Genomic DNA, 576,716 nt, shown 5'->3' with positions numbered 1-576,716 from the left:
AAAAATATCCCATATAAATATAAATTTTACGATTGTAGTTATCGCCATCACTACTCACTGCTATGTACACATTTTGTATACAATAACGCATCAAAAGTGCCATCTATGTGCCTATTTGAATAAAGAAATATTTGACTTTGACTTTGACTTTGAAATATACTACGACAATACACACCGATCTAGCCCCAAAGTAAGCGTAGCTTGTGTTATGGGTACTAAGACAACTGATGAATATTTTTAATGAATAATATACATAAATACTTAAAATATACAGATAAACACCCAGACACTGGCAAACATTCATACTCATCACACAAACATTTTCCAGTTGTGGGAATCGAACCCACGGCCCTGGGCTCAGAAAGCAGGGTTGCTGCAAACTGCACCAATCGGCCGATAAATCATAAATATGGAATTATTTTTGATTTATCAAATCTTTGGTTTTTAGCTCTTGCCTAAAAGAAGTTTAGTTAAGTATTTATTAAATTTCTAAGTAATTAAGGAAGTAATATGAGTGAGTTTACTAATTATAATAACCTGGTAAGGTCGCGATCAATCACGATGGTGAGTACGGGGCAGCGCATGACTTTACTCTACCTGTAGGGTAGCTGTATGTATCTCACAACAGTCTTGCGACAGGCGTAAATGTTGCGACCTTTGCTGTCAAACGTAATGTTTGTATTTTTTTTCTATGAAATAAAAAAATAAAGCCTTTTAATTCTTGCTTACAATACATAATAACATTGCAATACATATTATGATTTTACCTGAAAACATTAAATAAAAAGAAAATAAATAAAAAAAATAAACAGAAAAAGAAATAACAAGTGGTTCTAAATTTCGTTTAAGAGAATTAATAGTTATAATCTGGTGTTATATAATTTCTAGCAAGAACCCCTCTCATGCGAGGGTAAAGGCCTCCTACAGAGATGACCACCGGTCTCTATCCTTGGCTACTTGCATCCAGTTTATGCCGGCAACTTTAGCGACATCGTCGGACCATCTTGCATACGGTCTGCCTTTCTATGGCCTGGCCATGATGTCAGCCTTATTTTCCAACGGTCGTCAACCATCCTAGCTATGTGGCCTGCCCATCGCCATTTTAATCTGTGGGGGATTTTTTTTTCTATGCAAAAGTGAATTTTAACAGCAAAGATCGCGAGATTTACGTCCGTCACAAGTCCTGATGTGAGATACGTGATCACCCTGCTGGTTTCTAATCGGCATCGTACCGGAACGCTTAACCACTTGGAAGTCCGACTTTTCCAATACGGTCGTAGCAAACCGCGACAAGGTCTTCCACCTTACAAAACTTACGTAATGACTAAGTTGTTTTCTTTTACAAATCTTTGCTTCCTGACTTGCTGTTTAGTGCAGTTCCCACTCCTGATCCTGAAGTGTATAAATTATGAAGAGATGACTCGACGAATCCTGAATGTCACTACCAGTCTAAGCTCTCAGTACCTACTCGCTCGGAGAGTAAACGAGTGTCACTAAATGAAAAGTCGGATGTCGACGGTTTATTAATGACGACAGTGACTCGCGAGTCGTAAGTTCGCTCATTGCTTTCCCGCTAATTAATGGCGGGTACTTTTATAAAGGAGCTCTTGCACTGTTCAGTACTAGAACAACAGGATATTCTCTTATTTGGATATTAAGTTGCACACACATGTATGTTGTGGTGGTCACTTATCGGGCTATGGAGAGAGCTATTGGAATGTCTCTACACGATCAAATCAGGAACGCGGAGATCCGTAGAGGAACCAGAGTCACCCAAAAAGTTCAGTCGCAAAACTAAGGGGGCATTGGGCAGGCCAGAGCCGATGGACGTTGGGGTTTTAAGGTGCTGGAATAGCAACCTCGCACCGGCAAACGCAGCGTTGGCAGACCCCCCCAAAAGGTGGGACGGATGACTTCAAGCGAATTGCCGGGAACCGCTGGTTCCAAGCGGCACAAGACCGTGATATTTAGAACTCTCAACCAATGACCTACATCCAGCAGTGAACGTTGATTAACATGTTGACGATGATGATGCTTGTAACATAGATGGCCCTGTCACACTTGTAATATTTTATATCGCGCTATGTAAGTTTTTTCCTAATAACATATTTAAATTGGGCTTTCAATTCTTATCAACATCCTAGATTCTTACTATGACAACATATACTCACACTCATTCATGCTGTTGTGAATATCGTAACTGATTATTTCGTATATTTTGTACTTGTACCTATTGCTTTATATATGTTATCTAGATTTGGCCTTATTTTACTAATAAGATAAACCCTTAACAAAAATTGTTTGAAACGCTGTTGGATTACTAAAAAATAAATAAATAAATATGCCAACGTCTGGTACCTTTGGATAGTACCTGGTCCTGGTTAGTGACCTATGGATACAAATACCTACTGAAGTCTGAAAATCCACGGTGCATCAAAATTAAAATTAGAATCTTCATCTATCGACAGTCGTTTTAATAGTCGAAAGTTTTTTAGTTTATAAGTGTCTCTCAACTCAACCACTTGCAAATATTTAATGAAATTTGGTACAAATGTAATCTGGGGATTGATGGCGGATTCATTTATCCCACAAAAACACCATGGTAGGTTTCCCAGGGGACTTAAAAATGGCCTCATTTACCCACGCACGGCTTTACAGTAACCCAGAGCATTTTATTGACCAAATACACACTTAATACTCGTACTTACTTACACAACTAAATACACACTAAAATATATAGAGTCAGTTACTAGTAAACATTCTCTAATGCAAATTACTTTACGGTTGAAGGAGTCCTCATACCGGACCCTAATTTTTCAATGGTACTATTCCAGTTATAGTGATTTAGGCAAATGTCTTCGTTTAAGGGCAGTAAGCAACGGCTCGTTATAATGTTTTAATGGCGACCATTATGCAAACGCATTAGTCTACCCCCCTCGTCTGTTATAAGATTATGATTGGTGCAAGTTTTAGCATTTAGCGGTGGTTAATTCAAACTTGTCCTATGAAATTGTATATTAACTTCATTAGAACTAGATTTTTATGTGTGTTCAAAATTCCACGGTCTTGTGCTTTTATCAGAAATATACCTTACCCAAAAAATCGGGCAAGTTGTTAGGTTATTCAAGACTTGCAAGTGATACCGAGTGATTCTGCTACACAGACATAGATTAACACTAATCAAATTACAGAAGATTGCAGAGATAATAGAAATATCTTGTGTGAAAATGAAACATAGGATCGTTTGAGAACCTCAGAGACCTAGTTATATCATTTGAGACTTAATTGTCAACGTTGCTTGGCAGAAATAGTCTGGTGACCTTGGCTCAAATTTAGCATAAGTATAAACTTTGCAATCCAGAGGAAGTAACCGCAGTGTTGTTGTTGGTGAATTAAATTAAAATAAGAGAGATCGCAGATTTCTTACACGATATATTATGCATTTGGCTAAAATAGCTCTACTAATAAATGGGTGAATAATTACAGAAATATTTATCTAATTTTAAATGCACATACAAATAAAGAAACGTGTTTTTTTAAGCCACGCCATTAAAGAAAGATTTGGACATGGCAGCCAATGCGACTATTGCGTGAATGAGATAGCACGACATCGACCGCAATTTAAAAATATTTTCATAATTGGCGCGGCTTATACCGAAGTACAAACTTTATTAATATTATTAGGGTTACAATATATTAAAATACCATATTTATGTACCTATAAATTATTTTCGAAGATATATATTAATAGATTTATAATGAGAATAATTAGTTGATTTCAGATGGTGAGATTAATGTCGATAGCTGCAGTTTGTGATCAACGTTAATAAATGCCTATGACTTGGGCCATACACCACTAGTATTTTTGTAGGTGATCTCCCCACAAAGTGGATACCTTGAAATGATTAAATATCTCAGTAACGCAATACGGAGCCATGACGCCTTGGCTAATGGGATACTATCATTTCCATTTCTTAAGCTAATTGATCTAACGAGTTATTATATTATCGACGAAAAAGTTTTTCTACCTTATATCTTTACAATTTACTCATAAAAGAAGATATTATTACCATATGCCAGGAACGACAATGTGCCTAACTCTGTTTATGGCAATTTTAAAGGATCGCAGATACCTGGTTTAAAAAAAACAAAAAACCGTGAAAAAAATGGAATTCACGTTATTTTTTATTAATTTCATCATTCCACTTAGGCATGCTTTCAATAGTTAGATACGAGTTATGGGTAGTTAAATGACTAAAATAAAGTTATTTTTACTAAACATTCACTAAAACTGTAGTAGTTTTTTAAAAAGGTGTATATACCGGTTATTAATTATGTAGGCTTAAGAGCCACAGCGATCTTACCAAACTTTTACATAGGAATATCAGATTTTAAACCTTTGTTGTACGAGTAGCAGGTAATCTTTCGATGTAATCTTTACACTTTTAATAGCAATACACTGTGACTTCGTAATTGATATTTAAATGACATCTATGTTAACGTATTCAAATAAAGATCTAAAAAAATAAATCAAAATTTAGCCCGAGAAAACAATCGGTTCCCATGCGGTCTATAAAAACCGAAACAAACTTGAACTACGTTATGGACAGCAGAACAGAAATCCGACAACAAGAGACCTAGGTCTAGTAGTGTAAATAACTTATATCTATCAGTGATAGCCACTTGTTGAGATTGACAAACGAAAATCAATTGGTCTAATTAAGTAACCTGACGGCCGATTGGCGCGGTGGGCAGTGACCCTACTTTCTGAGACCGCGGCTGTGGGCTCGATTTCCACTACTGGTAAATGTCTGTGTGATGAACATAAATGTTTTCAGTTTCTGGGTGTGTTTCTATGTTATGAGTATTTATGTATATTATTCATAACATATTCATCAGTTATCTTAGTAACCATAACACAAGCTACGCTTGCTTTGGGGCTAGATGTGTGTATTGTCGTAACTATTATAACTGCATATTTATAATTCAGCGAAAGTGTGTTTGTTTGTCCATCAATGCGCAGCAAAAGAGCAACGGATTGATGTGAATTTTTGCAAAGAAATAGTTTATGGGCCGGAGATTGCACTAGGCTTTGACTTTTTATCAGGGAAAAGTGCACAGTTTCTGTCGGGAGTGATACGCTTACGTTTACGCTCGCGCCTGCGCGCTTGCTTGCATTTTTTCGTGATAAAAAGTAGCCAATGTACTTGTAGCTCATGAACTATCTCTATGCCAAAACTCACGTCTCCTGGCAAAGTTTTTTAAATTAGCAGGTGAGCGAAGCCGCAGGTAAAAGCTAGTATTATAAATGTGAAATTGTGTTTGTTTATTTGTCCTTTCTTTACGCCCTAACTTAGCAACCAATCAACTTGATTTTTTGCACAAAGTTAGTTAAAAGAATGGAGAGTAACATCGGCTACTTTTTATCCCTGGGAAACGAATGGTTCCCTCGGGATTTGTTAAATACCTTAGTAAACGTCGACGAAGATCGCGGGTAACAGCTAGTGTAGGTAGCTATAAAATAATTGACGAAAACTAAGAATCTATTTTTATGGTAAACCACTGAAAATCGCGTTCATCATAACAACGACTAACGATGACGTCAACTTTTGCCCCATAATGTCGTGACTAAATGAAATCCACGCCCGCTTTTTTACCAATTTCCCTTAGAAAACCGAAACCTATAATCCTGACAAATAGCCATTGTTCCTTTGGCATGTCCACAATAACGCGGAAATGTCGTGTTTTGTAACAAAACAACTCAACAAGTTGTTATGCCCCTGTTACACTTGTCACCCTTATGGAAAATGCCTAATAACTTATCACGCGATTCTCGCCTTTATATCTTTGTGATGAAAAACAGAACTATTGTGCCCGTACAAGACACAGAATAAAAATAAAGCTTAATATTTCTTTGAAAATTAAAGTAAACTATTGTTCCACTGTATTTAAATGATTGATATTTATTTATACTGTGGTAACCTAACCCTGCACCTTCTACTATAATATGATAGGTAGCATCGCGATCAGAGGGGTGCGTACAATTTTCCCCGGAAAAAAAATAATAACACGGACTTATCGCCTTTTTACCGTTCATTCTTACATAAATAACGATAAAGGGAAATTAAAATCAAAGTCTTATTAGAATATTAAAAGTTTGAAATGCGTTTTTTTAATGTCTCTCGCGGTGTTTAGGGACGCATAATTCACTCAATTTAGTAAATGGAAGGTGGTGTGTTGGACCGTGAAAGCTATTAGGGGATTATTTTGGTTTCTTGGGGTTTTTATTAGACGTATTAATTAGTGCCAGCTGCCTAATAAAACCTGCGATATAACAAAATCTATTATTTTTAATGATTTAAATTGTAGTTTGATATTAACGGTAGGTACATTTGAAATGTTAAGTCTATTCGTTCAAACTGAATCTATCAGCAAAAGCAAGTTTTACCGTATACTGAGAAGACCCGGCAAATAACTCGGCGATTCCAAAATCAACATTTTAAAATTTAGCAACAAAGCTTTAATTTTTTTATTGCTGTGATTTTGGTCAAAAAATCATGAATTAATTATTAGGATTAAAAATTCGTTTAGGCCTAATATAAGCACTTATGAAACGTTAAGTGTATAGAGTAAGTCTACCGGTGGTTTGGAAGCAGATTCTACCAAGAAGAAGCAGACAAGAAACTCAGCAGTTGCTACTGACGAACATCAGCATTGTATATTGGTCATTAAAAAATCATCAATTGAAATGCATTACTAGTATGATAATAATGCTCGTAACCTCGCAATAATAAATGTATTTTTTGACGACCTCCCTGGCGCAACGGTGAGCGCTGTTAATTTAAGTAGGAAGTCGCGGGTTCGATTCCAGGCAGGGGCAATTTGGGAATTAATAATTTCTGAATTTTCTCTGGTCTGGTCTGGAAGGCTTTGGCCGTGGCTAGTTACCACCCTACTGACAAAGGCGTGCCGCTAAAAGATTTAGTGTTTCAGTGCGATGTTGCGTGGAAATCGACGAGGGGTATAGTTGCCATACTCCCTAATAGTTTAGCCGACTATCAACTTAGACTACATATTCACAGACCACCAGGTGAGAATGCAGCCAAGGGCTAATTTATAGTGGAAAAAAAAAATTGACACAAGTAACCTAACCTAACTTTTAAGAGTCGAATGTGTATATTAGTTTATGCGTTTATGTTTATTCCACCCCACACACAGGTTTTCCGTACTTTTATCTGACGAAATATTACAATGTCGCTTTAATTAACATTATTATGTCACTTATATTATATTGCCAGAATACAGTTGAAAACACACCTTCTTGTCCTGCGGGTTTTGTAGGCGACTAAAATACTTAATCAGAGCAGCAGCGTTCTCTGTGGTACTACTACATTCAACTGCGATGACGAGAGACCTTTAGCCGAGAGGCCTTTAGCCGAGAGGCCTTAGGCCTAGATATAAAGGAAACTGTAACTCCGCATCACCATCAACCGGCCAACTAACGGGTGCGGGTCTCCTCTTTTTTTATGCAGAACTCTGAAGCATTCAGGTTTTCTCACGATGTTTTCATTCACCGTTAAAGCAAGCGATGTTTAAATTGCTTAAATTAAAAACACACATAACTCCGAAAAGTGAGTGGTGCGTGCTGGGAATCGAACTCGGTCTCCACGAAAGGAAAGCCGAAGCCTTACCAACTAGGCTATCACTGCTTATATTATAACAAACATTGTACACACACAAACAATATACGGTATGTAGTAACACATAGTAACGAAATATCCCTAGAGAAGGCTAACATGTGTAGCGGCCATGCGTCTTGTCTTGGACGCGCCCCGGACGCAACCTGTCTCTCTTAGTATAATCGAGTCGTTTTGATACTTGATAACGACTAAGATACCAGCTGGGCTAGCAGAGGCAGGAGACAAAAAGTATAACCACCAATAATACCCTGACAAGGAATATAAGTAACGTGTCCACCTGCTTAAGCACGGGAAAAGAAAATAGGAAAAGTTTACCCCCGTTTATTATTACACATATACATGATTTGGATATTATTTCCACATGTTAAAAACTAGAATTTTTTGTGATGTATGTGCCGCGCACTAAGAAAGGATTTTTCGAAAATCCACCCCGGTTTAAAGCGTTTAAAATTTTGTATGAAAGTCACACATTTTTCAACTAGATACTTTCGCTAGATATAGAAGACAAAAGGGATAATTTAATTTCTGTTTAGTTCACGCATTATGCGAAAAAAGCTTTGAGTACAATTTGGCATACTATATAATTATAGGTATATATTTTATTGCAAAACATGTATTATTTTAAACGGCTTAGCAGCTAGACCTTGCGTAGATATAGCTTGCATTCGGGAGATAGGCATTGCATAACTTAGCCTACTAACTAAGCCTAGGTATATAAACTTTCCTTACAACCTTAAATAAATGCGGTCATAAGCTAGTGTGTACACCACATTTAACATTGATTTCATAGTTATTAAAAGTCATACATATATGATTTGTAAAAATAGATACATTCTCACAACGATCAAGACTAACCTAACGTTCTATCTCCAACGGTCAACCATTAGGGAAATCTGCACGGCAGCTAGTGTTGTTTAATTTATTCCGACGAATATTCTTAAACTATTGGGTTTGCGGTATCGGACTTATTTATGCCGAGGCCGAATCTGCCGAATTAGCTGGCCTCCTGAGATGCCGGTAAACAAAATATATGCATCACGGTGGGTCAGACAGTAGGAAAAACACTTCCGTAGACTGAAAATAAAGGAATTTAATTCATATCACTATCACATCAAAACATTTGATTTCTTATGAACGATTAAATTTTTTTTTTAATATTTATTTCAATTGTCTATTCGAATAAAGAAATTTTAATTACCTACTTCCGTAGTATTTACAAATTCTTAAAAAGGTAGGTACTCTATATTAGTATTTGAAAGAGGCAGACAATATTTCCTAAAATAATAATTGAAAAGTGCAATGACTAATTTCAATCCCAGAAAAATTATATTCATAGTTTCCTTAAAAATTTTTTTCCTCACAATACCTACTGCAAATCAATTTGTATTCAGAACAGTTATATAGGAGCACGGATATTGGAATAGAGAAATGTTTTTTACACATTACGGCCAATTGGCGAAGTGGACAGCGACCCTGCTATCTGAGTCCAAGGCTCTGGGTTCGATTCCCACAACTGGATTTTTTTTGTGTAATAAACATGAATGTTTTTCAGTTTCCGGGTTTATATATGTATATTATAAGTATTATTTTATTTATTTATTTAGAATACTTTATTGCACAAACTTAGAAACAATACAAGAAACACACAAAAAAAGGAAAAAATAAAATTAAAACAATAAAAAAAAAGTTAAATTCAGTGTGTGCAAGTATTTATATGTATATTACAGCAACGATTACTTTGGAGCTAGATGGCGATGTATGTATTGTCGTAAGCAAACTAAAGTAACTTACAAGATATGGACAAAAACAAATTATGTACTATTTTTTTTGTCCATCTATTATGTAGTACAGTCGCGATGTTAATGCATGAAAAAGAAGAATTAAACATGGTATAGCATTTAACTGCCAAATTTTTATTCATCCGACGCCATTCATTACCCCGCATAATTCACACATTTCGGTCACAGTTCGCCCGCCGCGGGTAAAAAACCAATTTTCGGCGAATACAAAGCAAAAGTCTAACATAGCAGTAATATCAATTTGCCTCTCATCCATATATTCATGGCGCGTCGTAGCAGGTCATATAATTTATATCTGGAAGTGGAAACAATCGTATTCACGAACGATTTAAGGATAAGGGGTTGTGTACATTAGTTGATATTATGAAAATTAAGCTTAATTTGCTATACTCCGCGAAAAGCAGGAGAATCTGTATGGTGTACTTTATAATTTCTTCAATCCTTATACTCCACACCAAACAGATCTTCAACTGGCTATTATAACTTAGAATGCCACTATTTGAATCTAATGGAGATTGATGATTTTCGTTTAACATCGAAATTAGGTATCTGTTATGTACTGTAATACCTATTTATGTATATTTAATGTATCATCACAAAACAAATAAAATTAAAGAAAGTTAAGGTTTCAGAATTTTTGTGTGTGTTATTTGTAGAAGTGAACACGGTTATGTCTTTTTGGGTTGTTTTTGTTAATATTTGGGAAATAAGAAAATAAATAAAGTTTTGTAAATTCTTTGTTCATGTAGGCCTATCACAGGTTCTTATGAACGCATCATAAGTGAACATGAACAAAGAATTTTAAAATTGATTTTGAATTTTATGGGCTTTTTATTGTTGCTTACTGACGTCATTTTTCAAAACAATTTTATTAAAACAGGTAATGCAAGTTTCACATTTGAACGTTGTTTTTTAACACGAAGTGTTAAAATAAGATAAAAAAATATTCTTATATGCACTCAGCTTAAAAACCTAAATATAAAGGCAAAGGAGGTAAAACGAAAAGTGGTGGCTAGCGGTATTATGCATGCGAGTTATATGCCACTCTGGGGGGCAGTTACTTATGCCAGCGTCTTCTAAGGCACCCGCATATGTTACATATGAATGAAAGACGTTTGTAACTTGGTTTCTTTTATTTTGGGTATTTTGAGACTTGCTGAACTGGTGTTTGTTCTTATTCACCTGTATCGATAGCCCATTCAACATTCCATTTACTGGACTAAAACTAAACAAACGTCAGGCGAAATCGGTTTTTATCTTTAAAAACGTGGTAAAAGCTTAATCAGTTTCTCGTATAAGTAAAAATCCTAAAAGGCTGGCATGCACGCCATTAGATAATTATCTCTACCCGTTACTCGTATTTCTTCTATAGATATAGACGAAATAATGTGTACACATAACTCTCTCGTGGCGCCCATGCTAGCTCTACTGATATATGAAACTTTAAATCTAAATAAGCAGTCCATAGAACTTAATTAAATCCACTCAGTCTCTGTGATACAGATCAGCTAAAATTAACTTAAGATTAACTAAACGATGATCAAGTAGTTAAGGAAAATGAATAACGATGATAAAGTAAAGCTTTTTTACAGTTCTGTACAGTATCTGTAAAAAAACAATAAATTCCATAGCTCAAAACAAATTGGTTAAAATTCAATGTGCTGGAAATGCGTTTTTGCTTTTTAGCATATGATCAACGTTCAGTTAGCCAAAGACAGTCATATTACAAAATAAATCCAAAAATTGTACCGCGAAAACTTTAACTCGAGTTACAACGCTGTTCGTTGCAAGCCCATATTTTATTTTCGCGACATAGATTTTTGCCGGCTCGTTATTACGCGTCAAGTGAAGTGATATATGTGCAGTGTTTACACTGAGGGGCCACAGTGACACGTTGTAGAGTTATTAGCTTAAATGCCTTTACGAAGAAGCGTCGATAGGCTAGTATAAGGCTATGTTTATAGGCTACTGGGTAGCGGCACACATCTCTGACTTTTTTGAGCTATGTATGTATGACGGCCGACTGGCGCAGTGGGCAGCGACCCTGCTAGACCCTTATGAGTCCAAGGCCTGGAAAATGTTTGTATAATGTTCGTGAATGTTTTTCAATGGCTGGGTGTACACGCAGCCATTGAAAAAATTCATCATAAAAATTACATTACATTATTCATAAATATTTTTATGAAAATTACATTATTCATAAAAATATTCATCAGTCATCTTAGTGCCCATAACACAAGCTACGCTTACTTTAAAGCTAGATGGCGATGTGTGTATCGTCGTAGTAAGTAGGTATATTAATTTATTTATTTACTAATTCAATTGTCTTTTGCTTAAACGCTGAAGGAAAACCTAACCTAACCCTAACCTGCATGTCTTTGAGTTTTCCATAACGGTTGCAAAGGCGTTTGAAGACCCAAGTCCGCACTTGGCCAGCGGGTTGGACTACGGCCTGAAACGGATGGTAATGATGAATACGGAAAACAGCAGGCAAAGCAGGATATCCGCAGGGTGATAACGTATCTCACAACAGGCTTACGACACACGTAAATCTCGCGATCTTTGCAGTCAAACGGCACTTTGGCACATAAAAAAATATAAAAGTGACGTTTGACAGCAAAAATTGCAAGATATACGCCTGTCGCAAGCCTGTTATGAGATACGTATTCATCTTGCCGACTCCCCGGGAAGAAATCAGGTTTCCTACCCACTAAAACCTCCTCGGTGGTCGTCCTCAGCCCATATTTAGGAGGTTCTGCGATCTCATCAGAACGTACCGTCCGGGGAAAAATGATCCCCAATTGCTTTATTGTCTCTATGTGAGGCACGGCATCTTCAGTCGCATCAAGCCAAAGTCCTCCCGGGACCACTTGTTTGAGGCCTGATCCCCCACTCCGGTCATCCGTGGTCCCTTTATCAGGATTACTGCAAGGACGGATCGGGGTGATAAATAACGCTGCCGCTTTATTTTAGTCTCCGGGCAGGAACCGCTCTCTCACGGTCTCGCCTTTTGACCATAACGATTTCGTAGAATTATCGCCGATGGAGAAAGATCTCACCTGACACAATCGATTAAATCAACTTTCATCATCATCACCACATCAACCCAATGCCAGCTCACTACAGAGTCTCCTCCTCCCACAATGAGAAGGGGTTAAGGTCGTAGTCAACCACGCTGGCCCAGTGTGGATTGGTGGACTTTGACTTTGAACATTATCTAGAACACTCAGGCATGCAGGTTTCCTTTCGATGTTTTCCGTTAAAGCAAATGTTACAGTAAATTTATAAAGTGGGTAAATAATTAAACTTTTGATAACTATAAATTCAAATTCATGACATTGACTTGGTGGGTATTTTGATATAAATACGACTGCATTATCAATGCACCTCAGTCCTACATGGACTCGAACGATGTAAAGATACCTCCCAGTGGCTTAGTCGTTTATCACAAGAGATATTTTAATTACTTAAAACGCACATAACTTAGAAAAGTTAGAGGGGCGAGCTGGGATTCGTACTCGGGCCCCCGAAAGTGAAGTCTAGCTCCTACCCAATGCGCTATCACCGCTCCCTTCAACTTAAAATTCTAAAATCAACTTTAAATTGTAAATATTATACATTCGAAATGAAAAACTATACATAGACGTTTTGCACGTATAAATTAATCGCGGGCAGTCAGTTTAAAAAAATACTAATTAAAAAAGAGTATTTACCAACGTTAAAGTAAATAGCGCTTCAAAGTAAAATCATCTGGTCAAAAACGGTTTCCCGCGCAAAGGTAGTTATTAACCCGAAATTATTTCAGTATTTGCGTAGCCATGTCAAAGGGTTGGCCAATGTTTGACCAGATTAATGACGTTTCATCAGTCGGCCATGTTTATTTAGCGATCGAAACCCATTTGCTAAGATTTAGTTCGTTTAAACTCCAATGTTAATATGATTTCTATTCCCTACTTTATAACTCTGTCTATAAAAATCTTTTGATGACCTTCCGGCGCAGTGTTGAACGATCTTATAAGTCGGAGGTCCGAGTTTCGATAAGAAGTTTATAATGTTTGAAATTTCCCTTCTTTAGTCTGGTGGGAGGCTTCGGCCGTGGTAATTACCACCCTGCCACAAGACCTGCCGCCAAGCGATTTTTCGTTCCGGTACGATGCCGTTTAGAAAACAATTAGGAGTATGGATTAATATAACTGACGCCTAATCGGTTAGTCGGCTACCACCTTAGACTGCATCAAACTTACCACCAGGTAAGATTAATGGCAAGAGCGAACTTTTATTTGAATAAAAAAAAATGGTAACACGAGTACCTAATTGTTAAACTTTTATCATCATCATAACTTAATGTAAGTCTATACTTTGAAAACACGACGGCCGCTGCTGCATGTTTAACTACATATAATAGCTACCTTGTAGTTTTGACGGCCTATTGGCGCCGTGGGCAGTGGCCCTGCTTTCGGAGTCCAAGGCTGTGGGTTCTTGGACTCAGAAAGCGGGTGACTTGGTGTTTATCTGTATTATTATAAGTATTTATGTATATCCTTACATACATATGAAAACAAAGTTCTCCTCCGCAAAGTAAATTGGGCGAACCTGGCAAAGCATTAACTATATCTTATACTGATTGGAATTCGCAACATTTTTTACGTCCACGCCCATTAATTTGGGTAAATAGGTGCACGTTTCTCCTAATTTGCGCGGGTGAAATAAAAATGGCCGGTCACTAATAGGAAAAGTCTCCGGGAGCATTAGTCGGCGCCCTGTGGGAATGGATCACATGTTTTATTCAACCAGACTTTGTTCACCTTAACTTGTCTTTAAGCCTATGCGTAATTTACCTCTACCTTTATTCATTATACAGTTTTCCTTATTCAGATTACAATAGATTATTTTAATCTAACCAAAGTACTAAATAACTTCTTTAGTTAAAACTTTGTTTCAGTAAGTAATGCTTGTGTGTGTATCCCTACTCTATAGGCAAACCTATAACAGTAGGGATGGCGAACCTTTTTAAAACTTCAACGTTCAACTATAAATTTAAACTACGTGTAAATTAAAAAAAAATGAATTATTATATTTTGTAATTTTTATTTTTTAATAAGTTAAATAAGGTTAGGCAAAACTTGGTTCGATACCAGTATTACGCATGTTATATAATTTCGATACATTTTTCCAGGCGGCATTCCGCATCGAGTGAGCAAAAAGACTAGCCTAGCCTTTTATAAAACCATAAAAGAGGTGAGCACGAAGAAAGATTGTCCGAATATCCGTCAATAAGGAGGTGTAACGAAGGGCGAAAGCTGGAATGGAACCCATATTTTTAAACTCTAACCTCAGAGAAATTTGTACAGCGTAAAATTTTACTTCCGAAAAATAAAAAACAGTCAAGGAAAACTTCCCAGTGAGTACCTAATTATTAAAATGAAGCTGGAAGCTAATATTATTTCCGGCGAGTTAACTTAATAGTTGTTTCCAAAATTGCTCCACTAACCATCGGCCATTATCGATTTAGGGCGAGCTACTAAAATAAACGTTTTGGATGTGTGTTAATTTTTTATCGTTAAACAAAAATAAAATATTTTTTTTTTTTTTTTTAAATTACTTACAAACACACTAATACAATCGTTTAACTATTCTATTTAAGTGTAATGTTTTCTTAAAAGTAAACACAGCATTTGAAAATATATAATAAGTTAAGTTCTTACCAATATTTATTCGTAGAATTTACAATGATAAGATATTTTCAAGGTTACCACTTTATCCTTAAGAACCCATAACCCATCTTTTAAAGAATTTGCTACGGGCCCCACGCTTGCTTTAACAGGCACTGACGTACGGAGATACGTATGAAACTAATAATGAATGTAAATTTGTTAATTGCTGAAGTTAGCGTCACCTACTGGAGGGCAGTAGCGTGCATAGAGGGTATGCACAGCGTATGCAGATGATATAAAATGAAGAAAATCTCCAATACGAGTTATAAAAAACTTAAGGATAGGCATTGTAAGAGTTATAAACACCTTATTGCCACGAAGCGATAAGGCCGCCTTTTGTATACTGCTTCTGTCTGTGTTGTTCTTCTTCTGTATTTTTTTTTGTGTGCAAATAAAGAGTATAAATAAATACCCCTAAGTATTTATAACAAGTACTGGAGAATTTTCTTCATTAAATATCATCTGCATACCCTGTGAATACCCTTTATGCACGCCACTGCTGGACGGATCCTTATCAGATTTAGTATAGACATATCTCATAATCTGGAGATGTGTAAACCTAGGTTATTTTTATCCCTGGAAAAGCACCCGCTGTATTATTTTTACATGGCTCAGCAAATAAACTGATCCTAATCAAATTTTGCATTTTATACAGATAGTTTAAATAATTTTTTATTTTTTTTAGCCCGGAAATACTGATAAATAAAAGAAAAGAAACTTCAGAAACCGTAACAAATATTTATGATGGTTTTTAATGTCATGACATAACCTTACTAAAAACTGACAATTCGAGCAAGCGTAAAACATAAGTAGATTTGAAATATTGACTGTTATGTATATTAAAAGCACCGTCCACGAATATTTCGTTGCTCGCAATGGATCGTGGATTATAATTGAAGCGTGTGCATCCTTTCACATGTTTAGGGTCAGCGGGAACTCCGAACAAAGCACCGATATTGAGTATCTGCCCTCGTGTAAATATGTTAATTGAAAACTTGCTCCAACGAAAACGGAACGAAATAGAACTTTTCAATATGGCGTAGGTTTGTGTTACTATTGCGAATACAGTAATAGTAATAAATAAGTAGTGATAGATAAGTGATTCATTTACTTATGAATTATTTATTTATGGAGGCCGATTGACTCAGTTTGCGGCGACCCTGATTTCAGAGTCCAAGGCTGTGGGTTCGATTCCCACTACTGTGAAATTTTTATCTGTATATTCTAAGTTAATAATAAATAAATAAACATACTACGACAATACACACATCGCTATCCAGCCCCAAAGTAAGCGTAGCTTGTGTTATGCGTACTAAGATAGACGATGAATATTTTTATGAATATATTACACATAAATGCTTATAATAAACAGATAAACACCCAGACACTGAGAAACATTAATTTTCATCACACAAACATTTTTCCAGTTGTGGGAATCAAAACCAAGGCCTTGGACGCGGAAAGCAGGATCACTGCCCAGTGCGCCAACCGGCTGTCAAAAAAGTAAGTATTTAGGTAAATAAATATACTACGACAATACACACATCGCCATCTAGCCCCAAAGTAAGCGTAGCTTGTTTAATGAGTACTTAGATGACTGATGCGTCCCGTTCTGATTACAGTCTAGCGCATAACCTGGGTAATACTTAATTCATTTATTTCAAGTAGGCCTAATTAATAAGCACTTTTGAAAAGTCAAGTCAGTCTGTTTTTAGTGACTCTACCACCGGTTCGGAAGGCAGATTCCACTGAGAAGAGCCGGCAAGAAACTCAGCAGATTGCTCTTTTCCAACATAATTTTCAAGTTTAGCAATCTTTAGAATTTTTCTGTTTTGTGAGAGATGAGAGCGGAGTGGCCTGCTTCCAAGCAGCATTGTCGTTAAGGAATTCATCAATCGTGTGGTAACCACGATTTGTTAAATGTGTTTTAATATATTGTTTAAACTTGGTAAAGGTAGATCTAATATTACGTTCGGTATCATGTTATAAAAGCCTATACCCATCCCCACAAAGGATTTCTGTACTTTTCTCAGACGATATGCAGATATCACTAATTGATGTCCGTTTCTAGTTAGTCGACTATTTATAATAGGTATATATAAAGTATATTTAAAGCTACCTGCAGCTCACTTCAACCCGCGGCACTCAAACGTGATCATGACTAAGGACTAAGGAGTGTTTGATTTCAGTCATATATCCAAATTCGTCATCACCAGCCTATTAATGTGCCCAGTGGGGCGATCCACTGGGCACAGGTACTTCTCATAGGAAAGAGGGATGTAAGAGCACCCACCAAGCTGCTCCAATACGGGTTAACTATTATTGAAACGCATTAGTATAAATAACCGAACTTGATGGCTTTCTGTGCTCTCTGAGGCGCGAATGTGGACACCATCAATTTCCTAACTCCGGGTTTTGTTTTAAGTAGGTACATACCTAATTCATCTGAACCCGACTCAAGAATCGAACCCAGCATATCGCGATTCGTAAATCCACGAGACGATCAGATACAATAACAATAAGCACACAATATTCTTAATCCAATCAAAGTTTCCATCTCTCCAAGTATGAAGTCAATTGTATCGTTCCCATTCATTCCACACCACATCGTAAACAGCTCATTCAACGGTCCCATTCGCTACGAATATCGTACGATCTTGTCGTAGTGTACAATTATGAGCCGTTTAGTGATGTGAAATCTTTACTTGGTGTCCTCCACAATGGTCGCTTTTTATTTCGTTTAATGTAAATGAATTATTTAATAGACATCGGCTTTACTTTCGGCGGATCATTAGATAGCACCTTTAATTTTTCAAAGTTCTGTGTGTTTAATGAAATTAAATATTGGCTGAAGATAAAAAAAGGAATAAAAGGATTGAATGGTGGATGAAAACGACAGAGTTTTATTGATTCAGGGGTTTTCCTTATTATTTCCTTGCATGCTTCTGAGTTCTCCCGTTGTTTTCAAGGTTGTGAATTTTACTAATCCGCTATTGGCCGCATGATGGACTACGGCGTTACGAAGCTTGCCAGTGAGAAATCTGTCATGCGCCCATGCCTGAGAGTTAATTTTTTCGTGTGTAGTCTACCAATCTTAACTTGCCCATCTTGGTGACATTTATTTATTTATTAAACTCTTTATATGTATACCACAACATTAACATTTACAAAATATAATAAAACAGAAACATAAAGAAAGAAGAAGAATACAAGAGACGGCCTTATCGCTTAATAGCGATCTCTGCCAGGCAACCTTTGAATTAGGAAAAAAAGAAGAGGAGTTTAGACCGCTGGTTGTACAAACTTAGCCGGGTAATTCTTTTTTTTCTTTATCACCATCTCACAGTTTATTTATTTTAAGCTATGAATTTACAATTAGAAAATCCGTGCCCTATAGTGGGCCGCTAACGGGTTTGAAAATAATGATAATGATTCATTGATTAAATTGAAAATTCTATTAAGGAATTTTCCGTACCAACTCGAAGTGAGAAAAGTGATACCATGGACCATATGGCACCGTTTATAAAAGAGGACACGGGTCTCCTATCAAAATAAGAAGGGCTTACTCTGCAGTGCACCACGCTGGGCAAGTTAGGATTAGTACACTACACACGAAACCTTAACTCTCAGGCTTGGGCGCATGGTAGATTTCTCATTGGCAAGCTTCTTAACACCATGGTCCACCATGTGGGCAATAGCGGATTGGTAAAATTCACAATCTTGAATACAAAGGGAGAACTATGAAGACTAAGGGAAACCCCTGGATCAATAAAACTCCGTTGTTTGCATCCACTATTGAATCCTTTAATTCTTTTTCATACCCGTTCTCGCTGACCCAAACTGACTTTTCACTTAAATTATTAAAATATATATATAACCCCTTCTTATTGTGGGAGGAGACCCGTGCTCTGTGGTGGGCCGGTAATGGGTTGATGTGATGATGATGATGATGATCAAAATAAATAAAGCTGAATTGCTTTTAATATTAAAACGCAACACAAAATCTGACACATGTTCGCGCACGATATGTTCCTTCAACGTTAAAGTAAATAATATTTAATTGCTTAAATTAAAAACGCACATAACTCCGGCATAGAATTGCAGCCGAGGATCGAACTTTATCACGTAAAAGGGAAACCGATGTCCTGACCATCTTAATACTCATTGAAAAGGGTTTTGTAAAATTAAGCACAAATTTTATGTAACACCATTTACGATCGCCCTTACAGATGGGTCCACACACCCACCTGCAAAATTGAGGCGATTAATGTACGGCGCTGAGTACCATGATTTATGCACAGGATACGCGTATTCGGGCTAAAGAGTAAAGGCAAAACAATTGAGGTATGATTCAGCTCGTGGGAAAAGCTGTAGGCTACTAAAATAAGATTTTATGAGTCCCCCTCAAATGTCTTCTTCTTTTTGCTTTTAATCATTCAATCAATGTTTTACTTTGCTGGAATACGGTACATGCAACATTTTTACATAGGTGTTAATTAATTTTTATGAGTTAAAGATTTTAAACTAAGATTTTCGTGGGTTATCAACATTCTTAAATATAGTTCAACGGGTACATACAAAAATAAAAGTGATGTTGTTAGTGTAGTGTGTCGAACAGCTCGTGAAATACCGACAAACAGAACACGAAAGCGGGTAGTCAGGTTCTGCCCGTGACATCCAACTTGACATCTCGTACCTACGCAGTGCAACTGGATCGAAATATCGACAAATCCAAAAATATTATCGTGGTATGCACCAGTTGAACTATATTTAAGAATTTTTATGAGTGTCACATATCGTGTCAAGATTGCCGTGCTAAAGTTTGTCGATAATATTTTAACAGTTTTCAACATTAAATGACAATTAAATTTTAATTAATTACAAGTAAAATAAAAAAAAAGATTTACCGAAATGAAAATCACAGATTTAATAAAAATTAAATTAATGTCTATAATTATTACAATTTTCTATTTAGGTAGTCATTGATACTCGTATATAGGCTCATCCAAACTTTTGTCAAATAACACTGATTTGAAACGTGTTTCTGGGCTTAAATGTCTTTACTACTTAGTCCACACTAACTTATAAGCCAGCTGTTTGTAATATTAGTTCGGAGGTTTTTCACAAATCCTGCGGGAACCGTACATTTTCCCTGGGTAAAAAGCAGCTTATGTATTACTCCAGGGTAAAATCTAATTCCATTCCAAAATTCAGTCAAATTGTTTGAGTAGTTAATACGTGAAACAGTAACAAACATCTCTCCATACAAACTTTCGCATTTATAATATTAGTAGGATAGGACACGAGAGTGGATCTATTTGTTTGTTCAACCACGACCACGGTGTGTTTGTGACCTCCCTTACGTAGTGGTGGACAGTGGCGTGCACAAGGCTTGTGACCAGGGTATGCATAAAGCAGGTACATGGCATAAAATTGAAAAATTCCCCTCCAATACGAGTTATATAAGATAATTTGGGTATGCAGTGCTTTTGTGCATGTGTGAAGTGCACGCCACTGGTGGTGGACGTAGGTTTTTAAGCGGGAGGTCCCGGGTTCGATCACCACCCTACCGACAAAGACTTGCCGGTAAGCGATTTGGAGTTTGGTAAGATGTCGCGTATAAAAGAAATATAGGTAACTACCATATCGCTAACATGTTAGCCCGTTACCATCTTAGACTGCATCATTTACCAGCATACCTTAAAATTGCAGTCAAGGGCTAACTTGTAGTTGAATAAAAAAAAAAAAAAAAAAACTATTGCACCGATATTAATGAAACTTGTTACCTCTAAAATGAGTAACGTTCCGGAGTCATTAAGAATTAACTTTGTTACCAATGCATGCAATGCATTACTTTACTGCTAACCGATTATGAAATTAAAAAAGAAATATGAAGGCATATACCTACTTACTTATTTGTTTTTCTGGTAATACCAGAAAAAAAATGTATTTTTGATGTTATACTGCCCTGGCAAGTCTAAAGCCTAGTTTGCCTACTTCCGATTTTACAATTAATCTGAGGGGAATTTTCGTAAAAAAGTATTTTTTCTTAACTTAAAATCACCTAACCCGTTATTGTGAACGAGTTTTTTGCCCTCGATATAAAGTTGCCTCTCGCTCTCTAACAGAGGGCTATAAAATCTCAAAAAACTCCCCGAAGACGTCTACAAGACACCATCAAGGACATAATTCATAATGAAAAAGTTAATTTTCACGGGGCTAAAAGTAATTTGCATATTTTTGTGTACAATGTTCAATTATTCGAGTGTGCGTAATGGTGATCGCACAGTTATCAACCACATCCGCAAGCACCGCATTTGAATAAAGTTCGACTGCAATTCCAATGAGTATTAAAGCCCTGAACCTGTGTATGACGTTGAAGCTCTACCTACGTGCGAAATGCAAACACATCATAATTTACATCGATGTATCTGCAACATTAATAAAAATAAAAATACCTTTTGTTAAAATTTTTAATATAAAAATAGTTTACTGCAAAATGATATGGGTACAACGCAAAGTAATAAAAAAGTTTACACATGAACTTCAATATTTACAACAACTTTTTATTAATCCTTGAAATTATTAACGATTTCAAAGTTATCAATTTCAAGATTTCAAGTTATATAGTGGGTTCGAAACTGAAACTGAAACACAGGATTCTTAGTTTAGTTTCGGAAGGTAGTTATTAGTATGTAGTATCTAAGGATATATTATGTGATGACACTATTTAAGTTATATAATTATAATTCACTAACAAACAAATGTTTTTAGTAAATATCCTTATTACTACGAATGATGATCCACATAAAATCCATATTATAGAACACAACTGGAAAATAAACATCAAATTAACCTTTTTTTTATTGATTAAGTAAACGATTAAAGGCAATCATGCATAATGGAAAGTGAAGTCCCCGAAGTCTAGATTGGTAATGCATTTTTTCAAATATGTTCGTGACGTCAAGATTACCTACAAAATTGGAGTTTTCAGTATTGAATAATGCTAGTGCTTATTTGGGTGAAACGCGTGCGGTTGCTGCGTTGATTAAGTCGCTTGCAACGTGCACATGTACGATCAACTTTACGACTCACTCTTTCGTTTTACCCGTTCTACCCCTGATAGCGGCCCTCGGGGGCTCGTTCTAAATGGGGAACCCTTTCGGAATTAATTTTTCTTCGCCAATTAACGAACAACGGTGAAAGGATGCTATTGATCTGCATCTTTATGTTATAAACTTCTTAAGGGCCGGGGGTCAATGGTTTGTAACGATGGGCTTTTGTTTTATTAACATTTGACGCATTAATGGACCTTAATTGCTTTTGCAAAGCGCTCAATTGTAATAACTCTACCCTTGTTCATGAAAATTTGTTAGCAAATCTATCTGTATTTGACAGTTTTGCTAGCGGCAGTAGAATTATTGATTTATTCTTTGTTCAAACTTATTATATAAATTAGGTAATTATGGTCGAATTTTGACCACTGCGCGATCACTTGTTTTATGGTCAAATATTCTTTCTCCAACATATACCACAAAATTTACATATATAGAAGTTAACGACGCAGTGAAAGTTGTCGTGATTACATACGATGCGATATAGGGATTTGTCACGCTCATAATATGAGACCTAGAATCATCGCAGGTAAAGGGACCATATGATAATATTTTCCTAGACTGTCTTTTAAAAAAAAAAAACAAATTCAAATCGTTTATTTGCAGATTAGTTTTACATTGTTGGTAGATAAAATATAGGAACAAGCAATCCGCCTTAGATGGCATGCAATAAATATATATGTTCGTACACTAATTCCTACTTACTATCCTAAATCAATCGACATTATTAAAATAAGAATAAAATTTTAGACTGATATCAAAAATTACAAATATCTAATCAATTATTATTCATGTCATAATCACTGTAAATGTTAAAACTATAATATTGTGTCTGTTAAATATTCTTGGATGGTATAATAACATTTCCCAATAAGCAATATTTAAGGTCTACAAGATTTATGTTTCTGTTGGCAATTTGTTGTATATTTTAGACGCCATAATGAAAATACTATTCCCCAATAACGCTGTGGAATGTGGCGTATACAATAATTAGTTTTTCTGCGTTCGCTATCACTATATGTAAACAAGTGATTTTTCTTTTTGATAAATACCATTGTTATCATACCTCGCTTCTAAATTATAAATAAAACTGCGTATAATAAGCGGTTATACGACTAGATACTGGTTACGACTGCGGCTTCACTTTCGGGCACATGTCATAGATGAAACGGTGATAGAGAACATGGCGAGGAAACTTGCATGCCTGAAAGTTCCTCATGATGTTCTCAAAGAAGCGTGGAGTCCAATCAGTCCGAGTTTTGCCTTCCAGTAGATTTACTACCTAACGTTTCCAAAGGGCTTATAAAATATGCCTTCTTGAAATAAATATCAAAATTCAAACAATTAAAATTTAAAATAGTAATTGTTTGAATTTTGATATAATCTTATTTCCTAGCCCTTTTTAATTTCTGAATTTAATGTAATAGCAATTCCTGAACCCTTATTCGATTATCCAAAACGTAATTTATTTTACACTTTCGAACTAAGGTCGTTTCTAAGGTCAATTGCATAGCATAGTTCGTAATACCTTTGTAGCATTACGTTAGATATAGTTCCGTGACCCTCTAAACAATTTGGTACACCTCACAAACCTTTCAGAACATTATGGAGAACTCTCAGGCATGCAGGTTTCCTCACGAAGTTTTTACTTCACCGTTGAAGCAAATGATAAATTAATTGCTTAAATTAAAAACGCACGTAACTCCAAAATGTTAAAGGAACGTGCCCAGGTTCGAACTTGGTCCACCGAAACAAAAGCCGAAGTCCTTCCTAGTTAAATTTTTTTGATAATCATCACGAGTCGCACTGTTGGGCACAGGCATCTTTTCTTTCTAAAGAGACGGATGTAGAGCTAAGACCACCAAGCTGCTCTAATGCGGGTTGGTGGGCTTTTACGATTATTATTACAATCATCATCATGTCAGCCAATGGACGTCCACTGCTCTGTCTGATAACATGGTCTTGTGCCGCTTGGGTCCAGCAGCTCCCTGCGACTCGCTTGATGTCATCCGTCCACTTCGTCGGGGATCTACCAACGCCATTCCAGCACCTTGGGACCAAAATTGTCCGAACTATGTGCCCCGCCTATTGCCACTTTAGTGCAGGAGCCCTTTATACACCTTATGCACCAGTGGCGAGCACTTCATAGATGCACAAAAGCACTGCATACCTTAAAACTGATATATAAAACTCGTAACTCGTATAAAAGGAGAATTTAAGCCGTTTTATGCAATTTTCCTACTGTATGCATACCCTGGTAAGAAACCCAGTGTACGCCACTGCGTTGCACTGTGCATATTATAACCGGAACCAACATAATGGAATACGAAATTTAAAAAAAAAAAAAATATTAAAACTTCTTGGCTCGATCCGCAAATCGACCTACGAAAACCATCGTTGCTGATCCACTTGAACATGTTAACCGACAGCGACGAGGCAGTTGGAGGTAAGATTTATAAGTTCCTGAAAAACAAAATCGTGAGGGAACCTTATAGACAAACGACCACAGTGTTGCCGAGAAGATTAACGACGCTTATTACATGCTTAAAGCGTTATAACCATGAATAATCACCCAGTAAAGGTGACTGATGCAGTGAAAGCATTTGGATATAGCACCTAATATGTTTTCGTTCGTTTTTCGTACGTATTGAGCGGTGACAGCCTAAGACCTAAGGTGAAGCGTAGGGTAGGAGCTCGACTTCGCTTTCGGGGAACCGATTTCGAATCCGAGCACGCCTGTAACTTTTCTGAGTTATGTGCGTTTAAGGTAATTAAAATATCTCTTGCTTCAACGGTGAAGGAAAACATCGTGAGGAAACCGGCATGCCAGAAATAATGTTCTCAAAGATGTGTGGAGTTCACCAATCCGCACTGCGCCAGCGTGGCAACCATATAGTGTTGTGGTGCAAAGGCGGCTTTATCACTTACAATAATCTTTCAAAATAAACTTTATAAAAATACAATATTTACATAATTAGTTCCACAAATACCCAGAATTTATATAAAAAATGCAAAAGCGTGTTTGTTTGTTGGTCCTTCCTTAACGCCGTAACTATGCATCCAATCAACTTGATTTTTGTCAAAGAATTAGTTAAAGTAACGGAGAGTAACATGGAATGCTAGAATACAATTCCAACCGGAGATTACGATGGGCAAAAGCTGGTTTAAATAGTATACATTTTAAAAATACATAATATAGATGGATTTATAAACGCACCACCAATGGATCTGCAATGGATGGATCCACCAATCCGCACTGGGCCAGCGTGGTGGACCACGGCCTTAACCCCTTCTCATTGTGGAAGGAGATCCGACCTCGGTAGCTGTAGCAAAGACGGTTCCTTCACCGTTTGAAAAAAAAAATGATATTTTAGTTGCTGGCAAAAGTTAAATTTGCATTAAAATGAACTTAAACATATTATAACAGTTCAAAATAGGACCTTCAATAAAGAAACAAGTGTTGGTTAGTATTAAGACAAAAAATTAAACAACAAAATGCTTTTAAACAATTCCAAAAAGACTGTACCATCACAGACGGCACATCTCAATTTAATGGCAATATTGTGCTTAACCCTTTAAAGTACGAGCTCGCAGCATTGCTATTCAGCCTCACGGCCGGTCTATTGAGCCACCTACACTTAAATTGTATATTTTTGCATTATGTAAGCAGGCGTATTTCTTTTTGATAAAAGCATCCATTCACCGACGATACATTTATTAAAACGTATACATGTCGAGACTTTATTCAACCCTGAGTGGGACGCTGTAGACGGGGTCTCAATTAAAGTGCTTTTGAGTTGAAAGAGCCCATTCAGGGAAATTTCAAACAAACTCTTGTATAGAAGAAATGAAAACTAAGACGGGTTGCGCTTTTTATGCGTTATTTTTTTAATTTTATTTACTTAGTTATTTCATGAATATTATTTGGTTGTGAGCGAGCGACCTAGTTTTATAGCTAGCTTGCTCTATTTTTGTTGAAAATACTTAATCTAAATACTACATAGTAAAAAACGAATTCGCTTCCTACTGTCTGTCTGTCCCTATATATTTAGATTTAAGAACTACGCTACGGATTTGAATGCGGTTTCTTTTAATACATAGAGTGCTTCACGACGATATGTATACATGCATATCAAAAGAGAGAAAAACTGATTATTTAAGATGTAATGTCATAAATAAACACAATTTGTGACATTACAGCGCAACCTACTGCAGTACTGTAATCCTTAAAAAGGTCTACAAAAAATAAATGTTTATCTCCAATGATAACCTACAGTAAACATTTTAAACTTTAACACTACAAAAAAAATAATGGTTTTCAACAAAACATTTTAAATTCAAATTCAAATCTTTATTTGCGTGATTGCAGGATAACAAATTTGATCTTATAATAAAAAATAACATGTTCCGTGCTACATCTGCAATTTTATGGCACGCAAATTAGAATAAAACCCTTTATTATAAAATTATAGTGTCAGAACATTAAGGTAAGTATCAAAAGTGTGAAGTTAAATAACAATGTCAACTTAAAATTAAATATCATAAAGTAAACCTAGACGTACGTTCGTACCTAACGTAGTAAGTATAATTTGAATATGTTTTTCAGGAGTTTTAAAGTCGCACCCGCTTTTAAAACCCCTGGTTTAGTGAATACCTATCTTAGATACTCAATGATATGCTGTGAAGGACAATTTTGATCCGCATAAGATTCACAAAGTATCTAATGTATTTCATCGGAAGGGATAAAACTGTATTATTTCTATAAAATATTGTTTATTATATGGCAATCGAAATTTATAACAAATTTCTAAATACTTTAATTGACATACCTTTGCCTAAATTTAAGATTAAAATTGCTGTGTTTCTAGGTTTATATTTTGGTTTTGCTTTATATTATTTAATTCCATACATTGCACCCGTGCGAAACCGGTGCGGGTCGCTAGTATAATAATAAATGCGAAAGATTTGATGAACGTTTGTTACTCAATCAAGCAAGAGAGACTCAACGGATTGGGATGGAATTTTGCACAGAGATAGATTCTAATACTCTCCATAATGTTCTTGAAGGCATGCGAAGTCCACCAATTGCACTTTGCGGCCATTGTGGTGGACTTCGGCATGAACCCTTCTCTTTCTAAGAGGAAACCCATGCAGTGTCCGGTAATGATTGATGATGTTATATACATAAAGACTTATAATATAAAAAAAACACTCGGAAACTGAAAAACAATCATTTTTATCACACACATATTTTCCAGTCGAATCGAAACCACAAATAAATAAGCTTCAAATTGGCAGTAAGTATTGTTGGAAAAATAACACACTTTATTTCTTGAGCTTCTCGTTTCATAATGTATCTCACGGAACATCCTCAAAACTCATCATTAAATAATAGATGTACAAGCTAAGAAGTATTTCCCTTAAAATAAGATAAAAGTCGGAAGTCGTTTGCAATTCAAAATCTGACCCAAATACTCTCGTTCCAACAAAAGTCGATACGCCATAGCAGTTTTTCTCGACTTAGAGTTTAACAAAAGCTTGAAATATAAAGGAAAATGTACTTTGCCGCCCGCCGCCGCCCTAAAAAGGGGGGAGGGAGGAAAACGAAGACAACGTTATATTACGGGTATATGAACTTTACTTATGAGAACAAATGTTGGGAGATGAAAATGTGTCTGCACATACACCATGATGAACTGTAATGTATGTAGATTTTTGGTTACTTTTTGAAAACAATGTATGCTCGGATTTTAAAACGAACAGTCTGAACACAGGGTTCAGACTTTTCGAGATTTTTAGTTCCCCGTTTGATGACCATGTTATCCAACAATGTTAAGTTTAAGTCTATAATCATATTCCTCAACGGTGTAAAAGCATTACGTCCTCAGACTGATGAGCACAGAGCTCCTTTGACCCACCACGCTGCTCTAATGCTGACTGTCGGACTTAAGCAATTATTTTCTCGATATACCGAGTAGTGCCCATTAACATACTAATTTCCCACGACAACACAGGCTACTATCTAATGTGAGAAGAACTTTAAACTTTGTCCGCCAACAACCGGAAGTGTACTAAACCGTCAGAGCTTAACGTCAGTAGTAATCAGTGTTCAATAACACAAGGCTTATATTTAAAATATATTGACAGAGAAACCTATTTATATCAAGCCAAGGAATCTCTTACAAGATAAAATAATTATAGGAGATAGATAAATTGTAAAATGTTGATGATGGAAACGATCAACTACTGAGTTTCTTGGCGAATGCTTCTCAGTAGAATCGGCCGAGAAGAGATTCGTCACGCGGTGGAAGCATTCGCATTTTATATGGTGGTTACAATCGGAATTTTCTACCCACTATGTAAAATAGCATTGAGTTCTAAAAGTTGTTATCACAATATGATTTTGATTAACAACAAATTGCCAACAGCTATTAAAGATTTACCATTTTTGAAATTCAAGGCAAAATTACGTGACTGGTTGCTTGTTAAATGCTATTATTATTATTATATATTACTCGGTAAGAGAGTTCTTGGATAATAAAATGTAATTCATTTAGGTACTAATTTAATTTATATGTTATCTTTAATTGACTTTGCATGATTTTAAATTTATTATTCCATACAGTAAAATTAATGACATCTCAGTCAGCCAGTTATCATATTCAGTCGACATATTTACATGATTGTTACGTTATTAAATAGTATTAAATGAATTTGTGTAAATTAAGATTAACATAGATTTTGACTAATCGTGTATTGATACAATGTTTTATGCAAATAAAATAATTGAATTGAATTGCCTTCTGAACCGGTGGTAGAGTCACTGCAGTTAGACTGACTTGATATTTGAAATGTATGTATCCAGTACGCCTTCCATAATTATGCTGTATGTGTGTATGTGGGCTATAATCTAGGAAATAGTGGAGAAGTAAACTTCGTGGAATCCCTTAACCAAAGTAAACGCAAAACAATAACCAGCCTCGCAAGCCATCCCCTAGAACGCACAATATAACGTAAAATATAGAACATATTTATTTTATACATCTATCCGCCCAACCTCCGAAGGCTTTTTAAGGCTGCAGTGACAAAACGGGACGCCACGCCTATTGGCGACAAAGCCTTAAGCCACGCCTATCGCGACATTTTCCACCAATGGTAGACATGCTTCAACTTTTTTATAGTCACGTAACTGGGTGGACTTAGTTTGAATGTATAATGTGAATTAAGGGCGTATTAAGGAAATCTCCTTTAGGTACTTTTACATCGGTCCGTAATTTTGTATGTAAGTGGGAATGTAAAGGTTTCATAAAGTTCCTCGTTTGTTAGAACGTTCGACTAAAGAGCACGAAGGTTTGGGCTCGTTGCCAGATCTGACCAAAAATTGCTAGAACCAGACACCAGCTTATTTATTGGAAAATTGGTGGTGTCAACTCCCGTGCTTCGGAGAGCACGTTAAATGTTCAATCTCGGTTATTATTACTAACATGTAATAATATTACTTAAAGCCTGCTAACCCTCACTTTACAAACTCGAGTTTTTTAAACTCAATATCAAACTGTTGTTCTAACAATAACTAACAGTTATTGGTTTTACCCGGAAATCGAACCCAGGGCATAGTGATCCATAGTAAATCGTACTAACTACTGTACTGTAATGTACTGTTTCTTAACAGTTTTTTTTTCATTTCACTACAAGTTAGCCCTTGACTGTAATATCACCTGGTGTTAAGTGATGATGCAGTCTACTCGTAAGATAGTAGCGGCCTAGGGAGCACGGTAGTACTTCAGTATTCAATGCAAATGTTGGATTGCCTTTTGCAATATGGCTGAAAGTTGAATGTTTCAGTTTTCAAGTTAAGTTCGAATTAAGTAAATGAGAAGGTATACATATATAATGGTATTTTTTTAATAATCTCAAAATGTTGATATTTAACTAAGGTAACTTTGAATTTTTTTTTTCTAACTGCATCTTGTAAAACGGATAAACATTTAATCACAATGGCAAAGAATAACATACCTTTAGTTTAGGTTTGAAGAACTAGATAAATTTTGAAGAACTAGATAGTAAATATTACTTTCAACCTCGTTTAGAAGCACTCAGCACTTTAAAAGCAGAGTATATAATTCGGTTATAACACTCATTCTACTCTCAAATACCTGACGTCTCGGATAAATGGCATGTTTTATGCACTTTTAGCATAATCTACTAAGTTTATTATCTCGAAACCTTTTATCACTATCTCAGGACGACGACCCTGCAGGATGTGATCCTGGCATTACTCCGTCGATCGATATCCAAGCGACGTAGCCCTCGAACATGCCTCTCCACCCACATGCAACTAAATGCACTCGATTCATTAATTACCATCAAATAGCTTTCCTTTCTATTACGCTTTTTTAGACTTCCTATTGACGTGGGCCGAGCTAAACATTAACTGAACTGTGGGATGGTGATGACAAAAAAACCTGGCTAGGTTTGTTGTGGGCTCTTCTTAGACCACGAGCGTTTGGAACCCTTCTAACTTTAGGTTTAAGTTAACGAATGCAGTTATCACCATCACTAACATTAGAGTTACACGTTAAATGTATGAACGCATTTTTGAATTTGAATTTGAATTTACGCATTGTGCTCAAAATGCTTCAAAATTTCGCGTAGTCTCGTTGCTTCATAATCTGATTGGTCAGCATCAACAAATTGACATATGTAATATAAGTATAGCAAAGTTTATAAATTATATTCAGATAAATTAACTAATAAGATAAATAACGGTTGCCTGGCAGAGATCGCTACTAAGCGATAAGGCCGCCTTTTGTATTCTACTTCTGTCTTTGCATTTCGATTGTTCTTTTATTTTCCTAACTTCATAGTGGTGTACAAATAAAGAGTTAAATAATAATAATAATAAGATAATAATATTTTTTGTAATGTACATCTGTAACTGACTTAGTATAAGTTTTGGCTAGCTGTAAGTACCTATACTAAGGATATAAAATAAATAAAATTAATAAATAAAAAATTAATAAATATAGCTTGGAAGCAGAACTCTTGGTGCAAACATCTCCTCGAATGGAAACCATGGGGAGAAAAGCGCCCTCAAGAATGACCATTAATGCGCTGGAAGGACGACGTGAAGAAGGTGGCCGGTTCGAACTGGATCCACACAGCTCAATGTCGCGAGAAGTGGAAGATGTTGAACGAGGCCTACACCAATTCGGTCGAAATAGGATGTCTTAAGAAGAAAAAGACTTCCTATTGGCTTTGATATCACTTTGTACAAAGTAGCCTTTGTCACTGACATTTGTTAACTAAATAAAAACGCTGTTCTCCTAACAACATTTCACTTAAAAACTTTAATCTGTTATTCTATATCACGTGTTTTTTTACACGAAATACATTTGCATAGACCTTCCACAATATTGATCAAATCACTGTCATAAGCCTATCCCATTGCTGGGTATCTCTTTCATTGGAGAAACAGTAGGTATTAGCGCAAAAACGGGTTTCGTGGGCTATAATGATTATTATCAAATCTCAGTTATAATAACCAAGACTTACGCTGGGCTTGGTCCCCGAGGTTTTTTTTCAGAAAAATCCACTTCAAGTTGTTTGCCCTGGAATCGAAACTAAGCCTATTCATTTTTTAGCCATACCTACTTGAACATGCACTTGTTTTAGCTGTTTTAATTGTATTGATTTATCACTAAAAGTTAGTCCTTGATCTCACCTGGTGTAGAGTTGAGTTGAGATGCAGTCTAAGATGGTAGCGGGCTAACCTGTTAAGGAGTATGTTAGTCATACCCCTAATCGGATTCTACGCGACATCGCAAAGCACACAGCTAGCCACAGCCAAAGCCTCCCAATAGCCCACACCAGAGAATTCTATTTATATACCAGGAATCCAACCCGGGACCTCGTACATAAATTCACAGCACTCACCGTTGCGCCAGGGAGGTCATGAACTCATCCTATTGACGAAATAGAAAAGTATCCTTGCGAAGTTTAGCCACATCGGCGCTCCATCGGTGTGCCACAGCCCTACAGATTTGACCCAGCCATGTCGCCGGTCACCGCACGGATCGATACAGCCTCTGCACTTGAGCTTTTTGTCCCCCCCTTCCCCCCTATCCCACTCCACGCCCCGCACCCCCGCCCACACCCCTCGCCCGTATTACGTCCCATTTTTACGTTCTATGTGTAGTACGTTTTAGAGCTAAAAGCTAGTCTTTGAAATAGATAGCCTTTTTTTTCCTTTTTTTTTACGCCATTAGAGGTTCGGTTCTGTTGGTGGAATTGTTTTAATTTCTATAAAAGATTGCGGTTTTCCGTGATTGTAACTTTTACTGCGAGTTCTGTTGTGTGATTGTACTTTGTAGCGTTTCTAAATGAAGTAGGAAAGGTTATAAAATAAATAAATAATATCGACGACTCCATCGCTTTGTTTGCTTTTTGTATTTCGAATTAACCCTTAGGCAAAGTTTGTTTGATACTAAATTTAGATTGTAGGACAAAAAATACTTTTCAATCCGACAAATTAAAAAAATAAAATTTACGTCACGGCTACTACGTTATACACGGGCGCACCTGCGGGCACAACCAGTTAATAAAACTAAATTGCCGGGTTCTATTCTATGGGAATTTTCTTTGGTCGGGTCTAGTGGGAGGCTTCAGCCGTAGCCGTATTTACCCCCCTTCCGGCAAAGACGTGCCGGAAAGCGATTTAACGTTCCGACGTACGATGTCGCGTAGAAACCGATGAAGAGTCTGGGTTTCTATATAACTGCCATAACCCAAACAGGTTAGCCCGTTACTATCTTAGACTTCATCTTCATATCATCAGGTGAGATTGCAGTCAAGGGCTAACTAGTAATTAATTTAAAAAAAAAAACAAAGAAAAGCACACATATTTGTATTTATAATAAGGAATTAATATGTATGGAAGTATGGATAACCTAATAAAAATACTGGAGCCAAAAAAACCGTTGTTCTCGCCTTTAAAATTGACAGTTTACAGTCGTTTTACAAATGGCTCCCCCGGAGACAAAGGGATATTAAGTCCCGGGGAACTCCCGTTAATACTGTAAACAAACGACGCTGGGTAAATCATTCAAGAGGCGCGAATGGAATTAATATCAGTTTTCTTCGTCTCTACAATTACACTGTCCGTATCACTGCAGCTTTGGCATAGACTAAGTTGCGGAGATATGCCACTCCAATAAGACCCATCTTTAAACTGACCTTCGCTACCTTCATTGGTGTACACAGTTTGTTAGGTCAGTGTAGGTATATTAATAGACAATAAGCTTATATCCTAAAGCGGGTAGGTAGGTTTTTAAACTAAATAGCAGTGCTTTTGAGCATAAGCAAATAAATAAATATACTACGACAATACACAAATCGCCATCTAGCGAAGCTTGTGTTATGGGTACTAAGATGACTGATGAATATTTCTATTAATAATATACATAAATACATAGAATACATAAGCACCCAGACACTAAAACCATTCATGCTCATCACACAAACATTTTCAAGTAGTAGGAATCGAACCCGAGGCCTTGGACTCAGAAAGCAGGGTCGTTGCAAACTGCACCAATCGGCCGACATATATAAATATATATATAGAAATAAGAAATATGTTATTATTTTAACTATAAATATTATAAGTCACAGTCTTTCAAAAAAATTATAATCTTATAATCCAAAAAAGATTTTATATGCGTTTGTGTGTAATGATTTCTTTATTGATTTAATATATTTATTACGCATAATTTTTTTATTTTTTTTTATGTGTTCCTATTTTCCTCCGACATGACGGTCGGAGACTGTTCTAGGTAGGTACTTACAATTTCACTCAGTTATTGTATTTGATCTGTTTTGTGTATTCTCATATACATTGAGTTGCAGATTTGTCATTCGGTGTACATTTTTATCTATCACGCTGATTATACGTATATACAACTTTTACATTACATCAAATTACCTTACCTTATATTAGTCTTACTTATTTTATAGTGCTTACCTACAAGCTAATAATATTTAACCATTATATTTTTTTCTTCTTTTACAGTTATAATTTTTTTTTATTTTTTATTTTTTATTTTTTTTTTATAAGTTATTATTCTGGTCAGTATTTTTTTTGGTCTTTTTTTTTATTTTTTCCTCGACTATATCGCTCAAAGATATACCATATATAACAAAATCTTATTTTCTAAGTACTCATACATATTATGACTTTATAGTTAAGTGTTATTGTTCAAATTATATTGATCAATATTGTGGAAGGTCTAGGCAAATGTATTTCGTGTAAAAAATTTCAAGTTTTAAGTTAAATGTTGTTAGGAGAACAACGTTTTTATTTAGTTAACAAATGTTAGTGACAAAGGCTACTTTGTACAAAGGGATATAAAAGCCAATAGGAAGTCTTTTTCTTCTTCTTTTTCAGCCATTTTCGACCGAATTGGTATAGGCCTCGATCAATATCTTCCACTTCTCGCGACATTGAGCTGTGTGGATCCAATTCGAACCGGCCACCTTTTTCACGTCGTCCTTCCAGCGCATTTGTGGTCATCCTTGAGGGCGCTGTTCTCCCCATGGTTTCCATTTGAGGAGATGTTTGCACCAAGAGTTCTGCTTCCAAGCTTTATTCCTTATCCTTAGTAAGGATATAGATAAATAAATAATGAGGCAAAGCCTCTTTGAATCGTGTTTTGTACTCCTATCTTTTTTTGCAGCTGGTGCCATACATTTAGTTATGAATGAATATAATTTTATTGCAAACCACAAAAAGTACATAAAATAAGAAAAGTATAACATGCTAAACAATAAATAAAAAAAGTATTTTAAAAATATTCCGTCTTCCACTTGCTTGCTCTATGTACATCTCTCAAGAGAACCTAATTTGACTCGCGACAACCGAGCGATTAAATTTTAATATTTGAAAAGAGAGTTTCCGAGACGGCAGACGATTGCTGAGGGGGTGTCGTTTTTACGTTTGTTTTGGCTGCAATTCAATTCACTCCGGGACTTTCGTGTGGAAATGGCTGTAAGCAATCGGGTCAATTTGGTCGTTAGAAATTTAAACACCAGATTGACGTAGAGACTTGTATTCAGAATACCATACTAATATTATAAATGCGGCAGTGTGTCTCGTTTATTTGTTTGTTTGCTAACAGCGTAGCATCGTACTAATATTATAAATGCGAAAGTTTGTATGAATGGATGGATGTTTGTTACTCTTTAACGAAAAACTACAAAACCAATTTGACTGAATTTTGGAATAAAGATAGATTATGCCCTGGAACCCATAGGCTGCTTTTTACCCCGGTTCGGCGGGCAAAGTCAAAGTCAAAGTCAAAAATATCTTTATTCAAGTAGGCCCATAGGTGGCACTTTTGATGCGTACATAAGAATTACACGGTAGTGAGATGATGGCGATAACCACATTTTATTACGTAAACTTAAAACTAAAGCTACAGGGGTTCCAAACGCGCCCAGGTCTAAAAAGAAGCCCACAACAAACTTAGCCGGGTGTTTTTTTTTTGTTATCACCATCTCACAATGTCATTTTAAATTATTAGAAGAGCAACCTGGTTAGAGCAATAATTTACACCCAAGCTTTTTTATCGTTTACGTAGTCCTTTATACTAACTATAATAGGACTTTTCTATAAGCTTACATTTAATACAAACTTTGAACTTTTTAAGAGACATCTCCAAGATATCAATTGGTAGTTTATTGTAGAATTGTATGCACTTCCTTTAAACGAATTATGAATTTTATGTAACCTAGCACTGTAAGTTTATTCTTACTTCTAATGTTTAAATTATTGCAGTCACATTTTTTCTTAAATTTAGAAATGTTTTTATGAACGTACATTAAATTTTCAAATATGTACTGACTAATGACTATACACTGTCATAATTTTAAAATCTTTAAATTTATCTCTCAATCACTCACTCAGACCCATTTTGTAGATAGAACGAACAGCCCTCTACTGCAGCACGAAAATAGTGCTAATATCAGCAGCATTACCCCAAAGTAAAATTCCATATGACATAATGCTGTGAAAGTAACTAAAATATACCAGTCTAGCAGTTTCTACGTCGGTCATATGGCGTATCTTCTTTACCGCATAGGCAGCAGAACTAAGCCTGTTCGATAAATTATTTACATGAGGGCCCCATTGAAGTTTAGAATCTAACGTTATTCCTAGAAAAACTGTCGTATCCTCCAGTTTCAGTTCCTCATTATTAAGTAGTACAGTGGTTTTCAAGTGTTTAACATTAGGTAAAGTAAAAATTTTATACACTTGGTTTTTTTTCCGTTAAGAACCAAATTATTAGCTTCAAACCACTGTAACACTTTAGCGAGAGAGTTGTTTACGTCGTCAAAAGCTAGTTCACGTCGATTTATTTTAAAAGTCAGTGATGTATCATCGGCAAACAGAACTATCCCGTGTTTGTCCTTGGCAAGGTAAGGAAGGTCATTAATGTAAATAAGGAACAGAAATGGTCTTAATATAGACCCCTGTGGGACACCTATTTTCACAACTGATCCATTAGACCGTTTTCCATTCACGTCAACTTTCTGAATTCTATCGCGTAGATAGTTACTCATTAAGTCTAGAGCTACACCCTGAGTTCCATAGTGGTGTAGTTTCCTAACTAACGTTTCGTGTTAAACACAATCAAACGCCTTAGATAAGTCGCAGAACACACCAAGTGCATCACGTGACTCCTCCTAGGCTTCAAATATGTTTTGTATTAGCTCAACACCTGCGTCGATTGTTGAGCGACCCCGTGTGAAACCAAATTGCTTAATATGAAGTAAATTATACTTATGAAAATGGTAAAGTAATTGATTTAAAATGAGTTTTTCAAAGATTTTACTGAAAGTTGGTGGTACGGATACTGGTCTAAAGTTAGTGGAGTCAGAAGTACTACCCGATTTAAACAATGGAACTATTTTACTAAGTTTCATTAAGTCAGGAAACACACCACAATCTATACAATTATTAAATATTAAGGCTAAATCGGGTGCAAGAATTTCAATTAATGATTTGACAATGTTTACGGAAATGCCCCACAGATTATTTGTTTTTTTATTAATTAATTAATTAATGTTGGCCTATCAGTTCACCGATTTTGAAGAAGTTCTGGGTAAAAATAGCTTGTACCCAGGATATAGGATACTTTTATCATACTTTTACGTCATGTGCGTGTAATTAGGTGTGCCACGACTTCCGGAAAGTGGCAGGCATCCATTGAATGCGGAAGGCTGGGAGTATAAACAGTTTCCACTTACCATATAAATCATAGTTAACTTTCAAGCGATCGAATAAGAAAACGTTGGTAGAAAATCTCATACTTGGCACTCAGGTAAATTTTTTTAAACAATTTTTGAGTTATGAAACATGAAAACCGGAAGTATCACACGGATGAAAACGCGGTCGAAAACCTATGTGAAATAATCAATCAATTCAATAAGAAAAACTTTATAAATAAATATACTACGACAATACATCACCATCTTGCACCAAAGTAAGCGTAGCTTGTGTTATGCGTAATAAGATGACTGATGAATATTTTTATGCATAATATACATAAATACTTATAGTATACAAATAAGCGTCCTGTCGGGGTAAAAACATTCATGTTCATCACATCGACATTTTCCAACTGTGTAATCGAACCCACGGCCTTGGTCAGAAAGCAGGGTCGCTACCCACTGCGCCAATCGGCCGACAAATGTATGCCTTTTTGAAGAATTTGTTTTGCTGTCATCAATATATTATTGATGACAGCAAAACAAATTCTTTGATCATAAATCTCTTTCATTTCACTCTTAAATCGATACTGCCAAAAATATCCGGGTGCGGAAACTGCTGAATCAATTGACCCAAAACTTTTTCCCGTAAACAATGTACGTAATTACTTTTGGAGAACAAAACTATTCGCGAACAGTATGTAGACATCGGCTACCCGATATTAACTATCCCCGTTTATAGTTTTAAAGTTGTTTACCTAGTTGAGAGGTCCAATAAATAGTGATAAATTGCTCACTTTTGCATGAATTTTTCTGAAAAGTCATACCGTTTTAAGTACCTATGACTATAAGTAGTATTACATCATTACAAATTCATCCTTAAACTCATGCTTAACAACAAACTACAAATATTAAATTCATATATAATAGGTATATATATACGTAGTATGTAGTAGTATATGTAGTTTACATTAATTATGGGTAATTTCATGTATGTTTATATCTTATTTGTATTTATTTATATATATATATATTTTATTTATATATTTGTATAATTTTTAAATCTTATTTATTGCACCACCTACCTCTTTTCTATGTTTTTTTTCCTTTTACGCCGTTGGTTGAGTGGAAGAAATCGCTATGTAGCGATAAGGCTACCAAATTGTACTCTCTTGCTATGTATATCTCTGTAACTACTTTTTTTTCTTTGGTGTACAATAAAAGTGTATTCATTCATTTATTCATATATATGTATTAAATCCACCAACTGTGCCAGCGTGTTTGACTATGGCCTTCTCATTGTGGGAGGAGACCCGTGCGCTGTAGTGGACCGGTAATATGATGATGAAAATGATGATATATAAATTAGAATTACAGAACAGCTCTGGAATAATTATTTCCTCGGCGTCACCTAGACTCGGATTCCAGCTAAAAATCAGTGTTACGTGCTTGGTGAGGCACGTAGCAATCTGCTGACCACGAACCTTTTAAAAAGTCGTGCTGCACATGACAAGCCTCATCCTGGAGCGACTGTTGTGTAAGCGCGAGGGTGGTCCTACTTTAAACCTACGTAATTTGCACTTAAGGTGTAAATTGCACTGTGTGGTAGAATTTATTAATCATCATCATCATCATCACATCAACCGATAGACGTCCACTGCTGGACATAGGTCTTTTGTAGGGAGTTCCAAGTTCCACGGTTCTGAGCCGCTTGGATCCAGCGGCTACCTGCGACGCGCTTAATGTCGTCTGTCCACCTCGTTGGAGGCCGACCAACGCTGCCCTTACCAGTTCGGGGCTGCCATTCCAGCACCTTGGGACCCCAACGTCCATCCTTTCTCCGAACTATGTTGCTGGCCCATTGCCACTTCAGCTTCGCGACTCGTTGAACTATGTCGGTAACTCTGGTTCTTCTACGAATCGCCACATTTCTGATTTGATCGCGTAGATATACTCCAAACATAGCTCTCTCCATCGCCCGCTGAGTGACTCTGAGCCTTCTTATGAGGCCCATAGTTAACGACTATGTTTCAGAGCCATAGGTCATCACTGGCAACATGCACTGTTCGAAGACTTTTGTCTTCAGGCACTGAGGGATTTTTGACGAAAAGATGTCACGAAGTTTCCCGAACGCTGCCCATCCGAGTTGGATTCGGCGGTTCACCTCCTTCTCGAATTTATTAATACAGATATTTTACTTTTTTTCTCTTTTAATTCCAATTTAAACCATCCACCTAACTCTTGGTAGGAACTGTGTATATTTCGAGCCAGCAAACGTACTACATTCATGCATTTTTAGCTCAAATCCTAGACCTCGGGATTTGACATTGAACGCAATAACCACTAGACCAATGGAGCAGTTGAACACGGCTAAACATAATTTCGGCGTGCAACCAATGCCCTAAGTCCAGACAAAATAAAACATATCCTACGGCGTAAAACAGGTAGCCTCGCGATTTCATTTGGAACCGCTGTTAGCAAAACTAAACCAACTTGATACTTAATATAAATAGTAAAGTAAATTAATAAATAAAATTAAATAAAACATTTAAAAATATACTAGAATTTCAACATTATTTTTGTTCTTAGTATATTTTAATCATTCTGACTTTATTGCTGTAATCATGCAGGGATGACACCGTATCGGTACTATAACATAAGTTATTGTGAGTCTGTAATAATTGAAGTTCATGGCGGATAGTTAAATATTGTTTACTTCGTAAGGATTATTCTATTTGATTGTTTTACTTTATTTTGATTATTTTGCAGAAAATACAATGATGCTGTCTGCGCAGAAAACCCCACACGTTGTAATAGATTTTACGATGACTGGAGTTGGTTCAGAGCCCATAGCAAATACCATAGAATCAAACATTAAATACTACTACTACTACTAATAACTTGTAATCATATTATGTTTTTTTTTATTCTCGGTATTTTAATAATACTTTAGATATTAACATTGAAATTATTAACTATTAATAATTTAAACTATTATCACCCTGTTGATATTTACAAATGTTATAAAAAAGGATAGTTTTTTTTGTTTCTATTTTTCTTTTTTATATTCTGGCTAATCATATGACCTACCTGATGGTAAGTGGAAAACGATCGTCTTTAAATAGAGCCAAACTTAACAGGGAATGCAAACACGTCACGCTTGGCGGCAGAAAAAATCAGGGCGGTGGAACTTCACCGGACAAGCTCAGTCACAATCTCTCTATTATTACTAAAGAGTTTCATATAATTTTTAAAGTCAAAGCAGAGATTTAAGTATTAATTATTAATTTATTTTCCAAGTTAACTTCAAAGGTTCAAAACGTTTCAAACTTGCTACATTTCCCCAAAAATATAACCGGCAACTATAATGGTTGTTTATTGAATTGCCGCGATTATTTTAATAGGTCATCCGGTCCATAAGCTGATGTGTTGGCGTCATGGCTTAATGATACCCCTCCCCGCTACGACCCCTTTCACTAAGAACACGACTCTTGTTGCAATGCAAATAAGGGTTGAATTTCAACAAAATTAAGTGACCAACTCGTTTTGTTGCTAACTGTATCTGGAAAATACATGCAACAATACTCAGACATTACAATAATGATAAGATTTGGAGGTCTTCGTAACAAATTCGGGGGTTAAGTCATTTCTCTATAATTATATGGGGTTTTTGGTCGTTCGATATGCTAATACCGAATTCTGGAAAGATTTAAACTATACTGTTTATGTTTTCGAAAGGATGTTAGTATGAAGTCATTTTTGACAGCTTAAAGTCTAGCGGCCTTACTTAGCTTCTTCTCGGTAAAATCTGCCTTACAAAACGCATTAGAACATTCACTAGACTCGACGTGCGAAGAGAGTAATAATTATAAGTTACTAGCTGTCGCGGCGAACTTCGTACCGCGGATCATTTTTTTTTTTTGATTAATGTTATATTTTAATACTTATTATCCTATTTCGGTCCAAGAGGAATCCAAAAAATCAAATAGCATAAAAATAATATAGGTAATATAGATACGAGTATATATACTTAGGAATAGTTCAGTATAATTATTCAAAGTTTTCTCCTAGTTTTGTTTTTGTCACACTTCAACTGTTAACACGCTCTGACATTTGACTTTCTTATATAATAGCGTGTCAGAGAGTGAATTTTTTTAATAAATAAAATAAGCTATTCAGTAATTATAGCAAATTAAACTTGATTTTCATATAGGTAGCTTATTTAGTGCGGGGTATTTCTATGATGGAAAGTAAACTCTTGCGAGTCTCATCTGATTCATCACATCAACACATTACCGGCCTACTACAGAGCAGAGGTCTCCTCCCACAATGAGAAAATGAGAAGGGTTTAAGGTCGTAGTCCACCTCGCTGACCCAGTGCGGATTGGTGGACTCCACACACCTTTGTAAGCATTAAGTAGAACTCTAGCGCATGCAGATTTCCTCACTATGTTTTCCTTCAACATTGAAGCAAGTGCTATTTTAATTACTTAAAACGCACATAACTTACAAAACTTAGAGAAGGCTGGGATTCGAACTTGGGCCTCGAATGTGAAGTCGAGCTCCTACCCAATGCGCTATCAATGCGCTGTCTTTCTCAGTTATGTGTGCTTTAATAAATTCATATATCACTAGCTTTAACAGTGAAGGAATACAACGTGAGTAAAACTGAATGCCTCAGAGTTTTCCATAATGTACATAAAGGCGTGTGAAGTCTACCAATCCGCTTGGCCAACGTAATGATCTACAGCCTTAAGGCTTCCAAATTCTGAGAGACCCGTGCCTTATAGTGGGCCGAGAATGTGTTTATGATGCTGATGATGATTCCTTTTTTATAAAGATAAAATTTTTAAATTTATAAAATCGATAATTCCTCTAAGTGTAGGTAAAAACACAAATAAAAAAAAATAGATGATGATTTCTATTATGTTATAAGATAGAGTTTTCTACTTAAATGCTTTCCAGTTTCTTTAAATAGTAACAATGTTCGAACGCCAGTAAATATAAGTTTGGCCCCGCTGCAATCTTCCGTAGTTTACCTAGAACGAATAACCCCAATTCTCAGGCATGTTTGATCCCCCAGTTGAGGGATTGTGAGGATTCTCCCTCGTGACATAACACACTGCTGTTAAAAATGTACAACTTTTCTTCAAAACTAGCTGTTGTTCGCTATCTTGATCCGCGTTTATAATGGTTTGTTTACAAATCTCATGGGAGTAGCTTGTTATCCTTCGATGAAAAGCTAATGTTACTCCACGCCCTATGAATAACTCCATGCTAAAAATTAAGTTAATTGGTGGCTAAGTTATCCCGTAAAGTAAGGACAAATAAACAAACGCACTTTCACATTTATACTATAAGTAAGTATTAGTTGTGACATTGGCTAATTTGTGTAAAGCCAGAAGGAGGAAAAAGAATTTGTTGGCTAATAATAACAACCACAGTCAGCCAACGTCTAGTATATTTGACGTGGACTTTTCAAGTTGTTCAGACAGTCCACCCAGACTTCAACTAGTCTTACTTACTTAGGGACAATAAATAAATCAATGAATCTATTGCTAGTAAAAAATTATTAACTCTATAACATTGATTTAATGTGTTACTAATTAGTAAGCAGAAGCGGTGATACCCCAGTGTTTAGGACTCCGTCTTAACTTTCGGGGGTCGAGTTTAAATTCCAGCACGCACGTCTAACTTTTTTAGGCTATGTGCGTTTTAAGTTATTAAAATATCACTTGTTTCCACTGGAAAACATTGTGAGGAAACCTGCATGATTTGATGAGCGCTAAATTCCCCAGTTCTTGAAAGTCTTCCACAAATCCGCACTGGGTCAGCGTGGTGGACTACGGCCTTAATTTCTTCTCATTTGGGGGACCATCTCACAGTCAACTAATACTAAACAATGTAATTAATTAACATTAAAAGGATATTTCTACAATCTTACCTATATTTGGAACTTAACGAGACACACAGTCAGAAGAGCAGGAAGATCTGTACGGCTCGGTTAAAATTTCTTCGATCTTTATACTCCACCCAAGCAGATCTTCCGCAGTCTTTAATCGCGTTTCGCTTCGATACCAGAACAGAGAGATGTTGATTTAACAATGAAATGAAAAACGCCTGCGTCTATGCAATATTTAAACACAAAAACGTTTATCTTTAGTTATTCATCTATTACAACATTGCATAATATGCCACGCGTGTCTAAAGACAAAACAATTAAAATATGTTGGCTTTTTTAAAAAGCCGTGTGTCCCTCGCATTCCAGGGGTCACGTATATGTCACACGTCATTCGGATTGTCGCGTGAGGGGACAAGGAATTGACCCTCTCTCGCGAAGTGCCCATTATTTTTCCTTCCCATAAAGGTTATGGTAATGCCTGCACGATGGGGTTACCGTGTAACAGATGTTATCGTGTAAACATTCGTTTATCGGCTCCTTTTTTCTTTAACGGAATGGGAGAATTAAGCTAATGTGCTTAAAGTTGAGTTAAAGTTTCATATACGACGTGTATATGAAACTTTAACATAATTACGAAATACTGTTGAAGAGGGCAAGTATATTTCATAAAAGATCATCTTGTAAAAATATTAAATAAAAGAAGCATGTTTATTTTCAAAACCAAACTATTTCAAAACATTCAAAGAGTTTACTTATGACAACCCAATTGAAGATAAAAGACCGACACGTGCATAGTGTCTACGCTACGCGACGCGTACCTCATAAAGAGACAAGAGTCACTTGATTTTACTTTTGCTTGTGATGTTAGGTCTGTATCTGATTTCTTTCAGTAAAAACTATGGCAATAGTTTACTCAAAAACTATTAGTTTTACAGTTTCATATATAAATCTCAGTAACAGTAAATAATGTGCCTCTAAAGCCTCTTAAGTATTATTTCGGTTTTCATTTACACGTTGTATACAGACAGACAGTTTTTTTCTTTAATTCAAGCAATTAAAATATCACTTGCTTTAAGGGCGAGAGAAAACGTCTAGAGGAAAGAATAACGAATAACGCCTGAGAATAACGTTATTAAAAAGGCGTGAGAAGTCTACCAATCCGCAATTAGCCAGCGTGGTGGAATATAAATTCAAAGTCAAATATATCTTCATTGAAAAAAAATGTGTACATAGTAGTAATGATGGCGATAACTACATTCATAAACTTAAAACTAAAGCTACAAGGATTCCAAACGCGCCGGTCTCACCTTGTCATTTGAACCCTACTACAGCCCAAACCGTTCTCGTTCTGAGAGGAGTTCCATGATAATATACAGACTACCTTTTTTATTAGTATGTTAATACAGACAACACGCAAGGATGAATCGGATTGAGTGCAAGTCCAGAATTAAACTAGACATGTGCTGGGTATCGTTTTCCTTTCAACAATATTTCTTCTTCTTTCATTAAAAATACAGATTCAACTACGAGTTACTTTTGCAGTTTCTTTTTATAACGCAATGGTAAATAAAACAACCGCAAATCTAAACCATAATACTAAATTGTATCTTCTTACTCTATGTTTATGTTTATTTATTTATTATTTATGTACCAAAATTGTGAATGTGAACATGTGATACATGAAGTGTACAAAGGAAAGCTTATCTTTATAAGAGATCTCTTCCAGCTACCCCAGGATGTGAGTAAGATGATTTTGTTTATATCTGTAACTCCTTTTTTCTTTGGTGTTCACCAAAATTGTATTCATTCATTCATTCATTCATAATATGTAGTTACCCACACCCACAAAAAATGGCTGCACTTTTCTTATGTCAATTTCTAGAAAGTGGATTTGTTGTATCTGTTCCGCCCTATGTCAATCCAACTAAGTAGTACTTAGGTGTTTAGCCTCAAGTACCTGGAACACACAGAAACCACGCCCTTCAAACCGGAACACAGAAATGCTGCTTAGCGGCAGAATTAGATACATCTTTTTCCCCGGACGAGTTGGGTCCCTAAAAGCTTTACTGCTTCTTACTACTTGTTCAAGTTACAGGTATTGTTGTATATCTTTATATATATATATATATATATCTTGTGTGCGTGTGTATGTCACTGAACTCCTCCTAAACGGCGGGACCGATTTGAATGAATTTTTTGGTATGCGTTTGGGTGGCACCCTTGATGGTTTAGATTCACAAATCCGCCCGACAGATGGCGCTGGGTCTACTAGAATTATACATATTTATTTAAGTAATGCAATATTTTTTGTACGTATTTATTAGGTACGTATGCACCACTTACCTATTTTATGTATTTGTTTTCTTCGCCATTGGTTGCCTGGAAGAAATCGCTATGAAGCGATAGGGCTGCCGAACTGTATTTTCAATTTTTATGTGCATTTTGGGGTGTGCAATAAAAGTATAAAATAAAAAATAGCAGTAATGTTATAAAAACAACTTGGAATATAATTAATCAGGAGACAGGAAGAGTAACACCTCGAACTAATGACATCAAACTTGATGTAGATAACAAATCAATAACGTCAGCTTTCGAGGTTGCAACTGCTTTTGAAACGTTCTTCACCAACATTCCTGTCTCCACAACAAAATCATTGAAATCATCACCGGACACCGCTCTCTCTTTGTTGAAGTTTAATGTGCCTGAATGTAACGATACTTTGAAGTTCAGACACGTTAGCAGCTCAGACGTTATTAAGGCATTTAAATTATTAAATAATAAGAAAACAAATGACAATGAAATGGGGCATTTCCGTTAACTTTGTAAAGTCTTTGATTGATATAATTGCACCTGACCTATCATTCATATTTAATAATTGTATAGACTGTGGTGTGTTTCCTGATTTAATGAAACATAGTAAACTAGTTTTCAAATCGGGTAGTACTACCGACCCCTCTAACTTTAGACCAATATCTGTACTACCTACTCTAGTAAAATCTTTGAAAAACTTATATTAAATCAATTACTTCACTTTTTTAATAAGAACGATTTATTGCACAGGCAGCAATTTGGTTTTACACGGGGTCGCTCAACAACCGATGCTGGTGTTCAGTTAGTAAAAATATATTTGAAGCCTGGGAGAAGTCACGGGACGCACTTGGCGTCTTCTGTAACTTGTCCAAGGCTTTCGATTGTGTACAACATGAAACATTAATCAGGAAACTACACCACTATGGAATTCGGGGCATAGCTCTAGATTTAATGATTTCCTATGTTAATGATAGAATTCAAAAAGTTGACGTGAACGGAAAGCGGTCTAACGGGTCATTTGTGCAAATTGGTGTCCCCCAGGGATCTATTTTAGGACCCTTCCTATTCCTCATTTACATGAATGACCTTCCTTACCTAGCTGAGTACAATCACGGGATAGTATTGTTTGCTGATGATACATCATTGATGTTTAAAATTAAACGTCGTGAAAAAAATCTTGACGATGTAAACATATGTCTCGCTAAAGTAGTACAATGGTTTGAGGCTAATAACTTAGCTCTTAACGGAAAAAAAACGAAGAGTATTAAATTCACACTACCGAATGTTAAACAAGTAAAAACCATTGTACAACTTAATAATGAGGAGTTGGATTTGGTGGATACGACAATCTTTTTAGGAATAACTTTAGATGCTAAGCTTCAATGGGGCCCACATATAAATAATTTAGCAAACAGACTTAGTTCTGCAGCATACATTTTGTGCAGGTTACTAGGCTACACAAAATCGCAAATTCATTCAAGGGCAATTGTATATTATTTTATAACCAGTTACCAAATGAAATTTTTGAGATGTCTCTCAATAAGTTCAAAGTTTATATAAAACGTAAGCTTACAGAAAAAGCCTATTATAATATTAAGGATTATTTAAACGATAAAAAAGCTTGTGTGTGAATTGCACTAGCTTCATAGCTTAATTTAAATTTACTGGAAGATGGTGATAACAAAAAAATAAATTTACCCGTCTAAGTTTGTTGTGGGCTCTTCTTAGACCAGGGCGCGTTTGGAACCCTCGTAGCTTAAGATTTAAGTTGGCCAACGAAGTTATCACCATCCCGTTACAATTATGTAAACAAATATGTATGAACGCTTCATAAGTGCCTGTGATAGGCCTACATGAATAAAGAAATTTTGAATTTTTTTTTTAGTATATTTGTTAATTTCTTTTATATAACCTAAAATAAAAAAGGTATAACTAAATAAAATCTAAAACATCTTCGAAACCACCGCAGCGAGGCACAGTTCCTAAGATGCTGGCAGCAGGATGGCCAAACTATTTCTTTCGCCAAGGTAACTGCCCGCTCTAGGATCACCGGTGGTTTGCTAATTTATTTACTGCTCTTTGACTCGCCAACAAGTTTTAATACCGACAGGACTATACAAAAATAATTATGAAACGTTACTCATAAACACGGCGAAGAGAATAGGTCGAGGAGTCCGATAAGTTTCCGCAAGTTATTGTACTAACTTATCTTGTGCATAATGGATGTGCCCTGATAGGTTTCCGTAAGTGATTGATAGAGGCCACTGGGCGTACTCGGGGTAATGTCGCGGGATAATCTATACTTATACAACGTGTAAATGAAATTCGAAATATTATTTCACAAGCTTCAGAGGTACCATACCTCTGAAACCGAAAACCTAATAGTATTTGAGTAAACCACTGCAATAGTTTTTACTGAAAGAAATCAAATACTGCCCTAACTTCACATGCAAAATTAAAATTATGTGACTCCTGTCACTTTATAAGGTACGCGACGCGTAGCTTAGGTACTATGCGCGTGTCGATCTTTTATCTTCAATAGGGTTTTATAAATTTAATATGCATATTAAAATTTTCGGAACCGACAGGATTTGAACCTGCGACTTTTGGGCAATCGCGGCCTGACCGCTTTCACCAATTAAGCTACGGCAAAAATTAGTATATGCCTTTCACATCAGTCTTATAGCGACTGAAGCGTCATCTAGTAGGAAATGTGCTTCAGCACGTCCTGCAACATGCTGGCCTGTGTCCAGTGGCGTGCAAGCCATACACGCACAAAAGCACTGCATACCCTGAAATTTTCGTATGACTCATAAATGCGAAGGATTTTCCCATTTTATGGCACCTTCCTTCTTTATGCATACCCTGGTGAAAAACCCAGTGCACGCCACTGCCTGTGTCCATCAGTTTGAAGCATAGGTGTTAAGGCTCATGTGCCTGTGATTACACCGGCAACCACGCCCTTTAGACTGGAGCACAGCATTGCAACAGTGCTGCTTAGCGGCAGAAATAAACATGGCTCTCATTGGTTCGATAGGGAACATAATAGTTTCGGCGTGAATTGAAAAAATGAAAAAATATTTATCATCAAAAACAACATTTACAGATTCCGTGTTACCGATGGTACCCACACTAGGTTTTTCTGTTTCGTGGGTCCCTATTTACAATTTACCAGCTTAAATTTATGTTGTCACTCAAATTACAGTCACAGTTACAGTTTAAACAATTCGTACAATACACTGTAATTATTGATAAAGTCTTGGTTTCTTTACGTCTTGTTCACGCTTTGTTGTTGTCATTAACTCTTTTAAATATTTTTTAATTCAAAATACTTAATTATTTTTATGTTAAATCCGAGACCGTGCTATTTTAAAATGCTATGTTTATGTAATCTTTGTGGCCCTATTTTTAAGTGAAACTATTTATAAATATATTTTTATTGTAACGCTGTTGATTACGAATAAATAAATTAATAAATAAAGTTACATTTTCTATGATACTATGCTAGATACAAGAAAAGTTTTTCTGTTGAATCATAGGTAAGGTAAGGTAGCAAGCCAGGAAACAATTTTTGCTTTTGCCTGTTTTACGGAGCAATGTTTGATGTCACAAATACTGACACTATAACTTTATCTATATATATAAAAGAGAAATTGTGTGGGTATGTTCCGTATATTCTCCGAAACGGCTGGACCGATTTAAATGAAACTTTCAGGGAATCTCCGGATTGACCTGGCGAGTACTCCTGTAAAGTTTGGTGACGATCGGAGCACTCCTATTTTTGAACTGTCAAACTGTCAAATACAGCTTTTATTTACTATGATGATATTCTATTGTTGGGTGTACATGGGTGTATATAATGATCTTGACCCGCTCGAGAAGAGAATAGAAGAGAGTGACTACGGAGATAAATAAATGATTTAATATATTATGAGACTTAAATTAAAAATTTAATGATTTAAGTTTATTGTTTAAATAAAATATAGCAAAATCAAGCCCAGTGAAGCGGGCTGAGTACGCTAGTTATAAATAAAGGATCATATTAGATCGTAATTACTTTTAAATATTTCGAGATCTTTTAACTATACCTATGTTTTGGTTAAAGAAATGTATCCTTCGTAACAGATCCGACCTAATAAAGCATCCCTAACGAGAGTGCTTCCTATCAAAAATATATATATCCATTAAAATAAATCAGTAGTCATCCGATGACGGATGGGCTGGCTTTGTTGTGCTAATGCGGTACATTGTCGTGGAAACTCGTGATTTTTAACGGCACAGACCACTCGATACCGCTGGGATATCTATAAGAAATGCGGAAAACGTGTTACGTTTCTATTATTGCCTACTCTGCGGTCCTAATGGTGAAGAATCTTTCTGCAATGTATATTTTGGTACCATAATACGTGAGTAGGTATCACACGGAACTTTTAACCTCGTTAAACAAATATATAACGTTTCTTGAATTACTCAGCGATTTTTAGCTTTCTATCCATACTAATCCAAAGTTTAATATTATAATAGGCATGACGAAAGTAACAAAAATTGCTTAAATGTTGTACTGATAGATGATTCGTGTTATATCTTATATGACGGCCGACTGGCGCAGTGGGCAGCGACCCTGCTTTCTGAGTCCAAGGCCGTGGGTTCGATTCCCACAACTGGAAAATGTTTGTGTGATGAGCATTAAGTGTTTTTCAGTGTCTGGGTGTTTATATGTATTTTCTAAGTATTTATGTATATATAATTCATAAAAATATTCATCAGTCATCTTAGTACCCATAACACAAGATACGCTTACTTTGGGGCTAGGTGGCGATGTGTGTATTGTCGTAGTATATTTATTTATTTATATTTATTTATTTATATAAACTCAACTGCAAAATCTAGCCGTCCGCCATGACAGGTGAAACGCCGAATGACGTCACGCCATTTCCTACTATGTCACGCAAAAACTACTTAACCGATCCTCATAAAACTTTGTGAACATATTCTTGGAAGTGTTAGAAGTAATATAGGATACTTTTTATGCCGACATTAAGCTCGGTTCCTTTGGGAGAGGGGATGAGTGTTTGACGATTTTACACCATAATTTTACACCATAAGGATTATTTTTTTAATATAATTCGCAATTTATATCAACAAAAACTTTAATTTCTATAAAAATATACATTTTTTTATTTTTTTTTTAAATGAATATACTACGATGATATCACTTGCCCCAAATACATCTTGCCCCAAAGTAAGCGAAGCTTGTGTTAAGGGTACTAAGATGATTGTTGAATATTTTCTATAATATATATATAGGTAGATAAACACCCAGACACTGAAAGCATTCATGTTCATCACACAAACACTTTCCAGTTGTGGGAATCAAACCCACGGCCTTGGACTCAGAAAGCAGGGTCGCTTCCCGCTGCGCCAATCGGGTGTCCAAACCAAATTTTTTGAATATAGTCGTAGAGTCTGAACAGAACAGTTTTTTTTCGTGCCAATTATAAGTATTTATGTATATTATTCATAAAAATATTCATAAGTCATCTTAGTACCCATAACACAAGCTTCGCTTACTTTTGGACTAGATGGCGATCAGTGGCGTGCACAGGGTTTTTTGACAAGGGTATGCAGGTAGATGGCATAAAATGGAAAAAATCCCCTCTAAAAAATTTCCCCCTGGTATGCAGTGCTATTGTGCATGTATGAAGTGCACGCCACTGATGGCGATGTGTATACTGTCGTAGTATATTTATTTATATATTTATTACGACAGTGTGTATTTATTCATTTATTTGTTTGTTTGCTACCAATGTCCATCTCAACAACTAAGCCGGTTTTTAGGGTTGTTACCATAAAAGATGGTTTTTCATTAAAATTTACAGCTGAGCTATAAAAAACATTTAATAAGGACATTGATTAACTGTTCATACTATGATTTTGAAGTCATTTAGCATTAACAGGTATTTGGCCTGGAAATAAAAGTGTAATTTTCCCGAAATATAAAAATCCACATCATCATCCTCAAGCTATTAATATCCCACTGCTGGGAACAGAGCGTCTCTCTCGTGGATGGGTTTAGAGATTAAAAAAAAAAAAAAAAAAATTATGTTCATCATATTCATTATCATTATCAGCCTATCAACATCCCTGATGAACACTAGGCTCATTTCTTGTGGATGGTTTTTAAGCTTAGACCCCACAACGCTGCTCCAATGCGGGTTGATGGACTTTGTGCTTTTAACGATAAATTCGAAAATGAGTTTCTTGATTTGCCTCTGCTTCACGCTTTTGCATTCTTTGGTAAAATAATTAATAGTGAGAGTACCTATGTTGCAAATAAAATCATCATCTTGCTATTAAGGGTCCACTGCTGGGCGCAAGTTTTTTCTCGCATAGGAGAGAGGGAATCAAAGCATAAACCCATCACGCTGCTTTAACGCAGGTTAGCGGGTTTTGGTGATAATTATTACACGCTATTGGTAATCTCCTGGTCCGGAGGCTTAACGTGCTCTCCGAGGATTTGAACATCAACTCTGTCGTTTTCCAACTCAATGCTAATAGTGAGATTTTTCAAAATTCATTTATTTCAAGAAGGCCTAATATTACTTCTGAGCCGCTCAGAATCGTGGAACTTGGAACTCCCTACAAAAGACCTATGTCCAGCAGTGGACGTCTATCGGTTGATGTGATGATGATAATATTACTTTTGAAATGTCGAGTACGTCAATCTCTAGCACCAGTTTGGAAAACAGACTCGACCGAGAAGACGTTGTCATTAAGAAATTCATCAATAGCATAGTACTTAACGTTGTATTAAATGTGTTTTGATACATTCTTTAAACTTATGTAATATTACCTCGTAACCTTCGGTATCATGTTATAACAGCATATACTTAGCCCCACAAAGGCTTTGTGCATTTCTCTAAGACAATATGCTGATATTACAGAATAACCCTAGACCATTCTTAGCCATATTTTTGATCCCAGGACCTTGCGATCTGTTGTCTTACGTGCCCACCACTGAACCAACTAGGCAAACGAAACAATGTAGCAATAATTTATCGCCCGATGTCAACAGCAACTTCGCAGGGCGAGGGTGTGAACAGTAAGCGTTAATTTGCGAGTTTTCCACGTCACCGCTCGTCACTTACTCTCGAACATCCATCATCCGTCTGTAGGCATGATATTCGTTAGGTAAGTGAGTCTTATAGCCGTTTTCACTAACGAAGAACTAGGCAATCCTAATCTTCATCGCTAGTTTTCACCAGAGTTGGTGGAACGTTTCTTTTTGAAGTAAACTTAGGGAGTAACTCAGATTTTTCTGACGGAAGTAACGCTTACGTCAGACGTGTGTCTAGCTTCTGCTATTTAAAAATAATAATTTGGATTGGTCGTTAGGATATGTCATATACTCCACGCTTCTTGACTTATACGCCAGCTAGTGGCAAATATCATAATCAATTAGGATTATTTATTTACAATATTTTCAAAAGGATCAATTGTGAATAGCAAAGTGATTAAAAATTCAACAGTTTTAAAAGAACTATTTTTAATATCCTTTTTATTACATTTGTAATAAATAAATTATTGATAGATTTTCTGACGATTGCGACATTCCATAATATGCAATGACAAGGTTATATTGACATGTGCTGATCTAACCTTAAAATTTCTACTTCCAATTATTCTATTTTACAAATGTAAATATTTTTTAAATGTGAAAGTGATATTAATGAATTTTAAATAGAATATCAAATGAAGTAGTGAATATTAAATGAAATGGTGGAGTCCTAGGAACATTTTACTCTTTCAACAATAAATAATAATAAAAGTTTTACTTCATTTTTGCGCGATATAAAGGTTACACGCACACACTTTTTTTTATAGATATCGCTTAAATCATTAGGTTTTTTTTTTAAATTTACGATAGGCCTGCACTTGACGACAATCATGCGTTAGGAAGTAATGAGGAGGTCTAGGTTGCAGCACGCTTGCCTAGAAAAAGCCTATTCACTCTTGCCGTGAAAGAACTCAAGTTATACGTGGCAGGAAACACAGTTGCCGGACCACATCTTAGCGGTATGTATCAGGAACGTGGATAAAAGACGTTTCGGTGTCTCACTGTTCTATTTAATTTAGACGATGCCTCGGTTTCGTGAAAACGGGAAGTAAGCCTAGGTAATAAATATATTATGCTCCAGGGATTTTTGTATTAAAAACTTCTTTATCCGCGGTTTTTGTCGCGATGTTTTCTATACTAGCGACTCGCTTTGCGCCACGTGCAAATATGTATATAAATTAAATTTTAAATGCGTATGTGTGTTACACGTAGCTAAGTACACTGCCGACTAATTCACCTTTCAAAGTGTTGTTTGAAAACAAAAACAGAATCAAAATCGGTTAATCCGGTCGGAAAATACGATACCACGGACTGATGCACACGCATACGCACACGCACACGCACTTGCCGGAGAACACACACGTACGCACACACATACACACAGATGACATGAAAGAGAAGACTTTTGCTTAGAAGTGGGACATAAATAGGCTGAGGATGTCTTTAGCAAAACTGTTTTGTGAAATTGGTATTTGGACTCATTAAGATTTTTAAATATCTTAGACTGTAGATACTTTAGCTATAACATACTTAAATTATATACCTACGTCAATAAATAATAAAAATAACTCAGGGCGAACCTTAGTTACATACAACACCAATATATATTACGATATCCAATTACCCTAAACAATAACCACTTGAACACTCGAACAATAACTAATCGGGAATAAGTACACAATAAAACCGCATTTTCTAATCCCCGAAATGGCGCTCCTCACATTTAAACTCGATAGAGAAAGAATATGACACACGACGCCGCAAACAAAAAGCGAACCGCAACACGCATAAACAGATTCCAATAGTCAATTTCCAAATTGCCAACGACCATAAAATCAACCCTCCTTAATCCAATCACACCCCGGCCTTGTCAACGTTTTGTTTCCTCTTTTGTCCACCATCTTAAAATGGACTTTCCTTCGACAACCGAACCCCTTATTCACTACATCAAAAATAGCTTAAAAGCTCTTACTAAAATGGTCGGAAAACAAAGAAACATCTGTAGAGTACAAAAGCGCTACCATTATATTTTATCTAACCTTAAAATGTATATATGCAAATTTCATACATGACACAACGAAATAAGGTGCGTATTCAAACAATTCGATCAGAAGTAAAAAATATGTCGTCAGTCAGTACGAAACAGAGACGCGAAAATTGTTTTTAAAAAAGGAACACAAGAAGAAAATAATCCATTTAGTCGCGTGGCGCACAAATGCTCCATCCGTTAAGGGAATGCGGTACCGAACGAGATCAAAAAGCATTCGTATTTCGAACACGGCCATCCTTTTATTTCGGCCGGTCAAAGCCGGGACCGGGGGTTCGAAATTTAAAATGTACTTAAATTCAATTCCGTATTTCCGTTTCTCGAACGTATTTTATTTTTTCTTTTTAATTTTCATTCGTGTCCATGGCGAGCTTGTTTTTGTCCATTCATAGTTAATGTGGGTGATCTTTTGTAAGGGCTCTCTGTGAAATTGGAGAGGGCAACGGTTTTAGCTTTTTGCGAAATCAAAACTGCTCTTTTTATCATCCACGTGTGTATCTTGTTCATTCAATCACATGATTGGTCATCATGAATGTGTCATTTATTTGAAATGTTTGCAATATGTTAAAGAGCTTATTTTTGTTCGTTCATAAATACGAATGGGACGCGGATAAAAATAATATATTAAATTCATACGGATAACGGTCTACAATTTTTCCAGCGGTGGTTTAAATGGTTGATATATCTGATCCCCTCGTTTAGTGTGAAATGTAGCCTTTTGAGACCGTGACATACATTCTAATAGTTTTATAAGGGGGAAGGTGAGGGACCGGTTGGTGTGACGGGACGGTAAAGAAATATTGAAATTGAAATAGCAAATACGCTAGAGAGCGATTTGTTATTACGTTTTGTTTATCTATTAGTACTGCTAATACTACCAATAAAATAGGAGATTTATGTACAAATAGAAGATTTATGAAGTGAACTGTTGTAATTTGAAACACGATGAAACTAAAATGTGTCACGATAAAGAAAGTAACACATAAATGTATGGCCTACATTAAGAGAAAACTATTTTGGTTACCATGGAAATTGAATATGACGGCCAATTGGCGCAGTTTGCAGCGACCCTGCTTTCTAAGTCCAAGTCCGTGGGTTCGATTCCCACAACTGGAAAATGTTTGTGTGATGAGCATGAATGTTTTTCAATGTCTGGGTGTTTATATTCTAAGTATTTATGTATATTTATCATATAAATATTCATCATTCATCTTAGTACCCATAACACAAGCTACGCTTACTTTGGGGCTAGATGGCGATGTGTGTATTGTCGTAGTATATTTATTTATTTATATCATTTCCATGATTTTCAATAATTTTTAATTAAAAATAATAACCCTAAATTAACTCCCAATAGATACTCTATATCCATCCCAATCTCTCGTAGGCTACTTTCCAGAAGTTTCACTTCTGCCGTGTGTGAATTGAACCCAGGAAGTAATTCCTGGGTTCAATTCACACACGGCAGAAGTCATCAGGTTCATTCTTTTATTTATAAAATTAAATTTAAATCAAGTTGGTCGTCCCCGTTATGTGACGTACTCTAAAGAGTGAGTCATAGAACATTATAGATAGAACAAGTGGCTACCTTTTGAGATTATGATTGTATTCTCATTGCTCTACGTTAAAACTAACGAATCCGGAGCAAATTATTTTCATTAGAAATAAAACAAAAAAACAAACTTTGAATATGGATGCTACAAAATATACTACGGTAGGTACCTACTACGATTTGTATTAGTATTTTCGAACGAGCGAAACCGATTGCAATTTTCAATTGGATCCCTTGTCAAAAGGTCGTCACACACGCTACATTAGCCGCGGTCAAGACGCTCGCAGTAAATCGTGTGCGTAAGTGATACGAGTTGGGAATTTCGGGGACCGGCTAAAGTGGGGACGAAATAAAAAAAAAATTGTTAAAGTGTGGGGAAATTTACTTTTTGATGTAAGTACAAAGGCTTCGTGTTTTTTTCCAAAGTAAAAAAAAGGGCTTATTTGTAGTGGAATAATGTTAAAAAAAAAAAAGAAAATAACAAATTATTACTTTTCACACCTTTTAATAATTTTATATAATTTTTCCTTTACGCACACTAAAGACACTCACATTACATTTAATTTTTGATTTTAGATTTTAGTTTTTCATTTTGTTTATTATTTACCTCTTTGATGATTTTGTATTTCACGATGTCCTTCAGGAGTAAATAAGCTTGATTTAATGTAAAAAATATATTTTGTTTGTTTATATTTATATTCTATGTTATTGTCCTTTTTTATGATTATTTTGTTATTGTTTAGTCGCGAGGATTCAGTGACGACGAAGATAATGGGGCTGGCTGAAAACCAGTGCTGCGCGTTTTAGTATGCAGCTGAGCCAGGTCCTTTGTCACACTTTTTTTTATTTTTATTCCTTAACAATTTATGACACAAATGTAACATTTTTCATATTTGTGTCATAAATTGAACGCAATAAAGACGATTTTTCTTTCTTTCTTTTATAACATATCTGCTAACTGCAACTGCTGCATAACTATAATTTTCGTAAAATGAAAAAACGTAATACGCCTATATTTTAGATTTATTATGGTCGTTTGGTGACGTCATATCAGAATACAGTTGTCACCACCCCTCTTAGTACCGCGGGTGTCGTACGAGGCAACTAAAGGAATATAACGGAGAGCGGGCAGCAGCGTCCTCTGTGCTACTACTACTATATACTGCGATCACCAACCCGCCTGTCCAGCGTGGTGTTTATGGGGAAATCCTCCCTTTGGGGGGGCCTTTAGTCCAGCAGCACGGCTAGCATGGGCAGGAGACAATTATCTCCCCGGGGAAAGGATATAAATGTATCTTCTACCACAGCTTTATCAACTCTCCGAGCACTGGCGCACAAGTGGAAATAATATCCAAATTATATATTGCTGGCGCGGATTCGGGGAAAACCATTACACCTGCGACACTATGGCTTATTTATGGAGAATAACAGCTGCAGAGGATATCACAGGAGACAAATATAATGCAGCTGCTAAGAAAGAAAGGAAACTTGCACACTTACTTGAAAACCCGGAAATCTTGGCTTCCTTCGAAGGGAATCGATGTTACACGTCGCAGCAACCACTAACACTGCGCTAATTTATATATTATAATAAGATTATAATGGATGTTCCTTTCACACGCTTCTCACCGGCCAAAGTATATTGTCTAAGCACGTCAAACGGCCATTCGTAAGTAACGAGTGTACGGAGCGGAAAGAGGGGGGAAAGGCGGATATAGGAACCATAGTATTGCAAAAGCTACAGATATAATAAATATCGAACATATATAGTATGTGTAAAAAAATTATTTTTATCCCTTTTCAGGGGCCGTAATCAGGGGATATAATTTTTGTGCTAGCCCTGCAGTGGACTATAATAGGCTGTTGATGATGACGGTCTTATTATATCTGATATATTCATTCCAAAATAATATTTAAACGAAATCTCTGATTATATTGGTAAACTTCCTGACTGGTTTAATTCTCTGTTCGGATCTTAGAGGTTTTTTTTTTAATTCTATGATTTAAAACTAGACTACCAAAATACGTAGCAGCTAGTTAAATATATTTTTAACTAACTTATCCGTGAATAACTTCATCTTTCTACAATATCTTATGCGAAACGACAAATCCACCTAATGATAAATTTTAATAAATGTTTAAAAAAAGAGAAAATCAAAAACATTTATTTACATTAGGTATGGCAAAATTGGTCATAAATTCATTACAATGCGACACGACGAAGCGACCAAAACAATGCATCTGAGCCTACCTATATTAAAATACTAAAAGCATACTTTTTGTACCTTTAATTTGCGGCCGTCAAAATTGCAAATCATTTTATCGATTTTATTTCTCAGACAGTAGAGTTCAAAATCATGTGATTTTTCAATAAGTGAATATTGTTAGCGGTAAAAATATGTCGGTTAATTTCGTTTAGGGTAGAACACGAAGTCAGTTGATGCGGCTGCTATGGATTCATTGTCGCGACAGGAGGTCTTGTTTCCCGACCGTCCTAATATCCAATATTCGCTCACCTCACCACACCTTAGCGTTACTCGCGGTACTGTCGAGAGGAAACCCCCATACCATAGACAATACTTTTAATGCCCTTTTTCCGGACAACAAGGCAATGCTTAATCTAAGGAGATTCCATACATCAACTGTTCACCAATAGTTATCACTTTAGAATTGGTGAAAAGTTTTATATATATATATCATTCGATTTAGGATGCCTAGGTTTAGTGAAAACGGGCACAAGAATACCTACGGCAGTAACATTAAATCTAACCTATTGTTTCTAAGCGGTGTGGCACGGAACCATTACCTATATTTTTTTTATATTTTTATGTTTTTTTACCTGTCAAGTGTTAGGAGTTCCCTAAACATTACGCACCGCCGAATCGGTGTCGTAACTTTAGAGCGACTGATATGGATTAAAATAATAAAAACTGTAAAAATAATAAAAACTGTCAACAGTCGCTATCTAAAAACTACCTTTTGTCTAAGGTCAAATCACTTTACCGTAACAGAAAGCGCAGCGTATAAAAACATTAAAGGACTTCATTCCCTTGTCAAACGCTCCGGCATCCCGCAAATGTCGTGGAGTTTTCGCAAACGGCGGAATTTGCGCGGAAAAACTTTCCGTCTAATATTTCATCCTAATATCGCGGAATAACCGAGAGTTCTGTCTTTGTTGTTTGTTTTGTGGGAAATACTTTGGGGTGCCGTTTCGCTTGTATAAATTAATTTCAATGTTTTTTTCTTGACGTCACTTTTTTGATGCAAATTTCGTATCCCTACACTTTTATAGCTCACGTGCCATTTTAATAGAGGACAAGCCTCTTATCATAAAACACGTAAGTTTAATGCTTGTGTCGGACGGATGGACACACTTAGCAATAGGATCCTTTTGGCACCCTTCGGTCACTATACCTAAAAATGTAATTTCCTACGATCCTACTACGATTATCGTTCAAGATTTACAAGATGTGTATTGAAATATTGCTATGTAGGTATATATTTTTCAGTGTGATAAAAAATAAAAAATGTCATTTAACTAGTTATTTTGTTAATTGTAATATTTAATGAATATTTTAATATGTATTTTTACCACCAAAATAATTGTCCCCTTGCTTTAATTAAAGTTGTATTTCAATTACAGACTGTCCGGAAGGGATATCTTCGAAGCGATAAGGCTGCTTTTGCGAATATAATAGTATAATTTAATTGATTTTCTTCAATTTGTAGTATTGTGTGCAATAAAGTCTTTTCTTCTTATCTATTTGTTTTCTTTATAAATTATTTATTCTTCCACTTCACTGTTCTGTTTTAGAACTATATTACGAAGGTCTTGCAATGATCTTATAGGGCAAGCTCAAAACCATCCTTTTTCGTAAGAATATGTCTTGCGAAGTAAAACTTTTGCCCTCTAGTTCACCGGTACGTCACTAATCCGAGATGGCGCTAGTCGCGACATCCGTTGATGGCGGCCGCGTCATTTCCGCTTCCTGCGGATACAAATAAACCGAGCGTGCATCACACATTGCGTGAGATAAATCGACTGGCTAATTCGGTGGGGTTTGTTAGCTTTATAGATAGTTTGTTGATACGCTTCGAGAATTAATAGAATCTTTTTTTTAAAAAACATCATTGTTGTATGTTTAATAGGTTTTATGAAAAAAATACTGTCAGGCTAGTAGTTTCTTCTTATTCTTCTTCCGTTCCTGGATACTCCAGCCTGCGGAGCTCACTCTAAAAGCTTAACAGGCCGCTGAGGACCGAAGAGAGTGATGCTTAGAAGCCAAGGTGTGCTGCGCGGTGTTCTGTTACTCCGGAATTTCAAGAATCTCCAGAATTATGTTACGTTGGAGCATTATTTGTATCGTTTTTTCATCCGTCTCCATGCATGCTTTGCAGAGGGCTGTCGGACTGTTTAGGTATAACATAAAGTAGAAAGTTTTCAATTTAATGGGCAGTGCCCTGTTTACCTACAACTTTTAGTTTAACCGGGTTTAGTCGCAGTAATTTGGTTGTTAGCCGTGATTTGAGATCTCTTAGGGCCTCCTTCCTTCCTCTTTCGTTTTCAATCCTTTGCTCCATAGCTCCGAATATGTTGATTGCGTTTGTTGATGGAGCCATGTTTGTATTCACTGAAGGATATGGGTACGATAAGTTACGGTCCTTCTACCTTCAGTTCGTCGGCTGCGTCATTCTCTGTGTTTCCGTTTTGACCACGTACCCATTTCAACCACCATACCCATTAGAAAAAATCTATTTGCTCTTGTTTCCTTCATCTTCTCGGCTAATTCCATGACATACCGCAAACCGCAATCTGTGACTTATAAATAGGTGTGAAATTAAAATCACAGAATGCATTTCTTTTGAATAGACTCCCTAGAGAATCTGATCGACCGAGAAAAAAAACAAATTAACGCACTTATATATAGGTACCCCAAGAACACACACAGTAAGGGTTCCTTTTGTTTTTCCCGAAAAACTTTTAATACCTCGTTAGGTGTTGTACAAAATGAGAGACTATTCCATCACACCGGGTCGGAGTGAGGAGTCACAAAACACGAAATAAGTGACCCTTGTCCCTTGTCGTTTGGGAGCTAATGAACTACGCATATTGGTGGGGCGCGCTCCGTTGAACGATCATTGTTTTACTAGATGTGATAAAAATCCTTACTTCCCTAGTGTCCTTCCTCAATGCCCTAACCAAGCAACCCATTAACTTGATTTTTGATACAGAGTTAGTTGAGAGGACGGAGAGTAACATAAGCTACTTTTTATCCCAGGAAAACCTACGGTTTCCAAGGGTTAAACCCTTAATAAATGCGGACAAAGAACGCTGGCAACAGGTATTTGATAACATAGACTTTCACAAAAATCAAAATAAAGTTTTAGACGAATATACTTGGCATAGCGTCATAATTATGCAGTGTTTTGTCCCACTTCAAATGGCATCTTTCAAATGTTTGAGCGTGACAAACCACTGCATGACGATTCCGTCGTGTCACATAATGGGTGACATAATGTGAAATCTGAGGGGATATAGGTATATGTTTATCTTTTCGATGTAGTTTATATATTATAAACCGGAACGGATTTAATTCGAAACGGCTGAAGATATTCAGAAATAAAGGACTGAACTCAAAATATCGGTATCGGCTCGTGAGTCGACTACCTTTACTTTACGACATGATAATGATGAGTAGAAAATTTTTTTTCCCGCTCATCTATGAGAGGGGGTTTTCGGATTTTATTATTATATGTATAGATTAGGCAGTGGAACGCTAGTTTTTCATCGAATAAATAGTGCGGAAAGATTTTGAGACAAATCCAAATGTAGATTCAGTAGTAGTTGTAGTAGCCAAAGAGCATTTCTGTGTTCCAGTCAGCAGTGCGTGGATGCGAGTTTAATTACAGGCACCTGAGGATTAACACCTTTGCCTAAAATTGTTAGACACAGGGCGGCACTTTGTAGGACGTGTTCTTTGCATATCCTGCGATGCGAAGCATTGCTCTGTTTTTTTTTTTTATTGTTCAACTTAAGAGTAAGCCAATTAACGACAACTAGGTCACTCACCTCATCTCAAACCACACAGAGTTTATGTGACAAGGTATAGATTAATGAGATTCATTTTAAAAACATTTTTTTTTAAATTTAAGTTGCGATCATATAAGTTGTTAATGGGAATGTTTTTAAACTGCCATCAGATGGCCCATCTGCTTGGTCGATTAGTTTATTACTATAAAAATAATAAATGTCTCTTCCAGGGTACGTATTGAGGAAACTGGACACTGGTTAATTACGTGCTATAGTCTGGAGGTCCTCACGAGAGAATGATTGCCACGCGGTAACGACGACGCTCTACGACCGTGTGTGGTTACGAAATGGGCGATCTCGACAGATACAGAGAAGAGATAATGTAATTTCTTTATGAATTCTATTTTTGGTTGTTTGTAAAACTTCATTGGCCTCAATTTTATAAATTCAAAATGCATATAAAAATTTTCGGAACATAATGGCCTCACATTTAATAATACAGAAAAAGAAACAAAATTACAGAAAAAAAAACTCAACATAAACATTTTGCGTGCAAAGGCGGTCTTATAGCTAAAGCGTTATATAGCGTTATAGTTTATTTAGTTACCTCGGTTATAAATCTTACCTTAATTCCTACTTTTTCAAGGCCGATCGTATCTGGCGTTAAAACTCATTGGGAATATTTTGTTGTTGAAATGTCCACTACCTTTCATTTCAAAAGGGGTAAGGTACTGTCGAAAAATCAGTCAAGCTTCATGAACTTCCGAATACAGTTTCGAACCAGATTACAGTAGTCACAGGAATATAACGGAGTACGGGCAGCAGCGTCCTCTGTGCTGCTACAATATACTACAATTTACTGCGATCATCAACCTGTCTGCCAAGCCCAGCAATTATGAGCAAACCCTACCGTTAAAAGAGGCCTTTAGTCCTGATATATGCTGATTAGGACTGATATAGGCTTTTTGATTTGATTGATTGATGCTGCAACCAGTGGCGGGCATACAGGGTATCCACTAAGCGGACAGATAATACAAAAGGAAAAAAATCTCCGATACGAGTTTTAAAAAACTTATGGTATTGTAAGAGGTATACAAAGCCTACCCTTAAGTTCTTCATTTTATATCATCTGCATACCCTGTGCATACCTTATGGCATTGGCTGCAACATATACAAACAACATGTGATAGTATTATAAATCGTCCGCTCAATCGTTCATACATTCAACGCTATTAATATATATAATATGATTCCTAAGGTGATTTTGGACTTGCCAATGCACAAGTTTAAAGAATTTGTTAAAACACATTTATTAGAGCGAGGTTACTATACAATTGATGATTTTTTTAATGACAAGGTTGCTTGGAAGCATCCGGCTCCGCTTTCAGCTCTCACAAGATAGAAAAATGAATGTTAAAATACAAAATGTAAATTGTTGATGTTGGAAAAGAGCAACTGCTGAGTTTCTTGCCGGCTTCTTCTCGGTAGAATCTGCCTTCCGAACCGGTGGTAGAATCACTACAAACAGACAGACTTGACGTTTCAAAAGTGCTTATATTAGGCCTACTTGAAATAAATGAATTTTGAATTTTGAATTTGAATTTGAATTATTTTTCTAAATGTACTTGAACTTCGTGGCCCACCACATCAGAACACGTAGCGATGGAGTAATGACATTTGGTAGCTCCCAACAACTAGTTTATGGCAGCATTTCGTTGTTCTATCGTGTTCAACAACAACACACAATACACTGATATATTATGTGTAATACATGTGCCTGGGTCACATAATAAATAGCATTTGATACTTAGTTAGAGTTGCTTTTCCGTGAAATTAGTAAATATAACAGCCATCATTTTAACCATCAATTTATCTGGTGGGAGGCTAGTTACCACCCTACCAACAAAGACGTGCCGCTTAGCGAATTAGCATTCTTTTTTTATTCCACTACCATCATGACGAGATGAAGGAAATATCCAGGAAAATACATACGAATGGTCACCCATATGCCACGCACTATACCTACACGTCCTACACTCTTTTATAAATATTTATCACTTCGCATGTCGCTAACATTTGCGTAAAAACTAGTTCGACTCTATTTACGAAATGGGAGGGTTATTACTAAGATTCCGCTATCTGTCCTTTTGTCTGTCCGTCCATCTGTCGACAGGCATATAGCCATCATAAACCTAGAGATTATAGTTAGTTGAAATTTTCACAGAGATGTATTTCTGTTGCCGCTATAACAACAAATACTAACATATTTAAAAGGGCTCACATACAACAGAGATGGATTTGATAATGGTAGAGAGCACGCCGTGCGCGATTCCGACTAGCACTTTGCCGGTTTTTAGTATAAAGCAATTTATGGCACTATGATAAAATCGTGGAAATTATTACAAAATGGCTATATATAATAGGTAGGTACCAGAAAGCATTACATAATTCAGCCTTTCTTATGTGATCATAATGGGAAGTAGGAAATATCCAGAAAAATACAAGCGGATGGTCACCATCACATATGGCCCGTAACATACCTACGCGTACACTTTTATAAATATTGATCACTTCGCGTGTCGCTAACGACATTTGCGGAAACTGGTTCGATACTAGTTAATGATCCTTTTGTTATTGCTTTTGCTTGGACGTTGAAACATATGAGTAAATTTAGGGAGCTTTTTAGGGTTCCATACCAAAGGGTAAAACAGGATCCTATTATTGAGAATTGTCATTCGTCTGTTCGTCTGTCCAACCGTCTTCAAGCTTATATCACATAAATCGTGATCGTTAAAGAGTTGAAATTTTCACAGAGGATGTATTTCTGATATATGTCCAATTTAAAAAAAACAGCTACTAAAATTACTTGGCTAGTCAGATTTTGTTTGTTTAATGCATATATTATTCTCTCTTTGTTTTTAAAATAATTTATATGGAATTAGTTTGTTTTTTCGGGAGATGAGAGCGAGGCTGGCTGCTTCCATTCTACCTTGTCATTGAGGAATTCATCAAATGTATAGTAACCTCGCTGTACTAGATGCGTTTTTACACATTTTTTTAAATGTATGCATTGGTAGGTCAAGAATTTCTTTTAGAAGTTAATATGATTTTTTAAATTTAGTTTCTCTTTTTGTTTACATTTTTTTTTCACTGCAGCCTAGCCAGCTAAACTTATGCTTTCGATTTGGAGAACGGAAATCATAGCAAAGAAACAGAAGATCGTGATAGGAGAAAGATGCGGTGATCTGTCCGTATCCAAAAACCTTCTGAGGCTTAGATTAGATTTAGAGGAGCTAATTATCAGATGAAGAAGAGAGAGATCAAATTTCGGATGGAAGTGAGTTTCTGAGAGAGGAAGTCAAGCCAAGCCAAGTTGATAGAAGACGCTAACGTAAATTTTTGAGACCTAACATAATTTTTTCGGGGACACGTATTAAAGTCACCCATTATGATAACGTCAGTGTACCAAGGAGTTAGATATTCAAGGGGCTGTTCAAAAGATATGAAATATTCTAATTTATGTAGTTTTCGCCATCACTACTCACTGCTATGTACAGATTTTATTTTGACGGCCGATTGGCGCAGTTTGCAGCGACCCTGCTTTCTGAGCCCGAGTTCGTGGGTTCAATTCCCACTACTGGAAAATGTTTATGTAATCAGCATGTTCAGGTTCTGGTTGGTTATATGTACATTCTAAGTATTAATGTATGTTATTCATAAAAATATTCATCAGTCTTCTCTAGTTCCTACTTTGGGGCTGGATGGCGATGACCGTATTGTCGTAGTTTATTTATTTATTTATTAAATAAACGCATCAAAACTGCCATTTATATACTCGTAGCTCTCGTATATAGCTCTTTTGATAAAGAAACATTTGACTTTCGACTTTAACATATTTACATCGCATTGCAAAAAAGGAAATATTGAAATAATTTCGGTACCTATCTTCGTGTAAAGGCCTCCTGCTTCTTGGATTATAATATTTAAAAAAAAAGCTGCTAATCGTTAAAACAATCACCATTTATACTTCACGAAGATTATTAACAACTCTTGGACAGTTATTAAACTGAACAACAGCGCACTCCATCAGTTTAAAGATTACTCCATATACGCAGTTCATTAAACTCAATTCGGCGAAACTCATTCCGCATAGCCCCGGGCGAGTGCGGGAAACAAAAGCAATATACCCTCCCCGTACTTGTGACAAACTCATAAGCATTTGTCACTGAATTGCCTGTCCAAGACCAATCGCCATTATAAAACGACCACCGTAACTTGACCCAAATATCTCCGAGCTTATTGCAAGGATGCACTCCGGATCGAGGCTGCGACGGAGGTCAACATTTTTTGGACCGGAATTACTTATTGAGGACCCGGAACGTTTAGCCGATGCCGTTCTAAATTTAAACAAATAATTTACGAACGGTCACTCTTGACACCGACAGCATTAAATATTCATTAGGGTTGTAACGTTGCTTTTGGGAAAATGTTATAAACTAGCTGATACCCGCGGCTACGTTCGCGTGGATTAAGGTTTTTGATGTGAAACATCTATAGACGGAGGGTAAACCTGATTTTTGGCATGGCGACACAGGCCGTGGCGACGCATTGCCGAGTTTTATGATAGAATATATATACGTTGATGAAAATACTTAAGTTGTCACCCTTTCAAAGAAATTTTTGAATTAGTATATGAAGAAAATAAATGTATATTAAATAAACAGTCATCATTTTCTGGAGAAAATTCGTAACATTATATTTTTTTATCATGTAATATTTAGTTCCTGTCATAATCTGTACTTTTGTGCCTATTACTTGTACAAAATAATTTCAATTATTCACATCTGCCAGGCGTCCCGTGACGGCTCACAATTTTTTGGAACTCTCTTATTTCCCAGGATAAAAAGTAGCCTATGTGCTATTCCAGACTACAATATATCTCTGTAACAAATTCGAGCCAAATCGATTCAATCCTTGCGAACCTTGCGAGTAACAGACATCCACACTTTCACATTTATAATATTAGTAGCATATTCAATTTTGATGACTTCACTAAGCCAACATGTCATTAATTGGCACGGCATAAAATCGATAGGTTTTGCTTCTGTACCTTACTGGCTATCTCAGTCGTAGTCCGATGCCAATTTAACATTAACGTTTCCTACCAGCAGCCATGGTGTTCTAAACACCGTGGCTGCTCGTAGGAAACGCTACAAAACGACTCAGAGAGCCAGAAAGGTACCGAAGCAAAACCAATCGATTTTATGTCGATGAATAATTTATTTAAGTAGCAATTTGCTTTAGTATATGTGTGTTAAGTGCTTTTTTTTATCGAAGGACTGTTTATAGTTGGAAGTGAGAAGTATTTTTATCATAATTTAAACTTTTCTTTTAGAAATATAATCGAAACTCTTTCGACAACCCTGACCAGGAATGAATAATTGCACTAGTACCCAGCGCCCAGTTGCGGCCATGTTATAAATACGCCGCTCGTCACTGTACATCCACACCGCCGCGGCTTTTATTCTTAAGTACCCTCATTTATTTCTACACTACCAGATAACCGCTACTTCGTCCGTCTTTTTCTTTATAGGAATAACTAGCTGAGTGCCTCTGAGCTTTCTTATGAGACCCATAGCTAACAGCAACGTTTCAGAGCCGAGTCATCACTGGCAACACACACTGATCAAAGACTCAAGTGTTTTCGTCTCTAATATATTTTATTTTTATTTTACTACAAATTAGTCCTTGACTGCAATCGCATCTGTTGGTAAGTGATGATACAGGCTTACCCATACATCTTATCGATTTCTAAGCGACATCGTACCAGAACGTTAAATCGCTTAGCGGCGTATTTCTTGTTCCCTACCAAGAAAGACGTGCCGCTAAGCGATGGACGTGGTAACTAGTCACGTAATACGACCGAAGAAAAGAGAAAATTCAGAAATCAAATTCCCAAATTTACCCTGCCGGGAATAGAACCCGGGACCTCCCGCTTAAAACCACTGCGCTCACCGCTGCGCCAGGTAGATCTTCAAAATCATTTCGCGAAACTCTAAATGTATGAGAGATGACCAAAACAAAACTATACCGAAGAATGTCAGGTGGAATCACTGCGGGCGAGATAATTAATGTGAAGACGTCGTTACATGTCTCGTGGACCCCTTGCCAGTTACCCCTGCGGTCCTTCGGACTGGAAGGGCCATAAGTTGTTGTTGCTGGACATTAATTGTGAACGTTTTGAGCGATTTTTCCTTCAGGGAAAACTAGTTTGGTGTACAATATTAACACGATTGGTTCTAAGTTGTATTGCATGTCTGTTTGTGAATTCTTCTTAGCAAGGGACGTAGTACCAATCGATTTCAAAATGACAAATTTAATTAAAAAAAAGAAGAGAAATAATCATAGCAAATTTTATTTCAGACAAAGACTTTTTAGAAAAAGAACAACGTATTAGTAGTAATAACTTGAAACTTTATCTATGTAAGTAAATTGTATTCTAGGTCAACCTTATGAGGCTAGTCTGCCTCCTAATGTCCAGGATACACAGTTCCATTTATGGGCAGGGGTGCAGGGGAGGGCAGTGCCCCCCTCTCGAAATCTTGCAGAAAATGTACGAACTCGTCTAATCAGTCGCCTATTGAAGATAAAGCCCACAACCAACTTAGCGGGAGGTCTCTTTTGTTATCACCATCTCACATTGTCAAGCCTGGTGAGAGCAATAATTCTCACCCAAGCTTTTTTATCGATTACATAGTTTATTATACCATAATAGGCCTTTTCTATAAGCTTACGCTTCATTCAAACTTTGAACTTTTCAAGAGACATCTACAAGATGTCAGTGTGTCTCAACACTGTTGCCTAATAACAAATAACAATAATCCCAGTTAAAATAGCACACCGTCTAAGTAAACTGGGTTTCCGTGGTAGCTCAGTGGCAGCCAAGATGCGGAAAGTGGTGTTGCTGAACTTTCTCAACCTCTTTGTCCGCCGCTTTCTTAACCTGTCACCCTGACCCCCGACCGTATCCTCCTTGCAGGGTCTCCCTTGCTCGGGTGTAATCCTCAGTAGTTAGTAAATATGTATTTATGTAATGTATTTAAGATACACTTGTATCTTATATCTTTAAACTAGCAATTCTTGTATCCTTATATACTAGCTGACCCGTGCAACTTCGTTTGCACCAAATCGGTTATTACCGAAAACACGAATCCTAGCTAGATCGAACTATCGCCCCCGAAAACAGGGGGTTTCGGGGGTGATAGATCGATACTAAATTTTATGAAAATCGTTGGAGCCGATTCCGAGATTCCAATTTTATATATCTTATATCTTTAAACGAGCAATTCTGGTGTATATATATATATATAAACTAAGGGATTAAATATATAGATATATATATATAATAATAATAATAATAATAATTTATTTTATATATTATATATATGTATATATTGTATATAATATATATATATATATATGTATATAATTGGAATCTCGGAAACGGCTTACGTTTTAGTAACGCTTAAGTAACGGGTTTCGGGGGTGTTAAATCGATCTAGCTAGGATTCATTTTTAGAAAATGTCTCGTTATCCGTGTTTTCCAGTAATAACCGATTTGGTGCAGACGAAGTTGCACGGGTCAGCTAGTTAATCTTCATATATCTAAGTAAATATATTAATGTTGTTTTGGCTCACTATATATATTTATCTTGTACACGGGCGTGAGAGTAAATTTCGTTAACAATAATATTAATGAGGGGAGAACTTCAAAGCCTTCTTGTCTTTGCGTCAGATACAGTGTAAGCGTTTCTTCGCTTTGTCACCTTGTACCCTAAGGCCCTCGTTTAACTTCAAGGAGTTAAAAGTAAACCTCTTTGTTAAAGGATGTACGACGAAGATGCAATCTTTGGTCGTCGCCGGCAGCAACCATTGCGTTATTCGTCAAAGCTCATGGTTTTTTTTTTATTCCACTACAAGTTAGCCCTTGACTGCAATCTCAACTGGTGGTAACTGATGATGCAGTCTAAGATAGTAGCGGGCTAACCTGTTAGACAGTATGGTAATGGTAGTTATACCCCTAACCGGTACCTACGCGACATCGCACCGGAACAGTAAATCGGTAGGGTGAAAACTAGTTACGGCCAAAGCCTCCCACAAGACCAGACCAGAGAAAATTCTGAAATTATAAATTCCCAAATTGCCCCTGCGGGGAAACGAATCCAGGACCTTCTATTTAATTTCACAGCACTCACCGTTGCGCCAGGGAGGTCGTCACATTTGTTCTAACTGAAACAATTTCTAAAACAATAATTAATTTGTGACACTGTGACACTGTTAAAGATCTAGGCTTACATCTTGATAAACAACTATCATGGTCTGTGCATGTCAACGTATTGAGTAGGAGGATGTTTGCGACTATTAGGTCATTGCGTCGCCTGCGTTCTGTTCTTCCAATTCCGACCAAAGTTATGTTGGCACATTCTCTTATTCTCTCTATTCTTGATTATGCGGACGCAAGCTATCTTAACCTGACCGAGGACCAACTGAACAAACTTGAGCGTCTTCAAAATCTCGCTATTCGGTTCATATTTGGCTTACGCAAATATGATCATGTATCTGAATTTAGACTAAAGCTTAAGTGGCTCCCTATTCGTCGTCGCCGGGATCTGCATGTTCTGTCGCTTCTGTACTGTGTGTTATTTAACCCTAAAACTCCCTCTTACCTAAAGGAGAAATTTAATTTTCTTGGAGTGCAGTCAGATATACGTTTTTGTCGTACGCTGACTTTGAGCATGCCGTTTCATAAAACTAAGTTTTATAAGCATTCATTCATTGTTCAAGCTACTGAACTGTGGAATGCACTCCCGAAAAGCATACGACAGTCAAGGTCACTAGACATATTCAAAAATGCTGTTAAAGCCCATTATCTTGAACAATAAAGACGACAGTGATTAACTCTTACTCATATTTAAGTATGTTTTAGTATATATTAGTTTATTATTTTTTATATTTATTATTATTAATATTTTATGTGTGTAATCTTGATAAGTATTAGTGTGTAATTGTTCGTAAGTATGTATATAATAATAATACACCCCACCAATCGGTTTCCCTTGGTTTTCCTAATCCTAAGGTTGCCTGGAAGAGATCGCTACTAAGCGATAAGGCCGCCCTTTGTATCCTACTTTTTAAGTTTATTTTTGTTGTGTCCATTTTTTTTTTTTTTTTACTATTTGTGGTTTACAAATAAAGTGTATAAATAAATAAAATAATTTATAGCCTAGTTAGTTTGTGCTTTCGCTTACTTGCGACGATAACAATCGCAAGGATTTTAACGATTATTATCAAATCCCTATCCCTATCCCTACCCCTATCCCTACTTAATATTATAAATGTCAATGTAAGTTTGTTTGTTACGCTTTCACGCAAAAACTACTAAACCGATCCTCATGAAACTTTGTACACATATTTTTGGAAGTGTTAGAAGTAATATAGGATACTTTTTATCCCGACATTAAGCTCGGTTCCTTTGGGAGAGGGGATGAGTGTTTGACGATTTTACACCATAACTCCGACAAATTATAACCGATTTAAATAATTATTTTTGTGCTATAGAGGTTATAATATGTGTCTAATTTTTCTCAAACTGTGGTTTGGGCTCTAGGACAGAACTTCTCAGCGGACAGCAGCAAACCCCTCATTTAAGGCTTAGAGATACTGAATACTTTAAATTTGTTTAGATTTACAACAAAATCAAACGCTGACGAAGTCGCGGGCAAAAGCTAGTATTAATGATAATAACAAGGATCGTTGATCCTAGATCAAGGCACCAATTTGCACAAAGCCAAATTGCAAATGTAACAGCGGACGGAGAACCAAGGATTTAAATATATCATTTGAACAGTTTTTTTTATTTCACTACAAGTTAGCTCGTGCCTGCTATATCAATTTATGGCAGTCTAAGATGGTAGCGGGGTAGCCTGTCAGAGGTATGACACAGCATCGTACCGGAACGTTAAATTGCTTAACGGCACTTATCTGTCTCCTCTCATATTAACTAGCTACAGCATCCACGAGACCAGAACCGAAGAAAATTCAGAAAATATAAATTTTAAAATTACCCCCTCCGGGAATTTAACCCGGGAACTCCCACTTATTCCACTACAGCGCCCACCACTGCGCCATAGGGGGTCTCGAAACTAAACCGACTGGAATTAATATGTTATGTGACTATCATTAAGTCATCATCAACCCTTTACCGGCCCACTACATCTATTTATTTTATTTATTTATTTATTAAATTTCATACACAGGTACATACATACACATGCACAGGTCTCCTCTCAAAATCGGCTGGTCAAATAAGAAAGAAAGAAAGAAACATTTATTTTTTACATTGCGCCACACATTACAATATTCACAACACCACATATGTTATGTGTGGCACAACCTAGAAAAAAGGTGCCAGCTCAGCATTGTGCTGCATGCGCCAGTGGGAGCATACAGCGCTGATTTTCAGTTGGCACCTTGTACCAGGTAACACCACGGAAATACGTAGCCATCTACTGACCACATTTTAAGCTTAGTTTAAAAAAAAAAAAAACTAAATAAATCCACAACAATAATAATAATAAACTAAAGTAACATATATTTATATAAACTTGAAAATAAAAAACGTACATATATCATAAACTTATTAAGATACACAGTGTAATATAATAGTGATAAAATTATTAAGTGGTAAAGTAAAGTATAGTAAAGTATACAGACTGTCTCTAGAGAAAAGATGACTCCGCCACATGTTCTGTTTTTCAAATGTGGATGGTCTCCTTACGATGTCTTCCTTCACCGTTAAATAACTCCGAAAAGTTGGAGGTGCGTGCCGGGATTCGAACTCGGTCTTCCCCCTAAAGAAGGCCCAAAGTCTTACCCTGTAGTATCAGTAAGTCATCATCATCACATCAACCTATTACCGGCCCACTACAGAGCACGGGTATCCTCACACAAATAGTTGGTTTCGGGGGAAGGGGGCCTTAGTCAACCACGATGGCCCAGTGCAGATTGGTGAACTCCACACACCTTTGAGAACATGATGTAGAACTCACAGGCATGCAAGTTTCCTCACGATGTTTTCCTTCACCTTTGATGCAAGTGATATTTTAATTACTTAAAACGCACATAACTTAGAAAAGTCAGAATTCCTTGCTGGGATTCGAACTCGTTCCCGGCTGGGACTGAACTATCGACGCTCCTACCCATTGGGTAGGATAAAGGAGCTATCAGAAAGTACCTATCCGGAAACACAGCTATTTTATTACCGGCATACAAAAATTATGAGTGTCCATCGAAGCTCCGGGCACACCTTAATGTTAAATTAGGTGATCCATCTAAGGGCAAAGGGCGCTAAGGGCCCAATAAATTAGTTGGGGACAGCGGGGATAATAAACACGGCAAGGAAATGGCACTGCCAAATAACTTGTTAGGAGTCCCTCTCTTCCCATTGACTAATTACGGCCGCTTTGTTTTCAGACCAATCTTTTTAGAATACATACCTATAGCGGAAGCTCTGATAAAGTTTTAGCCATATGCCTTTTTTTTATTCCACTACAAGTTAGCACTTGGTTGCACTTGATAAGTGGAATAGAATAGAAAATCTTCATTTGCAAAATACACGTTTTAAAGCTGTTTTTTACATTTATAAAAAGGTTTTAGGTTGCAGTGTATTACCGCACAATTTAAGCATATAATGCAATTTTGTTGTAAAAAATTCATTAACAGTATAATCATTTACTCAAAAAATGGGTAAAATGTTCTTTTTTTAACCATTTTTTGAGTTCAGATCAAAATACAGTTGTCAACACCCCTCCTCCAGCTGGACGTAAGTGATCAGTGGCGTGCATAGAGGGTATGCACAGGGTATGAGATATAAAATGAAGAAAATCTTCCGACCGAGTTATAAAAACTTAAGGATAAGCTTTTTATTACTTTTACAAAGCCTATCCTTAAGGTTTTCATAACACGTACTGGAGATTTTTATCATTTTATATTATCTGCCCGCTTAGTGCATAACTTAGATTATGCAAAATTTTTGGACAATTGAATCAATTAAATCACCGGAGTGAGCCCGCAGACTTTGGCAATTGAAAGTGTACATTGTCACACCTTATAGCTAACTTCAGGGTCGATATTTTGGGACGGTGTGCGCGCACTTCGTAAAAATTGTCTCTCATAATTTTTCCGTAACGCGCCTAAAGATAAACTTCAAAAACGCAAAAATTGTTATAGTACATAAACAGATAATCAACTCAATTTGCACAGTATCTCTCACATAAACAGCGTCACATGATGCCACCCATACATTGCGGGACAATGGCAACAATATACTGTAGCGATACTCGATAAAAAATAGCAGCGACATGCACATCGCAGATAGCCACTCCGCCGTAAATCGTAATTCGATAACACGGCCTCTGCCTTTGTCACCTACATACGAAGATAAAGTGGATCTGGTTTGCTCTGAGGAGGCGCGGTTTTGGGTTCAACGCGGAAACAAACTGGTTTTGGTGGACAGCATTCCTCCAAATGTTTAAAATCATCTTTGATTCATTTGTCTAATAGTTAACCATAAATTATGTAGTTCTATCTAGTAAGTGTAAGTGCCCTTACCATACAAGGGTATTAACAAGATGTAAAATAAATAATTAAATTATTTTCATTAATAGTAAATATTAATTTTAGTTTGTAATTATTATTAACTTAAAGTTTGATCTGTGACTATATTTATTTCAAATAAAAAATATACTTTACAATAAAGAAATCGTAAAATAGGTTTACCAAATAAATTGAAATATGCGATATGTCGATTGAATTGATAAAACAATCTATTTTTTGTACAAGTACAAGCTACCCTTGATCGTAATCTCACCTGATGGTAAGTGATGATGCAGTCTAAGGCAGGCTAACCTGTTAAGGGTTAGGCCGTTAAATTTAACCCAAACCTCTAATCGGTTTGTAATTCTCGTACGATAAGCTAAATCGCTTGGACGCAAATTTTTGGCGGTAGCCAGAGTAACCAGAGCAAATTCTGAATTTTTTAATTACAAACGGCTGCCGTTGGGAATCAAACCCGGAACCTCCCACTTATATCATCAGCAACCTACGGTTAATAACATATGTCCTCGATTTACCGGATATTCAATACAAAAACACACTGTATCCAAACGTTGTAGTGACACATGTTTCAAACTCTCACTCTCTGTAACCTAAAAACGTATTGTAGTCCAATAAAAATAGTATCTTTACAATCTGCGTGCATAAATCACTTACTTACTCTCAACAACTACTAGTTACAAAGTCTTCACATAGACAAGCCCTATAAAATCGGAACGAATCCGATAACGTTCTTTCACTCTTACGTCTTACAAGTGCCAGAAAAAGCTTATTGTAGTAGGAAGTCAGGCTGGCAATGAACAAGCCAGTGTCACCGCGATAAGGGCCTGTCGCGCTATCGCCGGCTGAGTGGCCATCCTTGTACGACACCGAGCTTTACCGGCGCCTGCGCAGCGATTTATGCGCGCACCGCCACTAGTAGATTAGCGATAGTCTATCTCAAGAGATTTGGATTATTTTAGTTTCCCTAACTATAATTTATACGTTATATAAAGAAGTTTCAGACCAAAGCCGCTGACAACCGAACCAAGCGGCTAGACGGCTTGGTGAATGAATCTTTGTTAGCGACTTCTAACGCGCGTTTTACCCAGAGGCCGGGAGAACGGGCCATGTAGGCGGGTCGGCGGCTTTATTATATTGTTTCCTATCATGATCATTATTAACTAGCATTGCTTGCGTTCTTCTACCGAGTTTATTTCGGTTTTACAAATTCCGTGGGAACGGTTTGTTTTCATGGTAAAAAAAGTAGCAGTAGTAACTCTATCTTTCAACTAACTCTATGACAAAAATCAAGTCTATTGGTTGCTAAGTTCAAGCAAACAAACACTCTTTCGCATTTTTAATAATTGTACAGTTTGCAGAGTATCTATAAGGCTTTATTTTTTTTTTTGGTGGAAAAGCTTTATGGCTACCTCTGTCCTTTCGGGCAGGACAGAGGTTATGTGTGACTCGTTTACCCGAACTAAAATGAACCCGAATGGAGCAGTGAGCTTACATAAAGAACCTCCTCATTGTTTTGGAGTTGTTTAAAAAGTATTTAAACACATATAAATTTGAACATAGTTTTATTTTGTATCATAGAAATTTGCAGAGAAACGCCAGCTTCTCTTCCACATCGAGAATAACTATACCAGATCATGATTGAAGCCCTAAAAACATATTGAGATATAAAAGTTATTGTCCTTAAACTTATATATCTTGAAGTTACAGCTTCCAAACCCAAGTCGTCAAACTCACTAGCTATAAAACGGAGCCGAAATAAAAAGGTACAACGCAATAAATCGCCACTTTGCGCAGATACCAATAATTCCTAAGAGCGGTATCATATCTGAGTCGGTAGGTACGGTAGGTTTGGTCGTTACCGTGAAAGTTTCACGCGGGCTGTACCTGCGGGTGATTTGGTGATATGGCACACCTCGATCACTGATATGTCCCGGGACAGGGCTGGACTTGGGCAAAAGTCTCCCCCGTCGATTCTAAGATAAGAGTTGTAAAAGTTCTTTCGTAATCTTTTTTGCACATCACTTTTAAAAATCTTTCTTTTAGTTAAAATCAAATCTAATAAAAGTTAATCTACAATTGTATAAAGCGGAATTGAGTAACTAATAATATCATCATTCATCATTCAATTACTATACAAGTAGTTGTACCTAAGTCAGAACAATCTGTATTCTTAGATGTAATGATTTAATGAATTAAACCGGTATTCGATTTTCCAAACACTCTTATCTTACTTTCTTTTTAGTTTCAAGTAAAAGTATAATTTAAATCTTTACCGACCTTAAGGAATAATAACCGCTTATTACATTATCAATTTTTTTTTATAGCCTAGTCAAATTATTTTCCGAACAACCTTAAGTATATATATAGATCGTCACGACAAATAAATTAAATTGAAGCTGACGTCGAAAGAACTGCCTCTTGTCCTATTAGATTATATTTTTTTAAATATTTTGCTAAATCACTAGGCTGCAAGTCTTTGACGGTAGTGTGGAACCTATTCCAATTTCCAGTTCAGTTCAGAAAAAAATCCGAAGTATAAATTGCCAAATGGCCCCTGCCAGAGATAGACTTCCAACATATAAGACTACTACTGTACTAGGGAGGTCGCTAGAAATAATTCAAATAAATAAAAACATAACCACTCGAAAACCCACATCCAGAATCCGTCACCAGGCGTAGCCATCAATAATAACGGTCGCGCCCCGGGAGGGTCGTAGAGTCGCTACGAAAATCATTCCGACGCTAAAATATCAATAAAACACAAATACGCGCGTACGCCCGGGACCCGTTGCTATCGTTGTTATTGATATACAAACCCGAGAATATATAAAAATAAATATACTACGACATTACACACATCGCCATCTAGCCCCATAGTAAGCGTAGCTTGTGTTATGGGTACTGAGATGACTGATGAATATTTTTATGAATAATATACATAAATATTTAGAAAATACATATAAACACCCAGACACTGAAAAACATTCAAGCTCATCGTACAAACATTTACCAGTTGTGGGAATCGAACCCAGGGCCTTGGACTCAGAAAGCAGGATCGCTGCCCACTGCGTCACTCGGCCGTCATATGTATAACTACCCTTGCAATACAACTTATCGTCATCAACCCATTACCGGCCCACGACAGAGCACGGGTCGTCTCTCATAATAAGAAAGGTTAAGGCCGTAATGTACCAAGCTGGCCAAGTGCTGATTTGTAGACTGCACACACCGTTGAGAACATTATGGATAACTCAAAGGCATGCAGGTTTTCTCACGATGGTTTTCTTCACCGTTAAAGCAAGTTATACTTAAATTGCTAGAAATTAAAAGCGCACATAACTCCGAAAAGTCACTGCCGCGGATTGAACTCGTCTCCACGAAAGAAAAACCCGAAGCCTTCGCACCAGGACTTCATAAAACACGATATATCATAAAGGAGTACAAATTAAGAGAAATATCATTATATTTTATTTCTTCATTTTAGGAAACTGGCCCCAAGCGTACAAACCAGTGTACAAAATGGGGTCTAGATTAAAGATACCACTAGCTTAAAGGAGTCCAAATTAAGAAAACTATCATAATTATTAGTATTAAAATAACCTCAAAAGAGATTATTTTATCTCGCTCTACCGAAGGGACGGTAAACTATGCTTATGAATCGAAATATCGACGCTTACGAATATGGACACGACACCATAAGTGTGTATCTTCGGTTATTTAATCAATATAAAAAAAAAACATGGCGTTTGGTGTAGAATCACAAATGCGGCCCGAGTGAGGCTGCCCTTTTGATGGGACAGTTTATTTTTTTATAACGGCCTCTACGACCGCCGTTCAGTGCTTTATGAGATTTACATTTAGTCGTACCGTTTTATTGCCCCTAATCGCTGCACAGAAGGAAGGTCGTGGTGGTTTTATTGCTTCCACGTTTTAAGGTCTTCGCCGCAAAAATTGGCCCATTTGGTGCAATATCTTGCTTGCTCTGCCTAATGTTTAAACAAGTAGAACCTTCTGGCACAGTGGTGAGAATAGTAGTCTTAGGAGTGGGAATATCGGGGTTCGATGGCCGGCAGGGGCAATTTGGGAATACATAATTTTTTGGCAAATCTTTTTTTCTGCAAATATGAGTGTTTGTCACAACCGCTGTAACAGTATTGACGAATTTTGGCACATAGATATACAACATCCTTAAGATGGATATAATAATAATACATAATAATAAATAAACATTAATACGCAGAAAAACAACTGGGTATTAATATTTATGTATTCACATCTAATTTAAACCTGCGGGCCCATGTCTAAACTTTAGCTAAAGCACGGTCTTGGTGTAGCCTTTTAATAGTTACGAAGTGTTTTGTCTCGTTCTGACATTCGAATGGTGCTGTCAGTTGGAGTGTGACAAAATACTGTGTCACAATTCTGAGGATAATGCCACGTTTATTGATAAGCGGAAAATATAAGATTCATGCGTAACTAGTTCATTTCAAAATCAAGTACGAGTACGATTGTAGAACGAAGTAATAAAATTGTCAACTTTTTGACTGACCAAACATCTTGGTGCCTCCTACTCGACATTGAGAGAGTGCATTGTGCTGTTTGGCAATACAAAAAGCCTTTAATCATAACAAGAAGAAGTATAAGCGATAAAGAGTTTTACATTCGACTGTAACTTAAACTCTCGGGCGAAAATACTTCTAAAAAAAATTTATGAGTAAAATTGTTATATGCATAAGATAATGACTGAATCAGATATTTATTTATTTATAAGCTTTTCAAGGGAAACAAACAGTATTATTACACATAAAAGTAATGCCGTATTTTGTATCACATAAACCAATGAAGTTTCCACAACTTGGTCATACATATAATACGATAACATTAACCACAATTGCTTAGGAATAAGTACCTAGCAAGCAATTATTATACAAAAAAAAGAAAAAAAAAATATTTAAAACAAAAATGAAAAACAAATACTTTAAAGCTTATAATATGATAGCTTATTATATAGATATGGCAAGATAATGATAAAAAGAAGAGAGAACATAATGAAAAGATAAAGCATTACAAATTTGTTCCATAAAATAATGAATATTTATTACATAAATATGCATTTTTGTTAAATACATAAAATTTATATCGCCCCGCCAACAATCAGGTTTACGCTCGCCTATAGTTGTTTCACATCAAGATAAAAATTGTAAATGCTTTATTATTAATCCCTAACCGCACAGTTAAGACTAATTATGGAAAAAATTTTCTGTCTAAACTATCCTTTTATGGAATTGATAACTCCACGATCAAATGGTTCGACAGTTATCTTTCAGGTAGATCGCAGTATGTCGAAGTAAGAAATAGCGATAACACTTATATGGAATCTGCTCTATCTTCAGTTAACAGAGGAGTTCCCCAGGGATCTATACTGGGTCCACTGCTCTATGCGTTATACTCATCTGACATCACAAGTTGTTTTCATAATTGCGACTACCACTTAAACGCTGATGACGTACAGTTATATTTATCTTTTTACCCACAAGATAGAGAAGAGGCTGTAAACAAAATAAATTGCGATCTGAATCGCATACACATTTGGGCATTGAGGAATTGTTTAGTATTGAATCCAAAAAAATCGCAGTTTATGGTTCTGGGCTCTCAGCATTGTATTAGTAGTCTTAGTACACGCAGTTTTAACATAAATATAGATAATAAGAATATTGTAAGAGTTAATGAGGTTCGAAATTTGGGTGTTATTTTTGATTCTTCACTGCACTTTGAATCCCATGTGTTGGAAGCCGTTCGAAATTGCTTTTTTAGGCTTAAGTTATTATATAGAATAAGACCGTATATTGGTGTGGACCTTAGACATAAACTGTGCGAGTCATTGGTCCTATCGAAGCTCAATTATGCTGATACTGTCTTTGGAGCACGATTACTGGGTAGAACTAATAAGCTTATACAGCGTGTTCAAAATGCATGCGCCCGTTTCTGTTATGACATTCCACCAAGAAGTCATATCAGTCCTTATATCAATAACGCAAACCTCTTAAAAATGGAAGAGCGAAGAAAACTTCACTTCGCTACTTTGCTATTTGGGGTGATTAATAACGGTGTCCCGGAATACCTACGCAAAAAGTTGAGGTGGATAGAATATCGCTGCACTGGCCGGTTAAGAAGCTCCTCAATCATTTTGACGATGCCACGACATAAAACTGCCGCCTTTCGCGGCAGTTTCAAGTTCTCTGCTACTAAGTGTTGGAATGACTTGCCACCACCCATACGTGATATACAAACTGTTCGGCTATTTAAAGAAAAACTCAAAGCACATTTACTACAGCAACAAAAAATTTATAGTTCTTAAATCGACATTAATGAGGCTTTTCTTTGAATCAGTTATTTTTCCGTATGTGTTTGTGTGTGAAAAACACTATAGTAGCAGGGCTGTAATCTGTTTCTGGCGTATGTACAGACGAAGTATCTAGCATTTCCTTGGACACTGCCTGTGGTAGGCTTCTTGGTTTAGATCTGTAAATTTTATATTCCGCACCATGTTTTATTTTTAATTTTATTTTTATTTTGTATAGACTGTGGCACGGATGATGTAGTCGCAAACACGTCTGTGAGCACACAGGGTCCCCCTGAAAACCAGCGCTGCAGCTCGCTGCGGCTTCGTGCTGAGGTGGAACCCTATTTGTCCACATGCTTTTTGTAAGATATATTTTTGTATTATAATTGTAAGCGATTTTGTGGGCAAATAAATAAATTTCATTTCATTTCATTTCAAACCCCTTTATCTTGGGTCAGACAGAAGTAAACGGAGACGCATGATACAACATACATCATCATATCACACAATTACCGGCCCACTACAGGACATGGTCCGCCACGCTGGTCTAGTGCGGATTGGTGGACTCCATACACCTTTGAGAACATTATGGAGAACTCAGGCGTGCAGGTTTCCTTCATCGTTGAAGCAAGTGATATTTTTAATTGCTTAAAACGTTCATAACTTTTCGGATTCGAACTCGGAAAAGTGAGATCGTAGTCCTACCCACTGGGCTATCATCCCAAAAACATCAAAAGGCACCAAATCGATATCCCAAAGAGTCGAGTGGAGTGACCCTCCATACAAGCCTCGCAGGCCATTTATTGGAGGTAATTAAAAAGAAAACAGACAAAAGCCCGCAGCTGATCGCGACGTGCTCCGAACGCTAAGACCGGTGCCACTAGTGATGTAACTCACTATCGATATAGTCGACAAAAAAAGCGTTGATAGCATAATGGTTAGAGCTTCGGCCACGCATTAGTGGAGACCGAGTTCGATCCCAGGCACGCAACTCAATCAAAATATTAGTATCTTAACGGTCGGTGAAATCGTGACGAATTAATTAGTTTAGTTTAAAATAAATTTTAAATGTATTCAGAAATTGACTAAAATACACAATTGTCAAAAATGTAAACCAATTTATTAATTAATTATCTATAGATATTCGGCTGTTCACATCACTAAAGAATCACCAGCCGGTGGAGCGAAAGAGGACTTTTATCAGTGGCGACCGATACCAATACTTCTAGTTTCTAACACGTAATTTATTGCCACCCTACATTCCGAATTATTTATGCACCAAAATGTACCTTAATTCAAAGGTATTAAAGTTTAATTTATTTTGAACATTCAGCAGATGCTTTTTGGTCTCTGCAATTTTCTTACTAATTCTTTTCTAAGAGCCATTCATGAGTATTTTTGCAAATACCGTTTTCGACGTGTCTTAGTTCAGATTCTTAATATATTATGAAAATTAAGCTTAATTCGCTATACTCCGCGAACAGCAGCAGAATCTGTATGGTGTAATTTATAATGACTTCAATCCGTATACTCCACACCAAACAGATCCTCGGCTATGTACCTACCCCCTACGCACGTTTCGCTCCGAAACCGGAGCATCCTCTGGAGATGTTGACTTTACAATGAAAATTTGCTGCTGTTAGCGGAGTATAGCAAATTAAGCTTAATTTTTATAATATATTATGGATTTCCGCAAAGTAACGCCTGCTTCTATCAAATATTCAGGTTCTTAAATCGATTTTAATAATGCGTTTAAGGGTTTTTTAAGTCTGTGCTACTATGCTACAATATTAAAATCTTAACGCCCCGTTGGTCTTGAGGCTTGCATATTCATTTACGAATTACGAAGTTCGATTCTCGGGTTGAGTCAAAAATTGTTAATGTAGGTTAAAAACTGTACTTAAAAACATAATTAGCCATGGTCTCGTAATCATAAGTTTGCTTCATGGAAAAATGAATGTTAAAATGGAAAATGTGAAACATAAAAGAGCAAATGCTGAGTTTCTTGCCGACCTCTTCTCGGTAGAAGCCTTTCGAACCGGTGGTACAGTCACACAAACAGACATACTTGACGATGCAAAAGAGCTTATAGAGTAAGCCTACTTAAAATAAATTCATTTGGAATAACAATACGCGAAAACAGGTTAAATCATTGATGATGGAGTATAATGGAGTGAATCAATTTATAGCACACTTCGATACAAAAATATTCTTTGAACTTCACAACTGCCATAATCCACGCATTGTCCCTTACAAAATTGCGAATGTTGTTTCTCAGAGAGAAAAAAAATAGCAAAAGGTCTCGGGGATCGCGATGAAATCCCTTGACAAGATAATATCGCGCATAAATAATAAAAATACCGGCCATAAAGACAATTGATACGTTATGAGAGGCCCGCAAAGTTTATGGGTAGTAGGCTCATCGACACGGCAGGGCATGTTCCGGCGAAAAGGGTAATATAATGCGGAATGATCGCCTCTAATGTGTGTACGGCGCAGAGTATTGCAGAGCGTGTGCTACGGCAAGCATGCTCTACTTGTATAGGTGAATGAATGAATGAATATAATTTTATCGCGCACCACAAAAAGTAAATAGAACAAAAAAAAAGGTTTAATAAAACAACGTTTACAATTTGGCGGCCATAGGCCATATATAGATACTACGATAACGCACACATCGCCATCTAGCCCCAAAGAAAGCGTAGCTTGTGTTATGGGTACTGAGATGACTGATGAATATTTTTATGAATAATATACATAAATACTTATAATATAAAAACAGACATGTTTATCACACAAACATTTTCCAGTTGTGCTCTGCAAACTGCGCAAATCAGCCTTCTAGATTATTTCATAGCGCGCCATTCACTGATATAATTATTTCATAGTTATATCAGTGAATGGCGCGCTCTTTGTCACGGACAGCGCGCGGCGACATACATCAGGCGTATCGACGCGAAATCGCAGATCCATTGAAGATGTGAAAGCTGACTGTAATCTAAATGCTGCAGTTTGAAGTAGATAAGTGGAGTACACTGTTCCACGGTCGCAGCAACAAGCGCCAGATTGGTTAGTTTATAGCGTAGTGATATCAGTGAATGGCGCGCTCTTTGTCGCTGCCGGCGCGAGGCGACATTCATCAGACGTATCGGCGCGACATCGTAGATCCGCTGAAGATGTCAGATGACCTCTGCAAGTGTACTTATATAAAATACTAGCGGACCCAAGCGACTTCGTCCGCGATTGAGTCAACTTCAAAAAGTAGTTTTATGTTGTCGCGGACTGTTTTATGGAACTTTAAAGAAACAATTCCGATAAACTTACTACATATTTCCGTCGTTTGGCGTAGAATTTAACGTGCACGCATCGCACGCATTGGAATCTCTCAAAAAGTATATTTTTTGCATTTTTTATAGCATTCGTTGATACTACAAATCCAAAAAAAATCGAAGTCTAAACAGCATTTTCTAAGATGAGCGCGTTTAACCAAACAAACTCAAAAGCTTTATAATATTTCAACTATGCCCATCTAAAAAAATACGTCAATCTAAAACTCCGTTGCGCGATTTCGAAAGACATATGCGGAAAAAATAGCGATGCTATCCTGTAGGAGCTGTTTGCTTTTCCGGGAAAATAAGCCTATGAGCTATTCCAGGATGGTACGCATGCATTCGATCGTTGTCCCATATGCCTTGCGACGTGCTGTTATCTGAGAAATGTTATGTCCTTTATCTCCGACAATATTTATCAGACCTTCATTAAAATGAGACAATACATGCTTAATAACACTTTCAAATAAAACAAGAATTATTAAAATCGATTCAAATTTAACGGAGAAGCTAAATTGATAAAAATGTTCATACCATTTCCCGGCGATAACTTACTGTTTATCGTAAAAAAAAGTATCCTATATATTGAAACCAAATTTTATTTAAATCCGTTCAGTAGTTTTCACGTGATGCCCGGACAGACAGACAGACAGACAGACAGGCAAAAATTCAATAAAAATCTGTTTTGGACTCAGTATCGATTATAAAGCAGTCCCCGGTCAAAATTTTCAAAATATATTAAATGTACAGAAATCTTCCACAGATTTACTACAGATTTATTACTATTATTATTATTTATCTACTTTACAGATTTATTATAAGTATAGATACTCTATCTAACCTCATAACTGATATAAAACCTATATTTAAAGTTTTGATGCCTGCCTTGGCTAATGAACTTGACCTTTTTATATATTTTTACATTCATCCAAATATATTTTTTTGTACTCATCCATAATAATATTTGCACGCCATATACAATGACAAAATATGAAGGCCTACTAAGTTGAAAAAGTTAGCAACTAAATTTACTACAACAAAACACACATCGCCATCTAGCCGCAAAGTAAGCATAGCTTGTGAAAACCTTTATCACTCGCTATCTTAGTACCAACTAACATAGCTAGTTTGTAAGGATAGATGGATGGATGTTTGTTAACTTATAAATATGACGTCAAATATTAAATTTAAATCTAGGTCTGCACAAACATTCGGTATGTTATCATTTAAACATACATGCGAATAAGTAAATACAGTCAACCAATACATTATGATAAAAAAACTACAACATGAATATCATAAACTTACACAACACTAAAAAACCATATTATCATTTACATATTATCGTTAATACAAATTAATGTTGCTAATAATTACTAAGTAATGATTTTACGTCGATTTTTAATTTACCTACGGTTTTGGCACGTTTTATTTTAATAGGAAGTTCATTCCATAAGCAAATGGCCCCGAGCCTTAAAGAGTTTTTAAAATACTTGGTACGGTGAGCAGGTATTTGAGGATAATCATAGATAGTGTTTATCTTAGTGTTTATCTTTGGGAGAGGGGATGAAAGTGTTTGACGATTTTACACCATAAGTTCGACAAATTATAACCGATTTAATTAATTTTTTTTTGTACCATAGAGGTTATAACATATGTTTAATTTTGCCCAAACTTTGTGTACATCTGATGAATGTGGTTGGAGATAGAGGACAGAACTCCTCAGCGGACATCAGCAAACCCCTCATTTAAGGCTTAGCGATACTGAATACTTTAATTTTTTTAGAACTACATCTAAATTGAATGCCACATCAAAAAGCAAAATCAAACGCGGATGAAGTCGCGGGCAACAGCTAGTAATATATAATATACTAGGGACCTTTTAGGGTTTGTACCCAAAGGGCTTAAAACGGACGAAGTTAAATAGTTAAAATTTAACAGATGATGTTGCTGCTATAAAACAAAATACTAAACCACTGACGAATTAATTAAATATTTAGGGGTTTTTTTTTCAATTTCAATTTATTAAGCACAATACATAATGTTAAGTACAATTCAACTAAAATAATCTACACCCAGTTTGGGCGCAGCCATTAATTTTAAAATAAAAAAAAATAATAATTTAAAAACATGAGTAAGACATCGTAGAGTAGGGAAACCGATTTTATTGAGGATGCTCTAAATCAAAAAAGTTGCTCTATGAGGTTTTTTTTTGCGGTAGGAAAAAGCGGTAGTACTTCTCTGGACGAGCTCTGTCTAAAAAAGCTCTTATCCTACTAGAATCAAATTGCTTCACATCGCTTAAATATTTCTTATATACAGCATCGATCATCACAATGCGTTTAAGAATGACATAAAAACATAACCATTCATTAAATAAAATTTACGAGGACTCATCTTTGTTTGGTTAATACGACCTCGGCAGTAATCAATTCTCGTGGAATTTTACGTCTCCCATAATCGAATAACTTACAATGTATGCATATTTCTTTTAAAACCGAACACCGATGACAAAATTCTTCTCGGAAACGTTATAACCCCTTTGTTCAACGAGATGCCTTATAAAATATCTAATAAAGTGTCACATAAAGTAAAACGAGCGAAACGCTGGAATGAGATACGAAGGTAGTTTTAGTGATGTGACACCTTGTGGGGACTCGCAGTCTATTAATCAGCATGACACTGTTCTTCACCCACTTATGCAATTTCATGTCGTTGCGGCGTTTCATTGGCGTGCTCAGGTTTTTGATCAAGGCATAAAACAGGAAGATGGAATAAAATATAAAAAACCCGAGGGAAAAAAAAAAAATTAGGGTAGCCTTTGCTTTTGTGCACATATAAAGCGCACGCTATTGGTCTACCACTTTACCACTACTTACTACGCAAATATTCTAAACGAATAACTATAGTTTATGCTAGAAATGCTAGAATATAATTAGTCGATTTTACGTAATGACGGAACTACAAAAAAAACTATATCTCCAGCTTAATATAAATGTGAAAGTGTGTTTATTCGTTTGTTAGTTACCATCCTGGTAATCGACTTTAAACACTTTTTATCCTGGATCAATGTTTCCGAGGAATTTAAAAAAAAACGCTTTGGTGACCTACCTACTTGGCGTTTCAAAAGTGCTTATATTAGGCCTAATGGAAATAAATGGATTTTGAATTTGACTACTACCAATACGCACTTGGCCAGCGTGGTAGACTACGGCCTAAGCCGTTCACATTCTGAGAGGAGACTCGTGCACTGTAGTGGGCAGTGGCGTGCATTTCGTATAGGCACAAATGCACTGCCTGCTCTTAAAATTTCATATATTTCGAATAGGAAGAAGATTTTCCAATTTATACCATTATCCAGCTTTATGCTTTCCCTGGTCAATAATCTTGTCCACGCCATTGGTAGTGAGCCGTTAACGGATTGTAGAGAATCAGAGCACTAGACTATAAGATCCGACTCGATTAGCTTAAGTACTGAATTACTGCCCGCTACATCCCTACACGACGTCATTCTAAGAACGGAATTCAATACATTGTCGCTGTTATAACTGATTTATATAGAGGCATTAATGGTGACACATCGGATTTGTCGTCAAGGATAACTAACTAGATTCTGTAGTTATTTATTAGTTTACTGGACATGTTTTTGGACTCTAGATTTATATTGTTTTGAATTATCCCGTAAGTATGGTATTTTGTGTGCGAAAGTATCGCGTGAAAGGCTTCGGCCGTGGCTAGTTACCGATAAAAACTTGCCACCGAGTTATATAGCTGTCCGGCACGATGCCGCAGGGGGATTAGGGGTATAGCTTCCATCTTAGACTGCATCATAACATGGCGGCACGATATAATTCAGATATTATGAACTCCCATATGGCTCTTGCCGGAGATCGAACCTGGGACCTTATACGTTACGTGACGGGGCTTATTTTAGCGGGATCCGCTAAGGGTACGTAACGTTCTGCGTCCCTTTAATTAATCTCCATCAATCCCCTAAATAGCTTTCAATGCAGACTCTAAAAAGCTTGGTTGTTGCGTTTAACGGATTGAAGATCTTTAGATCGTGGCCACTCCCGAAAGATCGATACGCTATCCACAAGCTATCCTAATTATTATAACACACAAGGCAAAACAATACCCCAAATTAATTTAAAACACGGGACATGCCGGGACAATGGGCGTATAAATATTAATTATTGGCCCGGTTTCATATCTAGTGTAATGAATAACTAATGTTACGTGCGGCCCGGGCGAAAATTATCAATTTCCCGACGAATCCCGGGACAGACCCTTGACTCGGGACTGTTTAAACTTCAAGTTCATCTCCATGATGTGGGTTTAGGGCTGTGCTCTAACATTTTTCATTTCCGACGGCCGATTGGCGCAGTTCGCAGCGACACAGCTTTCTGAGCCCAAGGCCATGGGTTCCCACTACTGGAAAATGTTTGTGTGATGAGCATGAATGTTTTTCAGTGTCTGGGTGTTTATATGTATTTTTTAAGTATTTATGTATATAATTCATGAAAATATTCATCAGGCATCTTAGTACCCATAACACAAGCTACGCTTACTTTGGGGCTAGATGGCGATGTGTGAATTGTCGTAGGATATTTATTTATTTATTTAGGTAGGTAAATTAAAAAAATTTACACAAATAAATTTGTCAAAAATAAGTCGCGAGTTTAATTCCTAATGACTTTATTTGGTTCTTAGGGATTAAATTATAATAAGCATACGATGGTCAAGGTCACTAGACATATTCAAACATACTGTTAAAGCCTATTATCTTGAGCAATAAAGACGACAGTGATTAACTCTTACTCATATTTAATCAATCAGTTAAGCAATACAAGTTTATTCTATTCTAAAACCAATGATCAGTGCCGCTGCGGTAAAGAAAACGTGACTTTCTGACATTTTGCTAAAACTGGGGTTCAGATTTGTCCTGAATTTGCAAAATGAGCTCTACCTACGAATCGTTAAGGAGCTTATTATATGTGTCCGTTTTCGGTTTCCGAACTGACAAGAGCATATACGTAGAGCTCCTATGTGTCTGTTAAAGTCTTTTATCTCTCACAAAACAGAAAAATTCTTAAGATTGTGAAACTATAAAATGATGTTGAAAAAGAGCAATCGGCTGAGTTTCCTGCCGGCTCTTCTCAGTGGAATCTGCCTTCCGAACCGGTGGTAGAGTCACTTCAAACAGACTGACGTTTCAAAAGTGCTTATAAATTATGCCTACTTGAAATAAATGAATTTTGAAGATGTGAAGTACGCATATAGAATAATTATATTTACTTTAGTTTACTTGAACATGTACCTACCTATGATTTATAAATAAATAGTTGCACTATAGGTACAAAAATAAAGGTAGTCAAAATAAATTGACAACCCTAACTCTACCCCTTTCCGGCGGCTCATATCTCCAACAACATAAAAGCAATTCGCCAAATTGTTATTGGCATGTTAATAGTTTGAATGTCCCGACTTTGTCCCGACGAGTCGCAGTGCGGGGTCGTGTTACTCTAATTAATTATTTGTTGATACGAGTATTATGGTTATTTGGTTGTTTGTAATGTTAATTTGGAGGTTTTGAAGGTAATTTTAGATCGTTTAATTTAAGTAGGTTAGCCTTATTTTGTTCCTTATTCGGCACCATCATAATCCTAAGCCAATTTTCCACTTCTCCGACGACACAGTGGTGAGAACTGAACTGGTCCTGGGTTCGAGCCCCAGCCGGCGAAATTTTTGCAACAAGCAAGCAGACATTGGTCACGACCAATTATAGCCAGTGCCAGTGGCATGCACTTCATTCATGCAAAAAAGCACTGCATACCCTAAAATTTTTGTATAACTCATAAAGGGGAATGATTTTTTAATGTTATGCCATCTTCCTTCTTTATGCCATACCCTGGTCAAAAACCCTGTGCACGCCACTGGTCGTGGCTAGTTACCACCTTACCAACAGCGTTACCGTTCCGGTACGATGCTGTGTAGAAACCAATATGGGCTAAGAGTGTAAACCCACTCTTTATTATTTAAACTCTTTATTTGTACACTATGAAGCTAGGGAAATAAATAAGAAGTAGAATCAAAAGGCGGCCTTATCGCCTAGTATAGCTATTATAAAGAAGTATTTTAATATATATAGTAGTAGTAGTTTAATATAAAGTCTATACAGGTTAGCCCGCAAGTATCTGCGACGGCATCGTGACTTACAAAAGGTGGTACGTCAATGGCTAACTAGTTGTACAAGAAATAAAAAGTAATCATCGATCTGTCTATTGAAAACATCGATCGATTGGTTTGGTAACACCCTGCATGGATGTTGACTGTTAAACGATAATTTATCGACGATTGATCAATTGATTTGGTAGCATCAAAGTCAAAGTCAAAAATATCTTTATTCAAGTAGGCCCGGCCCATAGGTGGCACTTTTGATGCGTACATAAGAATTACACGGTAGTGAGATGATGGCGATAACCACATTCGTAAACTTAACTAAAGCTACGAGGGTTCCATCCTTAACAGTACAGCAATGATATCGCAACAAAACAATAAAAGAGGAAAAGAAACAAACCCTACATTTTAACTAACAAATCTTAATCATAACTTACACGGGCGTAGCCAGGGGCATGGATAAAATATTATATTGATATTCATAATATTTTTCCAAACAATCGTTACAACGGACCCTCCTAATTCCAAACAAGATCCCAATTAGCCAAACCCGATCCCAAGATTAGATTTGAGGCGGCATTACCTCGTCCAGGCCATTTCGGCTGCAGTAATGAATCGCCTCGAGACAGAGCCACTGTTTGCTGTTACGTCGTTGTACAACCGCCAGCATCTGTCGCAACCCTTTCTTGTACGAACCGTATGATTAAACTAAATTTAGGACAATCCTCAAAACTGGCGTGTGTCTGGCGATTTACCCTAATGCATATCATGACCAAAATATTAATACCATCCACTCATTCGACACCTTAACTCACAGTCAAAGTCAAAAATATATTTATTCATATAGGCCCATATATAGCACTTCAGATTCGTACTTCACATGAAAATGATGTGCATGGTAGTGAAATGATTGCGATGACTATATTTGTAATTTAAGACTAAAGCTGTGGGGTCTAAGAAGAAGCCCACAATAAACTTAAGCTAAACGCGTGTTATTTTTGTTATCACCATATCATATTGTCATACAGCGGTGGAAATCAAGTAGCCAATTAGCACCAAGGTGATCACCGAAAGCCAGTGCGTTGTTTTCTACGTATATTAACTATTATAAATCTCTTATTACAGCATCACTCATTAAAAAGTAAAAACTTGTTTTCCTTTAGTACATTCCCGCTATTTTTACCACTAAATCGATTTTTATATCAGCTAAAATTTTTAACTCCTACTATATAGATTTCACATTTTGATATACTCCAACAAAAGATTGTCACAGAAACCATACAAATTTTTCACACAACGAATAGAAAACTGAATAGGTAAAACTTTCAAATTTTTTGTTTATTTTTGCGATGTATTTCTATGAATCTAAAACTAATTACCGGTTAACTTGCCATAACAGCTGGTCACCTTAGTGATGAGACTCCATAAATAATTCAACTCATCAAGGTCCGATTGTACCAATGGCTCTTTAGGGTCGTCCGGCCGTCTGTTTATTATAGGCTATATCCTTGCTTAATATTTATTTGCAGCTATGTTTATTTATCTTGTTACCGACTGTATTCATTATCATTAGTTCAAGCGATTGACGTCCACAGCTGGACATAGGTCTTTTGTTCCAAAATCAACGGTCCCGGGCCGCCTGTTTCCAGCGGCTCCCAGTGATAGGGCTGGATACCACCAATTTCTTCCAGCAGAGGTAGCACAGGCAGGAGACAAAAATGATATCCCCTGATTATATCCCATGATAAGGGATATAACTAACCTGTCCTGCTAAAGCACGGTAACAGGGAAAAGGAGAAGTTTACCCCGTTTGTTATTACACATAAGTATTTGGATATTATTTCCACTTGTGCGCCAGTGCTCTGAGATTTGATAAAGCTGTGGGAGAACACATTTTTATCCTTTCCCCGGGGAGATAATTGTCTCCTGCCCATGCTTACCGTGCAGGTGAAACCGTAGCGAAGCGTCACCCAACAACAAATAAAAACGCAGCCATAAATTATTTTCTTTTTTTCAAATCAAATGAGGCTTAATTTAAAACTGGATGCACCATAAGCCAACCCTCAAACATTTAATTACATGTAATTTATCCCGGGCCATTAATCCGCGAACGCTTCTGGCCCCGGGTTGGGATAAAACGGAAAAAAATCCTTATCTACCCTTGATTACAAGCTGTCATGTCGCGGGATTCTTTTCTAAGCTGCTTGTAATTAGTTTCTTTGGTTTTTCCGCGATCTGAGTAGCTAAAAGAATTTAATGGCGGTATTTTTGAGAGTCTTATGTTAAGGACCTTAATATTTAGAAGGTGGTTTCCTAGGGTTTAGTTATCCGCTGAGAGTGTGTGAAATGGGGATCGGAAGATTCTTACAAAGTGAAAAAACTGATATTTAAAGAAAAAAAAAATATATTGGGTTAAACTTAGATTTTTTTAGATATAAGCAAAGTTAGTTTTGAGGTTTATGAAAATATATTTTTCCATGCATTCATTTGTAGTTATTTATTTATTGAATGAATTTTCAAACAAAGCCCAACTTCATAATTGTTTGACCAACAGATTCTGAAGTTTTCAATAAAAAAAAAAAATTTCGAAACCCTAATGTTTACCCTTTAGTTCTAAAATAATAGTTTTACTTAAACATGTTTTTCTCGAGTACAGAACCGTCGCAGTACAAGGTAAGCCTCGTACTTGGCCGAAACTTTTTTGCTACTTGACCAAAATAATAAAAGATACATCTAAAATGCAAAAAATGGATCGAAGAAAAAACAGACATGACGTAAATAAGTTTTGTCTATGAACAATAAGGTTTTACATGACTTTATTGCTGATCGCCATACATTACGTTACTATTTCCTTAAATCTTACAACCAAAGGAAATGCAGTAACATGCTTCAGTAGCACATTAGTCACGTAATAACACCGCGCCCTCAAGTGGCAACATCCATTTTCTTAAATGCGCAACGTAATTGGCCCCCACCTCGAGATGTTGCCAGCCGCAAAATTTATTGCTTAATTACCTAAGAAAACGCGTCGCCACCGGAACATCCAACAGATGTTTTTTATACCGTAAGAAAAACAAAACGCTTAAGAATGACATTAATTAATTCTTAATGAAATTCATCTTCACCCTCGGCCGTGTTTTAATTTAAACTCTCGATTTATTACTCGTACAATTTGTCGCGAACTCTTCTCCCTTCGCGAATAATTAAACACAACCATCCGTTATTACATTTATTAGCGAATCGAATGGACACTTTTAGAAACTCCACTGTCACAAGGCCAATTTCGAATAAAAACAAGACTTTAAATTATATTATTATACCAATAACAGGTTACACTCGATATGTCGTTCGTATTTTTCAATACATTTTCAAAAAAATAGCCGAACGACATACAGCTTTCCCGAAGTCATTTAGTATTTTCTTTGGTACGGATCTTCAATGGCGCTATGGAATAAAGGTTCGTCAAATCTGAGATAACTGTCATTTGGATTTTTTTGATCCAAGAAAGCTTTGTGTGATAGATCATTGTAATTCTCAGCAGCTTCATGATACTGATGACTATTTATCGTGTTCCTATTGGAATTTCTGTTGGGAGGAGCGCCAGTTTTAAATTTATCGTCCTTTTGAGGAAGCACAGGTGTGGGAGTTACCTTTTCATCAACTTTCTTGTCTTTAATACTAGAACTTGAGCTGGCCAAATCCCTGTAACCGTATTTCCTGTCATCCTTCCGTAAAGGTGCATAAGGATACCTGGGTCTAAATCTGTAGTCGTACCTTCCCGCCCGAGCACTATAGTCTTCATCGAAGCGTCTGTACGGATCTACGGAGTATCGATATCTTAAATCAGCACTCGGCGGCGTCCTAACAACTTCTGGGAGATGCGCGTAGTAAATAATCCTTTTCGGCTTCCGAGGAACATAATTATCATACGCTTCATCATATCTGTCCACTCGCGGTCCGTACCCCGGGTTGTACCGCTTGCGATCGTATAAATCATAGAAGGTATCACGCCTGTATAAATCGTCAGCAGGATGGTATCGATCATCGTAGTAGGGCCGTCTGTTGTCTTCCGGGTAATAAACGGCCTGCCGCGGATACACGGGCTTGTACTGCGTTGATTCTTCCTCTGGCCTTACGAATTCGGTCCTTAAATCATCGGTCCTTGTTGGTCGCTGTATCGATTCTTTATCATTCCTCGACTCGGAAGCTTCAATTGCTTTGTTCTGGGTCACGAAATTGACTCTTGGCATCCGAGAATTGATAAGCTCTCCGGACGGTTGCGGCGGGGTTAGAATATCGTGGACATCGTCACGATTTGGAAATGGTAGCTTTATCCAATTTTCATTCGAGGCTCTAGCCCCGCGTCCTGTAGGTTTGTCGGTTACGCTTTCAGTTGTTTGATACATAGGGGGTATCTCTTGAGCTGTGTTGGTGATGGAAATTTTGGTGGTGGGATCTTCTGGGGGTAGGGGACCGGGAAGCCAAGGAGTGTGTTGACTCATTGTGTCTTGCCTATCGTCTGACCGAATATTGTAGAACTTTTCTTCTTCAATAACATCGCGTCGGCCCCTGGCAATTTCTTCTGGTGAATCCTGGAATGATAATAAATAATATCATCAATGCTTTAACAGCTCACTGCTGAACTAAAGGCCTTTCCCAACGAGAGTGTTTGCCCATAATCAACATGCTCAGCAGAAGAAACAGGGAACGCAGCAAATGGTGGTAGTAGCACAGACCACGCTGCTGCCCGTTCTCCGATATATTCCCTTACGAGGCAACTCATAGAACACCCGCGGGAAGAAGAGGGGGGTGAAAACTGTATTCTGATCAGTTCTAGTTAGCCCTTGACTGCAATCTCACCTGCTGGTTATTGATGATGCAGTCAAAGATGGTAGCGGGCTAACCTGTTAGGGAGTATGGTAGTCATACCCCTAATCGGTTTCTACACAACATAGCACCGGAACACTAAATCGCTTAGCGGCACGTCTTGGACGGTATGGTTTTGGCAATTATGAATTCCCAAATTGACCCTGAATTAAAGGTCCCGGGAATCGGTCCCGGGACCTTTAATTCACTGCGCTCGACGTCGCGCAGGAAGTTCATCAATCTGGTTGTTTTTTCATTTAATCATTCATCCATTCAAACAATCGCATTTATAACCTAAGATATCGGCGTAAGTATGCCCCTCTAATAAAGAGTTACATACACAAATGTACCAAGGGGTCGGCACAAATTTCCCCATTGATTCCCAGTTGAGTGCAAAAAATTGATGCGACGGAAGGGCTAGCTCATTTTTGCGAAACGAATCAGCCTGGCTGTTTGAAAATATGAATAGGAAAGTAAGGTTTCTTACCGAATGATCATTGCTCGTTGGCTGTATATCAAAACAAAGCCTTGATTGTATGAGTATAGCACATAATGTCGCTGTGATTATAGTCTTCATTTTCGACTCATTCGCTGAAACAAAACAATATCGGTTACAAATGTAAAAGGTTTTTTTCTGGTGGGAGGCTTCGGCCGCGGCTAGTTACCAACCTACCGACAAAGCCATTAGGGATTTAGCGTTCCGTTAATTTGCCGCGTAAAAACCAATTAGGGGTATGGATATAATATAACTGCCATACTGCCTAGCAGGTTAGCCGGCTACCATCTCAGACTGCATCATTACTTATCATCAGGTGCGATTATAATAAACGGCTAACTTTTAGGGGATTAAAAAAAAAGTTTTATGCCGTCTAAAATACAAAACTGAACACTGTGGTCCTATTAATAGGAGACCCGGTTACGATCCCTGAAAGGGGCAATTTGGGAATCATAATTCCTGTATTTGCTCTAGTCTGGTTTAAGACCTCGGGCGTGGTCACGCCTCTGTTCGATAGACACATGGCAGGATGTATATAATCATCAAAGTCAAAGTCAAAGTCAAATATTTCTTTATTCAAATAGGCAAATAGATGGCACTTTTGATGCGTTGATTATATACAAAATGTGTACATAGCAGTGAGTAGTGATGGCGATAACTACAAAAAACTTAAAACTAAAGCTACGAGAGTTCCAAACTCGCCCTGGTCTAAGAAGAAGCCCACAACAAACTTAGCCGGGTGTTATTTTTGGTATCACCATCTCACATTGATCATTCATCACCATCATATCAACCCATTACCAGCCCACTACAGGGCACGGGTCTTCTCTCACAATGAGAAGAGGTTTAGGCCGTAGTCTACCACGCTGGCCCAGTTCCAATTGTTAGACTCCACACATCTTTGAGAACATTATGTAGAACTCTCAGGCATGCAGGTTTCCTCACGATGTTTTCCTTCGCCGTTGAAGCAAGTGATATTTTAATTGCTTAGAACGTACATTGTAGTATTCCTTGGCATTTACTGCCATGGTGCTGCAGCACAGAGCTGAGTAGGTGACCCGTTGACCAAAACGAAGCAACATAAGCCTAAATTATTATATTTTTATTCTTTTTCTCTGTCCTCTTGTTGTAGTATATTGTAATTTATTTATTGTGGTTAATAAATATTTATTACTATTATTATTACATAACTTAGAAATTTAAAGGCGCGTGCTGGGATTCGAACTCGGCGCCCCTAAAGTGAAATCCAACTTTTACCCAATGGGCTATCACCGCTTCAGCTATTCCATGTAGATGTATTTCCTGCGAAATATTGCTCTGTTTATATGCGTTCCGACCAATAAAATTATTGTTATAAAAATGAACATTTTTTCCCCTATAGGTACATAAAATGGTAATTTTGTACCTAAATAAGCAAATGTATGCGGACAACGTTAACGGATAATAAAATAATTATTCTAGATTTTAAATGAGTCCCACCAAATTTCACAATAGCGGGCATTGTACCCAGTAACTTTGCGCGCGATATTGTCAAAGGCGGAAACGCGATGCAATCGACGGAAGCCTCCAAATGGCCATCTAACCGTGAATATTATCTGCCTAAATTATATAAATTATTCTCTGTACTTTGGCCTCGGGTTTTGATAACTTTCATAATAATTTTGGAAGCTAGTACGGTACCTATTTACAATACAAATGAGATGATCCATTATTATCACGAAGCGGTGGAGAAGCAGTGACGAGCCGAGTTAGAATCTCTAGCTTTTCTAAGTTATGTGCGTTTTAATCGTCAAGCACAATAGCCTATATAATATAATACAATAACAAAGCTCTTCTACTATAAAGAATATATAAATAAAATAAATAAATAAAAATACTACGACAATACACACATCGCCATCTAGCCTCAAAGTAAGCGTAGCTTGTGTTATGGGTACTAAGAATGGTATATATATTATGAATAATATACATAAATACTTAGAATATACATATAAACACCCAGACACTGAAAAACATTCATACTCATCACACAAACATTTTCCAGTAGTGGGAATCGAACTCACGGCCTTGGGCTCAGAAAGCGGGTCGCTGCAAACTGCGCCAATCGGCCATCAAATGCGCTAAAATATGCGTTGCTTTATTTATAATGCATTTTTATAATGCTTTATTTATAGATACTTTTAAAAAAATCAAGAAACAAACATATTTTTTCCCACGCCCTATCACATGAACTACACTAAAACCGTTCTGCATCAAATGAGATGTATGGATGCATTGATAAAATGCGACCGTTATCATTGTGAACCTATTCAGTCGTGACCGCTGTCCGGAGTCATGTACCTAGGAACTGACCCACTTTTCATTAATCTATATGTAAAGGTAACAAGGTAAAAGGTGGGAATAATAGACAGAACCCCAAGTCTGCTTTGCAATTGTGTCTCATTGGTTGGCTCAAAATGACATAAAATAGCAATAATCCTCCTGCCAGACCAGTTATAGAAGCATTTGAAGGCTGACTGGCGCAGTGGGCAGCGACTCTGCTCTCTGAGTCAAAGGCCGTGGGTTCGATTCCCACAATTGGAAAATGTTTGTGTGATGAACATGAATATTTTTCAGTGCCTGGGTGTTTATTTGTATAATATAAGTTATTTATTTATCTACAATTCTTAAAAAAAAAATCATCAGTCATCTTAGTACCCATAACGCAAGCTATGCTTACTTTGGAGTTAGATAGCGATGTGTGTATAATCCATAATATATTATGAAAATTAAGCAAAATATAATATTCTGTTCGCGGAGTATAGCAAATTCAGCTTAATTTTCATGATGTGTGTATTGTCTTAGTATACCTATTTACTTATTTTTATTTAGGATATGCTTAGATGCTGTGGATATATGAAGTGCACGCCAATGTTATGTACTCATTACCAGCGAACTACAGGGCACAGGTCTCCTGGGAAACCCGTAGAGAGCCGTAGTCCACCTCGCATGCTAAGTGCGAATTGGTAGACTTCACACGCAGTTGAGAACGTTATGGAGAACTCTAAGGCATGCAGGTTTCCTCACGGTTAAAGCAAGTGACATTTAAATCGTATATTCTCATAACAACAATTTAAAAAGTAATTGATGCAATTATCAAAACTCATAAAATAGTCATAGGTTAGTTTGAAGCGTGTTTCCGATTAATTTCAATGTACTTTTCAAAGGTCTACAAAGAGACAATTTTCGAAACAAGAGACCTTTGCTTTTTTAATATTTTTATGTACCGTAACTGCAATGATTCCTACCAGATGGCGCTACAGACGCAATAAGTCAGCGGCAGGGCAGAGTCGCAGGTTCAAATCCTGACGGTCCCAAATTTTTTATATGCATTCAAAAATTTATAATTACCTACATTTGATATTTCCTCCAAATGTAGGCACTATACTGAAATTATAATATCTTCAGTACTTAAAGCAATTTTAAATTATTTCAATTTTATATTATTTTTTGGAAATGGATGTAATGTCTGTAAGTTAAGATTATTTCTATAATTTTAACTATTCATTTAGTACCACGAAAGTTTTTCTAAGTTAGCGAGACTGTATTAAGTCAAAAATGCCAGAGAAGGAATACAGCTACTGAGCCGATTGGATATTACAGTACCTATTCATGAAAAGCTTTTGTTTTACAACTTTTTAGTGTAATTACAACTTTTGTACTTGTTATATATGTATATTTTGTTGTATTTGTTATATAAAATACGCAGATACAACCATAACATTACGGACACATATACACGTGTAAATGCGATTTTAAGTTTTACAATTAGTTAGGGTTTTAAATATTTTAAGTTTGCTTTTTTATTTAGTTTAGCATGTATCTTATATCTTTAAACGAGCAATTCTTGTATATATATAATTGGAATCTCGGAATCGGCTACAACGATTTTCATGAAATTTAGTATTCAGGGGGTTTCGGGGGCGATAAATCGATGTAGCTAGGATTCATTTTTAGAAAATGTCATTTTATTTGTGTTTTCCGGTAATAACCGATTTGGTGCAGACGAAGTTGCACGGGTCAGCTAGTATTATATAACGGTACATGCGATGCGTACACTGTTTGTCTGGGGGAGGCTATGGCCGTGGCTTGTAACCCATCCGAGTCACCGTCAAGCAATTTAGCGTTACGGCACCATGCTGTGTAGGAACTAATAAAGGGTATGGGTTTGATAACCTAACCCTTGGACAGTACGGAGGTTATGTAAGGCTCCCCCCTCTTAAGGGGGTATAACCAAACTGAAAACCACCACGGCATGTCCCTCTTGTTGGCTTTGTTAGACGGCCAGGGAACCCGTTGTATACCTCCCGGACGAACCTAACCTAACATATGTAGTGTATAACTTACCACCGTTCGAGAATACAGAAAAACCTAACTTGTAATTAAATAAAATAAAATTAAAATAATTATAATTATGCGTTAATATTAATTAATAAGATAGTGAGATGTGTACGTCGTTTTTTAAAATCCAAACCCAAGCAAATTTCAAGGATGTATCTAGATTTTTTTTGCTTATGAGAGTACCTACGGGTGGGACAATATCTATATTTACTTGTATGAACTAGGTACATGACTATACTACGATTTCAAAATGGCTTAGGCACTTAAGAATGTAGATAAGTAATGGCTCATTTACAGCATAAGTACTCAATGGGTATTGTTTAACAAAACATCGCAGCTTAGCCTTGACATTTTTGTTGATTAAAAGGTACCTAGCACCTATTTAGAAATGTAGGTAACTGTAAAATTCCTTAGATCACAAGTCGTACGAATTAGAATAAATGTATGTGGGTACCAAAATCACAAACTAGCATGTATACATAAGAAGCAACAAAACTATTATAAATAACCATATGTAGTAAATTAACAAAACCAAAAAGTAGATTGAGAATTTTAAAAATCTGAGGTCAGCCAAGAAAAGCTCTTTTACTATTCAACACTCTTTTTTTCCCGGGCCTGTCTCCGTACTTTGTTGGCCTGAACCGTCCTATCCAACATTCTATTCGCTTACACCATAGTCCGATGGGACGGCAGCTCCGACGCGACCGGAAAGATATCAGGCTCAGTCAGCGTAACGTGCTCTGCGAGGCAAGGGTGTAATTCACCGCCTATTTACTTACTCCAGGCTAGTAATAAGAATATCTTGAAATTAAAAAGCAATGCTAAAAAACTAATCAATGGCCCAACCCGGAGATCGAATCCGAGACCTCGTGATCTGCACTAACATGCTCACCACTAGACCAACGGACAATTGTATTAACTTTGTGTCGGAAGCTTCAAGTACAATATGATCTATAACCTCCCTTAATAAATGGGCTAATTAACTCAAAAATATTTCCGGAAGTGGAATGGGGAAAAACCAGATATAGTAAAGAATTAAAAACGTATAGAAACCGTGTACACGACTAATTTTGAAGCATCAAAAACCACTCCACTTTAGTAATGCTTCATTTAACAGTTGACAGTAATTAATTAACCTCTAATGTATTAAACGTTAACCATAAAATGGTAAAATTAATGAAAAATCCCGCAGGTGTAAAATGAGACGTGCGCGGGGCGTTACACTGTTTTTGGACACAATGCACTGCATACAATAATGGCTGAATGAGGGTTATATATGTTCTTAATTCTGGGAGATATAGATTTTAATTTGGCCATTTACTTAGTCCTTCAATTACTACTAAAGAAAAATAAACTTCTCGTCTCCTGTAGGTAATAGGTACATGATAGCCGTGGAGATATTTATACTAACCTTTCACATAATCCAGTCGGCAAACAGCAGAGCTGGATCTGTCCTCCTCTCGGGGGAGTCTACCGCACAGTGAGTGCTGTGGCTGAGGACTTGCAGCCCAGTGTCGCACGGAGGGCCCGAACACCGCTCCGGTCACGCACTATGGACTTTTTGTTTGGGGACACGATTGTTTGGCTATTGGGGCGTGTTTCCATTACAGTTCTCGTTTATGCAAATGAATGGATACACCTTTATTTTATAGTTATAATTGACAGACCAAGCACATGGAACACCTATAGAGCTAGAAGGCACACCACGAGAAATAATTTAACATACAGAGACACAATTTTCTACTGGCACGCATGATTGTAAGTTTAAGTTGAAACCATCGCCGATAATCAAAGCAAAACTTCGCAGGCCATGCTGATGCAAGGAACTCCTGCGGCGTGCAGCCCTGTTTTCATCAACCTGAGCGGTAGATATATTTTTTTTCATTCCACTATTATCTCACCTAACTGATATTGCAGTCTAAGATGGTAGCGGGCTAACCTGTTAGAGAGTATGACAGTTAAGAGTATATTCAACATGGCTACCAATATGGCTACTATGCATCGTGTTTATTATGCTTTAAAGCAACTCTAAAAGATCTTTCCCAAATATCGTGTCAAATATTGAACTAATGTGTAGATACTGTAAGATAATTAATCATCATCGTTATCGTGATCGACCCATGATCTTGCGCCGGTTAGTTTCCTCCGAATCTTTTGAAATCCACCCAATGTGGGATCTACCTTCGCAGTTTCCGACACTTGATCTCCACTCCGGCTGTTTGGAACCCCAAAGTCCATCGGTCATCATTACTAAGTCCCAGGTTTTTAATCGTGTGCTACAAATTAAGTGTGCCTACAATGGAAATGCGCAATAACCTAACGGTGAATTATAATTATTAGGGATACAGACTGTTAACAATGTGAATGCGCAGCCGCATCTCCTATCGCAGAATTGACACCAGTGAGCACTGAACAGAAACAGCCTTTAAATGTATTATAAAAATTGAGTTTTCACACGGGCTGTTTATATGGGACAATAAAATACGGGACGTCATAACAGCACGGCTAGCGGAGGTGGGAGGCAAAAGTTTTATCCACTAAAAAGGGATAGAATTTGCTTGCCCATCTGTCAAAGCAAGGTAACAGGGAAAAGTAGAAGTTTACCCATTTTTATATTACATTATATTATTTTTCCGATATCCGATATCCATGCTCGGATATCGGAAAAACTGTGGGATAATTTCCGTGGCAAAAATGTCTCTTGGCAGCCTTGCAGAAAAGGGAACTCGCGATAAAGGTGGGCGGCTAGATTCATGAAATTTGTATGGCGTACTTTTGCACATTAGAGATGTGCAGACTCGTCCGTAAAGCAGACTATCCGGCCACTATCGTAGTCGGAGACTTTTCGGCAAAAAGCGCAGCCTAATCGGTATGCTTACTTTGTATGTATTTCTCGGTAAAATATGTGTACGAGAAATTAGGAACATTAATTGAAAACCTTGACTGTTTATTAAAACCTATTTTTATTTTATTATCGGTCTTACTGCATATATAAAACTATCGTCAAGCTGTTAAACTCAAAAAAACTTCTTAATGATGAAACCCTTAACCGGTTCACAAGTGCCTTAACGCTTCTCATTCTGGGAGAAGACCCTTGTCATGTAATGGGCCCAGTAATAGAGTAGACCTTAGGTTAGGTTAGGTTTATCATCATCTTCACTTTAACCGAGGATTTCGGAACTCCTTACAATAGACCATTGTAAGAAGTTCCAAAATCCACGGTCCTGGGCCATTTCTTTCCAGTGGCTCGTTTGATGTCGTCTGTCTATTTTCTCATCGGGGCCGACCAACTCGGCTTTATAGGTTAAAATAAAATAATAAAACCACATCATATATTATTATAACTTTTAATACTATTATTTCTTCGTTTAAAAATAGCATTCTCAAACATAAACGCGCACTAGCGATGTTAGACTACACAGTTGTGACTATAAATAATGAAAACTAAAACGTAATTAAACAATACATGTACATTATCTCCTATATAAGTATTTTAAGGCATCTCGTTAGCAGGTTAGCACTACTTTTAGTGTTTTGTAGAAAACACTTCTCTTCACTTTTTCAAGTCATTGATTGGTGAAAAGTTAAATTAACGCACACTTCCATGATCCTGAGTTTTTATGGCATTAAAATCTTAAGTGAGCACAAATTTAAATTTTTCGACTTAATTTGTACTGACTGCGTATTCATATTACACAGACTGCAAACAGTTTTACAGAATTGAAGCGCAAATTTCATCCCAAGCATTGTTTACCTCGAAATGATCGCTAGATCGCTTTTTGTATTTTTTGGAATCTAATCAAATTGTCTGAATGTCCCGAACGTTCAGAATATAATTGTCCAGGGGGCTTTGTACCATCGCTTAAAGCAGTGTTATATTAATGTTCACGCTATCGGCCCTGAATCTCTATTAGTTATATTATTATAAAAGTAAAACTCAGAAGTTATTTTCCTGAAAATTGAGAGCACTTTCTGAAGTGCTGTCAAAATGTATCTCATAAAATGTATTAAGTGGGAAGAGTTAAGATTTCAAAATCATAAAAACACATGGGGCCTATAAAGAAATTATAAAATTAAAAATTATCCCGTTGGGAATCAGACCCGGGACCTGTGGCTCAAGATCACTACTAAACAAACGAAAAACCGTTAAATCAATTAACGAACTAGCCAAAAAATATTATTTCTCGCCGGGGGGATCTTATTGAATAACAAAAAAAAACCGATGTTGCGATTTTTCAAAAATCTCTTTATGGAGTCAATTTAAAGTTATTTTGTCCTTTAAATACGTGCTACAAGGAATTTTGATTAAATAATACCAAAATCATACATATTGACCTAACGTATGGAAGCATCTGAGCAAAAAAATAAAAATGAAAGCAAAATATTGTGATGTAGCTAAAACCACCCACTTTCATATTAATGTAAATCACAACAATGGAATATTGCAAAAGAATAATAAAACAAGCATTTTTTCATCATTATGAGGAATAGTATCTCACAACAGGGAAATCTAAAACGTATGTATGCGGTTTGAGGAACCCGAACCGAACGAATTTCCTAATCTGAGCATCGTGAAGTCACATGATTGAAACAAGCATGGCGGCCAAGCGCGTGACGATCCGAACGTAACGAAACAAATCGCATGGAGGCATAACGCTTTATTCTTACGTGACGATTTCAACCCGTTCGGGAATCCCCGTTAAAGGACTTCGAAATCGAAAATTTTTTTTACTCTGAAATAACATTTTTGCTGATTCTCACATCTCACAAACATCAATTGTTTTTTTCTAATCACACAATCTCTGCTTGCATGCATTTATTACATTAATAGTGTATTTGTTTGCCCAAAAAAATATTTAATAAATGGAAACTCCATACAAAAATACCAATGTAATTTTACATGGAAGCCTAAAATTGTCATAATGATTTGACAATTCCATACGTTAATAATTAACGTTAGCGTATGATAGCTTTTAAACATCACTAGCAATTCCGATATGTAATTACCAACGTTAATAGTTTTACCGTCAAACAATTACATTCCCGTGTGAGAAATAGCCTTAGTATACATATTTTACGGTGCAAAAACTTAATATATATAAGGTGTTATCGTTCACTCCTAGCATATATCTAATCGCAAACAGACCAAGGCCCTTGTTACTATGTTAAAAATACACATTTACAAGTTACATCGACATTATTCGTCAGCGTAAAAAGGAGTTGTCGTTGTACCAATCAAATACAGACCTTGTTGTTTAACGTTCACATGTGAAAACTAATAACGGGTTCATACGGTTCGATTTTAGTTGATCACCTGCTAATTCGCATCATAGCGGATTCACGCGGTTTGATTTTAGTTAATCAAGTACTAAATCCCATAATAGCGGGAGAAAACGGTTTGAGTCATATGCTAAATCCCACAAAAGCGATTTGATTTTAGTTGATTAACTTATAAATCGAATGAAATCGGGTTCAAGCTGTTTGATTTTAGTTCATCAACTGCAAATCGCATATGATTAAAAATGACTGAACAGTCGTTCAATTAAATTAAGGCAACAAAAAAGGTAGGGGGTTTTTTTTTCTTTTTGGATGCGACTAAAAATGCCATCTTTTGCGCAAATGTTAAATTAATTTTAATTGATCCGTCAGAACGTGTTTAGCATGTGACCTGCAATAACAAAGAGTGATAATATCTCGCTCTTACGCTATTATGCAATCCGCTATTGCGGATATTTCGCACCTAAATTAGATGCGTTGTGATTGGCTGGAATAATTCCGTGCTTACAAAAAACCAGACACCTCTACGAAAGTACATCGTTGTAACTTATAAAACTGTAGTAATGTAAAAATTTAGCCCTAATGAGTGAAGTAATTTGCATCATATATTTTTAGTACATTAAAAGCACGCGAGTAGTTTTCCTTATATACTCAGGTAATTTGGTCGCTGCATGCATGCGTAAAAGTTAATTTATATTGAATACCATAAGTTGCTTTTAGCATGTCGATTGTCGACCAAGTCACGGTAATATTATGTTCACAGTATTGTAACTCTGCCGTATCTTTGAAATAAATGCCTACAGCCGCGCGGTACGTAAACACTGCCCGCCTCCATTATAATTACATTTTCCTTTGCCTTTAGTTTTGCGATTGTAATATATTGATATATATTTTTTAATATAAACAAATAAAATACTTCGAAAATTGAATAGGAAGTGTTTAATAAAAATGCGTGTTGTCTTTTGATTAGTAGATTTATTTTAAAATAACCACTCTTATTATTGAATAACAAACAAATCGGTCTTATAAATTTGCGAGAGAAAAATTTTTGCGCCTCGACTGGGACTTACGAAATGCTTTAGTATTAAATTTTAAAGTATAAAAAATCCCCATTCTAATATAAAGCTTTATTAAAAATTGTTTTCAGCCCAATATAGTAATACTCGTCATATTAAATATGTACTTGAACTCATTTTTAGTGAAAAATCGCGCGATTATTGTTTAAAAGAACAAAATACCGTCTGTTCGTCACTGCGGCAGTCACGACTGCATGCAGAGTGCATGAGATCGAGGCGCGTAGGCATAGCTCGCGCTTCGTCCGTTTGTATGAAGTTGGAATACTGTATACACATAATACTACCGTGACCAAGTCGCGGCAGGAAACTAGTGGCACGAGTTGAATATGATGCAAATTAATACACTATAAAACTATTTATTGCTATCGTGTCATAACCATAATATTCAGAGACATTTAAATTTGATTATTGAATCACCCTGTATATATTATAAAGGGTATTTCATGTTACAATTTTAAGTGTTCTTTTTGTATAACCAGTAGGGGTACAGTAATAAAAACAAAATCCAAGCCAGGAGTGGAAAGATGGGGATTTAATTTCATTTTGGATTTTAGTAAAATATAAAATAATATAAAATATAAGGCGCAAGGTATATTTCTACTTTATTCTGCTGCGTAGATAAATAGATTACTGTTGGATAGAAGCAGGCGTTATTTTGCGGAATTCCATGATATATTATGAAAATTTAATTTAATTTTCTATATTCCGCGGAAAACAGGATAATCCGTACGGTATAATTTATAATTGAAATCTTCGGCGGTCTGTCTGTGTGGAATATAAAGATGCTAGAAATTACAAGTAACACTGATTATTTTAAGAGCATTAAGATCCACGGAAAGCTGAAGAAGCTTTTCGCGGAGTATAGCAAATTAAGCTTAATGTTCATTGTATATTAAACTCTTGTTAAAAAGATAAGGCCATAAAATTTGAGAAACTTAATTCTCTAGCAGTATAGGGTTAAAATGCAGCGTAACATTCTCTCAAAGCAAACGTCTCTGAATATATTGCTAAGTTTTTATTCCTGCATAGCGGCGGCGGCTTCCGATGGTCCGGCCGGTTCGGAGTTCTTCTTCTTGGAGCCGGACACGATGTCATCGATCCTAAGTAGGAGGATCGCGGTTTCAACAGCTGTTTTGTATACCTGCAATGCAACATCATTGTCATTAACTTATAACGTCACCAAAATCAAACATAATCAACAAAATGTAAGTCTATTTGTGTTGTTCTGGTAAATAAACAAATTCTATTCTATTTAAAATAAACATCAAACATCATCATATCGGACATCAACAAAATTGACATCTAGCAACATCTGACATCACCATGCTGACATTTGACATGCCTTTTCACAAGACAAAGTTCTATAAACTCTCGTTTACAGTGTAAGCTATTGGATTGTGGAATGCACTCCCACTAAATATACGTGAGGCAGAATCGCTTGTAACATTTTAAAACGGTGAAAGCATATTATCTTGCTCATTAATGACGAATTTTGTTACGTTGTTTATGTTTATTTTTATTATCTATTTGTTCTTAAGTATTTATGGATGATTGATAATATATTAGTTTATTATTTTATATTTATTTATTATATTTTTATTTGTGCAATTTTGTTTATGTATTTGTATTTTTTTTTTTTTAATATATAGACAAGTGCTTGACTGCAATCACACCTGATGGTAAGTGATGATGCAGCCTGAGATGAAGCGCGCTTGCCTAGAAGAAGCCTATTCACTGTTGATTTGAAGGTACCCAGATTATAGGGAGAGCATTCCAGGCCTTTGCGGTGCGGATCAGAAAGGAAGAAGCAAAACGCTTCGTACGTGTTGATGGTATTTCAACCACGTAACGGTGCAGACTCTTTAGATTTTATTTATTTTAATTTTAGATTTAGCTATTTGATCAACATTTACATTAACTTCAAACATCATCAACATCCGTCTTAATATGGAATCGGAGTACTTTTCAGTTTGTTTTAAATCAATAATAATGCTTAAATATATCCATAAAAAATATTTTTATAGCGTTTAATGTACACAAAAACAAGTTTTAAAAATATATATTTCAAAATGCCGCGAAAACGGTCTCATCAAATCATCTGTATGTAAATAAAGCGATCGAGCGAACAGATTGCTTGATAAAATCTTCTAAATAATGGAAATGGATCAAAAACCATATACATAATAACCACAGATGACATCACGCGCATGTAACCGAGTTTCATTCGGAGTGAACCACAGATACAAAATACGACTATTTTGTTTTATTTGTTGATTTAAATTTATAAATAAATATTATTTCACAAAAATATTACTTCGAAAATCGCCTTTATGTTACGAAAATTTTATATAAATATTTTTTAGAATTAACTGTTTGCCCTGGTGCGTTTTGCGACCGAGAAAACACATATTATAAGAATGTTCTCGACTGAACATTAATAACTCTATTTATCGACAATACATCTTAGTGACATACACAGAACTTGGGATATTCAATCATTACGCATCAATTATTAAAGATTTATTTTAAATCGCATCCATTTCTCTTGCGATGAAATTTTTGCGGCTATTTAAGATATCGTCCATTTTGATTTGTCACTAGACGTTTAAATAAACGCATTAAATTATAATACGGAGACTTTTTGTAAGAGGACATTTGTCTCTCTATTTCCATTCGTCGTTTCTTAAGGTATAGTTAAACTGATTATTCAGTTATACCATTACAATGAGTAATGGGGAATAGTCATACCCACCCACACCTGCATGTCTCGGAGAGCCAACTTCAGTACGGCTAGGTTAGATTGTGCGAACTGTACACTACAATGTAAAACTGTACTTACTTGTAGTTTAACAGCTAGGGGCTCCCAAATGGCTTTGACCGCCATGTCCACTATCTCTCCGGTCTCTCCGTCAATTCCGGCGGTGCTCGTGCCCGCAGCGTGTCTTGCGCGCAGAGCCGTTAGTGTACGGATCGTGTTCGCGCCGCAATTTTGTGCTAATGTGCGCGGAATAATTTCTGTAAAAGATAATATTATTACAAAATGATTTTTCCCGTGTGATCAATGACTAGACATATCATATCACATATCTATAATAATATGATAATAACCTATAACAGTCCACTGTTGGACTGAAGGCCTCTCCCAAGGGCAGGGTTGACCCTTTAAGACCAAGCAGGGCAGACAGGTTGGTTATTGCAGTAGATGGGAATTACTGTAGAAAAGAGTACGCCCGTTTTATTTCCTATTATTCTATTTCCTTAGTCGCCTCGTAAGACAGCCGCGGGAAGAATATCATCTTATACTGTCTATATATACAGTCTATTATCTTATACTGGCCAGCTACAGAGCTTGGGTCATCTCATCAGAATGAGAAGGGTTTAGGCCGTAGTCCACCACGCTGGCCAAGTGGGGATTGGTACACTTAACACGTCCTTGAGAACATTGTAAAGAACTCTTCGGCATGCAGGCTTCCCCACGATGTTTTTCTTCAGCAAGTGAAATTTAATGTATAAATTAAAAGCGCACCTCACTCCGAAAAGTTATAGGTGCAAAAATTTTGTCTGAATCTATCATGAAAAGAAAGACAGTGCCTTTGGAGCCCAAGGTTGAAACCAGATTTACGCGAATTTTACTTATCAGTTGTCCGGAGCATACTGTAATTATAATTATAATTATTATTGATATTTTTATCATGTACCACTTGAGCCTTACTTGCTGTTTCCTTGATTTTTTTTTTATAGTGTACAAGATATTTTATTATTATATTCTTATTCACAATAAATTTTCTTTTCATTGTATGGTGTTATTATATATTTACATTAATAGGTTAATTCGTATTTACATTATTATTTTTAATAATCTTTAGTTAAATACTCATTTAAGTTTTTAATTTTTTTTTAATTGTGACCGGAGATAACACCTATAATTGATTATTGTAAGTGCACTAGACAGAATTTGAAATTCTAACACATAATTCTTTTTTTATGAATGTAGTTACAATTTAGTGCTGATGTGTCTTATGAATAAATAAAACATTAACACTTAAATAGATTAGTTAAAATTTCAAAAACGGTTGTATTAGTGTAAGCGTTTGTAAGTAAACATAATAAATTATGATCTTACCAAGCGCCTGCGCAACCGCGCGGTATGGTGTGGAGTGCGGAGAGTTCGCGGACAACGCCGCAGACACCGCCATCTCCACCGCCCCGCCGCCAGCCACTAAGCGGGGATTCAGCACCTACACAACATGATCGCTTGATTTGACGACATAGGAGTCCAAGCACAGTAATTTATTAAAGCATTATACACAAGCGGTGATGACCCAGGACTTAGATGTCACTTTCGGGGGGCCGAGTTCGCATCCCAGCACCTCAAACTTTTTTAAGTTATGTTTATTAAAAGATCACTTGCTTTAACGGTAAAGGCAAACGTGGTAAGGAAACCTGCATGCCTGAGAGTTCTCCATTATGTTCTCAAAGGCATGTGGCACGCACCTCTAACTTTTTTTAAGTCATGTGCGTTTTATTTAATAAAGTATCACTTGCTTTAACAGTGAAGGTAACCTGCATGCCTGAGAGTTCTCCATAATGTTCTCAAAGGCATGTGGCACGTACCTATAATTTTCTAAGTTATGTGCGTTTTATTTATTAAAATATCACTTGCTTAAACAGTGAAGGTAAGCGTCGTGAGGAAACCTGCATGCCTGAGTTCTCCACAAGGTTCTCAAAGGATAATGTAGTGCGCCAATCCGCACTACGGCCTTTTCCTTGTCCTATATGGGCCGGTAATAGCACCACACAGAATAACGCATCGACGAGGCCCCAAAGGTAGTACCCCCGGCTCCAGCGATAATAGCTTTGAGGCCATCGGTGCGTTCATCTGTTTGATCGTTTGTTCAATCGTTGTTGATCGGTCGAACGTTTGTTCGTAGTTTCCGTACTACTTTAATATATTTACTGTGGTCCAAGGCTGTGGTTTCAAGTCCCACAACTGGAAAATGCGATGCGTGTCTGGGTGTATGTCTGTTTATTAAAAGTATTTAAATAAATAATAAAATAAATTTACTACGACAATACACACATCCAGCCCCAAAGTAAGCTTAGCTTGTGTTATGGGAACTAAGATGACTGATGAATATTTTTATGAGTAATATTCATAAATGCTTAGAATATAAATAAACACACCCAGACACTGAAAAATATTCACGCACATCACACAAACATTGTAAAGTAGTGGGAATAGAACCCACGGCCTTGGACTCAGAAAGCAGGGTCGCTGCAAACTGCTCCAATCGGCCGTCAAATATTATTACAAAAAAAAATCATCACTCATCATAGTAGCCGTAGCACAAGCTACGCTTACTTTGTGGCAAGATGGCGATGTATTGTCGATATATATTTATTTATATTTACATGTGCATGGTGTTGAGAGTTGCTTAATGGGATTTACCGAACTTAAACTGTGGCGGTCTCCACATTATCTAGTGAAAAAGCACTACTAGATCCTACATCGCGCTATTCAAGTTTGCACACATGAAGACCATATACAACGTGTAACTGAATTACTACTGTTGAAGGGTGCATAAGCATATTTCATAAGGAATCACCCTGTTAAAATATTAAATCATAGGAAGCATATTTATTTTTCCATACAAATTGAGTCAAAACATTCTAAATGTATATGTCGCAGCCGGAAATGAGTATGGACACTAAATGAAACGCAAACGCGCCAGCTAGCAGCTAGCATGCATCAACAGTTTTGGCGCGCTTCGACAGAGTCGTGACGGGGTGTACTGACTTGATTGTGATTATTAATCAGTTGGTACGCAACGCAGACAGACGTCGTCACGGAACTGTCCTACGTTTCTCTTAGTGGCTACTAACTTAAGTTCTGCTATTATTTATTATATTATGTTAGTGTAAGAAGTTAAATTCAGTGTTCAAATAAAGTGAGTCAAATATAAAGATGTTCTTATTGCACTATACCTGAAATAGTGTAACACACGATGTCGGACGGATCAAGTCAAAATACGCCCGATCCTACATATACATAAGACAACCCTATTGAAGATTCAAGTACGTCACGTGATTAGTACCTCAGCTATGCGACGCGTAACAATAATAAGTTGGCAGGAGTGAGTTGATTTTACTTTTGCATTTGATGAAAGGGCTGTATCTCATTTCTTTCAGTAAAAACTATGGCAATGGTTTACTCTAAAACTGTTCAGTTTCACAGATAAGTCTCAGAGGCGGTAAATAATGTACCGCTATTATAGCCTCTGAAAGATTATTTCGGTTTTCATTTACACGTTGTAATTTTCCAAAGATGAATGGTTGAACCTAACCACAAAATTTAGGATCTTCTTTTTGCTTGGGTCGAACGTATCACTATAGCTCCCATACATAAACTATTAATAATTAATCAATGTAGTTCTTAAGAGGGTAATAATAAATATACTACGAATAAATAAATATACTACGACAATACACACATAGTCATATAGTCCCAAAGTAAGCGTAGCTTGTATGGGTACTAAGATGACTGATGAATAATTTTAAGAATAATATACATAGAAAATACAGACAAACATCGAGACACTGAAATACATTCACGCTCATCATAGAAACATTTTCCAGTTGTGGAAATCGAACCCACGTCCTAGGACTAAGAAAGCAGTGTCGATGCCCACTGAGCCAATCGGCCGTCAAATTAAATAAGGTTACCAAATTCTTGGCGACGTGAAGCGCATCCTGTAGATTCCTCTCGATCTCGTTGAGCACATCCTTGGATGCACCGCGTAGGAGAATCGTACACGCCTGAAAAAAGACAAATTAAACAAATCAATTAAGTTTATAAATTAAATATACCTTACTAAAATACGAAGTGAGCGAATGTAGTTTGGCGACTACAAATCTTGAAAGCGGCCACTATGGATTACCCAGTAAAACATATATTAAAAAGTATATTAGGTTAGAACAATATTATATTATGTATAATTAACTTTAGATATTATGAATAGCACTGGGAAGACACTGCTCTTTTTCGGAGCACGTCACTGTCACGGCACTTTATTGTCGGTCACTTGGTATAAAACTCTACCATTCATTATTTCTACCCGCCCGCTTCGTTAATTATTCGCAAACATTATTTATTGGTGCTTGGTTCATTCTTACAATAACTCATTAGCGGTCACGATATAATTTTTTATTCGATCGATTTAAATATCCTGTTTCCATGGATCGTTCTTTCTAATCTTGTATGTTGATACCAGGTCTGGTGATATAAATGGAAAAAAGTTGTTTTAGTGCTCTTACCTTCAATTTAAGCAATCTAAAATATTACTTGCTTTAATAGCAAAAGAAAACATTGTCTAATGTATTTTTTCCTACCTGTCTTGTTATGTAAACAATCTTTTTATCACTTGATAGTGTAAAGTGTTATTTATTTTATGTACTCCAATGCTTTAAATCCTATATAAAAGATTCTGAAACATTCAAATGCCCCAGTATATATTATCCAAACAGATGAGATTACGCTTTGTTGAATTACAAAATAACAGTCGTATTTTTTATTTTTTTTATCACTTCTGTGCAATGGTGTAACATTCATGCCCATGCGCAACCCAGATTCATGTTTTATTACCCCTTATTTTACAACAGTTTCATAAATAACTATTAAAGCACTTCTTTTTATTCTATTTTTAATATATTGTTTAGCGTAAAAAGTAATGAAAAGATAAGTTAACATTATAAGAGAAGTAAGAATTACATAGTTTAAGGAATCCTGCCTGCATAGTTTGAGGAAATCCCCAGGCAATCTAAGTATTCTTTAAAATTTTCTCACATTCGTGTAGTCACCAATCCGCAATTGGCCGGCGTAGTGGATCCGTGCCCTGTGGTTGGCCGGTAATTGGTTGATATTATGATGATGATGACTAGCTATCTGCATACAAGATATTTACTTACGCACTTCTCATTCCGAGAGAAGACCCAAACCTCGATAATGGGTTGATGAACCTCGACAATAACAATTATCTGATAATGATGATTAAAGCTCTAGCTCTAAATTGCTCTAGCTTCATAGCTTAATATAATAAACTGTGAGATGGTGATAACAAAAAAAAATTACCCGGCTAAGTTTGTTGTCGGCTTTTCTTAGACCAGGGCGTATTTGGAGCCCTCGTAGCTTTAGGTTTAAGTTGGCGAACGAAGTTACCACCATCCCCTTACAATTATGTAAACATATATGTAAGAACGCTTCATAAGTGCCTGTGATAGGCCTACACAAATAAAAAATAAAGAAATTTTGAATAAATGATGATGATGACCACCAACCAACCTTTGGGTTTTTGCACTCTGTAATGAAGGTGAAGTAATCGTCGCCTATTTTCTTGACTTCGAAGCGTCCCGCCTGCGTGCCGACGTCGGACTCCTTCAGTTCCTCCGTGCGGTTGACGATGGTGGCGCCGCATGCTCGGGCGATGCGGTTGTTGTCCGTTTTACGTAACCTGTTCACACGGAAATAATGTTTTAGGGTAATGTAATAAAGACACCATCGTATTTTGAGTTCTTCAGCAGCCTTACAACTACTGGAATATTATTCCAATATCTTATATCTTTAAACGAGCAACTCTTGTATATATATATATATATATATATATAAAATTGGAATATCCGAATAAGCTCCAACAATTTTCATAAAATTTGGTATACAGGGGGGGTTTGGGGGGCGATAAATCGATCTAGCTAGGATTCATTTTTAGAAAATGTCATTTTATTCGTGTTAATAACCGATTCGGTGCAAACGAAGTTGCATGGGTCAGCTAGTATATAATAATATGTAATAGATAGGTATATAGCGATTTTTTTTTTATATCTCAGAATCTTCTATTTGTATTTGATAAAAACTTTTGCATTTAATATACCAATTTTTGAGCGATGTTCAAAGCTATTTAACACCACTACTTTTGGAGCGGAGCATTTCTCTCTTTTGAAACATTTTTATCGACATAAATGAAAGTAGATACAACAGTACAGCCAGCACAGACAGGAGACATGTATATAATATCAAAATAATATACGTGTAATATTTAACAGAGGTACAGGGGTACGTAGAGCAGTGGATGTACGTTGGTTGAAATGAATTTGATGACACAACCTACCTCCGGATAGCTGTGATGCCAGCTTTGACGAGATAGTGCTGTGCTAAGTCTGATACTCCTTTCTCAGTGAACACTAAATCTGGTTTCAATGCAATGATTTCTTCACACTGTCGCTGGACGTGCTCCTCTTCCAATTGTAGCAGTTTTGTGAAATCCTGAAAATGATATCAAATAAAATTAAGTCCAACATAAAAGCTATGAGAAAAAAAATCGACGGGAATGATAAGTTACACTTAGTTGTGTATGTAGTTTTCGTATGGATTTGTTTTCTTATGCATTTTTTATAATGATTATGCACTGCTTTGTTGCCATGTTTTTCTAATTCTAAAGTTGCCAGGCAGAAATCGCTACTAAGCTATTTTATTGTTTATTTAACTTGTAGTGGTGTGCAAATAAAGTATAAATAAATAAATAAGTATAAAAGACATGATGAAGGTATCATGTCTTTTATACTTATTTATTTATTTAGAAAATCCAGCCAATATTTAAAACTTTTATATTTATTTATATTATTTAAACAGATCAGCACTAAAAACGGAGCTTCCGAAAATACAACTTCCGAAACTAATGCATTTTAAAATAAGTATGTATAATATATATAATAACTTCAAGAGTGTCTATGGTTCATCCAACATGGGGTTCAGACTCCTTGTTATTCTTAAGTTTTTCATTGCAATTTAATAAAATTTATAGCCATCGTAAATATTGTTTTATTTCATCATCCGCAGCCTATTAACATCGCCTCTCATAGCAGAGACGGTTTTTAGAGCATAGACCCACCGCACTACTCCATGCTTATGGGTTGGTGCTAATGTGATACAATTATAATTAAATGGTTACATGTATTTTGTGAGCCGTGTTACTCTAATGGTAAGGGCTTCGGTCTCACTTACTTATTCAGCAAGCAACTCTAATTTAAGCACATTAAAATATGACTTGATTTACCATTTAATGGAAACATCGTGAGGAAACCTGCTTGCACTACAGGGTTCTCATTGTGGGAGGAGACCTGTGTGCTGTAGAGGACCGAAAATGGGTTGATATGATGATCTATAACATTTAAAACATTAAAATAAGCGATATTTAGGCTGACAATGAGTTATGTAGTAATATTGTAGATATTTTACCTGTTCCCCAACAATCTCAATATTGGTCTGGCTCTCTCCCTTCTTGTACTCAAGAGGACAGTCGAGCAGCACGATGCGAGGGTTCTCGATAAAGCGCCGCATCTTAGGATGTGTCACATCCTTGTTGATCATCACACCGTTCAGTACTCTCGACTCTTCTACAGTACCGCCGGGAATTTTCTCCACTTTCGCGTAGCTGTGATATACAAAAAGAAAAAATGTTAGACTAGCTGTTGCCCTTATGTTTTGTTTTCTTTTTTTATTTCACTTCTAGTTGGCTCTAGACTGCACCTGGTGGTAAGTGATTATGCAGTCTAGGATGGTAACGGCTAATGTGTTTGGCAGTTACTTTAACCTCTAATCTCTTACTACGCGACATAGTACCGGAAAGCTAAATAGCTTTGCTGTAGGTATCAGTAGTTGTAACTAGCCACTGCGAAAACACCACCCGCCAGAGAAATTCAGAAATAATAAATTCCTATATTGCATCTGCCGGCAATCAAATCCGGGATCCGGGCTTCGTAAAAAGGCTTGACAGGCAATCAGCGGGCGATTTGGAGGGCGATGTTAGAAGTTCCACTACAAGATAATTTAGGAAATTAATAGATCCGTAGAAGACTTTGTGTTACCGACATAGCTCCCAGAATATAATCACCCAGGATTTGGATTATTTACCTTACTTATCCTATGTTTGTTCCAGGTTTTAAAATATTTTACATTGCTGCTGATATGATGTACATACATAAAAAAAATATATGTTTTGGCAACTGTTCTCAGATGACAAGTATTCTACGTCCTACATGAAGCAATCTATTGTGTACATATATATACGTGTAGCATATATATATGTGTGGTTGAGCTGCAGCTAGGTAATGAACAAACAAGCAGACACACATTCACATTTATAATAATAATATAGAATTCTGCTATCATTAACTTAATTACCTAATGACAAAAAATCCAAAATAATACTTAAATTTTTTAATGAAAACTGTTGAAAAATTTACTTTTAAATCCAGTCTGGCAATGCACATTTTCACATAGATTTTTGGGATCTTCAGGGTGTTCTGGATGCCTAGGATCTCTGAGGGAATAATTGCTGTGAATGACTTACTTCTTAATATCAACTTCGGTTCTGCCATTTTCATTAATTGTCACAGTATTGACTGCATCTAAAGCAATGTCCACAGCTAAGTCTGCCCAGCGCCCAATGTACTTGGTACCAACACATGAGCGTATCTGAAATTATATCACACTAATGCATTATCTAGCTGCACATATGGATTATATATACACACACCCAAACCACCATATATATAACACATAAACCACCTGTACCACCACTATCTAAACAATGGTGAGAAACACATCAAAATCTGTAGTGTGGTTTAGGAGTTAGCAGATAAACTGATGTGGAACCCGACTATGTGTTATAGCAAGTAAAAATACTGTTGCAATATGTATTATTTAAATATACATCTATCCATTATAGGTGACACTGATGGCCCTCTTTGCAGAGCTTGTATGGAGACAGAACAAGCACCAACGCACATGATGCTGGAGTGCAAAGAGTGTGGCAGAACAATGTGAAGTCTACTTGACTTCTCCAGCCACATCCTCGGAGGTCCTTAGCAACCTGAGTGGCCTGCTAGGCATCTAGAACTAGCTTGGGTGGCTAGAATCGCAAGCAACAACAGCGGGGATATTGTTATGTGAAAAAGCAACTCAATCAAAATGTGTTATTATAATTTGCATGCCATAGAATGGCAGATTGTAGCACGTAACTTATTATGTTTTAGTATAAGATCAAATTTGTTAACCTGCAATCACGCAAATAAAGATTTGAATTTGAATTTGAATTTGAAATAATAGAACACAAGAACTCACCACTTCTTTAAGCTTATCACGGTCGTTAACATCAATAGGTATAGAAATCTTATCCTGCAGCAATTTGACCGCATCCTCCAAAGCCTGCCGGTACTCTCTTATGATAACAGTAGGATGAATATTTTGTGACAGGAATTGCTCTGCTACAGCTAACATCTCTCCGGCGAGAACTATTACTGATGTTGTGCCATCACCAACCTGGGAATTAAATTTTATAGTAGTATTACATAGTTAAAAAAAGGTTTTTATAGTGCTTTCCGAATTTAACTATATTGAGATATGCAGGGTGTTCATTTTTCCTAAAAAACTGCAGAAACACAGAAATCAACAATGAAATTTTTGTGTCAACGAGCTCAAAAGTTTTTTTTTAATTATAGATATACTGTCAAAACCGATTATGACGCCATAGTTTAGAACAACATACCATATTGACCAAAATCAAAGGTCCTGGCTGAATGCTATATGACCACCTTATCGGAAAACATTGGTTTTTACGACATTGTTTACTATGACAGACCGCATTAAGCGACCACATTTGGTTAATGTTTTCGGAAAATCATTAATCTGTAGAACAACCGGTTCAGCTGTATTGTAAACAATTTGAATAGATAACAGTATTCACATCTGGCACAGAATAATATAGCACAAATAAGGCTATTATCGTAAAAGTAAACAAAGTTTAGGGTCTTTTATAATTCTTCGAAACAAAGCACATGCATGCCGTAGCCTCAAGGCCCGCTTCGTCATAACTCTTAAGTCAGATTGTTACTTATCTTTACACAAGACACCAAAACATATTGTAGAGTTAACTGTGAAAATTGTAACATGTCGCAAAAAAGAAAACAAATCAATATCGAAGAAAAATCGCGTATTACATACATGTATTTCCTATAACTGTCACCGGTTGTTACAACTATTGGTTTTTACGACTAAATATGAGTAGTCCCTTCAATATTGTTATAACAGATTTTGACTGTAACTGTAAATTATTGATAGAAAAATCTTAAGCAGACCTATAGCGGACACAAAGAAAGAAAAATAAGCCCTACAACAATTTTCTCTAGAACTTCTAATATTGTTTTATGTCATAAATATAAATATCATGTTCAAAAAAGGCAGGCTTAAAGTTATAAGATATGTATATAGTCTGCAAAACAGTGCAATAATTAAGGGGAAGGAGATATAATCTTGTGTTGTAACACTGCTACTTATACTTAAATAGTTGCAATGTCTGTGCAAAACATAGCCCAAGCAGACACGAGAAACTCCACTCCTATTTTCATAAGTAAATCTATTCAAAATTATTTTAAAAAATGATAAATATAACTAATTTGCTAATATTGTGGAAAGAGTCTTCATTTGGAGCTTCATAATTTCCCAAGGTTAGGCACAGGCCTTCTCATAGTAGAGATTTAAAGCTGGGGAAGGAGATATAATCTTGTGTATTAACACTGTGCTACTAATACTTAATCAGTTGCAATGTGTCTCGGTGCAATACATTGCCCAAGCAAGAAACTAGTAACTCCACTCCTATTTTCATTAGTAAATCTATTCAAAATTATTTTAAAAATAAAATAAATAAAACTAATTTGCTAATATTGTGAAGTCAACTGATGTCATTTGGAGCTTAATGAATTCCCAAGGCTGTGTGTGCCACTCATAAGAGGGATTTAAAGCTCAGTCCCTGCTCACTGCTCCACCTCAGCTTAATGGGCACCACCATAACGCTGAGCTGCTTGGTACTTAAAATTTCTTAATATAAATCTCATTATCATCATCATATCAAAGCATTACCAACCCAATACAGGGCATGGGTTTCCTCCCACAGTGAGAAGGGATTAAGGCTATTTCCACCACGCTGGCCCAGTGCGGATTGGTCGATATAAATCTCAACTTTTCACAATTTGAGGCCTAACCAGAGAAACATACAAACAACATAGTCCATAGCAAAAAACATGCTTTTCACTAGAATCTAGAACAAGTATTAAGTGCAAAATTATAGTTTTTAAAAAACAAGACTGAAATTGGGACTTTATCACTGATCACCTAAATATTTTTATTTATTTATCTTGGGGTCGACAAGCACAAAAATATAATGTCTATGAATGAACTTAGGACAAATTTTTGCACTTAACATTTTGTTTTCTATACATTGAACACAGTACAAAATATAACCTCTTCATCTTGAGTTCTAGCGATTTCAATCATGGTTTTAGCTGCCGGATGTTGCACGGTGATCTCCCTGAGGATAGCATTTCCGTCGTTTGTCATCACAATCCCTCCCATGGGGTCCATCAGCATTTTCAACATTGCTTGCGGCCCGAGGCATGTTCGAATAACATCTGCTATCGTCTAAAATAAACATAACATACGACATATTCATACACTAAACCATAGTTTTAGGTGTAAATTTGAAATTATCACGCAGTTTAATAAATAATTCACCTTTCCAGCGTTAATATTCTCCAACTGAACTTTCCGGCCCGATTCACGTTTTGTGTTTTGGCCTGAAATTAACACACTCAAGTTAGGTATGACTTGCAAATACGGTTGTAAACAGGAATTAAACTAGTTATACTTACTCAAAACTATAATCGGTTGCTGTCCGTACATTTTAAAGTTACTTTATCTATTTCTTTTCGGAAACTCAAAACTGAATAAACTTCGAGAAAAGAAATTGAACTAATTCACAAATCGCGTGGTGACTAAATCAGTGTTGCTATTATTTAGGTTATGGTAGGAACAGTATAAAACAGATAGAAAATTTCGTATAATTTAACCACGTTTAAAAACAGAAAACATTACCTACAACAATCAAAAACTCATATAACTATTAATAATTATACAACAAAGAAAAAAAGAATCATTTTGTAAATAAAGCTTTCTTTGCAATAGTTTCGTAAGTTTTATTGTGTGTACAGTAGAAAATACTTTGTAACCGCAAGATTAAGTTTTATATTTTTACTTTTCAAGAATTTATAGAGTTCCATTTGAACAAAATACGATATTATCTTATTTTAACTTTACACAAAATAATAATGAATGGTGAATGGTGTTGAAATACGAGCTATTAAGATGGGCCAGCGTCTAATATAGAGACAAAATGTAATTAAAGCAATTAGCAAAGCAAACCGTGAACTAAGGATAACTGTCATGTTATATTTTTAAATTAAAAGTTTATTTTCTTCAGCAATGGATTAAATAATGTTTTGCTTTTACGTGATATTTCATTTAAACATTCTTTGTAGTCTTTAAACCACTTTTAAAAATTCCATTCTATGGCTATATTTTATGGCAACTAAGACGAATCAACCAATCAAGTAGCCACTAGAAAGAGACAAAAAACATTGGTTTGAGACTGGTACATCCGTTCAACTTCTTTTGTCTTGTTTCATAACGTCTTAATGAGATGAAAGTAAATTTTTTCGAATGAAATGCGTGTAAGTGTAACAAAGAATTTAGACTCTTTACTATAGTAAACGGTTGACTGAATAGAAGTTTTTTATGCGGTCAACACGTTTTTATTTACGATTCTAATACGTACCGCTAACGCTACTAAGGTTTGGAACGCTCTTTTGCTATCGATGGTTTCTGCACCATAAATCATGAATGCCCTCAAGGCAACAGTGAATAAGCATTTTAGACTTTTAACTTAGACCTCATAGGTTGCTTCCCTTGTTTTCTATCCGGCATGATAGGTAATCTTGACGATTATCCTATCAAGTATTTAAAAAATAATGTAAATCGCTGATGACTATTAATCTTTTTTTAATTACTTTATTAAATTAATGTATTATTTACTTTAAATATTGTTTTCTTTTTGTTAGTATTCGTAGTCATTGAATTCGTGGTAATTGATTGTTTAACTAAGTTAAATTTCATTTGAATGCGTATAAACAGCATTTGTGGTGAAAGCTAATGCTAAAACTTCTTACATGTGAACTCAGACAAGTTTATTTGAAGGAAGCAAGACCGCTCAACCTATTGATACAAATTTGTATGTTGATACGAGCAACAATGATGTGGTAGGTTCTGTTGGTTATATTGCCAGCATTGGAGTAATAGTATTTGTTAGCCTGTATAAATGTCAATTTGCTGTCAAACTTCTGTAAGGTTGGTAATTGTTCAGAATACGAACTGAGTTCAATCGCTTCCGGGCATTTTACCACTGCCCTACAACAAAAAGAAGAAGAAGAATAATTTTTCATCTTAAGATTTTATTGTTTTTAAGCTACTTGATACTGGCAAAGTACATTGTGCTATTTTGGCACTACGAAAAGCCATAAATCAAAAGTAGAAGAAGAAGAAGGTAGTCACAGACAATTAATAAAGTCTAAATAAAAACTATTATTAAAAATCAATGGATCAATGGCAAATGGCAAGGATTTATTTTATTGAAAATTGCAACGCGCCGTTGACTGGAAAGGACTGATAAATGCAAAAATATTTATTGTCAGTCTTTCTAGACCAGCGTGCTTCGTAAAATTTTTAGTTTAGTCTCAATTTACTTGTATTTATTGCAACTAAAATTTAACATAAGTTTCTCAATTAAGTAGGTTATATTGTTCTGGGTGGCTTCGGCCGTGGCTAGTTACCAACTGACCGACAAAGTCGTACCATCTTAGACTGCATTACAATTCATCGTACCCACCACCAGGTGTGATTGCAGTCCAAGGTTAACTTGTAGTGGAATAAAAAACTAATAAATTTATTTAATGGAAGGATCAACTCTATCCTCTTATTATAAAATGATTTTGAAACAGCAAATCAATTTGTCTTCATTTGCAACGTAGACCGACTGTCAAACTGCTTAAACATGGTCGAGCACTTTCCCGCGAATTATTAAATTCAAGCTTTTGCCCACGACTTCGCGTTTGTTTTTGTTTTTCCTCGAGGATCAGTTTATTTGAGAGTTGTGTGGCAGTAGCCCTAAAAATAGTCGAATGCGTTGGGTAAACAATGTTTACTGGAGTCAGTACTGGATAGGACCACGTTGGAGGTTTAAAGAAACGTTTTCTGCGTCTATCACCAACAATGAAAAGTAACGGTTAATTTAAAGAGAACATGGCCCTCTTAGTTCACTCAAATAAAGTTACAAATGTAATTATTTTGTAAAGAAAAAATAAATTAAAGTATAATCGAAGAACATTTTTTAGTTGGGTATTCTTTGAAAAGAACTTTATCAAGTAAATGTATCTCTCAAAAGAACTGTTTTGTTTAGGTGCTGTAAACTCGCAATAACTTCTAAATTAAAAGTCCGATTGGAATGAATTAAAATACCTATATTTTACTGCTATGCCCTTGATGATAAAACTATTTATTTGAATAACAAATAATTGTGTGCTATTAATGTAAACCACTTTTGTCTCTACTGGCGATTTATTAAAGTTTTAGAACACAAAATCTGCTATTGCGACCTAACTAAACCTACTTATGGTAACCTAAACTATGGTAGTTATATATATTTCCTTGCGGACTTCTTTGTAGGTAATAATGAGTACTCATACATAATTCTTATGTATCATAGATAGTTTTCTCAGCGCACGAAATATTAGGTTATATTCATTACGTCATCTTTGGGTGCAAAATCACTGTCATGCAATCAATCTTACTACAATTTTACGAATTAAAGCACGGCCGATGTGCGAAGTGGGCAGCGACCCTGCTTTCTGATTCCAAGGATGTGGGTTCGATTCCAACATCTGGAAAATGTTTGTCTGATGTACATGAATGTTTTTCAGTGTCTGGGTATCAGTTATCATGGTAACCATAACACAAGGTTTCTTTGGGACTAGATGGCGATGTCTGTTAGTTTCTGTTGATTTGTGCGAGCATCGCGCAAAAACTATTGAGCGGATTTGAATCCAACTTGGCACATTTATAGCTGATAATATATATACTGATAGGGTTAAAATAAAAGATACTTTTCATCTCGCAAAACAATAGGGTTTCTCGGTATATTTTTATTGATTCTACTTCATAACGCCGCATTACCTAAACATTTGTCCAAATTTCCTGAAATTCTAGTCAATATTATTGTAGAGGATAAAACTCCTCAGCGGGCAACAGCGAACCCCCCACTTAAGACTTAAAGAAACATTAGGGATACTACACACATGCCGGCCATGACGGGATTTAATAAAAGAAACGGCCAAGTGTGAGCACGACTCCCGCACTGATGGTTATGCAGGTGCGAAGATGATCGAACTCTGCACTCTGAAAGAGAGTAGCTCTTACCACTAAGCTATGACCGCACGCACGCACACAGAATTAGGAGTAATAAAACAACATAAAAATATTTAAATTTTTACAGATTATTAAATGTAAAGATGATTGAAAGCTATATATAATTAATACTATTACATCACAAATATTTTCAGCTACTCGTAACATTTTTTATAATATTTATTAATATTGGATTTATCTTAATTACTGACTAGAATACAATGGTATTACAAACAAAGAGATCATATTCTTACAGCGAATTAAGTACTATAATAAAGATTGAAAATGTTGATTAGGTACCTATTTAGATTAATTAATTATTTTCAGCAGAACGTTCTTAATAAGTCAAAAAAATTAGGTACCCTTTTTTATACGTCGTACATCAATTATTGTGAGTAAGTACCTAAATATTCTTGTGAAATGATAAAAAAAATAAGTTTTTTTTTAACTTTTGTAACTTTTTTGAATGCTAGAATATTAAATGAATATATAATAATAGAAAAGTAAATGACTAGAAATTTTGGAATGTATCTAGTTCCTATACGATTAATAAGGATTAAAAAAAACAGCTTCTAATAGGAGATAGGTGAAGTAGTTCCATTAAATCTTTTACTGCTCCGAATTCATCAGCAGGGCTAGCACAGGCAGGATAAATTATATCTCCGGAAAAGGGATATAATTAACTTGTCCATCGGCTAAAGTACGGGAACGTGAATAGGATATAACAGGAAATTATTTGTTGTAGAGTTACTACAAACAGACTGACTTGACGTTTCAAAAGTTGTAAACTGGGCCTACTTGAAATAAATGAATTTTGAATTTTTGAATATTAGTTCCACTTGTGCGTCAGTGCTCTGAGAGTTGATAAAGCTGTGGGAGAATATACATTTTTATCCTTTCCCCGGGACATAATTGTCTTCTGCCCATGCTAGCCGCGCAGTGGGAGATATTATTTTAGGTGCTAGTAATTATTCAAAGATTTCACATTTAACATCGAAATAGAGATATAATTTTATTAATGTTACTCTAATCCATTATGTCATCCTCTATATCTGAAGATTCCTTGGCGTCGTCATTTTGGTCTTTGGAATCCTCCTTCTGTTCCATAGCATGCAAATTTTCATAAACGCATTTCAGATTCCTCATTATGTACGACGTACCGTTAGGTTTCCCCAAAAACCTGTTACTCCGCTCGAAATATTTCTCAGGCCCCTCTGTTTGGCTATTTGACCTCACGGGAACTGAAAAAGCTGACAAGTGTCTAGGTTTCATTCCTAGATCTTTGCTTAGCCGTTTTTCCAAATTAGAATCGTCAATTATTGATCTTTGTTCCTGATTTAAGTTTACTTCCATAGCCTCTGCTCTCTTTCTGTCATAAATGTGTCCGGAAACGCGAAGGTCAATAAAGAAATTCAATGGATCGACTCCAAACTGAGGGTTGTAAAGAGGCGGGTACCACATAGGAGGTGGAGGTGGCAAGATCAAGTTTGAAGAAGGTACATTGCTGGGTTCGACGGAATTCCTTCCGGTACAAGGTGCTGGCTTCGGAAGCTCCTCTGTGCCTACATCAACAAAAGTAGATTGGCGGCCAGGTGGGCTAGGACTGCCCTGTTTTGGTGGCTCAGGCTTTGGTGACAGCCTAGGAGGCGATTGTTCACATGCTCGTGGTTTTTCAACTGTTAGCTCAAGAGGAACTTCAGGGCGTACTTCTGGCTCCTTCTTCTCTTCTTGCTTTGGCCAATCACGTCTCCATTCTTCGTTCTCAGCGAAGTATTTGTGCGAGCGGCGTTTGAAGCGGCGATGGTAATGCGGAGGCCGGCAGCCATGCCGAGCGTTGACGAATGATCTCAGCATCTCGCTGAAGAAGAATGCGTGTGGCTGGAGTGGTAGAGCACTGTAGAGGTACGGAGGCGTCGCAGCGAGCAGCCTGGATACGAGCTCGGTGTTACGCAGTTCTCGGATGTGCGGTTTGGCGGTACCCTCCACGGGTTTTTCATCTTGAACTGTACCCATGCCCTGAGAACAAAGACAAAATTTAGTTTAACAAACAATATAGAAAGTCACCGTCTTCGTCCAAAATAAAGCAGACCCAAGAGTTTTACGCCCGACGCGCGACGCGACGTTTCAGAAGATAGATTGAATGTTAGCTAGTGATACTAATGTACAGTAAAAAGTAGAAAAAATAATCTAGATAAACTAGATCCTAAATTCAACATGCCATCTGAATATTAACTAGATTGATCATATTAATTTCGGGAGTTAAACATTATCTATCAAAATAAAGCAAAAATCAAAGACTTTTGTGTAACAGATAGAAAACAGATAGATGAATCGCCGCGCCGCTCCGCTCTCATTCTCTAGGGTGTTTTCTAATGCACCGAATCTAACATACGTTAAAATTACCTACTTATTAAAACATGTTTACCTATATCTTATTTTTATCTAGGGGTTTCAATTATTTTTTATGAAGTATCTAAGAACTAAGTACATAAAGTAAATATAAACACGCAATACAAAGTAAGTAATTTGATGCACATTCTATCTGTGTTGAGTTGCGAAGCGACACTTCAGGCGGTGATTATCCCGATTCGCACCCCTATCACGAACAATGCACTTTCAATATTCCACGAGGGCTACCATAATACAAATGGAACCGACGTTACAACTGTATAAAATATCTACATATATATATAATAGATTTAGGCCTTACGTTTTGTACGTACAAAGTAAAATTTGTTTCGCTCCGGAACTTCGTATTTGTTGAAATATCCAAGGTTCAGTAAATAAACTAAAAGTTTATAATATTGAGAAGCGGTGTTGGCCTAGTGGATAGAGTTTCGGCGTCTCTTTCGGAAGAGACAAAGTTCAAATCCCGGCACGCAACTCCAACGTTTCGGAGTTGTGTGCGTTTTAATTTAAGCAATCAAATTATCAAGCAAGTGATAATTTAGTGTACAAAATAAATTGTTAATTAAAAATCGTATAACTTTTTCCATGGGGCTTTATTGTTTCAAGTTTTCCCCATACTTTTTCAATTATTAATATTAATATTAAGTAATGTGAAAAAATAATATTGTGTGATATTTTGTTTCAAGCGCCGTTGCCCTTATAACTATTTTCGGCATTGTATAAAAATTATAATTGATAAAAAACTCCTTCGATTTTTGGATCTTTGACCAAAATTACTTACAAAATTTATATATTTTTTTTTGTTTCTAGCAAAAAATTCAAAATTCATTCATTTAATGAATTAACACGTTCATAGAACTTGTTCACTATATAACCTTGGCATAACCCTTCTCATTCTTACCGGAAACCCGTGCCCCGTAGTTGGCTGATAATGGCTTGATATCATCAGGCTCTCATCATCATCATATCGACCCATTACCGGCCCACTATAGCACGGGTCCCACGCTGGCCCAGTGCGGATTGGTGGGCTCCACATACCTTAGAGAACATTATGTAGATCTCTCAGGCATGCAAGTTTCTTTACGATGTTTTGCTTTACCATCGAAGCAAGTGATATTGTAATTACTTAAAACGCACATAACTTAGAAAAGCATGCTGCGTGCGTGCCGGGATTCTGGGAATTGGGCTGGGATTCGTGCTGGGATTCGAATTCGGCCCCTGGAAAGTGAAATCGACCTGGAAATGGCCTGGTTCGGCAGTTTAAATATAAATCAAATCTGCAACGTTATCCTTTTCTGAAAGAGAAGCAGAATATATCTTCTATCTATATATGTAAAAGAGAGAGTGTGTGGGTATGTTCCGTAGAGGCTCCGAAACTGCTGGACCGATTTCAATGAAACTTTCAGGAAATCTCCGGATTGACCTGGCGAGTAATCCTGTAAAGTTTGGTGACGATCGGAGCACTCCTATTTTTGAACTGTCAAACTGTCAAATACAGCTTTTATTTACTATGATGATATTCTACTGTTGGGTGTACATGGGTGTAGATAATGTAAGAAGAAAATAGAAGAGAATGAATACGGAGAAAAATAAATGATTTAATATATTATGAGACTTAAGTTAAAAATTTAATGATGTAAGTTTATTTTTTAAATAAAATAAAGCAAAATCTAGCCCGGCGAAGCGGGCTGGGTACGCTAGTGTAAAATAAAAGAGCTTGAAAAACATCTATTAAGTCCCCGTGTACTTGTCGGTTAGTCTGTCGACATCGATTTTTCAGCTCAGCGCTGTTTTATTGCCAATATTCGAATGATGGGCGCTGCTTCCTACATCCGCATTCTAATAGCTTCGGATTTGTGTCGCTTTTGAATTTCCTCATTCCTGTATCGGTTCATTTTGTGAGGAGTTTGCAAAAAGAATTGTAAATGTTGATGTTTATTTAGTGTACGCTTTTATAACATGACGATTCCGAAGGTAATGCTGGCATTGCCGATGCTTAAGTTTAAAAAGTAAATGTGTTAAAACACGTTTCGTTACGGATTCCTATACAATTGATGAATTTATTGAAGACAAGGTTTGGAACACAGCTCCGCTCTCAACTCCCGCAAGATACAAAAATGATTGTAAATGTAGATGTTGGAAAAGAGCAACTACTGAGTTTCTTGCCGGCCTTTTCAAAGTAGAATCTGCTTTCCGAACCGGTGGTAGACTATATTTGACTTTTCAAAAGTGCTCATAAAGTAGGCCTACTTGAAATAAATGAATTTTATAAAACAAGTTTTAGCAGCGGTTTCGCACACGTTGTACTGAAAAGTAGGTACATTCCTCATCATCACCCAAAGGCTATGGTGATGAGGGCACAGTTCTATACTGTTTCTATCCAGCTTTTGACGATCTCTTTGGAACACCTTCGAGCGAAATGGTTTTATAAGTTGGATGTCTCGGGTTCGATGTCCGAAAAGGGAATTTGGGAATTCATGATTTCTGAATTTTATCTGGTCTGCACTACCTCTTAGTTACAAACAAAGTAACTACGACGTTACACCAATGAAAAGTTTGTATGGGAACTTAATCCGCTGTAATAATGGAAACCGCTGGTATCTCATAAAGCTGTTAAATAAAGCCCCAGAAGCATATTGGTATTTTAAATTGTAATAAGCTGATTAAGTTTTAGAGCAAAGATATTTTGTCTAGCATGAGGTTTAGGACGATATCTCATCCCCAAACAGATTCCGTCGCATAATTGAAACTGTAACAAAAGACCGCACCTACCTATATTATCGTCAGCGAGTATATTAATAAAGGATCCCTCGATGATTGGAATTAAATGTCACATTACCATATCGCTGAACGAGCCGCGATGAAAGCGATACAGCGGGTTTATTCGACAATGGCCGAAGAGGGGATGTGATCAGAGCAGGATTATAACTGAACACCCCCAAACAACTTTTAATATTTCGTGTTTACATTGTAGGTAGGAAAACTACACACAAATTCAATTTAGCGTGGATAAAGAAGTTACCTTCTAACATCTTTGCTCTGCATCAGCTGGTGATTAATTTTACAAATAGGTACGCTGTCAGTTATCTGAGTGATCCAAGTACTTAAAATTACGTAACTATACAAGCGCTGTACGACGTCCATTAAGACGGTAACTAATGTTATTAATATACTATCCATACTAATATTATAAAAGCATGAGTGTGTCTATTGTTTATTTATTTGCTTGTTTGTTTGTCGACTTTGTTTCCTAACCTGGAAGAGGAGGCCTGCGGAACATTAATAGGCTAAGGATGATGATACGTTTGTTAACTATTTTAAATAAGAATGTTTATATGTTTTATTTACCAACAGATCAATGAAGTGCTATCATTTTTTACCTAAAGATAGTTTATGGTTTGGAGAGTAACCTATGCTACATTTTATTTTGTTGATTGGCTAAAGCGCAATTTTGCAATTCTCCTCATGCTGAAATTTAGTTTTGAGTAAATATAAATAAATATACTACGACAATACACACATCGCCATCTAGCCCCAAAGTATGCGTAGCTTGTGTTATGGGCACTAAGATGCCTGATGAATATTTTTATGAATTATATACATAAATACTTAGAAAATACATATAAACACCCAGACACTGAAAAACATTCATGCTCATCACACAAACATAATACCTATAATAAAATGAATGCACACAAATTGGGATTTCTAACAGATACAGGGAAGTCAACATTGCTTTCCTTTTGAGTTCACTCAGACGGCATTAAAACAAAGCCATCCTATAGATAAAGATCATTTGTGTAGAAAAACACCTCAGCAATCCCTAGCTACGGGCCTGGACATGTTCACAATAAATTCAGAGTGGCGTATCTCTATTCAAACAGTTGATACGAGCGTGAAGCGGGAATCGGGATGGAATCTTACGTACGCGACGGTGGGCAAACATGACGGCGCGGCGCCTCCCTCGGGAAGGGTGGTAGGTTCAGCGATTGAAGGCGTAGAGTTTTTCATTTAGGATATTTTTATCAAGTTAGTACGTAATTTAAATAACGGGTTTTTTTTACCGTTTTCACTAAACCTAGGAATGGCTTTAATCGGATGCCTAGTGATTTAGGTGATTCCAAGAAAAAACAAAAAATCACGAACTCTTTTGTGATGTTTAACGACATAAGGCAGCGTCTAAAGTTTGGGGGATCGTTAAGTATAGGGGGTATCGTAACCTGCCTGAAAATAATCTTAAAATTCGTATTTTTTTTTAATAATATCATATCACCTTAAATCCTTACGAAAAATGAAAAATATGATAATACAAACACATAATAATTTTGTGGCAAGAACGATAAACACGTTAGGTTATATGAGTTCAATATGTATGCCTAAGAATCTTCTTTGATTAGGTGTTACGAGTATTTACTCAAGCATTGCCTTGACCGTCGTTAGTGAAAACGGGCATAAGACATAAACCCTAGGATAACGTAAGCGAGGAAAGCCTTTGGAAATACCTAAGAGTTTTTTTTTTTTTTTTTTTTTTATTTTATAAATCTGCAATCAGTCGCGAGACTATAATCAGATGTGCTGGGTGAGTTATTGGCATTTACAGACGAGGGAGCCATCGCTCAACCGTCCGTCAATTGTCGAGCACATCAGCTCGTTTTAGGCGTTTCATACGTGGAGCTACTAATAGTGAGCTAGCAAGATGGTTGGGGTGTTTAGCTAGGCGTTCTTTGTGTTTTTTACAGAACCTGCCGATTTCCTCAAATACCGTTGGCATTTCGAGATACTGATGAATCTCGTCGTTGCGTGCGAACCAGGGAGCATCAGTGATTACCCGTAGAATTTTGTTTCGTACCTAAGAGTATGTAAGTCAAAACGTCATGTCAATTACTCAGTTATATAAAGCGAGCTTCTTGCCGACGGTAGACTCAATACAAAAAGTGCTTATCTAAGCTTACTTTAAATAAATGAATTTTGATTTTAATTTTCGAAGGAAGAGTATTAAAATATGGATAAATATTATAAGATTATAAGAATTGGCTCGAAACAAAATAAGTACAAACTCATTCCGAAAATACGAGTACAAAAACATGTAGTTCAAGTGTTTAATGACAACACACAATAGATGTATGACTTTTCTACAACTTGCAAGTTCGCAGCTGAAATAATATTGAAAACGGATCACGGATTCGTACAAGATACGCTTTTACAACATGATTCCTAAGGTACTTCTGGACCTACCAATACATATTGGTAGGTCCAGAATATATATACATATTCTCGGTAGAATCTGCTTTCCGAACTTACTTGTACTTAACGTTTTAAAAGTGCTTAAAAATTGGCCTACTCGAAATAAATGAATTTTGTAATTTTGAACTTTTGAATTTGGTAGGTACCAGGCATCCAGATGGTTATAGATGACGTTTTCAGAATACTCCCCATTATATAATCCATCGAAAACGCAGATCGGCTGATAGCTTAGGCCAATAATATTTGGCATTTAAATTTAGCTTACGGGCGAGAATAAATTATATAGCATTCTAAACCAGAAAATCTTTAAAACAATTGTAGAAAAAAACAACATCAATATTACTAACACCGTTAAATCCTCGGATTACCTAATTTACGGGACAAATTAATTATGCATTATACTGCCTGTGCATTGGAATATCACTTCTATTTCAAACCTTATTGTCAAATAATTAGAGATTATGGAACGGAGTTTTTGATTATTAACAAGGATATTTCAACGGTATATTGGCAATAGATAGGATTTATTATATTGCATTAAAAAACGAAAGTGTTCCTATTAGTGAAAGTAGCATTGCCCCCAACACTCTCACCAACGTTGGAAGTTGGCCATTCTGTGTCTATTTTTGCAATATTGCTGCAGTGTGCATTCGTATCAACCCATTATCGGGCCACTATAGGGAAAGGATCCCTCAGAATGATAAGGGAAGAATATAATCCCTCGAACTCAGTCCACTCGAAAGGGAGGCCGAAGTTATAACCACCAGGCTATTACCGCTACCAAGAGATGGATGAACGAAACTACACTTTATTTTCATTAATAAAAAAAATGATAGGCACCCAATGTCAATTTCTATATCGGAAATCTCTTCATTCGCCATACCAAGAGTACACTAATACTATCTTCAACGTATAGATGCCCAGCACAATTTCCGACCAAAGTTGGTACCAAGCCGTGATAGATAGGTTAGGACTTCAGCTTTACTTCCAGGGGGGCGAGTTAGAACACCAGTACGCACCTTTTACTTATGCCTAATATAAACAGTTTTAACGTCTGTCTATTTGTCAATAACTAGTTTGCAAGGCGGATATGCTGAGAAGAGCTCGGCAAACCAATTCAAAATCATTGTTCTACTGCTAACTTATGAAAAACTAAATAAAAAGAATAAGTACCATTTAGGTCCTTGTCACTCAATTAGCGCGAAAACATCAAAGAACTCTAAAAGTAAAGCATAGGTAGTTCTGAAAGGTGATGCCGCTTAATTACGTGAAGCTCTTGTTGAATGAAATTGTAGTATTTTCAATGAGCAGGTTCATAAAAGAAAACTCGCAAATCGACGCATCTCATTGCGTAGTCTAGGCACGCTGAGTGTTTTCCTTTACCCTTAATCGTTATCATTATCAATCTATTTAAAATCCCACGGCTGGGCACAATTATTATCTATACACAAACATTTGTACACGGTGACTTTTTTGCCGTGTTCTACAGTTATCCAATAAATCTCTCCAAGGTCTACTATACATAGGTAAATAAAATGAAGAAAATTGGGTTTATAAATTTGGTGTACCAGCACTTATCCTATTTAGACTGACAGCGGAGAAGAACGGGGGCGGTATCAATTAAATCAATTGTGGCAGTGTCATGCATCAAAAAATGAAAGTACTACGTGATAATGCAAGTAAACTTCAATTATTTTAAATATTTTAATTAGAGTTACTGAAGATCGGATAGATTGAAGGAACTATCGATATTCCAAGATGAAAAAAATCATGGTGTATACAACTAGTTGTTTTACGCGACTTGCGACTTGGTGAATTTTTAATAAGTATTAAGTCTGTATAGTTACAGTATCCACTATCCATGCATTATACAAACGGAAATTATCACCACACCTTCTCTTCCCGCGGGTGTCGTACGAGGTGACTAAGGGAATATATCGGAGAATCGGCAGCAGCGCCCTATATACTGCGATCACCAACTAGTCAGCCCAGCGTGGGGCATTACGGGCAAACCCTGCCGTTGAGAGAGGACTTTAATCCAGCAGCGGTCTGTTATAGGTTATTGATTAAGTTACAAATCATTTATACAGACTCTTTTTACTTGACGCTGTAGAATTCAAAATAAAGAGAGTTTTGTCTTTCTTTCAATTATAGCCGCTCTACCCTTTAGACAGATCTCCGTAGCTGTAAATAATAGGATTGGCGAGGTGTGCGGCGTCACACGGCGCGTTACGGCAGCGAACGTTAATTTCCATATTAAAACCGCCACAAAGGAAGCAAATTCAAAAACCTCGCCGGTGAGGGTGGTAAAAGAGGGCACGGATGTGTGAAACCGCGCGCTCTTGGTTTTGGATGGGGTAATACGCTTTGTTAACTTTAAACGTGTATCTTTGAAAAACATGAAGTTATATGATTTTAAAAATTAAGTCATATTAACATGCATATAAATATTGTAAAATTAAAATACTTAAAAAAAAAAGTAATATTATTAAGTATGACAATCTTGAATTAAGAAAAGTGTCAACTGTACGGTTTTTACTAAGTTAATTTATAAATATATAATATAATATAATATATAACGGAATTTACCAAAATGTATGTATCTGTCATCATCATCATCATTCACCAATAACAGTCAACTGCTGGATTAAAGTCCTCTCTCAACGGGTTGTGACTGAAGTAGATAATAGAAGTAACACAGAAAACGCAGCTGCCAGGTTTCCATTATACTTATTCCCTTAGTCGCCTCGTACGACACCCGTGAGAAGTGAAGGGGTGGTGACAACTCTGCCGTCACCACACGGTATAACTGACCTACTAAATTATATTTCGCCTCCTATTGAGGCGTAATATAACATGAGTAACCTACATACCCAGCAATAGGTGTTGAAGGACATGAAAGTATTCACCAGTGTAAGTATATGAAAAAATATATAACTTAACATAGTACCTACGTAAATTCTACAAATCTTTCGTACATACAAAGCGCATTAAATCCCTCCTATCCCTTTTTAAAGTCGGTCAAAATGAGTTTAGCTCATGCCATATCCATGGCACTCATCATCTGTAACAACGCAAACAATATTGCGCGCAGTACGTAGATACGGCGGGGTATGATAATCGCGTCAAAACGCACGTGAAGTGCCGTGAGGAGGTAGAAAGGGGGTAGTGGGCGGCGCAAGGGGGGTGCTAAGCCGGTGACAGCTTTAAAACGTACCCGATTATCCGACTGAGTGTACTTTAGTCTGAGACGGCCGCTTGAAAAGATATGATTTATGCCTACTGCTGGTAAACGCGTATATTATTAAGCTTTGTGTTTGTAGCAATTGTTCTTGGGTAGAGACTGAGCGAACGAGGCCAGGCTGAGATGAGGGTCTATCGGGTCTCTTTCGTCCAGTTGTTAACATTTTCCACAGATGATGAAGAGCACTCACATCTCATCACATGTTTTTAAATCAACGGTCGATAAAGAGAGCAACGTTTTTTTTAGATCTACAACTAAATTTAATGCCACATCAAAAAACAAAATCAATCGCAGTCGAAGTCGCGGGCAACAGCTAGTCGATTATAAAGCATCCCCTGGTCAAATATTTCAAAATATATTAAATGTACAGAAATTTTCCAGTTACAGTTTTATTATAAGTATAGATACGTGATGCTTACAATAATAATATCTAGCGAGATCTATTGCGTTGTACTTAATAGATAAAGTACGTGAAAAGATCAAACTATAGTGTAGTGGGTAGCAACAACGAGGGGACCGATTTCGATCCCCGGAGTTCTCCGTAATGCTCTCAAAGACCCGTGAAGTCCACCAATCAGCACTTGGCCAGCGTAGTTGAGTACCTACAGGCTAAACCATTCTTATTCCGAAATCTGAGAAGAAAACTGTACTATGTAGTGTACCAAAATGAATATACAATATGAATGCCAATTTAACCACTAGAATCTAGATCTATGACTCCGAGTCTGTTATTGAAATAGAAAAATATTTTTTAATCAAACCAATAGCTGCCATTCGCGTTGCCAGGCTAGGCATAAATATCGTTGAAAAATTACAACGAAGTAAAAAACGGATAGCAGATCCATTAAAAGTCCGAAAACAAAAAGTGCAGCACACCGCATTCCGGCTTTCCGCCTGTAATTAACAGCGGGCTGGCTCGTGGTAGTTTCATTTTACACGACGTGACGGTTCTCTAAAAAACGCTCGCTGAGATGGATTGTACAAACGTAAAAATCATTTTCATGTTTCCCGAGTATTCAAACGATGTTGATTTTCATTTGGGATTTTTTATAAACATTGAACCGTATACTAGATGTAATATTTGCCTTTGTGACATATATTTCGTATCCAGAGTCTTTGTAACGTAGCCTTCAGTCAACTAATCCCCGCTATATACAACATCCCTCTGCGGGGCACGGACCAAAGCGGGAGGGTGTAAATTTTCAATAGAAATATACAATATTTACAAAAAAGGGTTTTCGAGTCTACCGGTGATCCTAGAGCGGACATTTACCTTGGCCAAATAATTAGTTTGGCCATCCAAAGGGGCAATGCTGCCAGCATCTTAGGAGTTGTGCCTCGCTGCGGTGGTTTCGAAGACGTTTTAGATTTTATTTAGTTTTACATAGTAGATTTTATTTAGTTTTACATAGTTATATAACAAATGTGAAAGTGATTAATATTAACTAAATTAAGCAATAAATATTAACTAAATATACATATGTTAATGTATATTAACAAAATCTTGATTATTAAACATTACAAAAATGCAAATCGAACTGAAGGCAATTTCCTAAATAGATCAAACCGTGATAATAAAGGCGCCAAATGAAGTGGACCGAACGAACGAAAGAATGAAATGACGCTTGAATGAATGATTGCGTATAATTCCCGAAAATGCTCTCTGATACGGCAAAATTCAGAACTGATTCGTAGCTTATATTTTGTATAGGTATACTAATACGATCCGTAAACAACGATATAAACAATATAAAAGGACACATCCATTTGAACACCTATGTTTAATAGTAAAAAAAAAGAAGTTATGAAGAAGAAATGAAGTTTGGGATAAAAATCCATCATACTTATTTGAACCGCTGGACCAATGAGGCAATTATTAATATAATAATACGTACAATATAAGCGGTGATCAGAGCGGGAGGCCGAGTTCGAATCCCAGTACGCACCTCTACTCTTTTCTAAGGTATGTGCGTTAAACGTAATTAAAATATCACTGGCTTCAACGGAAAAACTTCGTGGAGAAAAAGACATAGCTGAGAATTGTGCATAATGTTCTCAAAGGTCTGTCAAGTCCACCAATCCGCTCTAGGCCAGCGTGGTGGACTATGACCTTAACCCTTCTCATTGTGGGAAAAGACCCCTGCCCTGTAATAGGCCGGTAAAGGGTTTATGTGATGATGTTGATAATGATCTAATCAAAACAAATTTAGGCCAAATCTATTACTATAGTAATAAATTTTATGAGTCTATTATAGCAGTCGTCTATTTTCACATTAGAAAACGTCTTAGCTCTGCCAAAGACAACATGTCACTCTCAAGAACGTTCTAAAATATACAATTATGTTCTATATCAAAATGAAGCATAACAGTGATTTAATTAATTATTTCCCCCTACCCCACGTCTCAGAAATTTGTTAATTACACAAGTAATGCTCTGTAAACTTAAGACACAGGTTTACTTAATCAAAGACGTTGCGTGCCACTGATTCTAATTATTTGACATCAAAGAAAGTAAACTATATACCTACATAATAATCTCTATCCCTATCCCTATCCCTATCCCTATCCCTATCCCTACTAATATTATAAATGTGAATGTAAGTTTGTTTGTTACGCTTTCACGCATAACTACTTAACCGGTCCTCATGAAACTTTGTACACATATTTTAGAAGTGTTAGAAGTAATATAGGATACTTTTTATGCCGACACAAGCTCGGTTCCTTTGGGAGAGGGGAAATGCCACATCAAAAAACAACATTCAAAGCAGACGAAGTCGCGGGCAACAGCTAGTAATATTATATTTGCTATAAATATATGTACATTTATATGTAGAAGTAGTTCTGCTTTTTGTGACAGAGCACGTCCTTGCTGCATCATGCTGATTTCTGCCGCCAAGCAGTATTGTTGCGATGGTGTGTTCCGGTCTGAACGGCGTGGTTGCCGGTGGAGTCACATGCAGCTTAACAACTACGCCTCAGGTTGCAAGTTGCAGGACGTATAACGGTTTTTAAAAAAGGCCGCTGTTCAAAAACCCGCTTTTAGAATATTTTTAAATGTGAATAACTTTCTTGTATAATTGATTCCTTTAAGACAAAATAAACAAAAAGGTAGGTACGAATATAAACAGCAGATATGCAAAAATGTTTCAATAAAAAAATAAGGCTCCAGTTTCCACAAAGGAATCATGTTTGCCCCAATATTGTACAAAGGTAGCGCCGCATCACACTCCTTATTTTATTTTCCTGCAAAGCCTAATAAAAGCGTTATCGTATCGCCACACAATAGCAAACTGTCGTCTGCTTCCATCAAAACGCAATGTATTCGCGGAGGAATATAAAATACTATTCCAACATTTTGATAAAGTATGCACGAATATAATTTTACTTTTATCGTTTAGTCTACGAGCTTACTATCATCGCTTAGAACAGTATTATTTTTGTTCCCAACAAGCGTTACTTTGCAGAAATCTGTGATGTTCAATGAACTTAGCCTAATTTGCTATAATCCGCGAAAACAAAGAAAATCTGTACATTGCAAAATCTATACTGTGAATTTTGCGGATTATAGCGAATTAGGTTAGCGAATAAGGAATTCATAGTATTATTTTCATATTATTGGCTCTCTTTATTTCATAATATAATCTTGTAACTATAATAAAGAAATGCCATGTGTGTGTGTCTTGCCAGAACGAGAAATTTTGATTTGAAAAATTGATATTAAAATTTTTAAACTTCTGTGTGGGGATTGGATTTCTACTTCGGATTACCTTAAATATATGGCGTTTTTAAGATGGCACCAAATTCTCCGGGGCATCTAGTTATTAAATAACTACGCTAATAATAAAATAATGTCACACATAAATTAGTTATTTTCATTAGTTTTTTGTCATTTCGCTGCAACGTTACGCCATGTCTACGCGGTACGTAGCACACATATTCTACGACTCTTTGTCTTTCGAGCTTCTACTAGGTCACCTACCAAGACTTGTGCAATTTAAGTAATTCTAATCCCTACAAACCCTATCCCTACCAATATTAGTTTTCCTGTTTTCACGCAGCAATGTTTTAATTTTAAACCCACAGAAACGAAAAGGTGTTATAAGTTTGACGAGTCTGTATGTGTGTGAGACTGTCTGTGGCAATGCTGCTCCCGAACGAATTAACTGATTTTGATTTTTTTGTTTTGTTTATTTGTAGCTATATTTCACAAAAATCGATCCACGATAATCGCCATTACAAAATGGCAGATTTTTGACAGGATGACAGGGATTGAATCGTAGAATACTGTACACAATGATAAACTTCAAATCCAAGATGGCGGCCACCACTAAAGCGCAAACTAGGTATTTTTTTACACAACTCCCTCGATATTGGTATCCAATTGCTTGACTAGTAGAATACTAGATAGTATTTTGATTATTTAATGTCGGGGGTTTTTAAAACTTTTAATTTAAATAGTTATCATGAAGATTTATCATAAAGATAAGTTTGGTTTAGGTTTAATATCGCGGAAAGTAACATAGGGATCCATATGACATAGAAGTAAAGCGAGAATTAAATGGAAATACTCGTAAGTTTATCTCTTCTCAAGGCTAGTAGATGTTACACCCAAAACTAACCAGAGAAAACGATACAAGTACAAGTCTTTGTCAAATGTTTGTACTAGATTCTTAGGTAGGAAACTAGAATCATGTTGCCACTACATGTCACTCACACAAATTACCATACACAACAAAAACACAGACAGAACGTACTCACGGAAAAACCGGCCTTAAAAATAAAAGTAAAGACGTAAAATCTCGTGTACGGATGCTTTTGAATACAGTTAGTGCAGTGTTATTTAAGTCCCAACTCTATTTCGTGGCTCATAAAGTGTAAATCTATTTGCGTACGTTGTTCGACGTGCAAACGATGTGGATTCGTGTAAACTATGTAAATGCAGTGAGTGAGTTTGCTTGTAACGTAAGTGCTTCTGTAACATGATATTCCAACAGTTTAATGAAAACATTATTGATACATAAATATAACTAATGTCCATTTCTACTGTTCAATCTATCCGGAATCTATAGATTTATTACTTAGCTACACTGTCATTGTCCATAGATATACATACATTTTTAACAAATAAAAACTTTGCTGAGCAACTTCAATCCACAAATTACCTTTGGATTGAATTTTGTAAACGGACGTTAGTTATAAATAAATAAATATACTACGAACACTCACACATCGCCATCTAGCCCCAAAGTAAGCGTAGCTTGTGTTATGGGTACTAAGATAGCTGTTGAATATATTTATGAATATAATACATATAACTTATAATATACAGATAAACACCCACACACTGAAAAACAATCATGTTCATCACACAAACATTTTCCAGTTGTGGGAATCTAACCCACGGCCTAGGATTCAGAAAGCAGGGTCGCTGCCCACTGCGCCATTCAGCGGTCAAAAATATAAAATATCTCTATCTATCTGTTATTTAAGATTAATGTGCAGTACCCAGACAAGGTGTCCAGGCTTAAGAGTGCGAAGATTCTATAAAGTATGTAATACTTTGTATCAATCATTATCATCATATCAACCCATTAATGGCCCACTACAGAGCACGGGTCTTTTCCCACAATGAGAATGGTATAAGCCGTAATCCACTACGCTGGCCCAGTGCGAATCGGTGGACTACACACACCTTTGAGAACATTATGTAGAACTCTCAGGCATGCAGGTTTCCTCACGATGTTTTCCTTCGCCGTTCAAAAAAGTGATATTTTAATTAAGTGATATTTTAGTTGTTTCAAAAACGCACATAGCTTAGTTTGAGCGTGCCGGGTTTCGAACTCGCCCCCCGTAAGTGAAGTCGAAGTCTTACCCACTAGGCTTTCACGGCTACCATCCACCACTTGTATCATTAAAAATATATAATGCCTCTAACTCATCTCACCACGACGGTCCTAGGTTCGGGCCAAAATTTTTTAGGTAAGTATTATGTTTTTTAATGTTAAAGAATTTTCAGTAACAACACCGAGATAGGAAATATTTAGTTTCGACCCTCTCGCCTCGGAAAGTACGTTAAGCAAACGGTCTTTAACGACTATGATTACTAACTTATGACAATAGTGGTTAAAGCCCACCAACCCGCATTGAAGCAGCGTGGTTGGTATACGCTCTTAAACCGTTTCCCTTATTAGGGATGAGGTCTATGCCCAGCAGTGGGACGTTTATAGGCTGCAAATGATGATGTTGTTTGTGGTCAAACCCGGGATTCGAAATCAGGACTTAGCACACTAACCACTTTACCAAGAGTGAGTTAATACTTATGCTGAAAAGGGGAATATTTTAAAATATGAATAATTCTATTAAAATAATCAAATTTCCAATGCCTGTCTGCAGTCGGTACTTGGATCCTAAGTAAATACTGATAGAATTAAGGGGCCACACCACACCCCTTCACATATCTATTATTTTAAATAGAACCACGCAAGAATCCTGACTTTTTAATTACTAGCCTAATGTTACAGTAAATTTATAAAGCGGGTAAATAATTAATCTTTTGATAACTATAAATTCGTAATGGCCAGATATTCTACTAAATAGTAAATAAAAAGTTTTCGAGAAAAAATTAAAATTATATTTGATCAACAACCAATTCATGACATTGAGTTGGTGGATATTTTCATATAAATACGACTGCATTATCGATGCACCTCTTAACAGTCAGATTAACGTCGAACCGAGCCGAGGTCCGAGTCCTCGCAGGAGGCACCCTCGGGTCGACGTCTCCCATACTCCCCCCGATGTCGTCGAGCCCTGGGGCTCTTCTCATGGCGAGCTTTCGCGCTCGCCCCACTCCCCCGGTGACGCCGTAGCAACCCCTTAGGAGGTTATCGGCAAGTGTCCTTCCGAAAAAGCAAAAAAAAAGATGCACCTCAGTCCTACATAGACTCGAACGATGCAAAGATACCTCCCGGTGTCTTAGTCGAGCCGACGAAAATTTTACTTTAAGAAAGTAGGTATGTAAATATATTCCATAGTGCAAGTAGCTAGATAATATTAATGTCGTAACGTTAGAATAATATAATAACTCTCGTCTGCGTTCATTACTGAGATATTACCTTTTAACCTATGTTACTCTCTTAGTTTCTAAATATAGACTAAAAAACAAACACACCTTCGCATTTATAATATCAGTAAGGATTATTTAAATGTCGTAAAAAAATACTTAATTGCAAGAACAGTTGAGCATTTAAAAAATAAAGATTTCACAGAATAGAACTTGACGTGTGAATTGTTTATTACGTCACGTGTCCATTATCTATGCTTTAAAGTTAATTCCAGCGTTCTAAAATTAAATTTAAATAGATTTCATGCTACGCTGCGAGTGAAAGAAAAAATAAAAACAAATAGTGTGTGCGTGTAACCTTTACGCGCGATTGAAGTAAAACTTTATTATTATTTATTGATGAAAGAGTAAAATGTTCCTGGGACTCCGTCATTTCATTTCATGAATTCTTAAATCAATATAAAATGAAATAGTGAATCTATTTCATTCTATATTCTATTTAAAATTCATTAATATCACTTTCACATTTTATAAATATTTTCATTTATTAAATAGAAAAATTTTGGGTAGAAAATTTGAGGTTAGATCAGCACATGTCAATATATTCATGTCCTTGTCATTGAATATTTATTATAGAATGTCGCAATCGTCAGAAAATTTATTAATAATTTATTTATTACTAGTATATTTAGAGATTTTCAAATAACTTTGCAATTTAAAATATTTTTTTAAAACTGTTGAATTTTTATTCACTTTTCTATTCACAATTGATCCGTTTTAAAATATTGGAAATAAATAATCCTAATTGATTATGATATTTGCTGGCGTATAAGTCAAGAAGCGTGGAGTATATGACATATACTTACGACCAATCCAAATTATTATTTTTAAATAGCGGAAACTACACGTCTGACGTAAGCGTTACTTCCGTCAGATAAAAATCAGAGTTACTCCCTAGTCGCGCCTAAAGAAGTTTTACTTCAAAAAAATGCATTGAGTTTCAGTGTTCCATATTTAAATTAAATTTGATTCTATTCTGTGCGGTGTGCATTCGTATTCAGCCGCTCAGCGTCACAAGTAGATCTCAATAGTGGCGCGACTGATGTCCACGCTTTCACTGCGGCGGGCGAACAATAGCTTTCAGTTTGCTCGCCGCGCTATTGTCACAGGATTCGCCAGGACTCAATGTAAACGTAGTCTTTTAGGGTACTGCATGTACTCTCCCGAACCGCTCAATTTTTTTTCTATATGTATATCTCTGTATTCCTATTTTTTTTCATATCATTCTCATTTTATATTTAAAATTCTTTACTTCCCTAAATACTAAATAAATGAATTTATCTGTGTTGAATTTCGGATTGCTTCACTTTAATTAATTATTTGACTCATTTTAATGACATTTAAATCAGCTATCCTTATGATTAAAGCAAAAAATCACTTACATATAATATATCAATTTCAAATACAAACAAGGAGAATAAAATGTGCATTATTCTACTAGTAAAGCCCATTACCCATATTGAGAAAATATAATCGAATACATATACACGTCAGACTCACGCACACACGCATGCACACACGCACGCACACAAGACGCATGCAAACACACTTGACACATACACAAAACACAGACACGTCAAACTTATAACACCATCGTTTTAGAAACCTACTAGGCTGTTTTTAATGTAACTAGATCTGTATACATTATGTCAGGGCTCGGAAACTGGAAAAATTTCACAACTTAGATAATTAAAATGATATATGTAAATAGAAGTTCATTATCAATAAACTTCTAAATGTATATTTGACTTGACGAAAAAACTACTGGGTTTTATAAGTTTGACGTGTGTGTGCGCTTTTGTGTGTGTGTATCGAATGAAATTGACTAGTTGAATATTGTACACTATGTTGAAAGTCGGCGGTTTTTAATTTTTTTTATATTCTTGCCCATCATATACTAAAGACTGACTTCGTATCTGTAGTTAAAAAAAACAAAGGGATGGCTATATCCTAAAAAACCACACCGACATTATGTCCCGGCGCATCCCGTGACAATAGCGGCGATGAGTGGACCGAGAACTATTGTTTGTCCCGGAGCGGTAGATGCGCGATGTAGCAGCCTATATAGATATGTATATTCTAGTCAGACGTTAAACTTTCTGTCATATTATGCGTAGCATACTTAAATGCGATTAATTTTTTTTATGCACAGAACCGAGCAGTAAACTAAACTAAATAGCAAGAAAAAATAAACAATAGTCTATCTGCCAATAAATTATACAAATGCCAGAATGTGCATCAATTAAATTTTAATACCGACACTTGCTAGCAGTCCACTCAAATCCAACCGCAAACAAAAGGGGACCGAGCCCGGCTTCAAATCTCATCTCCAAATAACTCAGCAAATCTTAATCCGTCCATTGTCTCCGCTAATATCGCTCAAGTCGGCGACAGACGTCTTGGATATTAATGTAATGCTCCTCTTAAGGTAATTCAACCCGCGGCCATAGGACGGGTATGATAAATGTGATTTGGGTATGAGACTCACTGCTAAAACCTACCCTAGTATGAAAACTTTGACCATATCTATGAATGAATGAATGATTATACTTTTATTGCACACCACAAAAAGTACATAGAAAAAAAAAATAAAAGTATAACAAAACAAACGTATACAATTTGGCGGCCTTATCGGCCGCTAAATCCGCTATCTATCTACTAACTAACAAACCTTAAACGCCATAGTCATCTTCGGCTCTCCAGACGTCAGCAAAATTGACTGAATGCACAACGTGAGCGTAGCAGCACCAGTTGCATCGTATGAAACTGCACATGTAAGTTGTGACGCGACGTATTCTATGCAGAGATTTTCGATTTCGAGTATCGAAACCCTATAACGTTTGTAGCCTTAGATAAAGATTTACTTGCTCGCAATAGACTAGTCTTTTTTGAGTATCGAAATACTTGAACATCGGAGTAAAATTGATCTTATTTACGTAAGATTAAAGCTCAAATTAATCAACCTCGCTCTATCTTTAGCTTTTGACCGAAGGAAAAAAAATTGCGACTCTTACATGTGGCATTAGATCCATTTTACTTCGACTGCAGAGTGCAGAGTATGATTAGCGAAACCGACTCCTCGATTATGAGCGAGCAAATTTCTTCTAAGATAGTTGTATCGCATGAAACTACACATGTGACGCGCCGTGTTCTGTACAGATGTTTTCGTTCGAGTCGAAACGTCAGAGTCAAATCGTCCTAAAGTTGTTGGTTTTTCAAACTTAATAACCTTTGGTTTAAGATTTGCAACATTGGCAATTTTAGACTATTTTCTGTGTGCCAAGCCCAGTAAAATGTTAAGACTAAAATGTTCCCTCATCAAGTTAAAGTCCTAATCATTTTCGTTAGAATAACATTGGCGAGTAGAGTAGTATTGAGAACCGCAACTCTGTCTAAGTTAAGAGTAAAAGGGACATTCTCCCCTTTTAAAAGCTTATGTTTTATTACCAGTGCTCAAAGTAATAAAGTATGTGGTAATAGGTATACCTATTGTAATTTATGTAAGTGTGAATTATTTGACACGTCAGTTATTTGAAGTTTTTATTCTCATAAAGCATATTATTAAACTCAGTTCAAATTATCTGAATGCACTGCACTCGTTTCTATCTGGTTCTAGATGGGAAGATGTACTTAAGACCTAATAAATCCGTTTTATTTGACTCCATGACTAATTTTTGATACTCAAAATTATTATGGTCATACAATTTTCGTACTAAGGGTATCTCATATCTTCCGCAGATTTGAGTTAGGGATTTTGGACGAGTTAACTTGTGTAAGTAGTGAAGTGTTGAAACTACCTTAACTACTGAGAATATACTTGCATTATCTCTGTCTTCACTTTATTATAAACTGCCTCCTTAGTCTAGTGGTTGGCATGTTCGACTACGGTTCATTAGGTAGGTACTGGATTCGATTTCCTGGTCGACATAAATCATTATGGATAGAATATTAAGTGATGGATGCCTAGCACAAAAACCGATCAACGTTGGTACCAAGCGGTGGTAGCCCAGCAGGTAAAACTTCGACTTCAGTTTCGTGGGGCCGAGTTCGAATCCCAGCACACACCGCTAACTTTTCTAAGTTATGTGCGTTTTATGCAAATAAAAATTAAAATAGCACTTAATTTAGCGGTGCATTGAGGAAACACACATGCCTAACACTTCTCCATAATGTTCTCAAAGGTGTGTAGAGTCCACCAATCCGCATTAGGCCAGAGTTGTGGACTACAGCCCTTTCTCATTGTGGAAGGAGACCCGTGCCCTGTTATAGGCCGGAAATGTATTGGTATGATGATGATGATGATAAAAATGAATAAAACAATTCCTTAGTACATTAATTTAGTCTACCTCGTCAGTTTTAGCCGGCGTCTACAATGTAAGCACTACAATATGTTCGTTACGACATCAAATTAAAAATCTTGGATTTTTTTGCATTTCTTTATTATATTACGCATGTTTACAGCATATAAACCGTTCTCTTGAATCTCTCACTATTTTAAAAGTTCTAAGCATACAAACGGCCGGAGTGACTATGCTACTCGTATGTAAAGATATATAACAAGTATGATATAGTATAGTTAAATCTATCCTTAAACTATTACATCGCGCGCGTGAATCAAACTGAAGTATCCATAACACTTGACACCCTCTCCACACTCCGGAAAATCATAATATCGACATCAAACGACTCCGCAAGATGGCGCCATATTATGGGATCATTAAGCAACACTACTGTTTCACAGACTGCATTTCAACGTGTGTAAATTTTGAATAGACGCTCGCGTTTGCTTTGTGTAAGTCACTGACCTCTATTATTACTGACTTTCCCTATAAAAATGACAGCTTAGATTTTGGATAGAAGCAGGCGTTACTTTGCGGAAATCCATGATATATTATGAAAATTAAGCTTAATATGCTATACTGTGATGCTCCGGTTTACAATGAATAATTGTTAAGTCAACACCTTCTGATATATAAACTTAAATCACGCGAATCCCTCCGTGAGAAGTTTAAAGAAATAGGCATACTTACTGTAGCTTCACAATATATTTATAACAATATAGTATTTGTAAGACAACATATTAGTCTTTATAAACAAAAAGTGGACATAAACAGTCGACTTACAAGAAATGGTCATAAATTAGTGTCATCTGCATATCGTCTGCGTAAGGTACAGGGATCATTTGTGGGATTGAGTATACGCTTTTATAATATGATTCCTAAGGTGATTTTGGACCTGCCAATGCACAAGTTTAAAGAATTTGTTAAAACACATTTATTACAGCAAGGTTACTATACAATTGCTGAATTTTTTTATGACAAGGTTGCTTGGAAGCATCCGGCTCCGCTTTCAGCTCTCACAAGATAGAAAAATGAATGTTAAAATGCAAAATGTAAATTGTTGATGTTGGAAAAGAGCAACTGCTGAGTTTCTTGCCGGCTTCTTCTCGGTAGAATCTGCCTTCCGAACCGGTGGTAGAATCACTACAAACAGACAGACTTGACGTTTCAAAAGTGCTTATATTAGGCCTACTTGAAATAAATGAATTTTTAATTTTGAATTTTGAATTTTGATGCTCCGGTTTGGGAGCGAAACGTGCGTAGAGGGTACATTGCCGAAGATCTGTTTGGTGTGGAGTATAAGGATTGAAAAAAATTTAAATTAAATAATACAGATTCTCCTGCTTTTCGCGGAGTATAGCAAATTAAGCTTAATTTTCATTAGCCTAGATTTTGTCACCATTTGAAGCGCCACACGTGACATACGAGTGTCTCTGAAACTAATAAGATAGAAAGTCCCCACTTCAGAGAACGGGTCTCCTCTAAGAATGACCAGGGTATAGTCCGTAGACCATAGTCCACAAATCTCTCTCTTTCCGAAATGTTACACGGTGCTTTCCGGATATGGAACTCGGTCCCCCCGAGAGGGAAGCCGACGCCTTACCCACTAGGCTATCGCCGCTATACAGTGTTCTTAGTAATCGTAGAAATGTGGGCAACAACAAAATAGAAAAATATATCCGACTATTTCTAAACCCAAAAACAATATTGCTAATTGCATAGTCAAATTATATTTTATTTAGTTACCTAATATTAAGATCTTTTCTTTTTTTAATGTTAATGTTCTCTTTGATATATTTTTGTTTAGCGTGTAGGTACTCTATAAGTTGATTCCTATGTATTGTTTAATTCTCAAATAAAAGATTTTTTTATTGTTATTATTATTAAATTAAAAAATTATTAAAAACGCTACGGTTAACATGTAACGATCCGAATAAAAGACTAACGCTCGGCTGCAATCCCACATCACAATTCGTGATTTTAGTATTTGAGTACCTTTGCATTAAGCAATTTTTTTTGAAGCGCCATTAGTTTAAAAATAAGTAAGTAGATACTATTCGCTATCTATTTACTGTAAGTTGTATATTTTTAGCATTTAATAATATATTACTACGTTATATTATAAGAGAGCCGATCCCGTCAACAAACTGTTCTACAGTTTGATAGAATGTTTGTAATTTTTTCTTAGGTACTGTAGAAATTGTAACTAAAAAAAAGATTAAATTAAAAAAAAACTAAGTGTTTTAGGTAATGGGGAACAAAGCTGGTTTTATATAGCTGGAATGACATTCCACATGCGTATTCGAAACGGGTCATCAGAGGCGTACGTGCGCAAGGGATATCCATTACGTAACGATGCAGATATCTTCAATATCCGCTTCCGCAGTCCACACAGTTCCGCACAAACCAGCTCGAAAGTACAGCATGATGATTATGACTAAGTACTACAGTGAAAATGTAATTATTCAGTACCATTTCCCCTTTTAAAAGTTACTAAAGTGAACAAGATACCTCTGATTACTTTGTTACATTGAAATCAATGAAAAACCGTAACCGATAGCTACGGGGTCCGATAGCACGGGAAAGTTTTCTTTGTTAAAATCTTGAGACTTGTTGATTCCCCATTTCTCCCCTACAAGAAAATAATAAACCCTTCCCTGCGAAAACTCGTCGCCAAGAATTTATTGCTGAGCCATAAATATTAAAAAGTTTGCGCATAAATCTCCGCTTTTAATATTACCGAGTACAAACATATGCAGGCAATATTACCCCGTTTCTTTGAATAATCTAAGATTTATAATGCCATTGGCGGAGCAGCCTGGAGGGATCGCTTTGAGTGGCAATAAATGTCGGCGAGATTGTTTAGTTTTGTTTGGGGATTTGACAAAATTTGAAATAGCTCCACGCGAGTCACTTTTATTTTTATAAGCAAGTCTTCTTATGGCCTATGATTAGATATCACGTTTCTTAATAGTCTAGCAATCGAGCTGAATTATTATTAATAACTGAATAATCGAGTAACCAAGTTCCAGAACCAAGTCATAACTGGTAATAGGATTTTTTCTTCAGACTTCGGTATTCAAAGCACAGGGACGCAAAAGCAATGGGGTTTTGTAAGTTTGACGTATCTGTGTGTGTGTGTGTATGAGTGTCGCATCATGGCTCCCGAATGGATAAACCTATTCTCATTTTTTTTAAAGATGATGTAGTTGGGAGTGTTCTTAGCTATGCTCAATCAAAAGACGAATGCAGCCACAAAATGGAGAGTTACAGATTTTTTTTACAAAACCCTCAATCATGAGTAACAAATGAAAGCGAACCAGTAGAGTAATGTACACTTTATGGAAAGGAATGAAAGTGTTATTGTGACTAGGGTTTTTGTATTTTTTTTTAATATACCTGCATAAAATGCTTCTGAAAGTCAGCTATATAGTATAAGTTAGCGAGCTTTACGTAATTATTAGGGACAAACACACCTCCACCCTTCAATATAGGGATTTAAAAGAACAAAAAGAGCGGGTTTCAATAACCGCGCAAACAGTAATCCCCGCGGGATTACAGCAGACTGCGTCGAGGGCGATTCGCTTAAATACAGATAAAAACATCGTAATAATGTATAGTGGTGGTTTGTACAATGAACATACTGATACAGAATATAAATTTATTTTTAGGACATTATTTAATCCGCCACGTCCACTAAATACGCACAAGGCCAGCGTGTTGGACTACGTCCTTAACCCTTTCTCATTGTGTGAAAAGATCCGTGCCCTGCAGTGAGCCAGAAATGGGTTGGTGTGATGATGATAATGATGACATTATTTAAAGTATAGAATTGGTGGTTAACACGTCCATCCTTTCGGATGACCGGGTTCGATACCCTTGGCACGTCCATCTTTACGAAGTTGTGTACGTTTTAAGCAATTAATTATCACCTACTTATGTCGTGTGTATAGAAACTGCTTGAGAGTGCTCCATATTAGTCACAAAGGCATGCGTATAGCCAACCAATCCTCACTTGACCATCGTCCTAAAGCCTACTCGTTGTTATGGAAGACATGGCCCTGCAGTGGACTGGTAATGGGTTGATTATGGTTTAAAATATCGGTGCCATACACTTTATCAAGACGGAAAATTAGAATTGACAAGTGACAAATGACAATGAGACAGACAGACTAGCAAATTCTGTTGCCTCTAATAAAAACGAGTTATTATTTTTGTTTGTAAAGGATTACCTTCTCCTAATTCCTTAAGAGCTACTAAGTAGATAAGAAGTTAGAGAAACGTTTTAATATTTCCTGTAATATTAACATAAACTTATAGGTTAATATGGATGCTAAGGAAGATACTTTTCAGAACTTTCCATTATAACTATTTATTCCATACTAACTACAAAAAAAATCTATATCAGAATGTACAAATCCCACTTGACTGCTAACTGAAAAATCCATCACGAAGAGCTAATGGAAAATGGAACCCCGTACGGCTAACATATGTCACGTGATAATAATGTCTACTCATTTTCTCGTCTTGAGCCATAGAAATAAGCCGAGAAAATGGTGGACAAAATAATCACGTAGGACCTCGTGATGTGCAATCGAACTGTATCTACAAACAAAAATTCAATCCGGCAATATCCAAGCTACAACAAAAGAAGCCATTAGGAGAACAGCAAACCGCGGGAGGCAGCGAAAGTTGACGGAAAATCTCCATGGAAATCAGCGGATGGCGACTTTTGATTAATTAGCGCTATTCTTTGCTCGCTCCATCGCTGAGACGACAGAGAGCCTCGCCATTAATCCCTGCTAAACAATATGGCGGAGTGCTTTTTATATTGGGAGGTATCCGGTTACGTGATTACAGATAAGACTGAAAGAGATTTGGATGTCCCTCAAATCTCAATATGTTAAAAGTTTTTATAAAATTGTTAACTTCAATTATTAACTGCAATTTAGAAAATTGTAAGTTTTTAGAAAATTGCTTATCAAGTACTATAAACCTAATGTCCCGCCAATTTGAAAGTCAGTTTTTACGAGGTGCATATTTAATTTTTTTTACATTTACGTCACTTTTCAGGGAAATGCGTATAAATAAATATCCATCCCACTTAACATGGTTCTGTAAACGGCTTTGGCCTTCCTAAATAATTTATCTTTATGATTTATAGAAGATGAAGTCTACAATGAAATATTAAATAAATATTTTCTACAACATTTTTAAGTCGGTGTCAAGTAAAATGTAGAAAGTTACTGTGTTAAGAATGATACTTTGTATTCCTTTTTATACAGTAGCAAAAAAGGAACAGTAATTTACTACATTTTACTGGCCACCGACTTGTTGTAGAAAATATTTATTTCTTGCTTGTATCTTAAAACAAATCATTTTTTTTTGTCAAATAAAATGTTTTCACCCTTTTAGTGGGTAGGTTTGAAATCAAATCTAAGTTATAATAGCGGAATTTCAACTGCTCATAAACCTTCTACAAAATATTGCACTTCCCGAAGCCGGGGCTAATGCTTGAGGAGTTCTCCCGGCACTCCACCATCAGCTCCTTTATTGTGACAAGCATAAATTGCTTACCTACTATACTCGTATGTGTAATTCCAGTGACCATCCGTGGTCTTCATGGACAGTACATGAAAAGTATACCGTATGAAGCAAAAATATAATTTTTCAAATCTGTTTATGAAAGACAGAGTTCTGAGCTAAGAACATAAAAAATAACCGAACTGAGAACCTCCTCATTTTTCGTAAGTCGGTTAAAATAGGAAAGAATGCGTCAATAATCGAGATTTGTATATTTGTTCGTTGGTCCTTTTTTTGAGGCCCACGTAAGTAAATAGTTTTTTTTTTTCGTATTTTTGATTTTGTCCATACTATATATACTTAGAAAGAAGATACTGCGAATAATAAGCACCTATTTTTTTTCTTAAATAAAAATTTTCTTAAATTTTGGAGTCATATACGTCATAGTTTCATTTGGCGCTTAATGAAAACCATAGGGGAGTGAATTTGTTAGAATAAAATACGGGGAACTATTTAGATGTGAAGGATTACGATTAGTTTTTGATAAAGTGCTGTACCTATGTTCATAATTCTGGTTATTTTAAGTTTACAAACGAGGGTTTTTTTGTTTCGCCTATTAGTTTAATATCAAATTGCCACAATTAATAATAGTTTAATATCATATTCTCAATGTAAAAAAAAATATGAAACATATTTTTTTCAATATTTGCGTAGAAGTTTTTTGAACAGTCAGACTGCGATGTGAAACGATGCAACTCGTATGATAGCATTTTTCAAAACAGGTTTTGTTTTTTAATAGTATCTAATAGTTATTTGACAAACCGAGCAGATGTTTTTAAGTGAAAACACATGGCCTGTAAACGAAGCAAAACTTTCGGACATGCCAGGAACATGTACTGCATCGTGCCGCCCTGTGTCCCACAACCTGAGTTGTATGTGAGCCTCATGTACCCGTTATTAAACCGGAAACGCCAGCTTCAGACTGCAACACAGCATTGCAATAATGCTGCTTGGCAGCAGAAATAGTCATGGCGGCAGTACTTCCCCGGACGAGTTCTGTCACAAAAGCTCTATCTACTTCTACTAACATAAAAATAAAGCTATTCTTGAAGAGAATAGGACGTTTGTAAAAATTAAGCAAAAGATCAATACGAAAACAAATTAAACTGAAACCGCGGGATCCGAAGCTAATTAATGCCCGACGCGGCGGCGCGTCGTTTCATTATTGCCTAATTGTTTTTAAAACAGCTTCCTGTTAATTTGTCGTTTGTTACAGCGGAGTTTTATTGCGGGAGGGGTTTTAGATATTGCATTTATTAATGCTTATTGTTTTCAAAAGTATTTTAAGAAACGGTAACTAGTTTAAACGACATGTTTTGGGGCCTAAATGGCTCCAAAACATGTTTACATTCATACCTTACCATATAGGCAGTCGATTGGCGCAGTGGCTGCTTTGGCTTTGACTTAGGGTGAAGTGTTGTGAAATAAAGAGGTGTGAATTGAAGTTTTGTGAAGTAAAGTGTTGGTAAGTGAAGTGAAGTGTTGTGAAGTGAAGTGAAGGGTTGTGATGTGAAGTGAAGTGCTGTGAAGTTAAGTGAACTGTTGTGAAGTGAAGTGAAGTGTTGTGAAGTGAAGCTTGCTGAAGTGAAGCTTTGTGAAGTGAAGTGAAGTGTGGTGGAGTGAAGTGTTGTGAAGGGATGTGTTCTTAAGTGAAGTGAAGTGACGTAATGTGAACTGTTGTGAAGTAAAGTGTTGTGAAGTGATGTGAAGTGAAGTTTTGTGCAATGAAGCGTTGTGGAGTGAAGTTTATTGTACACATAACAGAATGAAATTAACAAAAACATAAAATATAACGCACAAGATACATACATTCATAATTGTTATACCTCTTACAGGTTAGCCCGCTACCATCTTAGACTGCATCTTCGTTTTGGTAGTCGCAGGGAGTCTCTGGAAATCACTACAAAAGACAACAGTGGGCGACCTGTTTTTGAAATAATGATGATTTTTTATCCTGATTATGAAGTGAAAAATTCACTCTTTTTCTTTTAATGCCAAATTTCGTTGTATTTAATGAATATTAGCAATTTACATCGCGGTTGAGATACGATCTTGGAAGATCTTCTTCAAATAGTTGATATTTTATAATAGGACCAACTGCATCTTAGATACTTAGAACCGAACAAAGAAAGTTTGAAATCGGTTTAGATCTAATAGAGCCTGATCAATCAGGCTCTATTAGATCTAATATGGATACCAAAAACATCGCCAATAAGAAACTTGAGAACATCAATATTTTAATATCCTACTGCATGCTGCTCCCTGCACTAATATAACTAACTAACAAACTTTCTAACTTTGGGAAGTTAGAGATGCCAACTCGTTCCCCGAAAAGTAAGGCCGAAATCCTAACCTTTTTACACTATCACTTGTTGTAACATTCTAAAATTTGTACATTTAAAGTAACGTGAAACTTTACAATGCTAGAAACTGACAAAGGGCAGATAAATCGATGCAAAGACAACCCCATCACATAAATATTCCATAACTCACAAACCTCAACCCCTGTTTTGTGTCAATCATTGCGTGTAACTCTATATCCACCGATATGCAAATGTGGCGTTGTCAGTTTGATAGCCGACTACTTTTGTTCCCTTGTGGTTATGTATTTCTTGAATAGAAACTTGAATGGTCCCACTGCCGTATTGTGTAACTTTTGTGGCAGGTTGTCAACTGGACACTCTTTGAACAAGGTGCACAGATATAAGATTTGCAGAAGAACGATGTGAAATTGATAACAATCGTTGAAAAATTGGTCTTGACGCGTGGTGACCCAAGAGTTGACGCTTATTTAGCCCAACGGCTAAGTCTAGCAATTCAAAGGGGTGATAGCACCAGCATTTTCGGTACCATGCCCATAAGTGAACAGTTAGACAGCTTATATTTATTGTAAATATTACTGTTACTTTGTAAATTATTATTATGTGTTTTCTAGAAATATGTAGAAAAAATCATTGTACTTGTCTTGCTTCATAAATGCGCACAGACCTCCTCTCTCATAGCTCTCAGCAAACGTACTTTCTCTTAGAACGCAGTGATTATATTCTCATTGGCTTTTATCAGATCAGATAAAAAAAATTGAGTTCTCAAATTAATCACAATTATTCCTTAATTTTTCATGTAATCAATTTAATCATGAAATCGTACCTCCCACTCATAAGATCGCAGATGAGACAGAGAGACCTATGCGGCAAGGAAGTTTACATTGACATTTGCTACAAGTCTTTGGGGACTCGGTTAAAATATCAAGTCCTAAATGGTACAACTTTGGGGACAGTCAAAGAAACATTTCGCAAAGATTAGTCACGCTGAGCAGTGGTAAATGTCAAATGTTTGTTACTTTATGCTGTTTTAAGCATGTTTTTATGCAATTTCTGGATTTCTTTGAAAGGTAAATGCCAAACTTGAACACATCGATAAAATATACTGAATCGATTCAGCGTAGCATTCGAGTTTGACAGCAGAATCAAGCCGAACCAGTGGTGCATTGTTCAGCGACTTAGTATTTGCATGAACTGATTTAAATTCAAAATTTCTTTATTCTTGTAGGCCTATCACAGGCACTTATGAAGCGTTCATAAAAATTTAGGCTAAGGGTTCCTCGTAATTTAAAGAATTTTTTTAATCTACCTGTCTGCACTTGACCAGCATGGTGGGCTACGGCAACCTATCCCATTGAGAGACAACCGGTGTCCTGTGGTTGGCAATGATGTACATTGGAATTTGGAAGGTACGTTCGCCAATGTCTCTAAAACTTCCGGCAGGCTGAGTAAAGTTAAAGTTAAAGTCAAATATTTTTTTATTCAAACAGGCACATACTTTTAATGCGTACAACATAGTAGTTAGTTGATGGCGATAACTAAATTCGTCAACTAAAAAATAAAGCTAAGAACTGGTAGTTTATTGTAAAATTGTATACAATTTCCTTTAAATAAATGACTTATTTTGCGTAGTCTAGTATATTGCACTGCAAGTTTATTTTTGCTTCAAATGTTAAAATTATTGTAGTGACATTTTCTCTTAAATTTAGAAAGATATTTTTGTGCACATACATTAAATTTTGAATATGTATTGGCTAGATAGATCGTGACGTAGATATATAGACGATGATAGAGAATAAGATAGAGCGTCACACATCACGTTGTTTTTCATCACAAACAAATCGCTTTTCGCTAATAAATTTTATAGCAAATAATAAGTAAATTCATTTTTGTGAATGAGGGAGGGGGTCGATCCCAGCACGCTCTATACTTTTGCTATACTTTTTGAAGAGTTCCGTCCCGTCAGATTTCTATGAAATTAAAAAGGGACCATTTCGTACGTGGCGTACAAAAAATTTGCAAAGTCTATAAACGACCAAGTTATGCCTAAATATACTCGTACATTAAAAAAAACTGAACCTCTTTTTGAAGGAAGGTGGTTAAAAATCAAAACCAATTTCTTTCCGCATATCCTCCAGCCAGCGGTGAACAGTGAGTGTAATACGCCCACCCCATTGGAAATAACGCGAGGTTACGTACTAATATCATTACAGCGCACGAGGGTCGAGCCCTCCACTGTTAGCACTTTTGTCCCGACCACTAATTTGATGCGATAAATGTGTGGCGCGAACTATTATTATACCGTGGAGGTGTCGAATTGTTAAAATCATTTCATTTCGATCGTTTTATATGCCTGCCGTCTATGTTCGAATGACGTGTCAGGACAATAATTGTGGAGGATTAAACAATATACGGAATTATTACCAAAGAGATTGCTGGGTATCGAGCCCTTAACAGCGAAACCCAATAGCTTTTTGTTCAAGTTCTCAGTCTCAGGCACTTTTGTCGCGACCACTATAAATTTGATGCGATAAATGCATGGCGCGAGCTATGATTATACTGTCAGTGTTGAATTGTTAACATGATATCATTTCGATCATTTTACTATTTTACGGAACGTTTTACTGTTGCCTACCTGTTATCTTTGTTCGTTGGTTTTTTGACCAGTCGGAAGTTAGCAAATTCATCATCATCATCATCACTTCAACCGATTGAAGTCCACTGCTGGACATAGGTCTTTTGTAGAGAGTTCCAAAATCCACGGTCCTGGGCCGCTTGTTTCCAACGGCTCCCAGCGACTCGATTGATGTCGTCTGTCCACCTTGTTGGGGGCCGACCAAAACTGCGTTTACCTGGTTAGAAAATTGATGACGGCGTAATAAACCTAGTTCCTAATCGTTAGAACCATCTCTCATTATGAGGGAAGAGGCATGTGCCCATCAGTGATTGTTAATTGCCTAATGATGATGATTGTTGCATTGTCTAATTGTTTGTTGGCGTGTTAATCACAAGGTCCTGGTGACCCGTATATAATATACCAATATTGCCATAAGATTGACCAGGGTTGGCCTAAATTATTAAATTTAGAGTTCAGTAAACTAACCCGCCCGGATTATAGAGATTTGGTTTTGTGCATTGCCAGTATTCGCATATCACTAAAATGATCCAAAAAGCCCGTCAGCCTCTTTTTTCTGTCGGAATTTTTTTTATTAAGCAACCGTTGTAAATTTTCTGAAAACAAATTTTAGAAATTCTTAAAATGTTTGGCCATACCCAGAAACCGAAAAATTTTAAGAATTATAGGTAGGACTTCATCTTGGTTTTCTTGGATATATTATATTTGCGTCTTGTTCGTAAAATTATATAGATAAGTTGGGAATAAGTACTCATAAAACTTTGGGTGTGCGACAATGTCCTGGCACTCGAGAAAATAGGACAAAATTAAAAAGTAATAAAAATACAAATGAGCCGCTTTCAATCATCCCTCTGACAACATCCCTCCGGCCGCGGGGTGGAAAGGGGGAGGGGGGAGAATGTCACATGAGATTAAAAAGTTTGACGGGCTCCCACGGAAATTAGCATTTCGCTCCTGTGCTTCATTTACATAGATGCATAGAGTTAATTTTTTTTTTGCGAGAACTATCTTTGTTGCATGGAACGTAACATGATTAAAGCGAAGACCAAACCAAGGCGGTAAATTTACGTCCTACTTGCGACAAATAACGAGATCTTTTGCAAACTTCTTGCTTAAACGTAGTGTGTTGTGATAATTTGCCAAAACCGACTGCACCTCCAGCATGGGAGACTTTTTGCTCCCTGGGAAAAGAACAAATCTTTATTTTCTGACACAGCTTAATTAAGTCTCCAAGCGCACAAGTGGAAATAGTATCCAAATAATATACGTATACGTAACGGTGGTAAACTTCTCCTGTTCCCTGTTTGTGACGTGCTTTATAACCTTGTTGGGGTCCTGGGGATACTATAATCAGGGAATATTATTTTTTCTCCTGTCTATGCAAGCCGTACCGATCAGCTTAGAACGTAGGTCTCAAGGCATCCAATTTGGGTCCGCGGTGCCACAAGGTTGCGTCCGTTGTAATGCGTATTGTAATTGGTTGCACGCAAACATTAAATTTGCGTCCACGGTGGACTACAAAAGACCCCCTCATCCTGAAAAGTGAGACGCATTTGACGCCACCTCTTCTTCTTAAACTTGTTGATGGAGCCTTTTCCAACCTTATCTATCCATGGCCTTCTCCTCATTATAGGGGTTGGTTTGTGTAAGGGCGTTAACCCCTTAAATTAGCCTCCCAAACGGAACGCTTAAAAATTTAAAAACTGAACGTAAGTAGATCTTGTAATAATTGTAACTTTTTGTAACTTTTTATTTTGAACAATAAATTAAAAAAAAAAAAAAAAAAAAAAAAAAAAAAAATAGGTAGTTCCGAATTTAATACTAATTTTAGTTTATATTTTATATAATTTGGCCGGAGATAATAACGATAATACTGTTTACTTACACCTATAATAAATAAATAAATAATTGATTATTGTAATGGCACTAGACAGAATTTATAATTCTAACACAAGTTGTATTTGTTTTATGAATGTTGTTAAACATATAAGACACCAGCAATTATAGTTTAACAAATAATTGCTGGTGCCTTATGAATAAATAAATAGGTACCGAACGCAAAAAGCTCAGCTCGAAAGAAAATAAATTTTCCTTATGATTTAAAGTTTTTTTAGATTTAGTGTAGATTACACATAATAAGACCGTGGAAGATGCTTCATTTGTTTATTTCAATTATTAGAAGAAGAAGAAGAAGTCTAAAAGAAAAAAGAAAGAAAAGAAAAAAAGGGTTATCGAGTCTACCGGTGATCCTAGAGCGGGCAGTTACCTTGGCTAACGAATTAGTTTGGCCATCCAAAGGGGCAATGCTGCCAGCATCTTAGGAACTGTGCCTCGCTGCGGTGGTTTCGAGGACGTTTAAGATTTTATTTAGTTTTAAATAGTTTATTTTAGGTTATATTTATAAAACAATTATTTTAAAGAAAAAGTTTGTATTTCAAATACAAATAGAAAGCCAAGTTAACAAAAAAAACGATAATACACATATGCACAAAGGCGGCCTTATCGCTAGAAGCGATACAGCCGGCGGGATTATTAGGTTATAAATTATCAAATGAAAGTAATTACCGACCTCCTTTTTTATTAGATTTATGGTTGGGAACAACAATCAATTCATTCGATCGTTCAATTTAAAAAAGTAAGAGCAACACACAACAGTATGTAAAAGTAAAAAAACTACTAGTGCGAAAAATACAACTTTCAGCACGATATAACCTACATACCTATTTATCCTTCTGGATACCCTCAGTAAGACTCGTAATTGGCCGGTTTTTTACATATTTTTTAACAGGGATATATGGAACAACAACAAAGTGTACAGCCGCGTTTAGCTAGCTAGTTTGTTTATAAAAATGATAGCGCAGCATTTTGCTCGCGGACGCACCTTAAAATGTACTTCGATACTCTGATGTAATCTGAGCCCACGCTCGCGGCGAAACCGCAGCGCAACGCGGCCGCGGGCAGCTGTCACTTAATAATTTAATTGTGCATTTCCCTCCCTTTTTCACGGCTCTTTCGGCGGGAAACTCCGGCGGCCATTACGGGCGCACAGAATAAAAAATATTCTATGCAAATTGCAATGTCGTACTTTTATTCTGTAATATTTAAATTTTCACGTCCGCTTTGTGATTTTTGCCCGCCGCAATATCGCGGAAGTGTTTTTAAAGACTCCAAAGTATACTTACCGAACTACTTATGAGTTACTTACGTACTTATCTATGTATATATATATCTATCTAAGTATACCAATGAAGTGAGTTTGTTTTTTTTTTGTTTGGGTAGGGTAGGTACTCGAATCATAACGCTGCGAGTGCCTGCGTATATAATACTTAAGCGCGGAAATGACGGCGGGTAATGCGACGCGGTAGGTCGGAGTATGTAGAATAAGAGCATAAAGTTTGTAAGGAACGGTTGATTTGTTTGTCAGGTGGCATAAAACTATCAAAATATAACCAGTGTTTTGATAACGCATTCAGCGTTTATAGCATTAGGTATATTATACCACCCTAGACACTGGTTAGGAAGCTAAGCATAGAGGCAAACTTTTACAAGGTACATACTTTAAGCTTCCGTAAAGAGACTTCATTAAATTCGGTTTCGAGCCTAATTCTATTTAACAATTATCCCAATATAGTACCAATATTCACCCATAGAGAATCCTATGGATTAATTTACGAAAAATGTACGCATAATGACTAAATTATATGTAGCTGTCATCCCTCCATTTGTCCTAATTTTATAAAACTGGAAAACAACAAAACAAAAAAAGCCAACATCACGCGGTGTTCCCAGGCGGTCACCCATCCAAGTACTGACCGCGCCCGATGTTGCTTAACTTCGGTGATCGGACGAGAACCGGTGTATTCAACATGGTATGGACGTTGGCGAGGGTAGGGCGGAAATACGGAATCAGAATTATTTAATTACCACTTCTAATACTTCAAAATTTTTTGTTTTTTTTTTACGCTAAAACGATCGGGTGTTATAAGTTTGACGAGTCGGCCTGTATGTGAGTGTCTGTCTTGTGGCAACGTATTTCCCAGACGGATGAACCGATTTTGATATTTTTTCTTTACTTGAAATGTGAACTGATTGGGAGAGTTCTTAGCTATGTTTAAAGAAAATCGGTCCAAGATGGCCGCCGCTACAAAATGACGGACCACATATTTTTTCACAACTCCGTCAATATGGATATCAAATGAAAGGGCTTGTCATCATACTTACATTTCTTTTTCACAACTATCTATATCAAATGAAAGGCTCGCTTGACTAGCAGAATAATGTAGGTACGATAGTCGGGGGTTTATTTTAATTGTAAATTTATATTTTTTTTATTGTTTGCTTTAAACGAACTGTAAATAATTTTCATGCTCTTGTTTGCACTTTCACTTTTGCCTGTTAGCTTTACAGAGTTTAAAATGTAACATACATTCTGATGGAATGACGATCAAAGATTGAAGTTTAAAGGATTCTTAGGCTGCTTTTAAGGAGATTAAAATGTGCCCTAACTCGAACAAAAATAATCAAACGGAACTACTGATTATTTTGTTGTTCAGAATCCAAAAACCAACACATTGTAATACTTAGTCTGGTTCGAGTTTTTAACAATTTGATCCCTCTCAATTAAATCAAATGAAATTATTTAATAGTAAAGTCAGTGGTCTCTTAATAAGTAGATTCATGCTGTATGCAATGTTTTTTTTATTTTTCCTTATTCTATCCCGTAGGGAAAAGGCGAAGGTATATCACCGTGCAGCCATGTACTCAATTAAAGTAACAAGTTAATCGCAAAAAAGAGATGGATACAGCTTTTCAAAGCATTCATTAGCACTTAAAGTCGTATAAGTACTCAGTGGCTGAAATCAAAATCTACCTTTAACTTAGAGCTACTGTACATCGTAATATGAGAGTGAGGGAATAGAGAATGCACCTGTGTTTATGCATAAACTTAGGTACGAGTATGTCCTATATCTCCCGCGCAGTTGGAAGGTCTCTTTGGAGATCGATCTTGTTTTTTCACTAATCTGCTTTAAACATTTAAAGCAAACAAATATGAAAAAATTAAAGCGTTAAAAAAGTAAATAGATGCCTAGGTATATAAACATGAACGAATAATGAATCTCATAATAACATCTTTTCATAAACATAACACAGACTGAAAATTTAAAAACTAATTTTTAAAAATCTAGAGCCCTTATGCTACAGTTTGTAATACCACCGAAAGAAGCAGTTATTATAACTAACCTTATTCCAAGACGCGCAAAACTCGTAAACCACTTTTTCCAAAACGAACGATGTCTTACAAACACGACCTGGCGTAAAGCTCAGTGCACACTGACTAAAATCCGAACGCGATATCCGCCCAGCCAGATAGGCGGGGCCCGGGGTAGGCGGGGCAGAATCCGCAAATCGGATCCTATGCTATACTTCTTTTCTTCTCTAGTCAAGAAGCAGAGTGGTCAACCAAATTAGCGAGGAGGCTGTCGCTAAGTTATCCGTTGCGGTAGTCTCATAAAAGGGATTTTATTCGTGGATTTGAATAGCTGAAGCTGAAGTGGGATTTACAAAAGATTTTCATGATACTGAGGTTTCGGTTTGAGAGCTTTTCTGTGACAGCTGAGTTTTGAACTAGCTTTTGCTAGTGTATTCGCTGTAACTACCCAATATATTTACATAATATAAAACAAAGTCGCTAACGCTGTTTGTATGCTTAGTGATAAACGACTAAGACTCCGGGAGGTATCTTTGCATCGTTCGAGTCGATGTAGGACTGAAGTGTACCGAAAAAGCAGTCGTATTGATATCAAAATACCCACCAACTCAACAATGTCATGAACATTGGTTGTTAATCAAATATAATTTTAATTGTTTCTTTAAAAAACTATCTTTTAACTATTTAATAAAATATCTGGCAAAAATTAAATTATAGTTATCAAAAGTATAATTATTTACCCACTTTATAAATTAACTGTAACATTATATAAAACTTCGCAACGGATTTTAATGAAGTTTTCAATACCAGATAGAGTGATGTAGAGGAAAATTTATATGCAGTATGCATGTATATAATAGAAAAAAAACAGGAAATTCAGGAGTTTTGACTTGTAATGATGTAAAGTTATCAGTCATATTTTTGTGCGCTAACATTTCAAATATACTACAACAATACAATACACTATCGCCATCTAGCCACAAAGAAAGCGTAACGTGTGTTATAGGTACTAAGATGATTGGTGAATACTTTTAAGAATATACATAAATACTTATAGCATACATATAAACACCTAGGACACTGAAAAACATACGTTTTCCAGTTGCGGGAATCGACCACCTACCGCCTCAGATAGCAGGGTCGCTGCCCACTGCGCCAATTGGCCGTCTACGCTGGCTAAACGCTGGCTAAACCTTAACAAATAGGTCACCACGGAATTTTATAGACCCTATAGACTGTACAATATAATTTATTATAAGTTAAATAATAATAATGTATATAAATCAATGATGAATAATAATAACAATAAAAATGAAAATATAATATATTAACTGTAAATCAATGATGGATAATGGTAAACAATTGGGCATATCTACCCAGCTTTTGGTCTAGGAGTGGTTTTTTAGATCAGATCGTCCGCGGCTGTTTTGTGAAATTTTCTCGGGTTTGGTCTGGTGGGAGGCTTTGGCCGTGGCTGGTTGCCACCCTACCGACAAAGACGCCCTGCTAGCGATGTTGCGTAGAAACCGATTAGGGGTATGACTACCATACTCCTTTACCTACCATACTTAACAGGTTAGCCCGCCACAATCTTCGACTGCAACATTACTAAAATCCAGGTGAGATGGCAGTCAAGGGCTAACTTGTAGTGGAATAAAAAAAACACCAACCACGCTTTAAATGGGGGAGCAACAATCAAAGAATCGTAATCATTATACTTACTTCGTTAGCAGGTACCTACTTTATATGATGTAAAACGCATTTAGGTAGGTATCTTACTTTTTTTTCTATACAATAACAATTAACTGTCCAAGCAGATTGCCCACCTGTGTAAGATCGCTACTAAGCGATAAGGCCGCCTTTTGTATAATGCTTCTGTGTTTTTTTGCACGCCTCATAAGCGAAGCGTTGTGGTGGGTATTACTGTCAGTTTAAGCACACCGAGTGATTTTCCAATTTAAAATGTCACTTTTTTATTCTTTATTGCTTTTATAAGTGAATATAAATAGACAAATGTTGAGAAAAAACACAATTTTTAACACTCATGATATTTTTAAATCTCTTTTTATTATTTAAACTAATTAAAAAATTGTTTAAAAAAGTTCTGTCTTGGACGTCCGTGTGTCTGTAAGTGCGGATCCCGCATCTTGTGGTCACGGTAAAGAGCGAAATACTTCACTTATCGAGTTGTTTTTTTATATGCGTCAGTATTTTGAGGAATAGAAGCCTATTGTCCACCAACCAGAATAACATGTGCTTGTATTTATACCGGCAAACACGCCCTTCCGACCAGTCTGGACCGGACATTGCATAAATGACACTTTGACGTCTTTAGTTTGACGGCCGACTGGCGCAGTGGGCAGCGACCCTGCTTTCTGAGTCCAAGACCGTGGGTTCGATTCCCAAAACTGAGAAATGTTGATGTGTGTGTATTGTCGTAGTATATTTATTTATTATTTATTTATTTATTAATATTAAAATAAACATGGAGGTAGTGCATCACCGGACGAGCTGTGTAATGGGCTCTACTACTACTTTGCAACAGAGAAAAATAAAACTTTATTTTCTTTATGCCCACCACTTAATCGATAACCACGTAAGCCACACTCTCCATATGATGTTGGGATTGGAAAAGTGGTCACTGAAATTACTTGAAATTCTTGCACACGTTGCATTTCTTTGTCAGTGTATTTATATACAACGTGTTACGGAATTACTTAATATTGTTTAAGGGTGCATAAACATTGGCGTGGTGCATAGATATGCACAGTCTCACAGAGTATGCAGATGATATAGAATGAAGAAATTCACCAGTACGACTTATAAAAAACTTATGGATAAGCATTATAAGAGTTATAGCCTATCCTTAAGTATTTATAACTCGTACTGGAGAATTTCTTCATTTTATATCATCTGCATACCCTGTGCATACCCTTTTTGCACGCCACTGTGCATAAGTATATTTCATAAGGAATCACTGTTAAAATATTAAATCAAAAGAAGCATATTTATTTTTCAACATGTGTACGTGGATGACAACCCTGTTGAAGATAAAAGATCGACACGTGCATAGTACCTTCGCTACGCGACACGTACCTTATTAAGTGGCAGGAATAAATTGATTTTACCTTCGCATGTGATGTTAGGGCTGTATCTAATTTCTTTTAGTAGATTATATGGTACTTCAGATGCTTTAGAGGTACAGTTAATAATGTACCTGTAAAACCTCCGAAGTGTTATTTCGGTTTTCATTTACACGTTGTAAACTTTGTATCCCTAGTTTACCAAAAGAATAGCAAAGAGTACCACTTTAAATAACCCGCCGGCTACGCTGCACGACACTATCTATCTCTTTTGCATTTCGATTTTGAACCCAAGGAAAAAGTTTAGATTTCTCTAATAAAAAGTAGCTCAGAGTAGTGAGAAAAGTAGTAAAAGTTTCAAAGATATTGGTGACAGAAATCGTCCCCCATGTGTATTTCTGCGCCAAGCAGTATTCCTGTGTTCCGGTCTTAAAGGTGGGGAATTACAGGCACATGAGACTTAACCCCAACGCCTCAGATTTATAGACACAGGGTGCCACTTTTGTGGACGAAGTCCTGTCATGCCGAGCGAAGAATTGCTTGTATCTATAGAGGCGATGTTTTCCCACTTACCATCATCATTTGCTTACAATTTGCTTTGCTTGCAAACGACGGGCAATTAGCTATAACAATAGAAAAAAAGAGTATAGTGTTCTATATATTGCGATAATCCTCAACCTTCTTGCAGTCTTGGCAAAATCGGTTGAACTGTTCTATAATAATAATATAATAATAATTAACTTTATTCAGCTTCCACACATTGTTTACACACAAGTAAACAAAAGAAAACTAATTACTTTTACTTTAAAACTAATTAAAGACTAGGTGTATTACAAACAAAATGGCTTATCGAAAGGTGCTTCAGCTGAAAAGGCTGCCACCTCAGCATGATGCCAGTATTTGACTACTGCAGCGCTGATTTTCAGGTGTAGCCTTGATTGGCGTCACGGGTTGACTGGGTATCGTTTAAACAGATAGAATGCAAAGTTAACTTGACAAACTATATCTTAATAAAATTGTTCTTATGTGATGCTAGTAAAACCTGAACTGCAAATGTATATAATTTTCAATTCAATTTGTGTAATTATGCGCCTGCTTAAAATTCCATAGCAAATATATGTAGGGTTATTAATTATTCGATTGCTTATTTCTTAGGAAACTGTGGATACTAACGGGTTATTTGAAGGACTACAATTTTGTGACTTGTGACTCTGATTAGTACTCAATATCAAGTTATAAACGGTATACCTTAGCAATTTATTAAAGACCGAATGGAAAACGCTTGTCTAAGGAATTAAAAATAAGGAATTAGGTAATTGGTTTTCTGATATCTCTATACAGACGATCGACAGCAACTCATAAGCCACTAATACTTCAGTGCTTAAACCCAACCGAAATCATTAAGACGGATCAAGAACTCAGGGTCTTCCGCGGTTAAATAATCTAACCACTGAACTAAGGAGGGTGATGAACCTAAAGAAGTTACGACAATTTATTATCGCTACGAAATATAACCTACTCTGTGAAAATTTAATCCACGCTTATCTGTGAAGCATAATCTTAATATATATAAATCTCCTGTCACGATGTTTGTCCGCGATGGACTCCTAAACTACTGAACCGATTTTAAATTAAATTGGCACACCGTGAGCAGTCTGGTCCGACTTAAGAGATAGGGTAGCTTAGATCTTTAATTATAGTCGCAATTTTATTTTATTGCAAATTTTTTGTCTATAATTAATTGACAGTCACATGTTATATATATATACTACTATACTCATTTAAGGCTTAGCGATACTGAATACTTTAAAAACAAAATCAAACGCAGACGAAGTCGCGGGCAACAGCTAGTTATTTATAAATTCCCCCGCGGGAAATAGAACTGATGGTTTACTAACAAGGTCATAATACAACCGTCAACGGTGCGACCCGACGAAAAAAGAGCTTCAGTGCGTTATGCTTAATTCGTTCAGTTGGTTTCAAAGATTATTTATCCATTACATAAATCAAATTTTGTGATAAGCGCCATCTATTGCCATTTAATAGATATAATATTAATAGAATAGCAAAACGTCCATTTTGATCCGTCATCCCAAAGCCCCACTTGCAATGTCCTAAATTAGAAGCTATGAATGAACTCGTCTCGTCCAATCGATATCGAGATAGTTCGTAATGAAGCAAAAGTGAGCAGAGGGCGGCACTCCAAGTCAATTTACAACTTTATTTACTTTTCCTTTTAAATAAAACCTAAACCTTACCTAAATAAAATATCAGCATACTAATAGCTGAAATCACAATATTTTCAATGATCTATTATGTATCTTGAATAGTTTATTACAAATAACTTTATTTACAATTTTAAAAAGTAAGTGAGTTGACTTAATAATGACGCCGAAACGACGCGGTCGGCTCCAACCCGCAACAGCCGAGCGCGATAGCTATATAACACCGCCATCTTGCGTTCACAGTGCCAACTTGAAGTGAAATTGGTGAAGTAAATTTTGTGATGTGGGCAAAGTAGCTATTGAAAACATAATACCTATTTGTTTTGCAATCGGTAAGTTTATGAAATAAACACAATTGGCGGAAAATTCAAGTGAATAGATGATTTTTTCAGAAATGTCGCATTGTGCTTATAAACTTTCTTAGTTCACAGCAACATAATAACAACGATCGATTAACCCAGCGTTAGTAAATTCATTATAAAAATATAAAAACGTGTTGATGTTGTATTAAAGTATGTTTTTTTATTCACTTTCAGTACATTGCGTGGGATAATTATGAGTTACTAATGCAACGTGCATCATGTCTGACACCAGGCAAGTGAAAGTGGACAACTGGGGAATTTACTTCCTCCAGAGACTCAAACATTTCTTCAATCGCACAGACTACTGCGACCTTACGCTTCAGTTCCAAGACAATGCCCAGCTTAAGGTCCACAGGCTGGTACTCAGCGCCTGCACGGAGTACTTCGAGCTACTGGAACGTACGTGTGAGATGTACGAGGATTGTTTAGTTATGCCGGACGATTTGCAAGCGGACGTTGTAGTGCCTATCATTAACTTTATGTATACCGGACAGTTGGAATTCAAGCAAGATTTATTGGAGAAATTATATCAGACGTCATTGATTATGAACTTACCCATACTCACTAAACTGCTTGATGCACATCGCCCTCAACAAAAACAGCCACCGGCTAAACCTGCGTTTTCTTCAGCTAGTTATTATGGCAAAAGGTATTCCAAGCCGGGGAAACCAGTGGCTGCCCCAAGCAGCAGCAACAAAAGGTCTTATCATAGTGCCTTTGAAAGCAATGAATTACAAACAGATCTACATAAAGTGAAGAAGCCGGCTACGGATATGTTTAGCAAAGCCGAATGTATTGTCAAAAATGGGACTACACCGTCTAATCAGTTTCCTGTATTTTCTGATAAAAACAAACGATTATCAAAAGAACCTCGTCCAACCAGATACGAGCTGCCTGAGGAGTTAGATGAAGAACATCTTTTTGATAACTCGTTCACTAGTTTATCATATGGATCCAAACCCTTGATGATTCATCCAGAAACATCAACTAAACAGTATGGTACGAAGAGGCTCAATTTGTTTGAGGAAGGTACAAGTTCCAGCAGATTCATGCGGGCTAGTGCAAGTGACATTGTGGAATGTAGAAAGATTGCATCTCAAGAGAACATATTCTTAGACCCGGGTGATAGTATGCAGGATGATAGTTCTTTCCAATCAACTTCACATAACATCAAGGGTGATGCCAAAGACACCAGTGAAATTTTTGATCAAATTTTAGAAAGTAAATCTTCTAAAATAACAATAGAGACGAAAAATACTGCACAAGCCCATAATTTAGATCATGCCAAGATTATAAGTGAAGTGCTAAAGAAATATCCACATTTAGTAAAAAACAACAAAAATATTAAATTGAAAATTTTAAACACTACTAAAGCTAAAAAATCTATTTCTTCAAATGAAGATAAGGCAAAATCGAGATATGACACTCCAAATGAAGAAAAGGCCAAGACGAGATATGAACCTCCAGATTTCACATATGAATCAGATGTTATTAATTCAAAGGAAGCCGCTAAACTCATTGCCTTGGGAGCTGATAATGTTGCAGGACCATGGATTTGTCTTATTTGTGGAACACCGGGAAAAGCTTTGCATTTTACATCTTATTTCAATTTCCGTAAACATTTAGTGGAAATTCACAATGAAAAACCAATACCCAGTATGTGTGAATATTGTGGTGTGAAGTCACAGAAAAGAAATTATATTGTTCACCATAAATTAACAAAACATGGAGTGGCGCCACCTGCAGCGTATAGTTTTCCTAAATGTAATAGTTGTGATTATATTGCTCTTACTGAGGCACTTTTAGTAAAACATAAAACAAGTCATGCCTCTGAAAATAACCATAAATTTCATATACCTTCAGTCCAGATGAGTCTTGCAAAAAAGACTAATAAAAAATATTTTAGTCCAACTGAGAGAAAATCAAACCTGCAATGTGTATATTGTATGAGACAATTTCTACGAGAGCACAATCTCTATGCTCACTTGAAAATTAATCATAAGGATGCAGCAAAGAATGATGGATTCATTGAAGATTCTGAGGAGGAACAAGAAGATGAAAAGTTTTCCTCTAACATAAAAGTGACCAATAATGAATCTTCTGAAAATTTGATTAAAGTAGAAGTTCCCATAACTTTTGAAAACTCATATGAAGATTTAAATGAGCAATATCAAATTGAACAAAAACCTGACGGTAGTATATGTGTATCTACTAAGAAACCTCGTATTTTGTTGCCCAGTAATAAAAACAAAATACTAAATCTTGGCTTCAGCTCTCCACAACAAAATGTATCTTCTCCACAAAAACCAGAATTGTTGCCAAATGCTTCTCTTAAAAGAAATGAATTTTCACAAAATATGTATCAATCTCATATGAGGCCTATTTCTAGCCAAGAAACAGTTTTTATTGATAATAATGAATATATACTACAAGATAACCATCTAATTCCTAAAAAAGAGAAGTCTGCCACAGAATATATAGTATCCCATGCTTCAAATGATGGTGAAATACAATCAATAATGCCTACAACATCGGTGGAGTATCATAACATAAACACCTCTAATCCTGATCGAAAAATGCTTATAAAATCTACCCATGTGGAGCAACCCTACCAAATAGTTGTTTCAAGTGAAGAAGAGTACAAAGCCTTGTTGAATTCTAATCAATCTGTTTTATATGATGAAGGACAAGAAATAAAAGCACTATCTGAACTAGGCGAACCTGAAAACTCATCTTTAGAAACAGGAACTATTGATTTAGATAACACACAATCTAATGACATGATGATTATCCCAGATTATCATATGAATGTACCTGTTACAGTTTCAGCTGATAATTCGAATATAGTAGTAGTTTACAGCCATCCTGTTGAAGATCCAAATAAACAATACTCACTGATAACAACACAAGGAGATTTTGTTCAGTCATCAGCTATAATAACGCAAAATTATGAGACAGTCACAACTTGTACTCCTGTGGTGACTACACATACACTAGAAAGTACTTGGCAAAACAATGTCCATGCAACTATAAATAAACTTCCTGTAACTCCTTCAGTAGAATTGCAAACAATGTCAACAAGTGAATCCATAACAATAGCTCCAAAAGAAAATGTCCAAAGTAACAGTATAAATGAACTTCCAGAGGTTCAGTTCAGGTCAGTCACTTCAGAACCAGTCACAATAGAAGTAGCCCAAACTGAAACATGTATAAATAATTTTAATGAACCTAATATAGGTACAATCACTCAGCAAAGGAGCAATCCGTCAGTAGGTCAACAAAGCACCATTGCTACTCTTGCAGATTCAACTTGTCTGAGCAAAATGCAACAAGTTCAGATTGAATCTCTACCTAGCACAAATCATGATCAAATGGCTATTACTACATATAATCAAGCATCTTCCCTCACTGAAGAACCCAGCACAACTGCACATGAGGTTGCTTCAACCCCAAATGAATTAGAGCCTGTTATTGTTGAAGAGGTATTGTACCAAAACAGTGATATTTCATCAGCCAAAATTGTTGCAGTAAATGTGACAACAATTAATGAAAGTTGTGATTCAGTAATTGAGGGCACAAATTGTCACATGAATAATACACCTGAAATTCCCACCTCTACTGTTCCTAATGAAACAACTGAAGACAATGAGCAGTTGCCCAAAACTATTAGCGAAGTTCAAGAAACAATAGAAAATATCGCTAGAGACATTGATGAAACTGAAAATGTCCTAAATGAACAAGAACAGTGCATATTAACTGACCAAAGTAAAACGAAAGTAACATTAACCAAAATAGCAAAAGAGCAAATTGAAAATTTGACTTCCGAATGGTCAGAAGATGAGAGTGAAATAACATTAGCAGAGCAAAGGAAATTACCAAATACAAATTTAGAAGTGCACAAGAGAATGCCTACAGAATTGGATGAAGCTGAAGAATCCATTGAAAATATTCAAAAAGAAGTGAATAAACAATCTGTTGAGTTAAATGCCGAAGGTAACAATGTTCCAAATGTTTCACCAGGTTTACCCACAAAGGACAGCGAAAATCCAATAGCTGATCCACAAAAAAAAATCTCATCACTGCTTCATGATTGGGATGACAATGATTCTCAGGAAGAAGTTACACCCACTGATAATGAAAATGAAGAAAATCAACAGTCTTCAAACAACCAAGATGAAAGTTTAAGAACAATTGATAATAGTGGTACAGATGACGTCAGTGATACTGTTGATAATGGTGATGATATAAATAAAAACGATAATATTAAGAGATTAGTCAGTGATTGGGATGAGGATGATGAAGAAGAAAATAAGGATTGATCTGAAAGTATAGAGTAGTTTGTTTTCAAATCACTATTATATAGTTGTGTATTTATAAAGTAAATATACATATTAAGAATCCGTTAGTTATATTAAGGGTTTATAATATATTAGACACTTAAGAAGCAACATGCAATAATATATATTATAGTTCATGTTATAATATTTCACTGTGTATAAGTGTGCCTATAAATTAGTAAGTAAGTAGTAATGTTTGATGTCTGCATTTAGTGTTAGAAGTTTGTGCCTATACATTATACAAATTGTATTTTTTGCTTATAGCAGTAATATATTTTTTATGTCCTTATAAAAAATAGCGATTTATTTATTTCTATGTATTGTTTATAGTACATAGCTTAAAACATCGTCTTTTTACACAAGCTGATTTTTTATATTTATGAATGTATGATCCATGAATGTTCTAATGTAACTACAAAACTGCTTTAGACCTGTCAATTTAATTTATGAGATACACAAAACTAATTTGACAGGCCCCTTGTGTTAATGATACACTTTTCTGATTCTTTTTAGATTCACATTACTGCAACCACATTAGAACATTTATATGGTTTATACGTATATAACATGTATATCTAAAACTAAAAATGGATGTTATGTTAGCTGTACATAATCATTTACAATTAGGAACATTATGAGATTAGTGTAGAGTATGTTTAATGATAGCCATTCAATTTAAAAATGAATTTATCAACTCCACATTATTTAATGTTATGTTTAATGGTGTAAGCTAGGTATATATAAATATGTATATTGGTGAGCAATAAAAACACAAACTAAACTTTTTTAATTCAATCTATATTAGTAAATTATGATACAAGTGTGCAAAGTTGATGATGAAAATGCCCCGAGTTGTTCTATTCAACAGACTAATATCTAACTATAAATACTTTTTCTTACTTGTCTTATAATAAAAACAAAATTTATAGTTTGTTTAAAAAATTAAGAAGAATATAACAGTAGGTATATTTAGTGCAGAATTTGGTCTAACAGACTTTCCACCAATAGCGCTAATTCTGTTTTAGATTAGTCTCTTAACTAATCATTATCAGTCTAATTTTTTTATAGTAATAATTGACATACCTATCAATCAAATGGCACACCTAAGGGTATGTGGAAAATCATCTATAAACAGTAACACTACGCAGGGCATGCAAGGAAGATGTCCTACAAAGTACAGCACTGTGCCCATCAACCTAAGCTCTACTATTGAAATAGTCTCAACCGACCAACACTGCTTTTCAGTGTGGAATGCCCACTCCAGCAGCTCCTTGGGACCTGAATGAGCTGTTTCCCACGCAATTGACGCAATTGCCAAATGCTGCTTTTTTCCCAAAAATAAAGTGAAAAGGATAGGTACCATTACATATAAACCTGCCAATTTAGATTAGAAAATTATAAATTGTATTTATCCAATTGTGAACCTAAGAAGACTTTTCTTTCTTTTACGGGTAGATGAGTAGGAAGATCTTTCTTTAAGTTGCAATATAAAATGAAATAAAACTAGTTTTTTTTTTAAAGAGCTATTATTTTTCTAAGGCTGTTTACTTATCACAGTTTCAAAAGAAGCAAACATAAAATAGTTATATTAAATAGATGACAAAGGTGCTAATGCTATAGTACTAAAACAAATCTCCAAACCCACGAATTTAACAGATTGAAAAGCATTACTCTTTTCTAATGATTCCAGTGAAAATGATAACACTACTTTTAAAAAAAATGTTAAATTTAGAGATTTGTGTAAAGTAGGTATATAATCATTGTACATCTAGGGATAGGAAATATATTCTACAATGATATCTCACAATGCACCAGAAAGCAATTTAAGTGAAGTACCCAATTACAATTACAAAATTTGCAGATACTGTTGTTAAATTATATAATTTATATGAAGAAACCATTGGCAGTTCATTGGAAAAGATAAAAAATCGATTGATTTGGCATTATATTTAGCTGTCTTGTGGAAATGTGAGACTTTATAGTAATCTTTGTGAATAAGGATGTATATCTTCTTCCTCCTAGGCTTTCTGAGTACTTAGTCGGCCGGAACCATCCGGTATACGTAGTGCCGCTGGTACTGCTCCCCGCTGGGTCACTCCAGCCAGCTGAGCTCACTCCAGAGCTTATTGGGTTGACAAGTGAAGGATGTATATCATTCAATAGTTCAATGAGATGATTTGGTGATTTGGTATGGTCACATGCTTATCCTTCACAGACTTAAGTATAGCATTACTGTACAAAGTGCATCCGTAAGTCACTCCACTTCTGTACATTCTTCGCCTTAAATAGTGATAGCATTTATTATAAAGTGCAATAATACAATAGGATGTGTTTGATAGAAAATGCTGTTCCTTTTTTTATGTGAACACAACAAATCATCCACATTCAAAGCCTATTAACTTCCCTCTGCCGGGCACAGGCCTCCTCTCTCATAAGAGATTTAAGAGCATTGACCCATAACCAGTGGCGTGCACTTCATAGATGCACAAAAGCACTGCATACCCTAAAATTGATATATAACTCTTATAAAAGGAGGATTTTTGCCGTTTTATGCAATTTTCCTGCTGTATGCATACTCTGGTAAGAAACCCAGTGCACACCACTGGCCATCACATTGTTAAAAATGAGAGTTGGTATAGTAGGTATATTGTACATAAACCATTGCTTCAAATAAGACTGATGGTTTATCAGCTTCTATATTTCTATTGCTTATATAATTATAGCCATATCTTGGCAACATACAATATCAAAGACTTATTAAAACCTGATTAGGATGTGGGTATCAGGACTCAGTGCTGTTCTCAGTCTATACTTAAGAAATAGATTATAACAATATTTATTTAGTAAAATGTATGCCCGCTTCGATAAATCATCATTAATAATCCCAGAGTCTAACTGACATAGGTGCTATCATACATAGTCACAAGTCAAAAATTTGTGTTATTATTTTCTAAAGGGAAAATGGTTCCATTTTGATAACACTACCTTAAGACATGTCAACTTTAGTTTAAGAGATTTGAGCACGGTGGAATTGACAGTTATTGGCAATAATAAGTAATTTTGTGACAAAACTAACTTAAAAAAAAAATTGTGTTTACAAAACCCTGTAATTGACTATGTTAGTTAAACTAGTATGGGACTATAAACGATTCATTCAAAATGTTAACCTACTGATCTTAGAAAGCAACCTGTCTAATTTAACATGGTAATCTTATAATTTAAGGTAGCAAGGTCCAACACAACATGCAAAAGTTGGAACATAATAATATTATACTTTCATTTACAAATACTATATTGTTATAAATATATACTGTAGCTTCACAATATATTTATAACAATATAGTATTTGTAAGACAACATATTAGTCTTTATACACAAAAAGTGGACATAAACAGTCGACTTACAAGAAATGGTCATAAATTAGTGTCATCTGCATATCGTCTGCGTAAGGTACAGGGATCATTTGTGGGATTGAGTATACGCTTTTATAATATGATTCCTAAGGTGATTTTGGACCTGCCAATGCACAAGTTTAAAGAATTTGTTAAAACACATTTATTAGAGCGAGGTTACTATACAATTGATGAATTTTTTAATGACAAGGTTGCTTGGAAGCATCCGGCTCCGCTTTCAGCTCTCACAAGATAGAAAAATGAATGTTAAAATACAAAATGTAAATTGTTGATGTTGGAAAAGAGCAACTGCTGAGTTTCTTGCCGGCTTCTTCTCGGTAGAATCTGCCTTCCGAACCGGTGGTAGAATCACTACAAACAGACAGACTTGACGTTTCAAAAGTGCTTATATTAGGCCTACTTGAAATAAATGAATTTTGAATTTTGAATTTTGAATTTACATCATCATTCACTCATTAGATAAGAACCTCATAAATTTAGCACATCCAATCTCTTTCACATACAGTTTATCGAAGCTTCTTTCATAATAGACAGATATTACAAAAAAAAAAAATTAAATTATTATTTGTCTCGATGGTACTGGATTTACAAGAATATTATTAGTATTGAATTACAAGAATATTATCTCAGAGCAGTAATGGGATTAGTAGAAACATTTTATTTGTTTTACTTGTTAAATGTTTCTAGTACTCCAGAACATTTCATTAATATCATAGAAAACATAATTTTTAAAATACTTGTGAAATGGTCATTATTAAACCAATAATTAAAACTCAAACTAACAGATTACCAATCACTGTACCAAAATATCTATATATAGATGTCCTCTCTAATTCATGTTCAACCAATGTGCCACACATATTGCCGCAAACTGATGACAAGCCTGATACCATATTATTGTATTCAAACCATAATATTTGCATGACCTTCAGCTTTACATATCAGTGCTACTAATTAGTTTTAACATCTCTATAAAACATTTTGTTTATATTATTATATACATAATAAATTACAATATTTACAGACTTTCACTTTAAGCATCACTATTATACTACTACCTAGTCATTAGATATGGAAACCAAGACATATTTAACCATGTAGGCAAGACACACAAAACCAACCAGCACAAATAAGTTAGTCATGATAAAGTACATATTGGACTGCTGTTCAGTCATTATTTCACTGTCACTCATGTTAGTGTTGTCCATGTGCAGAATGGCCTCCTGGCGTTCTTTAAGCAGCTTCTCAATCTCCTCCACATACTCTGGGAAGAGTTCACAGAACATTTTGTTTTTGAGATTAGTTTCCAGCGACTCGGCCGCCAAGCATCGCTTCTGATTGTCCGTCGTCTCGATAGAACCGAGCGTTGGAGTTTTCTCCAGCATGAAGCTAAGCAAGCCAGTCAATATAGTAGAGATGGACCACGCTGGGTTCCAGGTGTCCGGGTGGAAGTCTGTAATGCTAAGGCACAGTTTAGTATTTGTCTTGAAACGTCCATTCGGAGTTATCATATAAATGGAAGGCGGTTTGAATGGAAATTCCCTAGGAAATATAATTTTGCCGTGGTAGTATCCGCCTTCGTACGGACTTTTCTCGGGTCCTTTCACTACATAATGCCACTCCAATATGTTCGATGGGACAGGTTCTGCGGTCACGTATGGTACAGGATCATTCTTCAGCCTCAGATAGTCCTGTTTCAGTCTACTAGTCGCTCCTGTAACCTTAGTTTTTGCCATTGTTTGCTAAGTGCTCGATCATGTATAGTAACTAAAACTCATGCAGCGAATCTTTTGCAATCCGCTAGTATTATAGTGATCAAATCTTAGTATGCATCATAGGCAGACTAAGTTTTACGAGTTTATATCGCTGATTTTTATATAATTTTCGCCACAAATCGAAATTCTAAAGAATAATACGTCATTACAATCGACAGAGACAATCGCATGTCAAATGTCAATGTCAAATTTATAAAACCACAGACTAATCTAGGTTGGACTTTATTAATGCTCGTTCATCTTAACTTTGACGCGCAAACTGATTGGCAGTACTGGATGCAGTGTTACATGTTACAACATGAATTCCGCGTCCCAAAAAATAGGGACTAAATGTTTGTTTGGTTTATTTAAGAGTTTACTTATTATGTCACGTATTGTCCACGGTCCACGATATATATTCAAAAAAATAAGATCAGATGGTAGAAACGCCAAAAACGGAAGCTACGGTAGTATATCAGACTGAAAAAAGTAGTTCTTTACTTTGCATCCGTCGTTATGACCCTAAAAGTACTATTCGTTGAGCAATATTTGAAACAATTTCTAATAATAGAATATTCGTGTATTTCCCAAGAGTTTCAGGGCACGTAGGCACTCTTCGTAGTCCACGTAGATAAGATTTTTATGCCTCCCACAGGAAACTTGGATCATTTCATTTCTTGTTTCATTTTGAGTTAAAATATTCTATTCTCTTCTAGGAAAAAGTCGTGCTCTAGAAGAATGGAGGGTTATTTTTGTTCAACACAATTACAGTAAGGATTATTTTTGAATTATAAGGGCGTGACTAGACTAAGGTTAATTATAAATAAAATAAAAAATATCATTGAATTTATGAGTTTTTTTTAATATTTTTAGAGTTCAAGAATAATTATCAGATATTATGACCTTATTTTAACATAAATAATACAGCCAGAGCCTCGTTACACAAAAAGGACAGTATCTTCAAGGATACTTATATAGTATCTAGTAGTTGTGTAGGTACAACAAAAAAACTTTTTCTCTTGGACTCAAACGGTCCGAAGTGAACCAACTTTTAAATAGTTTTTCACAGTTGAAGTATTTCATCAACATCATCATACGGAATAAACCTTAACTTGCTCTGCAAGGCACACATTCACATTCACTTTCCTAACTCCATACCTAACAATTATTTTCATGTACTATTTAATTTTTGCCCCAGAGTTCTAGATTAATATGCCACTGTCTTGCGTATTAGGAACTCAAATAACAAAGTTTTTCTAAATCAATTCCCGCAGTGTATGAGCATGTTCCTAATCTCGTGGTTGAGATGTTTTAGTTCGTCTTCGTCAGGAGCGTCCTGCTGTATCAACTGGTCCCTCTGCGAGATCAGCTCACTCAGTTTGTCGCTCGTTGGCTTCTTTGGTATCCTAAAGAGTTACAAGCATTTATATCATATAAACTAGTCAGATTGGTGGTGCAAGGACAGGTTGGAGGAAAAAGGGCAAGAGGGTACTCTATGGACAGATACGGTTAAATCGTTGACCCAGACAACTGTTGTGGAATGCTTGGAACACGCTACCAACTGCCAAAAGAACTCTTTTTACCCTAACTAACGCCATTGATAGCAGCAGCCACGACTACTCTGTCAAGAGTGCACGACTGAGAAGGAGAAAGTCCCATACAGCTATACCAACATTTTTAAATACGAGCACTGGACAGTTTATCATTGAATTATCCAGCGCATAAGCTATATATGCCGTGTGGTGACGGCAGATCATAATACAGTTGTCCCCACTCCTCCTCTTTCCGCGGGTGTCGTACGAAGCGGCCAAGGAAATATAACAGAAAACGTGCAGCAGCATCCTCTGTGCTACTACCACCATACATTGTGTGCACCAACCCGTTTGCCCAGAGTGGTGGTTATGGGAAAAGTGATGACTGTAGTAAGTTTAGCAAATAAGTTATACTTACTTTAACTCATCATATAAGTCCAGAGCATCGTTGCCTGAAACAAAAACAAGAATTCGATAACCGTACTGATTCTCGTCAGTAAAAAAAATAATTTTATCCGGTGCGGAGTCCTAATTCTAGAGCTCGAAAAGACCTCCGATCAATTTTTTAGGTACCAGCTATAAACACCCATTTTAACAACAAAATTTAGAAGAAAAAGCTTCCGGTTTTTAGTTTTCTACAGTTAAAAAAAAAATTGTTAAATTTAAAGATATATATAATGTATACAGAGTTCACGCGTTCCCCAAAACGCACTTTGTGTTATGTGCGTTTTGAGTAATTATGCTTTGCCTAATTTAGGATGATAATTTTGACAGCTCACAGTACGAGTAAGTTATTGTATAATCGATAATCAAAATCGAGCAGGTTATAATTTAAGATATAGTATTGTTACATTTCCTTTTTTGATAAAATCATTACCATCTATGAATTTTGCATGTTACGCGACTGGCAATAATCATGTGTTACTTTTTCTTATTTTAAAACTAAAATAATATGCTATGTATCTAATAGTTTTTGTAACAAATCATTGCGTGATAGATAGTTGTAAATAACTTTAATACTTTAAAAAACGACCGACGACATTTTTGACGATCTCCCTGGCGCAACGGTGAGCTCCGTGAATAGGAGTTTCAGGGTTCGAATACCGGCAGGGGGAATTTTGGAATTTATAATTTTTGCATTTTCTCTAGTCTGTCTGGTATGGTGAGAGGCTTTGGCCGTGGCTAGTAAAGACACTACTGACAAAGACGTGCCGCTAAGCTATTTAGTGTTCCGGTGCGATGTCGCGTAGAAACCGATTAGGGGTATGACTACCATAACAGGTTAGCCCGCTACCATCTTAGACTGCATCATCTGCTACCACCGTCCACCAGGTGAGATTGCAGTCAAGGCCTAACTGTTACCTAAATGCTTTACTCAATAACTACATACAATATTATTTTTATTACTAACTAACTAACTAAACTAAACTAAAAAAATAATATTGTGAGATAATAGTGTTCATTGAATGTTCGATTTATTTCTTATCAAAACCGATTTCGATAGTTTCTAGTTTTCGCAGTTGTAATTATTTTATTTATTTATTTATTTATACTCTTTATTTGTACACCACTCAAGCAAAGAAACAAGACAAAAAAAGAACAAACACATGAAGAATGAAGCAGGATACAAAAGGCGGCCTTATCGCTAAGTAGCGATCTCTGCCAGGCAACCTTAGGATTAGGAAAACTAAAAAGAAAACATATAGGTGGGGTACACTATTTAGTACATACATACAAATATCTACATACTAATACATAAACCAGACTACACAAATAAAAAAAATTAAAAAATACTATTGATAAATATAAAAAAATAAATATACTAATACATATCCTAATATACCATAAATACTTAAATATGAGTTTGAGTAGATAAATAAATAATAATAAATAATAATAGTCGTCTTTACTGAGCGAGATAATGAGCCTTAGCAGCATTTTTAAATATGCCCAATGACTTCGACTGTCTTATGATCAATGGGAGTGCATTCCACAATTCAGTAGCTTTGACAGTGAACGAATGCTTATAAAACTTTGTTTTGTGGAACAGCATGCTCAAAGTCAGCGCACGACTCGATCTAAGTTCCGACTGCACTCCAAGAAATTTAAACTTCTCCTTAAGATAAGAAGGACTCTTAGGATTAAATAACACACAGTACAGAAGTGAAAGTACATGAAGACCTAACACTAATTATGCGTGGCATCAATGAAGTAGGTCATCATTTGTATTATATTTTACCGGAAAGAATAAAAAACTTAACATGCGTGCACGTGACAAAATTATCATTCTAAAGAAGACAGAGCATAAAGTACATATCACTCAGAAAAAATTGAGATTGCCGGGGTTTTGAAATTATACTCACTTATAATAGATTGTGACTCGAGAGGAGTTTTCGTAATGATGTCGACGTAGAAATCGTCTTTTAACTTCTTGATGTCCATATGCGTATGATCTGTATTCACTTCTAGATCCTCGATGGGATCCAAACTGGAAACAGTAATATATTTATGAAGACCCATAATACAAAATCCTAACCTATATGCTAATGTGAGTTTGTTTGTTACACTTCCACGCCTTAACTTCTCAACCGATCACTATGAAAGCATACAAGTTGTCGGTTCGGAAGGCTGATTATACCGAGAAGAAGGCTGCAAGGAACTCAGCAGTTTCCCTTTTCCCATCATCATCGTAATTATATCAACCGACTGACGTCCACTGCTGGACATAGGTCTTTTGTTTCCAAACTCCACGATATTGGGCTGCTTGTATCCAGCGGCTCCCCGCGACTCGTTTGATGCCGTCTGTCCACTTGGTGACTCCATAGAACGTCTTGTCGTGCAGGACAAGGTGGAGGGCACTAGAGATCGAGGAAGGTCACCCATGCGATGCACCGATCAGATTAAGTCTGCTGGGGGCGGTCCTTTGCAATAGTGGCTTTCGGCCAGCCGAGAGAAGTGGCGGATGCTCGTGGGACGTGTGACATCTGCCCTCATAGACGCTTCATGATGACCACGACCACTCTGTCAAGAGTGTAACGACAAAGAAGAAGAAGAAGTCCACTTGGTTGGGGTCGACCAACGCTGCGTTTACCGGTGCGGGGTTGCCATTCCAACACCTTGGAACCCCAACCCCCAACCCCAAAATTCTCCGAGCTATGTCACCGACTGCCACTTCACGTTTGCGACTCCTTGAGCTATGTCGGTAACTCTAGTTCTTCTACGGATCTCCTTATTTTTGATTTGATTACCTATTTCTAGATACCTCTTTCCATCGCTCGCTGAGTGACTCTAAGCCTTCTTATGGGGCCCATAGGCACTTGTCCTACATCATTAAAATGATGAGGAATGCGATTAATTATGTTATGTTAAATGCGTTTTGATACAATCTTTAAACAAGGTAAATCTAATATAACCCTCGGTACTATGTAATATAAGCATTATAGACTTAGCCCCACAAATGTTTTCTGTAATTTTCCTCAATCGAAATGCTCACAAATATATGTCCCTTAGTAAATGAATATACTACAACACACACCGATCGCCTATCTAGCCCCAAAGTAAGCGTAAGCTTCTGTTATGTAAATGTAAGTAAGCTTCTGTTATGGTTACTTAGATGACTGATAAATAATAATATTATCTAAATACTAATAATATACAAATAAACACCCAGAAACTGAAAAACGCATACATTTTTCCGGTTGTGGGAATCGAACCCACAGCATTGGACTCAGAAAGCAGGGTCACTGCGCACTGCGCTAATCGGCTGTCGCGTCGTCTTAGAATGTTCGGAGCATACTTGTTATCCGCTATGAGCCGACGTTGGGCGCGCAGCTCGGCGAGCATGCGCGACCGCGCGCCGAGCTTCGTGAGGTGCAACTCGCGTACCGCTCGCCCCCACTGCTCCTTGAAGAAAGTCTTTGACTGTACGGCACTGTCTAGCTTCTCTTCCAAACAACGCTGGAACAAAAATTAACATACTTCTATTTTCAACTAATACTTTTATGTAGTTATATCTTAAAAGGTTTGGCAGATCAGAATACCATTGTCAACCACCCTGCCAGCCGACTAAGGACATAACGGAGATCGGCGCAACAGGCAGCAGCGTCCTATGTACTACTAGTACAATATAAATAGAACAACAATGAGAAAATAAGAGACAATGTAAATTGTAATCTCACGTCACACCTATAAGAGTCTATAAGAGAATTATGGGGGGGACGGCGCGTACGCAGTCCCCACTACCAAAAATTACGCGTCCGAGTTATCCGCATTAGGGATAATCGCAGAGGTCAACCCAACCGCAGTGCAATGGAAGGGCCTCGCTCTGGGGGAACCGCCTTCATGATCACGGTGTCCCCTACGCCAGGTAAGTATGCTTTGACGACGTAAGCGCGGGGTAGTCATTGCGCGCGGAAAAATCTCCATAGCGCGAGACAAGAACACCGCTACACGGAACAGGGGCACCTGGCGGTACGGAATGAAACTACTAGTCGCCAGTTGTTATTACAACACGCGTGCGTTGGTAGTTCAACTTCATTTCGCTAGATGTCGTCAGCAGCTGCATCTCCATTTTAATATGCCTTAGCTATTTTATAATCTATTATTATCTCCCGATTTTTTAAAGTGCTTTTACAGTGAGCTTATATATAGATATGAGTTTAACATATTAAATCAATGAGCTTGTACACATGTCGAAGTTCACGCCATTATTTGTGCGTGACATCAAATGAAAAATATTGATACCTTACTAAAAAGAAGAAATAAAATTAGGGAAGTGGCCAGTCATTTCTAATTCCGACGTCTGAAAACGCTGTAGGAGTTATATTTAGGTGGCTGTAGGAGTTATATTTATTCATTCCTTAAGGTGGTAAATAATGTGTATATTAATATTAATATTGCAAATATGTTTTTTTGCAATTTTTGTACTGCATTATTATAAAGCTGAAGGGTGTTAACTGTTTGTTTTATTGTTTTTTTAGTACTACTAGAAGATCGCATGTTCGACTTCGGATCACATATTGTATAACATGATTTAATAAAAGAAATTTCATGCAAATATGTAGATGAAAATGAAAACAATAAAAATCAAAAATCAGCATTGATGAATTAATCAATATTAGTTTAAATTTTTTTTATGAATGTAAATTTATCCACAATAGATAATATACATCTATATTCTATTTAAAAGTTTTATACAGAGAGTAAATTACACACCAATTCCTCTGGAGCATTAAAGTCCCCAATAAAATGTACACCGCAAATGTTAGAACATCTGTTGGTAGACCCCTAAGTTGGTGGTGGTGATGATAGTTATCAGTAAATTCACATACACACGCACGCACGCACACTCTCTCACACACACACACACACTCACACACCGCACACACGCACCACACACACACACACCACACACACACACAACACACACACAACACACACACAACACACACACAACACACACACAACACACCCACATCACACACGCACACACACTCACATAAGCGCCCGTTCAATTAATTCAATGTTAGGTATGCTTGTTCTAAAACTCTTTTACCAATTCCTGTATGAGACTTGCTGTTTGATCCTTCGTTAGTCCTGAATATTTGCTTTCTGCATCTTTTTCAATGTTCTTGAGATCATTCTGAAAGATAAATGAATATAAAACTAAAGCAATATATACTCAATCTTTTATTGGCGCAGGAAATTGGCGATGTCACCCGGACTTTTCAGAGCACATTAACTTAGCTTTCCACCAAACCTTAACCTTAGCACCAACTTCTTCAAGCTCCCATGAGATATTCAACTACTCAACGCGCAAGACTCAGCGCAGACTGCCGTAAGATTCTGCTTTTTTTGTTAATGGCGAATGGGGCGTCAAAATGTTCGAGTGTTGTGAATACAAGTATATGTAAATAAAAATAAATTCTTATGTCCATTTAATAGGAATAGTAGTAAAATAGCAGTGCAAATTTCGGCACCCATTCTTAACCAGCGCATATATATGGAGGGACATATTTTTCACGATGACTTTGCGGCAACATTACGGTGTGAATTCACGCAGGAGTCTGGAGCCCGCATTAGATATGGTTGAACCGTACGTCCGTACGTTACGACTATAAGTGCCTACTACGTTTTAAGGTCAATGAGTCGAGTTGAGAACAGGGTTTCTAGGTTGGGTCTATGTTGAGATTGATCGTGAACAACTCGGGAACACAGAATTTAAGAACTTGAGTAGCTCTATGTCCACTTAGTATTGGGTCTCAGATTGATTAAAGAGGGGGACGGCGCGTACGCAGTCCCCACTACCAAAAATTACACGTCCGAGTTATCCGCATTAGGGATAATCGCAGAGGTCAACCCAACCGCAGTGCAATGGAAGGGCCTCGCTCTGGGGGAACCGCCTTCATGATCACGGTGTCCCCTACGCCAGGTAAGTATGCTTTGACGACGTAAGCGCGGGGTAGTCATTGCGCGCGGACGCATCTTTATAGCGCGAGGCACGAACACCGCTACGCAGTACACTGACACCTGGCGGTGCGGAGTATAACGACTAGACACCAGCTGTTAGTTGGTATTTCACCAACATTACGCTAGATGCCAGCAGTAGCCTAGTCATCATCCTTCTCAGATAAGTATACTGATTGGGCTTGAAAGAGAATATTTAACTTTAAGTTACTGGGCTTTACAAAAATAAAAATTAACGATATGAAAAATTCCAAATTTATAAAAAAATAAATAAAAAGGCCAACATCACGCGGTGTTCCCAGGCGGTCACCCATCCAAGTACTGACCGCGCCCGATGTTGCTTAACTTCGGTGATCGGACGAGAACCGGTGTATTCAACATGGTATGGACGTTGGCGATATATTAATGGAAATACAGAATTGGAATGATTTAATTAAATGTATATAAGACCTTGAATTATAGAGCGAGCGAATCGTTTGGTATATACAAAGTAAAATAAGCTTCCTACAGTTGGCAAAAAAAATCAGACCGGTTTTCTAGTTTCGATTAAAAAAAAGGACCAATTCAAACAGAGCAGAAAAAATATTAAAGTTACATTTGTAGATTTTACTGTGATTTTTGTGTGTTTATGTTAGCTGTGACTTCTGTTGTGTTTTTAACATCCCGCGGAAACCGTAATTTTCCCAATTCCCAATATGGAATTCTAAACTGTCCGTGTATCTCTGTGCCAATTTCCATTTAGATTTGTCCAGCTTATCTAGCATGATTGAGTAACAAACACCCATCCAGAATTTCCCATTTATAAAAGAAGCAAGAAGGACTTTTATTAATTTTGTTGGTACGTTATGACGCACCTAAAAAAAAAATTAAAAATAATTTATTTCAAGTAGGCCAACTTTATAAGGACTTTTGAAACGTCAAGTACCTATGTATATTTGCAGTGACTCTACCAACCACTCTACCACTGATTAAAGTTTGCCTAAATTATAATACTATCTACTACCACGTAAATAAAATGAACACCAAAATTGAAAAATGAAAGCAGACACTATCAAGTCACGTAGATGATGCTATGCGAGACCAATGTCAATAAGTTCGTCCCAGAGGCCACCAAATTATCAATTTTCTATTAATTTTATTATTTTCGTTTCTTTTATCAATCAATAAACAATGGATCTTTTAAACGAAAGGTGGCGGTTATGTAACATATTACAAAGAGTTTCCTAGGCGGGTTGACGACAGAGTGGCGAGGACAAAATATGCCAATATAAAATATACAACTCTGTCTGTATGTCTCCTGGTTTTGAAGAAAACATGTTGTGCTGATATGGGAACGAAGCTTTTTAAAATAAGAAAAATAAAAAATATAGCAAAAAGCCAACATCACGCGGTGTTCCCAGGCGGTCACCCATCCAAGTACTGACCGCGACCGATGTTGCTTAACTTCGGTGATCGGACGAGAACCGGTGTATTCAACATGGTATGGACGTTGGCAGATAAAGGACCGAAATAAGAGTTCATATTATATCAGTTTCCATTTACAAATTATAATAGAACATTAACATTCCAATCAAATTACTGAATATTGAGATTCAATAATTGAGATTTTAGCCCGAGCACAAAACAAGAGCTGGTGTTAATTGAATACCATTTTTAAACGATCTCTCAGTTTACTATAACCGAGCGTAGGTCCTAAACGGATCTTAACGCACAGTAAATTCGACTGAATTGCCATCGTTTTAAGGCTTATACTCTTACAGCCAGTGCTCCTCGCGTTTACGCTCCGTGCTTTGGAGACGATTCAAAGCTTCCCGGTTACAATACCTCCGCACTGTAGCATGGTGGGCTCACACTCTGAATTGCTCCTACTTGTAGAGCAAAAAAGATGGAAATTTTATCCCCTTTGTCAAAATAAATAGCAATAGGTGATATTGCTATGTATTTTGACATCCTTATTTCTTTGTTCTAATAATATTTTACTAGCTTCTGCCCTCGGCATCGCTCACAACATTGAGAAAATACCCTCTGTAGCACAGATTGTCCTAGCACGGATGGTGCGGAATAAATAATATGATGTTGGAAAAGAGCAATTTGCTGAGTTTCTTGCCTGTTTTTTTCAGTGGAATCCGCCTTCCGAACCGGTGGTACAGTCACTGCAAACAGACTGACTTGACGTTTCAAAAGTGCTTATAAACTAGGCCTACTTGTAATAAATTAATTTTGAATTTGAATTTTTTGAATTTTTTATTTATTCTTCTTTAAGTACAAAGCATGGCAAGTGATCTACGACGACTGATATGGAATGTCTCGGGTTCAATCACCGGCAGGGGCATTTTGGAAATTTATAATTTTTGAATTTTCTCTGGTCTGATCTGGTGTGTGGTTTCGGCCGTGGCTAGTTACCGACCTACCGACAAAGACGTGCCGCTAAGTGATTTAGTGTCCCGGTGAGATGTCGCGCAGGAACCGATTAGGGGACCGATTATGACTACCACACTCCGTAACAGGTTAGCCCGCTACCATCTTAGACTGCATCGTCTACTGCCACAAGGTGACAAAGACGTGCCAAACAATTTTGCGTTGGTTTAATATAACTAGCACAACCCTAACAGATTAGCCCGTTACCATCTTAGACTGCATAATCACTTACCAGCAGATGTAACTGTAGTCAAGGGCTAACATGTAGTTAAATAAAAAAAGAGACAAAATAGTTTGGGTTCATGTGAGAAAATATGCTATGATGGTCGTTAATATTACCTTGAGGGCAGCATTCTGTTTTTCCAGCGATTGAATCTTCAGCTGCATCTCATCCCGAGCCATGTCTTTCAGCTTGAGGCGGTGATTCATATCGTCCTCCATTTTTTGTGAAGCTTCCCGCAACTCCTGATACTTGGCCGTGTAGTGCGCCTCCAATGTCTTCTTTGCGTCTAGAAGCTGTTTACATAAGATGTATAACACTAGGCTCAGAGTCACTCAGCGAGCGATGGAGAGAGCTATGCTCGGAATATCTCTACGCGATCAAATCAGAAATGTGGAGATTCGTAGAAGAACCAGAGTTACCGACATAGCTCAACGAGTCGCGAAGCTGAAGTGGCAATGGGCCGGGCACATAGTTCGGAGAAAGGATGGACGTTGGGGTCCCAAGGTGCTGGAATGGCAGCCCCGAACTGGTAAGTGGAGCGTTGGTCGGCCCCCAACGAGGTGGACAGACGACATTAAGCGCGTCGCAGGTAGCCGCTGGATCCAAGCGGCTCAGAACCGTGGAATTTGGAACTCCCTACAAAAGACCTATGTCCAGCAGTGGACGTCTATCGGTTGATGTGATGATGAATACACACATCTGCCCCTAAGCGTAAGCGTAGCTTGTGTTATGAGTACTAAGATGACTGATGAATATTTTTATGAATAATATACATAAATACTTATATACAGATAAACACCCAGACACTGAAAAACATTCATGTTCATCACACAAACATTTTCCAGTTGTGGGTATCGAACCCACGGCCTTGGACTCAGAAAGCAGGGTCGCTGCCCACTCGGCCGTCAACAGCTTAGACAGTTGCATTAACGTTTTGTTTTTCATGTATCACTAAAAACATATTTTTTACCTTTCTCTCCCTTTCTGTGTTCCTGTACCCCCTAAGTCGGAAGTCCTCGGTCGCGCGGCTTAAGTCAGCGGCCAGGTTGCGACACTGCTCTACGCCCTTGCTGAGTCTGGTCTCCAACTCAGTTCTACGTTTGTCCCATTCATTAGCGAGCTGATCCAGGTGGTATTCTTCTTTGCGTTTTAACTAAAACAAAAAAAAAGCGATAGTAGCCTAGTGGATAAGGCGTTATGGCCTTCTGGTTGGCTGATTTTGATCCCCGGCACGCCGATCAAACTTTACGGAGTGATGTGCGTTACAAGCAAAAAAAAAAAACATCAATTACTATACTACATCTAGCCCCAAAATAAGCCCCAATCTATCCCCAATAATTTAAACATTAGAAGTAAGAATAAACTTAAAGTGCAATATAGTAGGTTACATAAAATTCATAATTTGTTTAAAGGGAATTGCATAAAATTCTACAATAAACTACTGATTGACATCTTGGAGATGTCTCTTAAAAAGTTCAAAGTTTGTATTAAACGCAAACTTATCGATAAAAAAAGCTTGGGTGTGAATTATTGCTCTAACCAGGTTGCTCTTCTAATAATTTTAAATGACAAAGTGAGATGGTGATAACAAAAAAAACAACCGGCTAAGTTTGTTGTGGGCTTCTTCTTAGACCAGGACGCGTTTGGAACCCTCGTAGCTTTAGATTTAAGTTTACGAATATGGTTATCGCCATCATCTCACTACCATGTAATTCTCATGTACGCATCAAAAGTGCCACCTATGGGCCTACTTGAATAAAGATATTTTTGACCCAACTAAGCGTAGCTTGTGTTATGGTTACTAAGATGACTGTTCAATATTATTTTTGAATATAATACACATAAATACTAATAATAAACAGATAAACACCCAGACACTTAAATCCACCCATCTTCATCACACAAAAATTTTCCAGTTGTGGGAATCGAACCCACGGCCTTGGATTCAGAAAGCAGGGTCGCTGCCCACTGCGCCAACCGGCTGTCAAAAAAATACAACTGTGAAAACTTTAATAGTAACTAGGCTGTAAGCACCTATCGTTCAAGTATATTAAGAGGGGGACGGCGCGTACGCAGTCCCCACTACCAAAAATTACACGTCCGAGTTATCCGCATTAGGGATAATCGCAGAGGTCAACCCAACCGCAGTGCAATGGAAAGGCCTCGCTCTGGGGGAACCGCCTTCATGATCACGGTGTCCCCTACGCCAGGTAAGTATGCTTAGACGACGTAAGCGCGGGGTAGTCATTGCGCGCGGACGCATCTTTATAGCGCGAGGCGCGAACACCGCTACGCAGAACACTGACACCTGGCGGTGCGGAGTATAACGACTAGACACAGCAGTTAGAGCTACACCACACGGCCGTTAGTAGTTCACAAACATAACGCTAGATGACAGCGGTAGCATAATCATCATCATTCTCAGATAAGTAGGTACTGACTGGGCTTCAAAGAGATTATATTTAACTTTAGTTTTTACAAAAATGGTGTGTGATTAAGCCAAAAATGCCAGATTAATATAAAGCCAACATCACGCGGTGTTCCCAGGCGGTCACCCATCCAAGTACTGACCGCGCCCGATGTTGCTTAACTTCGGTGATCGGACGAGAACCGGTGTATTCAACATGGTATGGACGTTGGCATTTGTCGTACGAAATTACAGAACCAGAACAATATTATATATTATAGCAATTATATTAGTTTATATAATAAACTAAATTAATAGGTTGAAATTATTGCTACCCTTTCCGCAAGGTTCTGTTTATCAGTAAAACAAACAATTTTTATTTATATGTGTATAAAAGGATAGCATTATTTTTAGATCTGTAAATTAAAACAATTGAAATGAATGAAATTTAAATCACAAGATACATAATAGTTTGAGTACCCATATATATATATTTAATAGCTGATTGTAATAAATTTTTTTATAACTAGTTGTGCCATTGACTTACTATCATTCAATTTTTCAGCCAAAAGCTAATTCATATTGGCTAGATATTTAATTAAATTAATTAGGATTTTTACAAATACCCTTATAATTATTATTTAATTAATAAATAGTTTCCAAGAAATAATTGAAGTTATATTTGATTACCAACCAATGTTCATGACATTGAGTTGGTGGGTATTTTGATATAAAATGCATTTTCAATACATTTCATTCCTCAATGGACTCGATACATGGGATGCAAAGATACCTCCCGTTGTCTTAGTCGTTTATCACATTCATCCATCCATACAAACTTTCGCATTTCGCATATTAAGTAATACTAAGTAGTAATCTTAAATTATGAACGTTCAAGGTAATAATATTCGCTCATACTTACTTGCACTTTAAATAATTCTTGTTGCCTTTCCTTCCAGTCTTCCAATTCGTCAACATACTTTTGCAATAACAAATCTTGGTCAACTATGAGTGCCGGTCTTGAGTTATCTGCTGAGATGAATTAAACATTAATAACGATAATATTAGGTAGTTTTTTTTTAATATTTGTGAACTTTGTAAGCGGTGATAGCCTAGTGGGTAAGGCTTTGGCTATCTTTTCTTGGAGACCGAGTCAGTGAACCACAGCCACAGACCGACACTTCACTTGCTTCAAACAGCGAGTCCATAATCTTATGTCTATGGTATTCTATGGCAAAGGCGGTTCGCTTATGCGTCACCTGATAGAATAAATTGGCATTAGTGACAAAGAGGCCTCGATAGTATAAATTGAAGAACAATCAAAGAAATACGTACAATCGTACATAAATTCTGCCTCGTCAATTAAACCCTGATTTACCTAGCTGAAGTTAATTGTTTTCCTCTTAATTAGATCAATAATATATATATGTAAATATATATATATATATATATTATTATATTATATATATATATAATGTAGTATAGAACGGGCTTCTTAAGGTAAGTTAAAAGCTTCATAATCGCGCAATTTTTTTTTTTTTTGCACTGATTTAAAGACGGAAGCGGTGATAGCGCATTGAGTAAGAGCTCTAATTCACTTTCGGGGGGCCGAGTTCGAATCCCAGCACGAACCTCTAACTTTTCTAAGTTATGTGCGTTTTAAGTAATTCAAATAATCACTTGCTTCAATGACGAGACAAGAGACGCGAAAACGAAGCCCAAAAGAAAAAACTTCAAGCTCACCTCTTTCTGCACTTTTGAGGCATGTTTCACTTTTGCTTGTCGCCGGATAGATGGGTTCACTGAAATGATGATGATGATTATGCTACTGCTGTCATCTAGCGTAATGTTGGTGAACTACCAACGGCCGCGTGGTGTAGCCCTAACAGCTGGTGTCTAGTCGTTATACTCCTCACCGCCAGGTGTCAGTGTTCTGCGTAGCGGTGTTCGTGCCTCGCGCTATAGAGATGCGTCCGCGCGCAACGACTACCCCGCGCTTACGACGTCAAAGCATACTTACCTGGCGTAGGGGACACCGTGATCATGAAGGCGGTTCCCCCAGAGCGAGGCCCTTCCATTGCACTGCGGTTGGGTTGACCTCTGCGATTATCCCTAATGCGGATAACTCGGACGTGTAATTTTTGTTAGTGGGGACTGCGTTCGCGCCGTCCCCCTCCTAATTCTGTGGATTTAAGCTGTACCCTATACACTTACAGTGGTTGCGCTCAATAGTTGAACATTATCATGGTTCAAACATTTAGTACATTCGTTACGGTAACAACATGCAATCATCAGAATCCAGAATTCCTAGAACCTACCAGGCACTAGCTATTAGCTAGCAAATAGCGATCACTTTGTAATTATTAAATATACTATACTGAAGCGATGATAGCGCTTTAGGCAGGGGATCGACTTCCTTTTCGGGGGGCAGAGTTCGAATCCTCGAACCTCTAAGTTATGTGCGTTTTAAGTAAATAAAAAATTACACTTGCCTCGACGGTGAAGGAACATTGTGAGGAAACCTGCATACCTGAGTGTTCAACATAATGTTTTCCAAGGTGTGTGGAGTCCACCAATCCGCATTGGGCCAGCGTGGTGGACTAAGGCCCTAACCCCTTCTCATTGTGAGAGGAGACAATGAGAAGGGGTTGAGACCTTAGTCCACTGGGGTTTCCATTTTGAAAATGCTAAACATTAAACAAAAAAAAAAGAATAAAATTATAAATTGTAATAAATTAGTAAGTCATTTTATCAGTATATGTGTAAACTTTGTATCGGAAAGAGCGAGACCTCCAAATACAGGTTTTTTCCAAATTTAAATGGAGGTCTTAGCCTATTGTTTCGTAATGAAATTGAGATAACAAATAAATTATTTTTTACTAGCTGTTGCCCGCGACTTCGTCTGTGTTTGTTTTTTGATGTGGCAATAAATTTAGTTGTAGTTCTTAAACAATTTTAATTATTCAGTATCGCTAAGCCTTAAATGAGGGGTTTGCTGCTGTCCGCTGAGGCGTTCTGTCCTTTATCTCCAACCACAGTTTATGCAAAATTAAACACATATATCTCTATAGTACAAAAATAATTATTTAAATCGGTTATAGTTTGTCGGAGTTATGGTGTAAAATCGTCAAACACTCATCCCCTCTCCCAAAGGAACTGAGCTTAATGTTGGGATAAAAAGTATCCTATATTACTTCTAACACTTCCAAAAATATATGTACAAAGTATCACGAGGATCGGTTTAGTAGTTTTTGCGTGAAAGCGTAACAAACAAACTTACATTGACATTTATAATATTAGTAGGGAAGTAGGGATTTTCATTTTCATTTTTCACATGAGGCTTTAACACCTACGCTTCAAATTGCTCGTAACAACGAGGTAGGACGTGTTTCTTAGATACCCTGCGAAGTTTTTCTTTGTTTATAGGCGATGGTATTCCACGTACCATCATGCTTGGTCCGTCATTCCATCGACTGCAGCATCACAAGGTGGTAAGTTATATCAAACTCACCTTTCAATGTCGACTGTGGCTTCTTTATCTTGCAGTGGCTCGCACTGGATTTGTTGGTCACTCGTCGCCTTTGGTCGCGCCGCCATTAAACGTTCCTGGCTCTGTGCGAAAGAATCGCACATTTTCTTTATTAGTTCCGTTATTTCATTCGTCTGGAGGATTACGTCACCCGATGCGTTTTTATATCTGGAATTGCATTTTTTTTATTGATGTGAAACATCTGTAGGCAAAATTAATATTCATTTTTATTACTACATACGAAATGTATATATATACAGTGTAAACTCCATGTAACGTCCCTCGTTTTAACGACGAACTTCCTAAAGCGTCGAAATTAATTGGTTGGTTGGTTTAGCTTGTCTTCCATACAATGATACACTCTACGTAGCGTTACACCCACACTCAATAACGACAACAATTGAGCAATAAAGTACCTTTTAAGTTGCTAAAATTACTAAAAACTGCGCAGCTGTGTACGTTTTTTTTGTCGCTTCATTATCCTAGCCCGCAATAAACTCGACTCGATAACTCGACTGTCGAAATTAACCAATCTGTCATCCCGAGTTTAATAGTATCTTAATCATTGTTTATTTTGTATAATTAGTCTCTTTAGTATGTAGAGTAGTTAAACATACTTCTAATTTTAATTTTAATTTTAATCATAACTTCTTTTATAATAATAATTAAGTTTTTTCCGTTTGTAACTGTTTCGGCTTTTGTTGTTGTTCTTTTTATTAGTTTTTATTGATTCTCTTTGAAAATTGTTAGTACATAAGCGAAATTAGCATGTAGTGTTTACCTTTATATGGTTTTGCATACTCTGTGTAATATTTATATGATAAGTAATATTATTTTTATTTATGTAATATCGCTGGTAGACCCAATAAATAAATAAATAAATAAAGACTGTCAGCATCATCCATACGAACTTTCTAAGAAATTCGTTCTTTTGTTTACAAATTGGGATTGCTTGCACGTGTAGACTGTTGTTGACCATGAGTAATAAGTAGGAGTCGTGGATTATCTACACGTTTTCATATTGTTAGTTGCTCACAAACTTTCAAACGGTAAACACTGGTCTGAAATAAACTTTTTCTTTTTCTAATTCAGATTTTTCTTCTCTCCATTTAACGACAACTCTTTATAACACCATAAAGCACACAGTCCCTTTAGTGTCGTTACATAGAGTTTACACTGTATATACATTTCGTATGTAACAATAAAAATATAAAACCAGCAAGTAAATTCCAAAATTATATACTGTATGTTCGATGGCCGATTGGCGCAGTTTGCAGCGACCCTGTTTTCTGAGCCCAAGGCCGTGGGATCGATTCCCACTACTGGAAAATGATTGTAAGATGAACATAAATGTTTTTCAGTGTCTGAGTGTTAATATGTATACTCTATGTATTCATGTATGTTATTCCTAAAAATCCATCAGTCATCTTAGTAGGTACCCATAACACAAGGTAAGCTTACTTTGGGGCTAGATGATGGAGATGTGTGTATTGGCGTTGTATATTTATTTAATGTGTATATTTTCCATACCTGCCAGTGTTGCCAGGCGCCATATTTGTATATGCCACACCGCCAACATCTTGGTCCAGGTTGGTACAGCTTCCGCTTCGGAAGTCCAATATACCCTCTTTCTCAATCTCTTCCTTTTCCCTCCCGCTCTCGAGTTGAGTTGCGCTTCTTGCTGTTAGCAGTGTTGGTGGCTTCTTAAAAACATATAAAAAACACATTTATCCTTAATTTTTTTATTTTTTGTTTGGGTGAACATTTACCTAACTTCGTTACATTTGATGTTACATGTTATATTTGATGTTACATTTGATGTTACATGTTACATTTGATGTTACATGTTATATTTGATTATTTGCCACTGGCAACACTGCCCCAGTCCACTTGCGAGCGCCGTTACGGTCTTACTTAAGCGGTCCAACGTTCTTGCATGGTTTGGAGTTCGCATTATTTTCATAGATGACTGTGTGTATGTACTTTTTGATGGCCGACTGGCGCAGTGGGCAACGACCCTGCTTTCTGAGTCCAGCAGTAATTCTTTTTTCTCAATATAGGTAATAAATTGAAGCAAAAAAGTACAAACTTAAGTTTTGTAGCCTCTTTTTGATAAAAACCGGGACTGTTTCATCTGGTCTGCGCTCATTTTTTTTATTATAAGGTAATGAGACTTTTATTTACAGCTCGTATTTATGTATTACCCTATTGTATTTATTTATTTTCTGTTTCTATTGTATTTATTTTCAATGGTGTACAATAAAAGTGTATTCATACTTTCATTCATCACAATAATCATCATCATGATTTTGCGGCCTATTGGCGATTGGCTGAGTCCTAGGACGTGGGTTCGATTCCCACAAGTGGAAAATGTTTGTGTGATGAAATGAATGTTTTTCAGTGTCTGGGTGTTTATCTATTTTTTATAAGTATTTGTGTATAATATTCATAATTATTCATTAGTCTTCTTAGTACCCATAGCACAAGCTACGCTTACTTTGGGGCGAGATGGTGATGTGTGTACTGTCATAGTATTTTTTTTCTTTTGTGTGTTTTGTTCAATAAAGGTTTTACACAGTTTTCGCGCCAATAATCAGTTTAATTTTTGTAACTTCACCGGTCCAATGTTCCTAGGGTTTAGAGTTCGTAATATTTTCTTAGATGACTGTGTATATGTATTTTTTTTTGTTCAATACAGGTTTTACCTCTTTTTCAACAAGGGCTTACTTGTAGTGGAATAAAAATATTGAATGCAATCTCACCCGGTGGTGAGTGAAGACGCAGTCTAAGATGGTAGCGGGCTAACCTGTTAGAGAGTATGGTAGTCATGCCCCATCGCACCGGAACACGAAATCGCTTAGGGTCACATCTTTTTCGGGAGGGTGGTAACTAGCCACGGCCAAACGAGACCAGACCAGACCAGAGAAAATTCAGAAATCATAAATTCTCCAATTGCACCTGCAGGATATCAAATCCGGGGCCGCTAACTTAAATGCACAGCGCTCATCGTTGCGCTAGGGAGGTCTCCAAAATCTCTATCACAGTTTTAATATTAGTAGGAAATTATTTTCGTTTTGATTTTTTTAACGTCAGCGATCAATGTTCTACGGGTTTGGTGTATTATTCTCTTAAATGTGTGTGTGTGTGTGTGCGTGCGTACGTGCTTGCATGCGTGCGTGCGTACGTGCTTGCATGCGTGCGTGCGTACGTGCGTGTGTGCGTGCGTGCGTTCGTACGTGCGTGTGCGTGCGCGTGTGTGTGTGTGTGTGTGTACTCTTTTGTGCGTTTTGTTCAACAAAGTTTTTACAAAAATTAAACTAACCGGAACATTCTTCCTCACACCGACGTACTTCAATGTCAACTCGACGTCCATAAAAGGTCTCCTGCCCGCTTCCCTCACGAGCTTGTCGTCACAGCGCAGCACAAAACATCTCTCTTGTATCGTAAGTGCGTTGTCTTCATTGCAGAAGCTGTTGACGAACTGATTGATGTCATCCGTTGGCACTAGTTTACGGAGGTCGAGGCTGCATATACCTGAAAAATTAAATATATACGTGTAGAATAAATGACGAAATCTTTTATAATTTCTGCGTCTCAAAATGTTCACATGCATATAGTTTGCGAAATGTACAGAAGTCGCTCGTAAGGTAGAATATATGTTGTTTTTAACCTAACTAGTTGTTTAATAATTAATGGCTATGCACAGGGTGTTCACTAAGCGGGCAGGTTATATAAAATGAAAAAAAAATCGTAAACGTTAAGAACATTAGAGCTACAATAATCACTATCAACTGATGAATAGAAAGAGTGACAAACCGCCTATTCGTGAAACGCTACTAAAGTGGAGTGGTTTTTGATGCTTCAATATTAGTCGTGCACATGGTTTCTATATTTTCTTAATTCTGTTTTATTACTATTAAAAATACCTGTCACACATACAATAAGTACTCACCCACATCTGTGTCTTCAACGCAGACTCTAGTGACTAGGTGTGGACATTCTGCGAAGTATCGGCTCAAACTGTCCAAGCAAGTTCTCAGTCTTAAAGACGTACGTTGGTTGAAGTGAGCAATGCTACTGTTGTGAAGAGATGTTGCATTTACTCTGGAACAAATTAGAACGAAGCGGTGATTGCCCAGTGGGTAACTTCGATTTCACTTTATTTATTTATTTAGGAAAATCAACCGCTAATACATTTTTTCTTTCGGCACACACCTCTAACTTTAAGTTATGTGTGTTATATGCAATTCAAATATCATTTGTTTTAACGGTGAAGGAAAACATTTTAGTACCCACGATCACCACCATGCAGTGGCGTGCACTTCATACATGCACAAAAGTACTGCCTACCCTAAAATTATGGCAGTTGTTTACTCAAACACTCTTCTTTATTATATTTTTATATTTTGTATATGTTAATGTTGTGGTATACAAATAAAGTTGTGGGTTATAAGATGAATATTTTAATCCATAAATATGTACTTAGAAAATATATATAAACACCCAGATAATGAAAAACATTCATGTTCGTCACACAAACATTTTTCAGTAGTGGGAATCGAACCCACGGCCTTGGGCTCAGATAGCAGGGTCGCTGCAAACTGCGCCAATCAGTCGTCAAATATGAACTTACTCTAAGAAGAGATCCGTGCCCAGTAGTGGTACTGGGCACGGATCTTCTCTCTTCTTAATGGTAATGGACTTTTAATGATTGTACGATAAGCTTACCTGTCTGTATAGATGTTGTGCGTGAACACTGAATATGTGACACAGCAATTATTTATTTCCTTATTTTTCGCCTCCGCTGGGAGCAGCTAAAGGAAATAACATTATTGTCGTTAATTTTTACACATTACATATACAACATGTAACCGAATTGCGAAATAATCAAATTCAATATTTCTTTCTTCATCTAGGCCTATCACAGGCAATCATGAAGCGTTTATATATATAATATCTATATACATAAAAGAGAAAGTATGTGGGTATGTTCCGTATAGGCTCCGAAACGGCTGGACCGATTTCAATGAAACTTTCAGGGAATCTCCGGATTGACCTGGCGAGTAATCCTGTAAAGTTTGGTGACGATCGGAGCACTCCTATTTTTGAACTGTCAAACTGTCAAATACAGCTTTTATTTACTATGACGATATTATATTGTTGGGTGTGCATGGGTGTAGATAATGATCTTCACCCGCTCGAGAAGAGAATAGAAGGGAATGAATACGGAGAGAAATAAATGATTTAATATATTATGAGACTTAAATTAAAAATTTAATGATGTAAGTTTATTGTTTAAATAGCTCGGCGAAGCGGTCTAGGTTTCGCTTTCGTGTTTAAATTATATGAATTATGTTCATATAATTTAAACACGAAATGGCAGATCTTAACGATAGCTTTTAGATACTTACTAAATCTAGGTTATCCACAGCGCCTATCATCAAGCCCAGCACGAACAAATGGTTCCCGCTGCCAATCTGTATGAGACCCTCATCACAGATCAACTTTGGCTGGAGATCCACTGATGAAGCTGTTTTTTTGCTCTCTGTTATATATTCATCTGAAACGAAGGAAATTCTATGTTACTTGCTTTCACGGATCATGTTGTTACGAGCTAGGTTTCAGGGATTGGAATTACTACACAGATTATGGGCCTCATAAGAAGGCTCAGAGTCACTCAGCGGGCGATGGAGAGAGCTATGCTCGGAGTATCTCTACGCGATCGAGTCAGAAATGTCAGAAATGTGGAGATTCATAGAAGAACCAGAGTTACCGACATAGCTCAACGAGTCTCAACGCTGAAGTGACAATGGGCCGGGCACATAGTTCGGAGGAAGGTTGACCGTTGGGGTCCCAAGGTGCTGCAATGGCAGCCCCGAACTGCAGAGCGATGGTCGGCCCCCAACGAGGTGGACAGACGACATTAAGCGCGTCGCAGGTAGCCGCTGGATCCAAGCGGCACAGAACCGTGGAATTTGGAACTCCCTACAAAAGACCTATGTCCAGCAGTGGACGTCTATCGGTTGATACGATGATGATGACACAGATTATTAGACTGGTACTTGTGTTAGTAAAACTCTCAGAATGTACAGTATTTCTGTCACGAGAAGTACCTTTTTTATTCTTATAATTGATGACCCACGGAGATAGTCCCTTTGGCAAGCATACCTGAGTCAAAATTTATGTATGCAAATAGTGTTTATTTAGTAGGAAACCGTTTTTGCTTACTTTATATTTACGTGATAGTATATCGACACATACGTGATGGAATGTATAAGTAATATCAAATATTGTACTATTAAAAACTAACTTAAATCTCTGTCACTATGCCACTTGATATACTTAACACCACGATATCATCGTATAATAATAAATATACAACGGCAATCACACATCGCCATCTAGCCCCAAAGTAAGCGTAGCTTGTGTTTTGGTTACTAAGATGCCTGATGAATATTTTTATGAATAATATACATAAATATCTATAATACACATATACCCAGGCACTGAAAAACAGTCATATTCTTCACACAAACATTTTCCAGTAGTGGGAATCGAAAACCCGGGCTTGGGCTCAGAAAGCAGGGTCGCTGCAAACTGCGCCAATAGGCCGTCATATTGTGATGGGTCTAATAAAATATATATCAGTTATTTAACTCTTTAGGTATTTCCACGAAAGTGTGTAAAAGCCAGGGGGGGCTTCCCAATTTTTAGTATGTTAACTAATAATTGGGAAACCAACGCCATAAGTCGTATAAAGTGCTGACATGTGTCCAACATCCTGAAGCATAGGTGTTAAGTTCCACCATCCCTTGTGCCTGTAATAACATGCTATTTCTTTATTTATTATTTTGGTCAATTGTAGAATTGTTAAAATTGGGAACAAAAAAATATCAATATCTGGCACCTCTGTTCTTGTCGAAGCAACCAGGCTGTAAGCTCCTCTCATGCTAGCATATTAAGAGGGGGACGGCGCGTACGCAGTCCCCACTACCAAAAATTACACGTCCGAGTTATCCGCATTAGGGATAATCGCAGAGGTCAACCCAACCGCAGTGCAATGGAAGGGCCTCGCTCTGGGGGAACCGCCTTCATGATCACGGTGTCCCCTACGCCAGGTAAGTATGCTTAGACGACGTAAGCGCGGGGTAGTCATTGCGCGCGGACGCATTTCCATAGCGCGAGGCACAAACACCCCTACGCGGAACACGGGCATCTGGCGGTGGGGAGACGAGTCGTTACCAAATATTGGTGCTACACAACGCGGACGTTGATAGTTCACCAACAGTGCACTAGATGTCAGCAGTAGCGTAATCATCATCATTTTCAAATAATTTGGTACTGACTGGTCTTTCAAGAGAATATATTTTAACTAATGTTACACTTTGCAAAACTAAAATAAAGAATATGAAATTATTAACAATAAAAAAAAGTAAAAAAGCCAACATCACGCGGTGTTCCCAGGCGGTCACCCATCCAAGTACTGACCGCGCCCGATGTTGCTTAACTTCGGTGATCGGACGAGAACCGGTGTATTCAACATGGTATGGACGTTGGCGGGAGCTGTGTTGAATTACACAATCAGAATATGACAATCTGTGAGATAATATAAAAATTACAAAAAAACGTACCTAATGTTAGCAGCATAGACCGAGCCGCGGAATTGGCTGCGCTCTTAGTTGAACGAGCAGATGGGTATGCGATCTCATTGCTGTGGAAAATGCGTAGCTCGTTTCTCTGAAATATTAAATAATGCTCATTACCAGCTTAGTACCTATAAGCTCCGATTGTTTTTTAATTTATTCATTAATCTTAAAAATAAAAAAAACATGCAATTTGTGTTACATCAAAACCACATAAACCTCATTCTGTTTAACACAATTTCCTCTAACAAAACATTTAAGACCTTAGTACATTAATACAAACATACAGTAAATTAATACGTACATTAATTAAGACACAACGTTATGTATGAACGGGCAGCAGTATTCTCTTTGTTACTACTAAATCTAAAATGATCACCAACCCGTCTGCCCAGCGTGATGATCACGGGCAAATCCTGCTGTTGGGAGAGGCCTTCAGTACCAGAGACTTTTATATGCTATTTGTGCATACATATGTACTTTAGTACATAGTATTAAAAAAACATTTGAATGATCCCACAATGTGAGTTTTACATTTTATTTTATTTTATCTGTGGGTTTTGAAGGGTCAGTAACCACACATAAAGCTAATAGTAGGCTGTCTTTGCATTAGTAAATCTATGATTAAACCAAGCTTCAAAACTTCTAAGCTTGATGCCGGATTAACAACATGGCCCTAAAATCTACAGTCTCACAATCGTTTAGTCGTATACTAGTAAAACCAGCGCTCTTGTTGGTATGTTTGTACAATTGGTGAAAAGACTTATCCCAACGGGAGAATTTATACATTATCACCAAGCTGTGTAGATGGGATAACGATCACAGTAGATGGTATATTATTTTTTTCTGGTGGGAGGCTTCTGCCGTAACTAGTTACCACCCTACCGACAAGGACGCGCCGCTAAACGATTTAGCGTTCTCGTACGTTATACACAAATATAACTGTTGACGATTAGTTATTGAACTTATACATACCGGTGTAGGTGTGCTGATTCTATCTTCAATGGAGAGACTCATCAGCAGTTGTGGATGGCAACATTTCCCCTCTGACTTTACGCCGAGCAGTTTGTGCCATGTATGTTTTATCTGTAATTTTAAACTACTGTTTTATCTACCTAAAGCAAGGATTTTTTTAAAGAGAAATAAGATGGAGGGTAAAGTATTTTTTTGAAGTGAAACTTCTTTATCGGGGTTGGAAAAAAATTTAGTGTAACATTTTTCAGTTACGCGTCACATTTTTTCGTTACGCTCCGTCTTTTTCTCGTCCCAACCACGGTTGATTCGAGTTTATTCGAACTTCAAATGCATTGCAAAATTTAAACGGCTGAAGACGTAAGCATATACATATCATAATACTAATGATGTTGTTAACATTGTAACTTCATCGATAGATTTTTCTGTTCTCTCTCCTGTCTTATGTATGGCTCAATGTCAAATGGAAAATATTTATATATCTCCAAATCAGAAGTTGGACGATATTATTAATTTTTTTCTTCTTCCTCCATCTTCGTGCCTCTTTTCTCGGTTGCAATAATGATAAAAAACCGATCTGCATCAGAAAAATCTTTGAAGCTAGTTGAATTTTTGAAAGATTATTTGAATTTTATATATTATTAAAAAAAAGTCCTCAAACATTAACAACAAGATCCGGCACTAAAATTGCTGGAGTTTTTATGGAATGTAAACAATATTTGACGGCCGACTGGCGCAGTGGGCAGCGACCCTGCTTTCTGAGTCCAAGGCCGTGGGTTCGATTTCCACAACGGGAAAATGTTTGTGTGATAAACATAAGTGTTTTTCACTGTCTGGGTGTTTATATGTATATTATAAGTATCTTATTTATATAAAATATTTTTATGCATAGGTATGCATAAAAATATTCTTCAGTCATCTTAGTACGCATAACACAAGCTTACTTTAGGGCTAGATGGCGATGTGTGTATTGTCGTAGTATATTTATTTATTTATATTTATATTTCATATTTCAGTTACCATAAGCCATAATAATAATATTACAATTAAATCAAAGCTGTAATAATCTTAGTAGTAATAAAGTAAAATGACATAATTGTATTATTTGTATTCATGTCCATGATAATAAAAGCCTTTTGTTAAACTTTATCTTATTTAACTTTATTTAACCAGTTTCTGTAAAGTTGCAGTAGATCATTTTTCGAAAAATATAGTCTTTAAGAAGTTTCACTTTTTACGTGTGTACACTAGTACACGCACACAATTTTTTTTAATACAAACACCGACACCTACCGATTCAGCAGTAGCGTGCACTAGGTTTCTTACTAGGGTATGCATATAAAAGGAAAATTGCATAATATGGCAAAATTCCTCTTCCTATACGAACAATACATCAAATTTAGGGTAGGCAGTGATTTTGTGCATGTATGATTTGCACGCCACTGCTATTAAGCGTACCGGTACGATACCGATTATTTAGAGGCAGAGATAACCTTGTAGCAGCCAGACAATGCTGCTTACAATGAAGTCGATTTCCTGACACTAGGAATTTCTGTACTGACAATTGTGAACAGCAAAACTCAGTGTTTAAAAATTGTAATACCTATTATTTAGAACTTATATAAATATGTTTTTTTTTTTTGTAAATTAACTTACATCAACAACCTTATTGGACGGGCAAGGCTGTGCGCCGAGGAGACTCAGAAGCAGGTAGCCAACTTTAATCTTTCTCTCCTGAGTACCAGTCATATACACCTCTATTTTAACCGGCACATTTTGTACCCGCAAGCTGTGGATGATAAATTTATAGTAATAAAACTAGAAAAAAAATTTATTTCGAACATGAGTTTGTTAATAAATAACATACAAAATTTTAACCTAATGTTAATAATAATCCCTAAAAATTAAAACTTAAAACTATAACAGCATGTCATAGGTTGAAGTTTTAGCTTTTTGTTTTTTAGCTTTGGATTTGTCCGCACTTGCATCACACTACAATGGTCAGGTACTGACAATTAAACTCGTCTGCACATAGGAATTCAACAAAAGAACTTAAATTTTGTTAAAAAAAAAGCAAAAAGCCAACATCACGCGGTGTTCCCAGGCGGTCACCCATCCAAGTACTGACCGCGCCCAATGTTGCTTAACTTCGGTGATCGGACGAGAACCGGTGTATTCAACATGGTATGGACGTTGGCGATAGTTAACTCGAAATAAACAGTCAAAATATTATTATAATCAGTTAACTATAGTCGTAAAAATGTAATAGGCCCGTTTTGACATTTGTCATCGCGACGTAACTAGTTATGGAACTATAAGACTCTGTACTCGATACTCACGATAAATCAATTCAAGTTTGTATCAGTACTTGATTGATATTATTATGTATTGTAAAGTGTTCGTTCGTTCAAAGTATTCCTTTAACTTCACAACCAATACGCGTGACTGGCTGTTGATTATACGTCCACTTTTCAACATGTTGAAACAGAGTTAGTACTATATAACAACAAACACAAAAATCGAGTCAAATCACTATGTTTAATTTAATGTCCAAAATAGAAGAGCCAAAGTTAACGTAATAGTAAACAATTTATATCAAACTTAAACGAGCGCACAGTCAACTTTACAAGATGAGGAACGAAAAACTGCGCAGTGCGCGCGGGGACGCTTAAGTCATGTGCCGCTTGGTCAGATACATCATCTCAGACTCATTATTTAGAACCCATTTTGAGAACCAAGCTTATTCTTTGCAGTAAAGATAACTACACAATATTTAATTTCGATATTCAGTAAAAAAATGGTTACAGCTCTAGTATAAAAAAAAAAAAGACTGAGAACGTAACTGTTTTCGGAACGTTTCGCAACAATTATAAATTGCATGCTACTATGAAGTAAGCGCAAAAAGAATACTCGCGATATATTCTTTCATATTATTTAACGTCCCAAAAAAATTTACGTATTTTTTAAAACACTGTATGTAATTGATTTTTATTTTTTTGTTTCTTTCAGTTTCGTTCCAAGTTACATTCTATGGTCTTGCACAAATGTCAAAACGGGCCTATTACATTTTTCCGACTATAGTAAGATTATAACTAAATGTGTTCAAAGAAAAATATTATTTCAAATAATTATTTATTTCAAAATTATAAGATAGATATCCGTTTATAGATAGATCGACCTTTCTAAAAGTATAAAATATAATTTGCAAAATGCTTAGTTTGATTTTGCAAGCTAAACTGTATGTGAGGTTAGCAACTACATAATGAGTCTAAGGAGACCTATACTAGAAGGGTTACCCTTATAGTACAGGTCTCCTTAGACTCCACCTTTTAGGTGAATCAGAAAAGTTGAGAATTGTACTTGGTGACCATCTCTTGAAAGGCAATGTTCAGTAGTAATAGATATGAATAATATGTTACAGGTAGAGCATGCAACAAGCCAGTCCACTACACTATTTGGATATTTCAGATGCTCCCAGATTGCTATCCAGACAATTTGGATATTGCTGTCACAAGTTAAACTATAATATGAATAATATATGATTAACATTTCTATTGAGAAGGGTTGAAGCAGTATTCCACAACACTGGCCTAGTGCACATTGGTGGACTCACTGCTCCACAGCCTAAACCCTTCTCATGTGTGGAGACCTGTGCGCTGCATTGAGTCTGATATTATGATGGGTTGATATAATGAACATTTTTGTGATGTCTTTTTGTAACAAACAAAAAATATTTATTATCAACTTAACCCCATTCAGTTTCAACTCTTCAACATAATAATGTTAAAATGTAAACACACATAACAAAAGTTGTAAGCTGAGCGATAGAAGTTAAAGTAATGTGCTTAAGATAGCCACAATAAATGACAAAGATTTTATTAATACACATTTACCAGAATTAAATCACAAAAATCACCAGATTATTGGAATAAAGAGATGATAAAATATCATTTTTTTGTCGGCCTTCTACCTATTTAACTATTTCGTTAAAATATTACGTAAAGCGTAAATAACAGGCATCCATAAAATAAGTAACTAATTATCAAATTGAACCTGATGCCAAACGGATATCCAAACTATGGGTCGGATGCTCTAGAGTGAAAAATGCAGATGTAACTCTATTTGCGTTTTTCAGTCCACAAGTCCCTACCCCCACAAGTGAACAAACAGAGAAACCTGACTTTTGCGAGGTTTTCTATATCCCACAGATTTCTATATCCCACAGTCTTGATTCTATAGGTTGAGATGATGATGATGAACAATAACTATGACAAGCTGTTACTACTACAGGTAAATCACCCAAATATGTGCCATTTTATATGTTATATGCTAAATTATAAATATTCTATTACATATTTAACTACAATATATCGTACCTTCTAAATCTCCTTTTATCTGCCTCCCAAACTAGTTCAGCGTCAAATGCCGGTGCATGAGATGGCACTACGGGATCCGTTTCTAACATATATCCGTTTAAAGAGCCACTTACTACAAAGGGGCTCTTTAGAAAACCAAAACCAAGTCCTGCAAAAAAAATTGCAATGAAAACCTAATGTACTTTGCATTTCTACTTTAAACGTTCATTCAAATACACGTTTACCTTCCTTAACATTAAGAACTATCTGAATGGTTGGTCCTCTTAATTCATCCATTAATACTTTATTTTAAAAATAAGACAAAATATTTAAATTTCTAACAATATCACAACGTAAATAAACAATTCCAAATTCAAAATATTATTGAAATCTGACAGTATCATGCACTGACAGACTCAGAGCGATGTTGCCACTTGTTTTATTTATATAAAAAGTATATGAATGCGTTCAATTTATAAAGTCTTACATAAATATTTTAAGCAGCAAAATATGAAACCTGTTTAATTGGGGCCCTAATATTAAGTAACATAAACGAAGTTTGTTGAGTAAATTATAAGTAAATTGATCCAATTTTTTAACTCTTTCAGCACAAATGCAATAAATATTTTAAAGCTTAAATTAGCTAAATCGGTCTAGGCGTGCTGAAATTTTAGTTAGATCAAAGAACAGATATATATTTATGTATAGAACTATTTAAAAACTAATATTTATTCATTGTCATTTCTGTGAGGCAAATGTCCTATACATTGGTCAAAAATCTATAAACAGTAGTTATTAAAATTAGATTTGCTAATGAGATATTTTTATTGTTAAATATAATCGATTTTAATCATATGTTACTTGAAAGTTATTATTTGTTAGTCTCAGGTTTTGATGAATTTTGGTCATCCTTATCGTTTTACACATCCCGGAAATCAATAGGAATAAAAACAATCAAATAATGTGTTAAATCATTATATTTATTTCAACAATCATGTTCCATTTTAGTTAATTACTATGTTTTTTTATTCCCGGTTAAAAATTAACTTAGGTATTGTGAAAGACAACATCACGTAGGCAATAAAAGGGGAAATGATTTGATTGATTGTCTTATTTCATTCATTCATTTGACATAATACAAACAGATTTCGCATTTCTTTTAAGTTTTAAAGTGGTTACATTTGATATTGTAGGTACATAATATTAATTTTAATCTCATTCAGGAAAATAATACAATGAAGAAATTTATAAACGAATACAAAGCGCTGCGAAGTCGCTCATTAACAGAAACGTCAAACTCAAAAAGGTAAATAAACAAACGGCTTAACTACCTCGCATTTTATAAATTGAACTAGTACGGTATTACGGAAATTGGAATTAACGTTTATGGAGTTAGTGATTTAAAAAAAAGAGTACAGTTGTCGACTGCGATGCTAGTAGTACAATCTACTGAATAGGCTGAACTGGTAGGCGCGAGTCCGGTACTAAAGTACTCAGCAAGCGTGGATGACGAAGTAAATCACCGGAGCGCGACGAAAAGTAATTTGTACAAAAAACCAAACTCAACTCATTGCGATTGCTGTAGTATTCGTGATGTTTTGTCTGACCGCACAATATATCGGCAGTCATTGCAGCTAGACGTTTTTTTACGTCGCACTTTTAATTCGCTTTTCGCCGGTACTGTTCCGCATGCTTCTCGCGGCGAGGGACTTTCAGTTCTAAAAAGTTTTTTAGATAGTCAAGTGCCGTGTACTCGGGTTGGATGTGCAATTAGTTTGGATACTTATTATTTTAAAGTGGCATCGCCGCAAGAAATGGGTGTTTTCAAATGGTTACGCCGGTAAGTACCTATCTTTATATACTTACCTACATTTTTATGTTAAATTCGTCTCCTAGACCTTATTATTCATATTCCTGTATCGACATAATTTTCCGTCGAAAATTATTTTTCTGCCTACTAACTTTCAAGAGCACAATATAATTTGAGACCAAGAGAAAAGTAGTCCACTTACCTAGTAGGTACCTTCCTATATTATACATTGAATTTTTTTGCATGCGATAGTCGCAAATGAAGTAAAAGCACTTTTTAAAATTTTATGTAATGCTACCTGAATTCTGTAAATGTTACAAAGGGAATATTAAGGCTCAACTCACACTGGCGCAGAGTCGAAGCGACGCGACGCGTCATATTTCTCCGCCTAAAGCATATTCACCTTTATTGTTCTACTATTTAAGTACAAATTTGTGCTATGTAAATATGGAAGCGCGCGTCGACGCGCGTTGACGCGCGCATTCGCGCTCCGACGCTCGGCTGGAGTCGAGCGGATTCGCGAGTCGCCGCGCGTACTCAGGCGCAGTGACGCGTCAGACGCCGACCACAACGGACGGACGACAGTGCTGAACTACGACGACAATGGACGAAGATGAAAAATTAATTTATTTAGTACAGAAGTATGATTGTCTGTTTAACGTCAAGGCGAAAACCTACAGTGATAAAAATTGTAGGAAAAATGCCTGGCAAAAAGTAAGCGGTGAAATGCAAATTTCTGGTAAGTACTATATAATTATTATTACATTTAGGTACAGACGACAGCACGTCAAACGTAACAGTTTGACCTTGAGCTCGTATTTATTCCGTTCGTGCTAATGGCGGCTTTCGTAGTGCAAGTGTTACACTTGACGTGCTGTTGTCTGTACAAAACACACACAGTTATATTTACGTAACATTATGATCACTTCTTTAACATCGTCTGATCATTTCAGTTTGCCATGGTACTGCCCCATGCTCGGATATAAAATAAGATTTGAATGTCTCTCTGATCACCATGGCATTTGTCATAGTATGGTAATCGACTGACCGTATATCTTGTAATATACTATCACTTGGCAATTCCAAGTTTTCGAGTTCGTAATTTTCTCTTACGTAATTATGCAAACATGTGCATGCAAGAATCATAGAATCAAGATGCATTGGTTGCATTTTTATTTTTTTTTGAAAAACCTCAAATTTTTGTGTCAGAATTCCGAAAGCACTTTCTACTAAGCGCCTTGCTCGGCTTAAGCGATAATTAAAAATTTTCTTATCATGATTGTCAGACACCTGATTTCCAGGATATGGTCTCATGATGTGTTCGGACAAGGGAAATGCTTCGTCTCCTACAAAAACAAGTGGCATTTCCTCTATCATACCTGGCAACCTTTTATTAGGCGGTATACCAATCGTATTATTTTGTAATCGTTGTCCAAATTTAGAATTGTTTAATATGCCACTATCGCTGTTACGTCCATATGCTCCGATGTCAACAATAATGAATTTGTACTTTGCGTCAACAACAGCTAACAAGACAGTACTAAAATATTTTTTGTAATTGAAGTACAAACTGCCGCTATTCCAGGGAGCTCTTATATTGACGTGTTTACCGTCAATTGCCCCTATACAATTAGGAAAATTCCATATGGTTCTGAACTCCTCCTCTATTTTAGTCCATAATTCTTGTGTTGGCTTCGGCATGACAATTGGCTGTAAATGTTTCCATATTGCTGCGGAAACTTCATGTACAATTGTTAAAACAGTGCTGTATCCAACTCGATAACTTTGAGCTAAGGCTTGAAAGCTAATTGCTGTAGTCATAAATCTGTAACAATTAAAAAATACACATATAATAATACATTTTATTGAATTAAAATAAGAGTTACAATTGTTTTGTGTTACGATAATTGTTTTGTGTTCCTAAAAATTATTTTGTGTTCCTTTTTCAGAGGCAGAGTGTCAAAAGCGGTGGAAAAGAATTCGAGATTGTTACAAGAAAGCAATTAGGCTAAGACAGTTTAAGAGTGGTTCTGCTAGATCAAATGATAAGCCAATAAGATTTGAAAAAGAATTGGAGTTTTTAAAACCATACTTGCAGAACAAACCACAGACGTCTAACTTAGAGAGCTCCGAAGAAAATGACGTAAACACTGATACCGACACAAACTTGTCCGTTGCGTCGCCATCTCGACCCGAATCACAATTATCCAGTCATTCCGATACTACTCGAAAGAAGTCACAACCACTATCACAAATGTTATTCGCACAATATTTGGAAAATAAGAAAACAGAAGAAGATCCAACGGACACTTTTTTTCTCTCTATGTCCAAAACGGTTAAACGGATGCCAATACAAATGCAAGTGCTACTGAAACGACAGATATTGCTTTTAGTAACTGACGCGGAAATAAAAGTTGCTTCGAATGAAATGTGCACCTTTCAACCTGAAACAACTAATATCAACTCAACGCAAGCAAATACTTCTTCATCCATCGGCTATACAACAGAACTACGAACCGAATCAGAAAGTCTTCAGCTACAATCTAATTCCACTAACTGTATTTCTAATTCCAACACTTATAAAATGCAGCCAAATACCGGGTATTATACAACACAGCTACCAACCATTTATACTCCTTCTAACACATACTCAATGCAGTCAAAAACGTCATCCAGTAGCAACAGCATAATCCCTAATCAGTTCGAAAATAGCACTTCTTCGAGATATCGTGTGGAAGATCGTATGGAAGATCTCGACCTGCCACCTTCACCATACATACCATTGCCGATTGGGACGACGACGCGGCAACAAAGGGATGGTGATAATGACTACAGTTAATGACGTTATGTATGACTGATTTAATGCCATGATTTACGGTATAAGGGACGGTTCTCCAAAAAATTATAAATACTTATTTTTTGTCATACCTACGCCTGTACTTTCCGGAAATAATGTGATGTAGATTTTAGCTTAAAATTATGTGATAGGTAGATATGCATGGTATCAGTTTTCGAAGAACTGTCCTTGTGTACTTAATAATGCGCGTAAAATTAAAGATAAATAAATCTATGTAAATTAAAATAAATGCTTTTGACTCTTCCTAATCAATTTACATTTTTTATTTTTATTTTAATGCTTTAGAATAGAATAGAATGGAAATCTAAGCTAGCTTAAAAATGTACTTACCTCAAGCATATTGATATCCGCTCTTCAACGGAAATAGGTATTCTTAAATTTGTTTCTTGCTTTTGGATGTGAGGCCTCAAAATATTTACCAAATTTTCAAACTTATCTAAACCCATTTTATAATAATCATAAAAATATCTTGGGTCCAGACTTAAATCATTACTACAGAGTGTTCTGAATTCGCCAAGTATATGTCTTTTCTTCCATAACTCGTGAACCCAAAATTTTCGTTTTATTTTTCTATCCTCAGCTGCTGATGTAAATTCACTTTCTTCCTCTTCAGCTTCTGATATTAGAGCAATCATGATAAGATCGATATCAACCATTATAATACTGTCGAGCGAGCACCATTCACGAATGTTCGAAAGTCTCTGAACTGGTTCCGTCACTACGCGCCGTCGCGCACAATCGCGCGTCGCCTCGCGAAGACGCGCGTCGCCTCGCGAAGGCGCGCGTCACCGTGCAAAACATGACGCGTCGCGTCGCTTCGACTCTGCGCCAGTGTGAGTTGAGCCTAATAGCGTCATAGGTATATATAATATACCTAGTTACAAAAGCTTAAACATCCGACAAAGTCCACACTCTTCTTTGAACTAGCCGCGCCGCGCGGCCGCCCGCCAGCCGCCTTGAAATCACTTTTCGATCTATCGTCAATTATAACTGACTAAAAATATACCTACATAAGTAGGCCGTACATATGAATTCGTGTATTTTCTAGAGTAAACTGTTTTTTTCCGTATCTACCTATTTGTATTAATAAATTACAACATAATGAAACAAACCACCTACCTACGCTTGAAACAATAACTCGAAAATGACAAATCGTGATCGTCTACTGTGGCTAGGTGTTTGAATTGACTAAAAAGTTAAAAGTTTTGAGAATGTTGGTTTTACCAATTATGTACCTTCCCATAAAAGTATTGCCAATAATCACCTCGCTTGGCAGGCGGGTTGGTGATCTCGGTGCAAGCCCTCTCGCACCGATAACGGTGCTGCCCGTTACCAGTCAGTGGATTTTAGACCAGCTGTTATAGAATGGTTGTACCGCCACTACTCTGTTGTCGTGGCGGTAGTTGAAGGGCAGATTGTGTTGACGATTGGCGAGGGTGACCTATAACAGTCTCCCCTTTACACCCCTTCATCTAAGTCTTCCAACAGTGTGTGTGCCAGTGATGACTTACGGATCTGAAACGTGGTCGCCAACTATGGGCCACATAAGAAAACTCAATCAATCAGCGGGCGATGGAAAGAGCTATACCTATTAGGAGTATCTATCTGTTCGTGTTCAAATCAGAATTCAGGAGATCCGTAGAACTAGAGTTACCGGCATAGCTCAACGAGTCTAGAAGCTGAATTGGCAATGGGCGAACATTGTCATTTAAAACAAATAAAATAGTAACCTGGTTAGACCAACCCCTTCCGCAGGATTTTAAATAATTTAGTTAATCCTTTATACTATAATAGGACTTTTGTAAAAGCTAACTATTTACACCAATTACTGACTAGCGCACTATTCTTGCACGACTTTTCTGTGATGACACGCCCCCATGCAACGAGACTGCGATATATTGCAGCGACAGATTGTATGTGTGAAAACATAAATTTTTGAGACGATGCAATGGATCGCTGCGATCTGCGCGCAATCGATTGCTGTAAATGGGAACCTTAAAGAGCGTATCCTTTTGAGTTAGGTACCCCCTTAAAATGTAACGCTAATCGATTAGGCCATGTTGGCGTGTCATTGACCCAAGCCTAATAAAATTCGCCAGGCCACCTGTTAAATGGCGCTAAGAATATCGAGGTGTCAAAGGCAGATCAAAAAGAGCTATCCATATCTACTAAAGGGCATCTATTTTAACGTAATTATTACGTTAAAACTTATCTTGCTATTCATCAGGCAGGTGTTTTATTCCATAATGTTCATGCTTGCAAAATGCAGTTCGATTCTCGAGCATCCGACATCAAACATGAAATTAGTTTCAACAAGACCCTAGAAAACCCCACCATAACTGTCGTTTTCTACAGGACGTTTTTTACACGCTTTATATTAGCTGCACCTGTGTGATTGTTATTATATTGGTATGTTTGTATCAGAGTCCTTTGAACTTGATTTTGACCTTCAAATGGTCTGATCTCGTTCAAACTTTGTAGATATACCTATCGAGGAATGATGAAAATACACTAATTTGATAAGATTATTCCATTTTGCAATTTGCCAAATAAGATTTTTATTAATTTTCATGTAGGTAGGTACAGTTGATAAAGGCAGGAATGATGTTAATTTTAATTTCAAACCATTAACTTCTCTAATAATAACTTCTCTTCTCTAATATTAACAAATTTGACGGTGAATGGACAACCGATTAATTTTGCTCTAATAAAATTAATAGTTTAAGAAAAACTAAAAATCACGCCTTTATAAATAAACTAAACTTTTAAAAGGTAGAAATGAAATTGGTTTGATTTTTTATACCGAGCGTGTTTTTTAGTTTATTGAAATATATATATGTATTTTTTTAATGATAATGCAGTCTACGATAGTAGTGGGCTAACCTATTAGGGGTATGGCAGTTACATTCAACCGATAGATTTTTAATCACTTTGCGGCACGTCGATAGGGTGCTAACTACGCACGGCCAGCTAACCAGACCACCAGAGTTAATCTGTACCTCACACCAATTTAGATAGCCACGGCGGCAAGTTGCCATCAAATAACACCCAAACCGTTATTATACATTACGTAATTGTAAGTGGTGATAGCCCAGTGGTAAGGACTTCGGTTTCACTTTCGGAGGGGCCGAGTTCGAATCCCAGCATCTCTAACTTTTCAAACTTTCGCTTTAAGTAATTTAAATAACACTTGCTTCAACGGTGTTGTAGGAAAACATCGTGAGGAAACCTGCGTGCCTGAGAGTTCCGTAGGTATATTGTGCTCAAAGGCGTGTGAAGTCCACCAAGCTCTGCTGGGCCAGCGTGGTGGACTACGGCCTTAACCCTACTCATTTTTGGGAGGAGACCCGTGCCCTGTAGTGGGCCATTAATGGGTTAATATGATGATGAATTATATCTGCCAACCAACTTGAAATTAACCAAGTTGGAAACTTAGGTTTCAGAATGCAAAGTGTGGATTCAACAGCTTATTTGACACATCAGCAACTTGCCACAGCGTCTTACTAAATTTGGTGTCAACTTAGATATATAATCGACCTGCGGAGAAAACTCCAAGATTATAAATCCAGAAAGGCTTTGTTATGAGTTCACAGAGCTTGCGACTCATCTAGGAGGGCCCTCAATTAGATGCAATAATGCTGACAACAACACACAACAAGACAACATTGCGAACTTCTGTTGGAGATAAGGCGCCACTTTTAATGTTTTGTTGACGTCACATAAATGCAGTCGGTAGCTAAACGCTCTGCAACGGCGTGGAAACGTGATTATCACGCGGTTCGTTGCGTACACGAACCGGTTCAGAAATAGAGCGTTGTGGTGACTGTACCGGGAACATTAATATCTAACCATTAGAATGTTTTTTTCAAATACATCATCATCGATAGAAAAACATTTTCAGAATTAGTGAAAAAAGCAAGGCAGCATGTCAAGCAGTGGACGTTTTTGCATTTTGAAAACGAGGAATCAAGAAGTTTGTTTTGCATACATAAAACATTCGACCGGTCGAAAGGCCAAACATTGATCCTTCCGATTGGCTGACATACTTACGTAGCTAATTTGTATTAGTTCGCCACATCCGCTGTGGCTGGCAAACTGTAATAGGTACTTACCCTAAAAATCAATAGCCTTATTGGACCCAGTCAACTTGAAATATCAGACCGGAAGATATCCGGTTATCAGTTTATTCGGCGTGCAAAAATACCCACTTGCGTGCTTTGTGGCATGTGGGCTACGTAATTAACATTGCAGTTTTGAAGTGCGTGTTATCAGTAGGTAAATAAACGTGTTTAAATTAAAGAAACAATAATAATTAAATAACCTATTAATTAGACATTACAACGTTAGTTGAAAACGGGCTTTCAGAGCGTATTTGGTAGCGATGATTCTTCCTTGGTGTTGGGTATACAGAAAATATAGGTATATAAGGAAGGTATCCGCACGTACACACACGCACACACACACCCACACACACCCACACCCACACAGGAATACACACGCACACAGACATACCCGCATAGACACATACATGCATTCACACACACACACACACACACACACACACACACACACACACACACACACACCAAAACACACACTCTAGTACATACGCGCAAATCTGAATACCCCTGACCTGGGCATCTAAATACGTGTACATGCTAACCAATACCGATAGTATAGTAGATAGATAGATAGTATAGTACCCATTTGACAGATATTATGTAGCTTTGTGCTTTCTTATTTATTACACTCAGCTTGACGTTATAAATGTGTATAAGTAATGACATAAATAGTTGTTTTCATAATATCTTGTCTCTGCAACATACTATTACGAAGTTCAAATACACAGCAAACAAATGTGCATTGTAAAATTTTAACCACCGTTCGGTAACTACACTTCACTCGACCGAAACCGAGAACAAACGTGAGAATGTTAGTTCTATTGTTGTTTACCGAGCTCCTCATTTATGTCTCATGCGCTTTTTAAATACAAATCAGGTTGCATTTTTTGATAAAAACATAGTAGTTTATTTTCCAGGTTACACCCTAATTCACACTTACAACGACTCACTGCCTTAGAGGAAAGCTGGAGGTTGGTGGGAGATGCTTGAAAAGCCCTATTGCAAAGAATAAAGATAACAGACATCTTGGAACCTCTTGACATATTTTCTGATTTACATCTAAAATCCATCAGTTAAGAGTACGAGTAAAAAGGTCATAGAGGAATGCCAAGAAGGGATTTTCGATCCCAAAAAAAGATGTTTGTTACTCAATCACGCAAAAAATACTAAACGAAATGAAATTTGGCATGCATGTGTCCTTTGACATGGAAAAGAATATAGGCTACCTTTTATCCCGATTCCTTAATTAGTTCCCGAGGGAAAATTGAAAATTGTTTACGAGCTAAGCCGCGGGCACACAGCTTTGAAATTGGATATGCATGTGACCTATCCTATGAAAAAGTACATGTTCTTTTTATCTCTCAAATAGTTCCCGTGGTAGGATTAAAAGTTGTTAATGAGCGAAGCTTTAGACCCAATTCTGAAGTCCGCGAAGACGAAGTCGCGGGCAGAAGCTAGTATATAATATATTTTCTATTCTATTCCGAATTTTTAAGTTGACAAAATCTACATAAAGGCTAACTACGCGACGCCGCGGACTGGTAAAAGCTAGGTCAAATTAATATGACATTCATCAATACTAATTAACAGTCCTCCGCTGGGCTAAAGGCCTCGCCGAACAAGAGGTTTTTCGCATAATTACCACGCTGGGTAGACGGGTTGGGGTTCGCAGTAGACGGTAGTAGTAGAACAGAGAACGCCGCTGTCCGTGCTCCGTTGTATCCGCCGTTACACGCCTCGTACGACACCCGTGGGAATAGCAAGGGTGGTGATGATTATTCTGATCTGTCGTCGCAAAACACCAAAATTCATGCATTCACGCCAATGATCTTAAGTCAACCGTAGAAGGTACATTGTCGAGGATCTGTTTGGTGCGGAGTGTAAAGATTGAAGAAATTATAAATTACACCATACAGATTCTCCTACTTTTCGCGGAGTATATAGCAAAGTAAGCTTAATTTTCATAAAATACCATGAACCCAGCAAATACAAAAACGAGACGATCGTTTTCGAAAATAACTTCCACATAATATTACTTAGTAAATGAGGCATTTTTACACTTCTATGGCCTATGAATGCGGTGGTTAGTCACGTAAATGTAGGTTTCGCCGTCTGTCTACGGTCTAGTCGGTTTAAGAGAAAACAACGTTGACTACTGTAGTTAATTGAGCCTGTGAAACAATAAACTTAAGTACCTTTTTAACTGCCAGTCTTCAGTATTTCGATATATTAGCGCGATATTTATTATTCATAAAATATCATGTAGGTAGCGAACGAATTTGCGTGCCGCAACTATTTTAAATATAAGCCAAAACTAAATTTAATAATGTTTAACCCTAAACGTAACACGGCAGATGGCAAGGTGCCTAAAATGGCTTCGAATCCTCGAAACATGGATTCGTATGGTGGTACCTCACTTTTGTTAATTTAGTGCGAGTGCAATGAAGTAGCTGCTTAGAAACCAACAAGAACAACTGTTCTTAGTAATTTTTTTTTTTTTAGTATAATCCGATATTTTTTTTCCTTTTTTTTTCGCAAATGATTAAGCTTAGTTGTCGTGGTGCACCTGCCTGTAATTTTGCAAAGTATCGCTGTAAGTACCGCATGCTTAGTATCCAATAAATATATCTCTTTCTTTTAAAAGTATATACATTTTCTAATTTTTTAGTCAGCAGGTACACGGGAAAAATTCTGAAACCACTGCGTATTTTTGTTTTGTTGGTTCAGTATCGTTTATAGAACATATTTCAGTTTATTTGTAGTTTCGATTTATAGCACGGTTATTCTAGATGACGTCATTAAAAAAATCACTGCCAAATTGGGAAATTTGTGACCACGGTACTTAAAAATGCGACCAAGGGTGTCGGTTTTCAACTTTTTTGATAAATGTCTATTAGTACTTACCAAAGTGTCATGGATGATTTCCTTATTTTTCCCAGGACTGGTATTAGTTGGCCTCTCGGCTGGTACCATTTAATCGTCAAGTTTTGGGATACACTATATATATATGTAACTAAAAAGTACGCAATAAAAATATTGTTTTCATTATATGACAGGAAAAAATACGTATATATCCGATATAGTTTCGGACAATTTGAAAGGCCGGCGCATATTTCTTATTATAATTTACGTGCCACGATATCGGATCTAATGTAATTGTTTCGTAATTGAACAACTGATAGACTGTATTGCTATAGAATAGGCGATCATAATCGTCTACCTCCGTAATATGAATAATGAGAAGATAATTCTTCGCAGCTCGAAATGAAATGAGGAAACACAAGAAGAAAATTAATCCGTGTAACGCTCTAAATAGATTTTAATCTCTTGCATTGGCCACCCATTTTTGGCTTGTCATTAATCTGTTAAAGAATTCGAAACTAGATTAGTCTTTACTGGACAGCTAGTTTTTTTGTGACAGAGGAGCTCGTTCGGGGAGTTACTATAGCCATGCTTATTTCTGCCGCTAAGAATATATATGTAAGTGTTGTTAATATATATATTAGTTTATTTTTATATTTATTTAATAATTATATTATTTACTTTTTATCTATTTGTGTACACTAGTTTATGTATTAGCATGTAGTTATTCGCATGTATGTATTTTAATATTTGTACCACCAGCAGTCTATTCTCCTCTTCTTTTTTTTTTCCTAATTCAAAGGTTGCCTGGCAGAGATCGCTATTAAGCGATAAGTTCGCCTTTTGTATTACTACTTCTTTCGATATGTTTCTGTTTTTGTTATATTTTATATATGTGTTGTGGTATACAAATAAAGAGTTTAATAATAAATAATAGTAATAATAAGGAGATCTGTTTCAATGCAGTGTTCCGGTCTGAAAGTGTGGTTGCCGGTGTAATTACAGGCCAATGAGGCTTAACGTCCACCAAACCTACCAACGGCCAGCATGGTGGACTACGGTCTAAACCCTACTCATTGTGGGAGGATACCCGGGGCCTAGTGGGCCGGTAATGGATTGATATAATGACGATTATGAGACTCAACGCCTACGGTTTAAATTGATAGACACAGGTCGGCATGTTGCAGGACATACTCCTTGAATGCCCCTTGAAGTGTTGCTCTTGCTCCATCGACCCGCACAGGTAAAGGATAATTGTATACACCGAATTAATCTTCTGTCAAGAGATAAAATTTACGTCTTCTTGCTAAAGCACTGCAACAGGGTATAGGAGATGTTATCCCCTGTTTATTATTACTCATTTTTTTGGATATGGTTTCTTGGGTGGAAATAATATCCAAATAATACTCTCCGAGCATTGGCTCTGACAGTTGGTAAAACTGTAGGGAAAGACAAACATTAAGTTCTCTCCCTGGGGAGAAAATTGTCTCTTGCACATGGTAGCCGTGCTGAGCCGTAGGTGCGTAGTGTTACAATAATTTTATAAAGTGGGTAAATAATAAAACTTTTGATAACTATACATTTATATTGGCCAGATATTTTATTAAATTGATTAGGTTTTTTACAAATATGCTGATAATTATTATTTAATTAATAAATAGTTTCCAAGAAACATTTAAAATTATATTTGATAAATACGGATGCATTTTCGATACACTTCAGTCCTACATGGACTCGAACGGTGCAAAGATACCTCCCGGTTTCGTCGTTTATCGTTAGACTCATTTGCCTGTGGTCATAGAACTAAGAACATACAGAAACACTGTACACGACTTACAGTTCCGCTAAAAAACAATTCCGCTTTTGTATTGTTTCTCCAATGACTGACAAATGACTGACCACCTAGGTCAGTTATTCAATTCCATTTAGCAGTTGACAGTAATTATTGTACCTCTAATTTTTACCATTAAATGGGGAAACTGGGAGAAGTTTGTAAGCTAGCAAGATTCCGCGGTTGTGAAGTGTGACGTGCGGGGTGCGTTTTGAAACGAAGCACTGGCTGACAGGGTTCTGCATGTTTTTAATTTTGTGCCTGTATTTAAACCGGCGACCACGCTCTTCCGACCAGATCACAGGATTGCTGCTTAGTTACGATACCTTGTTTATTTTTCTTTAATAATAGGTTTACTATAATAATAATAATTTTTTGCAAGAATGTTTGTAAAAGATCAAGATGTTAGAAAACAAAACATTCAGTTTAGAGGACATAACATTGTATTAAATTAATAGAATGGAACTTTGGTACATGGATATTAAAAAAAATTAAAAATCAACCTTAATTAAATTTAAAATTTGATTTTAATTTAATTAAATTTAATAATTAATTAAAATAAACGCTACAAAGATAAAAACAAATAAAAAATGACAGTAAATAAATAAATTAATAACCAATCGAATGAAGTGCTCCATAATTTAAAATAAGGATTAAAAATAATCAGAATTTAATAAATATTCTTTAACATCATAACATTTTTCGAGAAGCATTTTACTTAATTTGTTCTTAAACATATTTAGGTTCTTGTTTTCGGGTTCGGTTGGTAGCTTATTATATATTTTTACAGCCATACATATAGGTTTATAGACCTATAGTAAACCTATTTTTTATATAACTATAATATAAAACTTTTGACAATTGATATCAATGGTATGAGTTACTATACATTATTTCTGACTGTGGTCAGTTTGCATACAGAGGTTCTGTCATCGGTGTATTGTTATCCAGGTCTCCACCTATAATTCCAACAATCGAGGTAAGCCTTTTCATTCGGCTCCAATAGAGGTCGCATTCCAGACGCATTGTGGAAAAGAGAATGATCATTGGATCTACGAGTTTCGCTCATTTGTTGTGTTTTTTTTGGTCTGGTGGAAAAGCTACCTCAAACATGAGGTTATCCTAGGGAAGGGATGCGACCCTGCTTTCTGGGTTTAAGGCCGTGGGTTCGATTCCCACAACTGGAAAATATTTGTGTGATTAACATGGAAGTTTTTCAGTGTCTGGGTGTATTTATCTGTATATTATAAGTATTTATGTGTATTCTATTCATAAAAATATTCATCAGCTTTCTTAGTACCCATAACATAAGCTTCGCTTAATTTGACGCTAGATGGCGATCTGTGTATTTTCGTAGTGTATTTATTTATTATATTATAATTATTATTATTAATGCTTTACTTTTCTTAGCGGCTATAGCCTCATGGTAAGGGTTTCAGTCTCCATTTAGTTTAACGATTTACACCCGCAATGTAATAAAAATAGTAACGCTTGTGCCGTGTTGGGAGGGCAGATCAGTACACAGTTTTACTCTTCCCGCAGATGTCGTACGAGGCGACTAAGTGTCCGTTCACACATACCGGCTCGGACCGGAGAGCGGTTGCGGTTAAAATAGAGTATTGGATAGTTGAAATAAGGTTTATTTTTACATATCCCCTCTTTTGTAATTGAGAATGCCGGCGAGCAAACCTTACGCGGTTAGTGTGAAAAGTAAACGGAGCCGACCTGCTACGTATGATTTCTGATGACGCGCTCTTCCGCTCTCGCGCAGCTGAACAGCTCGTTTGCGTACTCTATGTGCTCCAGCGGGTCTATGTGAAATAAAGCTTGGTCGCTCCGGCCAGTTCCAACCGTACGCGCGCCGGAGGTCTGTGTGAAAAGAAGAGCACCGTCCGATTCTGCCCGAGCCGGTCTGTGTGAACGGACACTAAGGGAATATAACGAGATCTTCTGGCACAGGTTTTTAACTTAACAGAAGTTCTCCGCTTTTTCTGCTATTGTTTTATGTGAACAAATAAATTTTCATTTCATTTTCATTTTATTTCATAACGGAGAATGGGCAGCAGCGTCCCCAGTGCTACCACTTCCATTTATTGCGATCACCAACCAGCCTGCTAGCGTGGTGATTATTCGCAAATCCTTCCGTCGAGAGGCCTTTAGTCCAGCATTAGACTGTTATAGGTGTTCAGTATTCAAACCATAGTTATCAAAATTGCAACTAGTAATATTGAATTCACTCCTGCTTACTATTCCGTTCCGGCGATCGCTGATTAGCCGAATTCCTGGTGGCACAAGGCACCACCAGCGCTCCTAGCGGTAGGAAACGCAAAAACTATAGCCATCATTGTTCAAAACAATACCCGTTCGTAACGACTTCTAAAATTAAAAACATATTATAAAAGAATTGCCCCAGTCGTAGTTCAAGTCCTTTTCTTCATTAGTTTTGTGTTTAACCGTGCTCAATCAGCTGGAAGAAGACTGCTGCGTAACCTGGACGTTCCAGTAACAGTGAGTACTAGATGCCGAATTTGTGTAACTATAGGTAAAACTGAACATGTCTAGGTCCTTCGAGATAAGTATCCCCCAATAGGCTCTTGAAGGATTGATATCATAATGTAATGTATTATGTTGAGACCAAATTACCTACAGTAAATTCAAATTTACAATCGGAAATACATAATGATTGACCCGGTTACAATCGCTAAGGAAGTGATTGTATCAAATATGTAGGTTTGAATATTTGATCTAAATTATTGAGTGTTTAATAAAAATAATTTAGGCATTAATAATTTTGCAATCTCTCTTTTTGCAAAATAAAAAAACCTGTGAATGTACCTAAAATTAATCTCAGACTACCGACATATCCGCATAAATGAAATTGGTGTACCTAATACCAAAACTTACTCTAACCTGCGCCTTGAGATTGGTTGCAAAATTTCCGATAATGCATCCCAAATCGGAGGTCACAACCTATGCAATTACTTGCAAACCTAAACTATCCAACGTCACCATAAGTCGAGGTACGAGCCTCATAGGCGCTATTTATGTGCTCCCTTTCTCCCCCCTTTCCGTTACAACCCTCATCATAGATAAAAACTGCAGTCCATCCGAAACGTTAACATTGCTTCAATCTTTGTATGTCACCTAGGTCGCAGTTTGAATGCTTATTTTGCATTTAAATTAAAAAGTTCTGTTTGAATCGGTTCTCTTTTTCCACGGTAAAAGCTTTAAGTGCGTTTGTTTACATTAATCATATGATATAACATAACTTAATAATGCGCATATATAATATTAAGTCCACCAATCCACACCTGGCCAGCTTGGTGGACTACGGCCTAAACCCTTCTCATTGTAGAAGACCCGTGCCCTGTACTGGGCTGGTAATGGGTTAATATGATGATGATGATGATGATGATGATGATGATGATGATGATGATGATGATGATGATGATGATATTATTATAATCACAGTCATATTTTATTTGTTTATATTATGTATACTAAAGTTTTGTAAAATAGTGGCTGTTTGAACAACTAGAATAATGGGATGACTTTTGTAGTCATCACGTGTCTAACTGTATAGCGATTTGGACGGCATTGTGCAAATACCATTCTATCTAGACACAATAAGTGTCTGAAATCTGAATACATTGGACAATAGCGTTTGAATTCGCTATGGGTCTTAGCTTAAATCAAGATGAAATCGACCATACACGAAATAAAATAAAATAAACATTTATTTGTTCTCGATATTGGAAACAAATTGCTTCCATCCATTGGTCACAATAGCTGACGATTATGAATAAAAATATAAATGTTCCGCGAATTGAAAGCTATCGAATTGTCTATTCAATTTGCCTTTTTGGAGTTACGTAGTGAAATTATAAGAGCCCCTTGGAATCCGCAGAGGCTACTTTTAGCTACACGAACGAAAGAGTATGTTAAATTACGTAAATAGAAATAATGTTTAACCTTCAAATGAGATACGTGAAAAACCGCTGTAGTGGCGCCATTGTTGCGCGCTAGCCGTATTAGTTAATATATTAAAAGAGCACAACTATCGTGCCAAGCGTACGTTCTTTTTGGATATTGGAGATTTTTATTCAAACGTAAACAATATGCAAGGAGATCAACTTTTATGGTGAAATAGTAGTTCTAACGGGAAAAAGGGTGGAAAGAATATTGAACATAAATATCGTCTCAAGTGGTTGCCCATCCGACTTTGCCGGAATTTGCATAATCTTTCTACTCTCTACTGTGTGTTGTTTCATCCTTCCACTCCGCCTTACTTAAAGGAGAAATTTTATTTTGTAGGTCGCCCAGGTGAAGTTCTCCGCACTGCAAGGAAACTGATCCCAAAGGTGCCTTCTCATAATTCTTCTTTCTATCACAAGTCTTTCACTATTCAGGCTGTTAAGCTTTTCAATGCCTTGCCTTGGCTATTATAAAGGCAGAATCTATTAAAATCTTTAAAAAAATTTTGATAATCACTTTGTGTCTCAATCAACTGATGACCCGGGAGTTCACTGCTCCCTTCTTCTCTTTTTTTCATTTTTTATTATTTTTATTTGAGGATAATTTATCTCTACGGAACCATTTAACATACAGTTGGACTCTGGCTTAACTAGCTTATTACATCTTTACATATTACGGCATGTCGGTTTTATTGCATTTTTAGACTTTTTATCACCAGCATTATAGAATGTGTGCGTGGTTTAGTCCGTTTTTTTCCTGCGATCTTGGCATTAATGAAGTCAGCTAAGTATTCAGCATACTTATGCGTAAATCAAGCGAAATGGTAGGTTTTTTTTCCAAATTTATCTGTAAAGCCTGTTTACTGAGATATGGCCAATTATTATTTATTTATTTTATTAAGTATATTAATATATATATATATATACCTATATATATACTACGACAATACACACATCGCCATCCAGCCCCACAGTAAGCTTAGCTTGTGTTATGGGTACTAAAATAACAGATGAATATTTTTTATAATTTACACATAAATACACAAATAAATACCCAGACACTGAAAAACATTCATGTTCATCCCACAAACATTTTCCAGTTGTGGGTACCGAGCCTACGGCCTTGGACTCAGAAAGCAGGGTCGCTGCCCACTGTGCCAACCGGCTGTCAAGTAAAGGAACACCAACTGCTTGTTCAAAATATATCAGTGTGACTAGCACTGAAAAGGTGTGCACAGCATTTACTTTTAAATAACCAAATTTAACACAATTATAATTAAATATACCAAAATAGTTAAACGAAAAACAAAAATGTACAATAGTATCTACTACTGTAATAGTACCTACTATAAGAAAAAATCAGATCTAAAAGTGCAGTCGGGATTGTTTGACAAAACAGAAATTAAAATTAAGCATTAACAGCAAGTTCATAATCATTCGACTTTTGGCAAAAAAAAAATAAACTTATTAATTGCGCGGACAAAATTATAATAAACATATACTAATAAAATAAAGCGTATACGTGATTCGAATATTTTATGATTGATTTAATAACATATCTTTTTGTACAAGATGCATCAGTGGCGTGCATAGAGGGTATGCACAGGCTATGCAGATGATATGTAATGAAGAAAATCTCCAGTAAGAGTTATAAAAACATTAGGATATGCATTGTAAGAGGTATAAAAAGCCTACCCTCTCGAATACGAGTTATAGTATCTATAACTCGTATTCGAGATTTTCTTAATTGTATATCATCTTCATACCCTGTGCATACCCTATGCACGCCACTGAGATGCATGTACGATTCCTGAAATAAAACACTAGAATCAGGAGTCTTATTGGCATTGCTGGGTAGGTGAATTGTGTACAGTCGCGTTATATAAATCGCGAGGATAAAAATCGTGTGAATTTTTTTCGCCGTGGCTTGCTCTTTAGTATTTTTTCGAAAATTCTTTATATATTTTTATTATTATTACCTAATTATTATTATTTCACTATACTTTAGGTATGAGAAACTGTTGTGCAAAGCCCACGCCTGCCTCTAGTCTATCCGATTCATGCTTTGCGCTGTCTGCAAGCCCGTTAGTTATAGAGTTTTTTAAGTAGATACTCGGTTGGAATTTTCTAATCGGACCGATCGTATAATAGATAGATCACACAGTCGTGCGTTACTCCAGATGAATGGTATCGAATGAGACAGTTCTTACTTTTACTTTAGAAAATTATTTTTGCTGTTTCACTTCAATCTATCGAATGACGTTTTCAGACAGCTTTTTGTTCGCTGGTATTCAATTCTTCAAACTACATACTGGCCTTTTGTACTCTCTATATTTATACCGTTGAGTGGTTAATAAATTGGAATCTATTTTTGGGAGATGTAACTTTTAACCTAAATTTTAAAAGTTTTTTTTTTAATTTTTTTTATATCGCGCTAAACAAGTTTATCCTTTTTTGTTCAAATCTACTTTTATATATATATTTGTATAGTAAATACTTAGCTTCAATTAATTGCATTGTTAAATAGCAGTAGAAATAAACTTTCTAGAATAAATCACAAACCCACAGCCCTGGATATTGTGGCTTAGCTCAATAAAAAAAGAACAGATTCGCTATAGATCCCTATAAAAGCTTTTTAAGAAGACCATGCAGAAACGATGATTTCGGATATGTATAAAAGTCTGAAAGGCCCGAAACCATATGACTAGTCCACAAAAGTATTATATTTTAACTTTGGCATTTTTATTAAAGGGTTGGTGGTCGTCCGGGGAAGTACTACCGCCTTCCTTATTTCTGTCGCTAAGCAGCATTATTGCAATGCTGTGTTTCGGTCTGAAGCGCGTGGTTGCCGCTGTAATTAACGGCACATTAGGCTTAACACTTACGCCTCAGGTTGCTGGACAGAGGGCGGCAAGTTGCAGAACGTATTCCTTGCACGGCCTGCGAGGTGTTGCTCTGTTGTTGCGTGATGTTTTTTCTACTTACCATGGTGGTCCGTCAAACATTGCTTTAAAAAAAATGATTTTCGTGATTTCATAATAGTTTCCCATTTTATTTGCAGCCTGACGTGTCCCAAAGGCCTTTCATTCTTCCACTTATCACAGTGGTATTAGTTGTTTCAAATGCGCGTCGAGTTCGTAGCGCCAGCGACTTCTTGGTCTTTTATCATTTTGTGAGACCTATTGTGAGGTGGACTTTGCCGATAATTCATCAGCTAAACATAAATGCTAAACATGGCCAGTGGCGTGCATGGAGGGTATGCACAGGGTATGCAAATGATAAAAAAACTCCAGTACGAGTTATAAAAAACTCAAGGATAGGCATTGTAAGAGTTATAAAAAGCCTACCCTAAGGATTTATAACTGGTACTGAAGATTTTCTTGATTTTATATCATCTGCATTCCCTGTGTATTCCCTCTATGCACGCCACCAGACGTGGCGCATAACATGGCAAGCTCAGACAGACTTCTATGACTCGACGCGCTGTACGGTGTATTTAACACGGTCTGTTAGTTTAATTCATAAAATAATGCGTTCCATTGCTCGCTGGCAAACATTGAGTGTGGACTTTTGATGATCAGTCAAAGACTAATTCTGGGCACCGAAATTTTAATCGTGACCGTAACCTAACATTAGCGGTGATAGTTCAGGTGTTCGGACTTCAGCCACCGTGTCGTGGGGCCAATATCGATACCCGACACATACCTCTAAGTTTCGTTCGCTGCTTTTAAGTAAATTAATATCACTGCTATAGCGACGATGGAGACCGTAAACCTGCATGACCAAGAGTCGTCTATAATGAAGTCAAGGGCGTGTGAAGTTTATACTAATCCGCTATTGGCCAGCGTGGTGGACTACGGCATTATTATTATTAACGTTAGGGTGTTAGTGGTGGAACTTACGGTACGGTACGTTTAACTTATAGTCAAATAGGGCCCTATTTGACTACTTATAGTCAAATAGGGCCCTATTTGACTATCAGAAGTTTAGTCGGTGTGGTTTTGCACTATGACGCAGCGGGAAGCGGAAGTCCGGTTCGATTGGCAAAAGGAGTCTGGATACTATGCAACTAAAAGGATGCGGTTTCGAAACCGCATTGAAAAACTATAAGTACAGGTATCTAACGTTCAATCCAAGAGGGTGAATTTGAAAAGCGACTACTTATTGAGAATACAACTATGGTAATATGACCACGTTGGGTAAATCTGACAAAAGATAAGCCTTTAACGAGCATGCGACCGATCTATTTCATAATCATTATTACCATTCCATAATTGTTGCATTGTTATCAGCATATCAGTGTCCCACTACTGGCCAAGACCTTGGCTTTAAACCTTCACAAGTACCCCGATCCGATTGCTGCAAACGGACGCAGAAAGCACGCTTTTCTGTGACGATTCCGCAACACATAGAAGCCTCGTAAACTATGAGATTATTCCAACCGGATCTAATATTATGATCAGTTACATTTCCATATCTTGCTGCATCGAATTGTTGAAATTCGAGATGACGGTAGAAATCTCACCGCCACATGATTGATACATCTAACAAAAGCCTTTTCTGTACAAGACCATTCAATGAGGGCAATTGTCTAAAACAGTATCGAAATTTCACTTTCACCGAACTATTTGCCGATTGCCGCATCGTATTACCCGTTGTTGGCTATCAAAAAAATATAACGAAAATTGATGGCTCGACAGCATCGTATTTATGTAAGATTATCTTCGTGACATTAAAATTAGGTAGCTAGTGATGCTTTCTATTTTAAACAAAACATCTAAGGCGTGGTTTATATACGAACACTAATCACTAGCTTTAGCATATGAACCCATAACCGACCTACTATAGGGCACGGGTCACCTATCACAATATATATATATATATATATATATATATATATATATATATACTTATATATACCACGACAATACACACATCGCCATCTAGCCCCAAATTAAGCGTAAAATGACTGATGAATATTTTTATGAATAATATACATAAATATCTATAATACACATATAATCACCCATACGCTGATAAACATTCATTTCATTACATAAACATTTTCCAGTTGTGGGAATATAACCCACGGACTCAAAAAGCAGGGTCGCTGCTCACTGCGCCAATATGCCGTCGAGAAGGTTGAGAAGGGGGTAGGTCGTAGTCCACCACGCAGGCCAAGATTGCTGATTGGTGCAGTTCACACACCTTTGAAAACGTTATAGGGAACTCTTAAGCATGCAGGTTTCCTCAAGATGTTTTCGCTTCACCGCAAGCAAGTGATATCTCATGAATCTTGAATGATATCTGTGGTGCTAATGGATCACCATATAATCCATTATCGGCCCACTACAGGGCACGGTTCTCCTCCCAAAATGATGAGGTCGTAGTCCACCACGCCGGTCAAGTACACACGCCTTAGAAAACGTTATGGGAAACTCTCAGGCATGCAGTTTTCTTCACGATGTTCTCTCCCCACCGTTAAAACAAGTGATATTTTAAAAATCTTAAATCCAAAACACCCAAAAATTTGGAGGTGCGGGCCGGGGTTCGAATTCGGTCTCCCCGAAAGGGAGGCCAAAGCTCTAACCACAAGGCTATCACAACTTACCCCCTGTGTAAATCGCGCCAAATATCAAATTATGTAAGAGCCAGATTTGGTTTATAATGAATTTTGAAATTATCAGTAAGCTATTTATCTAGCGGCTTTCTCTAATCTAATCTCTTAATTATATCCCACTTTTTGTGTTTATGTATTATGATGGAAGAGATGACGCTGCCGTTATTAGTAGCTATTAGTCTTCATCACCATCAACCTATTATCGGCCTACTGCAGTTCTTGGGTACCCTTTCCTCTCAGAACAAATTTCTGAGGTAGACTTCACACGCCTTTGAGAACGTTATAGAGAGCTCTCGGGCATTAATGTTTTATGTTTCGTCATTCATGATAATCATCAGCAGCCTGTTGATTTCTTACTCTTGGTCTCCTCATTAGAAATATGGTTTCACATGGTATAATTATGTGAATGAATGAATGAATGAATGAAAACACTTTGATTGTTCACCACACAACATACAGAAAAATTGTAAATAAAAATTTAACGCAAAGTATACAATTTGGCATATACAAAAGTACAAATAGTTTGGCATCGAAGTAGCTATGTATATGTAATAAATTCGTTACTGGGTACTTTGAATAAAATAATGTAAGAAATCGCAATAAAAATCATACGATTGCGTGATTGATCCACGCATGATTTAGATTTGTAGAAGTAAATCCTAAACATGTAAGTGGGTGACCAAGAGGAAGCCAGATTTGCTTACATATTTTAGTTGCGAAGCGAAAAAAATCGATGATTTTCTGTAACGATGGTTCATCAAAACCTGGGAACCGATGGTTTTTGGTCTCGGACCAAAATCGTGACCGGCTTAGTCATGGCCGCGATCATGACTCATAACTAATTCTAGCCTGCATAGATTCGGTACATAACTACTGCTTTTTTATTGTAGTCTCATTGAGTAACGTTGGAAGTTGTAATTTTTTATACCTCCCAATAAAGAATTTCCAATTCGATTTGGCTCACAGTGAAGTGGATTGCTTTTTAGAGATTAGACGGTTTTTATTTAGCAAGGTGAAATGATCTGAATATTGACCTATTTGCAGAATTTCCCAGTTCACCCATTGTTTAGCATTGCGTGATCTATTTCTGCTTCTTTGGACAATTTTTGATGCATTCTTTTACAAGTCGAATATTGTTATATATTTATATTAAAGTGTTTCTACCTACACCTGTAGACAACAGTATAAATGAGTAATAATAAAAAAACCAAATGCACAGTAATGTTTACATTAATAGGAATAAATAGGATAACTATCAATATCATCGGATTAGTTTTCATGTTCGTTATCCTGAAATGTTGATAATGTTGAAGAAAAACGTTCTTAAAATTTTCGTTAAAAGTATGGAGGGTAGAGGTAAGGAGGATCATCTGTGTATATGAAAAAGTGTCGTCAAAATGTATTAAATTAGGATGGCGCCACATTTGCATCAAGGTAACTCTTAAAAGAAGCGCCAAATATAAATATTGTTAGAGTAGGCTTGAAAAATAAACAACGAAGTAAGGTTATATTTACCACAATATTTTGTACAACGTAAGTTGTTGAAATTCTCAATAATTAACTACTTTAGTCGATAATGACATTAAATTTTTTAACTCGGCATACTTCAATTCATCTACGATTGCTACATTCATACCATACCCTGTGCATCCACCAGCGCCATTGTGGAGGATTTTTGAACTGTTATTTAGCGCATACAACTGGACACTTTTTCAACTTTTCTCCCATATAAGATGACTCTCCTTACCTCTACCCTCCATAGTTAAAAGGAAGTAACTTTTCATAATTTTTTTTCATTGAGAAAATATTTCCTGAATCGAATAATCATCGTCGTCATCATCATACCAACCAATTACCGGCCCACTACAGGGCACGAGTCTCCTCCCACACTGAGGAGGGGTTAAGGCCGTAGTCCAACAGAGGGGCCCAGTGCCATTGATTATTCTTGCCACCAATCTGGTGGCAAGAATAATCATTCACTCAGAAACATGGGCAAAAACAACATATCTTTCGCTGTAAACTACATAGATACTACAACTACATTATTCATAGTTTAAATTTGTTCTAAACCTCATTTAGCAGTAACTTTGCTTGAAAACTTAATAACAAGTTTTCTATTTTTAATTTGTAACATAAATTATACAATCGTTCCAAAATAAAGTTGCTCTTGCAGAAAGCAAAGTTAACGTAAAGAAGTTTTACGCTTGAACTGCGATAGCTGAAGCTAGTTCAAAGTTAATCGGCGCGGAGGAAATAGTTAAAAGTAACTGAACTATAAACGGCACAATAACCAGTTAGTTGGTGTGCGACCCGCGATTATCCCACGGTGGTTGCGGTGGGTATTGAATTTTTTTGTTGTCATTATTAATGGCTAAGCTTTTGACCTGTTTGACGGTAAATTTTATTATGCACAGATAAATGAGTGTATTTTAAGCAGTGGCTTGCACTGCATGTATGCACAAATGCACTGCCTACCCTGATATTATAAAATATAACAAAAATATATTTTAATCTGCCCTTTTGACAACTCTTAATCTTATAACTTTTAGGATACACAGTAGATTAAATATGGTAGGAGTATAACAGGCTTCAAATGTTGTGGATACATTCTTGTTTCTACGGCTTGAGAAAAAAGGTAATTAATGTATATGCAAATAAATAAATATACTACGACAATACACACATCGGCCCAAAGTAAGCGTGCATTGTCTTCTGGGCACTAAGATGAGTGATGAATATTTTTATGAATAATGTAGATAAATACTTATAATATACAGATAAAGCAAGTTTGCCCACTGTGCCAATCGGCCGTCAAATCCCCCATCAGCGCAGTGCTTTTGTGGATAAATGAAGTGCACGCCACTGGACACAGGCAGTCTTAATGTAAAAAACACCGTCGACCTAGTTAACGTAAAATCAAAATAGGATAAGTATCAATATCATCGGATTAGTTTTTATTACCGAAAGCTGTTAATACGATACCGAACATCTAAGGGCCTATGCACACAACGTGTTTACTAGGAACAGTTGAGGCGTGTTTTACAAACGCGTTCAATAAACTCTGTTTAGGTTTAAAAAACATTTTGTCGCATCTGGCTGTTTTTACACTACACTAAATTAGTTTATTGATACCGTAATATATATTTCAAAATCGCCTTTTGCGAGTTGAATCGTCGAAATTTAATCGCACGTATTAAATGTAGCAAGCACTAAGCAATAGTGGTCAGTAATGTACTGTCTGATTCTGGAGTCATTTCATATAACATACTTGCGTTGTTTGGTGAGCATTATTCTGGTTGTTCTTCATTAAAAAAAATGCATTTAGAACGCAGGTTTCATTCCAAAAGTGGAGTATGACAAAAATATATTTTGTGGTGCGTAGTGTTATGAAAACCAAACAATTTGTTGCACTACACAAATTTGTATGATTTTTGCGGATAATTGCAGATTATTTAAACATTAATTCTTAATGAACATTCAATAAAAAATACGCGTGATTTAGTGAATTCCGAGAAAAACATCATTGTCAGCAGGACGGTAGAGTTGAGTACCTGCGCTAAAACACTTGCAGCTAACTTCTGCAACGATATAAAGTTTGAATCGGACTGTACGAGTATACAAAGGTGGTTGCGTATAAAAACGGTGCCATGTGTGGAGCCCTAAACCACAATGGCTTGTCGGAGGCGGTGGCGTCATCTTCGGTGTTGTATTGTCGATCCGTTCCGCCCATCCGCATGCACAAGTGTGTCAGGTGGGCATGCAACATGCAGTTTCAATTACATATTATGTTTACGACTTTCGCCATGGCTTTTACAATATTCGGTAAAGATTTATTGCTTCCTCCTACAATAAGTAGTTATAAAGGAAGCAATTTATCTTTCCGATACTTTATTTATTGCAGTAATAAACCAATTTTGCCTCTCATCTTTTTATTAGCTTCAACTTTATTTTTGATTGTATGTTTGTAACTGACTCCTAGGGACTTTACTTTGACCTTCTTCAAACGATCTGATTTCGTTCAAACTTTGTAGATATATCGAGGACCGATGGCAATACACAAATTTGATAAGACTATTCTTAATTTATATAATTTTCATCTATATTCCATAAGGCAGGAATGATGTTAATTTTCCGTGCATTATCTTTAGCCGATTTCTCTAATATTTACAAAGATGGTGAATGGGTAACCGTTTGACACCACTTTTAAGATCACAGTGCTCACCACTCCAACAGGACGGTTGAAAAACTTAGGTATTAAATGAAACTACGTCCTCCGTTTATTAAAATGCTTTATCACCTTTAGTTGAAATGAAATCTTATATATGTGCCACAAAATCGTGTACAAAAATATATCTAACAAAAAGCATGTGGACAAATAGGGTTCCGCCTCAGCACGAAGCCACAGCTGCGGCGCTGGTTTTCAGGGGGACCCTGTGAGCTCACAGAAGTGTTTGCAACATGCCAAAACCTTAAGTCTATACATAATAAAAATAACTTTAAAATAAAACACGGTACGTAAAATATAAAATTGACCGAGCTAAACCTAAACCAAGAAGCTTACCACAAAGTCGGGCAGTGTCCATGGTAACGCTAGATAGGCCGTCTGTACAAACGCCAGAAATAAATTACGGCCCTGCTACGATAGTGTTTTTCACACACAAACGCATACGGAAAAATAACTGTTTCAAAGAAAAGCCTCATTGATGTTCATTTAAGAAATATACATTTTTTGTTGCTGTAACAAATGTGCTTTGAGTTTTTCTTTAAATAGCCGTATTATATTATATATCCTTATATTTTTCCGAGATAGTCATTAATAAGCTTATATCGCTTTATGTTCATAAGCTTTTTCAATTATACAGGAGGGGAAATTCGCATGGTCACCCAGTGGGTGCCGTACTATTACCGGCTAAAACCCGCTATATATCACCTAATTGACCGTGAGGTGTACGACCGTACCCACCCGTCTTTCGGCCATCCGACCACATTTTGAAGATTGTCTTGTCTTTCTTCGGTTTTCTTCTTTCTCGTTTTATGGTTGTATGTAATAAAAAAATAAAAAACCGCTGTTCCCCTTGGAAGTAAGTTGGAAAATAACATTTTTTTTATAATTCTGCAGGGAACGTGTAACAGTCACCACTGGCCACATAAGTACACCGTCGCCCACTCCAAATGAGCCCCCCACCCAAGGCACTATACGCACCGAGGAGTACAAACGCGACCTAGCCGAATTCCAAGCACGAAGGTCTGGAGGCAGCAAGGATCTACAAGAAACTCCGATAAAGAAGAAATGCGGACGCCACTCCCTCCCCGTCTCCTGTACAGACTGCACCGGCGATCCCGATACAACGTTCAACTACGAGAAAAAATCCGCCATGAAATATAAAAAGAAAACCCAGAATAAGCGTTCAAGAAACGCGCACTCGGAAGAAAAAGTTTACGGCGGCGTCCCAAACGTTCAATTCCTATTCCAAAACCAGGTGTTTATGCCGGGAAACATGTTCGGGGCGTCTTATTCGGAACCTCGGAGAACAAAACACTGTCATAGACAAAGATCGCCGGAGTTCCTAGTTCAGAAACAGATAGATTTCAAAGACGATCAACCTCCATCACCTCCGTTCATCTACAAGAACAATTCGTTACGTTTCAACGCCAAAGAGTTTATAAGTGATCATGAAGAGGTCGATGGAGTGAACGCCGCTGGGGACGTAAAGGAGTCTAGTCAGAGTTCAGGGAGTCAAAAGAACGATAGCTGCGAGGAGAAGCTGTGGGAGGTGATGAGTGAACTGAAACACTTCGACCAGTGGGCTGACGAACAGTTGCAGGGACAGTCTTTGAACACGAGCAAATCTGATGATAGCAAGGTAAAGTTCTTAATTCACTTTTATTATCTGTTGTAGCCTAGTGGGTAAGGCTTCGGCTTTCCTTTCGTCGAGACTGAGTTCGATCCTCGTGCAGGCGTGCAGGTTCGCTCACGATATTTTTCTTCACAGTTGAAGCAAGTGGTAGAATCACTACAAACAGACAGAGTTAACGTTTCAAAAGTGCTTATATTAGGCCTACTTGAAATAAATGAATTTTGAATTTTGAATTTTGAATTTTGATATTTTAATTGCTTCATATGCACCTAAACTGGAAAGTTACAGGCTAGGATTCGAACTTGATCCCCAAAAGTGAAAGTGAAGTCCTTCCCACTATCAGCGCTTTTATATAACACGATTACTCTGCCAATAATAAAGTTTGTTTTTTTTTTAAATCAAAATCCTATTATCTATGTATAATACAGATTTCACGTTATTCCTCAGAGCGACACAAGTGCGTTCGGTCTGCCGATCGCCAGCGCCTGTAACCTGAACGTGACCATAGAGAAAAGCAAGACCTGGAGCCACGGCCGGTGGGGCGTGGTGCCGGTGCAGCTGAAGCGACTGGCCGGAGTCACCGTGGACCATGTGAGGAAGAAACAGTGCATGGAGATAAACATATTGAGGTACTTGCACCATGATACATTGATCATCATCTTCATCAGCCTATAAACGAGACAAAGAGAAACCATTAAAGATAAATTTAACGCTATTTAGAGAACACACGCTCGCAAGCTGACTTTTCATATATAAAAATTATTAACATCATTTTCTCAACCACTGGAAATCCACTGCTGGACATACTTTGTAGGAATTTCCAGGGACTACCTGCGAGTTTCAAAACGAGGCATTAACCATTTAAGAGTTTTGAGAACACACGCTCGTAAGCTTATTTTAAAAAGGCCGGCCTTACGTTATTGAGGATTTTGTGTCTTAGTATTAATAGGTACAACAAAAAGTTGTTGAAGTTGTTTTTTGCGAAAGCCTAACAAATGCCGGCAAGCACGCGGACACCTTTTATTTAGGCCGGACACGAAATCAAAAAGCCTAACTATGTATGCCTAACGGCTTTATTCGGACGCCTGGCAACGTTAGTTGCGACTCATTTTATTTCATCTGTCCATCTCGAGTTCGGACTAATTATAACCGTTATATATAATTATAATAACTAACCGATTAACGTCGAACCGAGCCGAGGTCCGAGTCCTCGCAGAAGGCACCCCTTAGTCGACGTCTCCCACCTTCCCCCCGATGTCGTCGAGCCCTGGGGCTCTTCTCATGGCGAGTTTTCGCGCTCGCACCACTCCCCCTTTGACCCCTCAGGTGGTTATCGGCAAGTGTCAATCCGAAAAAGTAAAAAAAAAATACCTTGGGAAGCCAACGTCTATCAGTCGCTCTGAGCCATGTGCTATACAAATATACAACACATTTTTTTATTTATAGTAATAATTTACGGACCAGGCAAGCTATAAACGAAAGTGTTAAGCCTCATATGCATGTTCTTATACCAGCAACCAAGCCCTTCAGATTAAATGTGTGAATGTGATAGCCGAGAAGACGGATTTATTTTGTTGCACTCTGAGTGAACTCACAAATATAGCGATTTGGATTTTATCATATACACTATCTTAATATATATAAATCTCCTGTCACGATGTTTGTCCGCGATGGACTCCTAAACTACTTAACCGATTTTAAATTAAATTGGCACACCGTGAGCACCGTGGTCCAACTTAAGAGATAGCATAGCTTAGATCTTTAATTATAGTCGCAATTTCATTTTATTGCAAATTATTTGTCTATAATTAATTGACAGTCACATGTTATATATATATATACATACTACTATGGCTATGATATAATATGAGGCTAAGCGATACTGAATACATTAAAAACAAAATCAAACGCAGACGAAGTCGCGGGCAACAGCTAGTAGTTATATATATTATTAAAATTTACATAACATGCTGCATTGTCGTATTAGGATAACTTTTTCCTGTAATGACAAAAATGTAATAAATAAATAAAAATACAGAAATGCTGCTTAGCGGCAGAAATAAAGCAACACATAATTTTTCTAGTACTTCCACCCAAGAGCTCGACTACTACATATAACTACATGTAGAATATAGCTCAGAAAACTATATAAATATATGTAGATTAAAGACACTGATTATTTGTTTGCAGAAAATGTCGCCATCCAAACATAATACTTCTGATGGGACTCTATCCGGATGTCCAGAACAATATACACATCATCTGCGAGAGGTGTAATGACTCTTTATTCGGTATCCTTCATGTTCAGGTAAGCTGATTGTCTACCCACTTCGTTCCAAAAAGTTTCATGGGTACTGTCATAAATGAATAAAGAATTTTAGCTATTATGAACCCAACCAAGAAATCCTTAATGGCTCAAACTTAAAACTTATAAAATTGAAATAGTTTAAACTATTTAAGAATTTCATTATCAGACTATTAGCTATCCCGACGAGGTTTTCGCGTTTATTCTTATGTTATCAACCTGTCATGTCACTGACTCACACACTCACTACGCTTACTCAAAAATAGCCCGTTTTTTATTCCACTACATGTTAGCCCTTGACTGCAATCTCACCTGGTTTTAAGTATCGATTACTTTGGCTCTTTTGCGAATATCGTTATCTATACAGCACGAACCGTTTAAACACAAAATGCAGTTAAAGCTTTCTTATCTTGCGCAATAAGACGACTGGTTTTTATTTTTATTTAATCTATTTATTTATTATTTTTATTACTTTATTATTTTTATATTTATTTTATTTTATGTTATTTCTTTGTGTACATTTTGTTTATGTATTCGTATGTAGTTATTTGAATGTAGGTTTATAATAATTTTACACCACCTATTTGTTGTCCTAATCCTAAGGTTGCCTGGCAGAGATCGCTTTTAAGCGATAAGGCCGCCTTTTGTATTCTACTCCAGTTTTTGTGTTTCTCTCTATTCATCCTTTATTTTCCTGTGTAGTGGTGTACAAATAAATAGTTTAAATAAATAATAAACCGGTCACTTAAGTTTATTGTATTACCGAATAAGTAGTATTGATTACTTCCAGGGTCGCATCCTCAGCGCTCAAACGTCGGTCCACTACGCGTTGGACATTGCCAACGCGCTGGTCTTCCTGCGCATGCAGGGCTTCCTCCACACGGAATTGTCCAGCATGAGTGTGATGATCACAGCGCACGACACTGCCAAGTTGGCTGACGTTGGCCCCTGCGTGAAAATACAGGCTAAGAAGAAACAGAGGAAGGGTTATGAAGATTACTCGCCGGAACCGCAGTATGTCAATTTAACTGGTAAGTATTCTATAACTATCTCCTTACCTGCTTTCTTAGTCGAAGGCTGTGATGATGAAGATTTTCCAGTGTCTGGGTGTTTATCTATATATTATAATAAAAATATTTCTTTATTTGGTAACTATGCCCCATCGACACTATTATATCCCTATCCCTACTTAATATTATAAATGTCAATGTAAGTTGGTTTGTTTAACTTTGTACACATATTCTCGGTAGTGTAAGAAGTAATATAGGATACTTTTTATCCCGACATTAATCTCGGTTCCTTTGGGAGAGGGGATGAAAGTGTTTGACGATTTTGCACCATAACTCCGACAAATTATAACCGATTTAAATAATTGTTTTTGTACTATAGAGGTTATAATATGTATTTAATTTTGCCAAAACTTTGTGTAGATCTGATGAATGTGGTTGGAGATAGAGGATAGAACTCCTCAGCGGACAGCAGCAAACCCCTCATTTAAGGCTTAGCGATACTGAATACTTTAATTTTTTTTAGAACTACAACTAAATTGAATGCCACATCAAAAAACAAAATCAAACGCAGACGTAGTCCCGGACAACAGCTAGTAATAGAATAATTAAAAACAGTAATAATCAAAAACTAAATCAAAAAACTTACAAGAGATATTAATTTTAAATATAAAAAAAAAAAAATGGTTACAAATTATTCCGCCTTCAAGCAGTTCTACATAGAGTTTAATATATAGCTTGTAAATTATAATTATATGTAGGTATAAATCTTTATGAATGTTATTCCTAAATATACATCAGTAATCTTAGTACCCATAGCACAAGCTACGCTGACTTTGGGGCTAGATGGCGATGTGTGTATTGTTGTATTTCTTATTATTTTTTTATTAATTACTTCTTCTGTCTATCTTTTCTATCTAAACCGGAATTTTGAGAAGTCTATCCAACATTCCAACCCTCTCATAGGATTTTTTTTGCTTGCCCAATAATATTATTTTGATAAGTTTAAATAAAAATCATTTAAAATACTTTAAGAATGCACTCTAACTTTTAATACTTGTACATGGGAGAGCACTTATACCTATCGCACGAGTTTTTTTAAACTCAGTTTAGGATTCAGCGTATAAAATAAACTTAGTATGAATTAAGGTATGATTTATGTACACATCTAGATTGCAGTAAATAAATGTTTTTTTTCATTATTATTTTCAGACACTCGTGATTCCAGAACGGAATTCGAGCCCCTAATATCCCAGAGGTCATCCGAAGCGTATATCAGCGCCAACGCGTTTCCGAAACACTATAAAGCTTACTCGGAGTCTGAACACTATCGCTGGCAGGCCCCTGAGCTGTTTGAGCCAGATGAGGACGGCCTGGTGTACCCTTGTTCCAAGAGCGATGTGTACTCTCTGTGTGTGATGCTGTGGGAGTGCTGTAATGGTGAGTTACGAATGTATGTCTGTCTTAGTATCCGATTCCGACTGAACTTTCGTTTTCGGTAAAAAAAAACAAGTTTCTGCTGCCGCCATACCGCCGAAACTATGATCGAAATCGACACTAAAAGACAAAAAATCTTGCTGATTTAGTTTCTCCTTCCTTTCTTATATTCCATTGTCATTAGTTAATTGAATTATATTTCGAGTAGTCTTGCCAACAGTAGTACTCGCGCGCTTACTTTTTTGCAACAATACGGCCGCATCCACTGGTAATCTAAAAGTGAGCAACAAACTGCATTTTCAAGGGCTAGTCTAATCATCACAAAAAATATTCTCGAAAGATCTTTTACAACTTTTTGACCAACTTAAGGCTGATCTCTCACTTAAAAAACCCAGCATCGGAATTGGATAGCATGAGGCGGAGATTCCCTTTTTCATCTCATCAACTCATTACCTCCTCCCACAATGAGGAGGGGCTAAGACCGAAGTCCACCACGCTGGCCCAGTGCAGATTGGTGGACTTCACATACCTTTGAGAACATAATAGGGAATTCTCCGGTATGCAGGTTTCCTTTGATGTTTTCCTTCAACGTTGAAGCAAGTGATATTTGGATTCCTTAAAACGCACATAACTTAGATAAGTTAGAGGTGTGTTCGGGGATTCCAGCTCGGCCCCCCGAAAGTTAAGTCGAAGTCCTAACCACTGGGCTATCACCGCTTCAGCCTTTTGCACCTATTTAAAGGTAGTAAATTCAGATTACTTCCTTCCTATGAAGGAAGTGAGATGGACGTGAGTGATCGATGGAGAGAAAGAGAGAGAGATTCCCTCAATTCAAAAATCCCTGATGGTGAAGTCGAAAACCCGTGAACAAAATTTTCGTACTAAAATACTTTATTTTGATCTATATACTGTATAGGAGTACTAAAAAACTGACAAACAAATACACATTTTATCGCCGGTTAAGGTAGTATTTACGCCGTTTTGCGTTTTCCCATAAACGCTATGGTCTAGATTCTTCCATTTTGGAAGCTAATTAAAGCACAGTACATTTTTTATGATCCTGTATTTCCGCTGACATATCGCCAACGTCCATACCATGTTGAATACACCGGTTCTCGTCCGATCACCGAAGTTATGCAACATCGGGCGCGGTCAGTACTTGGATGGGTGACCGCCTGGGAACACCGCGTGATGTTGGCTTTTTACTTTTTTTTTACCTTAGGCAAACATCAAACGCTACTGCTATGGCTCTTAGACGCAAACTAAAATCATGCATAAAATATGTTAGTAATAAAATTAAATGAATATAGATATTTTCGCATAACGAAGTAGTGTACTAGTATAGTATCGTAATACGTCATTTCATAACGAGTCTGTTGATTCACATGTTTGTGATGATGACCGGGATCATGGCAAGTCGGTTTAACAAGCTTTCCGAGATATTGAGCAGAGGTAAAGGCCAAATTAAAACCTCGCCCATTCTTATACACATGGCTAGGATCTTTCCACCTGGGTAACCTTAAAACTAGAGTGAATAGGCGTCTTTTAGGCAAGTGCGTTCTATCTCAGGCCTCATTTACACTTTACCAAGCGAGAATGTGGTGAAGCGCTAGCTTATATGTATAGAAAAAAAAAATCTTAAAAGTCTCAGCCATTATGTTACCGACTAGAAATTAATGAAGCAATCACCAGTCCATTAAAGTCCTAATGCTGGACACAGGCCTCACATAGAAGGGTTTTTAATTGCATAAACCCGCCACGCTGGTGCTCTAATGCGGGTAGGCGTTTTAATAATAATAATAAAGCCTTTTTATTTCCCATCGCCTTACTATTACATTTATGTGTATTGCTACTGTAAATTCCTTTATATTTATGCACATTATTCACCTCTAAAACTATATATATATCTTAATATATAAAAATCTCCTGTCACGATGTTTGTCCACGATGGACTCCTAAACTACTTAACCGATTTTAAATTAAATTGGCACACCGTGAGCAGTCTGGTCCAACTTAAGAGATAGGATAGCTTAGATCTTTAATTATAGTCACAATTTTATTTTATTGCAAATTATTTGTCTATAATTAATTGACAGTCACATGTTATATATATATATACTACTATACTCAGTTAAGGCTTAGCGATAGTGAATACTTTAAAAACAAAATCAAACGCAGACGAAGTCGCGGGCAACAGCTAGTATATATATAAATTATAACCCTTCTTGGGTCAATTCCACTGTCCATCGCTTGTCGCTGTAGCTTGCTGCCTGGCCAGCCCAGCGCCATTTCAATCTTAGACTGTATTGTAGGACATCAGTTATTTTTGTCGTTACCGGTGAAGTATTAATATTATCAGGTCATGCTAGTAATAATAACTGAAATCGGCAGCTTAGCGTGCTTTTCGAAGCACGGGAGTTAGTGAACACCGTCAATTCGTTAAACTTCGGGACGATACTGAAAATAGTATACCTAAAAATTCTTGGTTTACCCTGGGAATCGAACCCAGGACGTTAACCGCAGTCGGAAAATGCTAGACCCTAGACAAACGTGACAGTTGTATGCTTTTTTTCTAAATTTAACAATTTTTTTATTTCTTTAGCTGTGCTGCCTTGGAAATCACTCTCCTACGACAAACTCAAGGAACTGTACACACTGTGGAAGATTGGAGTTACTCTACCTCAAGACGGGACATACCCCGGCTCTCTGCTATCACTGTTACAGCAAGGTCTCATGCTGAAAAGAGACAAACGGATCGATCTAGCTTCGCTCCAGTCTACTTTACAAGCTGTTCAGGTAAGTATCAATTTTATAGTGTCAGGTTTTCTTTCATCTGTAACGTAAATTGATAATGTTAAATGTATTTCGATAAGTCTGTCGCCAACGTCCATACCATGTTGAATACACCGGTTCTCGTCCGATCACCGAAGTTAAGCAACATCGGGCGCGGTCAGTACTTGGATGGGTGACCGCCTGGGAACACCGCGTGATGTTGGCTTTTTGCGTTTTTTTTTACTTTAAGCTAACTTCAAACGCTCTTATTGTAATAATCTTGGACGCAAACTTTCCATGTTAACAATGCTGTGTCAGTTAAAAAATTAAAGAAATATATATTTTACCTCATCAAAGTAGTGTAATACTTCTTTAGAGGTTTTTAAATTCTTTATGAGTCAATGTATCACTGAAAAAGTAGGTACTAAGAACGCACTTCACATTATGTACTCAGGTTTAGGCTTTGTTTTGTCTATAAAACAATTTGTCGTTAGTGTCGTAAAAACTCTGAAATGGCTCGACCGATTTGAATACTTCTATTTTTTTTTTTTGCCCTAGTCTGGGGTGGTACACGTACACACACGGCAGAAGTAAAACTTCTAAAAAATAGCCTACGAGAGATTGAGACTGATAAAGGGCAGATCAGAAGCATTAAATAAATTGATAAAAAAATATAATTTATTCAGCCAAAATAAAGAAACACCTAATAAACCATAATTTTATAAGATTTGGCCAAAATGGCCTTAGAATAAATGCAAAGTTTATTATTTTTACCAAGTTTAAAAATTATTTACTTAATATTTTAATGTAATATATTATATCACATTTTATTCAGTTTCCATGGTAACTAAAACAAAATGTGTAATGTTATCTATCTCTTTCTCTCGCCGAATTAATGCTGTAAATGTAAGTGTTTGTTTCTTTATCGTGACGAATTTTCGTTACCTACATAGAGTTTCAAATAACAAGAATTTTAAAGAAAATTCACTTTAGAAAATTTATGGAAACCCGGAAGAAAAGTATATGAATGTTTATGAATTGCATGTGAGGCTTAGTCTCGAATTTCAATCCATAGCGACGACCAGGATGGATGTTCTTATGTCGTACTAAGTTCCATTCAGGAAATTATGAAGTTTTCTCCTATTGTAAAAAACATTTATAACCACTTAATTAGTCTAACAGCACACACAAATGCATCAATTTAATCACAAAACGCACAAGTTAATTACTTTAAATGCACACTAGGTGTTTTATTTGTATATAATTGTATTACAGAAAAAGAGCTGTCCGATCAATAATAGAAATTTAGATAATACGAATCTCTCTGTGAAAAATTTAAATAAATAGGTAGGTATACCTACAGAAGCTTCGCAATATATTTATAATAATATAATCTTTGAAAACAAAAGATTAGTCTTCATAAAAATAAGTGGCTATAAACAATCGACTTACTAGAAATAGACATCAATTAGTGCAGAAAACCTTTGTGGGGCTAAGTATATGCTTTTATAACATGATACCGAAGGTAATATTAGATTTACATTTACATAACTTTAAACAATGTATAAAAATACATTTAATATATCGAGGTTACTATTCTGTTGATGAATTTCTTAATGACAAGGTTACTTGGAAGCAAGCCGCTCCGCTTTCATGTCACACAAGAACAATTATTGTTAAATTGTAAAATGATGTTGGAAAAGAGCAACTTCTTAGTTTCTTGCCGGCTTCTTCTTGGTAAAATCTGCCTTCGGAACCGGTGGAACCACTAAAACAGATATACTTGACGTTTCAAAAGTGCTTATATTGGGCATACTTGAAATAAATGAATTTTGAATTTTTAGTATGATATTTTATTTGATTTCAAGCAACCGACTTATGTTTACGATAAGTTTGGAAGAATTATTAGCAACACGATTTATCACCATTGCACAACGTTGAAATTGCAAAATCAATTAAATCATCAAAAAAAGATTAGGCATTTTAGTAAAGTAGCGCGACACTATTGATCAAATAATAATTAGTTTAAGTTCTATACAGAACGTACTAGTGAATCAGTTATTGATATATTTACCGAAATGAATGAATGACCTTCTTTATTTCCCTCTGTCGTTCGTGAAATAGCCATAACTAAATTGCGTACTTTCGCTTAGCTTAGTTGTTTTACAAGCCCCCGCTAGGTGCCACTGTGAGGTTCGACCGTGTTTCCAACTCGTGCTATGGAGATTTGTGCGGGCGCAATGACTACCCCGCGTTTACGACGTCAAAGCATACTTACCTGGCGTAGGGGACACCGTGATCAAGAAGGCGGTTCCCCCAGAGCGAGGCCTTTCCATTGCACTGCGGTAGGGTTGACCTCTGCGATTATCCCTAATGCGGATAACTCGGACGCGTAATTTTTGGTAGTGGGGACTGCGTACGCGCCGTCCCCCATCTTAAGTATATAAATACAAATTCTTGTATAAGTAAGAACTATAAAGAAACCGTAGTCACATATTGACTTAAAACCTAATAACGGAATAGTAATGAGGTTTTTCATTCATCCATATTCGGCTACTGTCTACAGTAGCCAATATTCATATCGAACGTCATATGGAAGTAATTTCCAGCCACAGTGTAGGGTTGATCTGGCATAATCAATAGGTACATATTTGAAAATTTTATTTACGTACATAAAAATATAATAAAATTTAAAAAGAAAGTGGACTGTGACAATATTAATATTAGAAATAAAAATAAACTTGTAGTGCAGTTTACTAGGCTGCATACAATTACTACTTCATTTAAGGGTAATTGTATATCATTTTACACAAATTACCAGATGAAATTCTTAGGATGTCTCTCAATAAGTTCAAAATTTATATTAAACGGAAGCTTATAGAAAAATCCTATTATAATATTAAGGATAACATGTATGATAAAATAGTTTGCTGTGAATTCATAGCTAAATATTAACTCGACTGTGAGATGGTAATAACAAAGGAATGAAACCTGGCTAAGTTTGTAGTGAGCTTTTAAGACTTAGACTAGGGCGCGTTTGGAACCCTCCTTGCTTAAATTTTAAAATAACGAATGCAGTTATCATATGTATAATGTATTAACGCTTCATAAGTGCCTGTTATAAGGGTGGTAAGGTCTACATGTATGCAAAATTTTTGAATTTGAATTTGCACTGCAGCCTAGTTATATGAAATGGTGTAAATGAGGTAAACTGTACTAAGCTCCAGCGGAACTACACCGCGACTATGGAGGGTAGAGGTAAGGAGAGTCATCTTATATGGGAGAAAAGTTGAAAAAGTGTCCAGTGTATGCGCTAAATAACAGTTCAAAAATCCTCCACAATGGCGCTGGTGGATGCACAGGGTATGGTATGAATGTAGCAATCGTAGATGAATTGAAGTATGCCGAGTTAAAAAATTTAATGTCATTATCGACTAAAGTAGTTAATTATTGAGAATTTCAACAACTTACGTTGTACAAAATATTGTGGTAAATATAACCTTACTTCCTTGTATCTCCATACTTCCTTGTTTATTTTTCAAGCCTACTCTAACAATATTTATATTTGGCGCTTCTTTTAAGAGTTACCCTGATGCAAATGTGGCGCCATCCTAATTTAATACATTTTGACGACACTTTTTCATATACACAGATGACTCTCCTTACCTCTACCCTCCATAACCGCGACGTAGATTGCCAGGTGACAGAACATATGACGAAGTTCCATTCAGTTCAATCTGTTCAATCTTTAAATATAATAATTATTCAGTAGGTACCTATGTTTAGGCTTTCATTTCGGCAACGTCCATACCATGTTGAATACACCGGTTCTCGTCCGAAGTTAAGCAACATCGGGCGCGGTCAGTACTTGGATGGGTGACCGCCTGGGAACACCGCGTGATGTTGGCTTTTTCCTTTTTCGTTATTGCTAAAAAAAGAAAATTTAATTAATAAGCGTAAAGAGCATAGCCTAGCAAGTTAATATTTTGTATTCCAGGTAGCTTAAAAAAAATAGAAATTAGAAGTAAAATTAATTTATACATACGTGCTGAAACATTTTTACAGTCAGATGTTAAATAATGTAGTAGAATGGCTTTCCCAATTTTGAGTTAATACATTACCATTATATTAGATCCTTACATATGAAATTGGCGTTTTGTAAGGGAGGAACAAAATCGTTTTTTTTTAATTTAATATATTTATTTAATCAAAGTATGTACCATTGCTGTCTATGTACTTTTGGCATCTGATTGGTAGTTTTCATTAATTCCTTTACTAAAAAAAATATTCGGACGGGAATCAATAAAAACCTTGGACGAAGGCGCTTTGGACTGCCCCATCGGAATTTAACTTTTTCCCTTGCATTTGCATTATTTTTTCAGTTTTAATTAAAATTTAAGATATCGAAAAAATATGGTTCTTTTTTTTAAATAACTGTTCTTTCATTTTATTATAACAGATCTTACATTTTATTATAACTGTTCTTCCGATTTAAAATCCTATTTATTAAGTGCTGACGTCTAGCGCAATTTAGCTATGCTTGTATTGTAATGCCCTAGGGACTTGTGTAGTCATTTTATCACGCTAGGTGGCACTTTAGGTGTGGTCGTTTTCTTAGCTCTCGCTATGGAAATGCGTCTGCGCGCAATGACTACCCCGCTCTTACGTCGACAAAGCATACTTACCTGGCGTAGGGGACACCGTGATCAAGAAGGCGGTTCCCCCAGAGCGAGGCCCTTCCATTGCACTGCGGTTGGGTTGACCTCTGCGATTATCCCTAATGCGGATAACTCGGACGTGTAATTTTTGGTAGTGGGGACTGCGTACGCGCCGTCCCCCTCTCTTAATATTATCAAGTACTCAAACTAGATTCCTCAATCTTATGTCCACACATATAAAGGTACCTAACAGTGACTAGAAACACTTCTTCAAATTGTATTAGGTAAACAGCAGCAGGGCTGTACCGCGATGCCAATAATAAAAATATAATATACCTACAGATTACTTTATTTAAGCAAAAGGGGATTCGCACGTCAAACATTCACTGCTTGCGGTTTTGTCGCGACACATGGAGCATATCTGAGTATTTCGTCCCTTGAATCATCGAAGTTCCCAGAATAACGGCTAGTTAGTCAGACACTGGAAACATAATCTGAGCACTGCAGTATTGAGACGATTTCATCGTTATGCGTAATGTGCGTAATTTTTTGGAGAAGGAGAAGGTTACGATACGCCAGGAATAAAACGCGCAGTAGTTGTGACGAAGTGAGAGAAAAACCAATGTTTTGTTGTTGTTGTGGTCTGTCTTTTGCAAAAGTATGATACAAAACAAATGTATGTTACGGCTAGCCAATAGACACGAACTTAAAAGTAACCTATATTTTTTTCGCTCGCTAGTGGTATCTGCATGAATTTAAAAAAAAAGAACATTGTCATTCATGTTAGTTTATTTGTATAAACAGTAATGGATGATATTAGCTTACTATAGTACTGTTTTAATGTTAGCAGTAGGCTAACTATTTCAGAATCTTTTATAGAGGATTAACATTATGGGTGTAGAGAGCCTTGTATATAATTAGGTACCAAAACACTCACGTGATACAGTTATTACTCAGCCAGCGACATACATTCGTGTTTTATACCCCCATATTATTATACAACAGTTGCATGCATTAAAAAAAAAATATTGGAAATATTATTAACAAGCTGTTGCCCGCGACTTCGTCTGCGTTTGATTTTGTTTTTTGATGTGGCATTAAATTAAGTTGTCGATCTAAAAAATTAAAGTATTCAGTATCGTTAAGCCTTAAATGAGGGTTTGCTGTTGACCGCTGAGGAGTTCTGTCTTCTATCTCCAACCAAAGTTTGAGCAAAATCAAACACATATTATAACCTGTATAGTACAAAAATAATTATTTAAATCGGTTATAGTTTGTCGGAGTGATGATGTAAAATCGTCAAACACTCTTCCCCTCTCCCAAAGGAACCGAGCTTAATGTCGGGATAAAAAGTATGCTATATTACTTCTAAAACTTCCAAAAATATGTGTACAAAGTTTAATGAGGATCGTATAAGCAGTTTTTGCGTGAAAGTGAAACAAACAAACTTACATTTACATTTATAATATTAAGTAGGGACTGGTTAGATATTTAAGAAACTGTAAAATGAATGTGGTTATTGGGGGGTATCAGTCGGTTACATTTGTTGCAATGTCAGGAGTACCTCAGGGCTGTAATCTTGGCCCAATTTTATTTGGAATTTTCATTAATGACGTAGTCGACTGTTTTCAATTCTGTCAGTTCCAGCTTTATGCGGATGACCTCAAAGTTTATTGTAAGATAAAACATAGTATGGAATCCATGAATATGCAACAGGATTTAGATAGACTTTCTATATGGTCTGATTATAATAATTTATAATGAAATCATTTAAAATGCTAAAGTATTACCTTCAGTAGAAAGGAACATAATAGGACATTTGACTATTGTATAAAAGGAAACATTAAAAATGTCAACCACTAAAATGATCTTGGGATAATACTAGATAATAAATTAAGTTTTATACCGAACATAGATAATTTGATTTGCAAGTGTCTGAAATTACTAGGTTTATTATTAGTATTTATCATTAGAAACACAAAACAGTTCAAAAGTCTTCGACCAAGCTAGCACTGTATACAATTCATTAATACGTAGCAGATTTGAATACTGCTCCATTGCATGGAATCCTTACTATCAAGTGCATAAGAATAGAATAGAGAGAGTAAAAAAGAAGTTTACAATACAAAATATTGAATGAAGATGGTAGCTATAATGACCTATTAAATATTTATAAAACTCTTTCACTCACGATTCGCAGATAGATATTTGTTTCTTACATAAAACTATTAATTGTTCAAGTTTAGCGGACAGGGAAAGATTGGTACCTAAGTATAATAAAAAAAAAAATGAAAAAATATTTATTATCAAAAACAACATTTACAGATTCCATGTTACCGATGGTACCCACACTAGGTATTTCTGTTTCGTGGGTGCTTATTTACAATTTAACAGCTTAAATTTATGTTGTCACTCGAATTACAGTCGATTAAACAATTCGTACAATATACTCTAATTATTGATAAACTTGCATTTTGTATGATATTACGCTAGACACAAGAAAAGTTTTTCTGTTGAATCATAGGTTAAGGTAGCAAGCCAGGTAACAAATTTGCTTTTGCCTGTTTTACGGAACAATGTTTAATGTCACAAAAACTGGTAACTTTATTATAAATAAAGGAGTCTATAAATGGACTGAAACGTTTAGCAAAGCTCGACTTGATTCTTGGCAACGGGACCTTAAAGACCCGACGTTTGAGTAGAGTTTTATAATCTTTAGTGGATGTTATTGACTGATGAACTCTAAATATATAACTGACGTACACTAAGGACTCTGCTTTCCTGATATAGCTTGACGGTTGGATATCTATATATAATGCGTGATCTTATATTAAGAATAAGCAAACTTTTTGGCCTAAATTCACAAAAATTAATCTAGACATTCTCCGCCGATGAATGGAATTGTCTCAGCCTACGATTGTGCATTTAAAAAGCCGATTTAAATATTTTTGATAATTCCGCTCTGAATTTAAACGCAAAATTAAAAAACTGTTTATTACGTAATCCTCTTTTATTTTTAATTCTGATTTTTATTATATAGTTTTTAGTATCTTTAGTATTTTTTATTTTTTCTGTATATTTCTAGAACGTCTAAATTGTGCGTCGTCATAATGCATGTAGAGTAAGCCTGTAAGTAGGGTATACAATGTGTAATTTATTATATTACTACTATTATGTTTATAATACATGCGACATCTTTTCGTCAAAAATCCCTCAGTGCCTGAAGGCAAAAGTGTTCGAACAGTGCGTGTTGCGAGTGATGACCTATGGCTCTGAAAAATGGTCGTTAACTATGGGCCTCATAAGAAGGCTCAGAGTCACTCAGCGGGCGATGGAGAGAGCTATGCTCGGAGTATCTCTACGCAATCAAATCTGAAATGTGGAGATTCGTAGAAGAACCAGAGTTACCGACATAGCTCAACGAGTCGCGAAGCTGAAGTGGCAATGGGCCGGGCACATAGTTCGGAGAAAGGATGGACGTTGGGGTCCCAAGGTGCTGGAATGGCAGCCCCGAACTGGTAAGTGCAGCGTTGGTCGGCCCCCAACGAGGTGGACAGACGACATTAAGCGCGTCGCAGGTAGCCGCTGGATCCAAGCGGCTCAGAACCGTGGAATTTGGAACTCCCTACAAAAGACCTACGTCCAGCAGTGGACGTCTATCGGTTGATATAATGATGATGTTTATAATAGATTTAGGGCATTGTATAATAATATAACGTTGGCTTCCTATTAAGTAAATCAATAAAACAAAATAAAATAAATAACTAAAAAATGCCGCGGGCTTGGTGCATTATTCCGCCCAGTGCGGTACAGTCGTCAAAAATAAAAATATTGTGTTCCTGCATTTCCAACATGTGGAATATGTGTGTTATGTATGGAACATGGAGTGTGTGTGGATATTGCCAACTAGACGTTTTACAGTAATACGTTAAATAATGTAATAGAATGTTTTACCTAATATTGCGTGAATACAATAATTCAAATTAAATTATTAAATATGGAAGAGCTAAGCTGTAGCAATAGAGTTTTACTTGATTTTTGGTTATATTAATCACATTCAATCTAATCCCGTATTTTCATTTCGTCAGAGCCAACGTCCGTACCATGTTGAACCACCGGTTCTCGTCAGATCACCGAAGTTAAGCAACATCGGGCGCGGTTAGTACTTGGATGGGGTAACCGCCTGGGAACAACACCGCGTGATGTAGGCTTTTTTTTATTTCAGTTAATATAAATCTGAAATAGAAACATTTTTAAAATAATCCTTAAATCTTTTTTTGTACGTTTTTTACTAAGGCATATTATGTTGGAGATGCAGCTACTGACGACATCTAGCGAAATGAAGTTGAACTACCAACGCACGCGTGTTGTAATAGCAACTGGCGTCTTGTAGTTTCATTCCGCACAGCCAGGTGCCCCTGTTTCGTGTAGCGGTGTTCGTGTCTCGCGCTATGAAGATTTTTTCGCGTTCAATGACTACCCCACGCTTACGTTGTCTAAGCATACTTACCTGGCGTAGGGGACACCGTGATCATGAAGGCGGTTCCCCCAGAGCGAGGCCCTTCCATTGCACTGCGGTTGGGTTGACCTCTGCGATTATCCCTAATGCGGATAACTCGGACGCGTAATTTTTGGTAGTGGGGACTGCGTACGCGCCGTCCCCCCATGTATCTATATTTGTATCCTGAATGTGCAATTTCTTCAGAAATGCAGAAAATGCACATTCAGATTGCAATTTAGTTCAAAGTACTTATTGTAAAGTACAATATACCAGAGCCGCCAAAGCGACTAATTTACGTCCGTGTCCAGTTGCGGTAGGTGCCACTTCGCAAACAATTCACAGACTGATATTTCCGTGATTGCTTGTAATGGCATAATATATATTACCAGTGGCGTGCATAGAAGGTATGCAGATGATATAAAGTAAAGAAAATTTCCAGTACGAGTTATAAAAATCATCTGTCCGCTTAGTACATACCCTGTATGCACGCCACTGGCTTCACTATATAAAGAGGCTTGTCTGTGCAACTCTCCAACTTATCAATCCCTTGCCGACCCACTAAAGGGCATGGGTCTCCTCTCAGAAACCAAAGGTTTTACGCCGTAGTCCAAGTGCGGATTGGTTGACTTTACACACCATTAAGGACATTATGAAGAACATCTCAGGCATGATCGTGAAAGCTAGTTTATTTAATAAGTAGAAGTTAAAACAAGGATTAATAAATTTCTTATCTGCGCAAAAAATAAATTAAAATCTTAAAACTTTCCTTAAATTTTACCGATTTATAATTTCCATAACAATGAGTTATTTTATAGTTATAATGGAAGAAGACCCAACTGATGATAAGTGAAAAACCATCACTTCACAGGGCATGCACGTCCTGCAACATGCCGCCCCGTGCCCTGTGCCTCAATTTGAGGCGTAGTAATAATTTGCCTCATGTATGTGCCTGTAATTACACCGGCAACCAAGCCCTTCAGACCGGAACACAGCATTGCAACAATGCTGCTTAGCGTTAGAAATAAGCATGGCGATAGTACCTACTACCCCGAACAAGCTCTCTTACAAAAAGCTCTACTACTACTAAATTTTTTTTTTTTTATACAACGACAATACACACACAAGTAAGCGTAGCTTTTGTCATGGGTACTAAAATCCCTGATGAATATTTTTATGAATTATATACATAAATACTTAGAATATATATACATATAAACACCCAGACACTGAAAACATTCATGCTCATCACATAAACACTTTCCAGTAGTGGGAATCGAACCCACGGCCTTGGGCTCAGAAAGCAGGGTCGCTGCAAACTGCGCCAATCGGCCGTCAATACATTTGTTTAGCTAAATCTAGAGCTGAAAAAGGCACCAAACGCGTCTAAGGTCGTAAGGGTCTAGAGGAAGCTTTAAAACCAACTCAGCCGGGTGATCTTAAATATCTTTTTATCGATAGATAGGATGTCAAAGAGAAGAAGAAGAAGAGTTAGTGGGTTTTCCCCAGCTTCTTTCGCATAAACTATTTTCCAGACTAAAGTCTATTTTTAGTCTAATTTTAAATATATGAATTTTTCAGCTACATCTCGATGAAATTGATTACATATTAATAACGGCGAGACTATCCAAAAAGAAGAGTAGTTTCAGCACGCAAGCGTGGGACACGACTTCCCCTACAGATTCTGAATGTGTTAGCCCCAAGAACATCCAGCACAAAGCAGATGTACATACAAGAGGTAGCTGCACCTCGACAGATAGCGAGAAAGAGTCCAAAAGCCCGATATACGATACAATTCGTCAAGCCAATCAAATGAGTTCATTCGCCACCGAAAATTGCTTTGTTGCCGAAGCAGATGTACCGGACAACCTTCCAACACCAAACTACGAACATTTACAAGAAAAAGATTTCTCCAGCGCGTGCTCCACCCCGATAGCCAAACTACGGGCGAGAATCAAAGATATAGAATCACCTGGCACATTACATAGGACCGATTCCACGGAATATTGCAGTATACTCAGTCCAGATGTAAGGAATTTTGGTCACAATGACGAGAGCAATAAGGATCAAAGTGCCGAGCGTTCGATGGCCAAACTCAGTCGTAGTTTCACTCCCAAGTCATATAAACCGTTGCACATAAAAGTGCCCGATTTCAATTTGGATTCTATAAAGGATATATTAAAAGAAAAGAACGGCTCGGAACGTTCTTCGTACAATTTCGATATAAAGAATTACAGTTTGCCAACTACGCCTATTGCTCGGAGCAATAAGTTGAGGAAAAACGCTTGGCTTTCGGGCGATTTGAATGTAAACAAAGTTAATATGAAAGACAAGGAAGAATCTTGTACGACTAGTACTGAAGGTAACTATTATTATTCATAACTACTAATAAAATTATAAATTCGAATGTGCCAGTTCAACCACAGAACAAATCTTGAAAGGCTCGGCTCTTGGTAGCTTTTAATCCTTGAGGTAGATCAAAACAATCTTATCGATCCTAGATTTCATCTCTTAAACGACGTGAATTTAATAATAATAATAAATATACTACGACAATACACACATCGCCATCTAGCCTCAAAGTACGCGTAGCTGGTGTTATTAAGAAGACGCCGAAAGACATTGAAAAACACATTAAAGTTCATCACACAAACATTCTCCAGTTGTAGGAATCGAACCCCACAGCCTTAAATTCATAAAGAATTACGTCATTGATTAAAACATGAGAGTTATTAGAATCTCATCGTGAATTTCTAGACAGTTATCGCCAACGTCCATACCATGTTGAATACACCGGTTCTCGTCCGATCACCGAAGTTAAGCAACATCGGGCGCGGTCAGTACTTGGATGGGTGACCGCCTGGGAACACCGCGTGATGTTGGCTTTTATACTATTTCATTTCTTTTTGCAGAGAATGATACCCAAAAGACTGACCAAATAGTAATTCCTACAAATGTTTGTTCGGAAAAGGAAAGGATCTTGGATGGACGGACATGCAATGAGTTGGGTCGAAAGGAAAGTATTTCGTGTGAAAGCATTAACACGATTTCTACACTGCGGGATAGTTTTACAGGTCTTAGAAGGTAAAGTACCAACAAAGAGTAATTTTGCTTTTTCAAAATATTGGGTTTAATTCTACGTACCACTAGCGCCATCTGGTATAAAGTAAGGAATCGAGGATTCACTTAGTCATAAAGAGATGGCGTTGTAAGTTACCTTAAAATTAGGGATTATGGGATTAAGCTCTGCTGTTTGCAATATTTCACTAGGAGTTCTGACTGAATAATAATTGCCGATAAACTTGCATTTTAGAGATTGGTAGAAGCGGTACATTACACTCAAACATTATAAAGTATCTTATCTTGGGATTGTAAAGTATTAAAATTAACATTAAATTAATCATTTGGTATGAGCAACATTTATCCCCAAATGAAGTGTTAAACCAAATAATAATCTTATATCTTTCTCTATCATCATATACTCATGTCATACTACTCAGATGTCACGTAACATTAATACACGATCTATACAGTTGTTTGATCAATTGTTAAGCATAAAATACCTTATATTACTTGTTTTTAAGTTCAAATTCATTCACACTTCTGAAGCTAGATTACTCGGTACATTTGTAAAATAGAAAACAGTTGTACAGAATTTGCGAACCCAATATTAGTTTTGTAAGAGCTCTTTGCTTGGATTTAGATTTATTTATTAGCTTTTCGAGGGAACAAACAGTACTATTCCACATAAGAGTAAACGATAATTAACCACAAATTATACAACAAAATTAACTAAAAAATAAATAAAAAAACAAAAACCTCAACAGCTTATAACACTTATTTTGCCATAATTATATTCCTACAAGGTCCAATATTGACGTGAAAAACATATCGTTAAATATACATAATATATAGATAATAAAACTCCAACTTTAAATCATGCTTTAAAATTTGCAGAATAACGGACCCACCCCACGACTTCTCACCGGACATATTAGAACCGCCGGTGTTGGAGAGGGCGAAATCCCTAAACTGTATGAAAAACATCGGCATAACCAAATATAGAGTGGAAGAGGATGTGCTAGCGAGCGTCAACGTTAAGCCGCTGGTAGCAATACATGAGAAGTGGATATATGAGGCTAACAAGAAGACCGGGCGCTCTTTGTCGTTACCTGAAGATAACAGGTAAGACAACATGGTCTTACAGGTTCAGTATTTTTTATCATTCGGTAAATAAAAGATAGCGGACTGTTAGAGGTTGTGATAGTTATATTAAACCCATACCTTCATGGTTTCTACGCGGCATCTTATCGAAACGCTAGACAGCTGGACGGCACTTATAGTAATGATTCCCGCAAGTTTATTTTCCCATTCCCGTGCCTTTTTATACAAAAACCCATTTAGGTCGTCTTTAAGGGGCTTTGCCTCGCCTTACTTTTGACCTCTCTAACCAGCTTTGTCGGACCGGATGTATGACGTTCTATACTCCGTATGGCCATCTTCTAAGAATTGGGCTATTCACTGCAGAAAAAATATACTTTAACTCTCCGAGCCTTAATTTGATAATTTTAAATTTTATTCTTTGATTTTAGTCACCTCTTTTTTTGCACATTGTTCTTTATCTTTTGTTTCATTAGATATACAATTATTTTGTGTAAATTATAAAAACTGTGTGTCTTGTTTATAAACTAGTACTATTGCGCAGTTTATTTTAAATACTACCGAATCGAATTTTAGCTATAAGAATTTTGGTGTGCTTTGTTTCTGTTTATAAATTTTGTTCTCATTGTCGCCAACGTCCATACCATGTTGAATACACCGGTTCTCGTCCGATCACCGAAGTTAAGCAACATCGGGCGCGGTCAGTACTTGGATGGGTGACCGCCTGGGAACACCGCGTGATTGTTGGCTTTTTGCTATTTGAGTGTCTTTTTTTTCATTATTTATTAAATTATGGTTCATCAACACCAAACTGCTGATGAGAAAAGGTACAACTTGGAGGGTAGGTAAGGTACTTTAGCATAGGTATCCGTTTAAGGTGGAGATTAAAATGGTTGGTCGCATAAAATTGCATGTTTTTTTTTTTTTTTTTAAAGAAAGATATATGCACAAGGTTTTTTGTTAAACAATATAACTGTATATTGTTTAACAAAAATCCTTTAAATTATATACATATATAACTGTATAACCTTTTTAAAAAAATCAAGGTTGTTATTTTTGTAAAACGCATTAATTTATCCCCGAGTGATTTTTAATGTACCACTGCCATCTAGCGCAAGGTTGTTTAACTACAGCTTGGTTTAGCACCAACCGCTGGTGTCTTATCGTTATGCTTCGCACCGCCAGATGCCCGCGTTCCGTGTAACGGTGTTTGTGGCTCGCGCTATGGAGATGCGTCTGTGTGCAATGACTACCCCGCGCTTACGTCGTCTAAGCATACTTACCTGGCGTAGGGGACACCGTGATCATGAAGGCGGTTCCCCCAGAGCGAGGCCCTTCCATTGCACTGCGGTTGGGTTGACCTCTGCGATTATCCCTAATGCGGATAACTCGGACGTGTAATTTTTGGTAGTGGGGACTGCGTACGCGCCGTCCCCCTTAACTCAGGCATGTTCATATTCACTTCTTGGGTATGTAAAATCACTCAAAAAGTGAGTATGCTCGCACAAGTAACTAACACACCACCTTAATTCGGTAACACAACAGCCGATTGCTGCATGTTGTGTCAGCTCCATAAACACTGGCACGCTTTGACCATTATTAAACAATATGCCAATGAAAATTATTGGGGTGGTATAATAACCAAATAAATAACAAGTTAAAAAGAAGATCGTACTAGCCAATATTCTTCTGTTACCTATTTTAGAGCAACAGTGAAACACCATGAGGAAACCTGCATTTCTAAGAGTAGTGTACCTACTAAAATGCAAAAGTTCTCCCTACTAATATTATAAATGTGAATGAGGTTTGTTTGTTACGCTTTCAAGCGAAAACTCCTGAACCAATCTTCATGAATCTATTTATCCATATTCTTAGAGGTAAAAATATTATGTAAGATAAAAAAATGTTTGTGAAGAAATCTCATATATGACTATAGGTGTAGACTATGCAGCAATACGCTGCGTCCCGAAATTACGCGGGCGAAGCCGCAGGGCACACCTAGTAAGATATATATAACCATATGTATTTGTGTATACTTATTTATTTAGTTTCATAAGACTATATACATTTTGAATCTATGCATAATATCTATTAACTTGTATACATATTTCATAAAAGAGCTTGATAGCATGGTGGTTAGGACTTCGGATTCACTTTCGGGTGGTCGAGTTTGAATCCCAGCACACACCTATAATGTTACTAAGAGAGTGCATTTTAGACCATTAAAATAGCACTTGCTCCAAAATTGAAGAAAAACATCGTGAGGTTCTCCATAATATTCTCAAAGGTGTGTGGAGTCCACCAATCCACACTGGGCCAGCGTGGTGGACTACGGCCAAAACCCTTCTCATTGTGGGAAGACCCACACACCCCCTGTAGTCATTTGTTTAATTTTTTTAGGCTACAATATTTTCACTCCCTAACTCGTTTTTCTCGCAGGGTTGTCTGGTGGAAAACGCTTCACCATTAAGTCAACATTTTGCTAGCCAATGGTAGTGCAATGAAGAGAAACTTACCGAGTAGTCTAGCAACATGCACTGGGCCAGCCTGGTGGACTGTGGCCTAAACGCTCCTTGTTCTGACAGGTGGACCCGTGCCTTGTAGGTAATGGGTTGATCATGGTGAATGAAGAAAAAAAGGGGTGTGAAGGCTACTAATGGACACTTGGGAAAAGTGGTGGACTACGGCCCAAACATTTCTCGTCCTAAGACACCCGTGGTTGTAACAGGTTTATGTTGATAAAGCATGGCTAGACAAGTCAAATTTATTACTACTGCTTGACCGGTTATTTAATTTTCCAGGAGTACAGTAACAGCTGTAAAACCCGCGTCCCACTGCGTGGACACGTTGCAAAAGTCTCTGCCGCAGCTGAACGTGCGTAGGCCGAGTGCGGGCAAGACATTCCGTCTACAGCCCGCGCCTAGTGCTGGAAAGAATGGTCAGTAGAAGTGATTTTACAGCCTCAATACTCTGTCTTCGCCAGATAAATAAATAAATAATAAATATGCTACGACAATACACACATCGCCATCTAGCCCCAAAGTAAGCGTAGCTTGTGTTATGGGTACTAAGATGACTGATGAATATTATTATGAATAATATACATCAATACTTAGAATATACATATAAACACCCTACATTCATGCTCATCACACAAACATTTTCCAGTAGTGGGAATCGAACCCACGGCCTCGGGCTCAGAAAGCAGGGTCGCTGCAAACTGCGCCAATCGGCCGTCTATAAGATAAGATAAGACCTTATGCCTGTTTATATATATATTAATAGAAATTTTTGGCGAACCAAGAATATGGGCTACCTTATGGTAGGTTGAAAACCGTCCCATATAACCGGAACAACCATGGGCGTACCCAGGGCGGGGTATGTAAGCCTCGTGTGTCTGTAATCATGTCATTCAGACGGTAACACAGCTTTGCAACAATGTTGCTTAGCGGCAGAAATACGCATAGCGGTAGTACTTTCCATGAGTTCTACAACGTTTAAATAACTCTGTTTACTTACAAATCATTGTCCTTAATAACAGTAGTAGTAGATCTTTTTATGAAAGAGCTCCTAGGACTTTTTTCTGCCGCCAAGCAGCATTGCAGTGTTCCAGTCAGGAAGGGAGGTTGCCGGTGTAATTATAGGCACTTATCACTTCGTCTCAGTTGTTTGGGCACGGGATGGCACTTTGAAGGACGTGTTTCTTGCATGCCCTACAAAGTGTTACAGGGGATTGTTTTCCACTTGCTATCAGGTGGGGCATCTTGTTCCGTCACTTGCCTGTTAATGTAATGTCCATTTGAGTGATCAAAACTTTAAGATCACTTGAATCTGGCAGGTAATGAGATATCGTCATTATATCTTGCATGACAATAGTCTACCATTATTTACGTACTATGCTCTGTCCAATTTGGGATGATAATATTGGCACGCCTATAAAGTTTCATATTCTTTGCCGGTAAAATATAACACAGACATTTAATGTCCTACTTCGTTGATAGGGTACCGCCCACTTAGTGAATGTCACGCATAATGAACAAACTATCGATATCGGTTTTGAAATAAATTGGACGAACATTCAATCAACACAATTAACACACAATATTATTATTTTTTGTAAATATTAAAGCTTTGTGCAAATTATCTATCACGCAATTATTTGTTAAAAAAACTCTTAGACACGTAAAAAACTATTTTAGTTTTAGTATTAGAAATCACTACACATTATTATTGGCCAGTCGTGTAGCATGCTAAATTTTATTCAAAACAGAAATGAAATATAAAATGGTTTGAATTATAAATAATAATTTTATACATACAACATTACCAAGAAACAATCGATTTCAAGTTTTATAAAAAGAGTTATCCAAAATCGAATTAAAAAGTCTCATTCCTACTGTGAGCTGTCAAAATCGAATTAAAAAGTCTCATTCCTACTGTGAGCTGTCAAAATTATCATCCTTAAATTTGACAAAGCATAATAAATATTTCATAATTACTAAGAAATATATTATAATAATATATACCACACATGTACACATAGTTAATTCGCTCAAATTGTTCTGCGGTTCATGCCGAAAAGCGGGCGGTGGCTACTTCAAAGACCCGGCAAAAACTGTACACCTTTTTTGAATATATTGACTGTGGCGTTTGCAGTCTGCAACTGTGGGTGTATTTTGATTTTCCGTTGTTTTGTTAATGTTGTAAAACATTTAAAAAATAGTTTCGTTTAAATAATGTTGTTTTTATTTATGACAACATAGTTTCCAAAATAGCCTGTGGGAAATGGACTGCGAACTATTTGAATGAACAAACTGATTGCTTGATTAAAAGAAAAAGCTCATTCTATCCTTTAATCAATGAAAATGAAATCGTGCATGCACTTAAGGTTGAAGGTATATGTATATATACACCATTTTTTATAACCTGTCCTATTATGTAAACAATATTTTCATAGCTTTTAAGAGTTAGTTTTAGTATTTTTTTTAAATATCAAAACAATAAAGAAAATAAAAAGAGATTTTTGTTGTAAGTTTTTTTATTATTTTCTTAATAATTTGACAAAAACTTTACACTATAAAATAGCGAGAAGATTGTTTACATTATAAGACAGGTAAGCAAAATATACTTTTCATACCTGTCTTACATGTTCTTAAAGTCGCACTTAGACTATGTACACAAAGCTAGCGGATTAAAACTTAATTTAATGCATTTGCTATAGTTATAATTGACTTCCCGGCTCTTATTGAATTGATTTCTTAAAATATTCTATTATTCCTTCATGTTTTAAATATCCACATACCTGAATCAAATCACAACAATGACTTAAAAAAAAAAAAAACAGCTATAGTCCGTTCATCATAACTTGACGCGTGTTCAACATAGTAGGATCTGTTCACAAGATGAGCAAATCATTAAACGAATGTAACGTAGTTGCTTTTAATTTGTTTTTTTAATTCTATTTTTTTTGATTAGGCGTATGCTATTAAATTTAAATAAATTTGTAAGAAATAGGTAAATATCTTTTAATTTTTGACTGTACTTTGTTATCTTCTCTGATGCGAGATGATGCTGATATGATGCTGTATTTACTTAAGCTAACTTAACATAAGCAATTAATATTATTTAGTAATTAAAAATTTCACTTGCTTCGACGGTGAAGGAAAACGTCGTGATGAAACCTGCATGACTAAGAGTTCTACATAAAAGCTCACATAATTCTCAAAGGTGGGTGTGGAGTCCACATATCCGCACTGGGCCAGCGTGGTGGACTACCATTGTGGGAGGAGATCCGTGCCCAGCACAGCTAGCATGGGCACGAGGCAATTATCTCCCCGGGAAAAGGGTAAACATCAGTGGCGTGCATAGAGGGTATGCAGATGATAGTAAGAGTTATAAAAAAGTTAAGGATAGGCATTGTACGAGTTATAAAAAGCCTACCCTTAAGTATTTATGACTCGTACTGGAGATTTTCTTCATTTTATATGATATGCATACCCTGTGCATACCCTCTATGCACGCCACTGGTAAAAATGTATCTTCTCCCACAGCTTTATCAACTGTCAGAGCACTAGCGCACAAGTGGAAATAATATCCAAATAATATGTGTTATAATAAACGGGGGTAAACTTCTCCCGTTCCTTGTTCCCCTGCTTTAGCTGGTGGTGGTTAATTATATCCCATGTCGGGGGATATAATTTTTGTCTCCTAGCTCTGCCAGGCCGGTAATGGGTCGATATGATTCGGGTATCAAACTTTAAACCTCCAACAAATTTCATGTGCGATAGCTCAATGGATTCCGGAATTGAGCCTAGAAAAATGTGCCAAAAGCGTGTATAAGCACATAAAAAATTATAAACAATTGAAGATGAAAAAGCATTTTGTTTTTGCCAATATTTCATAAACTACTAATAATTTATAAATTTATTAGTAAAGTAAAATATTTACACTTTGTGTATATTAATTTTTTTACTTGAACAAAAACTGAAAAGCAAGGTGGTAAAAAAAAAAAATTATGTGCTAATTCACGCTTTGGCACATTTTTCTAGGCGCCATTCTAAATCCAATGAGCTATCGCACATAATTTTAAGAGCAGTATCTACATTTAAAACCTGTCGACTAGGCTACTTATGAAATACTTATGCACCCATCAACAGTAATTCGTAATTTCGTTACTCGTTGTATTTGCGCGAAGACGAGTCTCTGAGAACGAATTTCAGCTTGGCGAAGTGAGATCTTGCTATCTGTAGTTCGCATTATTTGTAATTTAATGGATATTTCTTGTTTTATTATACTGTTATGTTAAAATCATAATATGTATTAAGCTATAATAGATGTCTAGCGAAGCGATCTTAGCTAGACTTTCTTTAGCGATAAGGACACCCATAATGCCGTTTTTAGGTATTCATTGTCTAGTTTTTTGTTAATATTGCATGTGTTTCTTATTTATTTATAAAATACATCATGATCTGGTGGGAGGCTTTGGCCGTGGTTAGCTACCACCCTACCGACAAAGACGTGCCGCTAAGCGATTAAGTGTTCCGGTGCGATGTCGCGTAGAAACCGATTAGGGGTATATCTACCATACTACCTAACAGGTTAGCCTTCTACCATCTTAGTTTGCATTATCACTTACCATATGGTGAGACTGCAGTTAAGGCCTAACTTGTAGTGAATTAAAAAAAAAACAGCGATGCATTGTAACAACATTAATAATATATTCTGCCAAATACCGTTTATAACTAATAAAACTTAACTAAAATATTGAACTGCTCATTGGTTGGCCATATAAAGCCCTAAAAATACTGCAAGAAGTACAGGATAGATGAATAAAACAAAATTATTATATTTAACCAAATAGTAGTAACATTATTTAATTTTCTTTGTGAGCTTTCTTTTATACCACCAAATGTTGTTCGCAACCAGCAAACTATATTTGAAATATTCAGCAATTAATATCGTTTTTAAGAAATATCGTGCTTTAAGTTGACTAAATGAAAATTGTGTACGTAAATATAATATTAGTAGGTCCATATTTTTAAATGTAATTCACAGAAAGTGAATGTGAAATACTTGTTTTTTTTCAACATGTTTCTAACAAATTGTATAATAGCTATTTTTTTTTTTATAACTTTTATTAGTGTTTTTGTCTACACTTGGAGGAATTATCAATTATTGTATAAATTTATAATAAATTAAATTTATAATATTGGTTTTGCATTTAAAATTTATAAAATTGTATAATAGCTATTATTACCATAACTTTGGTGGTGGTGATGGTGAGTGTGTTACTAACTACCAATTTTTTTTTTAAATAAAATACATGATAATGCAAAATGTTACTTGTTTCATTTATAATCGTGAACATCGATTGAAATATTATCCACAGGTAGCCATTGGGAACAATACTGTATAGCACGAGAAGCAATCTCGAATAGTATGAAATTTCATCCGCAAGAAAATACATTGAAAAAAGCTTCAGAAAAAGGGTATGTATTGATTAATATAATAAACGTAGCGACGTCACATCGTGCATTTTCGTCACCTTATCGCCAACGTCCATACCATGTTGAATACACCGGTTCTCGTCCGATCACCGAAGTTAAGCAACATCGGGCGCGGTCAGTACTTGGATGGGTGACCGCCTGGGAACACCGCGTGGTGTTGGCTTTTTTTTGCTTTTCTTTTATATTAATATGGAGGGTAGAGGTAAGGAGAGTCATCTTATATGGGAGAAAAGTTAAAAAAGTGTCCAGTGTATGCGCTGAATAACAGTTCAAAAATCCTCCACAATGGCGCTGGTGGATGCACAGGATATGGTATGAATGTAGCAATCGTAGATGAATTGAAGTATGCCGAGTTAAACAATTTAATGTCATTATCGACTAAAGTAGTTAATTATTGAGAATTTCAACAACTTACGTTGTACAAAATATTGTGGTAAATATAACCTTACTTCCTTGTATCTCCATACTTCCTTGTTTATTTTTCAAGCCTACTCTAACAATATTTATATTTGGCGCTTCTTTTAAGAGTTACCCTGATGCAAATGTGGCGCCATCCTAATTTAATACATTTTGACGACACTTTTTCATATACACAGATGACTCTCCTTACCTCTACCCTCCATATATATTAAGTAGATATTTAAAAAAAACAGAAACATATATATTTTTTGTTTTAGAACTATAACTGAAGACATCAATAAAGAGCCAATGGTTGACCGTTCCACTGACACGTTGAGCATTGAAGAATTCATAAAGGATCTTATTCGCAAAGAGTTTCAACATCTAATAAGTGAAATATCGGACAATGCTTCAGAATCTACGAGCAGTTGTCATAAAGGCGACGATATGTTAAACAAAGGCGTAGCCAACATAATGGAGTCATTGAAGAATGAGGACGAAATCAAAAAGGAATCAATGAAATCCTTCTCACGTATCAAAATTAATGGAAACAATAAACCCTTGTTACAAATAACTTTTAGTCGTTCTGGCGAGAATAGTTTGCAAGTTCTGGACAATAGCGTGAATGTGACCATATGTGACCCCAACAGTGGGGTTGGGAGTGGGCGGGATAAACTTAATCTATCAATGGAAGACACTTTGACGGCAGAGGAGATTCATATTAACACGTTAAAACGCTGCCAAGCTTTTAATGCTATACAGGTTAGTTGTTTCATTATTAACTAGCTGCGCCCCGCGGTGTTGCTCGCTGTGAATAAGTCATCTGGTTGCTTTTTTTAGGACGTGAGGGTGGAAAGTATTTGATTTTAAAATATGAATGTTAAATGTAAACCATCTTTGGGAATACGATGTTTTTCCGGGACCAAAAGTAAACTATGATACTCACCGTTCTTTCAACAATCTATGCCATAATTGTTAGTATCTCTACGTAATCAAATCAAATGAGGAGATCCGTAGGAGAACTAGAGTTACCGACATAGCTCAGCGAGTTGCGAAGCTGAAGTGGCAAAAGGTAGGGCACGTAGCCCGGAGAATCGATAGATGTTGGGGTCTTAAGGTGCTGGAATGGCGACCCCGCACCGGTAAACTCAGCGTAGGTCGACTCCCAACGCGGTGCACAGATGACATCAGGCGAGTCGCTGTGTGCCGCGGCCCAGGACCGTGGATTGTGGAACACCCTACAAAATACTAATGTCCAGCAGTGGACGTCCATTGGTTGATGATGCCAAAATTCAGCTCGATTGGTTTTTTAGTTATAGTGTGAGGGAAAGAAAAGCAAACACTTGTATTTATAATATTAGCATGTACCCGGCAGACACCGTCCTGCCCGTGAAGCAGCGCCACCTACCGGGTCCAATTGTGTTTTGAAACCAACCAGAAACCTAATGAAATATTTAATAAAATCCGATAAAAATTTCATCGTCTACTATTACTTTTAATTAAGGTTACATCAGAAAAACTGTTAGAACCTTTTAAATACTCAGTGGAAGGTTTTTACGGAAATTTTACTGGTTCTCGTGTATGGCGTGGCCACGGGAAATAGCGATTCATTTTTAACCTTTTAGATAGTACCTAATGCGTTCCGTGGGGAACGCATCCATAACTCGAATACAGTCAAAGTCAAATATTTCTTAATTCAAATAGGCTCATAGATGGCACTTTTGATGCGTTAATTATATACAAAATGTGTACATAGCAGTAAGTAGTGATGGCGATAACTAAATTCGTAAACTTAAAACTAAAGCTACGAGGGTTCCAAACGAGCCCGGGTCTAAGAAGAAGCCCATAACAAACTTAGCCGGGTGTTCTTTTTGTTATCACCATCTCACATTGTCGTTAGAAAATATTAATAATATGGCCGCGATATGGCTTAACGAATGTGAGGAAGAATTGATTACTATATAAAACAATGCAAATTGCAAAAATGCGTTACCGTCCTCTTGTGTTCTCAAAAGCATGGCATTTTACAGTCAAAAGAGTGCATCTTCAGCACTTATCTATACTGTACCAACGAGTATACCTTCGTCTACTATGTGTCTGACTTTATAGCCTTTAACCTTTATACATACTACTACTACTAAAGTAAAAATAGTTTTTAAAATCAGACTGGTAAATCCCTTACTTTAACGAGCTTAAAAATTTAGGTATACCAGTTACGCTTACTATCAAACCTTGACAACCTATAAATAAGGATTATTATTCTTAAACAAAACTGTAACAATATTAAAATAATACTGCATAAGCGGTGGCAGTAAAGGCTAGATCCCCAAATTTTTTGTTTTGTTTAGGGTTTAGCATTACAACTTCCGTTTTTGGCAGCTTTTATAATTTTGTTTTGAAATATTACAATTAAAAACTATTTCATTAATGAAAAGCCAAAATTAAATTCACTGCCTGCTCCCATGACCTCCCAAATGGGGAGGTGTTCACAAATATTCGAATAAACATCGCAATTTTAAATTCATGATTTATGTATCTCTGGCCGAAAACTCTTTGATATTTCGAGTTGTAGAAATTTTTACCAAAAATAGAAAAGGGCTTTGTTTGATTTATGGCTTAGTGAAAATTTTCCCGATAAGAAACTTACATCTCATGAACACTTTGTTCGGTAACAGACCTCTTCTTGATGTTCGTCGACCCCTTTGTACATCAATTTAAACAAACTCCGCATTCAGGAGAATAATAATGTATACACAATAGTAATACGCTCCGCCAATTAAAGATCGGAGTTTCATCTGATCATAAATTTTGTATCCATTGCCGCCAACGTCCATACCATGTTGAATACACCCGGTTCTCGTCCGATCACCGAAGTCAAGCAACATCGCGGAGTCAGTACTTGGATGGGTGACCGCCAGGGAATACCGCCTGATGTTGCTTTTTTGTTACTTTTCATTTTATGTAATTTTATTTCTTAAACCTGCCGGTGCGTTTGACCGGGCATACACGCATGATTTTTTTCATCACAGTCAAATCCGATAATCTGATCCGGCTATCAGCTTGGCTAACACAGGCAGGAGACAAAAATTATATTCCCCGATTATTTAGCCTGAAAATGGATATAATTAACTTGTCCACCTGCTAAAGCACGGAAACGTGGAATAGGAGAAGTTCACCCCCGTTTATTATTACGCATATATTATTTGGATTTTTGATTTTGTTTATGCGCTAGTTCTCTGAGAGTTGATAGCTGTGGGAGTAGATACATTTTTAACCTTTCCTTGGGGAGATAAATGTATCCTGCCCATGCTAGCTGTGCAGAAAGCATTGGAGCCACATTTTGTTTGGACATCTTATAATCGATCCATTCGTCGACAAAACAGACGCCCAATACCTCCCTCCAACTAGTAGTTGATTCTGTACGGACGATAGCTGATTACAGAAAATTCCTGAGGCAAGAATTGAATGGGTATCGAGTAAATACGATCAGATAGTCTGATCAGACACTAGGAAATATAATCTGATGTGCATTGCAAGCCTTTACCGTGTTTTTACTGGGAAGGTAATATATTTAAGAATCTGCATTTATGTGATGTTCCACTGTTTTTATTTTGTTTCAACCGACTTACTACTGACATCTAGCGCAATAAAACTGAGCTACTCATGCTAACATCTGAAATGAATGTGAAATGAACTTGGGATACAAAGTATGAACTAGTGTTGTCGTTTTACAAGGCCCCGCTAGGTGCCACTAAGCATTGCAGCCGTATTTCGGACTCGCGCTATGGAGATTCTTCCGATTCCAATGACTACCCCTCGATCTCGCCGACAGAGCATACTTACCTGGCGTAGGGGACACCGTGATCATTACGGCGGTTCCCCCAGAGCGAGGCCTTTCCATTGCACTGCGGTTGGGTTGATCTCTGCGATTATCCCTAATGCGGATAACTCGGACGCGTTATTTTTGATAGTGGGGACTGCGTTCGCGCCGTCCCCTTTTTTCAGGTATGGTCATATTCACTTTTTGGGTGTGTAAAGTCACTCAAAAAGTGAGTATGCTCACGCAAAAACTTATCATATTACCTTAATAAGGTAACAACAGACAACGGCTGTAATACAGCCGCTGTGTGTGTCGCGTGTCTTTCCATAATCACTGTACGAAAATGTTTGCCGGTATGGGATGTAACAAGCACGGTCGATGGACCATGGTGCATTAAGCTTACACACGATGTAAACAGGTATGGTGGCCAGCAGTGGCGTGCACTGGGTTTCTTGCCAGGGTATGCATACGACAGGAAAAATGCATAAATGGCAAAAATCCTCCTCCTACAAGAGTTCTTATATCAATTTTGGGGTAAGTAAAGCTTTTGTGCCTGTATGAAGTGCACGCCACTGGTGGCCAGCTGTGCTTGGCGGTGATATCCGAACTACACCGGACACTTTTCAGATTGCCAATCACATTCGCTCGCATGTCCAGTATTGGTCTGGTACGCCTTTGACAAACACATCAAGGAGGCTCATATGTCTATAAACCAATTTAATAGTATAAACATACATCGCACAAAATACTTGCCATAATTAAAAACAAAAACAAAATAAATGTATTCATGCTAGCGATTAAACTCTCGGAAAGTGTTCAGTTGATAAAAGAAATATTTTATGCAGTAGTAAATTTATGGATTTTTATCTGCAGGAAGCTCGCAGTACCGAGGACTTGTACATAGATGACGACTTGTCGACGCACATGCAAGAGAACTTTGGTGGCAAAGTGAAACTGATCCCTCTACACGGCTCACTACATGAAATATTGTGCGAAAGGGAGGACGACTGCTGCCTTCTCAAGGTTGACAAATATAAATAATTTTAACGTATAAACTGGAATACTCATAGAGATGTGGTTGATTTATTAATTGGACTCTGAATTTCAATACTGCTATCGCCAACGTCCATACCATGTTGAATACACCGGTTCTCGTCCGATCACCGAAGTTAAGCAACATCGGGCGCGGTCAGTACTTGGATGGGTGACCGCCTGGGAACACCGCGTGGTGTTGGCTTTTTGTTTTATGAATTTTTGTTTCGGACATAGCTTAATGTCTGTGCATAAAGCTCTGCGAAATAGCTAAGCTTGAGTCTTTAGATTTGATCCGATTAATAAATTCGATTTTCTTTAGGATAAATTCAATAAAAGACAAAAAAAAATTTGTTACTCTCACTACTGTTTAAAATAAAAACGGTATGTATCCAAGGACACTGGACTGAGATAATTTTATATTTTACAGGTTTCTTTATTTTTACTTCATTATTTTAATTCCTTTAACGTGCTTAACAAGAAGGGGTGGCAGGAATCTTCCATGAGCTTAGGGCAGACGACGTATAAAAAACGGCCCCAAAATTTGCATTACAAATTCATTTGACAATTGAATGCTTTATGTAAAAATTCCCTTTTTGCGATTACCCATCTTTATATTATGATTTATCTTTAGTTTATCGACTTGGTGCACTTTTACTGTAAATTTTTATCAAAGAATTTACCATTTACAATAAAATAAAATAAAAACATGTCAAAGTGCTAGTAGATAGTAGCCACTTTTAATAATCTTTGCGTTATAAATTAAAAATATATGTAATAGATCTACAACACGAAGTGTGCTTAACTCGCACTTAAGATACCGTTAAAACTAAATAAAACTGTCTCATATTACCGCTAACTTCGGCTGAGCAGAGTCAAAATACACTATAGATCTGTGTGAGATTTCGTGATAGCTCACTTCTCTGAGTAAGTCATTTCAATCATTTACACTCGAGCGTAACTACTGAACTAATAAACTTCATATTTATAGGTAAAGCAGGAAAACGGTTGCGACACAATCTACTTCCGATGCGACAACTCCGATACTGAATCCAGAGACGCCATCGACGGCAGCGAACGACCGAAGGACACTGTGGTCTACAAACGCAGTATATCCTTAATAGAGGAACGTATACAGCGCATCTTCCCCAAGGACAAACGGCCGAACCCCTCGGCGGCGTTGAAGAAATTTAATGACAAGCTCAAGGCGCGGCCCAAGTCTGAAGTTTTCACCAAAACCATCAGCAAGGTATACCATCATACAGTGACGTGCATAGAGGGTATGCACAGGGTATGCAAATGATATAAAATGAAGAAAATCTACAGTGAGAGTTATAAGTACTTAAGGGTAGGCTTTATATAACTTTTACGATGCCTCCTTAATTTTTTTTTAACCTTTTAAAGGTTGTTCCCCCCGCCTTAAATCCCCGACGTGTAATCGCCGGCCAACTTTTTGCTTACTATTTTAGGAGACGCGTGCTCTGAGCAACAGTAGCCCTTCTTTGTCCACCAACGACGGCAAGACTGATGAGGTCGAGTTAAACATAGAAAACGTGATGTGCTACCAGGATTCGTCTTCCGACGAATGTCTCAAATGTCACGTGGAGAATGACGACTTCGAGACTTTGGAACGCGAGGTATATCCTCTTTTTTTCTATATTTCTATCTGCCATTAGCTTTTCCGCCATACCCAAATTTATAAATGTTATTAATTTAATTTAAGAGGCACTCCAGCGAGTCCTCCCCTTTTGAGTTAAGTGTGATCAGGTAAGTTGGCAGGTTTCTTTTTTTTTATTTGTTCCACTACTCTTTTATGGATAACAAATTGTGGGAGAGTACACTGCTAAGAATGACATAATTTATACATTTTATTTTGACAGTTTCAGACTTTTTTAATTAGCTGACATAAACCTGTTTTTTTATGGTTTTATTTTAAACTTTTAAATAATTAAGTTGGGTGACCCCATTAAATTTTTTTCTATAATATTACTCGTTTCACTTTTTATGCGATATAAGATATTATTTTTTTTGTGTGTTATGTGGACCCATAAGATAGTCTTATATAACATAAAAAAAATATTGTGACGAACTTGTGCATTTTAAATTTGTTTCTCGACTTTTTAAAAAACTAAAATTAATTGATTCGAGGTCTATACAAAAATGTTATTGCTGTATACTTTTATTGCTCAATTTATTTATTTTGCTCTTCATTTTGTTGCTCCCTATCCAGATAGAGGAAGACATAGCCAATAACCTGTCTTCGCTCACTTGCGGATGTCTTGAGAAGATATCTGAGGAGAACCTCTCCGTTATAAACGAGGACACGACTGACGAAAACTGATGCTGTTGATTCAGATATTTTACTAATCGTCAATCTAAGGAACAATAGCTTTTATACGAGAAAAGAGCAATCTTAGGTCACGTTGGTATTGATAGGCTTGTATTGAAAACAATCAGTATCGTCTCGTATCAAGCTAAGTTTTCGAAAATCGATCGCTAGAACGGACTCTAATAACTTTAACTTTTAAGTCAATTTTTGCAATGACGGTATAATGTTCTCGTAAACGTCTCCATAATCGCGGACGTACTAATCCGATATGAGAGGCACAGAACCTAAATGCTGGTTATTAAAATAAGAACGTTACCTTACCTATTGGCATTAGTTGGTCATTTTTATGGTAGATCAAACAACTGAACAAATCCGTAACAATTCGACGGATTAATATTACTTCGTCGTAAGTTTGGAATGCAACATCGGCATTAGCGGTAACCTGCCATTTCATATGAACATACAAAGATTATGGTATTACAAATCTATACAAAGTTAGTCAACAAAATTCCAGCGTTACTTTTGTTAATTAAAGCCAAATCGGCGTGAGCAATAGTCTGTCAGTTAATGCAGATGACGTAACGTAATCTTCTGCCAAATGCATACAAATTAGGCGGATTAACGCCTTTATAAAAATGTCAATTTTCTCGTAAGAGCGTATCAAAAAACTTTAATAATTTAATAATTGGAGACCATACAATAGAGAGTATCAGTCCAATATTATTGAATTAAATTATGAGGTTCACACATTTTTTATCCAATCCGATATCACGCCACGCTACGCGTGTCAAGTCATAGTCAGACTATTTATAACCATAGTGCTACACCCATATTGCTGGTGCTGTTGAAGGTTGCTCCTGGTCATTCAAAGTACTATTTGATTTGACTCAACATGCGAGGCGTTGCGTGGTGATGCGTAATAATAACAAGTGCTACCAGCATATGACAACGATTAGACAAAAATTTTGGGCTGGACCCTGTAAATGTATTTTAACCGATCTATGTCCGTTGCTGGACATTGGTCCTTTGTAGAAATATCCTCACTCCAAGGTCTTTTCCCGCTCGTATCCAGCGACACTTTATATCGCCTGCCCTCCTAATGTTTGAATCAAAAAATATCATCGCAGTAACATTTTGATTGTTTTCGATTCAAGTTGATCATATACCAATGCGGTATCAATCAATATTTTTTACTGTTTGTTTTTAATATTTTTAATTCGGCATAAAATGCTGATTCCGTGGCTGGCCGTCCACTATATGAGTACAAAGAATCAATATTTTTTTAATTAAACAGATGACACGTTTACAATCATTTTCCATAAAGTGGCGTGCATTTACCAGCTATTTTCATTAGGATTAAGTGAGTGTAGAAATCCTTTATCGTATTTATATTCTCTTATACACCATTATCTTAAAAACTATATTTTAATTAAACTGTATAATTCTTGTGTGTTTTTATGAGAAAAGTAAGGAAAAATAGACTATGGTTGTTTTTCCATAACATCACTTGTATTGTTAATTTTTTCTTGCCTGTCTTATATTGTAAAAATCTAAAAAATCTTCGAAATCACCGCAACAAGGCATAGTATCAAACTAATTCTTTGACCAAGGTTTTAACTGCTAAATAATTTGTTATTTTAATTAGTTTAGACCTAATTTAATTTTTTTTTAACATATTTTGGACTAAAAAGTAGTAAAAATGTAGTTTACATTTTAAGACATTTAAGAAAAAAATTACTATCGTAAGGCAATGTTCTTTCTCGCCTCTATTTAATGCACGCCACATATCTTAAGCCATACCGTTCCGTCCATAGTTGGCATTTAGAAAACCCAAAGATTTTTTACGTTTTTATAGGTTTTCCTTTAAGATTTTCCCATTTTAATCTATTTTTTTTATTAGTTTATAATAGTGAAAGGCTATGTGATGTTAGATTAAGTAGCACAAAACATTCCACTGTTGTGATTTTAGATTAGTTTTTCACGATTTTATTTATAGTTTACGTTTTACTTTTCACTGTTAATTTTTATAATTTCAAGGCGGTATTAGATTGTTTATTAAAAGATTATTTCTGATTCATCAATCGCAGATCAGACTTAACTTGAATTTTAATCTTAACCTAGAAATATGTGTTTTTGACCTCAACAGGCTGTCCAATTTTTACCTCACATTTTGTTAAAAAAATAGCGGTACCGAGTTTTAAACGACACTATTGTTTGGTACTAACTATTAAATATAAGATGAAACCGGCATATAGCTGCCTGAAACACTTTTATATAGAAATGCAACGTTTTGCAAAGATTTCAAGACAATCCGTTGAGTAGTATTCGAGGTTTGAACAATAATACACTAACAAAAAGTGAATTTTAATGTGACTAGATATAACCCTATTACTTAACTAAATAATAAACTTCATCTATTGACACTAATCCAATCAAAAATTAACAATTTCGATTTTTCGGCTGTTCCTCGGGTTGTTTTTAATTTTAGTTTTTCCTAAACCGCCCGCCCCTGTTAGCGAACAAAACCAAAAAAAAATCTCTATACCATTTTCAAATTATAGCGAAATAGACACAGCAATTGTTTTATATATATGTAGAAGATACAGATATGATTTCTTATATCAAACTCCGTATGATGTAACTTTAAATAAATCGCTAGTTTATGTCATAAAAATAAATAAACGTTCACTTATATGAACAATCTAATTCCGCCCTTATGTTTATTTAATTTCTTACACTAAATTTATTCATCTCTGCATGAACCAAAGGATACTTTCATAGTCTTTACACGCAGTTTTATAAAAGTGAAATTTTAAAAGATTTAAAATTATTTATCGAAAATATTTAAGGAGCATTGTTACTCAAGAGTGTAGTTGATTTTAGAAGTGATTTGTTTGAAAAAATAAAACCTCGTTACTGATTAAAAAAAAGTTTTATTTTTTATACTTATTATTTTTTCCTAGTAGTATATATATATATTTATAGTAATAGCAAGACACGGCAACAGGTACATGAAATGCGTTAAACAGCCTCAGAATATTTTTTATAAAGCCAGTTAAAAGCCCACAGACTACAGGAAAATAGACGAAATTGGTTGAAGTCGAAAACCTTTGAGTATCATTCAGAAGTAGTGAAGTGCAGAAGTGCTGAATCGTCCAATCAACAAGTCTAAATTTAGTTCTGTGAAAAAGTATTTGTTAATGTTTTTCCATGTGGAAAAACGTTATTGGTTTTAAGCATGAAATCATTTCGTCTATCTATTTCTTTTAGTTTGTGGTGTGGTAGATATTATTTAAAAAAATACTATCCATTACAAAAACAAAACTAAGTTTTGTTGTTAAATCATAAAAGATCGAAATATTTTTTTATTATACCCTCTAAATTTATGTTTCTAAATCAAAGACTTGCCAACAATTTATATAAAATTATACTATTTATACGGAATGCAGTTTAATCAATAACTTAACAATACCTAAAAAGAATCAAAGGAGAATGCCGGATGTAGTATGGGATTTGGTTTCATTTAGTACTTATAAGGCGCCTTCTTGGAATTTATCTCATTTTGAAGGGTTTAATAATTAAAACTCTAGTTCGCCGGATTTCAGAGGTACATGCAAATGAAATTCGTGAATTAAGGTTATTTTTGATGGTACTGTTCACAATATATTAGAACCATTAATCTATTTCATTAAAAGATTTTTTAACCGTCGAATTTAAGGATTTGAGATGTTTTTTTAAAAAAAATAATAACTTAATTTTTGATACCAATTTAAATGAGGCACCAAACGAAACCGTATTCCGGCATTCTCCTTTTATAAACTGTTAAGGCTTGGATAAAAAGTTTTTTTTATTAAAAACTACTGTATATAAATAAATCTATGGTAAAAAAAACAATTACGATCAAACGATTGTACAGTTAATTTTTTTTATAAATGGGAAACTTAAATTAGAAGCATGCTCTTTTGCTTTATAGTGATAACTGACCAATGGCGTGCATAGAGGGTATGCACAGGGTATGCAGATGGTTTAAATTAAGAAAATCCAGTACAAGTTATAAGTACTTAAGGGTAGAATTTTTTAATAACTCTTACAATGCCTATCCTTAAGTATTTTATAACTCGTACTGGAGGTTTTCTTCATTTTATATCATCTGTATACCCTGAGCATACCCTCTATGCACGCCACTGTAACTGACTGACCACGCACATGGGCCATACGATTGTAAAACTATCTTCTATAAACGGAGCAACACTTCGCAAGGCATGCAAGGAACACGTAATAAAATGTAATTGCACCGGCAACCACGCCCCTGTTATCGGAACTCAGCAATGCTGCTATGCGGCAGAAGTAGGCATGGCTTTATTAGTGTTTCTCCGAACGAGCTCTGTGTCACACAAAACTCTACTACTACAAAATTAACTATTTGAAATTGTAGTTACAGTTACTTGTTCTCGCAAGTCCTCACCATGATCTATGTAACTTTAGTCAAAATATTTATCTGTTTAATTATTTGTTGCTTTATTAAAAAAAACCCTTACATTTTTTTAATAAATAAAAAGGTTATAAAAGGTTGCAATCGTTCGTAAAAAGTTTTAGTATATCTAGGCAAAATTCTTTCTTTTTTTTTTATGAATAAAAATATTTTTTAATGACAATTCACAATCGTTCATAAAAAGTTTTTCTATATCCAGGCAAAATACTATCGATTATTATTTAGTGTCCGTTAACCGTATGTTTTTTTATTCTATGTAACTGGGCACTTTGTGCGCTAAATGCATAGATCAACTATTTAAGAAACCCATAGATACAACTTCCAAGCATCAAAAACGGCAAGAGTTAATTATTTTCAGCACAAATAAGTGTTAGTTGACACTTTACAATACGTGGTATGTTGGATAGAAGCAGGCGTTACTTTGCGGAAATCCATAATATATTATCAAAATTAAGCTTAATTTGCTATACTCCGCGAAAAGCAGGAGAATCTGTGTGGTGTAATTTATAATTTCTTCAATCCTTATACCCCACACCAAACAGATCTTCGGCAATATACCCTCTACGCACGTTTCGCTCCGAAACCGGAGCATCATCAGGAGATGTTGACTTTACAATTATTCATTGTAAAGTCAACATCTCCTCAAAAGCAAGCAAATTAAGCTTAATTTTGATAATATACGTGGTATGTTTCGAACTTGGTTTGAAAGAATTGAGTTTTAACTCTTAAGCAATATGGTTTGTTTATGTAAAATGGTTTAACCAGCCAGTGTGATATATCTACAACTACGTTTGTGTATCCCATTTCTGACGGTATACATTAAGTTTTTCGGCTATGAAAAAAATATTTATAACTAGTATTAGTTGATATTAGTGTCAGGAGGTTATTAGGACATGATCACTAACTTTACGAATTCTTTTCTGTGAGCTTAACAACAACAGCTTTAACTTCTGTGTAGTTCTTGATGCCGTAGGGACCGTTTTCTCGCCCGATGCCAGATTGTTTGTACCCGCCGAATGGAACTTGGTTACCAAACACGTTGTAGTCATTCACCCATATCGTGCCCGCACGTAGACCCTGGAAATTTTTAAGTGTTAATGGTGTAATTTTTTTCAAAAAGCCGGTATACAGGTTTTAAAAAAATATATTATAAACCTCTCGGCCTTGTAGGACAGCGGTTTGGCAACAGGGACATGTATTTGGTTAATGTCACTACAGAAACAACATTATTTATCAATTTTTTATTTTTATACTGAATTTTGAAAAGTCGTACAACTAAACTTTTTAGCTCTAAATACAGGAACTAGTAGTACTAATGTTCCTGTCATTCAAACTTTCAAAATTCAGTATTAATTTATTTCATACAAAAAAAATAATAAATAATGTTGTTTCTGTAATGTGACATTACACTGTGAAACCAAATACATGCCCCTGTTGCCAAACCGCTGCGTACACGCACGTTAGAGTTGCGGTTCGCGTGCTGTTGACGATGTTACATTACAGAGTAGTAACAAGTAGAGTGTCTATGTAATTGATTGAATAATGAATATTTCCCAAACTATCGAGTTAAAAAAGGCGTTGAACAAAACTCAGGAAGCTTTATGACTCCTATTACAACTTAACACAAGGGTCTCAAAGGTAACTTTCAAAAATAAACAATATCAAGCGAGTGTACGCACCTGTACAAGATAATTAACCCTATCGATGTCCTTGCTGAACACAGCTGCAGCGAGCCCGTACTCCGAGCTGTTGGCGCGCTCCAATAATTCGTCCAGCTGGGAGAACTTTAAGATCGTCTGTACGGGACCGAAGATCTGGAATATCAAATCATTCGTCTGTGTTATTGAACCCCCACGCAAAAGACGCGGTATTATACTAGTATGTTCGACGTGTGCGTGTGCGTGTGCGTGTGTTTGTGCGTTGTGTGTGCGTTCGCCCGTTGATCGTGTCTGTGTGCATGTGCGGGCGTACGTATGATTGTTTGTGTGTTCCTGTCTGGCTGTCGTATCGAAACGAAAGGAATTGTTCTTAGCTAAGTTTGATGAAAATTGGTTCAAGATGCCGCCGCCACAAAATGGCGGATTACATTTTTTTTTCCATAATATATCCATGCCATTCCATTCCATCTACCAAAAGTAATCCGAAGTCTTTTTTTTCGTTATGTCGACAGTTCCCTTGAGGTATTACAGCAGTGCAGATGTATACTCATTTCCTGTTTTTTAAACCACTCCAGTGTTAAAATATGTTATGATTTGTTTTGTGTGCCACAAAACAAGTTATACAAGTTGTTCAAATCGATCCAGCAGATAAAAATTAAAGAATCTACGTTCATGGTTCATAGTCAGAGATTTTTTTTTCTATTTTTTTATATTATTGAAAATAATTAGGAAAACTTCTGTCATATTTTTATTTAACAATTCGTTGATCATAATATCTGGAAGCCTTACCATAATATTATACAACTTTTTATCAAGAAAAGTTGCTTCTATTTCACATGTTTTTACAGTTTCTTTAAGAGAGCTGTTTGACTAAGGATGTCATTACTAACTTTGTAATTTTATTTTGCCATACAAAAGGTACAAGGAGTCCACCTGACATGATAATGACAAAAACGTACCTCAGTTCTTGCGATTTCCATATCGTCTTTTACGTCAGCGAAGACGGTTGGCTGCACGAAATAGCCCTCCTTGCCGTGGCGGAAGCCTCCAGTCATCAACTTCGCGCCTTGCTTCTTGCCCGTTTCGATGAGATCCAGAATCTTCTCATGTTGATCACCGTCGATCTATCATTTGAAATGAATATTAAATAATTTTTTCAAGTTATTAAAATATAACTTGCTTTAACTTTGAAGGAAAACATCGTGAGGAAACCTAGCATGCCGAGGTGAGATAGAGGTGTGTGGAGTCCACCGATGCGCACTGGGCCAGCTGGATTAAAATTTCATTAGCGTACATTTATTTTACTCTCTTTTTCTTAATTTTTTCAAGCATGTGGGTTAACACGTTTGCATCAGCTACGTGATACGACGTCCTTTTTATTTAAATTTGAAACGGCGCAACGTCACCAGAATTTTATATTTTTTTTTATTTCACTATAAGTTAGCCCTTGACTGCAATCTCACCTGGCGGTGAGCGATGATACAGTCTAATTTTTGATGTTGGAAAAGAGCAACTGCTGAGTTTCTTGCCGGCTTCTTCTCGGTAGAATCTGCCTTCCGAACCGGTGGTAGAGTCACTACACACGGACAGACTTGACGTTTCAAAAGTGCTTGTATTAGGCCTACTTGAAATAAATGAATTTTGAATTTTGAATTTTTTGAATTTTTAAGTTGGTAGCGGGTTAACCTGTTAGGGAGTATGGTAGTCATACCGCTAATCAGTTTCTACGCGACATCGCACCGGAACACTAAATCGCTTTCGCGTCTTTGTCGGTGTTTACTACCTTAGAACGTCTTATATTATTATTATACTATTTATTTATTATATTTATATTTGTATTTCTTATTTGAACAATTTTGTTTATGTATTTGTATTTAGCTATTTGAATGTAGGTTTATAATAATTTTGCACCACCTGTCCGCCCCCGCTCATCTTGTCCTAATCCAAAGGTTGCCTGGCGGATCTCGCTACGAAGCGATAAGGCCGCCTATTGTATTCTACTTCTGTCTTTGTATTTCTGTTGTTCTTTTATTTGCCTAACTTCATAGTGGTGTACAAATAAAGAGTTAAATAATAATAATAACGTCTGTTATAAGATTTTTTTTTGTTTTTTGCGCCACAATCGAGAAGATTCTTTTAGTTTAAACCGCAACTATGTAATTATTTTTATGCATATTATCGAGGGACATCTTCAAGTTTGTATGGGACATCGGTGCGCCGTAACGTATCCGCTTCGAGGTTGCTCACGCGAACTTGTTGAGAATAGTTAAAATTCGGTTTACCTGCGGTCCCTGCTCCGTGTCGGGGCGGAACGGGTCCCCCACCACGCGCCTGGCTGCGCGCGCAGCCGACATCTCCACGAACTTGTCGTAGATCTTGTCCTCTACGAAAGTGCGTGAACCTAAGAAACAAAGACACATACATATAGACACATACACATACTTTCTGATTGCTAACTCCTAACCTAGCTCGCCTTGAGAACATTATGGAGATCTCTGTGCCATGCAGGTTTCCTAACGATCTTTCCTTCACCGTTAAAACAAGTTATTTTTATTAACATACATTAAATTAAAAATTCACATTGCTCTGATAAGTACGGTGGGTATCGGGGATCTTTCCCCCCTAAAGGAAGGTCGAGGACTTATCCACTATTATCCATATGCTATCACCGCTTTATACAGTAAAATAATAACATGACGTTTGCACTTTGTAGTCCGTTCAAAAACTAGTTAGGTCAAAAAAATTGCGCGCTTTGAAAGCGGTCATCGGTGTCGGTTACTTCAAAGATTCGGTACGAACTGTTTATTGGAGCGTCGCGATCCTGAGGATTCAGATAATTTTCCGTTGTTACATCCATATAACAATAAACCTAGTTTTTTTTTTAATTTAGTTTAACTTAGATTGCAAAATACCAAGTGGGTGGTGTAATGTGTGGTTAAACTTGTTGTCAAATAAATTGCGAACTTCGAAAGCGGCCGTCGGCGTCGGTTACTTCAAAGATTCGGCACGGTAGTGTGCGTCGCGATCCGAAGGATCCGATTACTTTCCGTTGTATTACTATCCATTTAACAATATATCTAATTTTTTAAATTTATTTTAACTTAGTTACCAAGAATGTGGTGAAAACTGTGAACACTAAGATGATATATTTTTAAATAATTATTTTCTTTATCTTACCGGCACAACAGCACTGTCCCATGTTGTAGAATAACGCCATATGTGACTGTTCCACCGCGTAGGGCAGATCGGAGTCCGCAAACACGATGTTGGGAGACTTCCCTCCTAGCTCCAGAGTTATACGTTTCACAGTGCCCGCCGCGTTACGTTGGATCAATTTGCCAACGTCAGTTGAACCTGGAAACCAAATTTGAACATTTATATTTGTTGCATTTTATTAATATTTCTTTAAAAATATACTCGAACCACATAACAAGATATGTAACAGTTTTTTTTTTTTAACCACGAAGATCTTGGTTTAGAATCTTATTTATCTATGGTTTTTTTGATTTTAATTCCACTACAAAAGGCAGAAAGTTTGTGAAATAAAAATCAGAACGCAGAAAAGAAAAAGGGGATTTGCGACTGTAAAAACAGTGTCATTAGGTCCATTTTACTTTGGCATTATAGAGTTTAGACTTTTCAATCTCAAGCGAGCATATCTTGTAGAAAGGCTACTGGATAGGAATAATCCGCAAACACATGGTAACCGTTCGGACGAGCTCTGTCACAAAAAGCTCTACTACATACCAGTGAAGGCGACCTTGTCGACATCGGGATGGTCAACGATAGCTGCACCGGCGTCTCCGAAGCCTGGGACCACGTTCACCACCCCAGCTGGGAAACCGGCTTCCTGCAAGAGTTACACACGCGATAGTCTTGACTTTGCTTCATACGTAGACAGTATGATATGAGTTTGCGGTAAAGCATCCATAATTTAGGTGAAGTGACTTTGGCAAATATTCGACCATTATAAATATGCTTCGGGACACTTTATTTAACTGGGAAACAAATAAAAATTCATCATCATAATCATCAATCATCATCAAAATTACCAGCCCACTATAGGACAATGGTCGCCTCTCGGAATCGAGAAATCTTAAGACTGTGGTCCACCAAGCTGGCCAAGTGCATTCCTTCGCCCTTGAGAACATTATGGAGAATTCTCAGACATGCAAGTTTCTTCACGATGTTTTCTTTCACCATTGCACATAACTCAGAAAAGAATTCGGTTTCCCGAAAGGGAATACGAAGCTTTACCTACCAGTTAGTAGTTTTAATAGGGGCACTACCATCAGAAGTGGGATCACTATATGAGTCAGCTTTAAAGCTCGGAACCGGTTTTAATCCACCGGTAAATTTTGGTTTATAGCGTGTTAAAATATTGTTCTTCTTTACCGGTTAATTAAACTAACCAAAAATTATAATTTTAAACAGTTCCTATAACGTATGTTGCAGTCCGATTCAAACTTTACGTCGTCGCGGAAATTAGCTGCAAGTTGATCTTTAAACCTTTATGTCGACGCGAATGCGCTAATTAGCTGCGAGTATATCTTCGCGCAGGTAGTCAAATGTACCGTCCAGCTAATTGGCTGATACCGAATAATTAATTCTGCGTTTCGAAACGCACATGTTTGGGAAGTGATAAAGTTTGACTGTAACTTGTTCATGCTGGAACTGAAAAAACCTCTTTGAAGAATTTCACTAGTCAACGTACCTTGACGAGTTGTGCAATGTAGAGTGCAGTGAGCGGAGTCTGCTCTGCGGGCTTTAGTACCAGTGTATTTCCAGCAGCTAGCGCGGGGCCCAGCTTCCAAGCGGCCATCAGCAGTGGGAAATTCCACGGGATTATTTGACCGCACACGCCTGTACATACACGAACATTAATTGTTAAAACTGGGCTTCAGTTCCACCAATCATACCTTCTGACTGAAAATGATATGAAAAAAGTAGCAAAAAGAGCACGGTTTTTATTTTATTACTAATGGTTATGTTGAGTGTTGAGTGAAACATTTTATTATATAACAAATTACCGAATGAAATATTTGAGATGTCTATCAACAAGTTCGTACAAAGTAAGCTTATAGAAAACTCCTATTATAACATTAAGGATTACTTGAACGATAAAAAATTGGTTGTCTGTCAAGTCGGCTTACTGACGATAGTTGAACGTGACAACGTCGTAAGAAAATACTGATGGAATGGTTGCATTTTTCAAAAGAAAATTTTAATTTTATTTGTTTGATAGATATTATCGTTGCTATAAACAATTGGCACCACATTCACTTTTCACTGCACTTTATCTTTGCCGAAAACATGTAAATGTATTATTGTATAGAAGCTGTCCACGCGGACGCATCGCTCACTCAAGTAAGAGAGAGACAGATGTCGAACGCGGAGGCCAACTGTGCCTCTTTGTCGCTCGTTCCGCACTCTCGCTTGCACTTCAAGCCTTGAATGGAACGCCTCAGATCGAGGTAACGCCGCATACGTCATGTTTTTTCGTGCGTGCAGCCGGCTCCATCGAATTATAAGAAGTTGTCACGTCAAAAAAGATTGGTGTGAAGGCTTTAACTTCATAGCTGAATATTAATTCACGATGAGATGGTGATACTAAAAAAAAATACCCGGCTAAGTTGGATGTGGGCTCTTCTTAGGACCATGGCGGGTTCGGAACCCTCTTAAGCATTCGTTTTTAGTTGTCGAACGAAGTTATCACCATTACACCATGATTATGTAATATGAATGAAGTCCCTGTGATAGGCCTAATGAATAAAGAGTATTTGAATTTATTTAATTTACCTTAAAATCGGTACATACATATTCAAAGTTTTTCTTAAAATAAGTTGCTTTCTCGGGCTTTCACGAACAATTAAAATAGGGCAGAAGTCAGTTTTATGTATCCACCTTGTAGGTATACCAACGCTTCATTTTCTGGCGCAGGGTCGCCACTACAAAACACAACGACATTCCGACGAGTTATGTGCCCCGCTCATTGCCACTTCCACTCTCGCTACTCGTTGAGCCCTGTCTGTAACTCTGGTTCTTGTATGGATCTTCTCATTTCAAGTAGATACACTCTAAGATTTCTCCTGCGCCTGCTAATTGACTGAAATTTCTTACGTATAAGTTCTTAAAAACTTGGTTATAAAATTCTCACCGACGGGTTCGTGTCTCGTGTAGGCGAAGTACTTCCCATCAGTGGGCAGCACTTTGCCGTGGTTCTTGTCTGCCCAGCCGGCGTAGTATCGCAGGTTCTTGATAACCGATGCGACATCGCCGTAGTACGACGCTAGATACGGTTTGCCGTTGTCTAGGGTTTCTAGACTCTGTGGATTTAAAAAAAAATGTAATTGTTAGTTCACAGATAAAGAAAAACGATTAGTTTCTCCGGTAATGTGTTGTTTGAGGCACCAGTATCTTCATAGGCCTGAGGGTTGGATCCCACCGCTACCACCATATTGTATTAAGTAGATAATTAAACACTGTTATACTTGCATTTAGCTTGGTTTTTTTTATTTGACGGCCGATTGGCGTTGTTTGCAGCGACCCTGCTCTGAGGGCAAGGCCGTAGGTTCGATTCCCACTAATGGAAAATGTTTGTGTGATGATGCATGAATGTTTTTCAGTGTCTGGGTGTTTATATGTATATTCTAAGTCATCATCATCATATCGACCCATTACCGGCCCACTACAAGGCACGAGTCTCCTCCCGCAACGAGAAGGGGTTAAGGCCGTTGTCCACCACGCTGGCCCAGTGCGGAATGGTGGACTCGACATTTCTTTGAGAGCATTATGTGGAACTCCCAGGCATGCAGGTTTCCTCACAATTAACGTATTTTCCTTCGCCGTCGAAGCAAGTGATATTTTTAATTACCTCAAAACCTCAAAAATCCATATTCTAAGTATTTATGTATATTATTTATAAAAATATTCATTGGTCTTCTTAGCACCCAGAAGCTACGCTTACTTTGGGGCTAGATGGCGATTGGTGTATTGTCGTAGTAGGTATATTTGTTTATTTATTTTTGACCACAACGTTAATCCGTTAGCCGTTAAACTTGACATAACACATGCCCGAGTTGCATGTCAACTTTTACACTTTTCACAGACTCTCTCGAGTGCGTTCAGTTCTTACAAAATAATACTGAGTGAGATGATGAAAAGGTGAAAGTGGAAATAGCGATTTCTTCCAGGCAACCAATGTGTAAAAGGAAAAAACAGAAAAGAGGTAGGTGGTGCAATAAATATATAATATGTATATATAGTATGCAGTTACTATTAAATAAATTAATAATGTTATGTAGCTTATTAGCGTGAACTATAACATTATTTTTATAGCCATTTGAGTGGGCACCTACTATTTCTATGAACCTGTCTCTTACGCAATTACTCTTTACCAGCTGTAACTGTAGAGCTATTACGTAATTATAAACGCAGTAAGTACAAAAATTATTGTTGATGGTGCTTACACTTGTAACAATTTGATACATATTACACATTGCATTGATCGGCAAATCCGCTGTAGGTACTTAGTGTTAGATTGCTTTACCACTTTCTGTGGTAGGCAGCTATTTTTTTTTATTTGGCCTTGACGTGGTGGTAAGTAGTAATGCAGTCTAAGATGGTAGCGGGCTAACGTGTTGGCAGTTAAATTAAACCTATATCCCTAATCGGCCTATATGCATGGGGTGGTAACTAGCCACGACCGAAGCCTCCGACCAGACCAGACAAAATTCAGAAATCATAAATTGCCCCTGACGTCAATAGAACCCGGGATTTTCCACTAATGCTTTATAGCACTCCATATTCTTAGGGGGTGTTCATAAAATACGTGAGATTTTTAAGGGGGGGGAGGTGGTCGAGTCAAATCTTATCTAATCTTACGTTGGAGAGAGGGGGGGGTCTGGGCAAATATCAAGCAATTTTTTTTCTGATTTAAACTAATAAAAAATTATACTATTTTGGTCCATTTAAACTAGATTGTACATGCTTAAGAGTTAATTTTAAATGCAATCCTAATACGATTAAGATCATTCACTAATTCGTTCATGAGAAAATAATTTCATTCATACTTCGACGTTACACATCTACTGATCCATGTTTTTTTCTTTTTACAATAACAATACAACGCGTTTACGTAAGAAACCCACATTTTGAAAACTCACGTGAGATTGGGGGATTGGAGAGGGGGTTGAATAAAATCTCACGACATCTCACCAGGGGGTAAGGGAGGGACAGAAAATTAAAAAAAACACCTCGCGTAATTTATGGACGCCCCCTTAGCTCCCATCGGAATCTTTAGATAAGTCAATTTAGTTGAGATATCTTTGTACAAGAGAATTGGTACAGTAAGTTAGCGACACTTGTTTACACATGTTATCAAGGTTAAGATTGTTATCGCGGGTTCACGGCGCCGCGACGACATACGTGTAGCTACAGATTGCAGCTGCAGGTACCCAAGTACAAAATTAACTCGCTCGCAATCGATGAGTCGTTTAATCATATCAAATTCTGTTGAATACCTCAAGATAGGATTTTTAGATCGCTGGGTTTTAATGTAAATCCTTTTAAGCCTTGGTCGAATTCTCTCGTACATGTAGATAATATACTATTTCTTACCGAAAAGGGGCAAGTTTCGCACTACACCACAGAATGATTTTAATCTATTTATTTATTTGTTCACAAAGTCGATAGGAAGGACAACGTCAAAATAAAGACAAACATCAAAATATAATGCCATAATAAATATAGATTATTGTATAATATATATTAAATTTACAAACTGAACAAACTCTGTATCGTCAAAATAAAATGGACCTAATGTTCTGGTTCATTCTATCTATCTATCATGTTCTATGTATCCATGTGGGTTCTAATGTACTGGTTTCGGAGTCGCAAATCCTGTACTTCTGATTTTTGTTTTACAAACGTTGTCAAAAGCCCGAGCTACATAAGTGTACGCAAATTTGACCTTTAAAATAATATATTTAAGATTCATTTTATTCCAATGCACCAGTATTCCGATACCTACTCGGAAAACGAATCCTAGATTGCGAGCGAGTAAATCTTACTAAGTACTCGTGGCAAATTTATACGATAAACGGCATGTTACGTGTTGTGAGCATATCTAGGGGTGCAACAAACTAAAAAAACAGAGACGGATTACTTAAATGAATTCATATAATAAATAATTAGCAAACCGGCAGCCACAAAGTCTACTTATTTTTTCATACGTAAATCAGTTTCATATTATAAAGTAAACAATAATTTTCCTTACTTTTTTAGCTTAAACTTTATTTTAAATTATCTGTGAAAAAGAAAACCTAATAGTTTTTTAGTAAACCACTGGCATAGTTTTTACTGAAATAAATCAGATACAGCCCTGACGTAACATGCAAAATTAAAATCATATGACTCCTGTCACTTTATTAGTTACTCGTCGCGTAGGGTAGGTATTATGCGCGGGTCGGGTTTTTATAGTCTATAGGGTTCGTAAGTAAACACTTAGAATTTTTTGAATTAGTTTGTATGGAAAAATAAATATGCTTCTTTTGATTTAATATTTTTACAGGGTGATTTCTTATTAAATATACTTATGCACCCTTCAAGATTATTTCGTAATTAGGTTACACATTGTTAGAGGAGTGCAGAATACTAATATTTTTTTAATTTTGCATAATAAATGTAAAACAATTATAAAAAATTACAAAAGTATATATGCGTGTGACATACACACACGCATATATACTTTTCTAATATTTTTTTGAATTAACAGTGTCAGTGTAATATATGCCTTAGCAAAATCTGTGACTAAACAAGTATGGTATAGAACCTAAATAATGAACAAATTTATAATTTAAATTAATAAATTATAAATTTGATCATTATTAATTATTAACATAATTTAACATAATTTGCCTATTGAATGAATGAATGAATACACTTTTATTGTACACCAAAGAAACAAAAAGTAGTTACAAAGATATAAATAAATATCAAGAGAGTACAATTTGGTGGCCTTATCGCTACATAGCGATTTCTTCCAGGCAACCAATGGCGTAAAAGGAAAAAACATAGAAAAGAGGTAGGTGGTGCAATAAATAAGATTTAAAAATTATACAAATATATAAATATAAATAAAAAAAATATATTATTATTAATTATTTTTATTTTTTTCAAAAAAATTACGAAATAATTTTGAATTAATTTAAATTAATAAATTATAAATTCGATCATTATTTAGGTTCTATTTATGGTTGAATTTCTAGCACTACTGCTAATAAATCAGTCATAATTTTTTAACTGAGAAGTATACTAGAATTATCTGGTTGTAACTTTCGGTCAATACTCAATACCTACTGAGGTATTAACTGATACCTGCTGCCCAGTGGCGTGCACAGGGTTTTTGACCAGGGTATGCATAAAGAAGGGAGATGCCATAAATCGGAAATATCCTTCGCATTTTTGAGTTATACAAATAGTTTAGGGTAAGCAGTGCTTTTGTGCATGTATTGAGTGCACGTCACTGCTGCTGCCGTATCTAGATCAAAAATGTCTAAAAGGGCTAACGAATGTAGTGGTAACCCTTAGTAAAATTATCACAATAATCTGAATGACACCGCAAGTTTTCTTTATTATTTATGACTGCCAACCGCAGTTGCATTATATAATAATAATATATAGGACGCAGAGCCAAGTCATCAAATGCAATTTCAAGAATGTACTTATAACATTAGTTAGGAAAGTACCTACATTGTTCGGTAAATTGCTGTTGATCGGTAATTTATATCATCTAACAATACAACAATATTGCAATTTATTTTGCAATTGTTGTTTGGTTGTTATGTTCATATAATTTGATCTTTACCACAGCTTTATCAACTATCCAAGTATTGATGCACGTGTGGAAAGAATATCGAAATAATATACGAGCGGTCATAGCGCCATTAGGTAGGTCGCTGGACTTCACTTTCGGGGGGTTCGAGTTTTGTTTATAGACGAGCGCTTGACTACAATCACACCTGATGCTAAGTGATGGTGCGGCCTAAGGTGGAGCGCGCTTGCCTAGAAGATGCCTATTCACTCTTGATTTGAAGGTACTCATATTGTAGGTAAAATGGAAAATGGGGAAAATGGAAGCTGGGCCACATTCTAACTTTTCTTAGTTATGTGCGTTTAAAGTTATACAAATATCACTTGCTTTAACGGTGAAAACATCTTGAGGAAACCTTCATGCCTGAGAGTTTGTTCTGAGAACATTATGTGGAACTGCAATCCGCACTGGTCCAGCATGGGGGACTACGGCCGTAACCCCTCCCCACAGTTGGAGGAGATCCGTGCTCTGTAGTTGGCCTGTAATGGGTTGATGTGATGATGATGATGAAGAAGTGGGGGTCACACATAACACACATCGCCATCTAGTCCCAAAGTAAGCGTATTTGTGTTATGGTTACTCAGGTGACTGATGAATATTTTTATGAATCCCTACTTCCCTACTATTATTATATCCCTACTAATATTATAAATGTCAATGTAAGTTAGTTTGTTACGCTTTCACGCAAAACTACTTAACCGATCCTCATGAAACTTTGTACACATATTCTTGGAAGTGTTAGAAGTAATATAGGATACTTTTTATCCCGACATTAAGCTCGGTTCCTTTGGGTGAGGGGATGAGTGTTTGACGATTTTACACCATAACTCCGACAAATTATAACCGATTTAAATAATTAATTTCGAACTAAAAAGGTTATAACATGTGTTTAATTTTACCCAAACTGTGGTTGGAGATAGAGGACAGAACTTCTCAGCGGACAGCAGCAACCCCCTCATTTAAGGCTTAGCGATACTGAATACTTTAAATATTTTTAGATCTACAACTAAATTTAATGCCACATCAAAAAACAAAAACAAACGCAGACGAAGTCGCGGGCAACAGCTAGTAAATAATAAATATGTATATTTTTATTTATTTTATAATCATAAGTGTGATAAACTTACAGCTAAGTAAGCCCGGTCCCTCTCGATAAGATCCGCCAGCTTGTTGATAAGGTAGCCGCGCTGCGATGCGTCCATTTGCCGCCATGTTGACCCCAGCCTGTCGAATGTAATGATTTATGACTTTAGAAATATATTTTGATCATAGTTCAGTTATTCTTACTGATATTATAAATGCGAAAGTGTGTTTGTTTGTTTGTCCTTACTTTACGCGCTAACTAAACATCCAGTTAACTTAATTTCTGGCACAGAGTTAGTTGAAAGGACGGAGGGTAACATACTATAACTATATCATGAAAATTAAGCTAAATTTGCTATACTCTGCGAAAAGCAGGAGGTACACACCGTACCTCCTGCTTTACCTGCTTTAATTTATAATTTCTTCAATCCTTATATTCTACACCAAACAGATCTTCGGCAATGTACCCTCTACGCACGTTTCGCTCCGAAACCGGAGCATTCTCAGGAGATGTTGACTTTACAATGAATAATTGTTAATATACTATATACCTACTCGCTTTAACCCCCGGCGCAAAATCGACGAAGTGTTATAAGTTTGACGTGTCTGTGGCATCATATTTTTCGAACGGATGAACTAATTTTGATTTTGTTTTTTTTTTGTTAGAAAGGTGAATTAGTAGGGACTTTGGGAGGGTTATGTTTAATGATAATCGGTCCAAGATGGCCGCCGCCATAAAATGGCGGATTACATATTTTTTCGCAAAACCCTCACCGATATGGGTATCAAATGTAAGGATTTGGCTATTAGGATAATTACTATTACTTGTAAACTATATTGAAAGTCAGGGTTGAAATTTTTAATGTAGGTATATTAGGTATATACCCATTATCCCAGGAAAACAAACGGTTCCCACGGGATTTTTAAGAACCCGTATTAAACGCGGACGGAGAACACGGGCTACAGCTCGTACTTATTCTATAAAGTAAGTACTAGTCATAACAACCAGTGGCGTGCATACAGGGTATGCACAGAGTATGCAGATGATATAAAATGAAGAAAAGTTTCATTACGAGTTATAAAAGCTTAAGGATAGGCATTGTAAGAGTTATAAAAAGCCTACCTTTAAGTATTTATAACTGTATACCCTGCGCATACCCTCTATGCACGCCACTGCTGCATACCTAGTGCATACACTCTATGTATATATATGTAACATTTGGCGTTGCATTCATACAAACACTGTTAATTATATTGACCCACCTTTACAGTAATCACGGCAAAAAGACTCTCAAACTACAGTGTAAACTCTTTATAACGTTATCCTTTATAACGATAAACTCCCTATAACGTTGGAGTGAGCCCAAGTTGGTTGGTTTGCGTTAAAACTCACATATTGAAACACTCTTTATAGCGATACGCCATTCTCTATTACGAAGAAATGTGTTCATATTTGTAGACAGTAAATATTTATTATCGGTATTATTGTTTATGTTATGTTATCAGGTAACAAAAGACTTTGAAGCTCCGAAACATCCGAGGTCGGTCTAGCTTTTGTTATCCTTAATTGCCTTGTACACGTGCAGTATGACGCATTGTTTTCTCGGAAGTGATGGTCTTCGACCAAGCATACTGGGTACCTATCGTATTATCAGTCGTAAACCTACTTTGAAACTGTTAACATGGCCAGTAAACGGAAAGCGATTAGTGTTGACGAAAAAATTTGTGTGATACGTGCGATTGAAAAGGGAGAAAAGAAAAGTGACGTTGGAAGGCGTTTAAAAATTCTTGTATTAAAAATTCTTATTAATTTGGTTTTTTTTGTTCACTCCATATAACGATAACTCTCTATAACGACAAAAAATGCTCAGTCCCTCGAGTTTCGTTATAAAGAGTTTACACTGTAATTAGAAATTACCTAAGTATACATTAATCGGGAGTAATTAATTTGCTAGTTCTATTGCAGCCACACCTGTGTTATCATTTCTAGTTGAAAGACATGCCCCTCCTCATTGTGGGAGGAGGCCGGTAATAGGGTGACATGATATTTAGGTAACATAAATTCCAGTGTCCGTATTATTTATGTTTACTAATGATATGTACTAATCGAAATTTGGAACGGTAATAGCCCAGTGGTTGGAGCTTGAGACGCGCTTTTGTGGGACAGAGCTCGATCCCCGGCACGCACATGACACTTTTCGGAGTTACGTGCGTTTCTAAATTTAACAATTTTACATTTGCTTTAATTCAGATGGAAAAACATCGTGAGGTAACCTGGATGCCACTTTATAAATTACTCAAAGGTGTGTGAGGTCTACCAATCCGCACCCAGCCAGCGTGTTGGACTACAACCTAAGCACTCATTCTGAGAGGAAACTAGTGTACAGCCTCGGTCTGAGAGCAGACCTTCAGGGTGATTAAGTCACACAACAGGCTTGCGACAGGCGTGAATCTCGCATACTTACAATAAAAATACAAAAGTGACGTTTGACAGCAAAGATTGCAAGATTTACGTCTATCGTTAGATACGTAATCACCCTGCCAGGTAGAGGGCCGGTAATAGATAAATAATGATGATGAATCGAAATTTTTGATGAATAATAATCCTTCAAAGGATTGCCTACAAAAAAAAAAAATATACAACTCGTTTATGGTTTTATGCCATCTCCCTATTTTATTCCTGCTAAAAATTCTGTGCATGCCATTTCAAGTAATAGATATAGAATATAATTGATTTAATAGGTATTGAACTATTGTAGAATGTAGATTATAATTTATACCACAGAACAGTTGAATAAGGTTCGGTTCTGTGGTTATACACATTCCACCCGCGTTTGCATTTAATTGTATTCTTTTTCCGACGTAAAACGCTTCTGTGTAGAATAAACACTAGTGTTATTTTTGTAATTTATTTGTATTGATATATAAAACAATATTATTACCTACATATTTAGAAGGAATAACAGTTTTACAGCAATAAAAGGTTTTAGCAGGTTTTCAATAAAATGTCACTAGGAATTCCTAAAATAACCACGGATATACGCAGTAATATGATTAGTGTATTAAAAAAACCATATCTGCGCACGCGATTTATTTTGTCGATCCAACTTAGTTTACGCATATTGTAGAGCTAAAAATATTATAAAAAAAACAAGAGTACCATATATCTATACAGGATTTGATATACGGTAGGTACTCGTAGATGAAGTCATCTCGGTTCAGCAATAATCGTGACTGTTAAATTTTCTTATACGAATTACCATTGTTAATTGTTTATTCCGGGTGTTTTTATTACTAATTATAAAACTCAAGTTTCAAATATTAGATTTGAATAAAACATTTTTAAGTGACTGATTGGCGCATTAGTGACCGCGATGGTCTTATAGGTAAGTTGGTCCCGGATTTGATCGACGTCGGCAATTTCGAAATTTAAAATTTCTGAATTTTGTCTGGTCTGATCTGACAAAGCCGTTCCCATCCATTAAGGCAACGATGGTTGTCTTCTACTACCATTGTCAATGTTTGATTGACAATCGTTCGATTGTGGGCAGTGCGCAGCGACCCTGCTTTCTGAGTCCAAGGCCGTGGTTTGGATTCCCACGAGTGGGAAATGTTTGTGTTAGTATGTAAATGTTTTTTCAGTGTCTGGGTGTTTATCTGTATATTATAAGTATTAATGTGTACATAAAAATATTGGTGAATATTTTATGGGTACTAACCCATAGCACAAGCTACGCTTACTTTGGGGCTAGATAGCGATGTGTGTATTGTCCTGGTACGTTTAATATTTAATTAATTGAACTTAGTTTATGTGATTGAGTTCAAATTGTGGGTGATTGAAGCAAATGAGTATTTTATGCCCGCATACCTTAGTCGATTATAAAGTTGCATCGCTATATATACTATATACATTATAGGTCTGGAACTGTCCATCCGATTGTAAAATAACTGTCAAGCCATTTGGAGTTCTGGTACGTTGCCGTGTAGAAACCTATAAAGAGGTGTGGTTTAATACGTCACAGCCATAGCACGTTAGCCCGCTCATATCGACTGCATCAACATTTACCAATGAAATTGGAGACATGGGCTATGTTGTAATAGAAATTGTCGTTGGCAATACACCGATTGGGGCAGCGTCGTGGGTCTGCGCTCAGATCCCAGCGGTGGGTCAGAGGCCCATGATTATTTTGATTTCTGAGAGGCCTATAGTATAAAATAATACCTCACGTCATCGAGTCTCACGTTTCAAGTAGTATCATTGTACTAAAAAATCAATATTGACTTGGCAAGTAGGTAATTTAATATTGAAAACTTGGATAGAAGCAGGCGTTACTTTGCGGAAATCCATGATATATTATCAAAATTAAGCTTAATTTGCTATACTCCGCGAAAAGCAGGAGAATCTGTGTGGTGTAATTTATAATTTCTTCAATCCTTATACCCCACACCAAACAGATCCTCGGCAATATACCCTCTACGCACGTTTCGCTCCGAAACCGGAGCATCATCAGGAGATGTTGACTTTACAATGAATAATTGAAAACTTGTCAAGTAGTACAAATTAAGAATAGACCGGATCTACCTACTGAGTGGGCTCGAAATAACAAGAAACATATTGTTACTATGTAACGGTGACATACTCGCAACAAGTATTTTTAACCGTACTAAAATAGGAGGAGGTTATATAGAGGTATTTTTATGAAGTGAAACTTCTTTAGAATGGTTGCGATTTGAAACTCGATTACACAAAAATGCATCAAGATAAAGAAATAAAAACATAAACGTATGGGGGAGTATGAGAATAAACACTTAACACATTTTTTTTCCTATTTTAGTTACCATGGAAACTCAATAATATGTTATATATTATCAAGTATAATATTTTTTCTACTGGAAGCTACTTGAAGCGAACTTTTTAGTTACACCTCAAAAAATTGTTTTGGTAATATTATCATACTATAGTAATTATACGTATAGTAACGTTATTTGACGGCCGATTAGCGCAGTAAGGAGAAACCCTGCTTTCTGAGTCATGCCTGTTTTCGATTCCCAAAACTGAAAAATGTTTGTGTGATGAACATGAATGTTGTTGAGTGTCTGGGTGTTTATTTGTATATTATAAGAATTTATATATATTATTCATAAAAAAAAGCAAATCAGTCATCTTAGTACCCATAACACAAGCTACGCTTACTTTGGGGCTAGGTGGCGATGTGTGCATTGTCTTAGTATATTTATTTATTTATTATTACAACAGGGCACAGGTCTTCAACAATGAGAAGGGTTTAGGCTGAAGTCCACCCCGCTGGCGCAATGTGGATTGATGGACTGCACACACTTTTGAGAACATTATGAAATTTATAAAGAACTCTCAGGCGTGCCGATAATTTTCTTCACCGATGAAGCAAGTGATATTTTAATTTCTTAAACGCACATAATTTGAGTTGCGCGCTGGGATTCGAACTCGACTCCCCGAAAGTGCGTACCCACTGCGCGCTTCAACGCATAACCTATTTAGAATTATAGGGGTTTATTAGAGCGTAGCCCGTCTACCACGCTGGCCAAGTGACTTCACGCGACTAAACGATGTTAATGTTTACATTTTACAACATTATGGAGCAAAGGCATGCAGATTTCCTCACGATGTTTTCTTTTTTGTTCGACGTTTGTTCTTTCACAGATGAAGCAAGTGATATTTTTGATTAAAAACGCACATAACTCTGAAAATTGAGAAGTTTGTGAAATATATATGAAATTCTTTAGGAACTCTTTTGAATATGAATTTGAAGGTATATAATGAAACTTAATATTTATATAATTTTTTTACTTACCTCTCAAATTTTATTTTCACCACTAGGCTATCATCGCTGTTATAAATCTATACATCTATCTAACTAGGTATATCTACTGACAAGAAAGCTGCAGAACCTGTTTTTTGTTTAAAGGCGCGCTGATAAATAGGCTCGGGGCTAGCGACACGACGCGCTGGGTCGGGGTATATTGTGTATGCTAGCTATCTCATTATAAAAATCAAGACATATACAACGTGTAACTGAATTACAATATAATGATGAAGGATGCATAAGGTTATTTCATAAGGAATCACCCTGTAAAAATATTAAATGAAAAGAAGCATATTTATTTTTCCATACTGTCGAATTCTAAACATTCTAAGTGTTTACTTATGACAACCCTATTGAAGATAGAAGACCGACACGCGCATAGTATCTACGCTACGCGACGTGTACCTTTTAATGTGACAGGAGTCACATTTTAATTTTGCAGGTGATGTTAGGGCCGTCACTGATTTCTTTTAGTAAAAACTATAGCAGTGGTTTACTCAAAAACTATTAGGTTTTGTGTTCCAAATATAAGTTTCGGAGACAGTACATAATGTACCTCTAAAGCCAGTGAAGTATTATTTCGGTTTTCATTTACACGTTCTATGCATACTTTCAATCGTAGACTGGTAGAAACACGGGCATATAGGGCTATACCGGGATTTTACCAGTAGGTGAAATCGGTGAGACTAGTACAAGTATCAGGACCATGGGGCGGACGAAGTTGCAGTGAATCGCTAGTAATTGTTAAACAGTTAACTTACTTGAACGCATCTTTTGCAGCTTTAACCGCTTTATCTATGTCCGCTTTTCCCGCCTGCTGGACGTCTGCGATCACCTTTCCGTTGGTCGGGTTCTCAGTTTTGAATGTTCTGCCATCAGTGGATTTCACCCATTCATTGTTGATGAATAGCTGTAGATTAATAGATAAATTGAGTAACTCGATTTTTATAGTGAGTGAGTTTTTTTTTTTTTTTTTTAAGTTGGAAACCACAGCATGAAAACAGATCAATCTTCACAATCAATTTGAGGCGTAGGGGTTAAGCCTGTGGTTACACCGGCAACCACGCCCTTCAGACCGGCAGGGTGATTACGTATCTCGCGACAGCAATGCGTCGTCACTTTTGTTTATTTATTGTATGGAAAAGTGACGTTTGACAGCAGTGATTGCAAGATTTACGCCTGTCGCATTGCTGTCGCGAGATACGTAATCACCTTACCGAACTAGGCATTGCGACAATCAGTGTCGTACACTGATTGTAGGTACTTAAAACCTTAGCCTCAAATTGATGGACACAGCGCGGAATGTTCAAGGACAGCACGCATGCCCAGCATGGACAGGAGACAATTTTTTCAGGAGAAACGGATCAAAATATAGCACTGGCGCACAAGTGAAAATAATATCCAAATATGTGTAACAATAAACGGGGGTAAACATCTTTTATTCCCGGTTCCCGGTCAGGGGATCGCAGAAACATGGACATTACGCTTGAAAGACCGTCGCAGAATCGATGCACTAGGAATGTGGTGCTGGCGGCGACTGTTGCGTATCCCGTGGATGTGCTCCTTGCATGCCTCGTGAAGTATGGCTCTGTTTATAGGCGGTCGTTTTATACTCAGCATCAGGTGGACCATTTACTTGTTCCGTCAATTATTAGGTACTATAAAAAAAATATTAATTTATAACAAACTAGCTGTACCCTGCCACGCTTCGCTGTGGCACATTGTGATTGATTGGTTGAGAAAAATAGATAAAAACAATTTTTGATGCGTATTATACCTATATCATGCTTAAATTTCAGCGCGATCTTTGCAGAACTTTTTGAGTTAGCGTACACAAACCAACATAACATTTTTATATTTACATATATATATATAAATAAAATCAAAATCAAAATTTAAAATTCCAATCCTATAAAGTTCTAAAGACTGTGCAAGCGGGCTAAAATTGCTTTTGATTTTTATGCACCTATTGAGAAATGTTTTTGACAGTCAAATCGAAATCTGATGACAAAACTTTTGACAGTCAAATCGAAATCTGCTGACAAAAAAATTTAACAATTTGTTTAAAAGAAAAAATCTATGAAAAAGGAAACGCAGTTAAGTTTCATATATTGACTATATCTTCACAAATTTTATATCTGATTATTGGTATATTTTATACCTACTTACTGTAAATCATATTCAAACGTACCTTATATAGGTAAGATCGAAAGACATTTTAATTGGAGTTACAATAGGTATCCTCATCATCACTCCAACCGATTCACGTCCACTGCTGGACATAATTCTTTTGTAAGGCGTTCAAAAATCCACGATCATGGGCCGCTTGTTTCCAGCGGCTCCCAGAAACACGTTAGAGCGTCCATCGGTTCTCCGAGCTATGTGCCCCGTCCATTTCCACTTCAGCTTCGCGACTCGTTGAGCTATGTCGGTAACTCTAGTTGTTCGATGAATCTTCTCATTTCTGATTTGATCACGTAGAGATACTCCTAACATAGCTCTTTCAATCGTAGGTATATAACCAATGACGCGGGCCCTCCGCGTCCTCAATGTCATATCAGAGGAATGTGATTTTTATTGTTGCGCTCTGAGTGAATACACAAGGATAGCAATGTGGGTTATTTGTTACGGGAATAGATAGGATATAGCATAAGGATGTTATGATTATTTTAAAAAAAAAAGCTACACTTATATGTAGAATATTTAAGTATTCTGTGATGATGTGTTAGAATAAGAATATAAATAAATAAATAACAGTTTCATTATCTCGCAAGCAGAGTGAAAATCAGATGGATTATATATTTTTCCTTACGTGGTCATAAAAAATGTACGTATGAAACATACATTTTATTATGGCATTGTTATTGTATAATATATAATTATATCTTTAAGATATCTTTTTTGTATCACATTTATCGTTATTTCCATTGCATAACTAACGCGTGAAGTTAATACGGTAGTGTAGGTACGGTTTTTCATTATCACAATACATAAGTGATAAGCAGTTTCGATTGTGAACTACACGAACTCAAATGGTTTCATAATATTCTTGTGTACCTACTTACTTTCAATAAGTTGATAAAAGTAGTTCAACTCAATCAATGCTTTTTGTCAAGGTCACGAAAAGGGAGAGATATATATATATATATCTTTAAACTACAAATAGACATCTTCAAAAAGAGTTACAAAATACTTAAAATTTTATACAAAGAAAATCTCAATGACCACTAGTTTATTTTTCATACCTTTAAGTGCATTTAAATACTTTTCTTTAAGGTATAATATAGACACCCATATTGTTTCCGTAGTTTTGATATTATTTATATAATGGTATCTTTATTATTTTTTATTCCTTCGATTGTGGCTATATTTTTACTATTTAGATCGTTCTTAGATTTTTTGGCATGGGCAGGATATATTTTTTCTCCCCGAGAAAAGGATAACATTCAATCTTCGTCCAAAGCTTTGTCGAAGTTATGGCAGGTGGACTCGTTTATTTTATGATTGTTATGTCACATACCTATGCTCCTATTTTAACAAAATGGAAACATTAATTTCTGCATTTAGAAATTTGAAAGCAACTGATCAAATATTCGAGTATAATTTTTTCTATATGAAATGACCGCATATGATTTAATTAACACCGCCGCCGCACCGCGCGATGTACACTCGAGATATCTGCTTTTGATACACCATAGTATTAGTTGAATTTCCTTAATTTTGGACTGGATCATTGTCTTCAGGCGAAAAAAAGTCACCGTATACAAATACTAACGGTTCCCCGCGATTTAAACCGTTTTACGTCCCGAGTTTACGTCCATGAGTAAACTCCCGTGGGCAACTACGAAATCTTCGGGAGCCTGAAACTGAACTGCAATGGGAGTCGGCCGCAGATGAATTCTAACTTTTCATTACACCATCCAAACATCAACATACCACATCCAAATACCATGCAGCAAAGGGCAAGGCTTATCTGCATGAGATAATCTAGATGATAAAAAACACTTTTCGTAAGGATTTTTGTATTCTATGGCTGTAATAGTCTTTGTAAAAAGAATAAGGTGATCCAATTATGAAAAAAGATTTTATAAGACAGATGTTTTTGACGTTACAGAATGCATTCATTTCAAAGCTAAATACATCTTAGATAAGGAATGTAAGCAAACTACGTTAGTGTAGGCGATGAAAAGAGCTTGCTTTTCCGAGAATTACTAACTTGCCTTTCCTCAACATGCATTTGACGTCAAAGATTGTTTACAATTTACATTTTCTGGTACATCTATTGGATAAAAGCAGGCGTTACTTCGCGGAGTTCCATTATACATATATTATTAAAATTAGGCTTAATTTGCTATATCCGCGAGGAGAATCTGTGTGGTATCATTTATAATTTCTCTAATCCTTATGAGTATAAGGATTAGAGAAACACACCAAACAGGTCTTCGGCAAATACTCTCTACGCACGTTTAGCTCCGAAACCGGAGCTTAAGTCCATCCAATCATTCCAGTTCATTTTCATTCATTTTTCATTTCTCTCTTTTTAAGTAAAAAAAACGTCATACCAACCCACTACCGGCCCCCTACATGCCCAGGGAACGGGTTTCCTCCAATAATGATAAAGGGGTTAAGGACGTACTACACCACGCTGGCCCAGTGCAGATTTGTGGGCTCATAGGAATACTTACTTAAAAAATTTAATTTGAATGTAAATTGGGGGTAATTTGTTTTAAATTCGGCATGTTTCATATTTAGTTGCGAGGTAGGTTAGCTCATGGACATGAAACTACAGCTATAGAAGTCGGTTAGGTAAAATCAGGCGAAGATAGGTTCTCGTTGCAGGAAGTAGGAACATTGCGATTTTTTTTACTGTTAAACGCTATGGTTTGCCAAATTTGACCGGCTGGCGTACATACCACAAATAAAAGGTTACTGTATTCTTTTTCTATCACAGTTTTGCTGTTTCGGCATAAACATTTTTACTCACATCAATAAACATTTTATTCAATATTCTTTTTATGTATCTCCTACAAATACAGGGTTTCTGACTAAAGAGTGTGATTAGCATAAAATTAGTAACAGTCAAGGCGATAAAGGCTGTGTAGAATACGTAAAACAGGTGACTCGGTGTTAGGTAGATAAGTAACAATTAGTGACCCGTTTGGTATTGGACCAAACATTCCGTTGGCCTTGAACCTTCTATACAAATGCCAACAATAAACGATAGCTAAGTTTATGAGTAGTAAAATGTAATAGAAAAATCTTACGCCTGTAATATTGTTTAAATTTTTTTTATTACGGAGGAGAACTCTCCAGCACGGCTAGCATGGACAGGGGACCGGGGAAAGGATAAAAATTTATCTTCTCCCACAGCTATATCTACTCTCAGAGAATTGGCGCACAAGTGGAAATAATATCCAAATAATATATGTGTAAACGAGGGTACGGTAACGGGGGATATAATTTTTGTCTCCTGCCTTTGTGGGCTAGCCGTGCTGATCAGATACCCAGGTTCTTTGGCAACATATGCCACAGCAAGTTGTCATTATTCCAGGGATTTACGGTGCCAGCAGTATATCTTGCGATGAATAACCCGCCTGTCCAGCATAGTCAATAATGGGCATAACTTAGACAGAAAGCATAGATAAACAACCATCGTCCCGCTGTTCCTGGCCATTTTTATTATTCCACTACAAGTTCGCCCTTGACTGCAATCTCACCAGTTGGTAAGTGATGATCCAGTTTAAGATGGTAGCGGGCTAACCTGCTAGGGAGTACGGTCGTCATACCCCTAATCGATTTCTACGCGACATCGCACCGGAACACTAAATCGCTTAGCGGCATGTCTTTGTCGGTGGAATGGTAGGTAACAAGCCACGGCCAAAGCCTCCCACCATACCAGACCAAAGGAAATTCAGAAATTATAATGTCCCAAATTACCCCTGCCGGAAAACGAACCCGGGAGTTAGTAGGAGGTACCTAAATTCACAGCGCTTACCGTTGCGCCAGAATGTAAATAATAATAAATAGGCGCTTCCAGCGGTTATGATAACCGCGGGGTCAGGAAAATTGATAATCTCCGCACCGATAAATGCAGCGATAGAAGACCCTCGATAGAAAGGACAGATAACATCAAACGAGTTCCAGTGAGACGCTGGAAGACGTTTGGAATTCTATATTTAAGTGTTCATTAAAAAAGGATGATAATGTAATTTGTAGATGGAGCTCTACCTTAGACATGCTCTATGGATTATATTTCTTATGGAGGCTGTCCAGTGGCGTGCACAGGGTTTTCGACCAAAGTATGCATAAAGTAGGTAGAAAAAGTAAAAATTCGCCTCCAATACGAGTTATATAAAATGCTTTGTGCATGTATGAAGTGCACGCCACTGAGGCTGCCACATCGTATACCTAAGTTTTCACGCTTTAAAGTGTTTCTGTTTTCTTTTGAGTATAATAAAATTTTATTCATTCATTCATTTCCAATTTTAAATATGGAAACTCAAAAACTTGCTTCCAGATTTCATAATTTGACGTAGGTACCTAGTAAGTTTCGACTTAGTAAGGCCGCACACCAGGCATACATATTTTATTTACGTCGCCACAATAGTTGCGCAACAATTGTATGCGCTACAAATGTATTGTAAATGCGCACAACGGAAGCACAGTGTAGCGTGGCACCGCTTTGAGAATGTCGACATCATCGTCTGATGACGAAGATTTCTTGATGTGGCGATTAATGAGAAAAAAAAGACGTTATTCGGTTCATCCGTTTAATCAAGATTGCACAATGTACGGGAATTTCAAAATTTCGCAAGAATTACAATCCGATGAAGTTCCAGTTATATTATCGAATGTCTGAAAACACATACAAGCTATTATTAAATTTAGTTAAATTAAGTTTAATAAAATAAATTACCCACTTCAGAGAGTGTATTTCGGCTGAAGAGCGTTTGCTCATCACTTTAAGGTATGTAACATTACATATTGACTTTCAGACTGAGGAGTCTCGTTTGATTGTTGTGCAGGGAACCAATATATTCATTTTCTGATTGAAGAATTTTATATGGTGCTTGCGAAGGCCTAACATAATGGTTTTCGCACAAATGTTTCCTCGGTGTGCGTGCTCACGTACAAATATATGGGGGCGTTAAATGTGTCGCGTTTCAAATGAAGCGCTACAATTATCGAGTTACAAATGTATGCCTGGTGTGCGGCCTGCTTTACCATACCGGGCATGCAGTGTAAATTCCCTGCAATCTTGCAGGGAATTTACACTGCGAAACTACCTGATGTTAAACAATAGGCAGTTTCGCAGTGTAAATTCCCTGTGTAATTATCTTGTTTCATAAATTCAAATCCTGTTTAGGCTTTCTATTGCCTACTGAGACGCTTCGTCATAATACACCTTGCATTATATTTTTTAATTAATAAACCAACTCTGAATAGGTAATATGTTTTAATTGAGTTCAAAATAAGGCGGTTCGCAATTAATTGCGTAATTAGTTTCATGCATTTTTGGTTATAATCCTCTACCTGGTCGTCAAAAACCTGGAAAAATTTAATTGGTCACGATTAGCCTAGATTAACAGACAAACGGACAAAACATAAATAAATCACGCACAATGCAGGTAGGGTTCCGCAGTTGCTAACATGCAACTGCGGAACCCTACCTGCACTTACCTATGCAGATTTAGAAAGGGTCCAACGTTATTCTATCCACATATTCTTATTACATTTTCAAATTTTTTGAAGTGTATAGCTAAGCTAACCTAACTACTGTTTTACAAATAACCTGCTAGGTTATTTAGAGAAACATAATTTTTCCATATTCCGGATTTTTATATAAAATAGGTATAACCGATATAACCGATTTTTAGCCCAAGATGGTTAAAAACTAGATATAGCTAGGTATGTGTCTGGTTTAAATAAATGATGATTGTTGTGCAGGGGACTCAATATATTCATTTTCTGATTGAAGAATTTTATATTGTGCTTGCGAAGGCCTCACTGGTTTTCGCACAAATGAATTTCGATATAACCGATTTTTAGCCCAAGATGGTTAAAAACTAGATAGAGCTAGGTATGTGTCTGGTTTAAATAAAATGGTTTAGAATATTTGAAGTGTTTTTAATGAAATCCACTTAATCTCTTATTAAATTTAGAACAAAGACATTTCAAGACGATAACAACCTTAGGTATAAATAATTTCTTTAAAACCATTATCGTACCGATGTAACCAACAATAATAACAATAGAATTACAATTTCTTTTTAATAACATTTTATTGCTCTGAAAATAAATTTACTAAATAAGTATGTACAAAATTATTGTTATCTAAAAACAAAGAAGAAAAGATAACTTACCCCAGTGTACAATATTTCGGGGCTCGTATGCGGAGCGGCAGCAGCCGCTGTTGCGAACTTGGCTTTTTGTGTCTGTACAACTTTACTCAATTTTCGAAGCATATTTTCCGCCGATTAAACTATCCACTTTTATTCGCAAAACACAACTTCACTACACAACAGATAAGCACCTACTGTAATTTGCGGTTACTGCGCGGCAAGTTTGCTGAACAAATTCAAAGCTGAAAGAAAATTGTAAACAGAAACTAGTGATTACTGATTGGTTGATTGTTGGTAAAACGGTTTCTATATTATAATGCATAAGAATGAGTGAATGAATGAATACAGATATAATTTACCGGCACTGCAAATGACGAATACCTACCGGCGTCGGAAGTATTGGCAGAAGTCAAAGAGACAGCTGTCTACGTTGACAAGTTAATCTTTATAATGCGCCTGGGTTCTAGCTCTCTGCTCAGGCTATGAATCCATAGGCATAAAGCACAGACTACAGTGTATGGATCTGAGATATGGTCATGTCAGTTGCCAACGTAGACAGAGAACTGTTACCAAGTGCCAACATAACTCGATTGTCGGTTGACAGTTGTCACAAAAATATGTCAACAAGCGAAAAATATTTCAAGTTTCAACAGTGATCTATGTAGATACTATTTACAATTTTTTTATTTTTTTTTTATGTGATACAGTAGCACTGAAGTTTATATAGTATTTTATATTAATATTTGTCCAAATAAAATGGAGGTACAAAATTACAAAAACATACTATGTGACGTATTACCGGCGCCAGATATGTGAAGTACTGTTTGATATCTGTGATGTCTGAGATATGGACTAATAATAAAACCATTAGCTTTTCTAATGGTTTTATCATGTGCTATGAATAAAATGGAAAGAATAACAAAATTTACTTGTTTAGCTCGAGATAAGTGTTTTGTACACATGAAAACATTAGAAAGACATATTTCTTTTAACTTACAAGAGGCTAATGTTAAAATAAGGTAAATATCGTTCACGAACAAACCAATTTATCATTGCTGTAACCATCTGAACTTTGAACTTCTAAGCAATTACGGGTTTATATTATCGTTTGTAATTTGAATCATATTACGTAGCATTTTGCTTTCTTCTTGTATGATTACAATCAAGTAATTTCAAAACATAAGGACAGCCCTTAAAATGTCTGTTCAATAACAAAGTTTTGCCAAACAGTAAGATATTTTTCTATCCCTTTCAGACCTGCAAACAGTAATGGACTATGGTGTCACATACTTCTACCAGTTATACTAATTATTTACAGTTGGTTGGACAATGTATCAACCCTTTATAAGATAATATCATGCATATCAGTGGGATTATTGTTGAACAGTATTTTATTCATACTGTTTCTCTCTGCAGCAAGTATGGTGTTGAAAGAGCCATTATACTCTGGTTGTATTGCATCTGGATTTTTGTCTTCTATACTGCTGTATGTCTTTTTGCAAAGAGGTATGATTTTTTACTCTTACTACGGTATGCATTGCTTTGAATATTATAATAAAAAGTTTAAACAAAATATTATGGATTAAAAAAAATTCATCATCATCATCACTTCAACCAATGGAAGTCCCCTTCTGGACATAGGTCCTTTGTACAGTGACTCATTGAATGTTGTCCATCCACTTTGTTGGGGGCCAACCAATACTGCGTTTACCTATGTGGGCCATTCCAGCACATTGGAACCCCAATGTCTATTGGTTTTCCAGCTTCCACGATTTGCTGAGCTATTTTGGTAACTCTGGTTCTTCTATGGATATCCTGATTTAAAAAAAAATAAGTTAGGTTAAAACTTACATACTTGCTTAGAAATTAAATGTTTTTTTCTTTATTGATTAAATAAGGTTTAATACACAACTAACAAACCATTCTTGGAAACAAATCAGTTTCTGTAAGGATAGCTTTATGGTAGTTTGTAGTGGACTCTAGTTGGTACACACCTACTCATAATTTTCATTGAAATTTTCTTTTCTTCTACATCTAAGTTGGGTTTATTATTTATATTCATATTTTACTATATTTATATCCATAGGAATAAACATTATATTAAACAAGCAAGTAAAGCAAAATAAAAAATAATTAAAAATGCAAGATGCCAAATTCTCCTGCTGGTGTATCAACACTATGAAATTGAACAAACTATACATCAAGTGTACTGCCATCTGGCTCTCAAAGTGTGAGCCTTCAAAATCCTTTCAGTCTTTCTGTGGTGGAGAAAGTAGCCTAGATAACTCCTGTTTTTTTTTTCGATGGACTGCTTGTAAAAAGAACATTTTATTCATACATTTATTTTATAAAATGTTACAAACATTCCTTTGTAAGTTCTGCTCTCTCAAATAAGTAATCATTTATTAGCTTAGTAGAATGCAGTAATGTTGAAATTAGTCAAGACAATTGTTTTATTTATATAACCAAATATAACAGTCCACTGTTGGGCTTAAGACCCAATAGTAATAGTGCCACAGAAAATACTGCTACTTGTTTGCCATTATATAACCTTTGTTGCCTCATACAACATCTGCAGGAAGATAACTGCCTTCTGATCTGCCTTCACCACACAGCACAATGTAGTTCTCTTTAAGTATTGTTTTTTTGTTCTTTTCAGATCTCTGGTTTTCTCTAACAGTCAGCATATTATCAATGTGGCTATATATATATTTGCTCAGAGTGTTCCTAGTAAAGTTTGATAAGACATTTACAATAGGAGAAGCTATGATTTCAGCACAGGCTGTAGTATTATTTTGTGCAATGTCTGTCATCAAATTCTTCTTTGAAATGCACACAGATGATGAGGAAATGGAATTTATAGGTGTAATTGTTTATGTGAGTAAATGTTTAATAATTATTTGTTTAAGTTATCATAGTCTCTTAAGTTATTGTTAGTCTCATAAGTTATTCTCAATCCCAATTTGTCTGGTAGGAGGTTTCGGCTCTGGCTAGATACCACCCTACCAACTTAGAAATGCTGCTAAGCAATTTTCAGTGTTCCTGTATGATGTTGCATAGAAACCAATAAGAGGTGTGGTTTAAATATAACTGGCATAGTCCGTAACAGGTTAGATCTTCATCGTAGACTGTATCATTATTTAAATTCAGGTGAGATTGCAGACGTTTATTACTGTTGAGACTGAATTGTAAATGCCAGTTGCATACTTAATTTTCTGATTTATAAACGTTATGGTTTGATTTAAAAGAGCTCTTTACGATCATAGATCTGTTAATGATAGAGAAATTCAAAAAATTCAAACATTCATGAATCACAGGCATTTATGAAGTGTTCACACAAATAAGTTTACATTATATAGTGAGATGACGGTGATAACTACATTCGTTAAGTTATAATGCAAGATTCTTAGGAGGGTACCAAATGCACCCTGGTCTAAGGAGAGTCAACAACAAACTTAGACAGGATTTTTCTTGTTAGCACCATCTCACAGTCAATTAATGAATCGGCCCTATTGTTACACTAGTGTTTACATATTTTCAGACAATATTATCTACAGTGGGATTGATTGTTACAGCACTGTATGTCCTGACGGACTCACAGAGGACATTGCAGACACTCACATACATAGTGGTAACAGCTGCTGTATTTGTTTTGCTCATGCTGCATAACATACTGGGAGCTGATTGTGTGGCAACTATATTAAATTATGTGTTTGTGGAGCGGGATAGGGTAAGAGTGAGCTTTCTTTTTATTACTAGTTATTATTCATATACCCAGTGGCGTGCACTGGGTTTCTTACCAGGGTATGCATACAACAAGAAAATTGCTTAAATCACAAAAATCCTCCTCTTATACTAGTTATATATAAGTTTTAGGGTAGGCAGTGCTTTTGTGCATGTGCATTTATGAAGTGCACGCCACTGTATATACCTATAATCATCATCATCATCATCATCAACCCATTACTGGAATTTTTAGTCATTGGGTGTTTTAATGTTGGCAATAATTGAACTGTTTCAGAATCTTTTACAGTGAGTAGATAAACCTTATAATTTTTTTTTTTAAATATATTAATAGCGGGCAAACGAGCAAGTGGGTCACCTGATGATAAGTGATCACCGCTGCCCATTAACATCTGCAGCACCAGAGGAGCCACCGATGCGTTGCCGGCTTTTAAGGAATTTGTTTATCCGCCCCTTGCCCCTTGAATAACCCTAGATTGTATTTTTGAGGAAACAGATGGGAGATTGTTCCATAATTTGCAAGTAGAAAATTTGCGCCGTAGAAATGATCTTGTATTTCTACAGTAGAAGAATACCAGGCATTCTTAATTAATTACGTTTTACGTTACGTTTAAGCAATTTTAATAGTGTTAATTTATTTTCAGTATCGATTACTGACTCTCTGGCTGTCGATTGTACTGCTAGCGGTATGCGCTCTGCTCGTACGCACTAAGCTGGCAGTGAAAGCCAGTACTGTGACAAGGAAGACGTTCCATGTACTGGCTTCATTAGTGTTTTTGTCTGGTGTCATATACGACGTGAATTTGATGACTTTGGCTGCGGGTATCGGGCTGGGAGTCATTGTGTTTGTGGAGGTTTGTTTAGTATAATAGAGCTAGCTAGATAATAGAGTGTAAAGGCTGCGGTTTTACTTTCGGGGTGCCGAGTTCTAATCTCAGCACGCACTTCTAACTTTTCTAAGTTATGGGCGTTTAAGAAATAAAAAAATCACTTGCTTCAAGGAAAACATCGTGAGAAAACCAGCATGCCTGAGAGTTCTGCATAATGTTCTCAAAGGCGTGTGGAGTCCACCAATCCGCACTGTAAGAGCGACGTGGACAAAAACTTTCATTGTAGGAGGTGACCCACGCCCTATGGTGGGCCGGTAATGTGCTCTTATAATCGTTGCTTAGTTAGGGCGTGAAGGAAGGACAAACAAATAAACACATTGACGGCCGATTGGCGCAGTTTGCAGCGACCCTGCTTTCTGAGCCCAAGGCCGTGGGTTCGATTCCCACTACTGGAAAGTGTTTGTGTGATGAGCATGAATGTTTTCCAGTGTCTGGGTGTTTTTATGTATATATTCTAAGTATTTATGGATATAATTCATAAAAATATTCATCAGGCATCTTAGTACCCATAACACAAACTACGCTTACTTCGGGGCTAGATGGCGATGTGTGTATTGTCGTTGTATATTAATTTATTTATTCGCAGTTATAATATTAGATAGAATGCGAAAGTTTATTTGTTTGATTGTTAGTCCTTCAAGCTCTAACTAAAACAACTAATCGATTTGATTTTTAACGAAGTAACAGAAACTACTTTTTATTCCTCAACAAGTTAACCCTTGATTGCAATCTCACCGGGTGGTAAGAGATGATGCAGATAAGATGGCACCGGGCTAACCTGTTACAGAGTATGGTAGTCATAACCCTAATTGTTTTCTACGTCACATCGCACCGGAACACTAAGTTTACTTATTTCTGCCGATAAGCCAAATCCATATTTAAGTTGGCTATGCATATTCTTAAAAACCTTGTAATGCTCGCCCAATGTGGATAGGTAAAGTACGTACTAGTGAAACAAAGGCTGATGTTGAAAGTGGTTATGTAGTTTGTACGATACAGTTTTCGTGCTACACCGGCCGGCACTCGGGGCGTACCTACTTCAATAGGTAGCTACCAGTTTACACCGGCCGGCACTCGGGGCGTACCTACTTCAATAGGTAGCTATGAGTTTACACCGGCCGGCACTCGGGGCGTACCTACTTCAATAGGTAGCTATGAGTTTACACCGGCCGGCACTCGGGGCGTACCTACTTCAATAGGTAGCTATGAGTTTACACCGGCCGGCACTCGGGGCGTACCTACTTCAATAGGTAGCTATGAGTTTACACCGGCCGGCACTCGGGGCGTACCTACTTCAATAGGTAGCTATGAGTTTACACCGGCCGGCACTCGGGGCGTACCTACTTCAATAGGTAGCTATGAGTTTACACCGGCCGGCACTCGGGGCGTACCTACTTCAATAGGTAGCTATGAGTTTACACCGGCCGGCACTCGGGGCGTACCTACTTCAATAGGTAGCTATGAGTTTACACCGGCCGGCACTCGGGGCGTACCTACTTCAATGGGTAGCTATGAGTTAAGTAGTTATGTGGAGGTCACTGTCTATCAATGCATTTTCACAAATAGGTATGCTAACTATTGCAACGAATAAAAACGGCTAGTTTGGAGGGAAGTACAAGAAAATCACCTATAAAAAGTGTAATTTATACTCGATTTAGAAAAAATGCCATCCGCCTGACAGGTTACCGCGCTTCTGTCGTAGCTAAGACTTTTAAGCACTTTCATCAGGGAATAAGATTTTCCATAACATTCTAATTGTAACTGATTTGCATGGGAATATTCTTTGTATATGAACATGTAAGAAATGTGACATTAGGTACGTTACAACGTACATTTCACGTGCATTTAAGATAACTATTAGATAATTATTGCTATTCTGTGTTGCGGTCTGAAGTTCGTGGGTGCCGGTGTAATTGCAGGCACATGGGGCTTAACACCTACGCCTCAGATTGATGGGTAAAGGGCGGTACGTTTCAGGATATGCCCTGCGAAGTGTTGGTCTTTTCATATGCGATGGTTTTAGCAGCAGGTGGGGGGTGGACAATCAATAATTATTTATATTAAAAAAAAGAAACTAATAAAACTAATTTATACCTGTTCGAAACCGGGGCGGGTCGCTAGTTGTAAAATACCGGCTGTGTCGAGTAATTGTTTTATATTTCAGGCTTTACGCAAATCCGGCATAGAACCGATCTCGTCAGCGTTAGAATCGGTGTTCTTAGTCTACTGTGATGAAAAAGTAAGTGACAACATAGTTTGCCATAACTAATCGCCAGATTCACATAAATTAAAAGATTCGAGTATTATTCAATGGTTTTATTTAAAAAAAAAAACGTGTTTTTCCACGTGTTAGAAGTTATACTTCTTTGGCGTAACAAGATATTTTTTTTTTTTTTAATTTTACCTTACGCCTTATTCTACGTTTGTAAAGAAAACTACACTATAAATACATTTAAAGATTTATTATAACGCATTATTTAGTTATCTCAATGTCGGACCAGCAATTCACATTTTAGATTTTAGTTCAATTGAATCATTTAAATCAGCCAGCAGACTTTAACAATTTGAAGTTTACACTCGGTCACCTTTTTTGAAAAACTAAAATTTCGACTATTTATAGGCTAACTTCAGGTGGTCGGTTTTTTGTTACGGTGAGCGCGCGCATCAATAAAAGTGAGCTCGGTCGGTGTATTCCCCTCTCACTCGGTTTCGCCACTACCTTCATCCTGTTAAAATCGTGTAACCACGTGCGCGTGCATTTCGTTACATCGTTTAATTTCATTCCCACGATTTTTCCTTAACGCCGCTAAAGAAGTATAACTTCAAAAATTTTAATGGAGTTTTCTTTACATTCGAACCTACCAGCTAAAGCTACGCATTTCATTGATGTTGTTTTCATTCAATTATAATTTTGCTTTGGGTGAAATGGTAAAATGGTTTTAGGACTCCGGTGTCCTGGCAATGACACCTCTCTACCTGTACCTAGGCCTGGCTTTCCCACTGCTGGTGGTACCCAGCCGCGAGGGCCGCGAGCTCGAGTTGCTAAGCGGGGTTCTGTCGATCGGCGTGGGGGACACTGCCGCCAGCTGGTTCGGCTCCAAATTCGGCTTCAACAAGTGGTCCGGTGAGACTTTGTCTTCTTCTTGCAGTGCCGTCTCCTATCGATGTTTGGCAACCGTTATTGCTATCTGGACTTTGGACTCAGCTGTACGGAACAACGATCGGGCACTTTTCACGACTCTCTTATTTGGCTACGTGGTCTTTTTCCATTGAATAATGAGCTGAAGAAGATCATATTTATTACTTACGATTAACCAGTACAGTAACGCTCCCGCTTTACGCGAGGGATACGTTCCGGAAAAAATCGCGTTAACTGAGATTCGCGTATATCGAGGTTTATGATCAAACATAGTCAAAATTGAATACACATAAATACTAATCACTTTAATTCTAAGAACATTTTATGCAATACGTAATATTAATAATTTTTTACGGAAAAATACATATTGTCTTTTGGGTAGCGTTTTTTTTTTTTGAATAATACGTTCATTAAACCCAACGCTGTTTTTAATTGTTTGACACACGGTCAAGAAACCATAGGGAAGTTTATGATGACGTAATGCGAGGCATTTTAGCGCGAAATTTGAAATTCGCGTTAAAGTGAAACCGCGCATAATGGGGTCGCGTAAAGCGGGGTATTACTGTATTAGACTTTACGTACAGACACTATTTATATCAAGACCCCATCTTTAAGAGTCAGAGAGTTATCAAGAGACTTTGACTGTTTTGCTTTACCTGCTCGAAGGTTATTTTGAAGGAGATTTATTCTCAGTTTAGAGACAGTTGAATTGTTCTTGGTTAGTTTCCGCAATTTCCGAAACGCTCTAAATCGAAATAAATATATAAAAACAACAAAACAGACTGATTTCCAGGCTAAGGCACCTTTATAACGAGTCGGTTTTTTTCTGCGATTTTGACATTTAATTATAAAAATATAAATAAATATATATCGCCATACACACAACGCCATCTAGCCCCAAAGTAAGCGTAGCTTGTGTTATGGGTAAAAAAAAGAAGACATATGTGTTAGTTTTTTTCATCAGAAGACTGATGAATATTTTAATGAGTAATATACATAGATACTGACAATATACAGATAAACGCCCAGACACTGAAAAACATTCATGTTCATCACACAAACATTCTTCAGTTGCGGGAATCGAACCTCGAATCGCCTTAGACTTAGAAAACACGTCAAATTTAAATTTGGCTGTTGTTGTACTTGTGTTTGTTTCGACACAATCTGTTTTGGTTTAAATTAGAAAAAACTAGCACAACGTCCTATTGTCTTCAGGTTGATCAGTCCTCAAAGAAGTATTGATATATCTGTTCGTATCTAAATTGTATTAATTTCCACTCCAGACAGCAACCGAACAATGGAGGGAACGATATTCAACATTCTGTCACAAATTGGAACCGTGTACGCTCTTCAACTATTTGGTAAGTGTACATACGTGATCGGTGGGGTGAAAATAATCTTCGGCATAGATTCCACTGACAGTATAGTTCCTATATTGAAAGTGATTTTTAAATTTTGGTTTTTGTTGGACATAGGAATACTTTTTATCCCAGAAAGAGATCCAGGGTATCGTTTCCGGAGGATTATAAAAAAACCTTTGATTTATTTCTACGGCTTCAATCTTCAATCCTGGAGACTCCTGGATATAGGGAAAAAGGCGGTCGTCACGTCGCCGCGAGCATTTTGCATTTAAAGAGAGTAATTGATTGATATTGATATGCTTTACGATTGTTTCGTGGATTATTATTGAAGGGGTATGATAAATAAGGCGATTATAGGATAGAAGCAGGCGTTACTTTGCGGAAATCCATGATATATGTATTATGAAAATTAGGGTCCATTTGCTTATACTCCGTGAAGAGCAGCATAATCTGTATGGCTTAATTTATAATTTCTTCAATCTTTATACTCCACACCAAACAGATCTTCGGCAAACCCTCTACGCACGTTTCACTGTTAAGTATAAAATTAAGCTTAGTTTTCATAATAAGGCTATTAAAGATGTATCATCAAAAATTAAGGCGTTAGACAGCTCACAGACCGCGGGGTTTATCATCTAAATCTATGGTCTAACCGGTTTGCTTATGCGTCGCAGCGTCACCTGTCGGGATAAATTTGCGGCGGGGATGGCACAAGCGCGCAAATTACGAAGCTTCATTCTATGCTTTGTTTAATTTGTGATGATTATTTTGACAGCTCACAGAAGAAACGAGAGGTTTTGCATAATCTTAAAAAAAAATCTTGTTTACAGAGCTACTAGACAGTGAAGAGGCGTTGTTACGCACGGTGTTTGCAGCAACGGTGTCAGGATTAGTGGAGGCCAAGACTAACCAAGTAGACAACTTGGTGTTGCCCCTCGTCACCATGATATCAATACAGTCGACTTGGATAATGTTGTGATATCGAGACCACGTAGAAGTAAATTATAATACTTGTTTCGTTTATTTACATTGTAATCATAGTACAACAAATAAGAGCCCCCACGCGGTGCACAATATTTTATTTCGACTGTAGCTTCTATAATTATTTTTTTTTTAACTTGTCTTATTTACAATTTTTTCATTACATTTTAGTGTAAAGTGTGTTTACAAAAAAAGCAAGTTGGTGAAAAGAAATTAAATAAAAGAACATTATTTTTTCATATAAATAAATAAAAATGGACTACGAAAAATAGAAAAGTGCCTTTTATACGTACGTTTTTATCAGTACAGCAAAGGAACTCTAAAATAGAGGTCACGTTTCAAGACTAGTATAGGACTTCGAATTAACTTTCGAGGGGCCGAGTTCGAATCCCAGTTCCATCCCAAGTTATGTGCGTTTTTAAACAATTAAAATATCACTTTCTTTAACGGTAAAGGAAAACATCAAGAAACCTGCATGCCTGAGAGTTCTCCAAAATGTGAAAGCGAGTGTAATTTCGCGCAGTTTGTCAACTGAACCGTCCCGCTTATTGGCGGATACCGAAATAATAATAATTGATAATAATATTGCACAACGGAACGCGAGAAGTTCGGGAAGTCATAAAGCTTTATTATAAATAAATATAAATAAATATACTACGACAATACACACATCGCCATCTAGCTCCAAAGTAAGCATAGCTTGTGTTATGGGTACTAAGATGACTGATGAATAATTATATGAATAATATATATAAATACTTATAATACATAGATAAACACCCAGACACTGAAAAACATTCATGTTCATCACACAAACATTGTCCAGTTGTGGGAATCGAACCCACGGCCTTTGCTCAGAGAGCAGGGTCGCTGCCCACTGCGCCAATCGGCCGTCATTTATTATTTATTAGACCTTAGTTTTGACTTTTAGCCTAAAATCAAAATTATAAAGTCTAATTGTAATGACTTGACGTAGCATTTACAAGTGTTTGTGTGCGCCCGCTAAGATTAATCCTTTTTCGGAACCCTTGACACTATACAATCTTAAAAGTCAGGTGTTTTTTTCCTATGAATTCTAGTTATTTCTCTAGTATGGATTCCACTAAAGTTTCAAAACAAAATTTGTTCGTCCAGTACACTACCCCCTTTCCTTGTCTTGTTTACGTATACTATTTTGTATTTTTATAACATTCCATTGTTGGTAATAAGTAACATAATTTATGTGAAACAAATGTATTTAATAAAATGTTTATACTAAAATTAGTTTTTCATTAATTTATGATAAATTTTAAACTAAGATTTTTGTGGTTAATCAACATTTCTTTTCAAAGTTTTTTTGTAGCTTAGTTAGAAATTTAGGTATAAATGCATTAAAATAGTAATAATCAAAAATACACACGCAACAATACAATACTTTAAACGCATAAACCATTACTGTTTCTTCGGTCACTTACTGTGTAAAAATAAAGAAAACAGAAAGTATATCAAAAAGTCTTTATTCACTTATAATTACATCTTCACAATCAGAAGTGATATTTTCACTATTTTTAATTTCTGATGTGGCCACTTTAGAGTTTTTACCGTCCCTTACAGTTCCATTTGCCAGTGTTTCTGCATTATCTGTTTCATTCTTACCAGGTAATGATACACTCTCATTATCATTATTCAGTTCCTCATTTTCAGATTTGATCATTTTATCATTATCATCATTATTTGCAATTCCAAAGGCCGTTATTTCCGTGCTAGTTCTTTTATTTTCGCCAAGTATTACTTTTGCAATATCATTATTCCCTTCCTCATTTTCTGATTTGATCACTTTAGCATTGTCATCACCGCTTGTAGTTTCATTTGTCGTTGTTTCTATCTTAGTTCTTGTATTCTTACCAAGTAATGTTGGACTTGGAGCAACATTATTAGCTTCCTTATTTTCTAATTTGATTACTTTTGACTTGTCATCATCACTCGAAGATCCAACTTCGGTACTATTTCTTTTGTTTTTGACTAATATTCGCTTTTTCTTTACCCCTTTGGACTTGGCTTTGAATACTTTTTCTAACGCTAGTACATCTTTGCGTTTTACGGTCCAATCTATTATATTGTATTCAGCTAATTTTATATAATTATCGGCATCATTGTATTCAGGTATTTCTAAACCTAGAATTGTCATGATTTTTTCTAATATATCATCGACGTAATAATTTATAACTAAATCTGCTTTGTTATCCTGAAAATAATAAGAGGGTTTGTGATTGTTTTGTATATCATTATCACTCAACTCTATCGCCAAAGACCAGGCGATTTAGCGTTACAGTACGTGCGGCGTATGAACAGATTAAGGGTATAAAAATACTTGAAGGTGTGACACTAAATAGTAATCTGAGTCCGCGCCTATACTATATGAATAAGTAACGATATCAAGCCATTTTTATTAAATGACTAGGCTTATAATAAAAAATTTATACTACACATAAAAACACCTTAGTGTCCCCGAACATGGGCTACTTAATGGCCACAACCACAAAACACCGCCATCGGCATATGTAGTTTTCATACATTCTGTCGGCCGATTGGCGGTTAACAAACAAACTTTTTCATTTATAATATTAGTAAGGATATGGATTCTATGGTGACATTGATAACCCAACTTACATGTTTAGTAGGCTGCAGATTACATATGACTAATTTTCCTCCGTACTTGAGAGTTTCTAATGGCAGGTTTCCGCTTGGAATGATTTGAAGAGTTGTGCCCAAGCATATACTGAGATCAGCTAGGCTGAAAAATAATTTAACATATTCATTCAGTGGAAGCGGTGGTTAGTAGCTCGACTTCACTTTCGGGGTGCCGAGTTCGGATCCCAGCACGCACCTCAAACTTTTGTAATTTATGTGCGTTTTAAGTAATTAAAATATCAAAAATTAAAAAAAAAATCAAATTCAAAATTAATTTATTTCAAGTAGGCCTAATTTATGAGCACTTTTGAAACGTCAAGTTAGTCTGTAGTGACTACCACCGGTTCGGAAGGCAGATTCCACTGAGAAGAACCGGCAAGAAACTCAGCAGATTGCTCTTTTTCAACATCATTTTATCGTTTAAGTTTTTTAACAATCTTTAGAACTTTTCTGGTTTGTGAGAGATGAGAGCGGAGTGGCCTGCTATCACTAACTTATATGGGGAAAGGACATCGTGAGGAAACCTGTATGCCTGAGAGTTCTATATAATCTTCTTAGAGATATGTGGAATCCACCAATCCACACTGGGCCAATGTGGTGGACAGCTTAACCACTTCTCATTGTGGAAAGAGACCCGTGACCTGTAGTGGGCCGGTAATTGGTTGATATGATGATTCATTAAAGAAAACGAGAATTCCAAATCAGGCGCTTGTGATTTGTAGTTGTTCTTGCACCACAACCATTTGATCAATATGTCAGTCAAAAATATTTATTAAGTTAAAATGGAAACTGATGTTACAAGGCATTTTCTGTCAGTTCTACAGGTTTTCTTATGTGTATATTATTTATTTATTTATCAGACAACAAAGATTCAATTTGACGGCCGATTGGCGCAGTTGGCAGCGACCCTGCTTTCTGAGCCCAAGGCCGTGGGTTCAATTCCCACTACTGGAAAATATTTGCGTGATGAGCATGAATGTTTTTCAGTGCCTGGGTGTTATTGTGTATTTTCTCAGTATTTATGTATATATTTCATAAAAATATTTATCAGGCATTTTAGTACCCATAACACAAGCTACGCTTACTTTGGGGCTAGATGGCGATGTGTGTATTGTCGTAGTATATTTATTAGTATTATTAATATTTAATTATGACATTACATTAAAAAGTATACAAGACAATTTTTTTTTAGTATTTTATTACTAAACTAGCAAACAACCCCGGCTTGAATGTAGGTGTGAGGCAGTTTGAAGTGATTAAAAATCCGATTCCGTAGTACATGATTTTAATCAACCTCATCAGGTTTAGCTAGCTTTTGTAAGCGCAGCGCACCAAAATATGTTCGTTTAACATCAAATTACGCTTATATATTTTAATTTCTTTGCTTTTCTCTGCCATAATATTACATTTTTATTACATAAAACCTTCCTTTTGAATCACCATATCTATTGCTGACTGACTGCATTTTAATTTGTACATAGTTTAAAAGATCTAAGTATACAAACAGCAGAAGTGTCTTTATTTTATATTATACAACGAATAATCTAAAAAGATACCTGGCATCGATATCTTCTATGACTCACCCACAGCTTTTAGAAACAAACTCACCGAAAACACTTAATGGTGAGTTTAATTTTTTTTTATAGATTTTTGTCATATTAAGTTTATATGACGCTTGGTCAAAGCTATGTGCACTTGTAATTGGTGTGCTTATCAGTGCGTATCATGTTTTTTTGTGTGTGTGCTACGTTTAAAAACGTGTATCATGCATGTTGTTAGTGGGATAAATAAATGTAAAGAAGCTATTGCATCCTATGTACGACCTTTCCTCTGCGAAAAGTCTATTCAACCTATCTGCCTGGAATATTATACCTGGAATGTAGCTCTGACATAGAGAGATCGCTTTCAGGTAGACTGTGCTCCCAGTCGAGCACTCCGTCGTAAAGGCGTCCGCGGCACGGCCGGCCCCCGGCGTGGCCGGACGCGCACGGCACGCCACTGCACTTCTTACCCACTGTCTCCACTGGACAGCTCCGGACAAACTGCCTGTGCAAAAAATATTTATTGTTAGGACATCATCATCATTTCTAGGGGGGCAAGTAGAATCCCTCTAGCTTTTCTCTGAAATTAGGTATGGGTGTTTTGTAATTAAAATATCACTTGCTTCCATCGTGAAGGAAATTATGGAGACGAAACCTTCATGTCTGAGAGTCCTCCTAGTGTTCTCAAGTACAGTGACTACAGCCTAAAGACTACTCATTCTGAGAGAAGACCCCTTCCTTGCAGTGGGCCGGTAATAGATTCTTATGGCCACAGGTGGCAACTGGCAACCTAAGACTATGTAAAAATTTAAAAATCATGACATCTTAATTATTAATGATCAATTACTATATAATATATAATAATAGTGTGACATTAAATCCTAGTTCTATAATTATCGTAAATCGAAATTATTCTTGTTTTAAGTTGACAAATTCTAATATTTTGTTTTTTTAGTTTTAAGTTGACATATTTTAATATTTAAATCAATTGCAATAATAAAATTTTAATTTGGATATAATAATTTAAATTCAGTTAATTAATAAAAATAATTTTACTAATCATTTCTCTTATGTATGAACAAGAAGCAATTAATAAACAATAACCAATAATTTAATATACCTTTTACACAAATTACATTCATCTATGAACATATTTCCATGCAACTCAGCCAAATATTTCCTGGCTAACCCTGATTTCAAATGTAGTCCATCAATGTTTTGACTGATTATGTACTTCACTATGTTACTGTCTACAAGTTTCTTCAGTATCATGTGGGTCTTCGTTGGTTTTGCTTCTGCAAATGACACGTTTATTGATGGCTTCATTCCTTTTTTCTCTAACGTCCACACTCCATTGGGGCCTCTAAAATTTTTTTATCTGTTAAAAAGATTTGTTATACATTTCTATAAATATACACATATACACTATAGTGCTGTGTGGTGATGGCAGATCAGAATACAGTTTTTGCCTCCCTCTCTTTATATACGGGTGTTGTACATGGTCACTAAGGGAATATAAACTTTGACTGTAACAATATTAATAATAGAAGTAAAAATAAACTTGTAGTGCAGTATACTAGGCTGCATAAAATAAATTTAAGGGTAATTGTATATCTTTTTATAACAAATTACCAGATGAAATCCTTGAGACTCTCAATAAGTTCAAAGTTTATATAAAACGTAAGCTTATAGAAAAATCCTATTATAATATTAATATTACATGTATGAGAATAGAGCTTGAATTGCTCTTACTTCATAGCTCAACATTAACTAGACTGTGAGATGGTGATAACAAAAAAAAACCTGGCTAAGTTTGTTGTGGGCTCTTCTTAGACCAGGGCACGTTTGGAAGAATGCAGTTATCACCATCACTAACATTAGTGTAACATGTTAAATGTATGAACGCTTCATAAGTGCCTGTAGAGTTTTAATAAAGGCGAACAGGCAGCATAATTCTCTGTGCTACCTCTACCATCTATTGCAATTGACAACCAGTCTGCCTCAAGTGGTGATTATGGAAAAGCCCCCTGAGTGAGGCCTTTAGCCCAGCGGACTGTTATAGACTATTGACGATGAAGATACCTATAATATAGAAAATACCTATAATAGTATAAGGGATTATGTAAACTATTTACAAAATCTTGGGTATGTTTTTTTTTATTAAAAATAGGCCAGTACTTTACGACAATCATTCCCGCAAGAAAGCAATGGAGTTTCGGTTGAAGCCTTGCCTAGAAAAAGCCTATTTACTCTTGTCTTGAAGGTACTCAAATTATATATGGCAGGAAACACAGTTGCCGGGAGGGCATTCCACATCCCAGCAGTGTATCAGAAACATGGATAAAAAACGTTTCGTGCGTGTTGACGGAATATCAACCACATAAGGATGCCACTGCTCACAGTGTCTTGTATGGACGCAGACAAGATTGTGAATAGTTCCTGAGTACACTCACTAAAGTATATTCGGTAAAAAAACCAGTAAACAGGTTGCTCTAGCTAGTTTGCTTTTATTAAGTAATAGTTTTGAGTGACAATGAGATGTTAAAATGTTTCAAAAAAATTTAAACTTTTCATTTGTATCTCTTCTTTTATTTGAGATAATTTTAATTTTCATCAGTAAAACCTACCCTTAAAACATGCAAAAATAATAATCACCGAAAATCTGGTATCCCTGCTGAAGTACTTATTCCTGCTCCAGTATGAACTACCACATGCTTGCTTGTTTTTAGAAGCTCCGCTAAAATGCGACATTTTTCATCCAGTTTTTCAATGGAATCAAATCTCTGAAATAGTTAATTTATGATCTATAATGTAGTTTTAAAAAGAATTATTTAAATATTAAAAACGCTGCAGCAGTATAGTACCTCGGGTACACCAAGAACACCTTTATGTTCATAGGGTGATAAACCTTCTGCGTAGTTACAAGACATCGTGGTTAATTATTGTAATAATTAATTACTTACTAAACTGCTTTCCAAATGCACATTGCACAGTACCTACAATTTTTTACTTTGCATTTCACGATCAATAATTTCAAGAATAACACAAGCAAATAAAACACATACTATTTTATTTTTTTATTTATTTTACGGCCATGGACTCAAGTCTTTTAAGGCCTATAAAACACATACACTTATCAGTTATCACAGATAAATAAGACAGTTTTTACCACAGACCAGCACAATAAACCAGTTTTAATTTTAGCTTGTCATAGCTGTATATTATCTTGAAACTTTGTATTGAGAATTCAGCTTATTTAGTTCTTCTTCTTCTTCTTTTTATTTATGGCTTTTCGAGCTTATTTAGTTATGTATGTGGTTTAAGTTATGTCAATACACTGAAGACATGGCTGTACGGTTATATACCTTTGCAAAAGAATAAGAAAAAAAATTTAGTTATGTCAAATTTGCGTCAAAAATAGTTTACGTTTTTGATTGCAAATTTATAAAAATAATAAAACTATTTCTACGTGATTTATATTGGTGAATATTCTGATTTGAAACAATGAACCGACGACGAGCTCATGAAGAAGAAGATGGATACGGTAAATGGACGCAAATTAAACTATTATAGGTTAGAATATGGTCGGTTTAGTGATTGATTTAATTTAACTATTTTGTTTATTCTAGAGCGTCTCCACAGAAAACGGCGTCGGGTATCAGAAAATCAAGAGATTGAGGATAGGTTGGAATCACTTATCCTACGAGTTGGAGAGAAAAGCAGTTCCAGTTTAGAAAGTAATTTGGAAGGTTTAGCAAGCGTTTTAGAGGCAGACTTGAGTACGTTCAGAGTGAAAATTTTACGTATTTTAACCGAATGTGCGATACGCATGCCGGAAAAATGTACCATATACGCCACATTAGTAGGCTTACTCAACGCAAAGAACTACAATTTTGGCGGCGAATTTGTAGACTATATCGTAAAAACTTTTAAAGAAAACCTTAAAACTGGTAAATGGAACGCAGCCCGGTATTGCTTGAGGTTTATATCCGACTTAGTAAACTGTCATGTGTTGGCTGCATCATCTTTACTGACATTACTTGAGACACTAGTTGATAGTGCAAATGAAGATAGCGTACCTCAGGTGAGACGAGACTGGTTCGTTTTTGCAGTCCTTGCTACACTGCCTTGGGTAGGCAGAGAATTGTATGAGAAGAAAGAATCACAATTGGACCACTTACTTGTAACAATTGAGGTATTTCTAAACAAAAGAAGCAAAAAACATTGGCCAGCACTCAAAGTGTGGTCTGTAGATTCACCACACTTGCAAGAGGAGTATCTGGATTGTCTCTGGGCACAGATAAGAAAACTAAGGCAAGATAATTGGTCTGAAAAGCACATTCCCAGGCCTTATTTGGCTTTTGATTCTATATTGTGTGAAGCCTTGCAGCATACACTACCTGCAATACAGGTAAACATATAATTATTTACTCCTCAGATTTAGCTTATGATTAAAGAATGTAAGAAATCAATTTATTACTTTGTACCTAAGCCATTCTGGGAATATTTCTGTTTATAAGCTTAGTCTGCTTATTATTTTAAAGCCATATTTATACAGATAATTATTGTTACTGTTCTGATAAAATAAGTTTTATTTCCGTAAAATATTGTTAGTCAATAACTAGCTTAGAAATATAGTAATAATTGTTTAATGTTATAATAACTAAAATTGTTTTTCCCTGCTGAATATCCTTCTCTTCACTGAGTGGTTTTCATCCAAAGGTTTTACAAAGTTGTCTCTATGATGTTGATCATCTTACTGGATTTATTAATCCAGCCATCCCAGCTGTTAATAGGAGTCTAGCAGGCCTCTTAGATTTCTGAGCACTTCCAGCCTGAAAACGATAGCAATGCCTGTTCTGTTATGTGTAGTTCACAGCTTTTAAGATTGTTAGGTTTATTGTAAGTGTACTCATAGAAAAATACAAGCAAACATGGAACACTGTTTGAATTAGCTGATATTATTTGCATTTTCATGTTCTTAATAAAAAATAAAATAAGTGACATGGGGTTTAATGCAAACCACCTACCTAAGAACCCCATGTAACTTTTTTCAATTTTATAAAACATAATATTGTTTTTCAGCCTCCTCCGCATAATGATGGTGACACATACCCAATGCCGCGAGTGATATTCCGGATGTTTGACTACACAGACTGCCCTGATGGTCCGGTCCTACCAGGGGCACATTCAATAGAAAGATTCCTCATAGAGGAACATCTCCATAACATTATTGAGGCATATCATTTGGAAAGAAAAGAATGCGCTGCCCAGCTTCTATGTTTTCCATATAAAGCAAAAATACCTTTAGAGTATTGTATAGTGGAAGTAATGTTTGCTGAATTATTTAACTTACCTGCACCAAGATATCTTGAGATCTGTTATGGCTCAATTTTTATTGAGTTATGTAAGTTGCAGCCGTCAACTATGCCACAGGTGTTAGCCCAGGCAACTGAGATTCTCTTTATGAGAATAGATTCAATGAATATTGCATGTTTCGATAGGTGAGTTTTGATGTTAGACTTAAAATTAAAATAAAAACTTATTAACAGGTTTGAATAAGTCTATTATCTCTGGTATAAAATCAATAATGGATATAAGGTCTTTGATTATAAGGTATAAAGGCAACAGTGCAGTCAGTAAGTGAGGAAATTAAAGGAAATTACTCTTACATTATATAATATTATTCTTTCCCTTTAGGTTGGTGAATTGGTTCTCATACCACATAAGCAACTTTCAGTACCGTTGGTCATGGGAAGAATGGGAGTCCTGCGCTCAATTAGACCCTGATCACCCTAAGCCAAGGTTCATTAGAGAAGTGCTAGGAAAATGTTTAAGGTAGAGTATTATAAGCTCTTTATTATGTACGAACATGTATGTATATTCTTATAATATAAAAAATCAAAAGTGGGTTTTACTTTTGAAAACGGAAGTTTGGCGCAGTGGTGAGTGCAGTGATTAGTAAGTGGGAATTCTAGGCATTGATCCCCGACTAGGGAATTTGGGAATTTATCCTCCGGCCTGGTTTAGTTACAGTACAAAGGCCGCCGTGCCGTTATGATCCCGCGCAAAAACCAATATGGGATATGGGTTTCATGTAACTGCCAGACCTACAAAAAACGACCTACAGAAATTACAAATTCAAGGTATCAAACCTGGGACCTCCTACTTAAATTCACAGCGCTCACCGTTGCGCCAGGGAGGAGTTCATATTTAAATTGATATATAATATTTTTTTTAGACTGTCCTATCATCAAAGGATTAAAGACATGACCCCAGAGTCCTTAGCAGCATTTGTTCCTTTAAAACCAGAACCTATCTACAAGTATTCCATGGAAGGTGCAGGTAAGAAATTAAAGCTATATTTATAATTTTTTTTTTTATTGTCAAGTTGTTTACAAAATATCTTCACCTTTTTTACCTTATCTATACTTCTTAATATTTACAATGAGGGAGCAGTAGTACAAATTTAAATAAGACAGGATTTAGTTTATATTTTAAATGCCTTTCCTGTTAAACAATAACTTTTGCTATTCAATATTAAAAACAGAAATAAATTAAAGCTGCATTTATTGGAATTCTAAAATGTAGTATATCAGTCTATGACATGGCCATTAGTTCGAATAGGGTGTAAGGACGTTTTTCATTAGCACCATCATTACTTGAATACCTGCCTGTTTCTTGTTTTCCGTTATCGTCCGATTGAAAATCTGTGTCGTCATCGATTGAGGGTATTTTGCTGTTCTCATATTCGTCATCTTCATCGTCATCGTCATCATTTTCGCCGTCTTCATCATCATCATCATTACCATATTGATCTTCATCTGATAGTTTCTTTTTATCTGATAAATGCAAATCTAAAAATTCCTCAAAGTCATCCATTTTCAAATAACTTTCGTTATTTGAGCTTTCTTCCTCCTGTAAATCGGCTCCAGACTGATTAGGATCTTTTTCATCATCTTCATTAAAGTTGAAATTCAAAAACTCTTCTAAAATATCACTAGTTGTTGGTTCTTCGGTGGGAGTTCTCGGCGTTGTTACTGTGGAAAATTTAGGCGTTGTTCCAAAAGTTTCTGCACTTATTTCGTCTGGTTCTTGTGTTGTAGTGTTGTTTTTTTTCTTTTTGCACTTAGTTTTGTTACTTGTTGGCGTGTAGGGCGTTGAAATTATTTGAGATGATTCTGGAGTCGTCATAGGCTGAAAAATAAATTCCGACTGATCTTTGGAATCATCTTCATAATCCTCATCGCTTTCCTGGTCCGCGTGTTCTAGTGGTATGACACTATTTGTTTCATATTGCTGAACGGTTTCAAAATTTCCATTTGTCTGTAAGGCAGAAGAGGATTTTCTTAAAACAACGGATTCCGTAGTAGAACTGTGGTCAGCGTGATTTACTTCACTTTCCTCGTCATTTTGACGTGGTGTGGTTGATGACACGTAGCCATGGAAGTTGGAACCTTTTCTTCTATTATTATAAGATGTTAATGTTGGTGTCGTGACCGTTTGATTATTTTGAAGACCGTTCCATTTATCGTGTTTGATTGACGTTCCCTTAAGCATTAGTGTGGACTGTCGGAAACGATTTTTACTCCTTGATTGCGTGGTAGAGACTGGCAACTTTTTAGTTGTGTTAGGCGATTGGGTTGTTGTAGTCGTTTTGGTTGTCGTTGGCTTGATTGTCGTCGTTGTTGTAGTGGTAGTAGACGTAGTAGTACTAGTTGTTGTTTGAGATTTGTTTTGTGATTCCCTGTAGGATTTTGTAGATTTTGGAGCACTTGTTGCGGCAGAAGATGCCTGTGGTGTTAAGTCAAGAGATATTCTTTTCTTAACTATGTTTTCGGGGGCTACCGTCGTTGTAGTCGTTGATGTTGTAGGGGTGCTAAGCCTCTTATGTTTCTTAATTTTATCTGGCTTAGCGTATTTTGGTGGAGGACGCGTACGCTTGGGCTTGGCGGTTGTTGTTGTTGTCGTTTCCTGCGGCGTTGCAGTGGTGGTCGTACTTCTTGGCCTTGTCGTGGTTGCAGTTTTTGTGGTGGTCATCGGCGTAGTAGTTTCTTTAACATGCATTTTTTCAGTTTGTGATACCATCGGCGTGGTCTTGGTAAAGGCTCCTAATATATTTGCCCAGTCCATCGTTTCGATTTCTTCCTCGGAAGTCGATTGAGCAGTGATTATATCAGGAGTTGCCGTGGTGGTACGATGTGGTTTGTCGTGTTTTTTCGGAGGTTTCTTGCCTGTCGCAGTCGGTTTTCGTATTTTGTTTTGTTCGCCTTTCTTAGGAATTTCGATAACTTCCAACTTTGCGGGTGCACTACTATCGCCGAAATTCATTGTTATCGGCCTGAATGCACTATCGGCAAAAGAATCTGTACTTTGAACGTCGGTTATTTGTGGACTCGGTCTGAAATCTATTGGTCTATTCGGTCGATGAGGCTTTGTTGAGTGCATTAGTTTCAAGGGCGGCATGGGTTTAAATGGTTTTTTATCCATCGTCACGAAAACACCTGGTGGAGCATTGTATATAGGTGGTCTGACATGGTCCGGCAAGTAGTTATGTTTTGCTGGTGTTGTTTTGTACTTATTGTAGTTCTTGTGTATGACGGTAGTGTCGGGAGCCAATGACGTGTTATCAATACTCTCAAATGACATCATGTTAGTCACTTCACTAGATTGACTTTTATGTGGTAGCGGTGTTGGTAAGACTGCTGGCCTAGTAGTCTTTATTGTTTGACTCGTCTCTAGTCTGTGGTCGTGGGAATAGGGAGCATAAGGCATGTTATTGGACGCAGTAATTACACCCATGTCTAAATACTGATGTTGAACTGGATGTATAGGGGGTGATTGTAACGATGGCCGAGTATGTTTTCCGGGATGAGGTCGGTAAGGATAAGGTATATGTTGATGTTGCTCGTTAGGAGCGCCTGCGTATCCTATTTTAGAGTATTGAGGTGGTGCTGGCGTTACATAGGGACCTTGCTTGTATTTCGGCGGTGGAGAGTCGTAGTCTTTATCTTCATCGTCTGAAAAGAAAGACGAAAATATCCTATCTAATCCGTGAAAGTAATGTTTTCTCCCCGTTTGTTTCGCAGGTGATATGTTCTTGTGGAACCAAATTGCCCTTTCAGGCCTCGGTGTTGGGGGTGGGCCATGTCCGAATTTACGATATTCTTGCGGTCTATCTAATTCGCCGTTCGGAGAGCTCTCTTTGACCGTAAAAGTTCGGATAGGATTTTCGTATTGTTTTCTTTGCTTCTTAGGCATTTGTGAAATTACCGAGAAAGTCAGCTCGTAGTGATGTTTTCCTGGAGATGTCTCCATATCCCTTTGTCTCACTCGTTTCACTGACCAGAAGGCTTTCACGTCTCGCATACAGTCGTCTTCGCTGCATTTCTCTTTAGACCTTTCATCCTCGGTGAAGCGGTAACCGTCTTCGTTTTCTAAGAGTCGCCCTTTCGCCATTATCGTAACGTCTCCGTAAGCACCGGGTTCTTCCTGCTGGATTCTTTCAAAGGGTGCCGTTTTCACTTTGTTCCAGAGATCGTGATCGTCGATTTCTTTAGAATCATAACCGCCCGGTTTACTATTGGGTGATATAACTTCGCCCTTGGCGATCAGTTGGTCGATTTTGTCCCTGACAAGGGTTAGGTATACGCTATGTCTTAGGGCATCCTCCCAGTAATGTGCGGGTACAGCGGCTGCTGCTGGAGGCGATTCAGTTCTGAAGGTCTCGTGTAGGGTGCCAGCGCGACCCTCCCTCCTGTCGTGGTGCCAATCGCTCAACGGTATCGGCATAGGTCTGAAGTCATCGTTTTGTGCGTAAATTCTTCTGAGTATCTGCAATGACAAATGTTCAATGTCAATTAACGCAAATATTGCTGTACGTACGGTATATTAATTAGTTATCGGACCGCGATTATTAGAATTGTAATTGCTGAAAAAATATTTTAATATGCGTTTGAAAGTAAAATGGCGGTCGGCGCGAAAGTGCGCGCTTGGATAGCGTGCAAGCGTCGCGTGCTTGACGAGCCAAGCCTCGTCGCTAATTTCCAATACACAAATACAAATTGAGTTTTTCCGAACGTGTTTTATTACATACTTATTGTTTTTTATTGTTAAATAATATAAACTTATTAAAATTTCTCAATTCATACTTAGTTTTAAACACAACTTGTTTATTAAAGCATTAAATGTATCATATGACTTAATTAGCTAAATGCTCCCACAGTCTAATAAAAGTAATTAATTAAAGTTCAAGGTAAGGTCTTTGTTTCTTTTGTGTATTTTTGAGATATAAACTTATAATAGTTGTGTTCAACATAGTAAGATTTAGTTTAACTTCTACTTTGACATGCTTAAACGATTTTTCGTTAAGAGCACGTGCCATGCTGCTATATTCTGTTGTTATCTGCGATAACATCTGGACCTAGATGTTAAAGCGGCGTAGAGTTACATCTCGTAATATTGCACTAATGGCTTTACATTCGATTTTATTTCAAGGGTAAAATTTTACAAAGTTGCCGAAAAGATAAACTGTTAATGTTCCCATCACACAATGTGTAGTTAATTAATTATTCAATTATCAATTTACATTTATTACTGATATATTGGTCTTATATTAACCTTATATATATGTCGCTTAATACTATGGACTAGAATTTTTAACTTCTTTAAAATTGATTGAAAATTAGAAACAAGAAGGCAAAATAGGCCCAAAACGGGAAAATATAATTTTCCAAATAGGTTAGGTAAGTGGTGTATCAAATCCTATCAAGATTATTTATATCAGATGTTTGCGAACTATAGATATTAGGGGAGGAATTTTTATTGTAATTTTTAAAGAAGATTCTAATACTATGCTGGGTCAAAAAAAAATAGTCCAATAAGAAAAAAATATCCATTTTTTCTCTTGCAATTATTTTTTATTTCTGCAATAAAAGTTTTATTGGGAGCGTGTATAGGGCGACTCCTGGATTGTTACAGACTCGCTGTTGGCCCGCAACTACGTCGGCCTTTTTTTTTGTTTTTCTTAACTCCGTGGGAATTGTTAGTTCTGCCGTTTCATCCATCCATCAGAGAATATTCAAAAATTAAAAATATCCGAATTGCTCCTCCTGGGAATCGAACCCTGGACCTCCAACCTAGAACCACAGCGTTCACCGCTGCGCCAGGAAGGGTAGGGAGTAGGATACTAGGATTAGTAGGAAGTATGGTTTTTTAAGCATTTAAAATTTCACTTGCTTCAACCTGAGATTTCGCCATAATGTGTGAAGTCCACCAATCCGCACTGGTCTAGCGTGGTGGACTACGGCCTTAACCCTTCTCTTTGAAGGATGATACCCGTGCCCGTTACTGGATTGGTATGATGATGATGATGATGGTTTTTAAATGCCATAGCACATGTGTGCGATCATCTTTACTATCTTTACGCGTCTATATCAATGTAAATGTGATATGATGGAACAATAAAAACTAAGTCTGTTGCCCCACTGACATGAGAAAATCACATCCAGACAATACTCGTGCATCGAGGTCGGTGCGCTATCCAACGAGGTGATATTGATCTTTGCCGTGCCATTAGCGAAAAATTAAGAAATAAGGGCATGCTCTATGAATTCTTGTCTACTCAATGTACACTTGTCTGTTTTATGAATTCTGGTCTGATGTATGAGTTTGTGTATGCTCTATGAATTAAAGTAAATGTTTTCACTTTCATTCGATCTGTAATGTCCGAATTTTCTCTGGTCAAAGAAAACGATCCCCCTAACAGGTTAGCCCATTACCATCTTGTTATTTACCGGGTACTTGCAGCCAAGGGGTTCACTTGTAGTTGAATAAAAAAAAAAACTTTCTGCTTTAAACTGGCAGGGACTGTTTGTTTTCATGAGAGATAAAGTACTCTTTATCTCATGAAATCTATTGTAATTTTATAAATGTCTATGTGGAGACTGGACATAAAATATATGTATATGTCCTATGCCTTGCCTCCAGGATGCGAGCTATGTTTTTGGCAAAGATCCGTTCTGCTTTGAAGAGGTGAACACAGTACGTAACACAGGCTTTTATTTCTGTTGATTTTACGGAGTAAAAAGTCCATTTACCATAGATAAACAGACGATATAATGTCTGTGCATTACAATGGATTTAATGATTCGTACACTAGTATTATAATGTTGCGATTCGAAATTATGTCTTTAAGGAAATAAACTTATCTTTCTCTTCCTTACATAGCATAAAACAAAGTCGCTTCCGCTCTTTGTACACTTAGATCTAACGGAGTTTAATGCAGATTTCAGCAATAGATTGAGTGTTTCAAGAGGAAGGTTTATATGCAGTATACATGCATTTTATAGCGAAGGAAAGCCAAAAAATTCAAAGATTTGTTGTGTGTTCTGTGTCATTTCCGATTGGCATCGTTCACGTGATTTAAGGATTCATATAGCGGATGATTAAAGCTTCAAGAGCAAGTATACATGAAATAAAAGCCCAAACCTTAGTCGTTTGTTTAAATATGTTGAATTTATAACTACCTACTACCAATTCTAAACTTTAACCGATGTACCTACCTATTAATATGGAGGGAATTTTATTTATATGGAACATCTTGATTGATGTAGAGAGTAGGTGGGTGTTAACTAATTTCCTTAGATGTTACCTTGTGTAGACGGCACGGTGGTGGACGGTAAAATTCGTAAGAATTTATAATTTATCCTGTAAGAGATTAGCATTTCCGGGATAAAAAGTAGCCTATGAGCTATTCCAGACTATATTGTATGTCTCTGCCAAATTTCCGGCAAATCGTTTTATTCGTTGTGGCGTTAAAGCGTAACAAACATCTATCCATCCATCTATAGATCCATTCTCAAAACTTTCGCATTTATAATATTAGTAGGATGGTACGCATGCAAATGCATTCGATCGTTGTCCCATCTGCCTTGCGACTCGCTGTTATCTGTGAAGAGAGTTATCCTTTATCTCCGACAATATTTATCGGATCAAATTTAAAGGAGCTATGAAGTAAAATTGATAAAAAAAAACCTCCGCTTCCAATTCCAAATAAACTGTGGTTGCCGGTGTTACAGGCACGATGAAAATTGTTCTTAATTTGGTATACAGCCGATTGGCGCAGTGGGCAGCGACCCCGGTTTCTTAGTCCAAGGCTGTGGGTTCGATTCTCACAACTGGAAGATGTTTGTATGATGAATGTGAATGTTTTCCAGTGTCTATGTGTATATTACAAGTATTTGTGTGCATTATATTCATAAAATATTCATAAGCTATCTTAGTACCCGAAACACAAGCTACGCTACGCTGACTTTGGGGCTAGATGGCGATGTGTGTATTTTCATAATCTTTACATATATATTTCTTGTTTGCGTGTGTATGTCACTGAACTCCTAAACGGCTGGACCGATTTGAATGAATTTTGTGGTATGCGTTTGGGTGGCACCCTGGATGGTTTAGATTCACAAATCAGGCCGACAGATGGCGCTGGGTTCCGCTATTATATGTATATATTTATTTATACTCTGCGAAAAATATATTGTATTATTCTTTCATAAGGCACATGAGTCTTAACACCCTTGTCTCAGTATAATGGATACAGAGCGGTATATTGTAGGACGTGTTCCGTGCGTGCCCTGCAAAGCGTTGCTCTGAGTATAGCTCGCACGGTTCGTCAACTACTACTAAAAAAACACAACTAAAAACGACTCCCAAATGCATTTTATAAGTTGTTCAACTATTAGGTCGTTAACAATTATTATGCGCAACGATTCGTGTCAATTGCAAGAGAGGTGTTTTTATAACGATGTAATTTATAACTTATGATATTTTTTTAACGATTTGGAATAAATTTGTATAGAGTGATATAGAAAAGTACCTATTATAGTTTGCGCCGCCTATTATATTTTAATGTGTTCGGTAGCTTCATTTCATCAATTAAAGATTTTATGTGATGTCCACCAATTCGCACTGGGCCAGCGTGGTGGACTACGGCCTTAACCCCTTCTCATTGTGGGATGAGACCCGTGCTCTGTAATGGGCCGGAAATGGGTTTGGCCGGTATATGATGATGTGATATCATATTGTAGTACGTTATTAATCGATGAACAAGATGGAAAACTACAGTCATGGATAATTTCTTGTCAAATAAGTTTTCAATGAAATAAATATCAACTTGATCATTACTAACCCACTACAGAGCACGGGTGTCCTCTCCGAATAAAAAGGGTTCAGGCCGTAGTCACCAAAAGGCCGAGAGCGGATAAGTAGACTTCACACGCTCTTCAGAACATTATGGAGAACTCGCAGGCATGCTGGTTGCCTCACGATGTTCTCCTTTAGCTTAACTGTAGCAAGTGATATTAAATTCCTTAAAGTTAACTGCGTGACTTCGAAAAGTTAGAGATGCATTTTACGTCCCTGGCGGAGCGGTAAGGGATTTGGTTTTAAGTTGGAGGTCCCGTGCTCGATTCCGAACTTGGGAATTAATAATTTCTGCATTTTCTCTGCTCTGGTTTGGTTGGAGGCTTCCTCCGTGGCTAGTTACCACCCTACCGGCGAAGATTTGCCGTTAAGCGATTAAGCGTTCCAATATGTTGTCGCGTCGACATTGATTAGGGTTAGCCCGCTACCATCTTAGACGGCATCATCATTTACCAACAGATAAGATTGCAGTCATGGGCTAACTTATTATTAGTAGAATGAAAAGATACCGACAAACACTTGCCGCTATAAGACTTAACGTTCCAATATATATATTATATTGTCGCGTAGTCGTCGATTAGGGTTAGCCCGCTACCATCTTAGGCGGCATCATCATTTACCGCCAGGTGAGATTGCAGTCATGGGCTTAAAAGAATAAAATAAATAAAAAAGTTTTGGGTATAAAATCGGTCTACCCCGAAAAGAAGCCGAGGCCTTAACCACTAGGCTATCACCGCTAATGCGGACCTATATTATAAGTACGCAAATGTGTTTGATTGTTTGACGCCCTAAGCCACCAATAATTATTTTTTTTTGTGGCAAAGAGTTAGTTGAAAGGACTGAGAGTAATATAGGTTATTTATCCCAGAAAAAGTAACCGTTCTTACGGAATTTGTAAAAAGAACGCGTGCAACAGGTAAAATTATAAAAAAAATATTATTATTTACAATTACAAACATCACAAAGTATTTGTAAATATACCAAACGGAACACTAGTTTACAAAGTGATTTAATATTATTATCATCTACCGTGGAAAGCGGGTGCAATTTATCTGATTATACTCACAATTAGTGTTAGGAGAACGCAAAGCAATGCGGATCGCATCTTAGTGTACACTTCACTGCACGTTCGGTTTAATGCACTTATGGATTTCTCTAATTAGTTATAAGACGTGTGACATACGGACGCGTGCGTCGGCTTCACCGGGCATCGTGGACTGAAGTGCGTCCAACCAACCCCACTCACTAACTGACTTATAATGTGCAAGCGGAACTCTTCTGCTTTCCTTAAACGCTTTTCACGCAGAAGAGGGTTGTTCGTGCAATCATCATCATCATACCAACCCATTATCGGACCACCACAGGGCACGGGTCTCCTTCAATAAAAAGGGGTTCTCCACAATAAAAGGGGGTTAAGGTAGTTCACTACGCTGGCCCAGTGCGAATTAGAGGACTTCACACACATTTGAGAACATTATGGAGAACTCTCAGGTATGCAGGTTTCCTCACGATGTTTTCCTTCACCGTTGGAGCAAGTGATATTTTAATTGCTTAAAACGCACATAACTTAAAGTTAGAGGTACAGAGGTTCGTGCCGGGATAGAGGTACTTCCTACCCACTGGGCTATCACCGCTGCAATACGTACAACTAATTAGGCGTACGGTATCTTCTGTATTATTATATAAATAAATAAATTATAAATATACTACAATACACACATCGCCATCTAGCCCCAAAGTAAGCGTAGCTTGTGTTATGGGTACTGAGATAGCTGATGAATACTTTTATGAATATAATGCATATAAATACTTATAATATTAGGTTGGGGAAAAAGTTTCTTCGCATTTTTTAAGAAAATTTACAACATTTTTTGTCAATTACAAAATGGCATCCATTTTATCCGTATTAGGGCGACCAGAGCGAGGTGCATCTTTGACATCTTCAAAATTTCCGGATTGAAAAACGCTTTGAAACCAAATTTGTGCTACTCTCACAGACGCTGCACTAGGTCTATAAACATCGCATATTTTTTTCGCGGCTTGCGTTTCATTTTTACCTTTTTGTAGTAAAATTTTGAAATGTATCGAATTTCTTCATTAGATTTCATTACGAAATTAATCACATTCTCAGTACGAAAAACACCCAGACACTGAAAAACATTCATGTCCATCACACAATTTTTTTTCCAGTTGTTAGCATCTAAGCCACGGCCTTGGACGCCACGGTTCTTTGTAGAGCTCTTTGTGACAGAACTCTACGAAGATGCCGATAAACGGATTACGCGTATGGGTTTCAAATAACCGCCATAACTCATGAGCCCGCTACAATATTAGACAACTGTCATTCTTGAACATCACGTGCGTTTGCAGTCAAAGGCTAACTTCTAGCGGATTAAAAAAAAAAGTTCTAACCATAAAGGCTCCTAGACCAGCGGCAGGTGTTAAAACATAACTGTAAACACACACGTGTTGAAAATTGCACTTCACGCATTAGTGGTTCTAATACGTACAATGTAAGTACATGGTAGTTATTAGCACCATCCTCGTTAGGCAATATGCTATCGTAGGGAGATGTTATCGCTTGGCTATCAATGGCTGCCGACAATACCATCGATGTTGTAATATCTTCCATGCACTTAAATCACGAGGAAATTGCATTTATTGCTTTCCGTAACTATACGAAATAAGCGGTGATAGCGTAGTGGTAACTTCGGCTCGATTATCCGGAGGATCGAGTTCGATAACCGAACCTCTATGTTGTCGGAGTTACGTGCGTTCCAGGCAACTAAGGATCTCTTTAAGGGTGAAGGAAAACGTCGTGTGGAAACCTTCATGCATATATTATCAAAATTAAGCTTAATTTGCTATACTCCGCGAAAAGCAGGAGAATCTGTGTGGTGTAATTTATAATTTCTTCAATCCTTATACTCCACACCAAACAGATCCTCGGCAATACACCCTCTACGCACGTTTTATTGTCAAAGAGGTTACCGTTAAATACGTTAACTTGGCAATTGTGATGGACTATGGCCGAAACCTTTCTGATTCTGAGAGAAGACTCGTGTCTTGTAGTGAGCCGCTAAAGGGTTGTTGATGATGACACTGATGTAACAATACTTAGAAACTCACTTCTCAGAAATTGCCTCCAAGATTTGCCATTATTTTCGCCTAAGACTTCACGAGGAAGCTAAATTTTATGAGAAATCAGCTGTTGCTTCGTGACCGTTTTTTTAGTGTTTCATTCAGCGGGAAATCGTACATTTTCCCATGTTAAAATGAAGCCGATGTGTTTGTTTATCTAGGTTATAGTCTATATCCATTCCAAAATTCAGACAAATTCTGTAGTTTTTGCGTGAAAGTGTAACAAACATCCATCCAGCCATACAAACTTTCGCATTTATAATATTAGTAGGACATGCTGTGGTCCGGTCGGAAGAGCGTAGTTGCCTCCGCAGGGCTAGCACAGACAGGCGTCAAAAATTTTATTCCTCGAATATATCTCCTGACATGGGATATAATTAACGCTTCCACGAATATAAGAAGTTTACCCCCGTTTATTACTTTTTCCACTTGTGCACCAGTGCTGAGAGTTGATAGAGCTGTCGGAGAATTTATATATACTACGACAACGCACACATCGCCATCTAGCCCCAAAGTAAGCGTAGCTTGTGTTATGGGTACTGAGATGACTGAATATTTTTATGAATAACAAGCGTACCCAGCCCGCTTCGCCGGGCTAGATTTTGCTTTATTTTATTTAAACAATAAACTTACATTATTAAATTTTTAATTTAAGTCTCATAATATATTAAATCATTTATTTCTCTCCGTATTCATTCTCATCTATTCTCTTCTCGAGCGGGTGAAGATCATTATCTACACCCATGTACACCCAACAATAGAATATCATCATAGTAAATAAAAGCTGTATTTGACAGTTTGACAGTTCGAAAATAGAAGTGCTCCGATCGTCACCAAACTTTACAGGATTACTCGCCAGGTCAATCCGGAGATTCCCTGAAAGTTTAATTGAAATCGGTCCAGTCGTTTCGGAGCCTATACGGAACATACCCACACACTTTCTCTTTTATATATATTGATAAACATAAATACTTATAAACACCCAGACACTGAAAAACATTAATGCTCATCACACAAACTTTTTCTAGTTGTGGGAATCGAACCCACGGCCTTGGATTCAGAAAGCAGGGTCGCTGCCCACTGCGCCAATCGGCCGTCCAAAAGATACATTTTTATCCTTTCCCCGCGGATATAATTGTCTCCTGCGCATGCTAGCCGTTTAGGTTGATGGATACAGCGCAGCAAGTTGCAGGGCGTGTTCCTGGCATGCCCTGCGAAGTGTTGTTTTGTAGACTCACTCCCATCAAGTGGGCCTGCAGGGCTAGCACGGGCGGGAGATAAAAATTATATCCCCCGATTATATACCCTTTTTTTTTGTCGTGGTGGAAAAGCTTTATGGCTACCTCTGTCCTTTTGGGCAGGACAGAGGTTATGTGGGACTCGTTTACCCGAACTAAAAACCACCACGGCATGTCCCTCTCGTTGGCTTTATTGGACGTCCGGGGAACCCGTTGTACACTTCCCAGACATTTACCAACAACCCCAACTGATTGCCAGGGCTACTACGCTAAGGAGAAGTCGATCAGGACAGCTTGACCCCCCCCCTCAGACAGCAGGGAGACTCGTAAAGGGACGGGTAGCTAGCCCAATAACTACCCGCCGCCTCCCAGGGCAAGCAGACGTGCGGCATATTCCCGCCGTCTCCTTCCCCCCCGTCTACGCCGGAGCGGATGTGCGTTTACAGCTTCTTCACGCATCCGCTCCGCGGCCGATTATATACCCTGACAAGGGATATAATTAACGTGCCCACCTGCTAAATCACTAGAACATGGAATAAGAGAAGTTTACCCCCGTTTTTTATTACACATATATTATTTGGATATTATTTCCACTTACATCCTTTCCCCGGGGATATAAATGTCTCCTGCCCAGGCTAGCCGTGCTGGTTTGTCCGTTAAATTATTATGAAAAAGAACAAACAAATCTTACCTCTTGTAACATTAGAAATTGAGCACAAAACATAAACTAACGTAAATTAATGTAGACGCAGAACACAAATTTTGTTTTCTACAGAATCAGCACTTTTATTTTTGGCCACAGGTTACATTTTTTAATAGCTCATTGATAAAAACTCACAGATTAAATTTTAACAACAAGCTGCATACACGCTTATGAATGCTAAAATGGCAGAAAAAAAAAAGCATATAGAAGTTATGAAATCACACGCAACTGAATATTTTTAAGTACAAATTTTATTACTTCACATTTCGCAATTTCTTCAATATTATGTTGCATTCTTTTGCAATTTAAATACATTAATACAATGTAATTACGAGAAGGAAGTAATATAACTAATGAAGTACCAAATGGTTTCATAGACAACTGTCCAGTTGGAACACGTCAATCCCGCACACGCGAGGTAGCATCGGGACACAAGTGTTAGTCGCTGCTAATTAGCTATTTGAATACGTACATATATAACCACCTACGCAATACGGAATTAAAGGTCTCAATGTACTTAATTCTATAGTAGAACGTGTATATTTAAACCAAAATAATACATCACAGGCTTTAGACAGATAAGTCTCAGAGACCCTACATAATGTAGATACATTATGTAGTCTGTGAGACTTATCTGCGAAACCGAAAACCTATTAGTTTTTGCACGCTTTATATTAGCTTCACTTGTATGTTTGTTTGTAACCGACTTCTTTGGGTGCGATTTTGACCCACTTTAAACGGTCAGATTTCTTTCAAACTTTGTAGACATATCGAGGACCGATGACAATACACTAATCTGAAAAGATTATTCCAATTTTCACTATAAAAAATAAGATTTTTTACTAATTACTACAGCGCCATCTAGACCCAAATGTAAAAAACCTATGGCGTTCGCGTACCTAACAAATTCCACAGAAAACATTAAGCTACTAGATGGTAGAGGGCGTTAGCTATTACTTTTTAATGGCCTGTTTTAAATAATAATTAGAACTTGCATTTCGAGAGACGGGCACACTGAATAAAAAAAAAAAATTTTATCTCTTTAATGGTGGATGGGTTACCGATTAATTTTGCTCTAATAAAAATAATAGATCAAGAAAAACTAAAAAAAAATCGCTATTATGAATAAACTAAAAGAAAGAAATTAGTTTAGTTTTTTATACCAAGCGTGTTTTTTTAGTTTGTTTGAACTATTTAATTATTTTTATTTAGTAAACCACTGCCATAGTTTTTACTAAAAGAAATCAGATACAGCCATCACATGCAAAATTAGAATCATGTGACTCCTGTCACGCGTTTATTAGGTACGCGTCGCGTAGCGTAGTTACAATTCGTGTATCTTAAATAGGGTTGTCATAACTTAGAATTGTTTTGTATTCGTTTGTATGGAAAAATAAAAATGCCTTCTTTGATTTAATATTTTTACAGGGTGAAATATCTTATGAAATATACTTACGCATCCTTTATAGTCTAGTCGACAAGTTGAAAATGGTACAAAATAGAGATACTGCTCTTAAAATTATGTGCGATGGCTCATTGGATACGGAATGACTCCTAGAAAAATGTGCCAAAAGCGTGTATTAGCACATAAAAAATTGCATACCTCTAATCCGATTCTACTCGGCGTCGTACCGGAACGCCCGTAAGTAGGTCCCGTAGGCGAGTTGCGTTCTAGAGACGTATAAATGTTATCGGTGTAAATATGTCATCAAGCCAATAACAATTGGCACAGACGACGTTGCGGGCTACTACAGTGCAATATAAAAGCAGCTGAAAAGACACGAGATGGAAAGTGTTCGTGATCGCTGCGAGGAATTTCACTGTCTCGTTCGCGTGTCGATTTTTCATTAGCCTCGTTATGAATAGGAAAGACTGCATTAGGCATCTGTTCTTAACAACATTGAAACTATTTTTAATTGCTTAATTCAACTACAAGTCCTTGACTGAAATCTCGCCTGGTGGTAATTGATGATGCAGTCTAAGATTGTAGCGGGCTAACTTCTGAGGGAGTATGGCAGTTATATTAAACGCATATCCTAATCGGTGGCTACGCGACATCGTCTTCGTCGATAGGGTGGTAACTAGCCACGGCCGAAGGCTCTCGCCAGACCAGACTAGAGAAAATTCTGAAATTATAAATTCCTAAAATGCTCCTAGCAGGTATCGAACCCGGTACCTCCAACTTAAAACCAACGCTCACTAACTTTTTTTTTTTTTTAATTTTTAATTTTAAACTTATTTAATAATATAATTGTACGCCCGTATGTGGGTATACTGTTTTATATTCTTTTCTAGGCCTCCTTTCTATGTGTAAACAGTAAACAACAAAATTATATTCTATTCTATTCTAACCGCTGCGCCAGGAAGATAGTCTGACATGTAAAAACTGAAACTATTTAGCGACGTCTCATTTATCATTATTAATGCTAATCTAGATACCAAATTTAGACCTGGGGGTTTATTATTGTTTGTAGCAACGGTTTCGTCGGTGACCATCAAGTGAGATAGCAAACTTGGGCTAACTTGGAGTGGCCACCCTGCATGAAATAAAAAAAAAAAAAAACAAAATTTATTAACTTCAAGAAATCCTACTAAAAACCCTTGAAACGTCAACTCAGCATGTTTGTAGTGACTCTTTCACTGGATCGAAAGGCAGATTCTAGGTATAATTAAGAACAGTGTACTGATGAGGATAAATTAATACATTTAAACACTTATACTTTTTTGATGACCTCCCTCCCTGACCTATGAGGAGGTCTCGGGTTCGATTCCCGGCAGAAGCAATTTGGGAATTTATAATGTCTGGTGGGAGGATTTGGCCTTGGCAAGTTACCACCCCACCGACAAAGACGTGCCGCTAAGCGATTTAGTGTCGCGGTGCGATGTTGCGTAGAAACTTATTTGGGGTATGAACATACTCACTAACAGGTTAGCCCGCTACCATCTTAGACTGCATCATCACTTACCAGTTGAGGTTGCAGTCAAGGGCCAACTTGTAGTGGAATAAAAAGAAAATTACTTATTTGAAAGATATACAGCACATGGAAAGCGTTCGATGCCGATGACGCGAGTTCCATAATTTTTGTTCACCCAAAACGTGCTCAACAAAAGAAGATTACACTTTAAAAAAAATCCTTGTATCACAGCGGCCCTGCCAGGAACCGAAGCTGCCCATCAGCTGGTGGTGTGCGTGCGCAACAAATGCTCCCCGGAAGAAGCTCTCAACGTCCTAAGGGAACTCCCCAATCCATTGCGCGAGGGGGACGCGAATCCCGCACACACTGCGTATAATCCTCTGAAGATAGACGTGTTTGTGCAGACCCTGCTGAATCTTGGAAGTAAAAGCATTTCGCACAGCTTCGCAGCTATATCGAAGTTCCATTATGTTTTTAAGGTAAGTTACTAGAATAATCATAGCACTTAATTACTAGCCTTTTTTTTCTTAATTAATAGGTACTTGACTCTTGAAGGGCTCGATTTCCTTTTCTGGGGGGGGGGGGGGACTAACAGACTGACTTCAATGTTCAAAAACAAGTTTTTTAAACATTGATAAACTTTTAGTGTTAATGATTATCTCTTCTTATTTTTCCAAATGTCTGTTTACAGATTCTAGCCGAGTCGGAGGAGGCTCAGATCTACGTGCTGCGCAACGTGTGGGAGCTGTGGCAGCGTCACAGCCAGATGCTGTGCGTGCTCGTGGACAAGATGCTGAAGACGCAGATTGTGGAGTGCTCCGCCGTGGCCACGTGGCTGTTCTCCAAGGAGATGGCGCCGTACTTCACGCACGGCTACCTGTGGGAGATTCTGCATCTCACCATCGACAAGATGAACAAACACGTCACCAAATTGAGTAAGTTTCGCTTCTTAGGATGCTGTGGATCGCCGAGCCAGGAGATCTATAATAGATGGATTTACCACTTTTGACTCGAAAGTCTTGATCACAGTCGTAAGTTAGCCAGTCTGTCGGTGTGTTATAGGATATTCTTTAGGAAGTGTGCTCACAAATTTTTCGATCTCGTTCCCTCTTCACCGTTTTACCATCGCACCGAAAGGCACCCGCCCGGTTTTCATACCTTTGTTATACTGTGAAAATGAAGCTTAATTTGCTTTGCTTAAGGCAGGAGAATCTTTTACGTTCAATTTACTGTTTATTGTTTATTGTTATTAGGTACACAACACAGGTAATAACTAAAAGTAGATCTAAATATAAGTAATAACAAGTTTTGTTCTAAGCTACAACCCAAAGTATGTGTACACAACTTGGAATTAAATTAAACAGAAAGTAAAGATAAAATTAAAGTTGAAACAAAAAAGAAACACTTAAATAATAATATATATATTATTTCCCTAAAGATTATGTGGAATAGTGCTTGATATGTTTAATTTTTAAAAATATTTATCCTTTTGTTAAAAATGACAATATTATGATTACTGATCTCTGCAATCTTATATTCCACACCAAACTGATATTCGGCAATGCGCACGACAATCTACGCATGTTACGCTCCGGCACCGAAGCTAAGAAGATGTTGACTTTAAAATGAATAATTGCTAACAATTATTAATTGAAAAGTGTGCATCTCGTGTTCCCCGAACGAGTTCTATCGCGTCATCCCGTCTCATTTTAAGGTCCTGTAAGCAATAGGTATTCTGACGGCATTTGAAATAACTTGTATCGTGCTTTGCCCGTTCATAAACAAACAAGCTCCCTTGGGAGTGCATACCGAGGCAGAAAGGAAAATCTCGCCCGTGACCTTCATACCAAGATAGAAAGGAAAATCTCCCTGGGGGCTCGCGATAGAAAGTATTTGAAGTCGAAGTGCGAGTAGAACTAGACGTAAGACGATTTCATACCATTACTTAAATGTTTTACATATAGTTGTATGTGTTTCATCATATCAACCCTTTACCGGCCCACTACAGAGCATGGGTCTGCTCTCACTACAGAGCATGGGTCTTCTCGCACTACAGGGCATGGGTCTCCTCCTACAATGAGAAGGGTATAGGCCCTAGTCCACTACGTTTGCCAAATGCAAATTGGTGGACTTCACACGCCTTTGTGAACATTATGGAGAACTCTCAGCCATCACGATGTTTTCCTTCGCCGTTAAGGCATGTGGCGTTTAATTGCTTTCAACGCACATAACTTAGAAAAGTTACAGAGCGTGCCGGGGCTTTTTCCTTGTTTAAGTATCACTAGATCTTAAACTTCAAGATGAACCTACACTGTGTCTGTTTCAATACTTCTATCTATATCGGTATCAACATGTTCCTAATAATTATGGATTTGACAGCAGTATCAAATAGGTAACTATCGAAATGAAAAAGGAAAGGCAAAGGACAACATCTATTCAGCCATTTTTGCAATAAAGTAACCATTGTACTATAAAGCTCCTTTGCTACCATAAGCCTAATATTATAAAAGTATACATTTTATTATTACGGAAGATTTGGCGGTATGTGCATTATGTCTTTAATTATCTGTTTTTTGCACGGCAAATTCGAAATTACTTTTGCAGTTTAGTTTTTTCCAATTTGCTATGGAGGGTAGAGGTAAGTCATCTGTGTATATGAAAAAGTGTCGTCAAAATGTATTAAATTAGGATGGCGCCACATTTGCATCAGGGTAACTCTTAAAAGAAGCGCCAAATATAAATATTGTTATAGTAGGCTTGAAAAATAAACAAGGAAGTATGGAGATACAAGGAAGTAAGGTTATAATTACCACAATATTTTGTACAACGTAAGTTGTTGAAATTCTCAATAATTAACTACTTTAGTCGATAATGACATTAAATTTTTTAACTCGGCATACTTCAATTCATCTACGATTGCTACATTCATACCATACCCTGTGCATCCACCAGCGCCATTGTGGAGGATTTTTGAACTGTTATTTAGCGCATACACTGGACACTTATTCAACTTTTCTCCCATATAAGATGACTCTCCTTACCACTACCCTCCATACAATTTGCTGTCTAATGAAATGAAGTTATCGACATTTTATTTTTTTTATCAATGTACTCAGCACATTATTTACTGTCTCTGTGAGACTTATCTGTGAAACCGAAACGCTTATACTTTATGAGTAAACCACTGCCATAGTTTTTACTGAAAAAAATCGGATTCTGCCATCACCTGCAAAATTAAAGTCAAGTGACACCTGTCACTTATTTAATCTATTATAAAGGTACGCGTCGCGTAGCGTAGGTACTATGCGCGTATCGGCATTATATGTTCAATAGGGTTGTCAATAAGTTCTGAATCAGTATTTATGGAAAAATAAATATGTTTATTTTGATTGAATATTTTAACAGAGTTATCCTTATGAAATATACTTATGCAACCTTCAACAGTATTTCGTAATTCGATTACACGTTGTATGATGTTGTTTATAGTTATTTTGGTTCGAATTTTCGTGCAGGTAAGGAATTACAAGAGGCGAGGGAGGCGATCGCCAGAGCTGACTCCAGCAGTTCCGAGTCAGAGGACGAGAGTGGAACCAAAAAGAAGAAGGATCATGACAAACCTACAGAGGAGGTAAATTAGTTCTTATTTATTTAAATGTTTTTCAACTACTGTGTTTTTATATTTTTTATTCCACTACAAGTTTGACGGCCGATTGGCGCAGTTTGCACCGACCCTGCTTTCTGAGTTCAAGGCCGTGGGTTCGATTCCCACTACTGGAAAATGTTTGTGTGATGAGTATGAATGTTTTTCAGTGTCTGGTTATTACATGTATATTCTAAGTATTTATGTATATTATTCATAAAAATATTCATCAGTCATCTTAGTAACCATAACCCAAGCTACGCTTACTTTGGGGCTAAGTGGCGATGTGTGTGTTGTGTGTATATATAATTTGTTGTATATATTGTCGTAGTATATTTATTTATTTATTTAAAAAAAAAAAAACAGCAATCTTACTAGTCGGCAAGTGATAATTGCAGTCTAAGATGGTAACGGGCATACCTGTATGGCACTTATGTTAATTCTGGCTCACAGAGTTACGAACTTACAGAATCCGTGTACACGACTTATATTGATGATTCAGAAACCATCCCACTTTATTAGTGTTTCTTGTCAGTATTTTACGTCTGATGTTGTAAACTTTTACCCTAAAATTAGGAAAATGGGAATTGTTTGTGAGTAAGCAACATTCCGCGGGTGTGATGGGAGACTTGCTCGGGGCGGCTTCTCTGTTTTTGGACACAATGTATTACATGCAATAATATTAGGCTGAACGAGAGAATGGCTATTAAAAAAAAAACACTTTTTTTTTGCCATTTTTGACGCGTATCTATCTTGTTTAACGTGACTGATGCTAGGACGGATTTAACTGAACTGAATGACTTCCAGGCAGTAGAACGAATGGAGGAGCGGCTAGAAATGGCGCACACGGATCAGAAGCGGCTGTTCCTGATCGTGTTCCAGAGGTTCATAATGATCCTGTCGGAGCACCTGGTGCGAGCCGACACAGACGCGAGGGATCCTCACACGCACTGGTACAAGACCACCCTGGCTAGACTACGGCAGGTCTTCTTACTGGTGAGCTATTTTAAACTTCACCCATTTCCGTTAGTCTACACCAGTGCTTCCTAACCTGGGAATCATCATCATCATCACATCAACCCGTTACCCGCCCACTACAGGATATGGGTCTCCTCCCACTATGAGAGGGGATTAAGGCCTTAGTCTACCACGCTGGCCCAGTGCGGATTGGTGTACTGAGAACGAAGAAAGAACCAAAAATAATATTATGAAAATTAAGCTTAATATATTGCTATACTCCGCAAACAGCAGCAGAATCTGTATGATGTAATTTATAATTACTTAAATCCGTATACACCACACCAAACAGATCCTCGGAAATGTACCCTCTACGCACGTTTCGCTCCGAAACCGGAGCATCCGGAGGAGATGATCCTTAGGAGATGTTGACTTTACAATGAATAATTGTTAAGTGAAAAATTTGTCACTTGCTCACTTGAAGTAATTATAAATTACACCATACAGATTCTGCTGCTGTTCGCGGAGTATAGCAAATTAAGCTTAATTTTCATAATATATTATGGATTTCCGAAAAGTAACGCCTGCTTCTATCCAACCAAAAATAAGTTAAAAATTAAAAAGTAGTCTCAAGTTTAAATTGGTCATTGACACTTCTTTAAATACCAAAAATGATTTGACAACCAAAAGTGATGTCACAACGTAGGGATGACAGACAGACTTGTGCCGTAACGCGTTACAAAGCGAAGCATCTTACCTCCCAAAAGAAGTTATCACTTCAAAATAGTTACAATGTTCCCTTTATCTATCCTCGGTAACGGAGACTGTGGGATTTGAAGAAAAATATGAAAACATAGTTCCGATGTCCCCGTTATCTATCACTTTAAGGCGGACAACTACTTAGGGCTAAACTCATATAGTAACTTTTTATTATGTGTATGCTGTGCCTTACAATAAGAAGGGGTTAAGGCCTTAGTCCACCACGCTGGCGCAGTGCGGTTTGGTGGACTCCACACACCTTTGAAAACACGATGAAGATAGAACTCGCAGGCATGCATTCCTCATGATGTTTTCCTTTGCCACATTGAAGCAAGTGATATTTTAGTTCGCCTTTAGCTCACGCGCCTCATACCGTATCTATATATTATAAGTATTTATGTATATTATTAATAAAAATTATTCATCAGTTATCTTATTACTCATAACACAAATCATTAAAATCTATCCAAGAGAGCCGCCGCCACAAAACAGCGGATTACATGTTTTTGCACAATTCCCTCAAATATGGGTATCAAATGAAACGGCGTAACTAGTAGAATAATGTACACAATTTTGTTTTTTTTTTTTTTTAATTTTAAGTTATTATGTTTGCAGCATCACGAACAAGTGCAGAAATACAGCAGCACCCTCGAAACGCTCCTCTTCACGCAAGACCTGGATCCGCACATCTTAGACGTATTCCACCAGTTCGTAGCGCTCACCGCGTAACGTCCTCGCACTCAACTCTAAAGTTATACTAATTTAGGCTCAAGTCATCGGTCCAATGAAAATCGAGCTTAATTCGCTACGCTACGTGAAAAGCAGGAGAATTGTTATACTCCACACCAAACAAATCTTCGGCAATGTACTCTACGCACGTTTTGCTCCGACACCGAAGCATCCTCGGGAGATGTTGACTTTACAATGTATAATTGATAAGAGAGTCACAAGATCTGTTCGGTATGGGGTATAAAGATTAAGTTTTTAATTACATCGTACAGATTCTCCTGTTTTACGCGGAGTATAGCAAATTAAGCTCGACTTTTATTGTATATCATGGAATTCCGCAAAGTAACGCCTGCCTCTACCCAATATCAGTCATCAGTTTAGATGTAGTCCCATACTCCCGTTAACGGGGACGCTGGGATTTAAATGTTATTATTTAAAAATAATACCATCACCCCCGTTAACAATCATCGTTACTCTTCCAGAGTGGGATTTGAATAAAATTTGCCGATAGAAGTGAAACTGAATAACATGTGAATACACGTCGAGCTATTAGATTAACGTTTCCTAATTATTTTTGGTTTATCATCATCTCAACCCATTACCGGCTCACAATGAGAATAGGTTTATGCTTTAGTCCACCACGCCGGCCTAGTGTGGATTGGTGGACTAAGAACGAAGAAAGAACCAAAAATAAGTTTAAAGTTATAAAGTAATCAAGGATTAAATTTGTCTTTAACACTTCTTTACAAACCAAAAATAATCAAAAAAATACCGAGCAAAAAGGATGACAGACAGACTGGCGCCGTAACGTGTTACGTAGCAAAGCGGTACTCTCCTAATAGTTGTTATCACTTAAAATAGTTCCAATATTCCCGTTATCTATCTTCTGTAACGGGGACAGTGGATTTAAAGAAAAGTATTAAAACAGTTCCAATGTGCCCGTTATCTATTCTTTTAAGGGGTACCATTACTCTTATAGAAACATTTTATTATGAGTATACTGCGCCTTTATGACGAACTCAGAACATCCTTGTAATATAATGATTCAAAATTAATTTATTTCAAGTAGACCTAATATAAGCACTTTTGAAACGTCAAGTCTGTCTGTTTGTAAGTGACTCTACCACCGGTTCGGAAGGAAGATTCCACTGAGAAAGAGCAAAAAACTCAGCAGATTGCTACTGTCCAACATCATTTTAAAGTTTAACAATCTTTAAACTATAAAAAGATCCCTTGGGAATCGTTAGTTTTCTCGAAATATAAAGCCAATGCGCTATTCCAAACTATAATCTATCTCTGTATCAATTGTCAGCCACACTTGCCCAGCCCTTTTTGTGTGACTGAGTTACAAACATCCATCCAAACTTTCGCATTTATAATAGAAGTAAATATAATTGATCTTTACCTATATATACTGGAATTGCACCAATTCGTAGCTTGGATAAGTCTAACTCTACTGAGTTAATAAATTAATTAACATCAGGTAATCGCACGTGCCTCACTCTCTATATATTTATTAATAAAAATGTATAGAATGTATTAAAACGTGGCTTTGCGACTACTATTTTACTAAAAGCGTTCTATTAGAAATATATACATGTACAACATTTAGCGAACATATATAACGATTTGTCATATCTGGCGATGCTTTCAAAGTCATCCAACTTAAATATTGATTGTAAAGTTTATATATGCAAATCCTTATAAAAACTCGTAGGGAGCTAATGTTTAAGATTTGTCATGGGGTGAGCTGGTAAAAGGGATGACTAATGAAAACTTCAAAGGAAAGGGAGTCCTGTGTGTTTGTGTAGGCAAAAAGCAAGATGGAAGAGTGAATCAGAAGAGTGAAATCCGGTACGAGATAAATATTTTTTGTGATGGTCAGTACTTTCGTGCAAATATGAAGTGCCAACGACCAAAACAAGCCAAGTTAGCCTGTAGATCGTAGCTCAATGTGATGGCAACGTTTACATATACCTAGCACAGAATTAAGAATATACAGAAACAGTGTATGCTTCGCAACTAACATTTAAGCGTCAAAAACCACTCCACTTAAGTGTTTCTCGAACTGGTAGTTAGTTACTTCACTCCATTTAGCAGTTGACATTAAATAGGGAAAATGGGAAAAGTTTGTGACCGCATCGCGTAATGTTGCTATTACGCGAGTGTTAATGGAGACGTGCGCGCGGTTTTTTTTTTTCTACTGTTTTTGGACACAAAGCACTGCATCTAATAATGGCAGAATGAGGGTTCTGTATACTCTTTATTCTGTGATACCTTTGTAAACAATCACACCTCTGACTATTTATAGACATAAGTAAAGTGTTATTTAAGATGACCCTAAATGAATCTTGGCCTTATTTAAATAGGTTTAAGAAGATAAAATAAAAATTTAATTATTTTAATATAGTGTTTTATTCAGACAACTTAACAATGCTCCATTTATTATGATACAAATAATAAAAAAAAATTAAAAAAAAAAACAATTTATTTAATGTACTGTTTTATTCAGACTACAACGCTTACAGGAACAAAAGTACGTTTCTGATCATAGACTTTTGTGATAGCAATTATTTTCTTAAACTTAATCGTTGTGGATTTAAATTAAAATGTGTCATGATCGATATTGTAGAAAAAGTCCATGATATTAGATCAATAACGTTTATAAATAAGAACTCGGGTGTATTTTACTTCAGTCTCGTTAATCAATTTGGCTGGGTTCAGTAATTATTAATCTACATGTTAAGATAAAAATGATGAAGACAAGCTATATAAGATGCTTCTAAAAAGTTAAATAAAAAATATTATCTTTTAACCTTTCTTAATAATCGGGTTTCTTATTTTAATAGTGATAATCGACGGACCTAGCAGATGGCTCACCTATCAACAAAGCCATAGATAATAGACTTTTTAAGGCATGCAAAGAACTTTTTTTTTCTGACCCATACAAAAATAACTTTAATAATATAAAAAAGAAAAAAATGTTAAAAATTATTTCAACCATATTGCAATGCCATGGCGGCGCTTCATGATTATATGCCTATCTGCTCAATAACGTGTACAGTATTGTGTGCTGAAAGCAATAAACAATTTAATTAAATTTGCCTTGAACACGTCCGGCAACGTGCCGCCCTGTATTCACTTGAAGCATAGGTGTCCTTGTAACTCAACTTCAAATTTAACAAGTAGTTCCTATAAATCCCGAACAAATATACGAGCTTCTCAGTTTTTTATTATTAACTAAAAACGGCCAAATGCAAGTCGGACTCGCTAACGAAGGTATACGTACCATTATCTATAAAGAGAAAAAAAAACATGTCCCTTGCATCCGTTGTATATGTAAAGGGAGCCCCCTTTACATATACAACGGATGCAATGTTAATTTTATTCCGTATACATCATCTGTGAAAATTTCTACTGTCTTACAATCATGGATCATGAGACAGACGGACCTACAGCGGAATCGTAGTTATAAAGTCCTGTTTCACACTGGGTACGGAACCCTAAAAAATAAAGATTAACACAACTAAGTTATGAAACCGCTACCAGTTTCACCCTATATAGGAACTACTTCCTATATAGGCCGAACAAATATACGAACTTTCAGGTTACTATTAACTAAAAAACCGGCTAAATGCAAATCGGACTCGCAAACTATAGGTGCCAACTGCCAAAAACAAAGACAACAAAGAGAAAAAAAGTTGTAGGTATCTTTAAGTGGAGCCCCCATGAATATTTATTTCATTCCTTTTTTTAAGTATTTGTTGTTATAGTGGCAATAGAGATACATTATCTGTGAAAATGTTAACCGTCTTACTATCATTGATAATGAGGCTGGTGACAGACGGACGGACAGCGGTTTCCTAATAGGGTCCTGATTGGTACGGAACCCTATTAGGATTCCGGGTAAAATAAAGATTATCAGAACTTAGTTAAGAAACCGCAACAACTCCTCGACGTCCAGCTTGGAGCCGAGGTAGCAAGGTGCTCGCTCGTGGATGGACTTGGGTTCGATGTCCAGGATAGACTTTGTACCGTTGGTTGCCAGGCCACCAGCTTCTGTCACCAGGAACGCCATGGGATTGCACTCGTATAAGAGACGCAGCTGAAAAGCAACATTTTTAATTACGTGTTAGTACTTTTTATTTTTGAAAACTTCATTGGTTTATGTGAAAAAAAATACGACATTACTCTTATGTGTAATAGTACTGTTTGTTTCCCTTGGAAGTAAAATTATTTATAACTAGATGGCACGCCAACATTTTGAACCTAAATAAAAAGAATACCAATTTCGATCTATTTTTTGTTTTTGTTACACATTATACACGAAATATATTGAAGTAAAAACACAATAAAAAAAAAATCAAAACAAAATAGTCTATTTCCAGTTTTATACATACGCAGAAAATATATTCGTAGATGCCGTCGTATTCGTTTAAACAAGTTCGGTCGGTCGTCTCAACTCTCAATCACTGTATTTACCTCAAGGTTATAAGTAAGTTTCTCATACAATGTTAAAGGTCACTCGCTGATGTAGTACAGAGTAATTTATGATAGCCTAGTAGAAAAAATTACGGCTGCCCTTTTAGGGGGACCGAGTTCGATCTCCGGCATCTCGTAACTTCGCGGAGTATCTCCGTTTTTAATTTAAGCATTTACATGTCACATGCTTTAACGGTAAAGAAAACACCGAGAGGAAACCAGCATGCCGGAGAGTTCTCCTAAAGTTCTTCAAGACCTGTGAAGTCTTCTAATCCCAATTGGCATGCGTCCTAGACTACAGACTAAAGTTCCATTTTTTTCCACTTACTTTTCCCTTAGGCGCGGAAGTAGTGGCAGGGTACATGAAGATGCCGCCGTATTTGATAGTTCTGTGCACGTCAGCCACCATAGAGCCCACGTATCTCGCGCCGTACGCTTTGCCAGTCTTTGGCCTCTTCTTCTCCTCTATGTAGTTCTTTAATCCATCCGACCACTCCGCAGCGTAACCTGGAAAAAACCGAACCGCACTATAATACCAGGACTTATCACAAAAACGGCGCAATTAAGTTGGCATATTCTATTAAATACTGGACTTGAAAGTTGTGTAAAACTTGGTGGATTTAATGCCGCGTAGGAGGTACACAGCTTAGTGATTCTCTCAGATCCAGCCTAATCGTAACTTCCTTACTAATATTATAAATACGAAAGTGTGTTTGTTTGTTTGTAAGCCACCAATCAGCCTTTATGTTCGGAATACAGTTAGTTGAAAGGAAGGACAGTATCATAGGGTACTTTTAATCCTAGGAAAACAAACGGTTCCTACGGGATTTGTAGAAAACCGAAATGAACGCAGAACGCTGGCACTAGCTGTTGACGGCGTTCTGCGTTCATAATATAACATTTCAATAGCATGAAGGTTGTCTGGAAGACATCGCTTTTTAGTGATAAGACCACTTTTTTTACCTATATTTAAATTTATATTTGTGATCTGTTATTTTTGTGTACTATACATTATTTAGGTACATACATACATAATCAACATACTAAAAAAGTCCGCTGCATGACATTTGCTTATCACCACGCTGTGGACAGATGGATTGGTGATCGCAGTACATGGTAGTAGTAGTACAAAAGACGCAGCTACTTGTTCTCAGTTATTTTCACTTAGTCGCTTCGAACTGCCGTCACCACATTGTACTACTAATGACGTATAAATTTAAATTCAAAATTTCTTTATTCATGTAGTATCGCAGGCACTTATGAAGCCTTCATACATATATGTTCACATAATTGTAAGGGGATGGTGATAACTTCGTTCGCCAACTTAAACCTAAAGCTACGAGTGTTCCAAACGCGCCCTGGTCTAAGAAGAGCCCACAACAAAATTAGCCGGGTATTTTTTTTTGTTATCACCATCTCACAGTTTTAAATATTAAGCTATGAAGCTAGAGCAATAATTCACACCCAAGCTTTTTTATCGTTTAAGTAATCCTTAATATTATAATAAGGTATCGTTTAAGTAATCCTTAATATAATTTTTTTTATTTTTTTCTTGCCTGTGTATGTTTCATTGTTTGCACTGCCCCTCTTGTTTTCTATTATTACTTTCACCAAGGGTTGTCTGTAAGCAACTGTATTTAACTTTTTTATTGTTATTTTCTTTAAATTGTTTTTAATTTTACTTATTTTTTTTTGTTTTCTTGTTTGTTTCTTGTATTGTTTCTAAGTTTGTGCAATAAAGTATTCTAAATAAAATAAGAATTTTCTGTAAGCTTACTTTTTATATAAACTTTGAACTTATTGAGACCTTCTTACCCTCATTGATGGAGTAAATCTTCCCCTTGTCCGGTATCCTCATATTGGGGTCTGTGAGTATGAACTCTCCGATGGAGGGGTCGTACATGAACCCGTTGACGCCTTTGCCCTGTCCAAGGCCCAGAACCATCATGGTAGCTGAGCCGTATAGCGCGTAGCCTGCCGCGACCAGTTCGTTCCCGGGGCGTAAGACGTCGTTTTCTGTTGGCTCTCCTGGGGATGTTTTTCTGGAAAATAATAATTTTAATAATAGACATTTTGTGGAGTGTGGTGACGGCATTTCGGAATACAGTTGTCACCATCCGACTTCTCGCGGGTGTCGTACTAGGTGGCTAAAGTCAAAGTCAAATTTAAAAATATCTTTATTCAATAGGTGGCACTTTTGATGCGTACATAAAAATTACACGGTAGTGAGATGATGGCGATAACCACATTCGTAAACTTAAAACTAAAGCTACGAGGGTTCCAAACGCGTCCTGGTCTAAGAAGAAGCCCACAACAAACTTAGCCGGGTGTTATTTATTTTTTGTTATGACCATCTCACATTGTCATTTAAAATTATTAGAAGAGCAACCTGGTTAGAGCAATAATTCACACCCAAGCTTGTTTATCGATTACGTAGTCCTTTATACTATAATAGGACTTTTCTATAAGCTTACGTTAAATACAAACTTTGAACTTTTTAAGAGACATCTCCAAGATGCCAATGGGTACTAAGGGAATGTAACTGAGAACTTGCAGTAGCGTGCTATCAGCACTAGCGGTTATAGCCCAGTGGGTAGGAATTCGGCTTCCCTTTCGGGGAGCAAGTTCGAATCCTAGCACGCACCTCTAGCTATAATTTTCCATCATTTGTTGCAACGGTGAAGGAAAACATCGCGAGGAAATCAGCATGCTTGAGAGTTTTCCATAACGTTTTCAAAGGCGAGAAGTCCACCATTCTGCACTTGGCCAGCGTGGTGGACTACGGCCTAAACCCTTTTCATTCTGATAGGAGACTCGTGGGCCGGTAATGCTCTGATGATGATGATGATAAACTACAGTTGAGAGACTGTAAAGAAATAATAATGGTGGTATTTTCTCGACTTACTTGTAAATACCGAAGATGGAGCCGACGGAGACCAAACAATCGATGTTTGAGGAACCATCTAGAGGATCAAAGCAGACTACATATTTACCCCGCCTTTCTGTCTCCACCTGTAATGAAAGACATGTTATTTGTTTAACAGAGGAGAAAAATTTTCTGTACCGTTTGTTTGTCTTGTGGTATAATCCAACCGATAATCTAACTGCGCCTCAGAATTGTATTTTCTTATACAGAAACCGTGTACACGACTAATATTGAAGCATCAAAAACCACTAGTGTTTCTCTTATAGGTGGATAACCACTTCAATCCATTTTACATAAAATGGGGAAAACGGGAAATGTTTGTGAGGCAGCACAACTTTCGGTGGGTGTAAAGTAAAAAGTGCGCTGGGCGTTTACACTGTTTTAGGACACAATGCACTGCATGCTTTAATGGCTTAACGAGGGTTCCGTATGTTCTTAATTCTGTCTTCGGTGTTAAAAAAGTCCCGTTCAACTTTTCTGCGCAAGTACAAATAAAGAGGTGTCTCAAAAGATTTTTAAAATAGTCAGAGTAACCAAGTCTCATAATCCCTATCCCTATCCCTACTAATATTAAAAATGTCAATGTAAGTTTGTTTGTTACTCTTTCACGCAAAAACTACTTAACCGATCCTCATGAAACTTTGTACACATTTTTGAGGAAGTGGTAGAAGTATTATAGGATTCTTTTTATCCTTACAATAAGCTCGGTTCCTTTGGAAGAGGGAATGAGTGTTTGACGATTTTACACCATAACTCCGACAAATTATTATTATTGTACTATAGAGGTTACAATATGTGTTTTATTATGCCCAAACTGTGGTTGGAGATAGAGGACAGAACTTCTCAGCGGACAGCAGCAAACCCCTCATTTAAGGCTTAGCGATACTGAATACTTTTTTTAGAACTACAACTAAATTTAATGCCGCGTTAAAAAAACAAAAATAAACGCAGACGAAGTCGCGAGCCACAGCTAGTTTAATTATAATTTTCCTTTCCTCAGAATAGGTAGATACACGCTCTTAATTAATTATAATTGCTAAGTCAGTCAGACTCAAATCTTTGTCCCTGACTTTTCTAATATGATTTAAAAAAAAAAACTGGATATTCTAGATTGTTTAAATATGTTATTTTGTGGGTGTGTTCGGCTCAAGTATGTACATATGAATACTTATCAAATATTTCATGTCGTTATAGATATTGGAGTTCGCAACCTTGTATGCTTTTAAGATATCAAACAATAAGTACTTACTTATGTAAGTGGGTACTTATAAATGTTATAAACATTGATTTCTGATTTGGTAGTTATCTTTATTGTGCGTATTTAAAGTCGTTATTCACTTGACAATGATTTTGAGAAGCATTGGATACAAAGTTCATTAAAGGTGAAGACATTTATAATAGGCAGTAGGTACTTAACAAAAGGTATAGATAGCTACACGGTACGGTTGACGACCCCTGGCGCAGCGGAGAGACCTGTGTGGAGCGGTGTGGTTGTTGTTGGCCTCACTTTTGGATGTGGAGTTCGAGTAACAGCACGCACCCCAAACTTTTCAAGTAATGTGCGTTTTAAGCAATCAAAATATTACTTGCTTTAACCGTGAAGGAAAACATCGTGAGGAAATGTTCATGCCTGAGAGTTCTCCATAATGTTCTCAAAGGCGTGGACTCCACACGCCTTTCCGATCCTAAATCCTTTTTATTGTGGGTAGAGATTCGTGCCCTGTGCCTAGTGGGCCGGTAATGGGTTGTTATGATGATGAGAGTTTGAACATAGGGGGTTTTTAAGGGGTTTTGAGAATACAAACAAATATAATCAATATTCCATTAATACTGTATAATATAGTAAATGCGGGAGAGTAGGCTAACTTAGTTTTCATATTATCTATCCTAAGCGCGTATACGCAAACAATTATTGTAATATGCGCATTCGACTCCTGATTTGTAACCTCTGACCCCTATGCTATACGGATTGGTGGATTGGACTATTAAAAAAGACCTCAGGAAACGTATATAAGCATGCAAGATGAGCATGTTGGCCATTAGTTGGACTCACAAATTATCCAATATGGAAGTTCTACGACGCGTCAACCAAGGCCGCGAACTTTTGCACACCATCAACGTAAGGAAAGTTGCATATCTGGGCCACGTGCTAAGGCACGTGATATATGAACTCCTGCAACTTATTATGATGGGAAAAGTAGCCCGGAAGAATAGGCGTTGGTCACAGAAAAAAGTGTTGGCTTGGAGACCAACATCAGAGAGTGGACTGTAATCGCGAGTGTGTGAGTGAAAATTAGACCGAAATTTACGAAGCTGACTGCCAACCTCCGCTAGCCGGAGAAGCACAATAAAAAGATGGAATGTTAATTTTGAATGATTGGCTATAATACTACTTTTTGGTCTATACCTACGGCATACTAGATGGCATAACAGAATTCGAGATTATATTCACCTGTATGACTGAAGAGTTTTCCTCTGACACTAGCAGACAAGCGGTAAACGAAGACTTAAGCATATTGATGAACAGGTCATTGGATAGCACGTCCAGTTTCTTCACCTCTTCGCCCTGCACGTTCGTGTCGCCAGAGATGCCATGTCTGAAAACATTATAAATTAAGTTGGTCTGCTCTCTGGAACTGCGGAATTATTATTCAGTATCTTCTTGCGTCGAACCTCCTATGCCTTCCGTTGGATAATACAATACACGCAACCTATACGCAACAATTTTCAGCTTTAGCTGTAGCTTTCTGTCGGCACAAGGAATACCCCGAGTGCGTAACAAAAAAAAATAATGCAAATGTGTATAGTGGGACACCCTACTCCATAACGAGTGAGATTTAAATGTTCTTACTTATAATAAAACTTCGACCTCTAGGAACTAATCGAGAAAACGATACAATAGCGCGGGTAGGCAACGCGACGCGGAGGTTCGGGATTTATTGTGCAGAAGCGGATGAAAGTTTGTACAGGAAAAAAAAATATACTTTTACCTCCATACCACTCCATACGACAAAGACATCGTGAACCAATAGTATTTTATGAGTTTGAATGGTAGCTACTGTTTATAGTAGTACTAATTATTTTAATTACCGGATACCAGCTAAGTAATAAAGTACCTATTTGCCTTAGCTGAATTAACGTTTATTTAGAATAAGTTATAGTACCTACCTACATTTAATTAAAATTATAATTGGTTTCAAACCATTGAATCGATGTAAACTACCTCGATACTCTAGAAGTTAGTTAAATATTCGACGGCCTAATACGACGTCCTCGTTTCGATGCCTGGGTTTGGTCAAAACATTTTGGTGGTGGGTTTTTTATAAACTTTGTTTTGCGACGGATAAGTAGTTAGCAGATTGAAGTATGAATATCCGGTTATTTTCTTAAATGAGTGCTTTTAACTCCCACTCTCATTTAGGAGAAAGCCGCACTCATTAGTGGGACCAAAGAAATGTTATAATAATTATATGAAGCGAGACGACAAGATAATGAGAATTAGTTAAAATTAAGTCGAAAGTTCGTAATCTATAAAACGAGTAAGTATAGTAAATGTACATAATCTTAGTTGTCTATGATAAAAGCTACACAAACTAGTAGGTAAAAGTAGTTACAATTTAGCGATGCCGGCTTTCCTCACGGCCGTTTGTATCGCCTTGACTGCTGTTTGAATAGAGTTTAGGAGCTGTGTTAGGTCCCCAGTAGCCGTTGGGGCAGTTCTCTGTTGGGCTAGGACCCACCGGGTCAGCGTCATAGCGTTCACGTCGAAAGCTGGACCTTGTTGCGACATTTCGATTTTTAAAAAAAGACACCGAACGTAAACAGAAACGATGGCGCGCGCGTTATGTTGTTCTCGCGGCGCGGCACTGAGTATAGAGACTGGAATGGTTTTAAAGAGTGATATGATGACGACATCGGAAGTTACGACGTAGTTATTGATAACATGAACAATATGAGAAATGTGATCAGATTATGGATATTGTACTCAAGGATCATCAAGAGAATTTAATGGATCAATTGAATTGAGCCCTCGTTTTTAAATTTATATACATTTTTAAATCTGAAAATTTGGAAACCACAATTCATAATGTTTATCAATATTAAAATTACATAGGTTTGTATCCTCTTTGAACAGTCCAATAAGTTTATTTTGATCTAAAACGCTGTTTTGGGTTGTGCTATGGAGGGTAGAGGTAAGGAGAGTCATCTTATATGGCAGAAAAGTTGAAAAAGTGTCCAATTGTATGCGCTAAATAACAGTTCAAAAATCCTCCACAATGGCGCTGGTGGATGCACAGGGTATGGTATGAATGTAGCAATCGTAGATGAATTGAAGTATGCCGAGTTAAAAAATTTAATGTCATTATCGACTAAAGTAGTTAATTATTGAGAATTTCAACAACTTACGTTGTACAAAATATTGTGGTAAATATAACCTTACTTCCTTGTTTATTTTTCAAGCCTACTCTAACAATATTTATATTTGGCGCTTCTTTTAAGAGTTACCTTGATGCAAATGTGGCGCCATCCTAATTTAATACATTTTGACGACACTTTTTCATATACACAGATGATCCTCCTTACCTCTACCCTCCATAGTCTGTATTTTTTAACTCGGCATACTTCAATTCATCTACGATTGCTACATTCATACCATACCCTGTGCATCCACCAGCGCCATTGTGGAGGATTTTTGAACTGTTATTTAGCGCATACAACTGGACACTTTTTCAACTTTTCTCCCATATAAGATGACTCTCCTTACCTCTACCCTCCATAACACAGATGATCCTCCTTACCTCTACCCTCCATAGATTGTGCGTTATAAATCATAAATAACTATATTTCTTTCATTAAAAAGTGTTTTAAAGCAATAATTATTATTAATAAATCAGGTATAGCTTGGCATATGATCATAACCTCTCATTTCCGTTATGCAATGAGCTCAGAGTATAAACCTGTACAGTGTAGGATACACCAAAGACTATATAAATTAGACTATGATATTTAATTACTGTTCTGTGGTCTATGATTACAAATGGCGTATAGTAAACGTAAATAAACAATTTTTAAACAAAAAATATTATGGCTCCTAAATTAAAGTTTGCGGAAGGTTTGTTGACATAAAACTAACTTTATGCATTCCAATGTACATTAATGAATATATTATTATTAAAGTAATACCATTGTTTTTAGGTGAAAAAGTTTTGTGTTTTCACGGCCCGCTTATCTACGAAGCAAAATGCCTAGAAAGCTCTGTTACGAAAGACAAACATGTACGGTATTTAATACATTACGCTGGATGGAATAAGAAGTAAGTTGTTTCCAAGCTGTTTGTTATGAGAACCCCTGCTGTTTTATGACGACTTCCTCTTAGACCAGGGCACGTTTGGAAACCTCGTAGCTCTAGTTTTAAGTTAAGAAAACTATCACCATCACCTTATTCCAGTGGTAAAAAATTGTAAGTAAACATCAAAATTACATTGAAACAAAAGTATCGTTGATAAAATAAAGTTTCAACTGTGCACCTATTACGCTAACCTTCGAACGGCCGTAGGAATAAACTAAAACGACCTGTCTGATGATAAATAAGAATCAGCTCAAAGCTCAATGATGAATTGAGCTACTTCTGCTTTTAAAGGTCCATTGCTGGAATAAAGGCCTCTCCCAACAGGCTCTTGGTTCATAAATAAATAAATAAATAAATAAATTTTTGCTTTATGTCTTTAGATTTTATTTCCATCACTCTTTATAGCAAGAGCCAAGTGTCTCTACTTTAAATGTGTATGCATTGAAATATATTCTTTTTTCCATTCTATATTATGAAAATTAAGCTTAATTTGCTATAGTCCGCATAAAGCAGGAGAATCTGTATGGTGTAATTCATAATTTCTTCAATCTTTATACTCCACACCAAACAGTACTAAGCACTTTCGCTCCAAACCGGAGCATCCTCAGGAGATGTTGACTTTACAACAAATAATTTATAAGACTTCTTTGTCTATCAAATATTTTCCCATGCTGATTTTTACGCAGAGAAAAAAGTAGGATAACTTTCTTCTCATTCATCTCTTTAAAATGTTTTTGTATCATTACAGTTGGGATGAATGGGTACCAGAAAGCAGAGTCCTAAAGTACAATGAAGCCAATGTTCAAAGACAGAAAGAGGTGCAAAGGGCACACTCAGCCCAACCTGTAAAGACTAAAAAGAGTAAGTCTTACATGTTTCAGTGTTTATGTTGCGATCATTATTGCATTTGTGGTGCTAATGATCCTAAGAATAAAAATCATTTTTCAGAAGCTCTGGGTAACTAAATATATGCAAATAAATATATTGAATCTTGCAATAATAGTTTATTTTTGAATAACAGTCATTATTGCAATAAAAGTTTGTTCTTGAATAAGTTTGAAATTAATTATTTGTTTTAACAATGTTGATCACAGAGTGCAAGTGCAAGGAAAGGGATTACCCTGAGCCAACCATTTTATAATCTTAACTTCACTCTTATCTCTCTAGACAGTCAAACCTATTCAGAGTTACATAAAAAATACCAAGAAGCTCTAGGCTCGACATTGTTTGCATTAAAACTAGCGACATTCGTTCTTAGACTTTTTTTAACCCGTTGATTTGTAAAATAATCAATATTCAATATTTTATATTGATACTCTACTATTACTCTAATGTAATATCAACAACAGCGCTCGAACCACGACTTGGTCACTGACCCAATTATGTGACATTGTCGAATCACTTCACAGAAATTGTGTGATTTATTAACTTTTTTGTATGAAATAAATTAATACTGACTTTTGAAATTCCGTAGAACAAAAGTGGTTAGGTTTAATGATAATGGTTTAAAGAACTACAAGGCTTTCTGGTTTTTTTTTATTCCACCCTGTAAAGTTACCACTGTCATGTATGAAAGAAGGCTAACAAGAATCGTGCTCCGTGATTGTAGCTCCAGCAAAGGGTCGCAAGTCTGAAGCAGCGGCAAGTTCCACTCCCGCAAGAGAGGAATCCAGAGCATCAACACCAGCTGGTAATTCAAATACTATTTTATTTGAACCCTTGCCCTAGAATATAATTGAAAATTTATTAAATAAATTTATTTAGTCAGATATTAAAGGCTATTTTTATGTTGGATTGAAGCCTTTTGAGGTGCGTTAGCCAAAGCGTTACTTTGCGGATTTCCATATATAAATAAATTTTTCATGTTGTAAGTTTTACTCATTAAAGCCTGATTTTCATATTTTTTTTTTAATTTACAATATTAAAATTATATAAATAAAAATACTGTTGCTATTAAAAATTTTTTATTATTATTGTGTATGTAATTCAGGTAAAGATAGTGAATCTGGATCAACTGCTGCTAAAGCCACAAAGACACAAAGTAAAGACACTCCCGTAGATTCCGGCTCCGATCAACCAAAGTGAGTTTATTTAGAAAATAAACAAATTGCATTAAAATATATTTTAACTAGCTGTTCCCTGCAGTTTAACCTGCGGTGAAGTAGTCTGTACACATAGCGAATTGTAATAAAATAATAAATGAATTTCAAGATAATACTTTTATCTTGAAATTCATGCATTATTTTATTGCCTATATTACTCTCCTCTCTCCAGCCAAAGATCAAGTTGACAAGTGGCTTAGTTAGGGGGTGGGGAAGAAAAAAACAAAAAAACTCACTTTCCTATGTATAACATTAGTTAAGATTACCTTATTTATTGTTACTTGTACTGAGTTTTCAATGGAGATTCATTTTTAACAATCAATAACAGTTTTGCATTTTATTTTGTATTGGATAGAAGCAGGCGTTACTTTGGGGAATTCCATGATATATTATGAAAATTTAGCTTAATTTGCTTTACCCCGCGAAAAGCAGGCAGTTAAGGCAAGCAGTTAAGTATCAATTATAAACAATTATTCATTGTAAAGTCAACATCTCCTTTGGTTCTGGAGCAAAACGTGCGTAGAGGGTACATTGCCTAAGATCTGTTTGGTGTGGAGTATAAGGATTGAAGAAATTATAAATTACACCATACAGATTCTCCTGCCTTTCGCTGAGTTTAGCAAATTAGGCTTAATTTTCATAATATGTTATTTTGTGTGTTCTCTCCCTTAGCCTTGTAGCTTCAGGTTAAAGTTTACGAATGTTGTAATCGCAATTATCTCACTAACATGTATACTGCGTATATATGCGTCTCCTTGAACAAAGATATCTTCGAGCGACTTAAAAAAACGAGAAGGTTCTCAATTCACCTGTATGTTTTTTTTATTATTAATTTTTTTTTGACTTGTGGCTTTTGACTTACCATTGAGGCTTGTTGACAGCCTAGATGGCTCTTCAAGGCATGGGACTAATTAAAGCCATTTTTTCACAGAAAAGTCCTCTAAACATCTAAAACTTAGTATGTAGTGATCTTATAGCTATGAAAAGTAAATCAAATTTTTGTAAGTACAAAAATAATTTCAGAAAGAAGCGTGGCCGTCTAGAGCTTTCTATCGAGTCTGAAGAGCAGTACCTCGCGAAAGTGGAGGTGAAAATCAAAATACCCGAAGAGCTAAAAGTTTGGCTCGTGGACGACTGGGATGTCATCACGAGACAGCAAAAACTAGCCATCCTACCTGCGAAACTGACTGTCTCACAAATTGTTGATAACTACCTAGCTTTCAAGAAGTCTAGTAAACTACACAATCAGGCCAAAGAGTCTGTGTTAGTCGATATTACGGAGGGGATCAAAGAGTATTTTAATGCAACGCTTGGTTCCCAACTTCTTTACAAGTTTGAACGGCCGCAGTACAGTGAAATATTACAGGTATTTATAAGATAAGATAAGTCGCGTTCAAACTAAATGCATTTAAATAAATTTCATCATTACTGACCGGTGCAGGCTGTATTTTAGAACGTTCAGGTCGATAAAGAACTATCAGTTCAGATTTTATCACGATGTTTTTCTTTAACTGAGACACTGGCCGTAGTGGGCCAGTAATGCCGAAGATCTGTCTGGTGTGGTGTATAAGGATTGAAGAAATTATAAATTACACCAAACAGATTCACTAGCAACAACCGCAAAAACTAACTATCCTACCTGAAAAACTGACTGTTTCACAAATTGTTGATAACTACCCGGATTTCAAGAAGTTAAGTAATGATTTAATAAACATAATAGTATTGGATAGAAGCAAGAGCTGCTTTGCAGAATTCCATGACATAGTATGAAAATTAGAAAAGGATCTTTTAAAGGCAACCTGAGCCTAAAAAAGTTGAAAGTAGATGGTGCATAAAGTATGTTACAAAAAAAAAACTTACATGAACATACACACGGTATTTTTGTAGTTAATATGTAAATGTATTACATATTAACTACAAAAATACCGATATAAATTTATATATTGGTAATATAAATATGTTTATAAATTTATATCGATTATATCTTATATCTTTAAACAAGCAATTCTTATACATATATAAACGAATCTCGGGTCGGCTCCAACCATTTTCATGAAATTTAGTATATAGGGGGTTTCGGGGGCGATAAATCGATCTAGCTAGATTCATTTATATTTGAATCTCGGGAAAAACGGCAAAAAATATCCTTTTTTGCGTGCAATGCGTGAACGGTACAAGTTACGCCAAACGACGGAAGTATGTAGTAAGTATATCGGAATATTTTTTTAAGTCGGCTCATTCGCAGACGAAGTCGCGCGGGTCCGCTAGTATCCATATATTTAAGCTTAATTTGTTATACTCTGTGAAAAGCAGGAGAATCTGTATGGTGTAATATACAACATATTTCTTATAACATGGTCTAAGCAGAAAGAATTTGAGATTAATTCTCGGGCCCCTTTATTGTATGGCTTACCAAATATACGCAAAGGCAACAATACATACAGAAAAAAAAGTACTTAAAAATTATTTATTGTAAAGTCGAGATTGCATTGCCGAGGATCTATTTGGCGTAGAGGGAGTAAATTAAATTTAAAGTTACACCGTACCGATTTTCCTGCGGAGTAAGTATAGCAAATTAAGCTTTATTTTTATAGTAAATATATATCTCTGTAACTACTTTTTTTTTCTTTGGTGTACAATAAAAGTGTATTCATTCATTCATTCATTAACATAATACATAATAGTATTTTTTTATTAACTAGATGAGTGTTTGGCTCAGTCTTATTTTATTTCGCTTTCTCGTGGAAAGTTAAGGATCAAAAGTGAACTAAAGTGAAGATAAGTTCTTTTAGGTAGTAAACAAATTGTAAATCAATTCCTCAATTACATAACGAGTTTTGAAAACAGTAACTTATGAAGCTGATTGTTTTATAATACTCACGGTACGGCTAACGGCACTTTCCCGGAACCCATTGAATTTTTCATACAAAACAGTCCAGCTGTATAGATAGGACTTAGGTGACAAACACACATACAGAAGAATTATACAAACGTTTAAATGAAATCCGAAATGTTACTTCACATGATTTAGAGGTACATTATTTACTGTCTCTGAGACTTATCTGTGAAACCGAAACGCTAAAAGTTTGCGAGTAAACCACTGCCATACTTTTAACTGAAAGAAATCAGACACAGCCCTAACATCATATGCAAAATTAAAATCAAGTGACTCCTGTCACTTTATTAGTCGCGTAGCGTAGGTACTATGCGCGTGTCGGTCTTTTACCTTCAATAGGGCTGTCATAAGTAATCGCTTACTCGTAGAATTAATGAAGACCGATTAGCGCAGTGGGCAGCGACCCTGATTTCTGAGCCCAAGGCCGTGGGTTCGATTCCCACAAATGGAAAATGTTTGTGTAATGAACATGAATGTTTTTCAGTTCTGATGTTATCTGTATATTATAAGTATTTATGTATATTATTCATAAAAATATTCATCAGTCATCTTAGTACCCATAGCACAAGCTACGCTTACTTTGGGGCTAGAAGGCGATGTGTGTATTGTCGCAGTATATTTATTTATTTATTATTATTATTTATTCCAGGATTATCCCGACACACCAATGTCTCAAGTATACGGAGCTATACATTTGCTTAGACTATTCGCAAAGATGGGGCCAATGTTGGCGTACACAGCTTTGGACGAGAAATCTCTGCAGCACGTGTTAATGCACATACAGGACTTCCTCAAATACATGGTGACCAATAGATCCACCTTGTTCAATTTGCAAGACTATGGTAACGCAACACCGGAGTACCATAGAAAAGTGCAGTAGTTATAATGGAGTCCAGGTTAATAGACCACTTTTGACATTTCATTAAGGTATTACTCTTGAAGCGGCTCTTTCGGGGGGCAGTGTTCGAATCCCAGTACGCACCTCTAACTTGTAAAAATGTTAAGTTATGTGCGTTTTAAGTTAATAAAATATCTCTTGCTTCAACGGTGAAGGAAAACATCGCGAGGGAACCTGAATGCCTAGTTCTACATAATGGTCTAAAAGGTGTGTGGAGTCCTTTTATTAAAATTAAGCTTAATTTGCTATACTCCGCGAAGAGGAGAATCTGTATGGTGTAATTTATAATTTCACCAAACCTTATACTCCACAGCAAACAGATCTTCGGCAATGTTACCTCTACGCACGTTTCGCTCCGAAACCGGAGCATCCTCAGGAGATGTTGACTTTACAATTAATTCTGTACGATTATTAATTATAGGTTTCGGAATGAAACGTGCGTGGAGCTATGAGCTAATGTGCGCTGTTGTTTTTGGAGTCGAAGGTGCACGGTTCGATCCCTGACAGGGGCAATTTCTGAAATGTCTCTGCTTCGGCCGTGGCTGATTATAGACAGAGACGTAACGCTAAACGACTTAGCGTTATAATGATGATTTTAAAAAAACAGCTGAAAAGAGTGGTCTATTAAAATGGATCTAACGTTAAGTTAGCTTTAAGTAAATTTGTTTCGATTTGTTTAATTTTGTATATGACATTAAATTTTTTAAGTATAAGCGTTGAAATCTGCCTTAAACATGTTGTTCAAAATCCGATGTTTGCTAAGTATAAGTGTATGTTGAGTTCTCAGACTATAACACGATAATAGAGACCGCATAGCTTTGTAGTAACGTCTAGTAAAACAGATCATACTGCATACTAATTCTAAGTTAAAAAAACTAAAGCAATATACAGGGTTAAAAATTCCAGATAGCTCTAAAAAACTAACAACTTATGTTCAACGACTATATTTTAAGCTAAATAAGTCTGCAAAAGGTAGACGAATCCTTAATGTGTCTATAATGCGAAAGTGTGTTTGTTTGTTTGTCTTTCTGACAATCTGAGCAACCAATCAACTTGACTATGGTGTAGAGTTCGTTGAAAGGCTGGAGAGTACCATAGGCTACTTTTTAGCCAAGGAAACAAACGGTTCCCACGTAATTTGTAAAAAAATCCGTAATAAACGTAGTGGAGTAGTAATATATTATATATTTTTTTCACAATGACTTAAAAATCGTTTTTTTTATTTTTTTTTTTATAATCGACTCTACTATGCATACTCAACACAACACTTGCGTCACTTCTTATGTTCAACGAATTTTCAGAATTCATTGTTAAATTATTTCATAAATAAATATAATTATTTCTGTAAATTGACATTACTCTGTGAAACCAAATGCATGTGACTCGACAACATCGCGATAGAGACGTGTTTCGAGCTCTGTTACATATTACACACAGTGGCGTGCACTTCATACATGCACAAAAGCACTGCCTACCCTTTTTTTTTTGGCGTAGTAGAAAAGCTTTATTGCTACCTCCGACCCTTGGGCAGGACGGAGGTTATGTGGGACTCCCCCCTCTATACCAAAACTAAAAACCACCACTGCGTGTCCCTCTTGTTGGCTTTGTTAGACGCCCGGAGAACAACTGCCTAACATAAAGGGGAAGGATTTTTCAATTTTATGTCATCTTCCTTCTTTAAGCATACCCAGTGCACGCCAGTGATTACAGAGTAGTAACAAGTAGAGTAACTATGTAAAATATTGCATATTTAATATTTCACAAACTAACGAGTCAATAAAAGTTGCTAGTTTTAATGTAAAAAACTACGGGCCGAGAGCTTTCTGGTATTTTTTATTTAACCCTGTATATTATATATTCTACGACACGTCCTTACAAGATTATACGTCTTGTTGCAAAAATGCTAGAGATCGACCAATCGATAGTTATCTTCAGAATTATTGTTCCGGCGATGATGATGAAGGTATTTATTTAGGAATTAGGTACACCATTGAAGCAATAAATAAATTGTGATTGACTTAACTGTTAAATTTTATTGACCAGATTTTGCACGCCCCATAAGCGAAGCGTTGAGGTGGGTATTACTGTCAGTTTACGCACACCGAGTGATTCTCCAAATTAAAATGTAATTTTTTTATTCTTTATTGCTTTTATAAGTGAATATAAATAGACACATGTTGAGAAAAACACTTTTTTTAAATCTCTTTTTATTATTTAAACTAATTAAAAAAATGTTTAAAAATGTTGTGTCTTGGACGTTCGTGTGTCTGTATGTGCGGATCCCGTATCTTATGGTCACGATAACGAGCGAAATACTTCACTTATCGAGTTGTTTTTTTTTTTAAATAGGCTTCAGTATTTTGAGGTATAGAAGCCTATTACTTTTCACGGTATTAGTGATGTAGTTTAATTATTATTCACAAATAATCTCAATTTTATTGTAATGAATGAGATTATGAAGCGTGCACTTTTGGATTTTCCAACTATTTTTAAAGTACACATATAAATATTTACCCATTTCCAACTACATTGCACGCTGAAGGGTTTACGCCGTAATCTACCACGCTGGCCAAGTGCGGATTGGTATTTCACACGCTTTGAGAACATTATGGAGAACGTTAAGGCGCGCAGTTTCCTAGCTATATTTAATTGCTAAAACGCGCGTAACTCAAAAAATTTAACTGGCTGCGAGCCGGGGATAGATTGAAAGGACACACAAAGGAATTCCGGATATAAATTGACCCCTGTCATTTCTTTCAACTCCAAAGTCTAGTTAGAAATCACCCCAATTTTAAACGAGTCCGCTAAATTTACGACAAATTTGATATTTCCTTTCTTTCTACACTCCTTAAAAAAAATTGTCCCTGGAGGTACAATTTTTTTCAAACATCCGATACATTTTGTAACCTAAATTTAGTAATTAAAATTTATTCTTTTTACCCCATTTTGGGATATTTTAGTAATGATAATATAAAATCATTGATAGCCTATAACAATTTACTGCATACTGATGACCTCGGTGGCGCAGTGGTTAGCGCTAATGTCTTAAAAATGGTTCTTGGTTTATGAGAGGTCCCGTGTTCGATCCCCGGCAATTAAAATAAGGGGCAATATTAATAAAAAGGGTATTAATAAAAAGGGGCAATTTAAATTTCAAAATTTTCTCTTATCTGGTCTGTTACAATACAATCTAAGCATCCCCGATATATCCCTTCAATAGTAAATCAAGACAATATTAAAATGTGTTCAGTATACAACATTAGGAATAAAGAAAAAAAAACTACATGTTTGAAACAGCAGCAATATCGAAGAATTAAATATTTTCTCTCTATGTCAGTGAATTTATGGATTCCGCCGCCACACGTCTCTTGCAGTCGCTTGAGGGTGTTTCAGGAATGCACTAAATCATTAAATATTTACTCTTGTAGTAAATATGAATAGTTGACATTGGGCAATAAGGTTATTTTTATTACTCAAATGAACCTATGATGCTATTTTAAAGCTAACCATTTCGGCACAAATTTTCATTATTTTAAACGAAATTCAATAAATAAATTCAAATAAATAATAATGACGCCATAACGCTCGGTTGGGGGATTCGGTCACAATAAATTTAGAAAAGTTTATTTATAAGAAACAATGTTTTTAAATCGAATGTTCTAAAAATCTTTGAAGTGCGTTACGAGAATCGGAAAGACTACGTTGTCACGCACATTTATGATCTATAAGTTTCATAGTAATAAAGTACTTTCTAACAATATTAACAGTCTTATGACGTCACAAGACTGTATTTCTAGTTTTGTGAAATGAAATGATATCAAAAAATAATAACTTTTAAGGATTACCCAAGCACAAGTGACACACCAATACAGTCAAATACCCTGGCTTCTGCCGTTTTTTTAAGTATTTGATTTTATTGTTTGCATTATCGCAAAATATTCGCTATTTTTGTGCCTTGTACAGGTGAGTAATTTAAAGTAATTACATCGAAAAATAAAATACGTTATTAAATTTATAAATAGTGTGTTCATTTATTTATTGCCACCTTTAAATATACTGTTACTGTATACCAGCACATATCGCTATAGCCTCAACAGTTTTTTTTTTTTAAATTTAATAAGTCAAATAATTATAATAGGATCATGAATTTTCATGGCATTTGGAAATCATGACAAAATTACAAAACTTATAGCCCTCGGGAAAATATTGTTATATTATTCTCAACTTTAAACTATGACATTACACCAATTTTATGTTTCTATGTTTTTCTTAATATATTCATGCAGATAAATGTGCTTTTAAATTCAAATTATATTAAATTACGTTAAATTATGAAATTGAAATGGAAAGTCATATTATGTTTTATCTGTGAAAGTATAAAAATGAGCCTTCTACTGTAAAGTTTGCCCGATATGTGCCAAATTTCCAACAAGTTCGGTGCAGTATTTGCCATAAGCAGAAGTTCTGCTAACGAGTATTTGAACAAAAAAAAAAAATATACAAACAATATTACATTATTTATATTATTTTCAGTAGTAGTAGAGCTTTATGTGATACACATCGTCCGAGGAAGTACTGCCACCCAGTGGCGTGCACTACATACATGCACAAAAGCCCTGCATACCCTAAATTTTCTGTATAACTCATTAATGCGAAGTATTGTTCCATTTTATGGCATCTGCCTTCTTTATGCATGGAAGAGTTGCTCGACGGTTTTCCTCTAACCGTCAGTTGGAATATCTATTCGGTCCATAATTTTTTTTTTTGTTTACCAGTACAAGTTAGCCTTTACTGCAATATCACCTGGTTCAGCAGTGGCGTGCATAGAGGGTATGCACAGGGTATGCAGATGATATAAAGCGAAGAAAATCTTCAGTACGAGTTGTAAAAAACTTAAGGATAGGCATTGTAAGAGCTATAAAAAGCCTACCCTTAAGTATTTATAACTCGTACTGGAGATTTTCTTCATTTTATACTATCTGCATACCCTATGCATACCCTCTATGCACGCCAATGCCTGGTTGTAAGTGATCATGCAGTCTAACATGGTAGCGGGAAGTATTGTCATACCCATAATCGGTTTCTACGCGACATCGCACCGAAACATTAAATCGCTTAGGGGCACGTCTTTGTCGGTAGGGTGGTAACTAGTTAAAGCCTCCCACCACACCATACCAGAAAAAAAAAAACAGAAATTATAAATTCCAAATTCCCCTGCTGGAATCGAACCCGCGACCTCCTTAAATTCACGGCGCTCACCGTTGCGCCAAAAGGTCGTCCATTGAAATAAAAAAAACCTAAACCTGGGACCACTTGCATAAGTGCCCCGCTGAGTCAGTGAGGCCGAAATAACCTTTAAATTATCCATATTAGGTTAGTTTTAATTAAGACGCATTAAACATGAAGCTCTTATAAGTGTCGGGGTCAACTCCAAACGTCATGTAGACTGAATAAAACTATATCGCAGGTGACTCATGCGCAGGCATGCCCTTAATATATTATGTCAGTTGATAGTGAATCTACCAATGATTGGCTATATTGTCCTGTTTTGGTACTACGAAAAGCCATAAATCAAAAGAAGAAGAAGACTATATTGTCAAAACTATTTCTTTAAACTTATAGTTCCCTTTTTCGTTCTCTATACTTATATATTTTTGTATCGCGGTTCCCCGATAGGTAATCTCTTTTTTTTCTTAACCAATACTTCTTTTACACTTCTTAGAGATAATAACTGGGAATCCAAGGCCGAACTCAGGGAGAGAGTTTTAAGAGTGTATACGCACCACGCAGCTCCAACGTGGTTTGCCGACTTTGTGTATATTATATAATAAATGGGCCGGAACTGCAAATGACTTAGCAGAAAAATCCTGCCCAAGAATTTTTTTCCGATGATCCGGGAGTCGAACCCAGGATTTCGTGATTAAACCAAAACTTTATTTATTCAAGTCAATCCCTTTCCATATTTAAGTGGCGTCTTAAAGACTATCTGTCTTTGAGTGAAGTAATTTGAACGAATATCGTAATTAATGTGTATTATTTTTATTTTTCTTCTTTAATTTAATATATATGTATTATGTATATACAATTGCACTATCCCGCTCTCTTGCAGCTTTTCCTTCTGCGAGAGGTGAGTGTAAGAGATTGCTTGCAGCAATAAGGCCGCCTTTGCATGCCTACAATTCTTGTTCTTTTGCTTATTCTATATTTTATGTATATTATATGCAATAAAGTATTTCTTCTTCTTCTTCAATTGTACACTCCACAATTTGACCTGTGTTCGAACATGCTGCCTCTAAGCCAGAGGAGTTTTCCACGAACTTTTGTATCATTGTAAGCTGCCTAAAAATAGAGACAGGTCATCAGATCAGATCAGATCAGATCATCTGCAACCTATTAGCGTCCCACTTCTGGGCACAGGGCTCGTCTCTCAGTGGAGAGACTGTTTTAGAGCATAGACCCACCACGAAGGCTAGTTGATGGGTTTCAACGACTATTACCACAATTAAGTGAAAATAACCAGGACCGACGGCTCTACGTGCTCTCTGAGACACGGGGGCTGGCAGCGCCAACTTCCCAACTCCGGACACTTATCGAAAATTCTTTAATAGAAAATACACAATACCTTATATAATGTTGTTCCACCCGGAACTCGAACACCGGGCCTCGTAATCCTGAGTTGAACATACTAACAACTAGAGCAACGAGGCAGTTAAAAGCAGAGACAGGCATTTAAAAAGTAAAATTAGACCAACATTTGCGTCACCTGCAACGTATAGCTTGCCCAATCAGTAACGCGTATTTTGATGACGCAGGCGCATCTGTACAGTTTCTGTAGCTTTTATGTTCCCATTTAGTTCTTTTTCCACCAAATTCCTAACCCTCTCACATGCCCGTTTTTTTTATTACGAACAAGATCTTGTAGTTCAGCCATGCCTGTCAGCCCATCTGATCTTCGCTTGGATCAGAGATTGAAAAAAGCTTAACTAGATATATCATGTTATGTTCACCCACAATCATCCCTATCATTCTAAGAAAGAAAATATCCGGTTGTTGCATCCTTCCCACAGTTTAGATCAATTCTAGACTCCTACTAGGTGGGCAGACGACATAAAACGTGTCAGAGAAACCCGCTGGAGGTGCGTGAAAAGACCGTGAATTTTTGAACTCCTCACAAATCTCGTAAGTCCACTGGACATATAAAGTAGTGAACAGATCTCTCTCTCTTTAAATTATCTTCTTAGTCCGTCTTCATTATATACCTTATAGTTATAATTCATATAGGTACCCAATAAGAAAGCGTTGATAGCTCAGTATGTAGGAATTCACACTTTCGGGGGGACCAAGTTGGAATCCCAACACACTTTTCTAAGTTAAAATATCACTTGCTTCAACGGTGAAGGAAACATCGTGAGGAAACCTGCATGCCTGAGAGTTCTCCATAATGTTCTCAAAGGTGTCGGGAGTCCACCAATCCGGACTGGGCCAGCTTGGTGGACTAAAAGCTTAACCTCTTCTCAGTAGGTAATGGGTTGATATGATGAATTCTACCTGATCAAATACGTACCCAAGGGATTGTGTGAAATATAACAAACCAAGCAAATTGGACACACAATACGTTGTCTGTTGATGATACGCAGGTATATTCTCCCATTTATTATCTATATTATTTCCTAACCCCTAACACAGCGTTTGAACAACTGTTCCTAACTAACTGGCTATAGAAACAAGGTCGCCTGCCATATGGTATCTATAAGTAGGTAATACCTATGATAAAAACGATGTTACATAGAAGGTAGGTAATCTACGAATTTTAGGCGGATGCATAAAAGCAGAAAAAGCTTTTTGAACTGAGTTGCGGAATGCTGGATCCTAGGTCCATCCCGGGCCCTTAGAAAAGCTTTTTATAAACCAACGTTGGAGAATGAACGCTGAAAATCATTGAAAGCTTTCTTTTAAAGGGCTATTTTGTAAATTACCTATATAGGTAGCTACCTAAAGCCAGCGAAAAGAAAGGCACGTAAGTGTAAGAAAGTATATAGATATAGGCCTTAATAGGTTGCCTAGAAGAAGATAACTTGCCAGGTGTCTTGAGTTGATCTAATAAAGACGTTTCTGAGCACACTTAGCATAAATATAACTGCCATACTCCCTAAAAAGTTAACCCGCTACCATCTTCAGACAGCCGGTTGGCGCAGTGGGCAGCGACCCTACTTTCTGCATCCAAGGCCGTGGGTTCGATCCTACAACTGGAAAAATGTTTGTGTGATAAACATGAATGTTTTTCAGTTTCTCGGTGTTTATCTGTATAATATAAGTATTTACGTGTATTCTATTCACAAATATATTCATCAGTTATCTAGCTACTTAGGAGCTAGATGGTGATGTGTGTACTGTCGTAGTATTTATTTATTTATCTTAGACTCAGCGGCGTGCATAGAGGGTATGCACAGAGTATGCAGATGTTATAAAACGAAGAAAATCTCCAGTACGAGTCATAAAAAACTTAAGGATAGTCATTGTTTAACTTATAAAAAGCCTACCCTTAAGTATCTATTGCTCGTACTGAATATTTTCATCATATTTTATCATCTGCATACCCTGTGCATACCCTCTATGCACGCCACTGCTTAGACTGCATCACTTATCACCAATTGAGATTACTGTCAAGGGCTAACTTGTAGGGTAATAAAAAAACCCTTACAAAAATAAAAACAAAATACTAAACACTGACAAACTGGGTTACCTTACGACGATGATAGACTTTGGAGTCTTGCCAGAATTGCAGAATTTTCGTTATCAGTTTCCTGGCTAAGGAATCAACAGAATCTAAAGCGGCCAACTGGTACTAGCAGCGCCCGAATAAGATCCATCGAAGTTGATATTTGTGTCCCGAGCTGACGCTTATGATTTTTGTTACGTATCTACCTTGGATATGCCCAACTTTAAGCCCACCGACCCTGACTCACCTTACTCTCTAATCTAGTCTGAAGTTTCCTCGAGGCGCACATGGTGTACATTTTACAAATATGTAAAGATTACCCACTTAAAAAAACAACATTTTGTTCATTGGATTCTAAAATGTTATTGATTTTTCTACAGTATGGAATAGGGCTTCCCCAACTGGGCACCGGACATAGATTTTTTTATTGCATGTCTGGCCAAAACAAACGGTGTCTGGCTCACAAACGAGCAAGGCCCAAGCGTGTCGAGCGCAGGTGATTCGACGGTGACTGGTAGATATCAAACAAAAAAATGAATGAATACACTTTTATTTATTGTACACCAAAGAAAAAAAGTAGTTACAGAGATATAAATACATATCAAGAGAGTACAATTAGTTTAGTAGTAAAAAACTTGATTTTACAATTATTTTTTGTCGCACCTTTAAATATTGAGACAAAATCCTCAATAATGTATGGAGTTCGGCCTTTTTACCCAAATGTCTGGCCAAACTATATGGTCTATTGGGTTTGGCGACCTGGCAACTCTAGCTGTACTTATATCCGGAAAATCTTAGTGGCGGAATGTACTATTTAGCATGAATAAATAAATAGGTACACTACACAGATTTATCCGATTGTCGCAGATTATAGAGAATTAACTAAGCTTATGTTTATGTTAATCTTGATGATTCAAGTTTCCTTATGTGGGTATATAGTACCTAGGTATGTTGTTCCTTTAATGTAAGTAAAAGAATTGTTTTGTTCTGGGCCAATTGTTCAGTACCAGGGCCTGCGACTGCCTTTAAAGGACTGGAGTCAGCAAGGTCGCCGCCGCGCCTTTCCGGCGCGCGACAATGTTATTACGACATTACTGACCGACCAACTTACCTACCACTTACGGGTTATGAACATCTGGGATCTGCGACAGTGGTTGTCAAACTTCATTTTTAATAAATATTTCCTCAATCTATAGAAACCCAGTTTAACAGTTTCCTTTTTTACTCGACGCAAAAACGGTGAGGCGTTTTAAGACGTGTCTGTGTGCGTGTGTGTAGATATCTGTCTGTGGGATCTATTTCCCAAACGGATGAACCGATATGGATTTTGTTTTTTTTGTGCGATGAATTAGACGGGAGTGCTCTTAGTTATGTTTAACCATATAACGTCCAAGATGGCCGCCGCCACGAAATGGTGGATTAGATTTTTTTACACAATTCCCTCAGAGAGCTTGAAGAATAATGAACACTATATTGGAAGTCGGCAATAGGCATTTTTACCCTATTAATTATTATCTTGTTTGTAGTGAATGAATGAATAATTTAAAACGTAGCCTATAGCCTAGCCGGTTTTCTTACAGGGGAACCGAGTTCGAATCCCGAAACGCGCCTATAACTTTTCGGAGTTATATGCGTTTTTTTTTCAATTTAAATCATTAAAACATTATTTATTTTAGCGGTGATTAGGATAACATCTTGAAAGTTATAGGTTCTCTGCATGCCTGAGAGTCTCCCATACGTTCGAAGTGAAGTCAACCATTCCTCACATGGCCAGCGTGGCGGACGGAAAATGTCGCGAGATAAAAAATAGATGTTGTTGAAAAAGACAGGATAGTTTTTAGCCCGGGGAAACTATGCCGTTTTCCGCGTTCTTGTAGAATAGGTCCCTAAACAACCATAATCAATCTTATTAAGACAGACAGACAAAAATTAAATAAAAATCTGTTTTGGACCCAGTATCGATTATAAAGCATCCCCCGGTCAAAATTTTCAAAATATATTAAATGTACTGAAATCTTCCAGTTACAGTTTTATTATAAGTATAGATATTGGTAGTAGGAGCATAGAGGACGCTGCTGCCAGATCTCCGTTATCCCAAACAACCACCGGGGACAAAATATATATTTTCATAAAGGACCGCTGCACATTTATTTACACGCTTGTTTGAGAACCCCAGTATCTTTAGAATATTTATTATTGACAGCAATATCTTATTATCGACGTATACTTTATTAGTTATGTTAGCAATAATTATTATACGATATTAATTAAGAATCAAGCAAGTAGGTAAATTGGCACTTACTGCATTTATTAAATGATATTTTTAACAGAATTTATAGTCGGAATGTATAATAGCTTTATGCGCGTGCGAGATTTCATGTTTTTATAAACATTCTTTTTTAGTAGTGCCCTACTTTAACTCGGGGAGTTCTGACATTTCAGACAAACGAGTTTTCGGGGCTAGGTCAACAACATTTTTGAAAAAATACTATTAACTCGAGGAGAGTCGAAATTATAAAAAAAATACTAGAATATACAACTTGAACATAGTTATCGATTTATGTCACCAGTTATTGCACCTAGAACTAACTTTACGATGTAGAATTCAGGTGTCGGTGTGCGCGCGCATCGTATATCGTATAAAAAGCTTATTATCTGTATTATTAAGGAACACTTAATCAGTAACCCCTTCTCATTATCGGAGGAGACCCGAGTTCTGTAGTGGGCCGATAATGGGTGATGTTATGATCTCTATTAAACTGCAAGCAGTGATAGCTTTGTTGTGGCCGTAGGTAGTGGGTAGAGTTATGGCTTGCCTATCGGGGGGACCGAGTTCGATCCCTGGCACGCATTTCTAACTATTCGGAGTTATGAATGAATGAATGAGTACACTTTTATTGTACACCACAGAGGGGGCTGTGATTTTTGACGACCTCCCTGGCTAACTGTATACTTTATTCATACAACAACTTGGTTTGGAACATAATATAATCATAGCTTTAGTTTCGGAGGTGGGCGTGGCGGCTGGAACGCAGTTTTAAACTTTTCCTGACGCCATCGTCTCTTTTGTTATTGATCCAATGTAATCTGATCATAAATAAATGAATTTTGAATTTTTGAATTTTTTGAACGGTGAGCGCTGTGAATTTAAGCAGGAGGTCCCGGGTTCGATTTCCGGCAGGGGCAATTTATAATTTCTGAATTTTCTCTGGTCAGGCCTGGTGAGGGGCTTCGGCCGTGGCTAATTACCACCCTACCGACAAAGACGTGCCGCTAAGCGATTTAGTGTTCCGGTGCAATGTCGCGTAGAAACCGATTAGGGGTATGACTACCATACTCCCTAACAGGTTAGCCCGCTACCTTAGACTGCATCATCAACTACCACCAGGTGAGATTGCAGTCAAGGGCTAACTTGTAGTGGAATAAAAAAGTACTTTTTAACTCCCCAACGCAAAATGACGGGGTGTTGTAAGTGTTGTTGTTTACTGTGTGTGTGTGTGTGTGTGTGTGTGTGTGTGTGTGTGTGTGTGCGTGAGTGTGTATCTTGTCGTGGCATCGTAGCTCCCCAACGGATGAACCGATTTGAATTTTGAAGTGAAGAAACTAATAGATTTAACAAAGCTCATTTCATAGTAAAATTTATACAAAGCTCTTTATTACTGGGTTCTGGTTTACCTTACAATAAAGAATAACGTTTGAATGAGCGTGTGAAACATGTGTGAACGATGTTGTGATCTGAGTCACGAACCAGATAGGTTTTCCTTGCCTATCTAGACTCTAGTGCTAAGTCAAACTTGGCCGTATTCTTAATGAACTGTAACGAGCGCATTTGCCAAGGTAATCGAACATTTTCTGCTGCCCAGTTTTATTTGTATGCAATGTGTTTTAACATTATGATTGATGACCTACCTGGCGCAGCGGTAGGGGGTCCCTGGTTTGATTCCCAGCAGGGGCAATTTGGGAATTGATAATATTTGAATTTCCTCTGGTCTGGTATGGTCTGGTGGGAGGCTTCGGACGTGGCAAGTCAAAAAGATCAAAAACATCTAAGATTAAATGAATCAGGAATTTGACGATTTTTACGCTTTCTTCTGCGCTTAAGTTCCTTAGGTTAGGTTAAATAGCTATAGCTTCTCGTCTTCGTAGTACCTCTATTTCTGATAAACGAGAATTATCAGAAATAGTATGAACATAAACAAATTTTATCATTTTCTTCTTCTTTCTCTGGGCTTGTCTCCGTACTTGGTCGGCCGGAACCTTCCGTTGTACGTTCCTGCTTTATCATTTTATTTATCTATTGAAATTTTACGAATCATCATAATATTATTATTTTGTAATCATACATTCTTACGAATTTTATCGTAAATCACCGTGCCGTCGACAATAGGTAACCACTAAAGAAAAAATCTTAATTTATTACAAGTTATATATACAAACTATAACACCTACAAACTATATCCCATAATTTTATTAAAATAGAAAAGCTAAAGGTATCTTAGATCATATTATTTGTAGATGGAGAGTTTGGTAGAGATATCTTCTACAATGTTCGTGAGCCGGTACGTCATCCCGCGTTATTTCAGTGAGCGCTGGAGACAGGAATAGCCCGGGTCGTCATAACAATCTGGGTGTATTTATGTTGAATACCTATTCGATGTGCAACTACAATGAACAAACATCCATTGAACGTAAGCTTCACATGCTGTGATCATCATCGACTGCAGTCATCATGGCAGATAATCGATTCCCAGAACTGGAAAATAATTGTGTGATGAGCATGAATGGTTTTCAGTGTCTGGGTCTTTATATGTATATTCTAATTCATGTATATCTATATATATAAAAGAGAAAGTGTGTGGGTATGTTCCGTATAGGCTCCGAAACGGCTGGACCGATTTCAATGAAAATTTCAGGGTATTTCCGGATTGACCTGGCTAGTAATCCTGTAAAGTTTGGTGACGATCGGACAACTCCTATTTTTGAACTGTCAAATACAGCTTTTATTTACTATGATGATATTCTATTGTTGGGTGTACATGGGTGTAGATAATGATCATCACCCGCTCAAAGAGAATAGAAGAGAATGAATATGGAGAGAAATAAATGATTTAATATATTATGAGACTTAAATTAAAAATTTAATGATGTAAGTTTATTGTTTAAATAAAATAAAGCAAAATCTAGGCCGGCAAAGCGGGCTGGGTACGCTAGTTATTCATCAAAATATTCATCAGTCATCTTAGTACCCATAACACAAGCTACGCTTACTTAGGAGCTAGATGGCGATGTGTGCGTTGTCGTAGTAAGTATATTACTACATACTACGACAACGCACACATCGCCATCTAAGTATATACTATATATTATATTGTTATAGATAAAATAATATATCTTTTTGGTTGTATAATATGTACCTACTTATACTCGTACTATCATCATCATACCGACCCATTACCGGCCCACTTCAGGGCACGGGTCTCCTCCCACAATGAGAAGATAAAAATACTCTTAACAATTCAATTTGCATTCATCAAAAAAAATATATAAATTATTATGGTAACAATGAATTCATAGCCTCAAACTCCAAATAACTTTTTTAAGCACATCTAATAAGGTTATTTCGGTGTCCTTATAAGGAAGTGCCGCAGATGAGAGAACTCATTGTTTAATTTAATCAAACGTGAATCATATTTTTCAAGTGTTTTCTGATCTTACTTGCATGTCGCACGTTACCTTAAGCATGTAATCAAGAATTCTTGGTAGAAGTCCTGTTAGTCTGACTCATTATAATATTCTTACCGACTCACTGTGTGTTTGTGAGTGCGTCTGAAAAATTATATAGTTTGGGACATTCGGATGTCTTAGTCGTTATTCCCAGCGTATCTTTGCATCGTCGGAGACTTAATACAAGACTGAAGTGTAGCGAAAATGCACCCGTATTTAGCTAACTACCTACAGCAAAATACACACTGATATAATGTCGAGAACATTGGCTGTGCTCAAATACCCATAATAGGTTCCTACGCGACATCGTAAGTCTTTGTCTAAATGTATATGCTATAAATTCCCCAATTGCCCCTGTCGGGGATCGATCCCGGGACCTCCTCCTTAAAACGGAGGTCGTGAAACTATCAAATTATGTAAGTGCTAATGGAGTTACTAGTTATTATCACTACCATCTATTGCCTAACCCTTCCGTTGAGAAAGGCCTACAGTTCAGCTGTGAACTGTTAAAAACTGTTTTAGGTGTATTAACCATTAAATCAATCATAACAATGGTGTGTTACCTACCTTCTAAAGGTTGTCTACCTTTAGAAGGTAGGTTCTTCGGCCGTAACCTGCCGATGAACCCGCAGACTCCAAACGTCTAGACTTATCGAGCTGAAATAAGAGACAAAGGATTTTGGGAAAATCCACTTCGGTATGGAAAATGCTCTTCGATACATGGCGACAGGTAGCTTTATTACAGCTAACTTTAAGTAAGTATATTAATAATTACGGAATGTATTATTAAGTAATATAAAAATATTTAGAGCGATTATACGCCATCCAAATGGTCAACCAAGGCTCCAAGACGCTTGCGCTATTTCTTCTCCTCACGACAGGAGACATTTTCCTCTAGCAGGGCTAGCACAGGTCGGAGATATAAAATATATCCCCCGATTATATACAGCAAAAGTACGTGAACATGGACTAGGAGAAGTTTATCCCCGTTTACTATTATATTATTATTGTGATATTATTTCCACTTGTGCGCCAGTGGTCTCAGATAAAGGAGAAGATAAATTTTTATCCTTTCCCCGGGGAGATAATGGTCTCCTGCCCATGCTGCTGTGCTGGGGAAAAGGACGAAATGTTTATCTTATCCCACTATTTTTATCCACTCCTCGAGCTAAGACGCAAAGGTTGCAGTACTTTGGCTGTGTCAATAGATATAATCGGGGAAAAATTTTCTTTGCGTAAATTTTTCAGTTTAATTTATTAAATATAATTATAACGAGACAAATAAAGATAAGTATAAAAAATATTTTTCCCATTATCTCTTTTATGGTGCGATTGCATAAACATTCAGTACATCTATCTGTGTGTATCACTTGTTATAATACTGTGAGAACTGGGCCGACATCTTCTGCGATTGAAATCAAGCGGAAGAATTGTTAATAATATTTGTTTCTCGAAATATAGAATTGGTGCAACTTGGCTATTAGCAACCATTCGCAATTACAGTTTCGACAGGTTTTGGCTAAAAATTATCTTCAGATTCGCCGTAGTTATGGAATGCTCATTAATTAATGTCCAGAACGCATACATTGATTGTTGTTATTATGACCTTAGGCTTAAAAATTTAAAGAATTGTAGCTCCTATTGCATCATAAATTTAAATTGAGAAATCTGTAAAAAAGCTAGGACAAATATTAGATTTCAGGATACCTAAGTATATTAGAAATAAAGTAATTTTAAAATTTAGTCTGTTCGGATATGGTTTGGCCCGAAATTATACAAGCGAGGATGCATATTCGGTTACAGTTTTGCCTAAAACTGAAAGTAGAGCCGAATATACCTATGGTTTGGGATTCGGCTAAAAATCATGTAAATTTCAAACACTATTAAATACTTAAAAGGTTAAAACTGACTTCAATATGCTACTAGTATGGTTAAAAGAATTACTTTCTGTATTTGTTGAAGGCGTTTAATAAAAGCAGTAGATACTTACCTACATTAATGTACTTTTTATAATCCGCTCAGGCTTTACAATATGTCTCTATTTTATTGCACCTTGAATTAAACGCTCGTTGGCGTCAGATCGTATCAATCAAACACCATAAAAGCCATTTAAGGCTTCTGTAATCATAACGGCCTCACCTAATTGTCTTCGTTAACCGCCGTTTAATTCAAAGGCTGACTTTACGCCAGTGTTGCTGCGTGTTTGTTATTATTTAGAGCCCATTTTTAGGGAGAATTAAGCTTAACACAAATTGGACATGCTAACGACTCACTCGTCCCATATAATACAGATTAAGTGTCTACGGTACCTTTTTTCACATCGTGCATCAATTCAGCAAAAATTAGTAATTAGTTAGTTAATCATTTTATAAAAATAATAAAAAGTGTGTACTTATGTATACGCGTTAGAAGTTATATCCTTTGCCGTAAAAAAAAAAGAAAAATTTCAAAAATTTTATCTCTAAATTGGAATACCATTAGACTCATTACAGACACATACAGACTTTGACAATTGAAAGTGTACACTGTCAAATAATAGCTAACTTCAGGGTGTCGGTAAAAATTTACTCTCATAATTTTTCCCTAACGCGCCAAATGAAGTATTATCTTCTATTTCTTGTGTGCGTGTGTATGTCACTGAACTCCTCCTAGACGGCTGGACCGATTTGAATGAAGTTTTCGGTATGCGTTTGGGTGGCACCCTGGATGGTTTAGATTCAGAAATTAGGCCGACAGATGGCGCTGGGGTCAGCTAGTAACTTTATAAATAGTTTTATTAACTTTACTCCTGTAGCTCTTTTCTCTCGTACTATTCTCACATAGCTCGGAAAACCGATGGAGTAGCTGGGAGCCGTTGGAGGCAAATGGCCCAGGACCGTGCATTTTGGAACTCCCTACAAAAGACCTATGTCCAGCAGTGGACGTCAATTGATTGAGATGATGATGATGATGATTCTCATCCATCGACCACTGAGAGAAACTGTAGTAGCTGACTTGCAGCAGGACCCTAAACTGGCAACACCACATCAGCGGTAGGCAAGGTTAAACACGGCGCCTTAAAAGTTACATCTGGGTCAACTATTTACTTTGCCCGTCTGGTGAATCATCTTATCAGCCGTGCGGTGTTCTGTCGAAATTTACGTGTTACTCGTTTATTTTCCACTTATTTACGTCATTAAGTTACTTGTTAATACGGTTTGGACTAAGTCACGTACCTAATTAGAGTATTAAAATTAATGGTAATTTTTTTTCAATCTTTCTTGCGTAATTAGGTCTTTATTATTATTATTATTTACGGCGTAGTATTATTTATTACTTACGGCGGGTAGCGGGTAGGTTCAGGCTTATACAGATTATGTCAAATATCGACTACAAAAGCCTCATTATTTTTGTTTGTCTGTTTCGTCGATCGCAGTTTTTTTATCACCTTTGTAAAGTCCCACTGATTGTCTCTTGTGAGGTAGCATTAGAGAACTTAAACTCAACTCAACTCAACTTCAGGCAGAGTGAAGTTTGGTGAACTTGGTCGATTATTATTAAGTTTATAATCGGATCGAAGGTTTTACTTGCTCATCGAGGCACGGGATTGTACAACGTCAACTTCTGAACTTCGGAACTGCTACCCCGTCACGTAATTTTACCTAACATTTTTTTTGTTCTTAGTACCCATAACACAAGCTCCGCTTACTTTATTGCAGTGAGGTAGGTACAGTGCAGTGGTTATATCGGACTACTTCCGACTAAAACCCCACGGTGTTCCAACGAGTCGCCTGGTGACTGGGTCACGGGAACGCTTTCGCCTCAAAGCATTTTTTTTGGTTGGAAAATCCTCATAGATAACACTTCACCTCACCAAACTCGTATCCTGGTGACTGGGACACGAGAACGCTTTGCACACAACCCCATCCCAGCCAGCGGCGCCCATCGAGGCAGACTCACCTCCAAGACTACATAAACACCAACGAAGGTACACCGGGAACACGGGGTGTGCTTTTCAATTGGAAGAATTTCGACAGGCGACAGAATCCCCGCATCCATCGCCCGGAGGTCCTTCTCAAGGGGGCAAACGTCCGTTTTGCGACAGCTGTCTGCGAACAACTCTTCTGTATTAGATTTTTCTGGATTAAATTACTACTTCGTGCTCTCTATACTGCTCGGCCTCCTCCCCAGCACATCCTCGCAGAAGGAGACCGCTGTTTCCCAATCACGTGCAGAAGGAGTCACTTCCTACCATGGCCCTAACAAGGGCTGGTAGCGAGAGGTCTTGCCCAACCATAGCTACGAGTAGCTTGCGTGGCTCTGCCCATTTGGGGTAGTCAGCCAATTTGTGACGCAACCTAACCTGCGACACGAACCTAAGGCATAAGATTCCGTGATCCGTAGAAATACACGCAAAGTACTCACGAAAGTTTCATACACCCTCAGCCTAATAATGTAGTACTGCTCGACATAGACCCCTCACAGGACTTAGAAGACAATTGTATTGCTAGGCGGGAAGGCGGGCTTGAATGGTTCGGTAACCTGAGGGCTTAACGAACCCTCCGTTAAGCATGGGGTTAGACAGCACTTATACGGGACGATACTGAGCCTCTTTCAGACAAAGCCAATGAATTTTTTGGCCCGAACCGCGAATTTAACCCAGGGCACTCGACCAACTAGATTTACATAGATTGTATTTATTTAAATTCGCTTTTATAGCGCAACCTTCACCCTGAAAATTAAAAAAATAAATAAAGTAACAGCGAACATGGTAACACGAAGCACGAAGCATGGTATTTTAGCACGAAGAGAATGCAAGGAAAACAATTTCACTTTATAAAAACCGTAACAGATAAAACGGTCTACGAACAAATTGTGATGTAAAGCACTATTATATGAATATTTTGGACGTTTTAGAATTATAATCCAAATTTTTAAGACTAAAGTAAAATGTCAAATAGTTTTTTAAAACAATACTGCTTTTGGTAATGTACACCCTGATTGCTTGTACCTAAGCTTATAATATCTTTATCATATGAGAGCTCAGCTGTGCGCTGATAATGTTTACTTTAACTCATTTCTTACTAATACTATTATAATACTTGAAATAAATAAATACTTATATATATAAATATCAAGAAAAACTATACTAATATATTATATAACGTCTTAAGAGTATCCATTACGATGGATGTATTTTTTTTATTTCGAACATCAAGGTAACGCGCTGAGTTCAATAGTAACTGTATAAATGATTTATTAATGCATTTTATTGTTAAGTGCGTGTTGAACTTGCACATGAAGGGTTCCGTACAGGGTTGCGATATGAAACAAAACATTACATGTAGGTACACGAGCAATTAAGATCGAGCAAAGAATACTGAAATAAGATTTTTCATGTACTAGGAAATATTCTTTATTAATGTAGGCCTATCAGAGGCACTTATGAAGCGTTCATACATATATGTTTACATAATTGTGAGTTAATGGTGATACCTTCGTTTGCCAAATTTAACCTAAAGCTACGAGTGTTCCAAGAGTTCCATGGTCTAAGTCTTAAGAGCCAACAAAAAAACTTAGCCGAATATTTTTTTTTTGTTATCACCATCACACAGTAAATCATTATTTAGCTATGAAGTTAGAGCAATTCACACCCAAGCTTTTTTATCCTTTAAGTAATCCTGTAAGCTTATGTTTTAGTTATTATAGCGAAGTTTATACTTTGAACTTGTGTTATATTTTTTTCCAAGTAAACTGGAAGAAAATGCCTCGTGGCATTTAGGTACCCCTGTAGTTTATTCTAGATTGTGCAATAAAGAATTAAGACAAACAAAGAAGATTTTTTGTTATAAATACAATGGGCAAAAAGACTCGAAGCTCTCTACTTATTTTGATAGGATTTTATTTTCTAAAAATAAATGTTGTCTATCTTTCTTACTCATTAAACATAAACCATAAAGTTTTGAGACAAAATGAGTAAGCCTTAATTATTAGTATTTGTGTTTACTTGTGTATTATTAGCATTTGTTATTTTGAACAAAAAAAGTAAAGAAAATCTGCATAAAGTGTAAACACATAATAATTAATTTGTTTGGTGCTTTTCATGAGATGATGATAGACCGATAATTAGTTGGGTACCGTTGGCACCCTTCGGCTACGGAACCCTAAAAATGAATATTTCGAAGCCTTCTCCCTGACGCGAGCTATATTCTCGGAGCGGGGTTCCGGCCTCATCTCCTTACGTGGCCGTAAGGCGACACCGAGGGACCCGCCGCGCCACTCGCCAGTCGCACCACAGCTCGCGTCGACTCGACATGTAAGTACCAACGCTCTAGTGCTAGTGTTAAGTGATAAGTGTTTTTCAAGGTGCATTCCGGTAAGTCCAGTGCGTCCTTTATAACTGTCCTGTCTACCAAAAAGTACCTCGTGCAATCAAAAAGCCTGGTCAAAAATTTTTTGGTTATCGTAATTTTAAGCCCGACAAATAAAACACCTGAAGATTTTTTCAGAAGTAAACTTTTCAATGAAAAAAAAAAGTTTGTACCATAGTACATACAGATATAAGTTGTTTATGCCTTTCTAAGTTTGGCTAAGAACTAGAATTCCTTATTTTTTCATTCAAAATCAATGATGTTTTAATTACTCTTTTTAAACTTATATACCCATACAAAGAATAATGTGATTCGTTACCGAATTATTAGAATGAATCGATCAGTATTTTTATCTAATTAAAATGCATTTTTAATCTACTTTTTTAAACCTTAAAACGCTCTTAGCGTTAGACATCTGCATTTTGTAATCGCGGCCCTGTTTCTATTTTTAAATATCGCGGTGCTCGGTTTCAGTAGTGCTGGCCAATAGGAAACGGGCTTGTCCGAGTTTTCCCGCGTTTTGGCACTCTGCCAATGGGTAGCGAGCGCGGGAAGCGGAGGCGGTGTACGCATGCGCGAGCTTACGTGCTTTTAGTTTTGAGCTATTATTTTTAGACTGACTTTTTTGTAATATTTCGTGAAAACCATTAAAACTTTAATTATTTTGACATTAGGTACCATCCTAATCTATTTTGCAATTAGTTTAGCTATTCTTTATAAAATTTGCGAAGTTTAATGATATAATTTGTCATACAAGTTAAAGAACATTACTTCTATCAACATTTTTAAATAGCATTTCTATATTATATGTTATGACTAGTGGTTAAGATTCCGGGGTACCGAGTTCAATGTTCGGCACGAAGTTTGGGGTTTTGTACGTTTTAAAATAGTCCTTGCTTTAACGGCGAAAGAAAACATCGTGAGGAAACCTTGATGCCTGAGAGTTTCTATAACATTCTCAAAGGCGGTGGCCTAAACCTTTTATTCTGAGAGGTGACCCGTCCCCTGTAGTGGGCCCCTAATGATTTGATTTAAATTTTAAATATAAAATTGTATAGAGCTATCTGGAAACGATTCAAAGACGGTTAATAACATTAGTTTGTTAAATTAACTAAGGCGATTTAATTATCTATCTAAATACCTACTTAAAAAAATAAATCACGATGGGTATATGAATAAAACAGAACTGAAATAATTATTATTACAACATTGTGGTAAATTCAGGGAATTTGGAATCTAAGCTTCTTGACAGGCTATGACGATCCGATTTGGAATGCAATGCACCGCAGACCGCATGCCAAAGGATCTCGTTTATTTTTTAGAAATGGCGTATAAATTATGTTGATCCTGACTGGCCTTGATGGCATCATCCGCGGTATTGGAATTTTTAAGAGAGCTCAGGGCATGTAGAATGAAATCATTTTTTTATTCCACTTAAAAGTTACCCCTTGATAACAACAGTCTGTTGATCTCTGAACTGATATCATGTTATGGTCTCTAGCTAATCTTTTATCAGGGGTATGGCATTCAAAATAAATTCATACCCTGAATCGGTTTCTTGGTGGCGTGACTTCGATGGTGCTTAACCAGCTCAGACCAGAGGAAATTTAGAAATTGCCCCTCAGGAGATAGAACTAGGGTTTCCCACTTATACGAACACAGCATATTGCGCTAGGAGGGTCGACAAAATCTACTTGCGTTCTACTTTAACGTACTTAGGTTTGTTCGAAAATTACTTTTATTATTTTACAAGAACATAGAAAAGAGGAATTTTGAAAACAATCGTAAATCTTTGGAAGAAGCCTAACGCGTCAGCTTTTACATCGAGGCTTAACAGAAATTCTGATAAGAATTCTGAATTTACGTGGGTGGAAAAATGACAGTTGTTTGTTTTAATAATAACTGTCCTTTGACTGAAAATATTAAAGTTCTTTGTTAGTTAATTGTTAACTTAGGAAGCTTGCCAAAGTCGGTTTCTATAAAATAGGAAACAAATCACGAGACATGGAAAATGGTCAGCCTGTTAAGAGCTATCAACATTTTAGGTCAGAAAATGTTCACGATTTCCAGGGGATGTGGTATGATAATTTAAAATATATCACATTATTTTAACGGTGAAGGAAAACATTGTGAGGAAACGCATGCCTGCGATTTCTACATGATGTTCTCAAAGGAGAGAAAAGTGAAGGTGTCAATCCGCACATGAGCAGCGTGGTGGACCATAGACTAATCCTGACATCTCATCTCATTCTGAGCGGAGACCCTGTAGTGAAGCGGTTATAAAGATGAAGATTATTATTGTGGTAGTTAAGTTAATAGTAAGTTGAAGGTTTACATAGTTAGTTAGCATACAATGAACGATTAAGGCTATGTATGGTGCCAACCGGATGTTGTTGTGCTGATTGTTTCCTAAAACGTTTTAAATTACGATGCAGTCGTTTAACTTGCAATATACCTATGCCGTGTGGTGACAGCCCATACAATCGGACAGTTGTCACCACCTCCTCTTCCCACGGTTGTCGTATGAGGGAATATAACGGAGGAAAGCAGCAGCATTCTCTGTGCTACTACCACCATTTACTGCGATCACCGAATCGTCTGCACAGCGAGGTAGGCAAACCCTCTCGTCGGTAGAGGCCTTTAGTCCAACATTGTTAATTATGGTAGGTCTCGCTCATCCTTACTAGATTATTGCTGCGTGGTGGGTCTATGCTACAAATCCTTTGCTGCTATGAGAGGAGGTCTTTGCCACGCATGAGGATACTAGAATACTAAGGCTGAGGTTGGTTACGAGATAGGTACTATGTTTAATTAGTCAGAAGTCATGCAAATAAATTTGTATATTTTTGTGTTTTCCCAGTGTAGGGCCACAATTGTTAGATCTCAGTTTGCCGGAATTGGGTAATCTAAGTTGACCATTCACGGATTTCACGATGACCCATCAACCCTTTACAACGACTGCACTGCCAAAACCAGAAATACCAAAAATTTGGATGTTAACTGTCAAAGTCTGTCAAGTAAACTGTCATTTTAAAATAATAATGCATAAAGAGATAGATTATGAAACCTCCGACGACCGTAAGCACTAAACGAGGCATTTGCCCAACAGTGGGCTTTCAAAGAACGTGCTGACTTTAAACTAACTAACATACAAACAACAAACTAACATCTATGTTAACGTGTTGCATGTACCAAGTTTAGTTTAATAAGTACAATATTATAACTAAGCCTTTTACGTTAAAATTAACTACAAACAAAACAAAAAAAGAAATAATTAAAATAGTAATAGTAATAGTAATAAAATAATGTAGTTGTGGTGTATACAACGTGTGACAGAATTACGAAATAATATGGAAGGATAAGGTAAGTATATTTCATAAGGAATAACCCTGTAAAAATATTAAATTAAAAGAAGCATATTTATTTTTCCATTCAAACGAATTCAAACAATTCTAAGTGTTTAGTTATGACAACCCTATTGAGAAAAAATACCGACACGCGCATAGTACCAACCCTACAGGACGCGTACCTAGTAAAGCGACAGAAGTCACTTGATTTTAATTCTGTGGGCTTTAATTCTAGGGCTGTATCTGATTTATTTTAGTTAACACTTCGGCAGTGGTTTACTCAAAAACTTATAGGGTTTTTGTTTTGACAGATAAGTATCAGAGACAATACATAATGTACCCCAAGAGCCTGTGAAGTATTATTTCGGAATTCATTTACACGTTGTATATTTCGATTCTAAATTATTTTTTAATAAACTGTAAACAAAGAGATAAACAATTCAATCCGATTTATTTATTTTTAAAAGTAAGTATTCACGAAACTTACAATAATACAAATTCGTATATCCACTTATTATGTTTTTAGGTTAGTCGTTCTAGGACTTACATAGGTTACGCTTTGTACAGTTTAATTCTATAATTTGAGTTAATTTAAATGCGTGTTTTACTCGTCACCCCTAATTAATTGTAATTCCTTTATTCACCGAACATATACAATTAAATTCATTTAAAATCATGGAGGTGTGACGGCTTTCCGGATCTCAATTTTTAACTAAACTAATCTAACACTAAATCTAACAAATCAGACAACCCCATATTTTATGTAAGCATTTAAAAATTTAGTTTAGACGGGGGTTTTTTGCTATGGTATTTTTAAAGTATGTGGGTAGTCTTTGTAACATCTTGGTTCACCACATTAATTTCATCATCTACCTACATTTTTATGAAAAAAACAATTCAATTTTAAGTAGTTGTATGTACTCGGATATGTTTACGGACGCCAATATTATTATTTGCCACAAGGTACCTACATACAGGTCCACAATTGGACACACGCTTCATCTCTCGTACGAGAGAGGGAATCATAGCCATATATAGATATACATATTAATAAAGTCTTATAGATAAAGAGAAAACAAGAAATAACAGAACCAAAAAAAAAATATATAAAATGCGTAAAGGCGGTCTTATCGCTTTAAGCGATCTCCTCCAGACAACCTTTTATGGAAGTATGAAGTAAGGAAAAACGGGATATTGCAACAGGTTAATAACTAACGATAACATAAATTACATACACTTAACAAACACTTACAAACATATAAAAGTACATACATACATACATCATATTAGATAAGTAAAATTCTTTTAAGCTATTTTTAAAAATGTTTACTGTCTGTGACTGTCTTATATCTCTCCGCAATTCGTTACACTTTAACATTTAAATATTTTCGCGTATATATTAACTGTGTCAAAGCTTTGACCCACTACGTTTCTCCGCTGCTGGTTGGCGGACTTCCTCTACAAGCTAGCCCTTGAGTGCAATCTCACCGCCTCAAGTGTTGATTCAGTCTAAGATGTTAACGGGCTAACTGTATGCCACTTTTCCATAACTCTAATCGGTTCCAACACGACATCGTACCGGAACGCTAAATTCCAAAATCGCCCCGAACCCTCTTATAATACCAAAGCGCTCACCATTGCGCCAGGGAGGTTAAAAAGGTTTTTGTACCTGTACTGTGTATGGTAAACCTTCATTATGAAGATAAAATGCTAAAATAAGCAATCGGGAAACGGCAAACAGAGATGATACGAGCGATGAATGCATTATGTTTGCGTATGGCACACATTTCATTCACGTTATTGTTAAACCTATGTTATTGCGGTGAATTTGCATACATGAAAACTTTATTGAAATGATTCGATTTGGTGGCAAAAACAAGCATGCACATCTCCGGACTAGCTCTGTCACAAAAAGCTCTGGTACTTCACATACTTAAGAACATACGGAACCCTCATTCGGCCATTATTGCATGCAGTGCATTGTGTCCAAAAATAGTAAATACGCCCCACGTACATCTCACTACACAGTTCATACCCGTAAAATGTTGCCAGCATATAAACTTTTTCCCATTTTCCCATTTTATGGTAAACGTTTAGAACATTAGAGGTAAAATAATTCCTGTCAACTGCAAAATTGTACATAGATGGCACTTTTAATGCGTACATTATATGTACTCATAAAAAGTGTCAAAAGTGCCAAATATTTTACATTACATGTACAATATAACATAGAAGTGAGTTGATGGCGATAACTAAATTCAACTTAAAACTAGAGCTACGAGCTAGGGTTCCAAACACGCCCTGGAGAAGCCCACAACAAACTTAGCTGGTTGTTTTTTTTTGTTGTCACCATCTCACATTGTCATTTAAAACTATTAAAGAACCAACCTGCTTAGGGCAATAATTTACACAAGCATTTTTAACGTTGACGGAGTCCTTAATACTATATATAAGAACTGACTAAGCACTACTATATGAAGTGAGTTACCGCCGGTTCGAGAAACACTGCTAAAGTGGAGTGGTTTTTGATGCTACAATACTAGTCGTGTACACGGTTTCCGTATGTTCCTAATTCTGTGTACTACTACTAAAACATTAGATACATATTACATTAGTGCATTAGTGACACGCATGTTCTATGAACGTGATCTTAAGACTATGAAGTAACTAGTAGCGTATCAATTATGCATGAAGATGTCCTAATAACGTTAGTTGTTAATTAGTTTATCTCGCGAGTATTGACACACGTCGTAATTTAAATAAGGTTAAAACATAATTTATACATTGAAATTTAAAAGCAACCGACTTTCAATATAGTGTACACTATTGTACTGGTCATGCCCTTTATTTGACACCTATATTCAGGGAGTTGTGAAAAAATGTGATTAACCATTTTATTGTGACAGCCATCTTGGATTTCAAATTTGTCATAGTCAAGCCCTTTTTCATTTGAGACACATATTGTTGGTTTTGTGAAAAAATATGTAATCTGGCATTTTGTGACAGCGGCCAACTTGGACCGATTTTCATCAAATATAGCTAATTTGTATAAGTAATTAATTAATTAATTTATATAGTAATTTGTACTAATTTACCTTTTAAAATAAAAAAACAAAATCAGAGTACGTCCATCCGTTCGGGAAATATGCAACAGACAAACACACGCACACACACACCACACACACAGACACGTCAAACTTATATCACCCCGTCGTCGTCGTCGGGGTTAAAATACGAGTTGGTACTTTAACCCCCGACGAACGACGAGTTAACGAGGTACCTATGCTATAATGTTCGTGGTCTGATCTTCTGGGTACTAACTGAAACTCAGGTACTAGCTTTCAAAAACGATGATAGGCTATTTATACTTGCGTCATTGTTTTAATTTGACAAGATAGCACAAGCATCAATGCCCATAAATTAAATTAAATAAAACTACCAGACTAGGACGAGGTAATAGATAAACCAACAAAGAAAAAGGCCAGTAAAGTAGCAAAAGAAAAGTCCTTCAAATAATAACTCGACCGTAGTAAGGTGTAAGAAAAGAAGAACATAGATCTACCTACTTACTCAAATGTATACAGACAGATAATTTTTAGTACAATGACCATATGATCCGGAGGCTGTGAGACGTGATTCAAAGGAAAAGCATTCCTTTGCGTGAATCATATTTAGCAAAAATGCATCTGAATGCAGGAGGTACTGACCGGTCGGGTTAAGTAATCGACCTTTGTTCATTTCGTTCTTACACTGAACAAAGACAAATTTATTTTGTATCACCTCTTTTGTATTCAAACTTAAGATCTACTAACCAAAAACTAAAATCAACATATTGTAACTAATAGATAAAGAGTTGTGATAACTGACCTTTTTATTAATACTTCCGTCTCCCATTCGGGTGGAATGAGTGCAAATCCCTGGACGCACCTCCAAATATATGGGCTGTTATGAAGATGATGAACTAATATAGATTTCTAAGGATTATATGCTTCATTACAACGTGGATTATTCTTAGCAGCTATATATACTAGTAAAGCTTGCGATGAAGCTAAAAGGGAATAGGCAAAACCGCACCTGGACTTAAGAACCGATTAAGTAAGTTTTAATCCATACCTCCGCGACCTTGGACTAAAACGACTTCAGAATGCCGTATAAAATAAAATCACGGGTCGAATCTTTGCTGAAGAAACACGTGTGTTGAGGTTTTAGAAGACGTCACTCGTTTTCTAGTTCTCTGTTATTATATCTAAAATAGGTGTTATAACAGAAAATCCTAGTAGCTATTTTGGGTAACTTCATTTGGTGTTTGGTTTTTGGTTTCGGATGTTATTCTTCTATTATATGATACCTATTTGATAGTTCCGGTTCCGTTAGTTTCGATTATGTCAGCTCACCTCGCTGTTCATGACAAAAAAATATATAGATTATAAAAAAATAGATAATAAATATATAGGTATTTAAAACTGACAATATTACCTTGCTTTGCTTGGAACTTGGAACTTTCTAGATCCAAATTCCAAGTGTGGAATGAAGTACAAGGCGTTACTAGTTGTACGCGACCACGTAGGCTGGTTTTGTTTCATACATTCTTATCTATAGCATACCACTCGTACCTACTTCGTGAAACCTAGTTTTTCTACCAAATTCATTTATCGCCAACTGTTACCATAATGTTTAACATACAAAAGAATGTTAAACCACGATAACTCTATATATTTTGTTTAAAGTCACGAATTACGTGACTATCTGTTTTTTCTAAGTTTATGATTTCTTAACATGAGAGTTTTGAAATTAATGTAAAAAGAAAATTAAAGGAAGTAGGTAGCTTATGTAGTGCGAGGCCAAGTAGTTACTAGGAAAGCATAAAGTTCGGGTGGAACCGCCATGTAGCTTTTCCGGCATTGTGTTTCCTGCCACGTTGTACTGAAATACCTTCAAGGCGTGAGTGAATATGCATTTTCTCGGTATGCGTACCCCAACCTAGATGTCATCATTGCCTTCTATCAGGCAAAATTGTCGTTAAACTAAAGCTTTATTAGGTATAAAATGTGAATACATAACCCTACACGGATTTGTCATATGCTATTGGGACTGTGAAAGTTATGTGAGGCCTCCCTATCGACATTTGTTTATTTTCAACTGGCTGGTTCTTAATAAAATAAGTTTTTAAATATTTATATGTAGTCTGGATATTAAGTCTGTAGGTATACACATTTATGGCAGTAGGTATAAACATGAATTCTAAGATCAAGTTCTAAACACTTGTAAGGAACTCCTAAAATTTATTTAACATAGGAGCGGCGTTTTTACTTCTCTAAAAGATTGCCGATAGGTAAAAGACAAAGGCATACGTATTTAAAATAATCTAGTACGTCAACCTTAGCGTAAATCTATTATCACTCAAGGACATGTTTTGAAAACTTCATAAAATTGGACAAACTTACCTCACTTGAACTTTACAGTGTACTAGGGGTACATAATAGAAAGGAACATCATAACGAATTTAGATAGTTTTCTGAGTTCGTTGAGGATCATGAATACATCTAATGGCAAAGCTGCGCAAGGTAGACAAAAAGAAATGGACAACAGTCATAAAGGACGTAGGAGCAATGCACCGCGTTCCATAAATAGCATGGTCGGGATTACTTTACAATTGTAATACATACCAAACTATTATTATGTTATTTCTTAAGTTTTTATACATTTTACGACAAATTTAGGTAGTAAATTATATGTAGGTATACCTACTTTACATAACATATTGTTCATAATTACAGTGCCATCACAGTAAGCAATAAGAATACTAAAATATATCCCAAACTCCATTCTTTCTTACATGACTTTTATCATGAAAAATAGTAGTTTTTCTTAGTCAAAAAAAACTATTGTTTGACCAAAAATAAAAATGTATGTTTGTTTAAATACAACATAATTTAGGTACATGAAAAGTTATAGCTGTTTTGAAGAATCTTAAATCATTACAATCCTCTATTAAAAATGTAAAAAAGTCAGCAGAAAAATTCTTACGGAGTTTAATGAGAGTGATTTTAATTTTTAGTATACTATAGGCTTGAAGCAACATTGTAAGGTTTTAACCTTTTTTATTTTCCATAGTTTTCATCAAGGGGAGTAGAAAAAAAAAACCGCCACCATGGACGCGATCAAAAAGAAGATGCAGGCGATGAAGCTGGAGAAGGACAACGCACTTGACCGCGCCGCCCAGTGCGAACAGCAGGCCAAGGACGCCAACCTTCGTGCCGAAAAGGTACTTCCTTAGTTATGCTCTCCGGGTGCTAAAGTAGTCCAAGTACCTATAGTGCTCAAGAAAAATTGTTGCGAGCGACAAACAGCTAAAATAGTCCAAGTACCTTTGGTGCTAAAGAAAAATTGATGCAAGCGACAAATAATTTTGGCATTATTCAATTAGCTGAAAAGGTAATTCCTTAGTTATTCTCTCCTGGTGCTAAACTAGTCCAAGTACCTATGGTGTTAAAGAAAAGTTAATGCAAGCGACAAAACAATTATGGCATACCTAATTCAATTAAAATAGCAGGACAATGTTTTCTTCTAGAATCTTGTTTATTTTGTGGGTGTGGCCTAGATTTTCTGAAAGAGGAACTGCTTATTTGGTTAGGGAAGAAAAGAAATGCTTGAATAACACAAATTCTATGAACTTTTTCTTGATCATATTATGAGAGAAATACAGATCTTGGTTTCCGCATAAAACAGAGTAAATGAACACTCTGACAGTACTAACCGATGAATAACCGAAACACAGATAGGAAACTGATGGAAGTATATAACGGTTAGTGTATCTGAAGCCCAAAAAGCCCCAAACTTGATGTCTCGATAAGAAAGACGGACTTTTTGTATTGGTTATGGCATATTTTCTTCGACCGACCTCCTGGCTTTCATCAACGCACGTTGGGAATGTTTTTTGGGTGTAAAGTTGCAATCCTCTTTTAATCCTAAGGGCAGTATGTCTGAGTGATCCACTTTGAATAATTCCGGGAATTTTCGGAGCTTTAAGTAGTTAGTCTTTTAAAATGTTTTATATGATCATAGGCAGAAGAAGAAGCCAGACAGCTCCAGAAGAAAATCCAGACCATTGAAAATGATCTTGACCAAACACAAGAGTCCCTCATGCAGGTCAACGGCAAACTTGAGGAGAAGGAGAAGGCTCTACAAAACGTGAGTACCTCTTAGTTTTTAATCAGAATTATACTTGCCAATTTTAGTAGCTTGCTCAATGCATGCTCAGTGTTCCGCGTAAAGTTTTCTACTGAACACAGTAAATGTACAACATTTAATGATTTGTAAAGAAAATGGTAATGCAAACTTAATTAGTTTAATGTAATAAGTACCTTCTTAAGTGCGTCTAACGTTATTCATGAGTCGTGAGGGATGAGAGAAAGCCTTTCTTATTAGATAATAGCCGATGGTCTTCTTTGTGCCACACAAATACCTAAGATAGTGCTCCTATAAAGCTAAGTTAAGAATACGCCAGAAATTGGGATACAAATTTTCTTTATAGGGCACATATTAAATATTTATATGTAATTAAAAAAAAATATTTAATACTATCCGTACGCGATCTGACGAGACAACCTAGTCGCGATATGTCAATGCGTTTATTATCTATCTATCGATATATCTTTATTTATATATTTCTTGTGTGCGTGTGTATGTCACTGAACTCCTCCTAAACGGCTGGACCGATTTGAATGAATTTTTTGGTATTCGTTTGAGTGGCACCCTAGATGGTTTAGATTCACAAATCAGCCCGACAGATGGCGCTGGGGTCCGCTAGTCTATAAATATAAATGAAATGCTGTTCGTTAGTCTCACTAAAACTAGAGACAGGCTTCACCGATTTGGCTAATTTAGATCTTGAAATATTCGTAGAATTCGGGAAGGTTTAAACGGTGAGAAAAATATTAAAAAAAGGACAGCAATATACCTACATAATTCTGTTGTACGTATATTTGTCACCCAATTCCTCCTACACAACTAGGCCGATTTTGATGAAATTTTGTGTGTATTTCAAATAGGTTTGCAAATAAAATTGGACCCGATAGGTGGCGCTGCAAGCACCGTTACCAGGCAAGACGACGACTGCGGGTCCGCTAGTCACTTATAAATAACAGATGTGTGTATAAATTTGGTATACCAGATGTTACACTATAAAGGGTTACACTAAAATGAGCGCTTCAAAACGAACAAACAAAATATTCAGCCGTAAGCTATCTCTGTATACTGAATATATAGGGATTGCTCACCGCTGAATAGTCTCTATTTGTTATTAATTTATAGCGGCTAAAACCTTAGAACAGCTTAGATGGGCAGGAGACATTTACTCCACGGCGAAGAAAAATCTGTGTATACTCTCCCACAGTTTCTCCACTCTCCGATCTTGGCACGATTAGAAATAATATATAAATCGGATATTTTACTGTCCTGTTGCTGTGTTATAGTCATCATCATCATCACATTGACCCAATACCGGCCCACTAGAAAACACGGATCTGCTCCCACAATGAGAAGGGGTAAAGGCCGTATCTACCACGCTAACCGTGTGCGGACACTATGTAGAACTCTCAGGCATGCAGTTTTCCTCACGATGTTTTCCTTCACCGTTGAAGCAAGTGTTATTTTAATAACTTAAAATGCAGCTTGGAAAAGTTAGAGGTGTTGCTGGGATTCGAACCTGGCCCCCCGAAAGTGAAGTAGCTCCTACCCAGAGGCGTGCATAGAGGGTATGCACAGTGGCGTGCACTTCATACATGCACAAAAGCACTGCATACCCAAATTATTTTATATAACTAGTATTGAAGGGGAAATTTTTCCATTTTATGCCATTTACCTGCTTTATGCATACCCTGCTCGCAAACCCTGTGCACGCCACTGGGCATGCACATGGTATGCAGATTATATAAAATCATAAAAATCTCCAGTACGAGTAATAAAAGACTTAATGATAGGCATTCTAAGGGTTATAAAAAGCCTACCCTTTAGTTTTTATAACTCGTACTGGAGATTTTTATCATTTTATATAATCTGCAAACCCTGTGCATACCCTCTATGTACGCCACTGCTCCTACCCAATGCGCTATGACCGCTACATCATCATGGTGTTATAGTAGGAAAACCAAATGCAAATCCTTTTGAGAAAAGGTTATAGGAAAGGTTAGGAATAACCTTCTTATATGACTTACTAATACTTGAAAACATATGTGTATCATATCTTCCGTAAGATTAGCTCGCAAAGTTAAACCAAGCATATCTTAAGGCCACGAAACCTTAAAGTATCAAACAACCACGTACTTAGCTGTTTACCGCTACTGCGCGTTCTTTTCGGCTTTTATAAATCCGGAATCGCTAGTTTTACCGGAATTAAAAAAAATATTTATTTCAAGTAGGCCTAGTTTAAAAGCACAAATCTTTGAATTCCTTTGCTTTTTCTCCTATAAAAATGCAGGTTTACTATACTACGTGTAATAGAATATACGAAATAATACTGAAGGATGCATAAATATATTTCATAAGGAATCATCCTGTAATAATATTAAATCAAAAAAAGCATATTTTATACCGACATTATGCTAGGCGACGCGTACCTATAATATACAGAAGCCACATGATAAATTAACAGAAGTCACATGATTTTTATTTTGCATGTGATGTTAGGGCTGTATCTGATTTCTTTCAATTAAAACTATGGCAATGCTTTACTCAATAACTATTAGTTTTTTGGTTCTACAGATAAGTTTTAGAGACAGTACATAATGTTCCTCTTAATTAATCCTGTGAAGTAATATTTCGGTTTACAGTTTCACGTTGTATATAAACTGCTGAAAACTGCATTAAAATCGATTGCGTAGTTTTAAAGCAGATCTTTAAAATTACCAACGTAGTACAAACAGCGGGGTCGACTACGTAAAGATGTATAGAAGTATGGAAGTATGGATTTAGTTCTAAGTAAATATCCAGTGTATTAATTATGAATGTAGGCCTCGCACAGATGTTTACAAACTATGCCCGCGAGCTCGCGTACCTCGGTGGCTATTTCCAGCCCGAGACACCTAATATGGGCTCGATGCCCGGTGTTTAGGTAAAATTAGACTACCTACCGACCGCGTTCTACGCGTGCTTTCAGCTGCTGTTTAAATATCACAATCTCGCTATTTGGTTAACTAGTTAATTACAAAATGTATCCAATCTTTTATGAGTGCTAATGATTTTATGGAGGAAAACCATTTTATTATTGAGATAAAAAAATTATTGCGGTTATTTATTAGTTAAGAAGATAATCTATTTAAGTTCGAATAAATTGCCAGCATTTTTATTTATTATTTTGCCATAAAAGCAATTTTTAAATATACTACTCAATTTCGCCGCGCGTAACCGGAAAATAAAGAAACCATTATTAGGAAGTAAGAAATAAATAATACGAATGATAATATATTTATTAAAAACAGTTAATAACATTATTAACTGGTTTAGGTACAGTAGTTAGTGTAGTAGATACATATTGATAAATTGCGAGTGTCTTTCCCATTACCTAGCCTATATAGGCTAGGTACTTAATTTGAATTTCACCGCGCGTTAATGAAGCTAAACTCTAAAGAATGCGGGTGTCGGTAAAACAGTACCGGTAATCTAAACAAAGATGGCGGATGGTTATGCGACGCCAGCGCCACGTTTTTGCCACTGAAAGCGACAGTCAGTCAACATGGCGGCGGGTGATGCGTGGCCGCTCGGACCGCGCGCTCTGCAGTGATGTCCGCGCCCGCGCCCCACGCCCACGGGCGCACCCCCGTGCGGCGCAGGGGGCACCAACACCACCCGCGGCTGAGGGGCGACCGAGGGCCCGCCCCCGGGGCACCCGCCGACTTAATTCCGTCCAAACAAGTGACCTTACTCGGCCAAACAGACGATGTTGTGCCTTGTGTCAATAGTGTTAGTGAATCTCAAAGATTGACAAGGACGAATAGTGACGATGCACTTTCCAATCGAAATACAATCGAGGACTCGAATATCGATGATGAAACTGAATTTAATGTTAGAGCTGACTCGATTGGCAGCTCGGATGACGATTTCTCCTTTCGGGAGGAGAGATCCGCAGGTGACGGTGCAGACGTGACTGTGCTAGCCTCTGATATATCCGACGATGACCCCGAGACGGCTGAACTGGCTAAACTTAGGTGTACTAGTGAATGTACTGAGGTGTTGGCTGCGAGGGAGAACCGACGGCGGAGAAGATGTGCCGATTATCCGGGCCTCGCGTTCGGCAGCTCCATATTCTCGTCGGATACGATGATGAAATTTTCCATCATCAAGAATGAGTTGCAGAACATAAAGAATACGGCGTTGAAAAGGGTAATGTCCTACGTTTATTAAAGTTCTGTTTCGATGCGTGAGTCGTTTAGGCGTGGGCCAAATGCGCACTCTATAACTATTTTTAATCACGTCCCGTCGGAAAAATCTTGAAGCCGCTCCACGGAGCGCAGCTAAGCACGCGTGTGGCGATCAGCTGAGCCATTGACATTTCGTTTACTTGTTTACGCTGATGATTGCCGTATCTCCCGCTAGATGGCGCAGTCTTGCCGAAGTTCACGTGTGAACAATTATCGCCCTTATTTCCTTTAAAAAAATCAACATTGTTGTAATCAAACATGATTTGCACTTCCATACTTACAAAGTTTTTACATTGCAGTAATGAACAAAAACTGTATTTGCTACTAAATTCAAATGCGGTTTTTGTTAAATAGCTCAAAATGGCTCTATTCTTGTTGTTATAAGAATATTCTTAACAAATCTAATGGTGATAAGAACCGAGTAGGTATCTCTTATGTAAATGAGATCAAATAATATGTATTCATCTAGCTCTGAAAGTCTAATTGGCTAAAGTTTGTGTCTTCGTGTTCCACTTTCTAAATTATTCTTAACATGATTGTCTTCAAACATTAGTCGCTAGTGTTGCGCTGTGCAAATGCCGCTAAAAAAAGCCGCTCTCATACATTATGAGAGCGACTTTTACATTTACACGTTTACTTTAAAGAGTACTGTTAAGCTACATGTTAAGTCATCATGTAGTTTTTACGATTATTACTCTTACTGCATTTTATCTACTACACTGTTTTTCATTGATTTATTTAATTTTGGCTGTATCTTGTTTACGACTACAACAAAAATTCAATTACAAACTGCATCTTCTTAAACTTTTTTAAAAACGCCCTAAGTATGCAAAAAATCTAAAAGACAATTGGTAGGTACTAAAAAGGTGATTGTTAAGATAACACTACCATCACTATCTACTATTGTTTATTAATTGTTTCATGTACATACATAAGAGACATGACGCCCCGTTGGGTCATTGCAATAGAATTTGTCGAAATTATATTTATTTCTTTACTGAATTTCTATTATTATATCAAAATTAAATTTTATTTTTGCAATTGATATTAAAATATGTCAACTTAGAGCAAAATATTGGAATTTGTCAACTTAAAACATAACAATAATTTCGATTTACAATAATTATAGAAATACTATGGAAACTGTAAAGATAGTAACTGAAAGAACGCAAAAATAACTTTATAAAATCTTCTAATTTATTATTTATATCAAAATAAGATCAGAATTGACGGATATATGAAGTAAAATCTCAAAGTGAAAATAATAATAGCCCAGCCAGGCGACGAAAACGTATAAAATATTACACCTGTAGTTTCAATTGTAGCTGGAGCGTTGCTGAATGAATATGATCAAGGTTACTTAATTAATGTATCCTTTGTAGTCTAACTCCGAATTTAGCAGGTCAAGTATTTTTTACAAAGACAAATAGGTACATAGATTGATTTGATAAATTACTACTGACACCAAAGATCATAATCACTACGTCTTAATTGACACTGACAAAGAAATGAAATTGAAATAAATCCTGAAACTAAAAAAAATCTAGCTGGAAAGCAATCTCAAGGTAACTTCACCTAAATTTTAAATTTCTCATTGCACTAAGTTAATTTTCAGGCTTTGAAAGTAGCCGAAGTATGATACTTACCTATGATAAGAGGAATGCCATGGAATCCTTTGGTAGGTATGTTAAATACATTAAATAAATCAATATGCTTTTAATTCCCTTTTATTATAACTGGACTTCCACATAATCGCTTAACGCTCGTTTCCCCCTTAGGGACGGATTTTCGATAAATCCACCCTAGAATGCTAGAAATAAGCCCAAATTATATGGATGTCACCTCTACAGCAGGTAGGCTAGATTTTCTGTCAGTTAGTCACAGCTTTACAGAATATAAAATAAAGTATAATTCTTAAATCAACATTTAAAGACAAATGAAGCTCTTATATTACTATCTATTTAAATTAAAATAATGAGAGCAAGTTGAGCTATGTAATCATTTATTGGAATTCAAACGGCAGAGTACTTTCTAAATTACGTCATTTGTATGAAATTCGGGTGTTCTTGTACGGTTTGGTCACTATTCCGTCATCTATCGCTAGGCTGGCGAATTACAGTCTCACCATTCGCTCCTTGGTGTGGCAACTTATCGCTAGATGGCGCTTACGTTGCTTATTTATAAATTCACTAATAATAAATATCTATTACTTAATTACAACCAACTTTAGTTTATATATTATTTAGTTTATATACTTTTCTAGCCTGTTCATTAATTGGCAATCAGTTAATTGAAAATTATTTGTTGCATTACATTTACATTGTTATAACAATTATCTTCTCATGATTGTTATTCTGTTTTGAAATAGCCAGCCTGTTACTTCCGTACATTTTTATTGTGCACAATCTTTGGAGCGTTTCACCCATCCCATATTTTGGGTTTCCTGGAAATGCCCGTGTTTGGCCCTACGGGATGTACCTGAGTAATGAGTATCGCCGTCATTTAATAGGTGGAGCTAGTGCATACCGCTCGGTGGCCTCCGTGTGACGTTTACCATTCTTGTTAGGCGTGCTGTCATTCATTCGGAAAATAATGTGCTAAAGTGTGGACAAATAAGTGTCTTTGTCTTACAATTCATAGTATATAATTGTTGATTGTTATCGATTTAAAATCGTTGCATAAAAGAGCACGTCATTTGTTAATTGGTGATAAAGTTATAGCTTCTAAGTTAGCGGCGGCCATTTTACTCGCCGGCTGTGTTCATTCGGCTCGAGGTGTCTCCGCCATACACAGCAGTAACGAACGAACGGGACAGTCAGTTGGCATTTTCGCGAGTAGGGCGAAGGTGTCTTAAGATTATAGCTTTTAGGCGTTTCGTATAACAAGTAGTGATCAAAATGACGACAAACATGCAGCAAGGAACCATTTTGGATGTCCTGAAGAAGAAAATGCGTCAAACAAAGGAAGAAATGGAGAAATATAAGGATGAATGTGAGGAGTATCACAAACGATTGCAAGTGGAAATAATGCGAAGAGAAGAAGTAAGGAAATGTGCAATATATTTGTGATGTGTATTTTGTGAGAATATGGTTAGAATGTGTTTCCATTTGTGTTAGAAATAATGTCGTCCTGTCTCTGGCAGATATCAGTAGCACCGTAAATGTTACAATACTATCTACCTATAGTGAGTAATGTCCGGCCATAGTTAGGTGTGCCGGCGACGTACGCGTATTCGCCTCTCTTTCTGTTTTATCAACCCATAATTCGTTAAAACGAGACAACATATTCGTATTTTTTCATAAAGCTACAGTCTAAAACTAGTGTTCTTTTATAATAAAATAAACGTGTAGTTAGCTGATACGAAATATGAAATTCCCGATAAAGGAGTCACGGGTTATTTTTTTTACGAAATTTAGCGGTAAATGGTGTGCCAGTTTCTGTTATACGTAACAGGTTTGGTGCGTTGGAGGTCGCGTACCAGGCTTGTGCCACATGATGTCGAGTAAGCCGGTTCGGGTCGTGGAACCGTGCACCCTTCAATGCATTCCTTTTAATCGGAGTAGATCGGATGTCCCCGAAGATTCGCGCCGGCGCCAGAAAGGCGTGTCCGATTCCCGGCGATGACGTAATTTATAAAGCTGCAATGCACAAATGTGGTGTTCAAAATATGAAAAAAAATCATTTTATCAATGAAACACATTTCGAAATCTTGCTCAGTTAACAAATACTTCCATTAGGTCATCCATTTAATTTCCTGTAAAGCAAAATAATCTGCCTTATCAACCTGCGTACCTATATCAAGAGTTGATAAGAAATTGTTAACTCAAGATCGTGTCGGATATAAACATACATGACTTACTCGTAGCTGCTTTTTTAAAATGTAAGGTTAATCATGAACGTTAAAAGGCACCTACTTAATATCCCTAAACTTAATATCGTAATAATTAGGTAGTTTTGAAGATGAACCATTTGCTTCATTCTGTAGGCGTTTCTAAATCGTTGTAGCTGGTAGACTTCGTTTGGCAAAAATAGTTTTTATAAAAATTTCAACTGTTAAACAAAATTAACAGATTAAAATCGATACCATTCTTTTCTGATCAATTTTTGGGCTTTTAATTCAATCAATTAACAATATCATCCGTGCTCGAATCATTGTACAAGAACGCTAAAGAATTATCAAAATTCTTAATAAGTACTTCAGCCAGGTATGGCGAAACGATTAACAAATGTTTGCTCTTTACTGTATATAATAAATGGGCTTATAATGACGACAGTAATTACCTGCGACCGTAACAAATAACTTCAACGCGGCCCGAAAGATTCTTAAAAACACCATTAATGCTTTAAGTAAAATCGACAGCATCAACAGGTACAAGCATTATTACTTAAAAGGCTCCCATTTACCGTTTACCGTTTGCCTAATTGTTTCGGGACCCTACTTGTTGTACTGACCATTGTTAGAAGTCAATAGATAGTGCGCACCGTTGATTTCCTTCCTGTAATAAAATGTTTGAACAAAAAAATATGCTCCCTTTTATATAAAACATCCATTACCCTGTTTATTGAAGTGTCGATCACGAAGCCTTAATAATGCAATCCGGATCAGTTACCAAAGGAAAATTAACTGTTCACTTGTCCGGTTATAACTTTCCACTAAACTGTTCTAAAGGCTGTTGACCCAAAATATGATTAAGTATCTATCCAAGTTTCTATACGCCAAGACAGAATAGCCTTAGGGCGTCAATGTGAATACATTCGAGCGAGTTCAAGGTGACTAGTCTCGTAGCTATGAATAGATTATTTGATTATCACTTCAAGATTCAAGATTCAATGCTTCTGTTCGCTGATATATAGAATTTTGTTTCTCTGAAGTATAAATTTAGTTACGATTTGTGTAAACAGTAAAGGTCAAATTCGGTTTTAGTTGCATTGCACTTTCCTACTCTAAATTTTGTAGAAAAATTCTTTCTTTATAATATATTTTTGTCATAGTCCCTTTGACTCCGAAAAACAATCATTAAACTATTTGAATGTTTGACATGTCGTTGAGCTCGCTAAATAGCTCATGGTATCAAACGAACATTTTCTTAATATAATTTCCCAAAAACTGGTTCACGCGTTGGGTGATCACACGATGAGCTACTTTACTCCAAAAGATAATATTTGCAAACTTGCACTATGCCTTTCATCTAAATAATTTAAATAATTCATCGAGTTTTCGAGGTTAAAGTCTAGTAAAATCTCTGATTCATATGACTATGTCAGTATGAACGAGATGTTATACGACCGCGAATGGTCTCCTCACGCCTATTATTAGCACGGTTATGACGACACAGGATAAAAGGAGAAACTGGGACTCGTTTAAGCATCCTCGCAACAAGGACGCGTGATGTCATAAACATGTGCGTGAGCTTGTGAACATAAATAAAGAACTAACTAGCGAAATATTCCAAACGGTGGTGAATTCTCAACACGTTTAATGTGTCGACGTTTAACAATGCAACATAGGTACCTACGTGATACATATGTAAAGACCAAGAACAATGTGGAGACATTAGCAGCTTTATGGTTAGGCATCCATCGGTTTTAGGACAGAACGGTAAAATAAGTGAAACAACGGTGATTCAAATGTTTGGCACTGATTGCTGGAAGTCACGTGATGTTATTAAAAATATCGACATCAATTTCACCATTTCTTTCTTACGTATCGTTAAAACTTGCAGATCAATTTATTTCCATGGAATCAGAAATTATAGACAATGCATTGAGATTATCTCATCCAGATCAAGACATTTTAGGCATGTTACTTGCCGAAACTGGGGAAGTAGAAAATTAATTAAAATAAAATGGCGTAGGTTTAATTTTTCTTATTGAGTAATTGTCTCCAGAGGCAAACTGATAAGTCGTTAGGTTTATTGGAAATGCAAATGAGTACGTTTATTATTACTTATTCGGTAACGTGATGTCTATCAGCATTTGTATTCATCGTCGTTGGCATAAGTGGTAGATACTTGTAAGGAAATGTCAATTGGCATTACATTTTGTATTAGTCTAAATTATAGATATTTAAGAAATCTTCAAAAAGAAACGGATTTAATGAGTCATAGGATTTTAAGTCACTGCTCGGATATCATATTCTGGAAAAGTGAAACTTTCACATAAAGACTGAAATATTATATTCGCTTATAAGTCTGCTTAGTATAGATTTGTCTACGTTCTTGCCTAATGGAAATTAAGGATTCCAGGTGGAGTCAAATAACATTTCCATATCTTAAAACGTTTTTAGTAGTTTCAAATACACAAACTGGGGTTTGTGGCTTTAAATATACACTTATGTGACGACAAGTTTGTCGTTACAATTATTTCAACATCAAATTATATTAGAATTATTGCAATTGTGCTGATCCGGTCTTGCCCCGTAGAGGGCCATAGGGATAGCTGCAGCTCAGACCGATTTTACCAACAAAAATTTAATCTAAATCTGAGCCGATTTAACTATTATTAGCATGAAAATTTGGTTTCCCTTTCTTTCATTTCTTTGGATGTTATTTCTTTTTCAATTTGTTTTGGGTCATCTAAACATGGCGGATATAAGGTGATTTAGGGTCAGATTTTCCAAAGAATTTAGCTTTTCAAGAAAAATAAATGATAGCGACATACATGTCAACACTAGATTTAATTTTCCAAGGCATTATATAGGGAGGAAGTAGGGGAGAAAATTTCGTCTTAAGTTATAAAGTTCAGGAGAATTGGGAGTGTTTTAGAAGTTCATCTTAAATATACTAATGAGCACAGAGAGAATAATCTTGGTTTAATATAACTAATGAAATAATATATTTTCAGGCCGAATCCGAAGTTGCTGCGCTCAACCGACGCATCCAACTGCTCGAGGAAGACCTAGAGAGGTCAGAGGAGCGTCTCGCTACCGCCACCGCTAAACTGGCGGAGGCCAGCCAGGCCGCCGATGAATCGGAACGGTGAGTCCGCTCCGTGTTAAAGCCCGTAACAATATGTAAAAAATACAGCTAATGTTGTCTGGTGTATAGTAACTACATGTTAATAAGTATGGCTTTGTAAACCATATAAGAATGCATTCCAGACGTTGACTGTTTCTAGAACTGATGGCAGATACACCAAGTAGGGCACACGTTTAGATATATTTCTTAGATTTTGCAAAGTTGGATACTTCAACTCATTCATTAAATTCACTTTGTTTAATATCATGGAAAGGTTATAAGATTCTTTATCATCCAATAATTTGGCATAACATGGAAATCCCATCGAATAAGATATGTTTTTGAAGAAAAAATATCAGTTAACAAACATGAGTACCTATCTAATCAAAATATTCTATAGTAATTTTTCTTCTGGGTTATATCTATGTAAAAAAAAAAAACTTAAATGTATATTTTACTGAAAATAGTGTAGTAAAATATTTATAATGTAATCTGAGATAGCTAATTATGTAGTTATAGCTAAAATTAAGTATTAGTTCAAATCATACATTCAAATTAGTTTAAATTCAGCATAGATACAATCCACACATTTGTAAATAGCGCGACTCCAGACAACGTTAGCTCTCGCCATTTAACTCCGTCAATATATTTGCGTATGCGTACAGTAAAACCCATATTACACCTGTCTCAAGGTTGCGAATTAAAATTTTCTCTGCCCAGGGCTTACTATGGCATTGAGTAAACGAGATAATTATTTAGCACGCTGATTCACAGATAAGCCAGAAGGCTAGCGGTAAAAGCCGTTTTTAAATCTTGCAATTATTTGAAACTTATTTTACCATCTTAATTTAATTTCATCAAAATCGTTTCCAGTTTAGTTTAAACAATTCTAGTATTTTTATTAAAATTACCAATTGAAATTTCTTTTCTTTTTTAAATATAATGTGTGCATGAGTGTTATTATAGTTAGTGACCCAATCTTGTTTTTTTTTTTTTTTCTTGATTTATCAGCTCTGTACATTTTTCTTTTTTACATATTGAACTAAACGAGATTTTTCTATCCTTCTCAAATATTCATGATTGCGAGAGTATCTATTTTTAATTCCAAAGACACATAAATTTCCAAAAAGTGGTTTGGAAAAGTAAATTGAAATCATTTTTTTCCTGACATACTCACATTGCAAAAGTGCTGCCCAAATTTAAAAAGAAGTCTCGCAATCAAGGATATAGTTTTAAAATCATTTGAATAAAAAACCTTAGTCCATCATGTATTTTTATCGATATCGATGTTTTAACACGCATGTGTTTGGCCCCGCACTAACCAGAATACGCAAGGCGCTGGAAAACAGAACCAATATGGAGGACGACCGCGTCGCTATCTTGGAAGCGCAACTGTCACAGGCTAAACTCATCGCGGAGGAATCCGACAAGAAATACGAAGAGGTGAACGTCTGTTTATGCAAACTAGCTTCCTTGAGTGTTGTTATACTCATGGAAAATTATTTTTTATACCAAATCGGCAGATAGAAATCCACGTTAAAGTGAGTACGTGTCTTGGCCCTTAAATATTTATTGTTCTAAAGCAATGGCGTACACAAGTGCTTTTGATTAGAGTAGGCAGCATAAAAGGGAAAACCCCTCCGCTAATACGACAGATTTTTTAAGGTAGCTTGTATGAAGTGCATGCCACTAGTCTGCAGTAATACTTGCCAGGTTAAACAGCAAATATTTAACCCGGGAGTCGATGAAATAAAACTCATAAAGATGATGATGGTTTCGGGATTCGTTGTCTATGATGATATGTCGTGATACACATACAAGGAATAATGCTCCCGTGCTTCTTAGTAACCTCCAACTAATATTTTCCACGTGCAAAATCAAACTGAAAAATTGCTATAGATCGATATTTTTTAACTTAAAGGACAAAATCTTGCGAAATATTTTATTACGATGTAGGGCATCAATATAATTTTTATTTCGAAATAAAACTTATTTCATCGGTCGTTATTATAAATTATCATGTTTAATAAATGTCAAATTTTATTTCGAAAGGCTCGTTTCGGTTTTAATGACTGCTTCTGGATTTATTTTCATTACGTAAAAGACCCATTCAGCTGAGCCCGTTTCAGTCGGACAAGACTCAAGACTACAGTATAATTATAGTAACAATACATTATTTTAGCCATTTCTTATTAACTTAGGAAAGATAATTGACAGAATTTGCTTGGCTAGCATGGTACTTAATTAAGATTTAAAAGGGCCACGACAGTATTCCTGTCTGAAACATCAAAACAAACAGATCAAAATTGTATATCACTTTCCGAAATTTTCATTATAGTATAACAACACAATATTATACTTGTGAATTCAGAAACACTACAGAATAAATAACATTCATACGTAAAATGTTATTTAACGAATCGGATTTCTATAAGTGTACCTGATTTACATTATGTGTATAGTATTTTAATAAAGAAGTGATCCTTATTTGATATAAATCAAAATTACGATTATCAAAATAGGAGTATCTTCAAATAGTTAATGTGTTATTTTATAATTATGCATTAGAAACATCACGTGCCATCTAAGACTATTTGATGACGCACACATTCTTTGCTATGATTCAAAAGATGCGTGATGTTTCCATGATTTTCTTCACAGCATTGGAGTCCTGCAGGTTGTATGTCGCTTTAATCGTTCCTTACAAATGTGTTGTCCCTGCATGTCTTCTAACTATTGGGTCACCCTTGATACCATCGATTAAAATTATTTGTCTCAACCGAAACTTATACCAATGTTATGGGGTGCAGTGCCCGCAAGGTCCTCGAGAACAGGTCGTTGGCCGATGAGGAGCGTATGGACGCCCTGGAGAACCAGCTGAAGGAAGCCAGGTTCCTCGCTGAAGAAGCTGACAAGAAATACGATGAGGTCTTTGAGTTGTGGTGTTGTTTGGTTTACCCTTGTTTTGCTTTCCAGCGCATACTTGATTATAAAAATTTCTCCTGCATCACCTTTATCAGTGTTAACATATTGTCAATCATGAGCGCTAATTGTCTAAGCTATTTTAATTCAGACGCAGGTATGCCGTGTTTTGTGATCTGAAGACTTCCTGTCCCTTACAGAAGTTTTAATAAGCTCCCATAAAATAATAACGTATCCTCACTATTTCTTTTGTTTAATTATGTTGAACTTGTTGATATTTTCCTTGTTGTATAAATTGTTAACTAACAACAAAACCCTAGCCAAAATTTATTACACTAATAATATAATTTCAAGCTGTTCGTGTAGCATGTTTGCGTTATATTGATAGACTTCATTTTTGATAAAGTGTTCTGGAATTGCTTTCTGATTAATCGGACTCCGATAAGATACGTCTTTATCCAATTTCAAATTCATATTTAAACACATTCCCTTATCACATTGCGAAAATATAACATGTGGTGGCCAGATGGTTTCAATAATATTGTCCTAATTCCCCTGACATATGACCCTGCGTAGTGAAGGCAGTATTAAAAGTCAATCCGAAAATGGAGAAGTATCGTACACGATCGTACGTTTCTTTCCCTTATAAGGACCGGCCAGTCCATGACTCGCATACATCGTTACATAAGTGTTACTGCCATATATGAAGGGTGCAGTTGCTTAAGAATTGGCCGAAGTACATAGTAACGCTGACATTTTTAATTTGTGCACGTAGAAGGGATATCGTAAGTTTCTCACACACGGTGTCATGTCTTCAGGTTGCTCGTAAGCTCGCCATGGTTGAGGCTGACTTGGAACGTGCTGAGGAGCGCGCCGAGACTGGTGAATCGTAGGTTTCCATTGAATTAGCCGCGGGCTCCCGTTACCCTCAATCAATATTACTGATACGCCTACAAACTTTTATTATCCGTTGTTTTCGAGCGTGTTAAACATATTTGCGGTGTATCAGGTAACATTGTGGTACAATGTGGTGAGCCCGTGGATTCGTTTAGCAAGTTTTCGCCACAGTTTTTTGCATGGTTGTTCATTTGCATTCCTAACATTGCTGCACCGTAATATTATCGACATCGATAAATTCTAACATCGGCCCTCGCTGTTCTTTTTGCATGCCCATTTTAGGTCGTCTACGAGATGGAAGCCGAGCTGGTGACTTTACATTTTTATTTGCATCAGTCATTATAACTCATAGACGCTGTTTATTTACATTATTTGACTTTTGATTTACTATTAATATTTAAGTTAGTACGGGAAAGTGACACTTGCACCCCGTAGCGTGCTGCGAGCGTCATTTTCTTGTACATCTAAAACAAAGCAAGGGTTGCCCCATCTCATGGATATTTCTTAAGCGATGTAAACTATCATGTCCGTGTCTCAACTTAATTTCTGTTCTTTAATGTGTGTACCATCTTAGCGCGGCCGTAGGCTAGTCTGTGCCAGGAAATATGTGTGGTATAGGGCAATTTTCGTTTTCAGATATGCACCGCATTACACCAGAATTACTGGCCGTATGCGTGCCGCACATATGCAAGCGCACACATCACATAACGAATATAATAACGCACTAGATAGCACTTAGATATTATGTTAATAAATATTACTGAAACTAAAACTTAGAGCTACAATGTTTTGGGACAACCCTCGTTTATATTTTACTTGCTGAGTTCAGACGCCGCTCTCGACTCCCCGCTTTGTGTGATCCTATTATTATTGTTGTTTGATGCTTTTACGTATAATATAAGCAAGCGATGTCAAAAAAACAAATTTGGCAAGTTTGGCATATAAACTGCATTTTCTATGAGTCAACAAACGTAGACGTTCAACTCCTCTAACCTTGAAGCTCAAAAGAAGATCTCAATTATGAAATGTTTAAAAAAAAAATAATATAAACATGAAATAATTTGTTACAAAATTCCTATTATCCAACCCTTCCCTCACAGCCTTGCACTTTTTAATTGACCACCGTAGATGATTAAATTACCCATTAGGGGGGTATTTGCCCGTCAATGGGATACTAATGGGCTGCAGTTTAACTTGACAACATAACGGAAAGCACTCATGAACTACCTGCTTGTTACGCACTGCACCGTCAAAGCGTAAAGTCGAGAGCGGCGACGACTGACGAGCGTAGCGTAGTGTGTGTGTTGTGTGTGTGTGCGTGGGCGTGTACTAACGCTCGGCCGGCGGTAGGTGGCGCGCAAACTTGTGCTGATGGAACAGGACCTCGAACGGGCCGAGGAGCGTGCAGAGCTGAGCGAATGGTGAGTACATTGTGTAACAGTACCCTTAGTTAATGATTTCAACGCTCGCAATCGTAGGATCGTTGTCGAGTATCGAAACTTTCGAAGAACGAGGAATCATTTCAATAATTAATTTCCAACAATTAAAGCTTAATTTCTTACACATTTCCACATTACAGCGAACATAAACGAGAATATTTTTAAATGTCCGTTTCACCTGACGTTACAGAGTTTCGATAAGCGTGAGCGTGCAAATCTTAACTAAGGATACAGCATCCCCTGTACGAGTTTTTATGGATCTCCAAAACGTAATTTGATTATGAGATTATGCGTCTGCTGCCCGTGCCCCAAGTTCAAACTTTGTCAAACTATGAACAAAGGTTTTCAATATGTTTCAACGAGGGTGATGGACCATTTACAATAGCGTAGATTTTTTCAGTCAGATCTTTAAAGTCAGTACCTGTATTATTTGGATTCTGCTTTTCTACCGTGCCTCTGAGTTGTCTAGCCATCGCGCGTTAGTCTGGGTCATTATATTTAACACGTTATAATTATCGGCAACTAAATGTGGCAGTACGTCAACTCGCATTGCAATAGCTTTGTATATCTAAGCTGTATCTCTCCTCTTGGGGCCTGCGCCCAGCTTCATTTTGGCTGATGATGGTAATGTTGATACTCTAGCCTCATAATTCAACATTCTGTAAAACCACTCTGTATAAGTTTTCGAGACCTACGAACTCGTACTAGGGGCATAACCGAATTAATGCGGCCGTCTGTATCAAATACTGTATAATGAAAGTCTTTTGTTTGAATTAATGAACAATCTAAATAAGAACATTTTTACGATAGATATAAATCCCAACATAGGTGAAAAATTTAAAAACTAAACATGTCAATTTTGCCGATTAAGTTTAACACAAATAAGAGTTATCTAAACTTGTATTAGTTAGGTGTTAACTTTTCACAATGTTATTTAAGGAAAACTAAAGCCTTTTGGACCTGTCAGTAATCAGTATTGTTAAGTTGTTTTTTATATAACCGAATAATTAGCATAATAGTCATGTAAGCTGGAAAAAGAATGTCCTTAGCACCTCCGAACAGATATAGGCACAGTGTTGCGGACGTCCTTGTTGCATAGTGTCATACAGTAAACATTGATACTCTCGTTTTAATAGTACCGACAGATTAAAGGGAACTACAGTAAAATCGTTTAAATTTTTTATAATAAATTAATACAAACGTTGCGTTTAAATTCTAATCTCATTTCGTCCTAAGATCACTTAGTTACATTGGTTTACTCGTCATAGTTAATGTTTAACTAAAGAATATTTTACAAAACACAAAACACTTTATTCTATCAATGGAGTACTCGTTTATATTTAAATATTTATAATTTTGCTTATCGCAATAAAATTTCAGTTTAGGGATGTCCGTCGCTTAGGTAATATAATATCGATAATTTGTAGTCAGTAGTTCATTGACATCATGATGTTTAATCAGCACGATTGTCACGAATATACAGACGGCCTCATTGTAAATGGGTACATCTAACGTTTCTAAACAAAACCACAAACGACAACATCTTTGTAAACGTGATTATAATATACAGCTGTGTTTAAATATAAATATCCATGACACTTCTCAAACACATATTGAATTATAGGATGAAGAATGTAATTTAGAATATTGGGTCAATTCTCTTCTCGAGTTTACAGAGGTTCAATATTGGGCAGTAATAAATGTTTAGGTCTCAATATTACAAACAAAAGATTCTTTTGATTAATTGGTGGTACTAACGTGGTAATTTAAAACAATAACATTTATAATATGTGAATAGAAAAAATATAATTTAAATTTGCAATGAAAATGATTATGAGGAATTAATTAATAAATCATCATTTTTAATTTTGAATATATATTTTTATTTTTTGAAACTGTGGAGTTTAATTATTGAAACTATTAAGGTTCTATCACCCAGAAGAAGTAAGCTTTAGATCCGTCGTGACTTACGTAGTCCTGTATAGCAACAGTTTTTAATTTTTTGTTACCAATAGAAGTACCACTAGTATTGCAATAAATGGCACAAGTATAAGTATATACGTATTAAGTAAACTATTTGGTTGACTGATTTACGACAGACTTTAGCAATTCGCTCTTAACTAGTCAATCTAGTGAAATTTTCGATAGGACATTTTATAAGGGCGTAGGTTGGCAAGCCAAAAGCCAAACTAACATGTGACCTTCGAGATTTTAAGTTTTTAAATCTTTGCAATTATCTGCTGTATTCTAGTTTTACTTTGCTAGATGCGCGTATTATTATTTAAGCTTTAGGAGTTTTTGCCATAAATAAACAATTCAATCAAAGTTATTTGTTTTCTATACATGTAAAACCTGATAGGTAAATAAGCTAGCTATTTTTTATATCTGGCAAAAACCTACTTGTATTTATGCATGCATAGTCATACATGATTGAATCCAGTTCTTGCAGTGATATCAAAAATAGATTTAGACACGATATCAGAGACTGCATCATCATTTATAATCATTAGGTATGCAGTCAAGCATCATTGATTCCGAAATAATATTGAAATACTTATCAATTGTATGGAATTTCTTACAAAACGGACTTAACTGAAATCTCGTTTATCTAAATTTTCACATACTTTGCATTATTGGATACACTGACAGACACGTTTTTTTCACAAAACAAAGTATTGATCTATCTTATATTACTTTGTAATTGAATTAATATAAGCAGAACTTATAAAATAACTAAAATAGCGGATAAGAAGCCCTACTATGCTGAAATTAGAACGAATTATGTAAAATAACTACTCAGTGGTAGGATTTCACTAAACCTCTACATGATTAGTCTGTAAAAAAAGGTTATCAAAAACTAACTAAATAAACAAAAAAACCTTGTTTTTTCAATAGTGCTCTCGTTTTTTATATCTCCAAATGGTTGTCGTTTCTGGTTTTACCATAGCATAAGCTAGAAAAATTAAATTATGTTTTTCCAGAATTTGCTGTACACGTATTAAAAAAATATTCTTTTATATTTGCATGAATCTGTTGGCAGAAACCAAGTTTTATGACAATTATGATTCTAAATAAAGGTCACTGACAACAAAATTTATAAATATAACCAGCATGAGCTTTATTACTACTACTACTGTAGAAATGCACTAATGTAATATATATTTTAATTCGCAAGTATTTCCGTCGGGTTCATTACGTCTTTAATGATGAACAATTTAAAATTTAAAAACGCATGTTTCTTGATTCATTAAAAAAAAAGTTATACTAAATTAAAATTAGAGTCGAAATATATTATTAAATTTGAATTTTGAACAGATTAAATTTATTTTACTCTTATTAATTTCAGCAAAATCGTCGAGCTTGAAGAAGAGCTCCGCGTGGTCGGTAACAACCTGAAATCCCTAGAAGTCTCTGAGGAAAAGGTACGTTTGCAAACTAACACATACCTTAATGTTCTCTATATAAGAGCTAGTTTCGATAAGTGATTCAAGCTAGGAATCTATGCTAATAATCATAAAATAGTTGAGTTAATTGAAGTTAAAGTTAAACTTGATTATGATGCACCAACCTATTCGAGATATTTAATGTCTGCTACGATGTGAACAATGATGTTTAAATTGAATGTTATGTACTAGCGTAGAAACATTATAGGAAGATAGAATGATAGATAAATTTATTAATGGGTACATTCCTAACAGGCCAACCAACGTGAAGAGGAGTACAAAAATCAGATCAAAACCCTCACAACCCGCCTAAAGGAGGTGTGATGCGAACGAGATCGGTTATTTTGTGCGAGTGTTTTCTACGCTTGCCTAACTGCATTATGCCGCACACTCCCTCTAGTATACTTTTCATGCTCAATTAATCATAAAAAATGGCTGAAACTTGACCCAATCCAATTTCAAATGTTTCGATAGTTTGGAATTTTCAATGGTCATAAAAAGCATAGCCGTAAAGTTTTATGATATTCTGAGCGTGAAGCGTAGTGCGAGTATAACCGTTTTCTATTTAACTCCATCGAATTCGTAATCTTTAATTTAGTTGTTGTGTACGTTTTCTTTTAACAGTTATGTTGTTTTAGTTTTCTCCTAATAATCTTCCTACTAGTATCTGACAGTGCTGCTGTTGTAAATTAAACTAAACTGTGGCACTGTATGATACAGCATGGAGTTTTCGTTTTCGCTGTTTTATTTGTGTACAATCGTTAACAAAAAATAATCGCAGGCGACACAAAGAGAAGAAACATACGAGGGTCAGGTGAAACTTCTCGACGCGCAGCTCAAAGAGGTAACAACGGCTGCAGCAAAGGAGTTTAGCTTAGATAGAAAGGGTTGTGGTTGTAGTGTTGAACTACGCTCATTGCCAGTCTGTGTTTCATGAAATAGCCCCTCTTTATCCTTGTTTTTCTAAAGAACTCCGCATCCATCTGTGCTAACAACTTGGCAAGAAGGGCTAATTCAGAGGTGTAGGTTTGTGTAGTCGAGTGGCTGACAGCGGTTGGTGCTTCATCTATGTATCTTCATATTATTTTAGAGGTTTATCATTTTTTTACTCTACCTGTGAATAATTTTATTTTATTCCTGTATTTATTATTTACATATTTATATAATTTGCGCCTGTTTTGTGATCGTACGCTTTGGGATCCTATGTATTATGCTGTTTAGTAAATATGCTTTATTTTTATTGTATAAATCCAGAAACTTCTTTCTGAGGATTATTATCACACCCTTCCTCTCCTTTTAGCTTACCCGTATGTAGTTAAATATTTATAACGTAAAAACCTTTATTTCATTGGGTTATCCATGACACTTACATGTGTTTTTCTTTAGTTACAACTTCTATAAAATGATAAAAAAAACATACTTCAAAAGTTTTATCTGTAAAGAATACTTCACCGAGATACACTTCTTTTCCATTTTCTCTTATCGCTCATTAAAATTACATTTTCAAATCTGTATTCTTGGGTCGCCTACTTGACACTTTTTAGCTGAAATATTGCAACTTCTTCCTGGCACTACTCGTCGTTTGGTATCACGGTCTTTTCACCTTCATCTCACTGGCAGTCTATGCCTTTCAAAAATAATAAAATGAAAAGGTTCTATGGCGTATTGTCACATCGCGGGCGCTAGCATGCCGGTGGCTTGCTAAGCAAATAGTATGTGTGGCTAGGCGATGGCGTCCCGCGATCACGTCGAGGATAAGATACACAGCCTCTCGCAGAAACTGACGCAAGTAAGTCTTTGAAATTGCGGAAACTTTGGTCTCATCAACAGATTAAAGATATACAGTTGTATTGTATTTAATTATCATATAACTTTAGAATTATTATCATGTCTAAACTTTAAGCATTTGTCTAACTTTTTTCATTCATTTATGTGTACGATGAAATACTATTAGTATTTTACGATGCAACTTAAGTTAAATTTAAATTAAAATCAATTATTAAAACACAACCCTTTTTTTTAAATAAATATTTTAAAATTAATTGAGACCAGAGTTACCAGCCTTCTTTTGTACAATCTTCGGTATTTTCATATTTATTTTATGTTATAAGGGGTAAAATTGTATATTGTGTTAAATTATTATAGCCACAGTTCGGCACTTAGCTGCTTTTGGTAAAGGTAAATTGCATGTGATGTGTGGTGCTTTGAATTGTGATACTTGATAGTTGTTTTGAAATAATTTTGTGATTGTTCCTAAAATGTTGCGATATTTAACAATTTTTAATAAATATTTAAAGATTTAAAAGTAAAAGTTGAAAAAATATACATTACATACGTATATTGTTTTTTTTAATGAATTGAAGTAAACTACAAAAAATAAAAAGTAGCATGCAGTATTAACCTCAATAAAATAGCCTATTTTCTACTTTTGTTAATTTAAACCGGTTACCCGATAGAGTTACTATATTGACGTGAACTTGAAACGAACATGTGCATGTAATAAACGACTTCTGATTTTGATTTTTACCTTTTGGTGAAATAAGTACAATTATTTAAATAAATAAGTAGCAAAAAGTTATAAGAAAATAGGCTATTTTTACCTTAAAAAATACCAAATTATAATTTATTCTAAAAACAATTACAGGCTGAAGCTCGCGCTGAATTTGCTGAGCGCTCTGTGCAAAAACTCCAGAAGGAGGTCGACAGGCTTGAAGGTAATATTTACTTAATTACTCTACGAAACAGTAGGGAAATTTTTAAGATCGTCTAAAATCTTTGCGTGTTTTAGTTAGGATTTTGAAAGAAAATTATTTATGACGAAAATTAAATTTGGACATTCAGTTTTAAGATTCTACAGGTTATTACATATTATCCAGTACAGCAGTTGGTTAAGTTGAATTTCAAATTACCTCTGAAGTCAAGTTGCAAAAAAGTGTTTGACAAATAACCAAAGCTTTGGATATAAACGCACTTAAACCATCTCAGCCATTTTTTGAGCTGTGTTTTTTGAGTGACAAAGCTGTACTATAGATTTTAAAGCTTCTTCATTTCGCTATAATTCTAGTTTAATATTTTCTTAATTTCACAGTAACATTTAGTTTTAATTTTTGATGAATTGCGCAACTGAGAATATCAACTGTTTATCTAAAATATGCGTTTGTTAACAAGTTGCAAGTTACGAAGTAACAGATATATTCACAGTTGTGTAGAAAATTATTTGTTAGCATGGAGTTTAAATGTTTCCCGCTAGACTGCTCGAACTATCGTCGTAGTTTTACGTTTTTATTTTGTTTTTCGCATGGTTTTATTTAAATGTTGTTATTTTGCCTTAACCGCCTGGTTCGAATATTCTTGATATCCTTGAAGCAGACAAATTAGCATCGACAAAAATCATGTCTTTATTTACTATTTACCGAATAAAGTATTTATAATTTTTTGACTTTATCACTGTCTATTGGGTGTTTTGATCATGAGATAATAACAAAAACGGTGATCTGTTTTTTAATTTCAAATATCGAGAATATTCGTATCGTACGATGTGGTGTGTGTGACTTACCGTGGCCGCGTCCGATCTTGCAGACGATCTGGTGGCCGAGCGCGAAAAGAGCAAAATTCTGCAGGAGGAAATGGAGGCCACGCTCCACGACATCCAGAACATGTGAACATGCCCTCTCTCCCCCGCCCGACTCACTTTACCCATTATCGATATCGGGGAACGAAAACGTCCCCCACTAGCCGGCTTTCGAAATGACGTCTGTCACTTTTAATACCTGACAGGCGGCCATTGTGAAAACATGTCTATAGTCTATGAAACGCGGGCTTTTCGAGCCGGGATGAATGAACTTTCGTGTTATTTATTGTTTTTTTTTACTTTTATTTCTTTACTTATTTTATTTTTTGATACGATTCTTTTATGATATGACTAGTTAATTTGCAAGTAAACAAGTGAAGCGGGCGGGTGACTAGATGTTACTAGAGTATAAAGTAATTGCCAGCCGCTTTTATGTAACGTCAAGATGGAGCGTTCGCTACGACACCACTGCCATGTGCAATTTTTTTTTTATTTCTTACACAATTTACTAATTTTTTTTTTGTCCCGTAGATATGCCATTAAGTGTAATTCCTCATTTTGTCTTAGTCATTTGTAAAAATGCGACCGTAGTTGAACTAAATCGTGCTTATAGATAGATACGGTTGTTTATATTTTTTGAATTATTGATTAAGATATTTCGACATTCCATTATTGGGACCAAAACGAGTCGTAAATACTCTTTTCCAAAATAGTTTTTATAAAAGACAAATAACAAAGGAACCAACATTCCTAACGATAGCTTGCTAAGGGATTCCGATGAAAATGTTTAATTTTATCGGGCAGTGCACTGTTTGCGATTTATTATGAACTTTTTATTTACTTAATACTAGGAAAGAGATTAGTTATTTTTATTTAATGAGTGATGGTAACACGTAAAATAATGATATTTATGAGAAAATGCTTGAGTATCTGATATTCTATATGATGGTTTCGAGAATGTTTCTTTTCCCTGTGTCATAGTTTCCGTTGTTATTTATTAAAAGTAATCTATGAATAATGACAGATAATTATTAGAATAGAACACGTTACAATAGCACTATCGAAAGGCAAACAAGCTGGCAATGCATCCTAGAGCTTGTGTTTCCGGGATGACTCCTTATATCTAAAGAATACAGATTATAAAAATGTAATTTAAAATGATCGATCGAGGGTAATCCGTCTTTTTAAAATGTTATCGATTAATAAATTGATAGATAAGTTCGTGAGAAATAAATTAATGATTTTAAGAGTATTCTAACACAAGTGTTTATAAATATATTATATTATTATTTTTAACCTGTTGTCTTTTTTACTAATCCGAATGAACCTTTCGTCCTTAAAACTAATGATTCCACCAGCTATATTACAAAACTATACACAAAATTAATAAAAAAAAATCAATTTAATAAAGTTCAAAATACTAGACAGTCATTTAAAATTGTAAATATCATCCGATGAATGAAGCACGGGTCATGAAAATCTGAAAACCCCGTGGTGTTGTAACCAAGTACCAAGTTCAATACAGTGCTAACGCATGCTAAAGTATGTTTTGCGCCACGAGGAAACTCCTGACTTAAATCGTTATTCGAAATAGCGAAGCATGGAAGGATCCAATGAACCTTACCTAACGAAGCATGGAATTACCGCATGGCCCACGTGCACACGGGCCGCCCTGGAAGACTGCCCCGAAACCCCGTTAGAGAAGTAGCTCGGCATGGACGTTGACGCATGAACCCTCACTTCGAGTCGAGCTCACGCTCCTGCCTGCTACAGATGACCTGATCAACGAAAAGGAGAGGTACAATGACATCGGCGATGACATCGACCTCACTGTCGTGGAACTCATCCCGGGCATCGAAATGACGGACAAGCAAAGAGAGCTGGCCAAGCGGCGGGCAGAGAAGAAGATGAATCAGCCACCGCCCAAGGAGCCCAGCCCACCTCCACCGCCGCCAAAGGAACCTACCCCTCCTCCCCCACCCCCACCGAAAGAGCCCACCCCTCCTCCAGCGGAACCTGCACCCGAACCAGCCCCCGCTCCTGCCGATGCACCCCCTGCCGAGGCACCCCCTGCTGAAGCACCCCCTGCCGAGGCACCGCCTGCTGAAGCACCCCCTGCTGAAGCACCCCCTGCTGAAGCACCCCCCGCCGAACCCGCCCCCGCCCCCGCAGAATAATCTTAACCCTCCAGTACATTTACGCGCCCCCCTCCTGTTCCTTTAACAAATACCAAATCATATAGAAAAAATAAATATTTTTTTGTCATGTAAATAAATCGCAAAAAAATCTTAGCTGGTGGAATAGCGTTTAATTGGCACCCTTAAATTTAGTGATACTCATTTCAAAAAGCATGCGTGTTTTAATGGACTAATAAGAGTGAGGCTACTGACCTGGCCGGCCTTCGCAGACGATCTGATCGCCGGCAAGGAGCTATATCAAAATATCGACGCGGAGCTGGAGGTGGCTTTCAAGGAGCTGGGCATTTCGACGGCAGTCGCGCGTGGCTGCGAGCGATGCCCGCGCTGCCATTGAACACAGTCGCCGAATAACGCTTTACGTCTCACGCTTTTCATGTGCATTTAATACGGACCAGTAAAAATATCCCATCACATTTCTATCTTTCATAATACCCAACAAACCTCGATAGTCAACGCTTTCTGCATGTATTTGAAAGTGTCATCGATCCGTTTTAAAGCAAAACTTAAGGCTTAAATAAAGAGAGATCCGACGCATGGCTTCGGAATAACCAGGATGGCAACATGTAAGCATTTTTTTTGTACTTTACTATATATATTACACAATTTCTTAAATATGACGCTAAACCTAATTCTGAGCTTCAAAACTTGACTTGTAAGAGTTTTTGTGAGATACGGTATTTTTTAAATTACGGAAATACAAAAGAATGTGGTCATACTTTTTCGTTTTTTTTAAATTAAAACTCTGCACAATTAATTATTGACGATTAAATTCCGATACAAGATTTATCATGAATATGCCATCAAACTGGATTTGAAGATGTTGTGCCCGTCTTTACAATGAAATAATATTTCCTTTGGGTTGAATCCAAAAGGGCTGTATTTAGTGCCACATGTCAAAAAATAATTTTCCAATGGCGATTTGTCTCAAGGACAAGAAATACCCCCTTCAAAATTATTCTTGGTATTTTTCCTGAGAGTTTGACACAACATTGGCATTTGGCAACGTCACTCTGTGTCTGCAGAATAAATACATTTTACATGAATACACTTTAATTTAAAGATCTCGCCTCTTGTCAGTAAGGAGGCTAATTAGTTCCCAAAATAAATATAGTTTTCAAATTACAAAAATGTATTGAAAATTACTTATTTTCTCTCTTTTAAATTTTTCCGAGAGTTTTTTGATAGCATTGGCAACGTCGTTCTATATCTGCAGATCAAATACATTTATATGAATGCATTTTAATTCAAAGATCTCACCTCTTGTCAGTGAGGAGCCTGATAGTGAACCCATTAGTTCCCAAAGTAATTATTTGTTTTCGAATTGCATTAATCTGTTGTGAATGTCCAGACGAACTTGTCGCCGAGAAGGAGAAGTACAAGGACATCGGTGATGATCTGGACACCGCATTCGTCGAGCTCATCCTCAAGGAATAAGCTGGACCTTCGCCACGTTCCTCGGACTATTGTTGCGCCGGCTAAGATCCACCCGCACTCGCTATGTATAGACGTATTTTAATTTATATTTAATACTCCTAACTTAAAGTATTACATCTACTTTGATGGCGGTATTTATTTTCAATTTATTTTAAAATAAAAATATAATTTATTAATATAAAAACGTTTTTTATTTTATTTGAAATCCTCTAATTACAGTTTTCGTTACGAATGTTGAGAAATGTTCTGACCATTGCTTATCAGCAGCAGCGAATCTGCGAATTACCAAACCGGGGCGACACTTGGAATTGGCGCTTCAATTTGGTATTCATAACCATCAATCCCAAAAACAATCTATAATGTAGGGTTTTTGTTTTTTGCGGAAATTCCCCTAGAAATGAGAATAAAGGATGCGTTCTAAAATCAAATAAACAATTGATTGTACGACACGTCTTGTCTAATGTCTTCGTTTTACCGAAAATAGTAGGTATATATTATAATACTTGGGCGTATTTTATTATATACCTACTATTTTCGGTGCATAAAATTGATTTTTAGTCCGCCGTCACATAGCCTAAACTACGTCTTTAAGAGCATGTGGAGTGAAAAAGATTTTTCAAAGGCCTCCTGAAGGTGCCTACTTGGATTTGGGATTTGGCCCCGGGACTTTTAACCATTGGCCCCTTGTCATATATCCATACAAAATTTGCCATTAGTATCTTCCACGTCAACTAAATGTAGTCGACTAAACAGGGTAGCTGAGGAGGGTAATTTTAAAATAAACGATAAACATACAAAAGCGTGAAACCAGAGTTTAGTTTATTTAGTGAATTTAGTCAAGCCAACATAACGTTACGTAAAACATTTGACAAAAATTATGACGTCCGTTTAATATGACTGATTTACGTTAACGACAACGTCACGGTTATTTTTAAGTAAAATCGAGTAATAATGTAATATACTTTAGTCCAGCCTGACGTCCCGTTTTTCAACTTTCTTGGACACGTACTGCACCTATAGTTATAGTAATTACAATTTATTTTGCGAGTAGTTGTTTGATTTATGTACTTAGTTGCTTCATTTCTTTGCTTCGTGCACTCAGTTAAATTATATAACACAAATTGTATTTATAAGGCAATGCACGAAACGGCTATTATGAAAATTAAGCTTAATTTGCTATACTCCGCAAACAGTAGGAGAATCTGTATGGTGTAATTTATAATCTCTTCAATTCGTATACTCCACACCAAACAGATCCTCGGCTAGTACCCTCTACGCACGTTTCGCTCCGAAACCGGAGCATCCTCAGGAGATGTTGACTCTACAATGAATAATTGTTGATCTTAACAACAATTATAAATGACACCATACAGATTATCCTGCTGTTCGCGGAGTAGGTATAGCAAATTAAGCTTAATTTTCATAATATATTATGGATTTCCGCAAAGTAACGTCTGATTCTATCCAATAACCTATAAAAGGCTGTTTTGCTAAGAAGTTTGCAGGTAATTCTTTCATTTACAAAGTAAATACTTTAGAAGTTTAAATTGCATATTTAAATTTCGGAACCGAGAGGGACCCCTTGGCAATTGCGGCCTGCTAGGCTAGCACAGGCAAATACAAAAATTATATCCCCCGATTGTATCCCCTGGCAAGGGATAAAATTAACGTGTTCTCCTGCTAAAACACGGAAACATTGAGTAGGAGAAGTTTATCCCAGTTTATTATTACACATATATATTATTTGGATATTATTTTAACTTGTTCGCCAGTGCTCTGATATAGCTGTAGGAGGAGATACATTTGTATCCTTTCCCCGGGGAGATAATTGTCTCCTGCCCATGCTAGCCTTCCGGAGCGCTTTACGAGCTAAGCTGTACCGTTCCGGAATTAATATATGTCTTTTTATCAGTCTTATAGAGACTGTTAATTTAGAAATTTGATAATTCCTCCAAATGTAGGTAATAACACTTTTAATAAAAAGTAGCTGACCGTGCAACTTCGTCTGCACCAAATCGGTTATTACCGGAAAACACGAATAAAGTTATATTTTCTAACAATGAATCCTAGCTAAATCGATCTATTGCCACCGAAACCCCCTGTATACTAAATCTCATGAAAATCGTTGGAGCCGATTCCGATATTCCGATGATATATATATATATATATATATACAGAAGAATTGCTCAAATTCAAATTTCAAATTCAAATTCATTTATTGCATATTACAGGTCAGGTTGGATAGAATTATAAGTATGAAGTCCCAATGTATATTGCCTCTTTGGGCGTGCAACAATTACAGTGTAGGTATTATATTTTACAGACTAAAGTTAATTATTTAGAACTAGTACATTAAGTGTCATATTTAAACTAATTATAAAATTCATTAATATTATAAAATGTATTGTTAACTAAAAATTTAAAACACTCTTTTTTGAAATTAATTAAATTATTTTCCCTTACGATCTTTGGTAAGTTATTATATATTTGTATAGCCATCACACAGACACTTTTGTTAAAGAACGCGGTATTGTGAGGGGGAAACCTAAACTTATCCCTACAGCGTTCTTCTTCAATATAATAAGGTCCTGCTACTTTGCGCACACTAGGTGATGTTGATAGGTAAATAAGTCGGGTTATTCCACAAATCCCCAACGACAATGCCAACCATAAGTTGCGCCTTTATGACGGAGCTATAAAATGGTTGTTAAATCCCTACTAATATTATAAATGTCAATGTAAGTTTGTTTGTTACGCTTTCACGCAAAAACTACTCAACCGATCCTCATGAAACTTTGTACACATATTCTTGGAAGTGTTAGTAGTAATATAGGATACTTTATATCCCGACATTAAGCTCGGTTCCTTTGGGAGAGGGATTAAAGTATTCGACGATTTTACACCGTAACTCCGAAAAATTATAACTGATTTAAATAATTATTTTTGTGCTATAGAGGTTAAAATATGTGTTCAATTTTGCCCAACTTGTGGTTGGAGATAGAGGACAGAACTCCTCAGCGGACGGCAGAAAACCCCTCATTTAAAGCTTAGCGATACTGAATACTTTAATTTTTTTTAGAACTACAACTAAATTTAATCCCACATCCAAAAACAAAATCAAACGCAGACGAAGTCGCGGGCAACAGCTAGTATATAATATAATTAAAGATTCTAAACGAAGATTATCGTGGTTAATCAACATTTCTTAACCATACTTTAACGGGTAGGTACATACCACGATAATATTTTGGATTTGTAGATATTTCGACCAAGTTGCATGGATCGTGGTCACGACGGGACTCTAATATCGACAAATCCAAAATATTATCGTGGTATGTACCCGTTGAACTATATTCAAGAAATATATAATAATATACGTAATCATTGCAAATTCATAATCGTACCTTTGTGTTATCTACCTGTCAAATTGTAAATATACAAACGACTTCAAACTTAGATACCTACCTATTGCATAATATTATATTTGAATAAATTATATTATATATATCTACCTACCCGCACTTGGCCAGCGTGGTGGACTACGGCATTAACCCCTTCTCATTGTGGGAGGAGACCCGTGTCCTGTAGTGGGCCGGTAATGGGGTGATATGATGATGATGATGATGATGATATAAATATTGTCCCCTTTTGAATCGCAACATTCGACATGCTGAGTACTCTAGTATTTATGCAAAACAGTGTTTTTGGTAATCCAAATTTTAGTTCCTTGAACACTCGTATTATAGGTTCACAACTTACAGCGCCAAAATGGCGCCAATCAATTGGAGACAAAAACAATCTGACAAAAGTTTTTAATAATAGTAGTACTAATTTCGGGTTCGAGTAGTAGGTATCTACTACCTAATTACTTAAATGATATGATATTCCATTTCTCGTACCTGAGGTAATCACCGATGACCGATCCCAGGTGAATCTTCTATATATATAAAAGAGAAAGTGTATGTATGTTCCGTATAGGCTCGGAAACGGCTGGACCGATTTTAATGAAACTTTCAGAGAATCTCCGGATTGACCTGGCGAGTAATCCTGTAAAGTTTGGTGACGATCGGAGCACTCCTATTTTTGAACTGTCAAACTGTCAAATACAGCTATTATTTACTATGATGATATTCTATTGTTGGGTGTACATGGGTGTAGATAATGATATTCACCCGCTCGAGAAGAGAATAGAAGAGAATGAATACGGAGATAAATAAATGATTTAATATATTATGAGACTTAAATTAAAAATTTAATGATGTAAGTTTATTATTTAAATAAAATGAAGCAAAATTTAGCCCGGCGAAGCGGGCTGGGTACGCTAGTTAAAAATAAAATTAAAAAAATCGAAATTAATTTATTTCAAGTAAGCCTAATATAAGCACCTTTGAAACGTCAAGTCTGTCTGTGTGTAGTCACTCTACAAATGGCCTACTAACTTCTCTACTAACATGTCTTTGTACTAATATTTTGACAGATGAAGTCGTCGAAGAAAGAAGTAAATACAAAGTCATCGTGGAAGAAGTCGACCAGACGTTCGCCGATCTTTCAGGTTATTAAACTTACGTTATTCCTGAGGAAAATTCGATCCGCCATTTTGAATAACTGAAGTGGCGGGAAACCGCTTTTGCCCGCCTTTTTTCAAAGCTATAAAATGGTGGGAAAATGGCTTTTGTTTAATTTGCGCAGTGCACGGAAAATTTTGATTATCTTGTCTATTATTTTTTTAAACATTTAAAGCAGCGTGTTTATGAAATCTAATATAGGTAACTTTTTAAAGATGCTGCAGCAATTGATTTGACTGCAATACAATAATCAAATAAATGTTTTAATCAAATCTTGACGCATACACTTTCGTGCCTTGAAAGCTTGACAAAATACTGATGCTACTTGACGTTAATATCAGAATAGGCTGTGTGATGTTTTTCTTTGCCTGTTTTTATGTCGCAATTTATATAAACTAGTCTAGAAGATTAGTAAAAAATAAGCTGGGGCTCAAAAGCATTGCAAAATAATTTAATAAAACAGGTGTGTGATGAAAAAAAGTTGTGCAAAAAAATACATAATATTATATGAATACTTATAAAGAAACATATTGTATAAGAAAACTCTATATACATTGATGTATTTTTTTCGTAAACACTGCCGTTATATTTGGTGAATTAACACTTCAATGTGATTAATGACGCTGATTCTTAATTTTCTGTGTTATTTACTGTCAACTGTATGTTTAGGTACGATATTCAAATGAATAGTAAAATAAAAAAGTTTTTTTAATTCATACTCTAAAGAGCTATGTGCTTAAAAACCAGTTCTGGTGCACAAAACTGATGGTATATAATTAATGGATTTAAATACGACTACGTCTAAGGACGCAAATTTTGTCGTACTTAAATTTCACTAACTAAATTAAACTGTCAAGTCTAACAATAATATATTTTACGACAAACATGACGTAAATATGACAGTAAGTATTACTTTTAGTGACACAAAATTGGCACCAAATTTTTCCTTTGGAAGTCCATGGTGCAAAATGGCTTCCCATCCAGTTTTGTGCAAACAGATTAGGCGTTAAATCTATATCAACTTATGTTAAGAGAAATAAATTTTGTACTGATGATTTGAAAAAGTGTAAAGTAGATTTTCTACATCATTTTATAGTGACGGAAATTAAGCAACTGTATCAAAACCTTTGTGTAATTTTAAGAGCTTTTGTTGTATTTCTTTAACATCGCCGATTTGCAATTTGGATTTTAAAACATTTCTAAACACTTCGAAATCGAAGAAGCCACCTACTGCCCTCTATCACATATCTACTTATCCTTAGCAAGTGTATTTATTCGAAATATTTCAGACAGACAGACAGACAGACTCGTAGACAGACTGACAGACAGACAGACTGGAAAATAGACTGGCAGAAAGACTGACATACAGACCGGCAGACAGACAGACTGTTTGCGTGGCTAGTGATTTTATAGTAACATCAATGGTAAGTTTAAGGAAATATTCTTAATTAAACTATATTATCAATTCAAAATAGTGTCGATGTTTCACATCTGCCCGCGATGATATTTAAAAAAAGAATGATATCTTAATTGACTTGGGTACATAATGATACAGTTGTTTAATTTCTATCGGGTTTGTTAAATTAGATGAAGGTACTTTATTGAGAACTGCATAAGATACCTATTTTGTATACCTACGTAAGTGAAGCTTTGTACTAACAATATTCTGAAACCCTTACTTATTTATCTATGACTCCTTGATTTGTTTACTATTAAGCTTTTTATCTATGACGTGTGTGACTTGGATAAATGTTTATTCTTCAATTGAATACATTCCGATAAATATACATACGTTTCTACAAAATAAAAGATTTTTTTTTTCTGCAGTTCCTATGTCCCATCCACAGAATAAAGAACATACGGAAACCGTGTACACGACTTATATTGAAGCATCATAAACCACTCCAGTTATAGTCATAGTCACTTCATTCTTTAGCAGTAGACAGAAATAATTTACCTCTAATGTTCTAAACGTATAAAATGGGGAAAATGGGAATTTTCGTGAGCTAGCAACATTCCGCTGGTGTGAAGTGAGTTCTTGGACTGACCTGTTTTTGGACACAATGCACTGCATGCAAAAGTGGCTTATTGAGTTTTCTGTATGTTCTTACTTCTATGGTCCCATTATCATCACGATTATCATTTTTTTTAGTTTTTATTCCACGGTCTACCGTGGAAAACCCCTTTGTTCCTAAAGGAACATACATCGTTTTTCATGAACCGATTCGGTAAATCTACGGATACATTTTCGGATTATAATTTTCTTTGAATTCAGTTTATTAGTTTGTTTTTAAGATCGACATAAGAATACAAAATTGACAGCCTAATATTGTAAAGCTAAGTAAAAAAAGAGATATGTGAACAAGCGAAGTAACCAGACAGGCATCAAAATAAACTGCTTACGTAGCCACCCGAGCGAAAAAACTGTAGAGGTTGCGTCATCGGATATTTAGGTTCTATAAACATGCAATCTGTGACGTTAACCTAAAAAATCTCGCCAAAGAAATTTCATTTAAAAGTAATATTTGGTCGGAGGCTAGAGAAAAGGTAAAGGTTAAAGTTGAGGCACGACAGCTTAAGCGAATTTAAGCGATTTTTTCTTGGCCATCGCTACGAAGAATACAGTAGGTATTCTATCCAAACGTCTTTCTTCGTAGCAGTTCTGTAAATAAGTCAAACTCCAGTATTTCTTTATTCAAATAGATGGTATATTTTAATGATTAGGTAAAGACATTACATAAAAATGTGTAAGTATTCTTTATTTAAATAGGCACGCAGATATGTGGCGTGCAAATCATCTGCATACCTTGCGCATACCCTGCACAAGGTATGCAGATGTTATAAAATGAAGAAAATCTCCAGTACGACTTATAAATACTTAAGGGTAGGCTTGGTATAGGCTCTTACAATGCCTATCTTTAAGATTATTATAACTCGAATTGGATATTTTCTTTATTTTATATCATCTGCATATCCTGTGCATACCCTCTATGCACGCCACTGCCATAGATGGTATTTTGATGGCTAGGTGGCGATAGCTTCATTCGTAAACTTAATACTAAAGCTACGAGGGTTCCAAACGAGCTCTGGTCTAAAAAGGAACTCACAACAAACTTAGTTTCGACAAACTTAACTCAGAAGTTTCGTAAATAAGAAAGCAGCGATGTATGAAATTTCTTAAGAATTTTTATTTACGTTGTAAGAAGCTACTTCGTTTTCTTTAAGTTTGCATGTGACCATCATCCTATTCCTTTCAATGTCAATAAAATATATATGCCTCATAGAAGAGTTGGTTATAGAGCATTGACCCAACAAACAGGTCTAATGTGGGATGGCGTGCTTTAACGAGAATTATCTCATGTTAGGGATAGTAATGGATGGCTAAAAGTGTTCTGCGAGATACATGAGGTTGTATAGCACCAATTAACTAGCATCGGTCTGGTACTGAGAATTTTTTAACGAAAAAAAACAATAATTTTCTATTAATAGCCCGAAATCGAACCTAGGGCCACCATATCTGGAGTGTAACATGCTAACAACTAGACCAACGAAGCGTGTTTTTCTTCGGGTTTGACTCTATACTTATGATATTAAAATCAAAGCCTTTCACCTTTTGGGAAATTCATTCATATATAAGTTTTTTTTATTCCACTACAAGTTAGCCCTTTTCTACAATCTCACCTATTGGTAAAAGTGCCATCTATGTGCCTATTTGAATAAGGAAATATTGGATTTGACTTTGATGATTAATCTGTTAGAGGAATGGCTCTTATATAAAACCAATCCACTATTTGGTTTCTACGCGACATCGCACCGGAACGCTAGATTTAGCGTTCCGGTGCGATGCGAGGTTTACCACCCTAAGTGATTACTTAGGGTGGTAAACCTCTTATCAGACCGGACCAAGGAAAATTCTGAAATTATATAAATTCACAAGTTTCGCACACGGGAGTGGAAGGTCGTTAAAATAATTGTATAATTAATAATTTGACAAAAGTTGTTCCAGCGTTGATTCAGCGATTAGTCTGCCACCTCAAAAAATCTTAACCAATCTTTACGTTAGGCCTTAGGCAATCGTGGCCTATACTGACAGATGACTTGGGCTGTAGTTACATAGACATGTAGAGCTTCTAGCAGATGCAAGTGCGTATAAAAAAGGCCGAATACCATCGCCGCCGTGTTTATAAGTTCCAGGGGACCTAACCTATGGTTTACATTAATGCCGCGCGGAATATGTGGACAGCGATGTGGGAGTGAGAGCGCAACGGGATTACGATGGCGGATCGGAATCCTGGATTTTTGGCACCGAAAATAGTGCGGGTGGGCGGCGCGAGCGCAGGGCGGGCGGCAGGCGCGCGCTTAGTGCGTGTCGCTCCGCCGTGTGAACAGCCCGCTAGGTGAGTGCCGCCAGCCAGGATACCCACGGCCTCACCGGACCCCCAACTGCCCCAGCTAGTGTCGGTGAAAGTGCAGTGCAGTGGCGTATCCGAGCTGATGCTTTGAGTGTTGCGTTAACATCAGCGCATGTGTTGTGTGGTGCGTCAATGCGCCGCCAAGTGACTCGGGTTTCAGCGCTCGCTGAAAATAGACAATAGCGTGTAGCTCCCTGCCTATTTGCGGCCGGTCGGTATCGGTATTTATTTAGCGATATGTGGAAACCCGCCACAATTTTTATTTATACGCAGACGTGGCCCGATTACTGTCGAATTAGGACGCCCGTGCCGTGTCCGCAGCCTGGCGCAGGTGTCCAGTTTCTCGGCCCGCATTTAGTAATGCACTGATGATATGTCACACTATACGCCTCATAAAACGCCCACACATACATCATGTTTTTATATATTGCCCTTTAATAATAATCTTATATTTTTGGTATTGTGTTACAAACTACTTGTATGTCACAGGCGATGATAGTCTTGCTTTTTCAGTATATACACCCAGTTTATATACCCATCTTCGGAATGTTTTTCCTGCCTGCTCTCAACGTCTCTAAGCTCAAGGATACCACACTGTTTATGCATGCTCTAGCTTCCTTTATATATTGTAATCTAGGGAGGAATTATAGAGTGTGAGTTTAGAGAGAAATTTAAAAAAATATTCGTGTAGGTATTATTCGATTAGCTGTTTAAAAACTGCAATTTACACTAAACTGAACATATTGCTTAAGACACTTAAATTGTAGGAGCAGCGATGTACGATAATGAAAATGTATGCTTGGATTTTAATGATGGATAAATAAATTACCTAACCTGACCTACTTCTAAGCTTGTAGAAAAGATTCCATTAGCATAATTAGATTTTTTTTACATTTCGACTAAAAATAATATTTATTTTATACAGTGAAGGTTAAATATTTAAGGCTTAGGTAAATGTTTTAGTAACCGTTATTTTCTATTCTGTTTTGCGCTCTATTATATGATCAATTTTTACTGATAAAATGTACGTTTTAAGTAACATACTTAAATTAAATATTTCTTTCATTGAATTATGATGCTAAGTGGAAAGTTTTATCTGTTAGTGTCAAGGTCTATTAATATGTTAAGAAGAAAGAAATTCCAATTTATTGAAGCTTCAAGGGTCAGTGGAACCACAATTGGCATCGTTTCAAGTTCAAAAATATGATATTCGTGTCATGTTCTGCTTGGTAAATAAAATAAAAAAAACTTTCATTCTCAATAGGGTTGAGCTTGTGCAAATCAAAGAACAATATTTTTTAATTAATTAATTATATTTTATTTATACTTGGCTGGATTCGATTGCAAGATGTTCCAAAGAAAAACGCGACACCGTGTAATTTACCATTTCCACTTTCATTTTATGCAATTTTTAGTGGCTTAAATCACAGAACCAGAACAATAACAAGCACGCATATACGTCTCTTCTTCTTCTTCTGCTTCTGTTCTCGTCTCTAAGTATACAGCATTTTTAATAAATAACCAAGATTTTCCAATCCAATTTGCCAATTTTTATTACAGGTCACTTTGTGTGTTGGGAAAATTTATCTCAGTTGTGTACAGTGGATAATCATTTAGTATAATCTAATATGGCCAAGAACAACATATTTCGAAATCTGAGACGCTAGAAATAACTAGTTAAAACTGAAACTTATTTTAATAGGAAGCACCTAGCTTATATATTAAAACTCATAAACTCCGATTATTTCCGATACCACGGAAATTCCCTATAAGCAGAAGTTCGAGTGTTGACTTGGAGCTTAACGACTTACAAAGCCTTTCTTTATGAGCTACTTATCTCTGTATACCGAGCGGAATATTTTAAAAAGTGCTGGAATTGCAGTTTTATTGTTACTAATATTAACTATGAATGCTTCAATTCAGTTTATACCATCGTAGAATCCCGTTTATCTATAGCAATTTAATGAAATACATTCTTGAAATTGCTATAGATATTCCGATAACTTCCTCAACTACATGTTTAAGATCGCGTAATACACTACCAGTTTTTATTGTTGTTTGACAAACGCGTTGAATGATTACCGATTGTTTTTTTTTATTCATTTGACTATAGACTACCGAGTGCATATATTATATAACCGAGTTTGTTCAATGAACTCTGTTTGTACTCTCTGGAAACTTGGAAAGCGCTTAAAAGCTCGCGTCCCCATTTCAAATTAGTTGATGCTTCGTAAAAGAGTTAATCTCGACTGTATTTATGTAAGTCTCAAAATAAAAAGAAATATACATTTTTTGAAGGCGATGGTTTGTTTCACGCTGAAAATTCAGCATTGCGGCGTTATCGTCTTAAGGTTAGTGTTGTTTCCAGGCCGAAATGTATTTTTTGTAGTTGTTACTTTCTCCCATTTAAAGTATGTATTACAGATATCTCAGAAAAAAAAAATAACCTCTAACAATGTTTTTATAGATACAAGGTCAGACTTCAAAATAGCGTTAGTTTTATACTATATTTTTATATTTACGAAAGTACAAAAATAATATAATAGTAGATTATACGCTTTATTATATGATTCCTAAGATAATTTTGGACCTTTAGTCCATAGTTTAGAAGTATAATGTTGAAACACATTTATTATATAGAGGTTAATATAGAATTGATGAAATTCTTAATGATAAGGTTGCTTGGAAGCATCCGGCTCCGCTTTCATCTCTCACAGGAGAGAAAAATCAATGTTAAAATGCAAATTGTTGATGTTGAAAAAGAGCTGAGTTTTCATCTCGGTACCGGGTAGAGTCACAACAAAAATACAGACGTGACGATTAAAAAGTGCTTAAAGTGTAAGCCTACTTGAAATAAATGAACTTTGAATTTTGATTCTTTTTAATAATATAAGAAAATTGGACTATTTGAAATCTATTGAAAGAAGTGCAATTTTATGACCAACCCGAAGGCTTTCTGGCTTTTGCAAGAGTTAACTGCACGCGGATTTGAGAAACCGTATCTGGGAAAACCACGTTGTTTTATATGACTAACGCCATGTTTAGTTGATGTAAGAATGAAAAGAATAAGATATCCACGCCACGTCTCCGTCCTCACCAATTAAGTATCTTGAGGAATTTGTACGGGAATAAATCCCGGAGACGTTACCAGCTGTTCCCGTCGGAATACTTATTTCGGTTAACAATATCGGTCACACTTGACGGCCGGCCAAAAATATAATCGCGTCATGCGGCTCTGCACGGTATTTTCGCATTCTCCATACGTAAACTTCCCGATGGGTTTTTAATAAGGTTTACACCTACGTTGTTTCACAGTTCGGATGTCGGATATTGTGCATACAGCATAACTGATTCTTGTAATCATTATTTCAGTGTTTAAATGCTGGGCACAGGTTTCTACTCCCATAGGAGAAATGGCACTTAGAATTTATTGTAGACGCTGATACAATACAAGTTGGCCTGCTTCAACGATTTTTGTGTTATTAAACTAGTTAAAACTGGAAACAACGCATTATTAGAAGCAATAATAAACTCATAGTTCAGTTTACTAGGCTACATAAAATTTCTAATTCATTCAAGGGCAATTGTATTTTATTTTATAGCTAATCGGATGAAATCGTGTCTTAATAAGTTCAAAGTTTATATAAAACGTAAGCTTATAGAAAAATGCTGTTATAATGTTAAGGATTACTTAAACGATAAAAGAGCTTGGGTTTGAATTGCTCTAACTTCATAGCTCATATTAATTTACTGTGAAATGGTGATAACAAAAAAAAAATAGCCGGCTAAGTTTGTTGTGGGCTATTTTTAGACCAGGGTGCGTTTGCAACCCTCGTAGCTTTAGGTTTAAGCTGGTGAACAAAGTTATCACCATCCCCTTACAATAATGTAAACATATATGTATGAACGCTTCATAAGTGCCTGTATAGGTCTACATGAATAAAGAAAATTTGAATTAGAATTTTGAATTTTGACGCTAAGTTTTTTACTCAGGTCTGGCCATTTCTTGCAAGTAAACCTCCAATCAATGTGACCCTGACCCAATCGAATCTATGACGATGGAACGACGGACGGCGTCGACATCCTTAATACTAGACCATAACGTCCTATCACTAGAGTGAGCGTTGTTGGCTTATAAGTGATTAGAGTCCTTTTAAGAGATCTACATTCATTATTTCGGCATTAGACGTCCTTTAAAATGCCGACGATGCTTCATATCACAGAGTTAAGAACATACAGAACCCTCATTCAGGCTCCCTCATTATTGCTTGCAGTGCATTGTGTCCAAAAACGTTTAAAACCGCGCACGACCCACTTAACACCCGCGGAATGTTGCTAGATCTCAAAATGGGACCGTTTTCACCATTTAATGGTAAGCGTTTAGAATATTGGAGGTAAAATAATTACTAGCGACTGCTAAATGGAATAAAGTGACTTACCGCCTGTGCGAGGAACACTACTAAAGTTGAGTGGTTTTTGATGCTTCAATATTAGTCGTGTACACGGTTTCTGTTTGTTATTTATTCTGTGCTTCATATTTAAGAATTATAGAGCAAGCACACTGTTGAAATAGTGTAAGAACACATTCATAGTGAAAATATCCGTAAGTTGTTAACCAAGAAGTATAAGGAATATCTGTTTATAATCGAAGTAGCATAATTCCTCAAAGGTAGTGCTTAGGTCTATCATCTTCTTCTTCTTCTCTATCTATCATGTTGGTTAATCGAAATTCCAATAGAAGAGTTATAGGTATTTAACCTGGCTTAGTTTGTTGTGGGCTCTTCTTAGACCAGGGCGCTTTTGGAACCCTCCTAGCTTTAGTTTTAAGTTAAAGAATGCAGTTATCACCATCACTAACATTAGTGTAACATGTTAAATGTATGAACGCTTCAAAAGTGCCTGTAATAAGGTCTACATGAATAAAATATTTTTGAATTTTGAATTTTATGGGTCTGTGATCAGCCGTGAAATGTCATTTAGGATGATGCTGATCGTTATAGTTAATAATATAAAGAATTATAATGATAAGACTCTAGAGCAATGTACTGTGAGATAAGGCGATATAAAATTATGTAGGTAGGAAAAAATGATATATATATTTTTTTAATTGTAGGTAATACAAATAGACTAAGAGGACTGGTTATGTTTCTAGCGGGACTAGCTTGTGTAAGTCCCGGTTCATCTATTTTGAAGATAAGCACGGATTTAATTTTAGGTGGTAACATAAAAAATACCCGGCTAAGTCGTGGGCTCTTCTTAGACCAGGCTGCGTTAGGAACCCTCGTTGCTTTAGGTTTAAGTTTGCGAACGCTTTATTGCGTGCCTGTGACAGGCCTACATGAATAAAGTATTTTTGAATTTGAATTTGAATTTAAAAAACTAACAAATAAAACGGGTTTTGTCATTGTCCAAATGAACATGTTAATAGGAATGAAATTAAACCCCACTGTGTTTAATTTAATCACACACACAGTTTTATTTTATTTATGTAGGTTCACCGTTGAAGCAAGTGATATTTTAATTGCCTAAAACGCACGTAACTTCGAAAAAGGTGCGTGCTGGGATTTGAACTCGACCCCCTCAAAGTGAAGTCCACGTCCTTCCCACTGGGCTACTATAGCTTTCTCATATAAATCGATGGGCGGCTACAGCTGGACATAGTTATTTTGTAGAGAGTTTGTTTCATCTCCGATCTTGTGCCGCTTGCGGCTTCCTGCGAATCGTTTCATGTCGTCTGCTCACCTAAAATTTCGACTAACACACAAAAATCGCCATTAACCCAGAACACAATTACACAGAAGCAAAGTTTAATGAATATAGGTTACCGGTTAATATAAGGAGCATTAAACCAACGGTTAACTGTCGCGCACAGTGCATCTGATAATCTGGCGGATGGCCAAGGCGGAGCTACTGATACAGAATTAAATTGCTTGAATACACCAACTATTTTCACCGGATTTCTACTAGTAACGGGTTTGCCAAACATTTCGTGTGTTAAAAATAACGTGTTATAATATAAACATGCTTCAAGAACATCAGTTTTTCAACGCTGTTAGGTCGCCTAAAATTTTACTCGAAGACAATGATCTACGTGATAAAAAAAATCTACCGGGAGACAGTGCAAAATTATTTTACACAGTTTGTCGAATTTAAATCCCCAGAGCTCTGTCGTAAAAGTATAAATGAAATTCAGGCAGCACGCACTCAGGTTTTATCTAATCATTTTATGCATACTGTGCCAAAAAAACCGAGAGTGCGGTGGGCGGTGACTGCCGAGTAGCATTCGGAACAGCTACAGCGGGGTATACGAGGCGCGCGGGTGAAATTTGATTTTAAATTTGCTTTATACTCCCCTTAAGGGAATTCTTTTATAGGTTTAGGTAAAATCCACATAGGTTTGTGATCCATAGTTTTTTGCCGTTTGCCAGGTTGCTCACTTGGATAAGTGACTCCCAATGTTTAGACTTCCGATGTGGGACCTTCTATCCAGTTGTCGATAGGTCTTCTGAGCTTTGAGATCCGTTCTGATAGTAGCCATATTAACTCGACAATAACTTTACACATTAACTTTACAACTCGTTCAGCTGTCCCTTAATCCGTTTTCTTTACGTGTCTACTCATTTTGAGCTAAGGAAATACTAGCCACACACACTATATGTATATGATACTATGAATATGAGTTTAAAAAACATCATATGCCATCAAGCTTAATTAATAAAAACAAGAGTGCTGAAACCCGAAAACTTCTTAGGTCAATCTATGAAAAGCTACTACTCACGGCCTGATACTGAATATTTGTTTAATAACCAATACCATCTTGTATAATATTACTGACAATCTTTTTATACCTAGTATTTTTACGGAAGAAGTGCTATTAGCACGTCCAGAGTCTCACATAACTTTTAAGGTACTGAAATCTAAAATATGTTATTTATATTAATAAATAATCACTCTTGCAAATAAAGATGACATAACGTCGGAATAGTTATGCAGTATCTGACTATTGGTTCAAATAGTACCAGGGATGTATAAGTTAACAAGTCATTAATTTTGATTTCTTACATTACAGGCCAGTTGGCGTATTTTTTCGACCGGACCGTAGAACCAAAAAGCCGCCACCATGGACGCGATTAAGAAGAAGATGCAGGCGATGAAGCTGGAGAAGGACAATGCCATGGACAAGGCAGATACCTGCGAACAGCAGGCCAGGGATGCCAACCTCCGTGCCGAAAAGGTGAGGCTAAAGTTTATATGCTGCTTCTCAAGAAATTTTTGAAGTTATACTTCTTTTGGCGCGTTAGGGAAAAATGAGATGGGATGGGATGGAAAATGGGATGAGAGTAAATTTTTACGATGCGCGTGCGCACCGTCAAAAAAAACCGACACCCTGAAGTTAGCCATAAGGTTTGACAGTGTACACTTTCAATTGTCAAAGTCTGCGAGCTTATATCAGTGATTTAATTGATTCAATTGTACAAAAATCTCAAATTTTAATGTTGAGTGAAACTTGGTTGTCCGATATTGAGTCTAATAGTTTTAAAAATTTAAGTTTCTTTCATTATGTAGAAATATTTTTTTGTGTATAATATTCCAATGTATTAAAAAGTATGTTTCTATTGTTAGTATCGTTTATATCTTTTATAACTTTTCTCTATGAATAATAGAACCAATTTTTTTATCCTTTAAAATAGTACAATATTTAAAAGTACGTAAGGATCATTAAAATAAAAAGGGCTTTCCAAAACAAAATTTCTTTAATGTTGCCCACCTATTGTTAGCTTTACCGAATTCCTAGAAAGGTCCCTTTTGTTACCTCAGAAGGAAAGGAATCTTGGTCGGCTTTCCGATCCGCAGGGATTTACCAATTCCTCGAAACGTAGCACTCGAATCTATTCTCATAAGACAAAATATAAAACAGAACGGGCAGCATCCTCTGTGCACACACTAACATCTTCTGCGGTCACCAACCCGTTTTCCCAGCGTGTTGTTTATAGGTAAACCCTTCCTTTGGGAGAGGCCTATTATAGTGGCCTATAACAATCTACTGCTAGTAGATTGTTATAGGCTACTGACGATTTAACATTATATCGACCCATTACCGGCCCATTACAGGGCGCGGGTCACCTCCCACACTAAGGTGGGGTTAAGGCCGCAGTCCACCACGCTGGATTGGTGGACTGCACTTCACGCCTTTGAGAACGTTATGTAGGAACGTTATGTACTCTCAGGAATGCAGGTTTCCTCACGATGTTTTCCTTCACCGTAGAAGGAAGTGATATTTAAATTCCTTAAAACGCACATAACTTAAAAAAATTAGAGGTGCGTACTGGGATTCGAACTCGGCCCCAAGAAAGTGAAGTCGAAATCCCACCCACTGGACTCCACTTCCCCGATGATTACAAGAATAGATTTTGTAGAAATAATTATTATCCAAAAATTGTATACGTAGATTCGTAATTTTTTTATGTACTTTTATGGTATACAATACAAATATAATCATTTATTAATGATCTATTCTATTCATTGTCTATTGAATGTTGCACTATCCCGTTTTCCGTACTAAACATGCTTCATCAACCAAAGGTTGTCTTGAGGAGATCGCTTCAAGCGATAAGGCCGCCTTTGCGCATATAAATTTATTTATCTGTTTTGTTCAATTTGTATTTTTTTCTGTATGTGCAATAAAGACTTTCTATCTTTCTATCTATCTATTTCAGGTAAACGAGGAAGTCCGTGAACTCCAAAAGAAACTCGCCCAAGTAGAAGAAGACCTTGTTGTTAACAAGAACAAGCTCGAACAGGCCAACAAAGACTTGGAGGAGAAGGAAAAGCAGCTGGCCTCCACCGAGGCGGATGTGGCCTCACTCAACAGGAAGGTGCAACAGATTGAGGAGGACCTCGAGAAGTCTGAGGAGAGGTCTGGCACAGCTCAACAGAAATTGCTCGAGGCACAACAGTCTGCTGATGAGAACAACCGGTAAGCTTTCAATGGAGATTTTTATGTATGTTTTAGTAATTGTAGCAGAGCTTTTTATGTCAGAGCTCGTCCGGGGAAGTTCTTCCTTCATACTTATTTCTGCTAAGCAACATTGCTGTTCCGGTGTAAAGGACGTTGTAGCCGGTTAAATAACAGTCATGTGAGGCATACACACCTTCACCTACTTGATAGACACAGGGTGGTACTTTGTAGGTTACGTTTTACGTTTTCCTTGCATGCCTTTCTCTCTGCTTGTTTTGTAGGCGATGGTTTTTCACTCAAATTTTTTCAAAAAAAAAAGCTTATCTTCTTGAGATCAATAAAGGGGAAACTTGATCGTTTTCTTTGAAGTTACCTGCTAAAGTTGTATGTGACAACTGAAGGAAGTTCTACACCTTGGTGGTTTGTTGCCAGAAATTAGTATGATCTTGCTCAATATGAAATACACAAGAAATACCACCGCTTATAGCGGCACTTTCTTACATCTGTAATTGATACAAATAGAAAGATATTTACAAAATTAATTAGAAACAGCATTAAAATACTATTAAAAATAGCTGGAATCGGGCCAACAATACTGGATCAGAAAGCAGGAGCCATTTAGATAGTTCAAGTTACTCGTTTTAATTTTGAGAATAGACTACGTTTTATTGCGTTAATGATTACAAAACAATAAAAAAATAATCATCATCATCTTATTTTTCATTTAATTAAGAAGCTTTCATCGGTTTTATACAACTTACATTTTTTTATTCGTCCCTTTCATTTTCCTGTAAAATTCCAACAAAATACAATAAACTGTGCCTAGTTGCATTCATAAGTGGATTATTTTTTGACATTGTTATCTTTTTTATTTTTCAGTATGTGCAAAGTATTGGAGAACAGGGCACAACAAGATGAGGAGCGTATGGACCAACTTACAAACCAATTGAAGGAAGCCCGTCTGCTCGCTGAAGACGCTGACGGCAAGTCTGATGAAGTAAGAAACAGTTTAAAAATTATTAAAATATTATTTCAACATCAGCCGTATTGTTATTCCAATACTTGACATGGCTTTCTTTTACATACAAAGACATTGACCTTATAAAGGCTAAAGAAAAAAAAACTTTTGTAATGTAGGTAAGTGATTTAGATATATACATATCTAATACTATTTATATATAAACAACAGGTTTCACGTAAGCTGGCCTTCGTTGAAGACGAACTTGAAGTCGCTGAAGACCGTGTCAAGTCTGGTGATGCCAAAATCTCTGAACTTGAAGAAGAATTGAAAGTAAGTTAAAACTTAGATTGAATTATAGTATATCTGAAAATTAATAAATTAAATAAGTTTTCATCTCAGTTGAGTATCTGACTCGTCCCCCAGAAAAGGTTGCTACACAATCAAGTTAAAATTTTTTTGTCTGTAGGTTGTAGGTAACTCCCTTAAATCCCTGGAAGTGTCAGAAGAAAAGGCCAACCAGCGTGTAGAAGAATTCAAAAAACAGCTGAAGACCCTCACTACCAAACTGAAGGAGGCCGAGGCTCGTGCTGAGTACGCCGAGAAGACAGTCAAGAAACTGCAGAAGGAAGTCGACAGGCTTGAAGGTAACAATCTAACACTGATAACAAAATATAAAAGACAATTATTTCTTTGTCCTTACATGCAGGCTATTCTTGGATTGGTTTGAAGTCGAAGTCAAAAGATTTTGTTTCTATTGGTGTATATACAATAATTTATGACTTGAAATTATTTATTTAACAAAATAAATATAAATTTGGATTTCGAGAATAGTTCTGATACAGACTTAAAAACACTTTCTTATAACTTACTTCTGACTTTCTAATAAAAACTTGAATTTCAATCAGTAACCCTAACAATTAATAATAATAATAATAATACAAGGGGAAGCTTTATTGCACCCGAAAAGCTTTATAATAAAACATTCTAATGTATTCTTTCATACTCTTCTATCAGTTACAGGTTCGTTTAAAAACTAATTCATAATTGATGTAATAACAAAATTTTCAGACACACTGTTCAACGATAAGGAGAAATACAAGGCGATATGCGATGACTTGGACGGCACATTCGCCGAACTCACAGGATACTAACCGATTCCTCACATTTAGACTAAGTCAACAGTTCCAAAAACATTATCCAGAAAATCCAAATTACATTAACATTATTTTTAAACTTAATTTCATCTTAATTTATTCACTCTCCAACCACCAACAAACCCTCATCTTTCAATCTTTTGTGACTAGGATCACTTATGATTTCTACTTCTCGTTAACTAACCTTAACCTCACTACCGAAATGTGGTGGATTTCCATAATAAATTGCATGAAACTTTTCATCAGCCATTCCTAATATGTAGTGCTACGGCGTGGAACGCCATTCGTCTTTATTTCCTGCTACAAATAACTCTAGTATCTTTCCTTCAAGACAAAAGCTTGCTATCTATCAGGCATGATTGTTAGTTAAGCGCAAGCCAACCTTACATAAAGTAAACAAGTAATTTAGATTAGAATTTAATCTAATACCTACAGCATTTTAGAAAAACACCCTCAAAAATTGCAGTCTTGAGCCTTGCTTGAGCCCCTCTTTTTGTGTTGTGATTAATATGTCTTATGCTTTGCCGCTACCGTCGTGGACCAATGCTTCCAAGGTATTTTCTATTCTTTAAAATCTTAAATCTTCAATTTAAAAATATGTATTTTTAAAGCTATACCGTGCTTATGCGATAATTATAATTCTTTAAAAAATATTTCTAATTTAACAAAATTAATAATAATATTTCATCCTAATTGATTAATTAATGCATTTCTTGTGTCTTTATTTGTATACATTTACTTGTTTAGATATGTACGATTTATGGTGTCGACAATATTATTTTTATTGAATACAGATTAGTACCGAACAGTTTTGAAGCAAGTCTGAAATGCCTCCAGGCGTTAAATGCACATATTTTTACCTGAAAAGGAGATACTGAACTCCAGTTTTCTATCAATATTTTAGTTCAACGTTAATTTTATTTATATTAGCCTCTCAGTCACTGAAATTGTTCTTTTTTCTTTCAAAGTGGTACGTTCATCTATTTAATCTGCGAATGGTTCTAATGATATTTGTGTTGCACAGACGAGTTGGGCATCAACAAGGACCGGTACAAGAGTTTGGCTGACGAGATGGACTCCACCTTCGCTGAGCTGGCTGGCTACTAGACACATCTTTACATTCACATCCAAACATTCATCTGTTAAATAGAGCGCTTCCGTTGACGCTACGCGAAATACTTTATGTATTCGTGATGTAATATTTATTAATAATATTATATGTAAATTTATTTACGATTTTCAATAAAATAATTAATTTATAACAACAAATGTTAGTTCAGAGTTTCATTGTCCCTTTAAATACTACTTAATAAACCCAACGCCGAAGAAATTCCTTTAAGAATATTAAGCTGGCATATTAAAACAAGCTTTTTAAGCAAATCCACTGTACAATTCCACTCTGCTACCAAAATTGGTATACAGCAAACTTTTCAAATATTTGCATTTTAATTATGGGTAAAAGAATTTTTTATAACTTTAGATTTGTGACCTAAATTAGTTTACATTCCACTTATATTATTTATACATATTTTTGCAATCTTTTAATTGTAGTTCTTACACACTACTAGGTATAGATATATACTAGTGAATATAGTATAACATGATACTATATATTTAATACACTTTTCATTCATGTTATGCTTTATTCATACTCATATCTAAATAATAGATATTCAATTCAAATAAATCACGTCGACTGTAGAGTCACTCTGTCAGAGCAACAACGACATTGAATCTACCCCAGCAAAACCTGTATGAATGCTAAATGAACGGGCATGGAAAAAGCGCCCCATTCAAATATTTCGGACGCCATGACACAAAGGAAGTATGTACCACTTATGTCAACTGTCAAATGACGTCAATCCGCCTTAAGCACGGGGACAGCGCATGCGCGTTGAAATCGCTAGCACGCCTGCGCGTCTACCCTCCGAACACAATCAATAGTGCAGTAGTTACAACAGCCTGTTGGGTGAAACAAATTTTGCGTGTTAATATCGAAAACCACGGTTTTTTCGGTTCCCGTTTAAAATAAAGCTTCAAGGTGTCGGTGTCAAGTAGCGTTCTACCAGGAGCGATCACCATGAAGATACTCGCTCCCCGCGATGGGCCGGACATCGCACCGATCGAATCCGGTAAGCATTTTTAATATAACAAGCACACCATGGCGAAACCCAGCTCATGAATCATATATTTGTGATACGCGACTAAAGTAATAATTATATGTTACAATAAATTATTATGCTATGTTTTTTGAAAAAATTCTTAAGCTGTGTTAAGTACAGTTTTCATAGTATCTTTAGGAAACTGAAGCGCAATTCCAAAGTAGATTATGGTGAAATATGTATCTATAACTCTTAATAATAATCTTTTACAAAGATTCCGCGTTAATTATGTTACTTTCTAACCTTTAGTGATGTATAAATATTTTCAAATAATTTGAAATGCCATTGTTCTGAGCTCAAAATACAAACTTAACAGCTATTATGATCCTAGCTTGTATTTACTACGTATATTATATCTAGGAAAGAATTTGCGAACTTACTGGTCTTGAACCAGTTTATGAAAAGGTTGTTATGTTATAATTCGTTTCAGGTGCCTTAAAGGCTCGATGTTTTTAATTGAGTTTTTTATACTCGGCTGTAGTACTATTTAAAACCTTGGTTTGGTTTTCTTCTAGCTTAGATCTTGTCATAGTACTCACTCATAGGTAGGTGCTTATATCTTTCGATTGATTAGTAAGTGGGCTTTTACGTCACAGTGAGTAATCGCGAAAGTGGCTGTGCTATAAGTACAGCTGTCTAAGCTGTAAGATTAATAACGAAAGTATCTCTAGGCTCTATGAGTATTACTACAATGAAGTTTAAGAATATCATGATAATATTATAGTCTTTAAATGTCATCATATCAATAATATAGGTCTTTTGTAGGGAGTTCCAAATTCCACGATTCTATGCCGCGGGAACCGCTAGTTCCCTGCGATACGCTTGATGTCGTTTGTCCACCTCTGCGTTTACGGACGCGAAGTCGCCATTTCAGCACCTTGGGACCCCAACGTCCATCCGTTCTCCGAGCTTTAAATAGTACGAATTTTTAAATAGACATAAATCTTGCAGCGTCGCAGAAAGATATTTTCTTAGCTCCCAAATTATATAAATATAATTTTTTTGGTAGTCATGAATATAAAGCAACCACATATTACCACGCCACGACAAATCCGCACTGGGCAGCGTTATGGACTACGGACTAAATAAACCCTTGATCGTAGGAGGAGACCCGTGACCTGAAGTGGGCCGACAGTGGGATAATATGATGATGATGACTTCATATTATGTGGTTAAATGGGTCTTTCATATTTATTTTCCTTTATTTTTTTATACAGAACTTTGTGTTGTTAGAAGTTCCTATTACTTCAACAATTATCGAAAGGTCAAGATATTATTCGAGATAATTTTGCTCAACAGTTTTATAAACGATTAGACTAGAATATGATCACTTGGAATAGATACGAAATCTAATTAAAGGAATGGTTAGTTTTCTTTTGCTTTGCTTTTTACAGAACTTTTTGTTGTAAGATTTAAAACATTTTTTATAATTTTATTGCTGCAACATTTTCAAAAAGATCAATGATTATTTTCATAGATACTCCTTTTCTAGAAAGATAATTATTATAATCTATGATTTTTATAAGAATAGAACATCGTCACCCAAGAAAGTCATGTTCACAAAGGTCCTTGTAAGTCGCAAGGTTTGGTTAGTTTGTTTTTGACAAATCTTTTGCTAAATTTGTTCTGAACTTTTTGCTGTTGTATTAGTATATTATTGTTACTTTTACATTGTCAAAGAGTGCTAGATACAGGTTTCTAGAAAGATAATTTCGCTTAAAGCTTTTTTTGATAACTTTTTAGCTTTTTTTTTTTTTTTTGTTTTTTTTTTTTTTTCTCACTGATATTGAGATTAGATAATCAGGGTCATTGGTCATTTACTTGAACTTCGTAGATGGTAGGCTTAGTTACTTACATAGTTAGTTACTTCGACATCTATATATACAAAAAGCAAAGGTGACTGACTGACTAACTGACTGATCTATCAACGTGCAGGTCTAACCACTTGACGGATCGGGCTGAAATTTTGCACACAGATAGTTATTAGAATGTAGGACTCCGCTAAGAAAGGATTTTTGAAAATTGCAACCCTAAGAGGGTAAAATCGGGGATAAAAGTTTGTATAAAACCCTTCATTTATCAATTCATTTTTCAAGTTAATTCTATGAAACTTTTATTTTAGGTTTTCGATTCAAAATACGTGTTTCACATATTTTAAAATTCCACCTCTATGGGCATCAAATATGGGATGAAAATTTATATGAAAGTTTCTGATTTTTCAAGTAATTTACGTTCTAATTTTTCTATTTTTTTAAATCTTTGTAATTAAAATTTACCAAATCAAAAATTTAACTTAACGTAAGCGTAGCCGCGGGCAAAAGCTAGTTTTAATATAACCAAGGTACTGGCGTAATAAAGGTACTAGGCGTCGTTGTCATATTTGTTTCTTCGATCCCGGATTGAAACCGGTTTTTACTTTTATAAGGATCGCCAAATTAGAAACATATCGCGGTGAACTTTCAGGTACAAAAATATACTGTTATCGAATATTAATAGTTAATTCTAAGGATGTGAAAACGAATCCATTAGTAATAGAATAAATTTTTTCTTAATACCATAATACTTTCTTAACGTTTTCCAAATTACCACGCGAGTGGAGCCGCGATTAAAAACTAGTAATATTATATATTCTATCTCTCCTCTGAATATTATATTTCTAGCTATAGGACAGCTATTTCGGACTTATCTTTTATATGTCACGGACCCACCTAGTCCTTGTGGTACTTAGAAATTCGGTGGCCTTGGTAACATTCTGCGTAGGTCCTTTCGTCCTTCGGAATAGCGTATTGTACGCGTTATTCATAAAGGTCAGGCAATTTGTTATACAATCCCGCGAGATATAATAATCATATTTATAACTTAACTACACGCCTAGTTTAATATTTATTATTTACTAGCTGTTTCCCACTTTCTTCGCGTTAATAACGGTGCTTTACAAATTCCTCGGGAACTGATTATTTTCCTGGAATAAAAAGTAGCCTATGTTTCTCTCCGTCCTTTTAACTATCTAAAGACCAGGTTGTAAGGGCGTGGAGGAAGGACTTAATAAAAACGAACACAATTTTGCATTTATAATATAAGTCAGGATGTACCAGAAGTGCGCCAACGAACACATATAGGTTTATCGTGGAAAACAAACGTAACTGGTCTTTATAAGAAATCTCTTCTAGCCAATCTAAAATGTGACTAAGATGATCTATAGCGTGTTATTGGCACGGTATATGTTAAACGAAGTTACAATACAATAAATGACATTACTAAAAATATACGAAATACATATTAACCCTTTAGGGAGTAGAATTTTTATAAATCCAATAATAGAATACTAATATACTCCATTAATAGACACAAATTTAACAATTTTAATCATTAACCTAAATTCCAATTTTTATGTTTATAAACTATTGTTTATTGATGCCAAGCCCTATTTATTCACTTTAGGAGTAAAATTAGAAACAGTAATATAGGCTTCCACCAGATTTTTTTAATTAAGTCTATAAAAAGACTTTTGTAATCCGACTAAAAGTTCCAGATATCAGTGCGATAGAACAAAAAAAAAAACACACAAACAAAAACCAAATTATATACTTTCATGTTTTTTTTTGTTTGGATTTCTGTAACATCGAAACCAATTAAACGCTTTCTAAGTTAAATTAAGAAACTTTATTTCTCCGAATTGTGTAATGAGTTTACTCGACCGTTTAGTTGTTCAACTAAGCTAACTGAACACAATATTTGTTCTTGTAGGTATTTGCCGTACTTAGATGTATCAACTAAATAAATAATTGAATTACCTAGACGTTTCTAGGTAACGGTTCATCGTTATAAACGATTAAGAAGGCAATTTATGTATTAGAAATTCTAGTCAACTGGCATGTCGGTCTTAATATTACGAGGTTAATTAATTTTGTTAGCTCATTTACTTTTAATAAGAAAGAAACGTAAGCTAATAAATTAAAAAAAAAACTTTAATTTAGTAATAATGACGACCTCCAGGCGCTGCGGTGAGCGCTTTGTCCATGTGAGAGGTCAAATTTTTTAAGTTCAAACTGTACAAAATGATGTTTATATAGACGTGTCGTCATAGTTTTGAATTCGGCGTTTCACCTGTCATGGCGGATCGTTAGATTTTGCAGTTTTGTTTATTGAAAATAAATACCAATCTCACTTCGAATATAAATAAAAATACTTTTTTCAAAATAGATGAATCATTAGATAAATGCAATATTCTAAAGCGATTCTTTGTAACTGTCATAATGCCTATTGTTTATAGTTACCTCGCTGCAATAGATCGATTTCAAACTTATAATAAGTATATTGGTAGGTAGAAAGGAATTTTAGGTTATAAAAGAAATAAATTAGTAAATTAAAGGGAGTACGCATAAATCCTATTTTTGTGTTAATGAATATATCTAGAACAGCTGTTGCCCGCGTCTGCTTTTAATATGATTTATTATAAATCCCGTAAGAACGCTTTTTTTTCTGGGATGAAAAGAAGTAGCATATGTTACTCTACTTCCTTTCAACTAACTCTATGCCAAAAATAAAGTTGATAAAGAGCGTGAAGGATCGACAAACAAACGAACACACTTTTGCATTTATAATATTAGGATTGCATATTGCACCGTGATACGGAATCCGTTTTGTTAGTACGTATTAACTTTTAAATTAATTAAGAATCCCTACACCACGAAATGGAGATCGGGCCGTAATTAATTTGTTAACTATAAGGGGATTAAAGATTTGCCCCCCGGTGGCTGTGCATCCATTTCTGTAATTACTAATGGACTTTATTATGCAGCTTAAAAATGTCATTACTTTAACTTTATTTTCAACCCTCGACGCAACGGAGTGTTATCAGTTTGACTTGTATGTGTGTGTCTGTCGGTGGCATTGTACTTCCCGAACGGATGATCCGATTTAGATTTTTTTTTGTTTGAAAGATTAACTAGTTGGGAGTGTTCTTAACTAGTTCTTCTGGAGAGTCATTACGAATAGGTTCGACGACTTCCAGTCTTCCGAAAAAGCCGATTTTAAAGGGCTTTAGTACCTAAGTAAGTAGTATTTTATGTAGAGGATAGAAAAAGATTTTCTATAGTCTCAAACAAAAAAATAACTGAAGGCCCCAAGACACGTATAGGTCCGCGTCGGTGTTTTCTGAAACAACATTTTATGAGTCGCAAGTCGCAGACGCCCTTACCTGTCGACCCCTATCTCGGGGAGTAAATTTCAGACTTTATTATCCGCCGTAAAATACGTTTTACTTTACGCATTACTTATTCGCTGGCGACTGTAGGTATATCGTTGCTTGTTGTAAAATCTTTGAGACATATGTTACATATTATCCCAATGATTCAATCAATTTTTGGGAAGGCACTGGCTATGAGATGAGGATGGAGGAGGATAAGATACGGGATTTCCTAGTTTAGGGGTCAGGATTCCAAAGATTTATTGTACTGAGTTTTTCTAATAAATATTTTCAATTTCTATTTCTATTAAATACCTTTGCACTTATTGCCATGTTCAGTCTATGTTTCCGTTATTATATAAATAAGGATAAGGATAAGGATAAGGATATTATGATAAATAAGGATGTTCAGACACAGTTTACTGTTAGCTGACAGAGTTTTGGAAGCTATACGTCTGCACGCGTAGTTAATATACAATATGAGTGCCGATTGGCGCGGTGGGCAGCAACCCTGCTTTCTGAGTCCAAGGCTGTGGGTTTGATTCCCACAACTGGAAAATGTTTGTGTGTAAGTAAAATATATAAGTATGTATGTATGTAGATATATTATTCAAAAAAAATTCATCAGTTACCTTAGTACCCATAATACAAGCTTCGCTTACTTTAGGGGTAGATGGCGATGTGTATCGTCGAAGTATATGTCTTTTTTATTTTAATTTAATCTAAAATCTTTCAAATAATAAAGTTATTAAGCAGTTTTTATTGCCAAGGTGTAGAAATCTAAATAAAATGAAAAGAGTGGAACGGGTAGTCGATGGTTGATGTCTTGTGAAAGTAAATAAATGAAAATTGATGGGTAGCTTTTAATTTTTAATTATTACCGTGATATATAAATACATTTTCTTTTGTCAAGCGTAAATGTACACGCTGTATCGTATGTCCTTCCACCTTTCGCTCATCATACGAAGTGATACGTACGGGTAACCAAGCCCACCGGCGGTCACATTCGCTGAGCAACTATTGGTCCTGTCGTAGGCTAGGATACCCTGGAAAAAATAAATAACAGGTCAAGAGTATACTCGATTATTTAGTTATACTACGTACTACGATGATAGCCCAGTGGGTTTGACTTCGACTTCAATTGAGGGGGGGGTTTGAGTTCGAATTCCAGCACACACCTCTAACTTTTCTAAATTATGTGCGTTTTAGCGATTCAAATATCACTTGCTTCAAAGGTTTCAACTCACTCTTCCGTTGGAGGGACATAAATACAACCTAAATAGTCGGTTCATAACCAAACGTAGCGGGACGCGTATAGCTCAAATACTCGATGTGTTTTGACAACTTGTTCTCGCTATATTTGAGTCCTTATTATTGAACACCAGCAAAGACAGAACTATTCCAACTACCAAGAACCAACATAAAAAGTCACTATATACCTGAATAGTCCGTCCATAACCGATCGTAGCGGGTAATACTCGATATGTTTTGACAACGTGTTCCCGCTGTATTTCACCTACTTATGAAAATCCAGCAAGGAAGAACAATTTCAACTATCAAGACCAAATTTACCAACTCACTCTCGCGTCGTAGAAAAAATAAATACCTGAATAGTCCGTCCATAACCGATCGTAGCGGGTAATGTATAGTTCAAATACTCGATACGTTTTGACAACGTGTTCCCGCGGTATTTGACGTACTGATAGAAGACCAGCTGTCTGAACACGCTCGTGCCCATGAATGTGTGCGAACACTCCACCACCACGAGTGCCAGCACAGGCAAGACAATGCAGAATCTCATATTGTGTGTAAAGATTGTCGGTGTCAAAGGAAACGAATGCACTATTGATGATGTGATTGGAACGAGTGAAACACCTGTCTTATATACTCAGCCTAATCTTTAGGACTCTTAAAGAGTTTTTTTACACTCTCCGATACGATTGGTCAGGAGAAATGAGGTCGCTATCTATCAATGATAACAATTAATTGTTTAGACTTTTGTGGTTAATTTTAACGGTGAATAATAATGTATGGATTTGTTGGTCGCGTGTTAAGTATATTTGGCAACTGATCAGGCCCTGGTTTCGATTTCCTGGTCAGGCCAAAATATCTAGTTACTGGGTTTTTATGTCCAGAAAGTCCATCCTGGTGTCATCCAAGTTTAACGTGTCTGCGAGCATGTTTGTGTGTGTCTGTATATTGTATTTCCCGAACGGATGATCCGATTTAGATTTTTTTTTTGAAAGATTAACTAGTTAGGAGTGTTCTTAGCTATGCCTTGCCCTTTGTCGACCCCTATCTCGAGGAGTAAATTTCAGACTTTATTATCCGCCGTAAAATACGTTTTACTTTAGGTATTACTTATTCTCTGGTGACTGTAGGTACATCGTTACATGTTGTGAAAATATAAAGTTGCTTTGAGTCATATGTATACAGGGTTCAATAAAAATAACAAAAAGCTCTCGTTTGTTCTACGACTTTTTAAAATTCAGTAATAATTTATCTCATGCAAAAAAATTAATAAATCATGTTATTTCTGTAATGTGACATTACACTGTGCGAACAAAACCGCTGCTAGCGTGCGAGCCATGGTTGGCGAGCGGTTGCCGATGTTATATTACAGAGTAGTAAAAAGTAGAGTATCTATGTAAAAATATTGATTATTTAATATTAATATTTCATATTTATTTATTTATTTATTTATTTATAAAGGACAACCAACAGTAGATACATTAAAACATGCTTTTTTTTTTTTTTTTGGAATGAGTCACATAGTAAATGTTCAACTATTTACAGGTTATCACAGCATGCATTAAAATGTAAAAAAGTCATTCTTATAAATTATTTACAATTAATAATTAGTCAGTTAATATAAACTTTTAAAAGTATAAAAGTATAAATATTTAAAGCTAAAAATTACAATAAAAAAATTAACTTAATCAATTATTACGAGACAAAACAAAACAAAAATGAATTAAATCGGATTAAAATAATTAATATTGATGTCTTAAAAGTAATAAATAAAATTAAACTTAAACTTAATAAACTAAAATGTAAGTCAGGTTAATTAGTAGAACAAATATTTATTACTTTTCGTCTAAATTCAATGTAACTGTCATGAAAAATGTCTAAGTCATTAAGCTTAATCACACACTTATTATAGCAATCCGAGATATGAGGTATAGGGGACAGTTTTCGTAATTTGGTTCTGTAACGCCTGTGATGTAACAAATTGCAAGGATAACGTGGTGTATTAGTACGCGGAGCTTTGATTGAAAATCTGTTAATTAGTTCAGAGCAATCCAGCTTGTTATTGAACAGTTTAAACAGTAACATCATAGACAATGTCCCCCTCCTATCTTCAAGACTCTGCATCTTGAAAAAATTAAGCCTGTCAATATGAAGTCATTATTAAGGTTTTTATTGTATCGATATGAAAGCTGGCGCAAAAATCTTTTCTGTATTCTCTCGATTCTTGTCGTGTGAACTTTTGTAAACGGTGACCAGACTGAGCAGCAATATTCCAATCTACAACGTACGTAGCAACCGAAGAGTCTTATTACAGTAGAATATTGCTTAAAGCTTTTAGAAAATCTAAGCACAAAACCGTAGATACATTAAAATGTAAATACATGCTCTGTTAGCCAAGTCAAGGGTTTTATCAATATGAGGTATTAAATTTAGTTTACTATCTAAGATAACACCCAAGTCACGAATAGAATCAACTTCCGTCAACCGCAAGTTGTTTATATAATATGCAGATGATATTTTATTCTTTTTACGAGTAAATTTAATATGATAACATTTGCTTATGTTAAGGAACATTTTATTATTCACACACCATTCACTCAATCTACACAAATCCTCCTGTAGCAACTTTTAATATCTCTCAAGCAGGAATAAAACACCATGCACCTTATTGCCTCAATCCTTTATTGTCGAGCGCCCGCCGCGTGGCGGAATCGCCGGTGAGACATATTTTATATTTGAACTACCTACATTACACCTCCGGCCATAATTAGGAATACAACATTTAACTTATTGACTACGTATTTCTTATTAGAATAATAAAACATAAAGAACTAACAATTGTATTACATTTACGTGTAACCAAAACGTTCCACCTTTTTACGTTCTCGTTTGGGAAGATTATCTGTGACCTCAGCCGCTCGAGGCGGGGATGACATGCTTGTTGTAGTAGTGGACGTCTGCCTTGCTAACGACGATTCTGTTTCGGTATTTCCGTCCTTATCGCACTCCTGTGCTACGTTAGAAGCCGTCATCTCCGACTCGGCCATCTCTGAGGTTGGTTCCAAAATTGCATCCTCACGCTCAACCTTATCCAGGCTGTCATTTTCCGTTGGACAAGCAACACCAGATAATCGTGCTCGCGGTTTTATTTGATCCATATGCCTGTAATAAGTCGACCATTATCGTCACCTACTGTGAACCTACGGGATCCTAATCTATCAGTAATAACGCCTTTAGCCCATTTGTTCTTCTCCCCATATACACGCACCCACACAGAATCGCCACATTCTATATCGCGTGTTATACCTCTCGCATTTAGCATCTGTCGTTTTTGCGCTGTATGTACCGCATCCTCAAGCCCACGCTCACCCCTTAACAAATCTAACCGTGATCGTAGCGAACGCCGCTGAAGTAGCATCGCCGGTGTCTCACCGGTTGTCAAGTGCACGGAGTTCCTATACGCTAGTAAAAAAGTTTGTATTGCTGCTTCTACATCCACGTTGTCTCTTATAGCCTTTTTTATAGCTCTGTTACATAGCTTAACTGCGTTCTCGGCTGCACCATTAGACTGTGGGTGATACACAGGAGAGAAGGACTGCCGAATACCGTTCCTAGTAAGAAACTCTTTGAATTCGTTGCTAGTAAAAGGAGGCCCTTGGTCTGAAATTAATTCTAACGGCAAACCAAAGTTAGCGAACGTCACTCTTAAAGTTCGAATCACGCTTGACGCAGTGGTTGGCCGTGGCTTGTGAAAAAGATCTAACCACTTGGAACTCGAGTCTATTAAAACGAGATACGTTTTGCCCTGGTATGGTCCTAAAAAATCGATGTTTATACGCGTCCACGGCTGTGTGTTATACGGCCATGCCTGCGGAGTTGCTCGCGGTGGTGCTGATGCCTCCATCGCACAGGTTTGGCACGTCTCCTCAACCTCGGCATCGATGTGAGGCCACCAAACAAAACTTCGGGCAATGCCCTTTGACTTAACGACTCCCAAGTGACCGCTGTGTATTTCTCGCAGGACTGTTGATCGAAGAATAGTAGGTACAACCAACCGATAACCCCACATAATCTATATATATTTCATTACGACGTGCAAAGTAATGTTTTAGATCATCTTCTGGACATACGGCAGGCCAACCTCCTTTTACATAAGAATAAACCCTATTTATAATTTTATCTTTTACGGTTTCCTTTCTTACCTTGTCGTTTGTTATCGGTAAGAATTCCTGTACAAAATTTACATAAGTGATTTCATTAACAACTGCGTCTTTGCTAGAAGCTAAAGGTAACCGTGACAAGCTATCGGCGCAATTTTTATTTGACGAGACATATTCAATATCATAATTGTACCCTGCCAACAATACAGCCCACCTCTGCAGTCGCGAAGCCGCCATAATTGGAATACCTGCTTTTTTTCCAAATATATGCGTTAAAGGTTTATGATCGGTTCGTAGAAGGAATTTTCTCCCATATAAATATTGATGATATTTCCTTAATCCATAAATTATAGCAAGTGCCTCCCTATCTAATTGTGAGTACGCGCGCTCGGTTACTGTCAAGGAACGCGACGCAAAAGCCACGGGCCTCTCGCCCGCCGCCGTCAAGTGCGATAAAACTGCTCCTACTCCCACGCTGCTAGCGTCTGCCGTAAGGACTAACGGCAGCTCCAACGAGTAGTGCATAAGAACGTCGCTGGAAGTTAATAAGTCCTTAACTTGTTGGAAAGCTACCTGACAACTATCATTCCACACGAATTTAACTCCCGTTCTTAATAAATTGTAAAGCGGTGCCAAGATAGTGCTTACATTTTTAATAAATTTAGAATAGTACATTACCCATATTTCTCCAACCTTTTGAAAACCTTATGCAAATTATCCATGTGTTCTTGGGTTGATTTGCCGGTTATAATGATATCATCGATAAATACCCCCACATGTTCTAATCCTTCGAATAATTGTTCTAAACGTTTTTGAAAAATAGCTGGGCTAGAAGACAGGCCATACACCAACCGATTATATCGAAATAACCCTTTATGCGTATTAATGACTGTATATTTACGAGAATCATCCAACTCGAACTGCGCGTAGGCCTGTGACAGATCAACTTTGCTAAAATGATCACCCCCGTACAATTTCGTCAGTAAGTCTTCCACCCTCGGTAGTGGATAACGGTCGACTTCTATTACCTTATTTAAAGTAAGCTTATAGTCCGCACATATTCTGATGTTACCGTCCTTCTTTACCACTGGCACTATCGGTGTGGCCCACTCGGAGCGCTCGACGGGTGTGAGCGTGCCATCTTGCACCATTTGAGCCAGCGCGCGCTCCACTGGTTCCCTTAAGGCATACGGAAGCGGCCTCGCGCGTATAAAAACTGGTCGCGCATCGGGTGGCACGTAGATGCGTACCGGCTCGCCGGTGAATCGTCCCAAACCATCCGCGAATACATTATAGTATCTGGAACTGAAAACATTGAAATCGAAGTTGCAAGAATTTAAGTTATGTACTTCCTGTACGGTTACACTCGGTATGCTTATATCTAGGGCTGCTATCCATTGCCTTCCCAATAGCATCGATTTCCCATTTTTTACAATATATAAATCTAACAGTTTTTTAGTGCCCTTGTATTCTACCTGCGGAGTAATAACACCGATTGGCTTAACAATTTCGCCCGTATAATATCTTAATGCTAATCTACATTGCTTAATAGGTAACCCTCCAAAATATCTACTGTACACGTCCTCGCTGACGCAAGATACTGCGCTTCCCGTGTCACACTCCATTTTCACTGCCTTACTATGAATTATGATTGGGATATATATAGGTAACTAGTTACCGACATAGCTCAACGAGTCGCGAAGCTTAAGTGGCAATGGGCCGGGCACATAGTTCGGAGAAAGGATGGACGTTGGGGTCCCAAGGTGCTGGAATGGCAGCCCCGTACTGGTAAGCGCAGCGTTGGTCGACCCCCAACGAGGAGGACAGACGACATTAAGCGCGTCGCAGGTAGCCGTTGGATCCAAGCGGCTCAGAATCGTGGAACTTGGAACTCCCTACAAAAGACCTATGTCCAGCAGTGGACGTCTATCGGTTGATGTGATTATGATGATGATGATATATAGGCAGATATCAACTTGATTAATATCAATTAAAATTACCTCGTCACTACCACTATCGCTGTCCTGTCCCGCTTGCTTGTTGCACTGTGTCACATCCACTGTATTATGCGGCGTTATATTTGGACACACCCGGCGTATATGCCCCCGCCTCATACACACCTGCATACATACGCCTTAAAATTGCATCCTGACTCCTCATGGGCACCACCACACGCTTGGCACCCTTACTGTGACCGCGGCCCACTAGACGCAGCGGCTGCCCTGCCGCGCGACGACTCGCGCCACCCGCGCTGTCCCCTAGCTGCGCCCGCGGGCCGCCGCGCGCGCCCGCTGTACACCGCTTGGCATTCTACTGCGCTCGTCTCACCGCTCGCCTTCGCGTTCCCCACAACCATTGCCGCATCTTTCTCAGCAGCTTCGAGGCTAACTGCTAGGTTATATGCCTTCGCGAAGCCTAACTTATTCTCGGCAAATAGGCGCTGACGTATAATCTCGCTTTTTATTCCGCAAACTAACTGATCGCGTAAGCTTTCCTGTAATCCAGTATCAAATTCACATGTTTTCGACATCTTTTTTAAAACTGCAATATAATCCGCGATACTTTCCGCGTGGCGGAATCATCGGTGAGACATATTTTATATTTGAACTACCTACATTACACAACTGAACATCAGATTCACACTTTATAACTCGAGTCAATTTTAAATCATCAGCAAACAGGCTCGCATCGCTGTTGAAAAAAAGAGGTCCTAAATTAGATCCTTGAGGAACTCCAGACTGAGCTATAAACACATTCGATTGATATCCTTCAATAACCACCATTGACTTTCTATTTGAAAGATAAGACCTACTCCACATTAACAACGAATCAGAGATACCGTACGCATGGAGCTTGTTGAGTAACAATCGATGGTTAACTTTGTCAAAAGCCTTAGAGAAATCAGCATAGATTGCATCCATTTGGTGACCATCATCAATACAATCAGCTATATTTGATACATGGAGTAACAAATTGCTACTAGTAGATCGATTGCTCATGAAGCCATGCTGTTTCTCACTAATATATTTTTTTAAATGATTATACATATGTTGGTATACTAAAGATTCGAAAGCCTTTGCTATTGTAGATATAATAGATATGGGACGATAGTTTTTGACATCTTCCTGATTTCCAGTCTTATAAACAGGAACTATTCTCGTCTCTTTCCAAACATCAGGAAACTGTCCATCTCTTAAGGACCTATTAAAAATCATTTGAAGAGGCAAAGATATCGGCCACGCGCATTTAATTAAAAATAACGGGGGTATATTATCGGGACCAGCACCCTTACTCTTATTGAGTCTTTTTAGTTTTAAACAAACAGTTTGGCGAGAGAATACTAGATTTTCAATTTCGTCGTACAATTTAGGAGTCATTGGAGACAACTTTTCAACTTCGTAAACTGAAGAGAAGTGTGTCGCAAATAATTCACTAATAGACTGAGGATTATTGGCCTTTTTATTATTAAGGATCATGATGGGTGGATAATTATTACTTTTTTTTCGTATGTTTTTTAAGTAGGTCCAAAAATACTTAGGATTTTTTCCAATTTGTGATTCAATTTTATTTATGTATTCATTGTAGCATATTAATATAAATTTATCACAATCCTTACGTAAATATTGAAACTCTAATAAATCTAATGGATTCTTAATTTTTTTTACTTTTAAGTGGTATTTGTGTTTTAACTTAAGAAGTTTAATTAACGGAGGAGTAAACCAGATTGGATATTTTTTATTTTTGTGTTTATTTAAGGGAACATGTTTACTGATAATATCACGAAGAATTTTATAAAATTTGGACAGCATTGCATTTACATTATTACACTCTGCAAACTCAGTAATCCATAATATAGAATATAAGGATATAGAATTTAAATCATGGATTATGCTTTTGTAATCTGCCTTAAAGTAATTTTGATTATTTCTGAATTCATTTGTGATCATAAGTTTATTAGCTGGCTGGGGAATTGCAATTTCCAGTAGAGGATGATAGTTGTCTATCTTTCTTATCGGATTGCAACATCTGCTAACTGAAACCTCATTATTAGTTAACACTAAATCTAGAATTTTATTTTTATGGTTATATGACAAGTTATATTGTTTTAGTCCATTAAATGACATAAAATCGATTAAAGTGCTTTCCAGTGCACAATTACTATAGTTGGATGGATGTGCATCTAAAGAATTATCATCAGCAGACCATACTATGCCACTGAGATTAAAATCACCGGCAATAAGTACAGGGCTGTTAGTTCTATTGAAAATATTATTGGCATTGTCAAGAAAGTTATTTAAGGATGTGTTATTAACAGGCGGAGGCAAGTAGACAGCACAAATATGCATAGATTCCGTACTAAGTTTAGTAACCAAATCAATAGTGATCCAAATGTCCTCACAGTCACTTTCCCAGTCAATTTCACGTCGCGAAACTAGATTGTTTGAGACAGCAACGAGGACTCCACCCCCAGTTTTTTTATGTCCATTTAGAGAAGAACTATTCCTATCACGCCTGTATACTTGGTATCTACTATCGAAAATTTCTCTGTCAAAAATACTTTCATTCAACCATGTTTCTGTTAAAATAATAACATCGAAGTCATTATTTAGGATTGCGTGGTGCGTTTCATTAGTGTTCGACCTAAGTCCCCTAACATTTTGGTAATAACACTTAAGAAAGTTGAATTTTAAAACTTAAAATAACATTATCATGCATTACAACTAACTACCTAAAACTATTTAATACTATTTAAAGTGTCCATATTCCTAATAAACTTGTATTCAGTGGATTCACTTTTACGCATGTATATCATACCACGTTTAACCCATACAAATCTATAATTCAGTTCTTTTGCCTTCAGACGTGCAGCAGCGTGCAAAGCTTTTTGAGTTGGCGATAAGTGTTCAGCTACGTAAATTGGTTTAATATCACCGCTCACTCCAGCATGGCTAGTATTTAATTTGTCTCCGACATGTTGAGCCTTTTAATTAAAATTAATCGTCGCCGCTAAAAAATCATCACGTACTCTAGGACTACTGAAGCTGACTATTACAGATCTAGGTCTATTACTATCTTTTTGTAATTTTGAAGTTCTAGTGCAGAAGCGTACATCAGATTCTTTAAGGTTGCATTTAGTAGCATTCGCTATCCGATTAACTAGTAAATTTTCGTTTTTGCGTTCTGGAAGGCATTGTATTTCAATATTATTTGCACGTGAATGCTGCTCCAATTGAGATAATCTTGCGTTCAGATCTTTTATAGTTGTTTGTAAAATTGAATATACTATAGAGTTATAAAAAAAATTGTAGAAGAAAAGTTATTAGGTTTAATGTTAACAACCACAGGCCTAGAGCTTTTTGGTAGGTATATTTTATTTAACCTTGTATATATTTTTAATTTCTTTTATCATAATAAATAATTTACTGACCAAGCTAAGTAAATTAAAATCTCTCGCCTATAAACAGAGCACACTTCGCACGGTATGCAGAAGACATGTCTTGTAAAGTGCCATCTGGTGACCATCAATCTGAGACGTACATGTTAAACCTTAAATGCCTGTAATTACTCCGGCCCATGCCTTTTAGATCGAAACACATCAATGTTGCTTGTTGGCAGAAGTACACATAGCGCTAGAATATAAGCTTACGTATTTTTGCAAAAATAAAAGGTATATTTTGTATATCAACAATATAAATTGCAAATCATATTTTTAAATAAATACCGCAAAAACGCTCGCCGGTTGTCACGTCACGCCGGCATCCGTGACGTCATACGAAATATAGAGCTTTAGTAATTTCTGTTTCATTGCCAAAGATTATTAATACTAAAAAGCTTAGCAACTAATAGTTTGAAACAACAAAATACTTGATATAAGCTGAGATTTTCAAAGTTCAAGCGGTACAAAATTATGTTTATAAAGACGTGACGTCATAATTTTGAACTCTGCCTTTCTCCTGTCGCGGCGGATCTATTCAGCAGTTTTACTAATTGAAAATAAACACCAATCTCACTTCAAATAGAAATAAAATATTGAATTGTATTATTCGATAAATACAATATTTTAGCGATTCTTTGTTACCGTATTCATGCTTAGGTACTGTAATATTATTTTAAGTGACGTCTTTATTAGGAAAATACTTATAAACCTACCTACTATTTACGTACCTAAGACTATTTACCTATACCTATACGAATATCCAATAAGTGAAAGTCCACCAGCCGACGACCCGTGTCAAATTTTCCATCAATCTTATAACAAGAAAGCTCCGAGAGTGCCCGAACTTGTATTCTTACCAAGATTAGTTTGCGGCGGGAGCTTTACGCGTGACATTCACAAAGAGTTTCGTAATATAATATGAAAAGTGCCCTCAAAGAGGGATTTGGTATTCCTTATTGGTAACTCATTGTTTATTACCGACTTCAGCAAAGCGAATGGATCTCTCTTTTTTTAAATGGAAACTTCTTAGGCACGTTTTTGCATATAAGGGAAAAGAAAGATAATTATAATTTGCTAAGAACAATGAATAATCATTTGTGCTTAGATAATTTGTATTTTTACCTTAGAATCTTTATATATAAAAGAGAAAGGGTGTGGGTATGTTCCGTATAGGCTCCGAAACGGCTGGACCGATTTCAATGAAACTTTTAAGGAATCTCCGGATTGACCTGGCGAGTAATCCTGTAAAGTTTGGTGACGATCGGAGCACTCCTATTTTTGAACTGTCAAAATGTCAAATACAGCGTTTATTTACTATGATGAATACGGAGAGAAATAAATGATTTAATATATTATGAGACTTTAATTAAAAATTTAATGATGTAAGGTTATTGTTTAAATAAAATAAAGCAAAATCTAGCCCGGCGAAGCGGGCTGGGTACGATAGTATAATATAAAAAATTACAAGCGATGATAGCCATGTGTGTACGGATTAGGCTTTTCTTTCGTGCAGACCGAGTTCGAGCCCCGCCACGCACCACTCACATTTCGGAGTTACTCGTATGTGCGTTTTTAATTTCAGCAATCTTAGTTTCACTTGCTTTAAACGGTGAAGAAAAGCATCGTGAGGAAACCAGCATGTCTGAGAGTTCTGTATAACGTTCTCAAAGGTGTTTGAAGTCTACCAATCCGCACTTAGCCAGCCTGATAGACTACGGCCTAAACATATTATGAAAATTAACCTTAATTTGCTATAGTCCGCGAACAGCAGGAGAATCTGTATGGTGTAATTTATAATTTCTTCAATCCTTATACTCCACACCAAAACGATCTTCGGCAATTTACCCTCTACGCACGTTTCGCTCCGAAACCGGAGCATCCTCAGGAGATGTTGACTTTACAATGTTAAGAACAACATAAAAAAACAATTATTCTTAAAAAAGGCATATTCGATGTTTTGCTGTGCGTAAAAACAATTTTCCGGGATAAAACGTAGCCTATGTGCTATTCCAGACTATACCTTATTGCTAAATTTCATTCAGAACCGTGCAGCCGCTTTTGCGAGATTGCGTATCAAATTTAAATTCAAATTAATAAATGTTTTATTCATGGAAACCTATCACAGGCACTTACGAAGCGTTCACACATATAATATGTGACCATTAATGTCAGGTGACCGTGATAACTATATTCGTTTACTTATAACTAAAGCTATGAGGCTTCATAGGCCTTGTGGTGACGGCAGATCCGAATACAGTTGACACCACCCCTCCCCTTCCCGCGCGTGTCATACGAAGCGACTAAGGAAATATAACAGAGAACGGGCAGCAGTTTTCTCTGTGCTTCTACTACCATCTCCTGCGATCACCCTCTCGTCCAGTAGAGGACTGTCAGGCAAAAAATTTTATTACCAAACTAGTCTTTTGCGTAGTTCGTGACTTAAAAATTCAGCATGCTATTCTCACTTTAACAAAATTCAAAATCCAAAATGCATTTATTTCAAGTAGACCTAATATAAGCACTTTTGAAACGTCAAAGATGTCTGTTTGTAGTGACTCTACCACCGGTTCGGAAAGCAGATTCTACCTAAAACACTAAAAACAACTAAACATTTAAAAATGATAAATAAAGATGTTCAGACACAGTTTACTGTTAGCTGACAGAATTTCGCAAGCTATACGGCTGAAAGCGTAGTTAATATACAATATGATTGCCGATTGGCGCGGTGGGCAGCAACCCTGCTTTCTGAGTCCAAGGCTGTGGGTTTGATTCCCACAACTGGAAAATGTTTGCGTGATAAACATTAATCTGTGTCAGTGTTTATAAGTATTTATGTAGATATATTATTATTTGTCACCTTAGTACCCATAATACAAGTTTCGCGTACTTTGAGGCTATATGGCGGTGTGTGAATCGTCGAAGTATATATCTTTTTTATTTAAATTTAATCTTAAATCTTTAAGTCAAATAATAAAGTTAGTAAGTACTTTTTTTGCCAAAGTGTAGAAATCTAAATAAAAAGAAAAGCGTGGAACGAGTAGTCGATGGTTGATCTCTATTAATTGAAAATTGATGCGTAGGTTTTAATTATTTATTAGCTTGATATTTTGCTGTTAAATAAATTAGTATTTACATTGATTTCAGTCTATACAGTTAAATAAATTTTCTTTTGTCTAAGCATAAATGTACACGTCGTATCGTATGTCCTTCCGCCTTTCGCTCTTCATTCGAAGTGATACGTAGGGGTAGCCCACCCCACCGGCGGTCACATTCGCTGAGGCACTATTGGTCTTGTCGTAGGCTAGGATACCCTGGAAAGAATAAATAACAGGTCAAGAGTATGCTAGATTATTTAGTTATACTACGTACTACGATGATAGCGTAATAGAAAAAGATACGTTTTGACAACATGTTCTAGCTGTATTTTACCTCCTTATGGAAGTCCAGCAAGGAAGAACCATTTCAACTATCAAGACCAAATTCAACAAATCACTCCAGCTTCGGTTGAAAAAATAAATACCTGAATAGTTCGTCTATAGCCGATCGTAGCGCGTAATGTATAGTTCAAATACTCGATACGTTTCGACAACTTGTTCTCGCTGTATCTGCCTCCTTATCACCAGCAAAAACAGAACTATTCCAACTACCAAGAACAAACATAACAAGTCACGTAGAAAAAATAAATATCTGAATAGTCCGTCCATAACCGAACGTAGCGGGTAACGAATAGCTCAAATACTCGATACGTTTTGACAACGTGTTCCCGCGGTAATTGACGTCCTTATGGAAGTCCAGCAAGAATGAACAATTTAAACTATCAAGACCAAATTTAGCAACTCACTCTGGCGTCGTAGAAAAAATAAATACCTGAATAGTCCGTCCATAACCGATCGTAGCGGGTAATGTATAGTTCAAATACTCGATACGCTTTGACAACGTGTTCCCGCTGTATTTGACGTCCTGATGGAAGACCAGCTGTCTGAGCACACTCGTGCCCAGAAATGTGTGCGAACACTCCACCACCACCGCAGCGAGTACCAGCACAGGTAGGACAAAGCAGAATCTCATATTGTATGTGAAGATTGTCGATGTCAAAGGAAACGAATGCACTATAAGCTATTGATGATGTGATTGGAACGAGTGAAACAGCTGTCTTATATACTCAGCCTAATCTATAGGACTCTTAGAGAGTTTTTTTACACTGTCCGATACGATTGGTCAGGAGAAATGAGGTCGCTATCTATCACTGATAACGATAAATGGTTTAGACTTTTGTGGTTAATTTTAACGGTGAATTATAATGTATGGATTTGTTAGTCGCATGTTAAGTAAGTATATTTGGCAACTGATCAGGCCCTGGTTTCGATTTCCTGGTCAGGCCAAAATATCTAGTTACTGGTTTTTTATGTCCAGAAAGTCCATCCTGGTGTGGTACCAAGTCAGAATTTTATTTTTATTTAATTGATGATAATACCCTAGGAGTGAGTTACTAAAATATAATTTAGTCACATTGGCATCATTCTTTTGCCTTTAGGTGGGCACAGGCTTCAAGGAAAGAGTGTAGAGCCTCCATTTTTTGATAGAAAACCTAATAATTTTTGACCAGATATATCCAAAACCTTGTGATCCGTAGATCCACTCTTCTTATTCTTGCCCTTTATTCGTGTTATCGGGGTCATATATCTTCTTCGGAGATAGATTTGTTGTTTTGGTTTTAGCATAGAAATGTCCATAGAAATGTTTTTTTGGATTTACTGAAAATTATGACGTCGCGGTCCAAAGGAATAGATAATCGTGAAATCCGCATGAATCTGCATGGTATCATTCCAAACTCTTTCGGAGCTAATCCTCTACGCATCAGACTTATCTTATACTAATATATAAATAAAAAAGAGTGTGTTTACATCACGCTAAGACCAATAGGAGTAAAGCACCATTGATGATTGTTTTAAAATCGGGGGGTTTTTCTTCTTTTCCTTTCGTGTCGTAAACGGTTAAAAGTTCGATAAAATTATGTATGACGAAGTTGTTGTTGTGTTGTTGTATGGTATGTTTAACTTTTAAGGATGACATACGCGGACGAAGTCGCGAGGGGCCGCTAGTTATAATTAAAAAGTCGCCACTTAACCAAAATATCAACTTTTGCATGTGTAATTGTAACCCTCGTAGCTTTAGTTTTAAGTTTACGAATTTGGTTATCGCTATCATCTCACTACCGTGTAATTCTTATGTATAACGTACGCATCAAAAGTGCCACCTATGAGCCTACTTGAATAAAGATATTTTTGACTTTGACTTTGAAATATTTAAAACAAAACTTTAAGCAATAGGATAATACGACGCACCTCTAACACTTCTAAGTTAGGTGCGTTTCAAGTAATTAAAATATTAGTTGCTGGTGAAGGAAAACTTCGTGAGATTGCATGCCTGAGAGTTCTCTGTAATTATTTGGGCCAGCGTGGTGGACTACAGGCTTAACAGCTTCTTATTGTGGAATGAGTCCCAGTGCCATCTTGTGGGCCGGTAATCCGTTGATTATAATGAAAAAAACTTTGTTAGTACTACCTGAATAGTCCGTCCGTACCCGAACGTAGCCGGTAACGAGTAGTTCAAAGTCTCGTAACCTCTGTTCCCACCGTATCTCACCTCCTGATGGAATACCAGCTGTCTAAATACACTAGTACCCATAAATGTATGGGAACACTCCACTATTACCACGGCTAATACAAGCAAAGGCAGAATTTTACAGAATCTCATTGTGTACGGGTATTGATCGGTCTCGAAAGAAACTATTAAGGCTTTTAATCGAAAAACTTTAGTTGTGTGTTATATATACTTAGTTGATAGATGACACGTGTAGCCTTAAAGAGTTCTCACATTATCCGATCTGCTATCGGCACGCTCGCAGCAAGCAGGCGCGCTACACGTACGATATCAGAAATGTATCGCAGCGTAATAGTGGATTTCAGCGTATTACCGTAGATTTACGAAGGTCGAAACGTGTTTCTTTGGCCGAAATAAATACAGAAAGACGAAATAAAGAAAGAGATAGATATATATATATTATCTAGTATCAAGGAACAAACACTGGCAAATAGAAAAATAAGTTTAGTACCTAGTAGTAGGTAGTAACACTAAGTTATGATATTATTAAATAATGCTTAAATTAGTGATATCTGCATATCGTCTGCGAAAGGTGCAGAAGTCATTTGTGGGATTGAGTATACGCTTTTATAATATGATTCCTAAGGTGATTTTGGACCTACCAATGCATAAGTTTAAAGAATGTGTTAAAACACATTTATTACAGCGAGGTTATTATACAATTGATGAGTTTCTTAATGACAAGGTTGCTTGGAAGCATTCGGCTCCGCTTTCATCTCTCACAAGATAGAAAAACGAATGTTAAAATGTAAAATGTAAATTTTTTATGTTGGAAAAGAGCAACTGCTGAGTTTCTTGCCGGCTTCTTCTCCGTAGAATCTGCCTTCCGAACCGGTGGTAGAGTCACTGCACACGGACAGACTTGACGTTTCAAAAGTGCTTGTATTAGGCCTACTTGAAATAAATGAATTTTGAATTTTGAATTGTTCTACCACTCTACTAGAATTGTTCCCACTACGCCGCGAGGCATAGGAGTGGCTACCACTAACTTCGGCAGCAATAATAGCAGTAAAGCATTTAGCTACAGAGCTCGTCCGGGGACGGTCCGCCATGCTTATTTTGGCCGGCAAGCATCATAGCTTTGTTCCGGTCTAAAGGGAATTAGGGCATGCCCTAAGCTGTAACTATAGGTACAGGAACCTAAAGCTTAGCACCTACGCCTAAGATTGATGGACACAGGGAGGAAATTTACAGGACGTGTACTTTACATGCGAAGTGTTACTCTGTTTATAGGCGATGGATTGCTACTTTTTAACAAAAGGATAAATATTTTTAAAAATAAAATTATTAAGCACTATTCCACATAGTGGTACTTTAGGAAGATTATATATATATTATTTTTTAAGTGTTTCTTTTTTGTTTCAACTGTAATTTCATCTTTACTATTTGTTTAATTTAATTTCAAGTTGTGTACACATACTTGTAGCTTAGAACAAAACTTGTTATTACTTATATATCAACTTTTAGTTATTACCTGTTTTGTGTACCTAATAACAATAAACAATAAACTTACATTCACTTAATAAACAATGATAATTGTGCCTATAGTAGTGATACATACTCCTAATTTGTTTAAATATACAAACAAATAACGTAACAGTATAAAAGTTAGTGCCCTCATGTTTTTATTACAACTACTTGGTAAGTATATGCGGTACCGATTATTGGATGGAGGCTCGACATGCAAAATGCATATGTTTGCACTAAAATTACTACTTCTGAACTTCCATTAGCCGCATTAATAATAACAGCGTTGTTCAGTATTGCGGCTAGGCTGTTTTTAACACCCAACGTAAAAGAGAAGGTGTGTTATAAGTTTTACGTGACACTGAGAGCGCTCGCGCGCGTTTTTGTGTGTTTATGTGTGCGTGGGTTATGTGTGTGGGTGTGTGTGTGTGTGATTATGTGTGTGTGTGTGTGGGTCTGTGTTTTGTTCCGGAAGCCAGAGCAAATCTTGAATCTTTAACTTTGAAAAGGCTACTGCATCATTGAGATTTCTCGATAATATTCTCAAAGGCGTGCGAAGTCTACAAAACTATCATTAAAATACCTTTAAAATATCATTAACCTACCTTTTATAACTACACTAACAGTATAAACTCGGTGAAATTCAACGGCACTAAACGTTTCACCTTTTTGAAATAATTCAATTCAGTCATCGAATCGAATAGTGTAAAAGATACTATTACATTTGAATCATCATTAATAAACTTATAATAACGGGAAAAGTGTGTGATTATTTATCTATCGTTATTTGCGGTTGCTCTATAAACACTGATAACGATGGATCGATTAGATTTTAACTGTGAATAATTCAGGTGAGTCATTTTATTCTACTACAAGTAAGCACTTGACTGCAATCTTACCTGATGATGCAGTCTAAGATGGATGTCGTACCGGAACGCTAAATCGCTTAATTTGAGCAGCATGTCATTGTCGACAGGGTGGTAACTAGCCAACGCTTAAGCCTCCCACCTGACCAGACCAGAGAAAATTCAGCAATTTAAAAATTCCCAATTGCCTCTGCAGGGATTCGAGCCCGGGACCTCCAACTTAAAACGACAGCGCTCACCACTGCGCCAGAGAGGTCGTTATACTGACAATAAATGATAATGTGGCTCACTTTATTTTAGTTCACTACCATACTTTCCTCGCTAAAAATCGGTATGTACCTACCTGTTTATACAAACACCAATTAGCAGGCATATTTTTAAGTAAGTAGATCATATGCCATCCGAAATTACGCATAAAAAACATCGTAAATAATGTTTTTTCTTCATACAAAAAAAAAAACAAGTAATGAAACGTTATCCGGATTCCGTAATCAAACAAATACAAGTAAGTAGGTAATAAGTAAGTGAATAACAAGTAGGTAATCGAATAATAATTATTTTAATAAGGAAGAATTTTCCGAAAAAATGCGTAACATAATACAAAATTGCGCACTCCCGACGGGCCCTTAGCGATATCCTTTATACCAATGACAGCTCAGGATAAATTAATTTTCAGAAATGTATTCTGTTGAAAATCAATTATCGGCTCGATAATATAATCATAATAGTTTTTTTTTTTATCAAAAGTACATTTTACCTAGCACTTCCAAACCAGGATATCCCGTGTCTTGTGGGTTATTGTCTCACTTACCATATATACATCGAAATAAGAGAAAAAACATATAATACATATTAAGAATTTTACATTTTCAACATTCTATTTATTATGTGTATAAGTATGTTTGCGTGTGTGTTCGCGTGTGTGTTCGCGTGTGCGCGCGTGCGTGCGAGTGTGTGTGTGGGTCGATGAGTGTGTGTGGGTGGGTGTAGGTGTGCGCGTGCATGTGTTTGTGAGTTTTCATAAGTTAGTTATATAAGAAAAAGCTATAGTTTGTATGTAATAAAAATATTTTATGTTAGAGTAGCGCTGTATGGAAAATTTTTGTGTGATGAACATGAATGTTTTTCAGTGTCTGGGTGTATATTAAAGATTCATCAGTCATCTTTGTATCCATAGCACAGGCTACGCTTACTTTGGGGCTAGCTGGTGATGTGTGTATTGTCGTAGTATATTTATTTATTTATTAAAAAAAAATATTAGACATTTACCATTTAGAATGTTCATACTATCGTCAACAAAAAAAACTTGTAAGTATTATGTGTGTTTATCAATGACATCACTGCTCATTGTTAGCTATATGAGGTAACTGTTAACAGATATACATAAAAACCAACCCGCAAATACACAACCTCTCTTACCCCAGACGCGTACCGAACATATTCAGCTAAGGTTAAAAATATTTTTTTCCTAGAAAGAAACTACGTACAATGAATGCTTTTATAGGGACAAGAGTCTCTCCAGTATACAACAGTTAAGCGGTTAAAAGAACTTCTTTTGACTATTTTCTCCTGAAATAGAGTTTGTACGTACTTCTTGAAATTCTTGAAAGGAAAGTGCTTGCTTTTCCGTATAACTGCGGTCGAACATAAAAAAGGCGCAGGTTCTTAATCGATGTTCTTTATAACGAAATTTGAGACACAACTTTATTTAAATATACCTAAGGAAGGCTCTTTGTTGCGCACATAAGTAAAATTACCCCTAAAAATTTTTATGCCCCTTTCCAGACTGTGATGATTGTTTTTATAAATTCGCGTAGGTAATTTATGTTGTACTAATTTTATTTTATTCGTTGTTGTTCTTATGTTTATGTTATGCCGGTTTTGTGTGTTAACAAAATTAAACAATTTGAAGGTCTAAGGCGTTGTACGAGTACTCAATACTCGTGCGTCAATGCCAAGGTCTGATTGGTACGACCTTTGACCGAGACTATAAAATCCCAATAGATATAAAGCTCGCCTCGTAATAGGATTGTCGGTTGAATAGACAACAGTGTACGGTAATGATAATCTCATTACCGTACTCTGTTGCGTAATCCCACTTTGTAAGCCATATAAATCCGGTGGCTGGAGTGTAGATTCACACGATCAATTCAGTCAACTTAAAGCCTTGTCTACAGCAGAAGAACTTTCTGTGTAGCAACCTGTTAAAGATTGCAGTCTGATTTCCAAAAAGACTCGAAAGTAATATTAATTACCTGTGATATTTAGATAGATAGATAGAGAAGTCTTTATTGCACACAAAAGATAACCAAGTAACTAAACATAAAGTCTTTATTGCATACAAAAGATAACAAGGTTGACAAAAAGAAAGGAAACCATTAACTATATACGCAAAGGCCTGAAGCAATCTCCTCCAGACAACCTTCAGGGTTTCTTTAGGTTGTAACTTTGAGTTGAATTACATAAAATTACCATTTTAAGTTTGGAGAACTTAAATTATTAATTTTATCTATGTAGTTTTTCACACCAAAAAAATATATGTTATTCTTGACCTATTTTTGACGAACTATGTGAATGGCTTACAAGTTTTTTCGATCGAAAGAATTACAAAATTACCTCTAACGAGAAGTACATTGTTCTTAGTTATTTTTTAAAATTTTGGAATAAAATAATAAAAAAGTTTACATTTACGCAGTAATACATAAAAGATAAAGGCTATTTAATTTAATAACGCTACGATGTTCTGGGTTTAAGCAACGGCCAGATATTTGTGAAAAAAACATAAGTATTAACAAACTAACTAATTCTTGGAGAACCCGGGAATCGAAACGAGCTCTTTCCGCATTCGAACTCTCCACTTTTTTCATAAGACCAACGAGGCGGTCATAGTATCAGTAGGATGGTACAAACAAAACTCACAAGCTTCTTTGACTTAAACTACTTTTCCTCGATCTTCTTACGTTGATGAACAGCTGGCCCGGGCACCAGACGGTCTTAGTAGTCTTGTATTTCGTTGTATTTTGTTCCGCAAGAGCTTTGCGTCGGTACTTTTATGAGTTTATTTCTTTCAAGCTGTGCCAAACAAAATGTTTTTTGTTGTTTTTACTTCAATTTCAGTCTACAGTCTTTACGAACAGGGTATAGTATGTTTTAAAGTTGTGATAACATTTCCATCTTATTTTTCGTCGTTTTGTTCATTTCTAAATATCTTGTCGATTTATTTACATGTAAATGTACACGAGTGCAATGAACGTCATTTTTGGGTTCGTAGTTAATTGTGTCTGTTTTATTTCCTTCTTATAACCATTTACCGGGAATAATAATCGAGGCAATAATCGCTAGTGAATAACCTGTTTCGAACCTTAACCTTTTTTTTTTATTTGTTGACGGGGGGGAAATTTCTCTTAATAGAGATAAGATACCCGATTCTTTGTGGGAGAATTTGGGTTATGTGGGATTTCTACCTACTAAAACCCCCTCCGTAGCCAGTCTTAGTACATATTGGGAGGCTCCGGGACCTCCTAGGAACGCACCGGCGCCTCCCTTGCACAAAACTTGTAGCTCGTCCCGGGAAGATTAATTATTTCCGACTTCATGTAAGTACGTCACTTTGAGGTAAGGCAACACAGGTTCCTTTGCTTTAGTATTTAGCAAGCGACTGACTTCCCAGGGTCGTAAGTAGAGGTGATGAAGTGACTGCTAGTCTCCGTCAGGCCCACGAAACTTCCATACAGTGAAAAAACAGCTATAAATTCCAGTTATTTTCTGAAAACCTATTTAAAAATTGATTCTGTTTTTTCAATGAATTCTGTTGATAAAAAATCGTCGTATGAAACGCGTATGGTTGATATTACGCTCTCGGCTTTCTTAGCGCATTCTTTTTTTAGCTCATGCGCCTGATACCGCCTCGACTGTAAAATGCAATGTAACCAAACTAGATGCATAATCTAAACAATAAAAAAATAAAATATTAAATAGTTTATTTTGGTAAAAACCAAGTTTATACTGAACAATATATCACTGAAGTCGTCTTTTAAGAGTAGTATTACTACCTTTGTGTCAGAAGACTCCGCTCTTCCATTACAATTAAAATAAACTTATCAAATTACAATAAAAGGAAGGTAGGTATACAAACAAAACTAGATATTCAATGATATACAAAAGGATAGACATGTTATACAGAAATTCAGTTGTTTATATAAATTACAACATATTTAATATACAAAATAAGTATGCGTGTTCGTGTGTGTATGTTTGTAAAATCTACTATTATATCACCTACAACCTATTATAAGCGAATAAAGAGCACCCTAAGCCGGACATGCGTGCCTCAAGTCATTTATGTCTACCATTTTCTCGCACTATTATTATGAAATTGGAGTAAACAGCTCTAAGATTTTTAATATGTATATGGAGAGGGCATTTTGGGTTGGGTGACAATGTTTAGTGACAAATGCATCCGCAAGAAATTCGTACCAAATGTTTTTTGACATTCCCAATATTAGAGTTATACTATATTTGTAGTTAGCAAAGGTTTTTATGACAGCTCGTCCGAGAAAATAACTACCGCCTCGCTTATTTTTTGTCCTGGTCAGAAGGGCGAGGTTGACGGCGTAATTACAGGCACATAAGACTTAACACCTATGCATTAGTTTGATGGACACAAGGAGGCTTTGCAGGACGTGTTTCTTTTATGTCCTGCGATCAGTGGCGTGCATTTCATACATGCACAAAAGCACTGCATACCCAAATTATTTTACATAAGTTGTATTGGAGGGGAATTTTTCCATTTTATGCCATGTACCGGCTTTATGCATACCCTGTGCACGCCACTGCCTGCGATGTATTTCTATAATTAGTCGATGATATCTCCTTCAACTATCGGTCAGCTGGGCTAGCATGGACAGTAGACAAAAATTATATCTCCCTATTATATCCACTGACAAGGGATATGATTTAGGTGTCCACCTGCTGAAGCAAGGGAATATGGAATAGGAGAAGTTTACCCCCGTTTATCATTACACATATATAATTTGGATATTATAACTTGTGCGCCAGTGCTCTGAGAGTTGATAAAGCTTGTCTCCTGCCCATCCCAGCCGTGCTGGTCATCAATTATTACTATAAAATAAAAATAAAACGTGTGTGTGCTTATGTACACGCGTTAGAAGTTATAATTCTTTAGCGTAACAGTAAAATCAACTGTCAAACCTTTTTTAGAAAAACTAAAATGTTGACTAGCTAACTTCATGGTGTCGGTTTTTTGTGACGGTGTGCGCGCGCATCGTAAAAATTTACTCTCACCATTTTTCCCTAACGCGCCAAAAGAAGTATAACTTAAAAAAATATAAGCTCTTTATCGAAATTCGCGCGAAAAATATCTTTCATTGTACGTCAACCATCGTCCTTTTGCGTTCTATCCAGTTAATACAATATTCAGTGAAACATGTATAATAGATTGGTACCTACCTATTGTTCGTCCAGGCACGCCAAGCTGGAACGAAATTCTCTCGCTCTCTCGGAGTTCGTATTTGATGAATGTGAGCTGAATTTAGGTCATATTATTTTCTATTGTTTCGGTTATTAGCGAGAAAGGACTATGACTCTCCGTTTAAAATTAATACCCATCATTTAGTTTTCCATGGTATCGCCAGTGGGAGTCCAATCATAATAATTGTTAAGCAATTTTTATATTGTTCATTGGATAATTATAGTGGCAATATTCAGTTTGAACATTTTTGTACAGTTTGTTGTGAGTTTTGAAACTTATAATAACACTCTATGAATAATAATTTGGCAATTTTCTTTTATTCCACTACAAGTTAGCCCTTGACTGCAATCTCACCTAGTGGTAAGTGAAGATGTAGCCTAAGATGGTCGCGGGCTACCTCTCAGGGAGTATGGTAGTAATACCCCTAATTCTATGCGACATTGCACCGGAACACTAAATCACTAAGCACGTCTTTTTTGGTAGGGTGGTAACTAGCCACGACCAAAGCCACCGGACCAGACCTGAGAAAATTCACAAATTATAAATTTCCAAATTACCCCTGTCGGGATTCGAACCCGGGACCTCCTACTTAAATTTTCAGTTGCTCACCGTTGCGCCAGGGAAATCGTCAACGATACTTACGAACTACATGTATAAAAATAATATAAGCCTTCTAACTTTTCACTTGGGCATGTTACCCAAAATGCTAGAGCTTTGAACTGCTAGACTTAGCCGTTGGGCGAAATAAGCGTCAGCTCTTGTGTCACTAGACATCAAGACCAATTCTTGAGACACGATGTGCATACATGCACATAAGCACTGCTTACCCTAAAATTAAAATATAGCCCGTCTAGGAGGAGGATTTTTGCTATTTTATGCAATTTTCCTGCTGTATGCATACCCTGGTAAGAAACCCAGTGCACGCCACTCTTCAATAGTCAATACCACATGCTGTGATTCTGTTACAAGTTTTGTAGATAATTTTAGTTATTCACGGAGGTAGGGGAAAGCCTACGAGAAGATCTTTGAACGTAATAACGTTTATGTGTAATGTTTAATCCAAAGAATTAAAAACATACAGAAACCGTGTACACGACTTATACTGAAGCATCAAAAACCACTCCACTTTAGAATGGTTCCTCGAACAGACGGTTAGTCACTATATACCATTTAGCAGTCGACAGTAATTATTTTTCCTCTAATGTTCTACAAGTTCACTGTGAAATGGGAAAATGGGAAAAGTTTGTGAGTAACATTCCGCGGGTGTAAAGTAAGGCGTGCGCTACTTCTTACTGTTTTTGGACACAATACAATAATGGCTGAATGAGGATTCTGTATCTTATTGATTCAAAAGTATACCTTTAAATAACGGCAAAATCTGTGTCACTATTTTTGTTCTAAAAATGGATAACATTTTATTGTCTTATTTCACTCTTTATAAAACCCTGCCAAATATTAAGAATTCGTTGATCATGAGATATTATTATTTGCCTTCGCATAGATTTTTCTTCTATGTTCAACATTGATTTAATATATTACTAGTATTTGTAAGCTTCTAAGCTCACTGTAGTGTACAACTGCAAGGAACGTAAAATCTTTTTAGTTTCATATTCGAACAATAGAAGAAAAGACAAGATAGTTTTCATAATAATTATCATTAGCATTGAGGATACAAACACTACGTTCAAACTCAAAATGAAAAGACCTGAAGCGCGTCAAAATTGCATTCTCATTTTATTTATTCACTGAATATTTCCAAGCATGAATTAACAACTTCTGCTGTCAAATTTCAAACATTATATTATTATTTTTTTTATGTGCAGTTGTTTAAAAAATTCGAGTATTTTTTACCTAAAATAAGCTTGGGTCTCTTACTCGACGCGAGACGTTCTAATTTAAATATTAAAACGACTTCATTTGGTGATTAAGTTATTTAGAACGACGCTTGGTTCAAATTGCTTTCGACCTAGTCTCAGCATAAATTCGCGTGTAGAGGTTTTTATGCCAGAAAATTTTAATAACGAAGATTAGATTTCGGTACATTCGAAGGTCATACGTTGCACAAGTAAAATGTTGCAGAAACCTATTACCTTATCTAACTTTGAATAAGCCTATAGTTCAACACTGAGTTTCAACGATCTTCCATGCATAAACTCTATCAAATAAGGTAACTTTTACACTTTAACATTATCCAGACTGAAAAAGTAAAACTAAAAAGAAAGGTTTTGTTGCATTTTATTTTTAAAGCGTGATCTTCTATTTTCGTTTGAAAATGGAAACGTAGAACAATCACGTTCCAATTTTAAATTTTATTATTCAGCGGCTGTACAAACTTTATTAAGTCTAGCGACGAACGTCACACACTGACGTCAACACTACAACTCGATCAAACTAACTGTGCAATCGGACTCTATATGCCGGCTTATTTCTTTAAATGGAATGATGAATGATGACGAATACGTCGTCATCATCATCCTCTACTTATCATTACTGGGTAGTAAGTAGGTAGTAGGAGAACTTTTGTGACAGAGCAAACAAGCAGTATTGTTGCTATGCTATGTTCCGGTCTGAAGGGCTTGGTTGTCGGTGTAATAACAGTCAGGTGAGGCTTAATACCACAGAATTAAGAACATACAGAACCCTCATTCAGCCATTATTGCGTTCAGTGCATTGTGTCCAAAAACAGTGAAAACGCTCCGCACACGTCTCACTTCTGTTGTTGTGTAAAATAAATACGTAAATAACACAAGTTATTTAAGTATTTATTTTTCTATTTTCTTTTTTTGTTCCCGTTTTAATCTGTATAATTTAATCTGCTATGTATTAAATTCGTGTTATTGTTGTTAACCATACTAATTGAATTAAAAAATAAATAAATATAATACTCCATATTGGATTTAATAAATATTCAGTTTCGATTGTTTTAATATCGCCTAGCTTGTACGAGTTACTTCAAGCAACCCTCAACAGAGTTTAAGGTCAAGAGTCGTTATGAAACATCGGTATGAATTCGATATTGAAGTTTCAGCTATTCGGCTGAACTGCATTACGAATTTATCAATAAATAATAGTTAGGTACTTTCTCGTAACATTATCCCTATCGGACTTACTTACGATATGGGTTCCTTCTTTGTAATCAAGAGTATCGAATATAGGATTTTTTTTAATTTCTTTTTTCCTCATCAATTTTGCCCTTGATTGCAAATTCATCAATTGCTCATAACCTCGCTGTAATAAATGTGATTTAACATATTCTTTAAATTTATGCATTAGTAGGTCCAAAATTACCTTAGGAAGCATATTATAAAAGCGTATACTGAATATAGAGATATAAACAAGAGCCCGTGCCTCTATTGTTTTAGCTGGTGAATGGCACAGCGCCACATTCTGGATCCTGGTGCTGGGTGCCGCAGCAGTCGTCGCTTCCATTATCGCCGCTTTCGGGTGTTGGGTGGCTCGCCGCCGCGCCGCACTTGCTCACAAACTTGGTAAGTACATACCTAATATAAGATACCTTATTTGTTGGCTTTCGAATTACTTTCATACTCCGAAAGCGAATGTTTAACTACGACTTCCAACCGCGCAGCGTTCATGTTTGCGGACTCCGTGCGACCAATCACAGCACTTCCGCCATCGCGTGCTTCTTGTGATTGGTCGTTCGCTGGACGCCATCTTGGACACCGCTAGGATGGAGGTCGGTCGCTGCGGTTCGACCTTCACTTAAAAACGATAAAAAATATCCTATGCCCATCCACGGTGCAGCTATAAATGTGCTGAATTTCATCAAGATTTATGCGATGGTTAAGCCAAACATTTAACATAGAAACAAACATACGCATTTTCTCTTTTAAAAACGAGTACGCCATGTTCAGTGATAGCCATAACAGCGTACAACCAATACATAGTACTAGTATACTTACTAGTAATACTAAGTAGTACTAGTACGGCAAACTGCAGTTTAGCCTCGCCTTAACAAACTAGCCCGCTGTCATCTTGGACTGCAACATCATTTGCCACCTAGTGAAGTTCCAACCAATATTTTACTTGTAGTGGAAAATAAAGAAGGTCCGTGGGATAATTGCTCGAACCACTTGTACTAATATTAACATATTTGAAAATTAGTAATTCAAAATAGTATTATAACTGAAACGACTCGAATACAATGTATAGATAGGTTGAAATTTCTAGGCAAATGTCGATTAGCGTGAAAATGAATCTAATAAGATGAATAAATAATCTCCGACTATGTGACTAGCCTGAAGGAAATGTACCTACTATACTTTACAGACCTCCGGGCTACGAGCATAAACAGCATCAGTACGTAACTAAGTCTCTTGACCTTCCTGAGCAGACGTTATTTAAACCAACATCAAAATGATTGATTATTTATATTTTGTATCCTCAAAGACTGTACGGAGAAATCCAAGGATATTAAACGCATTTTTAAACCCTGAATGCTCTAATCCGTACTTCCTTATACCAAGTTATCAAATGGCGAAATGTCTTGTCATAGGAGGGAAGCGAGGTCCGGACAAGGCGTTAGTATTTCAGCCGCCACGCCGTGCAACCGCTGTAAGGTCCCCTGGTTCAGCCACACATTATCTGCGCAAGTCGCCATCACCAACCGCTACTGCCCCACAACCAGTCGCATCGCCGCCGCAACCTCAGCCACCAAACAACCCGGTGAGTGAAGTTTTTTAGTTAATTTATTTGACAACATCTAGTTATCTGGATGATTATTCAGTCTTAAAGTACAATCATAGCTTTAGTTTTTTTATGTTGATTGACTAAAGAATATCTCATTTTATTTTTATTTATTTCAACAAAAATGTTTTTCTTCATTTTTTTAATCATATCTACTCAATACTAAGTAATAAGACAGTAACTAAGTTGAGAGTACAAAAGTAGGTAGTCTTAGAATTCATATTTGAATATTTAAAGTTTTATAAAGTTTGCCAGTTGTGCGACCACTATATGTTTTTGTCAATTGCTTTTAGCAGAACTATGGCAGACAAGTCTATCGTTGTATTGGTATCTTTGGATAGCTTCGACATCTCTATAGTACATCAACTTTTGACAGCCGATTGGCGCAGTTTGCAGCGACCCTGCTTTCTGAGTCCAAGGCCTTGGGTTCCATTCCCACTATTGGAAAATGTTTGTGTGATGACACAGATTACCCCCTAGGGTGTGTGATGAGCATGAATGTTTTTCAGTGGCTGGCTGTTTATATGTAAATTTCTATTTATTTATGTATATTATTCATAAAAATATTCATCAGTCATCTAAGTACCCATAACACAAGCTACGCTTACTTTGGGGGTAGGTGGCGATGTGTGTATTGTCGTAGTATATTTAATTATTTATTTATTTATCAAGTAATAATCATTGAATTAAGAATATACAAAATCCTAATTCAGCCATTATTGTATGCAGTCTTTCTCGTCTCACTTTAAATCCGCGGAATGTTATAGCTCACAAATATTTTCCCGTTTTCCCATTTTATCGTGAGCGTTTAGAACATTAGAGGTAAAATTATTATTATAAAATTGCTACATGGTATGAAGTGACTAACCGTTTGTTTGAGAAATCATTCTAAAGTGGATTGGTTTTTGATCCTTCAATATTAGTCGTGTACACGGTTTCTGTATGTTTTTAATTCTGTTGTTATAATGATTGTTTTCGTTCTAGCCGTCTGGAGCAAACAGTCCGCACACTCCAACTGCTCCGGAGCCAGCCCCACTGAGCAAGGAACTCGCGGATGCCAATGCCACTGAGAAACCCAAGCCGATCGAACCTGAGCCAGCAACCGACGGAAAACTTGGTGACTTGCACTTTAAATTGCGGTAAGTGCATCCAAGATAGTAATAATCCGCTAAAAAAAGAGTAATATGTGTTGTACATTGTACTAATTTTTATGTTATGTTTCAAATTCAAATTCAAATTCAAAATTCATTTATTTCAAGTAGGCCTAATATAAGCACTTTTGAAACGTCAAGTCTGTCTGTTTGTAGCGATTCTACCACCGGTTCGGAAGGCAGATTCTACCGAGAAGAAGCCGGCAAGAAACTCAGCAGTTGCTCTTTTCCAACATCAACAATTTACATATTGCATTTTAACATTCATTTTTCTATCTTGTGAGAGCTGAAAGCGGAGCCGGATGCTTCCAAGCAACCTGTTGGCCTATACTACAAACGGCCAATGGCATGACTCTCTATATCTATAAGTAAAATTAGATGTTTCAAATCCCTAGGGGAATCCTGTGACGGCCATCTTTTTTTAGCATGCATTACCATGCAGTAAAAGTACTACCAAAAGTAGTCTTCTTGTTTTTAAACTTAAGGTTTTCTATGTTACCTCCTGCAAAGACTTTCTGGTTCCGTCTGATTCTGACTTCTACCTGTCAAATGCTCATCGATACAAATCAAACTTAAACTAAAAATTTAATTAAAACCCAAACAAATCTATAAAACAAGTCTTCATGAATTCAATAGTTTATTAGAAAAATATACAAAATTAATTTTAGCTTATTTATTATATTGCGGTGTTCATCTCAATATGATTATCAACCCCAAGTCGGCTTACAACGGCGCACGGGTCACCTTTCAGAATGAGAGGGGTCTAAGCCGTAGTCCACCCGCTGGACAAGAGCAAATAATTATAGTCTGTGTATTCTATTAATCTGTATTAACAAATATCAACAGGATTAAAGAAAATCTTCAATCAAGGATATGTGGGCTAACACAAATATGTAGCTACTCCTTTTTCTGAATATCCCAAGTCCCAGAAGTATAACTTAAAGAAAACGCGTTGACTTGAAACAGGGTTTTTGAAGTCTCTATGAATAAAATATGATAACATCAAGGTAATAATATATAACAATATATTGAATGAATACAATTTTATTGTACACCACATAAACTTACAGAAAAATTGAAAATAAAAATTTAACACAAAGTATACAATTATGCGGCCTTATCGCTACATAGCGATCTCTTCCAGACAACCAATGTCGAAAAACACAACTCGAAATGTGAGGAAGGTAATGCATATAAATACATATATTCTCATATATACCTAAATATACATAAATACTATATAAATAATAAATTAACTATATATTAATAAATTTATTAACAAAATAAAACAGCGTTATACTTCTAACGTATGCTGCAAGTTAAGAATGTCAAGAATGTTTATTTCATGAGCCTCCTCAACCCCGTTCGATTTCCGCCCGCCCTACGTCCGCCCTACCTCCGCCCTACCTCCGCTTGGGTGACTTAAATCTAGCCTGGAGCATAAACTATTCACGACTTAGTACATAAATACCACAGGCTATTTATGGATTTTCATAACCTGCAGTTGCAGCGTGACGTAGGTAAGTTACATTTACAAGCTTTGTTTAACTTTCTTTGTCCTTCCAGTTAATAAATTGTAATCCATATTACATGCACTTGCCTTTTTATTTCTTGCATTCGAAATTGTGACTTTGTGAAAATAAAATAAAACTGTACTATGTATTTATAGCTGGTTTGTGGATCTGGAAGATGACGATAGGAAGTTTTGTCTTGAAAAGTATATATACAACTTGATCCCGTCATGTTTGTAAATAAAACCGCCGCTTCAACGGTTTGAAGCGTCTCTTTTGCTGCGTTATTGAAGGAACTGACATCGGAACTAAATTAACAACTCTGGTTTCTTTACAAACTATTTAATCACTTCAAAAGTTTGAGCCGGTTACAACTTAATTTGTTTCTTCCGATTTTCACCGCATTTACTTTAGAGATGATCAAGAGCGATTGAACATAATTTTAATTATCATTTAATAAATTAAATTTATCACAAAACACTAAATTAACTTAACAATTTCAGTATTGACTTATGGAAATAAAAGTAAAAATGGCGGCATGTTATGATAGACCACGGTCCGTGCACCGATTTGCTTAGACTCTAATCATAAACTAAAAACCTATCTGACAGGAATGCCATCTAAGGAAAAACGTCACAGAATATTAGCGATCGGTACACGTGCCGTCAGCGCTTCCTGTCGCTGTCTATCATCAATCAGCTGGAACCGCCGTCATATTCATTTACGAGTATAATACTAGAAAGGATTTTGTTACAGAAATATTGTTTATGAATGTGTTTTTGATCAACGATTAAAACATTGATTAAGTAATTTGTATTTCACCATTGAAAGACGAAAATAAGTCAGCGTATAGAATATTCATGACTCGCTCGCTTACCGCCCGTCTTGGCAAGCTACATCGAGTTGAAAGACTGAAGTGCATGAAGGATTCAAGACTTTGTGCATTAATACCTGGGTACGGAGTCTTTACGTGGCGTCGTTTGTATGCATAGCTATAGCTTTAATACACTCAGCTAAACTCTTACACATTGTGCACAGAGATTTTTGGGATCCTTAAGATGGAGGTAGAATATTTTTAGCCTGATAAAGTCTGTGAGATTTTTAAAAATCGAAACTAGTAGACTTCGTGTAGTGTTCGGTTGGTCTTAGTTTCTTAACCAGAGGTCGCAAACTGTTTTGTATGATTCTTTTCATTATTTTTTTTTGTTCGACTACTAGTTTGCTCTTGACTGCAATCTCACCTGTTGTAAAGTGATGATGCAGTCTAAGATGGCGGCGGGCTAACCTGTTAGAGAAAATGGCAGTTATGTTAAACCCACACTCCTAATCGGTGTCTATGCGACATCGTACCGGAACGCTAAATCGCTTGGCGGCACTTGTTTGTCGGTAGGGTGGAAACTAGCCACGGCCGAACGCTCCAACCAGACAAAAAATATTCTGAAATCATTCTGAAAGTATGACGGACACCTTGAACCAATATGGTTGTCAGAGATCTTGCATATCATTTTTACATATATACTTAATGAGACAAAAAAAGAGCTTTTACGTTTTACTTACCTTACCTCATTATTATTAGTGCATAAATACCACAGGCTGTTTATGGATTTTCATAACCTGCAGTTGAAGCGTGACGTAGATAAGTTACATTTACAAGCTTTGTTTAACTTTCTTTCTTCTTTCTTTTTTCTTTGGTGTAGAATAAAAGTGTATTCATTCATTCATAAAAGTGCGAAGGCTGGAGGCCCTTGTCTTAAGACGCTCTTATCTTACCTAATTTTAGTAAATTCATAAGTTTTATATTTTACACTTTGATTTTATGCATTCATGTAATAAAAAAAAGAAGTAATACCCGACCTGCTTGAATGAGATCTTATCGTTGACCCTCATTCACATCTCGTTGACCTCTAATTTGATTTTCGCTGACACGTCTCTGGGGGTCGATGTATCATGTACCTCTTTGGGTTTATAGACAGCAATACCTATTTTTTTTTTTTACAAATACTCATGTCATTTATATTATTATTTATTTACATTCAAAATTCAAATTTACAAATTCTTTATTCATATAAGCCTAACACAGGCACTTATGAATCGCTCACGTGTTATAAGTTTTCATTATTCTAAAGTGACCCCGATAATTACTTTCGTTAACTTAGACCTAAAGCCAGGGGGGTTCCAAAAGCGCCAGGTTTTTTGTTATCATTTTCTCACTCAATAATTAGCTTTGAAGTTAGAACAATTCATACCCAAGCTTTTTTAACGTTTCTGTAATTTTAGTTAACTTTAATCATAGTATTATGATTATAGTTTACTTAAATTTTTCTGTTTTATTTTCTGTTTTTGCAATTTTAAATGAATTACAGCTATTGGCTTTGCCTGAAATAAAGTGATAATTATATTATTATAATTATAAACAATTAAAAACGATAGTATAATTCATAGCGGAGCACTTGTCACTCATGGAACATATTGAGAGACATAACCAGTATTTCATCCGGTAATTTGTTATACAATATATTTAATACATAATATATATTTATTTAGTAACAAATGAAGTTACATAATCATAAACAAGACAAGATGTAGTCTAGAAACCAATAGCTATAGGATATCATTACCAGTGACCCTAGATTTATCTATGTTGGTATGGTTTATTTTTCCTATTAAGCCAAATTAGGCATATTAGCCAAGAAATCTTTTAGAAAGGTTACAATAGTGGTGATGGAGACTATGTGTATTTCGGCTTAAAGACATTTATTTCTCAAAAAGAACACAATAGTTCACTTACATCGAGAAAACAATAATATTTTAAAATTAGTACTAGATACAAAATGCCAAAGTGCTTTACAAATGTACCATATTATTTAAAAGTAAAAAATTTTGCAGGTGGTTAAAGAAAAAGTTAGCGAGCGATAATACAAATCGTTTTATAGGAAAGAGGTCACATTAACTTAACTGAACGGTATTTTGTACATGTTCAATAAAAAGTTTTTTAAACATTGGTAAACTTTTAGTGTTAATGATTATCTCAGGTAAATTATTGTACAAGAGCACTCCCTCACACAGTATGCTTTTCTTTCCATAATTGGTTCTAGTTTTAGATAGTAAAAATTTAGTTTTACGTTTTCTTAGATAGTTTGCGTATGTTTTTGTTTGAAATCGTAATTGTGAGAGTATATTATCTGTGCTTATTTTTCTTATTAAGGTGCAGGTTTTTAATGCGTATAATTGATTTATATTAAGAATTTTCGTCTCTGTATACAATTTATTTGTAGGAGTTAAATAGTTATACCTACTTATAAAGAGCTTTAATAATTTTATTTTGAATAATTTGCAATTTTTTAATATGTGATTTCGCGGCGGTTCCCCAAATTTCGATGAGGTATTCAATATGGGGTTTAACTAGGGAGTTGTACATAGTAGATCTTATTTTATTTGGTATACTGGATGATATTCTACTCAAAGCTCCTATTAAGGGCGAGATTTTTGTTTTAATGTATTTCTAATATATAAAGTTCTCGTGTCACATTGTTTGAAAAATTGATCCTCCGAAAAGGATTAACGTGTTTAGGTATATACAGTAGGTCAGAGAATAGGACGTAAACTATCCCAAACCCCCAAGTAATAAGGGTGGTCCACCCCAAAATTTACCTTTTAATTTTTTTGGTAACATTGTTTATTCATATTTTTTATCATCATCATCATCATCAACCCACAGATCTGCTACCAAAATGAGAAGGGTTTAAGGTCGTAGTCAACCACGCTGGCCCAGTGCGGATTGGTGGACTCGACACACCTTTGAGAACATTATGTAGAACTCTCAGGCATGCAGGTTTCCTCAAGATGTTTTCCTTCACCGTTGAAGCAAGTGATATTTTAATTACTTAAAAACGCACATAACTCAAAAAAGTTAGAAGTTCTGGGATTCGAACTCGGCCTCCAGAAAGTGAAATCGAGCTCCTACCCACTGAGCTAAAACCGCTTACATACTTACACCGCTTATTTTTATCTTTTAGCATCCCTTAAATATTTTTGAAACCCCGAAATAAGCGCGGATGAAGTCGCGGGCAACAGTATCCAGTGACGTGCATAGATGGTATGCACAGGGTATGCAGACGATATAAAATAAAAAAAACTGCAGTACGAGTTATTAAAATCTTTTTTTTTTTATCTTAAGGATTGACGTTTTCAGAGTTATAAAAAGACTACCCTTGAGTATTTATACCTCGTACTGGAGATTTTCTTCATTTTATATCATCTGCATACCCTGTGCATACCCTCTATGCACGCCACTGAGTATAATAATAATAATAATAGCTTTATTATTCCTTACAACGGTTTACATATTATTTTAAATGGATTCTAAATTTACATAATTAAATTCTAAATACAACAAATGTTTAGGTTAGTAATTTTTCTTAAAACTATGTTAGATTTAATATTTGTTGTAAAGACCGCATTTGGCGGTGAAAGCCTCCTCCATGAGTAGCCAAGACTTTCTGTCCATAGCTGCTCTTGCCCATGTTTTTCCTGCTATCTGTGTTATATCATCAGACCACCTTCTTAATGGTCGGCCTCTTCTGTGCTTAGAGTCTCGTGGGTACCAATTTGTAACTATGTATGACCACCGCTCGTCTTTGACTCTTTGTATGTCCTGCCCATTTCCATTTCGAAACGAGTACAGGTTTTATGGCATATGTAGCCTTTGTTTTCTTCCTAATACAGACATTTCTCACTCTATCCTTTCTTTTTATATTCAAGACGCACGCCACTGAGTATAACAATAAAATTGTATAAGAGTATAACATAAAAAAGTATTTAGGTTCTCACTTTTATTTTTACTAAAATTTAAATGGTTATCATTTCCTCTCATCTACCTACCACTAATTTAACTGCGATTGACAGACATCCTTAACAAGCTTTGTCTAATCGAAATGGTCACAATAGACGGCCACACGTGATAGGCTCACCGCAAAATCAATACGTGTAGGCACATCGCTGTCTGTATTTCAACCGCGATGCCCGCCCATTCCGTCACCCCCCACGTAAGGGAGGTCTCGGGGGTCGCAAATAGATTTATCAATAATTGTCCTCCTCCGTAATTGCGTTTGCCTCTTATAAACAACGTGATTTGCTAAGAAAATGGACTCAATTTATTACATCAATAGCTAAGTGGGATTCAATTTCATCGAGAAACATTTCCAATTAGAAATTAGCTTTTGATTTAATTGATATCTCATTAATTTTGCAAGTTAAATTTTGAGATCTTTTGATAGTCAAATTTACTGCATAGATTTTTTAGGTTAACTTCGTCGCTTGATGATTATAATTATATAAATTCTAAAAGATGAATGAATTATTTCGTAGATTTAATCCCATATCGCGACATCAATGGTTAGATATTGCATTTTTCTGTTCAAAATTGTCAGTCTCAACCCGGAGTAAATAGCGGTATGTTAAACCCGCAGTCTCGATTATTACGAACATAATGACAAGTATTTACGCCCATCAATCCGCATTATTGCGCCGTGGTAGATCTACCAAATTCTTCTTTCTTAACGAGACAAGAAACTTTTATATAAATAGTCTAATAATTTAGTAAATAAGTCGATCCAATTCTACCGATTCCGATTTACCTGTAAACATGAGAATATAAAAATTTTAGTCCGCCTAAGTTCCTAACCCTACACATGCCTAATGTTCTATTTATTTTCGTGCCCCTCGACTACTGGAGGTTTGCCCTCAGCTCAGCGAACTTTTGCGGTTTTTCACCAAGCGAAATAATGATTCCACGCTGGCGATGTTAAGCAATTACAATATCACTTGATTCAACGGTGGAGGAAAACATCGTGAGGACACCTGCATACCTGAGAGTTCTGCATAATGTTCTGTACGGTGTGTAAAGTCCAACAATCCGCACTGGGCCAGCGTGGTGGACTACGGCGTTAACCCCTTCTTATTGTGGGAGGAGACCCGTACCCTGTATGGGACGGGTAATGTTTTGATGGTTGTGAGTTGGGGCAGTTGGTATCGTTCATATTTCAGGACGTGGAACAGATATTCGAGTTTTATTTTCTTGATGGTTTGCAGTAACTCCCGGTTTCTTCTCGGAAACTTTGCACATGCAAAAATAATAAAAGTAAAATTTTGTGTTTTTAGGACAGCAAAAATGCCCTTTATTAAATTAAATTATGGGGCAAAGCTGCAGACTTTGAAATTTAGTATACTCATTCATATTGCAGAAAAGAGCTGTACGGTCAATATATAAACTTAAATCACGCGAATCGTGGAAAGTTAAAAAAATTGGTATACTTACTGCAGCTTCATATTATAACAACTAGCTGCACCGAATCGGTTATTACCGGAAAACACGAATAAAATGATATATTCTAAAAATGAATTCTAGCTAGATCGATTTATCGCCCCCGAAACCCCCTGTAAACTAAATTTCATGAAAATCGTTGGAGCCGATTCCAAGATTTTAATTATAAATATATATGTATATACAAGAATTGCTCGTTTAAAGATATAAGATATAGTATTTGTAAGACAAAGCATTGCTCTTTAACTATAAACGAAAAGTGGATTTTTATATCCACTTTTCGTTTATAGTTAACTTTCTTACAAGAAATGGACATAAGTTAGTTACCTAACCTAGGTATGGATATAAGTTTAAAGAATGTGTTAAAACACATTTATTACAGCGAGGTTATTATACAATTGATGAGTTTCTTAATGACAAGGTTGCTTGGAAGCATCCGGCTCCGCTTTCATCTCTCACAAGATAGAAAAATGAATGTTAAAATATAAAATGTAAATTTTTGATGTTGGAAAAGAGCAACTGCTGAGTTTCTTGCCGGCTTCTTCTCGGTAGAATCTGCCTTCCGAACCGGTGGTAGAGTCACTACACACGGACAGACTTGACGTTTCAAAAGTAAAGTAAAGTTATTAGGCCTGCTTGAAATAAATGAATTTTGAATTTTTTTTTTTTTTGAATTACCTCTGCATATCGTTCGCGAAAGGTTTAGAAGTAGTTTGTGGGATTGAGTAGGTATATATAATGCTTTTAGAATTTCCTAAAAGCATTATACCTATAATTCCTATGTTGGACCTACCGATGCCTAAGTTTAGACAATGTGTTAAAACAAATTTAATAAATAGTGGTTACTATGCGATTGATGAATTTCTGAAAATCTAAAGATTGTAAACTATAACATGATGTTTAAAAAGAGCAATCTGCTGAGTTTCTTGCCGGCTCTTCTCGGTAGAATTTGACTTCGGAACCGTTGTAGACTAACGTTAATTTTTTTTTTTTTTAAATTTTGAATCCTTTTTAAGTCTAGATTACGTAAAAGTAAATAAATAAACATGCCAGAGGCTTTAAAGTGACGTAATGACGGTCTTCGGGACGGTCTCGATGTAATGTCCGCTTTACGGCGGCATTGTACGGCGTCGTAAACTCGACCGTAACAGATACGGCTTGATGTACCGTGATATCGGTGATTGCATGTAGAATGTACCAATTTGGTCTGGAATCTTTTTTATTGATCTACAAGTCAGCCTCGTCCGGTGACATAATTGGCGCTTATTTAGCCCAACGGCTAAGTCTGGCAATTCGTAGGGGCAATAAAGCCGGCGTTTTGGCCCAAAACTTTTGGGTACTATGCGCATGCCCATAAGTGTACAGTTAGTCAGCTTATATTTATTGTAAATATTATTGTTTTTAGAAACTAAAAGGTTTTTATTTATTTAAAAAGGTAGCTTGTGACTGCAATCTTACCTGGCAAAGTTGATAGAGGTGCATTTATATTAAGCCCTAATCGGCTTCCATGCGGCATCGTACCGGAACTTCAAATTACTTGGCGGAAGTCTTTGTCGGTAAGGTGCTAACTAGCCACGGTCCACGGCCAGAGCCCGCCAGACACAGACCAGAAAAGTTATCAGAAATTATAAATTCACAAATTGGCTTTCCGGGGATTGAACCCGAGACCCGATTAAAGTTATAAACGCGAAAAGGTGATTGCCGGTTTTTCACGCAGCGAAAAAGCAATGGATGAATGTTATTATTGCATAGTTACATAGATATTATTTTTATATCGGAAAAACAAAGGACTGTAATCCTTTGTGATGTTAAAAAATATTGCAGTGAAATTCCCAAAGCGAAGCGAATTCATTTGGGTTTAAAATAAAATGTAGCCAGCAAGCCAATAAGTTAATTTGTGAGATTACAAAATGGTGCTCCTGTTTTACTCGTATCCCAAGATACCTCATTACGTTTTTTTATAAATCGGTGGCTTTCGGTTACTTCGTACGCGTACAATTTACGTTAAGTATGATGGAACATTTTTTCATAAAAACTTCCAAGCCCTCTTTCTACCCCTTCTTCTTCTTATTTTGCTTTTTTTGGCTTTTAGGTGTGCCAAATCGGCACGTTGTATTTCGCCAATGTCACGTACCTATACTTGGAAAATCCACAAGGTGATTGTCAAAAAGTAAACATTGTAGGTATAAATATACTTTTTATAAATCTTAGTCTTTCTACCCCTTAAAGGTTGATGTTATTTGAAGTTTAAATTGTTGTAACACAGTTATTACATAAGAGTCAATTTACTGCGCAATGGATTTTCTATAAGAGTTGTCATGACTGTAAATTACTGTAAGCGCCAGTAGGTCAACAAGTTCATAAATCAAGCTCCTAAAAATTTTAGCGATAGCTCATTCGATTCGGAATGCAGTCTTGAAAAATGATTGAATTATATATTAGCAGATAGAAAAGTGCAACTGTTATAAACAAATGAATAAAAAAATAGCTATCCGTTTTTGAATAAAAACTCACAAATTATCTCTATTTCAGGAATATTGAAAAAACATCCTTAAAAAGTAGGAAATTTACTGTAATAATCCCGTCTCTCGTTGTCCTATCTTCATTATTTATAATTTTTATTCAACCTCTCCGCTCGGCCGTTACGGTATGAGGTCAACGTCGCTTTGAAACATAATTTTATACGAAATATTTTTTTACTGGAATACAGATAGAAATCTGATTATTAAGTTATCACTTAATGTTGCTGTTATTAACGTGTTGAGTTTCTTGACGGATGCTTTTCGGTAGAATCTGCCTTCTGAACCAGTAATAGAGTCACTGTATGCCCGGAATAAAATAAGCGTATTCCAAGTACCTCTATATGCTTGCTAGAGACCCCTCAGAAGCATTTCAGCCGTTGAGCGAACCGATAAAATTTAAAAACTACATTCGCGTAATAACGAAAAATTTTGCTTCATCTCGCTGCAGCTTAATAAATGGCAGTTATTCTTAAATAACTTCTGTTGTGAATCTCCACAGAGAATATATATTTTATAAAATACTTACAGCCTTAGAAATTAACGTAGATTGAAGAGTTATACCTATTCAAAACAGATTGTGCTTTGTTCAGTCACATAGAAGTTTGATAGAAGCTTATTCTTCATGTTCCTTTGAGTATGTAGGTTACTTATTCACTTATACACGAATTCCGCCGCCAGTCAGTCGGCACTTCGATAAAAGCTATACAGACATATTCTAGCAGCAGGAGGTATGAAATTCCGTTAATGTTGTCTAAGCTTGCCTGTTTCTACAAGGTTAGAAGAATGTTTTGTTTAGTCACAAAAAAATTGTGTGTTTGGAAAACAGCCTTTGCCTGTACATTAAAAATAAAAGTGATCTTCGTTCAGATGGACCGAAATTGTATATAATCTGTGGTCGATATAAGTTTAAGTGGGAATTCAAAATGTCAGGAACCCAGATCAAATTCTTCTTGGATCTGGGTTCCTGAAATTTTGAATTCCATACATACAGTTCCATAGTTAAATAAAACAAGAATTTAATTGAAGGTTACATAAAAAATAATAAAAATGGCGGGAATAAAATGTACAACTACAGAGGACTGAAGAACTGAAGAAGGTTGAAGAAGAAAAACATTAAAGTTAAAAATAGTAAAGTTAAATTAAATTTGGTTATAGAGATACGGAAACGAATAAACGCTGTAAGATATGAATAAGGGGGTTCTTTAATGTGTGTTTTAAATTGTAGGTCAAAGCGTTTAAATATCCTCTTATCATCATGATTTCCCAGTACCAGCCCGGAATAAGGGAATTGGCACGATCAACCGTCATGCCTCCAAACAGTACGGCTTATCTTCACTAACATATAGTAATGAACGTAAATGCTTGCCAACCAACATTGCAACTGTTGTTTTAATGAAAAGTGCGTCTTTTACATTTTGCTAATCTGATTTTCTGACCTGGCATGCCAACTTTATACAACGTGTAACAGAATTACGAAATAATGTTGAAGCCTGCATAAATATACTTCATAAGGATATTAAATCATAAGAAGAATATTTATTTCCATACATACGAATTCAAAACATTCGAACTGTTTACTTATGTCAACGCTTTTGAAGATAAAAGAACGACAGGCTCATAGTACTACTATATATTATTACATATTATTCTAATCATACAGCCTACAGGATTCCCAGACGAGCTTCGTTCTACGAGGAAGTTAATCTTGAAGGCCTGGTCACAAATCCTCCTTCTTCAACGGATCATTTACGGTTCAGGCTATTAAAATATGGAACGCCCTGCCGTTAGATATCCGTGAGGCACAATCGATTGGGACCTTTAAGAAACTAGTGAAGGATCATTATTTGTCTCTATCAGCCGAACATCGCTGAAGCGGATCATTTTAAGTGTGTAATTTTAATTATCTATGTATTTCATATTAATTGAGGATGTTATTTTTTATCTATTTATATAGGTATTAATGTTATATATTTTATTTGTATCTCGCTGAGAAAAGGAATTTGAATTTTGAATTTTTTCGAATTTTATCATAGTTAATGTTGAGTTGAGTTTTTCAGTGGCTGTTTAAACTATGTATGTTACAAGTATTTATGTATATTATTCAATAAGAAATGTTCATCAGTCAACTTAGTACCCATAATACAATCTACGCTTACCTCATTTTGGAGTTAGATGGCGATGTGTGTATTGTCGTAGTATATTTATTATTATTAAGATTATTTATGGGTTGGGGCATAATACTGTAAGTCACAAAGAAAAGGGTCACAACGATTTTATTAGTACAGATACTTAACTATAGTAAAAAGTTGACTAGAAATGAAGCGCGTTGGTTCGTTATCTTTCGGAAAGGGTTTACATTGGTTAAGTACCCTATTTTACCCGTAGTTTACCCGGCAAAAAGGATGTCCGAATGGTCGGTACGAAGCTTTACGGTAGGCAATTTTATTACAGCACACTTTGATTATTTTCAGCAATATCGTACCTAACGTAGCAATATCGTTATTGTATTTATGTTATATATTTTATTTGTATCTCGCTGAGAAAAGGAATTTGAATTTTGAATTTTTTCGAATTTTATCATAGTTAATGTTGAGTTTGTTGAGTTGAGTTTTTCAGTGGCTGTTTATACTATGTATGTCACAAGTATTTATGTATATTATTCAATAAGAAATGTTCATCAGTCAACTTAGTACCCATAATACAATCTACGCTTACCACATTTTGGAGTTAGATGGCGATGTGTCGTAGTATATTTATTATTATTAAGATTATTTATGGGTTGAGGAATAATACTGTAAGTCACAAAGAAAAGGGTCACAACGATTTTATTAGTACAGATACTTAACTATAGTGAAAAGTTGACTAGAAATGAAGCGCGTTGGTGCGTTATCTTTCGGAAAGGGTTTACATTGGTTAAGTACCCTATTTTACCCGTAGTTTACCCGGCAAAAAGGATGTCCGAATGGTCGGTACGAAGCTTTACGGTAGGCAATTTTATTACAGCATACTTTGATTATTTTCAGCAATATCGTTCCTAACGTAGCAATATCGTTACAGTACTTAATTAACTCTAACTGAAAAACTGAAAATAATAGCAAAATTATTTTTATAATAAAAAAGTTTTTGAAGTTGGCTGTCAGATAATGGATCCATTAAATACCTTACGACTTATTTTTAAGGCCATTTCTATAATATTGTTATGCCATTGTCACATAGTTTGCCAGTTTTTAGTTTAGGTCGATTAAAAATGGAAAAATAGCTTGCCAAATTTTAGAAAAAATATAGATATGTTTTTGATTGTTGTTCTAATAGTCCAAATTATGTAAATTCATATTGATTATTCGGAAGAGATCACTACGTAGCGATAAGGCCGCCCAATTGTATTCGCTTTGTTTTGAACAAAGTATCTTATTTTTTTCTGTACATTGTTTGGTGTGAAAGTGTATTCATTCATCCAAAGCCCTCTCTAAACCTAAAATATAAATAAGTATGTATATGAGAAAACTTAACTCTTAAAGGTACTAAACTTATTAGGTAGGTATATTAGGACAACTTTATATAAAGGCACGATAAGTTTCCAAAGGGGTGATGAATTTTTAGGGACTTCTCCATCAGGCCTCGATGTCTACTTATATATTTATATTTGAAATTAAAAGTTCTACCCCCGACGTGGTAAACGGATGTCATCATGCGAGTCTCAGGGAGCCGCTGCATCCAAGCCACGTATTAGCCATGCTATTTGCCATGGAATTTGGAACTTCCTACCAAATACCTATGTTTTTAAGGTTTCTTCTTAAAATAATCTTAATATATATCAATCTCTTGTCACGATGTTTGTCCGCGATGGACTCCTAAACTACTTAACCGATTTTAAATTAAATTGGCACACCGTGAGCAGTCTGTTCCAACTGAAGAGATAGGATAGTTTAGATTTTTAATTATAGTCGCATCGTCAATTTTATTTTATTGCAAATTATTTTTCTATAATTAATTGACAGTCACATGTTATATACATATAATACTACTATACTAATTTAAGGCTTAGCGATACTGAATGCTTTAAAAACAAAATCAAACGCAGACGAAGTCGCGGGCAACATCTAGTATGCTATAAAAAGTTTGTTAATTCTTTCATAGTTATGAAAATGAGAAGAGCGCCCTCGTGGTTTCGGTGGTGTCGTGCCAAGGTCTCCCAGGCCGCGAGCCCACTGGGCCTGACCCCTATGTCAAGCTGCAACTGCTCCCGGACAAACAACACAAAGTTAAGACCAGGTGAGCATTACAACAAATACAACGCGCGCTATTAAAGAATAGATTTAGATAAGGAGGCTCTGGTGCTGATTATTGCGTGAATTATACGTACATGTGTTAAATATAATGAAGACTTCATCTGGTTTTGTAATTCACTTTTTTACCCATTATGAATTTTATGCTTTTATCAGGATTGGTCTAGAAAGTTCTGATGTCAACTTTTAAGTTTCCTTTATTTTTTTCATTGTAAGTGAAGTACATAAGAAAGTGAAACATTGCTAAATGATTCCAGTTCCAGGAGGTTCCAGTTACCTAATAGTATCAATTAAAGGTAGAAACCCTTGGATTCTATAGACTAAACCAAATGCAAAGTTGTTGTAGTCATGATACAGTTTCTTATACTTTTATTTATTAACTGCTAAAAGTGAAGATACAAGGACACCGTAGCAAAAACGTAGAAGCAAACCTTGCGAAGCAGTGATCAAATATTTAAATATCCTTTTAATTTTGAAGGTAGAGTAGAAAAATGGTGTTTAATTCCTGGATATATTTTGATAGATGAACTTTTATATTGCAGGGTGGTGCGCAAGACCCGATGCCCCGTGTACGATGAGGACTTTACATTTTACGGCATCGCGCCTCACCAGCTCTCCGCTATCACTCTTCACTTCGTCGTCTTGAGCTTTGATAGGTAATACCATAGCATTTGAATAGTGACCTATGAATTTATAAACATAAAGAAATTTAAAAATGAAACTGAAATTCAGAAGGGCATATGTGTATAGAGACTGCGGACCGGTAAGAGAAGTGTAGACCATCGCAGTCTGCTGTGCGACCTTAAAAAGGTAACCTGGAACAGCTGAATTGCAGAGGTGACCTTGATTGGTAAAGCGTTCTTGGAAAGGTCTTGGAAAGGTTCAGCAGAGGACGAGGAAGTCTGTTACTAATGATAACGATGATGAAAGTACTGGTCAGTTTCGAGACCACATTGAGAGGTTTGATCCTCGAATCATAATGCAAATTTGAGAATAGGCAAACAGACAATTAACCGTTAAGAGATTGAATATTAATCTGCATGTTGTCATTGAAGTGTCTGTTCTTTTGTTTTTCTGAACATGCTGTCCTCCGCATGAACTACCTCAGGGAGAATTGATTTATAGTTGGTCTAGTGGACAGTTAATGTTCGTGAGATCCTATGAGTACATATGAGTAGTTTTGTCTGACTCGCTAAAGCATTAAAATTCCTTTTTGACTCCTTGTCTATTCGTGTATTCTTTTGTGTCAATATCATCATAATCAGCCTAATAAAACACTGCCGGACCTATACACCTATAGGTGATAGGGTTTTATAATCAGACCACCGACTCCGATGCTGAAACATTGATAATAATCCGGACTGATGGCTTAGCGTGCTCCTCGAGGAAACCGCCATCTTTCTAACTCCACAATGGAGATTTTTATTTGGGGAATCACGGATCGCAGAATCCGGGATTTCGCGATCTATTAACTGTCTACAACACGAACTAGAAGGCAATTCTCCCAGACGTAGTTCGTAGGAAGGACAGCATTTTACTAATTCCCTGCATTGTCCACAGATACTCTCGTGATGAGATAATCGGTGAAGTGGTTTCTCCGCTGTCGACACTGCAGCTGCACAGTGGTGAGGCCATGGCTCTCTGCAGGGAGATACAGCCCAGGAGCCTGAAGGTAAGATAGAAGTTTAACCTTCATGGAGACAGAGAGAGTATACTTTGTTGTTCACCAGGAAACACATTGAGTATTTCATATTATGTATTTTAAGTTATTAATTTTTCTAGCAGTATCATATTAGTCAGCGAACACTAATGTTCTTACATTTGCAATTGACTTCCAGATGGAGTTGGGTATTTTCTTCATTGTTTATTTCAAGAAGACCAGAATTTTATTAGAACAGTTGCAAACGCCAAATCTCTCTGTTAGTAGCGACCATAGCATATATCATCATCATCACCAACAGCCTGTAACAGTGGCAGACGGGGTGATTATCGCAGGAGATGGTAGTAGCGGCACGCAGGAAGCTGCTGCCCGTTCTTCGTTACATTCCATTTATAGCTTCGTACGACACCCGCGAGAAAAGCAGGAGTGGTGACACTTGTATTCTGATCCGCCACCATATATACTTCCAAGTTAACATCATATATCCTTAGATTTTTGGCTTCCCTTTGAGGTGACCGAGTTAGATTCCCCGCATCTCGAACTTATCGGAACTATGCGCGTTTTCAATTTAAGGAATTCACAATGTCAAATATGAAGTGGGAAAATAATTAAAATTTTGATAACTATAAATTTAAAATTATATTTGATTTACAACCAAGGTTCATGAATTGAGTTGGTAGGTATTTAGATATATATAGATGAGCATTTTTGATACACTTCAGTATTGTATGAGACTTTAGACGATGCAGAGATACCTCAATGTGTCTTCGTCGCTATCACTTGCTTTAACGGCTTAGGAAACATCGTGAGAACTCCATGCCTGCACCAAATTTAGTCCATAGGCGTAGTTAGTCTACCAGCCCGCACTTGGCCAGCATGGTACACCCTACAAAATCCCGTGGACACCGTTTGTTTCCCAGGGATATTTATTTATTTATTTATAATGGACAACCAGCAGTAGAGTACCTTGCTCTTTTTTGTTTGGGATGAGTCACATATTTAATGTTTAATCAACTATTTGCAGGTTATCACAGCATGCATTAAAATGTAAAAAGTCATTCCTATAAATGATTTACAGTTAATTATTAGTCTATTAATATAAACCTTATAAACCTTTAAAAGTAGCCTATGTTACTCTCCGTCCATTCAACTTACTTTATGCCAAAAATAAAGTCAGTTGGTTGCTTAGTAAACGCGTAAAGTAAGGACTAACAAACAAACAAACAAGCATACTGTCGCATTTATAATATAATATATCACAAGCGACCCGCCCCGGCCTCGCACATTGCAATACCTACTGCATGTCCAGCAATTTGGGAGTGATTAGTGATAATGATGATTAGACGCGCGCTTTTCATAGACATATTTACTATATGTCGCAAGCTGTATGCAAGGACGGATAAGCCTTCCACTTAAATTTACTTATTTTATTTATTTACTTGTTAAAAATAACATAACTTAACCGCTAATGAATGAAACGATGATCACTGTAAAAGTATGAAACTGCGTAACAGTGATCACGCCCACCTCCAAAACTTAAAATTTACCACTGCTCACTGGATATTTATCTAGAAATCGAAATACATTCAAAAATCACTCTATCTTTCGCTGAAAACTGCATTCAAATCTGTTGCGTTGCTACGCAACGAGCGAAGCGAAGCCCAAAGAGCGAAGCGTACGAGCGACTTTGTTATAAAAAAGAACAAAACGGAAGTATAGAAAGATAAAAGATAAAAAAAGATAGTGTAGAAGTATGCATTCGAACAGATGCGCAGCGTTGGTCGTGGGGAAGTGCTGGTATCCCTGTGCTGGCAGCCGGCCGCTGCGCGCCTCACCGTGGTGCTGCTGAAGGCACGTAATCTACCCAAGATGGATGTCACCGGCCTAGCTGACCCGTAAGTACCTATTTCTACCAATTTTATTACCACTGCCAAAGGGAGGTTTTGAAGACCCTGGCACAGCGTTGAGGGCTGTGGTCATAAGTGGGAGGTCCCGGGATCCCAAATTGTTAATGTTGGAAAAGATCAATTTTGCCGGCATCTTCTTTATAGAGTGTCTCCAGACCGATGGTTAAGTCACTACAAAAAGACAAACTTAAAGTTTCCAAAGTGTCTATAGAGTAAGGCTTCTTGAAATAGATAATTTTGAATTCCGGCATGGAAAATTTCTGGATTTTCTGTGGTCTCGCCTACAGCCGTCACTCGTTACTACCCTATCAATAAAAACGTGCAGCGATGTAGCGCTCTGGTTCGTTATCGCGAATCGATTAGGGACGCGGGTTTTATATATAATAACCCCATAGGGTCGCCCATTCCTATATAAGCTTGCATAATCCCATGCGTAATGTGCAACCAACTAACTTGCAGTGGAAAAGAAACTCCAAACATAATTATTGTAAAGGTTAGGCCATGGCATATATGCACACTCCACGGGAAGTTTACCAACGTACGAAACAAGAAAACAATAAAAAAAACACAACAAATAAACATAAGTTTACCTACTTACATAGTTTATAAGTATGTAATACTAACTAATGAGCCTTGGCTACTTGAAATAAAAGTTTCTTATTATCCTTATTATTAAACAATCCCGCAGATATGTGAAGATGTACCTGCTATACAACGGACAGCGCATCGCGAAGAAGAAGACACACGTGAAGAAGCGCACTCTCAACCCGGTGTTCAACGAGTCGTTTGTGTTTGAAGTGCCGGCAGCTCCCAACGTCACGCTCGACCACGTGTCACTCGAGTTACTCGTTTTGGACTGGGACCGCGTAACCAAGAACGAGGTAACATCTTCTCTTTCAGAAGACAGTCTTTAAGAAGAGGTTATAGCTTATGCCTATGGACAATTCTCTCTCTGGTCGTTCCTTCATCACTGAAGATCGTGGTCCTGGTCAGATCTCAACTTCGCGTTGGTATTCGCTATGAAGGATTACAGCAATAAAAAGAAATCTAGATAGAACTTGGTTGAATAGTGATGAGATACGACGAAAGAAAGTTGAAGCAGCGATATCCGAGTGGGCAGGACTTCGGCTTCACTTTGGGGGGACAGAGTTCGAATCCCAGCACGCAGCTAATTTTTCTAAATATCAATTGCTTCAACGGTAAAGGAAAACACTCTCTCCATAAAGTTCTCAAAGTTGTGTGAAGTCCACAAATCCGCATCGGGTCAGAGTCTTAACTCCTTCTCATGTTGGAGAAGACCTGTGTCTTAGTCGGCCGGTAATGGGTTTATATGATAAAGACTATATGCGGTTTAGGTAGTTAACGTTGCACAGACTAACTCTTGGTGCGTCATATCGACGGCCGGTTGGCGCAGTTTGCAGCAACCCCGCTTCTGTGCCCAAGGCCGTGGGTTCGATTCCCGCAACTGGAAAATATTTGTGTGATGAGCATGAATGTTTTCCAGTGTCTGGGTGTTTATATGTATATTCTAAGTATTTATGTATATTATTCATAAAAATATTTATCAGTCGTCTTAGCACCCATAAAACATGCTACGCTTACTTTGGGGCTAGATGGCGATGTGTGTATTATCGCAGTATATATATATATTTATATTTATTGACCTTCAGTTTGCAAACAATGCGAACGGTTCAAAGTCAATGATTAGCACTCAAGGGTTTTTGAATGTCTGCTACTTCTTTTATCTCTGGCTTGATTTCACATCCTCTAATTATTTATTTTACAGTAAAACTTTTTATTATGTTTTGGTGAACAGTAAAGTGTATTAAATAAAAGTACTGTTATACTTTTAATAATAAGTATGATCTTTGGCCCCAGGTGATCGGCCGCCTGGAGTTGGGGGCCGAGGGCGCGGGCAGTGCGCGACACCACTGGCGCGAGGTGCAGGCCGCCCCGCGCCGTCAGATCGCGGACTGGCACAAACTGAAAGAGTGAGCCGAGCTTATTCCCACTTCGCCCGTACCACCCATACCCACGCATCCTCCCCCCGCCCACACAAGGTACCCCCTAGCGCTGCGGCCCTCGAGTCTACCTCTGATCTTCTCCAAATATCTGGGGCCGTCTAATGTTGTGGTCTAAGTAACTGCCGCAACAGTCTGCATCAGTTATTGAAACATTTCTATTCGCGTTTTGCATCTCTATTTTATTAGAATCCGGGTACGCATCTCGCCAGCTCACCTCGAAGGGTATAGCCCGAGAAAGTGCTTGAACTTCTAGTTCAAAAAGGCTCGGTGCTGGGTATGTTTGCGTCATTAACGATCCAAGGCTGCCTCGCGAGAAAACAACAGGGCTTAGAATGTTTTAGTGTGATATCGTCCGCCATTTTTATTTATTCAAAAATAGTGGCAATGCGACAAAATGTAAACTGGCATCAATATAAACTAAAATATATATATATATATTATATATCAAATTGTACTCTCTTGATATGTATTTATGTCTCTGTAACTACTTTTTTTCTTTGGTGTACAATAAAAATGTACCTATTCATTAATTCATCAATATAAACTGGTGTTATTTCAGATGAAATCTTTTAGAGTATCAAGTTTCCGAGATATAATTACCAAATCTATTATAATGCTGTGAATTTGAAAAGAAACTAAAAAAATAGTTCTATTAATTGAAACGTTAACTGAAAAAATCGTTTATGACAAATTAAAATATACGTAGTTGTTAAAGTAATCATTAAAATCGTTTAAATAAATATAAGAACAATAGACTTCAACGTTATCCAAGCATTCTGCGAATAAGTTGTCCTAAATCTAAAGAGGTTTATAATCTGGAATACTTTTTTTAGTTTTAAATCTTTGCACAGATTGTGTAACGAAATCAGCTCAATTTTTGGAATCTTCACGCTCTACTAGAATTTTTCTTATACAATAAATGTTCATATTGATTCCAGCTATAATATCAAACACTTTATAGTATGGTCGCCATTTTGAAAATTTAAAATGACGGAGGGTATGTTTGTAGGCCCTTTCTTTTGCTCGTGCCCCTAAGTGACTAATGCAGTATTTTTATGCGTTATTCAAAGACTTCTTTAAAACATATCGTTAGAAACATGGTTGGCGGTGATTGGTGATAAAAGTGGGTTTAGCTTATTTTCTGTTACCTGTCTTATAAAGTAAACATTCTTTTCGTTTTCATTCCACCTACATCATGATATAAGTGTGGTATGTTGATGCTTACACTTGGGGCATCATAACATGCGTGAGCCCAACCTAGCGCGAAAACGGAGCCATGAATATAACTACTAAAATAGTGACATACGACATTTTTCATCACTTTCGCAAGAAAAAAGGAGACTATTATGTATGGTCACAATTTTCAATTTTACATATACCAATTGTATAACTTGCAAAATAAAGTACGAACAACTCAAACGAGGTAGGTACTTATTATGAAACACAAATGATGCAATGTGTAAAAAAACACGTCTTTTTAATATTTACGATAAATAGGTCTTGTAAGAAGGTTTAATTTAATTCGGAAGAAAAACAAACTTAACTATATAGAGATAATCCCTTTTTATTTTATTTGTTTCATAATAAATTTAATGCACTTTTTTTGAGCAATGAAAAGATTGTTTACATTATAAGACAAGTTATAAAAAATGGAGTATAGGTGCAATATTTGCAGCACAGTAATACTGATGTACCTAATTAAAAAAAAACTCCGTTCAAATAAACATTTTTGTGAATAATTAATTCGAAAAGTATTTAACATCTTTAAATATTAAATTAGTCACAATAAAATTGTATTCAATATGTATGAAATAGATAAATATCAGATGCAGAACTAAAGTGACCTAAAACAAAATGTTAAACTTGCTAACCCATGGAGGTTTAGGTTTAAAATCAAAAGTTTTGAAGGTCACTTTAATGCCATGTGCACTATCATTGAATCATTAAATTCATCCGCGTTTTGAGGCGAAAAAATCGGGTAAGTGGGAAGTTAAGTTAGCCAAAGTCCAGAAACAGGTAAATGGTTTCTTTAGCGATAATTTGGAAATTAAATGTAGTGATATTTTGTATTAGATAGATGAAATTTATTTCGTTACCAATTAGGACGTTTCGGATCTCATAGTTTATTCGACGACTCCTGCATGTTCTTTGAAATTTTCGAACGCACATTTTGAAAGTAAATGTCCGTTGATCGTGTCACAAAAATTAGATACTTTAAGAATTGAATAAATAATTTAATATCTAAAAAAATATATACAGTTTATATGTATTCGATTTTGTAAAGATATTCATATACCATATATAACAATGGCACTGCGAGTACATCACTTGTTATATTATGGTTATAGTTGCGATAAAAAAATATGTGTATTTTTAGTTCATTCATTGGTGTGATGATAAATATTATAAAATGAGTATACTTTCGATGTTTTGTAATTGAAACAATGATTGTAACTCTATTTTCAATAAATTAAAATTTAACATACCTATCTAATTATAAGACACGTAACGATTGACACATTTAACACAAAATGCATTACTTATTCTGATAATTGGAGTGTTAGTTTTCTTTAATTTATCAGTTCTGAGTAAATTTTAGTTTATAGGTAAGTCAAAGTGAAGACCACTCGGAGTTATTCTTTATATGTAGGGTCATTTTTTTATGAAATTTTACTTTTAAAAGAGGTTATATTTTAAGCTTTGCTGGTTACTGTGTTTAAGAGTCCTTTTTTGTAATAAAAAAGTATATTTTGCTGGCAGAATATGAGCTCATTTGTATTTATGTAAGCTCACTATGATTTTTCTATTGTAGTTAAGGTAAAACTACATTTTGATAAGTTTGAGATTTATTTGAAAAGATCATTTTGTGTAATTTGACATTTCCAATTTTTAAATACGTAGAATTTCTTGTAAAGTAGTAATTGTATCTATCGATTAATAATGTTTTTATTTTGTGAGCAATTAAGATATTGTATTCAATGTCAGTTTTTCTAGTACGTATAAGTGGGGTTCTCGTAAACCTAGTAAGATTTAAGTCGCTGGTAGAAGCAAGTTAAAATTAAATCTGATTAATTGATATTCATTCAAGTGTTAGATAATTTATTAATAACATTTATACTTACTTACTATTGGGAACTTATCATCTTCATAGGTAAATTGATTGATGAAAGACAGAACTCCCATTAAGTTAAAGTTATAGCAAAACTGATATTGTATGTAAGATAATAATATTTAATACTCAAATTGAATATTAGATCTTAACAAATTATGTACCTACTTACAGTTAGGTTATAGGAAAAAAAAATCTATTTTATACTAACTGTAGAATTAATCTGTAACTTTAGAGTTATACCTATAAATATATGTAACGGCTCATTCGACGAGGCTTTGAGCTTTGTAGTCACTTGTACCTTATAGTCGCGAATCCCATAGATGCTTTTATCTATTTTCTTCTTAAAATTTTGCACAACATTTTTACTACAAGTGTTGTTGCTGTCATCTTTCACATACACGTATCTCATTATAGATTACCATACACTTTTATATAATCGTAAAGAGATAATATTTTTTTCATATTGGACCATATATTAATAGCCTTTACCAATCAACCAAACAATGTAAAGATGACATCTTAATCAGTTTACCAAGGATTCTTTGTTATGTATTCTACTAAAAGGGGTAATATTTCATTGTGCTCGTTTAGTAATGATACTTACAAAACCACTATAGACCGCCGATTGGTTTCTGAGTACAAGGCCGTGGGTTCGATTCCCACAACTGGAAAAACTCTCTCATTGTTTATCTGTATATTATAAGTATTTATTTATTTTATTCATAGAAATATTTACAGTCATCTTGTACCCATAACACAAGCTACGCTTACTTTGGGCTAGATGGCTTCGATGGTATATACTTATATATATATATATATAATTTTTTTTCCCCTTTGAATCTGTATGTGCCCATTCAGAAAAAAATAATGACATGACGTCAAAAAGTGTAATTGAGACAAGCAAATTGAATACTGCATACTAAAACGTTATGCAACCCAGACTTTACATTGACTTGGATCACAATATTGCCCCGTTTCACTCACATTATTATATGTCATAAAGTACATAACATAGTAATCGAATATAATTAAATATGTATAATATTAATCATAGACTTATCGATGTTAAAATTATTGTAGCTGCAATAAGGAATAAATGTGTAGTTATGATTTGTAGCTCTGTCTATGTTTAAAAATAGAAAAGAATTCTTTGAACTTTGCTTTGTGACTAAGTCATTAAAATTATGAAACGTCTATTCATTTGCTTGCATAAATGTACAATTTAATATAAAATATCGTATATTATTTTAACATTTAATTTAGTAACAACCTTTGTAACATAATAATTCCTTTTTTCTGTAAATACATTTCTTATCGAACAAATACACCGGGAAAAGTGTAATTTAAATTTTTATTACGTTGTTTATTCTTTAAATTCAACTAAGTAGTTGTTAGATTTAAAAATAGTGTTAAAATATAAATTAATGGAATTACAAATATACTAAACCTCAAAAATAAACTTTGAGATATACTTATATATGGATGGAGTAGGGAAATTTGTCATTTTTGTATAATATTATTTCTTATGAAAAAATAATACTCCATACTTCTACATTCCAACAAAAGCAATAGTCGAAACTGTTACCTAATTCAAAAATATTGTGATATTGAAAAACAACAAAATCATGCTTTAATTTATTCGCTACATAATACATTCAATTGAACAAGTAGCATTTCAAATAATCGTGTAATACGTTATTCACACGATTATTTGAAATGTTACTTACACCGTCTTTAATGTTATTTATTAACCTCACAGTTGGCTTTTAGCAATGATACCATTAGGCGGGTATTTTAAATAACATAAAATAGCGATAAAAAACATATTATGAAAATTGAGCTCAGGAGTTGTGGACTTTACAATGAATAATTGTTAAGATAAGTACTTATTTAACAATTATTCTTTCTAAACTCAACATCTCCTGAGGATGCTCCGGTTTCGGAGCGTAACGTGCGTACAGGGTACTTTGTCGAAGATCTGTTTGGTGTGGTGAGTATAAAGATTGAAGAAATCATAAATCACACCATACAGATTCTCTTACTTTTCGCGAAGTACAGAAAAATGAGCTTAATTTTCATACGCCAAATTCAGCAAAGTAGCGCCTGCTTTTATCCGAAAAGAAAACGGTAAAAATACTGTGTTGATGACGTCGAACTCAATGCCCCTTTTCTACCATATACCTATTTACCTGAGCACCTAGTAGGAGTGCAGCGAAGTCTTATCATTTAATGATATATTTATTCATAAAACAGGCTCTGAGTTACTCTAAGTAGATTCTTTCTGCCTAACGATGCTCCCATATAGCAGCAAAACGTGAGTGTTTTTTGTTTTCTGTTTGCGAAAAGAATAAAAAACCGACTAAGTTGAAAAAAATTTGCATTCCGTACCAAGGTGCAATATAAAACAAATGCAAATCGAGCAATAAAAACAAACATATTTTTGTATACTTATGAATGTTGAATTTTGAATTCTGTGATAATTTCAACTCTCTGCCTAAAGTCTGCAGACGATTATTTCAAGTCTCTGCCTAAAACAAACAGCGGAGTGTTTAATAAAGAGTTAACGTTGACACCATGAGTTTGGAATCACACAAATTACACTTAAATGACACGTCGTCACTGATTATATCAAATTGAGCTTTAAGTTACTCATAAATCATGGACGTCCACAAAGTAACGTCTGCTAAGAGTACGTTTCAATATCGCAACATTTTTGGATTAGGTCAACTTCGTTCTGACTATGCGTTAATGTTTTCTGTAAATATTCATCGAATCGTAACGAATACGTTGTACTCTTTAGTGTTAAGGTATTCTATGTGTTAACTTAATTGGACACTTATTACTTTTTGTTTTTCGACTCGATATTTTGTTTAACAAAATTTTTATTAGATGCAACATTAAATGCAATGAAAAAAACAATTAAGCTACGAACTCACTACACATGCTATACCATGCAGCCGGAGACAAATTATACAAACTTTTATTTAGTTTTAATCATAAAATTATATTTTTTTAAACCTAGCTAGGTATAGGTAGGAGAAAAAAATCCCAATCTTTTTATTTACTAATAAAGAATGAAATTTACTTCCGTTTAATATTTGCACGTACCTACATTATTTGGATATTACTTCAACCCGTGTTCGGAGAGTGAATAAAACTGTAGAGAAGATAATCATTTTGTCGTTTCCTCATGGAAAAAATGTCCCCTACCTATACCTATGCAATCTGTGCAGCAGTATCCAATAGAAGATTAAAGAGACATTAATTTAACGAAAGTTTTGAAATAAAATGAAGTTAAACTTTGCCATTTAACAACGGAAAAAATTCATTACGTTCCTAAAAGTTGTCTTCTTGCATGGTTTAGTTTTAGCTGTAACAAAATGTCTTATGAATTATCACAAAGATCAACATTTTAGATTATTGAGAATATGAGAACAGACGCATCCCTTACCTACCATACAGCTATAAGTCAATTATTTCTTTATTCAAATAGGCACATAGATGGCACTTTTGATGCGTACATTACATGTAAAATATGACATAGAAGTGACTTGATGGCGATAAATAAATTCGCCAACTTAAAACTAAAGCTACGAGGGTTCCAAACGCGCCCTGGTCTAAGAAGAAGCCCACAACAAACTTTGCCGGTTGTTATTTTTTTTTTTTGTTATCACCATCTCACATTGTCCTTTAAAAACTATAAAGAAGCAACCTGGTTAGAGCAATAATTTACACCCAAGAATTTTTATCGTTGACGTAGTCCTTAATACTATAATAGGACTTTTCTATAAGCTTACGTTTAATACAAACTTTGAACTTTTTCAGAGACATCTCCAATATATCAACTGGTAATTTATTGTAAAATTGTACACAATTTCCTTTAAATGAATTACTAGTCTAGTAAATAACAAATTACAAAGACGCAATAAATAATATTACTACGTGATGTGGTTTATAAGAGTAACTTTGTGTGATAAATAAAACATCATCAATCCTGGGCGAATTCAGGTTTTTATCCCATCAGTCAGATATAGATTGTCAAATCATAGCACTCACTCACGTCCTCTCGCCGCTCACGTCGGAGTAAAATTGACTTAATTGCCTTTGTTTTATATACTAAATTTGACTTAAATTCTACAGCCAGAGTGAAACTATTGCAATATGTATTTTTAACTGTGTAGCCTCGATCCTGCTATGAAAGCTTTAAATCGCTTGCTATCAAACCGAGCGAGTGACTCCTTTTTGAAAACCCAACGATGTTTGTGTCAAGCGTTTGAGAGGTATCCACACGCTTGCAAAGCTTTAGCTAAGATTCTAAATAAACTTCCGGCGATTCTAATTGATGGATAGTTATTTCCTCATTCCAATACTTGGAGGATCGGAACTTAACTAGAGCTGAGAGATGTTTAGCTTCCCGTTTTTTGTATCTGTGGTAAATCTAAATACATATTCGCTAGCCATTGCTTTGGGATAATTCATAATGATATTGTAATTGATTGCAAAGTCCAGCACTTTTAGTACCGATACACTACACTTCACCAAAATATCAGATTTGTATACTAAGGAATTTTTAGTAAATAAATTATTGACTGGTGCTTTCACAATTGTACGTTTTATTTCAATTCCTTCTTACCTTACCTTTTTTACTACATGATAAAACAATTATAGAGTCTGAATTAGAGCTTATCCAGAAAGAGTGGTCTGCTGCGAAACTATTATTTACCTCTACAGAAAGTGACGGAAATCTTCCGCAAACATCACTTGCTTCAACGGTGAAGGCAAACATTGTGAGAAAGCTTGTATGCCTGAGAGTTCTCCGTAATGTTCCCAGGAGTCTAACAAACCGCACATGGCCAGCGTGGTGGACTACGGCACTAACACTTCTCATTCTGGGAGAAGACCCGTGCACTGTAGAAGGCCGGTAATTGGTCATCTAGCCCATCGCCATCTAGCCCCAAAGTAAGCGTAGCTTGTGCTTTGGGTGCTAAGATGAGTGATTAATATACATGTATACTTATATATAAATATATATATATATATATATATATATGGGAAAAAAATCACGTTCAAACATTTTCCAGATGAGGGAATCGAACCCACGGCCTAGGACCTACAAGAGAGCAATAAATAAATACGAGCTGTTAACATAAGTCCGCTACACCCGTACTTTTTAATAAAAACAGGCAGACCAACACAAAACAGTCGCAGTGAAACAGTCCCGGTTTATACCAAAAAGAGCCTACAAAATTTTAGTTTATTTTTTGCTTTCTGTTTATTATATTATTTCTGTGTATATTGAGAAAAAAAATACTGCATCAAAACAATAAAGCAATTGGCAGATTGGCGCAGTGGGCAGCGAGAAGCGACCCTGCTTTCTGAGTCATAGCTGTGGGTTCGATTCCCACAACTGGAAAATATTTAAGAAGAAGAAACACTTTATTGCACGTATAAAATACAGGAAAAGAAATATTAAGGAGTATACAGTATACAATGTAGACATGCAAAGGCGGCCTTATTGCTGCAAGCAATCTCGTACAGGCAACCTTAGTAGATAAGACTTACAGCAAGAGAACGGGATAGTGCCAAGAGTGTTAATACATAAATACCAAAATGTAAAAATACAAATACATATATATAAATATATATACGTAATATATAAATATAAAATATACATAATATTTATACATATATAACAAACATAATATTTTTTTTTTTTTTTATAAATAAATAAATATAGTACGACAATACACACATCGTCATTAAGCCCCAAAGTAAGCGTAGCTTGTGTTATGGGTACTAAGATGACTGATAAATAATTTTAAGAATAATATACATAAATACTTATAAAATACAAATAAACATCCAGACACTGAAAAACATTCATGTTCATCACAGAAACATTTTCCAGTTGTGGGAATCGAACCCACGGCCTTGGACTCAGAAAGCAGGGTCACTGCCCACTGCGCCAATCGGCCGTCAATATATATAAGTAGATTTTAACACACAATTTAAAAGAAAGAATATAAAGAATCTACTTCAAATTCCGTCACTCACCGAGGTAGTAGTCCTTCAGACGACTCTTAAATATCGGAAGGGAACTACTTCCACGGATATTTGTGTGACAAACATTAATTTTTTTCTATGTCCGGGTTTTAATTTGTATATAATAAGTATTTATGTATATTATTCATAAAATATTCATCGGTTATATTAGTACCCATAACACAAGCTACGCTTTGGGGCCAGATGACGATTGTGTATTGTCGTAGTATATTTATTTATTATTTAATCATGTAAGTATTTGTTATGGAATTCGCTGTTATGGTTCGTTGTGATTACAGAAGCTCCTCATAAACTCCTCTTCCCACGGATGTCTTACTAGACAACGGCGGGAATATAATGTAGGACAGCATTATTTACTATTTTATATTTTATTACATTAGTAAACAGCGTAAGGTGTGCCATCTGCTTGGTCCATCACTTGTTAGATACTATAAAAAATAACGGGCATTATCATCTGTCCTACCCATCTGGGATCACCGACCCGTCTGTCCCGCGTGGCTATTATGGGAAAACCCTTCTGTTCGGAGAGGCCTTTACTACAGCAGAAGACTGTTAGGTATAGGTTGTTGATAATTTGCCATTATCTTCCGAGAACTTCTGACTCGCAACTGATATTTAAATACTGACTCTCAAAAGTAATATTTTTCAACAAAGCTTTGATTTGCCTGTTACTAGCCAACAATGAAGTAAAACTCAAAATATTAACTAAGTTAACAATACAAATAAAAACTTAAAAACAAACAAAGTTTTTTTTCTAACACTTGGAGTTTTTTATTTATTCCTCTTCAAGTTAGCACTTGATTGCTATCGCACCTGGTGGTGAGCGATGATGCAGTCTAAGATGGTAGCGGGCTAACCTGCTAGGAATATGGACACAGGAGGAGTATGGTAGTCATACATCGCACCGGAACACTAAATCGCTTAGCGGCACGTCTTTGTCGGTAGGGTGGTAACCAGCAACGGCCAAAGCCTCCCACCATACAAATAAAGTCAATCTATAATGTTCCTCCAATAAATATTGCATCAGACAGGAGATCAGAGGTGTACATACTCGTAGATGATCAGAAACTTCTTGAGTTCCTTTTGCCAGAGTAACTTACTCTGTAAGGTAATCCACTAAACACTTAACCAGGAATTTTATAGAATAATAGTAAATATTTTTATTTATCAATTGTATATTTGATATCAAATCTTAATACACAGCTTAACCAACTTGAAAATAAGTATACAATAATTCAATAATACTATTTCACATCCGATTAGGGTAGCTATTGTGTACACACGAGATATGGTGAGATCCAACGAACATTGTTACAGAACTGCTATACAAACTTTATTTCATTTCGAACTGTTATAACACATATCGATTATATTATTTTTTATTTAATTTAATTAAATAAAAAATAACATGTTTATTCAGTTTGCCGTAAATCCTTTAGACAAATCTTTATGGTGTAATGTAGGTATTGTTTTATATAGGCACCTAAATAGTTTTTTTTTTTGTAATCAACACGGTGTTCTTGCAATTAACGGAGCAACAAGAGATATTGACAATGCTCGATTAAAAGAATTGTGAGTTTATGGCCGCTTTTAAAAAAAATATTGCATTACACCGATGTTAAGTCACGTCCAACGTTCTTACGTCCGGCATTCAAGTTTGCGTCCGCCACGGCTAGAATGGGCAAGAGACAATGCTCGGAGAGTTAATATAGCTGTGGGAGAAGAAAAAAATTATATTAACTCTCCGAGCATTGTCGTACAAGTGGAAATACTTAATATCCAAATAATACATGTGTAATAACGGAGCAGGGAAATTCTCCAGGGAATAGAAGAAGTTCGCCCCCGTGAACTTCTCCTTTTCCCTGGAAAATTTCCTTGTTGCTGTGCTTTGGCAGGTGGACAAGTTAATTTTATGCCTTGTTACGGGATATAATCAGGGGATATAATTTTTATCTCCTGGCCATGCCATTCTCTGGAGATACGGTGCCGTAGTGAACTGGCAAGAAAGGCCTTTTCATAATTAAAAAGAGTTATTTGTGAGCGTAATTTAAAAAATATCCCTTCGTATGAGAATAGCAAGTGGTTGTATATTCACTTTATTATATGGTATAGAAGCCTGGACACTCACTGGACCAATAAGCTAGAAGCTTTCGAGATGTGAGTGTAAAAAGACGCTTCGAATTTCTCGGAGGAAATATGCAACTGGTGTTTTACTAAGCATAATACACAGTAATCCAGGCTGTGGTTTTATTATTTGCTTATCAAGGTCGACTGTAGTTTATGATTTACTTATGAAGTTTGCGCTTGACCAAGATCACAGCAGGGGCAGATAAGCATACGCTAAGAAACCTTACAGATTTGCTCGATTTTTGACAATGATTTTGGCGCTCGATATTTGCTGCTTTTACAATCAAAAAGATCCGTCTGCCTTTTACAGATTATCATTATTTTATCGATCGACTACTATAGCAAAGTAGTCATCTAGCACGTGTTTTATTCATCGAGGTTAAAACACCTCGATGATTGCTGTGCTAGATACCGTTTTGAAAACCGTCATAAATAGAGCAAACCTATAGAAAAACTTATTTTTCGTTACTATCTCGTAAAAGGGTCATCACATCAACCCATTACCGGCCTACTACAGAGCACGGGTTTCCTCCCACAATAAGAAAGGGTAAAGGCCGTAGTCCACCACGCTAGCCCAGCGCAGATTGGTGGACTCCACACACCTTTGAGAACATTATGTAGAACTCTCAGGCATGCAGGTTTTCTCACGATGTTTTCCTTCACCGATGAAGCAAGTGATAGTTAAGAACTTAGAAAACTTAGAGATGCGTGCTGGGTTTCGAACTCGGCCCGCCGAAAGTGAATTCGAGTTCCTACCCAATGTGCTATCACCGCTTCAAAGGGACAAAAATTCGACACATCTCTTCTTGGACGTCTCTAAATTTGATATGAATATCTATACGATACACTAACTTCCAAGTTAATAATAAATAAAATATAATATGGGTACTTAACGTTAACATCGACCTTATGAATAAGGGCACAAAGACGGGTGCGCTTTCCCCGTGATTTCATCAGTGACGAATATGAATCTAATGTAGATATAATTTAACACATCGAACATATTAATTTGGAAAACATCAATTTAAACACCACTTAATGCTAACATTGTCATGAAACAGTTTATTACGATAATTACTTCTTCATCTGCGTTTTTTTTCAGTTCATTGATTCAATGATAGACTTCCACAAATTACCACCCGCTTCTGCCAATATTATTAGCAAAGGAATAAAACAACTTTGTGGTAGGCAGTGTGTTTATGCATATACGAACTTAATTGTTCTCCACTGAGCCCGACCAATGCTTACCAATCACTGAAACGCAGATGGAGGGAGGAAGTAAGAGAAACATTACATCAAACGAAGAAACACTTATAGAATGACTACAACACATCTCAAGCTTTTAATATGTATTTTAATACATTATACAATTATATTGTCATTTTAATACAAATCTACGAGGACGTGTCTTTGATATTATCTAGCTGACGTAAGACTTTACATACAAAGAATCCACACTTATTCGGTCGTTTTGTTCGAATATACGAGGAGGTCTATAATTAATGTTTTAAATGTTACTCGAGCATTCTGGGGATAATTTATACGATATGAATGTTACAAGAGTAATTTTGAGGAAAATTGCTTTCAAATTGAATGCTGTTTGAGTATTACTGGTATTATAGTCTCAATAAGAATTTTACTAGAGTATATTTATCAAAATTAAGCTTAATTTGCTATACTCCGTGAAAAGCAGGAGAATCTGTGTGGTGTAATTTATAATTTCTTCAATCCTTATACTCCACACTAAACAGATCCTCGGCAATACACCCTCTACGCACGTTTCGCTCCGAAACCGGAGCATCATCAGGAGATGTTGACTTTACAATGAATAATTGTTGACTTTTAAGTTTCAAATTAAGCTTAATTTTGATAATATATCATGGATTTCCGCAAAGTAACGCCTGCTTCTATACAATAGAGTATATTTGATTAAACTCTACTCAATTTAAAGACTGTTTGAGTATTGCTGGTTTTACATTCTCCGTTAAAATTTTACTCAAGTATAGTTAGTTACACTCAATTTAAAAATTTCCTGAGTATTCTTTGTATAATAATTTTCTTAATAAGAGTTCAGCTCACATATATTTAAATTACAAATATTGTCATAAATTAAAATTCAAAGATATTACGTTAAATTAAAACTAAATTAGGTTTAATTCATACATTTCCATTTTGTAATTATAAGTATATTGATTTAGTCCATTGGTGATTGGATAGTCTAAATGCGTCTTACCTAACTAGGTGGCAAGTATTGTGCAAACGTGTAAATTGTCGCTAAGTACTAATATAGCAAAAATAATCATTAAAAATAATCATTAAAATTAATTTAGTGTTATTGCTAAAAGAGAGATATGGTGTCAGCTCAGATATGTTTGAACTATATTAGATATAAAAGTTTTGGTCCGAATTTGTTAACGTCTTTTAAACAAACGTACATTTATTATATTGTTTAAAAAATCTAATTTTGTATCGGGATTCACTAAAGAGAGTAGTTCGTGAAAATAGTGATTCATTTTTTATACGTAGAATATTGGTGTAGATAAGAGAAGTAAGAAGTTATATGTATATAATAAATATGTAAAAGTTAAGATTGTCATCGGAATATATTTAAGCTTTATACAATCTGTGATAAGATACTCGGTTATGAATTAATATAAAAAATGTATTCTTATTGCAAGAACAAGGACAAAATATACATAACGATGCGTTTATAATTTGCACTTTTTAATTTCGTGATGTTTAAATTTTAATAATAAAACTTTAAATAATTTCAAATATTCAGGGACATTGATTGATTAATTATAAGATATTTATTACTTGAACCATTCAAAAATTAGAATATTATTGTCAGGCATAATAAAACCAACTTATTATACGAAATTTCGCTTAAATAATAATTAAAAATAATTTATTGTTAAAATTGCTTAGCTGTTAATATTAATTTATTGTTTTGGTAACGGTCAACATATTGCCTTAAACCACTAACCATTCAATGTACAATTACGTATAACATCATATTAACTATATATTATATATTTACAAAACTTAATATGTTGAAAAAAAATATCGACTAAAATAGGCAAGTTAAAACTAAAACGCTATAGGCAGTTAAAAGCTTAAAAGTAACGTCAAAAACGCAACATAATGCCAATTCTGTTGTACATAAATTTCTAAACTAAATATGTTTATACGTCGGAAAATAGTGTTTTCCTTGTCTAGGGCATCAAGTGTGAAAAGATCAGCATCACTTTAAAGAAACAATGAAAATTTATCTTTATCGTCACTCTTTTGTGTAAAATTAAAACATGTGTACCCATGTATTAAATACTTGTTCTGCCCGCGATTTCACCTGACTTCTGAATTGGGTCTAAAGCTTCGCTCGTTAACTATTAATCGTTAATCCGATCACGGGAACTATTTGAGAGATACTAGGTATAGGCTAGGCTAGACATAGTACATGTCTTTTTCCATAGCATAGGTGACATGCATAAATTTCAAAGCTGTCTTCCCGCGACTTAGCTCGTAAACAATTTTCAATTTTCCCTCGGAAAATACTTAAGGAACTTCTTTTCTATGTCAAAGGCTAAATGCATGCTAAATTTCAAACAACTCCGTTCAGTCGTTTTTGCGTGATTGAGTAAAAAACATTCACACTTTTACATTTATAATATTATATCAGTAGGATGATGAAAATTTGTGACGTCATTATAAACCCATTGATGAGCATGAGTCCTCTTTCAGAAATAGCAGGGTTAAGGCCACGCTGGTCAATTGTGGATTGGTGGAGTTTACACGCCCTTAAGGTCAAATTCTCAGACGAGCAGGTTTCCTCACTGAGTTTACTTTCACCGTTAAAGCAAGTAATATTTTAATTGATTATAATAAAAAAGCACACAACACGGGTATCAAACACTGTCACCCTGAAAGGAAGACGGAAGCCCTACACACTCGTTACTCGACCTGTTAATAAAGTTTACTTTAGAGATATTTGTACAACAGAATCTGCACTAATGTATATGTCTGGTCACTGACGTAATATGAAAGTCTAGGACTTAGGTAAAACACAGAGGTTACATATGAGTACGAGTTAAAAACGAATGAAATGTCAAAATACGCAGGACAGGTATGTAACGTAGCGCCCGCAAACTTAACTCTGCACCTAACTTCGTTGAAGTCTCGCGAAAAATAGTATAAAGACTGCGGTGGTTGTAAAAAAGTTGATTTTTTGTACACCCCAACTTGTTAAGACATCAAACGGAAACTTAATACATTAGGTAACGAAAAACAGCCCCTTAACTGGGCTATCAAATGCATATAAGTTATTTTTACATAGGACTTCTGTGCAGAGTTACTAAATAGAATGTACAGGTTACGGGCGCTATAACACTTATAAAAATACAGGTATATTGATATCGGTATCGATGGTATCAGAACCGTAGCTTAGTTAGTAAAACGCTCAGGCTGCGATGGCCTGAGTCTCAGCTTCAAAATTTGTCGGTTTCGAAATGATTATAGTTAATTTTTAAATTTATAACATACAAGGCAAGTTGAAAGCGAGTAAGTATGAATAAATTAATTTGTAATGCAAGATGGAGTATTTTGTAAAGAATGGAAATATACAGGGTTAAATAAAATATGCAAGAAAGCTCTCGGCGTGTAGTTATTTACATTAAAACTAACTATTTTTGTTCTACGACTTTTTACTAACTCAAATATTCATCAATATTTTACATAGATACTCTACTTTTTACTACTCTGTAATGTAACATCGGCTATTATTAACGCGCGAACCGCGACACTATCGTGCAGTCACTGACCCGGCTACGCGACGTTGTCGAAATATAACTTATTTCACAGTGTAATGCCACTTTGATAAATATTTATTTGTATGAAACAAATTATTACTGAATTTTGAAAGTCGTAGAACAAAAGTTGTTAGTTTGAATGATAGGAAACACAAGGGCGAGACATATCTGGCATTTTTTATTGAACCCTTTATAAAGGTCGTGGCAAATACACGGCAAGTATTATTTTAATATTGGTCTTACCTTCTACCTACCTTCTTCATTCGCACATAGGTGCGATATAAGATTGTAAATGTACGTTTAATTTATAATATTTCCTTCGATACTTACGATTTATATAAAGCTTTGAATAATTCAATAGGCATATTATACTTTTGTTAAAACATTCTTTTTCATCCTCCTATAAGGAAATGGCAGAGCTCAATCCATAGGATAGACAGTGTTTGTTACAATAATTAGTCTTTCATTCTTGAGAATAACTTTAAACCTTGGATTGATTTTCGGTCTCCGCTGCGATCAAATTATTAAACAACACACATCGCCATCTAGCCCCAAAGTAAAAGTACCTTGTGTTATGGGTACTAAGATAACTGATGAATATTTTAATACACATAATATATAGATAAACACCAAGACACTGAAAAACATTCATGTTCATCACCTTTTCCGGAATCGAACCCACGGCCTTGGGCTCAGAAGGCTGCGTCGCTGACCACTGCGCCAAACAACCGACAAAATTTTTATTCTGAACTTTGTATGATAAACATACATTTGCATATTTATGTTTTTTAGTTAATTTTTATATGCATTGCATTGTTTATGTGAAGATGCCGAAACCGTCAAAGTGTAGTTGGAGCGTAACGAAGACCAGTAATCAATCAAAGTTCAAAACCTCACAATAAATACGAGCAAAGAACGAAACCGATGCACTGAGTATTCATAACAGTCTCGACAGTTGTATAAACATCGTCGGCCTTTCCCCGACCGTATTTTCGACTTTAGAGAGCATTAAAAATAAAACTAAAACCGATACAATGCCAGTGCAAGTGAATTGCCTGAAGCGATACAATGTAACACGTGCAACAGCATGCATCTAAAAGTTCATGACGTCATCATTTGTAAAGACGATATTTAAGTGATCCCATTATTTATCATAGCATAAGACGAAGATCCTATTATGAGACCGATTTGAGATGGTAGATACGCATAGTTTTAGAGTAGGACGGCATACTTGGTCTCGTTCTCTCGGATTATAGCAACCCCCTATCCAGTTCTTTCCGAAGCATCCTGGTCAGTTTGAGGACGTTCTCATCAATTTGTCCCGCGAACAGGGAATCGAGGAGGTCGGATCTTGAAGCGAGCCCAAATACTCCAGCGAGCCTGGAGACAGATTTGTCCGATAGGTGTCGCTCTACCACCGATCTGAAAATGAGAAATTAATGGAAATAAATTAAATGTAATCTAACGTAGAAAGCACCAAAGTAATTGAATCCAGTCAACACTTAAACATAGTGTAAAGATTATTTATTTTATTTATTTTTACACTTTATTTGTACACCACAAATAGGAAAAAAAAAACAATGGATATAACAAAAATAAACTTAAAAAGTAGGATACAAAGGGCGGCCTTATCGCTTAGTAGCGATCTCTTCCAGGCAACCTTAGGATTAGGAAAACCAAGGGAAACCTTTTTGGGGGGTGTATTATTATTATATACATACTTACGAACAATTACACACTAATACTTATCAAGATTACACACATAAAATACTAATAATAATAAATATAAAAAATAATAAACTTATATATACTAAAACATACTTAAATATGAGTAATTATTAAAGTAAGATTATTATCTCTATATATATAAAAGAAAGTTGTGTTAGTTACACCATTTATAACTCAAGAACGGCTGGACCATTGTTTATTGATATTAGATTTTTTGGATTCCTCTAAGACCGGAATAGGATAATAAGTATTAAAATATAAAATCAAAAAAAATAAAATTATCCGCGTCACGTAGTTCGCCGGGACAGCTAGTATTTTGATAAATATTGGATAGATAACAATAATATAATAATAATAGCCTCTATTAACAATCTTATAAATTACATTTCACCTTATTCTACTTAGTGCTAGCAAAATATTTATTTTATTTATTTATCATACAAGTAAAGTAAAGTAATTATGATAATTATACAACCAAATGCGTACCTCACATCTTATATTGGTGTGTATGTAATAAATGCATGTAATGGTGCAATTTAAAATCTAGGTATCTAGGTACCTGATTTAGGTAAAAACCTGTATTAGAGGCGACAGTGCTCTCCTTAAATTGTTGTCTCGATGATTGAGTGTATGATTGTGCGTGTGCGAGTTTGCGTCGCGTTGGTACTTGTACGCGTATATGTTTGCTTATACAAGATAATTATTATATTAAATTATATATACACATATAAAGTTGTTTTGCGTGTGTGTGTAGGTGTTTGTACGTATGTATTTGTGTGTGTGTGCGTGTCTGTGTGTGTGTGTGTGTGTAAGAGTTTTGCATATTATTTCGATCCTAAGACTGCCAGAAGTTTTTCAGTTTCACCATATGATTTTGAGATGCAGGCGGCTGCGTTAAATTGTGTTATACAATGAAGATTACAAAATGAAGCGGTGATAGATTAGTGGGTGAGGCTTCGGCTTCGGCGTAAAGACAGAGTTCGGGCCCCGGCACACGCCACTGACTTTTTAGTGTTATGTGCGTTGTTTATTTAAGCAATTTATATATCACTTGCTTTAAACGGTGAAGGAAAACATCGTGAGGAAACTGTTTTCAAAGGGCGTTTGAAGTCCTTCTCACTCTGAGAGGAGACCCGTACCCTGTAGTGGGCCGGTAATGAGTTGATGATGAGACACACCTTTGAGAACATTATAGAGAACTCTCAGACGTACAGGTTTCCTCACGATGTTTACTTTTGTGGCGAATGCGTCGAACGAAACGTTTTATTTCCGAACGATACGAAGCAGCCGTCACCTACTCGATTGACATAAGAATAAGATTGTCACTTTGTTATTACCACTTCTAAAGGAGAATAAATCAAATAATACTAAGTATCCAGCGTATTATTGAACACCCACGGGTCCGCTGCCAAATTGTAGCCCAAGAGACCAAGACTCCAGCGTATTATTGGACTCCCCACGGAACAGCCGCCATACCTTCACCGTTGAAGCAAGTGCAGTTTAATTGCATAAAAACGCATATAACTTTTAAAAGTTAGAGGTGTGTGCTGGGATACGAACTCGGCCCCCGGAAGTGAAGTCCCCACTGGTACCCGCTATCACCGCTTCGAGATTGTCTGAGCAATTTTTAATTGATTTAAATTATAAATTATACCGCAAAGATTCTTTTGCATTTCGCGGAGTACAGCATAGCAAACTAAGTTTATTACTCATTGTATATTTATAATAATAATAATAATAATAATAACGTTTAATTCAGATAAAAATCCATAGCTACAACAATAACAATTATCTTATTTACTATATTCTAAACTAAAATTGGTCAAACCTATAAATAATAAAAAATTAGGAATCTCCTCCCGTGTGTACCAACCCAGTGCTCCATAAAGGGATTTTCCTATTTTTTTTTTCCTTTAAGAGTTATTTAGTTACACACCGTTGCCGCTGTCTCCGCCGTCTGAGGAGCGTGCTTGCCTTTGTGCTTAAAAAAGATGCATCGTCTAAACGCTATTCATTCTGGCCACATATTTTCATCCATACACACCTGTTTCATTCTTATCTTAGATAATTGAACACTTACTTACTTATTAGTCTCTTCAAAGATATATTTCGAAATATCCTCTGTTGAGGCGCCTTTGTCTACATGTAAAAAGGTATTTTCATATCTGCTGCCTTAAAAATAAATTTATGATACTCTTACTTACTTTAGTGACTGGTGGGAGTCGCGGAGAGCATCTTGAAGGAAGCCTCGATCATAGGAGAAATCTACCTCGCAGAATGAAACCACTGCCATCAACACCGTCTGAAACGTTGTTTTGTTAGACATTATTTTTGACAACCTCCGTGGCGCAACGGTGAGCGCTATAAATTTAAGTAGGAGGTCCCTAGTTCGATTTCCGGCAGGGGAAATTTGGGAATTTTAATTTCTGAATTTTCTCGCGTCTGGTCCGGCTTTGGTCGTGGCTAGTTACCACCCTATGACAAAGACGTCCCGCTAAGCGATAGAGCTTATCTAAGGAATTTCTGACACACCTATTTCTGCCACCGCCCACGCGTCAGGTCAGTAGACATAAGGTGACACTTTGCAGGACTGGTTCCTAGCATATGAAGTGTTTGCTCTGTTTATATTATTGAGATACCGTCGGCCATCTGTTAAGTCCATAAATTATTACTTTATAAAAAAAAAAAAAACCTAAGTAAGCATGTTTCGTGTTGACACTTACATGAAACTTTGAACGGAAAGCAGCAAGAGCGCGGTCGTCTGCCGCAGACAGTTGTCCATGACGCCGTAGTACACCCAGCTTCACCGCAGCTTTGATCACATGCTTTACAAGCTTCTCTGCCTCTCTCTTTTCTACACGCTCACGGAGCACTGTGAGGAACTGAAACAGACATCAAACATTAACATTTTTTAAGAGGAAGCTAGAGTAGAGACCGCGTGCGAGTAAGCGTATACTAAATTTTTTTGTAACTTGTCCTATAATGTAAACGATCTTTTAATTACTTTTTAGTGTAACGGATTTTAATTAGCTTTTATTATAAGCTAGTCAAAGGTCATTTCTGGTCCACGTTTAAGTATTCTATACTGTTTTCTCCGTAGCAATTTCTAATAGGCTTGCAATTTACTACGATGAACGATCTCGCCTAATGATAAATGATGGAGCAATTTTAGATACAACATGCTAACCTATTGTAGGCTAATTCGATGACCAGGGTGCCTAGGCTGAGATTTTCTACCCACGTTCACTTATTCTTAACAGTTTCTCAGTAATGAAACTAGATGGCCATCTTTCGTTTCCACTCAAATCGTAGTTAACTTTTACACGATTGAATAAGTAAATGTACGTTGTAATATATCTCGCACTTGGCTCCCAGTTGTTAAAACCCGTAGTACGAATTTTAATACATTAAAAACGTATTCAAAATTCCAAATTCAAAATAAATTTATTTCAAGTACGCCTAATATAAGCACTATTTAAACGTCAAGTCTGTTTCTAGAGACTCTACCACCGGTGCGGAAGGCAGATTCTACAGAGAAGAAGCCGGCAAGAAACTCAGCAGTTGCTCTTTTCCAACATTAGCAATTTACATTTAACATTTTAGTAGTTGTGACAAAGGTGATATAATATACCGCCAAATGTAGACGCTGTTTTGTGATTTGTTGTTATATTGGGACTGTTATTGGAGGGTCTGAAGAACGACGTCTGCCCAACGTCCAGCAGTGGACTCTTATAAGCTTATTGATAATGGACTACTTTATAAGCGCCACTATATATGCATGTTTGAAAGTTATTATTTCCAATAGTTTGTTCATAAATTTTTCGGTTATTAAGTATTTTAGCAAAGGATTTCTAATTACCAGCCTGGAGCAAGGAAATTGGCAGTGTCTGTTGGTCCCAGTTATTATCTCTAACATGCGGAAATAAAAGAACAAATAAGCCCACAAAGCATTGAAACAGTATGGAGGGACCCAGCTCTTTAATACGAAGGAGGAAGCCTGCCCAGCAGTGGGATATTAATAGACCTGTGTTTTTATTACATCGTGCACAGTTAAATGTACCAGGGATACATAAACATCAAAGAGTAAAAGTTCTACATACCTGATCAAGGAGTTTAGCCGCGTGCTCGTCGAGGACCAGCGAGCGAGCACTGGCAGCTCCGCCTACCCTGGATAGGAACTTCTTCTGCGCGCGCAATGATATGTCGCGAGCGCACCACGCGCCGCCTTCCATCGCTGTAACAAAACATTAAATATTTTATTTCATCTTATTTGCCAGGAGGAAAACGATTTTATTATTAGTGTTATAATTATAGCACAGAAGTAAAAAATATACCTACGAGTATAATTCACATAACTAACATTATGATAAATAAATAATATTATAAATGTGAATGTAAGTTTGTTTGTTACGCTTTCACGCAAAAACGACTTAACCGATCCTCATGAAACTGTGTACACATATTCTTGGAAGTGTTGGAAGTAATATAGGATACTTTTTATCCCGACTTTAAACTAGGTTCCTTTGGGAGAGGGGATGAAAGTGTTTGAAAGTTTTGAATAGAGGTTATCATAACGATTTTACACTATAGCTCCGACAAATTATAACCTGTTTAAATAATTATTTTTGTATGTGTTTAATTTTGCCCAAACTTTGTGTAGATTTGATGAATATGGTTGGATATTGAGGACAGAACTCCTCAGCGGACAGCAGCAAACCCCTCATTTAAGGTTTAGCGATACTGAATACTTTAAACTTTTTTAGAACTACAGCTAAATTGAATGCCACATCAAAAAACAAAATCAAACGCAGACGATGTCGCGGGCGAAGACGAAGCTAGTTAAATTATTTGTCATGTGTAGGATATGTAGGTAACATTTTGGATTTTGGATGGTTAGAAGTTATTTTCCAATATTCGGTGTAAACGGCCGAACTAGAAAGGTTGATAATACTAGGAAACTTCTATAGGAGCTTTTACTATGTTTACCTTTTATATATTTTATATATTGAGTACTTATAACTTTGCTTAGCGTTATTAATAATTTCGTCTGCAGTGTGCTTTATGCGCGAGTGTGTTAATATATGGATGAATTCAATCTGGATTTTAGTCATTTCCATCTATAAGGTAATTGCTCGACTCACTACTAAACTAAGAATGAGGCAAGTGGCGAGGAGCTGTTCTCACACGTTATCCCGTTGAGTCCCAAAAAGAGTGAGTGAGCCGGCAAAGACGAGGGCCGCGATTTCTGACGTCTGCATACGGACGTGGTCCTCATAAACGGTTACGTGGGTGTAAAGAGTTCGGACTAAATGTCAGTAATCCTTAAGTTAATCCAAAAGTCGACAACTCCTGGTGAGCCTGACCACCCTTCAGGTTATCAGCTACGATTCTTTTAAACGTATTAAGCTTGGGTGTGAATTGCTCTAGCTTCAAAGCTAAATATAAATTTACTGTGAGATGGTGATAACAAAAAAAACAGTTTACCCAGCTAAGTTTGTTGTGGGCTCTTCTTAGACCAGGGCGCGTTTGAAACCCTCGTAGCATTAGGTTTAAGTTGGCGAACGAAGTTATCACCATCCCCTTACAATTATGTAAGCATACATTAGACGGCCGATTTCTGAGTCCAAGGCCGTGGGTTCGATTCCCACAACTGAAAAATGTTAGTGTGATGAACGTAAATGTTTTCAGTGTCTGGGTGTTTATGTATATATTATAAGTATTTATGTATATTACTCTTAAAATATAAACATCAGTTATCTTAGTATCCATAACACAAGCTACGCTTACTTTGGAACTAGGTGGAGATGTGTGTATTGTCGTAGTATATTTATTTAGTTATTTATGTATCTATGAACGCTTCATAAGTGCCTGTGATGAATAAATAAATTTTGAATTTAATTATTAGATAGATAGTGCTCTCATTACTAGTAAACAACGAACCAGGTACTGGCATTTGCGGTATTCCTGTCGTAGTAACATAATACTTTATTTTTATGATAAAACATAACCGCCCGTGTCCACTATACCAAGACCGACTCTCGTGATGTGGAACAATTTTGTCGATCACTCGTTTTATTTCGTTCACTTTACTTTTATTGATTTGTTTGTACCCGCTGCTGTTGATACTTATGTGTCTGTTATATTGCAAACAATCGTTTTAATATAATGAATGATTTTTAATTAAAATAGATCGAATACTGACGGTAGTTAAGGATTCAAATAGTTGATATGTCTCTTTGGGACATGTGATTGTTCGATTCCAGCAAGACACCTGCTGACCGATTTCCGAACTACGACAAGGTTTTATGTTTTGACTTTTGTATAATTTACGAAGGATCCGGGTTAGCGAGTTCGTTCCCCGGTCTCGTAGCTTTTTAGAAGTATATTAGTTTTTAATTTAATTATTGCAATTTATCATTTGCTTTAACGGTGAAGGAAAACATCGTGAGGAAACCTGAGTGTTCTTCATAATGTTCTCAAAGGCGTGTGAAGTCTACCAATCCGCACTGGACCATTGTAGTGTACTCGACTTCACACTTCTCTTTATTACCGCACTTAGTTGGCCTGAAACCGTCCGTTGTACGTGTGGCAGCTGATTCGGATTCCAGCCGAGCTCACTCCAGAAGCATAGCAGGTAGCCTTGGTCGCCAAGTGCTGCATGGAGTGTTGCTGATGAGCCAAGGTGTAATGCGCGTTGTTCAGCTACTCAATTGTATGGAAGCAATACAATTTCTCTTTCTAGGAGAAAACCCGTGCCCTGTACTCAGTGGCGTACCCACAATAATATAAAATAAAAAAAAATCTCCGGTAAAAAGCCTACCGTTAAGTATTCATAACTCGTACTGGAGATTTTCTGCACTTAACTGCATACCCTGTGCATACCCTTTCTTTGCACGCTACTGCCTGTACTGGACCAGTTATGGGTTGATAATGAAATGATAGAACGCAGAACGCAGCCGGTTAATAATATTTACCAAAGTTCTACAGTCTTAGGTGTCTAAATGATTAATGTTCAAGAACATGAGTTACCAAAAGTCCTTTCAAAGATTTGTAATGCCACTGAACTGTGCCGCGGGATATTCATCATTTTATGCAAATTAAAATCGCATTAATGATATTCTCGTCTGGCAAAGTTGATTAACCTTTTTGTTATGTCGACTATAGAGGTAGGCCGATATAGGGATTTAGATTTTTGACGTCCTCAGACCGGAATACAGCAATGCAAGATAATAGTACTATTACACTCTAAAAAAAAATTGGTTATTCCTAACAAGATAGTGATTGTTGTGATCAAGCATCTTGATTCCATACGAGCCTAACAAGAACATAGATACATCAAATAAGATGATAATGATTGTTTATCATAATTCAATGGACTGGGCAACTGTATTGCTCCTATTATTGTTACTTAACTAAGGCATATTCTTAACTGATTCAATTTACGTACTTGTTTAAGCTAAATAATTAAAAATGATCTAATCATACAAAGAAGTAAATAATAATAGAAACAACGTATTTATTTGTTAGAATCAATGAACATACCTACATTGTTAGCTCAATCTATAGTGAACTTGCTGCTATAACTAATCAGCTTTTGTTGTTATGTTTATTATCATAATTGTTATAATTTATATAACGTCAACTAAGAGATAATCTCTCTTAGTTGGCTTTCTTTTTTTAGAGTGTAAGGTCTAAGGTCATTCATTGCTTTGCATAGCACGCCAAATTACAACTTCCCTTTAAATATACGGATGCATTCCCAACAACCAAAATACACAGAATTCGATTAATTTCGTTGTTAATTTTTAACATTGTATTTAAAAATGGTGTAGCCTAGAACTTTAATAATACATTAAAATTGAACGCTACCTATGACATGACTACGACAAATTTAACATTGTATGTTTATTGTGTGTTTATATTATTGTATGCTCTCCTCACTGCTGGCAGATCAATGAATGAGCGCGTCGGGATAAGCACGTAGTACTTCCCCAGAAGAGCTACGTCAAATCTCCTCTGCTATGTCCCAATATATAGGTGCACATACATATATATAACATATATAAGTAAGTTAACATTAAGAACTTGAAACTGCAGCAACGACTTCTCGGACGCAGTCGTGAGTGCTGTGGATTGAAGTGGGAGGTAACCGGTTCGATCCCCAGTAGGGACAGGGTCTGTTGGGAAGCTTTGTCCGAGGCTGGCCACTCTACCGACAGGGACGTGCCGCCAAGTCAGCTTTTAGAGGTATGGGGTTAATAAAACTGCCATACCCCGTACAGGTAAGTCCATTACCATCTTAGACTGCATCACTTACCAGGTGAGATTGCAGTGAAGGGCTAACTTGTAGTGGAATAAAAAAATCATCACTTCGCCGTGTGAACTTTAAGTTGTAACTGCCGGCTTTTAAGTTGTAACAAAAGAAACTCATCGCGTTTAAATAAATAAATAGTAAATAAATATACTACGGCAATACATACATCGCCATCTAGCCCCAAAGTAAGCGTAGCTTGTGTTATGGGTGCTAAGATGACTGATGTATATTTTTATGAATAATATACATAAATACTTATAATTTACATATAAACACCCAGACACTGAAAAACAGTGACGTTCATCGGACAAACATTTTCTTATACAGTTGTGAGAATCCAATCAGAAAGCAGAGTCGCTGTCCGCTGCGCCAATCGGCAGCCTTTATAATATTAGTAGGTTTTACAAATTATGGAATGAGTCACAACTCTAAATTGGGCATAATAATTATGATTGTCCTTGCAATTAAAACAATAACAGCGTTATCATCTTTTTACCCGTTTAATTAATTTAAATTCAAACGCAGTTGGTTTACAATAATGTTGCGGCGTTTATAAATTAGGTATCAGCTATTCTCCACGAGTTTGGTTTTTAATGGCTGTAAGGATATATACCTTAGCCTTTTCCTAATGGGAAAATATAAAGGAAAAATATTTGGATTTTTATTGTTTACTAGTTGTCCAGGCGAACTTCGTATCGCGGATCATTATTTTTTTTTTGGTAAATGTTTTATTTTAATACTTATTATCCTATTCCGGACTAAGAGGAATCCAAAAAATCAAATATCATAAAAATTGGTCCAGGCTTTCTTTTATATAATATATAGATTTTTATTATTATTTCGTGTTTATTTCTTCAATTTTTCGACTACTATTTGCTTAATCGACACCGCCGGAGTTGTGGCATAAATTGACAAGCAAACAACCATTAAAGTGAAAAACTTTTTTAAAAGTCCATAATATGGAACATCTATGCTTAAAACGTTCTAAGTCCACAAAACTCTGTACTGTGGCTATGTTAAGTATTGGCTTAATATTAGGTTGAACTTAAAATAAAGTAGATGCTAAAGTATAATGCCAAAGTATAATGACTAAAAGTTAGAAATAGAATGGAAGTACTTGGCTTAAGACATCGCTCAGCAACGACTCTTTACTCGGGCCTCAAGTCTTTTTCAGCATACTGCAATAAACTTTAATAAAACTGCGCTATCATTCACCGTGACTCATAAGTCACAGTATGCAGACCGTTAAAGGAACAAAATTAAACGATGACGAATTCCGTAAAAAGGGGCGAGTCATATGTTACGGGGCTTTTTCAGGTATTCACGTGCGTATTACTTTAGTGTTTGATTAGGTTTCCGTACCCAAAGGGTAAAATGGGATCCTATTACTAAGGCTTTGCTGTCCATCTGTCTGTCTGTCTATCCGTCTGCCACCAGGCTGTATCTCATGAACTGTGATAGTTAGTTGAAATTTTCACAAGGTATTTCTGCTGCCGCTATAACAATAAACAGAAAAAAAAATATTTCAGGAGGCTCGCATAAAACAGACATGAGTGTTTTTGATAATGGTCCGGAACCCGAAGTGCATGGAGCCGACTCGGACTTGACCGGTTTTCTATTTAGGTTTGCGTGCTCGAAAGATGCTAAAGGGAGCCTACTACCCTCAACTCTCTGTCCGTTTACAGACCGCTGACAGCAGGAAGGAAAGTTGACTAACTTTCCTTCCTGCTGTCAGCAGGAATAAAAGTTTGTCAACTTTCCTTCCTGCTTATATATGTAATCAGTAAAGTTGAAATTTTGAGAAAACGTATCTTTTTGTTGATGCTTACCAAGCCATTACCGGCCCAATACAGAGCACGGGTCTCCTCCCACAATGAGAAGCGGTAAAGGCCGTAGTCCACCACGCTGGCCTAGTGCAGATTGGTGGATTCAACACGCCCTTGAGCACATTATGTAGAACTCTCAGGCGTGCAGGTTTCCTCACGATGTTTTCCTTCACCGTTGAAGCAAGTAATATTTTAATTACTTAAAACGCAAATAACTTAGAAAAGTTAGAGGTGCGTGCTGGGATTTGAACTCGGCCCCCCGAAAGGGAAGTAGAGCTCTTGCCCAATGCGCTATTACCGCTTCAAACCATAATAAAGATTAAAAATTGTTTGTCTGTAAAGTCGGCTTACTGACGATAGTTGAACGTGACAACGTCGTAAGAAAATACTGATGGAATGGTTACTTTTTCAAAAGAAAATTTTAATTTTATTTGTTTGATAGATATTATCGTTGCTATAAACAATTGACACCACTTTCACTTTTCACTGCACTTCATCCTTGCCGAAAACATGTAAATGTATTATTGTATAGAAGCTGTCCGCGCGGACGCATCGCTCACTCAAGTAGGAGAGAGACAGATGTCGAACGCGGAGGCCGACTGTGCCTCTTTGTTGCTCGTTCCGCGCTCTCGCTTGCACTTCAAGAATTGAATGGAACGCCTCAGATCGAGGTAACGCCGCAAACGTCATGTTTTTTCGTGCGTGCAGCCGGCTCCATCGAATTATAAGACGTTGTCACGTCAAAAATTGAGCAAATTTTTATATAAATAAATAAAAATACTACGACAATACACATCGCCATCTAGCCCCAAAGTAAGCGTATCTTACGTGAAAAGGAAAGGTTTCTAATGTCGCAAGAAAAAAAGGTAGGGACACATAAAAGAAACGCTAGTTTATAACAATTTTTCCACACATAACGAATACTACTTGTCTCATTACCTTTCTAGAACCATCTATCAATCGCGTCCTTGTCTGATAAAATGCAAAGTAAGCGAAGCAATTTCCTTAATGCAGTGGTATCAACCTCCAATGTGTATTAAGACGAGCCTTTACTGGATTTATTTGAACGGAATAAAACTCTTTTAACATTTTCACAAAAAGACCGTCGTAGCCTTGTATTTGGTTTCCGTTTCGGGGCCACCAAGTTCGATACCCGAAACGCACCTTTAACACGATTCTTGCTTTAAGCAATATTAAAACCATCGTTTTTTTTTTTTTTTTTTTTTTATTAACGATAGGCCAGCGTTTGACGACAATCATGCCCGTTAGAAAGCAATGATGAGGTCTAGGTTGGAGCACGCTTGCCTAGAAAAAGCCTATTCACTCTAGCCTTGAAGGTACTTAAATTATACGTGGCAGGAAACACAGTTACCGGGAGGGCGTTCCACATCTTAGCGGCACGTATCAGAAACGTGGATAAAAAACGTTTCGTGCGTGTTGATGGGATATCAACCACATAAGGATGCCACCGCTCTCGGTGTCTCGCTGTTCTGTGGTAAAACGGGGAAGGGGGAACAAGATTGTGAAGTTCCTGAGCACACTCACCGAAGTATATCGTAAAGGAAAACATCGTGAAGAAAACTGAATGGCTGAGAGTTTTGCATAATTGAGAACATTATGGCGTGGGCGTGTGAAGTCTATCAATTTTCAATTTCAATTTCAATTTATTCAGCACAATATATAATGCTACATTTATATGACAATATTTAACATAAATCTAATTATATAATGTAACGTATGTACACCCAGTTTGGGCGCAGCCATTTTTTTTTGCAGATTAAATAATTTTATGAATTATAAAAACATAATAAGACATCGTATAGCAGGAAAACCGATTTTATTGGGGATGCTCAAACTCAAAAACTTTTTTTTTTATTCCTGTATGAGTTAGCCCTTGACTGCAGTCTCACCTGGTGGTAAGTGATAATGCAGTCTAAGATGGTATCGGGCTAACCTGTAACCTGTATAGCAGCTTTATAAAACCCATACCCCTAATCGGTTGCTGTGCGACATCGTATCGGAACGCTAAACCGCCTACTTACCGCCTACAGCCTGAACCCTTCTTATTCAGAGGGGAGACCCGTACTCAGTGGCGTGCACTGGGTTTCTTACCAGGGTATGCATACAACAGAAAAATTGCATAAAATGGAAAAATCCTCCTCTTATACGGGCTATATGTCAATTTTAGGGTATGCAGTGCTTTTGTGCATGTATGAAATGCACGCCACTGCCCGTACTGTATAGAGGGCCGGTAAGTGGTTGATGATGATGATGATGATTATTTTTCACAAAAACAAGGTTTCATCTATATTTTTAGTCTATGAAGGCCGATTGGAAAGGGTAACTCCCTCTTTCTAAAACACAAGTTTTACGGGAGGAGTTTTATTTAATTGTTTTAATAGAAAAATAATGTGCTGTAAAATTTTAATTTCACAGATAATAATTTAATAAAAAAATATCATAAAATTTTATTCGTATTTTATCAACACATTTATCGGGAAAAATTGTAATTTTCTACAAAGTGGGTAAAGAAAATTATACTTTTGTTTCGTTAATTAGAATTTTAACGAATAAGCTAATAATTCATATTTAATTACCTAATGAAAAATTACATGGAATACTTATTATTTTAGAATCTAAACCATAGTAAGTATATAATTCATTTTAAAAGTGTAATTGATGGCTAAACTCATGTGATTTTTTCAAAGATGGCCCGACTAGTTATGAACCCATTTGGGACTCTATTTATCTTTGATTCGCAGCCAATGCTCATGGAATTAGGTCGGTCGGTATTTTGATATAATACGGGTGCATTTTCGATACACTTCGATCTTGTATTGAGACTTAGAGAACGAATATACGTCTATCTTTTTTTTTTGTCATTTACGGTAAGTCGGTGGTTATTGCTAAATATTAAGTTAATAAGGTTTCGCAGAACAAACTTCACGATACGTGCAGACTGTATAACATTTTCTATGCATTAATTCAATAATAAGTAAAATGGAGATTCCATTATAGGAATTGGGCATCCCTCAGGTAATACATTATGGTTATTTGATTCCTCGCGGCACGATACGGCGAAGGCTTTCAACTTGACATTGCTAAATGCCCCACCTGGATTGTGGGGGTACGGTAGCCAAGGCCGCGCCGTCACGCGATATGCTAATATTGCTTGGCAGTTCCGACCTATCCTGTATAATGTTACTGCATATTATTTACTCTTACAAGCGTTTTATCCGACTTCGTCCGTGTCCGAGTAAAACATTTGATATTGATATTTTTTATTCAACTTTTTTTTTATATACAGTTACAATTGATGGACAAAACAGATAACCCACCTAACAGTAAGTGAAAACCATAGCTTAAATACAGAGCGACACTTCACAGGGCATACAAAAAACAATCCTGCTCGTCCGTGTCCGCGTAAAACATTTCATATTGATATTTTTTATTCAATTTTTTTTTTATATACAGTTACAATTTGCAGGATTTTTTCTTGCATCTTCACACAGACTTCCCTTACACACGTTGCATTGTCAACATGCATGAAGAGTTACAGGTTCCATTGGCGGGGAATATACTCAGTAGAATGAAAGTTCGTATAGGTCGTAATAATTTGTAAAATGATAAAATCATGTTCCAAGAACCTAATGTTACAGTAAAATTTACATCTCAATCAATTAAAACAAACCACCAGATATCCGGATACATTTGTGCACACAATTAAATTCAATTGGTATTCAACCAGTGCGCTGGTGTCATTAGCCTCGTTCAATACTCGCTCATCGCAACAATTGCACTCGGTTATACTGTATATGAACATACGAGCACGATAAGCATCCGAACCGATGCGATTTTAGAGTTTTTTTTATATATTTTTTATTTTTCTCAAAGTCTGGGATCAAAACAGACTTGTTAAGGTTACGATTTTCAATAGTATCAAAACATAAAAATATATTCAATGAAAAACTCGATTGAACAAAAAAAACAAATTTAAATACGGTTTTCACGGAATGTTTTACTAATTCAGTTTCCATAATACACAAACTATGTGAATCGTCTTTCATTAATGAAAATCATTTTTCAGCTTTTTTCCGGTGTTCATTTCCAGGTAAATCTTGCAAATTATAAAAAATACGTTCACTGGCAGAAAACCCATGTGTTATATGCCTCGTCATGCATATTTTTATATATTTTTTATTTTTCTCAAAGTCTTTAACGGCGATGCCAACTGCAGGGGATTGCAATATTTTTATGTTGTGATAGCTATTCGGAAAACATCGATAGCGCAGTGGGCGGAGCTCGACTTCACTTTCGGGGGGCCGAGTTCGAATCCCAGCACGCACCTCTAATTTTTCTAAGTAATTAAATATCACTTGCTTCAACGGTGAAGGAAAACTGCATGCCTGAGAGTTCTACGTAATATTCTCAAAGTTACTCGTATGTGGGGTCCACCAATCCGCACTGGGCCACCGGCCTTAATCCCTTCTCAATGTGGGAGAAGACCCGTGCCCTGTAATAGGTTAATATGATGATGATTCTTATTTCTGCAATTTAGTTTAAATATTCGTAATTTGAATGTAGGTTTATAGTTATTTAGCATCACCTGTTTGTTCCTGCTCATGTTGTCCTTATTCTAAGGTTGCCTTAGAATTAGGACACAGACATCGCTACTAAGCGATAAGGCCGACAGTGGTGTCGGATAAAGCTAAAGAGTTTGTCTGTTTGTTTACTTGAACGCAATGATCTCAGGAACAGGTTGTTGGGTAGCCCATTTACCGAGGAAGGCTATATATCACGCTAAGACCAAAAGAAGCATAATACAAATGAAGAATGTTTCAAAATCGGGGATTTTTCTTCCTTTTGCGAGCTTCCTCTGCGTGCGCTTTGTAAACGGTTTGGATAACCTCATGTATGACCAAGTTGAACCCCTTCAAAAATTTATACAAAAGTCTAAAACAGCATATTATGTGTATCTTTTAATAGGTTGACTTATAGGCGGACGCAGTCTTTAGAGCATAACAACAAGGAATAGTAAATACAATATAGATGTAAATGTTGTGATAGCTATTCGGAAAACAACGATAGCGCAGTGCAGTCGACTTCACTTTCGGGGGGCCGAGTTCGAATCCCAGCACGCACCTCTAATTTTTCTAAGTAATTAAATATCACTTGCTTTGGAGACTCACTCGGTGTGCGTAAACTGACAGTAATACCCACCTCAACGGTTCGCTTATGAGGCGTGCAAAAAAAAAAAGTTTTAATATACAAGTTTACACCTATATTATTATATATTTTGTCCGTTCCCCGGGGAGAAAAATGTCTCCTGCCCATACCGTGCTGAACCGTTAGGGGCAGGTATATCATTTATATTAAACCCACACTCCTACTCGGTTTCTACGAGGCATTGTAACGGAACGTAAATAAATCGCTTGATGGCACTTTTATATAAATAGTTGGAAAATCCAAAAGTGCACGCCTCAGAATCTCAATCATTACAATAAAATTAAGATTATTACTAACTATACCGTGAAAAGTAATAGGCTTCTATTCCTGAAAATACTGAAGCCTATAAAAAAACCCAACTCGATAAGTGAAGTATTTCGCCCGTTATCGTGACCACAAGATACGGGATCCGCACATACACCACACGGACGTGTAAGAAAGAACTTTTTTAAACAATTTTTTATTTAGTTTAAATAATAAAAAGAGATTTTAAAATATCATGAGTGTTTTAAAATAGTGTTTTTTCTCAACATTTGTCCATTTATATTCAGTTATAAAAGCAATAAAGAATAAAAAAGTGACATTTTAAGTTGGAGACTCACTCGGTGTGCGTAAACTGACAGTAATACCCACCTCAACGATTCGTGCAAAAAAAAAAGTTTGTAGGCCACGGCTGAAGCCTTTCACTAAACTAGACCAGAGAAAATTCTGAAAATACAATTTCCCATTTTGCCCCTGCCAGGGATCGAACCGAACTATGGGCCTCGTAAGAAGGCAAAAAACCACACAGCGGGCAACAGAGAGCTATATGCTAGGAGTATCTCAACGTAGATGACGGAGATGCGTAGAAGAACTGGAGTTGCAGTGGCAATGGGCGGGGCACATAGCTCGGAGAACCGAAGGACGTTGCGGTATAAGGTGCTGAATGGTGGCTGGCGACCCTGCACTGGTTAACGCAGCATAGATCGACCCCCAACTAGGTGGACAGGCGACATCAGGCGAGTCGCTGGGAGCCGCTGGAGTCAACCGGCCCAGGACGGTGGATTGCAGAACTCCCTACAAAAGACCTATGTCCAGCAGTGGACGTCAAGATGATGAGGCATCGAACTCAGGTTCTCCACTCATACGACCACAGCGCTCACTACTTCGCCAGGCAGGTTGTCAGAAATTAACTACGTAGAACGATAGACGGCTTCCCGAGCGTAGTTTTGGGTGGCTTATGAGTTGGAGGTCCTAAATTCGATCCCCGGATGAGGAAATTTAGATTATTTTAATAACTCTTCCATAGCTTGCAAACGACTTTAACGACTGGGGTCAAAACAGACTTGTTAAGGTTTCGATTTTCAATAGTATCAAAACATAAAAATATGTTCAATGAAAAACTCGATTGAACAAAAAAAACAAATTTAAATACGGTTTTCACGGAATGTTTTACTAATTAAGTTTCCATAATAAACAAACTATGTGAATCGTCTTTCATTAATGAAAATCATTTTTCAGCTTTTTTCCGCTGTTCATTTCCAGGTAAATCTTGCAAATTATAACAAATACGTTCACTGGCAGAAAACCCATGTGTTATATGCCTCGTCATGCACAGACGTTGCGTCTGTTTTGTTTTAGTATTCCGGATTAAGCTATGTATTTTGTTTTGTTCATGAGAAACTGTCTTGTTGGATTTACTGGTTCGCTGAATCGATTACGGATCATCTGGCCCTGGATTAACTTTACAGGTTGGCCAAAGAAACAACGTCTCTCGATTATATAAACACACATCAGAAGTGGGATACATTTAACTGAAGAAATCTTTAACCTTTTACTACGTCGTCGACTGGAAAACCAAAGGTGTATAACGTGTTTATTGGCAAAGTACTTAAAAGAGATTTGGGTCCAAATCCTGTGGGTTCAAATTTTTTATGTATTTTAAACACTTCAATAAAAAAAACAATGTGCCACCTCTCGTGGAGTTTTAAAGAGTAGACCGAAATTGCAACGTTACCTACAAGATGACGCTAATAGTCACTATAAGACTGATGACAAAGCAATAAATTCAAATTCAAATTAAAAAATGTTTATGCACGTAGACCTTACCACAGGCACTTATGAAGCGTTCATACATATAACATGTTACCACTAATGTTAGGTGATGGTGATAACTGCATTCGTAAACTTAAAACTAAAGCTAGGAGGGTTCCAAATGCGGCCTGATCTAAGACGAGCCCACAATAAACTTAGCTAGGTTTTTATTCGTTATCACCTTAGTCGAATTAATATTTAGCTAAAGCAATTCACACCCAAGCTTTTTTTATCATACATGTAATCCTTAATATTATAATAGTATTTTTCAATAATTAATAGTTTCGGCATCGTATACTAACCCGTGGCTTAGTTGTCAAAATACTCACGCCGCAATTGCCGGTGGGATATTGGTTAAAATCCTGTATTTTAAATTTACTTCAATTATAATGCTACAATAAGCTTTGAGAAGTCAGTAACCTCCTTGGTGGATCCAAGCGGCAGTATCAATTTAATGGCTGGTCACAATTCTCTCCAACAATGCTGTGTCCAATTAACTCGAGATGTATATCAGTTACGCGGACGGTCCCAAGTGAAACTATTTAACCGATAAGTCTTTATATTACAACCTTAGAACGATTTCAATTGAACTTATGGTATCAAGGACTTGGTTTCATCTTTGTTTTAAAATTTTAAAATGACTGAATTATTTGGGCCCCCCATTAATTTAGCTTTATGTTAAATTTAGTCGCTCGCCAGAGCTCGTCTGGGGTAGTACTAACGCCATGCTTATTTCTACATTAAACTTTTATTTAAAATTTTGGACTAAAACGCGTATTTTGGACTAAAAGCTAACTTTTTACTCTATTAAAACGCGTTTAACGCTATTAGGTTCTCCGGTAAGATGTCGCGTAGAAGCCCAGGGTTATGGGTTTAATATAGCTGCAACACCTTTAACGGGTTAGCCCGTTACGAATTTAGACTGCATCAACACTTACCAACAGGTGAGATTGTAGTCAAGGGTTAACTTATAGTAGGAAAAAAAACGATGTATTGAAGCATAAAAACGCCCTGGGATTAACACAAAGTTGAATTATTAATAAAGCCCCTAATTGTTAAGTCGGGAACGGGCATTGACCCTCGTGTGGGATATTAACCGGGAGTTAATTAGAGCAAGCGGGCTCTGAGCTCGAAGCATGATTTTCAACATTTTATGAGTATATTCTGACAAAGGTATTTTTATCCTAAAAGTGTACAGGATTATTTTGCCCTGCCTTTAAAAATTATATTAAATTGGGATCTTTTCTCACTTAAAACAAATTCATAATTTTTTACTAAGTAATATTTTAAATGACTGTGGTATAAGGGAAGATTTTTATCACATTCTTATGGAATGTGTCCGTAGCGATGTTCAGAATAAAATGTTTGCTGATGTTAAAATAAGTTTGTCAAAGCCCTATTCTGAGGCCGCATAATATTTGTATAATTGATTTAAGATTAATGTAGGTAGACGTAGAATTAGCTAGTGATAAAAGACTAAGACACCGTGATGCTTTTTTGCATCGTTCGAGTCCATGTAGGACTGAAGTGTATCGATAATGCAGTCATCCTCCGTTCGACGGCCGATTGGAGCAGTGGGCAGCGACCCTACTTTCTGAGTCCAACGCCGTGGGTTCGATTCCCACAACTGGAAAATGTTTGTGTGAAGAACAAGAATGTTGTTCAGTGTCTGGGTGTTTATATGTATATTATAAGTATTTATGTATATTATTCATAAAAATATTCATCCGTTATCTTAGTACCCATAACTCAAGCTACGCTTACTTTGGGACTAGATGGCGGTGTGTGTATTGGCGTAGTATATTTATTTATTTTATCCTCCTCCTTAGTCGTTCACTCTTGACAGAGTGGTCGTGGTTTACGATGATACATTTTCTTTGGCTACAGCAGCCCCCGCGATGCGCCTCCACTTGTTACGATATTCAGCGTTTCTGGAACATTGGACTATGGAGGTTTGTGTTGCGGTAGCCACTGGTACTGTGGGAAAGCGCCAGAACGATATGTTCTGAATCGGTTCACTTACAGAATTCTACGGACATTATGTCCGTAGTACCGCGATGTAAAAAGCAACGGGATACTACTACATTATTTATTCCCACGAGAGTTGAACGATGACAATACAGTCATATTTATATCAAAATACCCAACAACTCAATGTCATGAACATTGGTTATTAATCAAATATAATTTTAATTGTTTCTTGAAATCTATCTATTAAATAATCAATAATTATTAGGGTATTTATAAAATCCTAATTAATTTAATAAAATATCTTAAAAATATGAATTTATAGTTATCAAAAGTTTGGTTATTTACCCACTTTATAAAATTACTGTAACACTAGTTTGTAAGGTAGTAATTGTAGACCCACAAGAGCGAAATAATCACTTAAGTGACTCAGCAGCTCTTTAAGATAAAAAAAAAAAAAAAAGAGTTTTAAAAAAAAATTGAGAATGTGTTTGTTTGCTCTTCCTTCAACTCGTTACTAAGCTACCAATCAACTTGATTTTTGGCATAGAGTTAGTTAAAAAAACATGCATGCCAAGGGCGCATTCATTTCCTCCTCAAAGGAAAAAAAAAAGTTAAAAGGACGGAGAGTAATATAGGCTGTTTTTATTTCTCTTAAACTCAGACGAAGAACGCGGGCATCAGCTAGTATGGAGATGTAATTAAAAAAAAAACTCTAAAAAACACTTATTTTCTGGATTTTAAACAATTATTTTAGAATATTATACAAGTAGTGGTTCTATTATTGAGATGTCTAAAAGTGGATTAGAATGCAATATTCAAATACATTCTTGTAAAAAAAAAGTCGAGAAAAACATTTTTGCTAATTTAAATATAAAGAACGTCTAAGTATTTCTACACTTGCTAATAAATTCAATTTGATTAAAACTACACTGCTTATTGCCATTGGCAGGTATTAACATCATATTATTACATTCAATGTGAAGGTATTGCAAGATTACGATCTCCTTTTGGATCCACATTGATATAGGACTCAAATGAAAAAAGGTCTGTTTGATGAATAAGTACGAAAAAAGAACGCTGATCGTTCTAAGACCCTCCTTTTTCTCATATACCTTTATTTTCGTTACGTGAATCATTTTTTCCAAGAATATTTAATAATAGCGTCTTATGTAATGTTGGTGCCTACTTTATTTTCCTGTTACGAGTACATTCACTACATTTAGAGACAAGTCAAAGCACACCATCCACATATAGTTTGACGGCCGACTGGCACAATGGGCAGCGACCATTTTTTTTTTTTTATATACAGATAAAATGCCTGACGCATAGCACTCCGTTGGGGAAAACGGAGTACTTATGTGAGACTTGCACCCACTAAAAACTCTGTGTGTCCCTCGATAGATATATAAGTGAGAGCACGGGGTTCACTTGCGTATTCACCGCACTCTCGCCAAGGTTTTGACCCCCCAGTGCATGGCGGGTCCTATCATCAATGGCCTGATCGCTGCCAAATCCTCCAGAGAGGCGGCACGGCACGCCACCTTCTTAGGCCTGTCATTAGTTGGGTGACAAACTTCTTCTTTAATTTGCCACCCTTCGGCCTACAACTCATGGAGGCCGGATGAACATGATTGTTTTTCAGTGGCTGGGTGTTTATCTGTATATTATAAGTATTTATGTGTATCATATTCATAAAAATATTCATCAGGTATCTTAGTACCCACAACACAAGCTACGCTTACTTTGGTGCTAGATGGCGATGTGTGTATTATCGTAGTATATTTTTATGTATTATATTTATATTTAAAATTGCCTCATATGGCAGACGGCTCATAATTTGTGGGCAATAACAACATTACATTAAATAATTATTGTACAAATGGTTATACTGAAAAGGAGTAGCTGCTGAGTATCTGCCGGCTTCTTCAGGGTAGAATCTGAATTCCGAACCAGCGGTAGAGTCGACAGACACACGTTTAAAAAGTGCTTATATTTAGTCCTACTTGAAATAAATTAATTTAGATTTTTTTTCAATTTTTTATTGACAAAACGAAATAAAGCAACTTAAATTCAAAAAAACTTGAATTCAAAACTTCTTTATTCATGTAGTATCACAGGCACTTATGAAGCGTTCATACATTTACATAATTGTAAGGGGATGGTGATAACTTCGTTCGCCAACTTAAACCGAAAGCTAAGAAGAGCCCACATCAAACTTAGCCGGGTATTTTTTTTTTTTGTTATCGTCATCTCACAGTAAATTTATATTACGCTATGAAGTTAGAGCAATTCACACCCAAGCTTTTTTATCGTTTAAGTAATCCTTAACGTTATAATAGGATTTTTCTGTAACCTGACGTTTTATATAAACTTTGAACTTATTGAGAGACATCTCTAAGATGTATGATTATAAAAATTAATCAACGTATGAATGAATGATGACATGAACGAATGAACTTTTATTGTACGTCACAGATACAAAACATATAACAGAGAAGAAGGAATGTTATTATAAACTCGTATGTTTTTACAAAATAAAAATATTTTATATAATTCCCAAGAATCTCCTGCCGGGAATCTCTTGTACTTATAAAACAGCAATTACTTCTGCGCTAGGAGGACAACAATTTTTTTTTATTCCAAGCTTATTCATCGAAATAGCTAAACTCTACAGTCAAAATTGGTTGACTTGGTCCACTACAAGTCCACTAGTGCTGACATGTTCTGTACCTTGTTTACAAGTCTTCAATGGCCTTTTTAAACTTTAAAGCAAAAGCGAACTAAGTTACAAAGCCATACATGAAAGTCCGCTTTGTTTAAAACTCTTGATAAGAAATCAAGCAAAAAAATATCAAAAATAACTATAAGCAAAGGAATATCTTGAAGATGGTAATAATAATAATTTTTATTTTAGGCTTCAAGGCTCATATTTTGGTTATTAAAAAAACATTATTTCTATTTAACTAAAAGATAATAAAAAAATAATAAAAAAAAACTAATGCATAATATTTAAATATGCGAATCACTGCCGCTCCAATCCATTTGAAATGGCACATCAGTGACTCCCATACCTGCAGTCCAACCTGTCAGCAATCATCTTCAGTATGCTGTTGAGAACATAAAAAAACAAAGAAAAATAAAACAAACAAACATAACACCAATAGCGCGAAGAAATCAAATTACCAAAGACCTTCACGCCTTCCAACTCAAGATTTGATTCCCACACTAATCTTCTGACGATGGGACATTCATAATAGGATATTCAAGTAAAACTTGACTATCTGGTTACAACCCAGTAACCCTAGAAACTGGAACAAGCAGTATCCTTGACACGGCCGACCTGCTTTGTTACCTGAATATCCTAAGAACTGTTGCCTACTGAGTGTGGGCATTTTAACAATGGCTCATAAAAATACTGTTTAGTTGCCAGTTTAATAATGTGTTTCTTTTTTTTTTAGTTTGCGCTTTTTAAAAATAACAATTTGGATTAGTCGTAAGTATATGTCACATATTCCACGCTTGTTGACTTATACGCCAGCTAGTGGCAAATATAATCAATTAGGATTATTTATTTCCAAAATTTTCAAACGGATCAATTGTGAATAGCAAAGTGAATAAAAATTCAACAGTTTTAAAAAAAATATTTTAATATATATCTCAAAATTGATTTATTAATTTTGTAATAAATAAATTATTAGTAAATTTTTTGACGATTGCGACATTCTATAATATTCAATGACGAGGTTATATTGACATTTGTTGATCCAACCTTTAATTTTCTACTCTCAATTATTCTATTTAACAAATGATTATATGTATTTATAAAATGTGAAAGTGATATTAACGAATTTTAATGAAAAAATTAAGTGGTAAAAATACAATTCAATACTTAAAACGTATCTTAAATTCATAACGTATCTTAAATACGTATCTATCGATATACGGAAGAGGGCCCCGCATATTTAATACCACTCATCTCGGCCGGACTGACTGACACGCAGATAAACACGCCCACGCACACAGACATCGACTATAGTAATTTACTACACTATTACCCACAAAATTGTACGTATTGTAATACAATACGTATTTGCTATCTACAGGTTACAATTTTGTGGGTAATTATTTAATTAATAGTGTAGATAAACACGCCCACGCACACATGCATCAAAGATAGCAAATACGTATTGTATTACAATACGTATTTGCTATCTACAGGTTACAATTTTGTGGGTAATTATTTAATTAATAGTGTAGTAAATTACTATAGTCGATGTCTGTGTGCGTGGGCGTGTTTATCTGCGTGTCAGTCAGTCCGGCCGAGATGAGTGGTATTAAATATGCGGGGCCCTCTTCCGCGCGGGGCCCGAAGCTATTGCTACTCTTCCTACCTGGGTAATCCGGTACTGGGTCCAAGCTATATTCCTAGATGTGAAAGTGGAGAAGCAGACCTCTATTATAATACATTTAGCATGATGGTTATTAAAATTCATTGACTTTCTAAACAAATGTATCCAAAAGAATATCACGTTTCAAATTAGCTACTCTTCAACGCTTAGCGTCCCACGGTCATAATTCATCACTTTCCCATAACCGACATTCAAAAACATGTTCTTTTGCTTCTTGTATAACTTTTATCTTTTAGAGAATTTGACAACGTTTCCGGAGTAGTTGATTTCTTTAATGCCTTAGTTAATACGCAGTATTCTTATTTCATTAATGCGTGTCTACACTAACGACGAAACAAAGAATGCCTAAATACCTCTTATCAAAGAAGATTCCTAGTCATACATTTAACTTTCACTTATCGATTTTCAGTAGAAGACTAATAAAACCTAACTTGTCTATGGTTCTGCCATAAAGTGTATATTTTTAATTTTTCGTACAGATATTTAAAAAACCGAATTTCTATTTATTTCATCTGTCAAGTGTCCTCTAAACTTTACGATTTGTCGAATCATCGTAACTTCAGACGACGCCTAACGTCGTTAGACATCACATAAGAGTTCGTGAAACGTTTTTTTTCCTTAGGAATCACCTAATTCACTAGGCATCCGATTAAAGCCATTCCTAGGTTTCATGAAAACTGGCACAGTTCATTAAATTCAACAATTTACAATTGTAACTCGGCTGTGGGTTTTACCAGTACAGCTACCAGAACTGAAAATAAAAATTGATTAATCGGATTAGGAAGACAAAATTACAATTGCTGGCTCTTCTCGGTAGAATCCATACAAACATACATACTTGAAGTTTCTAGATTATAAAGCAGGCCTACTTGAAATAAATGAATTTTGAATGAGCTTAAAGCGAAGGGGAACTTCTCCGAAAGGATCCGAAATAATACCATAGACTGAATGACTTTGCGATTTAATAAAGTAAGGGGATACTTACGCCAGCAATAAAAAGATTCCCAAGGTACATTCATAACAGGCAGTCAATAGTAAAAAAAAAACGCCAAAAACCAATAAGTCTGCCTTCAAGTTTCAAGAAGATATGAATTGTGCAGAATCGTCTGTAAGATTTATTACAGTACTCGCGATCTGAGTTCGCTGGACCGCAATAAGTTCAACAACAGGTACAAGTGGGTCCGAAGAAAGCTTTTTTTTTTTTTGAGATTTTTCTAAATATGATTCAGCATAATTTACAAAAAAAAATATTCAAAAAAGATACGACTTTGTTATACCACTAAAAAGCACGAAATAAATAAATTAATAATAATTAAATATTATAATGTTAAGATTATGTAAAAAAAAAAAAAAGCTAAACTATCGCATTAGGTTTAAGTATTCTGTAATGATAGTGTTAGAATAAGAATATAAATAAATAAATAAATAAATTTTTCATCATTTTTAACTCGGTGCCAAGTAAAATGTAGAAAATTACTATGTATAGATCATATACATCGTATACATTTTTATGTAGAAGCAAGGAAACTACCAGTAGTTTCTAAATAGCTTTATAATATTAGAAGGGTTCCCTTACTTACTCGAGGCAGTGGCGTGCACTCCATACATGCACAAAAGCATTGCCTACACTAACATTGATATATAACTCGTATAGGAGGAGAATTTGTGCCGTTTTATTAAATTTTCCTGGTGTCTGCATACCCTGGTAACAAACCCAGTGCACGCCACTTACTCCAGGATCCCTTCAACAGATCTTGACCTAATGAAAATGGGACCATACATGGGAAGTATACCCTCTCAATCAAAAAAATATTTTTTCTAATCGGTAAATAAATGACAGAGTTCTGAGCTAAAAAACATTAAAAAAAATTAATGAGAACTTCCCCCTCATTTGTAAGTAGGTTAAAAATACCTTTAAATGTTTACCATGCCGTGCGTTTGGACCCTCCATCACTTCACAATAATGGTAGCATATAATATATATATGTACGCTTCATAAGTGCCTGTGATGGGTGTTCATGCATAAAACATATTTGAATTTCAAGTTTAAACGTTTCATAGATTTCTCGTAGCTGTAACATATCCCGATAAATATTATGTTTTAAGGTTGCCGGTATCGGCTAATCGATCGACTTAGCCGGGCGTTTGTTACAATTGATACAAACAGAAACACTTAAACACACAGTATTATATCATTTTGCCAACGTAGGGTTAACATATATATATAGGTAGTTTAACATTCCGGCCTCTCTTCCGAGCTTTTATCACCGGAACGCACCTCTAATTTTGCCGAGTTAAGTTGTGCGTTTTAAATTTCTGCAACGGATTAGCCCTCCATTTTGTCTATTGTTTTACCTATTCTTCTCTCTATCCCTCCTGTTTTGGATCTAATAGAGGTCTCATAGATATAGAGATAGGTGTATTCTTTTCAACATCTTTTCTTGTTTATGATCCTTTGGTACTAAATAAATAAATAGAATAGCAAATAAATATCCCTCGGAACCAACATTAGTGAAGGAAAATATCGTAAGGAAACTTGCATGACTGAGAGTTCTACATACTTTTCATGTTTACCTATCCAACCGTAGTTGTACTAAAACCTAATCCCTGCTTAAGGTGAGTGGAGACTGGTGTACGTTGATAATGAATATACTGATGATGAGAACGTAGGTACCTATGTTCTTTTGTATAGATGGTGAAAAAAATGGCCCAAAATATTCATCAAAGGACCACATTTCACCCTAACCTAAATAATAAAAGTTTTAATATTTACAATACGTTTAAGGCCACCAACCTACAAATACCTTAATAAAAAACTAGTAATGTTCCCGGCCCACAAAAGCCTTACGAATTATTCATATGCCCGGGGTAATGGGACTTTTTATATACACGACACGACATCTACACAAAAAGCTGTGATAATAATAAATCGAATCATTTTGTCCCCGCGTTCAATTTCATCGTCATTACTTACATTACGCTACTATTTTTTAAATATAAATCTATTTATTACGATTATTTCTATCAGTCCTCCTGATCTGTCCCCTCAGAGGGACAAATAGCAATAAAAAGTTCCGTCTGTCACCCTGCTACCATCGGGAGGACAGATAAAACTAAATTCACTCTATAAATTAATACCAAATATTATTAGTGATGACGGGTCCGAAGACTGTACTCCGAAGCATTGTGATGGCTAACACACGTTTTATAACTCCGAGCTGATACTGAGTACTTCTAGTCTAAGCCAGCATACTCAATTCTTAACAGTTTTTACCTTCGAGGCAGGCTTTGAAACTAGGGACAAGAAGTTAGCTCTCCAATCTTACCTGATCATAATAGGTTCCTACGAGGCAATATACTGGATAGCTTGTCAGCACGTCTTTTGTGGTAAATTACTTCCTAAAGATGTATGATATGATAATCGCGTTGGAATCTTTACCAAATATTATTAGTAAGTATTTGTGTGGGTATAGTATTTAAGTTTAAATATAGTCGTACAATGTAAATATAGTGCCAAATATTGAGAGTTCACTGTCAACGACCTTCGACAAACACGAGTCGCGAAACCCGATATCCTGAATAATTTTGATACACTGAGTCCGGTGGAGGGGAACAGCTGCATAATATATCTATGTAGCTTTTATATAAACGTTCTTATAACTCTTATATAAGTTTTCTGTGTTTATGCCTACCATACATAAGCCTAACACGGAAAAAATTAAAAAAAACACAAGTTTATTTTATAATTTTTTAAAGTGTACACTTGCAGGAAATCGATGGTATGAGAACCGTAGCTTAGTTGGTAAAGCGCTCAGGGAGCGAATGCCAGGAGGACTGATAGTGCCGCAGTTTCAAATCCTGATAGTTCCGAATTTTTTTTTGCATTTTATTTTTTTGCATGTTTGTCTAACAAGTTGTTTAACTTGTTTAACATTCCTAAGAAGCTGGACAGATTTGGATGGAATTATTCTTGATAGAATTGATGTATATTATTCATAAAAAATATTCATCAGTTATATATAAATAGTCCCCATAACACAAGCTACGCTTACTTTGGGACTAGATGGCATGTGTGTATTGTCGTAGTATATTTATTTAGTATTTAGTATTAACGGCACACTACAGGGCACGGGTTTCCTCTCAGAATTAGAAAGGTTCAGGCCGTAGTCTACAACGCTGGCCAAGTGCGGAATGGTAGACTTCACATGTCCTCGAGAACGCTATGAAAAACTCTCAGGCATGCAGGTTTCCTCACGATGTTCTCCATCACCGCTTAAATCAAGTAATATTCAGATTGCGTAAATTAAAAACGCATATAACTCCGAAAAGTCAGTGGTGCGTGCCGGGGTCCGAACTTAGTCTTACCTACTTGCTATAACCGTTTCCTTAATTTTTTAATAAATCGTATTTAGTAATTACGATACCCTTAATCAACTTACATAAATATCCGCTCGTTTATATACCATATCAAATTGTGTATACTGCACATTGTCTTATGAAGATAGTGACTTCTGACGTAAGACGTAAAAAAATTCGCTCTTTATATCTTCCACGACACGCGTACTTAGTGTCCTGGTTTCTACCGGTCAAGGCTTCGTTGATAGGTGCGGCACCGCGCAGTCCTTGATACCTCAGTTCTTTACCTAGTATGCCTTCGCAATAAACTTACCTTAGAATCGTTGCATCTATAGTTCATTTTGACGATCGATTAGTGCAGTGGGCAGTGTCCTTGCTTTCTGAGTCAAAGGCGGGTTCGATTCCCACAACTGGAAAACCTTTGTGTGATCAACATGAATGTTTTTCATTGTTTGTTTATCTGTTGACCTAATTAACGTCAGTGTAATTATGTATATCCCTATCCCTACTAATATTATAAATGTCAATGTAAGTTTGTTTGTTACGCTTTCACGCAAAAATAACTTAACCGATCCTCATGAAACTTTGTACACATATTCTTGGAAGTATTAGACGTTAATATAGGATACTTTTTATCCCCACATTAAGCTCGGCTCCCTTGGGAGAGGGGATGAAAGTGATTGACGATTTTACACTATAACTCCGACAAATTATAACCGATTTAAATAATTATTTTGTACTATAGAGGTTACATTATGTATTTAATTATGCCCAAACTTTGTGTAGATCTGTATGTGGTTGGAGATAGAGGACAGAACTCCTCAGCGGACAGCAGCAAACCCCTCATTTAAGGCTTAGCGATACTGAATTCTTTTAAATTTTTTTAGAACTACATCTAATTGAACGCCACCTCAGAAAACAAAATCAAACGCAGACGAACTCGCGGGCAACAGCTAGTAATAATATAAAATACAGTCAAACCTGGGTAAGTGAGAACTGGATAAGTGAGAAAACTCTATAAGTTAGAGTAATAGCCAGGACCCGTCATTTTAAGCTCCCAAAACCTCTATTAGCGAGAAACAGAAACCTTTGTAAGAGAGAGTCGTTTTTCCCTCTAGGACCTCCGTAAGTGAGACTGCTACTTATCTATACCTCTATAAGCGACAGTCGAGCAAGCAATATTCGACATAATTTATGAGTTAGAGAAAAACATTCAAAATACAAAAAAAGAAACCCAAACGAAATTCACGGATTTTTTTAAATGTAAATAAGTTCTAAATAAAATAAAATTACATAGTGCATAAATATGTCTTGTTATTGCTGCGTACCTGTATAAGAGAGAAACGCTACCCATGTACCTGCATTAGCGAGAAACTCGGGTTAGTGAGAAACCTCTATAAGCGAGAATAAGATTGTGCTCCCTTGAACTCTCGCTTATCCAGGTTTGACTGTAGTCGTTTTGCGTAGTTTCTTCTTAAGTGACGATAATTCTAAGCTCCAGAAATAGGATTGCATTCAAGTCGATTAGACAGACAGTAACGCATCAGTGCTTACCTAAGTAATTATTACAGGTTTATTGGATTAAAAAACTCGAAGGTTGTCTCGCTGAAATCTCAGCAATGAGAATGCCTTATTGTATTACGAAGAGTCTTCTCATATGGCATGCCCCTATGTTATAACAGATATAGGCCTTTTAAAACTGTTAAAGCCAACGAACCGCATTGAAGCATTTTGTCTATTTTGGCTTTGGCCGTGACTAGCTATCACCTTTCCGTGCCGCTAAGCGATTTAGTGTTCCGGCGCGATGTAGCGTAGAAACTTTAGGGAGTAACTTTACGAGTAATGGATTGACTACCATACTCCCTAACAGGTTAGCCCGCTACCATCTTAGACAGCATCATCACTTTCCACCAGGTGGAATTGTATTCAAGCGCTAACTTGTAGTGGGATAAAAAAAAGAACCATGACCCTATGTTCTATATAGAGTCTATATATACCCTTAAAAGAAGGCTCCAGCCATTAGTGTTTAAAGTAATTTTATTTACCAAAATAAACTATTTTTTTTTTATAGTACAAACATAATTAAATAAATCGGTTATAATTTGTCGGAGTTATGGTTAAAAATCGTCACACACTCATCCCCTCTCCCAAAGGAAACGTGATTAATGTCGGGATAAAAAGTATTTGTTTTCTTGGCATAACAAACTTATACCAAAAATCATGTTGATCAAAAGTTCGATCGAACCATTTACCCAAAATCAAGGAACCGGGCAAAGCGCGCTCGTGTTCTTAAGGAAAGTGAATTTCAGTTTATTTTCCGCGTGACCAGCCTTTTTTCTAATAACCCGCTGAAAACATTTACTTCGAAATTACTTTTCCTTTGTCGGATGATAAAAAGCTACGAAAACGTGCCGCTTGTTTTTCACGAGTATATCGTAAAAAAGGCTCTTACAACGTTGCTATATTGCAAAATTTTTTGATTAGTTGGTTTTCAACTACCTACTTACGAGATTTAGGTACATAGCTATCTACATGTATCACGCTCTGCTGGGTCTTGATAGCTGGCCAGATTAGTAATTTCGCAAGTCCTCATAATTATTCAACACATTGTTTGAGTACATCACGCAGATTTTTTAATCCTGAAAATACTAATACCAAAAAGGAGTGTAGTGTTTACGCAATAATGGACGTACCAAGCAGATTCAGTGGTAGGAGAGCTTTATGTGACAGAGCTCTTATTTCTACCGCAAAGCAGCATTTTTGCAATGCTATGTTCCGGTCTGAAGGGCGTGTTTGCCGCTGTAACTACAGGCTCATGAGACTTAATACCTTAGCATCAGGTTCATGAACGCTAGTGGTTAGTTCGGCTCCACTAGAGTCGTACGGATATCGCCGTGTAGCGCTGCCACAACATTTTTTTTTAATTGAGAATCGATTGACGACTATCATGCCTGATGGAAAGCAATGATGTGGTAAAAGTTGGAACAAGCATGCCCAGAAAATGCCTTTCATGTTTGTACAATGTTTTCAAATTTGACTTGGTCAGAGTACCGTACAGAACAGCATTCCTGAGGAATATTGAGCGTTATGAAGAAGATATTTTTGGTTGGTTGGTCTGCGCTTTGCAGAGCGATCAAATTAAGGATTAAATTTTAAGCCTACTAATATTATAATTAATGTGAAAGTGTGCGTGTGTGTTTGTTACTCAATCACGCAAAACGGCTCAACGGATTTGGATGAAATTTGGCATGCATGTAGCCTTTCACGTGGAAAAGAGCTACCTTTTATCCCGGGAAATAAGAGAGTTGCCGCGGGAATAAAAAACCTTGATCCACGCGAAGTCTCGGGTATCAGCTAGTTACTCATAAAACTAAAAATAAATGAAGTAATCCGCTTCAAAATGTTATTAATATCAAAATAGGTAAAATGTCTGATGATAATTAAGCGAAAGCTATCGCTTTAAGATTGTAGCTATTCCAGTTCGCTAACTAGAATATAGTTTAAAACAATTTTTAATGAGCAGCTAAAATAAAAAATGTATGAAAAAAAACATAAAAGCAAATAAAATGAAACAAAAATAAAAAATAAAAAAAACTTACAAGTGGCTACCATGAAGGAAAATTAAAAAAAACTCGTCGCTAAAACAACTGGCCTAATGAGCAGCGCCTGCAAACAAAAGAAACACAAAAAAATAAAACATAAGAAAACAAAAAACAATTACTAGCATAAAAAAAACAAAAGAAAAATATGATATGATGAAATAAAAAAAATATATGTTAAAAAAATTATGTAATATTATATAATAAGGCTAATAATTAATAGAAATAAGTTTGGCAAGTAAAAGAAAAACCTCCTATGAAAGTCCCATATTTAACGACTAACCATAGAGTCAGAACCCAGAGAAAAATCAGGTTTTCCGGGGTTAAAAAGGGGTATTTAGCTGAAATAAAAATAAATTCATTTACACGGCCGATTGGCGCAGTTTACAGCGACCCTGTGTTCTGAGTCCAAGGCCCTGGGTTCGATTCCCACAACTGGAAAATGTTTGTGTTATGAGCATGAATGTTTTTCAGTGTCTGGGTGTTTATACTCGTATGTATATTATAAGTATTAATGCATATTATTCATAAAAATATTCATCAGTCATCTCAGTACTCATAACACAAACTACGCTTACTTTGGGGCTAGGTGGCGATGTGTGCGTTCAGACACTGGAAAAAAGTCATGTTCATCACACAAACATTTTCCAGTTGCGGTAACGGGTATACTGAATTGCTTAGCGGTCGGTCTTTATCGGTAGGGTGATGTATAGCCCGGCCGAAGCGTCCCACCAGAAAAATGAGCCGGATCAAACAGACAGACGTAATATTTTTTTTAAATGATTAGAGTCGAAGAAAGTCTCTACCTTATACCTAATAAGGTACAGACTTTTATACGCGGTAAATAAAAATAAAATTATTACCTATAAAAAATAGCTACAGCTACAGCTACATTGCTACAGCTGTTATTATATTAATTTTAATCTATGGTTCAGCTACAGCTATGTAGGTACAGTTATTTTGTCGAGTTCTTGACTAGAAACCAAACAAGTAATGGTTTACAATATTATTTACATGTTATTCAAATATCTACAAATTGGGAACAACAACAAAGTTCCTGGCTTCCAAACAATGTTACTTGCAGGTGATTTATTACGAAACTACTTCCTAACTTCTGCTCAGCCCTACAAGGTTTCGATTTCACGACACCCTTAGGCTTGATGGATTCTTGGAAGCACAACTTCATCGCCACGCAATATTATTACGGCCAGTATTTACTACGATTCCTATGGAAAACATAAACAAGGTTATGTAATATGTATACTCAGAGCTGAGCATTAATTAATGAATAAGACTGAAGACAGGCAGCGAATAACAACCCATTTGCATTGAATTTATAATCGCGCGTATGTTTATAATAATTTAAAATTTTCAAGCAGTTTCTATAATTTCACAGCTTCAAGTATCTATATTTTTTGAAGTTATACTTCTTTTGGCGCGTTAGGGAAAAATGGTGAGAGTAAATTTTTACGATGCGCGCGCACACCGTCACAAAAAACCGACACCATGAAGTTAGCTACTGTCAACATTTTAGTTTTTCTAATAAAAGGTTATACAGTTGACTTTCAATAATTCAAACAATACCTTTTTTTGTTAATGTCGCTTTTTCAGCAAACGGCGATAAGGCGAAAGATAAAATTTTTAAAATGATTTTCACCTTGTTAAACCAAAGAGGTAGAACTTCTAACGCATTTACATACGTACACACACGTTTTTTTTTTAATTTAAATTGTAATTTAATTGATTTAGTCACTCCTTTATTGGATTTTTTTACAGTATTTTTGGTATTATTTTGTCATAATAGGCCAAACATAAAAGAACAACTTACGTACGTACACGTCCTTACGTTACGTAGGCACTGAGAAATTTTAAATTTGGAGAGAAGATTCTTCGAGCATCAGCTAAGCTAGCACGGGCAGGAGTCAAAAATTATATCCCCCGATTATATCCCCTGACAAATGATATAATTAACGTGTCCACCTGCTACAGCACGGGTACATGGAATTAGAAGAATTAGAAGAAGTTTACCCCCGTTTATTATTACACATATATTATTTGGATATTATTTCCAGTTGTGCTCAGTGCTGCTCTGAGAGTTGATAAAGCTGTGGGAGAAGATAAATTTTTATCCTTTCCCCGGGTATACAATTGTCTCCTGCCCATGCTAGCCGTGCTGAGGTGTGATAGCGTTTTATTTTTAATTAATAATTAAATAGTTCAAACAAACTAAAAAAAACACGCTTGGTATAAAAAACTAAACTAATTTCTTCCTTTAGTTTATTCATAATAGCGATTTTTTCTTGATCTATTATTTTTATTAGAGCAAAATTAATCGGTAACCCAACCACCATTAAAGAGATAAAATATTTTTTTTTTATCCAGTGTGCCCGTCTCTCGAAATGCAAGTTCTAATTATTATTTAAAACAGGCCATTAAAAAGTAATAGCTAACGCCCTCTACCATCTAGTAGCTTAATGTTTTCTGTGGAATTTGTTAGGTACGCGAACGCCATAGGTTTTTTACATTTGGGTCTAGATGGCGCTGTAGTAATTAGTAAAAAATCTTATTTTTTATAGTGAAAATTGGAATAATCTTTACAGATTAGTGTATTGTCATCTGTCCTCGATATGTTTACTAATTTTGAAAGAAATCTGACCGTTTAAAGTGGGTCAAAATCGCGCCCAAAGAAGTCGGTTACAAACAAACATACAAGTGAAGCTAATATAAAGCGTGTATAAAGAAATACGTATTTTAACGTCGAGCGTTATTACATTCGCACCTTTACCCTTCGAGGATAACGCTTTTAGCTGTATCAAGCAAGGGTATTTATAACATAACACTAGGTATGGAACTGTAATTCGCTTTGATGCTGGGAAGTTGAACGCATCCAGACATGTGGCGGAAGGATTCTCTTTATACTGCATCCGGGCGGGTTTAGATAAAAGCACGTCTATGGATAACTATACTAATAATAAAGCTGAAGAGTCTTTTTTTTTAAACACGCTAATCTCTGGAACTTCCAGTCGCATTTCAAAAATCTTGCGAGTTCTATTTTCGAGTAGAGCAACATGTCATCTAGTCAGCAAGAACGCCTAGCGAAAGCGATTAGCTCCGGCGGGCGGTGAACGTTTGTAAGGGAAACCTATCAAAAGTTTACGCGGTGGAATTCGCAGGGAACCACTAGTGAAAAGATAACTATATAGCCAACCGTTAGGCGTATTATTTTCAACATTTTCTTCCCACTTTAGCAAGTCATCTCAAAAACAAAGAATAAATGTTTTGCCACTAATCAAATTAACTATAATTTTAAACTTTTAAACAATGAAACCTTACTTGTCTTTTCTTTCTACGTTCTTCTCAAAACCATAATATGCAACGTGTAACCGAATTACGAAATAATGCTAAAGGATGCATAAGTATATTTCATAAAGAATCACCCTGTAAAAATATTAAATCAAAATAAGCTGATTAATTTTTCCATAAAAATGAATCTCCATAATAAACCATCTAAAAACCATCGCTTAAGATTATTTCGACTATAGTTTACGGAATCCAGGAATATGCAAGAGCTTGGGAGAAATACAACTGTAAAAAGACTGCCTTCCTCTCATCACAAAGCTTTTAAGACGAACATATGTCGCAACGAACGTAAATCCGAATTGTTGTGTTGAGTGGACATAATGATACGTACCTTTAAGAGAGAAATGTGACCTCTATGCTCAGGAAAACATAGAGTCTAAATTCTAGTTTCTGGTTATACAATAAAATGCAGACGCACGTCGTCGTTTTCCACCTAATTTATTATAAGGGTCGTCAGAGTTAACTAGTCTTTTTATACTCGGAATATGAGGTGCATAGTACATCGATTTTAGCTCGTAGCTATAAAAAGTCTGAGCTGATTTTTATATAATTCCTTATTTCAATGTATGCTAGGAAAACATAAGAGTCTAAATTCTAGTATATTGATGTACAATATAAGCGGCGCTCTGGGAATTTATAATTTCCGAATTTTATCTGGTCTGATCTGGTGGGATGCTTCGGTCGTGGCTAGTTACCACTGTAGCGACAAAGACGTGCCGCAAAGCGATTTAGCGTTCCGATGTGATGTCGCTCTGAAACCGATTAGGGATATGGGTTTGTTACCTACCCCCTAAAAGGTTAGCCCGTTACCATCGTAGACTGCATCATCACTTACAGCCAGGAAAGATTGTAGTGAAATAAAAATAAAATTTATAAGAAAGCGTAAAAAAGATCTTCACCTATTTGTTCTTGCTCTTGTTATTGGGAGCAGGCGTTACTTTGCGAAAATCCATGATATATTATGAAAATTAAGCTTAATTTGCTTATACTCCGCGAAAACAGGAGAATCTGTATGGTGTAATTTATAATTTCTTCAATCCTTGTTCTCCACACCAAACAGATCTTCTGCAATGTACCCTGTACGTACGTTTCGCTTCAAAACCGGAGCATTCTCAGGAGATGTTGACTTTACAATGAATAATTACTAAGTACTTAACAATTATTCATTGTAAATAAAGCGATAAGGCCTCCTTTAGTATTCTACTCGTCTTTGTGTTTCTCTTTATTCGTCCTTTATATTTCTAACTGTATAGTGGTGTACAAATGAAGAGTTAAAAAAAAATAAAAATAAAAATCTTCTTCACAGCTTTATCACTATGAAGTTCAACCCTTGCTTGGCAAGAAATAAATATACCTATTCTATCTTGTTGCGGAATGGAGTGCTTTGTAAACAGGCGAACAGCTAAAGTGCATTGTGAAAATGTTTATCTATCGCTAAAGATGTATGTTGACGCATCCGTGCCTTGCACTCTAAAAGAAACAGTGTAAATATTATGTATATAGAAACAGCGTGAAATCTTATAATATTAGCATCTTGCTAGATTTCATACTTACCATCTTTAATTAAAGTTCATTTGTTTTAAAATAATATTTCGTCAAGTATGCATGTTGCGTTTAAGTCAGTGGCGCGCACTTCATACAGGAACAAAAGCTCTGCCTTCCTTAAAATTTGTATAAAACTCATTAATGCGAAGGATTACCCTGTCAAAAACCCTTTGCAACCTACTGGTTGAAGTATTCATATCCCACTGTTTAAGATTATTTTATTAAAAGCACAAAGCCTTTTGAACTACACTTACTACTCTAAAGCATTTTCTAGCACTGTAGACTAAAATATCTCCTTTTGAGAAGAAATGCCTTGTGACTTATCAAACCTATAGCAGGTTTGAGTTTGATAAGTCACGTTTTACGCCCGAAATTAATAATCAATCAAATCAGAAATCTTAAGATGGCTTATGGAATTTGGTATTGCTGAAGCGGGAGCCCAGTCGTAAGAGCATAACTTTAGGGGGGCCTACTTGCACAAACGGAATCATTTGGACTTCTAGATCACTAGACAAGGTTGCTTGGAAGCATCCGGCTCCGCTTTCATCTCTCACAAGATAGAAAAATGATTGTTAAAATATAAAATGTAAATTTTTGATGTTGGAAAAGAGCAACTGCTGAGTTTCTTGCCGGCTTCTTCTCGGTAGAATCTGCCTTCCGAACCGGTGGTAGAGTCACTACACACGGACAGACTTGACGTTTCAAAAGTGCTTGTATTAGGCCTACTTGAAATAAATGAATTTTGAATTTTGAATTTTGAATTTTGAATTTTGAATTGAATTTTTCAAGAATGAGTAGAGTAAGATAAAAGCGAAATGCGTCCAATTTTCTGATAAGAAACTGAAAACCCTATGGAATCTATTAGTCGCAAATCGTAGCACAATTTATTGTTAGAATATTAAGCACCTAAATTATCAATTATTTGTTTATATAATATATCACTTCTTTGATTATTTTATAACTCACTGCCACGTCACTGCAGTTTGTCCAGATCCAAGAATAAATACCGGGGATTATAACTCCATGAGTCATTAAGAGCCGATAAAAATATAAATACACTGCGTGCAACCATCAGTGCATTTTTATTTGCCTTGGCAGACGCCCTGTTTATTACTTGGTCATAATATTAAATTATTTTTGACAGGAACCTTCCAAGAATTATTATAACTTATTGCTGTAATAGTTGACCTGCGCCTAGTCGGTTATTAGCGTATCCAAACGTGATCTTCAAAAAACCTTCTTTAATAAACCCATATTAATCAGATTTATACGAAATTTAATTTTATAAGGAAGATGTAGTCCACCAATCCATACTGGGCCAGCGTCGTGGACTACGGCCTTAACCGCAAGTTTAAAAAAGATGTAGATTTAAAAAAGATGACGGTAATAATAGAACCACTAGTTTATCTCATTACAAGATTTTTTAACCGTCGAAGTTAAGGCTTGGTATTTTAGAGGTTTTTCTTTAAAAATAAAAACTTAATTTTTGATACCAATTTGAATAAGGCACCAAATGAAAATGTGTCCCGGCATTCTCTTTTGGGTAGAACTAAACTGATACTACAGCCTATCCAATACAAAGGAATTATTTGAATTGGTTTTCATGTGACGGAGTTGTGGTGTAAAATCGTCAAACAATTTTATACCTTCTCCCAAATGAGCATGAATTGCAGGATAAAAAGTATCGTATGTATCTTCGACCCGTTACAGCTTTAAAATTATAGATTTGTCAGAATTATACTCAATGCTTTAAGGAGTAGCTATCTCTCTCGGGTCTGGAGATGCAAAGATATACGTTTGACTGTCGTACATGAGTTTTTAAATGCAAAAAGGATTTGCTACCCTTTTGGCATTCATGTAAGGGAAAGAGAACTTTAAACGTAAAATAAAAAAGCTGCTTTTCCTTTTTAACCGACTTGAAAAAAAGATTTATTTTTTTTATGCTTTAACTCCATCATTTATTAACCGATAAGTAAAATTATTTGTAAGATTGCAACCACAATCACAATCCGTGTACATGACTAATATTGAAGCATAAAAAACCACTCCACTTTAGCAGTGTTTCTCGAACAGGCTTGACAGCAATAATTTTAGGTAAAATTTACCATTGAATGAGGAAAATGAGAGAACTTTGTGAGTTAGCAACACTCCGCCATTCCAATATTTTGAATGTTAAAAAATATCCAAAAATGCTTAATTTTGCGTAATTCCCGAACGGACAGACAAAAATAATAAAATAACATGTTTTAGATTCTGCATCATGTAGTAGACATGTCACAATTATATTTATGAGTCAATGCTCACTTTTCATTTTTGATTTATGGTGTACGATCCTTGCTCTTCTCAGATTTGCTCTTTAATTTATCACGATAGATCAATAGTTTTATTCATATAATGGCTGAGTTAAAATAACCTAATAGATGATAAGAGTTAATAGAACCATTAAGATAAATTTGGAAATAAAACTATTAAAAACTACTTATTTATTCTTTAAATACTAATTCCAACATAATATTATGTCTAGATTGTCTAGTTATAAATGAAAGTAAGACTATGCCATATTCATAGAAAGCGAAAGAACGGCGTCTGACGTTTTAGTCTTTGATATTTTCTGCACACGGTACAGATTAATGAAGTTAAATGATGTTCATCTTACGTTCATTACCCATGCTATTGAATTATAAAATTACGTGGCGACCGTGTCGTAAAAGTGCCTGTACGCTTTACTTAGTGCAAAATCTTGTTTGCCAACTTTTTGAAGATTGAACTTTTTAAGTCACTTTAGATGTTTTAAAGCGATTTGATGAGCGCTTTGTTTTATTTTAAGACGATGACAGACTTCCGCTGTGGGTTTACCGTTGAATTTGTTCGGCTTCAGTCGTGATGTGCAGTCGAGCGATTTAGCGTTCCCGTAAGGTGTCACGTAGGAAACTATCACAGTTTGCGTTTAATATAACTGCCGTATCTCTAACAGGTCCTTCCGCTACTATCTTAGACTGCAACATCACTTACGTCGTATAACGCTTTCCGTGGCTTCCATCCCATACCTTTGCGTGGGCTAGATGGAACACAAGGTATTCGGCAAATAACTTTTTATCTCGTGCGTGCAATACTTTCAACAGCAAATATTGTGAGTCGGACCTTTTTCACGTCAAAATTGGCACTTTTAGAAAGATAATTATGGCAAATTAAGCATTAATGTTTTTTTTTTAATTTTGCTGAATTTGTAGTTTATGTTATCGTTTATGTATAATTAAGTAGTGGAAGTAGTTAGTGGAAACTTCATTGGTTTCTGTTATATAAAAATCCGACATTACTTTTATGTGTAAAAGCTAATAAATATATAAATAAATAAGTAACAAAAGGAGATGAAAACCGAGATATAGGGAAGAAATAGGTATATAGAAGTAATATATTTACCTACTAAAACTGGTAATTCAATGTTTGTAAACTGACTAAACTGTACACAAACCGTAAGCTTTTCACAATATTAGTAATAGGTAGGTATAATAACGGAAGTAAGACGTGACACATAATTTTTATGATTTAACTTGTGATATCATTATGCTTGTCGGTCATTACGTTTAGAATTTATTATGTGAAAACTGTTAAACCGGAATTATTGATCATCATTGTTTTTTTACTGCAATTTCACCTGCTAGTAAGTGATGATGATCTCAGATGGTGACGGGCTAACCTGTTAGGGGTATGGCAGTTATAATAAACCCATACCACTAGCTGGTTTCTACGCGACTACGTAACGGAACGCTAAACCGCTTAGCGGCACGTCCTTGTCGGTAGGGAGATATCTAGCCACGGCCTCGGCATCCCACAGAAAAAAAAGTCAACGTCATCAGACTATCAATGTACCAGGGCTTAAGATCCGTCAGCCTCAACACAATTGCAACATCTTATTTGATATTAAACTTTTCACTTAAACAAAGAGAAAATGACATAAATTTATATATATATATATTTCTTGTGTGCATGTCACTGAACTCCTAAACGACTGGACCGATTTGAATGAATATTTTGTTATTCGTTTGGGTGGCACCCTGGATGGTTTAGATTCACAAATCAGCCCGACAGATGGCGCTAGGGTCCGCTAGTATAGGTACATTTAAAATTTCTAAATACCCAGAATTTCAATATGCATATTGCACATTGGTATTCTAACAGTCAAGCCCTTTCATTTTATACCCGTATATATAGTTTTGAAAACATATGTAATCCTCCATTTTTTGACTGCGGCCATCTTGGAACGATTTTCTTAAAACATCCTAAGAACACTCTCGACTAATTAACCTTACAAACAAAAAAAACAAAAGCAAAATCTATTTATGCGTTCGGGAAATATGATGCCACAGACAGACAGTGGCGTTCACAGGGTTTTTTACCAGGGTATGCATAAACATGGTCGCTAACTATGGGCCTCATAAGAAGGCTCAGAGTCACTCAGCGGGCGATGGAGAGAGCTATGCTCGGAGTATCTCTACGCGATCGAATCAGAAATGTGGAGATTCGTAGAAGAACCAGAGTTACCGACATAGCTCAACGAGTCGCGAAGCTGAAGTGGCAATGGGCCGGGCACATAGTTCGGAGAAAGGATGGACGTGGGGGTCCTAAGTTGCTGGAATGGCAGCCCCGAGGTGACAGACGATAGTAAGCGCGTCGCAGGTAGCCGCTGGATCCAAGCGGCACAGAACCGCCTACAAAAGACCTATGTCCAGCAGTGGACGTCTATCGGTTGATATGATGATAATGATGATGATGCATACAGAAGGAAGATGCCGTAAAATGGCTAAAATCCTTCGCATTTATTAGTTAGGTATACAAAAAATTTTAGGGTAGGCAGAGCTTTTGTGCATGTATGAAGTGCACGCCACTGCAGGCAAACACACAACGCACACACACACAATACCACCCGGTCGGTTTTGCGTCGGGGGTTTAATATGCGAGAAAACGTGCTATCATGATTTATTGAATATGACAACTAAAATATAATTTCACAAAACTTTCGAGACGAGTAAAACCGTGGGACCAATTAAACAATAAGCATTAAGCCGACGTTATAACTGATATTAGCCGTTTAGAAGCGAACTTTTGCAGACAATACGATATAAATTTCTTCGTGGATTATTTATTGCAATACAAGTACATAAGTAAACAGTGAAAAGTTTAAACTTCAGAACACTTTGTTTAGCGCAGCCACAGAACATAATGTAAAATAAAAAGTTAAGTAAAAGTTAAGTAAGTTAGAAAATATATCGGTATTACGGCTATATTACAATCGTATGTTTTATATCCATAAAGTGATTTTAACCGACCTACAAAAAAGGAGGAGGAGGAGTTTCTCAATTCGGTTGTATTTTTTTTCTCAATTCGGTTGGCGTTAACTTCGGGACGGGGCTTCGGGAAAAGCAATATTTTGTAGAAGTTAATAGCAGTTGATATTCGGCTATTATAACTTACTCTAATAACACTAAAAAGCATAAAAAAATTGCGGCACAAACTTAAAAATGTTGTAGAAAATATTTATTTTTTGCTTTTTAGATGTAAGTATAAAATCGGTCCTTTTTCGTCTTTTGTTTTGTTTTTTGTTTGTTTCTCTTTCCTTTGCGCCCTAACTATGCGACCAATCAACTTGATTTTTGGGCATAGTTTTACTTGTTTGGATGAAGAGTAATATCGGCTTCCCAAGAAAAAAAAAACGGTTCCCGCGGGATTTCTAAAAACCCGTAACAAACGCGAAGTAAGAACGGGGGCGGCGATTGTCAATTAAAATGAACACAAATTACACAATTCTACATAATATTATCCTCATCACCAGCTGAGTGTTCACCACGAACTCCATGGCGCAGCGGCGGTCAGGCCTGGTGGGCGCCTTCGGCCGTGGCTAGTTACCACCCTAACGACAAAGACGTTCCGCTAAGCGATTAAGCGTTTCGATTACCATAGAAACCGATTAGGTGTATAGGTTTAATATAAATGCCCCTTTCCCTAACAACTTTTTATCTCGTGCGTGCAATACTTTCAACAGCAAATATTGTGAGGCGGACATTTTTCACGTCAAAATTGGCACTTTTAGTAAGATAATTATGGCAAAATAAGTATTATGAGCAATAAAGTTTTTGTTTCTTATTTTGTTTTAATTTAATTTTGTTGTATAATTTTCGCTTGGTAGGTACTTATTCCTAAGCAATTGTGGTTAATGTTACCGTTTATGTATAACGTTTAATTATATTAAACGTTATACATAACGTTTAATATAATTAAACGTTATATATATATTTCCGATAAGTTGCGGAAACTTCATTGGTTTATGTGAAATAAAAATACGGCATTACTTTTATGTGTAATATTATCTACCGTTTGTTTCTCTTCAAAAGCTAATAAATAAATAAATAAAGTTACCACTTTTACCATCTTAAAACGCATTATCACTTTCCAGTTGGCATTGCAGTCAAGGGCTAACTTGTAGTGGAATAAAAAAAACAATTACTCAAGTCATAGCCGTGGTTTTCCCGTCACCATGGTAACATATTCGTAAACTCAGCTATAATTAAGTCGGCCACCCTTCGGTATCGTGACTGTCACTCGTTACTCCCTTACCGACGGATTGTTATGTCGATGTTAATTTTACGATTAAAATTTATTGCGTCTGCAACTCAGATTTCAGCAGCGATTTCATAGTATTGCGTACGTTACTTGGTATGACGTTACATTTTCGTGGAAGTTTGCATTAGAAACAAGTATGCTATACATTGTTTGCAAACGCTTGCACCATTTGTATCTTGAATTGAATTTGGTTTTATTTTCATGATACATACTAACAGAGAATTATATCAGGCTAGCTGGAAAAGGCTAAACTATATATACAACGTGTAACCGAATTACGAAATAATGTTCAAGTGTGTATATATACACTAATAATTTATTTGTAAATCTTCGACTGTATCTTTAGAATGTTTGACTTAGTCAAAAGTCAAAGTCAAAAATATCTTTATTCAAGTAGGCCATACGTGGCACTTTTGATGCGTACATTACATGAGTATTACACGGTAGTGAGATGATGGCGATAACCATATTCGTAAACTTAAAACTATAGCTACGAGGGTTCCAAACGCATCCTGGTCTAAGAAGAAGCCCACAACAAACATAGCCGGGTGTTTTTTTTTGTACACACCATCTCACATTGTCATTTACAATTATTAGAACCTGGTTAGAGCAATCACTCTGGCTTATTCAATTTAATAGCACATTGAGCTGCAAAATTACTTTAAAACGTAGAATTCGTTCTGTGGTTGGCAAAGTCGGTGGCAGGTTCGATATGCATTCCGAATATTCAAATTAGATACACTAATTTCGCATTACTTGGTAAGAAGTCAACCTAACTGGCTTAACTGGTTTGCCTGCTCGTACTAAATACCTCAACGACATAAGAGTCAATTCGCCAAACCTCCATTAAGGCTAATCAATTAACCGTGGTGCCGTTATGTTACAGTTACTTTGATTTGATACCGATCGCCGGAAATCTCCATTACAACTTACGAACTGTTTGCTTGGGACTAAACTTGCCTATATCACTACGTAGTTTTTGTATTATTCCTCTAAAAGTTAACCCTTGACTGCAATCTGATTTGTTTCTACGCGATAACGTACCGACACGTTGTCTGTAGAGTGGTGACTAGCCACAGTAGAAGCCTACCCTAGACCAGACCAGAGAAAATTCTGATATTATAAATTTCCAAATTTTCCCCTGGCGGGGATCGAACCCGGAACCTCACATTTGAATCGACAACCCTCACCTCTGCACCAAGAAGGTCGTCATAAAAGCCTATATGAAACAGATACCTATTTAAAAAAACACTACTGCAGAACTTCTATAACTTTACGCAATTTCACATTTCAAAATGGCCGCGTACTGTCGCCATATTAGATTTTGTACAAAATGTTTATGGCAAGTACTTATTACTTGGGATGATGTGGCGACTCTAACGGTAACCTGTAAATTTAAATCTGCGAAGACATGTTTGAATTGAAAAATTCACTTACAAGCTTAAATACTATGCATATATATATATGTATATATTCATGCTCGCACCCTGAAACTATTTTTGGGCAGTCTGTAAAAAGTAGCCTATTTCACTATCCAGCTTAACCATATAAAACATATTGCGTCAGAAAAACGCTCTGTTGCCTCGTTAAAGAAGAATAAACAAACAAACAAACAAATACAATTTCGCGTTAGGAATTTTAGTAGGGATTGGACAAGAATCGCTTTAAAGTGTTTGAGTTTTTTAACAAAATCGTAACTCCCGGCGCTTACTAATTAAAAAAAAAAAGTTGCCGCATATAGGTATATTAATTACTTCGGTTTGAAAAAGATGCAATGCCTTCCAGGTAGGCTCGTTAGCGTCAAACATTGAATCTTCACGTAGCGTCAGATGTAATCGAGGTCAAGTACAACATCAAACATAAAATATCAATCAAGAAATTGTAAAACTGGAAAACTTTTCCCTATGTAGTGGCACTATCACTGAAAATGGGATTTATTAGTTTTCTGATGGAGAACATTACGGGACGGCTATGAGACTCAGACCTTAATATACAAGGACATATGGAAAGGTTACTAAGAGACGACTTACAAATTATATCACAAACCTCTGTTTCCCTAGTACCTATTCCTCCATTGACCTTGTAAATCCATTTATCCATTTGACCCCAAAATGCTGATATTTATCAGGCATTTTTAAAGTAAACTATGTTATTTCTGTGAAATATGATCTCAGAAATAAATGGTGGAACAAGAGTTTAAGATCGCGTTATATTTACCTAGATTATAATACGACAAGCCAAATTAAACCTTAACCACCATAATAAACGATTGGTAATGCACAAATGAATATTAAGGGGTAGCTCGCAGGAGACGCTGCTGGCACCATTAAATGAAACACGCATTTCAGTTGCCTTTCTTAAATATGTGGTTTAGCAAAGCCAAAATTATATAGGTACTTTGATACACAACCGTAAACAAACAATTAATAAAATTGAAATACCCCGCGTCAGTAATGAAATTGACGATTGACGTAATGGCAGCGTTTTGTACTCACAGGTATCACTCTAAACAAATATTGTTTTTCTAGCAGTGGCTGTCCGCAACTTCGTAAAAGATACATGAGTAGGAGTTATGAGGCAGTTAATTTAAAATTCAGTTAATCACAGTCAGAAATCAATTTATACGAAAGCATTTCAATTTGATTTAAGTAATCGTACGCAGCAGACAATATGACAAATTGCAGCGGAATTTCTTGCAATTAATTCCGATTCCGGCTTGATTTATCTCCGAATATTCAGCATGTGTGGTGTTGGCAGATCAGAACACATTTGTCATCAGCCCTCCTCTTCCCGCGGGTCCTCTGTGCTACTACTATTGCGATCACCAAACCCTCGGCTCAGCGTTGTTACTATGGGCAAACCCTTCCGTAGGGAGAAGCCATTATTCCACAAATGGACCGTTATAGGATATTAATGAATAAATATTCATACGAATTACTAGATGGTTTAAAGTCTATGGTCCAGTGAAGTACTTAAATTCAAAATTCAAATTCAAATTCAAAAATGTTTTAATCATGTAGTCCTTATTACAGGCACTTACGAAGCGTTCATACATTTAACATGTTACACTGATGTTAGTGATGGTGATAACTGCATTCGTTAACTTAAAACTAAAGCTAGGAGGGTTTAAGAAGAGCCTACAGCAAACTTAGCCAGGTTTTTTTTTTTAATCTCACAGTCTAGTCTTAGTAGTACTACTACCGCCATGTTTACTTCTGCCGCCAAGCCGCATTGCTTTGTTCTGATCTGAAGAGCGTGGTTGTCGATGTAATTACAGCCACAAAAGTGTTAACACCTACGCCTCAGGTTAATGGACACAGGGCGGCATTTTGTAGGATGTGTGCCTCGCCTAGATGCCCTGCGAAGTGTTGCTCTTATTTACCTATAGACGACGGTTTCTTACTTGCCATCACCATCAGCTCGGTCCGTCAATTACTATTATAAACAAATATCTACTTCATACTTTGGTAATTATTAACAGATGGACGCTATGACGACTGGTGGGAGGTTGTGGGATTTTTTGAGAGGTTTCTTAGTGGCGTGCATAGAGAGTATGCCAGGGTATGCAGATGATATAAAATGAAAAAAATCCCCAGTACGAGTTATTAATACTTAATGGTAGGCTTTTTATAACTCTTACAATGCCTATCCTTAAGTTTTTTATGACTCGTACTGGTGATTTTCTTCATTTTATATCGTCTGCATAACCTGTGCATAACCTCTGTGCACGCCACTGACCACCCTACCGACAAAGACGTGCCGAAACCGATTTGGGGTATGGGTGAACCGTGAAATACTACCATACCACTAACAGGTTGCCCGTTACCATCTTAAACTGTATAATCTCTTACCAGCAGGTGAGATTGCAGTTAGGGGCTAAGTTGTAGTGGGATAAAAAAAAATAATCAGCTTTGTCTGACAATCCTTACTAATCCCTACTAATATGATAAATGTCAATGTAAGTTTGTTTGTTACGCTTTCACGCAAAAATCACTTAACCGATCCTCATGCAACAATATGTGTACACATATTCTTGGAAGTGTTAGAAGTAATATAGGATACTTTTTATCCCGACATTAAGCTCGATTCCTTTGGGAGAGGAGATGAAAGTGTTTGACGATTTTCCACCGTACTCCGACAAATTATAACCGATTGAAATAATTATTTTTGCACTACAGAGGTTTGTGTTGATCTGAATGTAGTTGGAGATAGGATAGCGGAAATTATTCCTACATAATGTACTAATTGATTGTAAAGGTTTTAGTAGTACTATTTTTATACAAAAGATACATGTCTTCCTACGTAAATTCTCGTGGGTACCAACGTCAATTAAACATCGAATGATTGTAGAATTGACCGCGCACGCATGATTCATTCACTGGAATAATTTACCGGTTTCCTTGTAAAGACGATGTTTGGCTTAGAGACGCCGTCTATTAGATTGTAACTAGATACTAGGAACGCTACTTTAGTACAGTTAGACGGTAATTTTGCCTGCATAAGTTTGCCTTTTTGGAAGTTTGCGAGACGAATGCAAGTCGGGTATAGATTTTTATGTAAATTCATAAGACTGGTTGTGTGTCACCCCACAGAAGATATTGAAAAACACGCACAACACAAGATACAACACATATGTACAACACTGAATTTGAAGGCTCTCAAATTGCCAGCAAAATCGGCTGCAACCAAGGTATAAATAAGTTATTTCTGCATTAAACAGTTTTTGTATTTCAAAGGTTTATAAAAAAGGTTGGGACTCTTGAATTATTTTTAGAATATGGCACAACTCCACATTATTTATTTTTATTTATTTATACACTATAAAAACAAAAAAATGGACACAACAAGTGGAAACTTAAAAAGTAGGATACAAAAGGCGGCCTAATCTCTTAGTAGCGATCCAGGCAACCTTAGGATTAGGAAAACCAAGAGAAACCGATTGACGGGGTGTATTATTGTAAGATACATACCTACGAATAGCAACATACTAATACATATCCAGATACCACACGTACCACGTAAAATAATAATAATATAAAATATAACAAATAATAAACTTATATAATATAACATACGATACATGCTTAAATGTTAGTTTTGATAGGTACAGTAAAAATAAATGTGTGGTGTGTTTTGTTGTGAGTGTTTTTCAGTTACCGGTACTTCTGTGTGGTAGCACATAGTCTTCTTATACATATACATAGAAAAACAATTGCCAACTGCCTTTCATTAGTTTCGCAAACCTCCAAGAAGCCTTGACATATTTCATGTTTTTATTTTTGTTTAGGAAATACTTTTTCATCGAATGAATTGTAGGTGGTACGAAGTTTACCTGTTCACCTATTTTTTAATTTATAAGAACCAATTAATATCCATTTGATTTGTTTTTCTAATCTATTTATTTTCTATCTGTGTGGTAGTAACGGATACATAATTACCTTAAACAATTAAAGGCATTGGAATCAGAATATTTATTTATACACTTTATTTGTACACCACAAATAGAAAAAAGAAACACAAAAAGAAGAAACTTAAAAAGTAGGATACAAAGGGCGGCCTTATCGCTTGCTAGCGATCTCTTCCAGGTAACCTTAGGATTAGGAAAACCAAGGTAAACCGATTGGTGAGGTGTATTATTATTATATACATAAAGTTGTCATCAACCCTCTTTTTCCCGCAGGTGTCGTACGAGGCGACTAAGGGAATATAACGGATAGCGGGCAGCAGCATCTTCTGTGCAACTACTACCATTAACTGCGAACCCCAGCGTGGTAATTATGGGCTAATCCTCCAATTGGGAGAGGCCTTTAGTCCAGCGGTGGGTTAAAATAGCTGTTGATGATGATAACGAATTGGTTATACTAGCGGACCCGCACGATTTCTTCCGCGAATGAGCCGACTCAATAAATATTCGTATGTTGTCGCGGACTGTTTTATAGAACTTTAAAGAAAAAACAATTCCGATATACTTACTACATACTACTTACTACTTCCGTCGTTTGGCGTAACGATTACCGTTCACGCATCGCACGCATCAGAATCTCTCAAAAAGGATATTTTTGCAGTTTTTGCCCGAGATTCCAATAAAAATGAATCCTAGCTATCGATTTATCGCCACTGAAACCACCTGTATACTAAACTTCATGAAAATCGTTGGAGCCGATTCCGAGATTCCAATTATGTATATACAAGAATTGCTCGTTTAAAGATATGAGATTTCAGTAAACAGAACCACATCTATTAATTTTAATAAATAAATAAATAAATAAATATACTACGACAATACACACATCGCCATCTAGCCCCAAAGTAAGCGTAGCTTGTGTTATGGCTACTAAGATAGCAGATGAATATTTTTATCAATATAATACAAATAAATACTTATAATATACAGATAAACACCCAGACACTGAAAAACATTCATGTTCATCACACAAGCATTTCCCAGTTGTGGGAATCGAACCCACGGCCTTGGACTCAGAAAGCAGGGTCGCTGCCCACTGCGCCAATCGGCTGTCAAACAATAACGCACAACAGTTGAATTATCAGTTGATGTGACTCAGTCAGTGTTCGCCTAACAAGCTGCTTTATTATTATTTTAGTCATACGCGAGTTCTTAATCATATTAAGAACGATTATTATTATACGTCGGGCTTATGCCCAGTTCCGTTAGCGAGGATATTATATTAATTGGCATTTGAAGCTTGTTTTAGCAAGTTTTTTAGGTAATGCGAGATGTCATTGTGGCACTAATCTTAAATCTTTAAACGAGCAATTCTTGTATATGTGTAATTGGAATCTCGGAATCGGCTCCAACGATGTTCATTAAATTTAGTATACGGGGGGTTTCGGGGGCGATAAATCGATCTAGCTAGAATTCATTTTTAGAAAATGTCATATAATTCGTGTTCTCCGGTACTAACCGATTTGGTGCAGACGAAATTGCACGGGTCAGCTAGTTAAGATGTTAAGGATTAAGATGCAAACTGTGAGCGCTGTGGATTTAAGTAGTAGGTCTCGGATTCGATTCCCGGAAGGGCAATTTGGGAATTTATAATTTACACCGTATAAATTCCTCAAACTTCACACCAAACAGATCTTCGGCAATGTACTCTCTACGCACGTTTCGCACCGGCACTGGAGCATCCTCAGTAAGTATTCACTTAACAATGAATCCCACCCCTCTTCTTCATCTCTTCTTCTTTTTCTTGTTAAGTTACACGCAGCTTTAACAATCTCATTGGAACTTCAAAAGTTATGAAATTAAGCTTCATTCGCTCAACTCCGCGAAAAGCAGGAGAATCTGCGTGTTACTATTGTTATTATTCTTAACAATTATTCATTGTAAAGTCAACATCTTCCGAGGATGCTTCGGTTTCGGAACGATACGTGCGTAGAAGGTACATGCCGGAGATCTGTTTGGTGTGGAAAATAAAGTTTTTGTTAAGTAACTTGAATATCACGTAATTCAAAGGTGAAAGAAAACATCGTGAGGAAACCTGCATGCCTGAGAGTTCCACATAATGTTTTCGAAGGTGTGTAGAGTCCACAAATATGCACTGTGCCACCGTGGTGGACTACGGCCTTAACCCCTTCTCAGTTTGGGAGCAGACCCTTGCTCTGTAGTGGGCCGGGAATGGGTTAATGTGATGATGAAGACTGAAGAAATTATAAATGACACCATACAGATTCTCCTGCTTTTCGCGGTGTATATCCAATTAAGCTTAATTTTCATAATATATCATGGAATACCGCAAAGTAACGCCTGCGTCTACCTAATCTTCGAAAGCGTTTTTAAATAATTTGGATTAAAAAAAAAAACTGTAAAACGGGTTTGTATTGAAGTCCATTTGAACCCAGGCTATCGCGACTGACTATGATGTCGTCTAACCATGTTATGCATTTATTATTGAACCGCAGTTTCGTCGCACCAGACTGGCACTAAATTATTAAAGTACAGACACTGAAAACCGGCTGAAACGTCAACATATTAAAAATGAAATGCAATCTACTGTAGTGCTTCTATCCAAGAGAACGTAATGGATGTTTAATTTTAATTTCGCTTAGTTTTTCATAGAATTTTTTAATAAATTACTTCGGCTCTAAACATACTTCATTATTTAAATTGAATACTAGAACATTAAGTATCATTATATTATCATTTGACGGCCGAGTGGCGCAGTGGGCAGCGACCCTGCTTTCTGAGTCCAAGGTCGTGGGTTCGATTCCCACAACTGGAAAATGTTTGTGTGATGAACATGAATGTTTTTCAGTGTCTGGGTGTTTATCTGTATATTATAAGTATTTATGTGTATTATGTTCATAAAAAAATATTCATCAGCTATCTCAGTACCCATAACACAAGCTACGCTTACTTTGGGGCTAGATGGCGATGTGTGTATTGTCGTAGTATATTTATTTATTTATTTATTTATCATCATTCAGCTACACCCTTTTGTTTATTTAAATTACTTATTTTAACGATATTGTCTGCGTAGCGGTGAGCGCTTTGGAATTAAGTGGGAGGTCCCGGGTTAAATCCGACAATTTGGGAATTTATAATTTCTGAATTTTCTCTGGTCTGGTCTGCAGGGCTAGCACGGGCAGGAGATATAAATTATATCCCCCGATTATATCCTCTATCAAGGGATATAATTATCTTTTCCCCTTGCCAGAGCACGGCAACAGGGGAGAGGATAAATTTATCCCCGTTTGACATTTCTCGTGGATATATATCCCCCGCCCATAGCATGGGAAGAAATGAAAGGGGAAAGACTATCCTTTTTTGTCCTTAGACGTGGGTTTAAAATTCTGTTAACGAATTAAAGTCGAAAAAAACATGTCTCGTGCTTTCTGGGGCTCTTATTATTCAAGTGAAATGGAGAAATCTGAACGAAAATTACACCGGCGATCTATACGTGACGCCAGTAATCCGTTCGAATTTCCCGATGCAGAGTTCCAACACTTGTTTCGGATGGGTAAAAATTGTGTGCTGTACTCGTGCGAGGACCTTAAAGAGGCACTAACCACTAAATGCTGTCGATGGACTACCAGTGCACATAAAAGTAAGTTGTTATTAAGTACCTAAAATCACCTTGTGCAAAGACATCATCTATATATGAACGTAGGTTTAAAAAAAAGCATGGCTAATCACTTTTTGTCTAGGTTCTCACATCTTTAAGGCTATTAGCGGACGGTAGTTATCAGCGGGGACAGGTCAAGACCATGGCTGTTGCTCAAACAACAGTCAGCAAATAACTGACCCAAATTACTGGAGCTATTGTCAGTATGTGAGTATATATAGGTACTTACTTCCTAATAATTCTCATTAGTAAATATAAATCCCATCCTGTTCAAAGTGCAGTGATGTGATAACTAGTTTTCACTTTATAGCCGAGTGCCCTTTGTACGTGTTGGTAAGATGGGAACTACAAGGTAAGGATAGAATAAGTGAAGAAGACCTAGCAAACCTCACCTTAGGGGATATTGTTAGGTTCACCACAGAGACTGGTAGGTTTCAGGGGGGACCCTGCCGGGACACCAGTAAAACCTGTGTCTCAAACATGGGGAATAGGGTGGAATGGTCCTTACATAGGCTGATCACCCGTCTGGCAATGGCAGACATCCCCTCATCAAATATAGATATACTTACTTTAATAATAAAATTATTAGTCAGTACTTAGTACTTCAGTATAAGTACATAGCAAAGATATTCAATGCTAGGTACTTTAATTATTTTTCATTTCATTTTAGACTAATGCCAAAGTAGATATTATTCCCGGGAACAGACTCTGGAGATCCACGATAGATGTTCAACTGGTAAAGACAAATTATTTAGATCTAGAGTTTAACAAAAACTTAAACAATCAAGTAAGTTAATAATTTTAAAATATATTTTACAGATTGTGGTGTGTGTCCATGACCAATTCATATTTATTAACTCTAAAGTAAAATATGAAAAGATACAGCTGTATGAAAGTAGAATCGGACAGTACTACATCTTATGTATGTTTTAAATAAAATGTGCAAACTTTCAAAACTTTACTTATTGTTGCCATTTACTAGTATAAAAGGGAAACAATGCAAATCAAAAAAGTTACACACCTACCTATATCATTATATTATACTCCTCATAATTACCTAGAAATTACATGCCTAGGATTCTGCTGCATATGTTGTATACAACTAGTCTGGTAAATTATTTATATGAATATACAAAAAACAATGTCTCATTATAATAAAATTGTTTATTTGAGGAATTAGTACAAAAACTTGGCAGTAGATACTGTATTTAGTAATGAAATATAAGAAAATACAAAAAAAAATGTCTGATAAATTATTTAACATGGGCATGGGTTAATCATCACGTCCAAATTACAATGTAGGATTGTGCATATATTTCTATTCAACATTTTATTAAAATCTTGGAGAAAATCTGAAAAAGCAAAACAAGTAGGAATTAATTTACATGTTTAAATAACAAAGTAGAATTTTATTGGGGACTCGGGCTATGCTCTAGAGCCTTGGATGATGACTCCGGATTTAGAAGCTGCACCAAATAGTTCTGCAGAGAAGTACACAAACTGGCACTGCCAAGTAAGAAACTGTGTGGAAAGGGCCAATAGGTACCTCAAAGACACATTTCGCAGCTTGGGGATTGACTGGGTGCTTCATTACAGTCCTGAAAAAGCATCTCCACTTATATATGCCTGCATAACACTTTATAATATTATGCATCATTATAGGCGTGTATTGTAAATATATACTTTAAATAATATTTAAGTTCCCATAACTTATTATTATTGGGCACATTAATGTTTGGTAATATTATAAAATTATATCTTATAATAATGGTTCCTTATAAATCATTGATCCTGCATTTTCACATACAATTTGCCCTACTAATTTGGGTCAACAGTATTGAGCATAATATAATTTGTATATTTCAGAACTCTAATGGAGCAAATGACAGTAAATTTTGTAAATACGAGCGAAGAACGACATCAGACATCAAATATGGATCAAACAAGATTGTTAACAGTTGCCCGACAAAAAAGAGAAAGATTTATAAATACATATTTTAATTAATAAAATTTCTTAATTAACCTTTTCATCCTTTTTAATTTATTTTTGTGTGATAAATGAGCATCCTGCATTCTTCCATCTATACCTACTCTGGAAAATAAATAAATTCTTCACTTGGTTGACTTTACAGCAACATGTATACTATGTATATGTTGCCTGTGGTGCTGCGTCCCCGTGCTGTTGCAGCTTTTTTAATGTCCTGCCACGTCTGCAAATAAAAGAAAAATTATGCAAGATGTTGTTGTTGGCATCAAACAAGATGCCAACAACACTAATAAATAATTTAAATTTTTTGCACTTGCTTACTTTACCGCAAAATTGACTTAACTGTTTCCACTGATTGACCGTCCCGTCTGGCCCATGCTCCTTCAGTAATGACTAAGATTTGCCACTGGGAGTCTGCCCTTTTGGCTCCTAAGAGTTCCTGTGAATTCCCCAGTGGCAAGGTGGTTGTGGGTTGGCATGAAATCTACCAACATTTGCAATTGTATTTTATTACTTCTTGATCTGAATAAACACAAATTTGTCAACTAATGGGCCATAGAAAAAGGCAAGCACAACTTTAAATAAAATAGTACAAGATCAATAATTTGATATGTAAACAGGATTGGATCTTGATGATTAACGTCTCTGTTTACTTTCACTGTAAAACATTCATTCATTAGGTACGCTTCTAAATCAATAGGTAGTCACTTTTTCAAACATTTTATAATAGAAGACTTACTTTTTAGCACTCATTTTATTTTCTCTAAAGGTAGGTTTTATACCACTTTGAAAAATCCAGAATAAATAATATAAACAAACAGCCGCAGACGAGGAACATTTATAGATAAAAAAAACAATAAAAAACTTAGACAACTAAAACAAAACAGAAAACGAAAAATTTATTTGTCAAAACCATGAGCACAGATTAGAATAATTAATTTGTGACATTTACCGGGGGT

At 36.3% G+C, this 576,716-nt stretch overlaps 22 protein-coding genes, 22 non-coding genes and 3 pseudogenes across 75 annotated transcripts; 24 read left to right on the top strand and 23 right to left on the bottom strand.

Moving 5' to 3' along the window:
• Positions 1-94,488: 94,488 nt before the first annotated feature.
• LOC120632866 lies at positions 94,489-96,521 on the bottom strand. Its single transcript, XM_039902904.1, has 2 exons — positions 96,432-96,521; positions 94,489-95,670 (listed from the first exon to the last, which is right to left on the bottom strand). Exons 1-2 carry the CDS (start codon positions 96,519-96,521, stop codon positions 94,489-94,491), a joined length of 1,272 nt encoding a protein of 423 aa, XP_039758838.1.
• Positions 96,522-104,151: 7,630 nt separating this feature from the next.
• LOC120632499 (T-complex protein 1 subunit gamma) lies at positions 104,152-122,062 on the bottom strand. Its single transcript, XM_039902308.1, has 12 exons — positions 121,931-122,062; positions 121,794-121,855; positions 121,524-121,700; positions 119,349-119,546; positions 118,576-118,700; positions 117,462-117,657; positions 116,335-116,489; positions 115,512-115,680; positions 113,897-113,989; positions 111,297-111,411; positions 110,013-110,188; positions 104,152-108,314 (listed from the first exon to the last, which is right to left on the bottom strand). Exons 1-12 carry the CDS (start codon positions 121,959-121,961, stop codon positions 108,189-108,191), a joined length of 1,623 nt encoding a protein of 540 aa, XP_039758242.1. The 5' UTR covers positions 121,962-122,062; the 3' UTR covers positions 104,152-108,188.
• A 4,449-nt stretch (positions 122,063-126,511) lies between these two features.
• LOC120632720 lies at positions 126,512-163,790 on the bottom strand. The gene is made up of 2 exons (XM_039902699.1): positions 163,714-163,790; positions 126,512-127,589 (listed from the first exon to the last, which is right to left on the bottom strand). The coding sequence occupies exon 2, from the start codon at positions 127,584-127,586 to the stop codon at positions 126,600-126,602; it is 987 nt and encodes a 328-aa protein (XP_039758633.1). The 5' UTR covers positions 127,587-127,589; positions 163,714-163,790; the 3' UTR covers positions 126,512-126,599.
• LOC120632922 lies at positions 162,237-162,355 on the bottom strand. The gene has a single exon (XR_005659156.1). It is a non-coding gene; the product is annotated as a 5S ribosomal RNA (ribosomal RNA).
• A 5,428-nt stretch (positions 163,791-169,218) lies between the features above and the next one.
• On the top strand, positions 169,219-174,417 carry LOC120632567 (centrosome-associated zinc finger protein CP190). Of its 2 annotated transcripts, none has more exons than XM_039902458.1 (2): positions 169,219-169,321; positions 169,526-174,417. In XM_039902458.1, exon 2 carries the CDS (start codon positions 169,570-169,572, stop codon positions 173,668-173,670), a length of 4,101 nt encoding a protein of 1,366 aa, XP_039758392.1. In that variant the 5' UTR covers positions 169,219-169,321; positions 169,526-169,569; the 3' UTR covers positions 173,671-174,417. The 2 variants fall into 2 exon arrangements, with proteins under 2 accessions (XP_039758392.1, XP_039758393.1); XM_039902459.1 differs by lacking the exon at positions 169,219-169,321 and adding an exon at positions 169,350-169,451.
• A 3,124-nt stretch (positions 174,418-177,541) lies between these two features.
• On the bottom strand, positions 177,542-179,027 carry LOC120632666 (ubiquitin-conjugating enzyme E2 J2-like). The gene has a single exon (XM_039902617.1). It carries the CDS (start codon positions 178,835-178,837, stop codon positions 178,160-178,162), a length of 678 nt encoding a protein of 225 aa, XP_039758551.1. The 5' UTR covers positions 178,838-179,027; the 3' UTR covers positions 177,542-178,159.
• A 669-nt stretch (positions 179,028-179,696) lies between these two features.
• Positions 179,697-208,756, bottom strand: LOC120632724 (centrosomal protein of 120 kDa-like). 5 transcript variants are annotated; one of them, XM_039902704.1, is made up of 20 exons: positions 208,645-208,756; positions 208,421-208,568; positions 205,701-205,833; positions 204,048-204,158; positions 203,061-203,166; positions 200,841-200,989; positions 200,158-200,243; positions 199,382-199,533; positions 198,752-198,963; positions 196,960-197,132; positions 195,412-195,597; positions 193,644-193,702; positions 192,823-192,932; positions 190,464-190,646; positions 189,610-189,786; positions 185,942-186,028; positions 184,184-184,344; positions 182,751-182,875; positions 180,806-180,839; positions 179,697-180,261 (listed from the first exon to the last, which is right to left on the bottom strand). In XM_039902704.1, exons 1-20 carry the CDS (start codon positions 208,694-208,696, stop codon positions 180,117-180,119), a joined length of 2,589 nt encoding a protein of 862 aa, XP_039758638.1. In that variant the 5' UTR covers positions 208,697-208,756; the 3' UTR covers positions 179,697-180,116. The 5 variants fall into 5 exon arrangements, with proteins under 5 accessions (XP_039758638.1, XP_039758639.1, XP_039758640.1 ...); XM_039902705.1 differs by having other exon boundaries at positions 192,823-192,929; XM_039902706.1 differs by having other exon boundaries at positions 196,960-197,129.
• On the bottom strand, positions 184,600-184,761 carry LOC120632939. The gene has a single exon (XR_005659169.1). It is a non-coding gene; the product is annotated as a U1 spliceosomal RNA (small nuclear RNA).
• LOC120632948 lies at positions 186,664-186,825 on the bottom strand. Its single transcript, XR_005659177.1, has one exon. It is a non-coding gene; the product is annotated as a U1 spliceosomal RNA (small nuclear RNA).
• LOC120632932 lies at positions 187,130-187,248 on the bottom strand. Its single transcript, XR_005659164.1, has one exon. It is a non-coding gene; the product is annotated as a 5S ribosomal RNA (ribosomal RNA).
• Positions 188,228-188,346, bottom strand: LOC120632926. Its single transcript, XR_005659160.1, has one exon. It is a non-coding gene; the product is annotated as a 5S ribosomal RNA (ribosomal RNA).
• Positions 191,550-191,711, bottom strand: LOC120632949. Its single transcript, XR_005659178.1, has one exon. It is a non-coding gene; the product is annotated as a U1 spliceosomal RNA (small nuclear RNA).
• Positions 192,016-192,134, bottom strand: LOC120632921. The gene has a single exon (XR_005659155.1). It is a non-coding gene; the product is annotated as a 5S ribosomal RNA (ribosomal RNA).
• LOC120632940 lies at positions 193,913-194,074 on the top strand. Its single transcript, XR_005659170.1, has one exon. It is a non-coding gene; the product is annotated as a U1 spliceosomal RNA (small nuclear RNA).
• On the bottom strand, positions 202,394-202,555 carry LOC120632947. Its single transcript, XR_005659176.1, has one exon. It is a non-coding gene; the product is annotated as a U1 spliceosomal RNA (small nuclear RNA).
• LOC120632957 lies at positions 202,869-202,987 on the bottom strand. The gene has a single exon (XR_005659186.1). It is a non-coding gene; the product is annotated as a 5S ribosomal RNA (ribosomal RNA).
• On the bottom strand, positions 206,124-206,242 carry LOC120632920. Its single transcript, XR_005659154.1, has one exon. It is a non-coding gene; the product is annotated as a 5S ribosomal RNA (ribosomal RNA).
• Positions 208,757-209,619: 863 nt separating the features above from the next.
• Positions 209,620-276,680, top strand: LOC120632662. Of its 2 annotated transcripts, none has more exons than XM_039902612.1 (17): positions 209,620-209,705; positions 236,594-237,338; positions 237,780-237,961; positions 239,523-239,640; positions 240,428-240,668; positions 241,857-242,084; positions 244,684-244,877; positions 255,591-256,371; positions 256,922-257,093; positions 257,967-258,194; positions 260,972-261,108; positions 266,059-266,158; positions 266,854-267,337; positions 271,269-271,418; positions 272,419-272,676; positions 272,897-273,064; positions 273,658-276,680. In XM_039902612.1, exons 1-17 carry the CDS (start codon positions 209,635-209,637, stop codon positions 273,766-273,768), a joined length of 4,368 nt encoding a protein of 1,455 aa, XP_039758546.1. In that variant the 5' UTR covers positions 209,620-209,634; the 3' UTR covers positions 273,769-276,680. The 2 variants fall into 2 exon arrangements, with proteins under 2 accessions (XP_039758546.1, XP_039758547.1); XM_039902613.1 differs by lacking the exon at positions 209,620-209,705 and adding an exon at positions 209,788-210,239.
• On the top strand, positions 210,792-213,301 carry LOC120632665. Its single transcript, XM_039902615.1, has 2 exons — positions 210,792-210,948; positions 212,159-213,301. The coding sequence occupies exons 1-2, from the start codon at positions 210,813-210,815 to the stop codon at positions 213,046-213,048; spliced, it is 1,026 nt and encodes a 341-aa protein (XP_039758549.1). The 5' UTR covers positions 210,792-210,812; the 3' UTR covers positions 213,049-213,301.
• LOC120632664 (protein ALP1-like) lies at positions 210,942-213,756 on the bottom strand. The gene is made up of 2 exons (XM_039902614.1): positions 213,397-213,756; positions 210,942-212,034 (listed from the first exon to the last, which is right to left on the bottom strand). The coding sequence occupies exons 1-2, from the start codon at positions 213,720-213,722 to the stop codon at positions 211,140-211,142; spliced, it is 1,221 nt and encodes a 406-aa protein (XP_039758548.1). The 5' UTR covers positions 213,723-213,756; the 3' UTR covers positions 210,942-211,139.
• LOC120632929 lies at positions 243,163-243,281 on the top strand. The gene has a single exon (XR_005659162.1). It is a non-coding gene; the product is annotated as a 5S ribosomal RNA (ribosomal RNA).
• On the top strand, positions 244,961-245,079 carry LOC120632955. The gene has a single exon (XR_005659184.1). It is a non-coding gene; the product is annotated as a 5S ribosomal RNA (ribosomal RNA).
• On the top strand, positions 247,124-247,285 carry LOC120632935. The gene has a single exon (XR_005659165.1). It is a non-coding gene; the product is annotated as a U1 spliceosomal RNA (small nuclear RNA).
• Positions 248,651-248,762, top strand: LOC120632931 (annotated as a pseudogene).
• Positions 249,531-249,692, top strand: LOC120632945. The gene has a single exon (XR_005659174.1). It is a non-coding gene; the product is annotated as a U1 spliceosomal RNA (small nuclear RNA).
• LOC120632933 lies at positions 253,601-253,722 on the top strand (annotated as a pseudogene).
• LOC120632938 lies at positions 254,014-254,175 on the top strand. Its single transcript, XR_005659168.1, has one exon. It is a non-coding gene; the product is annotated as a U1 spliceosomal RNA (small nuclear RNA).
• On the top strand, positions 256,776-256,894 carry LOC120632944. Its single transcript, XR_005659173.1, has one exon. It is a non-coding gene; the product is annotated as a 5S ribosomal RNA (ribosomal RNA).
• LOC120632930 lies at positions 258,801-258,920 on the top strand. Its single transcript, XR_005659163.1, has one exon. It is a non-coding gene; the product is annotated as a 5S ribosomal RNA (ribosomal RNA).
• Positions 259,446-259,607, top strand: LOC120632946. Its single transcript, XR_005659175.1, has one exon. It is a non-coding gene; the product is annotated as a U1 spliceosomal RNA (small nuclear RNA).
• On the top strand, positions 266,221-266,339 carry LOC120632924. Its single transcript, XR_005659158.1, has one exon. It is a non-coding gene; the product is annotated as a 5S ribosomal RNA (ribosomal RNA).
• LOC120632934 lies at positions 269,398-269,515 on the top strand (annotated as a pseudogene).
• On the top strand, positions 270,411-270,572 carry LOC120632951. The gene has a single exon (XR_005659180.1). It is a non-coding gene; the product is annotated as a U1 spliceosomal RNA (small nuclear RNA).
• Positions 271,514-271,632, top strand: LOC120632923. Its single transcript, XR_005659157.1, has one exon. It is a non-coding gene; the product is annotated as a 5S ribosomal RNA (ribosomal RNA).
• A 2,178-nt stretch (positions 276,681-278,858) lies between the features above and the next one.
• On the bottom strand, positions 278,859-306,336 carry LOC120632569 (aldehyde dehydrogenase, mitochondrial). Its single transcript, XM_039902464.1, has 11 exons — positions 306,069-306,336; positions 298,467-298,615; positions 291,907-292,003; positions 286,064-286,232; positions 284,621-284,769; positions 283,654-283,756; positions 283,084-283,260; positions 282,189-282,307; positions 280,866-281,030; positions 279,928-280,062; positions 278,859-279,325 (listed from the first exon to the last, which is right to left on the bottom strand). The coding sequence occupies exons 1-11, from the start codon at positions 306,168-306,170 to the stop codon at positions 279,155-279,157; spliced, it is 1,536 nt and encodes a 511-aa protein (XP_039758398.1). The 5' UTR covers positions 306,171-306,336; the 3' UTR covers positions 278,859-279,154.
• A 428-nt stretch (positions 306,337-306,764) lies between these two features.
• LOC120632764 (dolichol kinase) lies at positions 306,765-316,314 on the top strand. Its single transcript, XM_039902756.1, has 9 exons — positions 306,765-307,066; positions 307,303-307,553; positions 308,707-308,924; positions 309,589-309,777; positions 310,436-310,645; positions 312,846-312,920; positions 313,625-313,805; positions 315,104-315,181; positions 316,012-316,314. The coding sequence occupies exons 1-9, from the start codon at positions 306,927-306,929 to the stop codon at positions 316,158-316,160; spliced, it is 1,491 nt and encodes a 496-aa protein (XP_039758690.1). The 5' UTR covers positions 306,765-306,926; the 3' UTR covers positions 316,161-316,314.
• A 1,328-nt stretch (positions 316,315-317,642) lies between these two features.
• LOC120632773 (NAD-dependent protein deacetylase Sirt6) lies at positions 317,643-323,492 on the bottom strand. 3 transcript variants are annotated; one of them, XM_039902772.1, is made up of 6 exons: positions 323,238-323,492; positions 323,029-323,156; positions 321,494-321,736; positions 320,705-320,878; positions 318,812-318,935; positions 317,643-318,386 (listed from the first exon to the last, which is right to left on the bottom strand). In XM_039902772.1, exons 1-6 carry the CDS (start codon positions 323,301-323,303, stop codon positions 317,658-317,660), a joined length of 1,464 nt encoding a protein of 487 aa, XP_039758706.1. In that variant the 5' UTR covers positions 323,304-323,492; the 3' UTR covers positions 317,643-317,657. The 3 variants fall into 3 exon arrangements, with proteins under 3 accessions (XP_039758706.1, XP_039758707.1, XP_039758708.1); XM_039902773.1 differs by having other exon boundaries at positions 323,337-323,492; XM_039902774.1 differs by having other exon boundaries at positions 323,370-323,492.
• A 297-nt stretch (positions 323,493-323,789) lies between these two features.
• LOC120632915 (nuclear cap-binding protein subunit 1) lies at positions 323,790-351,065 on the top strand. Its single transcript, XM_039902953.1, has 10 exons — positions 323,790-323,917; positions 324,003-324,784; positions 325,459-325,877; positions 326,074-326,211; positions 326,615-326,718; positions 342,807-343,054; positions 343,267-343,510; positions 346,088-346,203; positions 347,023-347,211; positions 348,547-351,065. Exons 1-10 carry the CDS (start codon positions 323,878-323,880, stop codon positions 348,658-348,660), a joined length of 2,394 nt encoding a protein of 797 aa, XP_039758887.1. The 5' UTR covers positions 323,790-323,877; the 3' UTR covers positions 348,661-351,065.
• On the bottom strand, positions 326,831-335,706 carry LOC120632914 (mucin-5AC-like). Its single transcript, XM_039902952.1, has 2 exons — positions 335,645-335,706; positions 326,831-330,207 (listed from the first exon to the last, which is right to left on the bottom strand). Exons 1-2 carry the CDS (start codon positions 335,681-335,683, stop codon positions 326,974-326,976), a joined length of 3,273 nt encoding a protein of 1,090 aa, XP_039758886.1. The 5' UTR covers positions 335,684-335,706; the 3' UTR covers positions 326,831-326,973.
• An 803-nt stretch (positions 351,066-351,868) lies between the features above and the next one.
• LOC120632916 (fructose-1,6-bisphosphatase 1) lies at positions 351,869-359,945 on the bottom strand. Its single transcript, XM_039902954.1, has 6 exons — positions 359,683-359,945; positions 358,521-358,665; positions 356,048-356,154; positions 354,958-355,184; positions 353,471-353,649; positions 351,869-352,765 (listed from the first exon to the last, which is right to left on the bottom strand). Exons 1-6 carry the CDS (start codon positions 359,856-359,858, stop codon positions 352,589-352,591), a joined length of 1,011 nt encoding a protein of 336 aa, XP_039758888.1. The 5' UTR covers positions 359,859-359,945; the 3' UTR covers positions 351,869-352,588.
• Positions 359,946-361,092: 1,147 nt separating this feature from the next.
• Positions 361,093-367,458, top strand: LOC120632605 (mortality factor 4-like protein 1). Its single transcript, XM_039902535.1, has 7 exons — positions 361,093-361,181; positions 361,265-361,382; positions 362,167-362,279; positions 363,028-363,108; positions 363,409-363,499; positions 364,544-364,886; positions 367,066-367,458. Exons 1-7 carry the CDS (start codon positions 361,154-361,156, stop codon positions 367,294-367,296), a joined length of 1,005 nt encoding a protein of 334 aa, XP_039758469.1. The 5' UTR covers positions 361,093-361,153; the 3' UTR covers positions 367,297-367,458.
• Positions 367,459-387,946: 20,488 nt separating this feature from the next.
• On the top strand, positions 387,947-425,926 carry LOC120632546 (tropomyosin-2). Of its 23 annotated transcripts, none has more exons than XM_039902398.1 (10): positions 387,947-388,052; positions 397,569-397,719; positions 398,520-398,645; positions 409,715-409,848; positions 411,153-411,270; positions 414,997-415,067; positions 418,432-418,507; positions 418,784-418,846; positions 421,173-421,242; positions 425,646-425,912. In XM_039902398.1, the coding sequence occupies exons 2-10, from the start codon at positions 397,606-397,608 to the stop codon at positions 425,729-425,731; spliced, it is 858 nt and encodes a 285-aa protein (XP_039758332.1). In that variant the 5' UTR covers positions 387,947-388,052; positions 397,569-397,605; the 3' UTR covers positions 425,732-425,912. The 23 variants fall into 23 exon arrangements, with proteins under 23 accessions (XP_039758332.1, XP_039758336.1, XP_039758334.1 ...); XM_039902402.1 differs by lacking the exons at positions 418,784-418,846; positions 425,646-425,912 and adding exons at positions 419,310-419,372; positions 422,108-422,993; XM_039902400.1 differs by lacking the exon at positions 425,646-425,912 and adding an exon at positions 422,108-422,993.
• Positions 425,927-434,630: 8,704 nt separating this feature from the next.
• On the top strand, positions 434,631-447,036 carry LOC120632647 (tropomyosin-1). 2 transcript variants are annotated; one of them, XM_039902596.1, is made up of 7 exons: positions 434,631-434,693; positions 441,778-441,942; positions 443,426-443,685; positions 444,547-444,664; positions 444,857-444,958; positions 445,095-445,272; positions 446,807-447,036. In XM_039902596.1, exons 2-7 carry the CDS (start codon positions 441,829-441,831, stop codon positions 446,887-446,889), a joined length of 855 nt encoding a protein of 284 aa, XP_039758530.1. In that variant the 5' UTR covers positions 434,631-434,693; positions 441,778-441,828; the 3' UTR covers positions 446,890-447,036. The 2 variants fall into 2 exon arrangements, with proteins under 2 accessions (XP_039758530.1, XP_039758529.1); XM_039902595.1 differs by lacking the exon at positions 446,807-447,036 and adding an exon at positions 445,697-445,930.
• A 704-nt stretch (positions 447,037-447,740) lies between these two features.
• LOC120632655 (synaptotagmin-4) lies at positions 447,741-503,974 on the top strand. The gene is made up of 10 exons (XM_039902602.1): positions 447,741-447,914; positions 480,831-480,956; positions 481,982-482,151; positions 483,157-483,311; positions 497,816-497,950; positions 498,507-498,620; positions 499,525-499,636; positions 501,392-501,519; positions 502,220-502,412; positions 503,410-503,974. Exons 1-10 carry the CDS (start codon positions 447,863-447,865, stop codon positions 503,524-503,526), a joined length of 1,302 nt encoding a protein of 433 aa, XP_039758536.1. The 5' UTR covers positions 447,741-447,862; the 3' UTR covers positions 503,527-503,974.
• On the bottom strand, positions 454,007-454,968 carry LOC120632657. The gene is made up of 2 exons (XM_039902605.1): positions 454,739-454,968; positions 454,007-454,178 (listed from the first exon to the last, which is right to left on the bottom strand). The coding sequence occupies exons 1-2, from the start codon at positions 454,931-454,933 to the stop codon at positions 454,041-454,043; spliced, it is 333 nt and encodes a 110-aa protein (XP_039758539.1). The 5' UTR covers positions 454,934-454,968; the 3' UTR covers positions 454,007-454,040.
• On the bottom strand, positions 467,058-468,119 carry LOC120632656. Its single transcript, XM_039902603.1, has 2 exons — positions 467,848-468,119; positions 467,058-467,291 (listed from the first exon to the last, which is right to left on the bottom strand). The coding sequence occupies exons 1-2, from the start codon at positions 468,046-468,048 to the stop codon at positions 467,154-467,156; spliced, it is 339 nt and encodes a 112-aa protein (XP_039758537.1). The 5' UTR covers positions 468,049-468,119; the 3' UTR covers positions 467,058-467,153.
• Positions 503,975-520,377: 16,403 nt separating the features above from the next.
• Positions 520,378-525,622, bottom strand: LOC120632640 (tumor necrosis factor, alpha-induced protein 8-like protein 2 A). The gene is made up of 4 exons (XM_039902588.1): positions 525,491-525,622; positions 524,114-524,272; positions 523,595-523,692; positions 520,378-521,084 (listed from the first exon to the last, which is right to left on the bottom strand). The coding sequence occupies exons 1-4, from the start codon at positions 525,620-525,622 to the stop codon at positions 520,913-520,915; spliced, it is 561 nt and encodes a 186-aa protein (XP_039758522.1). The 3' UTR covers positions 520,378-520,912.
• Positions 525,623-576,716: the final 51,094 nt, after the last annotated feature.

The sequence above is a fragment of the Pararge aegeria genome, chromosome 20 (genome assembly GCF_905163445.1).
Source record: "Pararge aegeria chromosome 20, ilParAegt1.1, whole genome shotgun sequence".
Taxonomy (NCBI): Eukaryota; Metazoa; Arthropoda; class Insecta; order Lepidoptera; family Nymphalidae; genus Pararge; species Pararge aegeria.
The sequence above is the reverse complement of the archived record's forward strand: the minus strand, read 5'-3'. Positions and strand labels throughout refer to the sequence as shown.

Excerpts from the sequence above, each read along its gene's own strand:
- LOC120632764 (XM_039902756.1), top strand. The coding sequence starts at position 306,927 with ATGGTTTTATCATGTGCTATGAATAAAATGGAAAGAATAACAAAATTT. Across the intron at positions 310,646-312,845 it reads GAGTCATTGTGTTTGTGGAG|GCTTTACGCAAATCCGGCAT; the intron begins GTTTGTTTAGTA and ends TTTATATTTCAG. Across the intron at positions 313,806-315,103 it reads CGGCTTCAACAAGTGGTCCG|ACAGCAACCGAACAATGGAG; the intron begins GTGAGACTTTGT and ends TTTCCACTCCAG.
- LOC120632657 (XM_039902605.1), bottom strand. The coding sequence starts at position 454,933 with ATGAGATTCTGCATTGTCTTGCCTGTGCTGGCACTCGTGGTGGTGGAG. Across the intron at positions 454,179-454,738 it reads GTTATGGACGGACTATTCAG|GGTATCCTAGCCTACGACAG; the intron begins GTATTTATTTTT and ends TATTTTTTCCAG.
- LOC120632773 (XM_039902772.1), bottom strand. The coding sequence starts at position 323,303 with ATGTCTTGTAACTACGCAGAAGGTTTATCACCCTATGAACATAAAGGT. Across the intron at positions 321,737-323,028 it reads GCAGGGATACCAGATTTTCG|AGGCCCCAATGGAGTGTGGA; the intron begins GTGATTATTATT and ends AAAAAATTTTAG. Across the intron at positions 318,387-318,811 it reads ATCTGCAGCCTACTAAACAT|GATAACAAAGCAGATTTAGT; the intron begins GTAAGTTGGGTT and ends TATTATTTTCAG.
- LOC120632499 (XM_039902308.1), bottom strand. The coding sequence starts at position 121,961 with ATGTACGGACAGCAACCGATTATAGTTTTGA. Across the intron at positions 117,658-118,575 it reads ACCGAAGTTGATATTAAGAA|CTACGCGAAAGTGGAGAAAA; the intron begins GTAAGTCATTCA and ends TGTATATCACAG. Across the intron at positions 115,681-116,334 it reads GGCATCACAGCTATCCGGAG|GTTACGTAAAACGGACAACA; the intron begins GTAGGTTGTGTC and ends CCGTGTGAACAG.
- LOC120632569 (XM_039902464.1), bottom strand. The coding sequence starts at position 306,170 with ATGCTTCGAAAATTGAGTAAAGTTGTACAGACACAAAAAGCCAAGTTC. Across the intron at positions 284,770-286,063 it reads CACGAGACACGAACCCGTCG|GCGTGTGCGGTCAAATAATC; the intron begins GTGAGAATTTTA and ends GTGTATGTACAG. Across the intron at positions 283,757-284,620 it reads ACATTGCACAACTCGTCAAG|GAAGCCGGTTTCCCAGCTGG; the intron begins GTACGTTGACTA and ends TAACTCTTGCAG.
- LOC120632664 (XM_039902614.1), bottom strand. The coding sequence starts at position 213,722 with ATGGTTGATATCGATCTTATCATGATTGCTCTAATATCAGAAGCTGAA. Across the intron at positions 212,035-213,396 it reads CGGATATCAATATGCTTGAG|ATTTATGACTACAGCAATTA; the intron begins GTAAGTACATTT and ends TAATTGTTACAG.
- LOC120632647 (XM_039902596.1), top strand. The coding sequence starts at position 441,829 with ATGGACGCGATTAAGAAGAAGATGCAGGCGATGAAGCTGGAGAAGGAC. Across the intron at positions 441,943-443,425 it reads CCAACCTCCGTGCCGAAAAG|GTAAACGAGGAAGTCCGTGA; the intron begins GTGAGGCTAAAG and ends TATCTATTTCAG. Across the intron at positions 443,686-444,546 it reads TCTGCTGATGAGAACAACCG|TATGTGCAAAGTATTGGAGA; the intron begins GTAAGCTTTCAA and ends TTTATTTTTCAG.
- LOC120632662 (XM_039902612.1), top strand. The coding sequence starts at position 209,635 with ATGAAGAAATTTATAAACGAATACAAAGCGCTGCGAAGTCGCTCATTA. Across the intron at positions 240,669-241,856 it reads GCAGTATGTCAATTTAACTG|ACACTCGTGATTCCAGAACG; the intron begins GTAAGTATTCTA and ends TATTATTTTCAG. Across the intron at positions 244,878-255,590 it reads CTACTTTACAAGCTGTTCAG|CTACATCTCGATGAAATTGA; the intron begins GTAAGTATCAAT and ends TGAATTTTTCAG.
- LOC120632866 (XM_039902904.1), bottom strand. The coding sequence starts at position 96,521 with ATGAAGACTATAATCACAGCGACATTATGTGCTATACTCATACAATCA. Across the intron at positions 95,671-96,431 it reads CAACGAGCAATGATCATTCG|GATTCACCAGAAGAAATTGC; the intron begins GTAAGAAACCTT and ends TTATCATTCCAG.
- LOC120632724 (XM_039902704.1), bottom strand. The coding sequence starts at position 208,696 with ATGGATGAATTAAGAGGACCAACCATTCAGATAGTTCTTAATGTTAAG. Across the intron at positions 208,569-208,644 it reads AGTTCTTAATGTTAAGGAAG|GACTTGGTTTTGGTTTTCTA; the intron begins GTAAACGTGTAT and ends TTTTTTTTGCAG. Across the intron at positions 197,133-198,751 it reads GTGTGAGGAAGAATGTTCCG|AAGCCACCAACACTGCTAAC; the intron begins GTTAGTTTAATT and ends TATGTTTTTAAG.
- LOC120632914 (XM_039902952.1), bottom strand. The coding sequence starts at position 335,683 with ATGCGATCCGCATTGCTTTGCGTTCTCCTAACACTAATT. Across the intron at positions 330,208-335,644 it reads GCGTTCTCCTAACACTAATT|ATACTCAGAAGAATTTACGC; the intron begins GTGAGTATAATC and ends TTGTCATTGCAG.
- LOC120632665 (XM_039902615.1), top strand. The coding sequence starts at position 210,813 with ATGGACGAAGATGAAAAATTAATTTATTTAGTACAGAAGTATGATTGT. Across the intron at positions 210,949-212,158 it reads CGGTGAAATGCAAATTTCTG|AGGCAGAGTGTCAAAAGCGG; the intron begins GTAAGTACTATA and ends TTCCTTTTTCAG.
- LOC120632640 (XM_039902588.1), bottom strand. The coding sequence starts at position 525,622 with ATGGAAGGCGGCGCGTGGTGCGCTCGCGACATATCATTGCGCGCGCAG. Across the intron at positions 524,273-525,490 it reads CGGCTAAACTCCTTGATCAG|TTCCTCACAGTGCTCCGTGA; the intron begins GTATGTAGAACT and ends TGTCTGTTTCAG. Across the intron at positions 523,693-524,113 it reads CTTTCCGTTCAAAGTTTCAT|ACGGTGTTGATGGCAGTGGT; the intron begins GTAAGTGTCAAC and ends ACAACGTTTCAG.
- LOC120632720 (XM_039902699.1), bottom strand. The coding sequence starts at position 127,586 with ATGGGTACAGTTCAAGATGAAAAACCCGTGGAGGGTACCGCCAAACCG.
- LOC120632546 (XM_039902383.1), top strand. The coding sequence starts at position 402,234 with ATGTCCGCGCCCGCGCCCCACGCCCACGGGCGCACCCCCGTGCGGCGC. Across the intron at positions 413,639-418,431 it reads CGCGCCGAGACTGGTGAATC|CAAAATCGTCGAGCTTGAAG; the intron begins GTAGGTTTCCAT and ends TATTAATTTCAG. Across the intron at positions 421,243-423,872 it reads GGAGGTCGACAGGCTTGAAG|ATGACCTGATCAACGAAAAG; the intron begins GTAATATTTACT and ends TGCCTGCTACAG.
- LOC120632916 (XM_039902954.1), bottom strand. The coding sequence starts at position 359,858 with ATGTCGCAACAAGGTCCAGCTTTCGACGTGAACGCTATGACGCTGACC. Across the intron at positions 358,666-359,682 it reads AAAGCCGGCATCGCTAAATT|ACATGGCATCTCTGGCGACA; the intron begins GTAACTACTTTT and ends TAATGTTTTCAG. Across the intron at positions 353,650-354,957 it reads GATTTACTCCATCAATGAGG|GTTACGCTGCGGAGTGGTCG; the intron begins GTAAGAAGGTCT and ends GGTTTTTTCCAG.
- LOC120632656 (XM_039902603.1), bottom strand. The coding sequence starts at position 468,048 with ATGAGATTCTGCTTTGTCCTACCTGTGCTGGTACTCGCTGCGGTGGTG. Across the intron at positions 467,292-467,847 it reads GTTATGGACGGACTATTCAG|GGTATCCTAGCCTACGACAA; the intron begins GTATTTATTTTT and ends TATTCTTTCCAG.
- LOC120632655 (XM_039902602.1), top strand. The coding sequence starts at position 447,863 with ATGAAGATACTCGCTCCCCGCGATGGGCCGGACATCGCACCGATCGAA. Across the intron at positions 497,951-498,506 it reads CAACACAAAGTTAAGACCAG|GGTGGTGCGCAAGACCCGAT; the intron begins GTGAGCATTACA and ends TTTATATTGCAG. Across the intron at positions 502,413-503,409 it reads ACCGCGTAACCAAGAACGAG|GTGATCGGCCGCCTGGAGTT; the intron begins GTAACATCTTCT and ends CTTTGGCCCCAG.
- LOC120632666 (XM_039902617.1), bottom strand. The coding sequence starts at position 178,837 with ATGGCAAAAACTAAGGTTACAGGAGCGACTAGTAGACTGAAACAGGAC.
- LOC120632605 (XM_039902535.1), top strand. The coding sequence starts at position 361,154 with ATGGCTCCTAAATTAAAGTTTGCGGAAG. Across the intron at positions 361,182-361,264 it reads TAAATTAAAGTTTGCGGAAG|GTGAAAAAGTTTTGTGTTTT; the intron begins GTTTGTTGACAT and ends CATTGTTTTTAG. Across the intron at positions 362,280-363,027 it reads ACCTGTAAAGACTAAAAAGA|CTCCAGCAAAGGGTCGCAAG; the intron begins GTAAGTCTTACA and ends CCGTGATTGTAG.
- LOC120632567 (XM_039902458.1), top strand. The coding sequence starts at position 169,570 with ATGTCTGACACCAGGCAAGTGAAAGTGGACAACTGGGGAATTTACTTC.
- LOC120632915 (XM_039902953.1), top strand. The coding sequence starts at position 323,878 with ATGAACCGACGACGAGCTCATGAAGAAGAAGATGGATACG. Across the intron at positions 323,918-324,002 it reads TGAAGAAGAAGATGGATACG|AGCGTCTCCACAGAAAACGG; the intron begins GTAAATGGACGC and ends TGTTTATTCTAG. Across the intron at positions 347,212-348,546 it reads TACGGCAGGTCTTCTTACTG|CATCACGAACAAGTGCAGAA; the intron begins GTGAGCTATTTT and ends TTATGTTTGCAG.